General features: G+C 38.2%; 1 non-coding gene across 1 annotated transcript; it reads right to left on the reverse strand.

The window, feature by feature from the left end:
* Positions 1-290,198: 290,198 nt before the first annotated feature.
* Positions 290,199-290,305, reverse strand: LOC127090295 (small nucleolar RNA R71). The gene has a single exon (XR_007791819.1). It is a non-coding gene; the product is annotated as a small nucleolar RNA R71 (small nucleolar RNA).
* Positions 290,306-576,716: the final 286,411 nt, after the last annotated feature.

Consider the following 576,716-nt stretch of genomic DNA (forward strand, 5'->3'; position numbering starts at 1 on the left):
AAGAGAATATACAACTTATTTACATTTTGTGTTTGGATGGATAAACCCATTGCCTACGTACCATCTTAAAAAGAATAGGATCAAAACCTCGTAGTTCGGGGTAAAAATCTCAAAAATGAGTTGGTGAATTGATTGGTCCAAAAGCCTTAAGGTCTTTTGTTATCCAAGGGAGAAAACTCAACCCAAAACCACAAATCCACCATGTGAGGATAGCTTCAACATGCTAGTGAGGGGTTAACCCTATAATAAGCATGGAAGACTCATTGTCCATCACTAAGGATATAGGTGAGTATTACATCTACCTCAAGGATAACTCAAACCTAATAGCTAAAGATTATGAAAAGTTTTTGATAAGAAAGTGGCCATTGAAACCACAAAAGCATTTGAATTAGTTGTATTTACGAATGAAAAGTATTTACAAAATATGGTCAAAGTTGACTTAAAGATTCAATTCAAAATAAGTGTTATGAAAAGAAAGTTTGAAAATCAAAAGCATAATGCTTAGGTTTCTAATGTTTGAAAACAAGTGTAAATGTTTGCACAAAAGTTTTAGATTGGGTTAGAGTGGAGGGAAGAAGAAGAATGGCTAAAGTCCTAATCATACAAGAGATGAAGGATAAGAAACAAGACCATACATGGAGTTCCCTTCTTGAGATCATATTGATGATCCAAGTAGCTCCCATCCTTTGGAATAAGCAAGCAAATAAGTGTATGCTCAAGCAATCAATCAAGCAAGCAAAGCTCTTAGGAATCTTCCAATGGCTCTTGTATCTCTCACTTTAGAAGCACATGACAATGGTTCTTCAATTTGTCTCAAATAGGAATCCCTAGCACAAAAGCACACACATCAAAAAGTTCCATAATGTAAACCAATAATGGAGAAGAGTGAGTTTAGAGATTTGGTCCTTCTAATCCATCTTCAACATTCAGGCCTTTTTACTCCAATTTGCATAGGGAATGTCCTAGAATCTAAGTCCCTTTTGTCCATTTTTGCATTTGGTCCACAACAATCAAAACAAAATCACAAGCACAATAATATATACACAATTATGGGCTCAAGTGAGCAAAAGGCAAATTCCATTAACATAAACATGTGCTCAAATGAGCAAAGGGAAAAAGCAAATGAATAATATGTACAAGAATAGTAAATTGCATAAATGTAAAGTGCAAGAATTAAATGTTAATGGTTAATGGTTAGTGTTAGTATTAGTGTGCCATTAAACAATTTAGGGCTATGTTAAGCAATCATAATTGGACTTATGTAGAAGTCACAACTATCTGAGGCCGGTCAATAATAATGTAGGCAACAACACAAGTTAGAGATTTTGATTAGTGAATCAAACTCCTACAACTTGCCATGCCAAAAGAAGATGAGAAATGATCTTGTATTGATTTAGGTTCTTTGCTTGATTAGGAAGCAACCTATCCTTAATGAAAAGCCATTCACTTGATCCGTGATCAAGATGAATTAGATTTGAATCAAGGAAGGTTAAACCTCCCATACGTCAAGGCTAACCACCAATCTTTAACTCATTGATAAAAAAAGAAGAAGAAGAAGAAGAAGAAGAAGAAGAAGAAGATGAATAATAAAGTGCATTAATGGAAATGAAATGAGATAATCAACAAGCATTGACCAAAGAGATATGAAATCAAGGTCAAACAATAGTATACAGAAGCAAAATGAAGATTACGAGTCAAGAAACAAATAAAATGTTTTTGGTATTTTTCAAAAGTAAAATAATACTTGAATTAAAATAATAAAGAAAGGTCAAACTTCAAATTCACCTCAAATCAACTTTTAAAAGTCCAAGTGAATTATCCTAAGTTCAACAAGGTCAAACAAAGTTCGACAAAAACTTTCAGCATTTTTATCAATTAAAAATGCATAAATATAACCTAATTGAATTAAAATCTCAAATAAATCTCAAATCAATTAATAAATTGATGAGAATATTTTTCATAGATCTATCATCATTCAAAGAGGTTGGGAAAATATTTTTGTATTTTTTGAATATCAAAACCTATTTTAAATGAATTAAAAATAACCAGAAAAGAGAAAATTCCTAAAAAATATCAAATGATAAAATAAAAAATATTAAAAATCATTTTTAGAAACTAGAAATTAAAAGAAGAATAATGCAATTGGTCTCACATTTTTTGGACCAATAATGAAGGAGATATGATTTTTTGAAATGAAATGGAAATTTAAAAAATAAAAAGAAAATGAAATAAGAAATTAAAATGGCAAAAAAAACGTGGAGCGTTGGATGAAGAGCTCATTAATTGAGCTGGCAAATCGCTTGGACCACATGCGCGCATCTATCATGCGCTTCAGTCAATGCATCACATACAGCCTTTAATAAAGTCATAACATGGGACGACTTGAAACAAATCTGGAAACAAGGATGCACGGTCCATATTCAATCTGGAGACCAGACGGTGGTGTACACCACCGTCTTCTCTGGCCAACTTCCGGCGCCGACCAATATTTGCAGAGATTAAAACTCCACCAAATGACACGATTCTGGTATCAAATGAAAGTTGGGGTGATGTACATCACCCCTGTACCAACCAATTCTACTCTAGGCTTCCATAGAAAGAGGAATCAGAGCTTGAATTTTGTGGTGTTCAACTGAAACTTGTTGGAATTCAACAATTCAAAGCACAAAATGATTGCCTATATGGAGAGGACTTTAGACAACCCAGCAACAATAAGAAATATGCAATATATAAGTAGATTCGAAGAAAACAAATTCTGAAGTAAACCTCTGAAATGAAGAGCTTGAGAGCACGATCTCTTGATGCTTATGCTTGTAGTGTGTTCTATGGATCAAGGTGAGCAAGGCTTAGGAACTGTAGATCTAAAATTCAATCAAGGAAATTGAAATTTAGATCTGAAAAATTTGAAAGAAAAGGTGAGTTCCTTTGAGTATGGTTGAGGAATGATTCGTGCAGCATGTAAGGCGCCCTTAGGTTGTGTAAATGAGGAGCATGTAGCACTTTTTTATAGCAAGAGATGGTTGAATGCATGATCAAAAGCATGTGCATGGATGGAAAAGGCCTCCATGCATTGGCCTGTACAGGCGCATGGAGGGCCCAATTCCACTTGGATTTGCAAGCTGATGCCAAATAGAATCAGAATGGACGTGCAGATTATGTTTGCTGAGCTCATGCAATGCAATTTCAATTGATTCCCAAAAATGCACCAATATATTCATCCCTTCGAAAGTGGCATTTCCAAGACTGAAACATAACCTTATGGGTAATGGTTGGAAATATTTTTGCATGAGGATTAATTGTTATTTTTACCAAAACTTCATTTGCAATTTGGAAATTGGTGAAAATTGATCATGAAGTGTAGGGTGCAAAACATGTACATGTTAAAATTTCAAAAATGGCCAAACTTCAAGCCCTTATGTTTCAATGATGCAAGCTCCAAATGACAAAACCTTCAACATTAAAGTTATATATATTCTTAAGACAATCAATGTGGACTTAAATTTTGCATCATTTGTATTTTTGATGAATAAGTTATGGGCACTTGAAGTTGGATTTTTTCACATTTCAATGCCTTTGGTCCAAAGTGACCTATAATGTTTTGCATTATCACATGTATTTCTTTTAGGATTATGAAATTTTGTTCAACATAACAATTTAATTATACATATTAAAATTTCCAATGCATTTGATCCCACCTCAATATCATGAAAAATGAATAAGTTATGTCCTTGGGAAGTTGACCCAAAATTAGGGTTTTAGTCAAAATGACCTATAATGTTTTGAAATGGATGATGACTTTCCAAGCTTCAAATCAATTTTTGATGAACATGAAAGTTGTTCATAAGGTTATTAAGAACATTTTTTATCTTGGGGTCATCTTCATTTGACAAACAAATTAAAAGTTAGGTCTCAGTGTACTTCGAAATAGTTAGATGAATTGACCGATCAACTTCTCAAGCCCAAACCTCATATCTTGATGAATGGATGATTTAGGACACTCAAATAAGTTCAAATATGCATGAAATGATGAATGGAAGAACTTCCCTTGATTGTATTTGATCATGGATTGAGGTTGCTTCATGAGCAAGGCACAGTTGATGAACAAATGAATTAGGGTTTCCTTGGGAAACAAACCTCAAGCCCCTTGGTTTTCTTTGATCAAAATAATGATTTGAGATACTTGGGAGGCATATGAGAGCTTTGGGAACCATTTTCATGCTTGCTTTCACCTTCACCTGGCCATATCTATGAGCATAGGGGCCTCTAGGAGCCTTGAATCTTGTGACTGCTCAAGCTACAAACAAAAGCGAAGTTAGTGAAATATTTTTGTGCTTTTGGTTAGTAAACAAAATAAGAAAAGCAATAATATACAATTCAAGCATGCTTGGTGATCTCAAACCAACTCACAAAAGTTCCCACCCAAAGGTAAGGAGCCAAGATGCTATGATCCTTGAGGCAAGATGCAAATGCAATGTTATGATGCCATGAGAGATCTTAGGGTCAAAATTGGGGTCTTACAATCCTCAACGCATTTACTTGTGTGTTGCACAGCCGTGACAATTTCTCCCCTGCATGAGCCTTCAGATCCGGTTGATTTTCTGGTATCTTGGAATTGGTTTATTTCTCAATCTCCAAGAAGAGTCTAATGACTATTGTATCCCTAGTAAATCCCCATATAGATGTTTTTTGATGGAATCCCAAGTAGAGCGCCTGGTTCTCCTCACTCAGAGTTTTACCTCTTATTGTGACTTGAGACCTTAGTGGACTTCCATTTTCTAATAGAAGCTTTTCCCCTATAAGTGCTTGGTTTTGAGAAATGTTGATAGTGTCCCCTATAAGGTTGTCACCATTTGACATGGTATTGACTTAAAATTCCCCGCAACATTGACTTGTGGATCTTCAATAGATCTCCTTTTATCCTCAGCATGTTTGATTAATATTTTTAGTGGTGCTTTCTTCCCCCGCAGAGTCTGTCATGTTTTGTTGGATGCGTGTTCTCCATGTCTTTCCCCAGCCAGAGTTGAATTTATTTTGAGCTAGATGATTTATGTTTATCCTTAGGAGGTTCTTCAGTTGGTGTTACCATCTTGTTGAGATTAGCTAAGTATCCATTTGTGATGATTCAAATCTTCATTATTTGTATTCGTTATGCTCGTTTGTTAGCATAATCATATACGTAATCATGCATATACATGCATTAAATAAAACATCGGATATTTCATTATGCATTTCTATCGAATTGATCTTTCTTTTAATCCCCTGCTTTGGTTATATTAATTCCCCATGCAGATTTGGTATGTTTGTCCTCCTTCAATTGTAGAGTGTCAGCCCCTTTAAGCCGAAAAAGTTTATCTTTTCTCCTTTCCCAGCTGAGTTATTTCCTCCTGGATGATTTTTATTTAAGTCTCCTCACGAGTTTTTTATCTGAATGGAACCACTCCCCTTGAGCTATATTGTAATGGGATTGAGTCTTGTTTGACCGTTTCTTTCTAGTTCTTACCTAGATAGATATTTTGGTCCCCGAGAGTTTATTACCCAGTAACTGGTAATATACTTCTTGGTGTTGAGTACTTTACCTATGTTAATTTACCCAGTAACCGGTAAAAGGCAACTTACTTCTTTGTTTTTCTCCAGCGGATTCATTTTTTTTTGTTTCCCTAGCAAGTCTATCTTTGATATGTGTAAGACCCCAATTTCGACCCTAAGATCCCCCATGCTATTCTCATCATATGCACTAGCATTGGGATCACACCTTTGCATCCTCCTTACCCCTCATCCATTGGGTTTGAATTGGGAGAGATCACTGAAATTCTAGTTATCAGACTTTGGATGTCACACTGGTTGTTATGACATCCAATTCTGCACAGACAGGGATTATGCAGAACTTAACTGTAAGTGCAATAAATAACACAAGTAATTGTTCACCCAGTTCAGTCCAACATGACCTACATCTGGGGGCTACCAAGCCAGGGAGGAAATCCACTATTAGTAGTATCAATTCAAAGCTAAACTCACCCGTTTACAACTTATCACTTAATCCCTACCCAATGCAATTTCAATCTTAACCTAAGATCAGAGTTCCTACTCACTCCCCCTCAATCACCTCAGTGATATTAAAAACACTTTGAAGTCACACTTCAAAAACAACTCTTGGTTATGCTTCACAGCTTAAACCAAGATACACAGCACTCACGCTTAAAAGCTTTGAGTGACACAACACTTACAACTCAATGAACACCCTATGCCAAAGCAATCATCTATTTGATAATGACTTGGCTTACAAGATACGTCTAATTCTAGACTCACAAAAATATAGCAGTGAACTATGATGGACACACTAAATCTTCACGCCTCAAAATCCCTGAAACTGAATGGAGGAATGCCTTCCTTTTTATATTGCAGCACCTGGGCTTTTGCACCTGTATTTTCCTGAATTTTAGGTCACATACGTTCCCTCAAATTCAATATTTAGGTTGCTAACAAATAGGCTATTTGTTAGGTTCATTGAATGTAGCTTGGTTGTTGATTTCCTGGATTTTCTCTAAGCTGTTGACTTCCTAAAGAATAGCCTGAGAAAGCTGTAACAGAAAACTGAACAACCTACAATTTAGCATATGCTGTCAGGCATGAATGTCACGACATTCAGCTTGACATCAAGGTCCATATGCTGAGTCTGTTTTCCCAGAAAACAGACTGTACAAATCTGCTGACCTGTACATGATCAATATGACCATACTACAGTACCAGCTTACATTAGTAAATGTCAAAGTGTCCAACTTAACATTTACACAATTGGCCTTAAGTTAGTTCTGCTATTCTCTTGAATAACAAACTAAGTAAAGTGCTGAAGTATAGCAGAACACCACTCTGCCCAATCTTCAGTAGCTGCTGTCAATGATGAATGTCACAACATCCAGTTTGACATTCAATCAGTAGGCCTTATGCCAGGTCTGGTTCTTCCTTGATAACCAGACTGCAAGTGAATACTAAGTTCTAACAGAGCTTCTGTTCCTTAGTATCTGTTGACAGGTATGAATGTCACAGCATTCAATAATCCTGTGTTAGCTAGTCCTGCAGTAACTACAATGTAGTTACATATACATGTCATGACATCAGTCAAGACATTTGTGTTTTACCATACAATGCAGCCAATTAAACACCTACAAACTCCCCCTTTGGCAAATTTTTGGCTAAAACACTTTGATCCCCATAACAGAGTTCATGGCAGCGGAATAAAACTAGCTAATACACTCAGAGTGGCAGCACACTCACACACATGGAAGTTAAATAAAAACTTCACATAGCAGCACACATATATTCGAAGTTGCACCTAAACTTCAACATCAGCTGCAAGGGGGGAGGGAAGGGAAGTTACATAAAAACTTCACACACATATCAGCATACACACAGATGCAAACAACAGCACGCACACAGAAGCTAAATACACACTTCATCACACAGCAGCTGTAGTGGGGAAAACTTCAATCTGTCATGAATGGGTACCTGTTTAATAAGGTTTAACAATGTAAACTTCTGTTGTCCTGGGGTATCACTTGTCACTCCCCCTTTTTGTCAAAAATGTTGCCAAAGCAACACTTTAATATACAGACCCAAAATTAGTAATTTGAATTACACGCATGACAGAAAAACAGAAACAAAATGATTAATCTTCTGACTCATCATCAGCCTCCTCATCAGCCTCCTCTCCAGAGTTGGCCTCTTCCTCCTCCTCAGCCATTTCCCCTTCAGCTCCATCCGTGTCCTCAGCAGTAGACTCCAGCTGCAAGATGAGCTGTTCCAGTGCATGCTTTCTAGCTCCCAGCTCTTTGCAGGTCTCTTTGAGAACTGTAATAACATCAGCTTTGTCTGGTTGGTGGCCAGCTTTGGAAGTCTCTCCCGATGTCAAGACAATGTCAGGGACATGCTTGCCCAGGAACAGTTCGTAGCTGTAGGCCAATGGACTCTCTCTTCTTTTCACGAAGTCATTATCTGTCAGGATGTGTGGAAATTGATTCAGCACAATTCCACATATGAGAGATGGAAAGGCAATGGGTCCCTTCACACTAAAGCTCCCAGCATGCTTCATTGTCTGGTCAAAAATGTACGCACCATAGTTCACCTTTGCCTTGGTTCCCACTGCATAGATGAACTTCCCTAATGCCACAGACACAGTTGACTTGTGGTTAGTGGGTACCCAGTTGGCTGATCCAACTTTGTGCAGCATTGCATACTTAACACTTAGTTGGCTGGCTACTAGCTTCCCTTTGAGAGGCCATTTTCGGACTTGCTTGGCTGTGATGACTTGACAGATTGTATTGTCAGTCACTTCAAGCTCAGGTTGCTCTTCATCCGCTCTTCCCAGATACTGGTTTATTACAGAGGGCGAAAAGGTCACACATTTGCCGCGCACATAGACCTTTCGAAATTCCTTGGATCTCCCATCAGCACACTCCTCTGACAGATTTACAATAAACTCCTTCACTAAGGTCTCATAGCACTTAGGAAGTTGTGACACAGTTCTTATCAACCCCGCCTCCTTGATGAGATCCACAATCTCTTTACAGTCCAGTGCATTCTGTGCCAGTTCTCTTTCCAATGCCAGCCTCTTGTGGTACACATACTTCCACCTGTTGACACTGGAGGCAAAGTGGAAGGACACATTGTCAATGGGAACTTCTGGGACACTGGTTGCCAACCTACTGGAAGAGGGCTTCTTCCTGGACATGGATGTTGTGACATCACATGGGACATCAGATTCAGATTCAGCCACCACAGCTTTGGTTTTCACCTTCTTAGGCACCTCTTTGCTCCAAGCTTTTGTAGGTCCATAGCTTTTCCTCTTGTGTGTGCTTTCTGACTCTGGTTGCTTGTGAGGGTTTTGTGCACCAACTTCCTTGGAGGGGGACTTCAATTCCACTGCCTTTTTCTCCCTTCTGGTCCTGACTCTCTTGGCTATCCTAGGAACAACTGTAGCCAGAAGATCATTGTCTGAGAGTTCTTCCACGTTAATCGTCTCAGCCCTAGACTTGTCCTCAACACTTTGAGTAACCTTGGCCTTCTCACTTCTCACCTTGCCTGAGGGTTTTTCAACCTTTGATCCCTCATGAGCATCTGGTTGCTCAACATTGTCAGTGACATTTTTCCTCAACACAACAGCTTTTTCTTGACATGCAGCAATGTCAAGAATGATTGTGTTCAAGGGAACAGAAACCCCAGGAACATCTCGATTGCCAGATAGAATCTGAGTGACGATAGTTGCAATGGAGTTGTGTACATACCTTGACCCTTCCCTTGTGTGTTCATCAAGAGCGATTTCTGATGAAAACCCAGTGACCGTTTCCTTAGGTCTTCTTGCATGGGACGAAGTAGCTGCGTCCACAACTGGTTCCTCCCGGTTAGGGTGGTGAGACTCGGTGCTGTGAGAATCAGACATGGTGGTGTACGAGGAGGTGTCGGATTGACGAGCCATGCTGAAAATTGGAGAGGGAAGATGAATCGTTTCTTTGGACGAGGGTTTGCACGAGTGGAGAATGAAACGACTGAATGTGAAACGCTTTGTGCAGGAGTAAGGTCTATTAGATTTTGACCACTCAGCGCTCACCATATGTTTAATAATTCGACTTATTAAACAGTAGCTAACTAACTTCAGTAGTTGCTATAACTTTTCAGATGCCCTCCTTCCCTTTTTGTCCTTACTGTACAATGTCATGACATTCTGTGTGACATTGTACTCTGTCTGCATCAGGTTCCTCCAAACTAGAGGGGACCACTTGCCTCCACAAGCAAGGTACTGAGTTTCTGCAGACGTCAATAACATGCACCTCTGTCTATCCCTCGCAGTCATATCAGTTGTATGATGGCCAAAGGTAACCAAGGGCTCATTACTTTTGAGCAGACAATTTCCATAGTATGTCCTTTTATCTAAGGACAGATATGAGGCTCTTCTCATAGTTCCCTTGGAAATGCTCTTCTTCACTCCTTTTACCTGAGGGGCATCAAGTTTTCCATGTCCCACCTTCCCTTCCTGATCTCCCTTGGTCAAAGGACACTTGGGAGGGTTGATAGAGTCTTTAGAATTCCATAGATAGCAATTATCTTTGGATCTATCTCCTCTCATCACTTCTTGATTGCTCCCATTCAACACCACACATCCTCCCTTGGTAAATTCCACCTTATATCCTTGGTCACACAGCTGGCTTATGCTTATGAGGTTCACAGTTAGTCCTTTTACTAACAATACATCACTCAATTTTGGAGCTTCTGGACAGTCCAGCTTCCCAACACCCATGACTTCTCTTTTAGTTCCATCACCTAATGTCACAGACTTGGTGTTAGAGGGATGTAGATTCACCACTAGGTGGTTCCTCCCAGTCATATGCCTTGAGCAGCCACTATCAAGGTACCAATATTGTTTGGTATGTCCCCTTGAAGAAGTGTGAGCAAGGTTAGCAACACACTGTTGATTCTCAGGAGTGAAGCGCATCTTAGATGCCAGCTGCTTAGGATTGACCTGAGGTGTCTGCTTAGCCGCCCATGTTGGTTTCTTAATGGGAGCATTATGAGTAGACACCTTTTTCTTGGGCCTACCTTGAGAGGTCTGGTTTGGGTAGCCATGCAGCCTGTAGCAGAATGGTTTTATGTGACCGAATCTACCACAGTAATGACATTTCCATCTCTTGAATTTCTTCTTCTGATGGTTGTTCATTCTGGTTCCTCGATGTTGTGACTTTGAATGAGACTTCCCTTTGGACTTCTGAACTTTAGCCTTTGGGCGTTTGCGTTCAGTTGAGGGTCTTTTCCCAAAGCCTAGACCAGATGTGTTTCCAGACTTCTGTCCTGTCTTCAGGATTTCTTCCAAGGTGTCAGATCCCTTATTCAACATTTTGATGGATTTGGTCATTTGGTCTAGCTTAGAGATTAGCAACGAAATCTCACTCTTCAGACCCTCTATGACTTTCAGCTGCTCTAGTTTCTCAGCTTCTAGTTCTTTGATGAGTTTCTTATGCTTTTCTCCTTGGATGCAAACTTCTGCACTTTTAACACATAATTCTTTATATGAAACAGCAAGCTCATCCAATGTGAGTTCATCTCCACTTGAGTTATCCTCTGAGGCACACACACTGGTCAGAGCATTGACTTGTTTGGCCGATTCTCCTTCAGATTCACTCTCAGTGTCTTCTTCTGACCAGGTGACAGATAACCCTTTCCTTTGCCTCATGAGAAGGGTAGGGCAGTCAGCCTTACTATGACCACATCCTTCACATCCATGGCACTGGATTCCCTTGCCTTGGTTGGCCTTTTCTTTATGAGTTGATCTTTTCTTTATGTCAGATGGGATGTTCTTGACATTAGATTTACCCTGTTGATCAACTTTCTTTATGAGCTTGTTGAACTGTCTCCCAAGCATGGCTAAGGCTTCTGATATACTTTCATCACCTCCAGTATATCCTTCTCCTATAATGACTCTGCTTTTCTTCTTCTCAGCAGACTCACCTAAGCCCATTTCAAAGGTTTGGAGAGAACCAATGAGCTCATCTACCTTCATATTGCTGATGTCCTGAGCCTCTTCTATGGCAGTGACCTTCATAGCAAACCTCTTAGGCAAGGACCTGAGAATCTTTCTTACAAGTTTCTCTTCAGTCATTTTCTCACCTAGTCCACCAGAGGTGTTTGCAATTTCAAGAATATTCATGTGAAAGTCATGAATAGTCTCATCCTCTTTCATCCTCAGATTTTCAAACTTGGTTGTCAACATCTGAAGTTTTGACATCTTCACCTTGGAGGTACCTTCATGAGTTACCTTGAGGGTATCCCAAACTTCCTTAGCTAGTTCACAATGGTGCACCAGCCTGAAGATGTTCTTAGTGATTCCATTGAACAGTGCATTCAAGGCTTTGGAATTTCCAAGAGCTAGTGCCTCTTGTTCCTTGTCCCAATCTTCTTCAGGAATCTGCACACTGACTCCATCTTCATCAGTCCTCGTTGGATGTTCCCATCCCTTGTTGACAGCTCTCCAGACTTTGCTGTCTAGAGACCTTAAGAAGGCTATCATGCGAGGCTTCCAGTCATCATAATTAGATCCATCCAACATGGGTGGTCTGTTTGAGTGTCCTAAATCCTTGTCCATGGTACTAGAAAGTAACTTCCCTAGATCTCACCCAGAACTTCACAGGCAGGGTGCCTGCTCTGATGCCAATTGAAATTCTAGTTATCAGACTTTGGATGTCACACTGGTTGTTATGACATCCAATTCTGCACAGACAGGGATTATGCAGAACTTAACTGTAAGTGCAATAAATAACACAAGTAATTGTTCACCCAGTTCAGTCCAACATGACCTACATCTGGGGGCTACCAAGCCAGGGAGGAAATCCACTATTAGTAGTATCAATTCAAAGCTAAACTCACCCGTTTACAACTTATCACTTAATCCCTACCCAATGCAATTTCAATCTTAACCTAAGATCAGAGTTCCTACTCACTCCCCCTCAATCACCTCAGTGATATTAAAAACACTTTGAAGTCACACTTCAAAAACAACTCTTGGTTATGCTTCACAGCTTAAACCAAGATACACAGCACTCACGCTTAAAAGCTTTGAGTGACACAACACTTACAACTCAATGAACACCCTATGCCAAAGCAATCATCTATTTGATAATGACTTGGCTTACAAGATACGTCTAATTCTAGACTCACAAAAATACAGCAGTGAAGTATGATGGACACACTAAATCTTCACGCCTCAAAATCCCTGAAACTGAATGGAGGAATGCCTTCCTTTTTATATTGCAGCACCTGGGCTTTTGCACCTGTATTTTCCTGAATTTTAGGTCACATACGTTCCCTCAAATTCAATATTTAGGTTGCTAACAAATAGGCTATTTGTTAGGTTCATTGAATGTAGCTTGGTTGTTGATTTCCTGGATTTTCTCTAAGTTGTTGACTTCCTAAAGAATAGCCTGAGAAAGCTGTAACAGAAAACTGAACAACCTACAATTTAGCATATGCTGTCAGGCATGAATGTCACGACATTCAGCTTGACATCAAGGTCCATATGCTGAGTCTGTTTTCCCAGAAAACAGACTGTACAAATCTGCTGACCTGTACATGATCAATATGACCATACTACAGTACCAGCTTACATTAGTAAATGTCAAAGTGTCCAACTTAACATTTACACAATTGGCCTTAAGTTAGTTCTGCTATTCTCTTGAATAACAAACTAAGTAAAGTGCTGAAGTATAGCAGAACACCACTCTGCCCAATCTTCAGTAGCTGCTGTCAATGATGAATGTCACAACATCCAGTTTGACATTCAATCAGTAGGCCTTATGCCAGGTCTGGTTCTTCCTTGATAACCAGACTGCAAGTGAATACTAAGTTCTAACAGAGCTTCTGTTCCTTAGTATCTGTTGACAGGTATGAATGTCACAGCATTCAATAATCCTGTGTTAGCTAGTCCTGCAGTAACTACAATGTAGTTACATATACATGTCATGACATCAGTCAAGACATTTGTGTTTTACCATACAATGCAGCCAATTAAACACCTACAATCACCAAGCTTCATGTGATTGTATCGTACTTTGTATTTTATCATTTTACTAACCAAAATAACAAAAAATACGTCTTTATATAAACTAACTCTTTTGTAGGTAGGGCATGTGCTCACCTTTGATCTATCAAGCTCACATTTAGGGTTTAAGACCTTCAGTGCAATGAGCTCAATCAAGATTGGTTTACTATGGCTCTAAGCATCATATATGGATCCCCATGGTCTTCACATGTTATTTTGATCAAGAATTCATCAAGATTTTGGAGTTGGTTTTCCTTGGAAACCCTAATTTATCTGGGTATCTTGTGTAACTTCTTCAACAAGCTTCTTCACCAATTGATCAAATATTTCAAGGGATACTTCAAATTCCATCATCCTATGCATATATGATCCTCCATGAGTCCCCAAAGTCAAGCGAATGTCAAGCTAGCAAGATGTTTATTGGTGGTTGACCAGAGGAATTCATCTAATAAAAACTGGGGTTCCCTAGACACTATCTCCTAGAATTTATATGATATGAAAATTATTTCAAGAGAAAAGTTACTCTAAATTACATTCCAAACAATGTTCATGTTGAGGTCTATGACTATTTTTTCTTGGAAAGTCATTCTTTTGGTTAAATATTATAGGGCATTTTGTCTGAACCCTAATTTGGAGGTCAACTTCCCAAGGCCATAACTTGCTCAATTTTTATGAGATTAAAGATTTCCAAGTTTCACAATCAAATTAAAGATGTCTACTTCAACTTTAATGTTTGTAGGAAGAGCTAATTCAACTTTGATGAGCATGTGATATGAGGATATATTATAGGTCATTTTGGACCAATGCCATTGAATAAGTAATTTTCCTCAAATTCAAAAATGCACAACTCCTTCATATTAACCCTAGTTGAGGTAGAATTTGTGACCATTTTGAATGATTTTGATAGAGATACAACTTTGATGAAGACACTATTCCCAGTTGAAGCTCGCATAAAAAGTTAGCCAAGGTGGAATAAGTGAACATATGGCTTGACACTTAGAATTTTTTTTGACATGTTTGATTTTCCCAACTCCCACCTCAAAATTCATCATTATCCAGGCTTCAAATGAAAAAATGTCCAACATGAAATTTGTTCCTCTTGATCTAACCTTTCCAAAATGTCTAATTTCATCAATTTTGGACAATATTTGATTGGGCTGCGCATGGCTTGAACATTGCATCATCATTTGGCAAGATTGAACTTCAAACTTCAATGCATATTTGCCTAGCATTCCCACATGATCTCAGACTTGTTTGTATTCAATTATGGACCAAATGACATGATTTCATGGGCCTGTACACACCCATGCATCACTCATTTCTCTTTGGATTCCATGTTCAAGTATGCAAATATCAATTAAATTGGCTATAAATAGAGCCCTATATGATCAGAATGAAGGACCCTGCGCACCAGCTTTGAATCCACACCTTCAAACCCTTCCATTTCAGAGGACAACCTTGAGAATTTCCATTGGGAAATTATGTTTGAATCTCAGTGTTTTGAGATTCAAAACTCCAAGGATCCAAAGCCTTTTGATCATTCAAATCTACTCCTTCAAGCATCTTGAGCAAGACCAAGCACAAGCAAGAGCAAGACTAATCGAATTCAGACCTACATTGAAGGTATTTCCCAGAAATTTTCATCTCTTCGATTCTCACTTAATTCTCCATAATTCTCTTGGATCATTGGTTGTCTGTACTCGTACCAATGTAGGCAACAAGATTGAGTTGCTTTGATGTCAAATCGAAGCAACTCAGATCGTGCACCCCAAATTTCAACTCCTTGTATCTCTCAATATACTTGGAGTTAAGATAAATTGAGGCCATATTCGAGCTCAGTGCCATTTTTACTTTAAAATCACATCATTCTTTTTAATTTTGGTGATGGTTGTGACTGAACTAGTTTGGTGAGGCTCACCGGAAAAGGAGACTGGAGCTTTGGCTCCGGTGGTGAGTTGGCAGTCCTCAGAACCATATGATCCATTTGATTTAATATAATATCATGAGTTGGTTTGAATTACCATTGTTATGGCGCCTTGACTTAGGTCCATCGTAGATTACGCGCTAGTGGCCACTTGATTTACCACCTCAATTAATGAGGGAGATCAAGCGGTCCACGTTTTTTCTGATTATTTGATTTTCATTTTATTTATTCTATTTTTCTTAATTCATATTAATTTTAATATTGATCCAAAAAACATCAGAGTTTCACCAAAAAAATTTAAATAAATTCCTCTTTCATTTTCTGAATTAAATATATTTTTTGGATCGTTATTAATATTTTTTATAATTTAATTGAATTTGTGAATATTTTTAATTGTTTAAATATACTTTTATGTTTCCAAAAATTATGAATTTTTTTCTCCAAGGTCCTTTGACCTTGTTTGACCTATGATAAATCTCATGGCCATTTATTTGGTGTTTTGATGAGATTTTAGGAATTTGACAAACCATAATTTAATTTAATGCATTATTTAAATGATTTTAATTGTTTAATTGTAAAATAAATTGTGTTGAGCATTTGATATTGACTTGTTGAGTTTGACTTGTGTTGTTGGGACTTGTTCAAGGTTGATTTGACTTTGTTGAGTTAAAATTATTGGATTTAAGGGATTGATGAAATGTACATTTCATCTCCCAAAATGAATGAAGGATTTTAATTTGGTAAAAGTCCTCCTTTGACCAATTTGTGTTGATTCCATTTCCCCTACCTCTTCATCTCATTCCCCTTTTATATTCCTTCATGTCATAGACCTATGATATCTCCATGTCCTAAGGCTAGTTGATTGAAAAATCAACATGAGTGTGGATGAGATTAGGTCCACCCTTTTGCGTATTCTTTTTAAGTGTGGTGTGTTTTAGGAGCATGGTTCATAATACCATGTCTCTATTACGATTTTAAGTGAAGTCACAACATAATATGATTTTAATATTATGTTTGTGTTTGTGGTCTTTTGACCTTAATGTACATAATAAGAACAAAAACCCTAAAAAACATTTGTGTGGACTGTTGGATTTGATCTGAGACATTAGACTTAGAATTAGTCAACACTCCCTATTGTCGCAACCTGAAAAATACAGTGCGAAAAAAAACAACCGGCGAAAGAAAAAGACAGGAGAGTCGCCACCGTGCGTTATTCATCCCAAAGGAGGGAAAGGAAACGCTCGAAGTAAACCTGAAAAAGGAAAGGACAAGACAGGGTCTCGCAACCAAATCTTGGGTTCGGGAGTCGGTTATGCGAAGGGAAGGTATTAGCACCCCTACGCATCCGTAGTACTCTACGGGATCCACTTTCGTAGTTTTCGTCTAAAGGGTGTGGGTTTATCTTGTGCTGTTTGCCAAAAAAAAAGGGTTAAATGAAAATGACTCGCGCGGATGTCGCATCCACTGCATACGTATCTCATCTGAATATGAGAATCAGAGTCTTCGTAGCTCGGCTGACCTATGGGTTGGGATGTGTGCTCGCTAAGACATCGCGTCTTATGCCTACGTATCTCATCTGGCCTGAGAATCAGAGCAAAACATAGTTCGGCTAACTACGGCGTTATGGATTGGGTTTTGGGCGAACGACGTCACTACGCAATCTACCGGATGCTCGACCTTTGGAGACTTACTCGCCTGTAGTAGAAGGAGTTAGCGTGTTGCTTTGGGTTTTAGGGTTTGGGATGCTCTAGGGCAAAAAGGCAGTCCTTGACGAAGGAACCGCGCTACCTGCAGGGATATGAATACAAAACACAAAACATGTATCTCAAAGTAAAATGCCACCAAGGGGTTCAAACGTTGCCTCCTATCGAGGTCTTCCAGCTAGGAAAGCAGTAAAATGCGGGAAAAATGTAAAAGTACCACGCGGATAAAGATCCGAAGTAACAACAATTAGAGGAATGGGAAACCCTGAGATCCTTCCAAGCTAACATCATCAAAGAAAGTGGGTCAGTACAGGTAATCGGAATGAACCTCCAGGGGTTATCCCACAAATAAAGTGGGAAACCACGCAAGTTATCCCTGCAAAAGTCATGTGAGCCCTCACAAAAATTCAACAAAAAGGGTTAGTGAAACACCATAAGCATTTTTTTCATGATCAACAGTATGGTTTCAAAAAAACTCAAACCCTGTGGCATACATTTCAGAAATTAAACGGTTTAACATTCAAGGCATTGTTTATACATTCATATACATATTAAACCCATGGGCAAAGGTAATGGGAATAATGGCAAACCTGATTGGAGAGCTTGATTGAAATTGAGTTGCACCCGTGAGGTTTACAAAACAATCTTCAGGGTTTATGTGAGGCAGAGGTGATTCTGTGTAGTTGAGTTCCCTTCGGGGTTTGGAGGCTGCTCTGAACTCCGTTAGGTCTTCTCTCACTATCTTTTTCCTCAGGGTTTTGTTCCAAGGAAACCTCAGAGTATTTTGCTTCTCTTCAAAATCCCCCTTTGTTCTGTGTTCTCTCAAGTGAAGCCTTGGTATTTATAGACTGAATTTCATGGTTTTGTGGGCTCAAATGAGAGAGACCCAAGTCCAAAATTTTTTTATTATATTTTATTTATTTAATTAATTAATTAAAAAAAATTATTATTATTATTATTATTATTATTATTATTTTTTTTTTTTTTGGATCTAATTCTGATTGACATGATGAAATGCAATATGAAATGCTAAATGAATGCATGAATGAGGAGGGCAAATTTTGGGGTGTTACAGCTGCCCCTATTCAATCATCAGCTAACCCGAGTAGGATGAAAGCGAACAGTTTATCAGACAAACGGGGTGAGCTGTGATTGAATACCAAAGACAGACCGAAAATTTGTGCTCCGAGAATACCACAAAAACGCGGAAATACACCGCGCTGTTTATTTTTCTTCCGATCCTCTGGCTTGATCTGAATCAGTCTTCTAGCTTAATCTGGAGTTTCGATCCTCTGGTTGAACCTATACTCAATTTAGTCCTCTGGTTGGATATTAATTTTGATCCTCGGGCTGGATACGATTTTGATCTTCTGGCTAGATCTTCTTCGATCTTCTGGCTAGATCTCCTTCGTTTCGATTCTCTGGCTGAATCTATTTCCTTTTATTCTCTGGCTGAATCCATTTTCGGTCTTCGGGCTAGACCTGACTTTGATCTTCTGGATAGATCTGGAGTGTCGATCCTCTGGCTGAATCTGAACTTAATTTGATTCTCTGGCTGAATCTACTTCGATCTTCTGGCTAGATCTGAATTGTTTCGATTCTCTGGCTGAATCTATTTCTGGTCTTCGGGCTAGACCTGACTTCGATCTTCTGGCTAGATCTTCTTCGATCTTCTGGCTAGATCTCCTTTGTTTCGATTCTCTGGCTGAATCTACTTCGATCTTCTGGCTAGATCTGGATTGTTTTGATGATAAATTCCCGTCATTAGGATCCCGCATCTGAGGCATGCGCTGGTTGACCTTCTTTTGAAATCTAAACCCAACCTTCATATTAGATATGCAGCTTCGAGAATATTCCACTTTTGGGCTTCGTACATATTCTTCGGGCTAGAACATGTTGTAACGACTCCTCAATTAGACTTAGGCTTGCTGGGGAAATAAAGCTTGTAGGCGACTTCACTGGGGAATCTTCAAATTGAGCCTCAGGCTGACTCTTGGGACACGATTCTCAGGCTGAATCTTCGAAATGACCCTTAGGCTGGATCACTGGAACACAATTCTCAGGCTGAATCTTCGAAATGGACCCTCAGGCTGGATCACTGGAACACGATTCTCAGGCTGAATCTTCAAAATGACCCTCAGGCTGGATCACTGGAAAACAATTCTGAGGCTGAATCTTCAAAATGACCCTCAGGCTGGATCACTGGAAAACGATTCTCAGGCTGAATCTTCAAAACGACCCTCAGGCTGGATCACTGGAAAATGATTCTCAGGCTGAATCTTCAAAATGACCCTCAGGCTGGATCACTGGAAAACGATTCTCAGGCTGAATCTTCAAAACGACCCTCAGGCTGGACCACTCACGCTTGATCCTCTGGCTGGATCTCATGACCTTGGTTGTAAAGTAATTCTTCAGTCTGCTTGGAAGAACCTGTTTATCAGCTGATATGTATGCTTGATATGATATGCATGCAAATGCAAATGTTATGCATGGTGTAAAAAGAAATCTGCTTGGGGAAGCAAACTCCGGTAGGGAACAGATCGTTGTATCAATCCTTGAATGCTCTATGGGGAATGATCCGTCTGCCGGGACCAATGAGCCACCAAAAATAAATTGGCTGCTTGAAAAGTTGACCTTGCGGGGGGAGTATCAACTATGGAAACTTTGTTCGGCGAGGCTCTGTGAGGAGAGTCTGTGAGGAAAACACTTCTTGGGGAAGTGTCGTAGGAAACGGCCTTTGCTGGGGATATGAACTTGCTAATCGCCCTCAAGCTGGGGATTAGAACAAATCTGTTAGAAATAATCTGCTGGGGATGAGATGAACACTGGGAACACCACCCTTTCATCTGTTGGTTATGAAACCACTCCGCTATTGCTAGGAAGATACAGTCTGACACTGTCAACTCCACTGGGGATATATAGTCTGGATACTGTCAACTCTACTGGGGATAGACAGTCTGGATACTGTCAACTCTGTTGGGGAACATGCTCTGCTGAGGAGAGACTTTGTCAACCGCTTGGGGATGAGGATTCATGACTTGGCATCCGGTTCCTGTGACCTGCAACCAAAAATACACGTATGCCTCGGGGGAATTACTCGGTTTGAATTCACCGTCCGGGATTAAGCACATTCAAAGCAATTTTAAATGTTTTCCTGTGCAAATCATCTGCAAAAGCCACCATTATGTTCATATGCAATATGTTTTATCAAAAATTCAGACATTTTTGCAAAAAAACTGATAAATGAAAAATAAAGAGGCTCTTTAACTGAATTATTCGACTCTTAATGGGGAGAAAATTTGTGCCAGGAATAGGCGAGGGTATCAGGAAGCTGATCCCTGAAAAGAGGTGATCGCTATAAAAAAGAGAACTATCCTAATGGCAATGTGGAAACGGGGTCCCACTGAGTTTCGACTCTGCTATGGTTCGTATGTCCTCAAGACGCTCTGCTCATCTTGCTTTCTGAAGTGGATGATTAGTCGATCTTTAACCTTCGAAGGTTGTCGGATTGAATGAAACGGTGATATAACACTGATGAACTCAGATCACAGTCATTCGCTTATTCCCTAACTTTTGCTTGGATCGCCCCCTTTTCGGGTTTTCAATCCACCGGGATACCCATTTTTGCCTGAGCCGCCCTTTTGGGTTTTCGACTCACCGGGTGTACTCTTTTTTTTTATATATCCCTAATTTTTGCCCGAATCTCTTTATTCTTTTTTTTTGGTTCGTCGGGATGCCCCTTTTTGCCTGGACTATTCTTTTTACTGTCCAGCGGGTCTATTTTATGCGAAGTATTTTTTTAACTGCGTCTGAGTTGATAGGGGACGGGAATCCTTCGCCATCCATGGTTGTTAGCATCAAAGCTCCGTCATAGAAAATCCTTTTAACCACGTACGGACCCTCATAGTTCGGTGTCCATTTGCCCCTGTGATCTGTGTTGGGAGGAAGAAATCTTTTGAGTACCAATTCACCGACTTGATACCCCCGAGGGCGCACTTTCTGACCAAATGCTTTCTTCATTCGTCTCTGACCGAGATACGTCAATTCTGGGTACGTAGTTCCAGAATAGCACCATTTCCCGTCGGTTTGATTGATGACTAAAGTTGAATCCCCGTATACATCCAGGGTTTTAATCTGTATATTGACGGCTTCCTCAAGTCTTAGGATACAAGCTTCGTATTCGGCTTCATTGTTGGTGCAGGGAAAAGTTATTCTGGCACCAAATGGCATATGAACCCCCTTCCGGTGTGATCAATACTACACCAACTCCGCGACCATTGACGTGGACCGCCCCATCAAACATCATAACCCATTTGGATTCAGGGTCAGGCCCCTCCTCCGGGAGTGGTTCCTCTCAATCTTTCGATTTGAGAAACATGATGTCCTCATCAGGAAAGTCAAACCTCATAGGTTGGTAATCATCAATCGGTTGCTCTGCAAGATAGTCTGACAAGACACTTCCCTTGATGGCTTTTTGTGAAGTGTATTGGATGTCATACTCTATCAGTATCATTTGTCACCTAGTAACCTTTCCGGTAAGTGATGGCTTTTCAAAAATATACTTGACTGGATCCATTTTTGATATCAATAGAGTCGTGTGAGTCAACATATACTGTCTTAGTCGGCGAGCAGCCCATGCCAAAGCGCGGCAAGTTTTCTCGTGCAATGAGTATCTTTGTTCACAGTCGGTAAACTTTTGCTAAGGTAGTATATTGCATGCTCTTTTCGACCTGACTCGTCATGTTGACCGAGCACACAACCCATTGACTTTTCTAACACAGTCAAGTACATGATCAAAGGTCTTTCCTCTCGGCCTGTAGCCTGTCCCCGATCTTTATCTCTTTCTTGTCGTCTTCGGTACCAACGTTGATGGTCTCAACCACCTCCTGATAAGGTGTAATAGCCCGGTCCTCCTGTTTCAACAATCTGGCTAACCCTTCAGGCAATTCACAATCTTCTTCAGCCCCTTCTCCGGCTTAATAGATAGGATTGTCGAAGTCATACTTGGCCATAGCAGTGTCGTTAGCAGTGAGATCCGGGTGGTCGGCTCTGCATGATGGAGGATCATGCTTTACCTTAGAATGAGAGATTTTTTTTTGAAAGAAAGGAAAAACGAAAAAAGAAACATTGCCATTTTTTTTGTAAAAAGTAAAAAAACTGAAAGAAAGAGAACACAAAATTGTTTGCAAAAGCCGTCCTTTATTGATGATAAAAATAATTGCGAGACGTAACTAAATGGATGGCCCTACATATGAGCCGTTACACCTTGGGCAAAGTGTAAGACTTTATTATGCATGTAATAAAGGAAAACAATAAAAATCACTCTTTCAGTAGAGTAACCCAGACGGTTTTTTCAGACGACCAATTGTCGAGCTTTTCTCCCGGGACACACGGGCGAATCCAGCTATCTAAGTCACAGTCGCTGTCAGCCTTGTCTTCATCTGCAGCATTGACGATGTGGGGAGAAACCAAACCCCCGCTGGAGAGAGTACCGGTTTCAATCTTCTGAGATCCCGGAGCATACCCCAATCCAAACTTGTCTTCTTTGATGACTGGCTCCACAAATTTGCCCCAGCCTTGGGCATTACCAGCTTCAACCACTTCGACAACATTAATCCCCTGCCCGCCGTGAGCCGGCATCGGGTTCTGGATAACATTAGGCACCGGAGCAAAATTGATAGCCTGGGCATCTCTCAAATCTTGTACCTTTAACTGGAGAGCCTTGCAATTTTTTGTAGTATGGCCAGGTGCGTTGGAGTGAAAAGCACATCTGGCGTTGACATCATAACCTCTAGGCAAATTATTGGGATCGATTGGTGGGGCCAGACTTCTCAATGTAACCAGATTCATGTCAATCATCTTGGGAAGTAATACTGAATAAGGCATTGGGATTGGCTCGATGACCCGGTCCGTTTGCCTTGGACGTTGTTGATAGTGTCTCTGCTGACCTGGATTACCTCCTTGTTGTTGATTGTTGTACCTGGGTTGTTGTTGCGGGTGACATTGCGGTTGAGGAACAGGTGCTGGAATAGTGACTGCGGCCACTTGATCTTGATAATAATTAGGGCGTCCTCTACCCCTGCCTTTGCTGGCATACACAACGCTTGTCTCGCCTTCTTTTCTTCGCTGACCGTTACCAGCAAACGGTTTCTTGGAAGCACTATTGTCTCGAATTCGGCCCATCTTCAACAGACTCTCGATTCTTTCTCCAGCAATTACTATCTCTGCAAAGCTGATTGACGGGCAAGCATCCAATCTCTCAATATAATTGCCTTGAAGAGTGTTCATGAACATGTCCGCCATCTCCCTTTCAGACATAGGGGGTTGGACGGACGCAGCAATTTGTCTCCAACGCTGAGCATATTCTCTAAAGGTCTCCTTGGCAGTCTGGGACATACCTTGCAACAAGGTCCGATTTGGAGCCATGTCCAAGTTGTATTGATATTGCTTGATAAAAGCCTCTGCCAAGTCTTTCCAGCTCTTGATGGTAGTACGAGACAAATGAGAATACCATTCACGAGAAGCTCCAGTTAGACTGTCTTCAAAATAGTACATCCACAGCTTTTCATCTTCCGTGTGAGCTCCCACCCTTCCCAGATAAGATTGGAGATGAGTGCGTGGGCAAGAAACCCCGTTGTATTTCTCAAAAGTAGGGGGTTTGAACTTGTGAGGAATCCTTACTCCCTAAACCAGACCAAGATTTGTGACATCAAAGCCTAAGGAATTTTGAGACTCCAAAAATTTGAGCTTCTCAGCAAGCTCATCCATACGGCGAGTGGTCTCGAGGGCCTCGTCGTGCAAAGAAAATTGATCAAACTGATAATCTTCAGTAACGGGGTGCCCGTTAATCCGAATTCCTTGATTCACATTGTACCTTCCGCCAATACCATTTCCAACATTCCCTGTGTTGCCAACATTACCCGGGTTTCCATCAGCATTTGCGTTACCCGCGTTACCAGTGTTCACAGGGTTATCAGCGTTCCCAGGGTTACCAGGGTTTCCCTCAGCATTTGGTATCTCCAAATCTGGATTGGGCCTCGGTTGCTCAACCAATTCCCTAAGCTTTTCTTGGCCTGCTGCCATACCAGTCATCAATGTCATGAACTGATCCATCCTTTCACGCATATCAGCCAGCTCTTTCTGTACTTGGTCCATCGCTAGTCGTGGACGATTTTCCTTTGTCGGGTATCTGTGAACTCGCTTGGGACCAATAACTGCTTGATACAGGGAACAAACATTAGACACTGCGGTGACACCTGCAAAACAGACAAGGGTTAATATGCATGGTATGCGATGCACTGCTTGTTCAGTTTTAAGGCACCCCCGTTTTGAAGGGGAATACCCTGCAAATGAATAAGCATGAGATGTTGGATGCAAATATGCATATGATGTTATGCAATGCAAAGGCATGTCAATCAGAATTTATGTATCTGCTTGAACATCTGTCAGGTTGCACTGTCTGGAGAGAAATTAAGAGCACACCAAACAAAGGTCATGGGATGGATCATGTTATCCTTAATATCAACCACCCATTTTGGTGGATTATGGTTTACACCTTATCAACACCCGAGTTCCATTGATATTAGGGATACCTGATCGGATCAACCATGAATCAAGGGTTTGTCGCAAGTCACGAGCATGGAGTTTAGGTTAAGAACCACCCAAAAGGAGTGTACTAAGGTTTAAACCTGCCAAACATGTTCTACAAAAGGTTCCCATAGTCATAATCCCATCTTTCGGATATTTTCAGAGGAACGACTACTCGTATTCCAAAAATATTCTCAAGAGAGACTCTTATGAGTGTAGTATAGCGTAACAATCGTATCAAATCTTACATTTGAACGACTTTCGCACTACGTCCTACGAATAGGCCAAGATGGGTTTGGTAAACTAAGGTCCTCTGCTTCTAAGGTCTATATTGGAACAAGTAATGTCTAACCACAACTTACTTATGTGACATTATTGATCTCAACATGACCTCCACCAAGTGAATGGGCTTGCAAGTCAACTCGCTAAGGAATACTCCACACAAGTTGACAGGACTATGCCATTCTCCTATCCTAAGTGCACTCGAGTTCGGGTATAGAACTCATCTCACAAAGATCACCAAGCAGCCAGCCAACAGAAACATCAATGATATATACACAATGTAATAAGGTAAAGCAGGTAAATAAATAACCGTACAAAAGCATGAACACCCAATAAACAAACTACAAAAGCTAGGAGGGACTCGCTTAGGGAAGATGGACCAGCAAGAGGTCAACTTCTTAGTCCCCAGCAGAGTCGCCAGCTGTCGCAACTTGAAAAATACAGTGCGAAAAAAAACAACCGGCGAAAGAAAAAGACAGAAGAGTCGCCACCGTGCGTTATTCATCCCAAAGGAGGGAAAGGAAACGCTCGGAGTAAACCTGAAAAAGGAAAGGACAAGACAGGGTCTCGCAACCAAATCTTGGGTTCGGGAGTCGGTTATGCGAAGGGAAGGTATTAGCACCCCTACGCATCCGTAGTACTCTACGGGATCCACTTTTGTAGTTTTCGTCTAAAGGGTGTGGGTTTATCTTGTGCTATTTGCCAAAAAAAAGGGTTAAATGAAAATGACTCGCGCGGATGTCGCATCCACTGCATACGTATCTCATCTGAATATGAGAATCAGAGTCTTCGTAGCTCGGCTGACCTATGGGTTGGGATGTGTGCTCGCTAAGACATCGCGTCTTATGCCTACGTATCTCATCTGGCCTGAGAATCAGAGCAAAACGTAGTTCGGCTAACTACGGGGTTATGGATTGGGTTTTGGGCGAACGACGCCACTACGCAATCTACCGGATGCTCGACCTTTGGAGACTTACTCGCCTGTAGTAGAAGGAGTTAGCGTGTTGCTTTGGGTTTTAGGGTTTGGGATGCTCGAGGGCAAAAAGGCAGTCCTTGACGAAGGAACCGCGCTACCTGCAGGGATATGAATACAAAACACAAAACATGTATCTCAAAGTAAAATGCCACCAAGGGGCTCAAACGTTGCCTCCTATCGAGGTCTTCCAGCTAGAAAAGCAGTAAAATGCGGGAAAAATATAAAAGTACCGCGCGGATAAAGATCCGAAGTAACAGCAATTAGAGGAATGGGAAACCCTGAGATCCTTCCAAGCTAACATCATCAAAGAAAGTGGGTCAGTACAGGTAATCGGAATGAACCTCCAGGGGTTATCCCACAAATAAAGTGGGAAACCACGCAAGTTATCCCTGCAAAAGTCATGTGAGCCCTCACAAAAATTCAACAAAAAGGGTTAGTGAAACACCATAAGCATTTTTTTCATGATCAACAGTATGGTTTCAAAAAAACTCAAACCCTGTGGCATACATTTCAGAAATTAAACGGTTAAACATTCAAGGCATTGTTTATACATTCATATACATATTAAACCCATTGGCAAAGGTAATGGGAATAATGGCAAACCTGATTGGAGAGCTTGATTGAAATTGAGTTGCATCCGTGAGGTTTACAAAACAATCTTCAGGGTTTATGTGAGGTAGAGGTGATTCTGTGTAGTTGAGTTCCCTTCGGGGTTTGGAGGCTGCTCTGAACTCCGTTAGGTCTTCTCTCACTATCTTTTTCCTCAGGGTTTTGTTCCAAGGAAACCTCAGAGTATTTTGCTTCTCTTCAAAATCCCCCTTTGTTCTGTGTTCTCTCAAGTGAAGCCTTGGTATTTATAGACTGAATTTCATGGTTTTGTGGGCTCAAATGAGAGAGACCCAAGTCCAAAATTTTTTATTATATTTTATTTATTTAATTATTTAATTAATTAATTAATTAATTAATTAAAAAAAATTTACTATTATTATTATTATTTATTTATTTTTGTAAAAAAATATTATTTATTTATTTATTTTTTTCGTTTTTTTTTTTTTTTTTTTTTTGGATCTAATTCTGATTGACATGATGAAATGCAATATGAAATGCTAAATGAATGCATGAATGAGGAGGGCAAATTTTGGGGTGTTACACCTATGCAAAAGGACTAGGGCAATGCCAACTTTCATAAAACCAAGTTCTTGTGAAGTGAGCTTTCATCTGATACAAGTATTGAAGATCTATTTGATTTCATCTGCAACATATTGAAGTTGTTATTTTGAACCTGTGTCTAATGCCTATCATTGAAGTCATCTGATACACGTGGAATTATGAAGAAGATCATGGAGTTTCTAAGCTAGGATGTGGCTATCTTTATTTGATGCCTTGCTCTTCATTTTGCTATTTATGTATTCATATTGCTTGATTCTAAAGTCCAAGGGAAATTTGGGTTTCTATATGATATTCCTGTCTATTGGATCGCAGCCCATTGGTCAGATCTTTTTAACTCTCAACTTTTAATTTTGTGCTTAGGATTAGTCTCTTCATATCCTCCCCATTTCTTTAATTTCAAATCTCTCCATCCTTTTAAAATATTCTTTGTTTGTGTTTTCTAAACTTAGACCATATTGTAAATTAGAAACTTTGGCCTTATGTCATTGAATTTTCTTAAACTCTTTTCTTAAGCAAACTTGTAAATGAACTTAACTATACTTGACTTAAAATTTCAAAAGACAAAAAGAACTAACACTAATTCAAACCTTTCTAGGACTTTTGTGCCTTTGTTAAACTTAAAATTTTGTTAAAAGCAACTCATTCACTTTGAAATTTATACCACAAACTACAAGGTTTTGATCCCTCATTTTATGTTGGTACGTAGGCACAAGTCTGAAGATCTTGTCAAACACAAAAATATAATTAATGAATTCTTTTCTCATCCCTCCATTATATTTTTATTGCAAACATCATTTTGTACAAAAACACATATGCACAAAAAAAAGGGCTCCCTAGGAGTACCTAGGACACTTTGGGTGCTAACACCTTCCCTCTGTGTAACCAACCCCCTTACCCGTAATCTCTGGCATTTTATTAGTTTTGATTTGAAAACTTCTTATTTTTGGGTTTTGTTCGTACTTTTCCCTTTTCCCTTTGAAACAATAAAAGCGCGGTGGCGACTCTGGTTTAATTGACGTTTAGCTTACCCATAGCTTATTGGTCATGAATTTACCGCTACAGAAATTAAGTGGCGACTCTGCTAGGGAGTAGTCTCCAGTGGGTTTAGCCTAATTTTTTGGGTGTATATAATTGCATATTTGATGTATATATATTTGTTTGTGTGATATAATTTACTTGTTGTGCTTGGTGATCTCTGAGTTGTGAGATAAGTTCTAACCCGAACTTGAGTGCAATTAAGATAAGAGGATGGTATAGTCATGTTCGACTTGTGTGGAGTAGTCCTTAACAAGTTGGCTTGAGACCCATCTACTTAGTGGAGACCCTGTTGGAGTTATGAATGTCACACATGTTATCTGTGGTTAGACATTACTATCTCTGATTTGGGGTCCGAGAAGCTTAGGACCGTAGAACATTTAACCCGTCTTGGCCTATTTAGAACGTAGTGCGGATATTGTTCAAGTGTAGACTTGATAACAGTTGTTACACGATACTACACTCAGACGAGTTTCTCTTGAGAGTATTATGGGTTGATGAGTCAGTCATCCTAACCTGTAATATTCAATAGATGGAATTAAGACTCTAGGAACTTTTTAGAACATGATCTACATGTTTTATCCTTCATACATTCCTTTGGGATGGTTCTTACCCAGACTCCATGCTCGTGACTCACAACAAACCCTTGATTCTTGGTTAATCCAATCAAGTCTTGTCAATATCAATGGAACTTGGGTGTTGATAAGGTGTAAACCATAATCCACCTAAATGGATGATTGATCTTGGCAATGACTTGATTCATCCCTTGGCCTTTGATTGTTTGCCTTATGTGTGATCACTTATTTGTGATTGTTGCGTTCATGCATTCATGCGCATCATAACATTCATCACATGAAAGTTTCAAGGAACTGAGGTCTTATTTGCAAATATTTTCAGACCATGGATTATGGACGAAGGAACACTAAGAAGTACATTTTCAGATGTCAAGACTTGAAAGAGTTAAGGAAGCTGTCATCTTTTGTATTAGATCCCTTGGACTTCAAGCAACGTCAATGAAAGCTTCTGTCTATTTTATCTGCTGATGTGGTTGAAGGAATGTTGAGTGTGTTGGTTCAGTTCTAGGATCCTCTCTACCGTTGCTTCACTTTTCCTGATTATCAGTTAGTGCCTACGTTGGAGGAGTATGCCCATCTCTTGGGAATACATATTTCTAACAAACTTCCTTTTAGTGGATTGGAAGAGATTCCCATATCTCGTATCATAGCTGAAGCTCTTCACTTGAAGAAGTCTGAGATAGAGGCTCATTGGGTGAAGAAATGAGGAGTGTTTGGGTTGACTTTTGATTTCTTCATCAATGAAGTTACTGCCTTTGCTCAAGCCGGTAGTTTGGATGCTTTTGAAGCTATATTTATGTTGCTCATCTATGGTTTAGCCTTGTTCCCTAACATTGATGGTTTTGTTGATGTTAACACCATTAGAATCTTCTTGATTGGGAATCTTGTGCCTACCCTATTAGGGGATATGTATTTCTCTTTGCATATAAGGAATTCTAAAGGTGGTGGGACTATTGTATGTTGTGTTCCTCTTCTGTACAAGTGGTTTATTTCGCACTTGCCTCAGACGCCTACTTTTGTGGAGAACAAACAATATCTACGGTGGTCTCAGAGACTTATGTCTCTCACTAATGATGATATAGTTTGGTATGACTCTTCATTAAGTAGCTTGGAGATTATCGATTATTATGGTGAATTCTCTAATGTGCCTCTCATTGGTACACAAGGAGGAATCAACTACAAATCTGCTTTGGATCATCGTCAACTTGGGTTCCCCTTGAGAGAAAAACCTAATAACACTCAGTTAAAAGGTCTTTTCTATCATGAGGGTAAAGATGCCAAACATATGAAACAGAAAATGGTGCATGCTTGGCATAAAGTGCATAAGAAAGGAAGATCCGAGCTTGGTCCGCACAATTGTGTAGCTTTGGAAGCTTACACTCTTTGGGTGATGAAGAGAGCTTTAGAATTGAAGATGTCTTATGCTTGTGAGAGACCTATGTCTATGGTTGTGGTTGAGCCATCAACTCTCCCTAACCAAGATGTAGAGGAGTTGGAAGACGCACTCGCCAAGATGAAACAAGAGAAGGATATGTGGGAAGAACGATTCCATGCTTTGAGCAGAAAGCATGAGGAGTTGTAATTTGAGTCTAAGGATAAAGATGCACTTATTGAGCTTCTTGAAGACCAATTAATGAATAAACAAAGAGAACCAGGTGTTTCATCTTCCTCTAGTATTCCTCAACCTTCCATTGCTTGTAAGAAGAATGTTAATCAGCTTGTCCTCGAGAAGACTCAAATGAAGACTTCTTTTGAGTCCGAGATTTGACGCATCCGAAGGAAGTCGCGCCTGCAGCCAAATCTTCTGATATTGTTGTTAGGGATCCTTAGGATGACTAGTCTCTTTTTCTCTTGTATTTTGTATTTTTGGTTTCTGAAATTGTACTCAGTGTAATCCTTCCAATTATATAAATAAAAAATATTTTTTATGGTCAATCAAATTGTTACAATTGTTATATATATTTGCAAATAAGATAGTAAGTTCCTTGAAAATAAAAACAATCAAGCATTGCATTTCATGTATCATTTGCATACATGTTTCTCTTTCGCCAGATGTCTTATTGGTATTTCTTGTGTGCTTCAGCCAAGCTGACTCATCGATACAATACCCGCGTCGATCACTCAAGAATCATGGAACATCTAGAGCAAGAGAACAAAGACTTGAAGGACGAGATTCCTTGTCTGACTGCCATGATGGAGTCAGTGTTAGCTTCTCAGAGACAATCCTCTCCAATGCCTGTAACTCCTCCTCCTCAGAGGACTGTTATTTCAGAGGTTGTTACCTCTACCGTTCCAGCTGTTGCCCCTCATTTTGGACCTGCCATGCCTACCAGATTCCCATGGGGAATGTCGCCCAACTTTATGCCCGAGCGTTTTGCGCCTACATTTGCTTCCATGCAGAAATCTAGCCCGGTCATGTCTGTGCCACCACCGATTGTTCACACTTTACCCCGTGTTGAAGACAACATCTATCATTTCTAGCCGTCTGAGGGTCCAGATGTTTGTGAGAAGATGGATGAAATGAAAGACCAATTCCTTGAGCTGGGAAAGTAGTTGAAGACCTTGAGGAGAAAGGTTCTGTTCGGTAAGAGTGTTGCGAAGCTTTGCTTTGTTCCTAATGTTAAGATCCCGATGAAATTCAAAATCCCTGACTTTGAAAAGTATAAGGGGAATACCTATCCACTCAGTTATCTCGTCATGTATGCTAGAAAGATGTCGACGCAAACTATTAATGATCAGTTACTGATTCATTATTTTCAAGGCAGTCTGACTGGTGTCACTTTGAGGTGGTACGTGGGTTTGGATAGTGCGAGTATCCGCACAAACAACATTTTGGGTGAGGCATTTGTGAAGCAGTACAAGTATAATATGGATATGGCGCCGGATAGGGATCAATTTAGGTCATTGTCTCAGAAGGATAAGGAGACATTCAAAGAATATGCTCAACAATGGAGAGAAAAGGAGATGACTAAGATTTTTCTCATGACCCTGAGCTCATTTTACTATGAGCGCATGATTTCCAATGCCCCCAGTGATTTTACCGAGATGGTAAACATGGGGATAAGACTAGAATAAGGTGTCTGAGAGGGACGGTTATCTAAAGAGGACGTTTCATCCATCAAGATGTATGGCAGTTGTAAGACCCCAATTTTGTCCCTAAGATCCCTCATGGCATCATAACATTGCATTTGCATTGCCTCAAGAATCATTAGCATCTTGGTCCCCTTTGCCTTTGGGTGGGACCTTCTTTGAGTCGGTTTGAGATCACCAAGCATGCTTGAATTGCATATCCTAACTTTTCTTATTTTGTTTACTAACCAAAAGCACAAAAAATATGTCACTAACATCTTGTTTTGTAGGTTGAGCAATCACAAGGTCCAAAGATTCAAGGAGATCATTGGTACAAAGGCATGGTCAAGAGGAGATGAAAGCAAGCATGGTAATGGTTCCCAAATCTCTCATCCATCAAATATGCCTCCCTAGTATCTCAAATCATCATTTTGATCAAAGCAAGTCAAAGGGTTTGAGGTCTCGTTCTTCAAGGAAACCCTAATTCATTTGTGCACCACAATGCCTTGCTCCTGAAGCAACCTCAGTTCATGATCAAATAAAATCAAGGGAAGTTCTTTAATTCATCATTTCATGCATATTTTAACTTATTTGAGTGTCCTCAATCATCAATTCGTCAAGATATGAGGCATGGACTTGAGAAGTTGATCAGTCAATTCATCTGACTATTTTGAAATGCACTGAGACCTAACTTCTTATGTGTTGGTCCAATGGAGATGGTTCCAAAAGAAAAAATGTTCTTAAGGACAATATGAACAACTTTAATGTTCATCAAAAATTGATTTGAAGTTTGGAAGGCCATCTGCCATTCCAATACATTATAGGTCATTTTGAGTGAAACCCTAATTGTGGGTCAACTTCCCAAGGACATAACTCATTCATTTGTTATGATTTTGAGGTGGGATCAAATGCATTGGAAAGCTTAAGATATCTAATTCAAATGTTATGTTTAACAAAATTTCAAAATCTCAAAGGAAATACATGTGATAATGCAAGACATTATAGGTCCCTTTTGACCAAATGCACTGAAAGTCAAAAAGGTCCAACTTCAAGTGCCCATAACTCTTTCATCAAAAACCCAAATGATGCAAAATTTAATTCCATTTTGATTGTATTGAAAAGATATACAACTTTTATGTTGGAGGTTTTTCCACTTGGGGCTTTCATCATGGAAACAGAGGGGCTTGAAAATTGGCCAATTTTAGAAACCTTGCCTTGACATGTTTTGCACATCACACTTTAAACTCAAATTTCATAAATTTCCACACTTCAAATGGATTTTTTCCCAACATAACAATTGTTCCTTACATCAAGACCTTTCCAACCATTATTCACATGATCATGTTTGGATTTTTTCATTGGGACTTTCGAAGAGATGAATGTTTAGGTACAAATGAGGAATTCACTTGAAATCTTGGTATATAAGCAATTGCCTTGCAAGTTACATGTCCAATTTCATTTGGCTGATGCTCAGAATTCATTTGGCATTGTTTTTGGGCCTTATGCATGATCATGCAAGCCCATGCAATGAAGCTCCACATGCCATGCACACGGATTGATCACATTCTCCTTGCCACTTCCTCTATAAATAGAGACCTCATTCCATTCACTTCACACACCTGATTCAACCTGAAATGTTGCAGAATTCTCTCCATAGCCATCACTAAAGAAGCAATTGCATTTCTCTCAAATTTTTCAGATCTAAAATTCAACTTCATCTGGTTGAATTCTTAGATCTAATGCTTCTAAACCTTCATTATTCATCTCATTGAACTTCTCTTTTAGCAAAGCAAGCAAGGCATCGAGCTCTAGCTACCAGAATTCAAGCACACACTCCAACTGGTATTTTCGTCGATTCTCATCATCCATGGACCTTTTTTCTTGGATCTAATGTTTTCTGAAGTTCTCACTTGAGAGGCAAGCTAGTGGTAGCTTCAATTTTGTTTTTCCTTGATCTGCATTTTCCACACCTGAATCTTCTACCTCAGATTTCTCCATTTATAGGAATCTTGAGTGTGATTCAAGGTTACAGGGGTGATGTACATCACCCCAACTTCATTTTGGTATAAGGATCGTGCATTTCCATTAAGGTTTGAAAACCTGCAAAATTGGCCGGAATCTGCAGGCTCGCCGGAGAAGAAGGTGGCTCCGGTGGCCGCCTGTTTCCAATTTGAATCCTGGCCATTGGATGTGATTCCCAGATCGAATCCGGACCATTGCTTGTTATGACTTTTATTTGTTTTCCATGTGATTGCATTGACCGTGGATTACCATGAGCGCGCGCCTCTAGATCCTTGGATCTACCAACTCAATTAATGAGCTCAGATCCAAGGGCTCTCGTTTTTTCCAATTTCTATTTTCTGTTTTAATTCCATTTTAGTTTCTTAAATTCCATTTTATTTCAAAAATCAATATCTCTTTCATTTTTTATCCAAAAATTATGGGACCAATTGCATTATTTCCCAAAGAATTTCTAGTTTCTATTTTTGATTTTTATTAATTTTTATTTTGTCATTTGATATTTTTTGTGAATTTTCTCTTTTCTGGTTATTTTTAATTCATTTTAAATAGTTTTTGATATTCAAAAAATGCAAAAATATTTTCCTAACCTACTTGAATGATGATGGATCTATGAAAAATATTCTCATCATTTTTTAAATTGGTTTGAGATTTATTTGAGATTTTAGTTCAATTAGGTTATTTTTATTCATTTTTAATTAATAAAAAATAGTTTCTGACGTTTAAAAAATGCTGAAATTTTTTGTCAAACTTTGTTTGACCTTGTTGAACCTGGGATAAATTACTTGGACCTTCCAAGGTTGATTTGAAGTAATTTTGAAGTTTGACCTTTCCATTTATTTTTAATTCAAGTTTAATTAAATATTAGAAAATGCCAAAAATAGTTTATTCATTTCTTGACTTCCAATCTTTATCTCACTTCTGTTTTTGATTGTTTGACCTTGACTTTCAATGCCATTGGTCAACATATGATGATTGGTACATTGTATTTCATTTAATGCATTTTGTTTTGCCATTTCCATTTCTCTTCTTCACCTCTTTCTTTTTCTTCTTCTTCTCTCTTTTGATCAATGAGTTGAAGGTTGATAAGTTAGCATTGATTAGGAAGATTTAATCTTCGTTGATTCAAATCTAATTCATCTTGATCAATTGATCAAGTGAATGGCTTTGCATTAAGGATAGGTTGTCTTCTAAACCATGCAAAAGGCTTAAAACAATACAAGATCAATTCCCATTTTCTTTTTGGCATGGCAAGTTGTTGGAACTTGGTTCTCTAATCAAGACTTCTAACTTGTGTTGTTGCCTACATTTTTATTGACCGGCCTCAGATAGTTATGACTTCTACATAAGTCCAATTACGATTGCTTAACATAGCGCTAAATTTGCCTTATGGCACACTAACCACTAACACTAACTATTGACAATTAACATTTACTTTATGCAATTTACTTTTATGCAATTTACTATTCTTGCACATATTACCCATTTGCTTTTCTCTTTGCTCACTTGAGCACATGTTTATGTTAATGCCATTTGCCTTTTACTCACTTGAGCCCATAATTGTGTATATAATATTGTGCTTGTGTTTTGTTTTGATTGTTGTGGACCAAATGCCAAGAAATGGACTTAGTTTCTAGGACTTTCCCTATGCAAAGAAATGGAGAATTGGACTTGGATTCTAGGACCTCCCTTATGCAAAATTGGAGTAAAAGGATCTTAATGATGAAGATGGATCAGAGAAACCAAATCTCTAAACCCACTCTTGTCCATTCTTGTTTTACTTCATGGAACTTTTGATGTGTGTGCTTTTGTGCCAGGAGTTTCCATTTGAGCTTAATTGGAGGACCATTCCCATGTTCATCCAAGTGGAAGATACAAGACACATTGAGGATCTTTTAAGAGACTTGTTTGATTGCTTATGCTTTGTGGTTGCTTATTCCAAAGGACGGGAGCTACTTGGATCATCAATATGATCTCAAGAGAGGGACTCCATTGTGGTTTTGATTCTTCATCCCTACTCTTTTTGTTTTACTTAGGACTTATCCCTTCTTCTTCATCTCTCCACACTAACCCAAGCCAAAACTCTTTGTGCAAACATTTAACCTTTGTTTTCAACATTAGAAACCTAAGCCTTATGCTTTTGATTTTCAAACTTTCTTTTTATAACACTTATTTTGAATTGAATCATTAAGTCAACCTTGACCATTTTTGTACATACTTTTAATTGGTAAATATAACCCATTCAAATTTCTTTTTGTGGTTCCAATGGCCACCTTCTTAATCAAATTTTCCTTAACCTTTAGCTATTAGGTTTGAGTTATCTTTGTGGTAGATGTAATACTCACCTATATCCTTAGTGATGGACAATGAGTCTTCCATGCTTATTTTAGGGTTAACCCCTCACTAGTATGTTGAAGCTATCCTCACATGGTGGATTCGTGGTTTGGTTGAGTTTTCTCCCTTTGATAACAAAAGACCTTAAGGCTTTTGGACCAATCAATTCACCAATTTGTTTTGAGATTTTTACCCCGAACTACGAGGTTTTGATCCTAATCTTTTTAAGATGGTACGTAGGCAATGGGTTTATCCATCCAAACAAAATGTAAATAAACTTGTATATTCTCTTCTTATCTCTTCAATCATGTTTGCACAAGCAAAATTTTCACAAAACAACAACCTTTGCAACAAGTATGAAAAGGGCTCCCTAGGAGTACCTAGGATGTTTTGGGTGCCTAACACCTTCCCATTGCATAACCAACCCCCTTACCCAGATCTCTGTTTCTTTTACTAGTTTTTTTTTAAAACTATTAGGTTTTTGTTCGCTTTCTAACCATTCATTTGGATAAATAGAAGTTCGGTGGCGTCTCAACTTGTATGATTTACCTTGGATTTAGTCAATATCTCTAATGGTAACGAATACCCCGCTACTGAAAAGTGGCGACTCTGCTGGGGAACTCATTTGCCTAGTGGGTTTTGCCAACTTTTCATGCTTGTTGTATTGTATTGTCTTGTGACATATTTTTGTGCAATTTGGGATTACTGTATTGTATGTAATGATTGATTTGCTTGATATTAATTCTTTGTATACTTGGTGATCTTTGTGAGATGAGTTCTATACCCGAACTCGAGTGCACTTAGGATAGGAGAATGGCGTAGTCTTGTTGACTTATGTGGAGTTATTCCTTAGCAAGTTGACTTGTAAGTCCATTCACTTGGTGGAGGTCATGTTGGGATCAATAATGTCACACAAGTAAGTTGTGGTTAGACATTACTCTTTCCAATATAGACCTTAGAAGCTAAGGACCTTAGTTTACCAAGCCCATCTTGGCCTATTCTTAGGATGTAGTGCGAAATTCGTTCAAGTGTAAGATTTGATACGATTGTTACGCGATACTACACTCATAAGAGTCTCTCTTAAGAATATTTTTGGAATACGAGTAGTCATTTCTCCGACAATATCCGAAAGATGGGATGATGACTATGGGAACCTCTTGTAGAACATGTTTGGCAGGTTTAAACCCTAGTACACTCCCTTTGGGTGGTTCTTAACCTAAACTCCATGCTCGTGACTTGCAACAAACCCTTGATTCATGGTTGATCCGTTCATGTATCCTTAATATCAATGGAACTTGGGTGTTGATAAGGTGTAAACCATAATTCACCCAAATGGATGATTGATATTAAGGATAACATGATCCATCCCATGACCTTTGTTTGGTGTGCTTTGCTTGATCCTTGAGTGTGATTGTTGCATTCATGCATTCATGCACTCATTTGCATCCATATCATCAATAATGAAGAAAATTTTCAAGGAACTTAAGGGGTTTATTTGCAAAATTTTCAGACATGGAAAGACAAAGAAGGAATACAAAGAAGTACAGCTTCAGGCAACCAGATTTGAAAGAGTTAAGGAATCTGACATCCTATGTATTAGATCCTTTGGGTTTCAAAGCTCGTTTTGGGAAGCTTCTTCCTCTTCTGACTACTCAGGTGGATGAAGGGTTGATGAGTGTATTGGTGCAATTTTATGATCCCTTGTACTGTTGCTTCACGTTTCCGGATTTCCAGCTTTTGCCTACGCTTGAGGAGTATGCATATCTTGTGGGTATACCTATTCTAGACCAGTTGTCGTTCAGTGGCTTGGAGAGTATTCCTACTTCTCAAGAGATAGCAGACATGTTGCACATAGATGAATCTCTGGTTGGTGCTCATATGACTACCAAAGGTGGAATTCAAGGTCTCCCTTCTGAGTTTCTCATTGCTCAAGCTACTATCTATGGGAAGGCCATGAGTGAGGATGCCTTTGAGGACATATTTGTACTTCTCATCTTTGGATTGGTATTGTTCCCCAACATCGACAAGTTTGTGGATGTGAACCCTATTCGGATCTTTTCTACTCTTAATCTCGTTCCGACTCTGTTGGGTGATACCTATTTCTCTTTGCATATGAGGAATGCAAAGGGTGGTGGCGCCATTGTGTGCTGTTTGCCTCTGTTGTATAAGTGGTTTATTTCTCACTTACCTCAGACGGTCGCCTTCAAGGAGAACAAGGGATGTCTACGGTGGTCCACGAGACTCATGTCTCTCACTAATGATGATATCTCTTGGTACAACCGCGTGTATGATGGTGTGCAAATTATTGACTCTTGTGGTGAATTCTCCAATGTACCTCTTCTTGGTACATGTGGTGGGATTAACTACAACCATGTTTTGGCACGTCGTCAGCTTGGGTTCCCCCTAAAGGATAAGCCTAATAACATTTTGTTAGAGGGTGTGTTCTTTCATGAGGGTAAAGATCCCCAAGGCTTGAAGGGAAGAATGGTCCGTGCTTGGAGAAAGATTCATAGGAAAGGAAGGAAACAGTTGGGTCCTAAGAATTGTGTTGCTATGGAGCCTTACACTTCTTGGGTTAGGAAGAGAGCTTCTGAGTATCTCATGCCTTACGAGTATCCGAGACCTACACCTTTGGTTATGGTTGGGCCTTCAACCTTCCCTAACCAAGGAGTAGAGGAGTTGAGAAACGAAGACCTATCACGCGCCTGGATTTGTGAAAGGGAAGAGTTGCTTTAGTAGATTAAGGAGAAGGATGCTTTGATTGAGTTCCTCGAGCATCAAGTTATTGATGATCCTGATGATGCATGGACTTCTCAACTTCCTCAGTCTTCCATGTTTTGGAAGAGGAAGTATGATCGACTCGCCAAAGAGAAGGCGGATATGGAGGTAGCCTACGAGAGGGAGGTGAAGAGGCTTCGCGCATCTTATCTTCCTGTGTCCCGAGCTCTAGATGATTGTTTCTAGGGATCCATAGGATGATTATTTTCCTCTTCTCTTGTATATGATTGACAATGTTGTACTTTTTTTCCCTGATATTATTTTATGAGATATTTCCATATGTGATAAATGTTTAATATTTCCAAAATTTGCAAATAAAACCCTAGAGTTCCTTTGAAATAAAAACAAATCATATGCATAACATTGCATGCATCATGTGCATAAGCAGGTTTTGTTCCCGGCTTCTTGTCCTGTGGTCTAACTCTGTGTTCTTCATTTATTTTGAAGACAAGCTAACTCACCGATACTCCACTAGAGCCAACATTTCAAGACTGATGGATCATCTAGAGCAAGAGAACCGTGAACTCAAGGAGGAAGTGGCTAGATTGAGCGCTTTGATGGAATCATTCTTGGCTGCCCAGAGCCAGTCCTTTCTGACGCCTTCAACTCCTCCCCAGAGGACAGTCATCTCTAAGATTGTCTCCTCAATTGTGCCTGCAACTAGTGCATACTTTGCTCCAACGTCCATGCCAGCCGGATTCCCGTGGGGGATGCCTCCTAATTTCATGCCCGAGGGTCCTGCTCCAACTTTTGCTTCTATGCCGGCATCTAGTCCGGTCCTTACTGTTCCTCCTCCTGTCGTGCATACTATACCTAGAGTAGACGACACCATCTATCATTCTGAGCCGTCTGAGGCCCCAGATGTCTATGAGAAGATGGACGCTATGAAAGATCAATTTCTTGAGCTTCGTAAGGAATTGAAAACTATTATAGGAAAGGATCTTTTTGGCAAGTCTGCTGCCGAACTGTGTTTGGTTCCCAATATGAAGATCCCTGTAAGATTCAAGGTCCCTAACTTTGAAAAATACAAGGGAAATACTTTTCCTCTTAGCCACCTGGTCATGTATGCCAGGAAGATGTCAACTCAGACTGACAATGATCAATTACTCATCCACTACTTTCAGGACAGTATGTCCGGTGCCGCTTTGCGTTGGTACATGGGTCTGGACAGTGCGAACATCCGATCCTTCAACGACCTTGGCGAGGCCTTCGTCAGGCGGTACAAGTATAATATGGATATGGCTCCCGATAGGGATTAATTGAGGGCCATGTCCCAGAAGGACAAGGAAACATTTAAAGAATATGCCCAGAGGTGGCGAGAGTTAGCAGCACAGATTGTGCCTCCGCTAGAAGAGAAGGAAATGACCAAGATCTTTCTGAAGACCTTGAGTTCATTCTATTATGAGCGGATGATCGCTAGCCCTCCTTCTGACGTCACCGAGATGGTGAATATGGGGATGCGTCTAGAAGAAGGGGTTAGAGAAGGAAGTCTAACCAGGGAAGAAGGCTCTTCTGTCAAACGTTATGGGACGTTTGCAAAGAAGAAAGATGGAGAGGCACATGCTGTGACCTCCCATGTGAAACCAAGAAGACCCTCTATGAGGAGGAAGACCGTGTGTCCCGCCGGTAACCAGCATCAGGTGGCTCACATAGCACCTGTCTTCAAAGACAATCAACAGTATCAGCAACATAGCAATAATCAGCAACCACATCCGCAATATCAGCAACAACAGCACCGACCGCAACAGCAGGCCTACCAGCCTTGAAACAATAATCAAACCAGCACGAGTTACGAGAGGAAAATGGTCACTTTCGATCCTATTCTGATGACGTATGCAGAATTATATCCCTCTTTGATAGAGAGGAAATTGATTACTCCAAGAGACCCACCGGCTATAGCTGCTAACCCCCAGTGGTGGTATTAGCCTGAATTACAGTGTGTCTACCATTCTGGTGCTCCCGGCCACGACATGGAGAATTGTTACCCTTTGAAGACCAAGGTTCAAGACCTTGTGAGGTGTAGCATTCTGTGTTTCGAGGACGTAGGTCCTAATGTAAAGAAGAACCCATTGCCCGAGTGTAGCGGGGTATTCGTTACCATTAGAGATGTTGACTAAATCCAAGGTAAAGCATACAAGTCGAGTCGCCACTGCACCTCTATTTATCCAAAGGAATGGTTAGAAAGCGAACAAAAACCTAAAAGTTTTATCGAATCAAAAACTAGTAAAAATGTCAGAGATCTGGGTAAGGGGGTTGGTTATGCAATGGGAAGGTGTTAGGCACCCAAAGCATCCTAGGTACTCCTAGGGAGCCCTTTTCACATTTGTTGCAAAGGTTGTTGTTTTTTTGAAAATTTATTTGTGCAAACATGATTGAAGGGATGAGAAAAGCGTGTATGTTTATCTAATGTACTACTTATTAAAAGAAGGGTCAAAAGAAAATCACTCGCACGGACGTCGCATCCACTGCATACGTATCTCATCTGAATCTGAGAATCAGATTCTTCGTAGCTCGGCTACCTATGGGTTAAAGAGGAGTGTGCTCGCTAAGACATCATGTCTTATGCCTACGTATCTCATCTTGGATGAAAATCAGAGCAAAACGTAGTTCGACCAACTATGGGGTAAGGGTTGTGTTTTGGGTGAACGACGTTACTATGCAATCTACCGGATGCTCGACCTTTAGAGACTTACTCGCCTATAGTAGAAGGAGATAACATGTTCTTAGGAGAAGAAAAATCAATGAGTTTGGGGTGTTTAGGGATGCTCATGCAAAAGGGCAGTCCTAGATGAAGGAACCGCGCTACCTTAAATGACATGCCACGAGAGGCTAGACGAAACCTAAGAAATCGGTAACACGCGGGAAAAGTAAAGGGATCGAGAGATCTACCGTACGGATAAAGATCCGAAGTAACAACAATTAAAGAGATAAGAAACCCAGGGATCTCTCAAGCTAGCACCATCAAAGAAAGTGAGTTAGTACAGGTAATCGGAATAAACCTCTAGGTGGTATCCCACAAATAAAGTGGAACACCAGGCAAGCCATCTCTGCAAGAGTCATATGAGCCCTCACAAAACAAAACTCAACAAACAGGTTAGAGAAACAAGATAGGGTAATCAAGAGTTTCCCCCAAATCAAAATGTAACCACATGAATCATGCCATTAAAATTCACAAAAAGCTCACAAAAAGCAACCGAGGGTAGGAGGCCTAAACCTCTTGTCAAACACATGCATCAAAAGGGTATCAAATTCACCCATAATACCTCATACATTCAGAGCATTCAAATTAAAAGCATAAAGTAATGGGAATAAGGCAAACCTGACTGGAGAGATCGAATGAAATTGAATTGCCCGTGTGGGTTTGCAAAGCAATCTGAGGATTTATATGAGAGGGAATTGGTTCTTTGCCGATGAGTTCCCTTCAGTCTCTGGAGGTTGCTCTGAACTCTGTTAGCTCTTCTCTCGTTATCTTTTTCCCTACCAGGGTAATAGGAATAGAATTCCCTTTTGTTTCACTGAAATTCTGAATTTATAACCTGATTTTTGTGGACCTGTGGGCTCAAATGAGAGAGGCCCAAGTCCAAAAAATTTCTGTTATTTTTTATTTATTTATTTATTTTATTTATTTATTTATTTATTTTCGTATTTTCTTTTTTCGTTCTTTTTTTTTTTTTAAAACGTGGGCTTCGCCTAGCGAGCATGACAGTTCAAGAAATTCCTTTGAGCGTAGGTGATTCTGGTGGCTTTTCCTGGGACTCCCTAGGCGACCCATTCTACTCGCCTAACGAGCATGACAACTCATGAACAAACTTTTGCTCCTTCAAGATTAACGTTTTGACTGACGAATAGACCCCATTTGAACATGTTGGAAGTATCTCAAGCCATTCCCTTGTGTTGACTGATAATCTAAATAGAACCCATAAAGTGACTTGGATGATACTCAAGCTTCAAACAAAAGATGTTAGTGACACATTTTTGTGCTTTTGGTTAGTAAACAAAAGTAAGAGAAACAATGATGTATAATTCAAGCATGCTTGGTGATCTCAAACCAATCACAAGGAGTCCCACCCAAAGTCAAAGGGAACCAAGATGCTAAAGATCCTTGAGGCAATGCAAATGCAATGTTATGATGCCATGAGGGATCTTAGGGTCAAATTGGGGTCTTACAGATGCCCCTATTTAAGGTCATTCTAGTCGGAGAAGTGAAGGTTAAAATCTTCGTCTCGACGGGGTAGAATGGGCTTAAATAATAACAAAGAGACGAATTTTGGTCCCTAAGAGACCTCATGATGCAAATGTAGGTATGAAAAATGGTAGCACTCTATGGAGATATGTGTCCACAAAAGCAAAGAAATCAGAAGCCACTGATAATCCATATGAGCAATTCACTCCATGGGACCAAGACCCTGGGGACTCTCCTGGGGATAGAAAAGGGATAAAAATGCACGAGCAGGTCGCGACTCAAAGCGTGGGGAACAGAATTCCAAAGGGAAAAGATCCAATGGAAAGACTCAAGCTGACTCGAAGATGCATGTATTGGGGAATATGCCAATACAGCAAAAAACTATCCACAACGGATACTTCGGATAAAATCCGGATGAAAACAATCCACTAAGGGACTTCGCTGGGGATGTCCACAAGGACACTCCTGGGGAAGCAGCGAGATGAGGTATTACCGGTTACTAGGTAATAAGCTCAAGGAGACATGTGATCTGAACGCCAGGTATGAGGGTGAGAGATATCAAAACTTCAAAACGTCTGAGGAAAACTTAAAAGGTATACTTCAACTCAGGGATTCTGACTCCACAGGGGACAAAAAGTCATAATAGGGAGCAGAGAGGAAGGAACACCAGGGATACCGGTTACTGGGCATATAATAGGTGACCAACCAAGGCGTGAATTGGGGAATATTCCCAAAACACTCATCATCCAAAAGAGGGCTAAAAGAAAACTCGATTACAGGATGGATATTCGACTGCACAAAGGGGATACGAATCTTACTCAACTAGGGAAGAACAAAAGGCTTCAGACCCGAGAGTGCATGACATATACTATCTATTACCGTCAGAACGTAGATAATATACTCACATGGACGATTATCCACAACCGGTTACTGGGTTAATAAAGGATAAATCGGCCGAAAAGAAAAGGCATCGGGATACCGAAACTAGGTATATAATGATGACCAATTCAGGGGAGAAACAATCATTACCAACAACATCAAGGTAGACGAGAGATGACCCGCTGGGGATAAATTGCATAATCAGGGCAATTATCCAAGCAGATGAGGGGATATCATCACCGAATATTGGATGAAGATAACTGTCACCATTAAAGATGAGCAAAAATAGTTACTCTGCAAAAAGGGAAGAAATAGGGTTTACAACTACCGGTATGAGGGTAGAGAAACACAGACTCCGTCGGGGATAATAATTACTAATTATTGAGCAATTATTCATTTACCATGGGGAAACAGGAAAAGAGTCTCAAGAGACCGATCTAGGATCAAACTAGATAGGCACACCAAATCAAGACTTGTCCCGGTGAGGATATAACTCAATGGGGAAAACCATCCCAGCATACGTGTTGGGAAGGAACAAAAACAATCAACATCCACGAGGATATAACCCGATGGGGAATATGGAAGAAAGGATAGACGCTTTCTGCTTATGGAGCTGACTCTATATGGAGAGATCAAACACACACATCTTCTCGGGGAAGTATATCACCAAATAGCAGGAGACAACAAACAACGATATATGGCAAAGAATGCAACATGAATATCTGAATGTTATACTTATGCATGAATATGCGTGGTTTATGTATGATGTATGCTGACAGACAGACATATCTAACACAACCAGGTCCAGGAATCAACCACCCGGTACTATATCTCAAGAGAGAAAGCCAAGTTCACCGGAGAGTATCCAATCTGCTGAGGATCATAGATACCAGGAAGCAAAGAAATCTGCAGGGGATGAATCATCAATCATTCCAGCTGGGGACGAGAGTTATCACAGACAAGGTCCACCACACCAACAACTCTACTGGGGAATCTATCCGAGGAGATAAAGGATTTATCGAGATCAACCACCAAATACCGCTCTTGCCCAAAGAGATCCAAGCTGCTGAGGAAGAAAGATTGCTACTCTGCTGAAGGGAAGAGAGGTGACTATCAACAAGCAATCCACTTGGTAGGATAAACCACAAGCGGTTCCAAAGGGAGGAGATACAGTCATGCCAGGAATATGGACAAAAATCTTACCCTGTTGGGGATCGTACCACCCTTGGGAGAGCACTGAGGATCTCCTAAGTATCCTTTCGTCATTGTGAATGTTCACTTTGTTTAAAAAGAAATTATAAAAATTTGATCGTTTAAAACAATGATATTTTCTTAATCAAAACATGCAAAACATTTGTTGAATAGAAACAGATAAGAGTGCCAATAATTGGATAAAAGGCTCAAATTTATTTGATAGAATGGTAGTCTGCGAATGGCAAGACTCCATAGATCTTTACAAATTTGAAATTGGTGATATATATTGGAAAAGGGCTACATTGAACATAATGACCATTTCTCCACCAATTCTGAATCCGATGTATTTGAAGCTTTGGCTTATAATGAGCAAGGATCTCTGACGGACGACAGTTGTAGAACAAAGTCTTGTCAGGATGCAGTTACTTGCCAAATCCCTAATTTTTGCCTAGATTGCCCCAGGATGAGGTACTCAATCTAGCGGGATACATATATAGATATTTCATGTCTCTAACTTTTGCCTAGACCGCCCTTTCGGGTTTTCAATCCACCGAGATGCTCCTTTTTGCCTAAGCCGCCCTTTCGGGTTTTCAACTTAGCGAGCTATTCAGTTTTTATTTTTTAGGCGAAGTATTTCTTGACTGCATCTGAATTCACAGGATGAGTGAAATCCTCCCCATCCATAGTTGTAAGTATCAAAGCACCGCCTGAAAAGGCTCTCTTAACAACATACGGACCTTCATAGTTTGGAGTCCACTTGCCCCTGGAATCGGGTGCGAAAGACAAGACTTTCTTGAGCACAAGGTCACCTTCTCGGAACACACGAGGCTTGACCTTCTTATCAAAAGCTTTCTTCATTCTCTGCTGATATAACTGACAATCAATCTCTTCTCTTCAATCAAGTTTAGCTGGTCATAACGACTCTGAACCTATTCAGCATCAGTCAACTTGGCCTCCATCAAGACTCTCATTGATGGGATCTCCACCTCTACTGGGAGTACAACCTCCATGCCATAAACAAGAGAGAAAGGGGTCGCCCTTGTTGAAGTATGGACAGATGTACGATAGCCATGCAAAGCGAATGGTAGCATCTCATGCCAATCTCTGTACGTAACAACCATCTTCTGGATAATTTTCTTGATATTCTTGTTAGCAGCTTCAACAACCCCATTCATCTTGGGTCTGTACGGAGAAGAATTATGATGTGCAATCTTGAATTCACTACACAGCTTTTTCATCATCTTGTTATTCAAGTTAGATCTATTATCAGTAATGATCTTATCTGGCACACCATATCGGCATATGAGTTGATTCTTGATAAACTTCACGACCACCTGCCTGGTCACATTTGCATACGACGCTGCTTCAACCCACTTGGTGAAGTCATCAATTGCTACGAGAATAAATCTGTGTCCATTGACGCTTTCGGCTCTATCATGCCAATCATGTCAATTCCCCATATGGAGAAAGGCCATGGTGATGAGATCACATTCAAAAGTGTCGGGGGAATATGAATCTTATCAGCTTAAATCTGACACTTGTGGCATTTCTTCACAAATTTGCAGCAATCAGACTCCATTGTCAGCCAATAGTAGCCTGCTCTCAACATCTTTCTAGCCATGGCATGTCCATTGGAATGAGTACCAAATGAACCCTCATGGACCTCAGTCATCAACAGGTTTGCTTCGTGTCTATCCACGCATCTGAGCAGAACCATGTCAAAATTTCTTTTGTAAAGCACTTCGCCATTGAGGTAGAAACTTCCTGACAATCTCCTCAAAGTCTTCCTATCTTTTATAGATGCCCCAGGCGGGTAAATCTGGCTCTGAAGGAAACACTTGATATCATAATACCACGGCTTATCATTTTTTGCTTCTTCTACTGCAAATACATGAGTTGGTCTGTCCAAGCGCATCACGGTGATATTGGGTACTTCATTCCACAATTTAACCACAATCATTGAAGCAAGCGTAGCAAGAGCATCTGCCATCCGATTCTCATCTCGAGAAATATGATGGAAGTCAACCTCAGTAAAGAATGTTGAAATCCTCCTTTCATAATCTCTGTATGGAATGAGGCCAGACTGATTCGTTTCCCATTCACCCTTAATCTGATTAACAACGAGGGCCGAATCACCATATACATCAAAATGCTTGATCCTTAGATCAATACATTCCTCCAATCCCATAATACAGGCCTCATACTCACCCATATTATTCGTGCATTTGAAAGTTAGCCTTGCTGTAAAAGGAATATGCGCGCCCTAAGGAGTAATAATCACGACCCCAATACCATTTCCATACTGATTTACAGCGCCATCAAACACCATACTCTATCTAGAACCAGGCTCTGGCCCTTCATTAAGTGTAGGCTCATCACAATCTTTCACTTTCAAATACAGAATTTCCTCATCCGGGAAGTCATATTGAACTGACTGATAATCTTCAATAGGCTGATGTGCCAAATGGTCAGCCAAGATACTACCTTTAATAGCCTTCTGAGCTCGATACTCAATATCATACTCAGACCACAACATCTGCCAACGGGCAATCCTTCCAGTTAAAGCAGGCTTCTCGAAGATATACTTGATTGGATCCATTCGAGATATCAACCAAGTCGTATGATTCAACATATACTGGCGTAAGCGCTTAGCGGCCCAAGCCAAAGCACATCATGTCTTCTCAGGCATTGAATATCGAGACTCACAATCGGTGAACTTCTTACTCAAGTAGTAGATAGCATACTCTTTCTTCCCTGATTCATCTTGCTGGCCAAGGACACAACCCATCGAGTCTTCAAGAACAGTCAGATACATGATCAAAGGTCTTCCCTCTACAGGCGGAGACAGAATCAGAGGCTCAGACAGATATTCTTTAATATTGTCGAAAGCTTTCTGGAAATCCTCGGTCCAATCATGGGACTGATCTTTCTGGAGGAGCTTGAATATAGGCGAACATGTGGTAGTCATGTGGGATATGAATCTGGAGATATAATTCAAGCGGCCAAGAAAACCTCGGACTTGCTTCTCAGTTTTGGGCGCAGGCATCTCTTGTATTTCTTTGACCTTTGCAGGATCAACCTCAATACCTCTTTCACTAACAATGAAGCCCAATAACTTGCCAGAACGGACTCCAAATGTACACTTGTTGGGATTCAGACGAAGCTTATATTTCCTCAAACGCTGGAAAAGCTTCAACAAATGCTCTACATGTTCAACTTCCGTTCTTGACTTAGCAATAATATCGTCAACATAAGCCTCAATCTCCTTGTGCATCATATCATGAAACAAGGTGGTCATAGCTCGTTGATACGTCGCTCCGACGTTCTTCAAACCGAAGGGCATCATTTGATAACAGAATGTTCCCCAAGGTGTGATGAATGTTGTCTTCTCCATATCCTCGGGTGCCATTTTAATCTGATTATATCCGGAAAATCCATCCATAAACGAGAAGACTTTGAATCTAGCTGTATTGTCTACCAACATATCAATATGTGGTAGAGGGAAATCATCTTTCGGACTAGCTTTATTCAAGTCTCTATAGTCCACACACATCCGGACTTTTCCATCTTTCTTAGGCACGGGCACAATATTGGCCACCCATTGAGGATATATAGAAGTCACCAGGAACCCCGCATCAATTTGCTTCTGAACTTCCTCTTTGATCTTCACCGCCATATCGGGATGAGTTCTTTTGAGCTTCTGCTTCACAGGCACGCACTCAGGCTTTAAAGGTAGGAAATGTTGCACAATATCAGTATCTAGACCAGGCATGTCTTCATATGACCAGGCAAAGACGTCAACATATTCTCGTAGCAACTTAATCAACCCCTTCTTAACAGATTCTTCCAGAAGTGCCCCAATCTTTACCTCTCGCACACAATCTTCAGACCCCAAGTTGACTGTTTCTAGATTCTCAAGATGCGGCTGAATGATCTTCTCTTCATGCTCAAGTAGCCGGGTGATCTCATCAGGAATCTCTTCAACATCATCTTCCTTTGCCTCAAATACAGGGAATTCAAAATTGGGAGATGGTGTTGGGTCATTATGTTCAATGGGTTTAGAAATCAACCTGCATAATGATTTTGGATATGAAAAGCTTTAGAATTCAAATAAGGCAAATCATTATGCATATGGAAAGATCGATTTTATTCTATTTTAAGGTTTTATGTGATCACCGATTTCATGCAAAAGCGAAAAGGGAAAATAAATGGAAAAACAAACATTTAACATGAATTTATTGAATGAAAATATCATTGTATTTATGCACCATCAATGTCATCACTCCTCCTTTTGGCATGGGAGAAGGGTTTTTAAACAAAGTGATCATTACGTTGACTTATGGACAACTGTTGGAATATCCACAGTGACCCAATTTTTGCAGACCCCTCCAGGGATGATGAAATTGCCAGAATCCTTTGTATCTTCTTCTAAAACGGCAGCAGCCTCCTCATCTATACCAGTGTGGATGAAACCTCCACTCTTGAATAACCCTTGCTTGTTGAAAGTACCAGAAGAAAAACCTATGCCAGCCCAGGACTCGTTGTCTTCTAACTCAATCATTATTCCTAAACCAGTGGTTGCACCATGCTCAATGGCCAACTTTGCATCTTTGTAGGAAGCAAATGAAGGAGTTCTCTTCTCAATAGGCTCAGCTATAGATAAAGCTTGGAAAGGAGTTCCAATTTCAACCTCAGCATCTATATAAGAGAAGGAAGACAAATGGCTAACCAGGAGAGCCTTTTCTCCCCCTACCACCACCAGCTTCTTGTTTTTCACGAATTTCAATTTCAGGTGTAGGGTGGACGTCACGGCGCCTGCCTCGTGAATCCATTATCTGCCTAAGAGACAACTATACGATGGGTGAATGTCCATAACCTGGAAGGTAATTTGGAAATCACTTGGTCCGATCTTGATTGGGAGATCAACTTCCCCAATCACCGTCTTACGAGACCCATCAAAAGCCTTCACAACTACCCCACTCTTCCTCATGGGAGGCCCTTGATATGATAGCTTTGAGAGAGTGGACTTTGGCAATATGTTCAATGATGACCCGATGTTCACCAGCACATTGGACATGGCGTCGTCTTTGCAATTCATAGATATGTGTAAAGCCAAGTTGTCGTCTCTTCCCTCCTCAGGGACAATAGAGTCACAAAAGCTCAGGTTGTTGGAAGCAGTAATGTTTGCAACAATGCTATCGAATTGCTCCAAAGTGACATCGTGATCAACATATGCCACATCCAACACCTTCTGCAGAGCCTCTCGGTGTGGTTCTGAATTTAAGAGCAATGATAACACATATATTTTGGATGGCGTTTGTAGAAGTTGGTCTACAACATTGTACTCGCTCCTTTTGATGAGTCTCAGCATCTCATCACAGTCTTCTTTCACATTGCCACTCGGGCCAACAGAAGTAGGGGTTTTCAGTACCGAGGAGGGCTTAACAGCAAGTGCCGGATTCAGAGAATTCACAGCGTTCCCGATCGGGCGTTCAACAAAATCAGCATTAATTTGAGGCTTCGGCGGTGCTAAAACTACACGGCCACTACGGGTCAAACCGCTAACATCGGCAATATTCACAACAGAAGAAGAGGGCAAGGACACCTCTTTCCCATTTTCTACTGCTACGGCGTTGTAGCGATAGGGAACTGCCTTTTCAAAGGAGTAAGGCACAGGACCAGCAGGCTTAATGATCAGAGCGGGAGAAGCCTTCTGCTTGCTACCATTTTACTTGATGATAACAGGCTCGGGTATCCGGAACACTGGGGAGATCACATTGACCTCAGGCTCATTTTCATCAACATTCCTGTTTTGAAGGATCTCAATGACTCCTTCGTCCAGCCTTTCCTGAACATCCTTGCGCACCTGGCAACAACCCAATCGGTTAACAGAGCAGACTCGACATCTATCATTGTCATGCTCATAATGACTGTAGTCACACAACAAAGGATGCATCTGGACCAGAGACTGTTGAATATGATTGACATATTTGACCTTGTATTTTCCAGGGCAACCCTGGACCATCTTGACAGATTTCCCATATTCGGGCAATGGATTCTTCTTCACATTAGGGCCTACGTCCTCAAAACACAAAATGCCACACCTCACAAGGTCTTGAACCTTGGTCTTCAAAGGGTAACAATTCTCCACGTCGTAGCTGGGAGCACCAGAATGGTAAACATAATGTAACTCAGGCTTATACCACCACTGGGGGTTAGCAGGTATAGCCGGTGGGTCTCTCAGAGTAATCAGCTTCCTTTCTATCAAAGAGGGATATAACTCTGCGTATGTCATAGGAATAGGATCGAAGGTGACCCTTTTCCTCTCGTAACTCGTGTTGGTTTGATTATTGTTTCGAGGCTGGTAGGCCTGCTGCTGCGGTCGGTGCTGTTGTTGCTGATATTGCGGATGTGGTTGCTGATTGTTACTATGTTGCTGATACTGTTGATTGTTTCTGAAAACAGGTGCTATATGAGCCACCTGGTGCTGGTTACTAGAGATACGCACAATCTTCCTCCTCACAGAGTGTCTTCTTGGTTTCTCATGGAAGATCACAGCATGTGCCTCTCCATCTTTCTTCTTTGCAAACGCCCCAGAACGTTTGGCAGAAGAGCCTTCTTCTTTGGTTAACCGTCCTTCACGGACCCCTTCTTCTAGACGCATCCCCATATTCACCGTCTCGGTGAAGTCAGAAGGAGCGCTAACAATCATCCGCTCATAATAAAAAGATCTTAAAGTCTTCAAAAAGATCTTAGTCATCTCTTTCTCTTCTAGCGGTGGCACGATCTGTGCTGCCACCTCTCGCCACCTCTGGGCGTACTCCTTAAATGTTTCTTTATCCTTCTGGGACATGGCTCTCAATTGATCTCTATCGGGAGCCATATCCACGTTGTACTTGTACTGCTTGACGAAGGCTTTGCCGAGATCATTGAAGGATCGGATGTTCGCGCTGTCTACACCCATGTACCAATGCAAAGCGGCACCGGACAGACTGTCCTGAAAGTAGTGGATGAGTAGTTGGTCATTATCGGTTTGAGTCGACATCTTCCTGGCATACATGACCAGGTGGCTGAGAGGACAAGTATTTCCTTTGTACTTTTCAAAATCAGGGATCTTCACATTTGGAACCAAGCAGAGTTCGGCTGCAGACTTGCCGAAAAGATCCTTCCCTCTGAGAGTTTTCAATTCCTTGTGAAGCTCAAGAAATTGATCGTTCATAGCATCCATCTTCTCATAAACATCTGGAGGATAGATGGGGTCGTCTACCCTGGGCAAAGTATGCACGACAGGAGGAGGAACGACAAGGACCGGGCTAGATGCCGGCAGAGAAGCAAAGGTGGGAACAGGACCCTCAGGCATGAAATTGGGAGGCATGCCCCACGGGAACCCGGTTGGCATGGCTGTTGGAACAAAGTGTGCACTGGCAGCGGGCACAGTAGAGGAGACAATCTCGGAGATAACTGTCCTCTGGGGAGGAGTTGAAGGTGTCGGAGAAGACTGGCTTTGGGCAGCCATGAGTGACTCCATTAGGGCAGTCAATCTGGCCACTTCCTCTTTCAACTCGCGGTTCTCTTGCTCTAAGGGATCCATCAGTCTTGAAATGTTGGCTCTAGTGTAGTACCGGTGAGTCAGCTTGTCTTCAAAATAAATGAAGGACACAGAGTTAGACCACAGGGCAAGGGACCGGAGACATAACCTGCTTATGCATATGATGCATGCAATGTTTGTGCATATGATTTGCTTTTTATTTCAAAGGAACTTTAGAGTTTTATTTGCAAATTTTGGAAATATTAAGCATTTTATACATATGGAAATATCTCATGAAATAATATCAGGGAAAAGAAGTATGGCATCATCAATCATATATAAGAGAAAAGGAAAATAAACATCCTATGGATCCCTAGAAACAATCATCTAAAGCTCGGGACACAGGAAGATAAGATGCGCGAAGCCTCTTCACCTCCCTCTCGTAGGGTGCCTCCATATCGGCCTTCTCTTTGGCGAGTCGATCATACTTCCTCTTCCAGAACTTAGAAGACTAAGGAAGTAGAGAAGTCCATACATCATCAGGGTCATCAATAACCTGATGCTCAAGAAACTCAATCAACGCATCCTTCTCCTTAATCTGCTGAAGCAACTCTTCACGTTCACGAATCCAGGCACGTGAACGGTCTTCGTCTCCCAGCCATAATCATAGGTGTAGGTCTCGGATACTCGTAAGGCATGAGATACTCAGACGCCCTCTTCCTAACCCAAACAGTGTAAGGCTCCAAAGCGATGCAATTCTTAGGACCCAACTCTTTCCTTCCTTTCCTATGAATCTTGCGCCAAGCGCGGACCATCCTAGCTTTCAAGCCTTGGGGCTCTTTACCATCCTGAAAGAATACATCCTCTAACAGAATGTTATTGGGTTTATCCTTTAGGGGGAACCCAAGCTGACGACGTGCCAAAACAGGGTTGTAGTTAATACCACCACATGTACCAAGAAGAGGCACATTGGAGAATTCACCACAAGAGTTGATAATCTGCACACCATCATACACACGGTTATACCAAGAGATATCATCATTAGTGAGTGACATGAGTCTCGTGGACCACCGTAGACATTCCTTGTTCTCGTTGAAAGCGACCGTCTGAGGTAAGTGAGAAATAAACCACTTATACAACAGAGGCAAACAACACACAATGGCGCCACCACCCTTTGCATTCCTCATATGCAAAGAGAAGTGGGTATCGCCCAACAGAGTCGGAACGGGATTAAGAGTAGAGAAAATCCTAATAGCGTTCACATCCACAAACTTGTCGATGTTGGGGAACAACACTAACCCATAGATGAGAAGTACAAATATGGCCTCAAAGGCGTCCTCACTCATGGCCTTCCCATATATAGTAGCTTGAGCAATGAGGAACTCAGAAGGGAGACCTTGAATTCCCCCTTTGGTAGTCATATGAGCATCAACCAGAGATTCATCTATGTGTAACATGTCTGCTATCTCTTGAGAAGTGGGAACCCTTTCCAAGCCACTGAACGGCAACTGATCCAGAACAGGTATACCCACAAGATAAGCATACTCCTCAAGAGTAGGCAAAAGCTGGAAATCCGGAAACGTGAAGCAACGGTACAAGGGATCATAAAACCGCACCAATACACTCACCAATCCTTCATCCACCTAGGTGGTCAGAAGAGGAAGAAGCTTCCCGAAATGAGCCTTGAAACCCAAGGGATCTAATACATAAGATGTCAAATTCCTTACCTCTTTCATGTCTGGTTGTCTAAAACTGTACTTCTTTGTATTCCTTCTTTGTCTTTCCATGTCTGAAAATTTTGCAAATAAACCCCTTAAGTTCCTTGAAATTTTTCTTATTTATTGATGATATGGATGCAAATGGGTGCATGAATGCAACAATCACACTCAAGGATCAAGCAAAGCACACCAAACAAAGGTCATGGGATTGATCATGTTATCCTTAATATCAATCATCCATTTTGGTGGATTATGGTTTACACCTTATCAACACCCAAGTTCCATTGATATTAAGGATTCATGAATGGATCAACCATGAATCAAGGGTTTGTTTTAAGTCACGAGCATGGAGTTAGGTTAAGAACCACCCAAAACGGAGTGTACTAGGGTTTAAACCTGCCAAACATGTTCTACAAGAGGTTCCCATAGTCATCATCCCATCTTTCAGATATTATTGGAGAAACGACTACTCGTATTCCGAAAATATTCTCAAGAGAGACTCTTATGAGTGTAGTATTGCGTAACAATCGTATCAAATCTTACACTTGAACGACTTTCGCACTACATTCTAAGAATAGGCCAGGATGGGTTTGGTAAACTAAGGTCCTTGGCTTCTAAGGTCTATATTGGAAAGTGTAATGTCTAACCACAACTTACTTGTGTGGCATTATCGATCCAAACATAACCTCCACCAAGTGAATGGACTTGCAAGTCAACTTGCTAAGGAATAACTCCACACAAGTCAACAAGCCTACGCCATTCTCCTATCCTAAGTGCACTCGAGTTCGAGTATAGAACTCATCTCACAAAGATCACCAAGCATACAAGGAATTAATATCAAGCAATTCAATCATTACATACAATACAGTAATCCCAAATTGCACAAAAATATGTCACAAAAAAAATATACAATACAATACAACAAATATGAAAAGTAGGCAAAACCCATTAGGATGTTTCGATCCCCAGCAGAGTCGCCATTTTTCTGAAGCGGGGTATTTGTTACCATTAGAGATATTGACTAAATCCAAGGTAAATCATACAAGTCGAGTCGCCACCGCACTTCTATTTATCCAAAGGAATGGTTAGAAAGAGAACAAAAACCTAAAAGTTTTATCGAATCAAAAACTAGTAAAAATGTCAGAGATCTGGGTAAGGGGGTTGGTTATGCAATGGGAAGGTGTTAGGCACCAAAAGCATCCTAGGTACTCCTAGGGAGCCCTTTTCACATTTGTTGCAAAGGTTATTGTTTTTGTGAAAATTTATTTGTGCAAACATGATTGAAGGGACGAGAAAAGCGTGTATGTTTATCTAATGTACTACTTATTAAAAGAAGGGTCAAAAGAAAATGACTCGCACAAACGTCGCATCCACTGCATACGTATCTCATCTGAATCTGAGAATCAGAGTCTTCGTAGCTCGGCTACCTATGGGTTAAAGAGGAGTGTGCTCGCTAAGACATCACGTCTTATGCCTACGTATCTCATCTGGGATGAAAATCAGAGTAAAACGTAGTTCGACCAACTATGGGGTAAGGGTTCTGTTTTGGGGTGAACGACGTTACTATGCAATCTACCGGATGCTCGACCTTTGGAGACTTACTCGCCTGTAGTAGAAGGAGATAACGTTTACTTAGGAGAAGAAAAATCAATGAGTTTTGGGTGTTTAGGGATGCTCATGCAAAAGGGCAGTCCTAGATGAGGGAACCGCGCTACCTTAAATGACATGCCACGAGAGGCTATACGAAACCTAAGAAATCGGTAACACACGGGAAAAGTAAAGAGATCGAGAGATCTACCGTACGGATAAAGATCCGAAGTAACAACAATTAAAGAGATAAGAAACCCATGGATCTCTCAAGCTAGCACCACAAAAGAAAGTCAGTCAGTACATGTAATCGGAATAAACCTCCAGGTGGCATCCCACAAATAAAAAGGAACACCAGGCAAGCCATCTCTGCAAGAGTCATATGAGCCCTCACAAAACAAAACTCAACAAACAGGTTAGAGAAACAAGATAGGGTAATCAAGAGTTTCCCCCAAATCAAAATGTAACCACATGAATCATGCCATTAAAATTCACAAAAAGCTCACAAAAAGCAACCGAGGGTAGGAGGCCTAAACCTCTTGTCAAACACATGCATCAAAAGGGTATCAAATTCACCCATAATACCTCATACATTCAGAGCATTCAAATTAAAAGAATAAAGTAATGGGAATAAGGCAAACCTGACTGGAGAGATCAAATGAAATTGAATTGCCCAGTTGGGTTTGCAAAGCAATCTGAGGGTTTATATGAGAGGGAATTGGTTCTTTGCCGATGAGTTCCGTTCAGTCTCTAGAGGTTGCTCTGAACACTGTTAGCTCTTCTCTCACTATATTTTTCCCTGCCAGGGTAATAGGAATAGAGTTCCCTTTTGTTTCACTGAAACTCTGAATTTATAACCTGATTTTTGTGGACCTGGGGCTCAAATGGGAGAGGCCCAAGTCCAAAAATTTTCTGTTATATATTTATTTATTTATTTATTTATTTATTTTATTTATTTATTTATTTATTTATTTATTTTCGTTTTTTTTTCGTTCTTTTTTTTTTTTTTTTTAAACACGTGGGCTTCGCCTAGCGAGCATGACAGTTCAAGAAATTCCTCTGAGCGTAGGTGATTCTGGTGGCTTTTCTTGGGACTCACTAGGCGACCCATTCTGCTCGCCTAGCGAGCATGACAGCTCATGAACAAACTTTTGCTCCTTCAAGATTAACGTTTTGACTGACGAATAGACCCCATTTGAACCTGTTGGAAGTATCTCAAGTCATTCCCTTGTGTTGACTAATCATCTAAATAGAACCCATAAAGTGTCTTGGATGATACTCAAGCTTCAAACAAAAGATGTTAGTGACACATTTTTGTGCTTTTGGTTAGTAAACAAAAGTAAGAGAAACAATGATGTATAATTCAAGCATGCTTGGTGATCTCAAACCAATCACAATGAGTCCCACCCAAAGTCAAAGGGAACCAAGATGCTAAAGATCCTTGAGGCAATGCAAATGCAATGTTATGATGCCATGAGGGGTCTTAGGGTCAAAATTGGGGTCTTACACCGAGCATGGGAAATCTGTTAACATGATCCAGGGCTTCCCTGGCAAATACAATGTCAAATATGTCAATCATATTCGACAGTCTCTTGTCGAAATGATCGTTTGCTATGTGAATACAGTCATTATGAGCACGACCATGATAGATGCCGAGTATGCTCTATTAACCGATTGGGTTGTCGCCAGTGCTCACAGCATTCCCAATCGGGCGCTCAACAAAATCAGCATTAACACTTCCTCGAACATCAGCTTGAGGCTTTGACGGTGCTAAAAATACACGACCGCTGCGGGTCAAACCGCTGACATCGACAATGTTAACAACAGATGAAGAGGGAAAGGAAACCTCTTTCCCATTTTCCACTGCCACAGCGTTGTAGCGATATGGAACCGTTTTCTTAAAGGAGTACGGTACAGGTCCTGCTGGCTTGATAGTCAGTACTGGAGAAACCTTCTGCTTGCTACCATCATACTTGATGACAACAGGCTCAGGTATCCGGAATACAGGGGAAATTACATTGACTTCGAGCTCATCTTCGTCAACATTTCTATTTTGAAGGATCTCAATGACTCGTTCGTCCAACATCTCTTGCACATCTTTGCGCACCTGGAGACATCCTCTCTGATGGACAGAACAGACTCTGCATCTATCATGGTCATGCTCATAATGGATATAATCACACAGCAATTTATACATCTCAACCAGCGATTGCCGGATATGACTAACATATTTAACCTTGTACTTGCCAGGGCAGCCCTGGACCATATTGACAGACTTCCCATGCTCGGGCAATGGGTTCTTCTTTACGTTCGGACCTACGTCCTCGAAAAACAAAATCCCGCTTCTCACAAGGTCTTGCACCTTGGTCTTCAGGGGATAACAGTTCTCTACGTCGTGTCCTGGAGCACCGGAATGATACACGCCATGAAGCTCAGGCTTGTACCACCACTGAGGGTTAGCAGGTACAGCTGGAGGGTCTCGCGTAGTGATCGACTTTCTATTGATCAACGACGGATAGAGTTCGGCATAAGTCATCGGAATTGGATCAAAGGTGATCCTCTTCCTCTCATAGCTGGTGTTGGCATTATTGTTGTTATTTCGAGGCTGATAGGCCTGCTGTTGTGGATGTTGTTATTGTTGATATTGTTGAGTATGCGGTTGCTGATAGTGTTGAGCTTCCCTGAAAACATGTGCTATATGAGCAATCTTCCCCTTCACAGAGGGTCTTCTATTGACATGGGAAGACACGGCATGTGGCTCTCCCTCCTTCTTCTTCACAAAGTTTCCATATCTCTTTGCCGAAGAGCCTTCGTCTCGAGTTAAGTGTCCTTCACGGACCCCTTCTTCCAATCTCATCCCCATATTCACCATTTCGCTGAAGTCTAAGGGAGCACTGGCTATCATTCTCTCATAATAAAACGAGCTCAAGGTCTTCAAGAAGATCTTGGTCATCTCTTTCTCCTCAAGGGGAGGCACCATCTGGGCTGCCAACTCGCGCCATCTCTGGGCGTACTCTTTGAAAGTCTCCTTATCCTTCTGCGACATTGCTCTCAGCTGGTCCCTATCAGGAGCCATATCCATATTGTATTTATATTGCTTGACAAAGGCCTCGCCAAGATCGTTGAAAGATCGGATGTTCTTACTCTCCAAACCCATGTACCACCGAAGAGCGGCACCGGACAGACTGTCCTGGAAATAATGGATGAGCAGTCGGTCGTTGTCAGTTTGCGTTGACATCTTGCGAGCATACATCACAAGATGGATGAGTGGGCATGTGTTTCGCTTATACCTCTCAAACTCAGGCACTTTGAATTTAATAGGGATCTTCACGTTGGGTACAAGGCACAACTCAGCAACACTTTTACCAAAGAGGTCTTTCCCCCTCAAAGTTTTCAGTTCCTTGCGAAGCTCAAGGAATTGGTCCTTCATATCATCCATCTTTTCATAAACGTCTGGGCCCTCAGATGGCTCAGAGTGGTAAACGGTATCTTCGACCCTTAGTAACGTGTGTACAACGGGCGGTGGCACTGAAAGGACCGAGCTAGATGCCGGCAGCGAAGCAAGAGTAGGGGCGAAACCCTCTAGTACAAAGTTGGGGGGCATTCCCCACGGGAACCCGACTGGCATGGATGGCACAAAATAAGTCGTTGCAGCAGGCACAGTAGAAGTCACGATCTCAGATATGACCGTCCTCTAGGGAGGAGTTGATGGCGTTGGAGAAGATTGGCTCTGAACGGCCAAGAATGACTCCATCAAGGCAGTCAACCTGGCTACTTCCTCCTTCAGCTCGCGGTTTTCTTGTTCTAGATGATCCATCAGTTTTGAGGAATTGGCTCTGGTGTAGTACCGGTGAGTCAGCTTGTCTTCAAAATAAATGAAGAACACAGAGTTAGACCAAAGGACAAGGAGACGGGAACAAAACCTGCTTATGCACATGATGCATGCAATGCTTGTGCATATGATTTGTTTTTATTTCAGAGCAATTTTAGAGTTCTATTTGCAAATATTTGGAAGTATTAAACATTTATCATATATGAAAGTATGTTGTCACTAATATTTGGAAAATAGTTTTACATCAAAGAAATACAACATTGGTAACCATATACAAGAGAAAAGGAAAATAATCATCCTATGGATCCCTAGAAACAATCATCTAAAGCTCGGAACACAGGAAGATAAGATGCACGAAGCCTCTTCACCTCCTCCTCATAGGCTGCCTCCATATCTGCCTTCTCCTTGGCGAGTCGATCGTACTTCCTCTTCCAGAACCTAGAAGACTGAGGAAGTAGAGAAGTCCATGCATCATTAGGATCATCAATAACCTGATGCTCGAGGAACTCAATCAAAGCATCCTTTTCCTTGATCTGCTGAAGCAACTCTTCTCGTTCGCGGATCCAGGCACGTGAACAGTCTTCGTCTCTCAACTCCTCTACTCCTTGGTCAAGGAGGGTCAAAGGCCTAGCCATAAACAAAGGTGTAGGTCTTGGATACTCGTACGGCATGAGATACTCAAACGCTCTCTTCTTAACCCAAGCAATGTAAGGCTCCAAAGCGACACAGTTCTTAGGACCCAACTCATTCCTTCCTTTCCTATGAACCTTGCGCCAAGCGCGGACCATCCTAGCTTTCAAGCCCTAGGGATCTTTACCCTCCTGAAAGAATATACCCTCTAACAGAATGTTATTAGGTTTATCCTTTAGGGGGAACCCAAGCTGACGTCGTGCCAAAATAGGGTTGTAGTTAATCCCGCCACATGTACCGAGAAGAGGTACATTGGAGAATTCACCACAAGAGTCGATAATATGCACACCATCATACACACGGTTGTACCAAGAGATATAATCATTTGTGAGAGACATAAGTCTCGTGGACCACCGTAGACATCCCTTGTTCTCTTTGAAGGCGACCGTCTGTGGTAAGTGAGAAATAAACCACTTATACAACAAAGGCAAACAGCACACAATGGCACCACCATCCTTTCCATTCCTCATATGTAAAGAGAAATAAGTGTCACCCAACAGAGTCGGAACGGGATTAAGAGTAGAGAAAATCCTAATAGCGTTCACATCCACAAACTTGTCGATGTTGAGGAACAACACTAACCCATAGATGAGAAGTACAAATATGGCCTCGAAGGAATCCTCACTCATGGCCTTCCCATACATAATAGCTTGAGTAATGAGGAACTCAGAAGGGAGACCTTGAATTCCACCTTTGGTAGTCATATGAGCACCAACCAGAGATTCATCTATATGCAACATATTTGCTATCTCTTGAGAAGTAGGAATACTCTCCAAGCCACTGAACAGTAACTGGTCTAGAATTGGTATACCCACAAGATAGGCATACTCCTCGAGCGTGGGCAAAAGCTGGAAATCCAGAAATGTGAGGCAATGGTACAAAGGATCATAAAAATGCACCAATAGTACATAGGATGTCAGATTCCTTAACTCTTTCAAGTCTGGTTGTCTGAAGCTGTACTTCTTTGTATTCCTTCTTTGTCTTTCCATGTCTGAAAATTTGCAAATAGACCTCTTAAATTCCTTGAAAATTTTCTTCATTATTAATGATATGGATGCAAATGGGTGCATGAATGCATGAATGCAACAATCACACTCAAGGATCAAGCAAAGCACACCAAACAAAGGTCATAGGATGGATCATGTTATCCTTAATATCAATCATCCATTTTGGTGGATTATGGTTTACACCTTATCAACACCCAAGTTGCATTGATATTAAGGATACATGAATGGATCAACCACGAATCAAGGGTTTCTTGCGAGTCACGAGCATGGAGTTTCGGTTAAGAACCACCCTAAGGGAGTGTACTAGGGTTTAAACCTGCCAAACATGTTCTATAAGAGGTTCCCATAGTCATCATCCCATCTTTCGGATATTGTCGGAGAAACGCCTACTCGTATTCCAGAAATACTCTCAAGAGAGACTCTTATGAGTGTAGTATCGCGTAACAGTCATATCAAATCTTACACTTGAACGACTTTCGCACTACATCCTAAGAATAGGCCAAGATGGGTTTGGTAAACTAAGGTTCTTGGCTTCTAAGGTCTATATTGGAAAGAGTAATGTCTAACCACAACTACTTGTGTGACATTATTGATCCCAACATGACCTCCACCAAGTGAATGGGCTTACAAGTCAACTTGCTAAGGAATAACTCCACACAAGTCAACAAGACTATGCCATTCTCCTATCCTAAGTGCACTCGAGTTCGGGTACAAAACTCATCTCACAAAGATCACCAAGCATACAAGGAATTAATATTCAAGCAATTCAATCATTACATACAATACAGTAATCCCAAATTGCACAAAAATATGTCACAAAACAATATACACAACAATACAACAAAATATGAAAACTAGGCAAAACCCACCAGGAAAATAGTCCCCAGTAGAGTCGCCACTTTTCTGTAGCGGGGTATTCGTTACTACTAGAGATATTTACTAAATCCAAGGTAAATCATACAAGTCGAGTCGCCACCGCACTTCTATTTATCCAAAGGAATTGTTAGAAAGCGAACAAAAACCTAAAAGTTTTATTGAATCAAAAAACTAGTAAAAAAGAGTCAGAGATCTAGGTAAGGGGGTTGGTTATGCAATGGGAAGGTGTTAGGCACCCAAAACATCCTAGGTACTCCTAGGGAGCCCTTTTCATACGTGTTGTAAGGTTGTTGTTTTTTTGTGAAAAAATTTGTTTGTGCACACATGATTGAAGAGATGAGAAGAGAATATACAAGTTTATTTACATTTGTGTTTGGATGGATAAACTCATTGCCTACGTACCATCTTAAAAAAGATTAGGATCAAAACCTCGTAGTTCGGGGTAAAAATCTCAAAAATGAGTTGGTGAATTGATTGGTCCAAAAGCCTTAAGGTCTTTTGTTATCCAAGGGAGAAAACTCAACCTAAATCCACAAATCCACCATGTGAGGATAGCTTCAACATGCTAGTGAGGGGTTAACCCTATAATAAGCATGGAAGACTCATTGTCCATCACTAAGGATATAGGTGAGCATTACATCTACCACAAGGATAACTCAAACCTAATAGCTAAAGGTTATGAAAAAGTTTGATTAAGAAAGTGGCCATTGAAACCACCAAAAGACATTTGAATGAGCGGTATTTACCAATGAAAAGTATTTACAAAATGGTCAAAGTTGACTTAAAGATTCAATTCAAAATAAGTGTTATGAAAAGAGAGTTTGAAAATCAAAAGCATAAGGCTTAGGTTTCTAATGTTAAAAACAAGTATTAAATGTTTGCACAAAAGCTTTGACTTGGGTTAGAGTGAAGGGAAGAAGAAGAATGGCTAAGATCTTAAGCAATGCAAAAGGTGAGGGATAAGAAACAAAACCACAAAAGGAGTTCCTCTCTTGAGATCATATGGATGATCCAAGTAGCTCCCATCCTTGGAATAAGCAATCACATAAGCACAAACTCAAGCAATCAACAATCAAATAAAATCTTGGAAGGTTCCTCAATGTATCTTGAATCTCTCTCTCTTAGGAGCTCATGGTAATGGTTCCTCAATTTGGCTCAAATGGAAATCCCTAGCACAAAGAAACACACACATAAAAAAGGTTCTATTTACAAATCAAAGAATGGACAAGAGGGAGTTTAGAAAATGGTCATTTCAATGTTCATCTTCAAGCTTTAAGCATTCTAAAGGCATGAGGCCTAGTTGCTCTTTGATACTTATAGCACTCTAAAGGCATGAGGCCTAATTGCTCTTTGACTCCATTTTGCATAGGGAAGGTCCTAAAGTCTAAGTCCTTTTGTCCATTTTTTGCATTTGGTTCACAACAAACAGACAAACACAAGCACAAAAGATATATATACAATTATATGCTCAAGTGAGCAAAAGGCAAATGGCATTAGCATAAACATGTGCTCAAGTGAGCAAAGGGAAAAGCAAGTGAATAATATATGCAAGAATGGTAAATTGCATAAAAGTAAAGTGCAAAAGTAAATGTTAATGGTTAATAGTTAGTGTTAGTAGTTAGTGTGCCATAAGACAAATTTAGCGCTATGTTAAGCAATCGTAATTGGACTTATGTAGAAGTCACAACTATCTTAGGCCGGTCAATAATAATGTAGGCAACAACACAAGTTAGAAGTCTTGATTAGTGAACCAAGTTCCAACAACTTGCCATGCCAAAAAGAAGAAGAGAATTGATCTTGTATTGGTTTAAGTCTTTGCATGATTTAGGAAACAACCTATCCTTAATGCAAAGCCATTAACTTGATCAATTAATCAAGATGAATTAGATTTGAATCAAGGAAGATTAAGTCTCCCTAATCAATGCTAACGTATCAACCTTCAACTCATTGATCAAAAAGAAAAAGAAGAAAAAGAAGAAAGAAATGAATAATGGAAAAGGAAATGGAAAGAATAAAGTTCATAAGTTGAAATAAAATGTACCAATCCATGTGTGTTGACCAAATGACATTTGAAATCAAAGTCAAACCATGAGAAAACCAGAAATGGGATGAAGATTGGAGGTCAAATAATAAGCAAAATATTTTTTGGCATTTTTAATATTAAAAATAAACTTGAATTAAAATAAAATAAAGGTCAAACTTCAAAATCACTTCAAATCAACCTTGAAAGGTCCAAGTGATTTATCCCTAGTTCAACAAGGTCAAACAAAGTTTGACAAAAATGAATAAAAATAACCTAATTGAACTAAAATCTCAAATAAATCTCAAATCAAATTAAAAAATTGATGAGAATATTTTTCATAGATCCATCATCATTCAAATAGGTTAGGAAAATATTTTTGTATTTTTTGAATATCAAAAATTATTTCAAATGAATTAAAAATAACAAGAAAAGACAAAATTCACATAAAATATCAAATGACAAAATAAAAAAAATAAAAAATCAAAATTAGAAACTAGAATTTAAATGGAGAAGAATGCAATTGGTCCCATATTTTTTGGATTTAAAATGAAGAAGATATGAATTTTTGAAAATAATGGAAATAAAAGAAATTAAATCAGAAAATAGGAAAATCAAAAAAACCAGGAGCGTCTGATCAAGTCTCATTAATTGACGTGACTGATCAAACGCTCCAGAGGCGCGTGCCCATGGTACGTCCAAGTCAATGCGTCACACAAACATTAAAACAAAGTCATAACATTGGACAGTTGAGATTAGATCTGGAGATCAGATCCAAGGGCTCACGATGCATCTGGCAAAGGGACGGTGACCGGAGCCACCGTTTTCTCCGGTGAGCAAAAAGATTCCGGCCAAAATTGGAGGTAATGAAAACTTAACCAAATGAAGCGATCTTCATATCATTGGAAAGCTGGGGTGATGTACATCACCCCTGTACCATTGGTTTCTTCTCTAGATCCTCATAGAGAGAGAAAATCATGGTGTTCATACTGAACTTCATGGATTTCAACAATTGAGAACTCAAAACAATTGCCTCTATGAAGAGGACTTCAGCCAACACAATATCCAAGCAAATAGATCAATAAATAGTGAGTTTCGAAGGAAAAACCAGTTGGAGAGAACCTTTGAATTGTGGTGATCTGAGCTTGCTTCCTTGCTTCCTTTGGCCAAACAGAGCTTCAATGGATTATGAGAGAGAGGTCTAGGAACTTTAGATCTAGAAATTCAACCAGATTTAGTTGAATTTCAGATCTGAGAAATTTGAATGAAAATGAAATAGTTCCTTTGGTGAGAGGTTTGGTTTTCAGTTCAACAGCATTTCAGGTTGATTCATGGATCATTTCAAGTGAAGCCAGCAAGTGTATTTATAGTGGAAGCTGCTGCAAGGAGGTGGAAAATCCGTGTCCATGGCAAGAGGATATGCATTGCATGGGCTTGCATGATCATGTAGAAGGCCCAAATCCAATGCCAAATGCAATCTGAAGTATAATTGAGCTGAAATGGACGTATAGTTGGCAATGGATAGGCTTGTGTAATGAGTTCCAACATGTTATGCACAATTATGCCTAAAACTTCTCCTCTTCGAAAATGCCATTTGCCAATTTCAAACATGAGCATGTGAGTAATGGTTGGAAAGGTCTTGATGTAAGGAACAAATGTTATGTTGGGAAAAAATCCATTTGAAGTGTGGAAATTAGTAAATTTTGAGTTTAAAGTGTAAGGTGCAAAACATGCAAAGGTGAGGTTTCCAAATTTGGCCAATGTTCAAGCCCCTCTGTTTTGATACTGCAAGCCTCAAATGAAAAAACCTCCAACATCGATGTTGTAGATCTTTTCAAGACAATCAAAATTAACTTATATTCTGCATCATTTGGATTTTTGATGAAAGAGTTATGGGCACTTGAAATTGGACTTTTTTGACTTTCAATGCATTTGGTACAAAGTGACCTATAATGTTTTGCATTATCACATGTATTTCCTTTGAGATTTTGAAATTTTATTCAACATAACATTTGAAGTAGATATCTTAAGCTTTCCAATGCATTTAAACCCACCTTAAAATCATAAAAAATGAATGTGTTATGTTCTTGGGAAGTTGACCCAAAATTAGGGTTTCAGTCAAAATGACCTATAATGTCTTGGAATGGGAGGTGACCTTCCAAACTTCAAATCAATTTTTGATGAACATGAAAGTTGTTCATATTGTCCTTAAGAACTTGTTTTCTTTTGGGATCATCTCCATTTTACCAACACATAAAAAGTTAGGTCTCAGTGCATTTCAAAATAGTCAGATGAATTGACTGATCACCTTCTCAAGTCCATGACTCATGTCTTGATAAATTGATGATTGAGGACACTCAACTAAGTTCAAATATGCATGAAATGATGAATTAAAGAACTTCCCTTGATTGTATTTGATCATGGGCTGAGGTTGCTTCAAGAGCAAGGCATTGTGGATGATATGATGAACTAGGGTTTCCTTGGGAAACAAAACCTCAAACCCTTTGACTTGCTTTGATCAAAATGATGAATTGAGATGCTAGGGAGGCATATTTGATGGATGAGAGCTTTGGGAACCATTACCATGTTTGCTATCATCTTCAGTTGGCCATATCTCTACACAAAGGATCTCCTTGAAGCTCTTGACTTTGTGATTGCTCAAGCTACAAACAAGAAATGTTAGTGACATATTTTTGTGCTTTTGGTTAGTAAACAAAATAAGAAAAGCAATAATATACAATTCAATCATGCTTGGTGATCTCAAACCACTCACAAGAGGTCCCACCCAAAGGTAAAGGGAACCAAGATGCTTATGATCCTTGAGACAATGCAAATGCAATGTTATGATGCCATGAGGGATCTTAGGGACAAAATTAGGGTCTTACACTGATGAAGTTCAAAGTCCCTGACTTTGAAAAGTATAAGGGAAATACTTTTCTGCTCAGCCACCTTGTTATGTAAGCTAGAAAGATGTCAACTCAAACTGATAATGATTAGTTGTTGATTCACTACTTTCAAGACAGTTTGAATGGTGCTGCTCTGAGATGGTATTATGGGGCTAGACAGTGCAAGTGTTCGTACATTAAATGATTTGGATGAAGCCTTTGTCAAGCAGTATAAATATAATATGGATATGGCGCCTGATAGAGACAAGCTGAGGTATATGTCTTAGAAGGATAAAGAGACATTTAAGGAGTATGCTCAGAGGTGGAGGGAACTTGCTGCTCAGATTCATCCTCCATTGGAAGAGAAAGAGATGACGAAGATTTTCCTGAACACATTGAGTTCGTTTTATTATGAACATATGATTGCCAGTGCCCCCAGTGACTTTAACGAGTTGGTAAACATGGGGATGAGATTAGAAGAGGGAGTCCGTGAAGGATGCCTATTTAAGGAAGAAGTGTTGTCCAATAAGAAGTATGGTGGTATTTTCTCCAAGAGGAAGGAGGGGGAAACCAATTCAGTATCTGTAGGGAGACAAAGGAGGCCTCATGTCAGAAGAAGTTCTCAACCGCGTCAGCGTCATCATCAAGTTTCATCAGTGATTCCTGTATTTTCCATCAATTCCAATAATCAGTCTATTTCGCTTCAACAACAACAACGTCAATAACAACCACAACAAAGGACCAACTATAACAACAACAATAATTAACAAAAAAGATTTGAGAGGAAGAAGGTCTCTTTTGACCCTATTCATATGACATGTGCAGAATTATATCCATCTTTGGTTCTCAAGAACCTACTCCAACAAAGAAATCCACCTAAAATTCCTGAACCACTTCCATGGTGGTTCAAACCTGAACTTCGTTGTGCCTTTCACCAGGGAGCCCCTGGTCATGACATTGAGAATTGATACCCATTGAAGTACAAAGTACAAAAGCTTGTGAAGAGTGGGATGGTGTCCTTTGAGGACCGTGCGCCTAGTGTGAAAGCCAATCCATTGCCCACCCATGGTAATGCTTCTATCAATATGATAAATGGTAGCCCTGGAGAGTATAAGTTTTATGATGTTCTCCATATCAGACAATCTTTTGTGGCAATTCATAAAGATATTTGTTTGGTCAGTGATTGTGAGCACGACCATGATGATTGTATAATCTGTCGTGTGAACCCGCGTGGGTGTATGATCGTCAAGAGGGATATCTAGAGGTTGATGGATGAAGGGCTTATCCAAATTTGTCAGTCAAGAGATATAGATGATGTTAATGTGATTGTGTCGGTGTTTAAGACCCCTGAGCGGGTAGTAATTCAGTTTGACAGCAGCAGTAACAACAACATTAATATATTGATATCGTCGTTGGTTGTATAGTTAGCGGGCCCTATCCCATATGCATCCGATAAAGCTATTCCTTAGCAGTATAATGCCACAATGGTGGAAAATGGTCAAGAGGTGCCTTTACCTGTAACGAATTCTATGGTGAATATAGTTGATATTGCAAAGGTGACCCGTAGTGGTCGTGTCTTTAGTCTGGTCTTTCCGAAGGAGATAGAGGATGTTTCATCCAATAAGAAGGTGGATGTGCTTGTGGCAATTCCAATTAGTGCTCCAGTGTGTAAGTCTAGTGAATCCAACAAACTGAAGCCTAATGATGATGATGAGGTATTGCGTTTGATTAAAAGGAATGAGTTTAATATGGTGGAGCAATTTCTCCAAACCCCGTCAAAACTTTCAATGTTGTCTCTATTAATGAATTCTAAAGCACACAGAGAAACATTGCAGAAGGTACTAGAGCAAGCCTATGTTGAGCATGATGTTACTGTGGATCAATTTGACCACATTGTTTCTAACATCACTTCTTGCAATAATCTGAGCTTTTGTGATGAAGAGCTTCCTGAGGAAGGAGGAAATCACAATCTAGCACTCCATATTTCGATGAGATGCAAGGAGGATGCACTGTCCAATATGTTGGTTGATAATGGTTCTTCTTTGAACGTGCTTCCGAAATCGACTATGTCTAGACTCTCTTATCAAGGCACTACTATGAGATACAGTGGCGTGATCGTTAAGGCGTTCGATGGTTCTCGTAAAACCGTCATTGGTGAAGTGGACCTGCTAGTTAAGATAGGTCCGAGTGATTTCCAAATTACCATCTAGGTAATAGATATCCACCCGGCCTATTGATATTTATTGGGAAGGCTATGGATCCATGGAGCTGGAGTTGTGACATCTACTCTGCACTAGAAGCTTAAATCTATGAAGAACGCCAAACTTGTCGTTGTTGGTGGAGAGAAGGCATTATTTGTGAGCCATCTGTCATCCTTTTCTTATGTTGAAGTTGAGGAGGAGGTTGGAACTTCGTTCTAAGCCTTGTCTATTGCTGAAGTGAAGAAAACTGGGGTACCCATGTGTTCTTTCAAGGATGCTCAGAAAGCTATTGAGACTGGTAGCACTGTTCAGTGGGGTCGCATGGTAGAAATTGGTGAAAACAAGAATAGTGTCGGATTGGGATTTCAACTAGGGTCGCTCAACGGTAAAATTGAAGATGTGCAACTCAGTTTTCACAGTGGAGGGTTCGTTCATGGTAATGATCAACACTCAGTTGTTGTGATTGAGGATGATGAAGATGAAGCTTGCCCAACTTTGTGACGCATGGCCAAATTTGCAACAATTGGGTTGCTGTTAATAATACTATTGTTATTCATCGCTCTAAGTAATTTGTTGTTCATTTTTAAAGAAAAATCCTTCTCCTATGCCTAAGGGAGAAGTGAACATTGTTAGGCATTTCAATTATCATCAATAAAATACAATTTTATTCATCCACATATATGATGTTTTAGTTTTACTTTTTTGCTTTTTTGAAAACTGGTAATCACGAAGAACATAAATAAATATGGTTGTCGATCTACATAATATTTGGTCACAATTCACTTCTCTAAAATCATTATGCAGGTTGGTTCTCAAACTTTGAATACAATGATCCTACTCCCTCTCCAAACTTTGATTTCCCTGTGTTTGAGGCTGAGGAAGAAACTGATGATGAATAAGCATCTGATGAATTATCTCGTTTACTTGAGCACGAGGAAAAAGCCATTCAGCCATTTGAAGAGCAGATTGAATTAGTCAATTTGGGTTCCGAAGATGATGTGAAGGAAGTCAAGATTGGGTCTCAACTGTGTCCAGAAGCTAAGAAGGGGTGGATTGATCTTCTTCAAGAATATTCAGATGTGTTTGTTTGGTCCTATCAAGATATGCCTGGGTTGGATTCTGAGATTGTAGAGCATAGATTGTCGTTGAAGCCAGAATGGTCGGCGATCAAACAGAAGTTGAGAAAAATTGATCCTGACATGGCAGTTAAGATCAAAGAAGAAGTACAAAAGCAAATTGATGATGTTTTTGTTGTAACCTCCGAATATCCGCATTGGGTGGCCAATATTGTGCCTGTTTCGAGGAAAGATGGAAAAGTCCGCATGTGTGTTGATTATAGAGATTTGAACAAAACTAGTCCAAAAGATGATTTTCCTCTGCCACACATTGATATGTTGGTAGATAATACATCTAAATTCAAAGTATTTTCGTTTATGGACAGATTTTACGGTTATAATCAGTTCAAGATGGCACCTGAAGATATGGAGAAGACCACATTCATTACACCTTGGGGAATATTCTGTTATAGAGTGATGTCTTTCTGTTTTAAGAATGTTGGTGCAACGTACCAGAGAGCTATGACCACTCTTTTTCATGATATGATGCATAAAGAGATTGAAGTCTATATTGATGATATGATTGCCAAACCAAGTGATGAAGAAGAACAAGTTGAGCATTTATTGAAGTTATTCCAGCGTTTGAGGAAGTACAAACTCCGCTTGGATCATGTAAGACCCCAATTTTGACCTTAAGATCGCTGATGCTATCTCATCATATGCATTAGCATTAGGATCACACCTTGGCATCCTCCTCACCCCTCATTCATTGGGTTTGCATTGGGAGAGGTCACTAAGCACTTTTGATTGTATCATACTTTGTTTTCTTTGTTTACTAACCAAAATACCAAAAATATGTTATTGTATAGTTTAACTCTTTTGTAGGTAGTGTACATGCTCACCTATGCTCTACCAAGCTCATATCCAGGGTTTGAGACCCTCAATGCAAGGAGCTCAATCAGGAATTGGTTTACTTTGGCTCTAATTATCATATATGGATCCCATGATCTTCACATGTCATTTTGATCAAGAAATCATCAAGAGTTTGGAGTTTGTTTGCCTTAGAAACCCTAATTCATCTAGGTATCTTGTGTGACTTCTTCAACAAGTGTCTTCAACAATTGATCAAATATTTCAAGGTATACTTCAAATTACATAATATTATGCGTATATTATCATCCATGAGTCGCAAAAGTCAAGATAATGTCAAGCTAGCAAGTATGTTCATGGTGGTTGACTAGAGAAAGTCAACTAGTCAAAATTGGGGTTCCCTAGACCCTATCTCCTACAATGTTTATCATATGAAAATGATTCCAGGAGAAACGTTACTATAAATGACATTCCAATAAACTTCCATGTTGAGGTCTAGAGATAGTTTTTCTTGGAAGGTCATTTTTTATGGTGAAATATTATAGGTCATTTTGTCTAAACCCTAGTTTGGAGGTCAACTTCCCAAGGCCATGACATGCTCAATATTAATGATATGAAATCCATTAAAATTCAATGATCCATTTCAATATGTCTACTTCAACTTTGATTTATGGAGGTAGTGCAAATTCCACTTGAAAATGCATGTGCCAAGAGGAAACATTATAGGTCATTTTGGGCCAATACCATTGAACAAGTGATTTTCCTCAACTTTTATGAAGGAACTTTTCTCATTTGAAGTCCATAGAAAAAGTTATTCAAGGTGGAAAAAGTTATTCAAGGTGGAAAAAGTTATTCAAATATGTTTGATTTTCCAAACTTCCACCTCAAAATTTATCATGATCCAAGCTTCAAATGAGAAAGTGTTAAACATAAAAGTTGTTCCCCTTTAACTCACCTTTCCAAAAACATCCATGATCATCTCATTTAGATTTAAATTGAGGGACTTGCGCATGGGTGTAAGTTAAGGTATCATTTGGATAATTTCAAGTTCCACTTTTCATATACATTTGCATGGGCTTCTAACATGACTTCAGCATGAAGTACATTGGATCATGGATCAGAATAGATCATTTCATGGGCCTAATGCACACCCATGCATCCATGCAAGGGAGAATTTGGAAATTTGCCAAATTTGGAAGTGTGCAAATATCATTCACATTGGCTATAAAAAGGAACCTTGATGATCAGAATTGGGACCCCTCTTGGCCAAGCTTCGACCCTCTCCTCCCCCAAACCCCATTGAAAGGATAATCTTGAAGGTTTTTTGAGAAACCAAGTTTCAATTCTCCTTCTGTTTTAGGATTGAAACTCCAAGAGTCCAAGCTTTCTAACCATTCAAATCATCTTCTGCAAGCTTCTAAAGTCAAGCCAAGCCAAATTGGAAGTCAGATCAAGCAATTCTGAAGCTCCTCGAAGGTGAGACTTCAACAATTTCTTCTCTTCGATTCTTTCTCAATTATCCACTATTCTTCTTGATCTTTGGTTTGCTGAAGTCCTACCAATATAGGAAACAAGATTGAGTTTCTTTGAGGTCAAACTGAAGCAACTCAGTTCATGATCCTCAAAACTCAAATCCCTGTATCTTTTCATATATTTGGAATTGGACAAAATTGAGGTCAGATTCGAGCTTCTGAGCATTTTTTCTTTAAATTCATGTCTTACTTTTTCATTTTACAGATGGTTGGTGGTGGACCAGTCTGGTGAGATCCACCGGAGAAGAACATCGGAGCTCTAGCTCCCGTGATGTGTTGGCAAGCATCTCAACCATATGATCCATTTTAATTGTTTTAATATTGGGTGTTGCTTTTGATTACGTGTGTCTCAGTTGACCAAGGCATATGTGGAACGCACACTTATCACCATCTGATCTGCCACCTCAATTAATGAGGGAAATCAGATGGTCCACGTTTTTTTTTTGAATTTGTGAATATTCCATTTAATTGCTTATTTTTAATTAATTCATATTAATTTTATTATTGATCCAAAAATTATGGGACTTTCACACAAAATTCAAATATTTTTCTCTTTCATTTTCTAAATTAAAATTATTTTTTGGATCAATATTGATATTTTTCATGCTTTAATTGTTTTTGTGCATATTTTAATTATTTAAAAATACTTCTGACTTTTCAAAAATAATGAATTTTTTTCTCCAAGGTCTTTTGACCTTGTTTACCTATTGTAGCGGTAAATTCATGATCATCAAGCTATGGATAAGTAAGACATCAAATAACAAAAGTTGTCACCACGCTTTTATTATTTCCAAGGGAAAAGGGAAAAAAAGTACGAACAAAACCCAAAAGCAAGAAGTTTTCAAATCAAAACTAATAAAATGTCAGAGATTACAGGTAAGGGGGTTGGTTACACAGAGGGAAGGTGTTAGCACCCAAAGTATCCTAGGTACTCCTAGGGAGCCCTTTTTTGTGTGCATAAGTGTTTTGTACAAAAATGATGTTTACAAACAAATAGAGTGAGGGGATGAGAAAAGAATTCATTAATTATATTTTTGTGTTTGACAAGACCTTCGGACCTAGGCCTACGTACCAACATAAAAATGAGGGATCAAAACCTCGTAATTTGTGATACAAATTTCAAAGTGGATGCATTGATTTTAACAAAATTAAGTTTGAAAGGCACAAAGGCCTGAAAATGGTTTGAATGAGTTAGTTCTTTTTTGGCTTTTGAATGTTTAGGTCAAGTATAGTTAAGTCTATTTACAAATTTGATTAAGAAAAGAAGTTTGAAAATGCAATGGCATAAGGCCAAAGTTTCTAATTTGCAAAGTGGTCAAAATTTAGAAAATAACAAGTTCAAACAAAGAAGTTTTTGAAAGGAGGAAGAGATTTTGAAATTAAAGAAATGGGGAGGAAATGAAGATACTAATCCTATGCACAAAATTAAAACTTAAGAGTTGAAAAGATCTGACCGATGGGTAGCAATCCAATAGGCAAGAATGCCATAGAGAAACCCCACATTCCCTTGGATATTAGAATCCAGCAACAAACAATGCATATAATCTTAACTTGAAGAGCAAGGCATCAAATAAAGATAGCCACATCCAAGCTTTAGCCACTCCATGATCTTCTTCAAATTTGCCCATGTAGTAGATGACTTCCACAGTGCCATAAGCCACAGGCTCAAAATAACAACTTCATAATGGTCATGTGTCAGATGAACTCAAAGGGATATTCAAAGATTTATCAGATGAAGTTTCAAATTGCAATCACTTGGTTTTACAAAAGTTGGCATTGGCCAAGTCCTTTAGCGTAGGAAGGTTGCCTAAATTCTAAGTCCAATTGGTCCAAGATCAAGTCAACAGTCCACAAAATAGGTTTTTAGGGTTTTTGTTCTTATTATGTACATTAATGGTCAAAGACCACACAAACAAACAAAATATATACAAACAAGATATATCATACAATATGGTCCAAATGGACAAAGTGAGACTTGAACTAAGAGAAACAATTAGAATGGTATGAATAATGGCAAATGATTAGAACTTAAAAATTGAAGTGCATTAAAATAAAGGACTTGAAATTAAATGTTAGTTGTTATTGAGTTAGAAGTTAGTATTGTTTTGCTTTTGCTTTCCATTTTAAGTCATTCTTTGGAGAACACTCAACCCACTTATCACAAGCATGGATCCTTGAACCAAGACACATTCCAAAGGAAGGAAAAAAGACCAAGTTTCCACACAATACCATGAAAGAGGGGAGATTTAAAATCTGACTAACTAGAATGTTATGCCTTTTTGTGTCACAAATTTAGCGCTATGTTAAGCAATCGTAATTGGACTTATGTAGACGTCACAACTATTTGAGATCGGGCAATAAAATTTTGATGTTAATGCATGTTAGAGACATAGTATAATGAACTATGCTCATGAAACATACCCCACACAAAAAGAATATTCAAAAGAGGTGGCCTAATCTCATACATACTTATGTTGATTTTACAATCTACTAACCTTAGGACTTAGAGATATCATAGGCCAAATGAGATGGATGCATAAAGAATGGGAATGAGATGAAGAGGGAGGGGAATGGATCAAAACTCAAATTGGTCAAAGGATGACATTTACCAAATTAATATCATCCATTCATTTTGGGAGATGGAATGTACATTCCATCAATCCCCTAAATCCAACGATATTAACTTGACAAAGTCAAATCAACCTTGACCAAGGCCCAAGAACACAAGTCAAACTTATACAAACCATCAAAATAGCTCAACACAATTATTTGACATTTATTCAAATTAAAAATACTAAAATAATACATTTAAATTAAATATGGTTTTTCAAATTCCTAAAACCTCATCAAAACACTAAAGAAATGGCCATGAGATTTATCATAGGACAAACAAGGTCAAAGGACCTTGGAGAAAAAATTTCAGAATTTTTAAAGACTTAAAATTATTTTTAAACAATTAAAAAGAATCAAATAAACAATTAAATCATGAAAAATATTAATAAATATCCAAAAAATAATATTTTTTCAGAATATGAAAGAGGAAATTATTTAAAATTTTTTGGTGAAACTCTCATATTTTTTGGATCAATATTAAAATTAATATGAATTAATGAAAATCAAAGGAATAAAAATTAAAATCAAAAAATCAAAAAATTTGGACCAATTGATCTCCCTCATTAATTGAGGTCGCAGATCAAGTGGTCATCAGCGCGCTTTCCACCATGGACTTAAGTCAATGCGCCACATGGATGGTAATCAAAACCAACGTGTCAGATTAAAACATTTTGAATTGATCATGTGGCTCAGAAACTGTCCAGCACACTATAAGACCCTAATTTTGACCCTAAGATCCCTCGTGGCATCATAGCATTACATTTGCATAGCCTCAAGGATCATAAGCATCTTGGTTCCCTTTGCCTTTGGGTGGGATCTCTTGTGAGTTGGTTTGAGATCATCAAACATGCTTGAGTTGTATATCATTGCTTTTCTCATTCATCCGTTGATGTTTGGTCTCCTTCTCCGTTGGTGTCGATAAACGTCGAGCTTCTCCCTTTCGTCCGTTGACGTCTGGTCGAGTCTTCCCATTCATCCGTTGATGTCTGGTCTCCTTCTCCGTTGGTGTCGATAAACGTCGAGCTTCTCCCTTTCGTCCGTTGACGTTTGGTCGAGTCTTCCCATTCATCCGTTGAAGTCCAGTCACCTCTCCGTTGGTTTTGGCAAACGTTGAGTTTTTCCTAGTTGTCCGTTGACATCTAGATGTATTTCTTTCCCATTCATCCGTTGATGTCTGGTCACCTCTCCGTTGGTTTCGATAAACGTCGAGTTTTTCCTAGTTGTCCGTTGACATCTAGATGTATTTATTTTCCAGTCATCCGTTGATGTCTGGTTACCTCTCCGTTGGTTTCGATAAACGTTGAGTTTTTCCCATTCGTCCGATGACGTCTTGTTGTATCCCTTTCTTTCCATTCATCCGATGATGTCTGGTTACCTCTCCGTTGGTTTTGGTAAACGACGAGTTTTTCCTAGTCGTCCGTTGGCGTCTAGTTGTGATTTCTTCGTTTCCATTCATCGTCCTTCGATGTCTGGCTGTGGTTCCTTTTTTGAAAAATCAAAATCCCCAGTGAAGTCGTTGGTAGACGTCTTGTCTGGTTCAGTGACAAACATCAGATCCCAGTAAAGTTGTCCTTGGTGAACTTCCCTTCTTGGACCCCCGCAGAGTGCAAATTTCTACGGTTCTTTGGTATTCAATCCCTGTTTACCCTGAAGGTCTGACAGTCGTTGCTCTCATCCGTTCGGGTTCCCAGTTGATTGAATAGGGGCAGCTGTAGCACCTCAAATTTGCACCTCCCATTTTGTATATTCATTTTCATTGTAGGTCATTAACATTGCATTGTCCATTGTATAGCTCATTGCATTATCATTTGCATAGTCTATCAAGTCATCAGTCAAGACTGGTCAGGAGGTTCAGTTGTGCAAGCAAGCAAGTGCATTTGCTATGAAATCAAAGCCCTAGGGTTGGTTCAATGAGTTCATATGATCCAAGGATCATTTTGAATAGATTTGGTCAAGCATTGAAGGTTCAAAGCTCATCAGTCAGTGACCAATTCATCTGAAACCCTAGAAAGTCAACCAAAGTCAACTGTCAGTTCAATCATGGATTTGAAGGTGGGAGATGGTTAGAGAGGCCTTATTCATGTCCATACAAGTCTTATTTGACATTGCAAACATCAACATTGAAGGATTTGAGGTCAGATGAAAACTTTCCAAAAATAGTAAGTGACCTGTAATTTGAAATTGCCAAAAATGGAAAGGTTTTCTCCTCAAGATTACATCATCAAGAAAGGTTCAAATTAAATTTTATCCAACATGCAAGTTGTAGATCTTGCTCTCCTATTTCCAAAAAGTCCAAGATCATGAATTTCTCATGTATGGTTGAAGAGATATGGATCAATCATGGCCAAGTGAACATGGAACTTCAAACATGCATAACTTTCAAACCATAAGGCCAAATGAAGTGGTTCTTTTTTGTACATTCATGTCTTGACATACACTATCCAAATTATGCATCACATGCCATGCATTCTCATCACATAATTTTTTGGTTTTTCATTTGAATTTTGGAGGGAATTTTCAAATTTAAAAATAATGCATTGTTTTCACATTCCAACACTTCCATTGGCTTCCAAATGATCTTTTAAGTGAAATTCAAGCAAAAAACGTGCACTGTTCCATTGGACTTTCATGCATAAGGTGCATTATCCAATTTGCATCCACACTCCATTTTGGCTAATTACAATTGCATTGGCTTAAGTATGATTAAGGAGTGGATTAACAGGACCTATATAAACCTAATCATAACAGATTTCTGCATTAACACAATCAGAATTCAGATCTAGATCTAGGTTCTCACACTTTGCTCTAACTTTTTTTCTTCAATTTTCTCCAAATACATTGCATATTTCTTGATCCATTCATCATTTGGAAGAGTTATGGAGCATGTTTGAAGCAAGAACCAAAGGAATCCATGCATTTTTGAAGCAGCTCGAAGCTTTGATCCATTAATGGTGAATTCTTATTGTGGCAAGATCGTGCAAGATTGAGTCTCAAACCTTCATCCATTCATCCATACAAGTGTTGTGGAGTATCTGTTTGTGCATTACAAAGCCTAAAATCATCAACTCCAGTTCTGTAGCTTCATCAAGGTCAGAAATCGATTTCCTTAATTCATGAAATTGTTATGTGATTGTTGTAGATCGTGCATTGCTGATCAATCTGAGCTTTGTTTCACAAAATTCCATGTATAATTGAATTAGTTATGAGGATTTAAAGATTGACATGTGAAAATTGTTTGCCTCGATCTGTTCATGTTAGTGAGAATTAGCTTTAATCATGCATGGATTAGTGATGAGTGATGAGAGATGAATGCGTTGATGTGCTTATTTGGTGAATCTGAGACATTTGTTCTTGGCCTGGTATGAACATGATGAACTCGTATGAATGTTGATGAAGAACACTTCCAGGCGCATGTTTGATCTGTTAGAAGTGAGTTTTTAGGGTTTGCATGTGTTTATGAAGATATGTCCATGTACTGGTCCAGTTGTCGCTTGCATGGCATAATGATTGGTCCTCGGTGCTTAACCTTGCCACGTCCTTTTAGTGAAACGGCGCGTTTCACTCTAGGCGCGCTTCATTTTAAACTCAGCATCAATTCGATTCTGGCTGAAGACAAGTTCAAATATGCCTTCCACATTATTTCATTTTCTCTCCATGTTATTCATACATACTTCTTCATGGTTTTTTTTAATTTTTCTTTCACTTCATAAATTCATAAATAATTGATTAATAATCCAAATAATATGGGAATTTTTGTGTTGTTCTCCTTATTGTTTCTAGTTTTTTTTTATTATTTTTCCAGAAGTTGTGCTTGGTTGTAAAATTGTTTGGCCTAGGGAATGTTAACATGTATGCTTTTTGAACCTTGCCTTACTATTTCCTTTGTGAAATGATGTTTGTTTATCCAATGCTTATGAAATTTTACATGCTTAAACTAGACTTCATGCTGGACATTTTGGTGTTGAGTTTGCTATTTTATCATGTGCCATTGATGAGATATGATCTTGTGAATGTAGGTGTGACAATGTGTGTCACACCTTTGCTTGCTCAAATTTATTAATTGATTTTCCATGCCAAATGAATTCCAAATGTTCTGATTTTGTGTATGGTGCTTGATATGAATGTTGTGAGTGCTCATGATTTTTTGTGGAATTTTTGGATTGATTTCTGATTTGATTGAGATTTTTCATTCTGGATGGTCATTTTTGAGCTTTTGAAATGTCTTGAACTTCAATCTTTTGTGAAATGCTTGTGCTTTATCCTATGAATGTGAAATTTTGCACACTAATTCTAGACATGTTGAATGTGGTTTTGGCTTTGCTTTGGGGTTTTTACCTTTTACCATTTCTGTTTTAGGCTTGTGCTAAGTTGGTGTAACATTTGGTGTCATATTTGAGCTTGTTTTGATTTCCTTGCCTTATACAATTTGATTACCATGCCTAATGTTGTCCAAATGCTCTAAATTTTTGTGTGATAATCATGCTGTATGTTCTGTTTACCCATGAATGTTTCCAAAATTAATTGACTCATTTTTGAATTATTGTGCATTTGTTCATTCTGTTGTCACAATGTGGTTCCAATGTGCATACCTTGCCATGTTTGGTTCATGAAATGAATTTGGTGAATGATGTTGATATGGGATCTTTTGGATGATGTTCTTAATTGATTGAAGTTGGTTCATGTTGAATTTAATGTTCTGCTTTGAATTTTTTCTCCCTCTTTGACCCTAGGCCTTGACCTAGTGATTTGTCTCATCTTTGAGCTTTGATTTCAGGTTGAACATCCAGGTTATATGGTTCATGATGCTACCTCACTTGAGCATTTGATGCTTGCTTTTGGCTATTAACCTTGTGTGTTTTGTAGGGTTGTTAACTCATTTGAGTTTGACTTGTTGGCTTATGCCTTTGCTCATTGGGTTTGATTGTTGATATTGATGTTGTCTGTTTGTCTGTACAGTTTAACTGACTTGTGTGATGTTTCAACAGGTACATAAGTTGCTTAAGTTCAATTTGAACTTGCTTTTGCTTGGTTGCTTAACCACATAGGTATAACTCTCTGACTTCATGTAGTCTGGAAGACCTATCCTGTTACTTGGGCAGGCACCTGTCTGAAGCCCTCCTTAAGAGGTAATGCTTGTGTTTGTTTATCTTTGTGCCAAGCAGGAAAAGTCCTTTGATAAGGCAATTGGCAGATAAAAGAGATGTGTAGTCCATCTCCTGCTATTCAGTGTGTCATCCACTTTGCTCACACACCTTGTGTTGATGCATTGTGGATATTAACCCAAGATCTTTGTTGTGTCAGTCATATGTGGAGAAGAGTTCCAACTTTCTGAACTCCCCCACTTTCATTTGTCTGAAGCTCTCCCAGGCCAGGGATAAGAGTTATGGGGTCTTACCCTCACTTCCCATTTCATCTGCTTCACCCTAACTCTCAATGTTAGGGTTAAGAGCTAACTACACCCGATTCCAGTTGGCTTGTGTTTCACAGCCTAACCTTGTGTGAGCCCACCTTGTTTGTATATAGTGTGTGCTAATTGTGTGTATGTTTGTCTTTGCATGTGCTGTTTAGGATAGCTTGCTCCCTGTGCAAGTTAGATAGAAACCTTAACCTAGGACCATGGTGAATTTACATGATAACTATTAGGCTCGAGTTAGTCTCCCTTCTAGTTTGTCATTTCCCAGTCTCTGGTTAGGCTAGTCCTTTTTCCCTGCATAGGGGAACTACGTCGCCCTGATCCTCATACCAGATGAGGTACGTAGGCAGGAGATGAGCAGATCTCTCCGGGCGCCCTTTTTGGTTTATTTTGTTTGGAGTTTGACATAAGTCCAGCGATTGGCAGTTGGTTTCCTGTGTGTGTTTGTTGGTTCGGAGTCTGATGTAAGTCCGGTGATTGGCATTCGGTTTCCATGTTTGCCTGTTTGTGTGGAGTCTGACGTAAGTCCAGCGATTGGCAGTCGGTTTCCTGTGTGGTTTTGTTTGGCGTGCGTGAGCCGAGCTACGAGTGCTCTGATTCTTCTCTAGTCCGAGAAGATACGTATGCATAGGATGCGACATCCTAGCGAGCACGTTTCCCCCTGCCCCGAACTACGTCGACTCTGATGTCTGTGCCTGATAGACTACGTAGGCCCAGGATGCAATATCCTGCCGAGTTAGTTTCTTTTGTCTTTCTCGTGTCTCTTTTCAGCCAGTGTTTGATGTTTGTGAGCAGTTTTTAGCAACCTTTATCCTTCTTTTTATGCGTGGATCCCGTCGAGTACGACGGATGGGTAGGGGTGCTAATACCTTCCCTTCGCATAACCGACTCCCGATCCCATCTCTCTCTGGTCGCGAGACCATGTCTTTTCCAGGTTTACTTCAAGCGTTTCCTTTCCCTCTTTTGGGATAAATAACGCACGGTGGCGGCTTTGTTGTTTCGTTTTCCTGCCGGTTTTTCGCGTAATGCGACACTAATTTCTCTCAATCTAGAGATCTAGAATGGAATTGAGTGGTACAGGGGTGATGTACATCACCCCAGCTTTCGAATGACACCTGGATTGTGCATTTTGGTTGCAATTTTTTCCTCTGTAATTTTTGGACCTCGCCGGAGCTGGCCGGAGAAGACGGTGGCGCTGGCCACCGTCTGGTCTCCAGATTCAATCAGGGCCTTCCGTTTGTTTTTCCAGATCTAATCCTAGGCATCCAATGTTATGACTTTCCATAATGCCACATGTGATGCATTGACTAAGGAACATGGTAGGCGCGCGCGTTTAGGCCTCATGATTTGCCAGCTCAATTAATGAGCTCAGATCCAATGGCTCACGCTTTTTCCTATTTTCTAATATCTGATTTTAATTTCTTTTATTTCTTTTAATTCCATTTTATTTCTAAAATTCATATCTCTCTCATTATTGGTCCAAAAATTATGTGACCAATTTCTTTCTTCTCCTTTTAATCTCTACTTTCTAAAAATGATTTTTAATGTTTTTTATTTTATCATTTGATATTTTTTGGTAATTTTCTCTTTTCTGGTTATTTTTAATTCATTGAAAATAGTTTTTGATATTAAAGAAATACAAAAATATTTTTCTAACCTCTTTGAATGATGATAGATCTATGAAAAATATTCTCATCAATTTATTAATTGAATGAGATTTTAATTCAATTAGGTTATTTTTATGCATTTTTAATTGATTTAAAATAGTTTTTGACTTCTAAAAATGCTGAAATTTTTTGTCAAACTTTGTTTGACCTTGTTGAACTTGGGATAATTCACTTGGACTTTTCAAAGTTGATTTGAAGTGAGTTTGAAGTTTGACCTTTCTTTATTATTTTAATTCAAGTTTTATTTTAATATTAAAAATGCCAAAAATATTTTATTTGTTTCTTGACTTCTAATCTGCATGTTGTTTCTGTTTTTCTATTGTTTGACCTTGATCTTCTCTATCTTTGGTCAATGCTTGTTGATTAATAAATACCATTTCCATTAATGCACTTTAATTCTTCATCTTGTTCATCTTCTTTTCTTTTTGATCAATGAGTTAAAGATTGGTGGTTAGCATTGGTACATGGAGGTTTAATCTTCCTTGATTCAAATCTAATTCATCTTGATCATGGATCAAGTGAATGGCTTTGCATTAAGGATAGATTGCTTCCTAAATCATGCAAAGAACCTAAATCAATACAAGATCATTTCTCATCTTCTTTTTGGCATGGCAAGTTGTTGGAGTTTGATTCACTAATCAAGACCTCTAACTTGTGTTGTTGCCTACATTATTATTGGCCGGCCTTAGATAGTTGTGACTTCTACATAAGTCCAATTACAATTGCTTAACATAGCGCTAAATTTGGCTTATGGCACACTAACTATTAACACTAACTATTAACCATTAACATTTACTTCTTGCACTTTACATTTATGCAATTTACTATTCTTGTACATATTATTCATTTGCTTTTTCCCTTTGCTCATTTGAGCACATGTTTATGTTAATGCAATTTTCCTTTTGCTCACTTGAGCACATAATTGTGTATATATTATTGTGCTTGTGTTTTATTTTGATTGTTGTGGACCAAATGCAATGAAATGGACAAATGGACTTAGTTTCTAGGACTTTCCCTATGCAAATTGGAGTAAAAGGACCTTAATGTTGAAGATGGATTAGAAGGACCAAACCTTCAAATTCAATCTTGTTCATTCTTGATTTGCTTCATGGAACTTTTTGATGTTGTGTGCTTTTGTGCTAGGTGAATCTTATTTGAGCCAAATTGAAGAACCATTGCCATGTTCATCTAAAGTGAAAGATACAAGAGATATTGGGGATCTTCTAAGAGCTTGCTTGATTGATTTGATTGCTAGAGCTTACACTTATTTGCTTGCTTATTCCAAAGGATGGGAGCTACTTGGATCATCAATATGATCTCAAGAGAGGAACTCCATTTGTGGTCTTGTTTCTTATCCTTCATCTCTTGTATGATTAGGACTTTAGCCATTCTTATTCTTCCCTCCACACTAACCCAAGCCAAAACTTTTGTGCAAACATTTAACATTTGTTTTCAAACATTAGAAAGCTAAGCCTTATGCTTTTGATTTTCAAACTTTATTTTCATAACACTCATTTTGAATGGAACCTTTAAATCAACTTTGACCATATTTTATAAATACTTTTCATTGGTAAATATAACTCATTCAAATACTTTTGTGGTTTCAATGGCCACTTTCTTAATCAAAAACTTTTCATAACCTTTAGCTATTAGGTTCGAGTTATCCTTGAGGTATATGTAATACTCACCTATATCCTTAGTGATGGACAATGAGCCTTCCATGCTTATTATAGGGTTAACCCCTCACTAGCATGTTGAAGCCATCCTCACATGGTGGATTTATGGTTTTAGGTTGAGTTTTCTCCCTTGGATAACAAAAGACCTTAAGGCTTTTGGACCAATCAATTCACCAACTCATTTTTGAGATTTTTACCCCGAACTACGAGGTTTTGATCCTAATCTTTTTTAAGATGGTACGTAGGCAATGGGTTTATCCATCCAAACACAAATGTAAATAAACTTGTATATTCTTTTCTCATCTTTTCAATCATGTTTGCACAAACAAAATTTTTCACAAAAAAACAACAACCTTACAACAAGTATGAAAAGGGCTCCCTAGGAGTACCTGGGATGTTTTGGGTGCCTAACACCTTCCCATTGCATAACCAACCCCCTTACCCAGATCTCTGACTCTTTTTTACTAGTTTTTTTATTCGATAAAACTTTTAGGTTTTTGTTCGCTTTCTAACCATTCCTTTGGATAAATAGAAGTGTGGTGGCGACTCGACTTGTATGATTTACCTCGGATTTAGTCAATATCTCTAATGGTAACGAATACCCCGCTACAGAAAAGTGGCGACTCTGCTGGGGACTATTTGCCTGGTGGGTTTTGCCTACTTTTCATATTTTGTTGTATTGTTGTGTATATTGTTTTGTGACATATTTTTGTGCAATTTGGGATTACTGTATTATATGTAATGATTGAATTGCTTGAATATTAATTCCTTGTATGCTTGGTGATCTTTGTTAGATGAGTTCTATACCTGAACTCGAGTGCACTTAGGATAGGAGAATGGCATAGTCTAGTTGACTTGTGTGGAGTTATTCCTTAGTAAGTTGACTTGCAAGCCCATTCACTTGGTGGAGGTCATGTTGGGATCAATAATGTCACACAAGTAGTTGTGGTTAGACATTACTGTTTCCAATATAGAATTTAGAAGCCAAGGACCTTAGTTTACCAAGCCCATCTTGGCTTATTCATAGGATGTAGTGTGAAAGTCGTTCAAGTGTAAGACTTGATACAATTGTTACGCGATACTACTCTCATAAGAGTCTCTCTTGAGTATATATTTGGAATACAAGTAGTCGTTTATCCGATAATATCCGAAAGATGGGATGATGACTATGGGAACCTCTTGTAGAACATGTTTGGCAGGTTTAAACCCTAGTACACTCCCTTTGTGTGGTTCTTAACCGAGACTCCATGCTCATGACTTGCAACAAACCCTTGATTCATGGTTGATCCGTTCTTGTATCCTTAATATCAATGGAACTTGGGTGTTGATAAGGTGTAAACCATAATCCACCAAAATGGATGATTGATATTAAGGATGACATGATCCATCCCATGACCTTTGTTTGGTGTGCTTTGCTTGATCCTTGAGTGTGATTGTTGCATTCATGCATTCATGCACCCATTTGCATCCATATCATCAATAATGAGAAAATTTTCAAGGAACTTAAGAGGTCTATTTGCAAATTTTCAGACATGGAAAGACAAAGAAGGAATACAAAGAAGTACAGTTTCAGACAACCCGACTTGAAAGAGCTAAGGAATTTGACATCTTATGTATTAGATCCCCTGGGTTTAAAGGCTCGTTTTGGGAAGCTTCTATCTATTCTGACTACTCAAGTGGACAAAGGATTGATGAGTGTATTGGTGCAGTATTATGATCCCTTGTACTGTTGCTTCACATTTCCGGATTTTCAGCTTTTGCCCACGCTTGAGGAGTATGCCTACATTGTGGGTATACCTATTCTAGACCAGTTGCCGTTCAGTGGCTTAGAGAGTGTTCCTACTTCTCAAGAGATAGCTGATATGTTGCATATAGATGAATCTCTGGTCGGTGCTCATATGACTACCAAAGGTGGAATTTTAGGTCTCCCTTCTGAGTTCCTCATTGCTCAAGCTACTTGTCGCATACGCGAAAAAGAACCGGCGGGAAAAGACACAGAGCCTCCACCGTGCGTTATTTATCCCAAAGGAGGGAAAGGAAACGCTCGAAGTAAACCTGGAAAGGAAATGGTCTTGCGACCAGAGATTGCTAGGATCGGGAGTCGGTTACGCAAGGGGAAGGTATTAGCACCCCCTCACGTCCGTCGTACTCGACGGGATCCATGCTCAGAAAGAATATAAAAAGGTTGCTAGATAACTGCTCAAAGACCGCACAAAACTGGAATAAAACACAGATAAAAGACGGAAGAAGGTGACTCGGCAGGATGTCGTATCCTGGGCCTACGTAGTTTGTCGGGGACAAACATCAGAGTTAACGTAGTTCGGGGGAAGGGGAACGTGCTCGCTAGGACGTCGCATCCTATGCATACGTATCTTCTCTAACCAAAGTAAGAATCAGAGCACTCGTAGCTCGGCTAACACACACTGAAACAAAACACTGAAACAGGGACGCTGAGACGTCAAAGAAACACACAAACGGAAACAGACTGCCAATGGCTGGTCTTACATCTGACTCCGGACAAACAAACACAAACGAGGAAACAGAATGCCAATCGTTGGGCTTACATCCAACTCCGAACAAAGAAACGCACACAGGAAACCGAATGCCAATCGCTGGACTTACATCAGACTCCGAACAAACAACAAACAAACGGGAAACCGAATGCCAATCGCTGGACATACATCAGACTCCGAACAAACAACAAACAAACGGGAATAGGATACGGAATGCCAATCGCTGGTCTTACATCCATCTCCTAACACACACAACCAAACACAAATAGGATACGGAATGCCAATCGCTGGTCTTACATCCATTTCCTAACACACACAACACAAAAGGGTTGAAAAAGAAAATGGGCGAACAAAACACACGCCACAAAACAAAAAAAGGCGCCCAGAGAGATCAGCTCAATCTCCTGCCTACGTACCTCATCTGGTATGAGGATCAGGGCGACGTAGTTCCCCTTAACAGGGAAAAACTATCCTAACCAGAGACTAGGGAGATAACAACTAAAAGGGAGACTACGACTCGAGCCTAGAAGTTGTCATGCAAACGATCCCTATGTTGAGGTCTCTAATCAGTAACTCGCACAGGAAGCAAGCTAGCCTAAACAACAAGTAAACAAGCACAGGTGAACATGTATCACACACTATATGCAAACAAGTGGCTCATACAAGGCTGGGCTTTAGTCGAGGGGTCATATCAACCTCGACAAACAAGCCAACACTGGAAGGGGTGTCCGATGCTCTTAACCACTGACATTGACCGTCAGGGTGAGCAGATGAAATGGGAGATGAGGGTAAGACCTCATAGCTCTTAACCCGGGCCAGGGTCAGCTTCAAATCAGAGAAGGTGTGGGAGTCCAGAATGAGGAACTCTATTCCACAATGACTGACTCTATATACAAGATTTTGGGTGCTTATTCAAGATGCATCAGCACGTAGTGCGAGCAAGATGAAAGACTCAACTGAATAGCAGGGGATGGATTGCACGTCCCTTTTATCTGCCAATGCCTCTTCACTTAGGAGGTCTTTGAAGTACATGGCACAAATATAAACAAACAAAAACATGGCCTCTTAAGGAGGGCTTCAGACAGGTGCCTTCCAAAGATAGCAGGTCTTCCAGACTACATGGAGTTAGAGGATGATTACCTAGGTGGTATGCCAACCACAAGCAAAGCAAAGCAACTCAAATAATGAGTTAAAGCTACTAAAGTACCTGTAAGTCAACAACTCAAGTGAGTTAGCCACCCAAGGACCTACAACACAATCAAAATTAGTTAAACAAAGTAATTTGCATCTCAAGAAAGGAGATTACATCATCCATTAGAACTAACTGCTTGAACCTGAAAAGCAAAGCTCAAATTGTGAGTACAAACCCCTAGGGCAAAGCCTAGGGTCAAAGGTGAAGCAAAAAGTCAAAACAGCAACCAATATTCAACATAAAGCTCATTTAAGCAAGTGAGAACATGTCCTAAAAATGACCAAGTCAAAAGCATCAAGCAAAGTCATGTAGTGAGCAAGAGAAGGCAAAGGCAATTTCAAAGCACATAATTGGTCATCAAGAATGAAAATTCCATATCAAAACAGAAATGAATCAAACAATCATGGAAATTTTTATGTGCACACAACATGTCAAATGCAAACATCATGCAAAAGACTGTAATCAACAGAGCTCAATTGGACTAGAAATGAAAATGCACAAGTAGGACATCAAATTGTGTGACACACATTGTCACACCAAACGTTTATGTGCATAAAACAGAGATGGAAAATGCTAAAAATACCAAACCAAGCCTCAAAGGTCAAGAATCATGTTAGGAATCATCATATAAAATTTCATGGCAATTGGATCATTATTGAGCATTTCACAATAGAATGAATGAAGCATATCACATTTTTCATATATGATCAATCAATAGTCCACAATCAAAAATCTAGAAATGATAAAAATTAGAAAATCACATCATAAAATAATAGACACTTCAAGGATCATGTAGCAAAAAATTTGGAATTATTTGGAATCATTTTCAATTTGATATGATTTTTCAAAGTTGGATAAAATGTTTGAAATAAATGAACAAATGCACATGATGAAATTGGAGGGAAAGGCAAAGATGAATTAATTTGAAAAAAGTGCCACCAAAAGGGATCGAACCCTGTGTACATGGAAAATAGGCGCATGAACAAAATAAATTCCAGAATGTTGGCGCCAAGGATCGAAGCATGTCAAGGCGGCACCAATCAAAACGCAACGTATATGTTCAGGAAAATAAATGGAAAACACACGCTCAGCAAGGATCGAACCGGTGACGCGAAATCTATGGGCGCTTCTACAGTGTTTCTGCGTGCGCTGAACCAGGGGATGCCCTAACACTATTCATGCAAGGCGGCGCATGGTGGTTTCCACCGTCTTCTTCATGAAGACGGTGGCGCTACAGTACTCAATAAATATATTTTCCAGAATTTTGCAAATTTTATATGGTTTGAAAGCTCTCATCATGAGGAGTACAAATCGAGTATTAATTTGGACAAATTCTCAATGAATCGAGAGAATCGAAGGAAAACACATATGCATGTCAAACTTTAAACTCACATATCTCATGCAATATTCATCCGTTTTTAATGAATTTTATATCAGAATTCTCATCATGAAACACTCTACAAGATTATGTACATAAAACAAAGAATTAAGACAGTCGAATTTCTGACCTCTTGAAGATCAATCAATGGCAGCAGTGGATTCAGAGGCTTAACAATGTCCAAATCAACTCTATCAACCTTGTTATGAAGTCTGATGTAGAAATTGAAGCTTGAAACGAACTAGATCTTGTTTAATTTGCCACTTCCATCTTCAAGTTCTTGAGCTTGCACACCTTGATTCTTCACCAAATGCTTCAATCAAGAGCTTGAATTCTACCAAATGATGATCAAGAAACCAGAATATGCAATAAAAATCATGTGTTACTTGAAGAATTTTTGAATTATGATGGAGAGAAATTTTGGAGGGAAAACTTGGATCTAGATCTAGAATGATGAAATGTGAGAAATTTTGTTATGATTATCTATTTATATGTTGTGTTAATCACTATGCTAATCACACTTAACTTGGCTAATTAAATTTTAATGAAAAATGAGGTGTTATGCACAATTGGATTTTTCACCCCATGCATGCAACATGAACGTGAACACTACCACATGACCATGCAATTACACTTAAAATCATCTTATGAACATGATAGAATGGTTAAAAAACTCATATGATGCACCAAATTCAAATTCATGATTTTCCCTCCAAAATGAGCATGAATGAGAAAATGGTCATGTGATGAAATTTCATGCAATGCCTTGATGGATTTGGAAAATATGAGTCATGACAAGCATTATGCAAAAAGAGGCACTCAATTTGGAGTTTTAGATCAAAAGTTATGGATTGTTGAAGTTCCATGCACACTTGGCAATAATTTGATCATATCTCCTCAACCATTCATCAGATGCTCATGATCTTGGACTTTTTGGAAATGGGAAAGAGAGATATTCAACTCTCATGTTGGACAAAATTTCATTTGAAGCTTCTTTGATGCTGGAAAGTCAAGTTGAAAGTGGTCCAAAAACTTGCCATTTTTGGAAACTTGTAATTATAGGTCACTTTCCATTTCGGGAAACTTTTGATCTGGCTTCAAAATCTTCAATCTAGATGTTTGTCATGATGAATAACCCTCTTTTGGACATGAATGAAGTGTCTCAAACCATTTCTCCACTTCCTAGCCCTCAGTCGACCTGCAGTTGACTTTTATGGGCCCCAGATGACCTGAAACTGCACTGTGGACTTTGAGCCTCTAACACTTGGTCAAGTTGCTTCAAAATGAACCTTGGTTCATATAAGCTCTCTAGCATACTCATGTGGCTTATTTTCAAGGAAATGCTTGGTCTCTTGCACAGATGAATCCTCTTGATGCCAGTCTTGACTAATGAGATGCAATGCACTATGCAATGTTAATGTAATGTTAGTAACCTAAAAAATGAAATGAATGCATGAATGGGGGGTGCAAATTTGAGGTGCTACAGTTGTCCCTATTCAATCGACTGAGAACCTGAACGGATGAGAGCAATGGCTATCAGACCTTCAAGGTACACAGGGATTGAATACCAAAAGAACCGTAGAAATTTGCACTCTACAGGGGATGAACAAAAACAGTTGACTTGATATACACTGATATCAAGGAACGCGGGGCCACTTATCGATGGCGGCTTCGACTGGGGGGATAAGATATTTACAACTGGAACCAGACAAGACGTTTACCGACGACTCTACTGGAGATTTGATATTTATTGGAGAAAGGAACCATGACCAGACATCCACGGATGAATGGGAATAAAGAAACCACGACCAGGCGCCAACGGACGAATGGGAAGGACTCAAACAGACATCAATGGATGAATGGGAGAAAGAAACCACGACCAGACATCGAAAAATGATGAATGGGAAGAGAAACCACAACCAGACGTCAACGGACGAAAGGGAAAGACTCAACCAGACATCAATGGATGAATGGGAGAAAGAAGCCATGACCAGACATCAAAAAATGATGAATGGGAAGAGAAACCACGACCAGACGTCAACGGACGAATGGGAAAGACTCAACCAGACATCAATGGATGAATGGGAGAAAGAAACCACGACCAGACATCGAAAAATGATGAATGGGAAGAGAAACCACGACCAGACGTCAACGGACGAATGGGAAAGACTCAACCAGACATCAACGGATGAATGGGAGAAAGAAACCTCGACTAGACATCGAAAAATGATGAATGGAAAGAGAAACCACGACCAGACGCCAACGGACGAATGGGAAAGACTCAACTAGACATCAACGGATGAATGGGAGAAAGAGAAACCACGACCAGACGCCAACGGACGAATGAGAAGAAAACTCAACCAGACACCAACGGATGAATGGGAGAAAGAAACCACGACCAGACATCGAAAAATGATGAATGGGAAGAGAAACCACGACCAAACATCGAAAAATGATGAATGGGAAGAGAAACCACGACCAGACGCCAACGGACGAATGGGAAAGACTCAACCAGACATCAACGGATGAATGGGAGAAAGAAACCACGACCAGACATCGAAAAATGATGAATGGGAAGAGAAACCACGACCAGACATCGAAAAATGATGAATGGGAAGAGAAACCACGACCAGACGCCAACGGACGAATGGGAAAGCCTCAACCAGACATCAACGGATGAATGGGAGAAAGAAACCACAACCAGACATCGAAAAATGATGAATGGGAAAAGAAACCACGACCAGACGTCAACGGACAAATGGGAAAGACTCAACCAGACATCAACGGATGAATGGGAGAAAGAAGCCACGACCAAACATCGAAAGATGATGAATGTGAAGAAAGACTCAACTAGACGCCAACGGACGAATGGGAAAGACTCAACCATACATCAACGGATGAATGGGAGAAAGAGAAACCACGACCATACGCCAACGGACGAATGGGAAGGACTCAACCAGACATCAACGGATGAATGGGGGAAAGAGAAACCACGACCAGACGCCAACGGACGAATGGGAAGAGACTCGATGTTACGGACATCGAAAGATGATGTCTACCGACACCAAAAAAGAGACCCACACGGGGATCAACACAACACCTACCAGTATCGCAATGATGACATCTCTATATGTCAAGACAAGGCCAGACCCTTGCCGGGAACTACTCTGGGGAAGTCAAGCTTTCCTTCCACGGACGGGCCAGGAAACAAATCTCTCTGGGGAATGATCGAGTCTGAATGCTACCAAGAGCAACCACTGCAAATGTACCATTCAGATGTTGAAAACTGATCCACCTCTGCTGGGGATGCGACCCAAGCCTGCAAGATGCAAGGGGAGGAAAACTCCTGTTGGGAAAGCAAGTGATCACTTTGTTGAGCACACGCTTCCTGATTCGATCTCCCAACTCTGTGGGGAGTAGCACTGCTGGGGATGCTTGTTGATCTGTCATTCTCGGAACGACAGAGAAACCAACTCAACTAGGGAGTCACTTGTTGGGAAAACACCACCCTCTCAACCATGCTGGGGAAACCACCTCTGAAATCGACCCAGATGACCCAACGTCACGATGCTAAACTCCTCAGAATAACATCACCGACCAACTCAACCAATTCTTGAATGGTAACCACGGCTTAGGGCTAGTTTATGCTTGCAATGCTGATGCATGAATTTTACAGCGTAATGCTCCATACTCATGGAAATGCTACACAATTAATGATGCAATATGCTATGCTTATCTAAATGATGAATGCATAAAAAAAAATGCCCCCCCTAGGGACAACACCGGGGAGCTCGAGGAACTCTGCTGAGGAACTCAATATTACTCCAATCTCCACCCTGATGGGGAATAGCACTGCTGCTGGGGAAAGGATAAACCTCACTTGGGACGACCTTCACCGAACTCGATCCGCTTGGGGACTTCACTGGGGGATAACTGCCAATGCACACGCTTGTTGTGGAAACAGCCCTCTCAACCTTGCTAGGGGAAACAACACACTTCAGACTTGCTGGGGAACAAACATTCTCAACCCTGCTAGGGATTACAACACTTCAGACCTGGCTGCTGAAGAACAATCTACCCACTGATACCTCTCCTGGGGATATGGCAACCTTCAAGCTCGCTGGGGACGCTAACAGTCCTCAGAATTGCTGGGGAAATACTCTTCTCGACCCTGCTGGGGATTACAGTCTCAACCCTGTTGGGGAAGATAACCAAGCTCAGGCCTGGTTGCCGAGGAAACACTGATCTCGAATCCGTTGGGGAGATAACGACCTCGAACCCGCTGGGGAGATACGGCCTATTTAACACGGAACGCCCGTCGATTCATCGAACACTGGCATTCATCATCCAACCACAGTGTCAACTTTCCATTTTTGGGAGCTCCTAGACTCATCTGGTCTTTTCTGAGTCATCACCTTGTATTCTCGGCTTTTCTCTGCTTCGAGACAAACGATCTCCTCAGATCCAGGCCAACTCTCTAATCCTCAGACTTTGAAGAGTCTTCTTGATTACCCTCTAGGATCGTCGTCATTCTTTCGCCGTCTTTTCACCGTTCTTCTATCCCTTGCACCTGATTGGACTCTGCGGGGATCTCTTGTCAAAAGGCTTCACATCACAACCTACAAGTGAGTGAAAATAACCAACAGCACCTGCAAAAGAGATCGTCAGATAAAAACGTGCCCCAGGCGTGCCAAAATTTCAACACCTAGGTCACTCAGGCTTCCGAATAAGATTTCACGTCTTCAATCTCGTAAACATGCATCGGAAGGGACCTCTATATTTTAAAATGAAAAGATTCTTTATCAAAATAAACTGATGTTTTTGCAATCAAAGCGGTAATGAAAACAAAAACCAAAATTATTTGACTGAACATGCATTTATTGATTGAACCAAAAGTGGCTCGTAACTGGACATCACAAAGGAAGCAATCCCTGAAAAGAGGTAATTGTGCACAAAAGGAAAAATCTATCCTAATGGCAATGTGAAACCGCGATCTCATTGAGTTCCAACTCGGTTACACCCCATATGTCCTCAAGACTCTCCGCACTTTCTGCCTTCTGAACAAGACGCTTCCGACTGATCTCTGCCGGGGATTATCAAGGTGTCTTAACCAAAGTACAAACGATCATGCTGGACGCAGTTGTTCGTTTCATTCCCTCTTTTGCCTGGACCGCCCTTTCGGGTTTTCAGTCCACCGGGATACCCATTTTTGCCCAAGCCGCCCTTGTGGGGGTTTTCGACTTGCCGGGTGTACAGTTTTTTCTTTTTATCCCTAATTTTTGCCCGAACCTTTTTCATTTTTTTTTTGGTTCGCCGGGATGCCCCTTTTTTGCCTGAACTATTTTATTCTTTTCGTCCAGCGGGTCTCTTATACGAAGTATTTTTTAACTGCGTTCGCATTCACAGGGGATGGAAAATCCTCACCATCCATGGTCGTCAACAATAAGGCTTTGCCAGAGAAAACCTTCTTGACCACGAATGGACATTCATGATTGGGTGTCCACTTGCCCCTACGATCGTTCTGAGGAGGAAGGATCCTTTTCAACACCACGTCTCCCACATGATACCCACGAGGTCTCACTTTTCGGTCAAAGCACGCTTCATTCGCTGGGTACAAGTGCCCATGGCACATGGCTACCAACCTCTTTCCCTCAATTAGGCTCAACTCTTCGTACCGAGTCCTTACCCTCTCAGCCTTTTCCAATTTTCACATTCATATCCATGATGGAATCTGGACCTCAACTGGTAGCACAACTTCCATCCCATACGAGCGAGAAAGGCTTTGCCCCAGTAGACGCACCGAGGTTCGATACCCAGGATACAAGCTTCGTGTTCAGCCACACTGTTGTGGGTGCATTCCAATGCTAGCCGGGCAGCAAAAGGACCGTCGGATCCCCTTTGGCGTAACCAAAGCAACACCAACTTTGTTACCATCCATGTTTACGGCCCCATCAAACATCAGAATCCGTTCGGATTCAGGGTCAGGCCCCTCCTCCGGGATCGGTTCCTCACAATCTTTCGATTTGAGAACCATGATGTCCTCATCAGGGAATTCAAACTTCCTCGATTGATAATCATCAATGGGCTACTGGGCGAGGTAATCAGACAATACACTCCCTTTAATTGCTTTCTGAGAGGTGTACTGAATATCATATTCAGTCAAAATCATTTGCCCTCTCGCAACCCGTCCGGTCAATGCTGGATTTTCATGTTGGCTTTTCAAATACATACCTGATCGGATCCACCTTGGAAATCCACGAAGTGGTATGAACCAGCATATACTGTCTTAGTCGGCGAGCAGCCTATGCCAAAGTACAGCAAGTTTTCTCGAGCAGTGAATATATTGTTTCACAGTCGGTAAACTTTTTGCTAAGGTAAATTGCATGCTCTTTTCGACCAGACCCGTCATTCTGCCCCAGTACACGCCCCATAGACCCCTCGAGGGCTGTCAAGTTACAGAATTAACGGTCGTCCCTCCACGGAAGGCAATAGAATCGGAGGCTCCTGCGAATATTCTTTTATCTTTTCAAATGCTGCTTGGCAATCATTATTCCACCTGACCGTTTGATCTCTTTTTTTTTCAACAGCTTGAATATAAGTTCACACGTGACTGTTAGATGAGATATGAATCGTGAAATGCAATTCAATCTACCTAAGAGACCACGGACCTCCTTTTCTGTTCTTGGTTCAGGCATTTCTGGTACTACTTTTTCTTTCTTTCTTTCTTTCTTTTTTTTTCTTTTTTTTTTAGTAGGATCGACCTCGATTCTTTTTTCCGCTCACAATAAGCCTCAGCAACTTACCGGACCGCACTCTGAAAGTGCACTTATTTGAATTCAACCTCCGTTTGAATTGTCTTAACCGGTCCATCAACTTGACAAAATCTACCAGGTGCCCCTCTTCTGTCTGGGACTTTGCTATCATGTCATCAACATAGCATTCAATTCCACGATGAATCATATCATGAAACAAAGTCACCATAGCTCTCTGATACGTGGCACCGGCATTCTTGAGACCGAATGGCATCACCCCCGCTCTTGACACTCGCCTTCAAGGCGGCCCCAACCTTTACTTCCCTTCAGACCTCTTCGGTGCCCAAATTAACAATTTCAACTCGCTCCTCGGGCGGTTGAATCACCTTTTTCACTTGTTTCAACAATCAGGTTAATTCCTCCGGCAGTTCACAATCTTCTTCGCCTTCTTCTTTGGCATGATAGATCGGATTTTCGAAGTCATATGAGGGTGTAACAGAATTGTTATCAATGAGATCCGGAGAATACAAAAGTCGGAACGAGACAAAACACAAGGAAGGAAAATGAAAACAAACATTGCCATTTTTTTATTTTTTAAACTGCAAAAATAAATGAAAAACAGGGAACACCGCTTTTAATACAAAAACATCCATTTATTAATGATGCAAAATGTTGCAAAATGAAACACATGAGGTGGCCCTTACAATAGACCAATACGTTTCGGGTAAAACGTATGGCTTTCATGCAAACAGAATTGGAAAACAGAAATATTACTCTTCATGATGAGTGATAGTGATGATCTTTGAGGCCTTCTAGTTCCCTGGTACGCACGATTTTATCCACGAGTCAAGCTCGCAGTCACTGTCAATCTCTTCACCCATCGCACAGGCATGACCTGGATCCAGTATTCCAGCACTGATGAATGTGAACGGTTGACGACGTCCTCTGTTTTGCTCAGACGAATCTTGGCCTTCCTGATAGCCAACCCCGAACCTATCATCTTTTACCACAATGTCTACCATTCTTCCCCAGCCTTGGGCTTCGCCGTTCTTCACCACCTCCATGGCCTGTTTGTAAGAAGAAATGGACGGCTTTTTCTCTTTCTCAGCAACAATGGCGTCCTCCACCTTGACGGCTTCAACTGCTTGACCTGGTGTTTCACATATTACACCGTCCATTTCCACATCCATCATTCTTTGAGTCGTTTCCCTCATCATTGCACACCCATTTGTAGCGACAGCCGCACAACAATTATCACAACCAGGGAAAGCTCCACTCTTCGTCAGATGCCTCTGGACCAAAGACATTGGAGTTTTTAACTGATCCGCATTCGTTTCCTCCATTTTTCTCTTGTCCTTTGACATCACGTTCACCCCCATAGGACCATGCATTGGCACGGGGTCAGCATTAACATTTGGCGTCGGTGCGAAATGGATGGCTCTAGAATCCACCAAATCCTGGAAGACATGCTTAAAAGCTCTACAACCCTCAACGTGATGTCCGGGTGCCCCAGAATGGAACTTGCACCTGGCGTTTTCATCATAATTTGCAGGCCTCCGATTTAGTCCTACAGGAACCAATATCCTCGGCTGAACTAACCTAAGACCCCTCAACCTCTTAAACCGAAGGGTATAAGTCACGGGTGGCTTATCAAACTGACGGTCCGTCGTCCCCTTCTTCACTTGGCACCCAGCTTTCTGTGCTTTCTGTTGAGGTGGCAGCTGTTGTTGTTGGACAGATTGATTACCAACAGGAGTAGTCACTGCAGCAGCATACGGGTGGTAACGATCGCTACCATGTTCCTTTCTGGTATGCACACCACTTGATTCAACTTCCTTCTTGTGTTGACCATTACCAGAGGGCTTCTTTACTCCAGACGACGGAGCATTTCCCTGAATTTTCTCCATTATCAGCCAATTTTCAATCCTCTCCACCCTCTCAGCAATTGCTTTCTGCCCCAAGGCGAGCCCTTGCACGACTTTGAACAATTCCTTCATCATCTCTTTCAATTCGAGAATGTCGGCGTTGGATGGATTCATCCTTCTAGGTTTGTTGAGTCTGGAAGGATATCGGAGCGGACAAACTAGGTGCGGAGGAAGATCCGGTGTACGGGAGCAGTGATTCTTCTGTCAACCAAACAGGTTAGATACTGGCACCTACAAAACAGAAGACAGGTTATTATGCATGAATGCAATGTCTATCCACATGAGGAACATTCTGCCTTTCGATCCTGGCTTCATCGAGACAGATAATAATTCGACAATATCATTCTGACATCAGGATGTCTCTCAACCAGAATCTCAATCAATGATATACTCCCCATATGGATAGACACGGGTTAGATGCAGATGAATGCAAAATGGGAATGATGCAGATGCATGAATGCAAGTCACTGTGCATCCTCCAAGTCAACTTCATCTGAGGGACCAAGTCACCATAAATCCAACTCATGAGGTTTTGAAATAAACGGAACTGGAGGTTATATCACCATCATTACAGGAACATCCACTGAACGGATGACAACAAGATCCTCTGAACAAGTACCCTTGGATTCAACCCGGGGATCCGAAATAAACGGAACCCGTCGATAGATATCACGGACAGAACTCCGGCGTGTCAGAGATAGATATCCATAAGTCCAACTGAACCATAATCACCATCAGTACCTGCAAATGATTCAATCCCTCCCCACTCACGGGTGTCATCTAGGCCAGGGTAAGGTCAAGGGAAACGCAGGATAAACAACCCTTTCAAGAATATCATCATATACACACCAGATGTATGCAACGATAATACCCCATCAGAATCTGAACTGCTCGTGATGTCATGTTCCGCTAAGTGGCTTCATACCACCCGCTTCCCATGAATCACTATATTCCTAGGTGTCCTAAAGTTCACTCATAGCCTGGGTATTGGGCCTTTTGCCTCTTGTGATTCCCACCCAACAAAGAAGCAGATACACAACCAGCACAATGAGAATATGATGCATGCAAACATATATGCACATATATACAATCACAGCATAATCATAAATGCAATAAATAAAACAGTAAAAGCAACCAAAACTACCCTGACGAGTGCTAGGATTGACTCGCTTAGGGAAGATGGGCCAGCAAGAGGTCAACTTCTCTATAGTCCCCAGCAGAGTCGCCAGCTGTCGCATACGTGAAAAACAACCGGCGGGAAAAGACACAGAGCCGCCACCGTGCGTTATTTATCCCAAAGGAGGGAAAGGAAACGCTCGAAGTAAACCTGGAAAGGAAATGGTCTTGCGACCAGAGATTGCTAGGATCGGGAGTCGGTTACGCAAGGGGAAGGTATTAACACCCCCTCACGTCCATCGTACTCAACGGGATCCACGCTCAGAAAGAATAGAAAAAGGTTGCTAGATAACTACTCAAAGACCACACAAAACTGGAATAAAACACAGATGAAAGACGGAAGAAGGTGACTCGGCAGGATGTCGCATCCTGGGCCTACGTAGTTTGTCGGGGACAAACATCAGAGTTAACGTAGTTCGGGGTAAAGGGAACGTGCTCGCTAGGACGTCGCATCCTATCCATACGTATCTTCTCTAACCAGAGTAAGAATTAGAGCACTCGTAGCTCGGCTAACGCACGCTGAAACAAAACACTGAAACAGGGACGCTGAGACGTCAAAGAAACACACAAACAGAAACAGACTGCCAATGGCTGGTCTTACATCTGACTCCGGACAAACAAACGCAAACGAGGAAACGGAATGCCAATCGCTAGGCTTACATCCAACTCCGAACAAAGAAACGCACACAGGAAACCGAATGCCAATCTCTGGACTTACATCAGACTCCGAACAAACAACAAACAAATGGTAAACCGAATGCCAATCGCTGGACTTACATCAGACTCCGAACAAACAACAAACAAACGGGAATAGGATACGGAATGCCAAAGTATAAGGGAAATACCTGTCCACTACTTCCAAGACAATCTGATTAGTGCTGCTCTAAGGTGGTATATGGGGTTAGATAGTGTGAGTGTTCGCACATTCAATTATTTGGGTGAAGCCTTTGTGAAACAATATAAATACAATGTAGACATGGCGCCTGATAGAGACCAGTTGAGGTCGATGTCTTCGAAGGACAAAGCGACATTCAAAGAGTGTGCCCAGAGGTGGAGAGAGCTTGTTGCTCAGATCAATCCTCCGTTGGAAGAAAAAGAGATGACCAAGATTTTCCTTAAGACCCTGAGTTTGCTTTATTACGAACGCATGACTGCTAGTGCCCCTAGTGATTTTACCGAAATGGTAAACATGGGGATGGGGTTAGAGGAAGGTGTCTGTGAGGGACGTCTGTCTAAGGAAGAGGTATCATCAATCAAGAAGTATGGGAGCAGTTTCACAAGAAAGTAGGAAGGTGAAACCAATGCAATGGCAGTGGGGAGGCAGAGGAGGCCTTATGTCAGATGAAATTTGCAACCGCGTCAGCATCATCATCAAGTTTCATCCATTATTCTAGTATTTTCAAACAATCAATCAATGTTAGTTCAACAACAACGTCAACAACAACCGCAACAAAGAACAATCAACTATAACAACAACAACACCAACAATAATCAACAACAACAAAATTTCGAGAGGAAGAAGGTCTCTTTTGACCCTATTCCCATGTCATACACTGAACTTTACCCGTCTTTGGTTCTCAAGAACCTCCTCCAACCAAGAAATCCGCCTCAAATTCCAGAACCACTTCCTTGGTGGTATAAGCATGAACTCCGCTGTGCCTTTCATCAAGGAGCACCCGGCCATGATATTGAGAATATCTACCCTTTGAAGTATGAGGTCCAAAAGCTAGTAAAAAGTGGGATGGTGTCCTTTGAGGACCGCACGCCGAATTTGAAAGCTAACTCATTGCCTGCTCATGGTAATTCCTCTGTTAATATGGTATATGGTTGTCCGGGAAGTTTCCGAGTGTTTGATGTGAGACGCATTCGTCAGTCCTTGGTAGAAATGCATAAGACCCTGCGTACCATCAATGATTGTGAGCACGACCATGCCAGTTGTGCAATTTGTAGTGTAAACCCCCGTGGGTGTTAAATTGTCAAGAGAGATATCCAGAAGTTGATGGATGAGAATATAATCCAGATTCAGCAGTCGAGGGATATAGATGATGTCAATGTGATTGTTCCAGTGTTTAAGACCCCAAAGCGAGTAGTAATTCAGTTTGATAGCAACAACAATAACAGTGTCAATAGATCGGTATCGTCGTTAGTAATACGGTTAGCGGGCCCCATCTCATATGCATAGGATAGAGTTGTTCCTTACCAGTATAATGCTACTATGTTACCTACGACCAATTCTGTTGTGAACATTGCAGATATAGCAAAGGTGACCCATAGCGGTCCTGTATTTGGAGTTATCTTTCCAAAATAGGTGATAGAAGATGTGTCTATTGGTAAGAAGGTTGATGTGCCAGTAAAAAATCCGGTTAGTGCTACAATGTGTCAGTCTGGTGAATCCAGTAATTTAAAGCCTAGTGATGATAATGAGGTACTGAGATTGATCAAGATGAGTGAATTTAATATGGTGGAGCAGCTGCTTCAAACTCCGTCAAAGATTTTAGTGTTGTCTCTGCTAATGATATATGAGGCGCACAGAGAAGCATTGCAAAGAGTGTTGGAGCAAGCCTATGTGGAGCATGATGTGACTGTGGATCAATTTGACCATATTGTGGCTAACATCACTTCCTGAAACAATCTCAGTTTTTATGATGAAAAGCTTCCCGAGGAGGGTAGAAATCACAATCTAGCACTGCATATATCGATGAATTGGAAGGAAGATGTGTTGTCAAATGTGTTGGTTGATACAGGTTCTTCGTTGAATGTACTCCCCAATTCAACTCTGTCAAGGTTAACGTATCAAGGCGCCCCGATGAGGTACAATGGCGTGATTGTCAAAGCATTCGATGGTTCTCGCAAGACCGTCATAGGAGAAGTGGACCTTCCAGTGAAGATAGGTCCGAGTGATTTCCAGATTACTTTCCAAGTAATGGACATCCACCCGGCCTATAGCTGCTTGTTGAGAATTCCATGGATACATGAGGCTAGAGCTGTGACATCCACTCTGCACCAGAAGTTAAAATTTGTGACGAATGGCAAGCCTGTCATTGTTGGTGGATAGAAAGCACTATTAGTAAGTCACCTGTCGTTTTTTTCATATGTGGAAGATTAGGATGAGATTGGAACTCCATTCCAAGCTCTATTTATTGCTGAAGTGAAGAAAATTGGGGCACACATGTCCTCTTTCAAAGATGCGCAAAAAATTGTTGAAGATGGAAGTTCAGATCAGTGGGGCCGTATCGTAGAGGTCTCCGAGAACAAGAGTAAAGCTGGTTTGGGATTCCAGTGAGGGTCGTCTTATGTCAAAGCTGAAGATGTGCAACCTAGTTTCCATAGCGGAGGCTTCATCCATGGTAATGAACAACACTTAGATGCCGTGATCGAGGGTGATGAAGATGAAGACTGCGCCAATTTCGTGACGCATGGAAAGGCTTGCAACAATTGGATCCCTGTTGATGTTCCTATTATCGTCCATCGCTCTAAGTAATTTGTTTTTATCATTTTAAGAAAAATCCTTCTCCTATGCCTAAGGGAGAAGTGAACATTGTTGGGCATATTTCAAATTAATCATCAATAAAATGGAATTCTATTCATCCACATCTATGATGTTTTTGTTTTTACTTTTTGCTTTTTTGAAAATGCTAATCACACAAAAATATAAATAAATAATAATTGTCCACTCGCATAATATTTGGCCACAATTCACATCTCTAAAATCAAAATATCAAATCATTATGCAGGTTAGTTTCTAAACCCATTGAATAAAATGATCCTACTCCTTCTCCAAACTTTGAATTTCCTACGTTTGAGGCTGAGGAAGAATGTGATGAAGAAGTGTCTGATGAAATATCTCGTCTACTTGAGCACGAGGAAAAAACCATTCAGCCATTTCGAGAGCATATTGAGTTGGTCAACTTGGGTTCCAAAGATGATGTGAAGGAAGTCAAGATTGGGTCTCAATAGTGTCCAGAGGTTAAGAAGGGGTTGATTGATCTTCTCCAAGAGTATTCAAACGTGTTTTCTTGGTCCTATCAAGACATGCCTGGTTTAGATTCTGAGATTGTGGAGCATAGATTGTCGTTGAAGCCAGAATGCCCGCCAGTCAAGCAGAAGTTGAGGAGATCTCATCCTGATATGGCAGTGAAGATCAAAGAAGAAGTGCAAAAGAAGATTGATATTGGTTTCCTTGTTACTGCTGAGTATCCTCAGTGGGTGGCGAATATTGTGCCTATTCCGAAGAAAGGGGGAAAAGTTTGTATGTGTGTTGATTATAGAGATTTGAACAAAGCTAGTTTGAAAGATGAATTTCCTCTGCCACACATTGACATGTTGGTAGATAATACAACTAAATTCAAAGTCTTTTCGTTTATGGACGTATTTTCCGGTTATAATCAGATCAAGATGGCACCTGAAGATATGGAGAAAACCACATTCATTACACCTTAGGGAACATTCTGTTATAGAGTGATGCCTTTCGGTTTGAAGAATGTTGGTGCAACCTACCAGAGAGCTATGACCACTCTTTTTCATGATACGATGCATAAAGAGATTGAAGTCTATGTTGATGATATGTTTGCTAAATCCAGTGATGAAGAAGAGCATGTTGAGCATTTGTTGAAGTTATTCTAGTGTTTGAGGAAGTACAAACTCCGCTTGAATCCCAATAAGTGTACATTTGGTGTTCGTTCTAGTAAGTTGTTGGGCTTTATTGTCACCAAGAAGGGTATTGGAGTTGATCCTGCCAAGGTCAAAGTAATACAAGAGATGCATGCGCCCAAAACTGAGAAGCAAGTCAGAGGTTTTCTCGGCTGCTTGAATTATATCTCGAGATTTATATCGTATATGACTGCCACATGTGCACCTATATTGAAGCTTCTTTGGAGAGATCAGTCTTGTGATTGGACCAAGGATTTTCAGAAAGCTTTTGACAATATTAAAGAGTACCTGCATGAACCTCCGATTATGTCTCTACCTATTGAAGGAAGACCGTTGATCATGTATTTGTTGTTCTTGAAGAAAGTATGGGTTGTGTTTTAGGTTAGCCAGATGAAACTGGAAAGAAAGAATATGTTATTTACTACCTTCGTAAGAAATTCATCGACTGTGAGACTCGGTATTTTATGCTTGAGAAGACTTATTGCGCATTGGCTTGGGCTGCTAAGCGTCTTCGCCAGTATATGTTGAATTATACCACTTGGTTGATATCCAAAATGGATCCAACCAAGTACATTTTTGAGAAGCCTGCTTTAACCGGGAAGATTGCCCTTTGGCGGATGTTGTTATTAGAGAATGATATCGAATACTGATCTCAGAAAGCGATCAAGGGTAGTGTCTTGGCATACCATTTGGCTCACCAACCAATTGAAGATTACCAGTCAGTACAGTATGATTTTCCTGATGAAGAGATCTTGTACTTGAAGATGAAAGATCGTGACGAACCATTGCTTGAAGAAGGACCAGGACCTAGTTCTCATTGGGGCATGGTGTTTGATGGAGCTATTAATCAGTATGGTAATGGCATTGGGGCAGTGATTATTACTCCTCAAGGCACTCATTTTCCGTTTACAACTAGATTGACTTTCAAGTGTACAAATAATATGGCTAAAAATAAATCTTGCATTATGGGGCTTGAAGAGGCCATTGATCTCAGAATCAAGTATCTTGATGTCTATGGAGACTCAGCTTTGGTTGTGAATCAAATCAAAGGTGAATGGGAGACGAATCAACCCGGTTTGATACCATATAGAGATTATGCGAGGAGGATTTCAACTTTCTTTACAAAGGTTGAGTTTCATCATATCCCTCAAGATGTAAAACCGGATGGCAGATGCTCTTGCAACGTTGGCTTCAAAGATTATGGTGAAGTAGTTGTCAGGTTTATCAAAAATCAGATTATATGCCGGTATGGCGTGCCAAGTAAGATCATTATTGATAATGGATCAAACGTGAATAACAATATGGTTGAAGCTCTTTGCAAAGACTTCAAGATTGCACATCATAATTCTTCTACCTACAAACCTAAGATGAATGGGGTTGTTGAAGCTGCAAATATGAATATTAAGAGAATCATTTAGAAAATGGTTGTGACGTATAAAGATTGGCATGAGATGCTCCCATTTGCTCTACATGGGTATCATACTTCCATCCACACTTCAACATGGGCAACTCCTTTCGCACTTGTCTATGGCATGGAAGTTGGGCTCGCAGTAGAGGTTAAGATCACATCATTGCGTGCCTTGATGGAAGCCAAGTTGACAAAAGCTGAATGGTGTTAGACCAGGTATGACCAGCTGAATTTGATCGAAGAGAAGGGATTGACTGCCATGTGTCATGGTCAGTTTTATCAACAAAGAATGAGGAAAACTTTTGATAAGAAGATCATACCTCGTGTGTTTAGAGAAGGTGACCTTGTGCTCAAGAAGCTTTTACCTTTCAAACCAGATTCTAGGGCAAAATGGACTCCTAATTATGAAGGCCCATATGTTGTTAAGAGATCCTTTTCAGGTGGTGCTTTGATTCTTACAACTATGGATGGTGAAGAGTTCACTCGTCCTATGAATGCCGATGCAGCAAAGAAATACTTCGCCTAAAAAGAAAATAACATCTCGCCAAGTTAAAAACCCGAGAGAGCGGCTTAGGAAAAAATGAGCGTCTCGGTGGATTGAAAACCCGAAAGGGCAATCCAGGCAAAAGTTAGAGACATAAAACAGAAAATTTATCCCGATAAATTGAGTACCCCACTTTAGGGAAATTTATGCAAAAATTAGGGATTATGGTAAGTAACTGATTCAGCTGATCTTCGGTCTTGAAGACATTCTTGAGCATGTCAGTTGGTTCTGATTCGTCACTCTCAACCAAATCCAAGAGCACAGTGAATGTTAAAGATGGTAGAAGGATTAGTGATCATTGTATTCAATGTAACCGTTTTCCATGTAAATTACCATTTTTCATATGTTCATGGCGGGAAAATTTCATGTTATTCTAGTATTTAATCATCTTCTACCTTGATTGTTTGGAAGTCGTTGCTATCCATACATTCAGGTCCGAGGAGATTAAATAGGGGCAGTTGTCATACACCAAAATTCTCCTTACCCTTCACATAATCATATAGGTCACTAACTCCAAACACTTGCATATCATCCTCACCCATTAATTTCATTGAGTAAGCATGGTTCAACAAGAGGTGACACGTGACTTGGAGTCATGTGTTTCTTGGCGCGTTGATGCATTTGGTTAGTCACTTCATTCAGCCATGGATTAATACGATTTACAAGTCTGGTAGTCATTTGGGTTCATTTGTTCACTGCTTGTCGTTATCCGAATTATCTTTTCATCATTTGCATCATAACACTTTTCCATTGATCTCAGTTTCAAACGAATTTTTGATTTCAAGTTAAGTCGAATGGATTTTTGTTCGAGTTAATTTCGGTTCAAATTGATGTTCGGAAGTTCGATTTAATGCTTAGAATTTTAACCATTTGTAGATTTTATTTCTTTTTCTAATGGGCCATTTTTGGTTAATTAAATTTAGGCCCGTTAACCATTTTCCCAAAAATCCATTTTCTACGATTGCTAAACCAATCATCCAAAAATCCAAGTCCTTTCTCATTTTATAATCCAATTAATTCATACTTTTTTGTAATCCATTCAAAAACCATTTACATACTTTACATCCACTTTTTTAATTCTATTTAAGAGAAAAACCATTTTTTTACAATTAATCCATTTTCTCATCCATTTTTACAATAATCCATTATAATCCAATAAACCATATCCATTTTCATTTTATCCAATTAACCCATTAACCAAACCATTCAAATCCAATTTTATTCAATTAATCCATTAATCCATATCCTCATATTAATTCATGTCCAAACCATAAAGCCAAAACGCAGTGTGTGAGCGTACCAAAACGACAACGAACTACCTGCAAAATTCACACTACACCAACACAGCACATAGTAAGCCAACAAAACACGCTGCATAACCGTCGGCTACCACGTGAAGCCACAAACCCAAGCGCACATAGCCGGTATCAAAGTTGCAGCTGAAAAAGCCGCACACAAAAGCCACCTGCAAACTCAACAAAAGCCATAAGCATAACCTACTGTGGAAACGCGACTAGCCAACAACCAACACTTCAAGCAGCTACAATGAAAAGCTGCAGAACTGCTGCAGCTCAAACACCTTCCAAACTGAACAAAAGTTGTTACAACTTGTAGCGGGGTTTTCATTACCTTTAGGTTTATTGACTAAACCAAAAGTCAACTTACAATTCAATTCGCCACCGCACTTTTATTTGTCCAAAGGAAAGGCTAAAAAGCGAACAAAAGCCAAGTAAGAAGTTTTTCAAATTAAAAGCTAATAAAAATGTCAGAGATCTAAGTAAGGGGGTTGGTTATGAAATGGGAAGGTTTTACGCACCCAAAACATCCTTAGTATTCTAAGGGAACCTTTTTTTTTGCAAATATGTGTTGTAGGTTGGTATTTGTGAAAAGATTTGTGCAAAAGATTTGAGGGATGAGAAGAGAATATATTATATTTACAAGTTTTGTTGTTTGAATGGATGAACCCATTGCCTACGTACCGTCACAAAGGAGGATCAAAACCTCGTAGTTCGAGGTAAAAGTTTCAAAGATTGGTGAATTAATTTTAATAAAAAGCCTTAAGGTCTTTTGTTATCAAAGGGAGAAAACTCAACCTAAACCAACAATCTACCATGTGAGGAAGGCTTCAACATGCTAGTGAGGGGTTAACCCTATAATAAGCATGGAAGACTTATAATCCAACACTAAGGATGAGGAGATTTACATCAACCACTATGATAACTCAAACCAATGACTAATGTTTTTGAAAAGAGTTTAACAAGTGTCCATTGGAACCACAAAACAACTTGAAATGAGTTATATTTACAAGTTGAATTTATTTACAAAAGGAGATCAAAGTTGGATTAAAGTTTATTTCCAATGAGTATTTATGAAAATGGTTTTGAAAAGTCAAAGGCCTAAGGCCTAGGTTTCTAATTTAAAATAAAGTCAAAGTTTTAAAAATGATTTTTGGCTTGGTTAGAGGGAGGAGAGGAGAGAAGGGTTATCCCTAAAGCATACAAAAATAAGAGGGGAGAGATAACCCTTGGAGTACCTTTTCTTGGAGTCATAGAGATGACTCAAGATGCTCCTTTCCTTTGGATTAAGAATACAAAGCAAGCAATCAATAATTTGAATTCAAACTCCTAGGATCTCCATTTGGCTTGGCTCCTAACTTGGCTACTCATGACAATGGTCCTCTTTTCACAATCTTAAGATGAGGTTCCTATCATGCAAAAGCAAACATCAAAAACCTCACAACATAATAAAGGGAATGGATAAAGAATAAGTTTGAGGAGAAGTCTTTTGAGGTCAACTTTTAATTTTAGCATTCTAAAGGCATGAGGCCTAGTTGCTCTTCTACACATTTGGAATTTTAAAGGCATGAGGCCTAGTTTCTCTTGAACTCCTTTAAACAAGGGTGAATCCTAATTCTAAGTCCTCTCTCTTTTTGCATTTTTGTTCACATCAAAACAAACACAAAACAACACAAAATAGCAATATATTTATATACAATAATGGGCTCAAATGAGCAAAAGAAAAATGACATAAACATAAAATATGTGCTCAAGTGAGCAAAATAAAAATCAAGATGAATAATGAGCAAGAAATAAAGGACATTAAAAGTAAATGACAAGAATTTAAAAGCTCAAATTAAACTTAGTAGTTAGTAGAGTTATGTTAGCTTGTCATGAGACAATGTGGCGCTATGTTAAGCAATAGTAAGTTGACTAATATAGTAGCCACACCTATCTGAGGCCGGTCAATAAGAATATAGGCAAAGAACACAAGTTAGAGGTCATGACTAGTAAGCCAAGCTCCATAAACTTGCCATGCCAAACAAAACGGGAAAGGCCTTGTATTGATTCTTGCTTATTTGCTTGACAAAGAAGTAACCCATCTTTGCCACAAAATAACTCACTTGATTATGGATCAAATTGAATTTGGTTTGGATCAAAGAAGATTAAACTTCTATTTGTCAAGACCAACCTCAAGACTTTAACTCATTGGCCATTAAGGGAAAGAAAGGGATGAAGATGAAAGGGAGGGGGTAAGAAGACAACAACCAATCCCAATTGATAAAGGGATAACTCATCCTTGATCAAATTCATTCGTATTTCTAGGTGATGATCCTTAAGGATTCTCAAACCACAAGATCCAACGAATTTGATCAAAGTTGAATCAATTCAACCTTGATCAACACCAAATAGAAGAGGAATGAATATAACAAGTCAAGAAGTCAATAATATTTTTTTGGTAATTTTTGAATTAAAAGAAAATACAAATAAAAAACAAACAAATAAAGTTGAACCTCCAATTCAATTCAAAACAACTTCAATAAGTCCAATTAAATTTTCGTAGGTTCAACATAGTCAAACAAACTTTGACTAATTTTCTCACAAATTTTTAAAGTCAGAAAGTAATTAAAATCAATTAAAAACAACCAAAAATAACATAATATGAATTAAAATCTGAAATAATCTCAAAACAAACAAGAAATTGTTGAGACTATTTTTCATTGGCTTATCATGATCCATAGATGCTATGAAAATATTTTTGTATTTTTTAAAAGTCAGAAAGTATTTTAAAATGAATTAAAATCATTAAAAACCAAATAATTCATGAAAAATATCAAATGAGGTCACACAAATAATTAAAAATCATAATATGAAACTAGATTTTTGTAATGAATTATTGAAAATAGAATAAATTAAAAGAAAATAAAGAGAAAATGGAATAAAACGAAAAATGCTGAGCCACCAGATCCATTTCATTAATTGTCGTGGCAATGGTACACGACCTGGATCTGAGGATGCACGATACACTCAAGTCAACAGCGTAACACAATGCATTGAGAGAAGTAATCGAAATGAACGCACAAGATTAGATCGTGAGGGAGAAATCCAAGGGTTATGGTTAACACACGTGGTGGTGGCGATGGAAACCACCATATTCTCCGATCAACCAATAGATTCCGGCCAGAATTGCAGAATAATGAAACTCATCAAAAATGAAAAACAAAGGCATGGAAATGAAGCTCATGTGATGTAGATCGTCATTGTACCATTAGATTCCTCTCATTCTTCCTATATTGAGAAAAAGATGAAGGAGAAAATCATGGTGTCCACACGGATTGTTCTGGAAATGGAAAATTGAATACACCAAAAGCTTGCCTCAAGTATGAGGACTTCAGAAAACCACAAAAACATAAGAATACTTCAAGCTTTTGTGGTTTTCTGAAGTCCTCATACTTGAGTTTCAGATCCAAAAAATTTGAGTTTATACCTTCAAAATGGTGAGTTTTTGGCCACGAATTCTTCAAGCTTTTTGCTCCTTTTTTATCTTTGAATGTAGGGAGGATGGTTGGCTAAGGAATCTAGCTTTGAAACTCAACTAATGTTTCTGAATTTCAAGCTCGAAAATACTGAAAAAATGGTGAACAATTCCTTTGGTGAGGGTGTGATTTCAGTTCTGCAGCATGTGGGATCTCCAGAAGGTTATGAAATGAAGGAGAAGAAGCCTCTATTTATAGATGAATGCATCTGAATTCACACTTTGCTCATGTGCATGGGATTTGCAATTTTGAATGCATGGGCCTTTGTGGACGTGTGAGAGGCCCATGAATGGCTGAATGAGCTTGCTGAGATCTGTCGCATCCTGCGAAAAATCAACCGGCGAGCCTAAAAATAAAAACACACAGAGCCGCCACTAAACGTTATTTATCCCAAGACAGGGAAAGGAAACGCTCAGAGAAACCTGGAAAGACATGGTCTCGCGACCAGAGAGAAAAGGTTCGGGAGTCGGTTACGCGAGGGGAAGGTATTAGCACCCCTCACGTCCTAGGTACTCCTAGGGATCCACGTCCTAGAATAAAGAAAAGGTTGCTAAACATCACACACACACTCGGGGAACGCAGGTGGGGTTAAGAGGAACGAGCTCGATAAGGTATCGCACCTTATGCCTACATATCTTGTCTGGAACAAGAATCAGAGCCACTGTAGTTCGGCTTACGCACGCCAAACAACACAACATACAAACAAGCAAGGGTGGCAAACATGGAGCCCGACAACCACTGGATGGAATTACGTCGGCATCCGAACCAAAACATGCACAAAACGGCAAACATGGAGCCCGACAACCAATCACTGGGCTTACGTCGGCATCCGAACCCAAAACACACAGTCAGATAACAAGTAAACACACGCAAAAAAGAAAAAGGTTGCCCGGAGTGGTCTCGCACGACCACCTGCCTACATACCTCGTCTGGAACGAGGATCAGGGCGATGTAGTTCCCCTGAAAGGGAAAAAAAGAACATGCAAACTAGTAGGGAGTCGGGAACTCGAGCCTACAAGTCATCAAGCAAGCAAGAAGAGACGCCGAGACGTCAGAAGAAATTGAACACACAGACTAACAGGGAGTCGGGAACTCGAGCCTGATAGCTGGCAAACAAAACACACGCAAAAAATAAAAGGGTGCCCGGAGTGGTCTCGCACGACCACCTGCCTACATACCTCGTCTGGCACGAGGATCAGGGCGATGTAGTTCCCCTGAAAGGGACTGAATTGCTAACCAGAAACCGGGGAAAGACACACGACTAGGGAGCTGAGACTCGAGCCTAATGTTGTCATGCATCGCTTACCCTAAGTTCGGTTTTCTATCCTACTTGCATCAGTGCGATCTAATCCTAACCAGGAAAGAAGAAAGCATACAAGCATACATCATATATCAAATGAGAACAGGCATCTCAACCAAACATGTCAATCAAATAATCACAAAACACCCACTATAACCAAACAAGAGGCTCAATCAATGGGGTTTGACCGCCGAAGCGAGTCGTCTGTACATGGTTTTGATTTGCTCTTAACCTTGCCATTACGAGGCTAAGGTGAAGCAGATGATGGGATGAAGTGAGGATCAGACCTCACAGCTCATATCCCTAACCAGGGAGAGCGTCTGACAAATGAGCATGGGTCCAGAATGGGGGAACCCTTCTATACTCGGAGACTCTGACTCAATGTGCACTGCACAGGATCTTGGGTTAGGATCTCAATGCTTCAACCATGTAATGGGAGCAAGGAGAAGACTCAACTGAAGAGTGGGGGGTAGGCTGCATACCCCTACCTTCCACCAATTGCCTTATTTAAAGGACTTTCACCTGCTTGGGCTTAAAAATAAACAACCACAATCATTGCCTCTTAAGGAGGACTTCAGACATTTATTTGCCCGGCCCGGTAACAGCCGGGTCTCCAGACTACATGAAGTCAAGAAGACCTACCTCAATGCAAGTTGCTTAAGCAACGCAAAGCAAAAGTTCGCAAGGAACTGAGCAACTAAAGTACCTGGAAACAGTCAAACACAGTTAGTACTCAGACAGACAAAACCAAACAGCAAGTTCAATCAGACAAACTATACAAGCTATGCACAAACAAAGCAAGCCAAGGCTCAAGCCTATGCTTCACAACCTACAAAACACAATTATGTTAGTGTATAAACATCAACAACATCAATTAAAGTTAATTTGAATCATTCTCCATGTGCATTGCCTTTTTGATCCTGAAAAATCAAGCAAATATTAGCAACTAGACCACTAGGCCAAGCCTAGGGTCCAAAAGCAAGAAAAACTTAAAACAGCAAGGTATCCACCATCCAACATCAAATTAACATCAAACAAGAGCAAACATCATTGGTCTCATGTTTATATCATCCAACATGTTCAATTCATGCACAAAACAATCCATATTGGTTCAAATGAAGCATCAAACATACAAACAGAAGTACTGCATTCAAATCCATACCAAGACACATCCAAAAATTCTCAAATAAATTACACCTAAACAGGGCCTAACCAAGGTCTACCATGTCAAATTTGAGCTTAATTGGGCAAATAGAACCATGTCAATGAAAATCAACAAAAACAGTCACAATTTCATGCTTCAATTCACACCATCAATGCATACATCCACATCAAAAATTCATATCTCATTGAAAACAAAAAAGAAATGGATGAGACCAAAACAGGGAGGTCCTAACATGTGTCTACTACAAGCATGTCGAATTTCATGATTATCCAGTACCATATGAGCATTTCACATTGATTCTACCAACCTATGTCACATGAGCTTGCATATTTGACCAACAGAAATGAAAAATAGCAATCAATTTGAAAATGCCACATAAAATTCCACAAAAATTCTCATAGCTTCCTAACATGCAAATCAACCATCATGCAAAATTTCACATTAATCCAACAAGTATAGGTCACTCAAAAAAATCCAGCAAGTTGACATAATGAGGTGTGACACAAATTGTCACACCTAAGTTCCAGAATTTGCTGCTCACTGACCAGGTATCAAAAATTCATGAAATTTACATATAAATAATCCTCAATGAGTCTACAATCATCACAAAAATTTTCAAGAATTTATTTGCAAGCATGTGCATTTTATGAACAAAATGGTAGAATGTATCAAATATGAGTACATGTGAGACAAGCCTAAGTCAAACAACATTTTTACCAAGCACAACTTTGACCAATAGGTCAAAAAAATTCTACACAAGTCAACAAAGTCAAGGAAAAAATCCTCACATTTTTATGAATTTTCTACAATTTTTTATGAATTATTCAATGTGTTAATGAATTTTTTGGAATTAAACAAAATAATTAAAATTGCACAGTGGCAGTTTGGTAATTCTCTATGGCGGGGGAGGGAAACAACTAATTTGAAATTTCAAACTGCTTTTTGGATCAAACACGGTTTCTATCATCACTTTCAACCAATAGTTTCCAGATTTTGAAAAAATCGAAGAACATGCAAACTCAACGAAAATGGCCGTGCATATAACCGTTTTAACCGTCTAAACAAGAGGAACATGAATATCACATTATTACATCCTAAAAGTTCCTAAATCAAGAGAATCGAACAACCTAGGGTTTGTGTTCATACTTTCATTTCCAGATTTCTCTCCCTACAGGTCACTATTTCTAAAACTAAACACATATCCATGATCTACCTAGCAAGGCCTTTCAAACACATATAATTATTAAGCAAATGGTGAAAGTCGAATTTGCTCAAACCTGGATATGGCAGCCGTGATTTTGATGTTCTCAGCGCCAATAAGCCCGAAACAGATGTCGTATAACGATGAGGAAGGTGAATGCTAGGCTCGGTTTCAATTGCTTTGGCCTCTATTGTTCGAAATCCAATTTCACCATGAATGAAGCTTCTTAGCACAGCTGCAATTTCATACTCTTCTCCCTCCAAATTAGCAAAACAGTTTGAGATAATGATGCAAGGAGTTCAAATTGAAAAGAATCACGAGATTTGGTGTAGAATTGATGGAGAATTTTGGAAATGAAGGTTTTTGTGTTCTTGAGGGTTTGGAGAGAATGTGATGATTTCAGATCTGGTTCTTGAAGATTGTGAATTCAGTTATGATTAGGAGATGATTTAGAATATATATGGTAGCTTAATCCATTACTAATCATGTTAATTAGCATTTTGGCTTAATTAGTGAAATTGTAATTTTGCAAATGGAGGGTAAAATGGTCAATTCCTTTAGACAGCTCATGCCACCTCAGTGACAGCACATACACCTTCTAAATATCATATGTGAACTGTAGAAACTTGTTTCATGCTCATTGGTTGCTCCATTCTCAAATTCACCATGTGTATGCATTATGACCAATTTTAGCATTTCCATTTTTCAAGACAAAATCCAAATTAAAAGCCTTATGCATGAAATGAAAATTCAAACACATTCTAAATGCCATTCCTGAGGTGTTGGAAAAAGTCCCATTCAAAAATTCCAATTATTTTGACATTTGGACAATTTTGCCCCTGGTCCAATTCAGCTGTCCAGTTGAAAAGTGACTTTTTGCCTTGGCCATTTTTGGGAAAATCCAATTATGCACCCTCAAAGTACATGTCAAATGGAGTTTGTGCATATAAAGAACTTGCAATTTGGACAAAGTATGTGGTAGTTATGGCCTCCTGATTACGGATCTTTTCTGAAATTCACTGAGCCATATCTCCCCAACCATACATTGGATTTTCAAGTTCTTGGACTTTTTGGAAAGGTGAGAACAAGATCTACAACTTTCATGTTGAACAATTTTTCATTTGAAGCTTCCTTGGACATCTGTTTTTGAGGTCCAAAACTTTCCATTTTTGGAAACTTCAGTTACAAGTCACCTGCTATTTTTGGCAGTTTTTGTCCTGACTTGATTTTCTTCATTCTTAAGCTTTGAGATGTCAAATATCACTTGTTCCAACATGAATGAAGTGTATCCAACTCATTTCCACCTCCACATCCATCAGATCAAGCACAGTTGACCACAGTTGACTTTCCATCTGACAGATGAATCTGGCCATGCACAGACCAATTTGAACCCCAATCTTCAACTGAAATGGCTCAAGGGTGAAACCCTAGCCTCAATAAGCACAATATAATCACAAAATGAACCTCATCTCCATCTCAAACCCCATCTCCTGATCCAGCCCTGATTGGCCCAATGCAACTGATTAGGGTTGACCAGTGGTCAAAACCCTAATCTCAAGGAATCTTCTTCAATCTCCTGATGACATCCAACCATGATGATGATGATGTATCATTGCAATCAATATGAAGACCAATACCCTTGAGAATCATGAAACCCTAATTCACAGCCCAATCCTCAGATGGCCATGATCAATCAATAAACCCTAGGCTTGCACTTCCTGACTTCCTCATCTTCTGATCAAGACTTGGGAGGATGACTTGCACAATGTAACCACATGCTATGCAATATGAAATGCCTAATGTCCTAAAATGATATGCAAATATGTTAATGCTGGTCCCAAGAGAGGAGGGCAAATTTTGAGGTGTTACAGCTGCCCCTATTCAATCCACTGTGAACCTGTCGATACGAAATAGCCTCGGCTGTCGGATGATCAGGATGAAGAGTGATTGAATACCAAGAACAGACGAACAATTTGCACTCTGATGGGATAATAATTAACAACGCCTGTCAGTATCGGCGGAGAAACAAACTCGAAAGAAACGTCGACCTGGATACCAAAATAAATGGTAACGCAGGGATAACTATGGCCTGAACACCACAAATCCACTCGTGATTATTATTCTCTCTTCTCTGCTTTTCTTGAACCCCGAAATTTTTCTTTCGCGCAAATGATCCCAGATCACTGCATTTGAACCCCGAAATCTTCTTTCCTTGTGATAACTCCGCTGGCAATCGTCGGAAATAACACCAATCACCATTCTGATGGCGACATATCAGAGGGTACACCTTCAACCAGACACTGACTGATGACCGGGAAGAAACTCGACGTTTACTGGACATCGAACGATGATGTTTTACAGGACACCAAAGAAAACTCGACCAAACATTAAACCAATGACCGGGAGGAAACTCGATGTTTACAGGCACCGAACAATGATGTTGACATGACATCAAACAATGATGCGGACAGACATCAAACAATGATGCGGACAGACATCAAACAATGATGCGGACAGACATCAAACAATGATGCGGACAGACATCAAACAATGATGCAGACAGACATCAAACAATGATGCGGACAGACATCAAACAATGATGCAGACAGACATCAAACAATGATGCGGACAGACATCAAACAATGATGCGGACAGACATCAAACAATGATGCGGACAGACATCAAACAATGATGCAGACAGACATCAAACAATGATGCAGACAGACATCAAACAATGATGCGGACAGACATCAAACAATGATCGACCAAACACTTACTGATGTCTGGGAAGAAACGGTGGTTCCAAACTCACAATGCTGAACTCCTCGGAGCATCGTCTTCGCTGTCAGACAAAACCAAACCTCAAGCGGTAATCACGGCTTGAATCGCGCTGATCGCGTAACGTCTTCTGACTGTATCCCCATCTCTGTCCGACGGGAACATTTCCTCCAATATCGCACTACTGGGGAACATTGCTGATCTGACGTTGTGATGCTAATCTCCTCAGAGTAACATCTTCACCTTTGGTGAACCCCAAATCTTCAAGCGGTAACCACAGTTTGGGTTGCGTTGAATACATCCCCTTTCCATCTCTGTCCGACGGAAGGAGTCTTCTCCAGTGTCGTACCACTGGGACAATACCTGTGATCCAATCATGAGGCTATACTACTCGGAGTAACACTTTCATTTTCTGGCAAAATACCTCTCAAACAGTAACCACGGCTTGAGACTAGCTGACGTTTGCAATGATGCATGCTTGATTTCTTCTGCGTAATGCTCCATAATTATGGAAATGCTACGCGATTATTTATTTTTCTATGCAATATGCAATGCTTATTCTACATGATGAATGCATAAAAATATCCCCCTCAAGGGAATTTTCTGGGGAAAACGAGACTCTCTGCTGAGGAACTCGCCATTGCTCCGATTTCCACCCTGCCGGGGATAGCACTGCTGCTAGGAAATAGACAACCCTTGCTGGGGATACAGATCCTTTGCACCCAACCCTCTCGAGGACATGCTGGGGAATACCTCCTTTGCACCCCACCCTCTCGAGGACATGTTGGGGATACAGATCCTTCACTGCACTCTGTGGGAATACCACAGTCTTTGACTTGCTGGGGATATAGATCCCAACTCTGCTTTGGGAACCCTCACAGATACTCCCGCTGGGGAAATGAGCAATCTTCAACCTGCTGGGGATAACCATCCAGACCATGCTAGGGGAACGACAACTACTCCGCTGGGGAGGACCCAATCAATCCACATGTAGGATACCCTCGGCTGGGGATGCAGATATTCGTCTGCTACGGAAACTCGTTCAATCCACTGGTAGAATGAACACTGTTGGAGAGATATGTCATTGAAAAAACCCGCTCCACTCGGGGACTAACAACCTTCTGGCCTGGCTGCTGAGGAAACATCGTTGTAAACCTGCCGGAGATAACCACCATGACTCGGCTGGAGAAAGTCTACAGACCTTGGATCTGCTGGGGAGCTAATCCTATGATTCTGCTTGGGGACTTAGCTGGGAAACGAGAAAAGTTGGCACAGAACACCCGTCGACTCATCGAACCATGGTATCAATCTTCCAAATCTCGTATCAGCTTTCCACTTTTGAGAACCCCCAGACTCATCTGGACCTTTTCTGCTCCATCATTTTGTATTCCAAGTCGCTCCGCGCTCGACGAGAGACGTACTCCTGGGATATATACAAAGATTTTCAATTTTCCGACTTTGAAGAGTCTTCTTGGTTAATTCCAAAGGTCGTCGGACGTCTCGTCGTCTCTCCGTTCCTTCTTCATGCACTCGTCCCTGACCGGACTCTGCGGGGAATTACATACTCTCCAATTTTCTGATTTTGAAGAGTCTTCTTGATTACCATCAAGGATCGTCGTACGTCTCAACGTCTTCGTCATTTCTTTCATTCCTGAGCAAACTCTCTGGGGATCTATTACAAAGCTTCCACATCACAACCTGCAAGTGAGTGAAAATAACTAACAGTACCTGCAAAACAGATCGTCAGATAAAACCGTGCCCCAGGCGTGTCAAGATTTCCACACTTGGGTCACTCAACCTTCCAAATAAGATTTCAAGCTCTCAATCTTATAAACATGCATCCGAAGGGACCTGTATGTCTAAAAATGCAAAATTCTTTATCAAAAATATCTGGATGTTTTTGCAATCAAAGCGGTAATGAAAAACAAAAACAAGATTATTTGACCGAATATGCATTTTATTGATTGGAAAAAGTGTGGCTCAAATGAGCAATACAAAAGAAGCAATTCCTGAAAAGAGGTAATTGCGCAAAAAGAAAAATCTATCCTAATGGCAATGTGAAACCGCGATCTCATCGAGTTCCAACTCGGTTACACCCCATATGTCCTCAGACTCTCCGTGTTGTCTGCCTTCTGAACAAGACAATTCTGACTGATCCCTACCGGGTATTATCCATGATGCCTTAACCAAAGCGAAAACGATCATGCTGGACGCAGTTGTTCGTTACAATCCCTCTTTTGCCTGGACCGCCCTTTCGGGTTTTCAGTCCACCGGGATACCCCTTTTTTGCCCAAGTCGCCTTTCCAGGTTTTCGACTTGCCGGGTGTACAGTTTTTCCCTTTTATCCCTAATTTTTGCCCGAACCTCTTTCTGTTTTTTCGGTTCGCCGGGATGCCCCTTTTTGCCTGGACTATTTTGTTCTTTTCGTCCAGCGGGTCTCTTCATACGAAGTATTTTTTAACTGCGTCCGCATTCACAGGGGATGGAAAATCCTCGCCATCCATGGCCGTTAGCAACAAGGCTCCGCCAGAGAAAACCTTCTTGACCACGAATGGACCTTCGTAATTCGGCGTCCATTTGCCCCTTCGATCGTTTTGAGGAGGAAGGATCCTTTTCAGCACCATATCACCTACGTGATATACCCGAGGTCGCACCTTCTTGTCAAAAGCACGCTTCATCCGTTGCCGGTATAGCTGCCCATGACAGATGGCTGCCAGCCTCTTTTCCTCAATCAAGCTCTCTGAGTGAGAAAGGCGTGTGCCCCAGCAGATGTACGTACCGACGGTTCGATACACAGGATATCAGCTTCGTACTTAGCCACCCTGTTGGCGCATTCAGACGTTATCCGGGCAACAAAATCTTATTCTCCTTAACCTCCCCATCAGACATCAGAATCCGTTCGGATTTGGGGTCAGGCCCCTCCTCCGGGATCGGTCACTCTCAATCTTTCGATTTGAGTACCTCGAGATGTCCTCATCAGGGAACTCAAACTTCATCGGTTGATACCCTCAACGGGTTGCAGAGAGATGTAATCAGACAATACACCCCTTGATTGCTTTCTGAGAGTGTCACAAATCAGTCAACATTCTTTTGCTCTTCTCGCAACCCGTCCGGTCAATGCTGGCTTCTCAAACACATACTCGATCGGATCCATCTCGGAAATCCACAAAGTGGCATGAATCAGCATATACTGTCTCAGTCGGCGAGCAGCCTATGCCAAAGTACATCAAGTTTTCCCGAACAGTGAATGTATTGTTTCACAGTCGGTAAACTTTTTGCTTAGGTAAATTGCATGCTCTTTTCGACAAGACGCGTCATGCTGACCCCATACACCTCGTAGACCCCTCGAAGGCCGTCAAGTATAGAATTGATGGTTGTTCCTTCCATGGGACGCGTCAGAATCAGAGGTTCCTGCAATTTTTCTTCTATTCTTTCAATGCCCCTTGGCCATCATTATTTCACCTGACCGTTTGATTTTTTTCCAACAACTTGAACATAGGTTCACTCGTGGCTGTTAGATGAAATATGAACCATGACAGGTAGTTCAATCTTCCTAAGAAACCACGAACCTCTCTTTCATGTTCTTCCTCGGTTCAGGCGTTTTCTCATATTTTCTTTTACTTTACTTTTTTTTTTTTTTTTTTTTTCTTTTGCAGGATGAACCTCGATTCCTCCCTTACAACGAACCCCAGCATCTTACCGGATCACACTCTGATAGTGCACTTACTTGAATTCAACCTCAGTTTGAATTGTCTCAACCAGATGCCCAACTCCTGTTTGGGACTTTGCTATCATGTCATAGCAGTCGATTCATGACGAATCATATCATGAAACAAAGTCACCATGGCTCTCTGATACAGGCACTGGTGTTCTGCTTCTCTGGAGGACAGTCTTCTCTCTATGGTAGCTTGTGCGCAACGACATCAGTATCTGATCCTGGCATATCCTGACATGACCAGGTGAAGGTATCCACATACTCCTTCAACAGGGCTACCATTCTGCTTTCGACTTGCCTCTGAGACGGCTCCAATTTTCCCTTTCTTTCTGACCTCGGTGCTTGGAATAACAACCTCAATCCGCCCTTCATGCGGCTGAATCACCTTCTCCTCTAGTTTTAACATCCTGGCTAATTCCAGCAGATCCCAATCTTCTTCGTCTTCTTCTTCAGCAAGATAGATCGGTTCGTCGAAGTCATATGAGGGGTAACCAAATTGTTATCAACGAGATCCGGAGAATTATTTTTGAAGTTGGGACGAGACAAATCAAAAAAGGAAAATGAAAATAAACATTGCCATTTTATTTGTTTTTAAACTGCAAAAATAAATGAAAAACAGGGAACACCGCTTTTTGACTGAAAAACATCCATTTATTAATGATGCAGAAAATGCAAATTATGAACATGAGGTGGCCCTTACAATGAACCATTACGTGTCGGGCAACACGCAAGGCTTTCATGCAAATAAAACTGAAAGCAAGAAATTATTACTCTTCAGGATGAATGACAGTGCTGATCTTTTTAAGCCTTCCAGCTTCCTGGTACGCACGATCTTGTTCATTGATCAATCTCCCAGTCACTGTTAGTCTCTCCCCCCACCGTATAGGCGTGATCTAAATCTTCAGCAATTGCACCCCTCATCACCTGACCATGCGCCGACATGGGATTAGCATTAACATTCGGTGATGGCGCAAAACTGATAGCCTGAGAGTCTACCAGATCCTGGACAACATTCTTGAATGCTCTACAGCCCTCAATGTTATTCCCCGGTGTTCCAGAATGAAATTCACACTGGGCGTTCTCATCATAATTAGGAGGCTTCTGATCAGGTTTTAACAGAGTCAACATCCTCGGCTGCACCAATCCAAGATCCTCCAACCTCTTGAACAGAGAGGCGTAAGTCACGGGCGGCTTATTGAAATGACGATCTGTCGTCCTCCTTCTCACTTGGCCCACAACTCTCTGTATCCTCTGTTGAGGTGGTGATTGCCGCTGTTGTGCAGATGAATCACCAACTGGAATGGTTACGGTGGCGGCATAAGGGTGGTAACGATCCTTACCGCATTCTCTTTTAGTCTGCGCACCACCTAATTCAACCTTCTTCTTGGGCTGACCACGGTCAAGGGATTTCTTACCCGCAGAGCCAGAGGGATTTGTTACTTCAGATGACAGAGCCTTTCCCTGAACTTCTTCCCTAATCATCCAGCCCTCAATCCTTTCTAACCTCTCGGCCATAGCTTTCTGCCCCAAGGCAAGCCCTTGCACAACACTGAACAAATCCCTCACCATCTCTTTCAGTTCGAGGATGTCGGCGTTGGGAGGATCCATCAGTCTGGGAGTATTGCGTCTGGTGAAGTATCTGTGAGGGCGTGTTGAGTGCAAAGGTACAGTTCTGCGAGCACGAGCAATGATTCCTGCAAAAGAGCAAACAGGTTAATATGCATGAATGCAACGTCTATCCATATGAGGGCGCTTCTGTCCTTTGATTCCGGTTTCATCGAGACAGATAACATTTTGACATCCATATTCTGAAATTCAAGATGTCTCTCAACCAGATTCTCAATCAATAATGCTCCCCATATGACTAGACGTGGGTTTGGTGCAGATGAATGCAAAATGAGAATGATGCAGATGTATGCAATGCATTGTGCCATCCTCCAAGTCATCTGATCATCTGTTGCTCTGAACCACAACTCGGATCCCTGGACTGATCACAACCATCTGAGGTACTGATTAACCATAAGTCCGACTCAAGGGTTCCGAAATAAACGGAAGAAAGATACACCATCATCATCACTGAACCATCTCTGAGCAGATACCTCAATCATCTGAATCGGCCCGGGGAATCCTGAAATAAACGGATCCCCACTGATAAATATCTCGGCCCGGGGAATCCTGAAATAAACGGATCCCCACTGATAACTCACGGACAACACTCCGGCGTCTCGGCAAATAAATGACCATAAATCCGACTTATAAATATGTCTCTGAATCACTGATCACAAAGTCACCATCTGAGTCCATCTGATTATGCATCTGAAAGAGTCACCCTCCCCTCACAGGTGAATTCTAAACAAGTCACCCTAAGGCGGATAATAGTCTCGACAATCGGGCGGAGATACTCAATGGGTTTGCCCTTTCGGGTGTGCCATTGTAGCTCTCTTAAAATCATCTAAACCAAAAATCCGGGAAATGATCGGTCACCAGAGTCAACAACTCAGATGGAGTGACTCAAACAAAGTGGATACTCCACAAAGATGAGCACTATCAACTGAGCCTCGTCCGGCTTGTGGCACATCACGCCGCCAGGCACATGTTGATCTAACATGAAAGAGGCAACGTGAGACCACACTAGTCCTAGGTGTATACTCGGGCCTGGGTTTTAGCCCCACTCAGAACACCCACCCCAAACAACAGAACCACCTGCAGAGGACGGCAACAACATGATAGTATGATGCATGCAGACATTAATGCAAATATATACACAGTGGTTAGAATAATAAATGCAATAAATAACACACAACAAGCAACCCAAACCAATCCTAGAACGCTAGGAAGGACTCGCTCAGGGACGATGGACCAGCACAGGTCTACATCTGCAATGTTCCCCAGCAGAGTCGCCAGCTGTCGCATCCTGCGAAAAATCAACCGGCGAGCCTAAAAATAAAAACACACAGAGCCGCCACTAAACGTTATTTATCCCAAGACAGGGAAAGGAAACGCTCAGAGAAACCTGGAAAGACATGGTCTCGCGACCAGAGAGAAAAGGTTCGGGAGTCGGTTACGCGAGGGGAAGGTATTAGCACCCCTCACGTCCTAGGTACTCCTAGGGATCCACGTCCTAGAATAAAGAAAAGGTTGCTAAACATCACACACACACTCGGGGAACGCAGGTGGGGTTAAGAGGAACGAGCTCGATAAGGTATCGCACCTTATGCCTACATATCTTGTCTGGAACAAGAATCAGAGCCACTGTAGTTCGGCTTACGCACGCCAAACAACACAACATACAAACAAGCAAGGGTGGCAAACATGGAGCCCGACAACCACTGGATGGAATTACGTCGGCATCCGAACCAAAACATGCACAAAACGGCAAACGTGGAGCCCGACAGCCAATCACTGGGCTTACGTCGGCATCCGAACCCAAAACACACAGTCAGATAACAAGTAAACACACGCAAAAAAGAAAAAGGTTGCCCGGAGTGGTCTCGCACGACCACCTGCCTACATACCTCGTCTGGAACGAGGATCAGGGCGATGTAGTTCCCCTGAAAGGGAAAGAAAGAACATGCAAACTAGTAGGGAGTCGGGAACTCGAGCCTACAAGTCATCAAGCAAGCAAGAAGAGACGCCGAGACGTCAGAAGAAATTGAACACACAGACTAACAGGGAGTCGGGAACTCGAGCCTGATAGCTGGCAAACAAAACACACGCAAAAAAGAAAAGGGTGCCCGGAGTGGTCTCGCACGACCACCTGCCTACATACCTCGTCTGGCACGAGGATCAGGGCGATGTAGTTCCCCTGAAAGGGACTGAATTGCTAACCAGAAACCGGGGAAAGACACACGACTAGGGAGCTGAGACTCGAGCCTAATGTTGTCATGCATCGCTTACCCTAAGTTCGGTTTTCTATCCTACTTGCATCAGTGCGATCTAATCCTAACCAGGAAAGAAGAAAGCATACAAGCATACATCATATATCAAATGAGAACAGGCATCTCAACCAAACATGTCAATCAAATAATCACAAAACACCCACTATAACCAAACAAGAGGCTCAATCAATGGGGTTTGACCGCCGAAGCGAGTCGTCTGTACATGGTTTTGATTTGCTCTTAACCTTGCCATTACGAGGCTAAGGTGAAGCAGATGATGGGATGAAGTGAGGATCAGACCTCACAGCTCATATCCCTAACCAGGGAGAGCGTCTGACAAATGAGCATGGGTCCAGAATGGGGGAACCCTTCTATACTCGGAGACTCTGACTCAATGTGCACTGCACAGGATCTTGGGTTAGGATCTCAATGCTTCAACCATGTAATGGGAGCAAGGAGAAGACTCAACTGAAGAGTGGGGGGTAGGCTGCATACCCCTACCTTCCACCAATTGCCTTATTTAAAGGACTTTCACCTGCTTGGGCTTAAAAATAAACAACCACAATCATTGCCTCTTAAGGAGGACTTCAGACATTTATTTGCCCGGCCCGGTAACAGCCGGGTCTCCAGACTACATGAAGTCAAGAAGACCTACCTCAATGCAAGTTGCTTAAGCAACGCAAAGCAAAAGTTCGCAAGGAACTGAGCAACTAAAGTACCTGGAAACAGTCAAACACAGTTAGTACTCAGACAGACAAAACCAAACAGCAAGTTCAATCAGACAAACTATACAAGCTATGCACAAACAAAGCAAGCCAAGGCTCAAGCCTATGCTTCACAACCTACAAAACACAATTATGTTAGTGTATAAACATCAACAACATCAATTAAAGTTAATTTGAATCATTCTCCATGTGCATTGCCTTTTTGATCCTGAAAAATCAAGCAAATATTAGCAACTAGACCACTAGGCCAAGCCTAGGGTCCAAAAGCAAGAAAAACTTAAAACAGCAAGGTATCCACCATCCAACATCAAATTAACATCAAACAAGAGCAAACATCATTGGTCTCATGTTTATATCATCCAACATGTTCAATTCATGCACAAAACAATCCATATTGGTTCAAATGAAGCATCAAACATACAAACAGAAGTACTGCATTCAAATCCATACCAAGACACATCCAAAAATTCTCAAATAAATTACACCTAAACAGGGCCTAACTAAGGTCTACCATGTCAAATTTGAGCTTAATTGGGCAAATAGAACCATGTCAATGAAAATCAACAAAAACAGTCACAATTTCATGCTTCAATTCACACCATCAATGCATACATCCACATCAAAAATTCATATCTCATTGAAAACAAAAAAGAAATGGATGAGACCAAAACAGGGAGGTCCTAACATGTGTCTACTACAAGCATGTCGAATTTCATGATTATCCAGTACCATATGAGCATTTCACATTGATTCTACCAACCTATGTCACATGAGCTTGCATATTTGACCAACAGAAATGAAAAATAGCAATCAATTTGAAAATGCCACATAAAATTCCACAAAAATTCTCATAGCTTCCTAACATGCAAATCAACCATCATGCAAAATTTCACATTAATCCAACAAGTATAGGTCACTCAAAAAAATCCAGCAAGTTGACATAATGAGGTGTGACACAAATTGTCACACCTAAGTTCCAGAATTTGCTGCTCACTGACCAGGTATCAAAAATTCATGAAATTTACATATAAATAATCCTCAATGAGTCTACAATCATCACAAAAAATTTCAAGAATTTATTTGCAAGCATGTGCATTTTATGAACAAAATGGTAGAATGTATCAAATATGAGTACATGTGAGACAAGCCTAAGTCAAACAACATTTTTACCAAGCACAACTTTGACCAATAGGTCAAAAAAATTCTACACAAGTCAACAAAGTCAAGGAAAAAATCCTCACATTTTTATGAATTTTCTACAATTTTTTATGAATTATTCAATGTGTTAATGAATTTTTTGGAATTAAACAAAATAATTAAAATTGCACAGTGGCAGTTTGGTAATTCTCTATGGCGGGGGAGGGAAACAACTAATTTGAAATTTCAAACTGCTTTTTGGATCAAACACGGTTTCTATCATCACTTTCAACCAATAGTTTCCAGATTTTGAAAAAATCGAAGAACATGCAAACTCAACGAAAATGGCCGTGCATATAACCGTTTTAACCGTCTAAACAAGAGGAACATGAATATCACATTATTACATCCTAAAAGTTCCTAAATCAAGAGAATCGAACAACCTAGGGTTTGTGTTCATACTTTCATTTCCAGATTTCTCTCCCTACAGGTCACTATTTCTAAAACTAAACACATATCCATGATCTACCTAGCAAGGCCTTTCAAACACATATAATTATTAAGCAAATGGTGAAAGTCGAATTTGCTCAAACCTGGATATGGCAGCCGTGATTTTGATGTTCTCAGCGCCAATAAGCCCGAAACAGATGTCGTATAACGATGAGGAAGGTGAATGCTAGGCTCGGTTTCAATTGCTTTGGCCTCTATTGTTCGAAATCCAATTTCACCATGAATGAAGCTTCTTAGCACAGCTGCAATTTCATACTCTTCTCCCTCCAAATTAGCAAAACAGTTTGAGATAATGATGCAAGGAGTTCAAATTGAAAAGAATCACGAGATTTGGTGTAGAATTGATGGAGAATTTTGGAAATGAAGGTTTTTGTGTTCTTGAGGGTTTGGAGAGAATGTGATGATTTCAGATCTGGTTCTTGAAGATTGTGAATTCAGTTATGATTAGGAGATGATTTAGAATATATATGGTAGCTTAATCCATTACTAATCATGTTAATTAGCATTTTGGCTTAATTAGTGAAATTGTAATTTTGCAAATGGAGGGTAAAATGGTCAATTCCTTTAGACAGCTCATGCCACCTCAGTGACAGCACATACACCTTCTAAATATCATATGTGAACTGTAGAAACTTGTTTCATGCTCATTGGTTGCTCCATTCTCAAATTCACCATGTGTATGCATTATGACCAATTTTAGCATTTCCATTTTTCAAGACAAAATCCAAATTAAAAGCCTTATGCATGAAATGAAAATTCAAACACATTCTAAATGCCATTCCTGAGGTGTTGGAAAAAGTCCCATTCAAAAATTCCAATTATTTTGACATTTGGACAATTTTGCCCCTGGTCCAATTCAGCTGTCCAGTTGAAAAGTGACTTTTTGCCTTGGCCATTTTTGGGAAAATCCAATTATGCACCCTCAAAGTACATGTCAAATGGAGTTTGTGCATATAAAGAACTTGCAATTTGGACAAAGTATGTGGTAGTTATGGCCTCTTGATTACGGATCTTTTCTGAAATTCACTGAGCCATATCTCCCCAACCATACATTGGATTTTCAAGTTCTTGGACTTTTTGGAAAGGTGAGAACAAGATCTACAACTTTCATGTTGAACAATTTTTCATTTGAAGCTTCCTTGGACATCTGTTTTTGAGGTCCAAAACTTTCCATTTTTGGAAACTTCAGTTACAAGTCACCTGCTATTTTTGGCAGTTTTTGTCCTGACTTGATTTTCTTCATTCTTAAGCTTTGAGATGTCAAATATCACTTGTTCCAACATGAATGAAGTGTATCCAACTCATTTCCACCTCCACATCCATCAGATCAAGCACAGTTGACCACAGTTGACTTTCCATCTGACAGATGAATCTGGCCATGCACAGACCAATTTGAACCCCAATCTTCAACTGAAATGGCTCAAGGGTGAAACCCTAGCCTCAATAAGCACAATATAATCACAAAATGAACCTCATCTCCATCTCAAACCCCATCTCCTGATCCAGCCCTGATTGGCCCAATGCAACTGATTAGGGTTGACCAGTGGTCAAAACCCTAATCTCAAGGAATCTTCTTCAATCTCCTGATGACATCCAACCATGATGATGATGATGTATCATTGCAATCAATATGAAGACCAATACCCTTGAGAATCATGAAACCCTAATTCACAGCCCAATCCTCAGATGGCCATGATCAATCAATAAACCCTAGGCTTGCACTTCCTGACTTCCTCATCTTCTGATCAAGACTTGGGAGGATGACTTGCACAATGTAACCACATGCTATGCAATATGAAATGCCTAATGTCCTAAAATGATATGCAAATATGTTAATGCTGGTCCCAAGAGAGGAGGGCAAATTTTGAGGTGTTACAAGATCATACGGAAGGCATGTGGTCGTGCACATGGGATGGAAAATGCTTGCACTTCAATCTTTAAAATAAAATATCAAGAATGCACATAAATGAAGAGAAATTTGAATATCCGAAATGGTAGATCATATTGACTATTGGGAGTAATGGTTGGAAAGCTCTTGAAATAAAGAATAAAAGTCATGTTGGTAAAAAACCATTTGACATGTGCAAATTGATCAAAACTGGCTTGGAAAGTTCAAGTGTAAAACATGTTCAAATCACTTTGAAAAAGTTAACCAAAAGTAAGCTTGATCAAACCACTCTTTTCTCATGATACAAGCTTCAAATAAAAAATCTCCCACATCCAAGTTGTATATCTCTTCAAGATAGTCAATTTAGACTCAAATTTTGAATTATTTGGATTTTCTATGACAAAGTTATGGGCATTTGAAGTTGGGTACTTTTTCAAATTCAATGAATTAGGTCCAAGATGACCTATAATGTTTTGCAATGGCATATGTATTTACTTTAGGATTATGAACTTTTGTCCAACATAACATTTGAATTATACATCTCAATATTTCCAATGCATTTGGTCCCACCTCAAAATCATGAATGATGAACTTCCAAGCCTCAAATGGATTTTTTACGAACATGAAAGTTGTTCATATGGTTCTTAGGAACATTTTGCTTTAGGGGTCATCTTCATTTGAAAAACACATCAAAAATTATAGCTCATTGAACCTCAACTTAGTTAGATGACTTGACTGGTCAACGTTTCAAAGTCAAACTTCCAATCTTGATGAATAAATGATTGAGGGGCCTCAAATAGGCTCATATATGCATAAAATGATAAAAAACTTCCCTTGATTAAATTTGATCAGAGGTTGAGATTGCTTCATGGGCAAGGCACATTCAAAGCACAATAAAATTAGGGTTTCCTTGGGAAACAATCTTCAAGCCCTTTGGGTTATCTTGATCAAATTGGAAAATTGAGATACTTGGGAGACATATATGATGATTAGGAACTTTTGGGACCATTTTCATGCTTTTTCTTATCTTCATCTAGCCATTGCATTAGGCTTAGGAGCCTCCTAGGAACATTGTGGAGCATATGATTACTTGAGCTTCAAAACAAAAGAGTTAGTGACATATTTTTGTGCTTTTGGTTAGTAGTCAAATAAGAAATGCAATAACATACAATACAAGCATGCTTGGTGATCTCAAATCACTCAAACAAGTCCCAACCCTAGGGTTAAGGAGCCAAACATGCTATGATCCTTAAGGCAATGCACTTGTGCAATAATATGGTTCCATGAGGGATGTTAGGGTCAAAATTAGGGTCTTACAGATGCCCCTATTTAGGGTCATTCTAGCCGGAGATATGAAGGTTAAAATCTTCGTCTCGACGAGATAGAATGAGCTTAAATAATAGCAAAGAGACGAATTTTGGTCCCTAAGAGACCTCATGATGCAAATGTATGTATGCAAAATAAAATATCCATGGTGAATAATCGCCACAAAGGAAAAGAAATCGGGAGGAAATGAAGACCCATAGGAATAACACACTCACTAGGGAGACAAAGACTCTGGGGGAAATAAGGTAAAAATGCATGAGCAGGTCACGACTTGAAAACTTGATGGGAGACACGAAGGGATTCCACGAAAATAAATCGATGGAAAGACTCGAGTTGACACAAAGATTCATGTATTGGGGAATATGCCAATACAGTAAAACTATCCACGAAGGATACATCGGATAAAAAAATCCGGACTCAGACGGGGATGTCCACACAGGACTCAGCTGAGAAAGAAACAACGAGATATTACCGGTTACTAGGTAATAAACTCAAAGAGAGACATGTTATCAAAACACCGGTTACTGGGTGAGAGAACAACACGCTCAGGGAGAAAGAATATCTAAGACTATTACAAGGGTGAGAGATATCAATCATCCAAAACATCTGAGGAGGACCTAAAAGGCACATCTCAACTCAAGAAAATCTGACTCCACAGGGGACAAAAAGTCATAATAGGGAGCAGAAGGAAGGAACATTAGTGATACCGGTTACTTGGTATATAATAGGTGACTAAACAGGCGTGAATTGGGAACATGTCCAAGACACTCATCATCCGGGAGGAGGGCTGAAAAAGAAAACTCGACTTACGGGATGGACATACGATTCCACAAAGAAATATGAATCTTACTCGACTGGGGAAGAAAAAGACTTCGATTGAAGAGCGCATGAGATATATTCTCTTCTACCGTTATATGGGTAAAAACGTAGATAACATACTCGCATGGAAGATTATCCGCAACCGGTTACTGGGCTAATAAAGGATAAATCGAACGAAAAGAAAGGACATCAGGATACTAGTTACTGGGTATAAAATGATTACCAATCAGCAGGAGAAACAATCATCACCAAACAAGGGTAAATGAAAGATGACTCGCTAGGGATAACTTGCCTGACAAAAGCAATTATCCAAGAGATATATCACCGGTTACTGGGTAGTATATAGGGCAGGAAATGAACCAAACCAACTCGAAAATAGTGCGAGACTCGATTCGATAATTAATTCGTTGGACTTGGTTCATGAACCAAATGAGTCGAAATTGAGCTCAAAAATATTTTATATATATATATATATATATATTATATATATATATATATATATATATAATATATATATATATATATATATATATATATATATATATATATATATATATATATATATATATATATATATATATATATATATATATAATATTTTTAAATCATATATCTCAATAGTATCATTTAAAAAAATAATGTATAGATTTTAACCTTTTAACTTATCAAATTAAATATTTTAAAAAATACTTGTGACCTTGTACTACTTTATTATATTTGTAATAGTTTTTGAGACAAACTTAAACTCAAAAAGAATAGTTTTTGAATTAGACTTTTAAATTTAGCTCTTGAAAGCTTTATTTTGTTTTAATATTTTCCCTTTAAAAAGAATAATTTAAAATGTCAAATATAAAAAAAAAATTTAAACTTTAAAAAATGACTTTTTAGTCCGTGAAGTAAACAAACTGAACCTAACGAACTGAACCTAACGAGTTGAACCGAGTTGTTCAAGAACTTAAAACGAGTCGAGTTCGAGCTTAAAAAAAAGTTTGTGTCGAACTCGATTCGAGTTTCGAGCTAAACCAATTCTTATCGAGTCGAGTCGAGCTGACGACGGGTTCGACTCGACTCGACTCATTTCCAGCCCTAGTGGTATACTAAAAAACGAAGGAATATCAATACCGAATACTGGGTAAAGATAACCAACAAAGAGGGGATTACATCTACCGGTTACTGGGTAGAAAACCACAGAAATAGCACTTATAACTACCGGTTACTGGGTAGAAGGCCACAAAAATCCGTTGGGGAAAGGATAAACAATTACTGGTTACTGAGAAATTGAACAACCGAACCGCAGGGAACTGCAGGGGATATCAAGAAAGGAATCAATCCAGGAACAAACTAGAAAGACACCATCAAACAAAGACTCAACCCAATGAGGATATAACTCAGGGGAGTAATTCCATCCCGATACACAATTAGGGAGGAAACTGAAACAATAATCGTCCACGAGGACATAACTCAGTGGGGAAAAAAGAAGAGAAGATAGACACTTACTGCCTATGGGGCTGACTCTATATGGAGAGATCAAACACAAACATTTGCTTGGGGAAGAACATTTCACCAATAGCAGGAGATATATGGCAAAGAATGCATCATGAATATCTGAATGCTATGATTATGCATGATTTGTGTATAGTTAATGCTGACAAACAGACATATCTAACACAAACAAGTCCAAGAATCACGGACAGACACTCGACAAACTTTTCGATAAGAAGGGCGAAGCCTATTGGAGAACTCTGCTTGGGAATAACCCGAAAAGGATGAAAATAAATCATCGGGGATATCAAACCCTATCCCAAAGATACACTCGTTGGGGATACAAAGAAGATGTATTCAGGAGCAGCGAAAGAAGATCAAACAGAGAACTCAACTCTGATGGGGATTATCTCTGAAATAAGAGTAAATAAGGGAAGACTTTAACCATAGCTGGGGATAGGCAAAGTCAAAGCTTCCAAATCCAGGAAATGACACTCTGCACAGGAGAAGTCTTCCAGGAGCAAACAATCCTGACATAACGAAGATGCAAAAAATCTATCGGGGAGTTTCCATCAACTCTCTTGGGGACAGGTGGTTTAATAACAATAAGATCCGTCGGAGAATAAAATCCACTAGGGAAGCTTATTAAGGAATGATGTAAAACTTTGTGGGGAACAACCACCAACAAGATGTACATCAATCGAAACACCCCCTTTTATCTACTGGAGAGGAAACTCTGCAAAAGGGGAATAATAGCATTTTGCTCCACTGGGGAAGGAAATAAACATTTTCACCACCAACTCTTAATGCTAGAAGAAATATTCAAACTCGGAGGAGATACAAACATCAAACTCTGATCTGGAAACCCCACAGGGGATAAGCTGTAAATGCTCTTGAGGAAAATACCCTTGCTGGAGAAACTGGAAATGAATCCTTCATCAACAAGCGACATGCCAAGGATACCTCTTTTCAAAATAAATGAAATGGGAAATAAGCCATTCATCAATTGCACTAGGCAAATTCCTGCTGAGGAGACAATTATCTGGAAAGGAAGCTCTGCAGGGATCACATGCTTACTATGCTGAAGATTGTTACTCATGCTGGGAAAAGACAACCCTCCTCGTCAATAGTCAGGACAGTGAGACAAGGAATATTCTCAACTTAAAGCATATCAACTTTTATCAATCTATAAGGGATTTTAGGTCAGTCTACACAAGGGATGACAACCATACAAATGATAAAACATAAATGCTAGTGCCTGATATAGAGGGATACACATCTCCAAAATATCGAGGAAAAAATTGGAAAAGAAGGGATCATTCACAGATCAACCACATACCAATCATGGATTGCTAAAACTCCGCGAGAGAAACAAGTATGTATATACAAACAAACTATTGGGAATGTATTAGTTGAACATCCAAAAATCCTGCTAGGGAAAAGCAATCCATAAGACAGATCAATCCCCTGCCATCAAGGAGAAATTCTCATACCAGGCTCTTTGAGAAGCTGATGATGTAGTATTATTCTTTCTGTGATCGGTTGAGGAGACAACCTGAGAGCTGATGAAGAGGATATAAGGAGCAAGAACGCCAGAATATGAACAAATGTCTTACCCTTTGGTGATCATACTATCCTTGGGAAAGCACTGAGGACATCCCACTTATCCTTTCAGTCATTGTGAATGTTCACTTTGTTTAAAATAGTTTATTCATGAAAACTTTATTTGTTTAAAACACTGATATTCATCAATTAAAAACATACAAACATTTGTTAAACATAAACAAGTAAGAGTGCAAAGAATTGGATAAAGGCTCAAATTTAATTAAGAGAATGGTAATCCGCAAATGGCGAGACTCCATGGATCTTTACAAATTTGAAATTGGTGATATACATGGAAAAAGGCTACATTGAATATAATGATGGTTTCTCCACCAACTCTGAATCCACTGTATTCGAAACTTCGGTTGATGATGATTGAGCGAGAATCTTTGACAGATGATAGTTATAGAATAAAGTTTTGTTAGAATGCAGTTACTTGCCAAATCCCTAATTTTTTCCTAGATTTCCCCAGGGTGAGGTACTCAATCGAGCGGGATATATATTCAATTTTTATGTCTCTAACTTTTTCCTGGATCGCCCTTTCGGGTTTTCAATCCACCAAGACGCTCATTTTTGCCTAATTCGCCCTTTCGGGTTTTCAACTTAGCGAGTTGTTCTATTTTTATTTTTTAGGCAAAGTATTTCTTGACTGTATCTGAATTTACAGGACGAGTGAAATCCTCCCCATCCATGGTTGTGAGCAACAAAGCACCACCTAAAAAGGCTCTCTTAACAATGTATGGACCTTCATAGTTTGCAGTCCACTTGCCCCTGGAATCCGGCGCGAAAGACAAGACTTTCTTGAGCACGAGGTTGTAAGACCCCAATTTTGTCCCTAAGATCCCTCATGGCATCATAACATTGCATTGCATAGCCTCAAGGATCATTGAGCATCTTGGCTCCCTTTCCCTTTGGGTAGGGATCTCTTATGAGTGGTTTGAGATCACCAAGCATGCTTGAATTGTATATCATTGCTTTTCTTGTTTTATTCACTAACCAAAAGCACAAAAATATGTCACTAACATCTTTTGTTGTAGCTTAAGCAATCACCAGGTCAAGAGCTTCAAGAAGATCCTTTGTGCAAGAGATGAGGTATTTTCTTGGGATGAGGATCACATGATTATTATAAGGAGCTTACTTGAGCTAGGGTTTCATTTTGAAGCAATCTCACCAAGTGGTAGAGGCCCAAGTTAATCAAGGCATTTCAAGGTCATCTGAGGACCCAAAGTCAACTGTGCAGTCAACTGAGGGCTATGAGGTGGGGAAATGAGTTGAGACACCTCAATCATGTTCAAATGGGGTCTATTCATCATTCTAAACATCCATCTTGAAGACTCAAAGGTCATGGCAAAAGTTACTAAAAATGGAAAATGACCTATAATTCAAAGTTTCCAAATTTGGCAAGTTTTTGGTCCACTTTCAACTTGACTTGTCAATGTCAAAGAAGTTTCAAATGGATTTTTGGTGAACATGAAAGTTGTAGATATTTGTCTTCCTTTTCCAAAAAGTCCTAATTCATGTCCATATGTTGAATGGTTGAGAAGTTATGGTCATTTGATCACAAAGTGTGCATGGAAATTCAAAGTGGCATAACTTTTGATACAATGCTTCAAATTGGTTCATTCTTTTTGCAAAGTGCTTCCCATGTGCAAGGCATCTCAAATTGACATTACTTGTCTCAATTGTGCAAAGGGATCATGGTCAAAATTCTCATTATTTCACACATGTTCATTTTGAAGAAAATATTCAACATTCATTTTTGGCTTAAGATGCAAGCAAATTGATCTTCAAATCATGACCATTGGATAATTTTGAGTGGATTAAAGCCTTAACATGGGAAAGAACACGTGCATTATGGCCATGCTAGCTTAATGTGCATTTTTGCAATTTGCTTCAATACTCACTAATCATGGTTAGCCAATGAAAAAGAGGATTAGCATGGTCATTAGCATGAAGTATAAAAGGCCAAACCCTAATCATAACTGCAATAACAGCATTTTCAGATCAAAATTGAAGAAACTCTCTCAAAAACTCTCTCTCTTCGAATTTGATTTTTCTTCACACAAAGCTCAAAGATCTTTACATATTCTTGATCCTCATCCTTCACTGATCAAGAATCATCATCTATTTGTTGCAATTCATCAAGAAATCATGCAGATCAAGAGCATTCTCATGTGGATCGGATTTGGAAATTGAAGTAGATTAAAGAGGTTTCGTCCATTCATTCTTGCATAAAGCTTCAAAGGAAGTCTAAAGGAAGTGATCTGGAGCTTATGAGCTTATGAGAGCGTGAACTCAGAGGTCTGCACTTCAAGGTGACTTCAATTTCGATCTCTCCTTTTCCTTTTTTTAGATCATAGATTTGTAGATCTCGTTGAGTAGAGCATGAACATATGATTAGAATTGAGTTTGGCTGAGAATTGAGCATGATATGTTGACTGGAAGTTTAGATCTCAGAAATGTTTGTCTTTGATTCGAAAAACCTAGAGAGAATTAGGATGATCCATTAGCATATTTGGATTCCTCGCAGAGAGACGGTTCGAATGATATGAGCCTCATGAATTTCTGGAAAACATTTGAGCGGCGCCGCCGCGTGGTTCGTCGGAGAAGACGATCGGAGCTGTAGCTCCGGCGTCTGTATTTTGTTAGGGTTTATGCTATGTAGGATCCATGTGTGCACTGCGTGGCAGAGTGATTGGTTGAGAGCGTTTTGACCAGGCCACGCGTGCGCTTGACTGCTGATGGAGCATGCTGACGCATTAAATGAAACGCAGCATTTCATATGTTTGAATCTGAGCCTTTGATCTTGATAGCGCGCCATATCGTGTCGTCTTGGTTTTTTCTGATTTGATTTGAATATATTTGTTTCCCTCCATTTTCTTTCGGTTATTCAATTATTTTGCCTATTTTGTTTAATTCATAAAAAATGCAAAAATGATCCAAATGAGTCCCAATTTTTTTTCATAGATTTGTATTGATGTCTACTTTTTTGTGATGCTAATTTCGTGAATTGTTTATGTCTAGATTTTTATGTGAATATTTTTGAATTGACATTGTGCTAACTTGATCTATTGCATTCAATGCCTTGTGAAATTCTCTATGTTGAACCTTCTGATCCATTTTTTTGCATGCTTGACATTCACACATAATATGAATTTTTGGTCACTGGTTTGGAATTTTTCTCACAAGTTATCATCACTTTTAACACATAGAGAAAAATGTGACAATTTGTGTCACATTTTTGACATTGGATTGGTTCATTTTTGTTCATGTAGCATTTGCATCATTCTGGATTTGATTTTTTGCATGTTGAACATTCATGACATGATGAACTTGTATAAAAAATCTCAAAGTCATTGCATGCATTTCTGATTTGACATGAATTTTCTAAGTTGGAAGTTCATTTTGTGCATATTTTTGGTCATTGCATGGCATAGGCCATTTGAGACACTTGCTTATTGATTTGATGTTGGTCCTTTTGAGGACATTTTGAGGAGTGTTTGAATGTATAATGTGTAGAAGATTGGGTTCTGTTTTGGTCATTTGGTTAGGTTTTGAACTCATCTCTTATGCTTTTGTTTGTTGGTGTTTTGTTGTGTTGTTTAAATGCACATAAACTAACTTTGTCTTGTGTTTCAGGTTTGGATACTCATCATTGATCTTGTGAGATACAAATGCATTTGAGTACTGACCTATTGTTGTTTTGTAGGGTTTTAATTGATGTGGTGAACTCATGAGCTCATTTGAGTGCTAGGGCACTTATGCACTGAATTGTGTAACTGTTAGAGGGTTTCACTGTTTGTTTTCTGGTTGTATGACTGAAGTACTAATTATTTAGTCTTTGTACAGGTACCTTAGTTGCTTGCTTGCTTTAGCTCTTGCTTGAGCATTGGATTGTGGTTGACACACCACTCAGGTAGTTAGCTTCTTACTTCATGTAGTCTGAAGTCTTGTCACCTTTTTGGCAGGCATTTTGCTGGCAAGTCCTCCTTTAGAGGCTCTGTTTGTGTTCGTTTAAAATTGTGCTCAAAGACCTCCAAGAAGAGGCATGTGTTATATTTGATAAGACCTCCAAGAAAAGAGGCAATTGACGGATAAAAGGGATTAGTAGCCAATCCGCTGTTATTCAGTGTGTCGTTCTTTATGCTCGCACTACGTGCTGATGCTTCGGAACATGTGCCCTAGATCTTTGTCCAGAGTCTGTCAAGTGGAAAAGGATCCCACTTTCTGGATCCCCACGCTTTCTTTGTCATGAGCTCACCCTGGCCAGGGTTAAGAGCCTGAGGTCTCATCCTCATTACCATTTTGATCAGCTTCACCATAACGTTCAATGTTAGTGGTTAAGAGCTACAGATTATCCTTTACACTTTGGCTTGTTTGTCGAGGTTGACATGACCCCTCTTGACTAAATCCCACCCATTGTTTGAGCCTCGTGTATGGATATAGTGTGTGATGTGGATTCCATGTGTGTGCTCTTGAACTAGTAGTTTCCATTTGAGTTTAATTAAAGGATCATTACCATGTTCATCCAAGTGGAAGATACAAGATACATTGAGGATCTCTTATGAGACTTGTTTGATTGCTTATACTTTGTGCTTGCTTATTCCAAAGGATGGGAGCTACTTGGATCATCTATATGATCTCAAGAGAGGAACTCCTAGTGTGGTTTCGTTTCTTATCCCTCATCTTTTTGGTTTCCTTAGGACTTAGTCCTCCTTCTTCATTTCCCCACCCTAACCCGAGCCAAAACCTTTTTGTGCAAACATTTCACTTGTTTTCAACATTAGAAACCTAAACCTTATGCTTTTGATTTTCAAACTTTCTTTTCATAACACTCATTTGGAATTGAATCTTTAAGTCAACTTTGACCATTTTGTATATACTTCTAATTGGTAAATATAACCCATTTAAATTTCTTTTGTGGTTCCAATGTCCACTTTATTAATAAAAAATTTCATAACCTGTAGCTATTAGGTTTGAGTTATCCTTGTGGTAGATGTATACTCACATATATCCTTAGTGATGGACAATGAGTCTTCCATGCTTATTATAGGGTTAACCCCTCACTAGCATGTTGAAGTTGTTCTCACATGGTGGATTTGTGGTTTGGTTGAGTTTTCTCCCTTTAATAACAAAAGACCTTAAGGATTTTGGACCAATCAATTCACCAATTTGTTTTGAGATTTTTACCCCGAACTACGAGGTTTTGATCCTAATCTTTTTATAAGAGGGTACGTAGGCAATGGGTTTATCCATCCAAACACAAAATGTAAATAATTTGTATATTCTCTTCTCATCTCTTCAATCATGTTTGCACAAATAAAATTTTCACAAAACAACAACCTTCACAAGTGTGAAAAGGGCTCCCTAGGAGTACCTAGGATGTTTTGGGTGCCTAACACCTTCCCATTGCATAACCAACCCCCTTACCCAGATCTCTGTTTCTTTTACTAGTTTTTGTGAAAACTTTTTAGGTTTTTGTTCGCTTTCTAACCATTCCTTTGGATAAATAGAAGTGCGGTGGCGACTCGACTTTGTATGATTTACCTTGGATTTAGTCAATATTTCTAATGGTAACGAATACCCCGCTACATAAAAGTGGCGACTCAACTGGGGATTAAACCCCTAGTGGGTTTTGCCTACTTTTCATGCTTGTTGTATTGTATTGTTTTGTGACATATTTTTGTGCAATTTGGGATTACATTATTATATGTAATGATTGATTTGCTTGATATTAATTCGTTGTATGCTTGGTGATCTTTGTGAGATGAGTTCTATACCCGGACTCAGGTGAACTTAGGATAGGAGAATGGCGTAGTCTTGTTGACTTGTGTGGAGTTATTCCTTAGCAAGTTGACTTGCAAGTCCATTCACTTGGTGGAGGTCATGTTGGGATCAATAATGTCACACAAGTAATATTTTTGGAATACGAGTAGTCGTTTCTCCGATAATATCCGAAAGATGGGATGATGACTATGGGAACCTCTTGTAGAACATGTTTGGCAGGTTTAAACCCTAGTACATTCCCTTTGGGTGGTTCTTAACCGAGACTCCATGCTCGTGACTTGCAACAAACCCTTGATTCATGGTTGATCCGTTCATATATCCTTAATATCAATGGAACTTGGGTGTTGATAAGGTGTAAACCATAATCCACCAAAATGGATGATTGATATTAAGGATAACATGATCCATCCCATAACCTTTGTTTGGTGTGCTTTGCTTGATCCTTGAGTGTGATTGTTGCATTCATGCATTCATGCACTCATTTGCATCCATATCATCAATAATAAAAGAAATTTTCAAGGAACTTAAGGGGTTTATTTGCAAAGTTTTCAGACATGGAAAGACAAAGAAGGAATACAAAGAAGTACAACTTCAGTCAGCCATATCTGAAAGAGTTAAGGAATCTGACATCCTATGTATTATATCCCTTGGGTTTCAAGGCTCGTTTTGGGAAGCTTCTTCCTCTTCTGACTACTCAGGTGGATGGAGGGTTGATGAGCGTATTGGTGCAGTTTTATGATCCATTGTACCGTTGCTTCACGTTTCCGGACTTCCAGCTTTTGCCTACCCTTGAGGAGTATGCTTATCTTGTGGGTATACCTATCCTGGACCAGTTGTCGTTCAGTGGCTTGGAGAGTATTCCTACTTCTCAAGAGATAACTGACATGTTGCACATAGATGAATCTCTGATTGGTGCTCATATGACTACCAAAGGTGGAATTCAAGGTCTCCCTTCTGAGTTCCTCATTGCTCAAGCTACTGTTTATGGGAAGGCCATGAGTGAGGATGCCTTTGAAGCCATATTTGTACTTCTCATCTATGGGTTGGTATTGTTCCCTAACATCGACAAGTTTGTGGATGTGAACGCTATCAGGATCTTCTCCGCTCTTAATCCCGTTCCGACTTTGTGGGTGATACCTATTTCTCTTTGCATGTGAGGAATGCAAAGGGTGGTGGTGCCATTGTGTGCTGTTTGCCTCTGTTGTATAAGTGGTTTATTTCTCACTTACCTCAGACGGTCGCTTTCACGGAGAACAAGGGATGTCTACGGTGGTCCACGAGACTCATGTCTCTCACTAATGATGATATCTCTTGGTATAACCGTATATATGATGGTGTGCAGATTATCGACTCTTGTGGTGAATTCTCCAATGTGCCTCTTCTTGGTACATATGATGGGATTAACTACAACCCTGTTTTAGCACGTCGTCAGCTTGGGTTCCCCCTAAAGGATAAACCTAATAACATTCCGTTAGAGGGTGTGTTCTTTCAGGAGGGTAAAGATCCCCAAGGCTTGAAGGGCAGAATGGTTCGCGCTTGGCGCAAGGTTCATAAGAAAGGAAGGAAGGAGTTGGGTCCTCAGAATTGCATTGCTTTGGAGCCTTACACTGCTTGGGTAAGGAAGAGAGCATCTGAGTATCTCATGCCTTACGAGTATCCGAGACCTACACCTTTGGTTATGGCTGGACCTTCAACCCTTCCTAACCAAGGAGTAGGGGAGTTGAGAGACGAAGACCTATCACGTGCCTGGATCTGTGAAAGGGAAGAGTTGCTTCAGCAGATTAAGGAGAAAGATGCTTTGATAGAGTTCCTCGAGCATCAGGTTATTGATGATCCTAATGATGCATGGACTTCTCTACTTCCCCATTCTTCCAAGTTTTGGAAGAGGAAGTATGACCGACTCGCCAAGGAAAAGGCAGATATGGAGGCAGCTTACGAGAGAGAGGTGAAGAGGCTTCGCGCATCCTATCTTCCTGTGTCCCGAGCTTTAGATGATTGTTTCTAGGGATCCATAGGATGATTATCTTCCTTTTCTCTTGTATACGATTGACAATGCTGTACTTCTGATATTATTTGATGAGATATTTCCATATGTGATAAAATGCTTAATATTTCCAAAATTTGCATATAAAACCCTAGAGTTCCTTTAAAATAAAAACAAATCATATGCATAAGCATTGCATGCATCATATGCATAAGCAGGTTTTGTTCCCGGTTTCTGGTCTTATGGTCTAACTCTGTGCTCCTCATTTATTTTGAAGACAAGCTGACTCACCGGTACTACACTAGAGCCAACTCTTCAAGACTGATGGATCATCTAGAGCAAGAGAACCGTGAACTCAAAGAAGAAGTCGCCAGACTGAGTGCTTTGATGGAATCACTCCTGGCTGCCCAGAGCCAGTCTTCTCCAACACCTTCAACTCCTCCCCAGAGGACAGTCATCTCTGAGATTGTCTCCTCAACTGTGCCTGCAGTCAGTGCACATTTTGCTCCAGCCTCTATGCCAACCGGATTCCCGTGGGGGATGCCTCCCAATTTCATGCCTGAGGGCCCTGCTCCAACTTTTGCTTCTATGCCGGCATCTAGCCCGGTCCTTGCTGTTCCTCCGCCTGTCGTGCATACCATGCCAAGGGTAGACGACACCATCTATCATTCTGAGCCAGCTGAGGGCCCAGATGTCCATGAGAAGATGGACGCTATGAATGATCAATTTCTTGAGCTTCGCAAGGAATTGAAGACTCTTAGAGGAAAGGATCTCTTTGGCAAGTCTGCTGCCGAATTATGCTTGGTTCCCAATGTGAAGATCCTTGTGAAATTCAAGGTACCTGACTTTGAAAAATACAAGGGGAACACCTGTCCTCTCAGCCACCTGGTCATGTATGCCAGGAAGATGTCAACTCAGACTGATAATGACCAATTGCTCATCCACTACTTTCAGGACAGTTTGTCCGGTGCCGCTCTGTGCTGGTATATGGGGCTGGACAGTGCGAACATTCGATCCTTCAACGACCTTGGTGAGGCCTTCGTCAAGCAGTACAAGTATAATGTGGATATGGCTCCCGATAGGGATCAACTAAGGGCCATGTCCCAGAAGGACAAAGAAACATTCAAAGAGTACGCCCAGAGGTGGCGAGAGTTGGCAGCACAGATTGTGCCTCCGCTAGAAGAGAAGGAAATGACCAAGATCTTTCTAAAGACCTTGAGTTCATTCTATTACGAGCGAATGATCGCTAGCACTCCTTCTGACTTCACCGAGATGGTGAATATGGGGATGCGGTTAGAAGAAGGGGTCAAAGAAGGACGTCTAACCCGAGAAGAAGGCTCTTCTGCCAAACGTTATAGGGCGTTTGCAAAGAAGAAGGATGGAGAGGCACATGCTGTGACCTCCCATGTGAAACCTAGAAGATCCTCTGTGAGGAGGAAGATCGTACGTCCTACCGGTAACCAGCACCAGGTGGCTCACATAGCACCTGTTTTCATAGACAATCAACAGTATCAGCAACATAGCAACAATCAACAATCACCTCAGCAATATCAACAACAACAGCACCGTCCGCAACAGCAGGCCTATCAGCCTCGAAACAGTAATCAAACCAGCACGAGTTACGAGAGGAAAAAGGTCACTTTTGATCCGATTCCGATGACATACGCTGAACTATATCCGTCTTTGATAGAGAGGAAGTTGATTACTCCGAGAGACCCACCGGCTATACCTGCTAACCCTTAGTGGTGGTATAAGCCTGAATTGCATTGTGTATACCACTCTGGTGCTCCCGGCCACGACGTGGAGAATTGCTATCCTTTGAAGACTAAGGTTCAAGACCTTGTGAGGTGTGGCATCCTGTGTTTTAAGGACGTAGGTCCTAATGTGAAGAAGAACCCATTGCCCGAGTATGGGAAATCTGTCAACATGGTCCAGGGCTTCCCTGGCAAGTACAAGGTCAAATATGTCAGTCATATTCGACAATCGTTGGTCGACTTGCATCGTTTGCTATGCGAGTACAGTCACTATGAGCACGGCCATGATAAATGCCGAATCTGCCCTGTTAATCGATTGGGTTGTCGCTAGGTGCGTAAAGATCTCCAAGAAATGCTGGACGAAGGAGTTATTGAGATCCTTCAGAATAGGAATGTTGACGAAGATGAACCAGAGGTCAATGTAATTTCCCCGATATTTCGGATACCCGAACCTGTTATTATCAAGTACGATGGTAGCAAGCAGAAGGTCTCTCCTTCTCTGATCATTAAGCTTGCCGGTCCAGTACCGTATTCTTCCGAAAAGGCAATTCCCTTTCGTTACAACGTTGTTGCTGTAGAAGATGGGAAAGAGGTGACTTTGCCATCCTCCTCTGTTGTGAATATTGCCGACGCAAGTGGTTTGACCCGCAACGGTCGTTTGTTTTCTGCGCCACCGAAGCCCCAGGCTAAGGCTGATTTTATTGAACGCCCGATTGGGAATATTGTAGGCACCCCGAATCCGGCACCTGTTGTTAAGCCCTCCTCTGTACTAAAAACTTCTACTTCTGTTGGCCCTAGCGGCAATGTGAATGAAGACTGTGATGAGATGCTAAGGCTCATCAAGAAGAGTGAGTACAATGTTGTAGACCAGCTTCTACAAACGTCATCCAAGATATCCGTGTTATCATTACTTCTGAATTCAGAACCACATAGAGAGGCTCTGCAAAAAGTTTTGGATGTGGCATATGTAGATCATGATGTCACAATAGAACAGTTCGATAGCATTATTGCAAACATTACTGCTTGTAACAATTTGAGTTTCTGTGACTCTGATCTCCCTGAGGAGGGAAGAGACCACAACTTGGCTTTACACATATCCATGAATTGTAGAGACGACGCCATGTCCAATGTGCAGGTGGACACTGGGTCATCCCTGAATGTATTGCCAAAAACCACTCTCTCAAAACTGTCTTATCAAGGGCCTCCCATGAGGCAGAGTGGGGTAGTTGTGAAAGCTTTCGATGGGTCTCGAAAGACTGTGATTGGGGAAGTTGATCTCCCTATCAAGATTGGACCAAGTGATTTCCAAATTACCTTCCAGGTTATGGACATTCACCCATCGTACAGCTGTCTCCTAGGCAGACCATGGATTCACGAGGCTGGCACCGTGACATCCACCCTACACCAGAAGCTGAAATTTGTGAAAAATAAGAAACTGGTAGTGGTAGGGGGAGAAAAGGCTCTCCTGGTTAGCCACTTGTCTTCCTTCTGATACATAGATGCTGAAGATGAAGTTGGAACTCCTTTCCAAGCTTTATCTATAGCTGAGCCTGTTGAGAAGAGAACTCCTTCATTTACTTCCTATAGAGATGCGAAGTTGGCCATTGAGTGTGGTGTAATTGCTGGTTTGGGAAAAATGATTGAGCTGGAAGATAATAAGTCCTGTGCTGGCATAGGCTTTTCTTCTGGGGTTTTCAATGAGAAAGGATTGTTCAAGAGTGGAGGTTTTATCCACATCGGTCAAGATGAGGAAGTTGCTGCTGTCTTGGAAGAGGATGCAGAGGATTATGACAATTTCATCATCCCTAAAAGGATCTGCAACAATTGGGTCGCTGTGGATATTCCTATAGTTGTCCACAAGTCAAAGTAATGATCACTTTGTTTAAAAACCCTTCTCCCATGCCAAAAGGGGAAGTGATGACATTGTTGGCAACATAAATACAATGATATTTTCATTCAATAAATTCATGTTAAATGTTTGTTTTTCCAATTATTTTCCCTTTTTGCTTTTTGCATGAAATTGGTGATCACATAAAACCCTAAAAATAGAATAAAATCAATCTTTTCATCTGCATAATGATTTGCCTTGTTTGATTTCTAAAAGCTTTTCATATCCAAAATCATTATGCAGGTTGATTTCTAAACCCATTGAACATAATGACCCAACGCCATCTCCTAATTTTGAATTCCCTGTCTTTGAGGCAGAGGAAGATAATGTTGAAGAGATTCCTGATGAGATTACTCGTCTACTTGAGCATGAAAAGAAGGTCATTCAGCCGCATCTTGAGAATCTGGAAATAGTCAACTTGGGGTCTGAGGATTGTGCGCGAGAAGTGAAGATTGGGGCACTCCTGGAAGGATCTGTTAAGAAGAGGTTGATTGAATTGCTATGAGAATACGTCGATATCTTTGCTTGGTCGTATGAAGACATGCCGGGTCTAGATACAGATATTGTGCAACATTTTCTACCCTTGAAGCCTAAGTGCATGCCTGTGAAGCAGAAGCTCAGAAGAACTCATCCTGATATGGCAGTGAAGATCAAAGAGGAAGTTCAGAAGCAAATTGATGCGGGGTTTCTGGTGACTTCTACATATCCTCAATGGGTGGCCAATATTGTGCCCGTGCCTAAGAAAGATGGAAAAGTCCGGATGTGTGTGGATTATAGAGACTTGAATAAAGCTAGTCCAAAAGATGATTTCCCTCTACCACATATTGATATGTTGGTAGATAATACAGCTAAATTCAATGTCTTCTCATTTATGGATGGATTTTCCGGATATAATCAGATTAAGATGGCACCCGAGGGTATGGAGAAGACAACATTCATCACACCTTGGGGAACATTCTGTTATCGAGTGATGCCCTTCGGTTTGAAGAACGCTGGAGCCACGTATCAACGAGCTATGACCACCTTGTTCCATGATATGATGCACAAGGAGATTGAGGTATATGTTGATGATATGATTGCTAAGTCGAGAACGGAAGTTGAACATGTAGAGCACTTGTTGAAGCTTTTTCAGCGTCTGAGGAAGTACAAGCTTCGTCTGAATCCCAACAAGTGTACATTTGGAGTCCGTTCTGGCAAGTTATTGGGCTTTATTGTCAGCGAAAGAGGTATTGAGGTTGATCCTGCAAAGGTCAAAGCAATACAAGAGATGCCTGCGCCCAAAACTGAGAAGCAAGTCCGAGGTTTTCTTGGCTGTTTGAATTATATTTCCAGATTCATATCCCACATGACTGCCACATGTGCGCCGATATTCAAGCTCCTCCGGAAAGATCAGTCCCATGATTGGACCGAGGATTGCTAGAAAGCTTTCGATAGTATCAAAGAGTATTTGTCTGAACCTCTAATCCTGTCTCCGCCTGTAGAAGGAAGACCTTTGATCATGTATCTGACAGTTCTTGAAGACTCGATGGGTTGTGTACTTGGTAAGCAAGACGAATCAGGGAAGAAAGAGTATGCTATTTACTACCTAAGTAAGAAGTTCACTTATTGTGAGTCTCGATACTCAATGCTTGAGAAGACATGCTGTGCTTTGGCTTGGGCCGCTAAGCGTTTACGCCAGTATATGATAAATCATACAACTTGGTTGATATCCAGAATGGATCCAATCAGGTATATATTTGAGAAGCCTGCTTTAACTGGGAGGATTGCCCGTTGGCAGATGTTGTTATCTGAGTATGATATTGAGTATTGAGCTCAGAAGGCTATTAAAGGTAGTATCTTGGCTGACCACTTGGCACATCAGCCGATTGAGGATTATCAGTCAATTCAGTATGACTTCCCAGATGAGGAGATTCTGTATTTGAAGATGAAAGATTGTGATGAACCCACACTCGATGAAGGGCCAGAGCCTGGTTCCAGATGGAGTATGGTATTTGATGGCACTGTAAATCAGTACGGAAATGGTATTGGGGCAGTAATCATTACTCCTCAGGGCACACATATTCCTTTTACAGCAAGGCTAACTTTCAAATGCACGAATAATATGGCTGAGTATGAGGCCTGTATTATGGGATTGGAAGAATGCATTGATCTAAGGATCAAACATCTTGATGTTTATGGTGATTCGGCCCTCGTTGTCAATCAGATTAAGGGTGAATGGGAGACGAATCAGCCTAGTCTTATTCCATATAGAGATTATGCGAGGAGGATTTCAACGTTCTTTACTGAGGTTGACTTTCACCATATACCTCGAGATGAGAATCGGATGGCAGACGCTCTTGCTACGCTTGCTTCCATGATTGTGGTTAAACTGTGGAATGAGGTTCCCAATATCACCGTGATGCGCTTGGATAGACCAGCTCATGTATTTGCAGTTGAAGAAGTGAAAGATGATAAGCCATGGTATTATGATATCAAATGTTTCCTTTAGAACCAGGTTTACCTGCCTGGGGCATCTGTGAAAGATAGGAAGACTTTGAGAAGATTGTCAGGCAGTTTCTACCTCAATGGCGAAGTGCTTTATAAGAGAAATTTTGACATGGTTCTGCTCAGATGCGTGGATACACAAGAAGCAGACCTGTTAATGACTGAGGTCCATGAGGGTTCATTTGGTACTCATTCCAATGGACATGCCATGGCTAGAAAGATGTTGAGAGCAGGATAATATTGGCTGACAATGGAGTCTGACTACTGCAAATATGTGAAGAAATGCCACAAGTGTCAAATTTATGCGGATAAGATTCATATTCCCCCGACACTTTTGAATGTATTTTCATCACCATGGCCTTTCTCTATGTGGGGAATTGACATGATTGGCATGATTGAGCCGAAAGCATCCAATGAAAACAGGTTTATTCTCGTAGCAATTGATTACTTCACTAAGTGGGCTGAAGCAGCGTCATATGCAAATGTGACCAGGCAGGTGGTCGTGAAGTTTATCTAGAATCAACTCATATGTCGTTATGGTGTGCCAGATAAGATCATTATTGATAATGGATCTAACTTGAATAACAAGATGATGAAAGAGTTGTATAGTGAGTTCAAGATTGCACACCATAACTCTTCTCCTTACAGACCTAAGATGAATGGGGTTGTTGAAGCTGCTACTAAGAATATCAAGAGGATTATCCAGAAGATGGTTGTTACGTACAAAGATTGGCATGAGATGCTGCCATTTGCTTTTCATGGATATCGTACATCTGTCCGCACTTCAACAGGGGCAACCCCTTTCTCTCTTGTTTATGGCATGGAGGTTGTACTCCCAGTAGAGGTGGTGATCCCATCAATGAGAGTCTTGATGGAGGCCAAGTTGACTGATGCTGAATGGGTTCAAAGTCGCTATGACCAACTGAATTTGATTGAAGAGAAGAGATTGACTGCAATGTGTCATGGTCAGTTGTATCAGCAGAGAATGAAAAAGGCTTTTGATAAGAAGGTCAAGCCTCGTGTGTTCCGGGAGGGTGACCTTGTGCTCAAGAAAGTCTTGTCTTTCGCGCCCGATTCCAGGGGCAAGTGGACTCCAAGCTATGAAGGTTCATATGTTGTTAAGAGAGCCTTTTCAGGCGGTGCTTTGATACTTACAACTATGGATGGGGAGGATTTCACTCGTCCTGTGAATTCAGATGCAGTCAAGAAATACTTCGCCTAAAATAAAAATAGAATAGCTCGCTAAGTTGAAAACCCGAAAGGGCGACTTAGGCAAAAATGAGCGTCTCGGTGGATTGAAAACCCGAAAGGGCGATCCAGACAAAAGTTAGAGACATAAAAAATGAATATATGCATCCCGCTAGATTGAGTACCTCATTCTTGTTCATTCGTCGTCAACCAAAGCTTCGAATACATCGAACTCAGAATTGGTGGAGAAATGGTGATTATGTTCAATGTACCCTTTTCCAATATATATCATCAATTTCAAACTTGTAAATATCTATGGAGTCTTGCCATTTGCAGACTACCATTCCATCAAATAAATTTGAGCCTTTATCCAATTATTTGCACTCTTATTTGTTTCTATTCAACAAATGTTTTGCATGTTTTAATTGAGAAAATATCATTGTCATAAACAAACAAATTTTTCAGAAATTGTTTTTAAACAAAGTGAACATTCACAATGATGAAAGGACACTTAAGGGATCCTCAGTGCTCTCCCAAGGGTGGCATGATTTCCAACAGGGTAAGACATTTGTTCATGTTCCTGGCATGACTGTACCCTCTTCTCCCAGAATATGTGTTATGGGTTATTCCACCGAGTGGAGTGCTTGTTGAGGTTATTCACCTCCCCTCCTTCAGCAGAGCAGTGGTCTTTCCTCCTCAGCAGATGTGTCCTCTTTGGAAGGTTCGGTATTTGGTGGTTGATCCCCAGTTTTCCTTCATTTCCTAGGGTAAATCCCCAGTAGAGTTGCTTATGTGGCAGATTCTACCTGTGCACTGAACTCCTTTCCCCAGCTGAGACTGATGATTCATCCCTGCAGAGCTATTGTTATCTCTGATCCCTGGCAGATTGGATATTCTCCGGTGATCTTGGCTCCTTCTCTTGAGATGTAGTATCGGGTGGTTGATTCCTGGACCTGTGTGTGTTAGATATGTCTGTTTGGCAGCATTCATCAAACATAAATCACGCATATACATGCATAATTATAACATTCAGATATTCATGTTGCATTCTTTGCCATATATTGTTGTTTGTTGTCTCCTGCTATTGGGTGATATATATTTCCCCAAGCAGATGTGTGTGTCTGATCTCTCAATATAGAGTCAGCCCCTTTAAGCAGAAAGTGTTTATCTTTCCTGCCATATTCTCCACTGAGTTATATCCTCGTGGACGACGGTTGTTTATGCTTCCTCCCAACATATATATTGGGATGGGTTCCCCTATTGAGTTATATCCTCATTAGGATGAGTCTCGATTCATTTTGCCTTTTTGGTTTGATCCTAAATTGGCCTCTTGTGACTATCTCTGGTGTTTCCCTGTGGTAAATGAATAATTTCTCAGTAATCAATAATTATTCACCTTATCCTCAGCGGAGTTTGTGGTTTTCTACCCTTATACCGGTAGTTGTAAATCCTATTTTCCCCCTCTTTGCAGAGTTAACCATTGTTGTTCATCCTAGTTGATGACGGTTACTCTTCCGTGGTTTTCTACCCAGTATCTGGTAGGTGTAATCCCCTCCTTGACGGTTATCTTCATCCAGTATTCGATGTTGATATTCCCTCTTTTTCCTGGATAATTGCCTTGTGCTCGCAATTTATCCCCAGCGAGTCATCTTTCGTCTACCCTGTTGTTGTTGGTAACGATTGTTTCTCTCCTGAATTAGTCATCATTATATACCTCGTTGCGGTATCCCGATGCCTTTTTTCTTTTCGGTTGATTTATCCTTTATTAACCCAGTAACCGGTTGTGGATAATCTTCCATGCGAGTATACTATCGACGTTCTGACGGTAATAGATAGTATATCTCATGCACTCTTCGGTCAAAGCCTTTTGTTCTTCCCCAGTTGAGTAAGATTCATTCCCCCTTTGGAGAGTTAACCATTGTTGTTCATCCTAGTTGATGACGGTTACTCTTCCGTGGTTTTCTACCCAGTATCCGGTAGATGTAATCCCCTCCTTGACGGTTATCATTATCCAATATTCGGTATTGATATTCCCTTCTTCTTTTGGATAATTGCTCTGATTAAGCAATTTTATCCCCGGCGGGTCCTCTTTTCATTTACCGTTTGCGGGTGATGTTTGTTGCTCCCCTTGTTCGGTCATCATTATATACCTAGTTTTGGTATCCCGATACCCTTCTCTTTCGGTCGATTTATCCTTTATTAACCCAGTAACCGGTTGTGGATAATCTTCCATGCGAGTATATTATCTACGTTCCGATGGTAATAGATAATATATCTCATGCACTCTTTGATCGAAGCCTTTTGTACTTCCCCAGTCGAGTAAGATTCGTATCCCTGTGTTGGAATCGAATGTCCATCCCATAATCGATTTTGCATTCTGCTCTCTTTTTGGATGATGAGTGTTTTGGGAATATTCCCCAATTCATGCTTTGGTTGGTCACCTATTATATGCCCAGTAACCGGTATCCCTGGTGTTCCTTCCTTTTGCTCCCTATTATGACTTTGGTCCCTTGTGGAGTCAGATTTTCCTGAGTTGAGATATACCTTTTAGGTCTTCCTCAGATGATTTGGTTGATTGATATCACTCACCCTTATATCGGTCTTAGATATTCATTCTTCCCGAGCTTGTTGTTCTCTCACCCTTATACCGGTGATCAGATCACATGTCTCGTTGAGCTTGTTACCTAGTAACCGGTAACACCTCATCCCGCTGCTTCCCTAGGAGAGTCTTTTTAGACATCCCCAGCGAGGTATCTGTTTTGGATCGCCTTTTGTTGTGTTGGCATATTCCCCAACACATGCACTTTCGAGTCAGCTCGATGTCTTTCCAATGGATTTATTCCCTTTGGAAAATCTTTTCCCCGGCTTTGAGTCGTGACCTGCTCGCGCAATTTATCTCCTTTTCTATCCCCATAAGAGTCCCCGGTAGAGTCCCTTCCCCATGGAGTGGATAACTCATAGGGATTATCAAATTCCTTCTGATCTTTTCTTCTTTATGGACATATATCCCCACAGAGTTTGTTTGTTTTGTATACATACATTTGCATTATGAGGTCTCTTAGGGACCAAAATTTGTCTCTTTGTTATTATTTAAGCCCATTCTACCTCGTCGAGACGAAAATTTTAACCTTCACTTCTCCGGCTAGAATGACCTTAAATAGGGCCATCTGTAAGACCCCAATTTTGTCCCTAAGATCCCTCATGGCATCATAACATTGCATTGCATAGCCTCAAGGATCATTGAGCATCTTGGCTCCCTTTCACTTTGGGTAGGGATCTCTTGTGAGTGGTTTGAGATCACCAAGCATGCTTGAATTGTATATCATTGCTTTTCTTGTTTTATTCACTAACCAAAAGCACAAAAATATGTCACTAACATCTTTTGTTGTAGCTTAAGCAATCACCAGGTCAAGAGCTTCAAGAAGATCCTTTGTGCAAGAGATGAGGTATTTTCTTGGGATGAGGATCACATGATTATTATAAGGAGCTTACTTGAGCTAGGTTTTCATTTTGAAGCAATCTCACCAAGTGGTAGAGGCCCAAGTTAATCAAGGCATTTCAAGGTCATATGAGGACCCAAAGTCAACTGTGTAGTCAACTGAGGGCTATGAGGTGGGGAAATGAGTTGAGACACCTCAATCATGTTCAAATGGGGTCTATTCATCATTCTAAACATCCATCTTGAAGATTCAAAGGTCATGGCAAAAGTTACTAAAAATGGAAAATGACCTATAATTCAAAGTTTCCAAATTTGGCAAGTTTTTGGTCCACTTTCAACTTGACTTGTCAATGTCAAAGAAGTTTCAAATGGATTTTTGGTGAACATGAAAGTTGTAGATATTTGTCTTCCTTTTCCAAAAAGTCCTAATTCATGTCCATATGTTGAATGGTTGAGAAGTTATGGTCATTTGATCACAAAGTGTGCATGGAAATTCAAAATGGCATAACTTTTGATACAATGCTTCAAATTGGTTCATTCTTTTTGCAAAGTGCTTCCCATGTGCAAGGCATCTCAAATTGACATTACTTGTCTCAATTGTCCAAAGGGATCATGGTCAAAATTCTCATTATTTCACACATGTTCATTTTGAAGAAAATATTCAACATTCATTTTTGGCTTAAGATGCAAGCAAATTGATCTTCAAATCATGACCATTGGATAATTTTGAGTGGATTAAAGCCTTAACATGGGAAAGAACACGTGCATTATGGCCATGCTAGCTTAATGTGCATTTTTGCAATTTGCTTCAATACTCACTAATCATGGTTAGCCAATGAAAAAGAGGATTAGCATGGTCATTAGCATGAAGTATAAAAGGCCAAACCCTAATCATAACTGCAATAACAGCATTTTCAGATCAAAATTGAAGAAACTCTCTCAAAAACTCTCTCTCTTCGAATTTGATTTTTCTTCACACAAAGCTCAAAGATCTTTACATATTCTTGATCCTCATCCTTCACTGATCAAGAATCATCATCTATTTGTTGCAATTCATCAAGAAATCATGCAGATCAAGAGCATTCTCATGTGGATCGGATTTGGAAATTGAAGTAGATTAAAGAGGTTTCGTCCATTCATTCTTGCATAAAGCTTCAAAGGAAGTCTAAAGGAAGTGATCTGGAGCTTATGAGCTTATGAGAGCGTGAATTCAGAGGTATGCACTTCAAGGTGACTTCAATTTCGATCTCTCCTTTTGCTGTTTTTAGATCATAGATTTGTAGATCTCGTTGAGTAGAGCATGAACATATGATTAGAATTGAGTTTGGCTGAGAATTGAGCATGATATGTTGACTGGAAGTTTAGATCTCAAAAATGTTTGTCTTTGATTCGAAAAACCTAGAGAGAATTAGGATGATCCATTAGCATATTTGGATTCCTCGCAGAGAGACGGTTCGAATGATATGAGCCTCATGAATTTCTGGAAAACATTTGAGCGGCACCGCCGCGTGGTTCGTCGGAGAAGACGATCGGAGCTGTAGCTCCGGCGTCTGTATTTTGTTAGGGTTTATGCTGTGTAGGATCCATGTGTGCACTGCGTGGCAGAGTGATTGGTTGAGAGCGTTTTGACCAGGCCACGCGTGCGCTTGACTGCTGATGGAGCATGCTGACGCATTAAATGAAACGCAGCATTTCATATGTTTGAATCTGAGCCTTTGATCTTGATAGCGCGCCATATCGTGTCGTCTTGGTTTTTTCTGATTTGATTTGAATATATTTGTTTCCCTCCATTTTCTTTCGGTTATTCAATTATTTTGCCTATTTTGTTTAATTCATAAAAAATGCAAAAATGATCCAAATGAGTCCCAATTTTTTTTCATAGATTTGTATTGATGTCTACTTTTTTGTGATGCTAATTTCGTGAATTGTTTATGTCTAGATTTTTATGTGGATATTTTTGAATTGACATTGTGCTAACTTGATCTATTGCATTCAATGCCTTGTGAAATTCTCTATGTTGAACCTTCTGATCCATTTTTTTGCATGCTTGACATTCACACATAATATGAATTTTTGGTCACTGGTTTGGAATTTTTCTCACAAGTTATCATCACTTTTAACACATAGAGAAAAATGTGACAATTTGTGTCACATTTTTGACATTGGATTGGTTCATTTTTGTTCATGTAGCATTTGCATCATTCTGGATTTGATTTTTTGCATGTTGAACATTCATGACATGATGAACTTGTATAAAAAATCTCAAAGTCATTGCATGCATTTCTGATTTGACATGAATTTTCTAAGTTGGAAGTTCATTTTGTGCATATTTTTGGTCATTGCATGGCATAGGCCATTTGAGACACTTGCTTATTGATTTGATGCTGGTCCTTTTGAGGACATTTTAAGGAGTGTTTGAATGTATAATGTGTAGAAGATTGGGTTCTGTTTTGGTCATTTGGTTAGGTTTTGAACTCATCTCTTATGCTTTTGTTTGTTGGTGTTTTGTTGTGTTGTTTAAATGCACATAAACTAACTTTGTCTTGTGTTTCAGGTTTGGATACTCATCATTGATCTTGTGAGATACAAATGCATTTGAGTACTGACCTATTGTTGTTTTGTAGGGTTTTAATTGACGTGGTGAACTCATGAGCTCATTTGAGTGCTAGGGCACTTATGCACTGAATTGTGTAACTGTTAGAGGGTTTCACTGTTTGTTTTCTGGTTATATGACTGAAGTACTAATTATTTAGTCTTTGTACAGGTACCTTAGTTGCTTGCTTGCTTTAGCTCTTGCTTGAGCATTGGATTATGGTTGACACACCACTCAGGTAGTTAGCTTCTTACTCCATGTAGTCTGAAGTCCTGTCACCTTTTTGGCAGGCATTTTGCTGGCAAGTCCTCCTTCAGAGGCTCTGTTTGTGTTTGTTTAAAATTATGCTCAAAGACCTCCAAGAAGAGGCATGTGTTATGTTTGATAATACCTCCAAGAGAAGAGGCAATTGACGAATAAAAGGGATTAGTAGCCAATCCCCCGTTATTCAATGTGTCGTTCTTTATGCTCGCACTACGTGCTGATGCTTTGGAACATGTGCCCCAGATCTTTGTCCAGAGTCTGTCAAGTGGAAAAGGAACCCACTTTCTGGATCCCCACGCTTTCTTTGTCATGAGCTCACCCTGGCCAGGGTTAAGAGCCTGAGGTCTCATCCTCATTACCATTTTGATCAGCTTCACCCTAACGTTCAATGTTAGTGGTTAAGAGCTACAGATTATCCTTTATAGTTTGGCTTGTTTGTCGAGGTTGACATGACCCCTCTTGACTAAAGCCCACCCATTATTTGAGCCTCTTGTATGGATATAGTGTATGATGTGGATTCCATGTGTGTGCTCTTGAACTAGGAGTTTCCATTTGAGTTTAATTAAAGGATCATTACCATGTTCATCCAAGTGGAAGATACAAGATACATTGAGGATCTCTTATGAGACTTGTTTGATTGCTTATACTTTGTGCTTGCTTATTCCAAAGGATGGGAGCTACGTGGATCATCTATATGATCTCAAGAGAGGAACTCCTAGTGTGGTTTCGTTTCTTATCCCTCATCTTTTTGGTTTCCTTAGGACTTAGTCCTCCTTCTTCATTTCCCCACCCTAACCCGAGCCAAAACCTTTTTGTGCAAACATTTCACTTATTTTCAACATTAGAAACCTAAGCCTTATGCTTTTGATTTTCAAACTTTCTTTTCATAACACTCATTTTGAATTGAATCTTTAAGTCAACTTTGACCATTTTGTATATACTTCTAATTGGTAAATATAACCCATTCAAATTTCTTTTCTGGTTCCAATGTCCACTTTCTTAATCAAATTTTTCATAACCTTTAGCTATTAGGTTTGAGTTATCCTTGTGGTAGATGTAATACTCACCTATATCCTTAGTGATGGACAATGAGTCTTCCATGCTTATTATAGGGTTAACCCCTCACTAGCATGTTGAAGCTATCCTCACATGGTGGATTTGTGGTTTGGTTGAGTTTTCTCCCTTTGATAACAAAAGACCTTAAGGCTTTTGGACCAATCAATTCACCAATTTGTTTTGAGATTTTTACCCCGAACTACGAGGTTTTGATCCTAATCTTTTTATAAGAGGGTACGTAGGCAACGGGTTTATCCATCCAAACACAAAATGTAAATAATTTGTATATTCTCTTCTCATCTCTTCAATCATGTTTGCACAAATAAAATTTTCACAAAACAACAACCTTCACAAGTGTGAAAAGGGCTCCCTAGGAGTACCTAGGATGTTTTGGGTGCCTAACACCTTCCCATTACATAACCAACCCCCTTACCCAGATCTCTGTTTCTTTTACTAGTTTTTGTTAAAACTTTTTAGGTTTTTGTTCGCTTTCTAACCATTCCTTTGGATAAATAGAAGTGCGGTGGCGACTCGACTTTGTATGATTTACCTTGGATTTAGTCAATATTTCTAATGGTAACGAATGCCCCGCTACAGAGGTCACCTTCACGGAACACACGAGGCTTGACCTTCTTATCAAAAGCTTTCTTCATCCTTTGTTAATATAACTGACCATGACACATGGCAGTTAATCTCTTCTCTTCAATCAAATTCAGTTGATCATAACGACTTTGAACCCATTCAGCCTCAGTCAACTTGGCTTCCATCAAGACTCTCATTGATGGGATCTCGACCTCTACGGGGAGCACAGCCTCCATGCCATATACAAGGGAGAAAAGGGTTGCCCCTGTTCAAGTGTGGACAGATATACGATAGCCATGCAAAGCAAATGGCAGCATCTCATGCCAATCTTTGTACGTAACGACCATCTTCTGAATAATCTTCTTGATGTTCTTGTTAGCAGCTTCAACGGCCCCATTCATCTTGGGTCTATAGGGAGAAGAATTATGATGTGCAATCTTGAACTCGCTACACAGATCTTTCATCATCTTATTGTTTAGGTTAGATCCATTATCAATAATGATCTTGTCAGGCACACCATATCGGCATATGAGTTGGTTCTTGATAAACCTCACAACCACCTGCCTGGTCACATTTGCATACGATGCCGCTTCAACCCACTTGGTGAAGTAATCAATGGCTACGAGATTAAAACGGTGACCGTTTGATGCCTTAGGCTCAACCATGCCAATCATGTCAATTCCCCACATGGAGAAAGGCCATGGTGAGGAAATAACATTCAGAAATGTCGGGGGAACATGAATCTTATCCACATAAATCTGACACTCGTGGCATTTCTTCACAAACTTGTAGCAGTCAGACTCTATTGTCATCCAATAGTAGCCTGCTCTCAACATCTTTTTCGCCATGGCATGTCCATTGGAATGAGTACCAAATGAACCCTCGTGGACTTCAGTCATCAACAGGTCTGCTTCGTGTCTATCCACGCATCTGAGCAGAACCATGTCAACATTTCTCTTGTAAAGCATATCACCATTAAGGTAGAAACTGCCAGATAATCTCCTTAAGGTATTCTTATCTTTAACAGATGCCCCAGTCGGGTAAGTCTGACTTTGGAGAAAGCACTTGATATCATAATACCATGGCTTATATCTTTCACCTCCTCAACCGCAAACACGTGAGCTGGTCTATCCAAGCGCATCACAGTAATCTTGGGGACTTCATTCCAATAATTGACAGCAATCATTGAAGCAAGTGTAGCGAGAGCCTCCGCCATCCGATTCTCATCTCGAGGAATATGATGGAAGTCAACTTTAGTAAAGAAAGTTGAAATCCTCCTCGCATTATCTCTATATGGGATGAGGCCAGGCTGATTTGTCTCCCATTCTCCCTTAATCTGATTAACAACAAGGGCCGAATCTCATAGATGTTAAGATGTTTGATCCTAAGATCAACACATTCTTCCAAACCCATAATACATGCCTCATACTCCGCCATATTATTCGTGCATTTGAAAGTTAGCCTTGCTGTAAAAGGAAAATGTGTGCCTTGAGAAGTACTAATTAATGCCCCAATACCATTTCCATACTGATTGACCGCACCATCGAACATCATACCCCAACCAGGCTCTGGCCCTTCATCGAGCGTAGGCTCATCGTGATCTCTCATTTTCAAATACAGAATCTCCTCATTAGGGAAGTCGTATTACGCAGACTGATAATCTTCAATTGGTTGATGCGCCAAATGGTCAGCCAAGATACTACCTTTAATAACTTTTTGAGCTCGATACTTAATATCATACTCAAATATCAGCATTTGCCAACGCACAATTCTCCCAGTTAAAGCAGGCTTCTCAAAGATATACTTGATCGGATCCATTTTGGATATCAACCAAGTTGTATGATTCAACATATACTGGCGTAAATGCTTAGCAGCCTAAGCCAAAGCACAGCATGTCTTCTCAAGCATTGAGTACCAAGACTCACAGTCGGTGAACTTTTTACTCAAGTAGTATATTGCATATTCTTTCTTTCCTGATTCATCTTGCTGACCAAGGACACAACCCAAGGAATCATTAAGCACAGTTAAATACATAATCAATGGTCTCCCTTCAACAGGAGGAGACAGAATCGGAGGTTCGAACAGATACTCTTTGATACTGTCAAAGGCCTTTTGGCAATCCTCAGTCCAATCATGACACTAATCTTTCAGGAGGAGCTTGAATATAGGCGCACATGTGGCAGTCATGTGGGATATAAATCTTGAAATGGAATTCAAGCGGCCAAGAAAACCACGGACTTGCTTCTCAGTTTTGGGCGCAGGCATCTCTTGTATTGCTTTGACCTTGGCAGGATCAACTTCAATACCTCTCTCGCTGACAATAAAGCCCAATAACTTGCCGGAACAGACTCCAAATGTACACTTATTCGGATTCAAGCGGAGTATGTACTTCCTCAAACGCTGGAAAAGCTTCAACAAGTGTTCTACATGTTCAACTTCCATTTTCGACTTTACAATAATGTCGTCGACATACAGCTCGATCTCCTTGTGCATCATGTCATGAAACAAGGTAGTCATAGCACATTGATACGTGGCTCCGACATTCTTCAAACCGAAGGGCATCACTCGATAACAGAATGTTCCCCAAGGTGTGATGAATGTTGTCTTCTCTATATCCTCGGGTGCCATTTTAATCTGATTATAACCGGAAAATCTGTCCATAAATGAAAAGACATTGAATTTAGTCGTATTGTCCACCAACATATCAATGTGTGGTAGAGGAAAATCATCTTTTGGGCTATCTTTATTCAAGTCATGATAATCCACGCACATTCGGACTTTTCCGTCTTTTTTAGGTACAGACACAATATTGGCCATCCATTGAGGATATGTAGAAGTCACCAGAAACCCCGCATCAATTTTCTTTTGAACTTCTTCTTTAATCTTCACCGTTATATCAAGATGAGTTCTTCTGAGCTTTTGCTTCACAGTCACACATTCAGGCTTCAACGACAAGAAATGTTGCACGATATCAGTATCTAGACCAGGCATGTCTTCATACGACCAGGAAAAGACGTCGACATATTCTCGTAGAAACTCAATCAACCCCTTCTTAACAAACTCTTCAAGGAGTGCCCCAATCTTCACTTCACGAATGCAGTCTTCAGACCCCAAGTTGACTATTTCCAGATTCTCAAGATGTGGCTGAATGATCTTCTCCTCATACTCAAGCAGACGGGTAATCTCATCAGGAATCTCTTCAACATCATCTTCTTCTGCCTCAAATACAGGGAACTCAAAGTTGGGAGATATTGTTGGATCATTATGTTCAATGGGTTTGATCAACTGCATAATGATTTTGAGTATAAAGAGATTTCAGAATTCAAACAAGGCAAATCATTATGCAGATGAAAAAATTGATTTTATTCTCTTCTTTAGGGTTTTATAAAGAGATTTCAGAATTCAAACAAGGCAAATCATTATGCATATTGTATCATTCACACTTCATATTAAAACAAACTTAAAATGGAAAAAGGACAAAAGATAATAACTCCTTAGCATGTAATGGACATTGAATAATGGACTTAGAGACTCATTAGGACCCCTTGCAAAAGGCCTTGGACAATCATTCAACCCGAACATAGAAAGAGCATTCAAGATTCAAGACAAATTGTAATCTTTTATGTGCTTTCTAGTTTAGGACACAATTGCACACACATGGATTTCTCTTGGGCTACCTGACAGTGAGACCTTTTATTTCCTGCACTCCCTTGTACTTTATAGGTACCTCTCGCCCCTTTCCGATGTATGCTTTTACTTGCTTTCTTTTATTGATTGATAGCGACCCTTAGGCATTAGGAGCAATCACCCTTTCATCGTCAATAATCAAACCCTTGATCCAACGTCAAGCGGTCTTTTTAAATCAAAATCAATAATCAAACCCTTAATCCAATGTCAAGCGGTCTTTTCCAAATCGAACTCAAAAACACAATAAATGGTGATTAGGATCATATGTCACGAGCCTTAAGCGATAAAGAAGGGATGAGATTGGAGCTTTCCTACAGTCATTCTGAATGCTTTGAACACAAGACGTTTGGCTTGATAGTTTGGAGTATTCACCTTTATCCATAGTCTTTAGTGAAATCCGAAATCAATAACATTTTTTTCTCAAAACCTAAAAACAACTCAATACATTCAAACCTTTTGTTTGAGCCTTAGGGAGACACAATCGAAAATCCTTCTTCAAGGTAATAAAATCAACCAAATAAACAAACAAATTTAAACCCACAAACTACGAAGGCTCTGATTTCTCACTTCAACAAGTGACCATACGTAGGTGCGAGGACCCAATCCTTGGCGAGCACACTAATTTAAAATCTACCTCCACTCCACACACCTTTGTCAAGAAAGCATTCGATAAATAACAACACACATAAGCGCAAACATCCTAGATGGTTCCCATGGAATACCATTGATGTGAGGGGTGCTAATACCTTCCCCTTGCATAACCGACTTCTAAACCTGTTCGTGGTTGCGATGACCATTCTTTGGGGTTTTCTCGATATTTTCCCTTTCCTTTGGAATAAATAAAAACCGATGGAGACTTATGCAAAAATTAGGGATTATGGCAAGTAACTGATTCGGCTGATCTTCAGTCTTGAAGACATTCTTGAGCATGTCAGTTAGTTCTAATTCGTCACTCTTAACCAAAGCCAAGAGCACAGTGAATGTTAAAGATGGTAGAAGGATTAGTGATCATTGTATTCAATGTAACCCTTTTCCATGTAAATTACCATTTTTTAACTTTTGTAAAGATCTATGGAGTCTTGTCATTTACAGACTATCATTCTATTAAATAAAGTTGAGCTTTTATCCAATTGTTTCTACTCTTATTTATATATCAGCCAAATAGAATTTAATTTTTATGATGATCATTTTGAAATTGAATTTTCAAATCAAAATCTTATTTTCTTAAATAATAAAAGAAGTTACTTTTTAAGAGCAATCGATTTCATTTAAGGAATATCAACAGCGGTCTGAGAACCAGTGAGCCCTAAAATGCGAAGCATGGCTGGTTTTCCCCCAAGTAGGTGGCGTGATCCCTGTTTCCTCACCGGCAACATTTCAGCATCTCTAGTCGAATCTTGTTGATTTCCCCAACTGAGTTTGTAATTGCCTCCTTTGATTTGTAAGTGCATTTTCTCAGCGGTTCGCATGGATCCAGCACAAGATTGTGTTTCCCCTCAAGTCTCCAGCAGATTCCATTTAGTACTAATTCTTGAGCAATATGTTTGATCCTCTGCAAGGTTGTCTCCCATTTGATATGATGTTGACCTAAAATTCCCCGCAGAGTTGATGGTGTAGATCCTCGGCAGATCTTTCCCTTTTCCCCAGCCAGGGTTAAGCCTTTGAGATGGATAGTTTGTGTTCATCCTTTACCTCTCTTTCTCCAGTTGGTCCCCTCCTGTTGAGATCGGCCGAGTGTTGTATTGATGATTCAGATCGGTGACCTTTGTATCCTTTGTGATTGCTTTGTCAGCATAATCATCATATATACACGTATACATGTACATTCATATATTTCATTATTACATTATTGCACTTTGTGATTCATTATTTCTCTGATCCTCTGCTATGGTGGTATCTTTTCCCCCCCCCCGCGCAGATTCGGTGTGTCTTTCCTCTTTCAATTGTAGAGTGTCAACCCCATTAAGCAGAAAGAATTTAACCTTTCTTATTCCCCACTGAGTTATTTCCTCGTCGATGATCATTATTTCATATTCCTTTAGTTGATTATCTGAATGGAACCACTCCCTCTGAGTTATATCCTCATCGGCAAGAGTCTTTGATTGACCTTTTCTTTCTAGATCTTGCCTAGATAGATGCTTTTGGGTCCCCTAAGAGTCTATTACCCAGTAACCGGTAATGTTCTTCTCGGTTTACGAGTACTTTACTTTTGCCCAATACCCGGTAAAAGTAATTTATTTCCTCTTTCTCCCCAGCGGATTCATTTTCACTTTTTCCAGGAAGTCTATCCTTGATATGTTCATCCTAACCGATGACAGATATTTTCTTCCCCTCTTTTGAGTCTATCCTTGATATGTTCATCTTAACCGCTGACGAATATTCTCGTTTTGGTATTCTACCCAACTTAAAGGTAGTTGTAATCCTTATTTTCCCTAGAGGGTTAATCCTTGATATGTTCATCCTAAACGATGATGGGTTTCCTCCTCTTTTTGGTCTTCTGCCCGATAGCCAGTAGTTGTAAATCCTATTTCCCTTTTTGCGGAGTCTATCCTTGATATGTTCATCCTAACCGGTAACGGATATTCTCTCTTTTGGTATTCTATCCAGTAACTAATAGATATAATTTTCTCCCCTCAGAGTATATCCTTCATATGTTCACTTTAACCGGTGACGGATATTCTCTTTTCGGTATTCTATACAGTATCCGGTAGATGTAATTCCTACTTTTTCCGGTAGTCTATCCTTAATATTTTCATCTTAACCAATGACAGATATTCTTCCCTTTGAGTCTATTATTTATATGCTCACTTTAATCAGTGGTGGATATTCTCTTTCTTTGGTCTTCTGCCCAGTAACCGGTAGTTGTAAACCCTATTTGGATTTTTACCAACAGGTTATTCTTACCCAGTAACTGGTAATGAATACACCTTCGGGATTCCCTCAGTGAGTCATCCTTGATATGTTTACCCTAACCAGTAACGGATGTCCTCTCTGACAGATTTTGTTATCTCTTTACCCAGTAACCGGTAATAGATAGTATACTACTGATACTCCTGTGTTGAAGTTCATTTCTTCTCCCAGTTGAGTTTGGGTGCGTATTTCCTCAGTGAAATTATCGTCCCCTATTTGGATCGAGTATTTCAATTTTATCCTGATTTACCCGCTTCCCCTGCAGTTTTTTCCTTTATCCCCGGCTGAGTCTTTCCATAGATTTATTTTCATGGAATCTCTCGTGTCCCCCAGCAGTTTTAAGTCGTAGCCTGGCCTACGCACAACCTTTTATTCACCAGAGTCTCTGTCTCCCCAATGAGTTTTCCTTATGGAATGCATTATGCTCTTGCGGACCTTCAGTCTCTCCGAATTCTTTTTCCTTTGTGGAAACATTTTCCCCACAGAGATTATTTTAGCATTCATATAATTTGCATCATGAGGTCTCTTAGGGACCAAAATTTGTTTCTATATGTTGTTATTCAAGTCCATTCTACTGAGTCGATACGAGGATTTTAACCTTCATCTCCTCATCTAGAACGTCCTTAAATAGGGGCAGTTGTAAGACCCCAATTTTGACCATAAGATCCCTCATGCTATACCATCATATGCATTAGCATTGGGATCACACCTTGGCATCCTCCTCACCCCTCATTAATTAGGTTTGCATTGGGAGATGTCATCAGACACTTTTTATTGTATCATACTTTGTTTTTCTTTGTTTACTAACCAAAATACCAAAAATATGTTATTGTATAGTTTAACTCTTTTGGAGGTAGTGTACATGATCACCTATGCTCTATCAAGTTCATATCTAGGTTTTGAGACCCTCAATGCAAGGAGCTCAATCAAGAATTGGTTTACTTTGGATTTAAGTATCATATATGGATCCCAACATCTTCAGATGTCATTTTGATCAAGAAATCATCAAGAGTTTTGAGTTTGTTTGCCTTGGAAACCCTAATTCATTTGGGTATCTTGTGTGACTTCTTCAACACGTTTCTTCAATAATTAATCAAATATATCAATGGATACTTCACATTACATCATCTTATGCATATATGATCCTCCATGAGTCCCAAAAGTCAAGAGAATGTCAAGCTAGAAAGTTGGTTCATGGTGGTTGACCAGAGATAGTCAACTAGTCAAAACTGGGGTTCCCAAGACCCTATCTCCTACAATATTTGTCATATTAAAATGATTCCAGGAGAAAGGTTACTCTAAATGACATTCCAAATAACTTTCATGTTGAGGTATAGAGCTAGTTTTGCATGGAAAGTCATGTTTTATGGTGAAAGAATATAGGTCATTTTGTCTAAACCCTAGTTTGGAGGTCAACTTCCCAAGGCCATAACTTGTTCAATTTGTATGAGATGAAAGCCATCAAAATTCCATGATTAGTTTAAAGATGTCTAATTCAATGTTGATGTTAGGAGGAATTGCAAATTCAATTTGCAAATGCATGTGCCAAGAGGAAATATTATAGGTCATTTTGGGCCAATACCATTGAACAAGTGATTTTCCTCAAATTCTAAAATGCATAACTCCTTCATTACAAATCCAAATAAGGTCAAATTTATTCCCAAATTGAAGATGTTTGAAAGAGCTACAACTTTTATGAAGGAACGTTTCTCATTTGAAGTCCATAGAAAAAGTTATTCAAGGTGGCAGAAGTGAACATTTGACTTGGGACTTAGAAAATTTTCAAATATGTTTGATTTCCCAAACTTCCACCTCAAAATTCATCATGATCCAAGCTTCAAATGAAAATGTTTTCAACATGAAAGTTGTTCCCTTTGATCTCACCTTTCTAAAAAATCCAAGATCATATCATTTGGATTAAAATTGAGGGACTTGCACATAGGTGTAAGTTAAGGTATCATTTGGATAATTTCAAGTTCCACTTTTCATATACATTTGCATGAGCTTCTAACATGATTTCAGCATGAAGTACATTGGATTATGGATCAGAATACACCATTTCATGGGCATAAAGCACGCCCATGCAATCATGCAAGGGAGAATTTGAAAATTTTCCAAATTTGGAAGTGTGCAAATATCATTCACATTGGCTATAAATAGGACCCTTGATGATCAGAATTGGGATCCCTCTTGCCCAAGCTTCGACCCTCTCCTCCCCCAAACCCCATTGAAAGGATAATCTTGAAGGTTTCTTGAGAAATCGAGTTTCAATTTTCCTTCTGTTTTAGGATTGAAACTCCAAGAGTCCAAGCTTTCTAACCATTCAAATCATCTTCTGCAAGCTTCTAGAGTCAAGCCAAGCCAAATTGGAAGCCAGATCAAGCAATTCTGAAGCTCCTCGAAGGTGAGATTTCAGCAACATATTCTCTTCGATTCTCTCTCAATTCTCCACTATTCTTGTTGATTTTTGGTTTGTTGAAGTCTTACCAATGTAGGCAATAAGATTGAGTTGCTTTAAGGTCAAATCGAAGCAACTCAGTTCATGATCCTCAAAATTCAAATCCCTGTATCTTTTCATATACTTGGAATTGGACAAAATTGAGGCCAGATTCGATCTCCTGAGCCTTTTTTCTTTAGATCCATGTCTTACTTTTTCATTTTGGTGATGGTTGGTGGTGGACCAGCCCGGTGAGGTCCACCGAAGAAGAAGACCGGAGCTCTGGCTCTGGCGATGCGTTGGCAAGCATCTCAACCATAGGATCTATTTATATTATTTTAATCTTGGGCGTTGCTTTTGATTACCACACGTGTGTCTCAGTTGACCAAGGCATATGTAGAACACGCGCTTATCACCATCTGATCTGCCACCTCAATTAATGAGGGAGATCAGATGGTCCATGTTTTTTTGAATTTTTGAATATTCCATTTAATTGCTTATTTTTAATTAATTCATATTTATTTCATTATTGATCCAAAAAATATGGGACTTTCACCAAAAAAAATCAAATATTTGTCTTTTTCATTTTCTGAATTAAAATTATTTTTCGATCAATATTGATATTTTTAATGATTTAATTGTTTTTGTGCATATTTTTAATTGTTTAAAAATACTTCTGACTTTTCAAAAATAATGAAAAATTTTATCCATGGTCCTTTGACCTTGTTTGACCTATGATAAATCTCTTGACCATTTATTTGGTATTTTGAAGAGGTTTTAGGTTTTTGATCAAACATAATTTAATTTAATGCATTTTAATTTGAGGTTTAATTGTTTAATTGTGTGAAAATTATGTTGAGCCCATTTTATTGACTTGTGAAGTTTGACTATGTGTTTGGGCCTTGGTCAAGGTTGATTTGACTTTTGTTGGATTCAAATCATTGGATTTAGGGGATTGATGAAATGTACATTTCATCTCCCAAAATGAATGAATGATTTTAATTTGATAAAATTCCTCCCATGACCAATTTGTGTTTGTCTCATTTCTCCTCCCTCTTCATCTTCAATCCCATTCTATCTCATCCTTCTCATTGACCAATGACATCTCAATATCCTAAGGCTAATTAGTTCATCAATAACTTATGTTAGATGAACCAATACAAGTATGGATGAGATTAGGTTCATCATTTGATTATTTTTCTTTTTGTGTGTGTTATGTTTTAGGAGTATGGTTCATTATACCATATCTCTAACATGCATTAACACCAAAATTTATATTGCTCGGCCTCGGATAGTTGTGACTTCTACTACATAAGTCCAATTACAATTGCTTAACATTGCGCTAAATTTTGACCCAAAGGCATAGCATTCTAGTAAGTGAGATTGTAAGTCTCCCCCCTTTTATGGTATTGTATGTAAACTTGTCCTTTTTTCCTTCCTTTGGAAGATGTCTTGGTTCAAGGATACATGCTTGTGAATAGAGAGTTGAGTGTTCTCCAAAGAATGACTTAAACAATTAAAAAGCAAAACTCCACTAACATCTAATCAACTAACACTTGACTAACTCTTATTATTAATTGCTTTTAATTTCAAGTAATTTACTTTATGCCACTTAAATTCAAGCCATTTATCATTTTCCATTATACATATCATTTAACTTTTTTATATTAAGGCCATTTTTCACTTTGGTCACTTGAGCCATATATTGTGATTGTATATACTTGTTTGTGCCCCTTGTTTGTATTTGTGGTCTTAGGACCTTAAAATACTTAATAAACAACAAAAAACCCTAAAAAATGTTTGTGTGAACTGTTGGATTTGATCTGAGCTTTGGACTTAGAATTAGGCAACATTCCCTATGCAAAAGGACTTGGCCAATGCCAACATTTTTTAAACCAAGTTCTTGTGATTTGAATTTTCACCTGATGCAAGTATTGAGATCCACTTGAGTTCATCTGCTACATGGTCTTGATGCAAATGTTACTTTGAACCTGTGTCTGATGCCTTATTCTGAGCCATTTAAGGAGTATGTCATCTGATACATGGGGAAGATTATGAATAAGACTATTAAATTTCCTCCCGCCATTCAAATCTTAACTTTTATATTTTTGCTTAGGATTAGTCTCTTCATCTCCTCCCGCTTCTTAAATTTTAAATCTCTCCCCCTTTTAAAAACCTACTTTGCTTGTGATTTCTAAACTTAGACCTTATTGCAAATTAGAAACTTTGTCCTTATGCCATTGCGTTTTTCAAACTCTTTTTCTTAATCACACTTGTAAATGAACCTAACCATATTGACTAAAAATTTCAAAAGACAAAAAAAGACTAACACTCATTCAAACTCTTTTAGGCCTTTTGTGCCTCTTTTAAAATTAAAGTTTTGTTAAAAGAAATTCACTCACTTTGAAATTGATACCACGAACTACGAGGTTTTGATCCCTCATTTTCATGTTGGTACGTAAGCATAAGTCCGAAGGTCTTGTCAAACACAAAAATATAATTAATGAATTATTTTCTCATCCCCACACTCTATTTATTACAAACATCTTTTATACCAAAACACATACACACATAAAAAAGGGCTCCCTAGGAGTACCTAAGACACTTTGGGTGCTAACACCTTCCCTCTATGTAACCAACCCCCTTACGTGTAATCTCTGGCATTTTATTAGTTTTGATTTGAAAACTTCTTATCTTTGGGTTTCGTTCGTACTTTTCCCTTTTCCTTTGGAAACAATAAAAGCGCGGTGGCGACTCTGGTTTTATCGACGTTAAGTTTATCCATAGCTTAATGGTCATGAATTTACCGCTACAAATCCCAATAAATGTACTTTTGGTGTTCATTCTGGTAAGTTGTTGGGATTTATTGTCAGCGAGAAGGGTATTGAAGTTGATCATGCCAAGGTCAAAGCTATACAAGAGATGCCTGCGCCCAAAACAGAGAAGCAAGTCAGAGGTTTTCTCAGTCACTTGAACTATATTTCAAGATTTATATAGCATATGACTACCACATGTGCACCTATATTCATGCTTTTTCAGAAAGATTAGTCTTGTGATTGGACAGAAGATTGCCAGAAATATTTTGACAGTATCAAAGAGTATCTGCTCCAGCCTCTGATTATGTCTCCACCTGTTGAAGGAAGACGATTGATCATGTATTTGCCTGTGTTTGATGAGAGTATGTGTTGTGTTCTTGGTCAGCAAGATGAATCTGGAAAAGAAAGAATATGAAATCTACTACCTCAGTAAGAAGTTCACCGATTGCGAGACTCGGTATTCTATGCTTGAAAAGACTTGTTGCGCATTGACTTGGGCTACTAAGCGTTTGTGCCAGTATATGTTGAATCATACTACTTGGTTGATATATAAAATAGATCCAATCAAGTACATTTTTTAGAAGCCTACTTTAACTGGAAGTATTGCCCGTTGGCAGATGTTATTATTAGAGTATGATATTGAATACCGATCTCAAAAAGCTATTAAAGGTAGTGTCTTGGCTGACCATTTGGTTCACCAACTGAGTGAAGATTATCATTCAATGCAATATGATTCCCTGATGAAGAGATCTTGTACCTGAAAATGAAAGATTGTGATGAACCATTGCTTGAAGAAGGGCCAAAACCTGGTTCTCATTGGGGCATGGTATTTCATGGATATGTTAATTAGTACGGTAATGCCATTGGGGCAGTAATTATCACTCCCTAAGGCACTCATTTTCCGTTTACAGCTAGATTTACTTTTAAGTGTACAAATAACATGGATGAGTATGAAGCCTGTATTATGGGGCTTGAGGAATCCATCGATCTCAGAATCAAGTATCTGGACGTCTATGGAGATTCAACTTTGGTTGTGAATCAGATCAAAGGTGAATGGGAGACGAATCAACCCAGTTTGATCCCATATAGAGACTATGCGAGGAGGATTTCAACTTTCTTTACAAAGGTTTAGTTTAATCACATCCCTCGAGATAAAAACCGGATGGCAGATGCTCTTACAATATTGGCTTCTATGATCGTGGTGAAATTAAGGAATGAGGTTCCCAATCTGACTGTTGTCGCGGTTGGAAAAATGACAGAGTCGTCATCATCCTTTATTCATTCCTAAGGAATAGGGAAATAATGATAAAACCTAATGACTAAGGGTGAGAGACTAGGTTCGGGAGTCAGTTAAGTAAGGGGAAGGTGTTAGGCACCCCTTACCTCCATTGTACTCAATGGGATCCTCCTTCAATTATAGGGTTAATGTGTGTTTCTAGGGTGTTTGCTTGATAAAGATTAATTGTTTAGTTATTTGTTATATTTATATATAAAAATGTTTTATTATTTTAATAAGGGAATCCCTAAGAAATGTTTTTGATTATTATACTCGCTAGAGTCTTACAACTCTATGCCTACTTACCCTCAAATTTATTAAAGGATCAGAGCCCCGTAGTTCATCTTGAAAATGTTGATTGGTTGATTGTTTTTATCCCTTGAAAATTTTCATGCATCGGGGCGGAGAAATTTTTTAATAAATGCCTCGGTACACTAGGGTAGAGGTCTTATGGTTTGAAGCGACTTTGAATTGAGTTTTATCCCTTTATCCCTTTCAAAAAATCTTGTTTTAATTTATTTAAGAAAATAAATTAGGAGTCATAATTAGGTATTAGACATAACCCTTTATCCCGATTTTATCCCCAATTTAACCCTTGAAAACTTTAGAGTTTTGTCCCATATTGTACCCCATTGGTTTTGATTGCAAAAATACAATTTAATTTGATTAAAACAGTAAATTAAATAAGATGTCATACGATATATCCATTATCCCGATTTTATCCCTAATTTATATCCCCTAAAAACCTCACAATTATTCTTAATTTTATCCCATATTCCTCTATTTAATTAATCATAATTTTAAATCTCTAATTAGTTAAATATTAATATTATAATTAATTAATTGAATTCATTCCAATTTTTTTAATTAAGCCATAATTAAATTAAACCCAAAATGAGATCATTAAAAAAATTAGAAAATACTAATTAATAATTTAATTGAATTAATCATAAAGTTTATAAATTAATAATCAAAATTAATTAAAATTAATAATTAATTAATTAACTAAAAGAACGAGGTGTGTATCTTTATAACTTTTGTTATTTTGTATTTTTTACGAATTAAAGATTTTTTTAATATTTTTTCTGTATTTTTGAATTTAATATAGTAGAGATAAAAATGAACTAACCTAGATTAATTTAATAAAATGAAGGAAAGAACTAACACTAAATAATTATAATGAAAGGTGACTTTTTGTAATTTATAATATTCATTTTTTTATTTGTTACTTTAATAATTATTATTTTTTAGTATTTTTATTAAACTCTATTATTATTTTTGGTATTTTTATAATTTAAATGAGAGAATAATTATTTACAACATTGAAAGCTATATTTTTGTGTATTTTTGAATTAATAGAGAAAAGAGAATACAATTTGGTTTTTTAGGGAACTAAAGAAGTAATTTTTGTTATTTAAATTTAAATGAAAAGGAAATATTATTTTTATTTAATAAATATCTAAAGATTTAGTTTAGGATTATGATTCTTTAAATAAAACAATATATGGTGCAAACAGCAATGGTTCTAAATCCCAAATATAATTACAAAGCCTAAAAAAAATTTATTTAATAAAAACTAGTAACTAAGATAAAGTAGTAAAAAATAATAATAAAAAAGGGAAAGAAAGAATAAAATAAATAAAAAAGACAAAACATAAAACATACACATAGTAGCAGCAGTGTCCATTTGAATAACTAGTAGCGTGTCTTGACCTTTTCCAAAACCAAACTTTCATAGCCACTCCCAAATTGACATGTGGCAGTGAGCTCAGAGACGTTGTGGCGTTGGTTGGATGGCGAGCAGAGCGGAGGTCACCGACACAATTTTTCCGATGAAGGGTAATACGCAGTGACTTGCAGCGGTGTCAGTTGGGTGACTCGTTCAGTTATTGTGCCGAGTCGCATAGAGATTCGACGGTGGTGTTGTAGAGGTTTCACAGTGAGTTGCGGTTTCATTGATCTGTTTCCTTCTTTTTCTTTTTTGATTTGTTTATATTATGCGATGAGTTATTATGAATCAGTTGGTGGTGGTTTTTGAACTTGTGATAGTTAGTGAAGGTTTGGTTGTGAATTTACAGATTTTGTTATGGATTTTGCTGGGAAAAAGTGTGGAGAAAAGATATGAAGATGAGATATGTTAGGGTATTAGAATTTGCTAGTGTGTGTGAGAGATGTTTCTTTTCCGTGTAAGTGGAGGGAGAAAAGAGTCAGAGTAGATCTTTTTTCTTGGATTTTTTCTAGTATTTGTAGTTTTATTGTACATGTCCCCCTTTTTCACAATCTAGTAGTTCTCTTTTATAGTTCTTAAACAAATTAAAAAATTAAATAAAAACAATCTCATAAAGTGGCACAGAAAATTTGATTATTACTATTTGATTTTCTTTAAAATGCAATTAAAGTCACATTAATGTGTTAATTTTTTTAATAAAAGTTATATAATCAAAGTAAGACCTTTTAGATTTTTTTTCTTAGTAAAATCGATCATGATTTTGAATTTTATTATAATAACCTATTTTTTATTTTTTCATTTTTTTTATGTTTTTTGTTGTTGTGATTTTTAATCATTTTGACTGATAGTGTATAAAATAAAATAATTATTAAAAAAAACTTAATGAAAATTAAAAAATAAAGATACAACTTGTTTGATTTTTTGTGATTTATTGACTCAATAAATTTGATTAGACATACTAAAGATGATAATACTAATAATAAAAATAGTGAAATAATTAAATGAGTAATAATAATAATAATAATAATAAAATAAAGAAGATATCTAAATAGAATAAGATAATACTTACTAATAATACTTAAAAGTATTAAAAAATGCTTATAATAAAACTAATAATTAAAACGTTGCAAAATAAAAATAAAAAAGAGTGAGAAATATAGAAAAATTATAAAGTTAAAAACAAAGAGAGAAATAAACTACAAAATAATAGGTGATAAAAAAATATTATGATTTTTTTCTATTTTTATTTTGGAAGGAAAATTAATATTTGATATGGTCTAAATTTGAGATGTTTTTGGAGGATTGAGGAAGGAAATAACATATTTTTTTGTTGCAAGATGTTGTACTATTATTTTTTTCATTTGGGAATATTTGTTGGTTAAATAGCATAATAATAATAAATGACTATAATAATAACAAACTTAATTATTCAATTTAATAATAGTAATAATGATAACAAAATTCTTTTTTGACTTTTTTTTCTTTTAATACTAATAATAACATAATTTAAGAAAATGATAACATTATGCCTAATGAAATTAATAGTAAAACTAACTAACAAATATTTTTTTGATTTTTCATTTTTATAATAATAACATTACCTAATATTACTAATAATATCAAAATATAATAATAATAGTTATAATAATAAAAAAGGAAAGAAGAGCAAATGAACTAAAATAAGAAAAATGAGAAGAAATAAAAGTTAATAAAAGGTCCCAACATGATTCAAACCTAAGACCTAGGACGGTATGCTTACCACTCTTCATACTTAAACTCTCACCAATTGAGATATTATAATTATTTGAAATAAAATGGAGAAAAAACATATATGACAATAAACGTTTTTTTATATATATTTTTTAATTCTTTTTAAATAAAAGTGCATAAAATGGAACAAGTAATACTAATGATATGTTTTTTAGATTTTTTTTTATCTCTTTTTAAATAAAAATGCATAAAATGGAACAAGTAATATTAATGATACTTTTTTTGGATATTTTTTACTCTTTTTAAATAAAAGTGCATAAAATGGAACAAATAATATTAATGATATTTTTTAGGTTATTTTTTTACTCTTTTTAAATAAAAGTGCATAAAAATGGAAAAATAATATTTATCTAAAAATATTTAATTAAAAAACAAAAATAAAAATGTAATTTATTTTTATTTTTTTGTAAAAAATAGAAATAACGGAAAAAAGAGAAAAATGTACTAAAAAAATGGAAAGTTGTTATTTGAACTCAAGACATTATGATTATACTCCTTACACATCCTCTCTTACCAAATGTGTCATTTCAGTTATTTGAAATACAATGATACTAGAAAACATATGAAAGGTCGGCAAAATTTGGGGTACGACAGTTGCCCCTATTTAATCACCTTTGAACTGAGATGATGATGACGATGAGTCTTCATCCTCTTAGAGGGGAAGATGATTAAAGATAGTGAGGAGCCCTAATTTTTCCCATGGAGTCAGATTCTCAGGGGATGTATAAGGACTTGATGACTCTGGTACATTGTTGGTACTTAAACCAATCTCAGGTTGAACCCCTGTTGATACCTTTGGTTGTTAGTTTCAACCCATTCGGGTGAAACTTGCATACGATTCCCTATGATCATCTGATCATGTTACTGAAATTGGATAGGACTATGTCGATCCTCCGGTCGTTGTTTGATAAAACCATGGTAGAGCCCCTGATAAAACTCCTAATAAGATCCTTGGCAAAACTATTGTTGAAACCCTTGATACAACTTCCCATGGAACCCATGATGATAAAACCCTGATGAAACCCTTTGATAAATTTCTGATGAAACCCCTTAATTGGACCTTTTTGATAAAACTCCTTTGATAAAATCCCTTGGTAAAATCCCTTGATAGAACCCCTTGATGAAAATCCTTTATAATTCTGATGAAACCCCTAATGGAACTCCTAGTAAAAACTCTTTCATGAAACCCTTGGTGGAACCCCTTGAAAAACCCCGATGTAACCCTTTGGTAAAACCTTGGTGTACTTGATGGAACGTATCCCTTATGTGGGATAGGTTAATTATGCTGGAGGTGTGAGAGCTAAAGACCTACTCAATAGTTGATAACGATCATTCAGGATGACCGACTATTGGATAAATTTCTTTGACGACTCACAGTGAGTGAGTTTGCTGGGGAAGTCCTTTATTGAAAAGGCTTTGTGAAGATGCTACTTACTGGGGAAGACTGGTGTCACGTAAGATGACCATTTATTTGGGAATATGCTTCCAGTCGAGGTTCCTTGAGGACTGAGGGTGTCGAGGAAAGTCCTAAGAAATACTTGCAAGGATGTGGTGAAGGAATTGTATGCCATTAGGGCATACCGAGGACAATGCTACTAAGTATTTTCTGCTTGGAGAATGAGTTCCAAGGATACTTGCTAGGGATTTGTCCTTAAGACTGACTCACTGGGGTGTACAATGAGAAGAGAGACGGGGAGAAGCATGGACAAAGATCTATCACCGATTTAGCTGGGGATTGATCCAGATTCTCACGATGAGTTTTGAGTCTCAGCGTATGTTATGTTATGCATGTTTAGAGTTTGTATGGCGTAATGATCCACATTCATGGATATGATATGCGTGATATGATATATTGATGCAATGATTGATGCATGTAATGTATTAGTCTCGGGCTGCATCGCTAAAGATTGGGCCACTTGTAGGTATTGAGTGTCAAGCAAGGTTGGGCTTTTGTGAGATGCCAATCAAAGTTGGACTTTTAGGGTGAATGTCATATGAGGTTGGGCTTTTTGGATATAGGTGCCAAGTAAGATTAGGATTTTGTGTGGTGCCAAGTAAGATTGGGCTTGCGTAGATGTTAGATTCATGATATGGGAATGTGCTATACGAATGAGATGATATGCATGGTTTGACGCTAGAGCGTAGCGACATGATTAATGCATGATAATGATTTGAATGTTTCCACAAGTTCCCCTGTGGTGGGTCGTGGACTTTTAGGGCTTAGAGAGGTTGTTTATGTGACCAGGTTATTTTGTCAAAAGTTGGTAGTGTAACAACCCAATTTTACTAATTATTTCTTATATTATTATTACTATATTTTATTTTATTTATTTAGAGTGTTAATTAATTAATTGGTTGTTAGGTAGTATAATAATCGATTATATTAATTAATTTGGTGTATTAATTAATTATTTAGTTGATATGAGATATAATAATTAATTGAATTAATTAACTTGGTATGTATATTGAGTTGCTTTAATTTATTTAAATTAAATAGAGATATTTAAATATTAGGTCTTATTGGGCCTATTAATTAAATTAGAGGTATCATGACTTAAGGCAAAATAGAATACTAATATAAATAGTAAGAGGTGAGGAGAGTGAGAATTAGGATTCATTTGATCATTAGAGAAAGAGAAGAGGAAAAGTAAGGAGAAGCTAGGATTTCCAGAAAATTGAAGAGGTAAGGGGGGAATCCTTATTATTATGGGTTAGTATGATTGGGTTAATGGGTAGAAGTATGTTTAGGTTAAAATCCCTAATTTTGTATGGTTGTTGAAATTGTTAGGTTTTGATAAGTATTCTTGATTATGGTGATTTAATTGTGTTAAAACTGAAAATTAACGTTATATACTTAGAGTATTGTATGAGTTATAATTTTCTGAATGTTTGGCTTTTTACGGAATCGAAATCGGAGGTCCGAAAGTCCTCCAACGATGAAAACCGCAGAAAATTCTGCATTCTGTCCGTCGCAATCGCGAGCCTTTTTTATGTTTTTCGGTCGGAATCATTTTGGTCATAAATTTTGATATGTAAGTCCAAATCGAGTGCCGCTTGAAGCGTTGGATATCTGAAACAGAAGGCTATAACTTTGTTTCAGGAATAAAATAATTTTGGAGATTATTTCATGGACGTTTTTGAGGTTGAAGAAGATGAAAATTATGTTGGAAAATTTAGAAAACAACAACTTTTTTATAACGCCTTTGTGCACGGTTTTATTCATAACTTTCAACTCGTGAATCATTTTGGGTTGGGGTTTAAAGCATTAGAAAGGTGACTCTAATAGATATTATGTGAATGGTGTATTTGTTATGAATGTTAAGATGGTAGAGATGATCTTAATTGCATATTATGTGAATGGTGTATTTGTTATGAATGTTAAGATGGTAGAGATGATCTTAATTGCATATTATGTGAATGGTGTATTTGTTATGAATGTTAAGATGGTAGAGATGATCTTAATTGCATATTATGTGAATGGTGTATTTGTTATGAATGTGTATAGGTACCATTGGTGGATAAGTCATAGAGTTGAATTATGGTGATATGTGGAATGTTAAGATGGTAGAGATGATCTTAATTGCATATGTGTTGGTATTTGTACATTCATTCATGACATGGTCGGCTTCATGGTGGAAGCGGTGAAACTGTGGGTTCACATAGACGTTGATCCTTAATTGGAAATAGACGTAGAACACGTTGATCCTTAATTGGAAATAGGCGTGGTAGAACGTTGATCCTTGAATGGAAATAGACGTAGCACAAGTAGATCCTTAATTGGAAATAGGCGTGGTAGATGTAGCACACATTGATCCTTAATTGGAAATAGGCGTGGTAGATGTAGCACACGTTGATCCTTAATTGGAAATAGGTGTGGTGGCTTTGCTCTTGTCTGGATCGGAAGCGTGGCTTGGATTCTAGATATTGAATCGGAAAGCGGTGAAACGTTGGGTTCACATTATGGTACCACATGCATAGAGTCACATGTCTTGCATTGAGTCACATTAGAGTTATGTGATAATTGAGTGTATGCATCATTGTGATTGTGATGTGTGTATGAGATATGGTAATTGAATTTGATGATGTTTGGATACATAACTTGACAACATATGTGATTATGTGATAATTGTAGTTATGTGTATATTTGAGAATATAATATTGGATTTTAATATTGTACTCCTTGAGTTTCATGGATGTTTGAAACATGTGAAATAGATGTTGATGAATATTATTTACATGGTTATATGAAATGTGATGAATTCCTTTAATTGTTGATTTAATCATTGTGCTTGATTATACTTCTTCATAATGATTTGAATTCTCACCCTTTCTGTTTGAATGTTACCTTTACACGGGTATCGCGCAGATACTCAGGAGTAGTAGCGCTGAAGTAAGTGGACGGTAGCTTGCTCGAGATTAGCTGCAGAGTTCCCGTATTTTAGTTTGAAGACTAGGTAATGAGTCAATGCTCTGGTCATGTAACACTGGGTAAATTAGTGGTATTGAACTCGTATCCTATTTGGATAAGTATTATGTTATTACTTGCGAACATGCTTAATTGCAATTGCTGTTCAGAGGCTATAGTGCCAAATATTCTGATTATGGTTTCAGTTTATTTTGAAGGGATTATTGAGAAATGATCATGGTATGGGACATGGATCATTTGATGAAATGCATAAGTATTCATTATTTTCCGCTGCGAACGCATATTCTCGAATATTCATGATAAGTGAAATGTGTTATTTGAAATGACCAGGTGTATTGTATATTGATGATGAATGAGGTTTGGTTTTTGAAAGCTTTTAGTTTTTGAAAACATCGATGTGACGCCCTTTTGTTATATGCGTGCTTATTTACTCTGATTATATGTTAAGTATTTTGGGGTAGAAAAAGGGGTGTTACATTAGTGGTATCAGAGCAGGTCGGTCTGTCCGACCAGGTTGTTTAATTATGTTTGTTCCCTAGTATGCGACATGTGTGTGAGAACACTGTTAATGCTTGTTTTATTTTCCATTGCAGGTTAGGAATGTAATAAGTGGGGGAGAAGCGCATGCTTCTCTTGGATGTTGCAATTGTATCGAGCTTGGACATTATGTTGTTGCATGCAAGAGTGTAGTGTTGGCTAGTTAATTGTTTTGGAGAAGACGATTATTTTTCCTGAGGTTGGTGCGAAGGAAGATTGGTTTTGTGTCTGCTAAGCAAGTGGATGAATCGGTGCAAGATGGTGCCGAGTTGTTTATGTTGTTGGCAACTTTGGATATTCGTGAGAAGAGGACGATTGAAGAATTGCCAATAGTTTGTGAATTTGCGGAGGTATTTCCGGAAGATATAAGCGATGTACCACCGGAACGTGAGGTTGAGTTTTCGATTGATTTAGTTCCTGGAACTAGTCCTGTATCGATGGCTCCCTATAGGATGTCTGCTTCCGAGTTGAAAGAGTTGAAGATTTAACTTGAAGACTTGCTTGAGAAGAAGTTTATTCGTCCTAGTGTGTCGTCGTGGGGTGCACTTGTTCTGTTGGTCAAGAAGAAAGAAGGTTCTATGAGATTATGTGTTGACTATAGACAACTGAATAAAGTGACGATTAAGAACAAGTATCCACTTCTGAGGATTGACGATCTGATGGATCAGCTGGTTGGAGCTTGTGTGTTTAGCAAGATTGATTTGAGGTCTGGGTATCATCAGATTCGTGTAAAGGCTGATGATATTCAAAAGACTGCTTTTCGGACAAGGTATGGTCACTACGAGTACTCCGTGATTCCTTTTGGTGTGACTAATGCACCGGGTGTATTTATGGAGTATATGAATAGGATTTTTCATGATTATCGGGATAAGTTTGTTGTTGTGTTCATCGATGATATATTGATTTATTCTAAGAGTAAAGAGGATCATGCCAAGCATTTGAAGGTTGTGTTATCGGTGTTGAAAGGGAGGAAGTTGTTTGCTAAACTCTCCAAATGTGAATTTTGGTTGAGTGAAGTAAGTTTTCTTGGACATGTGATTTCGAGTGGTGGTATTTATATGGATCCTACGAAGATTGAAGCTGTGTCTCAGTGGGAAGCTCCTAAATCTGTTGCTGAGATTCGAAGTTTCCTTGGTTTAGCTGGTTATTATCGGAAGTTCATTGAAGGATTTTCTAAGTTGTCGTTACCGTTGACGCAGTTGACTAGGAAAGGTCAAGCTTTCATTTGGACTTCGCAGCGTGAAGTGAATTTTTAAGAGCTTAAGAGAAGATTGACTACGGCTCCTATTTTGATTTTACCGGATCCGTTAGAAACTTTCGTTGTGTATTGTGATGCTTCTTTGTTGGGTTTGAGAGGTGTTTTGATGCAAAAAGGGCAAGTGGTAGCTTATGCTTCAAGGCAACTTAAAGTTCATGAGAGGAATTATCCGACGCATGATTTAGAATTGGTCGCCGTTGTGTTCGTGTTGAAGCTTTGGAGACATTACTTGTTTGGATCGTGATTTGATGTGTTTAGTGATCACAAGAGTTTGAAGTACTTGTTCGATCAGAAAGAATTGAATATGAGGCAAAGAAGATGGTTGGAATTCTTGAAAGATTATGATTTTGGTTTGAATTATCATCCTAGAGAGGCGAATGTTGTAGCTGATGCATTAAGTAGGAAGTCATTGCAGATGTCTATGTTGATGATTCGAGAGTTTGAATTGTTGGAGTAATTTAGAGATTTGAGTTTGGTTTGTGAAGCGACGCCTTCGTGTGTTAAGCTTGGTATGTTGAAGCTTACGTGTGGCATTCTTGACGAGATTAGAGAAGGTCAGAAGTCAGATTTGAAATTAGTCGATGTTGTGACATTGGTTTATCAAGGCAAAGGTGGTGACTTTCGGATTGATGAGAATGGTATCATGAGGTGTCGTGATCAAGTTTGTGTTCCGGATGTTGCGGATTTGAGAAAGGGGATTCTTGAGGAAGGGCATAGAAGTGGTCTGAGTATTCATCCTGGTGCTACTAAAATGTATCAAGACTTGAGGAAGATGTTTTGGTGGCAAGGTATGAAGAAGGATGTAGCGGAATTTGTGTATTCATGTTTGACTTGTCAAAAGTCAAAGATTGAACATCTAAAGCCGTCTGGTTTGATGCAACCGTTATCTATTCCCGAGTGGAAGTGGGATAGTATCTCTATGGATTTTGTTTCGGGCTTGCCGAGAACATTGAGTAATTGTGAGGCGATTTGGGTCATTGTGGACAGGTTGACGAAATGTGCTCATTTTATTCCGATGAGGATGGATTATTCGATGGAGAGACTTGCTAAGTTGTACATCGAAAGGATTGTGTGTTTACATGGTATTCTGTCGAGCATTGTTTCGGATAGAGATCCGAGGTTCACTTTGATATTTTGGGAAGGTTTGCAAAGTGCTTTGGGTACGAAGTTGCGTTTGAGTTCGGCATATCATCCGCAAACTGATGGTCAAACGGAGAGGACTATTCAGTCACTTGAAGATCTTTTAAGGTCTTGTGTTTTGGAACAAGGAGGAAATTGGGATAGTTTCTTGCCTTTGATCGAGTTTACGTATAACAACAGTTTCCATTCGAGTATTGGAATGGCACCTTTTAAGGCTCTTTATGGAAGAAGGTGTAGAACTCCTTTATGTTGGTACGAATCGGGAGAGAGTGTCGTGGTTGGACCCGAGTTGATTCAAGAGACTACGGATAAGGTTAAGATGATCCAAGAGAAGATGAAGGCTTCTCAGAGTCGTCAAAAGAGTTATCATGATAAGAGGAGGAAAGCTCTTGTGTTTGAGAAAGATGAGCATGTGTTCCTTCGAGTTACGCCAATAACGGGTGTTGGTAGAGCTCTGAAGTCACGTAAGTTGACGCCGCGTTTCATTGGTCCTTATCAGATTTCCGAGAGGGTAGGTGAAGTGGCATATCGGATTGCATTACCACCATCACTTTCTAATCTTCATGATGTGTTCCATGTGTCTCAATTGAGGAGGTACATTGCGGATCCATCGCATGTTGTTCCATTAGATGATGTTCAAGTGCGGGATAATTTGACGGTTGATACATCACCTATTCGAATTGAAGATCGAGAAGTGAAGAAGCTTCATGGTAAGGAGATTGCTTTGGTGAAAGTGATATGGGGCGGAGTCGCCAATGGCAATATTACTCGGGAACTCGAGGATAAGATGAAGGAATCGTATCCGGAGTTGTTCGTTTGAGGTATTTTCGAGGCCGAAAATCTTTTAAGTGGGGGAGAGTTGTAACAACCCAATTTTAGTAATTATTTCTTATATTATTATTACTATATTTTATTTTATTTATTTGGAATGTTAATTAATTAATTGGTTGTTAGGTGGTATAATAATCGATTATATTAATTAGTATGGTGTGTTAATTAATTATTTAGTTGATATGAGATATAATAATTAATTGAATTAATTAACTTGGTATGTATATTGAGTTGGTTTAATTTATTTAAATTAAATAGAGATATTTAAATATTAGGTCTTATTGGGCCTATTAATTAAATTAGAGGTATCATGACTTAAGTCCAAATAGAATACTAATATAAATAGTAAGAGGTGAGGAGAGTGAGAATTAGGATTCATTTGATCATTCGAGAAAGAGAAGAGGAAAAGTAAGGAGAAGCTAGGGTTTCCAGATAATTGAAGAGGTAAGGGGGGGAATCCTTATTATTATGGGTTAGTATGATTGAGTCAATGGGTAGAAGTATGTTTAGGTTAAAATCCCTAATTTTGTATGGTTGTTGAAATTGTTAGGTTTTGATGAGTATTCTTGATTGTGGTGATTTAATTGTGTTAAAACTGAAAATTAACGTTATATACTTATAGTACTGTATGAGTTATAATTTTCTGAACATTTGCTTCTTACGGAATCGAAATCGGAGGTCCGAAAGTCCTCCAACGATGAAAACCGCAGAAAATTCTGCATTCTGTCCGTCGCAATCGCGAGCCTTTTTTATGTTTTTTGGTCGGAATTGTTTTGGTCATAACTTTTGATCCGTAAGTCCAAATCGAGTGCCGTTTGAAGCGTTGGATATCTGAAATAGAAGGCTATAACTTTGTTTCAGGAATAAAATAATTTTGGAGATTATTTCATGGACGTTTTTGGGGTTGAAGAAGATGAAAACTATGTTGGAAAATTTAGAAAACAACAACTTTTTTGTAACGCCTTCGTGCACGGTTTTATTCATAACTTTCAACTCGTGAATCATTTTGAGTTGGGGTTTAAAGCATTAGAAAGGCGACTCTAATAGATATTATGTGAATGGTGTATTTATTACGAATGTTAAGATGGTAGAGATGATCTTAATTGCATATTATGTGAATGGTGTATTTGTTATGAATGTTAAGATGGTAGAGATGATCTTAATTGCATATCATGTGAATGGTGTATTTGTTATGAATGTTAAGATGGTAGAGACGATCTTAATTGCATATTATGTGAATGGTGTATTTGTTATGAATGTTAAGATGGTAGAGATGATCTTAATTGCATATTATGTGAATGGTGTATTTGTTATGAATGTGTATAGGTACCATTGGTGGATAATTCATAGAGTTGAATTATGGTGATATGTGGAATGTTAAGATGGTAGAGATGATCTTAATTGCATATGTGTTGGTATTTATACATTCATTCATGGCATGGTCGGCTTCATGGTGGTAGCAGTAAAACTGTGGGTTCACATAGACGTTGATCCTTAATTGGAAATAGACGTAGCAGACGTTGATCCTTAATTGGAAATAGGTGTGGTAGAACATTGATCCTTGAATGGAAATAGACGTAGCACACATTGATCCTTAATTGGAAATAGGCGTGGTAGATGTAGCACAAGTTGATCCTTAATTGGAAATAGGCGTGGTAGATGTAGCACACGTTGATCCTTAATTGGAAATAGGCGTGGTGACTTTGATCTTGTCTGGATCGGAAGCGTGGCTTGGATTCTAGATATTGAATCGGAAAGCGGTGAAACCTTGGGTTCACATTATGGAAAGCGGTGATACATAACTTGACAACACATGTGATTATGTGATAATTATAGTTATGTGTATATTTGAGAATATAATATTGGATTTTAATATTGTACTCCTTGAGTTTGATGGATGTTTGAAACATGTGAAATAGATGTTGATGAATATTATTTACATGGTTATGTGAAGTGTGATGAATTCCTTTAATTGTTGACTTAATCATTGTGCTTGATTATACTTCTTCATAATGATTTGAATTCTTACCCTTTCTGTTTTCATGTTACCTCTACACGGGTATCACGCAGATACTCAGGAGTAGTAGCGCTGAAGTAAGTGGACGGTAGCTTGCTCGAGATTAGCTACAGAGTTCCCGTATTTTAGTTTGAAGACTAGGTAATGAGTCAATGCTCTGGTCATGTAACACTGGGTAGATTAGTGGTATTGAACTCGTATCCTATTTGGATAAGTATTATGTTATTACTTGCGAACATGCTTATTTGCAATTGCTGTTGAGAGGCCATAGTGCCAAATATTCTGATTATGGTTTCAGTTTATTTTGAAGAGATTATTGAGAGATGATCATGGTATGGGACATGGATCATTTGATGAAATGCATGAGTATTCATTATTTTCCGCTGCGAACGCATATTCTAGAATATTCATGATAAGTGAAATGTGTTATTTGAAATGACCAGGTTGTAATACCCCAAAATTTACCCTTCATTTTTCCTAAAAAAAAAAAAAAAAAAAAAAAAAACTAAAAAAAAAAAACGAAAACGAAAATTAAAAAAAAAAATTATAATTAATTAATTAATTAATTAATTAATTAAATAATTAAAATAAATAAATAAAATATAACAAATTATTTTGGACTTGGGTCTCCCTCATTTGAGCCCATTACCCACGAAAATCAGTCTATAAATACTGAGGTTTCAGTAGAGGAAAACACACTTGGAGTTACACTGGGAGATTCACTTGAGAAAAAGGGAGAGAAGCAAAAGTACTCTGAGGTTTCCTTAGAACAAAACCACGAGGAAAAAGATAGTGAGAGAAGGAAACCTAGGAACTACTCTGCAGCAACCTCCAGGCAACTCTGAAAGGTTCATTCTGACTCACAGACTTTCAGCTCAAGCAAACCCTGCCATTTGATTTTTCTTCTCCAATCAGGTTTGCCCTATATCCATCATCTTTATGCCTTTAATTTGAAGGCTCTAAATATATGAGGTATTATGGGTGAATTTGATACCCTTTTGATGCATGTGTTTGACAAGAGGTTTAGGCCTCCTACCCTTTATTGCTTTTTGTGAATTGAAAGGGCATGATTCATGTGGTTACATTTTGATTTGAGGGCAACTCTTGGTTACCCTATTTTGTTTCACTAACCCTTTTGTTGAGTTTTTGTGAAGGCACATGACTTTTGCAGGGATAACTTGCGTGGTTTCCCACTTTATTTGTGGGATACCCCTAGAGGTTTCATTCCGATTACCTGTACTGACTCACTTTCTTTGATGGTGTTTAGCTTGGAAGGATCCTTGGGTTTCCCATTCCTTTAATTGCTGTAACTTCGGATCTTTATCCGTGTGGTAATTTTTTCCCTTTCTCATACTTTATCGCTTTCTTAGCTGGAAGACCTCGATAGGAGGCAATGTTTGAGCCCCTTGGTGGCATTTTACTGTGAGATACATGTTTTGTGTTTTGTATTCATATCCCTGCAGGTAGCACGGTTCCTTCGTCAAGGACTGCCCTTTTGCCCTCGAGCATCCCAAACCCTAAAACCCAAAGCAACACGTTTACTCCTTCTACTACAGGCGAGTAAGTCTCCAAAGGTCGAGCATCCGGTAGATTGCGTAGTGACGTCGTTCGTCCAAAACCCAATTCATAACCCCGTAGTTAGCCGAACTACGGCTTGCTCTGATTCTCATTCCAGATGAGATACGTAGGCATAAGACGCGATGTCTTAGCGAGCACACATCCCTTAACCCATAGGTCAGCCGAGCTACGAAGACTCTGATTCTCATATTCATATGAGATACGTATGCAGTGGATGCGACATCCGCGCGAGTCATTTCTCTTAACCTTTTTAGTAAATAAACACGTTAGGTAAACCCACACCCTTTAGACAAAAACTGCAAAAGTGGATCCCGTAGAGTACTACGGATACGTAGGGGTGCTAATACCTTCCCTTCGCATAACCGACTCCCGAACCCAAGATTTGGTTGCGAGACCTTGTCTTTTCCTTTCCTTTTTCAGGTTTACTTCGAGCGTTTCCTTTCCCTCCTTTGGGATGAATAACGCACGGTGGCGACTCTTCTGTCATTCTCTTTCGCCGGTTGTTTTTTTCGCACACTGTATTTTTCAGGTTGCGACAGCTGGCGACTCTGCTGGGGACTTAAGAAGTTGACCTCTTGCTGGTCCATCTTCCCTAAGCGAGTCCCTCCTAGCTTTTGTGATTTTCTTGTTTAGTGGGTGTTCATGCTTTTGTATATTTTATTTACTTACTTGCTTGCATTCATCTGCTGTATCTGTTGGAGCTGTTGTTTGTTTGTTGGGATGGGATGTTCTACGAGAGATAAGCCCATTACCCAGGCTTGAGTGTACACACAGGTTTTAGAGTGGATGATCATGAGGCTTGCGTGGCATGTTGCTACGTTAAGTCGTTCGTGAAGAACCACACCCAGACGAGGTTTCTCTTGGATATATTATGTCCTACGGATGTTCCGTAACGACATGATGTTCCTTTAGAAATTGTCGACTCTGGTGACCATTTCCCGAGAACTCAGTCGAGGCCTCTCCTCCGAGACGTGATTATGTTAGCTCTGGTGGGCGCATTCTCGCCGATCAACCCGAGGACCCCGAGACTGGGAACTTGCTTTAGGATGTCCTGTTGAGGGGAGTCAATGGAGGTCTTTTATCCCGTAATAATGCCAAACCTTCAGTGGTAAACGTATTATTCGCGACTGAAGGGCTGAAGTTGACGAACTTCTGTTCTTAGAACATACCAGTGAGGGGCGGGCTAAATTCAGGAAACCTTAACCTCCAACCAACCCGGTTTTCTGGAGCGGAGCTTTGATCTTGTATTATATTCCTCAGTGGTTTTCTCTTCAGTACAACCCGACAGATGTTCAAGCAGATACAGCAATCCTGATTGACATACCACTGCATTGCATTCACATCATCACATCATTTGCATTCATATCATTTAACACATGTTTATCCATTTCAAGGGGGTTTACATCTTCTTCTTGATTCTAGTCGGGGTTTTCTTCTTACACTATTTATCAAATGTGAGACTGGAATCAAGGGGGTAGAATGCCTTTTGGAATTGATAAACATGTCATTGCATTTGCATAGTCATCCGCATGTCTTGCATAACAGGTACCGCCACAGTGTTCTCAGTTTGTTTGGTGTCCCATCAGCAGGATAGCTGACTCAGGCATTCACCGATACGGTACCCGAAGGAATCAACAGAGAGCAATGGAGAGCCTACAAGCAGAGCTCACCGAGATGAAGATTCGCATGAATCAATTCATGGATTTGGTTCAAGGGGTGGCTCAAGGACAGCAGGAGCTTAGATTGTTGGTGCAGAGGGATCCCCCTATTACTCAACCGGAGACGTTGGCTGATCCTCCAGCTGGAGAGGCTAATGGTCCCAATGGACCGGGGCCTATCCCGATCCCGCGCATCAACCTAGATCAATAACCTATTCAGGATGGTCAGGATGATCAGTTCCCTTTGCTTCAGGAAGACTTTGGCATGGACCCCATGTTTAAAAGATTGGAAGAGTGGTTGAAGGCAGTGGAAGGACAGAACCTTCTGGGAGTAGATGTTGCTGACTTGGGCTTGGTCCCAGGTGTGAGGGTGCCACCGAAATTCAAGGTCCCGATATTTGACAAATACCATGGCAACACTTGTCCCAAAACTCACGTGCAAGCCTATTTCCGTAAAATGGTTGCATACTCTGACGACGAGAAGCTACTTATGTACTTCTTCCAGGACAGCCTGGCTGGGGCATCCTTGGAATGGTATATGAGGCTGGACAGAGCCCACATCCGTTGCTGGAGGGATTTGGCAGAGGCTTTCGTGAAGCAGTATCAGTATAATGCAGACATGGCTCCGGACAGAACTCAACTTCAGAATCTGTCTCTTAAAAGTAATGAGTGCTTCAGGGAATACGCTCAACGCTGGAGGGATACAGCTTCCCGTGTTCAGCCTCCTATGTTGGAAAAGGAAATGGCCAACATGTTCATGAATACTCTGCCCGGACCTTACTTGGAGCGTCTGGTGGGGTGCAATGCTTCCAACTTTGCTGATGTGGTCTCTACCGGAGAAAGGGTGGAGAATTACCTAAAGACCTATAAGAGCCAGAGTGGAGGTGGATCCTCATCAGGGGTGAAGAAGCCGTTCATTCAGGGACAGAAGAGGGGAGAAGGGGATGCAAATGCCATATCTTTTTATCAGAACAGGGATAACCGGAGGAATAAATTTCAGAATTATCATCAGCAACCGTATGTTGCGGCTGTGACCATTCCAGCTGCAGCACCACTACAACAACAACAATCACAACGTCAACCAGCTCAGTATCAACAGCAGCAACAACCGGGTAACAGACCCGCTTATCAACAGAGGCAAAGGATGATGGACCGGCATTTCGACACCCTTCCAATGTCGTACGCTCAGATGCTTTCTAGTCTTCAACAACTACAACTTGTGCAACTGCGCACTCTGGCTCCTCCTGTTGGTAGACTTCCGGTGGGTTACGACGCCAACGCTAGGTGTAGCTTCCACTCTGGGGCACCTGGCCACAATATTGAGAACTGCAAAGCTTTTAAGCACGTAGTTCAGGACCTCATAGATTCAAAGGCCATCGACCTTGCACCGGCTCCGAATGTCGTTAACAATCCCATGCCCCAGCATGGTGGTGCGAACGTTAATTTGGTAGAGGGAGAAGCCAAGTCCATTAAGGATGTGTTGAAGCTGAAGACTCCATTGTCGGATATCAAAGGATGCTTGCTGAAGGCCGATGTCTTCCCCGGTTGTGGGAAGGGTTGTTTGGATTGTGCCACTCAGAGTGGAGGTTGTTTGAAACTACAACAGGGTATTCAGGCCTTGCTCGGCAAAGGTATCCTCCAGGTTGAGGGTCTGTCTGTCCAAGAGTTTGTGGAAGGGTTTGAGGAAGAAGGGTTTGAAGATGCTATTAATGAATTCGCAGATGTTGTTCCTACTGATTCTGTAATCCATAATGATGCAATTGAACTTGATTCCGATGTTTCGGATGTGTGTACTTCAACGCCTCAGACTCTTCAGGGGCCGATCACTTTCTCCAGTGCTGGCATCATTCAGTATGGTCAAGTCTCTGCAGTCAACGAAGAAGATGGGGATAGTGATTGTGACATTGACAACTGGGTGCGTCCGAGGATCCCGGGTGAAGTCATCAATAATTGGTCTTCTGAAGAGATTATCCAAGTCACTCTTCTTGAAGAGTAATTTTCTTTGTTTATTCATGCATGTCCAAGTCTTACGTTCCGCCCAGGGCGTAATGACTCATTGTAGGGCCCGTCTATGTGACAGTTGCATTTTTATCATAAATAAAGGACGTCTCTTTGTATTCAAATGTTTCGTTCCCTGTCTTTCTATTCTTGCAGTTTTTCAAAATAAAAAAAAAATGGCAATGTTTTGTTGAGTTTTCACTTCTTGTTCACACTCATAAGCACATACCATCACTCGTGTGATGCACGTCACCGGATCCTATTGATAACGGTTCTGCTATGGCTCGCTTTGACTTTGAAAATCCAATCTTTCAAGCTGAAGAAGAGGGTGATGAAGACTGTGAACTCCCTGAAGAACTTACCAGATTATTGAAACAAGAGGAAAGGGTTATTCAACTGCATCAAGAGTCTGTTGAAGTGATTAATCTCAGCACCGAAGACGCCAAGAAAGAAGTCAAAATAGGAGCAGGCTTGGAAAACAGTGTCAAAGAAAGATTGAGTCGGATGTTACGTGACTATGTAGAGGTTTTCGCTGGAAAAATCAAGAGATGATATGGAATGATGAATGTCAAGAAGCTTTTGACAAAATCAAGAAGTATCTCCAAGAACCTATAAATCCGATGCCACCAGTTGAAGGAAGATCTAATCATGTATTTGACCGTGTTAGAAAATTCAATAGGGTGTGTGTTGGGGCAACATGACGAGTCTGGTCGAAAAGAGTATGCAATATACTACCTTAGCACAAGGTACCGACTGTGAAACAAGATACTCCCAGTTCGAGAAAGCTTGCTATGCTTTGGCTTAGGCTGCTCGCCGACTAAGACAGTATATGTTGCATCATACCACTTTATTGATTTCTAAGATGGATCTTATCAAATATACATCTGAGAAACCTGCTCTCTCCGGAAGAACAACAAGATGATTGCTGAACTCTGCACGCAGTTCAAAATAAAACACCATAACTCTTCTCCGTACCGGCCAAAGATGAATGGCGCCGTGGAGGCTGCTAATAAGAATATTAAGAAGATCATACAAAAGATGACAGTAACATACAAAGACTGGCATGAGATGTTACCCTTTGCTCTTCATGGTTATCGCACTTTAGTGCGCACTTTGACAGGGGCAACTCCTTTCTCTTTGGTCTACGGAATGGAAGCCGTGTTACCAGTGGAAGTTCAGATTCCCTCTCTAAGAATCATGAAAGAGGCAGGTTTAGACGAGGATGAATGGATTCAGACTCGACTTGACCAGATAAATTTGATTGATGAGAAGAGGTTGGAAATTGTTTGTCACGGTCAGATGTACCAGAAACGGATGATCAAAGCTTTCAATAAGAAGGTTAAGCCAAAGGTATGTCAGGCTGGTGACTTGGTAATCAAGCGTATCATACTACCACAGGGTGATCCTAGGGGCAAGTGGACTCCTACATATGAAGGACCATTGTGGTCAAAAGAGTATTCTCAGGAGGTGCCATGATGCTTACAACTACGGATGGTGAAAACTTCACTTCCCCTGTGAACTCAGACGCAGTTAAAAAATACTTCGCATAAAATAGACCCGCTGGACAGTAAAAAGAATAGTCCAGGCAAAAATGGGCATCCCGACGAACCAAGAAAATGAAAAGGTTCGGGCAAAAATTAGGGATTAAAAATGAAAAGAGCGTACACCCGGTAAGTTGAAAACCTGAAAAGGCAACTTAGGCAAAAATGGGTATCCCGATGGATTGAAAACCCGAAAAGGGCGATCCAGGCAAAAGTTAGGGATTAAGTGAATGACTGCGTTCTGAGTAGTTCTGAATCTCATCTCGTGCCAATGATTGGAAATTTTCGAAAGGTAGGAAACAGTCCAATCACCTTTTCAGAAGGCTGATTATCTGGAGGATCTTGAAGACGAGCAAGTCATAGCAGAATTGGAACCCAATAGAAATCCATTTCACATTGCCATTAGATTAATTTCTGTTTTTATCTATTGTGCGATTACCTCTTTCCAGGGATTGCTTCCTAATGTAAATGCCTATTCAGAGGCCATTCAATCAATAAAATCATGTTATTCAGTATATCTCTGTTTTCATTTTCATTTTACTATTTTGTTTGCAAAAATGACGTTCGAATTTTTGATAAACATTGCATCATGACACATAAGGGCTTTACAGGTACAGGCTTAATAAACATTTAAAATTGCTGTAAATTTTAAGTGTTTTGGATCGTCTATTCAGAACAGATACCCTCGGGGCATTTCCTTAAAATCTCCTGCAGAGGGTCGTGAATATCTTCCCCAGTGAAGTCGCCAACAGACGAATTCAGTGTCTTGACCCTGCAGAGCTGATCAGAGCGTTGGATTCTTCAATCCCCAGCAGTTTCTCACCACCGTGCTTCCCCAAGCGGTTGTTTCAAGACATACACTCCCCAGTAGAGTTGACAGTGTCAGACTATATATCCCCAGCGGAGTTGACAGTGCCAGACTATATCTTCCCAGCAGAAGTGGCTGCTCCTTAGAGTTCGATGCCAGATCGATAATCCCAATGCCAGATCCATGGTTTCTTTTCTTGAAGCAGAACCTCGGTACCGTATCAGTGTTTGCTCCCCCTGCTGAGTCATCTCTCGCAAACTGTGGTTTGCCAGAATCAGTGTAGCTCTCCTCAGCAGCAGGCTTCCAATGCCATTCTTTCCCCGATCAGAGTCTCGGTATGGCCAGAACACCGCATGGCTAGTCATCTCCCCACAGAGTTCATTGTGGTGTGTATCTCCAGCAGCCTGGCCAGAGCCCAGAGGATGGTAATCATTTCCCCAGCAGATCCCCTTGCCTCGACTTGGCATTCTACCCAGCATTTCGCATCCCTGCATGTAGAATCATATTGCATTGCATCATTCCAAATCGCGTAGCATTTCCATTTTCATGGAGCATTACGCCATTGAAAAATTCAAACATACGCATGTAAGCATAAAACATTCTCGGTATCCCAAGTGATAAGCTAGAAGTTGTTTCCAGTACTCAGACTGAAGATTGTTCATGACTTACCTTTGTTATCCCCAGCAAGTGTCATTGGCCCATGCGCCGCATCTATTATCATTCCCTATTTCTGCCAATGCTGACAAGCATGAAGTTTTCCGGTATCCAGACCGAAGTGGCATTCAGGCCAATTTTCCGGTATCCAGACCGAGGTGGCATTCAGGCCAGTTTTCCGGTATCCGGACCGAAGTGGCATTCAGGCCAGTTTTCCGGTATCCAGACCGAAGTGGCATTCAGGCCAGTTTTCCGGTATCCAGACCGAAGTGGCATTCAGGCCAGTGTTCCGATGTTCAGATCGAAGAAGTTTCCGACGTTCAGGTCGATGCAACTTGTGGCATTCAGGCCAGTTTTCCCGGTATCCAGACCGAAGTGGCATTCAGGCCAGTTTTCCGGTATCCAGACCGAAGTGGCATTCAGGCCAGTTTTCCGGTATCCAGACCGAAGTGGCATTCAGGCCAGTTTTCCGGTATCCAGACCGAAGTGGCATTCATGCCAGTGTTCCGATGTTTAGATCCAAGAAGTTTCCGACGTTCAGGTCGATGCAACTTGTGGCATTCAGGCCAGTTTTCCGGTATTCAGATCGAAGTGGCATTCAGGCCAATTTTCCGATATTCAGATCGAAGTGGCATTCAGGCCAGTGTTCCGATGTTCAGATCAAAGAAGTTTCCGACGTTCAGGTCGATGCAACTTGTGGCATTCAGGCCAGTTTTCCCGGTATCCAGACCGAAGTGGCATTCAGACCGGTTTTCCGGTATCCAGACCGAAGTGGCATTCAGGCCAGTTTTCCGGTATCCAGACCGAAGTGGCATTCAGGCCAGTGTTCCGATGTTCAGATCGAAGAAGTTTCCGACGTTCAGGTCGATGCAACTTGTGGTATTCAGGCCAGTTTTCCGGTATTCAGATCGAAGTGGCATTCAGGCCAATTTTCCGATATTCAGATCGAAGTGGCATTCAGGCCAATTTTCCGATGTTCAGATCGAAGAAGGTTCCGACGTTCAGGTCGATGCGACTTGTGGCATTCAGGCCCATTTTCCGATGTTCAGATCGAAATCCTTTCCAGTATTCAGACTGATGAGCGGCATTCAGGCCATGGTTATTTCTGTGTTACCATTTATTTTGGTATCCAGTTTAACATTCTTTTTTCGATATTCAGACTGACTTTCACCGTACCAGACGGATTCTTCTTTCAAGACCACCTCTTTGCCGATTCCGACAGACATTGTTACTTCACTTCACTTCAGTGCAAATTTTTGGGCTTTTATTGTATTCAATCCCTTGATACCTCGAAAGCACGAAAGCAGCTGTCATCTTCCTTCCGGGTCTCCAGTTGATTGAATAGGGGCAGCTGTAATACCCCAAAATTTACCCTTCATTTTTCCTAAAAAAAAAAAAAAAAAAAAAACGAAAAAAAAAAAAAAACGAAAACGAAAATTAAAAAAAAAAATTATAATTAATTAATTAATTAATTAATTAATTAAATAATTAAAATAAATAAATAAAATATAACAAATTATTTTGGACTTGGGTCTCCCTCATTTGAGCCCATTACCCACGAAAATCAGTCTATAAATACTGAGGTTTCAGTAGAGGAAAACACACTTGGAGTTACACTGGGAGATTCACTTGAGAAAAAGGGAGAGAAGCAAAAGTACTCTGAGGTTTCCTTAGAACAAAACCACGAGGAAAAAGATAGTGAGAGAAGGAAACCTAGGAACTACTCTGCAGCAACCTCCAGGCAACTCTGAAAGGTTCATTCTGACTCACAGACTTTCAGCTCAAGCAAACCCTGCCATTTGATTTTTCTTCTCCAATCAGGTTTGCCCTATATCCATCATCTTTATGCCTTTAATTTGAAGGCTCTAAATATATGAGGTATTATGGGTGAATTTGATACCCTTTTGATGCATGTGTTTGACAAGAGGTTTAGGCCTCCTACCCTTTATTGCTTTTTGTGAATTGAAAGGGCATGATTCATGTGGTTACATTTTGATTTGAGGGCAACTCTTGGTTACCCTATTTTGTTTCACTAACCCTTTTGTTGAGTTTTTGTGAAGGCACATGACTTTTGCAGGGATAACTTGCGTGGTTTCCCACTTTATTTGTGGGATACCCCTAGAGGTTTCATTCCGATTACCTGTACTGACTCACTTTCTTTGATGGTGTTTAGCTTGGAAGGATCCTTGGGTTTCCCATTCCTTTAATTGCTGTAACTTCGGATCTTTATCCGTGTGGTAATTTTTTCCCTTTCTCATACTTTATCGCTTTCTTAGCTGGAAGACCTCGATAGGAGGCAATGTTTGAGCCCCTTGGTGGCATTTTACTGTGAGATACATATTTTGTGTTTTGTATTCATATCCCTGCAGGTAGCACGGTTCCTTCGTCAAGGACTGCCCTTTTGCCCTCGAGCATCCCAAACCCTAAAACCCAAAGCAACACGTTTACTCCTTCTACTACAGGCGAGTAAGTCTCCAAAGGTCGAGCATCCGGTAGATTGCGTAGTGACGTCGTTCGTCCAAAACCCAATCCATAACCCCGTAGTTAGCCGAACTACGGCTTGCTCTGATTCTCATTCCAGATGAGATACGTAGGCATAAGACGCGATGTCTTAGCGAGCACACATCCCTTAACCCATAGGTCAGCCGAGCTACGAAGACTCTGATTCTCATATTCATATGAGATACGTATGCAGTGGATGCGACATCCGCGCGAGTCATTTCTCTTAACCTTTTTAGTAAATAAACACGTTAGGTAAACCCACACCCTTTAGACAAAAACTGCAAAAGTGGATCCCGTAGAGTACTACGGATACGTAGGGGTGCTAATACCTTCCCTTCGCATAACCGACTCCCGAACCCAAGATTTGGTTGCGAGACCTTGTCTTTTCCTTTCCTTTTTCAGGTTTACTTCGAGCGTTTCCTTTCCCTCCTTTGGGATGAATAACGCACGGTGGCGACTCTTCTGTCATTCTCTTTCGCCGGTTGTTTTTTTCGCACACTGTATTTTTCAGGTTGCGACACAGGTGTATTGTATATTGATGATGAATGAGGTTTGGTTTTTGAAAGTTTTTAGTTTTTGAAAACGTCGATGTGACGTCCTTTTGTTATATGCGTGCTTATTTACTCTAATCATATGTTAAGTATTTTGGGGTAGAAAAAGGGGTGTTACAGGTAGGGTGTTACGCTAGCATGGCTTCCCGATACTCGTTTCAAACTTGACGATTGTTGATGTATGACAAAGCTTGTACATGTATCTTGAAAGTATTGAGAGGGATTATCCCTGCAGTATCCTATAATTTCCCCAGCCTATTGGGTCATCGAATAAGTTCTCCTTAATATGAATTTGAAGCGGTTTAGCCATACCATGCACTTGAGACGGCTTGCTGTAGTATTAGCCTTAGAGAGATTTGTCCTTGACTAATCGACCCTTGGAATGATTTTCCCTTGATAAACTGTTCTTTTGAGACGGTATTTTTTTGATCAAGCTTTGAGGTGTTCTGTCCTAGAATTATTGAGCCTTGAAGGGTATTTCCCCTATTTGTAGACCTTCTTGGAAGAGTTTTCTGAAAAGAAACTTGGATCCCCACCATGCTATGTTATGACTTTGATATGAACTGCCCAGTATTTAAATCTTGAAAAGTATGCCCCAGATTATTAGGGTCTGGAGGAGTGTCCTAAGAAGGAACTTGGATCCCACAGTGTTGCAATGTGACCTTTATATGAATTGCCCCGGTATTTGAATCTTTGAAAAGTATGCCCCGAATTATATGACTTTTTTGAGTGATTGGCCTCACTATGACCTTGAGTTGGTATGCCTCAGTATGATAGTCTTGAAAGGTATTCCTCGGATCATGAGGGTCATGGATGTTATTTAACATAGGTGTATCAAATATTGAAAGGTTTCCCCTCTAATCGGTACGATCTTCAGATGATGTGCCCCTATGATTATAAGGATTTTCCCTCTAACTGGAAGGATCCTTAGGTGACTTGCCCCTAGTCTATAATGTCTCGAAGTGGTGTGCCCCTGATCAGACCATTGTTGATATTTCCTTGGTGCTAAGTATTGATTTGTGAGAAAAATGTTTTTTTTGAAAAGTAATTCTAACATCATGCTCATGCAAGTTTTTGAAATCAAAAATTGTTATGGAAAACATATATGATGTATACAAATGATATCTGGTCATGAGGTTGGCACAAATGAAGATGTGATAGAACGAGATGGTTAGTAACAAACATTCAGAGTCAGTTTAACAATGATTTTTCCGAGTATTCTTTCATAGTGAACCTAGCTTCAATTAGGACTTTTAAATGTTATAACGTGGCCTGGTTCACGGTTTATGAAACAAAAGATATAAGACTCAAATTTTAATTTTATCCCACCCTTTCTCCTTGATGATCTTCATTCCTAAATCCAGTTATTTCAACGAGTGCATTTAGTGTACAAGAGAATTTTGATAATGATGATGGATGTAATGATTCAAGAACTGATGAGATTCTTGAGGTGACAGTCACCTACTTTCACTCACAATATTATTTCCCTTTTTTCTTTCTTTGTAATCCCTATTTTTGCATGGAACCATTCTTTTGAATTTGCGGTCCATTGGGATGCCCTAACTTTTTCCTAAGTCAACTCCTTTTTAGTTTTTGACTTAGTGGGCTTCTTTTTGGAACAATTCATGTGTGATTTTGCTTTTTATATTTCGAAAGTTGTGACTGCCATGTTAGCTATTGTGAGCTTTTGTATTTTCACTACTTCCTCAATGTTGGAATACGTATGTGAGGAAGAGGATGTGCTTGATCCTCTTATTCATTTGATTAGATGGAATAATTCCCTTGAGATCAGAATGCATCGTTGACTTAATTGAACAACTACCCTGCCCATGGTTAAGATTAAGGTCTTTTTTTAAAATAAAAAGCACACCAACTTCAGGCTCGAGGGGGTTGACTACGGATCATCTCCTTATTTCTCTAGTGTTTAGGGAAATGAAACAATGCCTTACATCGTCAGCCCAATCTTCCTATTAAAGCATACATTACCAAACTTGATTATTTATTATATCATCTCCTCATCAGTTTGTTAACAACTGAGAAGTGAAAATAAGAGGTTTGATTGGTTTTTATTTTTATTTTCATGATGGCATAAGAAAGAGAGTGTAAACGAATGGATTGATTTCAAAAACATGCATGCTCATTTTATTAAAATTATTTCCTAAAGAGTATAACTTTAATACAAAAAACACTTAGCAAAAAAGAAATTACAACTGAAACTGATAAACCCTATTGATCTCAGGGATGAGCTTTATTGTTGATCCACTATATTTATGGTATGCTTCTTGATGTTCTTCCACTTATAAGGATAAGGGGTAACTGTTCACCAATGGGACTCATTTTTCAAGAGTCAACGACTTTTCGTCGATCCGGTCTTGGACTTTGTATTCACACTGGGCATTCTCTTTATAACTGGGAGGATATGGATGAAGAGAGGGACCAAGGGATTGTAGCCTTACTATGGCACTTCTGAGTAAGTCATGAGACATTGGTGTAGGATCCAATTTCCTTCCAAGCTTCATTTGTTATGATTGATGAAGTGCATGAGGTTTCTGCTGAAGTAGATACTGTTGCAGACCTTGTTACGGAGGTTATCATCCAAGGTTGTATTTGAGGCTCTAGGTAGGCCGTGGCTAGCATGGAAAAGAGTTACCTTCTCTCTTTAATGGTACTTGCCCTTATTAAGTCCTTCTATATTTTCTTGAGACGTCCTTCGAGTTCGTTTGTGGGTATCAGGAAGTCTGCTAGTTGGATGATAGTTGGATAAGGGTGAAAGCAAAAAGGATATGCAAATGTATGTGTGTGTATGCAAATGCATGGGTATGCAAAAATATTTTTAATATTTTTTAATTTTTAATTTTAAAGGTATGCTAAAACTTTTTTTTAGATGCAATGCAAGTGTCCCATTATGATAGTAACAGATAAAAGGAAACCCTTACGGGTTTAAGATAGTGACAATATTAGGACGTCTCGTTTAAGAAGGCTCCATATAGATAGGGATAATGATCTACATGGGAAACCCAAACAGGTTTAAGGATAGGTAAGGTAATATGCAAGCATGGCCTAGCGAAGCTAGGCTTTTTATGATAGGCCAGATCTAGGTTTAGACTACCCAATCCCCTCACTTGTAGGATATAAGGTTTTGGGTAAGATAATAGTCTTGGAGTCATGGATTATACCCTTGTTTTACCATGAGAAAGAGCAAGCCTTCCTACGGTAATGCTTCGGAATAAGTCTCCTCTAGGCGGGACCTTAGTAATGACCTTTGCAGGTTGATAACATAAGGTCACCATAAGTTAAGAGGGTTCTAGAAGAGGTCCCCAGAGTCATGGATCGAACTCAAAGTTTTATCATGAAGAAGTGTTGGCCTTATCATGACAACCCTTTTGAATTGATCTATTTTGGGTGAAATCGTCATCAAAGACCCTACGGGATGAGAACCCCGGTGGCCGAGACAGGACGACTCCTTACTTAAGCTTATATTTCTTCTCGAGCTTGGGTTTTAGCTTCTCACATAGTATCAATCCCAACCATTGATATGGCATTTAAATATAAGAGAGTAGTAAGGAAAATAAAATATAAAATAAAAATGAATAAATGAGAAGCAGTAAAAACAAATAAATAAATAAATAAAAGCAAGAAAAGCAAGAAAACACACAAAACCCTAAAACCGTAGGTTAGGACAGACTCTCTTTAGGGAAAGTATAAGAACTCCCCAGCAGAGTCGCCAACTGTCGCGACTGGAAAAATGACAGAATCGCCATCATCCTTTATTCATTCCTAAGGGATAGGGAAATAATGATAAAACCTAATGACTAAGGGTGAGAGACTAGGTTCGGGAGTCACTTAAGTAAGGGGAAGGTGTTAGGCACACCTTACCTCCATTGTACTCAATGGGATCCTCCTTCAATTATAAGGTTATTGTGTGTTTCTAGGGTGTTTGCTTGATATAGATTAATTGTTTCATTATTTGTTATATTTATATATAAAAATGTTTTATTATTTTAATAAGGGAATCCCTAAGAAATGTTTTTGATTATTATACTCGCTAGAGTCTTACAACTCTATGCCTATGTACCCTCAAATTTATTGAAGAATCAGAGCCCAGTAGTTCGTCTTAAAAATGTTGATTGGTTGATTGTTTTTATCCCTTGAAAATTTTCACGCATCGGGGCGGAGAATTTTTTTAAAAAAATGCATCAGTACACTAGGGTAGAGGTCTTATGGTTTGAAGCAAATTTGAATTGTTTTTTATCCCTTTATCCGTTGCAAAAAATCTTGTTTTAATTTATTTAAGAAAATAAAGTAGTAATCATAATTAGGTATTAGGCATAACCCTTTATCCTGATTTAACCCTTGAAAACTTTAGAGTTTTATCCCATATTGTACCTCATTGGTTTTGATTGCAAAAATATAATATTATTTGATTAAAACAATAAATAAATAAGATGTCATACGATATATCCATTATCCCGATTTTATCCCTAATTTATACCCCCTAAAAACCTCACAGTTATTCCTAATTTTATCCCATATTCTTTTATTTAATTAATAATAATTTTAAATCTCTAATTAGTTAAATATTAATATTATAAATAAATAAATAACCGAATTCATTCCAATTTTATTAGTTAAGCTATAATTAAATTAAACCTAGATTAATAATTAATTAATTAACTAAAAGAACGGGGTGTGTATCTTTATAACTTTTGTTATTTTGTATTTTTTTACGAATTAAAGATTTTTTTAAATATCTTTATGTATTTTAGAATTTAATATAGTAGAGATCAAAATGAACTAACCTAGATTAATTTAATAATATTCATTTTTTTATTTGTTACTTTAATGATTATTAATTTTTGGTATTTTTATTAAACTCTATTATTATTTTTGGTATTTTTATCATTTAAATGAGAAAATAATTATTTACAACATTGAAAGCTATATTTTTGTTTATTTTTGAATTAATAGAGAAAAGAGAATATTTTTGGTTTTTTAGGGAACTAAAGAAGTAATTTTTGTTATTTAAATTTAAATGAAAAGGAAATATTTTTTTTATTTAATAAATATCTAAAGATTTACTTTAGGATTATGATTCTTTAAATAAAACAATACATGGTGCAAAGAGCAAAATGGTTCTAAATCCCAAATATAATTACAAAGCCTAAAAAAACAATTTTATTTTATAAAAACTAGTAACTAAGATAAAGTAGTAAAAAATAATAATAAAAAAGGGAAAGAAAGAATAAAATAAATAAAAAAGACAAAACATAAAACGTACACATGGTAGCAGCGGTGTCCATTTGCATAACATGTAGCATGTCTTGACCTTTTCCAAAACCAAACTTTCATAGCCACTCCGAAATCAACATGTGGCAGCAAGATCAGAGACGTTGTGGCGTTGGTTGGATGGCGAGCAGAGCAGAGGTCACCGACGCGGTTTTTCTGGTAAAGGGTATTACACGATGACTTGCAGCGGTGTCAGTTGGGTGACTCGTGTTGTTATTATGTTGAGTCGCATAGAGATTCGACGGTGGTGTTGTAGAGGTTTCACAGTGAGTTACGGTTTCATTGATCTGTTTCCTAATTTTTCTACTTTTTTGATTTGTTTTTGTTGTGTGATGAGTTATTATGAATCAGTTGGTGGTGGTTTTTGAACTTATGATAGTTAGTGAAGGTCTGGTTGTGAATTTACCGATTTTGTTATGGATTTTGCTGGGAAAAAGTGTGGAGAAAAGATATGAAGATGAGATATGTTTGGGTATTGGAATTCATTAGTGTGTGTGAGAGATGTTTTTTTTCGCGTAAGTGGAGGCAGAGAAAATCAGAGTAGAACTTTTTTCTTGGATTTTTTCTAGTATTTGTAGTTTTATTGTACATGTCCCCCTTTTTCACAATATGATAGTTCTCTTTTAAAGTTCTTAAACAAAAACAAAAAATAAAATAAAATCAATCCCATAAAGTGGCACATAAAATTTGATTATTACTATTTATTTTTTAAAAAAATACAATTAAAGTCACATTAATGTGTTAAATTTTTTTAATAACAGTTATATAAGCAAAGTAAGACCTTTTAGATTTTTTTTTCTTAGTAAAATCGATCATGATTTTGAATTTTATTAAAATAACCTATTTTTATATTTTTTTCTATTTTTTCATTTTTTTAAATATTTTTGGTTGTTGTGATTTTTAATCATTTTAACTAATAGTACATAAAATAAAATAATTATTAAAAAAACCTAATGAAAATTAAAAAATAAAGATACAACTGGCTTGATTTTTTGTGATTTATTGACTCAATGAATTTGATTAGACACACTAAAGATGATAATACTAATAATAAAAATAGTGAAATAATTAAATGAGTAATAATAATAATAATAATAATAATAATAATAATAATAAAATAAATAAGACATCTTAATAGAATAAGCTAATACTTACTAATAATACTGAAAAGTCTTAAACAATGTTAATAATGAAACTAATAATGAAAACTATGGGAAATAAAAATAAAAAAGAGTGAGAAAAGAAATATAGAAAAATTATCAAGTTAAAAGCAAAGAGAGAAATAAACTACAAAATAATAGGTGGTATAAAAATATAATAATTTTTTTCTATTTTTATTTGTGAAGGAAAATTAATATTTGATTTGGTTTTAATTTAAGATTGATTTTGGAGGGTTGAGGAAGAAAAGAACATATTTTTTGTTGCAAGATGTTGTACTATTATTTTTTCTTTTGGGAATATTTATTGGTTAAATAGCCTAATAATAATAATAATAATAATAATAATAAATTACCATAACAATAACAAACTTAATTATTCAATTTAATAATAATAATAATGATAAAAAAATTCTTTTTTGACGTTTTTTCTTTTAATACTAATAATAACATAATTTAAGACAATGATAATACTATGCCTAATGAAATTAATAGTAAAACTAACTAACAAATATTTTTTTGATTTTTCATTTTTATAATAATAACATTACCTAATATTACTAATAATATCAAAATATAACAATAATAGTTATAATAATAAAAAAGGAAAGAAGAGCAAATGAACTAAAATAAGAAAAATGAGAAGAAATAAAAGTTAATAAAAGGTCCCAACATGATTCAAACCTAAGACCTAAGGCCGTATGCTTACCACTCTTCATACTTAAACTCTCACCAACTGAGATATTATAATTATTTGAAATAAAATCGAGCAAAAACATATATTTTTTTGATTTTTCATTTTTATAATAATAACATTACCTAATATTACTAATAATATCAAAATATAACAATAATAGTTATAATAATAAAAAAGGAAAGAAGAGCAAATGAACTAAAATAAGAAAAATGAGAAGAAATAAAAGTTAATAAAAGGTCCCAACATGATTCAAACCTAAGACCTAAGGCCGTATGCTTACCACTCTTCATACTTAAACTCTCACCAACTGAGATATTATAATTATTTGAAATAAAATCGAGCAAAAACATATATGACAGTAAAAGTTTTTTTATATATATATTTTTAATTCTTTTTAAATAAAAGTGTATTTTTTTACGAATTAAAGATTTTTTTAAATATCTTTATGTATTTTAGAATTTAATATAGTAGAGATCAAAATGAACTAACCTAGATTAATTTAATAATATTCATTTTTTTATTTGTTACTTTAATGATTATTAATTTTTGGTATTTTTATTAAACTCTATTATTATTTTTGGTATTTTTATCATTTAAATGAGAAAATAATTATTTACAACATTGAAAGCTATATTTTTCTTTATTTTTGAATTAATAGAGAAAAGAGAATATTTTTGGTTTTTTAGGGAACTAAAGAAGTAATTTTTGTTATTTAAATTTAAATGAAAAGGAAATATTTTTTTTATTTAATAAATATCTAAAGATTTACTTTAGGATTATGATTCTTTAAATAAAACAATACATGGTGCAAAGAGCAATGGTTCTAAATCCCAAATATAATTACAAAGCCTAAAAAAACAATTTTATTTTATAAAAACTAGTAACTAAGATAAAGTAGTAAAAAATAATAATAAAAAAGGGAAAGAAAGAATAAAATAAATAAAAAAGACAAAACATAAAACGTACACATGGTAGCAGCGGTGTCCATTTGCATAACCTGTAGCATGTCTTGACCTTTTCCAAAACCAAACTTTCATAGCCACTCCGAAATCAACATGTGGCAGCAAGATCGGAGACGTTGTGGCGTTGGTTGGATGGCGAGCAGAGCAGAGGTCACCGACGCGGTTTTTCTGGTAAAGGGTATTACACGATGACTTGCAGCGGTGTCAGTTGGGTGACTCGTGTTGTTATTATGTTGAGTCGCATAGAGATTCGACGGTGGTGTTGTAGAGGTTTCACAGTGAGTTACGGTTTAATTGATCTGTTTCCTAATTTTTCTACTTTTTTGATTTGTTTTTGTTGTGTGATGAGTTATTATGAATCAGTTGGTGGTGGTTTTTGAACTTGTGATAGTTAGTGAAGGTTTGGTTGTGAATTTACCGATTTTGTTATGGATTTTGCTGGGAAAAAGTGTGGAGAAAAGATATGAAGATGAGATATGTTTGGGTATTGGAATTTATTAGTGTGTGTGAGAGATGTTTTTTTTCGCGTAAGTGGAGGCAGAGAAAATCAGAGTAGAACTTTTTTCTTGGATTTTTTCTAGTATTTGTAGTTTTATTGTACATGTCCCCCTTTTTCACAATATGATAGTTCTCTTTTATAGTTCTTAAACAAAAACAAAAAATAAAATAAAATCAATCCCATAAAGTGGCACATAAAATTTGATTATTACTATTTATTTTTTAAAAAAATACAATTAAAGTCACATTAATGTGTTAAATTTTTTTAATAACAGTTATATAATCAAAGTAAGACCTTTTAGATTTTTTTTGCTTAGTAAAATCGATCATGATTTTGAATTTTATTAAAATAACCTATTTTTATATTTTTTCCATTTTTCATTTTTTTAAATATTTTTTGTTGTTTTGATTTTTAATCATTTTAACTAATAGTACATAAAATAAAATAATTATTAAAAAAACCTAATGAAAATTAAAAAATAAAGATACAATTGGTTTGATTTTTTGTGATTTATTGACTCAATGAATTTGATTAGACACACTAAAGATGATAATACTAATAATAAAAATAGTGAAATAATTAAATGAGTAATAATAATAATAATAATAATAATGCTAATAAAATAAATAAGACATCTTAATAGAATAAGCTAATACTTACTAATAATACTGAAAAGTCTTAAACAATGTTAATAATGAAACTAATAATGAAAACTATGGGAAATAAAAATAAAAAAGAGTGAGAAAAGAAATATAGAAAAATTATCAAGTTAAAAGCAAAGAGAGAAATAAACTACAAAATAATAGGTGGTATAAAAATATAATAATTTTTTTCTATTTTTATTTGTGAAGGAAAATTAATATTTGATTTGGTTTTAATTTAAGATTGATTTTGGAGGGTTGAGGAAGAAAAGAACATATTTTTTGTTGCAAGATGTTGTACTATTATTTTTTCTTTTGGGAATATTTATTGGTTAAATAGCATAATAATAATAATAATAATAATAATAATAATAATAATAAATTACCATAACAATAACAAACTTAATTATTCAATTTAATAATAATAATAATGATAAAAAAATTCTTTTTTGACGTTTTTTCTTTTAATACTAATAATAACATAATTTAAGACAATGATAATACTATGCCTAATGAAATTAATAGTAAAACTAACTAACAAATATTTTTTTGATTTTTCATTTTTATAATAATAACATTACCTAATATTACTAATAATATCAAAATATAATAATAATAGTTATAATAATAAAAAAGGAAAGAAGAGCAAATGAACTAAAATAAGAAAAATGAGAAGAAATAAAAGTTAATAAAAGGTCCCAACATGATTCAAACCTAAGACCTAAGGCCGTATGCTTACCACTCTTCATACTTAAACTCTCACCAACTGAGATATTATAATTATTTGAAATAAAATCGAGCAAAAACATATATGACAGTAAAAGTTTTTTTATATATATTTTTAATTCTTTTTAAATAAAAGTGTATTTTTTTACGAATTAAAGATTTTTTTAAATATCTTTATGTATTTTAGAATTTAATATAGTAGAGATCAAAATGAACTAACCTAGATTAATTTAATAATATTCATTTTTTTTTTGTTACTTTAATGATTATTAATTTTTGGTATATTTATTAAACTCTATTATTATTTTTGGTATTTTTATCATTTAAATGAGAAAATAATTATTTACAACATTGAAAGCTATATTTTTCTTTATTTTTGAATTAATAGAGAAAAGAGAATATTTTTGGTTTTTTAGGGAACTAAAGAAGTAATTTTTGTTATTTAAATTTAAATGAAAAGGAAATATTTTTTTATTTAATAAATATCTAAAGATTTACTTTAGGATTATGATTCTTTAAATAAAACAATACATGGTGCAAAGAGCAATGGTTCTAAATCCCAAATATAATTACAAAGCCTAAAAAAACAATTTTATTTTATAAAAACTAGTAACTAAGATAAAGTAGTAAAAAATAATAATAAAAAAGGGAAAGAAAGAATAAAATAAATAAAAAAGACAAAACATAAAACGTACACATGGTAGCAGCGGTGTCCATTTGCATAACCTGTAGCATGTCTTGACCTTTTCCAAAACCAAACTTTCATAGCCACTCCGAAATCAACATGTGGCAGCAAGATCGGAGACGTTGTGGCGTTGGTTGGATGGCGAGCAGAGCAGAGGTCACCGACGCGGTTTTTCTGGTAAAGGGTATTATACGATGACTTGCAGCGGTGTCAGTTGGGTGACTCGTGTTGTTATTATGTTGAGTCGCATAGAGATTCGACGGTGGTGTTGTAGAGGTTTCACAGTGAGTTACGGTTTAATTGATCTGTTTCCTAATTTTTCTACTTTTTTGATTTGTTTTTGTTGTGTGATGAGTTATTATGAATCAGTTGGTGGTGGTTTTGAACTTGTGATAGTTAGTGAAGGTTTGGTTGTGAATTTACCGATTTTGTTATGGATTTTGCTGGGAAAAAGTGTGGAGAAAAGATATGAAGATGAGATATGTTTGGGTATTGGAATTTATTAGTGTGTGTGAGAGATGTTTTTTTTCGCGTAAGTGGAGGCAGAGAAAATCAGAGTAGAACTTTTTTCTTGGATTTTTTCTAGTATTTGTAGTTTTATTGTACATGTCCCCCTTTTTCACAATATGATAGTTCTCTTTTATAGTTCTTAAACAAAAACAAAAAATAAAATAAAATCAATCCCATAAAGTGGCACATAAAATTTGATTATTACTATTTATTTTTTAAAAAAATACAATTAAAGTCACATTAATGTGTTAAATTTTTTTAATAACAGTTATATAATCAAAGTAAGACCTTTTAGATTTTTTTTGCTTAGTAAAATCGATCATGATTTTGAATTTTATTAAAATAACCTATTTTTATATTTTTTCCATTTTTTCATTTTTTTAAATATTTTTTGTTGTTTTGATTTTTAATCATTTTAACTAATAGTACATAAAATAAAATAATTATTAAAAAAACCTAATGAAAATTAAAAAATAAAGATACAATTGGTTTGATTTTTTGTGATTTATTGACTCAATGAATTTGATTAGACACACTAAAGATGATAATACTAATAATAAAAATAGTGAAATAATTAAATGAGTAATAATAATAATAATAATAATAATAATAATGCTAATAAAATAAATAAGACATCTTAATAGAATAAGCTAATACTTACTAATAATACTGAAAAGTCTTAAACAATGTTAATAATGAAACTAATAATGAAAACTATGGGAAATAAAAATAAAAAAGAGTGAGAAAAGAAATATAGAAAAATTATCAAGTTAAAAGCAAAGAGAGAAATAAACTACAAAATAATAGATGGTATAAAAATATAATAATTTTTTTCTATTTTTATTTGTGAAGGAAAATTAATATTTGATTTGGTTTTAATTTAAGATTGATTTTGGAGGGTTGAGGAAGAAAAGAACATATTTTTTGTTGCAAGATGTTGTACTATTATTTTTTCTTTTGGGAATATTTATTGGTTAAATAGCATATAATAATAATAATAATAATAATAATAATAATAAATTACCATAACAATAACAAACTTAATTATTCAATTTAATAATAATAATAATGATAAAAAAATTCTTTTTTGACGTTTTTTCTTTTAATACTAATAATAACATAATTTAAGACAATGATAATACTATGCCTAATGAAATTAATAGTAAAACTAACTAACAAATATTTTTTTGATTTTTCATTTTTATAATAATAACATTACCTAATATTACTAATAATATCAAAATATAATAATAATAGTTATAATAATAAAAAGGAAAGAAGAGCAAATGAACTAAAATAAGAAAAATGAGAAGAAATAAAAGTTAATAAAAGGTCCCAACATGATTCAAACCTAAGACCTAAGGCCGTATGCTTACCACTCTTCATACTTAAACTCTCACCAACTGAGATATTATAATTATTTGAAATAAAATCGAGCAAAAACATATATGACAGTAAAAGTTTTTTTATATATATATTTTTAATTCTTTTTAAATAAAAGTGTATTTTTTTACGAATTAAAGATTTTTTTAAATATCTTTATGTATTTTAGAATTTAATATAGTAGAGATCAAAATGAACTAACCTAGATTAATTTAATAATATTCATTTTTTTATTTGTTACTTTAATGATTATTAATTTTTGGTATATTTATTAAACTCTATTATTATTTTTGGTATTTTTATCATTTAAATGAGAAAATAATTATTTACAACATTGAAAGCTATATTTTTCTTTATTTTTGAATTAATAGAGAAAAGAGAATATTTTTGGTTTTTTAGGGAACTAAAGAAGTAATTTTTGTTATTTAAATTTAAATGAAAAGGAAATATTTTTTTTATTTAATAAATATCTAAAGATTTACTTTAGGATTATGATTCTTTAAATAAAACAATACATGGTGCAAAGAGCAATGGTTCTAAATCCCAAATATAATTACAAAGCCTAAAAAAACAATTTTATTTTATAAAAACTAGTAACTAAGATAAAGTAGTAAAAAATAATAATAAAAAAGGGAAAGAAAGAATAAAATAAATAAAAAAGACAAAACATAAAACGTACACATGGTAGCAGCGGTGTCCATTTGCATAACCTGTAGCATGTCTTGACCTTTTCCAAAACCAAACTTTCATAGCCACTCCGAAATCAACATGTGGCAGCAAGATCGGAGACGTTGTGGCGTTGGTTGGATGGCGAGCAGAGCAGAGGTCACCGACGCGGTTTTTCTGGTAAAGGGTATTACACGATGACTTGCAGCGGTGTCAGTTGGGTGACTCGTGTTGTTATTATGTTGAGTCGCATAGAGATTCGACGGTGGTGTTGTAGAGGTTTCACAGTGAGTTACGGTTTAATTGATCTGTTTCCTAATTTTTCTACTTTTTGATTTGTTTTTGTTGTGTGATGAGTTATTATGAATCAGTTGGTGGTGGTTTTTGAACTTGTGATAGTTAGTGAAGGTTTGGTTGTGAATTTACCGATTTTGTTATGGATTTTGCTGGGAAAAAGTGTGGAGAAAAGATATGAAGATGAGATATGTTTGGGTATTGGAATTTATTAGTGTGTGTGAGAGATGTTTTTTTTCGCGTAAGTGGAGGCAGAGAAAATCAGAGTAGAACTTTTTTCTTGGATTTTTTCTAGTATTTGTAGTTTTATTGTACATGTCCCCCTTTTTCACAATATGATAGTTCTCTTTTATAGTTCTTAAACAAAAACAAAAAATAAAATAAAATCAATCCCATAAAGTGGCACATAAAATTTGATTATTACTATTTATTTTTAAAAAAATACAATTAAAGTCACATTAATGTGTTAAATTTTTTTAATAACAGTTATATAATCAAAGTAAGACCTTTTAGATTTTTTTTGCTTAGTAAAATCGATCATGATTTTGAATTTTATTAAAATAACCTATTTTTATATTTTTTCCATTTTTTCATTTTTTTAAATATTTTTTGTTGTTTTGATTTTTAATCATTTTAACTAATAGTACATAAAATAAAATAATTATTAAAAAAACCTAATGAAAATTAAAAAATAAAGATACAATTGGTTTGATTTTTTGTGATTTATTGACTCAATGAATTTGATTAGACACACTAAAGATGATAATACTAATAATAAAAATAGTGAAATAATTAAATGAGTAATAATAATAATAATAATAATAATGCTAATAAAATAAATAAGACATCTTAATAGAATAAGCTAATACTTACTAATAATACTGAAAAGTCTTAAACAATGTTAATAATGAAACTAATAATGAAAACTATGGGAAATAAAAATAAAAAAGAGTGAGAAAAGAAATATAGAAAAATTATCAAGTTAAAAGCAAAGAGAGAAATAAACTACAAAATAATAGGTGGTATAAAAATATAATAATTTTTTTCTATTTTTATTTGTGAAGGAAAATTAATATTTGATTTGGTTTTAATTTAAGATTGATTTTGGAGGGTTGAGGAAGAAAAGAACATATTTTTTGTTGCAAGATGTTGTACTATTATTTTTTCTTTTGGGAATATTTATTGGTTAAATAGCATAATAATAATAATAATAATAATAATAATAATAATAATAAATTACCATAACAATAACAAACTTAATTATTCAATTTAATAATAATAATAATGATAAAAAAATTCTTTTTTGACGTTTTTTCTTTTAATACTAATAATAACATAATTTAAGACAATGATAATACTATGCCTAATGAAATTAATAGTAAAACTAACTAACAAATATTTTTTTGATTTTTCATTTTTATAATAATAACATTACCTAATATTACTAATAATATCAAAATATAATAATAATAGTTATAATAATAAAAAAGGAAAGAAGAGCAAATGAACTAAAATAAGAAAAATGAGAAGAAATAAAAGTTAATAAAAGGTCCCAACATGATTCAAACCTAAGACCTAAGGCCGTATGCTTACCACTCTTCATACTTAAACTCTCACCAACTGAGATATTATAATTATTTGAAATAAAATCGAGCAAAAACATATATGACAGTAAAAGTTTTTTTATATATATATTTTTAATTCTTTTTAAATAAAAGTGTATTTTTTTACGAATTAAAGATTTTTTTAAATATCTTTATGTATTTTAGAATTTAATATAGTAGAGATCAAAATGAACTAACCTAGATTAATTTAATAATATTCATTTTTTTATTTGTTACTTTAATGATTATTAATTTTTGGTATATTTATTAAACTCTATTATTATTTTTGGTATTTTTATCATTTAAATGAGAAAATAATTATTTACAACATTGAAAGCTATATTTTTCTTTATTTTTGAATTAATAGAGAAAAGAGAATATTTTTGGTTTTTTAGGGAACTAAAGAAGTAATTTTTGTTATTTAAATTTAAATGAAAAGGAAATATTTTTTTTATTTAATAAATATCTAAAGATTTACTTTAGGATTATGATTCTTTAAATAAAACAATACATGGTGCAAAGAGCAATGGTTCTAAATCCCAAATATAATTACAAAGCCTAAAAAAACAATTTTATTTTATAAAAACTAGTAACTAAGATAAAGTAGTAAAAAATAATAATAAAAAGGGAAAGAAAGAATAAAATAAATAAAAAAGACAAAACATAAAACGTACACATGGTAGCAGCGGTGTCCATTTGCATAACCTGTAGCATGTCTTGACCTTTTCCAAAACCAAACTTTCATAGCCACTCCGAAATCAACATGTGGCAGCAAGATCGGAGACGTTGTGGCGTTGGTTGGATGGCGAGCAGAGCAGAGGTCACCGACGCGGTTTTTCTGGTAAAGGGTATTACACGATGACTTGCAGCGGTGTCAGTTGGGTGACTCGTGTTGTTATTATGTTGAGTCGCATAGAGATTCGACGGTGGTGTTGTAGAGGTTTCACAGTGAGTTACGGTTTCATTGATCTGTTTCCTAATTTTTCTACTTTTTTGATTTGTTTTTGTTGTGTGATGAGTTATTATGAATCAGTTGGTGGTGGTTTTTGAACTTGTGATAGTTAGTGAAGGTTTGGTTGTGAATTTACCGATTTTGTTATGGATTTTGCTGGGAAAAAGTGTGGAGAAAAGATATGAAGATGAGATATGTTTGGGTATTGGAATTTATTAGTGTGTGTGAGAGATGTTTTTTTCGCGTAAGTGGAGGCAGAGAAAATCAGAGTAGAACTTTTTTCTTGGATTTTTTCTAGTATTTGTAGTTTTATTGTACATGTCCCCCTTTTTCACAATATGATAGTTCTCTTTTATAGTTCTTAAACAAAAACAAAAAATAAAATAAAATCAATCCCATAAAGTGGCACATAAAATTTGATTATTACTATTTATTTTTTAAAAAAATACAATTAAAGTCACATTAATGTGTTAAATTTTTTTAATAACAGTTATATAATCAAAGTAAGACCTTTTAGATTTTTTTTGCTTAGTAAAATCGATCATGATTTTGAATTTTATTAAAATAACCTATTTTTATATTTTTTCCATTTTTTCATTTTTTTAAATATTTTTTGTTGTTTTGATTTTTAATCATTTTAACTAATAGTACATAAAATAAAATAATTATTAAAAAAACCTAATGAAAATTAAAAAATAAAGATACAATTGGTTTGATTTTTTGTGATTTATTGACTCAATGAATTTGATTAGACACACTAAAGATGATAATACTAATAATAAAAATAGTGAAATAATTAAATGAGTAATAATAATAATAATAATAATAATAATGCTAATAAAATAAATAAGACATCTTAATAGAATAAGCTAATACTTACTAATAATACTGAAAAGTCTTAAACAATGTTAATAATGAAACTAATAATGAAAACTATGGGAAATAAAAATAAAAAAGAGTGAGAAAAGAAATATAGAAAAATTATCAAGTTAAAAGCAAAGAGAGAAATAAACTACAAAATAATAGGTGGTATAAAAATATAATAATTTTTTTCTATTTTTATTTGTGAAGGAAAATTAATATTTGATTTGGTTTTAATTTAAGATTGATTTTGGAGGGTTGAGGAAGAAAAGAACATATTTTTTGTTGCAAGATGTTGTACTATTATTTTTTCTTTTGGGAATATTTATTGGTTAAATAGCATAATAATAATAATAATAATAATAATAAATTACCATAACAATAACAAACTTAATTATTCAATTTAATAATAATAATAATGATAAAAAAATTCTTTTTTGACGTTTTTTCTTTTAATACTAATAATAACATAATTTAAGACAATGATAATACTATGCCTAATGAAATTAATAGTAAAACTAACTAACAAATATTTTTTGATTTTTCATTTTTATAATAATAACATTACCTAATATTACTAATAATATCAAAATATAATAATAATAGTTATAATAATAAAAAAGGAAAGAAGAGCAAATGAACTAAAATAAGAAAAATGAGAAGAAATAAAAGTTAATAAAAGGTCCCAACATGATTCAAACCTAAGACCTAAGGCCGTATGCTTACCACTCTTCATACTTAAACTCTCACCAACTGAGATATTATAATTATTTGAAATAAAATCGAGCAAAAACATATATGACAGTAAAAGTTTTTTTATATATATATTTTTAATTCTTTTTAAATAAAAGTGTATTTTTTTACGAATTAAAGATTTTTTTAAATATCTTTATGTATTTTAGAATTTAATATAGTAGAGATCAAAATGAACTAACCTAGATTAATTTAATAATATTCATTTTTTTATTTGTTACTTTAATGATTATTAATTTTTGGTATATTTATTAAACTCTATTATTATTTTTGGTATTTTTATCATTTAAATGAGAAAATAATTATTTACAACATTGAAAGCTATATTTTTCTTTATTTTTGAATTAATAGAGAAAAGAGAATATTTTTGGTTTTTTAGGGAACTAAAGAAGTAATTTTTGTTATTTAAATTTAAATGAAAAGGAAATATTTTTTTATTTAATAAATATCTAAAGATTTACTTTAGGATTATGATTCTTTAAATAAAACAATACATGGTGCAAAGAGCAATGGTTCTAAATCCCAAATATAATTACAAAGCCTAAAAAAACAATTTTATTTTATAAAAACTAGTAACTAAGATAAAGTAGTAAAAAATAATAATAAAAAAGGGAAAGAAAGAATAAAATAAATAAAAAAGACAAAACATAAAACGTACACATGGTAGCAGCGGTGTCCATTTGCATAACCTGTAGCATGTCTTGACCTTTTCCAAAACCAAACTTTCATAGCCACTCCGAAATCAACATGTGGCAGCAAGATCGGAGACGTTGTGGCGTTGGTTGGATGGCGAGCAGAGCAGAGGTCACCGACGCGGTTTTTCTGGTAAAGGGTATTACACGATGACTTGCAGCGGTGTAAGTTGGGTGACTCGTGTTGTTATTATGTTGAGTCGCATAGAGATTCGACGGTGGTGTTGTAGAGGTTTCACAGTGAGTTACGGTTTCATTGATCTGTTTCCTAATTTTTCTACTTTTTTGATTTGTTTTTGTTGTGTGATGAGTTATTATGAATCAGTTGGTGGTGGTTTTTGAACTTGTGATAGTTAGTGAAGGTTTGGTTGTGAATTTACCGATTTTGTTATGGATTTTGCTGGGAAAAAGTGTGGAGAAAAGATATGAAGATGAGATATGTTTGGGTATTGGAATTTATTAGTGTGTGTGAGAGATGTTTTTTTTCGCGTAAGTGGAGGCAGAGAAAATCAGAGTAGAACTTTTTTCTTGGATTTTTTCTAGTATTTGTAGTTTTATTGTACATGTCCCCCTTTTTCACAATATGATAGTTCTCTTTTATAGTTCTTAAACAAAAACAAAAAATAAAATAAAATCAATCCCATAAAGTGGCACATAAAATTTGATTATTACTATTTATTTTTTAAAAAAATACAATTAAAGTCACATTAATGTGTTAAATTTTTTTAATAACAGTTATATAATCAAAGTAAGACCTTTTAGATTTTTTTTGCTTAGTAAAATCGATCATGATTTTGAATTTTATTAAAATAACCTATTTTTATATTTTTTCCATTTTTTCATTTTTTTAAATATTTTTTGTTGTTTTGATTTTTAATCATTTTAACTAATAGTACATAAAATAAAATAATTATTAAAAAAACCTAATGAAAATTAAAAAATAAAGATACAATTGGTTTGATTTTTTGTGATTTATTGACTCAATGAATTTGATTAGACACACTAAAGATGATAATACTAATAATAAAAATAGTGAAATAATTAAATGAGTAATAATAATAATAATAATAATAATGCTAATAAAATAAATAAGACATCTTAATAGAATAAGCTAATACTTACTAATAATACTGAAAAGTCTTAAACAATGTTAATAATGAAACTAATAATGAAAACTATGGGAAATAAAAATAAAAAAGAGTGAGAAAAGAAATATAGAAAAATTATCAAGTTAAAAGCAAAGAGAGAAATAAACTACAAAATAATAGGTGGTATAAAAATATAATAATTTTTTTCTATTTTTATTTGTGAAGGAAAATTAATATTTGATTTGGTTTTAATTTAAGATTGATTTTGGAGGGTTGAGGAAGAAAAGAACATATTTTTTGTTGCAAGATGTTGTACTATTATTTTTTCTTTTGGGAATATTTATTGGTTAAATAGCATAATAATAATAATAATAATAATAATAATAATAAATTACCATAACAATAACAAACTTAATTATTCAATTTAATAATAATAATAATGATAAAAAAATTCTTTTTTGACGTTTTTTCTTTTAATACTAATAATAACATAATTTAAGACAATGATAATACTATGCCTAATGAAATTAATAGTAAAACTAACTAACAAATATTTTTTTGATTTTTCATTTTTATAATAATAACATTACCTAATATTACTAATAATATCAAAATATAATAATAATAGTTATAATAATAAAAAAGGAAAGAAGAGCAAATGAACTAAAATAAGAAAAATGAGAAGAAATAAAAGTTAATAAAAGGTCCCAACATGATTCAAACCTAAGACCTAAGGCCGTATGCTTACCACTCTTCATACTTAAACTCTCACCAACTGAGATATTATAATTATTTGAAATAAAATCGAGCAAAAACATATATGACAGTAAAAGTTTTTTTATATATATATTTTAATTCTTTTTAAATAAAAGTGTATTTTTTTACGAATTAAAGATTTTTTTAAATATCTTTATGTATTTTAGAATTTAATATAGTAGAGATCAAAATGAACTAACCTAGATTAATTTAATAATATTCATTTTTTTATTTGTTACTTTAATGATTATTAATTTTTGGTATATTTATTAAACTCTATTATTATTTTTGGTATTTTTATCATTTAAATGAGAAAATAATTATTTACAACATTGAAAGCTATATTTTTCTTTATTTTTGAATTAATAGAGAAAAGAGAATATTTTTGGTTTTTTAGGGAACTAAAGAAGTAATTTTTGTTATTTAAATTTAAATGAAAAGGAAATATTTTTTTTATTTAATAAATATCTAAAGATTTACTTTAGGATTATGATTCTTTAAATAAAACAATACATGGTGCAAAGAGCAATGGTTCTAAATCCCAAATATAATTACAAAGCCTAAAAAAACAATTTTATTTTATAAAAACTAGTAACTAAGATAAAGTAGTAAAAAATAATAATAAAAAAGGGAAAGAAAGAATAAAATAAATAAAAAAGACAAAACATAAAACGTACACATGGTAGCAGCGGTGTCCATTTGCATAACCTGTAGCATGTCTTGACCTTTTCCAAAACCAAACTTTCATAGCCACTCCGAAATCAACATGTGGCAGCAAGATCGGAGACGTTGTGGCGTTGGTTGGATGGCGAGCAGAGCAGAGGTCACCGACGCGGTTTTTCTGGTAAAGGGTATTACACGATGACTTGCAGCGGTGTAAGTTGGGTGACTCGTGTTGTTATTATGTTGAGTCGCATAGAGATTCGACGGTGGTGTTGTAGAGGTTTCACAGTGAGTTACGGTTTCATTGATCTGTTTCCTAATTTTTCTACTTTTTTGATTTGTTTTTGTTGTGTGATGAGTTATTATGAATCAGTTGGTGGTGGTTTTTGAACTTGTGATAGTTAGTGAAGGTTTGGTTGTGAATTTACCGATTTTGTTATGGATTTTGCTGGGAAAAAGTGTGGAGAAAAGATATGAAGATGAGATATGTTTGGGTATTGGAATTTATTAGTGTGTGTGAGAGATGTTTTTTTTCGCGTAAGTGGAGGCAGAGAAAATCAGAGTAGAACTTTTTTCTTGGATTTTTTCTAGTATTTGTAGTTTTATTGTACATGTCCCCCTTTTTCACAATATGATAGTTCTCTTTTATAGTTCTTAAACAAAAACAAAAAATAAAATAAAATCAATCCCATAAAGTGGCACATAAAATTTGATTATTACTATTTATTTTTTAAAAAAATACAATTAAAGTCACATTAATGTGTTAAATTTTTTTAATAACAGTTATATAATCAAAGTAAGACCTTTTAGATTTTTTTTGCTTAGTAAAATCGATCATGATTTTGAATTTTATTAAAATAACCTATTTTTATATTTTTTCCATTTTTTCATTTTTTTAAATATTTTTTGTTGTTTTGATTTTTAATCATTTTAACTAATAGTACATAAAATAAAATAATTATTAAAAAAACCTAATGAAAATTAAAAAATAAAGATACAATTGGTTTGATTTTTTGTGATTTATTGACTCAATGAATTTGATTAGACACACTAAAGATGATAATACTAATAATAAAAATAGTGAAATAATTAAATGAGTAATAATAATAATAATAATAATAATAATGCTAATAAAATAAATAAGACATCTTAATAGAATAAGCTAATACTTACTAATAATACTGAAAAGTCTTAAACAATGTTAATAATGAAACTAATAATGAAAACTATGGGAAATAAAAATAAAAAAGAGTGAGAAAAGAAATATAGAAAAATTATCAAGTTAAAAGCAAAGAGAGAAATAAACTACAAAATAATAGGTGGTATAAAAATATAATAATTTTTTTCTATTTTTATTTGTGAAGGAAAATTAATATTTGATTTGGTTTTAATTTAAGATTGATTTTGGAGGGTTGAGGAAGAAAAGAACATATTTTTTGTTGCAAGATGTTGTACTATTATTTTTTCTTTTGGGAATATTTATTGGTTAAATAGCATAATAATAATAATAATAATAATAATAATAATAAATTACCATAACAATAACAAACTTAATTATTCAATTTAATAATAATAATAATGATAAAAAAATTCTTTTTTGACGTTTTTTCTTTTAATACTAATAATAACATAATTTAAGACAATGATAATACTATGCCTAATGAAATTAATAGTAAAACTAACTAACAAATATTTTTTTGATTTTTCATTTTTATAATAATAACATTACCTAATATTACTAATAATATCAAAATATAATAATAATAGTTATAATAATAAAAAAGGAAAGAAGAGCAAATGAACTAAAATAAGAAAAATGAGAAGAAATAAAAGTTAATAAAAGGTCCCAACATGATTCAAACCTAAGACCTAAGGCCGTATGCTTACCACTCTTCATACTTAAACTCTCACCAACTGAGATATTATAATTATTTGAAATAAAATCGAGCAAAAACATATATGACAGTAAAAGTTTTTTATATATATATTTTTAATTCTTTTTAAATAAAAGTGTATTTTTTTACGAATTAAAGATTTTTTTAAATATCTTTATGTATTTTAGAATTTAATATAGTAGAGATCAAAATGAACTAACCTAGATTAATTTAATAATATTCATTTTTTTATTTGTTACTTTAATGATTATTAATTTTTGGTATATTTATTAAACTCTATTATTATTTTTGGTATTTTTATCATTTAAATGAGAAAATAATTATTTACAACATTGAAAGCTATATTTTTCTTTATTTTTGAATTAATAGAGAAAAGAGAATATTTTTGGTTTTTTAGGGAACTAAAGAAGTAATTTTTGTTATTTAAATTTAAATGAAAAGGAAATATTTTTTTTATTTAATAAATATCTAAAGATTTACTTTAGGATTATGATTCTTTAAATAAAACAATACATGGTGCAAAGAGCAATGGTTCTAAATCCCAAATATAATTACAAAGCCTAAAAAAACAATTTTATTTTATAAAAACTAGTAACTAAGATAAAGTAGTAAAAAATAATAATAAAAAAGGGAAAGAAAGAATAAAATAAATAAAAAAGACAAAACATAAAACGTACACATGGTAGCAGCGGTGTCCATTTGCATAACCTGTAGCATGTCTTGACCTTTTCCAAAACCAAACTTTCATAGCCACTCCGAAATCAACATGTGGCAGCAAGATCGGAGACGTTGTGGCGTTGGTTGGATGGCGAGCAGAGCAGAGGTCACCGACGCGGTTTTTCTGGTAAAGGGTATTACACGATGACTTGCAGCGGTGTATGTTGGGTGACTCGTGTTGTTATTATGTTGAGTCGCATAGAGATTCGACGGTGGTGTTGTAGAGGTTTCACAGTGAGTTACGGTTTCATTGATCTGTTTCCTAATTTTTCTACTTTTTTGATTTGTTTTTGTTGTGTGATGAGTTATTATGAATCAGTTGGTGGTGGTTTTTGAACTTGTGATAGTTAGTGAAGGTTTGGTTGTGAATTTACCGATTTTGTTATGGATTTTGCTGGGAAAAAGTGTGGAGAAAAGATATGAAGATGAGATATGTTTGGGTATTGGAATTTATTAGTGTGTGTGAGAGATGTTTTTTTTCGCGTAAGTGGAGGCAGAGAAAATCAGAGTAGAACTTTTTTCTTGGATTTTTTCTAGTATTTGTAGTTTTATTGTACATGTCCCCCTTTTTCACAATATGATAGTTCTCTTTTATAGTTCTTAAACAAAAACAAAAAATAAAATAAAATCAATCCCATAAAGTGGCACATAAAATTTGATTATTACTATTTATTTTTAAAAAAATACAATTAAAGTCACATTAATGTGTTAAATTTTTTTAATAACAGTTATATAATCAAAGTAAGACCTTTTAGATTTTTTTTGCTTAGTAAAATCGATCATGATTTTGAATTTTATTAAAATAACCTATTTTTATATTTTTTCCATTTTTCATTTTTTTAAATATTTTTGTTGTTTTGATTTTTAATCATTTTAACTAATAGTACATAAAATAAAATAATTATTAAAAAAACCTAATGAAAATTAAAAAATAAAGATACAATTGGTTTGATTTTTTGTGATTTATTGACTCAATGAATTTGATTAGACACACTAAAGATGATAATACTAATAATAAAAATAGTGAAATAATTAAATGAGTAATAATAATAATAATAATAATAATGCTAATAAAATAAATAAGACATCTTAATAGAATAAGCTAATACTTACTAATAATACTGAAAAGTCTTAAACAATGTTAATAATGAAACTAATAATGAAAACTATGGGAAATAAAAATAAAAAAGAGTGAGAAAAGAAATATAGAAAAATTATCAAGTTAAAAGCAAAGAGAGAAATAAACTACAAAATAATAGGTGGTATAAAAATATAATAATTTTTTTCTATTTTTATTTGTGAAGGAAAATTAATATTTGATTTGGTTTTAATTTAAGATTGATTTTGGAGGGTTGAGGAAGAAAAGAACATATTTTTTGTTGCAAGATGTTGTACTATTATTTTTTCTTTTGGGAATATTTATTGGTTAAATAGCATAATAATAATAATAATAATAATAATAATAAATTACCATAACAATAACAAACTTAATTATTCAATTTAATAATAATAATAATGATAAAAAAATTCTTTTTTGACGTTTTTTCTTTTAATACTAATAATAACATAATTTAAGACAATGATAATACTATGCCTAATGAAATTAATAGTAAAACTAACTAACAAATATTTTTTTGATTTTTCATTTTTATAATAATAACATTACCTAATATTACTAATAATATCAAAATATAATAATAATAGTTATAATAATAAAAAAGGAAAGAAGAGCAAATGAACTAAAATAAGAAAAATGAGAAGAAATAAAAGTTAATAAAAGGTCCCAACATGATTCAAACCTAAGACCTAAGGCCGTATGCTTACCACTCTTCATACTTAAACTCTCACCAACTGAGATATTATAATTATTTGAAATAAAATCGAGCAAAAACATATATGACAGTAAAAGTTTTTTTATATATATATTTTTAATTCTTTTTAAATAAAAGTGTATTTTTTTACGAATTAAAGATTTTTTTAAATATCTTTATGTATTTTAGAATTTAATATAGTAGAGATCAAAATGAACTAACCTAGATTAATTTAATAATATTCATTTTTTTATTTGTTACTTTAATGATTATTAATTTTTGGTATATTTATTAAACTCTATTATTATTTTTGGTATTTTTATCATTTAAATGAGAAAATAATTATTTACAACATTGAAAGCTATATTTTTCTTTATTTTTGAATTAATAGAGAAAAGAGAATATTTTTGGTTTTTTAGGGAACTAAAGAAGTAATTTTTGTTATTTAAATTTAAATGAAAAGGAAATATTTTTTTTATTTAATAAATATCTAAAGATTTACTTTAGGATTATGATTCTTTAAATAAAACAATACATGGTGCAAAGAGCAATGGTTCTAAATCCCAAATATAATTACAAAGCCTAAAAAAACAATTTTATTTTATAAAAACTAGTAACTAAGATAAAGTAGTAAAAAATAATAATAAAAAAGGGAAAGAAAGAATAAAATAAATAAAAAAGACAAAACATAAAACGTACACATGGTAGCAGCGGTGTCCATTTGCATAACCTGTAGCATGTCTTGACCTTTTCCAAAACCAAACTTTCATAGCCACTCCGAAATCAACATGTGGCAGCAAGATCGGAGACGTTGTGGCGTTGGTTGGATGGCGAGCAGAGCAGAGGTCACCGACGCGGTTTTTCTGGTAAAGGGTATTACACGATGACTTGCAGCGGTGTAAGTTGGGTGACTCGTGTTGTTATTATGTTGAGTCGCATAGAGATTCGACGGTGGTGTTGTAGAGGTTTCACAGTGAGTTACGGTTTCATTGATCTGTTTCCTAATTTTTCTACTTTTTTGATTTGTTTTTGTTGTGTGATGAGTTATTATGAATCAGTTGGTGGTGGTTTTTGAACTTGTGATAGTTAGTGAAGGTTTGGTTGTGAATTTACCGATTTTGTTATGGATTTTGCTGGGAAAAAGTGTGGAGAAAAGATATGAAGATGAGATATGTTTGGGTATTGGAATTTATTAGTGTGTGTGAGAGATGTTTTTTTTCGCGTAAGTGGAGGCAGAGAAAATCAGAGTAGAACTTTTTTCTTGGATTTTTTCTAGTATTTGTAGTTTTATTGTACATGTCCCCCTTTTTCACAATATGATAGTTCTCTTTTATAGTTCTTAAACAAAAACAAAAAATAAAATAAAATCAATCCCATAAAGTGGCACATAAAATTTGATTATTACTATTTATTTTTTAAAAAAATACAATTAAAGTCACATTAATGTGTTAAATTTTTTTAATAACAGTTATATAATCAAAGTAAGACCTTTTAGATTTTTTTTGCTTAGTAAAATCGATCATGATTTTGAATTTTATTAAAATAACCTATTTTTATATTTTTTCCATTTTTTCATTTTTTTAAATATTTTTTGTTGTTTTGATTTTTAATCATTTTAACTAATAGTACATAAAATAAAATAATTATTAAAAAAACCTAATGAAAATTAAAAAATAAAGATACAATTGGTTTGATTTTTTGTGATTTATTGACTCAATGAATTTGATTAGACACACTAAAGATGATAATACTAATAATAAAAATAGTGAAATAATTAAATGAGTAATAATAATAATAATAATAATAATAATGCTAATAAAATAAATAAGACATCTTAATAGAATAAGCTAATACTTACTAATAATACTGAAAAGTCTTAAACAATGTTAATAATGAAACTAATAATGAAAACTATGGGAAATAAAAATAAAAAAGAGTGAGAAAAGAAATATAGAAAAATTATCAAGTTAAAAGCAAAGAGAGAAATAAACTACAAAATAATAGGTGGTATAAAAATATAATAATTTTTTTCTATTTTTATTTGTGAAGGAAAATTAATATTTGATTTGGTTTTAATTTAAGATTGATTTTGGAGGGTTGAGGAAGAAAAGAACATATTTTTTGTTGCAAGATGTTGTACTATTATTTTTTCTTTTGGGAATATTTATTGGTTAAATAGCATAATAATAATAATAATAATAATAATAATAAATTACCATAACAATAACAAACTTAATTATTCAATTTAATAATAATAATAATGATAAAAAAATTCTTTTTTGACGTTTTTTCTTTTAATACTAATAATAACATAATTTAAGACAATGATAATACTATGCCTAATGAAATTAATAGTAAAACTAACTAACAAATATTTTTTTGATTTTTCATTTTTATAATAATAACATTACCTAATATTACTAATAATATCAAAATATAATAATAATAGTTATAATAATAAAAAAGGAAAGAAGAGCAAATGAACTAAAATAAGAAAAATGAGAAGAAATAAAAGTTAATAAAAGGTCCCAACATGATTCAAACCTAAGACCTAAGGCCGTATGCTTACCACTCTTCATACTTAAACTCTCACCAACTGAGATATTATAATTATTTGAAATAAAATCGAGCAAAAACATATATGACAGTAAAAGTTTTTTTATATATATATTTTAATTCTTTTTAAATAAAAGTGTATTTTTTTACGAATTAAAGATTTTTTTAAATATCTTTATGTATTTTAGAATTTAATATAGTAGAGATCAAAATGAACTAACCTAGATTAATTTAATAATATTCATTTTTTTATTTGTTACTTTAATGATTATTAATTTTTGGTATATTTATTAAACTCTATTATTATTTTTGTATTTTTATCATTTAAATGAGAAAATAATTATTTACAACATTGAAAGCTATATTTTTCTTTATTTTTGAATTAATAGAGAAAAGAGAATATTTTTGGTTTTTTAGGGAACTAAAGAAGTAATTTTTGTTATTTAAATTTAAATGAAAAGGAAATATTTTTTTTATTTAATAAATATCTAAAGATTTACTTTAGGATTATGATTCTTTAAATAAAACAATACATGGTGCAAAGAGCAATGGTTCTAAATCCCAAATATAATTACAAAGCCTAAAAAAACAATTTTATTTTATAAAAACTAGTAACTAAGATAAAGTAGTAAAAAATAATAATAAAAAAGGGAAAGAAAGAATAAAATAAATAAAAAAGACAAAACATAAAACGTACACATGGTAGCAGCGGTGTCCATTTGCATAACCTGTAGCATGTCTTGACCTTTTCCAAAACCAAACTTTCATAGCCACTCCGAAATCAACATGTGGCAGCAAGATCGGAGACGTTGTGGCGTTGGTTGGATGGCGAGCAGAGCAGAGGTCACCGACGCGGTTTTTCTGGTAAAGGGTATTACACGATGACTTGCAGCGGTGTAAGTTGGGTGACTCGTGTTGTTATTATGTTGAGTCGCATAGAGATTCGACGGTGGTGTTGTAGAGGTTTCACAGTGAGTTACGGTTTCATTGATCTGTTTCCTAATTTTTCTACTTTTTTGATTTGTTTTTGTTGTGTGATGAGTTATTATGAATCAGTTGGTGGTGGTTTTTGAACTTGTGATAGTTAGTGAAGGTTTGGTTGTGAATTTACCGATTTTGTTATGGATTTTGCTGGGAAAAAGTGTGGAGAAAAGATATGAAGATGAGATATGTTTGGGTATTGGAATTTATTAGTGTGTGTGAGAGATGTTTTTTTTCGCGTAAGTGGAGGCAGAGAAAATCAGAGTAGAACTTTTTTCTTGGATTTTTTCTAGTATTTGTAGTTTTATTGTACATGTCCCCCTTTTTCACAATATGATAGTTCTCTTTTATAGTTCTTAAACAAAAACAAAAAATAAAATAAAATCAATCCCATAAAGTGGCACATAAAATTTGATTATTACTATTTATTTTTTAAAAAAATACAATTAAAGTCACATTAATGTGTTAAATTTTTTTAATAACAGTTATATAATCAAAGTAAGACCTTTTAGATTTTTTTTGCTTAGTAAAATCGATCATGATTTTGAATTTTATTAAAATAACCTATTTTTATATTTTTTCCATTTTTCATTTTTTTAAATATTTTTTGTTGTTTTGATTTTTAATCATTTTAACTAATAGTACATAAAATAAAATAATTATTAAAAAAACCTAATGAAAATTAAAAAATAAAGATACAATTGGTTTGATTTTTTGTGATTTATTGACTCAATGAATTTGATTAGACACACTAAAGATGATAATACTAATAATAAAAATAGTGAAATAATTAAATGAGTAATAATAATAATAATAATAATAATAAATGCTAATAAAATAAATAAGACATCTTAATAGAATAAGCTAATACTTACTAATAATACTGAAAAGTCTTAAACAATGTTAATAATGAAACTAATAATGAAAACTATGGGAAATAAAAATAAAAAAGAGTGAGAAAAGAAATATAGAAAAATTATCAAGTTAAAAGCAAAGAGAGAAATAAACTACAAAATAATAGGTGGTATAAAAATATAATAATTTTTTTCTATTTTTATTTGTGAAGGAAAATTAATATTTGATTTGGTTTTAATTTAAGATTGATTTTGGAGGGTTGAGGAAGAAAAGAACATATTTTTGTTGCAAGATGTTGTACTATTATTTTTTCTTTTGGGAATATTTATTGGTTAAATAGCATAATAATAATAATAATAATAATAATAATAAATTACCATAACAATAACAAACTTAATTATTCAATTAATAATAATAATAATGATAAAAAAATTCTTTTTTGACGTTTTTTCTTTTAATACTAATAATAACATAATTTAAGACAATGATAATACTATGCCTAATGAAATTAATAGTAAAACTAACTAACAAATATTTTTTGATTTTTCATTTTTATAATAATAACATTACCTAATATTACTAATAATATCAAAATATAATAATAATAGTTATAATAATAAAAAAGGAAAGAAGAGCAAATGAACTAAAATAAGAAAAATGAGAAGAAATAAAAGTTAATAAAAGGTCCCAACATGATTCAAACCTAAGACCTAAGGCCGTATGCTTACCACTCTTCATACTTAAACTCTCACCAACTGAGATATTATAATTATTTGAAATAAAATCGAGCAAAAACATATATGACAGTAAAAGTTTTTTTATATATATATTTTTAATTCTTTTTAAATAAAAGTGTATTTTTTACGAATTAAAGATTTTTTTAAATATCTTTATGTATTTTAGAATTTAATATAGTAGAGATCAAAATGAACTAACCTAGATTAATTTAATAATATTCATTTTTTTATTTGTTACTTTAATGATTATTAATTTTTGGTATATTTATTAAACTCTATTATTATTTTTGGTATTTTTATCATTTAAATGAGAAAATAATTATTTACAACATTGAAAGCTATATTTTTCTTTATTTTTGAATTAATAGAGAAAAGAGAATATTTTTGGTTTTTTAGGGAACTAAAGAAGTAATTTTTGTTATTTAAATTTAAATGAAAAGGAAATATTTTTTTATTTAATAAATATCTAAAGATTTACTTTAGGATTATGATTCTTTAAATAAAACAATACATGGTGCAAAGAGCAATGGTTCTAAATCCCAAATATAATTACAAAGCCTAAAAAAACAATTTTATTTTATAAAAACTAGTAACTAAGATAAAGTAGTAAAAAATAATAATAAAAAAGGGAAAGAAAGAATAAAATAAATAAAAAAGACAAAACATAAAACGTACACATGGTAGCAGCGGTGTCCATTTGCATAACCTGTAGCATGTCTTGACCTTTTCCAAAACCAAACTTTCATAGCCACTCCGAAATCAACATGTGGCAGCAAGATCGGAGACGTTGTGGCGTTGGTTGGATGGCGAGCAGAGCAGAGGTCACCGACGCGGTTTTTCTGGTAAAGGGTATTACACGATGACTTGCAGCGGTGTAAGTTGGGTGACTCGTGTTGTTATTATGTTGAGTCGCATAGAGATTCGACGGTGGTGTTGTAGAGGTTTCACAGTGAGTTACGGTTTCATTGATCTGTTTCCTAATTTTTCTACTTTTTTGATTTGTTTTTGTTGTGTGATGAGTTATTATGAATCAGTTGGTGGTGGTTTTTGAACTTGTGATAGTTAGTGAAGGTTTGGTTGTGAATTTACCGATTTTGTTATGGATTTTGCTGGGAAAAAGTGTGGAGAAAAGATATGAAGATGAGATATGTTTGGGTATTGGAATTTATTAGTGTGTGTGAGAGATGTTTTTTTCGCGTAAGTGGAGGCAGAGAAAATCAGAGTAGAACTTTTTTCTTGGATTTTTTCTAGTATTTGTAGTTTTATTGTACATGTCCCCCTTTTTCACAATATGATAGTTCTCTTTTATAGTTCTTAAACAAAAACAAAAAATAAAATAAAATCAATCCCATAAAGTGGCACATAAAATTTGATTATTACTATTTATTTTTTAAAAAAATACAATTAAAGTCACATTAATGTGTTAAATTTTTTTAATAACAGTTATATAATCAAAGTAAGACCTTTTAGATTTTTTTTGCTTAGTAAAATCGATCATGATTTTGAATTTTATTAAAATAACCTATTTTTATATTTTTTCCATTTTTTCATTTTTTTAAATATTTTTTGTTGTTTTGATTTTTAATCATTTTAACTAATAGTACATAAAATAAAATAATTATTAAAAAAACCTAATGAAAATTAAAAAATAAAGATACAATTGGTTTGATTTTTTGTGATTTATTGACTCAATGAATTTGATTAGACACACTAAAGATGATAATACTAATAATAAAAATAGTGAAATAATTAAATGAGTAATAATAATAATAATAATAATAATAATGCTAATAAAATAAATAAGACATCTTAATAGAATAAGCTAATACTTACTAATAATACTGAAAAGTCTTAAACAATGTTAATAATGAAACTAATAATGAAAACTATGGGAAATAAAAATAAAAAAGAGTGAGAAAAGAAATATAGAAAAATTATCAAGTTAAAAGCAAAGAGAGAAATAAACTACAAAATAATAGGTGGTATAAAAATATAATAATTTTTTCTATTTTTATTTGTGAAGGAAAATTAATATTTGATTTGGTTTTAATTTAAGATTGATTTTGGAGGGTTGAGGAAGAAAAGAACATATTTTTTGTTGCAAGATGTTGTACTATTATTTTTTCTTTTGGGAATATTTATTGGTTAAATAGCATAATAATAATAATAATAATAATAATAATAAATTACCATAACAATAACAAACTTAATTATTCAATTTAATAATAATAATAATGATAAAAAAATTCTTTTTTGACGTTTTTTCTTTTAATACTAATAATAACATAATTTAAGACAATGATAATACTATGCCTAATGAAATTAATAGTAAAACTAACTAACAATATTTTTTTGATTTTTCATTTTTATAATAACATTACCTAATATTACTAATAATATCAAAATATAATAATAATAGTTATAATAATAAAAAAGGAAAGAAGAGCAAATGAACTAAAATAAGAAAAATGAGAAGAAATAAAAGTTAATAAAAGGTCCCAACATGATTCAAACCTAAGACCTAAGGCCGTATGCTTACCACTCTTCATACTTAAACTCTCACCAACTGAGATATTATAATTATTTGAAATAAAATCGAGCAAAAACATATATGACAGTAAAAGTTTTTTTATATATATATTTTAATTCTTTTTAAATAAAAGTGTATTTTTTTACGAATTAAAGATTTTTTTAAATATCTTTATGTATTTTAGAATTTAATATAGTAGAGATCAAAATGAACTAACCTAGATTAATTTAATAATATTCATTTTTTTATTTGTTACTTTAATGATTATTAATTTTTGGTATATTTATTAAACTCTATTATTATTTTTGGTATTTTTATCATTTAAATGAGAAAATAATTATTTACAACATTGAAAGCTATATTTTCTTTATTTTTGAATTAATAGAGAAAAGAGAATATTTTTGGTTTTTTAGGGAACTAAAGAAGTAATTTTTGTTATTTAAATTTAAATGAAAAGGAAATATTTTTTTTATTTAATAAATATCTAAAGATTTACTTTAGGATTATGATTCTTTAAATAAAACAATACATGGTGCAAAGAGCAATGGTTCTAAATCCCAAATATAATTACAAAGCCTAAAAAAACAATTTTATTTTATAAAAACTAGTAACTAAGATAAAGTAGTAAAAAATAATAATAAAAAAGGGAAAGAAAGAATAAAATAAATAAAAAAGACAAAACATAAAACGTACACATGGTAGCAGCGGTGTCCATTTGCATAACCTGTAGCATGTCTTGACCTTTTCCAAAACCAAACTTTCATAGCCACTCCGAAATCAACATGTGGCAGCAAGATCGGGACGTTGTGGCGTTGGTTGGATGGCGAGCAGAGCAGAGGTCACCGACGCGGTTTTTCTGGTAAAGGGTATTACACGATGACTTGCAGCGGTGTAAGTTGGGTGACTCGTGTTGTATTATGTTGAGTCGCATAGAGATTCGACGGTGGTGTTGTAGAGGTTTCACAGTGAGTTACGGTTTCATTGATCTGTTTCCTAATTTTTCTACTTTTTTGATTTGTTTTTGTTGTGTGATGAGTTATTATGAATCAGTTGGTGGTGGTTTTTGAACTTGTGATAGTTAGTGAAGGTTTGGTTGTGAATTTACCGATTTTGTTATGGATTTTGCTGGGAAAAAGTGTGGAGAAAAGATATGAAGATGAGATATGTTTGGGTATTGGAATTTATTAGTGTGGTGTGAGAGATGTTTTTTTTCGCGTAAGTGGAGGCAGAGAAAATCAGAGTAGAACTTTTTTCTTGGATTTTTTCTAGTATTTGTAGTTTTATTGTACATGTCCCCCTTTTTTCACAATATGATAGTTTCTCTTTTATAGTTCTTCCAAAAACAAAAAATAAAATAAAATCAATCCCATAAAGTGGCACATAAAATTTGATTATTACTATTTATTTTTTAAAAAATACAATTAAAGTCACATTAATGTGTTAAATTTTTTTAATAACAGTTTATAATCAAAGTAAGACCTTTTAGATTTTTTTGCTTAGTAAAATCGATCATGATTTTGAATTTATTAAAATAACCTATTTTTATATTTTTTCCATTTTTTCATTTTTTAAATATTTTTTGTTGTTTGATTTTTAATCATTTTAACTAATAGTACATAAAATAAAATAATTATTAAAAAAACCTAATGAAAATTAAAAAATAAGATACAATTGGTTTGATTTTTGTGATTTATTGACTCAATGAATTTGATTAGACACACTAAAGATGATAATACTAATAATAAAAATAGTGAAATAATTAAATGAGTAATAATAATAATATAATAATAATAATGCTAATAAAATAATAAGACATCTTAATAGAATAGCTAAATACTTACTAATAATACTGAAAAGTCTTAAACAATGTTAATAATGAAACTAATAATGAAAACTATGGGAAATAAAAATAAAAAGAGTGAGAAAAGAAATATAGAAAAAATTATCAAGTAAAAGCAAAGAGAGAAATAAACTACAAATAATAGGTGGTATAAAATATAATAATTTTTTTCTATTTTTATTTGTGAAGGAAAATTAATATTTGATTTGGTTTTAATTTAAGATTGATTTTGGAGGGTTGAGGAAGAAAAGAACATATCGCTTGTTGCAAGATGTTGTACTATTATTTTTTCTTTTGGGAATATTTATTGGTTAAATAGCATAATAATAATAATAATAAATAATAATAATAAATTACCATAACAATAAAAACTTAATTATTCAATTTAATAATAAGTAATAATGATAAAAAAATTCTTTTTTGACGTTTTTTCTTTAATACTACCGAATAACATAATTTAAGACAATGATAATACTATGCCTATGAAATTAATAGTAAAACTAACTAACAAATATTTTTTGATTTTTCATTTTTATAATAATAACATTACCTAATATTCCTAATAATATCAAAATATAATAATAATAGTTATATTAATAAAAAAGGAAAGAAGAGCAAATGAACTAAAATAAGAAAAATGAGAAGAAATAAAAGTTAATAAAAGGTCCCAACATGATTCAAACCTAAGACCTAAGGCGTATGTTACCACTCTTCATACTTAAACTCTCACCAACTGAGATATTGGTTTGATAACATTTTCCTCCCCAACAACAAGTCAGTTTCCTTAGCTGAGTTGTAGGCTCACATCCTCAACGGTTTGGAGGAACCCAACCCAGAGTTGTATCTCCTGCAAGTCCCCAGCGGAGTTCATTTCTGATCCCCGACAGTGTTGATTCATGAGAAATATTTGATTTGTATCCCCTGCGAGGTTGTCTATTTGATTTAATGTTGACCTAAAATTCCCCACAGAGTTGACAGTTTAGGTCTTCGAAAGATCTTCTCTCTATATCCCTAGCCAGGTTTAGGATGTTTCTCCAGTTGATGTGCATTTATCCCTAACATGTTTCTCTAGTTGGTGTTTCCATCTTGTCGAGAATAGCCGAGTGTTGTAGCGATGATCCAAATTGGTGATATTTGTATCCTTTGTGATTGTTTTTGTCAGCATAATCATCAATAATATACATACATATTCATACATCATATATTTCATTATGAATTTTATTGCATTTGATTCCTTACTTCTGATCCTCTGCTAAGGTGATATTATTTCTCTATGCAGGTTTGGTGCGTCTGTTATCTTTCAATGGTAGAGTTTCAGCCCCTTAAGCAGATAAAATTTAACCTTCTCATTCCCCACTGAGTTATTTTCTCGTGGATGATTATTATTTCAGTTTCCTCCCCGGAACCACCCCCCCTTAAGTTATATCCTCATCGGACTGAGTCTTTATTTGACCATTTCTTTCTAGCTCTTACCTAGACAGATATCTTTGGCCCCCTTGAGAGTTTATTTCCCAGTAACTGGTAATAACCTTCTCGATTTGCGAGTACTTTACTTTTTCCCAATACCTGGTAAAAGTAATTTACTTCCTATTTTTCCCAGTGGATTCATTTTCACGTTTCCCCAGGCAGTCTATCCTTGATATGTTCATCCTAATCAATGATGGATATTCTCCCTCTTTAGTTTTCTTCCTAGTAAAAAGCTAGCTGTAATCCCTATTCCATTCCTCAGAGAGTTAATCCTTGATATGTTCATTCTAATCGATGACGGGTTTTCTCCTCTTTCCGGTCTTCTTCCAAGTAACCGGTAGTTGTAAATCCTACTTCCCCCCCTCCGTCTATCCTTGATATGTTCATCTTAACTGATGATGGATATTCTCTTTTTGGTATTCTATCCAATAACTGATTGATATAATTCCTATTTTTACCCAGGTGGTCTATCCTTGAAATGTTCATCTTAACCAATGACAGATATTCTTCCCTTGAGTCTATCCTTGATATGTTCACTTTAACGGTGACTAATATTCTCTCTTTGGTCTTCTTCCCAGTAACCGGTAGTTGTAAATCCTATTTGAGCTTTTCCCAATAGGTTATTCTTACCCAGTAACCAGTAATGAATACACCTCATATTTCCCTCAGTGAGTCATCCTTGATATGTTTACCCTAATCGGTAACGGATGCCTCTCTGTCAGATTATGTTATCTTCTTACCCAGTAACCGGTAATGGATAATTTAATTATGGTACCCTGTGTTGAAGTTTATTCTTCCCCAGTTGAGTTTGGATGCATATTTCCTCAATGAAATCGCCAATCCCATGTTTGGTCGAGTATTTCAGTTTGTTCTGATTTACCTATTTCTCCTGCAGATTTCCCCCTACTCCCCGACCGAGTCCTTCCATTGATTTATTTCCATGGAAATCCCCTTGTGTCTCTAGTAGTTTTTAAGTCGTAGCTGGCCTACGCACAACTTTTATTCCCCAGAGTCTTTGTCTCCCTAGTGAGTTTTTCCTCACGGAATGGATTACACTCATGTGGATTTTCAGTCTCTCCGGATTCTATTCCTTTGTGGCGATATACTTCCCCCAAAGATTATTTTAGCATTCATATCATATGCATCATGAGGTCTCTTAGGGAACAAAATTCGTTTCCATATGTTGTTATTTAAGTCCATTCTACTGAGTTGATACGAAGATTTTTTTAACCTTCATATCCTCAGTTAGAATGTCCTTAAATAGGGGCAGCTGTAAGACCCTAATTTTGACCCTAAGATCCCTCATGCTATCTCATCAGATGCATTGGCATTGGGATCACACCTTAGCATCCTCCTTACCCCTCATTCATTGGGTTTGCATTGGGAGAGATCACAAAGCACATTTGATTATATCATACTTTGTCTTTCATTATTTACTAACCAAAATACCAAAAATATGTCAATATATAGTTTGTTAATTTTATAGGAAGTGTGTATGCTCACCTATATTCCATCAAGCTCATATCTAGGGTTTAAGACCCTCAAGGCAAGGAGTTCAATCAATAAATGGATCACATTGGTTTTAGACAACATATATGGATCCCTATGGTCTTCACATATCATTTTAATCAAGAAATCATCAAGAGTTTGAAGTTTGTTTGCCTTGGAAACCCTAATTCATTTGGGTATCTTGTGTGACTTATTCAATAAGTTTCTTCAACAATTGATCAAATATTCCAAGGGATACTTAATATTATATCATATTATGCATATATGATCCTCAATTAGTCCCAAAAGTCAAGAGAATGACAAGCTAGCAAGATGGTCCATGGTGGTTGGCCAGAGAAAGTCAACTGGTCAAAACTGGGATTCCCTATATCCTATCTCCTACAATTTTTGTCATATGAAAATGATTTCAAGAGCAACGTTATGCAAAATGACATTACAAACAACTTTCATGCTGAATTCAAGAGCTAATTTTGCTTGGAAGGTCATTTTTTATGGTGAAAGATTATAGGTCATTTTTTATGGTGAAAGATTATAGGTCATTTTGTCTTAACCCTAAGGCCATAACTTCCTCAATTCTTATGATATGAAATCCATTAAAATTCCATGATCAAATTCAAAACTTTTATGTTTTTAGGAAGTGCAAATTCAAATTGAAAATGCATGTGCCAAGAGGAAACATTATAGGTCACTTTGGACCATTACCATTGAACATGTGATTTTCCTCAACTTCTAAAATGCATAACTCCTTCATGCCAAATCCAAATGAGGTCAAATTTATGACCAAATTGAAGAGGTTTGTGTAGCGGGTATTCGTTACCATTAAAGATATTGACTAAATCCAAGGTAAACCATACAAGTCGAGTCGCCACCGCACTTCTATTTATCCAAAGAAATGGTTAGAAAGCGAACAAAAAACTAAAAGTTTTGTCGAATCAAAAACTAGTAAAAATGTCAGAGATCGGGGTAAGGGGTTGGTTATGCAATGGGAAGGTTTTAAGCACCCAAAACATCCTAGGTACTCCTAGGGAGCCCTTTTCATACTTGTTGTAAGGTTGGTATTTTGTGAAAATTTGTTTGTGCAAACATGATTGAAGAGATGAGAAAAGAATATACAAGTTATTTACAATTTGTGTTTGGATGGATAAACCCATTGCCTACGTACCATCTTAAAAAAGATTAGGATCAAAACCTCGTAGTTCGGGGTAAAAATTTCAAAACAAGTGGGTGAGTTGATTGGTCCAAAAGCCTTAAGGTCTTTTGTTATCCAAGGGAGAAAACTCAACCTAAAACCACAAATCCACCATGTGAGGATAACTTCAACATGCTAGTGAGGGGTTAACCCTATAATAAGCATGGAAGACTCATTGCCCATCACTAAGGATATAGGTGAGTATTACATCTACCTCAAGGATAACTCTAACCTAATAGCTAAAGGTTTTGAAAAGTTTTTGATTAAGAGAGTGGCCATTGAAACCACAAAAAAGTATTTGAATGAGTTATATTTACCAATAAAAAGTATTTACAAAATATGGTCAAAGTTGGCTTAAAGATTCAATTCAAAATAAGTGTCATGAAAAGAAGTTGGAAAATCAAAAGCATAATGCTTAGGTTTCTGATGTTTGAAAACAAGTGTTAAATGTTTGCACAAAAGTTTTGGCTTGGGTTAGAAACTAAGTCCATTTGTCCATTTTTTGAATTTAGTCCACAACAATCAAAATAAAATACAAGCACAATAATATATACGCAATTATGTGCTCAAGTGAGCAAAGGGCAAATTGCATTAACATAAACATGTGCTCAAATGAGCAAAGGAAAAAGCAAATGAATAATATGTATAAGAATAGTAAATTGCATAAGTGTAAAGAGCAAGAATTAAATGTTTATGGTTAATGGTTAGTGTTAGAGTTAGTGTGCCATAAGGCAATTTAGCGCTATGTTAAGCAATCGTAATTGGACTTATGTAGAAGTCACAACTATCTGAGGTCGGTCAATAATAATGTAGGCAACAACACAAGTTAGAGATTTTGATTAGTGAATCAAACTCCAACAACTTGCCATGCCAAAAAGAAGATGAGAAATGATCTTGTATTGATTTAGGTTCTTTGCATGATTTAGGAAGCAACCTATCCTTAATGCAAAGCCATTCACTTGATCCATGATCAAAATGAATTAGATTTGAATCAAGGAAGATTAAACCTCCATGTATCAATGCTAACCACCAATCTTTAACTCATTGATCAAAAAGAAAAAAGAAGGAGAAGAAGATGGAGAGTTAAAGTGCATTAATGGAAATGGAATGAGATAATCAACAAGCATTGACCAAAGATAAAGAAGATCAAGGTCAAACAATAGAAAACAGAAGCAAGATGAAGATTAGAAGTCAAGAAACAAATAAAATATTTTTGGTATTTTTAATATTAAAATAAAACTTGAAATAAAATATAAAGAAAGGTCAAACTTCAAACTCACTTCAAATCAACTTTGAAAAGTCCGAGTGAATTATCCCAAGTTCAACAAGGTCAAACAAAGTTTGACAAAAAAATTCAGCATTTTTAGAAGTCAGAAACTATTTTAAATCAATTAAAAATGCATAAAAATAACCTAATTGAACTAAAATCTCAAATAAATCTCAAATCAATTAATAAATTGATGAGAATATTTTTCATAGATCTATCATCATTCAAAGAGATTGGAATTAAATATTTTTGTATTTTTCATAAATCTCAAATGAATTAAAAATAACCAGAAAAGAGAAATGGAATTAAAAGAAATAAAAGAATTAAAAATCAGAAAATAGAAAATAAGGAAATAAGTGGACCGCTTGATGAAAATTCATTAATTGACGTGGATCATCACACGGCTGAGAAGCGCACGTTCACCATATGCGTGAGTCAAATGCAACACGTCATGCCATTAATAAACTCATAAAGTTGGACGTGTGAGATTGCATATGGAAAAAGGAATGGATGATCCAGATCAAATCTGGAGACCAGACGGTGGCCAACGCCACCGTCTTCTCCGGCCAAGTCCAAATTTGCAGAGATTTAAATGGTAACCAAAAGACACGATCCATGCATCAATCGAGAGTTGGGGTGATGTACATCACCCCTGTACCAACCAAATCCATTCCAGATCTCTATATTGAGAGAAATTAGAAGTGGAAGATATGTGGTGTTCATATGAACTTCATGATTTTTGAAAATTGAAAGCACAATAATGTTGCCTCTATGCAGGGGACTTCAGATCACACAATAACAATGAGAAATAAGCACTATACAAGTTGATTCGAAGAAAATAACAGTTGAGGTAAACCTCTAATTTGCAAGGCTTTGAGTCACAATTCTTGGATGCTATTGCTTACAGTCCACACTATAGATCAAGGAGAAGAAGGTTTAGGAACTTTAAGATCTGAAAATTGATCAAGGAAACCAAAGTTCAGATCTGAAAACTTTAGAGAAAAGTGAGCTAGTTCCTTTAGTGAGGGTTGTGATTTCAGTTTAGCAGCATTTGGGGCGCCTTCAGGTTGAGGAATTATGAAGCTATGGCATTGTATTTATAGGCAAGGCAATGTTGAATGAATGATTTCAAATTTGCATGAATGGAAAGGGCCTCCATGCATGGGCCTGTACAGGCGCATGGAGGGCCCAATTCCAACTGGATTTGGTAGCTGATGCATGATGCAAGTAAATTGGACGTGCAGATTGGATGGTAATAGCTCATGCAATGCATATTAAATGATTTTCCAAATCGCACTATTGGGTTCAAGCCTTCGAAAATGCTATGTCAAAAATAGAAACAACACCTCATGAGTAATGGATGGAAAGCTTATTGCATAAGGATCATTTTTCATGTTGATCACAACTCCATTTGGGCCTTGGAAATTGATGAAAAGTGGACATGAAGTGTAGGGTGCAAAACATGCATATGTGAGATTTTAAAAATTGGCCAAAGTTCAAGCCCTTCTGTCTCAATGATGAAGGTTCCAAATAACAAATTCTTCAACATCAAAGTTGTATATATTTTCAAGACAATCAAATTGGACTTAAAGTTTGCATCATTTGGATTTTTTATGAAGAAGTTATGGGCATTTGAAGTTGGACTTTTTCACATTTCAATGCATTTGGTACAAAGTGACCTATAATGTTTTGCATTATCACATGTATTTATTTTGAGATTTTGAAATTTGTTTCAACATAACATTTGAATTAAACATCTTAAGCTTTAAAATTCATTTGATCCCACCTCAAAATCATGAAAAATGAAGGAGTTAGTTCCTTGGGAAGTTGACCCAAAATTAGGGTTTCAGTCAAAATGACCTATAAAGTTTTGGAATGGATGATGACCTTCCATGCTTCAAATCAATTTTTGATGAACATGAAAGTTGTTCATATGGTTCTAGAAAACATTTGTTCTTTTGGGGTCATCTCCATTTGACAAACACATAAAAGGTTAGGTCTCAGTACATTTCAAAATAGTTAGATGAATTGACTGATCAACTTCTCAAGTCCAAACCTCATATCTTGATGAATTGATGATTGAGGACACTCAAATAAGTTCAAATATGCATGAAATGATGAGTGAAAGAACTTCCCTTGATTGTATTTGATCATGGGTTGAGGTTGCTTCATGAGCAAGGCACAGTTGATGAACAAATGAATTTGGGGTTCTTTGGGGGAACAAGCCTCAAACCCTTTGATTTGATTTGATGAATTGAGATACTTGGGATACATATTTGATGGATTATAGATTTGGGAACCATTACCATGCTTGCTTTCATCTCCTCTTGTTCATATCAATGCACATAGGATCTCCTAGAAGCTTTTAGACCTTGTGACTGCTCAAGCTACAAACAAGGGATGTTAGTGACATATTTTTGTGCTTTTGGTTAGTAAATAAAAATGAGAAAAGTAATAATATACAATTCAAGCATGCTTGGTGATCCCTAACCAACTCTCAAAAGATCCCACCCCAAAGGTAAGGAGCCAAGAGGCTAAGGATCCTTGAGGCAATGCAAATGCAATGTTATGATGCCATGAGGGATCTTAGGGTCAAAATTAGGGTCTTACAGTTTGAAATAGCTACAATGCTAATGAAGTAATGTTTTCCATTTGAAGTCCATAGAAAAATTTATTCAAGGTGGAAGAAGTGAACATTTGGCTTGGTACTTCGAAAATTTTCAAATATGTTTGATTTTCCAAACTTCCAACACAAAATTTATCATGATCTAAGTTTCAAATGTAAAAGTGTTCAACATGAAAGTTATTCCCATTGATCTCACCTTTCCAAAAAGTCCATAATCATGCAATTTGGATCAATATTGAAGGACTTAGCATGGGTGCATTGTGTGGTACCATTTGGAAGGATTTCATGATCAAACTCATTTCAACATTGCATGGCTTAATGCAACACCTTCAGCATGACGTATGCACGATTTTGGACCTTTGCAAATGATTATTTGGGCTTTGCACACGCCCATGCTAGCTCATGAATAAACTTGCTATTTTGGAACATTCAAATGGAAGTGTGTTAAAATCAATTGCCAAGGCTATAAAAAGAAGTGCATTGTGATCAGAACTCCATCAACACCTTGCCCAAACCCTCCATTCCATAGAATTTTTGAAGATTTATTTTGAAATCGAGCTTGAACTTGATCTTTTGTTTGGAAGTTCAAACTCCAAAAATTAATTCCCCTTTTCATCTCAATTGGTTTCTGCAAGCAAGTGGAAGAGAAAGCAAGTAAATCCATATCCAGATCAATCAACCCCTTCATAGCCTCTGGACACAGTTGAGACCCAATCTTGACTTCCTTCACATTATCCTCGGAACCCAAGTTGACTAATTAAATCTTCTCTTCAAATGGATTAATTGATTTCTCCTCATGCTCAAGCAAACGAGATAATTCATCAGATACTTCTTCATCATCATTCTCTTCCCCAACTTCAAACACGGGGAAATCAAAGTTTGGATAGGGAGTAGGATCATTACATTAAATGGGTTTAAGAACCAACCTGCATAATGGTTTGATATTTTAATTTTAGAGAAGTGGAGTGCAAACAAATATTATGAATACGGAAAGATTATAGAAATTCTGGTATCAGATATGAGATGTCGAAGGTAATGTCATGACACTAATATCTGAGTAATGCAAACAGAATAAAGATAGAGAATAGTAATGCAAGAGACACAAGCAATTGTTAACCCAATTCGGTCCGACTCACCTACATCTGGGGGCTACCAAGCCAGGAAGGAAATTCACTAAAGTAGAATCAGTTCAAAGACTCTCCGTACACTTCAACAAGTTACAGTCTTTCTCACCTAATCTCTACCCGTGCAATTTCTACCTAAGCACTCTTAGATATGAGAACCCACTCACTTCCCTACAATCACACCTGTGATCTTAAACAACAATCCCTTGAGAAAAGAAAACACTTTTCAATAACACACTCTTGATTTTACTTCACAACTTTAATCAAGAAGACACACTCTTGATCTTGCTTAACAGCTTTGATCAAGAAGACACACACTTGATCTTGCTTAACATCTTTGATCAAGTAGAAACAGACTTTTGCTTAACAACTTTAGAGTGACAAATTACAACCACAAATCAGACCAATTCAATCATCAATGGATGACTTGAATGGCTTACAAGTCTCACGACTAAACAAGACACAAACCCTAACTCTCTCTCTATATTTCGCTCAGTATTGGTTGTGTGTTAAATCAGGTTTTCCAAGTCCCTTTTTATAGAAGCTTTCAGCTGGGCTTGGACATCTTGAAAACCCTAAATCTATTTTCCAATCAAATCTTCTCATGACAGTTGGTTAGATCTCTTTGGAAAATAAGTAAATCAGGTTGTAATCAATGATTGAATGCGCCTGCAAATCAGATCTTCAATCATACATAGATTGCCATTAATTGTGCAATCACAAAACAACAGACATTCACACTGAATGTTCTGTGTACAAGATGTCATGACATCAGGTCTGACATCCTGGATCAATTCCTGCATAATTCCATATTTCCATTTATAACTTCCAGCAGGTACATACATATCAGATGCCATGACATTGTGTATGACATCTTGAAACAATCCTGCATGATCATATTTTCCATTTGAACTCCAGCAGGTACACATCATCAGATGCCATGTTATTATGTCATTCTGAAACAATCCTGCATGATCATGTTCTTGAACTCCAGTAGGTACATAGGATATCTCATGTTAAGACATCACACATAACATCTTGTGAAGACTCTTTGTTTTACCAAAATTGCTGCCAACACTTAGAACCAACAAACTCCCCCTTTGGCAAATTTTGGCTAAAACATATATCTGTCCTTTTTGTTCAGAAGAAAACTATCAGCAGTTAAACAACAGTTTAAACAACAGCAGAAGCAAATACAATTACTAGTTATATCTACTAGTAATACACACATGCATAAGGGTACTTCTCCTCCCCCTAAATCTGTGCAACACAAACATAATTACTAGTTATGGATGCAACTAGTGAGACACATAAATGCACAAGGGTACTTCTTCTCCCCCTAAACCTGTGCATCACAAACATCTCCTTTGATAATAACAACACCTGTAACCATAACACCTGTAACAATCAGAATGTCATTCGGACATCTGCTTCAACATCAACACCTGTGCACCACCACATCAGACATCCCCTTTGACATCTGTAAACAGAACAACATTCTGCATTCTATTTTACAACAAGCACATCTCCTCCAATAATGGTTGTTCATATGTTCAGCTACATATATCTCCTCATAGCTTCCAGCTCCACATAAACACTTCTCCCTCTTTTTAGCCAAAAATTGACCAAAGGTGACCAATTAGACAAAATAAATGTCAATTAGCCTAGCAGAGAATGTCAGCACAAATGTCATAAAATTAAACATGTTAAAACATAATTATTCAGAAGATACATACCACCATTATACACAGCTGTAATAGCTGAGATAATGAGCAAATCCATGGAACTCATTAAGAGCCCAAAAATTACAAAAAGGCATCAATAAGGACAACCACAGATTACATAATTAAATAGAAAACAATAAAAACTTCAGCTTCCAAACATCAGCACCAAAATAGTCTTCAGCTACAACACACCTCACACAGTCTTCAACATAAAGGGGGGAAACCATTAATCAGAGGAAGAAGTATCACCTTCACCTTCAGAGACTTCAGGGATTTTCAGAGCTGGCACTGGATTGAGTTTTTGACCTTTCACTTGAGGTTTTTGCATCTGAATCTTCACCTGCCTTCTCCATTTCTTCCTTTTCTAGGCTCCTAATAAGAACCTCCAAAGCTTCTTTTCTTGCCTTGGCCACCCTTATACCATTATCCAGTTCCTTGCAGGTTTCCTTCAACTGATCAATTAAACTCCCTTGAGATGCAGGCTCCTTTCTGGCAGATGTCATGACAACATCATTGACATGACTTCCCTCAAACAGCTTATAATGAATGGATAGTGGGGGCTTTCTTCTGCTAGGAATCTCACTAGTACTCAGAATGCCTGGTTGCTGGCTCAAGATAATACTACAAATAATGGATGGGAAGGCAATGGGAAGCTTCAGAGCATTTGTGGAGGCATGTCTGATAGTTTGATCAAACATAAACTTTCCAAAGTCAAAGTCTATCCTGGTTCCAATAGCATGAATGATTCTTCCAAGACCAATGGAGATGGTAGAGATATGATTAATAGGCACCCAATTGGCTGAACCAATCTTGTGTAAGATGACATACTTGACAGTTAGCTTTCCAGCTGATAGGTGATTCCTACTAGGCCATTCCTTAACTTGGCCAGCTGTAATAGTCCTACAGACCTCATTGTCTGTAGTCTCTAAGTCCACTCCTTCATTAGTTACTCTCCCTAGGAACTTGTTGATGATGGTTGGTGAGAATCTCACACACCTACCCCTTACAAAAACTTTGCAAAATTCCCTGCTGCTCCTTTCAGAAATATCCTCAGGGATATTTACAACAAATTCTTTTACCAACCCCTCATAACATTGGGGTAAACCAACAACTGTCTTCATAAGTCCAGCAACCTTAATCAATTCCATAACTTCTTTTACCTCAACAGTCTCTTTTCCCAGCTCTCTTTCAACCGCTACCCTCCTCTGAATGATAAACTTCCATTTTGCAGCACCATCTTCTAAATGAAAGGAGATATTGTCTAAGTGCACAACAACAGCTTTTCCTGGAGACTTCTTAACAACTTGCCTTTTAGCAGGGGTGATGTCTGGGACATCGTCTTCGACATCCTCTTCAGATTCAGAACTCTCTTTTTCTTTCCTCTTTCTAACCTCAACTTTACTCCAAGACTTGGAGGGTCCTACACCAGCAACCTTTTTCTCTTTTCTTGCTGTCCTCATTTCAGCCATAGTTTTCCCTTTTCTGGTCCTCAGTTTCTTAGCTACACTCGGTTTCACAAGATGGACCAAAGTGTCATCCTCTTCTTCAGAACTTTCTTCCTCCAAATTAATACTATCCTCAGCAGTTTCATGAGACATACTTGCTGGTTTCTTGCTAGGTAAATTTTTACCAAGAGAACATAATCCCTCATCAGCTACTTCCTTTTCTGACTTAGATGAGTCATCATCTTTCTCAGCTTGGGTTTCCACCTCAGGAGAGGGGTCCCTTCTGGACAGAGGGGTAGAAACACCCTTGTCTGACTGCTCCTCATTTAGAATCCTAGTAACTAGGTTTTTAATAGTACGACCAGTAAAGTGTATGTCATCTTTATGAGGAGATTTTTCAGGAATGTTACCTTGCTTACTTCCAGCCATGGAAGAAGAACCTGGGGTGTCACCTGGTATCACATAGAGAGGAATAACATCTAACACGTCTTCATCTAGAAACTCCATGGAGGGAGTCCTTGCATGATGAGTGGGATTTGATCCAGACGATGAAGGATGTTGAGACATGTTGTTGAGCTTTTGATAGAAATTTCTTTGCCCTAGCAGAGGTTCTTTGAGAGGTTTGATGAAGATGGAAAGAGTTGTGTTCAAGTAGAGTGTGCCATTGGCATAGATACTATTTCCAATGTTAGGGAATAGTTCATCATTAATTTGGCTCTTTCTTTTAATTGGGCAGACAATATTTTTGTTACCTTTTCCACTCCACATTAATTGCCATAATTCTTCAAGAATCACAATCCCTAATTTCCCCCTTACATATTCAAATTGATTATCACTCAAGTCCCTTGCAAACTTGTCAGCTGATTGCATTTCATGCTTTAGATCTATGAATTTGTCTTCCACCAATTTTCTAATGAAGAGATGATAACACATAATGTGCTTGGTCCAACTATGCTGAATAGAATTTTTGGACATAGTTGTAGCATTCATATTGTCATAATACAGTGTCAAGACATCGTGTGTAACATTGTATGCAATCATCAGTAGTTTCAACCATCCCTGTTGAGAACAACTGCTACCATCAGCTAAATCTTCAGCATAAACACCATTTTCATCTCTCAAATATGTAGGAGCAGGTGTCCTTTCATTGCTCTTGGCACTTTTTCTTTGAGATAGATACATAGGTCCTTCTATTTTCTTAACTTGTAGCCCAAGTTCAACAAAGCTCTTTCCAACTTTAGACTGCATATGACTAGTAACATGTTCACCCATCTGATCCAACCTCCTATCTATTTAAGCCATCATGAGCTTTTCTTCTTTGACAGTGATGTTGAGTCTGAGCTTCTGGTGTGACATCCTTGTCTGACATTTCCCATAGACTTCTCTTTCATCACTCATGAGAGTCCCTCTAGCAGATATACTCATCTTCATTCCTTTGACATAGGTACCCTTTGAGGAATAACTAATTTGAGAGTTCCACATGTAACAGTTGTCCTTGGTCCTGATTCATTTCATGATCACTTCACTGTCTTTGTCAGTAATCAGACACTCAGTTTTGGTGAAGTTTACATTCAGACCTTGATCACATAGTTGACACTCAGTTTTGGTGAAGTTTATATATATTTTTAATTCTTTTTAAATAAAAGTGTATTTTTTTACGAATTAAAGATTTTTTTAAATATCTTTATGTATTTTAGAATTTAATATAGTAGAGATCAAAATGAACTAACCTAGATTAATTTAATAATATTCATTTTTTTATTTGTTACTTTAATGATTATTAATTTTTGGTATATTTATTAAACTCTATTATTATTTTTGGTATTTTTATCATTTAAATGAGAAAATAATTATTTACAACATTGAAAGCTATATTTTTCTTTATTTTTGAATTAATAGAGAAAAGAGAATATTTTTGGTTTTTTAGGGAACTAAAGAAGTAATTTTTGTTATTTAAATTTAAATGAAAAGGAAATATTTTTTTTATTTAATAAATATCTAAAGATTTACTTTAGGATTATGATTCTTTAAATAAAACAATACATGGTGCAAAGAGCAATGGTTCTAAATCCCAAATATAATTACAAAGCCTAAAAAAACAATTTTATTTTATAAAAACTAGTAACTAAGATAAAGTAGTAAAAAATAATAATAAAAAAGGGAAAGAAAGAATAAAATAAATAAAAAAGACAAAACATAAAACGTACACATGGTAGCAGCGGTGTCCATTTGCATAACCTGTAGCATGTCTTGACCTTTTCCAAAACCAAACTTTCATAGCCACTCCGAAATCAACATGTGGCAGCAAGATCGGAGACGTTGTGGCGTTGGTTGGATGGCGAGCAGAGCAGAGGTCACCGACGCGGTTTTTCTGGTGAAGGGTATTACACGATGACTTGCAGCGGTGTCAGTTGGGTGACTCGTGTTGTTATTATGTTGAGTCGCATAGAGATTCGACGGTGGTGTTGTAGAGGTTTCACAGTGAGTTACGGTTTCATTGATCTGTTTCCTAATTTTTCTACTTTTTTGATTTGTTTTGTTGTGTGATGAGTTATTATGAATCAGTTGGTGGTGGTTTTTGAACTTGTGGTAGTTAGTGAAGGTTTGGTTGTGAATTTACCGATTTTGTTATGGATTTTGCTGGGAAAAAGTGTGGAGAAAAGATATGAAGATGAGATATGTTTGGGTATTGGAATTTATTAGTGTGTGTGAGAGATGTTTTTTTCGGCGTAAGTGGAGGCAGAGAAAATCAGAGTAGAACTTTTTTCTTGGATTTTTTTCTAGTATTTGTAGTTTTATTGTACATGTCCCCCTTTTTCACAATATGATAGTTCTCTTTTATAGTTCTTAAACAAAAACAAAAAATAAAATAAAATCAATCCCATAAAGTGGCACATAAAATTTGATTATTACTATTTATTTTTTTAAAAAATACAATTAAAGTCACATTAATGTGTTAAATTTTTTTAATAACAGTTATATAATCAAAGTAAGACCTTTTAGATTTTTTTTTCTTAGTAAAATCGATCATGATTTTGAATTTTATTAAAATAACCTATTTTTATATTTTTTTTTCCATTTTTTCATTTTTTTAAATATTTTTGTTGTTGTGATTTTTAATCATTTTAAGTAATAGTACATAAATAAAATAATTATTAAAAAAACCTAATGAAAATTAAAAAATAAAGATACAACTGGTTTGATTTTTTGTGATTTATTGACTCAATGAATTTGATTAGACACACTAAAGATGATAATACTAATAATAAAAATAGTGAAATAATTAAATGAGTAATAATAATAATAATAATAATAATAATAATAATAATAATAATAATGCTAATAAAATAAATAAGACATCTTAATAGAATAAGCTAATACTTACTAATAATACTGAAAAGTCTTAAACAATGTTAATAATGAAACTAATAATGAAAACTATGGGAATAAAAATAACAAAGAGTGAGAAAAGAAATATAGAAAAATTATCAAGTTAAAAGCAAAGAGAGAAATAAACTACAAATAATAGGTGGTATAAAAATATAATAATTTTTTTCTATTTTTATTTGTGAAGGAAAATTAATATTTGATTTGGTTTTAATTTAAGATTGATTTTGGAGGGTTGAGGAAGAAAAGAACATATTTTTTGTTGCAAGATGTTGTACTATTATTTTTTCTTTTGGGAATATTTATTGGTTAAATAGCATAATAATAATAATAATAATAATAATAATAATAAATTACCATAACAATAACAAACTTAATTATTCAATTTAATAATAATAATAATGATAAAAAAATCTTTTTTGACGTTTTTTCTTTTAATACTAATAATAACATAATTTAAGACAATGATAATACTATGCCTAATGAAATTAATAGTAAAACTAACTAACAAATATTTTTTTGATTTTTCATTTTTATAATAATAACATTACCTAATATTACTAATAATATCAAAATATAATAATAATAGTTATAATAATAAAAAAGGAAAGAAGAGCAAATGAACTAAAATAAGAAAAATGAGAAGAAATAAAAGTTAATAAAAGGTCCCAACATGATTCAAACCTAAGACCTAAGGCCGTATGCTTACCACTCTTCATACTTAAACTCTCACCAACTGAGATATTATAATTATTTGAAATAAAATCGAGCAAAAACATATATGACAGTAAAAGTTTTTTTATATATATATTTTTAATTCTTTTTAAATAAAAGTGTATTTTTTTACGAATTAAAGATTTTTTTAAATATCTTTATGTATTTTAGAATTTAATATAGTAGAGATCAAAATGAACTAACCTAGATTAATTTAATAATATTCATTTTTTTATTTGTTACTTTAATGATTATTAATTTTTGGTATATTTATTAAACTCTATTATTATTTTGGTATTTTTATCATTTAAATGAGAAAATAATTATTTACAACATTGAAAGCTATATTTTTCTTTATTTTTGAATTAATAGAGAAAAGAGAATATTTTTGGTTTTTTAGGGAACTAAAGAAGTAATTTTTGTTATTTAAATTTAAATGAAAAGGAAATATTTTTTTTATTTAATAAATATCTAAAGATTTACTTTAGGATTATGATTCTTTAAATAAAACAATACATGGTGCAAAGAGCAATGGTTCTAAATCCCAAATATAATTACAAAGCCTAAAAAAACAATTTTATTTTATAAAAACTAGTAACTAAGATAAAGTAGTAAAAAATAATAATAAAAAGGGAAAGAAAGAATAAAATAAATAAAAAAGACAAAACATAAAACGTACACATGGTAGCAGCGGTGTCCATTTGCATAACCTGTAGCATGTCTTGACCTTTTCCAAAACCAAACTTTCATAGCCACTCCGAAATCAACATGTGGCAGCAAGATCGGAGACGTTGTGGCGTTGGTTGGATGGCGAGCAGAGCAGAGGTCACCGACGCGGTTTTTTCTGGTAAAGGGTATTACACGATGACTTGCAGCGGTGTAAGTTGGGTGACTCGTGTTGTTATTATGTTGAGTCGCATAGAGATTCGACGGTGGTGTTGTAGAGGTTTCACAGTGAGTTACGGTTTCATTGATCTGTTTCCTAATTTTTCTACTTTTTGATTTGTTTTTGTTGTGTGATGAGTTATTATGAATCAGTTGGTGGTGGTTTTTGAACTTGTGATAGTTAGTGAAGGTTTGGTTGTGAATTTACCGATTTTGTTATGGATTTTGCTGGGAAAAAGTGTGGAGAAAAGATATGAAGATGAGATATGTTTGGGTATTGGAATTTATTAGTGTGTGTGAGAGATGTTTTTTTTCGCGTAAGTGGAGGCAGAGAAAATCAGAGTAGAACTTTTTTCTTGGATTTTTTCTAGTATTTGTAGTTTTATTGTACATGTCCCCCTTTTTCACAATATGATAGTTCTCTTTTATAGTTCTTAAACAAAAACAAAAAATAAAATAAAATCAATCCCATAAAGTGGCACATAAAATTTGATTATTACTATTTATTTTTTAAAAAAATACAATTAAAGTCACATTAATGTGTTAAATTTTTTTAATAACAGTTATATAATCAAAGTAAGACCTTTTAGATTTTTTTTGCTTAGTAAAATCGATCATGATTTTGAATTTTATTAAAATAACCTATTTTTATATTTTTTCCATTTTTTCATTTTTTTAAATATTTTTTGTTGTTTTGATTTTTAATCATTTTAACTAATAGTACATAAAATAAAATAATTATTAAAAAAACCTAATGAAAATTAAAAATAAAGATACAATTGGTTTGATTTTTTGTGATTTATTGACTCAATGAATTTGATTAGACACACTAAAGATGATAATACTAATAATAAAAATAGTGAAATAATTAAATGAGTAATAATAATAATAATAATAAATAATGCTAATAAAATAAATAAGACATCTTAATAGAATAAGCTAATACTTACTAATAATACTGAAAAGTCTTAAACAATGTTAATAATGAAACTAATAATGAAAACTATGGGAAATAAAAATAAAAAAGAGTGAGAAAAGAAATATAGAAAAATTATCAAGTTAAAAGCAAAGAGAGAAATAAACTACAAAATAATAGGTGGTATAAAAATATAATAATTTTTTTCTATTTTTATTTGTGAAGGAATATTAATATTTGATTTGGTTTTAATTTAAGATTGATTTTGGAGGGTTGAGGAAGAAAAGAACATATTTTTGTTGCAAGATGTTGTACTATTATTTTTTCTTTTGGAATATTTATTGGTTAAATAGCATAATAATAATAATAATAATAATAATAAAATTACCATAACAATAACAAACTTAATTATTCAATTTAATAATAATAATAATGATAAAAAATTCTTTTTTGACGTTTTTTCTTTTAATACTAATAATAACATAATTTAAGACAATGATAATACTATGCCTAATGAAATTAATAGTAAAACTAACTAACAAATTTTTTTTGATTTTTCATTTTTATAATAATAACATTACCTAATATTACTAATAATATCAAAATATAATAATAATAGTTATAATAATAAAAAGGAAAGAAGAGCAAATGAACTAAAATAAGAAAAATGAGAAGAAATAAAAGTTAATAAAAGGTCCCAACATGATTCAAACCTAAGACCTAAGGCCGTATGCTTACCACTCTTCATACTTAAACTCTCACCAACTGAGATATTATAATTATTTGAAATAAAATCGAGCAAAAACATATATGACAGTAAAAGTTTTTTTATATATATATTTTTAATTCTTTTTAAATAAAAGTGTATTTTTTTACGAATTAAAGATTTTTTTAAATATCTTTATGTATTTTAGAATTTAATATAGTAGAGATCAAAATGAACTAACCTAGATTAATTTAATAATATTCATTTTTTTATTTGTTACTTTAATGATTATTAATTTTTGGTATATTTATTAAACTCTATTATTATTTTTGGTATTTTTATCATTTAAATGAGAAAATAATTATTTACAACATTGAAAGCTATATTTTTCTTTATTTTTGAATTAATAGAGAAAAGAGAATATTTTTGGTTTTTTAGGGAACTAAAGAAGTAATTTTTGTTATTTAAATTTAAATGAAAAGGAAATATTTTTTTTATTTAATAAATATCTAAAGATTTACTTTAGGATTATGATTCTTTAAATAAAACAATACATGGTGCAAAGAGCAATGGTTCTAAATCCCAAATATAATTACAAAGCCTAAAAAAACAATTTTATTTTATAAAAACTAGTAACTAAGATAAAGTAGTAAAAAATAATAATAAAAAGGGAAAGAAAGAATAAAATAAATAAAAAAGACAAAACATAAAACGTACACATGGTAGCAGCGGTGTCCATTTGCATAACCTGTAGCATGTCTTGACCTTTTCCAAAACCAAACTTTCATAGCCACTCCGAAATCAACATGTGGCAGCAAGATCGGAGACGTTGTGGCGTTGGTTGGATGGCGAGCAGAGCAGAGGTCACCGACGCGGTTTTTCTGGTAAAGGGTATTACACGATGACTTGCAGCGGTGTAAGTTGGGTGACTCGTGTTGTTATTATGTTGAGTCGCATAGAGATTCGACGGTGGTGTTGTAGAGGTTTCACAGTGAGTTACGGTTTCATTGATCTGTTTCCTAATTTTTCTACTTTTTTGATTTGTTTTTGTTGTGTGATGAGTTATTATGAATCAGTTGGTGGTGGTTTTTGAACTTGTGATAGTTAGTGAAGGTTTGGTTGTGAATTTACCGATTTTGTTATGGATTTTGCTGGGAAAAAGTGTGGAGAAAAGATATGAAGATGAGATATGTTTGGGTATTGGAATTTATTAGTGTGTGTGAGAGATGTTTTTTTTCGCGTAAGTGGAGGCAGAGAAAATCAGAGTAGAACTTTTTTCTTGGATTTTTTCTAGTATTTGTAGTTTTATTGTACATGTCCCCCTTTTTCACAATATGATAGTTCTCTTTTATAGTTCTTAAACAAAAACAAAAAATAAAATAAAATCAATCCCATAAAGTGGCACATAAAATTTGATTATTACTATTTATTTTTTAAAAAATACAATTAAAGTCACATTAATGTGTTAAATTTTTTTAATAACAGTTATATAATCAAAGTAAGACCTTTTAGATTTTTTTTGCTTAGTAAAATCGATCATGATTTTGAATTTTATTAAAATAACCTATTTTTATATTTTTTCCATTTTTTCATTTTTTTAAATATTTTTTGTTGTTTTGATTTTTAATCATTTTAACTAATAGTACATAAAATAAAATAATTATTAAAAAAACCTAATGAAAATTAAAAAATAAAGATACAATTGGTTTGATTTTTTGTGATTTATTGACTCAATGAATTTGATTAGACACACTAAAGATGATAATACTAATAATAAAAATAGTGAAATAATTAAATGAGTAATAATAATAATAATATAATAATAATGCTAATAAAATAAATAAGACATCTTAATAGAATAAGCTAATACTTACTAATAATACTGAAAAGTCTTAAACAATGTTAATAATGAAACTAATAATGAAAACTATGGGAAATAAAAATAAAAAAGAGTGAGAAAAGAAATATAGAAAAATTATCAAGTTAAAAGCAAAGAGAGAAATAAACTACAAAATAATAGGTGGTATAAAATATAATAATTTTTTTCTATTTTTATTTGTGAAGGAATATTAATATTTGATTTGGTTTTAATTTAAGATTGATTTTGGAGGGTTGAGGAAGAAAAGAACATATTTTTTGTTGCAAGATGTTGTACTATTATTTTTCTTTTGGGAATATTTATTGGTTAAATAGCATAATAATAATAATAATAATAATAATAATAAATTACCATAACAATAACAAACTTAATTATTCAATTTAATAATAATAATAATGATAAAAAAATTCTTTTTTGACGTTTTTTCTTTTAATACTAATAATAACATAATTTAAGACAATGATAATACTATGCCTAATGAAATTAATAGTAAAACTAACTAACAAATATTTTTTTGATTTTTCATTTTTATAATAATAACATTACCTAATATTACTAATAATATCAAAATATAATAATAATAGTTATAATAATAAAAAAGGAAAGAAGAGCAAATGAACTAAAATAAGAAAAATGAGAAGAAATAAAAGTTAATAAAAGGTCCCAACATGATTCAAACCTAAGACCTAAGGCCGTATGCTTACCACTCTTCATACTTAAACTCTCACCAACTGAGATATTATAATTATTTGAAATAAAATCGAGCAAAAACATATATGACAGTAAAAGTTTTTTTATATATATATTTTTAATTCTTTTTAAATAAAAGTGTATTTTTTTACGAATTAAAGATTTTTTTAAATATCTTTATGTATTTTAGAATTTAATATAGTAGAGATCAAAATGAACTAACCTAGATTAATTTAATAATATTCATTTTTTTATTTGTTACTTTAATGATTATTAATTTTGGTATATTTATTAAACTCTATTATTATTTTTGGTATTTTTATCATTTAAATGAGAAAATAATTATTTACAACATTGAAAGCTATATTTTTCTTTATTTTGAATTAATAGAGAAAAGAGAATATTTTTGGTTTTTTAGGGAACTAAAGAAGTAATTTTTGTTATTTAAATTTAAATGAAAAGGAAATATTTTTTTTATTTAATAAATATCTAAAGATTTACTTTAGGATTATGATTCTTTAAATAAAACAATACATGGTGCAAAGAGCAATGGTTCTAAATCCCAAATATAATTACAAAGCCTAAAAAAACAATTTTATTTTATAAAAACTAGTAACTAAGATAAAGTAGTAAAAAATAATAATAAAAAAGGGAAAGAAAGAATAAAATAAATAAAAAAGACAAAACATAAAACGTACACATGGTAGCAGCGGTGTCCATTTGCATAACCTGTAGCATGTCTTGACCTTTTCCAAAACCAAACTTTCATAGCCACTCCGAAATCAACATGTGGCAGCAAGATCGGAGACGTTGTGGCGTTGGTTGGATGGCGAGCAGAGCAGAGGTCACCGACGCGGTTTTTCTGGTAAAGGGTATTACACGATGACTTGCAGCGGTGTAAGTTGGGTGACTCGTGTTGTTATTATGTTGAGTCGCATAGAGATTCGACGGTGGTGTTGTAGAGGTTTCACAGTGAGTTACGGTTTCATTGATCTGTTTCCTAATTTTTCTACTTTTTTGATTTGTTTTTGTTGTGTGATGAGTTATTATGAATCAGTTGGTGGTGGTTTTTGAACTTGTGATAGTTAGTGAAGGTTTGGTTGTGAATTTACCGATTTTGTTATGGATTTTGCTGGGAAAAAGTGTGGAGAAAAGATATGAAGATGAGATATGTTTGGGTATTGGAATTTATTAGTGTGTGTGAGAGATGTTTTTTTTCGCGTAAGTGGAGGCAGAGAAAATCAGAGTAGAACTTTTTTCTTGGATTTTTTCTAGTATTTGTAGTTTTATTGTACATGTCCCCCTTTTTCACAATATGATAGTTCTCTTTATAGTTCTTAAACAAAAACAAAAAATAAAATAAAATCAATCCCATAAAGTGGCACATAAAATTTGATTATTACTATTTATTTTTTAAAAAATACAATTAAAGTCACATTAATGTGTTAAATTTTTTTAATAACAGTTATATAATCAAAGTAAGACCTTTTAGATTTTTTTTGCTTAGTAAAATCGATCATGATTTTGAATTTTATTAAAATAACCTATTTTATATTTTTTCCATTTTTTCATTTTTTTAAATATTTTTTGTTGTTTTGATTTTTAATCATTTTAACTAATAGTACATAAAATAAAATAATTATTAAAAAACCTAATGAAAATTAAAAAATAAAGATACAATTGGTTTGATTTTTTGTGATTTATTGACTCAATGAATTTGATTAGACACACTAAAGATGATAATACTAATAATAAAAATAGTGAAATAATTAAATGAGTAATAATAATAATAATAATAATAATAATGCTAATAAAATAAATAAGACATCTTAATAGAATAAGCTAATACTTACTAATAATACTGAAAAGTCTTAAACAATGTTAATAATGAAACTAATAATGAAAACTATGGGAAATAAAAATAAAAAAGAGTGAGAAAAGAAATATAGAAAATTATCAAGTTAAAAGCAAAGAGAGAAATAAACTACAAAATAATAGGTGGTATAAAAATATAATAATTTTTTTCTATTTTTATTTGTGAAGGAAAATTAATATTTGATTTGGTTTTAATTTAAGATTGATTTTGGAGGGTTGAGGAAGAAAAGAACATATTTTTTGTTGCAAGATGTTGTACTATATTTTTTCTTTTGGGAATATTTATTGGTTAAATAGCATAATAATAATAATAATAATAATAATAATATAAATTACCATAACAATAACAAACTTAATTATTCAATTTAATAATAATAATAATGATAAAAAAATTCTTTTTTGACGTTTTTTCTTTTAATACTAATAATAACATAATTTAAGACAATGATAATACTATGCCTAATGAAATTAATAGTAAAACTAACTAACAAATATTTTTTTGATTTTCATTTTTATAATAATAACATTACCTAATATTACTAATAATATCAAAATATAATAATAATAGTTATAATAATAAAAAGGAAAGAAGAGCAAATGAACTAAATAAGAAAAATGAGAAGAAATAAAAGTTAATAAAAGGTCCCAACATGATTCAAACCTAAGACCTAAGGCCGTATGCTTACCACTCTTCATACTTAAACTCTCACCAACTGAGATATTATAATTATTTGAAATAAAATCGAGCAAACATATATGACAGTAAAAGTTTTTTTATATATATATTTTAAATCTTTTTAAATAAAAGTGTATTTTTTTACGAATTAAAGATTTTTTTAAATATCTTTATGTATTTTAGAATTTAATATAGTAGAGATCAAAATGAACTAACCTAGATTAATTTAATAATATTCATTTTTTTATTTGTTACTTTAATGATTATTAATTTTTGTATATTTATTAAACTCTATTATTTTTTGGTATTTTTATCATTTAAATGAGAAAATAATTATTTACAACATTGAAAGCTATATTTTTCTTTATTTTTGAATTAATAGAGAAAAGAGAATATTTTTGGTTTTTAGGGAACTAAAGAAGTAATTTTTGTTATTTAAATTTAAATGAAAAGGAATATTTTTTTTATTTAATAAATATCTAAAGATTTACTTTAGGATTATGATTCTTTAAATAAAACAATACATGGTGCAAAGAGCAATGTTTCTAAATCCCAAATATAATTACAAAGCCTAAAAAAACAATTTTATTTTATAAAAACTAGTAACTAAGATAAAGTAGTAAAAATAATAATAAAAAAGGGAAAGAAAGAATAAAATAAATAAAAAAGACAAAACATAAAACGTACACATGGTAGCAGCGGTGTCCATTTGCATAACCTGTAGCATGTCTTGACCTTTTCCAAAACCAAACTTTCATAGCCACTCCGAAATCAACATGTGGCAGCAAGATCGGAGACGTTGTGGCGTTGGTTGGATGGCGAGCAGAGCAGAGGTCACCGACGCGGTTTTTCTGGTAAAGGGTATTACACGATGACTTGCAGCGGTGTCAGTTGGGTGACTCGTGTTGTTATTATGTTGAGTCGCATAGAGATTCGACGGTGGTGTTGTAGAGGTTTCACAGTGAGTTACGGTTTCATTGATCTGTTTCCTAATTTTTCTACTTTTTTGATTTGTTTTTGTGTGTGTGATGAGTTATTATGAATCAGTTGGTGGTGGTTTTTGAACTTGTGATAGTTAGTGAAGGTTTGGTTGTGAATTACCGATTTTGTTATGGATTTTGCTGGGAAAAGTGTGGAGAAAAGATATGAAGATGAGATATGTTTGGGTATTGGAATTTATTAGTGTGTGTGAGAGATGTTTTTTTCCGCGTAAGTGGAGGCAGAGAAAATCAGAGTAGAACTTTTTTCTTGGATTTTTTTCTAGTATTTGTAGTTTTATTGTACATAGGGGTGTTCACGGTCCGGTTTGGATCGGTTTTGAGACAAAATATCATCCGATCCAAAATATATAAAGCATACGGTTTGGTTCGGTTTTTGGATGACAACAAAAAATCCAATCCAATCCAATCCAATTTATACGGTTTACTTCGGTTCGGTTGAATCGGTTTTATTATTCGGTTTTTAAATCAACACTGTGAAATTTAAAACGAATATATTTCAATACCAGTTACATTATGCCACCAACGTCTACTAAGACAATATCTAATTTTCATATTATATGGCTATTTGATGTCATTGTTGCAAAGATTCATTATAATATATGGACAATATTATCCCAACGAATAGACATTGCTGTTTTAATTTGTATGTCTTTTTGTGTTTGTTTGTACTGTTTTGTTTTGTTTTGTGTTTTTCTTTTTTGTAAAATTAAGAAACTTGCTTACTGATAGTATAATTCAAAAACTAATTGAGATGAATGTTGATTTAGACTTTTTTTTTCTTTTGATGAAAGTGATTGAAATTGAAAGAGGAGATACAGACCTTAAATAGAGAACTGAAGAAGAAGAAAGGCCATGATTCAACTTTAACGTTGAGCCGAAATTGAATTTCTTGCGGTTATAATAACAATGAATAGCATTCATTGTATTTAATTTTGCGTATAATTCAAAATCTGAATAGGGAAACTACAGAAGTGATTGAGATTCTCTAGAGAATTAGTGGTGGCTAACATAATTAATTTAATAGGATGAGTAAATGGAAGTATACCGGTTCGGTTTGGACCGGTTCGGTTTTCATGAAGCCAACCGTAAACCGAACCGAACCGATCGGTTATGCAACATGGTGATCCAAATACATCCAAAAAAAATCGGTTTTTTTTGGATTTCGGTTTTTTGTTCGGTTTTTTGGTTTTTTTTTTTGGTATTTTATTGGAGAAAACCCCTAATTTACAACATTGAAAGCTATATTGTTGTTTATTTTTGAATTAATAGAGAAAAGAGAATATTTTTGGTTTTTTAGGGAACTAAAGAAGTAATTTTTGTTATTTAAATTTAAATGAAAAGGAAATATTTTTTTTATTTAATAAATATCTAAAGATTTACTTTAGGATTATGATTCTTTAAATAAAACAATACATGGTGCAAAGAGCAATGGTTCTAAATCCCAAATATAATTACAAAGCCTAAAAAAACAATTTTATTTTATAAAAACTAGTAACTAAGATAAAGTAGTAAAAAATAATAATAAAAAAGGGAAAGAAAGAATAAAATAAATAAAAAGACAAAACATAAAACGTACACATGGTAGCAGCGGTGTCCATTTGCATAACCTGTAGCATGTCTTGACCTTTTCCAAAACCAAACTTTCATAGCCACTCCGAAATCAACATGTGGCAGCAAGATCGGAGACGTTGTGGCGTTGGTTGGATGGCGAGCAGAGCAGAGGTCACCGACGCGGTTTTTCTGGTAAAGGGTATTACACGATGACTTGCAGCGGTGTCAGTTGGGTGACTCGTGTTGTTATTATGTTGAGTCGCATAGAGATTCGACGGTGGTGTTGTAGAGGTTTCACAGTGAGTTACAGTTTCATTGATCTGTTTCCTAATTTTTCTACTTTTTTGATTTGTTTTTGTTGTGTGATGAGTTATTATGAATCAGTTGGTGGTGGTTTTTGAACTTGTGATAGTTAGTAAAGGTTTGGTTGTGAATTTACCGATTTTGTTATGGATTTTGCTGGGAAAAAGTGTGGAGAAAAGATATGAAGATGAGATATGTTTGGGTATTGGAATTTATTAGTGTGTGTGAGAGATGTTTTTTTCCGCGTAAGTGGAGGCAGAGAAAATCAGAGTAGAACTTTTTTCTTGGATTTTTTTCTAGTATTTGTAGTTTTATTGTACATGTCCCCCTTTTTCACAATATGATAGTTCTCTTTTATAGTTCTTAAACAAAAACAAAAAATAAAATAAAATCAATCCCATAAAGTGGCACATAAAATTTGATTATTACTATTTATTTTTAAAAAAAATACAATTAAAGTCACATTAATGTGTTAAATTTTTTTAATAACAGTTATATAATCAAAGTAAGACCTTTTAGATTTTTTTTTCTTAGTAAAATCGATCATGATTTTGAATTTTATTAAAATAACCTATTTTTATATTTTTTTTTTCCATTTTTTCATTTTTTTAAATATTTTTTGTTGTTGTGATTTTTAATCATTTTAACTAATAGTACAGAAAATAAAATAATTATTAAAAAAACCTAATGAAAATTAAAAAATGAAGATACAACTGGTTTGATTTTTTGTGATTTATTGACTCAATGAATTTGATTAGACACACTAAAGATGATAATACTAATAATAAAAATAGTGAAATAATTAAATGAGTAATAATAATAATAATAATAATAATAATAATAATAATAATGCTAATAAAATAAATAAGACATCTTAATAGAATAAGCTAATACTTACTAATAATACTGAAAAGTCTTAAACAATGTTAATAATGAAACTAATAATGAAAACTATGGGAAATAAAAATAAAAAAGAGTGAGAAAAGAAATATAGAAAAATTATCAAGTTAAAAGCAAAGAGAGAAATAAACTACAAAATAATAGGTGGTATAAAAATATAATAATTTTTTTTCTATTTTTATTTGTGAAGGAAAATTAATATTTGATTTGGTTTTAATTTAAGATTGATTTTGGAGGGTTGAGGAAGAAAAGAACATATTTTTTGTTGCAAGATGTTGTACTATTATTTTTTCTTTTGGGAATATTTATTGGTTAAATAGCATAATAATAATAATAATAATAATAATAATAATAATAATAATAAATTACCATAACAATAACAAACTTAATTATTCAATTTAATAATAATAATAATGATAAAAAAATTCTTTTTTGACGTTTTTTCTTTTAATACTAATAATAACATAATTTAAGACAATGATAATACTATGCCTAATGAAATTAATAGTAAAACTAACTAACAAATATTTTTTTGATTTTTCATTTTTATAATAATAACATTACCTAATATTACTAATAATATCAAAATATAATAATAATAGTTATAATAATAAAAAAGGAAAGAAGAGCAAATGAACTAAAATAAGAAAAATGAGAAGAAATAAAAGTTAATAAAAGGTCCCAACATGATTCAAACCTAAGACCTAAGGCCGTATGCTTACCACTCTTCATACTTAAACTCTCACCAACTGAGATATTATAATTATTTGAAATAAAATCGAGCAAAAACATATATGACAGTAAAAGTTTTTTTATATATATATTTTTAATTCTTTTTAAATAAAAATGTATTTTTTTACGAATTAAAGATTTTTTTAAATATCTTTATGTATTTTAGAATTTAATATAGTAGAGATCAAAATGAACTAACCTAGATTAATTTAATAATATTCATTTTTTTATTTGTTACTTTAATGATTATTAATTTTTGGTATTTTTATTAAATTCTATTATTATTTTTGGTATTTTTATCATTTAAATGAGAAAATAATTATTTACAACATTGAAAGCTATATTGTTGTTTATTTTTGAATTAATAGAGAAAAGAGAATATTTTTGGTTTTTTAGGGAACTAAAGAAGTAATTTTTGTTATTTAAATTTAAATGAAAAGGAAATATTTTTTTTATTTAATAAATATCTAAAGATTTACTTTAGGATTATGATTCTTTAAATAAAACAATACATGGTGCAAAGAGCAATGGTTCTAAATCCCAAATATAATTACAAAGCCTAAAAAAACAATTTTATTTTATAAAAACTAGTAACTAAGATAAAGTAGTAAAAAATAATAATAAAAAAGGGAAAGAAAGAATAAAATAAATAAAAAAGACAAAACATAAAACGTACACATGGTAGCAGCGGTGTCCATTTGCATAACCTGTAGCATGTCTTGACCTTTTCCAAAACCAAACTTTCATAGCCACTCCGAAATCAACATGTGGCAGCAAGATCGGAGACGTTGTGGCGTTGGTTGGATGGCGAGCAGAGCAGAGGTCACCGACGCGGTTTTTCTGGTAAAGGGTATTACACGATGACTTGCAGCGGTGTCAGTTGGGTGACTCGTGTTGTTATTATGTTGAGTCGCATAGAGATTCGACGGTGGTGTTGTAGAGGTTTCACAGTGAGTTACGGTTTCATTGATCTGTTTCCTAATTTTTCTACTTTTTTGATTTGTTTTTGTTGTGTGATGAGTTATTATGAATCAGTTGGTGGTGGTTTTTGAACTTGTGATAGTTAGTGAAGGTTTGGTTGTGAATTTACCGATTTTGTTATGGATTTTGCTGGGAAAAAGTGTGGAGAAAAGATATGAAGATGAGATATGTTTGGGTATTGGAATTTATTAGTGTGTGTGAGAGATGTTTTTTTCCGCGTAAGTGGAGGCAGAGAAAATCAGAGTAGAACTTTTTTCTTGGATTTTTTTCTAGTATTTGTAGTTTTATTGTACATGTCCCCCTTTTTCACAATATGATAGTTCTCTTTTATAGTTCTTAAACAAAAACAAAAAATAAAATAAAATCAATCCCATAAAGTGGCACATAAAATTTGATTATTACTATTTATTTTTTTAAAAAATACAATTAAAGTCACATTAATGTGTTAAATTTTTTTAATAACAGTTATATAATCAAAGTAAGACCTTTTAGATTTTTTTTTCTTAGTAAAATCGATCATGATTTTGAATTTTATTAAAATAACCTATTTTTATATTTTTTTTTCCATTTTTTCATTTTTTTAAATATTTTTTGTTGTTGTGATTTTTAATCATTTTAACTAATAGTACATAAAATAAAATAATTATTAAAAAAACCTAATGAAAATTAAAAAATAAAGATACAACTGGTTTGATTTTTTGTGATTTATTGACTCAATGAATTTGATTAGACACACTAAAGATGATAATACTAATAATAAAAATAGTGAAATAATTAAATGAGTAATAATAATAATAATAATAATAATAATAATAATAATATAATAATAATAATAATAATGCTAATAAAATAAATAAGACATCTTAATAGAATAAGCTAATACTTACTAATAATACTGAAAAGTCTTAAACAATGTTAATAATGAAACTAATAATGAAAACTATGGGAAATAAAAATAAAAAAGAGTGAGAAAAGAAATATAGAAAAATTATCAAGTTAAAAGCAAAGAGAGAAATAAACTACAAAATAATAGGTGGTATAAAAATATAATAATTTTTTTCTATTTTATTTGTGAAGGAAAATTAATATTTGATTTGGTTTTAATTTAAGATTGATTTTGGAGGGTTGAGGAAGAAAAGAACATATTTTTTGTTGCAAGATGTTGTACTATTATTTTTTCTTTTGGGAATATTTATTGGTTAAATAGCATAATAATAATAATAATAATAATAATAATAATAATAAATTACCATAACAATAACAAACTTAATTATTCAATTTAATAATAATAATAATGATAAAAAAATTCTTTTTTGACGTTTTTTCTTTTAATACTAATAATAACATAATTTAAGACAATGATAATACTATGCCTAATGAAATTAATAGTAAAACTAACTAACAAATATTTTTTTGATTTTTCATTTTTATAATAATAACATTACCTAATATTACTAATAATATCAAAATATAATAATAATAGTTATAATAATAAAAAAGGAAAGAAGAGCAAATGAACTAAAATAAGAAAAATGAGAAGAAATAAAAGTTAATAAAAGGTCCCAACATGATTCAAACCTAAGACCTAAGGCCGTATGCTTACCACTCTTCATACTTAAACTCTCACCAACTGAGATATTATAATTATTTGAAATAAAATCGAGCAAAAACATATATGATAGTAAAAGTTTTTTTATATATATATTTTTAATTCTTTTTAAATAAAAGTGTATTTTTTTACGAATTAAAGATTTTTTTAAATATCTTTATGTATTTTAGAATTTAATATAGTAGAGATCAAAATGAACTAACCTAGATTAATTTAATAATATTCATTTTTTTATTTGTTACTTTAATGATTATTAATTTTTGGTATTTTTATTAAACTCTATTATTATTTTTGGTATTTTTATCATTTAAATGAGAAAATAATTATTTACAACATTGAAAGCTATATTGTTGTTTATTTTTGAATTAATAGAGAAAAGAGAATATTTTTGGTTTTTTAGGGAACTAAAGAAGTAATTTTTGTTATTTAAATTTAAATGAAAAGGAAATATTTTTTTTATTTAATAAATATCTAAAGATTTACTTTAGGATTATGATTCTTTAAATAAAACAATACATGGTGCAAAGAGCAATGGTTCTAAATCCCAAATATAATTACAAAGCCTAAAAAAACAATTTTATTTTATAAAAACTAGTAACTAAGATAAAGTAGTAAAAAATAATAATAAAAAAGGGAAAGAAAGAATAAAATAAATAAAAAAGACAAAACATAAAACGTACACATGGTAGCAGCGGTGTCCATTTGCATAACCTGTAGCATGTCTTGACCTTTTCCAAAACCAAACTTTCATAGCCACTCCGAAATCAACATGTGGCAGCAAGATCGGAGACGTTGTGGCGTTGGTTGGATGGCGAGCAGAGCAGAGGTCACCGACGCGGTTTTTCTGGTGAAGGGTATTACACGATGACTTGCAGCGGTGTCAGTTGGGTGACTCGTGTTGTTATTATGTTGAGTCGCATAGAGATTCGACGGTGGTGTTGTAGAGGTTTCACAGTGAGTTACGGTTTCATTGATCTGTTTCCTAATTTTTCTACTTTTTTGATTTGTTTTTGTTGTGTGATGAGTTATTATGAATCAGTTGGTGGTGGTTTTTGAACTTGTGGTAGTTAGTGAAGGTTTGGTTGTGAATTTACCGATTTTGTTATGGATTTTGCTGGGAAAAAGTGTGGAGAAAAGATATGAAGATGAGATATGTTTGGGTATTGGAATTTATTAGTGTGTGTGAGAGATGTTTTTTTCCGCGTAAGTGGAGGCAGAGAAAATCAGAGTAGAACTTTTTTCTTGGATTTTTTTCTAGTATTTGTAGTTTTATTGTACATGTCCCCCTTTTTCACAATATGATAGTTCTCTTTTATAGTTCTTAAACAAAAACAAAAAATAAAATAAAATCAATCCCATAAAGTGGCACATAAAATTTGATTATTACTATTTATTTTTTAAAAAAATACAATTAAAGTCACATTAATGTGTTAAATTTTTTTAATAACAGTTATATAATCAAAGTAAGACCTTTTAGATTTTTTTTTCTTAGTAAAATCGATCATGATTTTGAATTTTATTAAAATAACCTATTTTTATATTTTTTTTTCCATTTTTTCATTTTTTTAAATATTTTTTGTTGTTGTGATTTTTAATCATTTTAAGTAATAGTACATAAAATAAAATAATTATTAAAAAAACCTAATGAAAATTAAAAAATAAAGATACAACTGGTTTGATTTTTTGTGATTTATTGACTCAATGAATTTGATTAGACACACTAAAGATGATAATACTAATAATAAAAATAGTGAAATAATTAAATGAGTAATAATAATAATAATAATAATAATAATAATAATAATAATAATAATAATGCTAATAAAATAAATAAGACATCTTAATAGAATAAGCTAATACTTACTAATAATACTGAAAAGTCTTAAACAATGTTAATAATGAAACTAATAATGAAAACTATGGGAAATAAAAATAAAAAAGAGTGAGAAAAGAAATATAGAAAAATTATCAAGTTAAAAGCAAAGAGAGAAATAAACTACAAAATAATAGGTGGTATAAAAATATAATAATTTTTTTCTATTTTTATTTGTGAAGGAAAATTAATATTTGATTTGGTTTTAATTTAAGATTGATTTTGGAGGGTTGAGGAAGAAAAGAACATATTTTTTGTTGCAAGATGTTGTACTATTATTTTTTCTTTTGGGAATATTTATTGGTTAAATAGCATAATAATAATAATAATAATAATAATAATAAATTACCATAACAATAACAAACTTAATTATTCAATTTAATAATAATAATAATGAAAAAAAAATTCTTTTTTGACGTTTTTTCTTTTAATACTAATAATAACATAATTTAAGACAATGATAATACTATGCCTAATGAAATTAATAGTAAAACTAACTAACAAATATTTTTTGATTTTTCATTTTTATAATAATAACATTACCTAATATTACTAATAATATCAAAATATAATAATAATAGTTATAATAATAAAAAAGGAAAGAAGAGCAAATGAACTAAAATAAGAAAAATGAGAAGAAATAAAAGTTAATAAAAGGTCCCAACATGATTCAAACCTAAGACCTAAGGCCGTATGCTTACCACTCTTCATACTTAAACTCTCACCAACTGAGATATTATAATTATTTGAAATAAAATCGAGCAAAAACATATATGACAGTAAAAGTTTTTTTATATATATATTTTTAATTCTTTTTAAATAAAAGTGTATTTTTTTACGAATTAAAGATTTTTTTAAATATCTTTATGTATTTTAGAATTTAATATAGTAGAGATCAAAATGAACTAACCTAGATTAATTTAATAATATTCATTTTTTTATTTGTTACTTTAATGATTATTAATTTTTGGTATATTTATTAAACTCTATTATTATTTTTGGTATTTTTATCATTTAAATGAGAAAATAATTATTTACAACATTGAAAGCTATATTTTTCTTTATTTTTGAATTAATAGAGAAAAGAGAATATTTTTGGTTTTTTAGGGAACTAAAGAAGTAATTTTTGTTATTTAAATTTAAATGAAAAGGAAATATTTTTTTTATTTAATAAATATCTAAAGATTTACTTTAGGATTATGATTCTTTAAATAAAACAATACATGGTGCAAAGAGCAATGGTTCTAAATCCCAAATATAATTACAAAGCCTAAAAAAACAATTTTATTTTATAAAAACTAGTAACTAAGATAAAGTAGTAAAAAATAATAATAAAAAAGGGAAAGAAAGAATAAAATAAATAAAAAAGACAAAACATAAAACGTACACATGGTAGCAGCGGTGTCCATTTGCATAACCTGTAGCATGTCTTGACCTTTTCCAAAACCAAACTTTCATAGCCACTCCGAAATCAACATGTGGCAGCAAGATCAGAGACGTTGTGGCGTTGGTTGGATGGCGAGCAGAGCAGAGGTCACCGACGCGGTTTTTCTGGTAAAGGGTATTACACGATGACTTGCAGCGGTGTCAGTTGGGTGACTCGTGTTGTTATTATGTTGAGTCGCATAGAGATTCGACGGTGGTGTTGTAGAGGTTTCACAGTGAGTTACGGTTTCATTGATCTGTTTCCTAATTTTTCTACTTTTTTGATTTGTTTTTGTTGTGTGATGAGTTATTATGAATCAGTTGGTGGTGGTTTTTGAACTTGTGATAGTTAGTGAAGGTTTGGTTGTGAATTTACCGATTTTGTTATGGATTTTGCTGGGAAAAAGTGTGGAGAAAAGATATGAAGATGAGATATGTTTGGGTATTGGAATTTATTAGTGTGTGTGAGAGATGTTTTTTTCCGCGTAAGTGGAGGCAGAGAAAATCAGAGTAGAACTTTTTTCTTGGATTTTTTCTAGTATTTGTAGTTTTATTGTACATGTCCCCCTTTTTCACAATATGATAGTTCTCTTTTATAGTTCTTAAACAAAAACAAAAAATAAAATAAAATCAATCCCATAAAGTGGCACATAAAATTTGATTATTACTATTTATTTTTTAAAAAAATACAATTAAAGTCACATTAATGTGTTAAATTTTTTTAATAACAGTTATATAATCAAAGTAAGACCTTTTAGATTTTTTTTTCTTAGTAAAATCGATCATGATTTTGAATTTTATTAAAATAACCTATTTTTATATTTTTTTTTCCATTTTTTCATTTTTTTAAATATTTTTTGTTGTTGTGATTTTTAATCATTTTAACTAATAGTACATAAAATAAAATAATTATTAAAAAAACCTAATGAAAATTAAAAAATAAAGATACAACTGGTTTGATTTTTTGTGATTTATTGACTCAATGAATTTGATTAGACACACTAAAGATGATAATACTAATAATAAAAATAGTGAAATAATTAAATGAGTAATAATAATAATAATAATAATGCTAATAAAATAAATAAGACATCTTAATAGAATAAGCTAATACTTACTAATAATACTGAAAAGTCTTAAACAATGTTAATAATGAAACTAATAATGAAAACTATGGGAAATAAAAATAAAAAAGAGTGAGAAATATATTAAAATTATCAAGTTAAAAGCAAAGAGAGAAATAAACTACAAAATAATAGGTGGTATAAAAATATAATAATTTTTTTCTATTTTTATTTGTGAAGGAAAATTAATATTTGATTTGGTTTTAATTTAAGATTGATTTTGGAGGGTTGAGGAAGAAAAGAACATATTTTTTGTTGCAAGATGTTGTACTATTATTTTTTCTTTTGGGAATATTTATTGGTTAAATAGCATAATAATAATAATAATAATAATAAATTACTATAATAATAACAAACTTAATTATTCAATTTAATAATAATAATAATGATAAAAAAATTCGTTTTTGACTTTTTTTCTTTTAATACTAATAATAACATAATTTAAGACAATGATAATACTATGCCTAATGAAATTAATAGTAAAACTAACTAACAAATATTTTTTTGATTTTTCATTTTTTCAATAATAACATTACCTAATATTACTAATAATATCAAAATATAATAATAATAGTTATAATAATAAAAAAGGAAAGAAGAGCAAATGAACTTAAATAAGAAAAATGAGAAGAAATAAAAGTTAATAAAAGGTCCCAACATGATTCAAACCTAAGACCTAAGGCCGTATGCTTACCACTCTTCATAATTAAACTCGCACCAACTGAGGTATTATAATTATTTGAAATAAAATCGAGCAAAAACATATATGACAGTAAAAGTTTTTTTATATATATATTTTTTAATTCTTTTTAAATAAAAGTGCATAAAATGGAACAAGTAATACTAATGATATTTTTTTGGATTTTTTTATCTCTTTTTAAATAAAAATGCATAAAATGGAACAAGGAATATTAATGATATTTTTTAAAGATATTTTTTACTCTTTTTAAATAAAAGTGCATAGAGTGGAACAAATAATATTAATGACATTTTTTTGGATATTTTTTACTCTTTTTAAATAAAAGTGCATAAAAATGGAAAAATAATATTTATTATAAAAATATTTAATTAAAAAACAAAAATAAAAATGTAATTTATTTTTATTTTTTTTGTAAGAAATAGAAATAACAAAAAAAAAAAGAAAAATGTACTAAAAGAAGGGAAAGTTGGGATTTGAACTTAGGACCTGATGATTATACTCATTACACATGCTCTCTAACCAAATGTGCCATTTCATTTATTCTAACTAAAATGACACTAGAAAACATATGAAAGGTGGGCAAAATTTAGGGTACGACAACTGTGATGCATCTTGATAGGCCAGCTCATGTGTTTACTGTTGAAGAGGTCAAAGATGAAAAGCCGTGGTATTTTGATATCAAGTGTTTTCTCCAAAGTCAGATTTACCCGCCTGGGGCATCTTTGAAAGATAAGAAGACTTTGAGAGGATTAACTGGCAATTTCTACCTAAATGGTGATGTGCTTTACAAGAGAAACTTCGATATGACTTTGAGACTTATTGATGACTGAAGTCCACGAAGGTTCCTTTGGTACTCATTCCAATAGGCGTGCTATGTCTTAGAAGATGTTGAGAGTAGGTTATTATTGGTTGACAATGGAATCTGACTGTTGCATGTTTGTGAAGAAATGCCACCAGTGTCAGATTTATGCGTATAAGATTCATGTTCCTCCGACACTATTGAACGTCATTTCCTCTCCATGTCCCTTTTCCATGTGGGGAATTGATATGATTGGCATGATTGAGCCCAAAGCTTCGAACAGACATTGTTTCATTCTGGTGGCTATTGACTACTTAACAAAATGGGTTGAAGTGGCATCGTATGGAAATGTAACCAAGCAAGTCATTGTGAGGTTTATCAAGAATAAGATTATATATCATTATGGTGTGCTGAGCCAGATCATTACTGATAATGGATCGAACTTGAACAATAATATGGTGGAAGCTCTTTGCAAAGACTTCAAGATTGCACATCATAATTCTTCTCCCTACAAACCTAAGATGAATGAGGTTGTTGAAGCTGCGAACAAGAACATCAAGAAGATCATTCAGAAAATGGTTGTGACGTATAAAGATTGGCATGAGATGCTCCCATTTTCTTTGCATGGGTACCGTACATCCATCATCACTTCAACAGGGGCAACCCCTTTCTCACTTGTTTATGGTATGGAAGTTGTGCTCCCGGTAGAGGTTGAGATACCATCATTACGTGTCTTGATGGAAGCCAAGTTGACAGAAGCTGAATGGTTCCAGACCAGATATGATCAGATGAATTTGATTGAAGAGAAAAGGTTGACTGCCATGCGGCACGGTCAGTTATACCAGTAGAGAATGAAGAAGGTATTTGATAAGAAGGTCATGCCTCGCGTGTTCAGAGAAGGGGACCTTGTGCTCAAGAAGATTCTATCTTTCAAACCTGATGCTAGGGGAAAATAGACTCCTAATTATGAAGGCCCATATGTTGTTAACAATGCTTTTTCAGGTGGTGCTTTGATTCTTACAACTATAGATGGTGAAGAGTTCACTCGTCTTGTGAATGTTGATGCAATCAAGAAATAATTCGCCTAAAAAGGAAAAGAATAGCTCGCTAAGTTGAAAACCCGAAAGGGCAGCTTAGGAAAAAATGAGCGTCTGGTGGATTGAAAACACGAAAGGGCGATCCAAGCAAAAGTTAGAGACATATAACAGAAAAATCATCCCGATAGATTCAGTACCCCGCCTTGGGGAAATCTAGGGGAAATTAGGGATTATGGCAAGTAACTGCATTCGTTTAGGCCAGATCATTAGAGACAGTTTTGAGCAAGTCATTTGTTTCTGATTCGTCATTCTCGACCGAAGCCAAGGACACGACGGATATTGAAGTTGGTAGAAGGACTAGTGATCATTCTATTCAATGTATCCCTTTTCCATGTAAATTACCATTTTTCAACTTTTGTAAAGATCTATGGAGTCTTGTCATTTACAGACTACCATTCTATTAAATAAAGTTAGGCTTTTTATCCAATTGTTTCTACTCTTTTTTATTTTTCAGCTAATAAGAATTGAATTTTATGACGATAATTTTGAAATTGAATTAACAAGTAAAAATCATTTTTCTTAAATAATAATGAAAGCAATTACTTTGAAAAAGAAATCAATTATAGTAAGGAATATCAACAGTAATCTGAGAACAGGTAAGTCCTAAAGTGCGAAACATTGTTGGTTTCTCCCAAGTAGTTGGTTTGATAACATTTTCCTCCCCAACAACAAGTCAGTTTCCTTAGCTGAGTTGTAGGCTCACATCCTCAACGGTTTGGAGGAACCCAACCCAGAGTTGTATCTCCTGCAAGTCCCCAGCGGAGTTCATTTCTGATCCCCGACAGTGTTGATTCATGAGAAATATTTGATTTGTATCCCCTGCGAGGTTGTCTATTTGATTTAATGTTGACCTAAAATTCCCCACAGAGTTGACAGTTTAGGTCTTCGAAAGATCTTCTCTCTATATCCCTAGCCAGGTTTAGGATGTTTCTCCAGTTGATGTGCATTTATCCCTAACATGTTTCTCTAGTTGGTGTTTCCATCTTGTCGAGAATAGCCGAGTGTTGTAGCGATGATCCAAATTGGTGATATTTGTATCCTTTGTGATTGTTTTTGTCAGCATAATCATCAATAATATACATACATATTCATACATCATATATTTCATTATGAATTTTATTGCATTTGATTCCTTACTTCTGATCCTCTGCTAAGGTGATATTATTTCTCTATGCAGGTTTGGTGCGTCTGTTATCTTTCAATGGTAGAGTTTCAGCCCCTTAAGCAGATAAAATTTAACCTTTCTCATTCCCCACTGAGTTATTTCCTCGTGGATGATTATTATTTCAGTTTCCTCCCCGGAACCACCCCCCCTTAAGTTATATCCTCATCGGACTGAGTCTTTATTTGACCATTTCTTTCTAGCTCTTACCTAGACAGATATCTTTGGCCCCCTTGAGAGTTTATTTCCCAGTAACTGGTAATAACCTTCTCGATTTGCGAGTACTTTACTTTTTCCCAATACCTGGTAAAAGTAATTTACTTCCTATTTTTCCCAGTGGATTCATTTTCACGTTTCCCCAGGCAGTCTATCCTTGATATGTTCATCCTAATCAATGATGGATATTCTCCCTCTTTAGTTTTCTTCCTAGTAAAAAGCTAGCTGTAATCCCTATTCCATTCCTCAGAGAGTTAATCCTTGATATGTTCATTCTAATCGATGACGGGTTTTCTCCTCTTTCCGGTCTTCTTCCAAGTAACCGGTAGTTGTAAATCCTACTTCCCCCCCTGAGTCTATCCTTGATATGTTCATCTTAACTGATGATGGATATTCTCTTTTTGGTATTCTATCCAATAACTGATTGATATAATTCCTATTTTTACCCAGGTGGTCTATCCTTGAAATGTTCATCTTAACCAATGACAGATATTCTTCCCTTGAGTCTATCCTTGATATGTTCACTTTAACGGTGACTAATATTCTCTCTTTGGTCTTCTTCCCAGTAACCGGTAGTTGTAAATCCTATTTGAGCTTTTCCCCAATAGGTTATTCTTACCCAGTAACCAGTAATGAATACACCTCATATTTCCCTCAGTGAGTCATCCTTGATATGTTTACCCTAATCGGTAACGGATGCCTCTCTGTCAGATTATGTTATCTTCTTACCCAGTAACCGGTAATGGATAATTTAATTATGGTACCCTGTGTTGAAGTTTATTCTTCCCCAGTTGAGTTTGGATGCATATTTCCTCAATGAAATCGCCAATCCCATGTTTGGTCGAGTATTTCAGTTTGTTCTGATTTACCTATTTCTCCTGCAGATTTCCCCCTACTCCCCGACCGAGTCCTTCCATTGATTTATTTCCATGGAAATCCCCTTGTGTCTCTAGTAGTTTTTAAGTCGTAGCTGGCCTACGCACAACTTTTATTCCCCAGAGTCTTTGTCTCCCTAGTGAGTTTTCCTCACGGAATGGATTACACTCATGTGGATTTTCAGTCTCTCCGGATTCTATTCCTTTGTGGCGATATACTTCCCCCAAAGATTATTTTAGCATTCATATCATATGCATCATGAGGTCTCTTAGGGAACAAAATTCGTTTCCATATGTTGTTATTTAAGTCCATTCTACTGAGTTGATACGAAGATTTTTTTAACCTTCATATCCTCAGTTAGAATGTCCTTAAATAGGGGCAGCTGTAAGACCCTAATTTTGACCCTAAGATCCCTCATGCTATCTCATCAGATGCATTGGCATTGGGATCACACCTTAGCATCCTCCTTACCCCTCATTCATTGGGTTTGCATTGGGAGAGATCACAAAGCACATTTGATTATATCATACTTTGTCTTTCATTATTTACTAACCAAAATACCAAAAATATGTCAATATATAGTTTGTTAATTTTATAGGAAGTGTGTATGCTCACCTATATTCCATCAAGCTCATATCTAGGGTTTAAGACCCTCAAGGCAAGGAGTTCAATCAATAAATGGATCACATTGGTTTTAGACAACATATATGGATCCCTATGGTCTTCACATATCATTTTAATCAAGAAATCATCAAGAGTTTGAAGTTTGTTTGCCTTGGAAACCCTAATTCATTTGGGTATCTTGTGTGACTTATTCAATAAGTTTCTTCAACAATTGATCAAATATTCCAAGGGATACTTAATATTATATCATATTATGCATATATGATCCTCAATTAGTCCCAAAAGTCAAGAGAATGACAAGCTAGCAAGATGGTCCATGGTGGTTGGCCAGAGAAAGTCAACTGGTCAAAACTGGGATTCCCTATATCCTATCTCCTACAATTTTTGTCATATGAAAATGATTTCAAGAGCAACGTTATGCAAAATGACATTACAAACAACTTTCATGCTGAATTCAAGAGCTAATTTTGCTTGGAAGGTCATTTTTTATGGTGAAAGATTATAGGTCATTTTTTATGGTGAAAGATTATAGGTCATTTTGTCTTAACCCTAAGGCCATAACTTCCTCAATTCTTATGATATGAAATCCATTAAAATTCCATGATCAAATTCAAAACTTTTATGTTTTTAGGAAGTGCAAATTCAAATTGAAAATGCATGTGCCAAGAGGAAACATTATAGGTCACTTTGGACCATTACCATTGAACATGTGATTTTCCTCAACTTCTAAAATGCATAACTCCTTCATGCCAAATCCAAATGAGGTCAAATTTATGACCAAATTGAAGAGGTTTGTGTAGCGGGGTATTCGTTACCATTAAAGATATTGACTAAATCCAAGGTAAACCATACAAGTCGAGTCGCCACCGCACTTCTATTTATCCAAAGAAATGGTTAGAAAGCGAACAAAAAACTAAAAGTTTTGTCGAATCAAAAACTAGTAAAAATGTCAGAGATCGGGGTAAGGGGGTTGGTTATGCAATGGGAAGGTTTTAAGCACCCAAAACATCCTAGGTACTCCTAGGGAGCCCTTTTCATACTTGTTGTAAGGTTGGTATTTTGTGAAAATTTGTTTGTGCAAACATGATTGAAGAGATGAGAAAAGAATATACAAGTTATTTACAATTTGTGTTTGGATGGATAAACCCATTGCCTACGTACCATCTTAAAAAAGATTAGGATCAAAACCTCGTAGTTCGGGGTAAAAATTTCAAAACAAGTGGGTGAGTTGATTGGTCCAAAAGCCTTAAGGTCTTTTGTTATCCAAGGGAGAAAACTCAACCTAAAACCACAAATCCACCATGTGAGGATAACTTCAACATGCTAGTGAGGGGTTAACCCTATAATAAGCATGGAAGACTCATTGCCCATCACTAAGGATATAGGTGAGTATTACATCTACCTCAAGGATAACTCTAACCTAATAGCTAAAGGTTTTGAAAAGTTTTTGATTAAGAGAGTGGCCATTGAAACCACAAAAAAGTATTTGAATGAGTTATATTTACCAATAAAAAGTATTTACAAAATATGGTCAAAGTTGGCTTAAAGATTCAATTCAAAATAAGTGTCATGAAAAGAAGTTGGAAAATCAAAAGCATAATGCTTAGGTTTCTGATGTTTGAAAACAAGTGTTAAATGTTTGCACAAAAGTTTTGGCTTGGGTTAGAAACTAAGTCCATTTGTCCATTTTTTGAATTTAGTCCACAACAATCAAAATAAAATACAAGCACAATAATATATACGCAATTATGTGCTCAAGTGAGCAAAGGGCAAATTGCATTAACATAAACATGTGCTCAAATGAGCAAAGGAAAAAGCAAATGAATAATATGTATAAGAATAGTAAATTGCATAAGTGTAAAGAGCAAGAATTAAATGTTTATGGTTAATGGTTAGTGTTAGAGTTAGTGTGCCATAAGGCAATTTAGCGCTATGTTAAGCAATCGTAATTGGACTTATGTAGAAGTCACAACTATCTGAGGTCGGTCAATAATAATGTAGGCAACAACACAAGTTAGAGATTTTGATTAGTGAATCAAACTCCAACAACTTGCCATGCCAAAAAGAAGATGAGAAATGATCTTGTATTGATTTAGGTTCTTTGCATGATTTAGGAAGCAACCTATCCTTAATGCAAAGCCATTCACTTGATCCATGATCAAAATGAATTAGATTTGAATCAAGGAAGATTAAACCTCCATGTATCAATGCTAACCACCAATCTTTAACTCATTGATCAAAAAGAAAAAAGAAGGAGAAGAAGATGGAGAGTTAAAGTGCATTAATGGAAATGGAATGAGATAATCAACAAGCATTGACCAAAGATAAAGAAGATCAAGGTCAAACAATAGAAAACAGAAGCAAGATGAAGATTAGAAGTCAAGAAACAAATAAAATATTTTTGGTATTTTTAATATTAAAATAAAACTTGAAATAAAATAATAAAGAAAGGTCAAACTTCAAACTCACTTCAAATCAACTTTGAAAAGTCCGAGTGAATTATCCCAAGTTCAACAAGGTCAAACAAAGTTTGACAAAAAAATTCAGCATTTTTAGAAGTCAGAAACTATTTTAAATCAATTAAAAATGCATAAAAATAACCTAATTGAACTAAAATCTCAAATAAATCTCAAATCAATTAATAAATTGATGAGAATATTTTTCATAGATCTATCATCATTCAAAGAGATTGGAATTAAATATTTTTGTATTTTTCATAAATCTCAAATGAATTAAAAATAACCAGAAAAGAGAAATGGAATTAAAAGAAATAAAAGAATTAAAAATCAGAAAATAGAAAATAAGGAAATAAGTGGACCGCTTGATGAAAATTCATTAATTGACGTGGATCATCACACGGCTGAGAAGCGCACGTTCACCATATGCGTGAGTCAAATGCAACACGTCATGCCATTAATAAACTCATAAAGTTGGACGTGTGAGATTGCATATGGAAAAAGGAATGGATGATCCAGATCAAATCTGGAGACCAGACGGTGGCCAACGCCACCGTCTTCTCCGGCCAAGTCCAAATTTGCAGAGATTTAAATGGTAACCAAAAGACACGATCCATGCATCAATCGAGAGTTGGGGTGATGTACATCACCCCTGTACCAACCAAATCCATTCCAGATCTCTATATTGAGAGAAATTAGAAGTGGAAGATATGTGGTGTTCATATGAACTTCATGATTTTTGAAAATTGAAAGCACAATAATGTTGCCTCTATGCAGGGGACTTCAGATCATACAATAACAATGAGAAATAAGCACTATACAAGTTGATTCGAAGAAAATAACAGTTGAGGTAAACCTCTAATTTGCAAGGCTTTGAGTCACAATTCTTGGATGCTATTGCTTACAGTCCACACTATAGATCAAGGAGAAGAAGGTTTAGGAACTTTAAGATCTGAAAATTGATCAAGGAAACCAAAGTTCAGATCTGAAAACTTTAGAGAAAAGTGAGCTAGTTCCTTTAGTGAGGGTTGTGATTTCAGTTTAGCAGCATTTGGGGCGCCTTCAGGTTGAGGAATTATGAAGCTATGGCATTGTATTTATAGGCAAGGCAATGTTGAATGAATGATTTCAAATTTGCATGAATGGAAAGGGCCTCCATGCATGGGCCTGTACAGGCGCATGGAGGGCCCAATTCCAACTGGATTTGGTAGCTGATGCATGATGCAAGTAAATTGGACGTGCAGATTGGATGGTAATAGCTCATGCAATGCATATTAAATGATTTTCCAAAATCGCACTATTGGGTTCAAGCCTTCGAAAATGCTATGTCAAAAATAGAAACAACACCTCATGAGTAATGGATGGAAAGCTTATTGCATAAGGATCATTTTTCATGTTGATCACAACTCCATTTGGGCCTTGGAAATTGATGAAAAGTGGACATGAAGTGTAGGGTGCAAAACATGCATATGTGAGATTTTAAAAATTGGCCAAAGTTCAAGCCCTTCTGTCTCAATGATGAAGGTTCCAAATAACAAATTCTTCAACATCAAAGTTGTATATATTTTCAAGACAATCAAATTGGACTTAAAGTTTGCATCATTTGGATTTTTTATGAAGAAGTTATGGGCATTTGAAGTTGGACTTTTTCACATTTCAATGCATTTGGTACAAAGTGACCTATAATGTTTTGCATTATCACATGTATTTATTTTGAGATTTTGAAATTTGTTTCAACATAACATTTGAATTAAACATCTTAAGCTTTAAAATTCATTTGATCCCACCTCAAAATCATGAAAAATGAAGGAGTTAGTTCCTTGGGAAGTTGACCCAAAATTAGGGTTTCAGTCAAAATGACCTATAAAGTTTTGGAATGGATGATGATCTTCCATGCTTCAAATCAATTTTTGATGAACATGAAAGTTGTTCATATGGTTCTAGAAAACATTTGTTCTTTTGGGGTCATCTCCATTTGACAAACACATAAAAGGTTAGGTCTCAGTACATTTCAAAATAGTTAGATGAATTGACTGATCAACTTCTCAAGTCCAAACCTCATATCTTGATGAATTGATGATTGAGGACACTCAAATAAGTTCAAATATGCATGAAATGATGAGTGAAAGAACTTCCCTTGATTGTATTTGATCATGGGTTGAGGTTGCTTCATGAGCAAGGCACAGTTGATGAACAAATGAATTTGGGGTTCTTTGGGGGAACAAGCCTCAAACCCTTTGATTTGATTTGATGAATTGAGATACTTGGGATACATATTTGATGGATTATAGATTTGGGAACCATTACCATGCTTGCTTTCATCTCCTCTTGTTCATATCAATGCACATAGGATCTCCTAGAAGCTTTTAGACCTTGTGACTGCTCAAGCTACAAACAAGGGATGTTAGTGACATATTTTTGTGCTTTTGGTTAGTAAATAAAAATGAGAAAAGTAATAATATACAATTCAAGCATGCTTGGTGATCCCTAACCAACTCTCAAAAGATCCCACCCCAAAGGTAAGGAGCCAAGAGGCTAAGGATCCTTGAGGCAATGCAAATGCAATGTTATGATGCCATGAGGGATCTTAGGGTCAAAATTAGGGTCTTACAGTTTGAAATAGCTACAATGCTAATGAAGGAATGTTTTCCATTTGAAGTCCATAGAAAAATTTATTCAAGGTGGAAGAAGTGAACATTTGGCTTGGTACTTCGAAAATTTTCAAATATGTTTGATTTTCCAAACTTCCAACACAAAATTTATCATGATCTAAGTTTCAAATGTAAAAGTGTTCAACATGAAAGTTATTCCCATTGATCTCACCTTTCCAAAAAGTCCATAATCATGCAATTTGGATCAATATTGAAGGACTTAGCATGGGTGCATTGTGTGGTACCATTTGGAAGGATTTCATGATCAAACTCATTTCAACATTGCATGGCTTAATGCAACACCTTCAGCATGACGTATGCACGATTTTGGACCTTTGCAAATGATTATTTGGGCTTTGCACACGCCCATGCTAGCTCATGAATAAACTTGCTATTTTGGAACATTCAAATGGAAGTGTGTTAAAATCAATTGCCAAGGCTATAAAAAGAAGTGCATTGTGATCAGAACTCCATCAACACCTTGCCCAAACCCTCCATTCCATAGAATTTTTGAAGATTTATTTTGAAATCGAGCTTGAACTTGATCTTTTGTTTGGAAGTTCAAACTCCAAAAATTAATTCCCCTTTTCATCTCAATTGGTTTCTGCAAGCAAGTGGAAGAGAAAGCAAGTAAATCCATATCCAGATCAATCAACCCCTTCATAGCCTCTGGACACAGTTGAGACCCAATCTTGACTTCCTTCACATTATCCTCGGAACCCAAGTTGACTAATTAAATCTTCTCTTCAAATGGATTAATTGATTTCTCCTCATGCTCAAGCAAACGAGATAATTCATCAGATACTTCTTCATCATCATTCTCTTCCCCAACTTCAAACACGGGGAAATCAAAGTTTGGATAGGGAGTAGGATCATTACATTAAATGGGTTTAAGAACCAACCTGCATAATGGTTTGATATTTTAATTTTAGAGAAGTGGAGTGCAAACAAATATTATGAATACGGAAAGATTATAGAAATTCTGGTATCAGATATGAGATGTCGAAGGTAATGTCATGACACTAATATCTGAGTAATGCAAACAGAATAAAGATAGAGAATAGTAATGCAAGAGACACAAGCAATTGTTAACCCAATTCGGTCCGACTCACCTACATCTGGGGGCTACCAAGCCAGGAAGGAAATTCACTAAAGTAGAATCAGTTCAAAGACTCTCCGTACACTTCAACAAGTTACAGTCTTTCTCACCTAATCTCTACCCGTGCAATTTCTACCTAAGCACTCTTAGATATGAGAACCCACTCACTTCCCTACAATCACACCTGTGATCTTAAACAACAATCCCTTGAGAAAAGAAAACACTTTTCAATAACACACTCTTGATTTTACTTCACAACTTTAATCAAGAAGACACACTCTTGATCTTGCTTAACAGCTTTGATCAAGAAGACACACACTTGATCTTGCTTAACATCTTTGATCAAGTAGAAACAGACTTTTGCTTAACAACTTTAGAGTGACAAATTACAACCACAAATCAGACCAATTCAATCATCAATGGATGACTTGAATGGCTTACAAGTCTCACGACTAAACAAGACACAAACCCTAACTCTCTCTCTATATTTCGCTCAGTATTGGTTGTGTGTTAAATCAGGTTTTCCAAGTCCCTTTTTATAGAAGCTTTCAGCTGGGCTTGGACATCTTGAAAACCCTAAATCTATTTTCCAATCAAATCTTCTCATGACAGCTGGTTAGATCTCTTTGGAAAATAAGTAAATCAGGTTGTAATCAATGATTGAATGCGCCTGCAAATCAGATCTTCAATCATACATAGATTGCCATTAATTGTGCAATCACAAAACAACAGACATTCACACTGAATGTTCTGTGTACAAGATGTCATGACATCAGGTCTGACATCCTGGATCAATTCCTGCATAATTCCATATTTCCATTTATAACTTCCAGCAGGTACATACATATCAGATGCCATGACATTGTGTATGACATCTTGAAACAATCCTGCATGATCATATTTTCCATTTGAACTCCAGCAGGTACACATCATCAGATGCCATGTTATTATGTCATTCTGAAACAATCCTGCATGATCATGTTCTTGAACTCCAGTAGGTACATAGGATATCTCATGTTAAGACATCACACATAACATCTTGTGAAGACTCTTTGTTTTACCAAAATTGCTGCCAACACTTAGAACCAACACACTCCCCCTTTGGCAAATTTTGGCTAAAACATATATCTGTCCTTTTTGTTCAGAAGAAAACTATCAGCAGTTAAACAACAGTTTAAACAACAGCAGAAGCAAATACAATTACTAGTTATATCTACTAGTAATACACACATGCATAAGGGTACTTCTCCTCCCCCTAAATCTGTGCAACACAAACATAATTACTAGTTATGGATGCAACTAGTGAGACACATAAATGCACAAGGGTACTTCTTCTCCCCCTAAACCTGTGCATCACAAACATCTCCTTTGATAATAACAACACCTGTAACCATAACACCTGTAACAATCAGAATGTCATTCGGACATCTGCTTCAACATCAACACCTGTGCACCACCACATCAGACATCCCCTTTGACATCTGTAAACAGAACAACATTCTGCATTCTATTTTACAACAAGCACATCTCCTCCAATAATGGTTGTTCATATGTTCAGCTACATATATCTCCTCATAGCTTCCAGCTCCACATAAACACTTCTCCCTCTTTTTAGCCAAAAATTGACCAAAGGTGACCAATTAGACAAAATAAATGTCAATTAGCCTAGCAGAGAATGTCAGCACAAATGTCATAAAATTAAACATGTTAAAACATAATTATTCAGAAGATACATACCACCATTATACACAGCTGTAATAGCTGAGATAATGAGCAAATCCATGGAACTCATTAAGAGCCCAAAAAATTACAAAAAGGCATCAATAAGGACAACCACAGATTACATAATTAAATAGAAAACAATAAAAACTTCAGCTTCCAAACATCAGCACCAAAATAGTCTTCAGCTACAACACACCTCACACAGTCTTCAACATAAAGGGGGGAAACCATTAATCAGAGGAAGAAGTATCACCTTCACCTTCAGAGACTTCAGGGATTTTCAGAGCTGGCACTGGATTGAGTTTTTGACCTTTCACTTGAGGTTTTTGCATCTGAATCTTCACCTGCCTTCTCCATTTCTTCCTTTTCTAGGCTCCTAATAAGAACCTCCAAAGCTTCTTTTCTTGCCTTGGCCACCCTTATACCATTATCCAGTTCCTTGCAGGTTTCCTTCAACTGATCAATTAAACTCCCTTGAGATGCAGGCTCCTTTCTGGCAGATGTCATGACAACATCATTGACATGACTTCCCTCAAACAACTTATAATGAATGGATAGTGGGGGCTTTCTTCTGCTAGGAATCTCACTAGTACTCAGAATGCCTGGTTGCTGGCTCAAGATAATACTACAAATAATGGATGGGAAGGCAATGGGAAGCTTCAGAGCATTTGTGGAGGCATGTCTGATAGTTTGATCAAACATAAACTTTCCAAAGTCAAAGTCTATCCTGGTTCCAATAGCATGAATGATTCTTCCAAGACCAATGGAGATGGTAGAGATATGATTAATAGGCACCCAATTGGCTGAACCAATCTTGTGTAAGATGACATACTTGACAGTTAGCTTTCCAGCTGATAGGTGATTCCTACTAGGCCATTCCTTAACTTGGCCAGCTGTAATAGTCCTACAGACCTCATTGTCTGTAGTCTCTAAGTCCACTCCTTCATTAGTTACTCTCCCTAGGAACTTGTTGATGATGGTTGGTGAGAATCTCACACACCTACCCCTTACAAAAACTTTGCAAAATTCCCTGCTGCTCCTTTCAGAAATATCCTCAGGGATATTTACAACAAATTCTTTTACCAACCCCTCATAACATTGGGGTAAACCAACAACTGTCTTCATAAGTCCAGCAACCTTAATCAATTCCATAACTTCTTTTACCTCAACAGTCTCTTTTCCCAGCTCTCTTTCAACCGCTACCCTCCTCTGAATGATAAACTTCCATTTTGCAGCACCATCTTCTAAATGAAAGGAGATATTGTCTAAGTGCACAACAACAGCTTTTCCTGGAGACTTCTTAACAACTTGCCTTTTAGCAGGGGTGATGTCTGGGACATCGTCTTCGACATCCTCTTCAGATTCAGAACTCTCTTTTTCTTTCCTCTTTCTAACCTCAACTTTACTCCAAGACTTGGAGGGTCCTACACCAGCAACCTTTTTCTCTTTTCTTGCTGTCCTCATTTCAGCCATAGTTTTCCCTTTTCTGGTCCTCAGTTTCTTAGCTACACTCGGTTTCACAAGATGGACCAAAGTGTCATCCTCTTCTTCAGAACTTTCTTCCTCCAAATTAATACTATCCTCAGCAGTTTCATGAGACATACTTGCTGGTTTCTTGCTAGGTAAATTTTTACCAAGAGAACATAATCCCTCATCAGCTACTTCCTTTTCTGACTTAGATGAGTCATCATCTTTCTCAGCTTGGGTTTCCACCTCAGGAGAGGGGTCCCTTCTGGACAGAGGGGTAGAAACACCCTTGTCTGACTGCTCCTCATTTAGAATCCTAGTAACTAGGTTTTTAATAGTACGACCAGTAAAGTGTATGTCATCTTTATGAGGAGATTTTTCAGGAATGTTACCTTGCTTACTTCCAGCCATGGAAGAAGAACCTGGGGTGTCACCTGGTATCACATAGAGAGGAATAACATCTAACACGTCTTCATCTAGAAACTCCATGGAGGGAGTCCTTGCATGATGAGTGGGATTTGATCCAGACGATGAAGGATGTTGAGACATGTTGTTGAGCTTTTGATAGAAATTTCTTTGCCCTAGCAGAGGTTCTTTGAGAGGTTTGATGAAGATGGAAAGAGTTGTGTTCAAGTAGAGTGTGCCATTGGCATAGATACTATTTCCAATGTTAGGGAATAGTTCATCATTAATTTGGCTCTTTCTTTTAATTGGGCAGACAATATTTTTGTTACCTTTTCCACTCCACATTAATTGCCATAATTCTTCAAGAATCACAATCCCTAATTTCCCCCTTACATATTCAAATTGATTATCACTCAAGTCCCTTGCAAACTTGTCAGCTGATTGCATTTCATGCTTTAGATCTATGAATTTGTCTTCCACCAATTTTCTAATGAAGAGATGATAACACATAATGTGCTTGGTCCAACTATGCTGAATAGAATTTTTGGACATAGTTGTAGCATTCATATTGTCATAATACAGTGTCAAGACATCGTGTGTAACATTGTATGCAATCATCAGTAGTTTCAACCATCCCTGTTGAGAACAACTGCTACCATCAGCTAAATCTTCAGCATAAACACCATTTTCATCTCTCAAATATGTAGGAGCAGGTGTCCTTTCATTGCTCTTGGCACTTTTTCTTTGAGATAGATACATAGGTCCTTCTATTTTCTTAACTTGTAGCCCAAGTTCAACAAAGCTCTTTCCAACTTTAGACTGCATATGACTAGTAACATGTTCACCCATCTGATCCAACCTCCTATCTATTTAAGCCATCATGAGCTTTTCTTCTTTGACAGTGATGTTGAGTCTGAGCTTCTGGTGTGACATCCTTGTCTGACATTTCCCATAGACTTCTCTTTCATCACTCATGAGAGTCCCTCTAGCAGATATACTCATCTTCATTCCTTTGACATAGGTACCCTTTGAGGAATAACTAATTTGAGAGTTCCACATGTAACAGTTGTCCTTGGTCCTGATTCATTTCATGATCACTTCACTGTCTTTGTCAGTAATCAGACACTCAGTTTTGGTGAAGTTTACATTCAGACCTTGATCACATAGTTGACTGATGCTTATTACATTTGTAGTCAAGCCCTTAACCAGTAGAACCTTGTCCAGTTTAGCAATTCCAGGACAAACAAGCTTGCATATCCCCTTGATTTCACCCTTTGCTCCATCACCAAAGGTTACATAGCTTATGGTATGAGGATGAAGTCCAATTATTAGGTGTTTGTTTCCAGTCATGTGTCTGGAACATCCACTATTAAAATACCACTCTTCTTTGGTTGAGACTCTGAGGGGAATGTGAGCTATTAGACTTATAACATTAGTTTTAGGAACCCAATGATTCTTGTTGACAGTCCTGAGCTGTTTGGGTCTAGGTTGATAGTGAGTCTGATGATGAACAGGGATAGGATAACCATACAACTTATAGCAGAAGGGCTTCAGGTGACCAAATTTCCCACAGTGATGGCATCTCCATCTTTGGTATTTCCCTTTCTACTATCTTCTCTTCTGACGTTGTGACATATGATGTGACATCACAGGTTTGCTTTTACTATGGCTGCACTTTGGTTTGGCTTGAGGTTTGCAACCAGTGTAATTGCACTCAGGCTTAGATTCATTATACCCAATGCCAAATTTGTCTCCTGTTATTTGTCCAGTTTGGAGAATCTTGTCTAGGGAGTCAGATCCATTGTTTAACATTCTTACATACTTGGTCATCTCTTCTAGTTTAGAATTCAAGAACATGGCTTCAGTTTTTAACTTGGAGATGGTTTCCACATAGTCTTCCTTCTCATTCTCCAGCTGAACAGTCTTCTGGCTATCAACTTGTTGACTTTCATCTATCTTGGCCTTCAGAACTACTGATTCTGTTTTTAACTTGGAGATGGTTTCCAAGTGTTCTACCTTCTCATTCTCAAGTTGAGTAATTTCCTTCTTCTGGCTCTCAACCTGTTTACACAACTCTACACTTTTGTGACACAGCTCTCTGTAGGTAGTGGCCAACTCTTCAAAGGTTACTTCATCATCACTTGAGTCTTCATCAGAACCCCATCTTCCAGTCAAGATAGTTACTAGATTTGCATATTTCTCTATTTCACTCTCATCAGACCAAGTGGCAGCAAGACTCATCTTCTGCTTCTTGAGGTAGGTTCCACATTCAGTCCTAATGTGTCCATACCCATTACATTCATAGCACTGAACTTCTTTTCCTTCTTTGGGCTTCTCATCTGACCTTGCTCTTCTTCCAGCATTGTTGGATTTACGGATGTTAGATGAGATGTTCTTGACATTAGCCTTAGATCTTATATCCATCTTTTTCAACAGTCTATTGAACTGTCTTCCCAACATTGCTACTTCATTGGCCAGATCTTCATCACCATCCTGACTATTTTCCTCTTATGTGTTTGATATGAAGGCCATGCTTTTGGTTTTCTTTTCAGAACAATCATTCAATCCCATCTCAAATGTTTGGAGGGAACCAATTAGCTCATCAACCCTCATGTTGGAGATGTCTTGGGACTCTTCTATGGCTATCACTTTCATAGCAAATCTCTTAGGGAGTGACCTGAGTATTTTCCTTACCAACTTCTCATCTGACATATTCTCTCCCAGTGCTTCTGAGGCAATAGCAATTTCAAGAATGCTCATATGAAATTCATGTATATTTTCATCTTCTTTCATCCTTAAATTTTCAAACATGGAGGTGAGCAGCTGTAGTCTAGACATTTTAACCCTAGATGTGCTTTCATGAGTGGTTTTGAGAATGTCCCAAGCATCTTTAGCCACTTCACAATTGTTTATCAACCTGAAGATGTTCTTGTCTACTAAATTGAATATGGCATTCAATGCTTTAGAATTTCCAAGGGCTAGATCATCCTCCTCCTTGGACCATTGTTCTTCAGGCTTCTTGTCAGTTGTGGCTGCTCCTTCCTTAGTAATTACTGGATGTACCCAGCCTGTTAACACAGCCTTCCAAGCCTTATTATCTAGAGATTTTAAGAAAGCTATCATTCTAGGTTTCCAATAGTCATAGTTAGATCCATCCAAAATTGGTGGCCTGTGAACAAATCCTCCATCTCTCTCCATTGTACCAGAAATTATTGCCCTTAGATCTCACCCAGAACCAGAGCAGGATGCCTGCTCTGATATCAATTGAAATTCTGGTATCAGATATGAGATGTCGAAGGTAATGTCATGACACTAATATTTGAGTAATGCAAACAGAATAAAGATAGAGAAGTAATGCAAGAGACACAAGCAATTGTTAACCCAGTTCGGTCCAACTCACCTACATCTGGGGGCTACCAAGCCAGGAAGGAAATTCACTAAAATAGAATCAGTTCAAAGACTCTCCGTACACTTCAACAAGTTACAGTCTTTCTCACCTAATCTCTACCCGTGCAATTTCTACCTAAGCACTCTTAGATATGAGAACCCACTCACTTCCCTACAATCACACCTGTGATCTTAAACAACAATCCCTTGAGAAAAGAAAACACTTTTCAGTAACACACTCTTGATTTTACTTCACAGTTTCAATCAACAAGACACACTCTTGATCTTTCTTAACAACTTTGATCAAAGAAGACACACACTTGATCTTGCTTAACAGCTTTGATCAAGTAGTCACACACTCTTGCTTAACAGCTTTAGAGTGACAAATTACAACCATAAATCAGACCAATTCAATCATCAATGGATGACTTGAATGGCTTACAAGTCTCACGACTAAACAAGACACAAACCCTAGCTCTCTCTCTATATTTCGCTTAGTATTGGTTGTGTGTTAAATTAGGTTTTCCAAGTCCCTTTCTATAGAAGCTTTCAGCTGGGCTTGGACATCTTGAAAACCCTAAATCTATTTTCCAATCAAATCTTCTCATGACAGTTGGTTAGATCTCTTTGGAAAATAAGTAAATCAGGTTGTAATCAATGATTGAATGCGTCTGCAAATCAGATCTTCAATCATACATAGATTGCCATTAATTGTGCAATCACAAAACACCAAACATTCACACTGAATGTTCTGTGCACAGGATGTCATGACATCGGGTCTGACATCCTGGATCAATTCCTGCATAATTCCATGGTTCCATTTATAACTTCCAGCAGGTACATACATATCAGATGCCATGACATTGTGTATGACATCTTGAAACAATCCTGCATGATCATGTTTTCCATTTGAACTCCAGCAGGTACACATCATCAGATGCCATGTTATTATGTCATTCTGAAACAATCTTACATGATCATGTTCTTGAACTCCAGCAGGTACATAGGATATCTCATGTTAAGACATCACACATAACATCTTGTGAACACTCTTTGTTTTACCAAAATTGCTGCCAACACTTAGAACCAACAATTATTATTTATTTATGTTTTTTGTGATTACCATATTTCAGAAAAAAGCAAAAAGTAAAAATAAAACATCATATATGTGGATGAATAAAATTGTATTTCATTGATGATAATAAGGAAAATGCCCAATAATGTTCACTTCTCACTTAGGCATAAGAGAAGGATTTTTCTTAAAATAATGAAAACAAATTACTTAGAATGATGCATAACAACAGGAACATCAACATCGATCCAATTGTGGCAAGTTTGGCCGTGTGTCACAAAGTCGGCGCAAACTTCATCTTCATCAATGTCTTCAATAATGGAAGCCGAGTGTTGATTAGCCTCATGAATGAACCCTCCACTGGGGAAAACTGGTTGCATAACCTTGAGATTGGCACTGAATGGCCCTTGCTGAATCCCCAACCCTGCTCTATTCTTGTTCTCGATGACTTCCACAATATGGCCCCACTTATCGTTGCTGCTAGCCTGAATAGCCTATTATGCCTCCTTTAAAGAAGACATGGGTGCCCCATCTTTCTTTAATTCATCAGCAATGGTCAAATCTTGGAACGGAGTTCCAGCTTCCTCCTCAGCATCAACATAAGTAAAACATGACAAATATCTTACCAACAATGCTTTCTCTCCACCAAAAATGACAAGCTTGCTGTTCTTCACAAATTTCAGCTTTTGGTGCATAGTAGACGTCACAACGCCAGCTTCATGAATCCACATCCTTCCCAACAAGCAGTTATAGGTCAGGTGGAAGTCCATTACTTGAAAGGTAATTTGGAAATCACTCAGACCAATCTTCATTGGAAGATCCACTTCTTCAATGATAGTTTTACGAGAACCGTCAAATGCTTTAACAAACACGCCACTGAACCTCATCGGGGCATCTTGTGAGGAAAGTCTCGCTAGAGTTGACTTTGGCAACACATTCAACAACAAACCAATGTCAACCAAAACATTGGACAAAGTGTCCTCTTTGCAGCTCATTGAAATATGGAGGTCCAAGTTGTGATTCCTGCCTTCCTCAGGAAGTTCTTCGTCATATAAACTCAAATTGTTACAAGAAGTGATGTTGGCAACAATGTGGTCAAAATGATCCACAGTAACATCGTGTTCCACATAAGCTTGTTCCAACACTTTCTGCAATGTTTCTATGTGTGCTTCAAAATTCATCAATAATGACAACACATAAATGTTTGATGGTGTTTGAAGCAGCTGCTCTACAACATTATATCCGCTTCTCTTGATCAGGCACAATGACTCATCATTATCGTTAGCCTTCAACTTGTTGGATTCACCAGTCTGTCACATTGGAGCACTAATTGGATCAATTGTAGGAATCTCTTCCTTCTTCCCCATGGAAACATTTTCCACAACCTTTGGAAACCCAAGACTGAACACACGACCACTATGGGTCACCTTCGCTATATCTTCAATATTTACCACTGTGCCTACAACTGGAAGAGGAACCTCTTGACCATTCTCTATCATGGTGGCATTATACTTGTATGGCACATATTTATCGGATGCATAGGGGACAGGGCCCGCTAAGCGTATAACCAACGACGATACTAATCTATTTACATTATTGTTGTTGCTGCTATCAAATTGAATGACTACCCGCTTAGGTGTCTTGAATACTAGCACTATCACATTCACATCATTGTCCCAATGCCCGGACTGGTAGACTTGGATAAGACCTTCATCCATCAACCTCTAAATATCCCTCTTGACAATTACACATCCGCGAGGGTTTACACTACAGACCGTACAACCATCATGATCATGTTCACACTTACTAACCAAGATAATATCTTTATGAATTTCCACCAAAGATCTTCTGATGTAGTAGACATCATAAACTTTGAATTCTCTGGGACCACCTCCATCATATTCACTGAGGCATTGCCATGAGCAAGAAACGAATTTGCTTTAACTTTCGGTGCTCTGTCCTCATAGGACACCATACTACTCTTAACCAGCTTCTGAACTTCATACTTCAGTGGATAACAATTTTATATGTCATGACCAGGGCCTCCCTGGTGAAAAGCACAATGAAGATCAGGTTTGAACCACCATGGAAGTGGCTTAGGAATTTGCGGAGGGTTTCTTGGCTGGATAAGATTCTTGATTACCAAGGCTGGATATAGCTCTGCATATGTCATAGGAATAGGGTCAAAAGATACCTTCTTCCTCTCAAAGTTCTGCTGCTGATTGTTGTTGTTGTTGTAATTGGTTCGTTGTTGCAGTTGTTGTTGAACTGGAACTAATTGATTAGTTGAATTATTGGAAAAATTGGAACCACTGATGATACCTGGTGCTGATACTGACGAGATTGAGAATTTTTCCTCACATGAGGCCTCCTATGCCTCCCAACTGTTACTGCATTAGTTTCTCCTTCCTTTTTCTTGGAGAAGTTGATAACACTGAAATTTACCGTATTTTCGACTCCGATTTCACATGCATTCTAGTTGTTTTATTGCTATTTTGTTGTGTTATTACTATGTTTTTCTTTGTTTTCAGGTTTTTACTTTAATCAGAGCCCTGATCGAGAAAAGGAGCAAAAAAGAGCCAAAAACCCTAAAGTTCAGCATTTTGTACTTGTGGCTTCCCCCATGGCTGGCGCCATAGACCCTGCCATGACGTGTCCAAGCTCAACTTCCCTCAACTGCCATGTTCCCCACTACTTCCACTAAGGCGCCTCAAAATGGTCTTGTGGCGGGCGCCATGGCCTTGTGGCGGGCGCCACAAGAGGAAAAGTTTTCTCTCCCATTTTCAAGTTGAAGGGCATCCTTGTCAATTCCATCTTTTTACTTGCTTATAAATAGAAACTCGAAATCACTTTTTCAATCATCCAAACTTAGAACAGAGGCAAACTCAGAGCAACTTTGTTTCACTTAGGCATATATTCAGTATTTTAAAGTGGTAATCGCTTCGCATTGGAGTGTTACCACAATTGTGTAATCAAGTTTGTGATAGAGTCTGTAATCGAGTTTGGAGCACTTTGGAAGGAAGTTAATCCTGTATTCGCTTTACTTTATTTATTTCCCGCACCCGCTTTACTTTATTTATTTCCCGCACTCGCTTTACTTTATTTATTTCTCGCACTCGCTTTACTTTATTTATTTCTTGCACTCGCTTTACTTTATTTATTTCTCGCACTCGTACTTTACTTTTATTTATTTCCCGCACTCGCTTTACTTTTATTTATTACCCGCACTCGCACTACTTTTATTTAAATTAATGCATTTTTACTTTACCATGTCTAACTAAATTTATAAGGTTAGAATGTAAGGATCGTAATTGAACCGATAATCCATACAATTGTTCGTAGAAGCACTTAAGGGCTATTTTAACTTTCAACTAAAGTTTTCCCACACCTCAATTCTGTTGGGTAAGATCGAAAGCCGTCCAACGTCTATCTAAACTTAATTGTTTTTAACTATTTCAAAAACAGCGAAAGCGCTTTGTTTAGTTCATTGGGAGTTTTTAATTTAAGAAGAAAAGAGATTTCAAAACTATTTTCGGACGCGTTTATAAGTTTAGAGTCTGGTTCGTGAGAACCTCTTTTGATTAAGAAATCCAGGTTATAATACTTTTCAACTTAGTCAAGATACTATATTTCTTAAAAATAGGTTTACTACTCTAATGCAATGCGCGCCTTTTTATAAGTGACAATAAGAGGGTTTGATTAGGGAGTACAACTCGGTTCTGAATACGCGAAAGCGACAGTTCTCGTTAAATTAGTTCTTTTCAAAGTAGGAAACATTGCCCATAAGTAGTTCTATTAGCAAGTACATGGATTATTAATTGATTACATGAATTACATTCGACCCTGTCTTTATTAATTAAACTTTATCCAATACCTTACTTTTCTTTGCACACTCTAAAAACACCTATTTTGATTGCCTTTGATAAACACCATAACAATAGATAACGATAGATTGACACTTGGTCTCTGTGGATTCAACAATCTTTTATATTACTCTGACGCGTTCGTATACTTGCGAAAAGCACCCGCATCAAGTTTTTGGCGCCGTTGCCGGGGACCAATTTCGTCAAATTTCATTTCCCTGTTGTTATATCGTTTAGACATAGGCTATTTTCCGCCGGTCAATGCGAAGAACTCGCAGCACCGGAAGTTTAAGCTTAGTATACCCTCTGGCGGAACTTGAACGTTACGCTCGCGCACGTTTATTCTTTCATAGAATTAAGAGAGCTATGACCGAAGATCAAAACCAAAGACCTCTTAAAGATTTCGCTCAACCATCCAATGAAGAACCTAGTTCTAGTATAGTAAACCCAACCATCCCAGCTAATAATTTTGAACTTAAACCATCCCTGTTGCAACTAGTGCAACAGAGACAATTCGCAGGTCTCGCTACTGAGAACCCAAACCAACATTTAAAAATATTTCTTCAATTAGCAGACACTTTTAAAACCAATGGAGCTTCTCCTGAGGCAATACGTTTAAGATTATTCCCTTTTTCCCTCAGAGATAAAGCCCTATCATGGTTAGATTCCCTTCCACCCAATTCCATTACGACTTGGGATAACCTTAGAAGAGTTTTTCTTGCTAGATATTTTCCCCCGAGTAAAACCGCCGTTCTTCGAAACCATATAACTAGATTTACCCAGAACCAAGGAGAATCGTTGTTCGAAGCTTGGGAGAGATATAAAGACTTGTTACGAGCATGCCCACATCATGGTTTAGAAAATTGGTTAATCATTCAAACCTTCTATAATGGACTTCACTATAACACAAAGATGACCATCGACGTTGCCGCAGGCGGTGCTCTGATGAACAAACCTTATCCTGAAGCTAGTGCCCTCATCGAAGATATGGCTCAAAACCATCAATCATGGGGAGTCGAACGAGCGACAGTTGAGAAGAAGGAAGCCCAAGGAGGAGTACATGAACTAAGCTCTATAGACATGATGTAAGCTAAAATGGACGCATTAGCCCTTAAGGTCGAGCATATGTGCATAAACCCAAATACTGTAGCCGCAGTTTCGTCGGATTGTAAGATATGTGGAACCAAAGGACACCAATCTGTAGAATGCAGTCTATTAAACGAAACCCACTCTGAGCAAGTGAACTACACCCAAGGAAACCCATATTCGAATACCTATAACGCTGGATGGAGGAATCACCCGAACTTCTCCTATAAAAACAATAACCCAATCCAAAATAATGCACCCCCGAGACCTAATTATCAAGCCCCTAGATCAAATCAACCTATGCAACCTGTACCACCAAAGCCGAGCCTTGAGAAAATTAAGGAAAATTTTATCACCGCTAAAACCCAACAAAACAAGGAGTTCATGAACCAGAACATTCATGTTAACGAATTGATTACTCAGTTAGGAACCAAGGTTGACCAAATAGTTACTCATACCAAGATGCTTGAAACCCAGATCTCTCAGGTAGCTTTAAACCAAGCCCCTCAGACTACACCTGGAGGATAATTCCTTGGACAACCTCAACAAAATCCGAGAGGACAAGCTAATGCCATTACCCTACGAAGTGGGAACGCTTATGATGAGCCACCAAACCCTAGATTGAGTGAACCCGAAACTTCTAAGGAATGTACCAAACCCACGGACGAAGTAAAGGAACCAGAGGAACCTGAAAACCAGGAAGGTCAAGAAAAAGGAGAAGAACCTAAAGACAAAACTTACATACCACCCCCGCCATATAAACCACCTATACCATATCCGCAAAGACTCAAACAAACCCAGATCAATAAACAGTATCAAAAATTTATTAAAGTTATAGAAAAACTACATATAGAAATCCCTTTCACAGAAGCCATCACCCAAATACCTTCTTATGCAAAGTTTCTCAAAGACATGCTTACCAACAAACGTAGACTTGACGATCCAAAGCCTTTGGAATGTAATGCTATCTCCGAGGACAAATTAGCAAAGAAAGATAAAGACCCTAGAAATTTCTCCATTCCTTGCCTTTTGGGTAATCATGTCATCGAAAAAGCTTTTCTAGACTTAGGAGCTAGTGTGAGCCTAATGCCTTTAGCAGTTTGTGAGAGGTTAAACTTAGGAGAATTACAGCCTACTAAGATGTCACTTCAGTTAGCCGATAGATCTGTTAAATATCCGATAGGCATTTTAGAAGATGTTCTTGTTAGGATAGGTCAGTTATTTATCCCTACTGATTTTGTTGTCATGGACATCAAAGAGGACAATGATATACCAATCCTTCTAGGTAGACCATTCTTATCGACTGCAGGAGCCATAATAAATGTCAAGAAAGGAAAGTTGACATTTGAGGTAGGTGACGAGAAAATAGAATTTATACTTTCGAAATTTCTTATGGCACCTGTGATGGGAGACGCGTGTTATGCCTTAGATATCATTGATGAATGTGTTAGAGAATTAGAACAAGAAGAAATCATAAAAACAGTTAAGCTACCATCAACTCTCATAAGGGAAGATGATGACTTTAAGAAACCCTACATCGATGATAACCTTTACGAATGTTTATCCCTTACTCCAGATCCTATGCCATGCCCTAAGAAATCAACCTTAGAACTTACGGAACTGCCTAAGAACCTGAGATATGAGTTCCTCGATGAAAAGATGAACCGTCCAGTTATAGTCAGTGCTACCATGAGCCAAGAGGAAACGAACCAAATTTTAGATGTTTTACGAAGATATCCCTCAGCCTTAGGATATAATATCTCTGACCTGAAAGGTATAAGCCCATTTGTATGCATGCATCGGATTTCGCTCGAAGAAGATTCAAAACCCTCCAGGGAACATCAGAGAAGAATAAACCCTATAATGAGTGATGTTGTTAAAAAGGAAGTTCTTAAGTTACTTGAGGCAGGTATAATCTATCAGATCTCGGATAGTAAGTGGGTGAGCCCTGTGCATGTAGTACCTAAAAAGGGAGGCATCACAGTCATGCAAAATGATAAAGGCGAACATGTAGCAAAACGGTTAGAAGGAGGATGGTGGATGTGTATAGATTATAGAAAATTAAATAAAGCAACTAGGAAGGATTAATTCCCTTTACCATTTATAGACCAAATGTTGGAGCGTCTAGCCAGACACTCTTACTTCTGCTATCTAGATGGATACTCTGGATTCTTCCAAATACCTATCCACCCCAAAGATCAAGAAAAAACTACCTTTACATGCCCTTATGGAACTTTTGCCTACAGACGAATGCCATTCGACCTCTATAATGCCCCAACTACTTTCCAACGCTGCATGATGTCAATCTTTGCAGATTACCTAGATGGTATCATGGAAGTGTTTATGGATGATTTCTCGGTTTGCGGATATGATTTCCACAATTGTCTTGCTAACCTCGAGAAAATCTTGGAGAGATGCGTGGAGGTGAACCTCGTGCTAAACTGGGAAAAATGTCATTTCATGGTAACCGAAGGAATAGTTTTAGGACATATAGTTTCTGAAAAAGGTATAGAGGTAGATAAAGCTAAAATAGAAGTTATAGAAAACCTAAAACCACCAAAAACCATCAGAGAAGTCCGAAGCTTTCTTGGACACGCTGGATTCTACCAGCGTTTTATTAAGGACTTCTCCAAAATAACCAAACCTTTAACTGGACTTTTAATGAAAGATGCTGAATTCATTTTTGATGAAAAATGTAATGACGCATTTAATCTTTTAAAGCAAGCATTAATCTCAGCACCCATTATGAAACCACCTGATTGGTCAGAACCTTTTGAGATAATGTACGATGCTAGTGATTATGCAGTTGGAGCCGTTCTAGGACAAAGGAAAGATAAAAAACTACATGCCATTTATTATGCCAGTAGAACCCTAGATGCTGCCCAACTTAACTACGCAACAACTGAAAAATAATTATTCACTGTAGTTTTCGCTATAGACAAATTTAGATCTTATTTAGTAGGAGCAAAAATTATAGTTTACACCGATCATGCTGCCATTCGTTACCTATTAAGTAAAAAAGATGCCAAGCCCAGGTTACTCCGATGGATTCTATTACTACAAGAGTTTGATTTAGACATAAGAGATAAAAAAGGCACTGAAAATGTAGTAGCCGATCACCTTTCTAGGCTAGAGCATCTAAAACCAGAACTAGTACCCATAAATGATGATTTCTCCTATGATAGACTGATAGCTAGAGCAGAAACCATTGAAGATGATAACCTAAGCCCTCATGAGCATCCCCAAAATTCCTTAGCAATAAGTAACGTACCCTGGTATGCAGACTTCGTTAATTACCTAGCTGCTGATATAGTACCCCCTGATCTTGACTACCACCGCAAGAAGAAATTCTTCCACGATGTGAGAAACTTCTATTGGGACGGACCGCTCCTTTTCAAAAGGGGTAAAGATGGCATTTTTCGCCGTTGCGTTCCAGAAGAAGAGGTAAATAGTATTATCGAGCATTGTCATTCTGCACCCTATGGTGGACATGCGAGTACCTCTAAGACATACGCCAAGATTCTTCAAGCTGGCCTATTCTGGCCTACCATGTGGCGTGATGTCTATGCTTGCATTGTCAAATGTGATAGATGCCAACGCACTAGAAACATTTCAAGGCGTGATGAAATGCCTCTAAGAAACATTCAGGAAGTAGAACTCTTTGACGTATGGGGTATAGATTTCATGGGACCTTTCCCACCATCCTTAAGAAACAGGTATATCTTAGTAGCTGCAGACTATGTGTCTAAGTGGAATGAAGCTATAGCTGCACCCACAAATGACACTAGGGTAGTAATCAAACTATTTAAAAACTATATATTCCCTAGATTTGGAATACCACGTTTAGTCATAAGCGATGGAGGATCACACTTCATATTGAGAATATTTGATAAACTTTTAAGAAAATATGGAGTTAGGCATAGAGTAGCAACACCATACCATCCACAGACTAGTGGCCAAGTAGAAGTATCCAATAGGGAGATAAAACAAATCCTAGAGAAAACTGTTTCTATTTCTAGGAGAGACTGGTCTCAGAAGCTTCAAGAAGCATTATAGGCCTATAGAACCGCTTTCAAAACCCCTATAGGAACTACTCCTTATCAACTAGTTTATGGAAAATCCTGTCACTTACCGTTCGAATTAGAGCATAAGTCCTATTGGGCCATTAAAACTTTGAATTTAGACTACCTAGCTGCTGGAGAAAAGCGTACCCTAGACATTCATAAACTAGAAGAACTTAGGCAATCTGCCTACGAGAATGCAAAAATATATAAAGAGAGAACAAAAGCCTATCACGACAAAAGAATAGTAAAGAAAAACTTCAATATAGGCGATCCTGTTCTCCTTTTCAACTCTAGGTTACGGCTCTTCCCTGGAAAGCTACGCTCAAGATGGATTGGCCCCTTCGAATAATCAAGATTTTGAGATCTGGAGCCGTAGAAATCAAGAACGAAACCTGCAGTCCATTCATTGTAAATGGACAAAGACTGAATCTCTACGAAGGAGGAGACATTCCAGCATACTACTCAAGCCACACTCTGATTGATCCACAAATCCCTACTACTACAGGTGTATAAATTCTAATCGTCAAGCTAATGACGTTAAACAAGCACTGCGTGGGAGGCAACCCATGGTTTTTATTTAATTTTACTTTTTCGCAATTATTTAATTTAATTTAATTTTATTTTTATTTTGCATCGAGACTAAAAATTTGAATGGTTTGCATTTTCAGGATCATTTTCTTAACTTTTACATGATGCAGGATTTCGATGATATGCACGTGGCCTATAGAGATAATGCTCAGAGAGAGCGCTACATCGCTCTATATCAGCGCCTTATGGCACCCACACGTTATCCTGATCAGCACTGTATGGAGGCACTGGGTATCGAGCCGAGTATCCGATTCCTTAGCCACCAGCGACACATGGCACTCATTGAAGCCACTCAAGGTTCCATTTTGGGTAACCTTCGAGAGGTGAGGACAGCTCAGGATGCCCTGCAGGCGAGGATGGATCAGAGAGACCGTCTTCGTACCCGATCCCGTCGTCCACCTCAGGATGGCGAGGGCACCAGTGGTCAGCAATAGGTTGTCAGGTAACTCTTCCCTTATCTTATTTCGAAACATTGGGGACAATGTTCGATTTAAGTGTGGGTGGAGACTCTATCGTCTTTTCTTTATTACCTTTCTCGTCTTTCCTTTATCGTTTTTCTTTGCTGTTTTTAGATAGTTTGTTTATTTTTCCTTTAGTTGTTTACTTTGCTTTTTAGTATAATGCATGAGTCTGCCGAGTCACCAAATATAGTATATCTTTAGTACAATCTGATCTCCCCATACCTTTAGCCCCACCGAATATTTTTTTGCAAAAGAAAACAGTGTTATTCCGAAAGTTTTCAGGTTTTAAAGACATGTTTTGAGTAAGGATGCGGTGACTTGGGAGAACTTTGTGAAACATCAGTATCTGTAATAGCACCATAAGCTTCGTAAATATAGGAATCATTCCCGAAACCCCATATACCATGGCCTTAATCATCATTTTCGTATAAGTCCTCAATAGTTTATCTCAGAAGTCAGCTCCGGCCTACGCATCCTCTACGTAGGGGACCGATGCAAATAAGTGAATGATCCAGCAAAACAAAAAAATAAAAGAAAGCAAAAAGGCAACTCCGGTATAGGTGACCCTCACAAAGTCATATAAACCAAAGAATTGTAAAAATTTGCTACAAAAAAAGAAAAAGAAAAAGAAAAAAGAAAAAAAGAAAAACTTACCCACTGTTAGTTGGTTCAGAGGTATCTGACACTGAACCCGGTAGGGCGGAATATGATCCGATCCCCCACAACTACAGTTGGGTCCAATAAAAGGGTTTACACATATTTATGTGCCAGAAACCCCATGCTCAGATCATAATCACTAACAGGCCACTCTACTATGAAGCATGTACGGATAACGGGCTTAATGTGATTGCGCCTGAATGAAAAGGACACAAAAAGAGATGAAGAGGCAGGCCTAGGTATTGTGAGATAATATGGGTTGATTAATATAGGAATGAAGTTTATGTCCGTATTTGTGGATTAGTGCCATCATGATACCCTTAGTTCACTCAGTTAGTACCTATCACTGCATCCCGACTTGAACTTAGAATTTTTACCTGAAGCACTCGTTTACACCAGTTTTTCTTTTGTGAGCTTTTTAATGTTTTGCTTGAGGACAAACAAAGGTTTAAGTGTGGGAGAGTTTGATAACACTGAAATTTACCGTATTTTCGACTCTGATTTCACATGCATTCTAGTTGTTTTATTGCTATTTTGTTGTGTTATTACTATGTTTTTCTTTGTTTTCAGGTTTTTACTTTAATCGGAGCCCCGATCGAGAAAAGGAGCGAAAAATAGCCAAAAACCCTAAAATTCAGCATTTTGTACTTGTGGCTTCCCCCATGGCTGGCGCCATAGACCTGCCATGAAGTGTCCAAGCTCAACTTCCCTCAACTGCCACGTTCCCTACTACTTCCACTAAGGCGCCTCAGAATGGTCTTGTGGCGGGCGCCATGGCCTTGTGGCGGGCGCCACAAGAGGAAAAGTTTTCCCTCCCATTTTCAAGTTGAAGGGCATCCTTGTCATTTCCATCTTTTTACTTGCTTATAAATGGAAACTCGAAATCACTTTTTCAATCATCCAAACTTAGAACAGAGGCAAACTCAGAGCAACTTTGTTTCACTTAGGCATATATGTCGCATCCGCGAAAAACAACCGGTGGGCTGAAACAAAACAACACAGAGCCGCCACCATGCGTTATTTATCCCAAAAGAGGGAAAGGAAACGCTCAGAGTAAACCTGGGAAAAGCATGGTCTCGCGACCAAAGAGATTGGGATCGGGAGTCGGTTATGCGAAGGGAAGGTATTAGCACCCCTACGCATCCGTCGTACTCGACGGGATCCACGCTCAAAAGATAGGTTAAGGTTGCTAAAACAAACATCACACACACAAGAAACACAGGTGGGAAAAGGGGGAGAGGGCTCGCTAGGATATCGCATCCTATGCCTACGTATCTCGTCTGGAACGAGAATCAGAGCTACCGTAGTTCGGCTCACGCACGCCAAACAAAACAAAACACACACAAGGCAAACATGGAACCCGAACGCCAATCGCTGGACTTATATCGGCTTCCGAACCCAACAAACACAATCAGGATACGGACAGCCAATCGCTGGTCTTACATCCATATCCAGACACACAAGAAGAAACAAGCAACAAGTCACTAAGGAGTCAGGCACTCGAGCCTAGCAACTGTCAGGCAAACGCACACAAAAAAGAAAAAGGGGTGCCCGGAGAGACCTTGCACGGTCTCCTGCCTACGTACCTCATCTGGTATGAGGATCAGGGCGACGTAGTTCCCCTGAACGGGAAAGAAATTCTAACCAGATACAAAGGGAGACACACTACTAGGGAGCTGTACTCGAGCCTAGATGTTATCATGCATCATTGCCCTATGTTATGGTTTCTATCCTAACTTGCACAGGTAGCAAGCTAAACCTAAACAGGCAACACAAAACACACATGCTCAATCAAAATAAAGCAAACATTTCAAATAGCACACACTATATCCAGCCAAGTGAGGCTCAGACAAGGGTGAGGCTGCAAGAGCAAGCCAACTGTACAGGGTAGTGTTCGCTCTTAACCCTGACATTGAGAGTCAGGGTGAAGCAGATGAAAGGTGAGTGAAGATGAGACTTCACAGCTCTTATCCCTGGCCAGGGAGAGCTTCAGACAAAGGTGAAGGTGAGAAAAACAAGAAAGGGGGGGTTTGAATTGTTTGGAAAATAATCGCTTTTTCAAAATGAAAATCACACAAGGATTTTTATACTGGTTCGCTTATAACACAAAGCTACTCCAGTCCACCCGGCCAAGGTGATTTCGCCTTCAACAAGGACTTAATCCACTAATCTTGAAAGATTGATTACAAACAACGTCTAAGAGAAAGATCTCTTAGTCCTCTCAAGTATACAGACTACACAGAGTCACTTGAGGAAATACAACAAAGATAAAAACTTATGTAATCTAGAGTGCTTCTAAGATAAGCAAATATTACAACAGTAAGAACAAAGTGTTTAACGTTTCAAGCAAAATCTTTGTGAAATGTTGAGAGAGATGAAGATTGTTTTTGTATGCTTGCTTTCTCTAACCTCTCAAAATTGATGTTTCAGTAAAATCTTGTGATGTTGTACTTGTGTCTCTCAATGTTGATTTGCAGTCCTTTATATAGAAGAGAAGGATCCGTTGAAAAATCATAGCAGATAATAACTCTTGAATAATAATTAGTGCCATAACTTATGTTGCTTGTTGCCAAAGCAACTTTCTCTTCTTGAATGATTACTTTCCAAAAATAGTTCCTATTCATTTGAATTTGCAGTTAACGTCTCTTTCTATATTAGGAAGTCCATTTCCATAACTTTATTTGAAGTTAACGTTACTCTTCCTTATTTAGCAATTTCATAATCAGAGTCTTCGTGTTTCTGGAGATCTTGGAATCTTGCTATCTAACTTCTGATGTTGATCTCTTTTGAGTTCTGATGGTTTCTTCAGATAGCGCTGAGAACTTTTGGAGTTTGACATACCGTTGTTCAGATGCTTCTGATATTTCGCTGTTTTGCTCAGAGTTAGACTTTCTTGAAACATGTTTCTACTTCAGATGCTTCTGGTCTTCTGATAATTTGTATCTGATATGATTCTGTATCTGATGATTTCTTCCTTCTTTCCTTAGAACCCTGCACACTTAGAAACTTTTCGTGAGGGTGCCATTTTTGGTTTCATCCTTTGTTATCATCAAAATCATGGAATCTGTTGTAGAACAATTTTTGTTCTTACAATCTCCCCCTTTTTGATGATGACAAAACAAACTTAATTAGCAGATGAAACATAAACAATATCAGATCAGATAGACAAGAGCTCCCCCTGAGATAGGCTAGGGAGTTCAGAAGTTCTTACCAGAGCTTCCAAGCAATGAGGTCTCTTGATACCTTCTGCAATTTCTTAAGTCTAGAGTTAGATAAATTTATTTTTAAAAAAATATGTTGCAGAGTGCTTAAGGTATTTAGACAATATTTTCATCAGAGCTATTAATGACTTCTCCCCCTTTTTGTCAGAATCAAAAAGACATAGCAGAAATAAAATGCAAGAGAAAAACATTGTATTCAGATAAAAAGCAACAGAGGCAAAAGGAACAAGTAAACATCAGAAACAAAGAAAGCAAAGCAACAAAATCCTAAGTGCCTAAGGGTTGGGAGGCGGAGGCATTCTCTGAAGCAATAGAGCCAGCATGTTCTGAATGTTGTCGTTGACAGAGTCTTGTTTATCCATTCTGGCACGAAGTTCCTTCTGATCTTTCTTCAGTTCTTCCAGCGTCTGGATAACCATAGGAACAACAGATGAGGACTCCCCCTGAGTCAGAGCCTGTTGTGCTTCAGCAGCGGCCTTTGCTTCAGCTTCGGCAGCAGCTTGTGCCTCAGCTTCGGCAGCAGCAGCAGCATCAGCCAGAGCTTTAGCTTCAGCTTCCTTTACCCTTAGAATTTCAGCTTCCCTTGCTCTTTCTTCCTCCAGCCTTCTAGCTTCTTCTTCAGCTTCTCTTGCTAGTCTCTCTTCTTCCAGTCTTCTGGCTTCAGCTTCTCTTGCAAGTCTTTCCTGGAGTCTTGCCTCAGCATCTCTGATAAAGTCGTTTCTGACTTGTTCAGAGATGTGCTTCAGTTTAAAAGCCTCAGAAGTCATCCAGCCAATGACTCTGTTCCAGTGTGTCCTTACAGAGTCAAGATCATCACTGACTTCAGAGTTAATGGTCAGAAACTTGACCTTTTGTACTGAAGCCCCTGCGAACAGCATTATGGCTTCCTCAAGGGTAGGTATAGAAAGGTCAGGTTCAGAGGTATGAGGTGGAGAGGTCGAAGGGCTAAGGTTTAGTGTTAGAGGTTCAGGTTCTGCTTCAGGTTGAGGTTCAGATCTTTGGGGTGAAGCGTAAAGAGGGTTTAAGTCTAATGTTAGAGGTTCAGTTTCAGCTTCAGGTTCAGGTTCAGGTTCAGGTTCAGGTTCAGGTTCAGCTGAGGTGTTTGGAGGGGTGATATCAGAGGTGTTGAGGTCAGAGGGTTGAGTTTTAGAAGGTTGGTCTTTAGAAGGGATGTTGGTTGTTTGTTTTGGGGGAGGTGAAGTTGCTTCAGATTGTGTTGGTTGTTGTGAAGCAAGGTTTTGAGCCTGAATTTGGGCTAAGGTTGGAGAGTTAGGGTCAGAGTATTCTTGGTCAGAGGAGAGTTCAAGGTATGGGGGTGATTCTGGGGCTGAAGATGATGAAGAGGAAGTGGTTTGGTTCATTTCTTCAGAACGTGGTAAAGATGTTTGGGCAAGATTAATTTGAGGTGGAGGTAGTGAGGTTCTGGTTGTAGAAGGTGGGGTTTCAGAGGTTGTGTATATGGGTGGTATTGGGAGAGGATTAGAAGAAGCCATAAGTTGTTCAGAGGGAATAGAGGGAGCAGACGTACCAGTAGTTTCTTGCAGAGGCCCTGGAGATCTGGTTCCAGAAGTTTCTCCTATTCTTGCTCTCTTTGCCTTTGAAGACTTATTCTTAGAGGGACCTCTTTTGAATCTGACAAAGTCTTCTTCTGACTCTAAACACTCATCCAGTCTGAAGTTAGAGATGTCGACTCCTTCATCCTTCAGACGCTGCATGTAGTGGAGGATTGCATCTACAGGTTCATTCTTGAAGAACCTTGCAAGACCATGGGGTAGCTTCCTCTGATCTTTCAAGGCATCCCAGGAGGTATCCATAGTGGGTCTGACTTGAATCTTCCTCAGAATTCCCATACTCTTGAGATTTCTGGCGTTCAAAGGTCTTCCAGTATCTATCGCCAGATCTTCCATCAGCCTGTTCTTCTCCAGATGATCTACCAACCCATTCTCAATGAAAACATCAGATATAAGCCTTCCCAGAGGGATGTAGGATCTGGGTTTCATGTTGTTTCTTGTCTCCCTTACAGAGTCTCTGAGATATCTGAAGAGAAGTGCAGGAAGGCAGAGCTTTACACCCTTGTGAATGCAATAAAGAATGCACTTCTGATCTGCATTGATGTAGTCAGAGGAGTTTGATGCTGGGCGATGATGAATGGTTCCCAGAATGATCTTGAGCCATACTCTGAGGTTCTGATGAAGCTCTTTGTTCTTTGAAGGATTTCCTTCAGTGTTGAGTTTGAAGATGGTTGAATTGATTACTTCAGCAATGCGCTTTGACCTAGGGTTGATGTTGTAAATCCTTTTTCCTCCAGTTTTCTCCATGTTTAGTAAAGAAGCAATTGACTTTTCAGTAATCACTATCTTTACCCCTAATACGAAGGAGACGATGAAGTGGTCATCAGCATCAGCAAATCTCCAGAATTCTTTGATGAGATTTGGGTAAACAGGGCCATAAAGCCTTTGGAAGTAGTTTTCCCACCATTGTATACGGAGTTCTTCAATAAGATCTACTCCATTTCTCCTCATGTTGTCGAAGTCCACCAGTGTTTCATATAACACATCCAGTCCCTCAAAGGGAGTTGCTAGGTTAATGTGAGGTTGACGATCAAGAATATGGGGTTCCTTGTACACTGGAGTAATGGAAACGCCTGTAACAGTTGGAGTTGGAATGCTTGAACTTTGGGCAGTGGTGTTGGATTCCATTTGCTGAGAAAAGTTGAAAACTTGTTGTTGTTGAGCATCCATAGTTGATGAAGATGAAGGTGAAGATGAAGAGTTTGTAGAAATGCTTCAGAGAGGGTTTGAGAGTGAGTGAGAGTGATAAGTGTGTGAAATGTGAGAAAAGTGTTTAAATACCCTAAACGAAAAACACATGCAAAACGACACACTATTCAGCGTTAGCACAAAGCACAAGTTAGCACGCTTGGGGGAAAAATGATTAAGGCTCATTAATGAATGTCTAATCCCAACAGTATGCACACTCCTCGAGGAGATCTTAAACATTTTTCTTCTGGACAGCTGTCTAGAAGTTCTAGGGTTAGACGCTAAGTGCTCCACGTGTTGATGTATCTGATCTTCAGGAATACCAAAGGATAGGTTCCTGGAGATTTCTAACTCAGATATCTTCTTAACTGGTAGAAGTATCAGAGTCAGAGGCAGAAACACATTTGTTTATGTCAGAGTCTCATTTTACATCTTCAGAGCCATACTTTATTCAGGGCAATTTCGAATGTTCAGATTTTCTAAGATAAAAAGAAATCTATCTTCAGCTAGAGGCTTAGTAAAGATATCTGCCCATTGATGATCTGTATCAATGAACTTCAATGTTACTATCCCTTTCTGAACATAGTCTCTGATAAAATGATGTTTTATTTCAATATGTTTGGCTCTGGAATGTAGAATGGGATTCTTACTTAGACAAATGGCAGCAGTATTATCACAGAAGATAGGAATGTTACTCTCAAAGATTTGCAGATCTTCTAACTGATGCTTCATCCAGAGCATCTGAGTTGTGCACAGTGATGCTGAGATATATTCTGCTTCTGCAGTTGATAGAGCGATAGTTGACTGTCTTTTGCTAGCCCAGGATATTAGATTGTTTCCCAGAAGCTGGCAATTTCCAGATGTGCTTTTTCGTTCTAGTCTATCTCCTGCATAATCTGCATCACAGTAACCAGAAAGTCTATACTCTGATGTTTTCTTATACATCAGGCCCAGGTTAGGAGTTCCTTTCAGATACTTGAGAATTCTCTTAACTGCTGTTAAATGAGATTCTCTAGGATCTGATTGGAATCTGGCACAGAGACAAACACTAAAGAGAATATCAGGACGAGTAGCAGTCAGATAGAGAAGAGAGCCTATCATACCTCTATAGAGCTTCTGACAAACCTTTGCGCTTACTCTTCCTTTTCAAGAATGCATGTTGGATGCATTGGAGTTTTTGCAGAGTTGCAGTCAGCCATGTCAAATTTCTTCAGAACATCTTTAATATATTTGCTTTGATGAACATATGTAACTTCTGAAGTTTGGTTAATTTGAATTCCCAGAAAGAACTTTAGTTCTTGCATTAAGCTCATTTCAAATTCTGCCTGCATTAACTTAGAGAATTCTTGACAAACAGAGGCGTTAACTGAACCAAAAATAATATCATCAACGTATATCTGGCATATCATGAGATCATTGTTAAGGTTCTTACAGAAAAGTGTGGAGTCAACTTTCCCTCTGATAAAATTGTGTTCCAGAAGAAAATTGCTTAAACGTTCATACCAAGCTCTGGGAGCTTGTTTAAGTCCATATAAAGATTTTTTAAGTTTAAAAACATATTCTGGAAAATTTGGATTTTCAAAACCTGGAGGTTGGTTGACATACACTTCTTCTGATATATAACCATTAAGGAATGCACTCTTGACATCCATTTGATATAATTTAATAGAATGGTTAATAGCAAAAGATACAAGAAGACGAATAGATTCTAACCTTTCGATTGGAGCAAAAGTTTCATTATAATCAATACCTTCTTGTTGACTATAACCTTGAGCTACCAGTCGAGCTTTGTTTCTGACGACTTCTCCTTTCTCATTCAGCTTGTTTCTGAATACCCATCTGGTTCCAATAACGTGAGTGCCTCTGGGCTTTGGAACAAGATCCCAGACATCATTCTTTGTGAATTGATCAAATTCTTCTTGCATGGCTGAAACCCAGTCGTTATCTTGAAGTGCTTCATCACAAGACGTAGGCTCAATCAGAGACACTAGTCCCAGAGGAGTATCTTCAGAGGTCCTGAAGGTAGATCTGGTTCTAACCGGTTCGTCTTTGTTTCCCAGAATCAAATCTTCAGATACATTGATACGACTTTTAACTTTCTTTGGGATTTCTGGGGATTTAATTTCTTCAGAGTTCTGAGTGACAGTTGCTTCTGGAGTTTTATCAGATCCTGCAAGAGTGATTTCTAAATCTGCAAAATTTTCAACTAGCTTTGACTTTTCAGGGTCAAGCTTATCATCAAATCTGACATGAATTGATTCTTCCACAATTTTGGTTTCTGTGTTGTATACTCTGTAGCCTTTAGAGCGTTCTGAGTATCCTAACATAATACCTTTCTGTGCTTTGGAATCGAACTTGTTCAGATGTTCTTTAGTGTTTAAGATAAAGCAAGAACATCCAAAAGGATGAAAATATGAAATGTTTGGTTTTCTTCCTTTACATAGTTCATAGGGAGTCTTTTCCAGAATAGGTCTTATAGAGATTCTATTCTGAATGTAACATGCTGTATTTACAGCTTCTGCCCAAAAGTGCTTTGCCACATTAGATTCATTGATCATGGTTCTGGCCATCTCTTGGAGTGTCCTATTCTTCCTTTCTGACATGCTTCACACAGAGCATCTGAAGAAAACTTCAGTTTAGGTTGGCCTCTGACTAACTCGAGTTTATTTAGCTGAGAAAGTTTCCTCATGCTAATGTGGCCCAAGCGTCTATGCCACATCCATTGCTCTTCATGAACAGTCATCAGACATTTGACATTTTGTTCTTTTAAATCAGAAAGATTGATTTTATAAATGTTGTTTTTCCTCTTGCCTGTGAATAGGACTGTACCATTGTTTTGATTTATGGCTTTACATGTTTTTTGATTGAAGATTACATCATAACCATTATCACTTAATTGACTTATGGATAATAAGTTATGCATTAATCCTTCTACATAAAGGACATCAGATATAGAGGGAAGAGTACCATTACCAATAGTTCCGGAGCCTCTGATCCTTCCTTTCTGATCTCCTCCGAAACCTACAAATCCAGCGTCTTTAAGTTCCAGACTTTGGAACATAGACTTTCTTCCCGTCATGCGTCGTGAGCATCCAGAGTCCAGGTACCATGACTGGTGTCTGAACTTTGCTGCATAGGATATCTGCAACATAAACAATCTTATCTTTCGGTACCCAGAATCTCTTGGGTCCTTTCTGATTAGTCTTCCCAGAGTTTCTTATAACTTTGGGTTTTCTAGCATTTTCAAATTTTTCTTCTTGTGTGTGTGTGTAGTGATATGAAAATGGAGATTTAAGTTGGTCACTAGAAGAAGTTTTAACTTCCTTAGGATCATACCCAATTCCCTTTTTATTGTTCTGACTGACTCCATAAATCATGGATGCCATAATACTCCTACCTATTCCATTTTTCAGAAATTCTTGAAAGGCTTCTTCGTATTCATAAATTAATTTATTTGAAGTTTGTGGTGCTTGAGACAACGCTTCTTCTAATTCTAAGCTTTTTCTTTTGGCTCCATCTCTTTCTAATGTTAAAGATCTGATTGTATATTCCCGCTCTAGAATTGTCATCTCAAGCTTGCCACATTCTTCAAATTTTGCTTTAAAACAGCCTTTTATGTTTTTAAGCTTTTGTTTTAATTTCTGATATGAGCTAAGAGTTTCTGACAAGCATGATTCTAGATCAGATCGAGAGAGTTCAGAAAATACCTCTTCAGATTCTTCATCTGAGCTGCTCCTGGACGTGGTAGCCATAAGTGCCACGTTGGCCTTTTCATCAGAGTCAGATTCTGATGACTCAGATTCACTATCATCCCAGGTAGCCATCAATCCTTTCTTTGTCCTGAAGGTATTTTTCTTGAAGCTTTCTTTTCTAGAATTGTCTTTCTTTAGCTTGGGGCATTCATTCCTGTAGTGACCTGTTTCTTTACATTCATAACAAGTAATATCTTTGTTAGTTTTACCTTTTGAGGTTGATTCTGATCGATCCCCTCTGGGTCTTGGTCTTCTGAAGTTGTTGTTCCTCTTTTTCCAGAGTTGTTTAACTCTTCTGGTCAGGAGGGACAATTCTTCTTCATCATCAGAATCTTCTAGTTCAGAGTCATCAGTATCTTCAGTTTCTGCCTGGAGAGCTTTGGTTCTGTCAGGTTTGCGTCTTTCATATCTGGACTTTAATGCTACGGACTTGTTCCTTTTCTGAGGCTCATCTTCCTCTAGTTCTATCTCATGGGTTCTGAGGGAGCTGACAAGTTCTTCAAGACTGATATTGTTCAGATCCTTTGACAGCTTCAGAGCAGTAACCATGGGTCTCCATTTCTTTGGTAGACTTCTGACTATCTTTTTGACGTGGTCTGCAGTTGTGTATCCTTTGTCTAGAACTTTGAGACCTCCAATCAGAGTTTGGAATCTAGAGAACATTGTCTCTATGGCTTCATCATCTTCCATTTTGAAAGCTTCATATTTCTGGATAAGCGCCAGAGCCTTTGTCTCTTTGACCTGAGAGTTTCCTTCATGAGTCATCCTCAGAGAGTCAATTATGTCTTTGGTTGTTTCTCTGTTGGTGATCTTTTCATACTCGTTGTAAGATATAGCATTGAGGAGTATGGTTCTGGCCTTGTGATGATTCTTGAAAACTCACTTCTGATCATCTGACATCTTACTTCTGGGAACTTCAGCTCCATCCTCTGTGACAGGAGGTTTGTATCCATCTGTGACAATGTCCCAGAGATCAGCATCATAGCCTAGAAAGAAACTTTCGATTCTATCTTTCCAGTAATCGAATTTCTCTCCATCAAAGACAGGAGGCTTAGCATTGTAACTATCCTTTTCATTTGTGTGAGCCATAGTTTTTCTCGTTCTGGATCTCTCTACACTGTTAAGTGTTTGATTAGAAAATCAATAACAGAGCCGGAGCTCTGATACCAATTGAAGGTGAGAAAAACAAGAAAGGGGGGGTTTGAATTGTTTGGAAAATAATCGCTTTTTCAAAATGAAAATCACACAAGGATTTTTATACTGGTTCGCTTATAACACAAAGCTACTCCAGTCCACCCGGCCAAGGTGATTTCGCCTTCAACAAGGACTTAATCCACTAATCCTGAAAGATTGATTACAAACAACGTCTAAGAGAAAGATCTCTTAGTCCTCTCAAGTATACAGACTACACAGAGTCACTTGAGGAAATACAACAAAGATAAAAACTTTTGTAATCTAGAGTGCTTCTAAGATAAGCAAATATTACAACAGTAAGAACAAAGTGTTTAACGTTTCAAGCAAAAGCTTTGTGAAATGTTGAGAGAGATGAAGATTGTTTTTGTATGCTTGCTTTCTCTAACCTCTCAAAATTGATGTTTCAGTAAAATCTTGTGATGTTGTACTTGTGTCTCTCAATGTTGATTTGCAGTCCTTTATATAGAAGAGAAGGATCCGTTGAAAAATCATAGCAGATAATAACTCTTGAATAATAATTAGTGCCATAACTTATGTTGCTTGTTGCCAAAGCAACTTTCTCTTCTTGAATGATTACTTTCCAAAAATAGTTCCTATTCATTTGAATTTGGAGTTAACGTCTCTTTCTGTATTAGGAAGTCCATTTCCATAACTTTATTTGAAGTTAACGTTACTCTTCCTTATTTAGCAATTTCATAATCAGAGTCTTCGTGTTTCTGGAGATCTTGGAATCTTGCTATCTAACTTCTGATGTTGATCTCTTTTGAGTTCTGATGGTTTCTTCAGATAGCGCTGAGAACTTTTGGAGTTTGACATACCGTTGTTCAGATGCTTCTGATATTTCGCTGTTTTGCTCAGAGTTAGACTTTCTTGAAACATGTTTCTACTTCAGATGCTTCTGGTCTTCTGATAATTTGTATCTGATATGATTCTGTATCTGATGATTTCTTCCTTCTTTCCTTAGAACCCTGCACACTTAGAAACTTTTCGTGAGGGTGCCATTTTTGGTTTCATCCTTTGTTATCATCAAAATCATGGAATCTGTTGTAGAACAATTTTTGTTCTTACAAAAGGAGCGTGGGTTCAGAAAGTGGGAACCCTTCTACACTCAAAACTCTGACTCGACTGTACAAATGTATAAGATCTTGGGTTAATGTCCCAATGCATCAACACAGTGGTGTGAGCAGAGGGACGACTCAACAAGAATAGCAGGGGATGGATTGCACATCCCTTGGGTTCTGCCAATTGCCTTAATCAAGGTCTTTTCCTGCTTGGGGACAAAGTTAAACAATCACAATCATCGCCTCTTAAGGAGGACTTCAGACAGGTGCCTGGCCAAGTAACAGGCCAGGTCTTCCAGACTACATGGAGAAAAGAAATTCTACCTCAATTGGTTTATACAACCAAGCAGCAGCACAAGCAAGTTCTCAAGGGAACTGTTAGCGACTAAAGTACCTGAAATCAATCTAATTCAGTCAGTATACCAATCACAAAGTCAAAACAGACAAGATAAGAATCAACAGACAACACAATCAATCACATGTGCAAAGCACAATCAACTCAAGTGAGCCAAGCATCCTACAAAATAAACCATGTTAGTTCATCATAATCAAATAAACCAAACTCAATCAACTCGAATTAAACTCTTCAAAGCATTTGCTTCTTAACCTGAAAAGTCACATTCAAACGTGAGAAACAAGACCACTAGGACAAGCCTAGGGTCCAAAGGAGGTGAAAAATTTAAAACAGCAAGTGAAACTCAACAAGAATCAAGATAAATCACTCCAGAATAAGGTCCAATTGGTCTCACATCAAAACTATGCACCAAATCTATTTTATGAACAAAACATGTCAAACTATGCACTTTGGAATCACATTGGAGCAAACAGAATGATCACAATCAAATCAATATCAAAACAGCTCAATAAATTCCACAAAAATTCAAGTCTGAACAGAACACATTGAATGAGTAGCATATCAAATTTCATGCTATTTGGACAAGTGGAAGTAGGGAAATTAAATTCATAAAGTCCAGACAAGTTAAAGCAAGCCAACACAAGGCATCAAAACAAGCATCAACTTCCATCAATCATAAAACAGCAATCAGACATGATAAATGAATGAGAACAAAACCAAAATGCTCTTCAAAATGTCTACAATCACTCCACAAAATTTCACCTCAATCCAATTAATGACCAGAATTTCACAAAGCAAATACAAACATGTGTCACAAAAAAACAACAAATGACCAAACAGGGGATAAAATTCCAATCAATTAGGAAACGCATTCAAAAATTCCAGAAAAATTCACATGTATTCTCAACATCCATATGATCAATCATGCAAAAATTCAGCTCAATCCAAGTTCCACAAGCAGGTCAAATAAAATCATGAAGTTGCACAATGAATGGCATGGCATAGAATGTAACATCTTCAAAGATCATGTCATAACTCTCAATCCAGGAACTCAAAAATTTCAAACCACATATCCAAGTGCTCCTTAAGATGTCTAGAACATGCACAAAAAATTTCATGAATTACTAATGAAGCATCATCATTTTATGAATGAAAGAATGAGCATGATGCACAAAATACACATTCAAACAATCCCTAGCCAAATAATTTTTCCACACGTGCACAATTTGATTAAAAATATTCATAAAATCCAGCACATGACAAGGAGAATTATGCAAAAAATTGCATAGAATTTGGATCAAAAACGAGTGAGATATGGATTTTTGATGTTGAGGAAAAAAAATAAAAAAATGTGTGGAATTAAGACATGCACATGAAGCCTAAGGAAAATAAATTGGCAAGGCAAAATACAAAATGTTGCAGCACGGACTCGAAGCGTGTACGTAGCGGTCACAGGCTTCCTCACTAACCGCTAGGCCAAGGAGGCCGCGCTACAGCAGGATTGCACAGTGGTGCATTTGAAAAGCTAGCGCGCAAACACACTAATGCATGAACAGTGACACGCGAATGGATCTAAAAGCCAATTCCGGAAATTTTCGAACAGCTTCATACGTGTTCTTGCTCAAAATCCAACATGAACAAATTTTAACCAAATTCAACAATCCATACACAGTTGGAAAGATCTTACAAAGCACAACACGAATATGAACTTAATTAAACCTAATTCATGCTAACCAACTCGAATCGATCAAAAGAACATTTACATGTCAAACTTCAATTCCAGATTTCTCACTCGATTCTTAACGAAATTAAACGATTCAAAGTTCATGTTAATCTACAATCCACGATCTACAGGATGCATATCACAATTTAAGCAAAGGCTATGGTCGAAATCTAACCTCTCGGAGATGGCAGCGTTGGATTCGTGCGTTTTAATTGTTGAAATGCTGAAACAGATGATGATTGATGCTGTAGAAGGTGATTGAAAGAGGTTTTGCAGCTCGAAGCAACTCCAGCTCGAAGAACTATCAAGTTGCCATGGATGATCAAGATGCCAACAGTCACGAATCTTCAATGTTTTTGCCAAGATCTTGCTTAACAGTTCTTCACAAGTGCCTGTAGATGATAGATCATACAAAAACAAGCAAGATAGATGATGAATTTCAATGAAAATGATGAAAAAAATGTGAAAAAGTTGGAAGAAAATTGAGAGAATTTTGGATGAAAAGTTTGTTAGATCTGAGAAATGAAATGTGATTATGCAGTTTCTGTTATGATTAATGCTTTATACCATGTGCTAATCCATGTGTTAATCCAAATTAGCAAAATCCAAGTGAATTAGCAAAGTGCAATTTTCATGTGTTTTGGCCAAAATGTCCTTTTCTAATTCAGCCAATGTAACAGTAGAAATGTCATGCAAACAAGTCATATTTGACATTTAGAATGTGTTGGAAAAGGTTTGAAGTGCAAATGCCATGTATTTTTGAAAATCACTATTTTTCCCACCAATTTTTAAAGGGTTCACTTGAAAAATGACCTTTTTATGTGAAGGTTTTCAATGAAATGTGATAATGGATTTGGATAGTACACATCAAATGTGGTTTGCTCAAAGAAAAATCACCCAATTTGGCCTTTCCATTCAAAAGTTATGCCACTTTGAAAATCACCATTTTCTGAAAATGATTTGATCATAACTTGCCAACCGCACATGAGAAATGAGTGTTCTTGGACTTTTTGGAAAGGTGAGAGCAAGATCTACAACTTTCATGTTGAACAAAATTTCATTTGAAGCATTTTTGGACACGTAATTTTGAGGTGAAAAACTTTCCATTTTTGGCAGTTTTCAATTACAAGTCACTTTCTATTTTTGGAAAGTTTCCATCTGACTTCATTTTTTTCATTCTTGATGTTTGAAATGTCAAATGAAACTTGTCTAGACATGAATGAAGTGTCTCTTGCCCTCTCCCACCTCCAAATCCATCATTTCAGGCACAGTTGACCACAGTTGACTTTTCTGACTGATAGATGAATCTGGCTATGCATTGATCAAGTTGAGCCTCAAACTCCTGATGAAATGGCTCAATGATGAAACCCTAGCTTCCATGAGCTCAATACAATCATGAAATGATCCCCATATCCATTGTAGACCCCATCTCCTTGCCAAGCCCTGATTGGCCCAATGCAGATGATTAGGGTTGACCAGTGGTCAAAACCCTAATCTCAAGGTATCTGATCAATCTCTTGAATCTTCTGGATGATAACAAGACCATGATGATGATGTATCATTTCAACCAAGATAAAGACCAATCTCCTTGAGAATCAAGAAACCCTAATTTGGACCCCACATCCTCAGATGATTAGTGATCCATTCAATGAAACCCTAGCTTGCATCTTAACCTCTTTATCTTCTGATCAAGACTTAGGAGGATGATTTGCACAATGTAGCCATATGATATGCAACATGCTAATGACTAATGACCTAAAAATGCAATGAAATATGCTCAAGCTAGTCCCAAGAGAGGAGGGCAAATTTTGAGGTGTTACAATATATTCAGTATTTTAAAGTGGTAATCGCTTCGCATTGGAGTGTTACCACAATTGTGTAATCAAGTATGTGATAGAGTCTGTAATCGAGTTTGGAGCCCTTTGGAAGGAAGTTAATCCTGCCGCCATTTTCATTTCCTCTTTGCAATTTATTCAACCCTCCGATTGGAGCAGGTTTTTATTACTTCTCTTTATCTTATTTATTTCCCGCACTCGCTTTACTTTATTTATTTCCCGCACTCGCTTTACTTTATTTATTTCCCGCACTCGCTTTACTTTATTTATTTCTCGCACTCGCTTTACTTTATTTATTTCTCGCACTCGCTTTACTTTATTTATTTCTCCCACTCGCACTTTACTTTTATTTATTTCCCGCACTCGCTTTACTTTTATTTATTACCCGCACTCGCACTACTTTTATTTAAATTAATGCACTTTTACTTTACCATGTCTAACTAAATTTATAAGGTTAGAATGTAAGGATTGTAATTGAACCGATAATCCATACAATTGTTCGTAGAAGCACTTAAGGGCTATTTTAACTTTCAACTTATGTTTTCCCGCACTTCAATTCCGTTGGGTAAGATCGAAAGCCGTCCAACGTCTATCTAAACTTAATTGTTTTTAACTATTTCAAAAACAGCGAAAACACTTTATTTAGTTCATTGGGAGTTTTTAATTTAAGAAGAAATGAGATTTTAAAACTATTTTTGGACGCGTTTATAAGTTTAGAGTCTGGTTCGTGAGAACCTCTTTTGGTTAAGAAATCCAGGTTATAATACTTTTCAACTTAGTCAAGATACTATATTTCTTAAAAATAGGTTTACTAGTCTAACGCAATTCGCGCCTTTTTATAAGTGACAATAAGAGGGTTTGATTAGGGAGTACAACTCGGTTCTGAATACGCGAAAGTGACAGTTCCCGTTAAATTAGTTCTTTTCAAAGTAGGAAACATTGCCCATAAGTAGTTCTATTAGCAAGTACATGGATTATTAATTGATTACGTGAATTACATTCAATCCTTTCTTTATTAATTAAACTTTATCCAATACCTTACTTTTCTTTGCACACTCTAAAAACACCTATTTTGATTGCCTTTGATAAACACCATAACAATAGATAACGATAGATTGACACTTGGTCTTTGTGGATTCGACAATCTTTTATATTACTCTGACGCGTTCGTATACTTGCGAAAAGCACCTACATCAGAAGCTACCACCATACTTCTTGCTTGTTGACGCTTCATCTTTGGACAAACGTCCTTCACGGACTCCTTCCTCCAATCTCATCCCCATGTTTACTATCTCAGTAAAATCATTGGGGAAACTTGTAATCATACGTTCAGAATAAAATAAACTCAGCGTCTTCAAGAATTTCTTGGTCATCTCTTTTTCTTCCAAAGGCAGACTAATCTGAGCAGCAAGCTCCCTCCATCTTTGAGCATATTCTTTGAATATCTCCTTGTCCTTCTAAGATATCGACCTCAACCTATCTCTATCCGACGCCATATCAACAATGTACTTATACTGCTTGACAAAGGCCTCGCCCAAGTCATTAAAAGTACGAACACTAGAACTGTCCAGGCCCATATATCGTCTGAGGGAAGCCCCCGTTAGACTATCCTGGAAGTAGTGAATAAACAACTGATCATTATCAGTTTGAGTAGACATCTTTCTGGCATACATAACAAGATGACTCAATAGACAGGTATTCAATTTGTGTTTTTCAAAGTCTGGGACCTTAATTTTACCAGAATTTTGATGTTGGGAACCTAACACAGTTCAACAACACTCTTGCCAAATAAATCCTTTCATCTCAGAGTCTTCAATTCCTTGCGCAACTCAAGAAATCGTTCCTTCATCTCATCCATCTTCTCATAAAATTATGGACCTTTAGACGACTCAGAGTGGTAAATGGTTTCCTCGACACGAGGAAGAGTATGAACAATAGGAGGAAGCACAGACAGGATCGGGCTAGATGCCAGAAGAGAAGCAAAAGTGGGCGTATACCCTTCAGGAACAAAATTTGGTGGCATTCCCCATGGGAACCCAACTGGAATAGCAGGAACAGACTGACTGGCAGCGACAATAGGTACAAATGGCGAAGCGATCTCTGAAATGACAGTCCTCTAAGGAGGAGGAGTTGGAGGAGGCGGAAATGGTTCGTTCTGAGCAGCTATCACAGACTCCATCAATACTGTAAGTTTGGCGATCTCATCCTTTAGCTCTCTATTTTGTTTCTCTAAATACTGCATTCTTCTCAATCGATAAGCTCAAGTGTTGTAGTGGTGAGTCAACTTGGTTGATACACAGAAGAAGAACCGATAAGACACATGGAGGAAGAAACCTGTTATACAAATGATACATGAAATGCAATGTTTTTTTATTGTTTTTAATCTCAAGGAACATAGGAAGGCTTATTTGCAAATAATAGCAATAATATCAATTCAATTGACCATAAAATCTCTTTTTATTCATATAATTCGGGAAGGATTACACTGAGTATAATTTCAGAAACCAAAATACAAATACAAGAGAAAAGGAAACTATCATCCTAAGGATACTTAGCAACTGCATCAGATGATCTAGCCAAGGGAGTATATTTCATGCAGATGTGTCGAATCTCTGACTCAAAGGATGTCTTCATCAGAGCCTTCTCGAGGACAAGCTGATCAACAATCTTCTTCCCAGCAACGGAAGGTTGAGGCATGCTAGAGGAAAACAAATCCTCTGGCTCTCTCTGTCTCTTCACTACACACTTTTTAAGAACCTCAATAAGTGCATCTTTGTCTTTCGGCTCAAGTTACACTTCTTTGTGCTTTCAGCTCAAAGCATGGAATCGTTCTTCCCACATGTCTTTCTCTTGCTTCATTTTGGAAAGTGCGTCTTCCAACTCCTCTACATCTTGGTTAGGGAGAGTTGATGGCTCAGCCACAACCATAGACATAGGTCTTTCACAAGCGTACGACATCTTCAGCTCCAAAGCTCTCTTCTTCACCGAAATGGTGTAAGCTTCCAAAGCTAAACAGTTGCATGGACCAAGCTCGAATCTTCCTTTCCTATGCACATTATGCCAAGCATGCACGATTCTATTCTTCAAATGTTGGGATCTTTACCCTCTTAATAGAATAGACCCTCTAACTCAACGTTATTAGGTTTATCTCTCAATGGGAACCCAAGTTGACGACGGGCCAAAGCAGAGTTGTAGTGGATTCCTCCTTTCATACCAGTCAGAGGCACATTAGAGAATCATACCAAACAATGTCATAATTAGTGAGAGACATAAGTCTTTGGGACCACTGTAGACATTGCTTGTTCTCCAAGAAAGCAGGCGTCTGAGGCAAGTGTGAAATAAACCACTTGTACAAAAGAGGAACACAACACACAATAGTCCCACCACCTTTAGAATTCCTTAAATGCAAAGAGAAGTACAAGACACCCAAAAGAGTTGGAACAAGATTCTTAATCAAGAAGATTCTAATGGAAATAACATCAACAAAATCGTCAATGTTAGGGAACAAATCTAAACCATAGATGAGAAAGACAAAGATGGCTTCAAAAGCATCTGTGCTACCGGCTTAAGCAAAAACAGTACCTCTACCAAGGAGAAATTTAGAAGCCAAGCCAAGGATACCTCCTTTCTTTACCAAGTGAGCATTAATCTCAGATTTCTTCAGATGAAGAGCTTCGGTTATGACATGAGATATGGGAATCTCCTCTAATACACTGAAAGGTACTTTGTTAGATACACGCATACCCAAGAGATGGGTATACTCCTCCAACATAGGCGCAAGCTGATAATCGAGAAAAGTGAAGTAGTAATAGAGAGGGTCATAAAACTGCACCAAAACACTCAGAAGTCCTTCAACCGTATTAGTAGATAACACGAACAAAAGCTTCCCATGGCGTTGCTTGAAGTCTAAGGGATGTAATACAAAGTATGACAACTTCATTAACTCTTTCAAATCAGGACATTTGAAATTGTACTTCTTAGTGTTCCTTCGTCCATAATTCATGCTCTAAAAATATTTGCAAATAAGACCTTATTTTCCTTGAAATTTACTTTTTTGTGATGAATGTTATGATGCGCATGAATGCATGAATGCAACAATCACACACAAGGGATCACACACAAGGCAAACATAAACAAAGGTCAAGGGATGGATCAAGTCATCATCAACATCAACCATCCATTTTGGTGGATTATGGTTTTCACCTTATCAACACCTAAGTTCCATTGATATTGATGAGACTGATCGAATCAACCGAGAATCAAAAGTTTTATTGTCTGTCACAAGCATGGAGTCAGGTTAAGAACCATCCCAAAGGAGTGTACTAAGGTTAAAAACCTGTAGATCATGTTCTAAAAAGTTCCCAGAGTCTTGATCCCATCTATCAGATATTATATGTTTAGATGACTGACTCATCACCCCATAATATTCTCAAGAGAGACTCTTCTGAGTGTAGTATCGCGTAACAACTGTTATCAAGCCTACACTTGAACAGTCTCCACACTACGTCCTAAATAGGCCAAGTTGGGTTAAATGTTCTACGGTCCTCATCTTCTCGGACTCCCAGGTCCGAAAAAGTAATGCCTATCCATGATTAACTCGTGTGACATCAATAATTCCAAGGGGGTCTCCACTGAGTAGATGGGTCTCAAGCCAACTTGTTTAGGACTACTCCATACGAGTCGAACATGACTATACCATCCTCTTATCTTAATTGCACTCAAGTTGGGTTAGAACTTATCTCACCACTCAGAGATCACCAAGCACAACAGAGAGAATATATCACACAGACAATATATACAAAGAAGCATCAAATATACAAAATATATACATAAAAAAGTAGGCTAAACCCACTGACGACTACTCCCCAACAGAGTCGCCACTTAATTTCTGTAGCAGTAAATTCATGACCATCAAGCTATGGATAAGCTTAACGTCAATAAAACCAGAGTCGCCATCGCACTTTTATTGTTTCTAAAGGAAAAGGGAAAAAGTATGAACAAAACCCAAATATAAGAAGTTTTCAAATCAAAACTAGTAAAATGTTAGAGATTACAGGTAAGGGGGTTGGTTATACAGAGGGAATGTGTTAGCACCCAAAGTGTTCTAGGTACTCCTAGGGAGCCTTTTTTTGTGTGCATATATTTTTGGTCTAAATGATGTTTAATAAAATATAGAGTGTGGGGATAAGAAAATAATTCATTAATTATATTTTTGTGTTTGACAAGACCTTCGGTCTTATGCCTACGTATCAACATATAAATGAGGGATCAAAACCGCGTAGTTCATGGTACAAATTTCAAAGAAATTGGTGAATTGATTTTAAGAAAAGTTTAACAAGAAAGGAACAAAAGGACAAATATTTGAATGGGTTTGTTAGTTCTTTTTGTCTTTTTGAAATTAAATTCATTATGGTTAAGTTTATTCACAAGTTTGATTAAGGAAAAGTTTTAAAATCCCATGGCATAAAGCCAAAGTTTCTAATCATTAAAACATATCTAAGCTTAAAATCACAAGCAAAGAATGTTTTTGAAAAGAGGGAGAGATTTTGAAATTTATGAAGTGGGAGGCGATGAAGGGCCTATCCTAGAAAGAAATTAAAAGTTAAGAGTTGAAAACATCTGATCAATGAGATGCAATCCAACAGACAAGAATGTCATATAGAAACCCATTTTCCTTTGAATATTGACAAGCAACAAGCAATACGAAATATACAAGCAAATTAAATGAAGACCAAGGAATCAAATAAAGATAGCCATAACATCCAAGCAAGCAACCCAATAGCTGGCACTCTTCAACATCTTCCAATGTATCAGATGAAGTATTCCTGATCAACTCAAAATAAACATCAGACATAGGCAATAATAATAATATAACCATTAAACACACACACACACACACACACACACACATACACACACACACACAGAGAGAAAGAGAGAGAGAGAGAGAGAGAGAGAGAGAGAGAGAGAGAGAGAGAGAGAGAGAGAGAGAGAGAGAGAGAGAGAGAGTAGCAGATGAATCAAAGGTACTCAAGGTCTTGCACCAGATGAAAGGCACTGTCAAAGATAGCTCAGTATCAAATGGTGGCATTGTCCAAGTCCTTTAGCACAGGGAATGTTGCCTAGTTCTAAGTCCAAAAGTTAAGATCAAGTCCAACAGTCCAACAAGATGTTTTTTTACGGTTTTTGTTGTTATTAGGTGTTTTAAGGTCTTAAGACCACAAACAAAAGAAAGACAAACATACAGTATATACAATCACAAAATATGGCTCAAATGAGCAAAGTGAAAAGGACTTGAAATATAAACAAGTTGCATGAAATGTAAATGGCAATGAATGATAAAGTTGTTGGAAATATAAAATGCATAAAGTAAATGACTTAAAAAACAAAACAAAATTAATTAAAAGTTAGTCAATGGTTAGTCAAATGTTAGTGGTGAGTTTTAATTTATCAAGTCATTCTTTGGAGAACAGAGACATCATCCATGAGAAGGGACCCAACATGGATAAATCAACAATTATGCCACTAGCTCTCATGAATGGAAAAAAGGTCAAGTTCCCATACAATGCCATGAAGAATGGGAGACTTACAATCTCACTTACTAGAATGTTATGCCTTGAGGGAAAATTTTAACTTTATGTTAAGCAATCATAATTGGACTTATCTAGAAGTCACAACTATCTGAAATGGGAAGGACCTATCTCAGTCAGACTTATGTTGATTCATCTGACACAAGGTCATTGATGAATCAACTAGCATTTAGACATTAGAGAAATCATTGGTCAAATGAAGGATTGGGAAAGAATGGGGATGAAGATGAAGAGGGAAGGGGAAATAGAAACTCAAATTGGCCATGAGAGGAATTTCATCTGATCAATACCATCCATTCATTTTGGGAAATGAAATGTACATTTCATCAATCCCCTAAATCTAATGGTATTGATCAAACAAAAGTCAAATCAACCATGACCAAGGCCTAAACAGAAAGTCAAACATCACAAGACCATAAAAATGGCTCAACATAATTTTGAAACATTAAATCAATTAAAAATCAAATTAAAAGTGAATTAAAATGTATTTTTAAATGGATAAAACCTTAAATCCCTTAAAAAAACCAAATAAATGGTTAAGGGATTTATCCTATTTCAAACAAGGTCAAAGGACCTTAGACAAAAAACTTCATAATTTTTGAAAAAGTCAGAAGTATTTTAAAACAAATAAAAATAAGTCAAAAACATTTAATTCATGAAAAATATCAAAATTAATCCAAAAAATGATTTTAACTCAAAATACGGAAGAGGAAAATATTTACAGATTTTTGGTGAAAGTCCCATATTTTTTGGATGAAAAATAAAATTTCTATGAATAAAATAAAATAAAGGGATTAAATAAAAAATTAGAATAAAAAAAATTAAAAAAAACAAGGGTGGTCAGATCTCCCTCATTAATTGAGGTGGCAGATCTGATGGCCAAGCGTGTGCATCTCACCATACGCCTTAGTTAACGCGTCACATGGATGGTAATCAAAAGGAAGGGCCGGGATTAGAATATGGCTTCATGATCAAATGGTCTAGGAAATGCCAACACACCACCAGAGCCCTAACTCCAGTCATCTTCTCTGGTGGAACTCTCTGGACTGGTACACCACCAACCATTCAGAAAATGAAAAGTAAGGACACTATTTTAAAGAGAAAAAGCTTAGGAGCTCGAATCTGGCCTCAATTTTGTACAATTCCAAATATATTGAGAGATATGAGGAATTGAATTTTGAGGTACACGATCTGAGTTACTTCGATTTGACCTCAAAGCAACTCAATCTTGTTGTCTACATTGGTAGGTCTTTAGACAACCAATAAACAAATAGAATGGTGGAGAATTAAGAGAGAATCGAAGGCTTGGAGTTTCTGAAAATTCACCTTCGGGTAGTAGTGATTTGGCTTGATCTCAATGTGAATCCACTTGGTTCTTCCTCCTCTTGCTTGTAGTGATCAATTGACCTGAAAATGGCAATGAATCCTTGGAGTTTGAATCTCAAAACAGAAGGTGAAATTCAAACTCGATTTCAAAGAAATATTCAAGGAATTCTATGGAGTAGGGTTCTGAGATTGCTTGGCAAGGCTTGGGCAATGTGTGTGTAATTCTGAGGCAATTCTCTTCTATTTATAGGCTCATGAATTCAGTTTTGCAACTTTCTAAAAAATGTCAAAAATAGCAATGTTGTGCATGGGCATTAAATTAGGCCCAACCAATGATGAAATCCACTTCCAATTCATTCACATTTGATACTGAAGTCATCACATGGAAGCATACAAAAAGAAATGAGCATTTGAGCGCAAAAGTTGCCAAAACAAGCCCACCAAAGGAACCATGCGCAAGTCCCTCAATTCTTGTCCAAATGAACTCATATTGGATGATTTGGAAAGTTTACATCAAGGGGAACAACTTTGATGTTGAACACTTTTCCATTTGGAGCTTGTATCATGATGAGTTTTGATGGTTGAAAATTTTCCAAGTACATAGTCAAATGACCACTTCTTCCACCTTGAATAACTTTTGCTATGAGCTCCAAATGAAAATGTTTTCTTCACCAAAGTTGTATCTATTTCATCCCTATTCAATTTGGTAACAAATTTGACATTATTTGGATTTGGCATGAGGGAGTTATTCACTTTAGAAGTTGAGGAAAATTGCTAGTTCAATGATGATGGCCCAAAATGACCTATAATGTTTCCTCTTGGCACATGCCCTTTCAAGTAGAATTTGACATTTTTCAAAGAATAAAAGTTGGATAGAAAATATTTAAGTTGAATAAAAGTTATGGTTCTTGAAGTTGAACTCCTAACTAGGGTATAGACAAAATGACCTATAATATTTCACCATAAAACATGACTTTCCAAGAAAAAATAGATCTTGATGCTAACATGAAAGTTATTTGTAATGTAATAAATTGTAGTGTTTCTTTTTGAATCATTTTCATATGACAAAAAATTTAGGAGATAGGGTCTAGGGAACCCCAGTTTTGACCAGCTGACTTTCTCTAGTGAACCTCTTTGAACCAACTTGAAAACTTGAAGTTATCTTGATATTTAGGGCTCATGGAGGATAATATATGTACAATATGATGTATAATGAAGTATCCCTTGAAATATTTGACCAAATGTTGAAGAAACTTGTTGAGGAAGTCACACAAGATACCTAGATGAATTAGGGCTTCCAAGGCAAACAAGCTTCAAAGTCTTGATGAATTCTTGATCAAAAATGACAAATAATGAACATGGGGATCCATATATTATGTTTATAACAAAAGTGAACTTTTCTTTGATTGATCTCTTATCACGAGGGTCTCAAACACTAGTTGTGAGCTTGATATGGCACAGGTTGATGCACACACTACCTACAAAAGTAACAAAGTTATACATAGACATATTTTTGGAATTTTGGTTAGTAAACAAAGAAAAATAAAGTATGATATAATAAAATTTGCTTGGTGATCTCTCCCAATGCAAACCCAATGAATGAGGGGTAAGGAGGATGCCAATGTGTGATTCCAAAGCCAATGCAAATATGAGATAACATGAGGGATATTAGGGTCAAAATTAGGGTCTTACACATAGTAGCATTATACTTATAAGGAAAACATTTATTGCTTATCTTACTGCTATCATCTTGAATCACCACACATTCAGGAGTTTTGAAAACTGGAGCAATCACATTCATGTCATCATCCAGATTTTTAGCTTGGTGGATGTGAATCATACCTTCATCCACTAACCTTTGGATATCCCTCTTCAGATATGTGGGGCATCATAAACTTTGTACTCACCGGGATAACCATCCACCATACTTATAGAGGAGTTACCATGAACGGGTAACGAGTTGGATTTAACATTCGGCGCACGATCCTTAAAGGACACCACCCACTTCTTACCAATCGTTGGACCTCGTATTTCAATGGATAACAGTTCTCAATATCAGGGCCTGGTGCCCCTTGATGATAGGCACAATGATGATCAGGCTTATACTACCACGACAAAGTTTAGGCATATGTAGAGGAATTTTTGGACGAACCATATTTTTTACAATAAGAGACGAATATAATTAGGCATAGGATATCGGAATAGGGTCAAACGTGACCTTCTTCCTCTCATAGTTGTTATGATAATTTTTGTTATGATTGTTGTTATGATGATTGTTTTTGTCAGTATGTTGTTGTTGAGGTTTGACTGGTGTTGATTGAACGACAAAATTATTGGCAAACACTGGAATAACAGAAGACACTTGATGATGTTGTTGATGAGATCTGGAACTATTCTTCACATAAGGCTTCCTTCCCCTCTCCACAGTCACTGAATTAGTTTCTCCATCCTTCTTTTTCGAGAAAGCACTCCCACACCATCTCAGTGAAATCATTGGGAGCTCTAGCAATCATACGCTCATAATAAAATGAACTCAAAGTATTGAGAAAGATTTTTGTCATTTCTTTTTCTTCCAACAGAGGACTGATCTGAGCGGCAAGCTCTCTCCATCTCTGCGCATATTCTTTAAATGTATCTTTGTCGCTCTGAGACATAGACCAAAGTTGGTCACGATCGGGCGGTAGATCCACATTATACTTATACTGCTTGATAAAGGCCTCGACTATGTCATTGAAAGTATGAATACTACCACTGTTCAGACCCATGTACCAACGAAGAACAACACTGATCAAGCTATCTTGGAAATAATGAATGAGAAACTGGTCATTGTCTATTTGGGTTGACATATTGCGGGCATACATCACAAGATGGCTTATAGGGCAAGTGTTCCTCTTGTATTTCTCAAAGTCCGAGACCTTGAACTTAACAAGGATCTTCAAATTAGGCACCAAGCAGAGCTTGGAAGTGCTTTTCCCAAACAAATCTTTTCCCCTTAGGGTCTTCATTTCTTTCTTCAGTTCTTGAAATTGATCCTTCATTTCATCCATCTTTTCATACATATATGGGCCTTCAGACGACTCAAAATGGTAGATAGTATCTTCAACACGAGGCATGACATGCCCAACATGAGAAGGAGTAGACATGACCAGACGAGATGCCGACATAGGAGCAATGGTAGGAGCATAACCCTCAGGCATATAGTTTTGAGGCATTTCCCAAGGGAATCCGGCAGGCATAGAGTGTACAGGTTGGTTAACTAGAACCACATACATTGGCGTTGAGGTAATCTCGGAGATAATTGTCTGTTGTTATGGAGTTGTAGGAACTAGAGCCGCCTGACTTGGGTTGCAGTGAAAGATTCCATAAGAGTAGTAAGTCTAGCAATCTGCTCTTTGAGTTCACGGTTTTATTGCTCCAATTGGTCCATCTTGTGTTGATAATTAGCATGAGTGTTGTACTGATGCATCAGCATGATTGATACAAAGATGAAGATCATGAGACACCAGGCTGAAGAACTAGAATGCAAGAAAACTGTGATGTAAATGATGCATGAATGCAATGTTTTTTATTTTATTATTTTCAAGGAACATAAAATGTCTTATTTTCAAATATTTCAACAAAAATAATCAATAATAAAAATTTGAATTGACCATAAAATCTCATTTTTATTCATAATATTCAGAAGGATTACATTGAGTATAATTTCAGAAACCAAAATACAAATACAAGAGAAAAGGAAACTAGCATCCTAAGGATCCATAGCAACTGCATCAGACGAACTGGCTATGGGCATGTACTTCCTTCGAATGCGTCTAATCTCTGACTCGTATGCGGTCTTCATATGAGCTTTGTCGATGACGAGCTGATCGACGATCTTCTTCCAAGCACCAGAAGACTGAGGGATACTATAGGAAAATAAATCCTCCAGACCTCTCTCTCTCTCTCTCTCTCTGTCTGTCTGTCTGTCTGTCTCTCTCTCTTTCTCTTAACCGCACGATCTTCGAGGATCTCAATAAGTGCATCCTTGTCTTTTGTCTCAAGTTGCAAATCCACTTGCTTTCGATTCAAAGCATGGAACCATTATTCCCAGAGGTCCTTCTCTTGCTTCATCTTAGCTAGTGCCTCTTTCAACTCCTCTACGTCCTGGTTAGGGAGAGTTGATGGCTCAATCACAACCATATACATAGGTCTTTCACATGCATACGACATCTTAAGCTTTAAGGTTCTCTTATACCCCTAACTAGTGTAAGGTTCCAAAGCTACGCAATTGCACGGTCCAAGCTCGGATCTTCCCTTCCTATGGACACTATGGCAAGCACCCACCATTCCGCCCTTCAAGTATCAGGGATATTTACCCTCTTGATAGAACAGACTTTCTAAATAAATGTTATTAGGGTTATCTTTCAAGGGGAACCCAAGTTGACGACGAACCAAAGCAAGGTTGTAGTTAACTCCTCCTTGTGTACCAATGAGAGGCACATTAGAGAATTCACCACAACTATCAATAATCTTCAAGCCATCATATACAAAATTATACCAAGTAATATCATCATTAGTGAGAGACATAAGTCTATGGTACCATAGTATACATTGCTTGTACTCTAAGAAGATAGGTGTCCGAGGCAAGTGCAAAATAAACCACTTGTACAGAAGAGGGATGCAACATACTATGGTTCCACTATCCTTAGAATTCCTTAGATGTAGGGAGAAGTACATATCACCCAACTGGATTCCCAATTAAGAAGATTCTAATGGTATTAACATCGAGATAGTTGTCAATGTTAGGGAATAATTCTAGACCATAGATAAGTAATACGAAGATAGCCTCAAAGGTGTCCATACTACCGGCTTGAGAAAAAGTGGTAGCTCTCCCAATCAAAAACTCAGAAGTCAGACCTCAAATACCTCATTTCTTCGTCATATTTGCATTAATCTCAGACTTCTTCAAATGAAGAGCATCAGTTATGACTTGAGATTTCTGAGTCGACATAGGTATAAGCTGATAATCGGTATAGAGTATCACTAAAAAGAACCTTGTCAGATATGGGTATACTTAAGAGATAAGCATACTCCTCCAACATAGGTATAAGGTGATAATCAAGAAAGGTGAAGCACTAGTAGAGAGGATCATAGAACTGGGTCGACACGCTCAAGAGTCCTTCAACAACTCTAGTAGACAACAAAAATAGAAGCTTCCCATGATGTTATTTGAAATCCACGCGATCAAATACAAAGGATGCTAGCTTCCTTAACTCTTTCAAATTTGGACATCTGAAACCGTATTTCTTAGTCTTCCTTCATCCATAATCCGTGGTCTGAAAATATTTGCAAACACGACCTTACTTCCTTGAAATTTATTTTTGGTGATGAATGTTATGATGTGCATGTATGCATGAATGCAATAATCACACGCAAGGAATCACATACAAGGAAAATACAAACAAAGGTCAAGGGATGGATCAAGCCATCCTCAAGATCAATCATCCATTTTCATGGATTAGGGTTTTCTCCCCATCAATGGGTTTGTTGTGAGTCACGAGCATGGAGTCAGGTTAAGAACCATCACAAAGGAATGTACTAAGAATAAAAACCTATAGAGCATGTTCTAAAAAGTTCCTAGAGTTGTGATCCCATATATCGAATATTATAGGTTTGGATGACTGACTCATCGACCCATAGTATTCTCAAGAGAAACTCGTTTGAGTGTAGTATCACGTAACAACTGCTATAAAGTCTATAATTTAATAGTCTTCACACTATGTCCTAAATAGGCTAAGTCAGGTTAAATGTTCTATGGTTCTTAGATTCTCGGACTCCCCGATCGGAGAAAGAAGTTCCTATCCATAACTTACTCGTGTGGCACCAGTAACTCCAAAGGGGTCTCCACTAAGTGGATGAATCTCAAGCCAACTCTTTAAGTACTAATCCACACGAGCCGAGCATGACTATACCATACTCCTATCATAGATTGCACTCATGTTCGGATATAGAACTTATCTCACCACACAAAGATCACCAAGCATAATAGACGGAAAATATCGTACATACAATATATACATACATACAAACATCAATAATCAACAAATATAATACACACAAAAAGCAGGCTAAACCCACTAGGGACTACTCCTTAGAGGAGCTAATTGTTAACTCAACATCAACGTCAATAAAACCAGAGTCACCACCGGGCTTTTATTATTTCCAAAGGAAAATGGAGAAAGTACGAACAAAATCCAAAGATAAGAAGTTTTCAAATCAAAACTAATAAAATGTCAGAGATTATGGGTAAGGGGGTTAGTTACACAGAGGGAAGGTATTAGCACCCAAAGTCTCCTAGGTACTCCTGGAGAGCCCTTTTTATGTGTATTTGTTTTAGTTGAAAATATGTTTGTTTTAAAAATAGAATGAGGGGATGAGAAAAGAATTAATCATTTATATTTTATGTTTGATAAGACTTTTGGTCTTATGCCTACGTACTAAAATAGATGAGGGATGAAAACCTCATAGTTCGTGGTAAAAACTTCAAATATGGGTGGATTGATTTTAACAAAATCTTAAAGATCTTTTGTTATCAATGGGAGAATATTCAACCAAAATCCACCGATAATGAGGGCTCTACAACATTTAATAGGGAGGGCTCCAACTTGGATTAAATCAACATGTATGCCACTAACCCCTCATAAATGGAAATTCTTACACTCAACATGTCATGGAATAGGAGAATTACATCTCAACCAAGCATAACTCAAATCTAAATGCTTTCTTCTTGAAAAGTTTAAAAGGAAAAAGGGCACTAAGTGGGCAATATGATTAGATGAGGTTATTAGTTCTTTTTGGTCTTTTGAAAATAAAGTAAATATGATTAAGTCTTCTTATAAGTTTGATTAAGAAAATAGTTTGAAAATCAATGGCATAAGGCCAAGGTTTCTACTCATTAAAACAAGTCTAAGTTAAAAAAAACAAGTAAAGAAGATTTGAAAATGAGAAGGAGATTTTTAAATTAAAGAAGAAAGAGGAGATGAAGAGGCTATCTTAGAGAAGATTAAAAGTTTTGAGTTGAAATGATCTAACCCAAGGGAAGCATCCACAAGACAATAGATCAGATAGAAACCTATTTCCTTTGGATTGTCAAGAAAACAAAAAAGCCATAATCATCCAAGCAATTGATAAAAACCCCAATGGTATCAAATAAAGATAACCAATCATCCAATCTAGCACTCCAAAGCAAGCAATCTTTAATGTCCTTTATGTGTATCAGATGAAAAATCCCTTGAAACATACTCAAAGAGAAAACATCAAATAATAACAATAAGATCAACATAAAAAATTAGACAAAGATAAAGAGTGTATCAGATAAACCCAAGGGAGTCTCTCAAGCTTAAGTAAGATGAATGACACTGGCCAAGTTTTTCTTCCATAGCTCAGGAATGTTGCCTACTCTAAGTCCATAGGTCCAAATCAAGTCACATACAAAGATCCAACAGTCCACCAATGTTTTTTTAGTGTTTTTGTTTTTATTAAATGTTTGAAGGTCCTAAGACCATAAATAAAATATGATCACAATCACAAATATATCACAAGCACAAAATGTAATGGCTCAAGTGAGTAAAATGAAAATAACTGAAGCAGACACAAAGGCCCAAGTGGGCAAAGAGAAAATGACTGAAGCATAAATAATTTGCATGAATGTAAATGACAAGGAATGATAAAGTTCAAGAATTTAAATTGCATTAAATTAAATGACAATAAAATTAAATGTCAGTTGTCAAGTTAGTATATTAATTGGTGCCTTGAGCCAAATTTAGTGCTATGCTAAGCAATCGTAAGTAGGCTTGTGTATAAACCATACCTATCTGAGGCCGGTCAATAATAATGTTGGTGTTAATGCATGCTAGAAACAAGGTATACAAGACCAAACTCCTAAAGCATACCACACACAAAAACAAGAGGGGATGGGCCTATCTCAATCAAGCTTATGTTGATTCATCTGACACAAGGTCATTGATGAATCAACTAGCTAATGATCCATGAGAATTCATTGGCCAAGAGATGATTGTAGAAGAATTGAGATGAAAAGGGAGAGATGAAATGAATGGGATCCCAAATTGGTCAAGGGATGAACCTCACTTGATCAATACCATTCATTCATCTTGAGGGATGAAGTTTTAAACTTCATCAGCCTCTTAAATCCAATGGTATTGACCAAGTTAAAGTCCAATTCAACCAAGACCAAGGCCAAACAGAAGTAAGGTCACCACAAAGTCAATACAAAAGCTTACCAAAGTATTAAATCAATTAAACCATTTTTGAAACATTTAAAAAATGAAGAAAATAAGTTTTCAAAATTCAAAATCCTAAAACCCCTTCAAAACACCAAAGAAATAGCCAAGGGATTTATCATAGGTCAAAGGACCATTGACTAATTTTTTTTTTGGTATTTTTCAAAAGTCAAAAGTAATTCAAAACTAATCAAAACAAGTTAAAAATTATAAAATTCATCAAAAATATAAAAATTAATCCAAAAATTAATGTTAAATCATAAACTGGAAGAAGAAAATATTTGTGATTTCTTGGTGTTGGTCCCATAATTTTTGGATCAAAAATGAATTTATGGTGAATTTTAAAAGAAAAAGATATTTAAAAAACAAATTAGAAAATTAAAAAGGAAAAACGAGAGTCATCAGATCTCCCTTATTAATTGAGGTGGCAGATCTGATGCTCAAAAACACGCGTTCCATATGTTCCACAGTAAACACAATCACACGAGTGGTAATTACAAACAAAGGTCAAGATTAAAAGATGGAAGGAAGATCCAAGGGTGGGAGCAATGCAACGCCACCACCGGATCCCTAGCTCCGGTCATCTTCTCCGGTGAGGGTCACCGGACTCCAAGCATAAACTTGTCCAAATATTTATGGATCTAACATCATTTTAAAGGAAAAATTGAAAGGGTCACAAATATCACCTCCATTTGTTCTATCTCTCTCTCTATAGTTAGAAAAGTGAAGATCAAATTGGAGGTGTCCAACCTGAATTGCTTCGAATCGAGCTTAAAATAACTCAGTCATGTTGCCTACATTGATAGGACTTTAGCCAACACAAAATTCAGTTCCGATCTAGAGTAAAGAGGGAGAATCAAAGAGATGAAGTTTTGAGAAATTCACCTTCTGTGAGCAGCTTCTAAAATTGGTTCTTGATGCAATGCTTGGTGCTTTCTCTTTCTCTTGCTTGCAAAAGCTTAATGGAGTGGAAAAGGGGATGAGCCTTTGGAGTTTTTGTTCACAAACTTGAGTTGAACAAAAACTAGATTTCTTGAGAAATCTTAAAAGATTTATATGGTGTGAGGTTATGGAAATGGCTAGCAAAGCTTGGGAAGTATTCTCCTCCAATTCTGAGCTAATGACATTTGATTTATAGGCCAAGGAAATGATATGTGCACCTTTCCAAATTTGAATCAAAATGAGTAATCCTTGGTGCACGGGTGCATAAGCATATATAGGCCCAAGCAATGATTGAAATCCACTCTAAATCGTGCCAATAGGTTGCTGAAGTCATCACGCAAGGCCATGCAAAGTTGTTCAATCTTTGGAGTTAAAACTTTTCCAAAATAAGCCATGGATAGAACTCATGCGCAAATCCCTCATTTCTCATCCATATGATGTGATATTAGACTTTTTGGAAATATCTCATTCTAAGAACAACTATGATTTTGGTACTTTTTCAATTTGAAGCTTGGAAAATGGAGAAAACTGGCCTTGATGTTAGAGGTATCAAACATACTTAGAAATTTTTCTAAGTTAAAAGCCAAATGACCTCACTTTCCACCTTGAATAACTTTTGATGTGAGCTTCAAATGAACTTGGCTCCTTCTAATATGCTGTATATATTTCTATTATATTCAATTTTGTCACAAATTTGACACCATTTAGAGTTTGGATAATGGAGTTATGAATTTTAGAAGTTGAGGAAATTTGTGTGTTCAATGATGAGGATCAAATTGGACCTATAATGTTTCCTCTTGGTACATGACTTTGAAAGTAGAATTTTATCTTTATCAAAGAATAAAAGTTGAATAAGAAATCTTTATATTAATCATAAAACTTGGATCATCTTAATTTCATAAAAAATTGAGGAAGTTATGACTCTTGGAAGTTGACCTTCTATCTAGGGCATAAACAAAATGACCTATAATCGTTCACCATAAACAATGACCTTCCAAGCAAAATTAGATCTTGGGGCCAACATGAATGATGTTTGGAATTCCATAAAGAGTAACGTTTCTCTTGGAATAATTTTCATATGACAAAAATTGTAGGAGATAGGGTCTAGGAAACCCTAGATTTGACTAGTTAACTTTTCTTGTCAACTTCCTTGAATCAACTTGCATACTTGAAGTTACTTTTCTCTTAGGGGATCATGGAGGATCATATATTCTTATAATGATGTAAAATGAAGTATCCCTTGATATCTTTTACCAACTATTGAAGAAACTTGTTGTGGAAGGCATACAAGATACCCAGATGAATTGGGGATTCCTTGACAAACAAGCTTCAAACTCTTGATGAAATCTTGATCAAAATCACAAATAAAGAACATGTGGATTCATATATTATTTTTATAACCATTGTGGACCTTTTCTTGCTTGATCTCTTGCATTAAGGGTCTTAAACCCTAGTTGTGGGCTTGGTGAGGCACAAATGGACACACACACACTATCTAGAAAAGAAACAAAGATATTCTAGACATATTTTTGTATTTTGGTTAGTAAACAAAGAAAATAAAGTATGATACAATCAAATATGCTTGGTGATATCTCCCAATGAAAACCCAATGAATGATAGGTGAAGAGAATACTAAGGTGTGATCCCTATGCTAATGCAAAGCTATGAGATGACATGAGGGATCTTAGAGGTCAAAATTGGGGTCTTACAATAACCTTCCACAGGTTGATGGGAAAGGTAGTCAGACAAGACACTCCTCTTGATAGCTTTCTAAGTCACATATTGGATGTCATATCAGTTAACAACATTTGGCACCGGACAATTCTTCCACTAACAATAGGCTTCTCAAAAATGTACTCTATTGGATCCATTTTGGATATCAACAAAGTTGTATGGAAAATCATATACTGTCTTAGGCGTCGAGCTGACCAAGCTAAAGCACAAGAAGTCTTTTCCAACAGTGAGTATTTGATCTCACATTCAGTGAACTTCTTGCTTAAGTAATAGATTGCATGCTGTTTTCGGCCTGTGTCATCATGTTGAACCAATACACAACCCATTGATTCATCTAGCAGAGTGAGATACATGATTAATGGCCTACCAGGAACAAGTGGTTTCAAGATCGGTGGTTCTTGCAATTAATTTTTTTCTTGTCAAATTTCTTTTGACAATCATCATTCCACACGACCGCTTGATTTTTTCTTAACAATTTGAATATTGGTTCATAGGTAACCGTTAAATGAGAGATGAATGTCAAAATGTAATTAAGTCGTCCAAGGAAGCCTCATATTTCTTTTTCTTTTTTGGGAGCTAGAATATCTTGAATTGCTCTGACTTTATCGGGATTAACCTCAATACCCTTCTAACTCATGATTAACCCCAACAACTTGCCGGAACGGACCCTAAAGGTGCACTTAGCAGGATTCAACCTCGGCTTGAATTTTTGAAGCCTGGCAGATAGCTTTCTCAAATGGTCCAAGTGGTTATCTTCAGTCTTGGACTTAGCAATCATATCATCTACATAAACTTCAATCTTTTTGTGGATCATGTCGTGAAAGAGAGTCATCATAGTGTGTTGATATATTGCACCTGCATTCTTCAAACCAAAAGGCATGACTTTGTAGCAGTATGTTCCCCAGGGTGTGATGAAAGTTGTCTTCTCCATATCATCTGGAGTCGTCTTGATTTCATTATCACTTGAAAAATTGTCCATGAAATAAGACTGAGTGTTAAGTTGTATTATCTACCATAACATCAATATGAGGCAAAGGAAAGTCATCCTTCAGACTCGCCTTGTTAAGATCACGGTAGTCCATACACATTCAAACCTTCCCATCCATCTTCAGTACCAGAACAATGTTAGCCACCCATTGAGGATATTCAAAAATATCTAGGAAACCAACATCAAATTGTTTCTTAACTTCTTCTTTGATCTTCAGTGTCATGTTGGTTCTGGTTTTGCAAAGCTTTTGTTTAACGGGGGGATATTCGGGCTTGAGCAGTAAGCGATGTTCAACAATATTGGTATCCAACCCAGACATAACTTGATAAGACCAAGAAAAAATATGAACATACTCATAAAGTAGCTTAACCCACTCACTTTGTACATACTCGGCAAGGGATGCCCCAATCTTGATCTCTCTTCTGGCTTTATCGAAACTCAGATTGAATACTTCCATCGGCTCTTTATACGGATGAATCTCTATTTCTTCATGCTCAAGAAGCCTTGCAAGCTCAGGTGGTACTTTACAATCTTCCTCACTATCATCTTCAGCTTGGTTAATTGGAAACCCAGATTTACAGCGACTTTCAACCATGTTGCTTTCAGTGGAATTATTTGCTCTACATGTTGTAGCGGTAAATTCATGATAATCAAGCTATGGATAAGCTAGACATCAAATAAACAAGAGTCGCCACCGCGCTTTTATTGTTTCCAAGGGAAAAGGGAAAAGTACGAACAAAACCCAAAAATAAGAAGTTTTCAAATGAAACCTAATAAAATGCCATAGATTACAGGTAAGGGGGTTGGTTACACAGAGGGAAGGTGTTAGCACCCAAAGTGTCCTAGGTACTCCTAGGGAGCTTTTTCTTTTGCGCATATGTGTTTTTGTACAAATGATGTTGCAAACAAATGGAATGGGGGGATGAGAAACGAATTCATTAATTATATTTTTGTGTTTGATAAGACCTTCGGACTTATGCCTACGTACTAACATAAAAATAAGGGATCAAAACCTCGTAGTTCGTGGTATCAATTTCCAAGTGGATGCATTGTTTTTAACAAAAATTTAAGCTTGGAAGGCACAAAGGCCTAAAAAATGGTTTGAATGAGTTAATTATTTTTGGATTTTGAAAGGCTGAATCACCATACACATCAAGATGCTTGATCCTAAGATCAATACACTCTTCCAAACCCATAATACATGCCTCATACTCCGCCATATTATTCGTGCATTTGAAAGTTAGTCTTGCTGTAAAAGGAAAATGTGTTCCCTGAGGAGTAATAATCACTGCCCCAATACCATTTCCATATTGATATATAGCGCCATTTAACACCATGCTCCATCGGGAACCGGGCTCTGGCCCTTCATCGAGCATAGGCTCATCACAATCTATCATTTTCAAATATAGAATCTCCTCAGCTGGGAAGTCGTACTGAACTGACTGATAATCCTCAATTGGTTGATGTGCCAATTGGTCAGCCAAGATACTACCTTTAATAGCTTTCTGAGCTCGATACTCAATGTCATACTCAGACAGCAACATCTTCCAACGGGAAATGCCCCCAGTTAAAGCAGGCTTCTCGAAGATATACTTGATTGGATCCATTTTGGATATCAACCAAGTCGTATGATTCAACATATACTGGCGTAAGCGCTTAGCAGCCCAAGCCAAAGCACATCATGTCTTCTCAAGCATTGAGTATCGAGACTGAAAATCAGTGAACTTCTTACTCAAATAGTAGATGGCATATTCTTTCTTCCCTAATTCATCTTCCTGACCCAATATACAACCCATAGAGTCTTCAAGAACAGTCAGATACATAATCAAGGGTCTCCCTTCCACAGGCGGAGACAAAACCGGAGGCTCGGACAGATACTCTTTGATACTGTCAAAGGCCTTCTGGAAATCCTCGGTCCAATCATGATACTGATCTTTCCGAAGGAGCTTGAATATTGGCGCACATGTGGCAGCCATGTGGGATATAAATCTGGAAATATAATTCAAGCGGCCAAGAAAACCTCGGACTTGCTTCTCAGTTTTGGGCGCAGGCATCTCTTGTATTGCTTTGACCTTGGCGGGATCAACTTCAATACCTCTTTCACTGACAATAAAGCCCAATAACTTGTCGGAATGGACTCCAAATGTACACTTGTTAGGATTTAGACGAAGCTTATACTTCCTCAAACGCTGAAAAGGCTTCAACAAGTGCTCTACATGTTCAACTTCCGTTCTCGACTTTGCAATCATATCATCAACATATACCTCGATCTCCTTGTGCATCATATCATAAAACAAGGTAGTCATAGCTCGTTGATATATGGCTCCGGCGTTCTTCAAACCAAAGGGCATCACTCGATAACAGAATGTTCCCCAAGGTGTGATGAATGTTGTCTTCTCCATATCCTCGGGTGCCATTTTGATCTGATTATATCCGGAAAATCCATCCATAAATGAGAAGACATTGAATTTAGTTGTATTGTCTACCAACATATCAATATGTGGCAGAGGAAAATCATCTTTCGGGCTAGCTTTATTCAAGTCTCTATAGTCCACACACATTTGGACTTTTCCATCTTTCTTAGGCATGGGCACAATATTGGCCACCCCTTGAGGATATGTAGAAGTCACCAGAAACCCCGCATCAATTTCCTTCTGAACTTCTTCTTTAATCTTCACTGCCATATAAGGAGGAGTTCTTCTGAGCTTCTGCTTCACAAGCACACACTCAGGCTTCAAAGGAAGGAAATGATGCACGATATCGGTATCTAGACCAGACATGTCTTCATATGACCAGGCAAAGACGTCGACATATTCTCGTAGCAACTCAATCAACCCCTTCTTCATAGACTCTTCCAGGAGTGCCCCAATCTTCAACTCACATTAACACAATCTTCAGACCCCAAGTTGATTGTTTCCAGATTCTCAAGATGTGGCTGAATGATCTTCTCTTCGTGCTCAAGTAAACGGGTAATCTCATCAAGAATCTCTTCAACCTCATCTTCTTCTGCGTAAAATACAGGGAACTCAAAGTTGGGAGATGGTGTTGGATCATTATGTTCAATGGGTTTCATCAACCTGCATAATGATTTTGAATATAAAAGAGATTTTAGAATTCAAACAAGGTAAATCATTATGCAGATGAAAAGATTGATTTTATTCTCTTTATTAGGGTTTTTTGTGATCACCAATTTCATGCAAAAAGCAAAAAAAGAAAATAATTTGGAAAAACAAACATTTAACATGAATTTATTGAATGAATATCATTGTATTTATGTGCCAACAATGTCATCACTTCTCCTTTTGGCACGGGAGAAGGGTTTTTAAACAAAAATGAACATTACGTGGACTTATGGACAACTGTTGGAACATCAACAACGACCCAATTATTGTAGACTCCTCTAGGGATGACAAAATTGCCAGAATCTTCCTCTGCATCATCTTCCTCAACAGTAGCAGCTTCTTTGTCTTCGACTGTGTGGATGAAACCACCACTCTGAAACAGCCCATGCTTGTTGAAAGTGCCTGAAGAGTACCCTATGCCAGCCCAGGATTTATTGTCTTCCAGCTTGATCATTTGTCCTAAACCAGTAGTTGTGCCATGCTCAATGGCCAACTTCGCATCATTGTAGGACGCAAATGAAGAAGTTCCTTTCTTAGAAGGCTCAGCAATAGACAAGGCTTGGAACGGTGTCCCAACCTCATCCTCAGCATCAATATAAGAAAAGGAAGACACATGGCTAACCAAGAGAGCCTTCTCTCCCCCTACCACCACCAACTTCTTGTTCTTCACGAACTTCAACTTTTGGTGTAGGGTGGATGTCACGGCGCCTACCTCGTGAATCCATGGTCTGCCCAACAAATAACTATATGATGGGTGGATATCCATGAACTGAAAAGTGATATGGAAATCACTAGGTCCAATCTTGATTGGGAGCTCAACCTCACCAATAACAGTCTTGCGGGATCCATCAAAAGCTTTCACGACCACTCCATTCTGCCTCATGGGAGGCCCCTGGTATGAAAGTTTCGCCATAGTGGATTTTGACAACATATTCAGCGATGATCCAGTGTCTACCAGCATGTTAGACAAGGCATCATCCTTGCAATTCATAGAGATGTGAAGTGCCAAATTGTGGTCTTTTCCCTCCTCGGGAAGATCAACATCACAAAAGCTCAGGTTGTTACAAGCAATAATTTTTGCAACAATGCTATCAAATTGTTTTATGGTGACGTCATGATCTACGTACGCCATGTCCAACACCTTCTGCAAAGCTTCACGGTGTGACTCAGAGTTCATCAACAAAGACAACACATATATCTTTGAAGGCGTTTGTAGCAGCTGATCTACAACATATATTCACTCCTCTTGATGAGCCTCAGCATCTCATCACAATCCTCTTTCATCATGCCATTCTGGCCAGCAGGGACAAGAGTTATAGTAGCGACAGGTCTATCAACAGCAAGTGCCGGATTCAGAGAAGAAGAAGAATTCCCCAAAGGACGGACGACACTATCAGCAGTATCAACTCTTCTGGTGTCAGCTTGGGGTTTCGGAGGCACCGAGAAAACACAACCACTGCGGGTCAAACCATTGACATCAGCAATATTCACAACAGAAGTGGAGGGTAGAGGCACCTCCTTCCCATCTTCCAATGCAACCGCATTATAACGATAGGGAACAACCTTGTCGGAAGAGTAAGGAACAGGGCAACCTGGCTTAATAATAAGAGTAGGAGAGGCCTTCTGCTTGCTTCCATCGTATCTGACAACAACAGGCTCAAGTATCCTAAAGACAGGGGATATCACATTAACTTCGTCCATATCACGATTCTGAAGTATCTCTAACACACCCTGATCCTGCATTTCTTGGATGTCTTTTCTGACTTAACCACATCCTCTCTCATTGACAGTGCAAACACGGCAACTATCATGGTCATGCTCATAGTGACTGTACTCACATAACAGTCTGCACATCTCGACCAAAAATTGTCGGATATGGCTGACATATCGGACCTTGTATTTTCCAGGGCAACCCTGAACCATATGAACATCAGATTTCCCATGCTTGGGCAATGGGTTCTTCTTCACATTAGGACCTACGTCCTCGAAAAACCAGATACCACTTCTAACAAGGTCTTGAACCTTGGTCTTGAGAGGGTAACAGTTCTCCATATCATGTCCGGGAGCACTGGAATGATAAACACAATGAAGCTCGGGCTTATACCACCACTGAGGGTTAGTCGGTATAGCAGGTGGGTCACGTGGAGTGATCAGCTTCCTTTTAATTAATGAAGGATATAATTCTGCATAGGTCATTGGAATAGGATCAAAACTGACCCTTTTCCTATCATAGCTTGTCCTGGTTTGATTGTTGTTTCGAGGCTGGTAGGCCTACTGTTACGGACGATGTTGTTGTTGCTGATACTGTTGATGTTGTTGTTGCTGGTTCTGATGCTGATAATGCTGGTTTTCTATGAATGCAGGTGATATATGAGCCACCTGGTGCTGGTTACTAGCGGAACGCGTAGTCTTCCTCTTCACAAAGGGTCTTTTTGATTTAATATGGGAGGTCACAACATGTGCCTCACCATCTTTCTTCTTGGCAAACGCCCCATAACGTTTGGCAGAAGAGCCTTCTTCTCTGGTCAGGCGCCCTTCCCTGACTCCCTCTTCTAAACGCATCCCCATGTTCACCATCTCGGTGAAGTCAGAAGGAGCGCTAGCAATCATCCACTCGTAGTAGAAAGAGCTTAAAGTCTTGAGAAAGATCTTCGTCATCTCCTTCTCTTCGAGCGGGGGCACGATCTTTGCAGCCAATTCTCGCCACCTCTGGGCGTACTCCTTAAAAGTTTCTTTCTCTTTTTGAGACATGGCCCTCAGTTGGTCCCTATCGGGAGCCATATCAACATTATACTTATATTGTTTGACGAAAGCTTCGCCAAGGTCGTTGAAGGAGAAGATGTTCGCACTATCTAGACCCATGTACCATCTCAAAGCGGCACCTGACAGGTTATCCTAGAAGTAGTGGATTAGGAGTTGATCGTTGTCGGTCTGAGTCGACATCTTGCGTGCATACATCACAAGATGGCTGAGCGGGCAAGTGTTTCCTTTGTACTTTTCAAAGTCAGGCACTTTGAATTTGACAGGAATCTTGACATTGGGCACTAAATAGAGCTCATCAGCAGATTTGCCAAAGAGGTCCTTCCCTCTGAGAGTTTTAAGTTTCTTGCGCAGCTCAAGGAATTGATCATTCGTAGCATCCATTTTCTCATAGACATCTGGGCCCTCAGATGGCTCATAGTGATAAATGGTGTCATCTACTCTCGACAAAGTATGCACGACTGGAGGTGGCACAACAAGGACCGGGCTAGATGCCGGCAAAGAAGAAAAAGTTGGGGCGAGACCCTCAAGAACAAAGTTGGCGGGCATCCCCCATGGAAACCCGGCTGGCATGGCAGATGGCACAAAATGGGCACTGGCAGCAAGCACGATAGAGGAGGCAATCTCAGAAATGACCGTCCTCTGGGGAGGAGTTGAAGGCGTTGGAGAAGACTGACTTTGGGAGGCCAAGAATGACTCCATCAGGGCAGTCAATCTTACCACTTCCTCCTTCAGTTCTCTGTTCTCTTGCTCTAGGTAATCCATTAGCTTTGATGTGTTGGCTCTGGTGTAGTACCGGTGCGTCAGCTTATCTTTAAAATAAATGAAGAACACAGAGTTAGACCACTGAACAAGAAGCCCTGGAACAAAACCTGCTTATGCACATGATGCATGCAATGCTTGTGCATATGATTTTATTTTTTAATCAGAGGAACTTTTAGAGTTCTATTTGCAAATATTTGGAAAATATTAATCATTTAGACATATATGGAATAATCACATCAATAATATCTGGAAAAAATTTTACACCAAAGAAGTACAGTCTTGGTAACCAAATACAATACAAGAGAGAAGGAAAACAAACATCCTATGGAACACTAGAAGCAATCGTCCAAAGCTCTCGAGATCGGAAGATAAGTTGCACGAAGCCTCTTCACCTCTCTCTCATAGGCTTCCTCCATATATGCCTTCTCCTTGGCGATTCGATCGTACTTCCTCTTCCAAAACCTGGAAGACTAAGGAAGAAGAGAAGTCACCACATCATCAGGCTCGTTGATAACCTGGTGCTCCAGAAAATCTATCAACGCATCCTTATCTCTAAGCTGCTGAAGTAGCTCCTCTCGCTCACGGACCCAAGAACGCGAACGGTCTTCATCTCTCAACTCCTCTACTCCTTGGTTAGGGAGGGTTGAAGGCCCAACCATAACCATAGGTGTAGGTCTCGGGTAGTCATAGGGAATGCGGTACTCAGAAGCTCTCCTCCTCACCCACAAGGTGTAGGGTGCCAAAGCAATACAATTCTTCGGACCAAGCTCTTTCCTTCCCTTCCTATGAATCTTGCGCCAAACACGGACCATCCTGCCCTTCAAGTTTTGGGGATCTTTACCCTCTTGAAAGAATACACCTTCTAACAAAATGTTATTAGGTTTATCCTTTAAGGGGAACCCAAGCTGACGACGTGCCAAAATAGGGTTGTAGTTAATCCCATCACATGTACCAAGAAAAGGCACATTGGAGAACTCACCACAAGAGTCAATAATCTGCACACCATCATATACACGGTTATACCAAAAGATATCATCATTAGTGAGAGACATAAGTCTCGTGGACCACCGTAGACATCCTTTGTTTTCCTTGAAGGAGAGCATCTGTGGCAAGTGCGAAATAAACCACTTGTACAATAGAGGCAAACAACACACGATGGTACCACCACCCTTTGCATTCCTCATATGCAAAGAGAAATAAGTGTCACCCAATAGAGTAGGAACGGGATTAAGAGTAGAGAAAATCCTAATAGCGTTCACATCCACAAAATTGTCGATGTTGGGGAATAACACTAGCCCATAGATAAGAAGTACGAATATGGCTTCAAAGGCGTCCTCACTCATGGCCTTCCCAAACATAGTAGCTTGAGGAATGAGGAAATCAGATGGGAGACCTTGAATTCCACCTTTGGTAGTCATATGAGCACCAACAATAGATTCATCTATATACAACAGATCAACAATCTCTTGGGAAGAAGGAAGTCTCTCCAAGCCACTGAACAGCAACTGACCTAGGTAGATATACCCATAAGATAGGCATACTCCTTAAGCGTAGGAAAAAGCTGGAAATCCGAAAATATGAAGCAACGGTATAGAGGATCATAGAACTGCACCAACACACTCATCAGACCTTCATCCACCTGAGTAGCAAGAATAGACAGAAGCTTCCCATGGCGATCTTTGAACTCTAAGGGATCTAATACATAGGATGTCAAACTCCTTAACTCTTTCAAGTCGGGTTGTCTGAAACTGTACTTCTTCTTATTCCTTCTTTGCTTATCCATGTCTGAAAATTTGCAAATAGACCTCCTAAGTTCCTTGAAAATTTTCTGGTTGATGATAAGGATATGAATGAATGCATGAATGCATGGATGCAACAATCACACTCAAGGATCAAGCAAAATACACCACACAAAGTTCATGGGATGGATCAAGTCATCCTTAATATCAATCATCCATTTTGGTGGATTATGGTTTACACCTTATCAACACCCAAGTTCCATTGATATTAAGGATATAAAAGAACTGATCAACCATGAATCAAGGGTTTGTTGCAAGTCACGAGCATGGAGTCTTGGTTAAGAACTACCCAAAGGGAGCGTACTATGCTTAAACTTGACAATCATGTTCTACAAGAGGTTCCCATAGTCATCATCCCATCTTTCGGATATTATCGGATAAACGACTACTCGTATTCCAAAAATATTCTCAAGAGAGACTCTTATGAGTGTAGTATCGCGTAACAATCGTAACAAATCTTATAGTTGAACGACCTTTGCACTACCTCATAAAATAGGCCAAGATGGGCTAGGTAATCTAAGGTCCTTCGCTTCTAAGGCATATATTGGAAAGAGTAATGCCTAACCACGACTACTCGTGTGACATTATTGATCCCAACATAACCTCCACCAAGTGAATGGGCTTGCAAGTCAACTTGCTAAGGAATAACTCCACACAAGTCAACAATACTATGTCATTCTCCTATCATAAGTGCACTCGAGTTCGGGTATAGAACTCATCTCACAAGAGACCACCAAGCACACAAGCAATTGATATATATATATATCAAGCAATTCATACATTACAAACAATACAATCATCCCAAATATGCACAAAAATATGTCACAAATAATATAGACATACAATACAACAAAGGTAAAAAGTAGGCAAAACCCACTAGGCAAATTGTCCCCAGCAGAGTCGCCACTTTTCTGTAGCGGGGTATTCGTTACCTTTAGATTTATTGACTAAATCAAAAGTAAATCATACGATTCGAGTCGCCACCGCACTTCTATTTATCCAAAGGAAAGGTTAGAAAGCGAACAAAAACTGAGAAGTTTTATCAAATCAAATACTAATAAAAATGTCAGAGATCTGCGTAAGGGGGTTGGTTATGCAAATGGGAAGGTTTTAAACACCCAAAACATCCTTAGTACTCTAAGGGATCCCTTATTACAAATGTTGTAAGGTAGGTTGGTATTTGTGAAAAAATATTTGTGCAAACATGAGTGGGGAGATGAGAAAAGAATATATAAGTTATTTACAATTTTTGTGCTTGAATGGATAAACCCATTGCCTACGTACCATCTTAAAAAAGATTAGGATCAAAACCTCGTAGTTCGGAGTAAAAATCTCAAAAGAAGTTGGTGAATTGATTGGTCAAAAAGCTTTAAGGTCTTTTGTTATCAAAGGGAGAAAACTCAACCTAAAACCACAAATCCACCATGTGAGGAGAGCTTCAACATGCTAGTGAGGGGTTAACCCTATAATAAGCATGGAAGACTTATAGTCCATCACTAAGGATACAGGTGAATATTATATCAACCTCTAGGATAACTCAAACCTAATAGCTAATGTTTGTGAAGTTTTTTAACACGAAAGTGGTCATTGGGACCACAAAACAATTGAGCGAGTTGTATTTACAAATGAAGAGTATTCACAAAGTAAGGTCAAAGTTGACTTAAGGATTCAATTCAAAATAAGTGTTATGAAAAGAGTTTGAAAATTCAAAAGAATAGTGCTTAGGTTTCTAATTTTTGAAAACAATGTTAATGTTTGCACAAACGTTTGGCTTGGGTTATAGTGGAGAGAAGAAGAGAACGGCTAGGTCCTAAACATGCAAAGATGAAGGAAGAGAAATAAAACCACATTGGAGTTCCCTTCTTGAGATCATAAAGATGATCCAAGTTGCCCCATCCTTTGGAATTAGCAAGCAATAAGCAAATAACTCAAGCAATCAAGCAAACAAACAATCAACCTCCTAAGAATCTTCTAATTGGCTTTTGTATCTCTCACTTTCGATGCTCATGACAATGGTTCTTCTACTTGGTTCAAGTTTAGGATCCCTAGCACACAAGAACACACAAATCAAAAATTTCCACAATACAAATAAAGAATGGACAAGAGTGAGTTTAGAATTAGGATCCTTTCAAGTTCATCTTCAAGATTAAGCATTATAAAGGCATGAGGCCTAGTTGCTCTTGTACAATTTTAGCACTCTAAAGGCATGAGGCCTAGTTGCTCTTCAAACTCCATTAGCATAGGTAAGGTCCTAAATCTAAGTCCTTTCTCCATTTGCATTGCATTCAGACAAACAAAAAAACACAAACACAATAGTATATACCCCATAATGTGCTCAAGTGAGCAAAAGGAAAATTGCATTAACATAAACATGAGCTCAAGTGAGCAAAGGGCAAAGGAAAATGAATTAATGTGCAAGAAATTAAATTGCATAAAAGTAAATTGCAAGAATTAAAGGTTGAATTAAAATTTAATCATTAGTGGTTAGTGTTAGTGTGCCATAAGGAAATTTAGCGCTATGTTAAGCAATCGTAAGTGGACTAATTTAATAGTCACACCTATCTGAGGCCGGTCAATAAAACTATAGGCAACAAACATAAGTTAGAGACCATGACTAGTAAGCCAAGCTCATACACCCTTCCATGCCAAAAGAAAATAAGGAATGACCTTGTATTGATTTAAGTTTTTTGCTTGACCAAGAAGCAACATATCCTTAATGCAAAGCAATTCACTTGATCTTTGATCACGATGAATTTGATTTGAATCAAGGAAGGTTAAGCCTCTCGTATGTCAAGGTTAACCACCAATCTTTAACTCATTGGTCAGAAAGAAAAAAGAAGAAGAAGAAGAAGAAATGGAATGTACATAAATGGAATTCAAATGACATAAGCAACACACATTGACCCAACATGAATGGAATCAAAGTCAATCAATGGTAAATAGAAATGAGATGAAGCTTGGAAGTCAAGAAACAAATAAAATATTTTTGGTATTTTTTGGAATTAAAATAATACTTGAATTAAAATAAACAAATAAAGGTCAAACTTCAAATCCATTTCAAATCAACTTGGAAAAGTCCAAATGGATCATCATAAGTTCAACAAGGTCAAACAAGGTTTGACAAAAAATTTCATCATTTTTAGAAACCAGAAACTAATTTTAAACAATTAAAAATGAAGAAAATATAACATAATTGAACTAAAATCTCAAATAAATCTCAAATTAATTAAGAAATTGATGAGAATATTTTTCATAGATTTATCATCATTCAAAGATGTTAAGAAAATATTTTTGGCATTTTTGAATATTGGAAACTATTTTAAATGAATTAAAAATAACCAGAAAAGAGAAAATTCACAAAAAATATTTAAAATCATTTTCAGAAACTAGAATTTAAAAGGGAAGTAATGCAATTGGTCCCATATTTTTTGGATTAAAAATGAAGAAGATATGAATTTTTGAAATAAAATGAAATAAAAGAAAATATAATGGAAAATCAGAAATTAGAAAAAATCTGGCGCGTCTGATCAAGGTTCATTAAATGACGTGGATAATCAGATGGATGAGAGATGCGCGCGCATGGTAGGCATTGGTCAAAAGCAACACACGCAGCTTTAATGAGATTCATATCAACCAAGCGCCCAGATTAGATCCCAGGCAAAGCATCCAACGGCTATGGACTCGTCCACGTGGGGACTGTGGTGGAAACCACCGTCTTCTCCGGTGAGACTCACCGTCCGGCCAGAATTTGCAGGTTTTCAAAACCTAACCAAAATGCACGATCCTTATATCATTGGAAAGCTGGGGTGATGTACATCACCCCTATGCCATTGGTTTCCACTCTAGACTCTCATAGAAGGAGAAATCTGAGATGGAAATTTATGGTGTTCATACTGAACTTGATCAATTCATGAAATTAAATTCACATATCAATTGCCTCTCACATGAGGACTTCGGAGGAACCAACAAACACAAGAAATGAGAAATATCCAAGGAGTTACGAATCAAAAAAGTTTGAACCACAACCTTTGAAGTGCAACTTTACAGGGCACGATCTTCTCCAAGTCTTTGATGCAGTGTGTTCTTGAGATGGAAAGGAAGCAAGGTCTAGGAATTGAAGCTCAATGGTCAACCAATGAAGTTGAAAATTGAACTTGAAAATTGAAAGAGAAAAGAAAAATTCCTTTTAATGGAGGTTGGGTTTTTACTTCTGCAGCAATTCAGGCGCCTTGAAGTTGTGATCGAATGAAGCCAGGCATGTGTATTTATAGCAAGAGATGATGCAAGCAATGAAATTCTCATGTGTGCATGAGCTTGGGTCCTCCATGCATGGGCCTGTACAGGCGCATGGGAGGCCCAAACTTGATTGCAAATGCAAGCTGAAGTGTAGTTGAAGTGTTTTCGACGTGCAGATTGGAATGAATTGGCTTGTGCACAAAGTTTCAACATGTTTTCCATAAATGAACACAAATCTTCACCTCTTCGAAAATGCCCTTTACCAAATTGAAACATAGACATGTGGGTAACGGTCGGAAAGGTATTGACATGAGGAACAAATGTTATGTTAAACAAAAATCCATTTGGAATTGGGAAATTTATAAAAACAAGCCATGAAGTTCAAGGTGCAAAACATGTTTATGAGAATTTTGCCAAAATGGACCAACTTCAAACCCTTCTGTCTCAATGATGCAAGCCTCAAATAACAAAACTTTCAACATAAAAGTTGTATATCTCTTCAAGAAAATCAATTTGGACTTAAATTTTACATCATTTGGATTTTTGATGAGAACGTTATGGGCCCTTGAAGTTTGACTTTTTCACATTTCAATGACTTTGGTCCAAAGTGACCTATAATGTTTTGTATTATCACATGTGTTTATTTTAGGATTATGAAATTTTTTGTTAAACATAAAAAATGAAGTAGACATATTTAAGTTTCCAATTAGTTTGATCCCACCTCAAAATCATAAGAAAGGAAGGAGTTAGGTCCTTGGGAAGTTGACCCAAAGTTAGGGTTTCAATCAAAAAGACCTATAATGTTTTGAAATGAATGATGACCTTCCAAGCTTCAAATCAATTTTTAATGAACATGAAAGTTGTTCATATGGTTCTTAAGAACATTTTTGTTCTTGGGGTCATCTTAATTTGACAAAGACATCAAAAGTTAGGTCTTAATCGACTTCAAAATAGTCAGATGAATTAACTGATCAACTTCTCAAGTGCAAACTTCAAATCTTGATGAATTGATGATTTAGGACACTCACATAAGCTCAAATATGCATGAAATGATGAATTCAAGAACTTCCCTTGATTGTATTTGATCATGGGTTAAGGTTGCTTCATGAGCAAGGCATAGTCAAGGCACAGTTGAATTAGGGGGTCCTTGGGAAACAATCCTCAAGCCCCTTGGTTTATCTTGATAAAATTGACAAATTGAGATAATTAAGAGGCATATATGATGATTGAGAGCTTTTGGAACCATTGTCATGCTTGCTTTCACTTTCATCTGGCCATATCAATGAGTATAGGGATCTCCTATGAGCCTTGGATCAAATGATTGCTCAAGCTTCAAAACAAATAAAGTTAGTTACATATTTTGTGCTTTTGGTTAGTAAACAAAATAAGAAAAGCAATAATATACAATTCAAGCATGCTTGGTGGTCTCAAACCAACTCACACAAGTCTCACCTGTCGCATTACGCGAAAAACCGGCGGGAAAACGAAACAACAGAGCCGCCACCGTGCGTTATTTATCCCAAAAGAGGGAAAGGAAACGCTCGAAGTAAACCTGGAAATGACATGGTCTCGCGACCAGAGAAAGATGGGATCGGGAGTCGGTTATGCGAAGGGAAGGTATTAGCACCCCTACGCATCCGTCGTACTCGACGGGATCCACGCACAAAAGAAAGGATGAAGGTTGCTAAAAACTGCTCACACACTGCACACAAGGATGGAAAGAGACACAGGAAAGACAAAAGAAACTAACTCGGCAGGATATCGCATCCTGGGCCTACGTAGTCCTTCAGGCACAGACATTAGAGTCGACGTAGTTCGGGACAGGGGAAACGTACTCGCTAGGATGTCGCATCCTATGCATACGTATCTTCTCTGACCGGAGAAGAATCAGAGCACTCGTAGCTCGGCTAACGCACGCAAAACAAAACCAACATAGGAAACCGACTGCCAATCGTTGGACTTACGTCAGACTCCACACAACCAGGCAAACATGGAAACCAAATGCCAATCGCTGGACTTACATCAGACTCCGAACCAACAAACACACACGCAGGAAACCAACTGCCAATCGCTGGACTTACGTCAGACTCCAAACACACACAAAGGGTTGAAAAAGAAAAAGGGCGCCCGGAGAGATCAACTCATCTCCTGCCTACGTACCTCATCTGGTATGAGGATCAGGGCGACGTAGTTCCCCTACGCAGGGAAAGAAATTCTAACCTAACTAGAGACTGGGAAATGACAAACTAGAAGGGAGACTGACTCGAGCCTAATAGTTATCATGTAAATTCACCATGGTCCTAGGTTGAGGTTTCTATCTAACTTGCACAGGGAGCAAGCTATCCTAAACAGCACAAGCAAATACATACAAGCACAAAAAGCAAGCACACACACTATATGCACACAATTAGGCTCATACAGGGTTAGGCTGTGAAACACAAGCCAACTGGAATCGGATGTAGTTAGCTCTTAACCCTAACATTGAGAGTTAGGGTGAAGCAGATGAAATGGGAAGTGAGGGTAAAACCTCACAGCTCTTATCCCTGGCCTGGGAGAGCTTCATACAAATGAAAGTGTGGGAGTTCAGAAAGTAGAAACTCTTCTCCACATATGACTGACACAACAAAGATCTTGAGTTAATATCCACAATGCATCAACACATGGTGTGAGCAAAGTGGATGACACACTGAATAGCAGGAGATGGATTGCACATCTCTTTTATCTGCCAATTGCCTCATAGAGGTCTTTTCCTGCTTGGCACAAAAGTAAACAAACACAAGCATTGCCTCTTAAGGAGGGCTTCAGACAGGCGCCTGCCCACATAACAGGACAGGTCTTCCAGCCTACATGGAGTCAGAGAGTTATACCTCAGTGGTTAAGCAACCAAGCAAAGCAAAAGCAAGTTCAAAATAACTCAAAGCAACTTAGGTACCTGAAAAAAATCTAACCCAATCAGTATACAAGTCAAACAAACAAACAAACAACAGTCATCCATACAATCAGACAGACAAGCAATGCAACAGTGTGCAAGGAACAAGCCAATGGGCACAACACAAATAACTTGGCATCAACCTACAAAACAACTCAATATTAGCCAACATCAATCAACTAATCAACTCAAATGAGTGAGCAACTCCAATCATGGCAATGTGCTTCTTAACCTGAAATCCACAATCCAAATAGTGAGTCCAAACCACTAGGTCCAAGCCTAGGGTCAAACATTCAAAACAGAACATGAAATTTAACATGAATCAACTTCATTTAATCAAGAACACAATCCAAAAGGTCCCATATCAATATCATATACCAAAAGCATTTCATGAACCAAACATGGCAAGGTATACAAGTTGTGACCACATTGTGACATCAGAAGGAACAAATGCACATTAAATCAAAAATGATTCAAATAATCTTTGCAAAAGTCATGAGTAAACAGAACATACAACATGATCATCACACAAAACATTAGAGGCATTGGACATCATTAGGCATGGTAATCACATAGCATAAGTCAAGACAAGCACAACAAGCATATGTGTGACAAATTGTCACACCAACTTAGCATAGGCATAAAACAGATATGGATCATGGTAAAAACCTCAAACCAAAGCCAAAACAACACTCAACATGTCTAGAAATATTGTGCAAAATTTCACAAGCATTGGATAATCCACAAGCATTTCACAATCAAATGAAGTTCAAGGCTATTTAAAAGCTCAAATGTGACCATCCAGAAGGAAAAAATCTCAATTAAATCAGAAATGATCCCAAAAATTCCAACAAAAATCATGAGCAATCACAACATCTATAATATGCATCATACAAAAAATCAAGTCAATTGGAGATCATTTGGCATGGAAAACTCATCAATCAAGTTGAACATCACAAGGTGTGACACCAATTGTCACACCTACCTTAGCATGATCATAAAACAGCAATGGTAAATGATAAAAATACCAAATCAACACCAAAATGTCAAGCAAGATGTCTAGTTATAGCATGCAAAATTTCATAGGCATTGGATAAGAATCAAGCATTTCACAAAGGATATGGAAAAGCAAGGTACAAAATGCACACATGTTTACAAACCCTAGCACAAAATAATTTCCAGCCATGCACAATTAATGGAAAAATGATCAAAAAATAATAGAGAGAATAAGGAATGCAATGCAGAAAACCTCATATTTTTTGGATCAATTTTCAATTATATATGAATTTTTAAAGATGATGAACAAATAAAAAAAATGCATGAGACATAGCATATGAACACATGGAGGGAAAAGGAAAATAATGAAATGCATTTGAAATTGTGGAACCACGGGGAATCGAACACCAGACCAATTCAAAAAGTGGCGCGCTCAGGCATGAAACTCAGCGTTTCATTAAAACTCTGGCAAGTCAATATGCATGGTCAACGAAACGGACCAATCAGAAACGCACATGGCCATCTGAACCAACCAATCACAAGCTAACCCTATTCTAACATACTGGAACGGAAAAGCGTGGCCAAAAGTGAATCAAAAGCGTGGCCTGAAGATGAACATCATCATCTTCATCGTGACATGAAAAATGACAATATGCTCAAGAACATTTTTACCAGAAATCCAAATTGAGTACATCATCACGCAGAACTTTCATCATAGATCACAGATATATGCATGGCTAAGCTTAAATCAACACACATCAAGAGAATCGATCACATGAACATTTGCACATGAAACTCAAAATCAACATTACTCAGCCTATAGTGCATGGAATTCAATGGTTCAAAGCTCAGAATACTCAGCATCCTAAGATCTACAACAATGACATAACAAATTTGAGAAATAAGGAGATCGATTTTGTGACCTCTTAAAGTGCAGAATTGGAATTGGATGGATTCAGGCCTTGCAATACTCCAATGTTCCTCTATGAAGCTTGTGAAGTTGATTGGATGAAAGCTTGAGGTTCATTTACACACGGTTCCACCAGAATTTGCATTTTCCATGGATGAGTTCAAGCTTCAATATGCTGCAATCTTGCCTTGTTTTCTTCGATTCCACGTGCAAATCTCCTTGATAACACTTCAGGATGATGAATCAAGCAAGAGAAATGGATGTTGCTTGAAGAAATTTAAAGAAATTTTTGAGAGAGAATTTTGAGATATTTTTTAGATCTGAAAAAATGGTTGTGGTTAATGCTGAAACAGTTAGGGGTTGCCTCTTATACTTCTCCCTAATCACTCTTTTAATCATGCTTAAGAAAATGGTTAAGTGGAATTAGCAATTTGGAGTGTAAATGCAAAATTTGTTTGTCACCCTATGCATGAAAATCATGAATGAACAGTGCACGAATTTATTTGATTTTCACTCAAAATATCATTTTGGAGCCAATGGTAATGGTAGAATGTGTGAACAATACACCAAATTTAAACTTTAATTTTTCCCTCCAAAAAACAAGTGAATTACCAAATGTTCATGTGATGATAATGCATGGCATGTAATGCAAGATTTGGAAACTAGAGATCAAAATAAGTTCAATGCAAAAAGACCCATCCAATTTGGAGTTTTGGTTTGAAAGTTATGCCCATTTGAAGTTCAAACCATACTTTGCCATGATTTGATCATATCTCCTTAACCACACATGAGAAATTCTTGATCTTGGACTTTTTGGAAATGGGAGAGAAAGATCTACAACTTTCATGTTGGACAAAATTTCATTTGAAGCTTTCTTGATGATGTAATCTTGAGTTGAAAACCTTTCCATTTTTGGCAAGTTTGAATTACAGGTCACTTTCTATTTTCGGAAAGTCTTGATCTGACCTCAAATTCTTCAATGTTGATGTTTGAAATGTCAAATGAGACTTGTTCACACATGAATGAGGCATCTCTAACCATCTCCCACCTTCAAATACATGGTTGAACTGACAGTTGACTTCTGTTGATTTTTTAGGGTTTCAGATGAATTGCACATTGACTGATGAGCTTTGAGCCTTCAATTCTTGGCCACATCACTTTAAAATGATCCTTGAACCATATGAACTCATTGTACCAACCCTAGGGTTTTGATCTCATGGAGAATGCACTTGTTGCCTTGCACAGTTGAATCTCCTGACCAGTCTTGCCTGATGACTTGGTGGACTATGCAATGAACAATGCAATGTTAATGACCTAAAATGAAAATGTATATACAAATGGGAGGTGCTACAGCTGCCCCTATTCAATCAACTGGGAACCTGAACGGATGAGAGCAACGGCTGTCAGACCTTCAAGGTACACAGGGATTGAATACCAAAGAACCGTAGAAGTTTGCACTCTGCGGGGATTCAAGAAAGGAAAATTCACCAACGGGAGCTTCCACTGGGATCTGATATTTGTCACTGAATCAGTCAAGATGTCTACCAACGACTCCACTGAGGATTTTGATTTTTTTTCAGAAAAAAGGAACCACATCCAGACATCGAAGGACGATGAATAGAAATAGAAATCACAACTAGACGTTGTAGCGGTGTATTCATCACTTTATGATTTATTGATTAAATCAAAAGCAAAGCATACAAAGAATCGAGTCGCCACCGCACTTTTATTTATCCAAAGGAATGGCTAAAAAGCGAACAAAAGCCTAAGAAGTTTTACACATAGAAAACTAATGAAAAGATCAGAGAATCTGGGTAAGGGGTAAATTACGCAATGGGAAGGTGTTAGGCACCCAAAACGTCCTAGGTACTCCTAGGGAGCCCTTTTCACACTTGTTGTATAAAAAAGTTTATTTTTTATGACATATTGTGCAAACATGATTGGGAAGATGAGAAAAGAATATACAAGTTTATTATTTTTGTGTTTGACCGGATGAACCCGTTGCCTACGTACCTTTCCATGGAAGGTAAGGATCAAAACGCCGTAGTTCGGCTAAAAGATTTCCAAAATATGAGTGGATTCATTTTAAAACAAGAGCCCTAAGGTCTTTCGTTATCCACGAGAGGAAACTCAACCTTATACAAACAACGAGTCCACCATGTGAGAATAGCTTCAACATGCTAGTGAAGGGTTAACCCTATAATAAGCAAGGAAGTCTTACAATTCAATAACTACGGACAAGAAGGTGAGATTAATATCAACTAACTAGGATAAATCAAACCTATGGCTAATGTATGAAAACTTAACAAGAATGGACAAAGCCACAAAACAATTGAATGAGTTGGATTAACCAATTAAGATTTATTCACAAAAGATGGTCAAAGTATGATTAGAATTCAATTCAAAGAAGTATTATGAAATGGAGTTTAAAAAATCAAAGGCCTAAAGCCTAGGTTTCTAATTTGAAAAGAGATGACAATGTTTGCACAATAGTTCAAAGTTTTTGAATTAACATGTGAAAAGGGAGTTTTGAAAACACACACAAAAATGGAAGGGTGAGGAAGTAAAACTTCTTAGGTGTTCACCTCTTGAAATCATATGTAGATGATTCAAGTGTGTCCTTTGGAATGAGGAAATAATGCACATAAGCAAATGAACAAATCAAGGCGATACCGGATGCCAATCAATGGACTTACACCAATCTCACAAACAAAGGTGGATACCGGATACCAATCAATGGATTTACACCAATCTCCTAAAACAAAACAATGATACCGGATGCCAATCAATGGACTTACACCAATCTCACAAACAAAGATGGATACCGGATACCAATCAATGGATTTACACCAATCTCCTAAAACAAAACAATGATACCGGATGCCAATCAATGGACTTATACCAATCTCACACCATATCATAGGAACAACTGCCAAGTAATGGACTTATGCTTGTCTCCTCCATGGACAAAGCAAAAAATGCTACAAAGCAAAGCTTATGAAATGATATACAAATGATGATGATAAATGCACTAAGGCACACTCGAGCAGATATGAACAGATGAATCAAGTAAGCAAGCACACAAGTCAATTAGCACACACTATATACAAGCAATTAGGCTCAAACAAGGTTAGACTTTAAAGTCAACTGGAATGGGGTAAGGTGTGCTCTTAACCTTAATATTGAGAGTTAAGGTGAAGCAGATGAAATGGAGATGAGGGGTGTGTTTCATAGCTCTTATCCCTGGCCTGGGAGAGCTTTGAATAATAGAATGTGTGGGAGTTCAGAAAGTTGGAACTCTCTCCACATGTGAATGACTCTATAGATCTTGGGTTAATATCCACAATGCATCAACATGTAATGTGAGCAAAGGGATGACACACTGAATAGTAGGAGATGGACTACACATCTCTTTTATCTACCAATTGCCTCATATGAGGACTTTTCCTGCTTGGCACAAAGAGTAAACAATCACAAGCATTGCCTCTTAAGGAGGACTTCAGACAGGTGCCTGGCCACATAACAGGCCAGGTCTTCCAGACTACATGAAGAAGAGAGGTTATACCTAAAGTGGTTAAGCAACCAAGCAAAAGCAAGTTCAAAACGAACTTAAGCAACTAATGTACCTGTAGAAATATCAAACAAATCAGTATACTACTCAGACAAACAACCAACAATTAACATCAACAGTCAACCAATAAGCAAAGACATGAGCCACAAGTCAAGCTCAAGAGAATCAACATCAACCTACAAGACACACATTAGTAATCAAAAGCAAATATCAAATGCTCTCAAGATGAGGCATCATCAATTGTGTAACTTGTATGTGTAACCTGAAACAAAACTTCAAACATGAGAGGCAAACCACTGGGTCAAAGCCTAGGGTCAAAGATGGAGAAAAAAATTAAAACAGAAGCTGAAATTTGACATGATGAAACTTCAAACAATTATTGACACATTGCAAAAAGTCTCACATCAATATCATTTACCAAATGCATTTTATGATCAATTGAAATTCAAGGCAATTTTAAAGTCCAAATGTGACCAAACAGAATGAAAAAATCTCAATTAAATCAGAAATGATTCACAAAAATCTGGAAAAACTCATGCATATTCAAGACATCTCATATGATCAGCATGCAAAAAATCAGAATAATTGAGCATCATTTGATAGGGTAAACACATAGCATAAGATGAACAAGCAAAGGTGTGACACAAATTGTCACACCTACTTAGAAAATTCACAAACCAGAAACCACAAATGATAAAAATGCAAACTCAACACCAAAATGTCAATCAAAGAGTGTAGTTTCATCATGCAAATTTCCAGAAGCATTGGATTAAAATTCATAATTTCACAAAAGATATGGCAAGTAATGTTCAAAATGCACACACATACAAAAACCCTAGACAAAAGTAAATCCAGGCCAGGCACAACTTTGATTATCATGCTGATAAAAAAGTAGAGAGAAAAAGAAAATCATAGCAAAAATCTCCATGTAATTTGGACCATTATTTGATTTATTATGATTTTTCAAAGATTGCAAAAAAAATGAAATAAAAATTGCATGAAACAAATGAATTAATGGAAATATATGAAATAAATTGTAATTTGAAATTGGCGCCTCCATGCTGAAACGCGGCGTTTCATTTAGAAACGCCTCAGCCAATCAGAGCGCATCATGGCGCGCGCATGCAGCCAGTAACATTCAAACCCTAACATTCGACAACGGTTTTACGAGATTTTAGGAAATAGAAAAGCGTGGTGTAAAACAAGAGGAAAACCGTTGCCAAAGCACCTGCAATTCATCTTCTTCGTGTTTCCAGAAAACAACACACAAGCAAGAACACATGATGAACAATTTTCCCAGAATCAACAATTAAGCATATATACATGAAGCACATGCAATGGAGAGTACAAATCAAGTATTGGCTAAGCACATAGCAACCTAAATCATGTGGATCGAAGCAAACAACATTCATCATGCAAACTTCAATTCATCGAAACTCAGTGGATATGGCATGGATTTAAACGATTTTTAGCTCAGCATGCTCACACAAACGAGATCTATAGGTTTAGCATAATGAAATTGAGAATAGAGAGAATCGATTTCAATACCTCTTGGAGAGCAGCTTTCAAATTGTGTGGTTTCAAGGCTTGGCAATGCTTCAAACGCGTCCTAGCAAGGTTGTATGAATGTATGGAAGGAGTCTTGATGTCCAATTGAGCACGATTCCACAGATTCAAGATTTCACCATTGTTGAGTTCTTGCTTTGAGCAGCTCCAAATTGCACGAATCCACTTGAATCTTGCTTGAATATTGTTCTGTGATGATGCTAGATGATGAATTAAGCAAGGAAATGCAACTTGATTTGAAGAAATTGAGAGAAAAAAAATGAGAAAAAGTTTGAGAGAAATTTCTAGATCTGAGATTTGTGAAGTGTGGTTAGCATTTTCTGTTAGGGTTTGAGGTTATATACTCCTAATTAGTCATGCTTAATTAAGATTAACAAATGGTAATTGAAATTAGCAAAGTTTGAGGTGTTTGGACAAATTTGCAATTCACCCTTATGCATGAGCATGATGCATGAACAGTGCACGAATTTATGTTAATTTCACTTAAAATGACATTTTAAAATCATTGGTAATTGCAAAATATCCAAATTATTCAGCAATTTTAAATTGTGAAATTTCCCTCCAAAATTCAAGTGAAAATGCAAAAGTTCATGTGATGAGAAATGATGCAATGCAATGCAAGATTATGAAATTATAGGTCATGACAAGAATTTAGCAAAAAGAGCCACATGATTTGGAGCTATGGTTTGAAAGTTATGCACTTTTGAAGTTCAATCCACACTTGGCCATGTTTTGATCATATCTCTTCAACCACAAATGAGAAATTGATGTTCTTGGACATTTTGGAAATGGGAGAGGAAGAACTACAACTTTCATGTTCAATAAAATTTCATTTGAAGCATTATTGGTCATGTAATTTGAAGTTGAAGTTGGATGAAAACCTTTCCATTTTTGGAAAGTTCAAATTATAGGTCACTTTCTATTTTTGGCAAATTTTGACTTGACTTTATTTTCTTCAATGTTGATGTTTGAAATGTCAAATGAGACTTGTTTGAACATGAATGAAGTATTTCTAAGCTCTTCCCACCTCCAAATCACAGTTGACTTTGCAGTTGACTGGCTAGGGCTTCAGTTGACTGAAGAATGCCTTGATGAGATTCAAGCCTCTACCACTTGGGATTTTGATTCAAAATGATATCATAGCTCATATAAGCTCTTATGAATGATTATGGGGTCCAAATTCTTCAGAATGGCCACCATCTATTGTTCATTGAAATGCATTGACTGCCTTGACCTGTAATTGCTTCATCTACAAGGCAAAGGTTAGATGACATATTTTTGTACTTTTGGTTAATGATAAATGAAAAGCAATGATATACAAATGCAAAACATGCTTGGTGATCAAGAATCACACTCAAAAGGATAACCCACCCACAGGGAAGGAAGCAAGGTGCACAATGATCCTTGAGGCAATGATATGATATGATATGATGCCATGAGGGATCTTAGGGACAAAATTGGGGTCTTACAGATGCCCCTATTTAAGGTCATTCTAACCGGAGAAGTGAAGTTTAGAAATCTTCATCTCGACGCGGTAGAATGGGCTTAAATAACAGTAATGAGACAAATTTTGGTCCCTAAGAGACCTCATGATGCGAATGTATGCATTCAAAAGAAACAAAACTCTGTGGGGAATACTGGGTCCACAAAGAAAAGCCGATCCATTGGAGTAATACACTCACCAGGAACAGAGACTCTAACAGGACTCTCATGGGGATAAGAAAAAAGAAAAAGAAAGCGTGAGCAGGACACGACTCTGAATTAGGGGGAAAGAACTGACACTGCGTGGACAAAACACGACTGAACTAGAGACCTCACTGGGAAGTGAAGGACTCAAACAGGGAAAAGAGGAATTCCAAAGGAAGACACATCCATTGGAAAGGCACAATATGACTCAAACTATCCACGAAGGATACTTCGGATAAAAATCCGGACTCGGACCAAGGAACGATTCACAAAGAACCTCCCTGCCGGGGAAAATTGCATATATTGGGGAAAACGCCAATACAGCAAAAGGGTAAAATCACAACGGAAACTCCACGGGAGAAGGTCTAACAAAAAGACTCTCTTGGAGAAGCAACAAAGAACAAGGTGTTACCGGTATAAGGGTAACAAACTCAGGAAGAATGAATATCTAAGACCGGTATAAGGGTGAGAGATATCAATCAACCAAACATCTGAGAAAGACCTGAAAAAAGGTACATCTGCTCAGGAAAATCTGACTCCACAGGGGACCAAGGTCATAATAGGGAGCAGAAAGGAAGGAACACCAGGGATACCGGTTACTGGGTATATAATAGGTGACCGACCAAAGCGTGAATTGGTATATACGCCAAAACACTCATCATCCGAAAGGAGGGCTTGAAAAAGCAAATCGACTTACAGGATGGACATTCGAATCCACAACAGGAAAACGAATCTTACTCAACTGGGGACACAAACCCAAAGAGCGCCTGAGATATAATATCCATTACCGTCAGAACGTGGATAGAATACTCGCATGAGATATATTATCTATTACCGTCAGAACATATACAATATACTCGCATGGAAGGAAACACCAGGGATACCGGGGTATCTAATAGGTGACCTACCGAAAACGTGAATTGGTATATATGCTAAGACACTCATCATCCAGAACACAAACTTGTTAAAGGATGGATATTCGATTCTACAAAGAATACGAATCTTACTCTCCTGGGGAAGATCAACAAAGGATTCCGACCAAAGAGCGAAAGAGATATATTATTCATTACCGTCAGAACGTGAATAATACACTCGAAAAGGAAGAGACACCAGAGATACCGGTTACTGGGTATATAATAGGTGATCAACCAAAAAGAGAGACAATCGATACCACAACAACAGGGTAAACGAAAGATAACTCACAGGGGATAAATTGCAAGCATCCGACAATTATCTAAGAGACAAAGAATATTCAATTCCACAAAGGAATAACGAATCTTACTCGACTGGGGAAACACAACAGGCTTCGATTGAAGAGTGCATGAGATATATTATCCATTACCGTCAGAACGTGGATAACACACTCGCATGGAAGATTATCCACAACCAGTTACTGGGTTAACAAAGGATAAATCGACCGAAAAGAAAGGCATCGGGATACCAAAACTAGGTATATAAAGATGACCAATCAAAGGGAGCAACGACATTACCAACAAAAGGGTAAATGAAAGAAGACTCGCTGGGGATACACTGATATAAAATCAATGATCCGGGGATGAATTGCATAAACAACAATTACCCACAAGGACTTGTTGGCGACTTCAAAGGGATGACATTGCGAGCATACGCCAATGATCCAGAAGACTGCTGGGGATACAATTGCTAGCAAAAGGAAATTATCCAGAAGCAAGGAGAGAATATCAACGTCGAACATTGAATGAAGATAACCACAAAGAGTAACCATCATCGGTTAGGATGAACAACAAGGTTAACTCTGCAAAGAGGAGAAATTAGGGTTTACAACTACCGAATACGGGGTAGAATACCAAAACTCTGGCTGGGGATATGGTTGCCAGCATCCGGCAACTATCCACAAAAAGCACAGACTCCGTTGGGAATAAAACCACAACAACATAGGATTTACAACTACCGAATACTGGGTAGAAGACCACAAAATCCGCCATCAACCAGACTGAACCACAAGGGTTACCACTGCTAGGGGAAAAGAGATAGGACTTACAACTACTGAATACTGGGTAGTAGCCAACAACTCTGATGAGGATAAAAACAATTAGGGTTTACATCTACCGAATACGGGGTAGAAGACCAAACGACTCCGCGTGGGGAATGAAGGAAACACAATTCCGCACGGGAACAAGATAGGGTTTATAACAAACCACCAACTGCTGAAGAGCAGAAAAACTAGGATTTACGACTACCGAACATTGGGTAGAAAACCATCGACTCTTGCCGAGGAATAAAAGGCATATAACCACAAATTCCGCCAAGAGGAAAAGGAACAAAGGACTTACAACTACCGGTATGAGGGTAGAGGCCCAAAAGATTCCACTGGGGATAAAAAGAATTAATGCCAGTTACTGGGCAAATTATTCGTTTATTCCACAGGGAAGTACAAGAAACAGTTGACAAATAGCCAATTCGGGATTAAACCGAAAAGACAGACTGAATTAAGACTCGTCCTATGAGGATATAACTCAATAGGAAAACCCATCCCAATATATGTGTTGGGAGGAAACGGGAACAACCGTCATCCACGAGGATATATCTTAGTGGGGAACTGCAGAAGAAAAGACAGACACTTTCTGCTTATGAGGCTGACTCTATATGGAGAGATTTAAACGCCCGACATCTGCTTGGGAAGATCTATTATGGAGATCTATATTTCCCTTAGCAGGAAACAACAAACAAGGAGATAGAGGCAAAAAATGCAACATGAATATCTGAATGTTTATGATTATGCATGAATATGCGCGATTTATGTTTGATGAATGCTGACAAAACAGACATATCTAACACAAACAGGCCCAGGAATCAAACGCCTGGTACTACACTTCCAGGGGAAAAACCAACTGGAAAGCCAATTTGCTGAAGATCTACATGCTGAAAAGAAAAGATCTGCGGGAAGGCAAAAGATCAGAGGATATCGCAAAATCTCTGAGTGATGGATCAACAATCAACCCAACTGGCGAACAGAAAGTCACAACAGGCATAAACAGCCACAAAGACAAATCTGTTGGGGGAATGGGGGAAATTCTGAGATATCTGCAGGGGGACAAGAGTTCATTGCACAAGCGAGAACTACTATGAAAGCAACTCCACACAACTCCCTTGGGGAACAACCCTCAATGGGAGAACAAGTCATCCATGTAGAATCTACTGCACAAGCAACTCTACCTGGGGAGAACACAAGTAGCTACTCCATCGGGAATATACCCACTGACGGAAAAACAGATCACACAAGTAGATTCTGTAACAAGCCACTCTACTGAGGATCAAAAGCAATCAGGAAATCAACCAAATCTCTGGATGCTAGACCACCAACTAACCCTACTGGGGAAACAGAGATTTCAATAAGCAGAAACTACCCCAAAAGCCACTCTGTCGAGGATACCAGCTATGGCGGAGACTCTGAGAGGATTATCATAGATGCAAACCTGACTTTGTCGGGAATACCGACTCTTTTGGGGATTTTGCATAAATACAATCCACCAAACCACAAATCTACTGGCGGCTAGGGAATCCACTGAGGGACCCACTGGGGATATGGAGGAGAGCTGGGGGATCAACCACTGAATGCTACACCTTCCAAAAACAAATCAACAACTACTGAGGAGGAAAATAATCACTACTCTGCTGAAGGCTAAACGCTCTGATGGGGAGATAGCAACAACTCCGCTTGGCGACTATGCTGAGGAAAGTGGTAAAGTACCGGGATATCAATCCACCAACCACTGAATCTTCAAAAAGAAAGCAACCATGATGAGGAGAGAAACAACAACTCCGCTAGCGACTGCATTGTAGAGAGTGACGGGGTACCGGGGTCTCAAACCACCAACTACTGAATCTTCCAAAAGGAAAACACCCATGCTGGGAGAGAATACTGCTGGAGAAGAAAACGAAATCTTCAACAAGCACTCTGCTCGGGGAACAACAACCTACAAAAGCTCTGCTTGGGGAACAACCCCAACAACAAAGCAGGAGAAAGAGGATACAACCATGCCAGGAATATGAACAAATGTCTTACCTGTTGGAAATCATGCCACCCTTGGGAGAGCACTGAGAAATTCTTAAGTATCCTTTCATCATTGTGAATGTTCACTTTGTTTAAACAACAATTTTCGAAATTTTTTATTTGTTTAAAACAATGACATTTTATCAATTAAAACATGCAAAACATTTGTTGGATTGAAACAAATAAGAGTGCAAATAATTGGATAAAAAGCTCAAATTGATTTGATGGAATGGTAGCCTGCAAATGGCAAGACTCCATAGATCTGTACAAATTTGAAATCAGTGATATATATTGGAAGAGGGCTACATTGAACATAATGATCCTTTCTCTACCAATTTGAATCTCGATGTATTCAGAGTTTCAGTCGACGACGAATCGAGAACTTCCGACAAAAAGACAGCTGCGAAACAGAAAGTCTTGTCAGGATGCATTTACTTGCCAAATCCCTAATTTTTGCCTAGATTGCCCCAGGGTGAGGTACTCAATCTAGCGGGATGCAAATATACTCTTTTATGTCTCTAAGTTTTGCCTGGATCACCCTTTCGGGTTCTCCACCGAGACGCTCATTTTTGCCTAAGCCGCCCTTTCGGGTTTTCAACTTAGCGAGCTATTCTGTTTTTCATTTGCATATACCTTTTTTTTTAGGAAAAGTATTTCTTGACTGCATCTGAATTCACAGGACGAGTGAAATCCTCCCCATCCATTGTTGTAAGCATCAAAGCACCGCCTGAAAAGGCTCTCTTAACAACATATGGACCCTCATAGTTTGGAGTCCACTTGCCCCTGGAATCGGGCGCGAAAGACAAGACTTTCTTGAATACGAGGTCACCTTCTCAGAACATACGAGGTTTGACCTTCTTATCGAATGCTTTCTTCATTCTCTGCTGATATAACTGACCATGGCACATGGCAGTCAATCGCTTCTCTTCAATCAAATTCAGTTGGTCATAACGACTCTGAATCCATTCAGCATCAGTCAACTTGGCTTCCATCAAGACTCTCATTGATGGGATCTCCACCTCTACTGGGAGAACAACCTCCATGCCATAAACAAGAGAGAAAGGGGTTGCCCCTGTTGAAGTGCGGACAGACGTACGATATCCATGCAAAGCAAATGGCAGCATCTCATGCCAATCTTTGTACGTAACTGTCATTTTCTGGATAATCTTCTTGATATTCTTATTAGCAGCTTCAACAACCCCATTCATCTTAGGTCTGTAAGGAGAGGAATTATGATGTGCAATCTTGAACTCAGCACACAACTCATCCATCATCTTATTATTCAGATTAGATCCATTATCAGTAACGATCTTATCTGGCACACCATAACGGCAAATCAGCTGATTCTTGATAAACTTCACAACCACCTGCCTAGTCACATTCGCATACGAAGCGGCTTCAACCCATTTGGTGAAGTAATCAATTACTACGAGAATAAACCTGTGTCCGTTGGACGCTTTCGGCTCAATCATGCCGATCATGTCATTTCCCCACACAGAGAAAGGCCATGGTGATGAAATCACATTCAGAATTATCGGAGGAATATGAATCTTATCTGCGTAAATCTGACACTTGTGGCATTTCTTCACATATTTGCAGCAGTCAGACTCCATTGTCAGCCAATAGTAGCCTGCTCTCAACATCTTTCTAGCCATGGCATGTCCATTGGAATGAGTACCAAATGAACCCTCATGGACCTCAGTCATCAACAGGTTTGCTTCGTGTCTATCCACGCATCTGAGCAAAACCATGTCAAAATTTCTCTTATACAGCACTTCACCGCTGAGGTAGAAACTGCCTGACAACCTTCTCAAAGTTTTCCTATCTTTCACAGATGCCCCAGGCGGGTAGACCTGGTTCTGGAGGAAATTCTTGATATCAAAATACCAAGGCTTGTCATCATTCACTTCTTCAACTGCAAATACGTGAGCTGGTCTATCCAAGCGCATCACGACAATGTTGGGAACTTCATTCCAATACTTGACTACAATCATGGAAGCAAGCGTAGCAAGCGCATCTGCCATCCAATTATCTTCTCGAGGAATGTGATGAAAGTCAACTTCTGTAAAGAACGTTGAAATCCTCCTCGCATAATCTCTATACGGAATGAGACCAGGCTGATTCGTCTCCCATTCACCCTTGATCTGATTGACAACCAGGGCCGAATCAGCACACACATCGAGATGTTTGATTCTCAAATCAATACATTCTTCCAATCCCATAATACAGGCCTCATACTCAGCCATATTATTTGTGCATTTGAAAGTTAGCCTTGCTGTAAAAGGAATATGCGTGCCATGAGGAGTAATGATTACTGCCCCAATTCCATTTCTGTACTGATTCACAGCGCCATCAAACACCATCGTCCATCTGGAACCAGGTTCCGGACCTTCATCAAGTGTAGGCTCATCACAATCTTTCATCTTCAAATACAGAATCTCCTCATCTGGGAAGTCATACTGAACAGACTGATGATCTTCAATCGGCTGGTGCGCTAAATGGTCAGCCAAGATACTACCTTTGATAGCTTTCTGAGCTCGATACTCAATATCATACTCAGACAACAACATCTGCCAACGGGAAATCCTCCCGGTTAAAGCAGGCTTCTCGAAAATATACTTGATTGGATCCATTCTGGATATCAACCAAGTAGTATGATTTATCATGTACTGACGCAAACGCTTAGCAGCCCAAGCCAAAGCACAGCACGTCTTCTCAAGCATTGAGTATCGAGATTCACAAACAGTAAACTTCTTACTGAGGTAGTATATAGCAGATTCTTTCTTCCCTGATTCATCTTGTTGACCGAGTACACAACCCATCGAGTCTTCAAGAACAGTCAAATACATGATTAGAGGTCTTCCTTCCACAGGAGGAGACAAGATCGGATGTTCAGACAGATACTCTTTGATACTGTCGAAAGCTTTCTGGCAATCCTCGGTCCAATCATGAGACTGATCTTTCCGGAGGAGCTTAAATATCGGCGCACATGTGGCAGTCATGTGGGATATAAATCTGGAAATATAGTTCAAGCGGCCAAGAAAACCTCGGACTTGCTTCTCAGTTTTGGGTGCAGGCATCTCTTGTATTGCTTTGACCTTGGCAGGATCAACTTCAATACCTTTTTCGCTGACAACAAAACCCAACAACTTGCCGGAACGGACTCCAAATGTACATTTGTTCGGATTCAGACGAAGCCTAAACTTCCTCAGATGCTGAAAAAGCTTCAACAAATGCTCAACATGTTCAACTTCCGTTCGGGACTTAGCAATCATATCATCAACATAGACCTCTATCTCCTTGTGCATCATATCATGAAACAAGGTAGTCATAGCTCGTTGATACGTGGCTCCGGCGTTCTTCAAACGGAAGGGCATCACTCGATAATAGAATGTTCCCCAAGGTGTGATGAATGTTATCTTCTCCATATCCTCGGGTGCCATCTTGATTTGATTATATCCGAAAAATTCGTCCATAAAGGAAAAGACTTTGAATTTAGCTGTATTGTCTACCAACATATCAATGTGTGGTAGAGGAAAATCATCTTTAGGACTAGCCTTATTCAAATCTCTGTAATCAACACACATACGGACTTTTCCGTCTTTCTTAGGCACAGACACAATATTGGCCACCCATTGAGGATATGTAGAAGTCACCAGAAACCCCGCATCAATTTGCTTCTGAACTTCCTCTTTGATCTTCACTGCCATATCTGGATGAGTTCTTCTGAGCTTCTGCTTTACCGGCACGCACTCAGGCTTCAAAGGCAGGAAATGTTGCACAATATCTGTATCTATACCCGGCATGTCTTCATATGACCAAGCAAAGATATCGGAATATTCTCGTAGCAAACTGATCAACCCCTTCTTGACAGACTCTTCAAGAAGTGCCCCAATCTTCACCATACGAATACAATCCTCAGACCCCAAGTTGACTGTTTCCAGATCTTCGAGATGCGGCTGAATGATCTTCTTCTCGTGCTCAAGGAGACGGGTAATCTCATCAGGAATCCCTTCAACATCATCTTCCTTTGCTTCAAATACAGGGAATTCAAAATTGGGAGATGGCGTTGGATCATTATGTTCAATGGGTTTTAGAATCAACCTGCATAATGATTTTGGTTAATGAAAAACTTTAGAATTTAAACAAGCAAATCATTATGCAGATGAAAAAGATTGCTTTTATTCTTGTTTTTATGGGTTTTTTGTGATCACTGATTTCATGCAAAAAGCAAAAAGTGAAAACAAAAGGAAAAACAAATGTTTAACAATGCATTAATTGAATGAAAATATCATTCTATAAATGCTGCCAACAATGTCATCACTTCTCCTTTTGGCATGGGAGAAGGGTTTTGAACAAAGTGAATAATTACTCTGATCTATGGATGACCGTAGGAACATCTACAGCGACCCAATTATGGCAGACGCCACCAGGTATGATGAAGTTGCTCAAATCCTCTGCATCCTCTTCCAGAATAGCAGCAGCTTCCTCGGCTTAATCAGCATGGATGAAACCTCCACTCTTGAACAAACCTTGCTCGTTAAATGCCCCAGAACAATAGCCAATGCCAGCCCGGGCTCTGTTGTCTTCAAGCTCAATCATCTTCCCTAAACCAGCAACTGCACCACATTCAATGGCCAGTTTCGCATCACGATAGGAAGCAAATGAAGGAGACTTCTTCTCAATTGGCTCAGCAATAGATAAAGCTTGGAAAGGCGTTCCAACTTCATCCTCAGCATCAATATATGAGAAAGAAGACAAGTGGCTAACCAGGAGAGCCTTTTCTCCCCCTACCACAACCAGTTTCTTGTTCTTGACGAATTTCAGCTTCTGGTGTAGGGTGGATGTCACAGCGCCAGCCTCGTGAATCCATGGTCTACCAAGGAGATAGCTATATGATGGGTGGATATCCATAACCTGGAAGGTGACCTGGAAATCACTAGGTCCAATCTTGATTGGGAGATCAACTTCCCCAATCACGGTCTTACGCGACCCATCAAAAGCCTTCACAACAACACCACTCTGCCTCATGGGAGGCCCTTGATATGACAATCTCGAAAGAGTGGTCTTCGGAAATACATTTAGAGATAACCCAGTGTCCACCAGTACGTTGGACATGGCATCAGTCTTGCAGTTCATGGAAATATGTAGAGCCATGTTGTGGTCTCTTCCCTCCTCAGGGAGATCAGCGTCACAGAAACTCAAAGGGTTGCAAGCAGTAATGTTTGCAACTATACTATCAAACTGTTCAACTGTGACATCATGATCAACATAAGCCACGCCCAATACTTTTTGCAGAGCCTCCCTATGGGGCTCTGAATTCAGAAGCAAAGATAACACGGAGATTTTGGACGGCGTTTGTAGAAGCTGGTCTACAACGTTGTACTCACTCTTCTTGATGAGCCTCAGCATCTCATCACGGTCTTCATTCACAATGCCACTCGGGCCAACAGAATAAGCAGGAGTCTTTTGTACAGAGGAGGGTTTAGCAACAGGTGCCGGATTCGAAACATTCACCGCAGTCCCAACCGGACGAACAACAGAATCAGAAACAACATGAGGCTTCGGGGGTGTAGAAAACACACGACCACTACGGGTCAACCCGCTCACATCAGCAATATTAACCACAGAGGTTAACGGCAACGGAACCTCTTTCCCATCTTCCACAGCAACGGGATTGTACCTGAAAGGGATAACTTTATCCGAAGAATAAGGCACAGGGCCTGCGGGCTTGATTATCAGAGAAGGAGAGACCTTCGGCTTGCTACCATCATAACGGATGACAACAGGCTCAGGCAACTTGAACACAGGAGAAATAACATTCACTTCTGGTTCATCTTCATCAACATTATAGTTCTGAAGAATCTCTATAGTACCTTCATCCAACAGCTCTTGAAGCTCTCTTCGCACTTGGCGACAACCCAATCTATTAACTGAACAGATGCGGCATCTGTCATGGTCATGCTCCATATGACTGTACTGACACATCAAATGATGCAACTCGACCAATGACTGTCGAATATGGCTTACATATTTGACTTTATACTTCCCAGGGCACCCCTGGACCATGTTCACTGATTTCCCATGCTCGGGCAATTGGTTCTTTGTAACATTGGGGCATGAGTCCTCGAAGCTCAGAATACCACACCGCATAAGGTCTTGAACCTTAGTCTTCAACGGATAGCAATTCTCAATATTATGTCCCGGAGCACCGGAATGATAAACACAGTGTTGATCTGGCTTGTACCACCACTGCGGGTTGGCAGGCACCGCCGGAGGATCCCTGGGAGTAACCAGCTTCCTCTCCAATAAGGAAGGATATAATTCAGCATATGACATAGGAATGGGATCGAAGCTGATCTTCTTCCTATCATAATTCAGATTAGCTTGGTTACTAGTGCTGCCACGAGGCTGGTAAGCCTGTTGTTGTGGACGATGCTGCTGTTGATACTGAGGTTGTTGCTGATGCTGATTGGGCTGCTGATACTGAGCATTATCTCGGAAAACAGGTGCTATATGAGCCACCTGGTGCTGATGACGCGTCGGCTTCCTCTTGACAGAGGGTCTTCTTGGTTTAGCATGGGATTGCACAGCATGTGCCTCCCCATCTTTCTTCTTAAACGCCCCATACCGTTTAGAAGAGCTCTCATCCTTCGACAGACGTCCCTCACGGACTCCTTCCTCTAGACGCATCCCCATGTTCACCATCTCGGTGAAATCAGAGGGAGCACTCGCAACCATCCGCTCATAATAGAATGAGCTAAGAGTCTTCAAAAAGATCTTAGTCATTTCTTTCTCTTCTAGCGGAGGAGTGATCTGAGCTGCTAACTCTCACCACCTCTGGGCGTATTCCTTGAATGTCTCTTTATCCTTCTGAGACATGGCCCTGAGTTGATCACGGTCAGGCACCATATCAACATTATATTTGTACTGCTTGACGAAGGCTTCGCCAAGATCGTTGAAGGATCGGATGTTTGCACTATCAAGGCTCATATACCAACGAAGAGCCGCACCGGACAAACTATCCTGGAAATAATGAATCAAAAGCTGATCATTATCTGTTTGCGTCGACATTTTCCTAGCATACATGACCAGGTGAGCGAGAGGGCAGGTGTTCCCCTTGTATTTTTCAAAGTCAGGCACTTTGAATTTGATTGGAATCTTCACACCGGGAACTAGGCAAAGTTCAGCAGCAGACTTGCCAAACAGATCTTTCCCTCGAAGGGTCTTCAATTCCTTACGCAGCTCAAGGAATTGATCATTCATTGCATCCATCTTCTCATTGACATCTGGGCCCTCAGACGGCTCAGAATGATAGATGGTGTCGTCTACCCTGGGAATGGTATGGACGACAGGAGGAGCAGCAGCAAGGACCGGGCTAGATGCCGGCATGGAAGCAAAAGTGGGTGCTGGAATATCTGGCATGAAACCCGGAGGCATACCCCACGGAAACCCGGCTGGCATGGCATTCGGCACAAAGTGAGCGCTGGCAGCTGGCACAGTCGGAGCAACGACTTCAGATATAACCGTCCTCTGAGGAGGAGTTGCAGGAGGTGGAGAAGGTTGGTTTTGAGCAGACAGAAATTGCTCCATCAGAGCACTCAGACGAGCGACATCTTCCTTCAGCTCTCTGTTCTCTTGTTCCAATTGATCCATCACTCTAGCAGAATTGGCTCTGGTATAGTACCGATGAGTCAGCTTGTCTTCAAAATAAATGAAGAGCACAGAGTTAGGCCACAGACAAGAAGACCAGAACAATACCTGCTTATGCAAAATGATGCATGCAATGCTCGTGCATATGCTTTGTTTTTATTTTCAAGGAACCCTTAGGGTATTATTTGCAAATTTTTGAATATTTAATCATTTAATAGCATATGGAAAATATCTCATCAAATATATTTGGAACAAAGAAGTACAACATTTTTTATTATTACAAGGGAAAAGGAAATAAACATCCTATGGATCCCTAGAAGCTCGGGATGCTGGAAGACGAGATGCACACAGCTTCTTGATCTCTCTCTCATAGGCTGCTTCCATATCCGCTTTCTCCTTTGCAAGTCGATCGTACTTCCTTTTCCAGAACTTGGAAGACTGAGGAAGCAGAGAAGTCCAAGTATCATTAGGATCATCGATCACCTGATGCTCGAGAAACTCGATCAGAGCGTCCTTCTCCTTAAGCTGATGAAGCAACTCCTCTCTTTCACGGATCCAAGCACGTGAAAGGTCTTCTTCTCTCAACTCCTCTACATCTTGGTTAGGGAGGGTTGAAGGCCCAGCCACAACCATAGGTGTAGGTCTCGGATGATCATACGGCATCAGATACTCAGAAGCTCTCTGTCTCACCCAAGAAGTATAAGGCTCCAAAGCAATGCAGTTCTTCGGACCCAATTCATTCCTACCCTTCTTCTGAATCTTGCGCCAAACGCAGACAAATCTGGCTTTCAGGCCTTGGGGATCTTTACCCTCCTGAAAGAATACATGTTCTAACAGAATGTTATGAGGTTTATCCTTTAGGGGGAACCCAAGCTGACGACGTGCTAGAATAGGATTATAGCTGATCCCACCACATGTACCAAGAAGAGGCACATTAGGGAATTCACCACAATAATAGATGATCTGAACAGTATCATTCACGCGATCATACCAAGAGATATCATCATTAGTGAGAGACATGAGTCTCTGAGACCACCGTAGACATCCCTTGTTCTCTTTGAAAGCAACCGTCTGCGGTAAGTGAGAAATAAACCACTTATACAGCACAGGCAGACAGCACACAATAACTCCTCCACCCTTTGCATTCCTCAGATGCAAAGAGACATAGGCATCACCCAACAGAGTCGGAACGGGATTAAGAACTGAAAAGATCCTAATGGCGTTCACATCCACAAATTTGTCGATGTTGGGGAACAATACCAAACCATAGATGAGCAGCACAAATAAAGCCTCAAAGGCATCCTCACTCCTGGCCTTCCCATAAACGGCAGCTTGAGCGATGAGGAAATCAGAAGGAAGACCCTGAATTCCATCTTTGGTAGTCATATGTGCTTCAATAAGGGATTCATCTATGTGCAACAAGTTTGCAATCTCTCGAGCGATCGGAATACTCTCCAAGCCACTGAACGGCACCTGATCCAGAATCGGGATCCCAATAAGATGAGCATACTCCTCAAGCGTAGGCAACAATTGGAAGTCCAGAAATGAGAAGCAGTGATACAGAGGATCATAGAACTGAGCCAAAGTACTCATCAAACCCTCATCAACCTGAGTAGTCAATAGAGGCAGAAGCTTCCCATAGCGAGCTTTGAAACCCAAGGGATCTAATACATAAGATGCCAGATTCCTTAACTCTTTCACATCAGGTTGTCTAAAGTTGTACTTCTTTGTATGCCTTTTTGGTCTTTCCATGTCTGAAAATTTTACAAATAAACCCTTTAAGTTCCTTGAAAATTTTTCTGATCTTTCTGATGACATGAATGCAGATGAATGCATGAATGCATGAATGCAACAATCACACTCAAGGATCAAGCAAGTCACACCAGACAAAGGTCATGGGAAAGCTCATTGTATCCCTAATATCAACCATCCATTTTGGTGGATTATGGTTTTCACCTTATCGACACCCAAGTTCCATTGATATTAACGATACATGAACCGGCTCAATCATCCTTAATATCAATCATCCATTTTGGTGGATTATGGTTTTCACCTTATCGACACCCAAGTTCCATTGATATTAACGATACATGAACCGGCTCAATCATCCTTAATATCAATAATCCATTTTGGCGGATTATGGTTTACACCTTATCAACGCCCAAGTTCCATTGATATTAAGGTTGTCTGAACGACTCAACCATGAATCACGGGTTTGCTGAGAGTCATGAGCATGGAGTCCTGGTTAAGAACCACCCAAAGGGAGTGTACTAGGGTTTAAACCTGCCAGACATGTTCTACAAGAGGTTCCCATAATCATCGTCCCATCTTTCGGATATTATCGGAGGAACGAATACTCGTATTCCAAAAATATTCTCAAGAGAGACTCTTATGAGTGTAGTATCGCGTAACAATCGTATCAGAACTAACATCTGAACGACCTCCGCACTACGTCCTAAAAATAGGCCAAGATGGGCTTGGTAAACTAAGGTCCTTGGCTTCTAAGGCACATGATTGAAAGAATAATGCCTAACCACAAATAACTTGTGTGACATTATTAATCCAACATGACCTCCACCAAGTGAATGGACTCGCAAGTCAACTTGTTAAGGAATACTCCACACAAGTCGACAAGACTATGCCATTCTCCTATCCTAAGGTGCACTCGAGTTCGGGTATAGAACTCATCTCACAGAGATCACCAAAGCAAACAACAATTGTATATCAAGCAATTCAAACATTACAATCAATACAGTCATCCCAAATTGTACAAAAATATGTCAAATAACAAATAAACAAATATCATACAACAAGGGTGAAAAGTTGGCAAAACCACCAAGGAAGGTCTAATGTTGTCCCCAGCAGAGTCGCCACTTTTCTGTAGCGGTGTATTCATCACTTTATGATTTATTGATTAAATCAAAAGCAAAGCATACAAAGAATCGAATCGCCAGCGCACTTTTATTTATCCAAAGGAATGGCTAAAAAGCGAAAAAAAGCCTAAGAAGTTTTACACATAGAAAACTAATGAAAAGATCAGAGAATCTGGGTAAGGGGTAAATTACGCAATGGGAAGGTGTTAGGCACCCAAAACGTCCTAGGTACTCCTAGGGAGCCCTTTTCACACTTGTTGTATAAAAAAGTTTATTTGTTTATGACATATTGTGCAAACATGATTGGGAAGATGAGAAAAGAATATACAAGTTTATTATTTTTGTGTTTGACCGGATGAACCCGTTGCCTACGTACCTTTCCATGGAAGGTAAGGATCAAAATGCCGTAGTTCGGCTAAAAGATTTCCAAAATATGAGTGGATTCAGTTTAAAACAAGAGCCCTAAGGTCTTTCGTTATCCACGGGAGAATACTCAACCTTATACAAACAACGAGTCCACCATGTGAGAATAGCTTCAACTTGCTAGTGAGGGGTTAACCCTATAATAAGCAAGGAAGTCTTACAATTCAATCACTAAGGACAAGAAGGTGAGATTAATATCAACCAACTAGGATAAATCAAACCTATGGCTAATGTATGAAAACTTAACAAGAATGGACAAAGCCACAAAACAATTGAATGAGTTGGATTAACCAATTAAGATTTATTCACAAAAGATGGTCAAAGTATGATTAGAATTCAATTCAAAGAAGTATTATGAAATGGAGTTTGAAAAATCAAAGGCCTAAAGCCTAGGTTTCTAATTTGAAAAGAGATGACAATGTTTGCACAATAGTTCAAAGTTTTTGAATTAACATGTGAAAAGGGAGTTTTGAAAACACACACAAAAATGGAAGGGTGAGGAAGTAAAACTTCTTAGGTGTTCACCTCTTGAAATCATATGTAGATGATTCAAGTATGTCCTTTGGAATGAGGCAACAATGCACATAAGCAAATGAACAAAGCAAGGCGATACCGGATGCCAATCAATGGACTTACACCAATCTCACAAACAAAGGTGGATACCGGATACCAATCAATGGATTTACACCAATCTCCTAAAACAAAACAATGATACCGGATGCCAATCAATGGACTTACACCAATCTCACAAACAAAGGTGGATACCGGATACCAATCAATGGATTTACACCAATCTCCTAAAACAAAACAATGATACCGGATGCCAATCAATGGACTTATACCAATCTCACACCATATCATAGGAACAACTGCCAAGTAATGGACTTATGCTTGTCTCCTCCATGGACAAAGCAAAAAATGCTACAAAGCAAAGCTTATGAAATGATATACAAATGATGATGATAAATGCACTAAGGCACACTCAAGCAGATATGCACAGATGAATCAAGTAAGCAAGCACACAAGTCAATTAGCACACACTATATACAAGCAATTAGGCTCAAACAAGGTTAGACTTTAAAGTCAACTGGAATGGGGTAAGGTGTGCTCTTAACCTTAACATTGAGAGTTAAGGTGAAGCAGATGAAATGGAGATGAGGGGTGTGCCTCATAGCTCTTATCCCTGGCCTGGGAGAGCTTTGAATAATAGAATGTGTGGGAGTTCAGAAAGTTGGAACTCTCTCCACAAGTGAATGACTCTATAGATCTTGGGTTAATATCCACAATGCATCAACATGTAATGTGAGCAAAGGGATGACACACTGAATAGTAGGAGATGGACTACACATATCTTTTATCTACCAATTGCCTCATATGAGGACTTTTCCTGCTTGGCACAAAGAGTAAACAATCACAAGCATTGCCTCTTAAGGAGGACTTCAGACAGGTGCCTGGCCACATAACAGGCCAGGTCTTCCAGACTACATGAAGAAGAGAGGTTATACCTAAAGTGGTTAAGCAACCAAGCAAAAGCAAGTTCAAAACGAACTTAAGCAACTAATGTACCTGTAGAAATATCAAACAAATCAGTATACTACTTAGACAAATAACCAACAGTTAACATCAACAGTCAACCAATAAGCAAAGACATGAGCCACAAGTCAAGCTCAAGAGAATCAACATCAACCTACAAGACACACATTAGTAATCAAAAGCAAATATCAAATGCTCTCAAGATGAGGAATCATCAATTGTGTAACTTGTATGTGTAACCTGAAACAAAACTTCAAACATGAGAGGCAAACCACTGGGTCAAAGCCTAGGGTCAAAGATGGAGAAAAAAATTAAAACAGAAGCTGAAATTTGACATGATGAAACTTCAAACAATTATTGACACATTGCAAAAAGTCTCACATCAATATCATTTACCAAATGCATTTTATGATCAATTGAAGTTCAAGGCAATTTTAAAGTCCAAATGTGACCAAACAGAATGAAAAAATCTCAATTAAATCATAAATGATTCACAAAAATCTGGAAAAACTCATGCATATTCAAGACATCTCATATGATCAGCATGCAAAAAATTAGAACAATTGAGCATCATTTGATAGGGTAAACACATAGCATAAGATGAACAAGCAAAGGTGTGACACAAATTGTCACACCTACTTAGAAAATTCACAAACCAGAAACCACAAATGATAAAAATGCAAACTCAACACCAAAATGTCAATCAAAGAGTGTAGTTTCATCATGCAAATTTCCAGAAGCATTGGATTAAAATTCATCATTTCACAAAAGATATGGCAAGTAATGTTCAAAATGCACACACATACACAAACCCTATACAAAAATAAATCCAGGCCAGGCACAACTTTGATTATCATACTGATAAAAAAGTAGAGAGAAAAAGAAAATCACGGCAAAAATCCCCATGTCATTTGGACCATTATTTGATTTATTATGATTTTTCAAAGATTGCAAAAAAAATGAAATAAAAATTGCATGAAACAAATGAATTAATGGAAATATATGAAATAAATTGGAATTTGAAATTGGCGCCTCCTTGCTGAAACGCGGCGTTTCATTTAGAAACGCCTCAGCCAATCAGAACGCATCATGGCGCGCGCATGCAGCCAGTAACATTCAAACCCTAACATTTGGAAACGCTTTTACGAGATTTTAGGAAACAGAAAAGCGTGGTGTAAAACAAGAGGAAAACCGTTGCCAAAGCACCTGCAATTCATCTTCTTCGTGTTTCCAGAAAACAACACACAAGCAAGAACACATGATGAACAATTTTCCCAGAATCAACAATTAAGCATATATACATGAAACACACGCAATGGAGAGTACAAATCAAGTATTGTCTAAGCACATAGCAACCTAAATCATGTGGATCGAAGCAAACAACATTCATCATGCAAACTTCAATTCATCGAAACAACATTCATCATGCAAACTTTCAAATTGTGTGGTTTCAAGGCTTGGCAATGCTTCAAACGCGTCCTAGCAAGCTTGTATGAATGTATGGAAGGAGTCTTGATGTCCAATTGAGCACGATTCCACAGATTCAAGATTTCACCATTGTTGAGTTCTTGCTTTGAGCAGCTCCAAATTGCACGAATCCACTTGAATCTTGCTTGAATATTATTCTGTGATGATGCTAGATGATGAATTAAGCAAGGATATGCAACTTGATTTGAAGAAATTGAGAGAAAAAAAATGAGAAAAAGTTTGAGAGAAATTTCTAGATCTGAGGTTTGTGAAGTGTGGTTAGCATTTTCTGTTAGGGTTTGAGGTTATATACTCCTAATTAGTCATGCTTAATTAAGATTAACAAATGGTAATTGAAATTAGCAAAGTTTGAGGTGTTTGGACAAATTTGCAATTCACCCTTATGCATGAGCATGGTGCATGAACAGTGCACGCATTTATGTTAATTTCACTTAAAATGACATTTTAAAATCATTGGTAATTGCAAAATATCCAAATTATTCACCAATTTTAAATTGTGAAATTTCCCTCCAAAATTCAAGTGAAAATGCAAAAGTTCATGTGATGAGAAATGATTCAATTCAATACAAGATTATGAAATTATAGGTCATGACAAGAATTTAGCAAAAAGAGCCACATGATTTGGAGCTATGGTTTGAAAGTTATGCACTTTTGAAGTTCAATCCACACTTGGCCATGTTTTGATCATATCTCTTCAACCACAAATGAGAAATTGATGTTCTTGGACATTTTGGAAATGGGAGAGAAAGATCTACAACTTTCATGTTCAACAAAATTTCATTTGAAGCATCCTTGGTCATGTAATTTGAAGTTGAAGTTGGATGAAAACCTTTCCATTTTTGGAAAGTTCAAATTATAGGTCACTTTCTATTTTTGGCAAATTTTGACTTGACTTTATTTTCTTCAATGTTGATGTTTGAAATGTCAAATGAGACTTGTTTGAACATGAATGAAGTATTTCTAGGCTCTTCCCACCTCCAAATCACAGTTGACTTTGCAGTTGACTCGCTAGGGCTTCAGTTGACTGAAGAATGCCTTGATGAGATTCAAGCCTCTACCACTTGGGATTTTGATTCAAAATGATATCATAGCTCATATAAGCTCTTATGAATGATTATGGGGTCCAAATTCTTCAGAATGGCCACCATCTATTGCTCATTGAAATGCATTGACAGCCTTGACCTGTAATTGCTTCATCTGCAAGGCAAAGGTTAGATGACATATTTTTGTACTTTTGGTTAATGATAAATGAAAAGCAATGATATACAAATGCAAAACATGCTTGGTGATCAAGAATCACACTCAAAAGGATAACCCACCCACAGGGAAGGAAGCAAGGTGCACAATGATCCTTGAGGCAATGATATGATATGATATGATGCCATGAGGGATCTTAGGGACAAAATTGGGGTCTTACAGACGCCAATGGACGACTAGGAAAAACTCGACGTTTATCGGAACCAACGGAGAGGTGACCAGACATCAACGGATGAATGGAAGGAAAGGGATACAACCAGACGTCAACGGACGAATGGGAAAAACTCAACGTTTATCGAAACCAACGGAGAGGTGACCAGACATCAACGGATGAATGGAGAAAGAAATATACAACCAGACGTCAACGGACGAATGAGAAAAACTCAACGTTTATCGAAACCAACGGAGAGGTGACCAGACATCAACGGATGAATGGAAAGACTCGACCAAACATCAACGGATGCAAGGGAGGAACTCGACGTTTATCGACACTAACGGAGAGGTGATCAGACATCAACGAATGAATGGGAAGACTCGACCAGACGTCAACGAACGAACGGGAGAAGCTCGACGTTTATCGACACTAACGGAGAAGGTGACCAGACATCAACGAATGAATGGAGAAAGAAATATACAACCAGACGTCAACGGACGAATGGGAAAAACTCAACGTTTATCGAAACCAACGGAGAGGTGACTAGACATCAACGGATGAGTGGGAAGACTCGACCAGACATCAACAGATGACCGGGAGAAGCTCGACGTTTATCGACACCAACGGAGAGGTGACCAGACATCAACGGATGAACTGGGAAGACTCGACCAGACATCAACGGATGACCAGGGAAGACTCAACCAGACATCAATGGATGACCGGGGAAGACTCGACCAGACATCAACGGATGACCGGGGAAGACTCGACCAGACATCAACGGATGACCGGGGAAGACTCGACCAGACGTCAACGGACGAATGGGAGAAGCTCGACGTTTATCGACACCAACGGAGAGGTGACCAGACATCAACGGATGAATGGGAAGACTCGACCAGACATCAACGGATGACCGGGAGAAGCTCGACGTTTATCGACACCAACGAAGAGGTGAACCTATTGGGGAAAAAGCTAATCACAACCAAACGTCAACGGACGATTGGGAAAAACTCAACGTTTATCGAAACCAACGGAGAGGTGACTCACTGGGGATCTAGGTCACGACAGGGAGCAGACAGGAAGGAACACCAAGGATACCGGGTTGTGGGCATAAAATAGGTGGCCGACCAAAGCGTGAATTGGTTTGTGTTCCAAAACACTCATCATCCTGAAGAGAGCGAAAGCAAACTTGTTAAAGGACGGACATTCGATTCCACAAGGAATACGAATCTTACTCAACTGGGGAAACACGAAGGGCTTCGACCGAAGAGTGCATGAGATATATCATCTATAACCGTCAAAACGTAGATAATATACTCGCGTGGAAGATTATCCTAACCGGGTTGTAGGTTGTTAAAGGATAAATCAACCGAAAAAAGAAAGGCATCGGGATACCGAGACTAGGTATGTAAAGATGACCAATCAAAAGGGGGAACCACAAACATTACCGGCAAACGGTGAATGAAAGAGGACCCACTGAGGATAAAATTGCTTACTCGGAGCAATTACCCACAAGGAAAGGGGAAGACCCGCTAGGGATAAAGTTGCTTAATCAAAGCAAATATCCAAAAGGGGAAAGAAATATCAATACCGAAACCTGGATATTGATAACCACAAAGAGGGGATTACATCTACCGGTTCGTAGGCAGAAAACCACGGAACAGTAACCGTCATCAATTAGGATGAGCACAAGGGTTAACTCCACAAAGGGGAGAACATGGAGTTCACATCTACCGGTGAGTAGGTAGAAGACCATAAAGATAGGACTTACAACTACCAGTTTGTAGGTAGCAGCCAACAATATCCGCTGAGGATAAGATGAATAAGTGCCGGTTAGTAAGCAACTGTTCATTTATACCACAGGGAAGCACAAGAGACAGCCACAAGGAAGCCAGTTTAGGATCGATCCAAAAAGGCATACTGAATCAAGACTCATCCTAATGAGGAAAGAACTCAATAGGGAAAACCCATCCCGTTATGTGTGCAGGGAGGGAATGGAAACAACCGTCATCGACGAGGATATAACTCAGCGGGGAGTGCAGAAGGAAATGACAGACACTTTCTGCCTAAGGGGTCGACTCTATATGGAGAGATCAGACACACCCACGTCTACTTGGGGAATCGATCCAAGCTTGCAAGATGCTACCAATTTTGTGGGGAGTAACATTGTTGGGGATACCCACTCAACTAAGGAGTCACTTGTTGGGAAAACACCAACCTCTCAACCATGCTGGGGAACCCAATTCTGAGATCGATCCAATGGCGCGATGCTAAACTCTTTCCGACAACCCATTCTCGGATGGTCAACACGACCTAGGGCTAATGGATATGTTTGCAATGCTGATGTATGAGTTTTTTTTAGCACAATGCTCCATGATCATGGAAATGCTATGCTTATCTAAATGATGAATGCATAAACACACATCTCCTCCAGAGACAACACCGGGGAGCTCCAGGAACTATGCTGAGGATTTCATTACCACGTCAATTTTCACCCTGCTGGGGAAAGATAACCCTTGCTGGGGATGACCTCCATCGAACCCGAACTACTTGGGGATTACCCTGCTAGGGGAGAACACCAATGCTTATCTCTAATGGGGATAATTTCACCGGACCCGATCCGCTTGGGGACCTTGCTGGGGGAAAACCGTCAACACAAACCCTCTGCTATGGAGATCCACTAGGGGAAAACACTCCACACCCTGATGGGGAAATGCATAACTCTGTTGGGGAAAGGCCTACACCACTCTGCTGAGGAAATAATATACTAGGCCACACTGGGGATAGACATCCACAACCCTGCCGGGGACAAGCGTTCACAACCACGCTGGGGATACATCCTCAACCCTTAGGAACAATCTACCCATCGACACTTCCATTGGGGATATGGCAACCTTCAGGCTTGCTGAGGAGACACCGATCTCGAATCTGCTAGGGAGATAACACTCTCAAACCCACTGGGAAGATACGGCTTATTTGACACGGAACACCTGTCGATTCGTCGAACACTGGCATTCACCATCCCACCACAGTGTTGACTTTCCACTTTTGAGAACTCCCAGACTCATCTATCCCTTGCCCCTGGTCGGACTCCACGAGGATCTTTTGTCAAAATGCCTCACATCACAACCTGCAAGTGAGTGAAAACAAACCAACAGCACCTGCAAAGAGATCGTTAGATAACAGCGTGCCCCAGGCGTTGTAAGACCCCAATTTTGTCCCTAAGATCCCTCATGGCATCATATCATATAATATCATTGCCTCAAGGATCATTATACACCTTGCTTCCCCTCCTTGTGGGTGGGTTGTCTTGTGAGAGTGGTTCTTGATCACCAAGCATGTTTAGCATTTGTATATCGTTGCTTTTCATTTATTTACTAACCAAAAGTACAAAAATATTGTCATCTAACCTTGTTACTTGCAGATGGAGCAACATTAGGTCAAACCAGTCAAAGTCATTCATTGAGCCATAAATGGTGGCCATTCTGAAGAATTTGGGCACCATGATCATTCATCAAGAGTTCATATGAGTTGTGACATCATTTTGAATCGAGATCTCAAGTGGTAGAGGCTTGAAATTCATCAGAACATGGCTCAGTCAACCAAAACCCTAGCAAAGTCAACTGTGGTCAACTGTGCATTTAATCAGGGATTTGATGGTGGGAAATGGTTTGAGAGACCTTATTCATGTCCATACAAGCCTCATATAACATGTCAAACATCCACATTGAAGGATTTGAGGTCAGACAAAAAGTTTCCAAAAATAGCAAGTGACCTGTAATTTCCAACTGCCAAAAACGGAAAGGTCTTCTCCTCAACTTTACATCATCAAGAAAGCTTCAAATCAAATTTTGTCCAACACTAAAGTTGAAGATCTTTCTCTCACCTTTCCAAAAAGTCCAAGAACATCCATTTCTCATTTGTGGTTGGCAAGTTATGATCAAATCATTGTCAAGAATTCTTGAACTTCAAGGAGGCATAACTCTTGAACCAAAAGGCCAATTCATGTGATTCTTTTTTGAGCAAATTTCTTTTGATCTCCTCTATCATAATCATGCATTACATTTCATCAAAAATCATCACATAAAAAGTGCATTTTTCAAGTGAATCAATTTGAATTTTGGTGGAAAAAAGGTGAATTTGAAAAGCATGCACAATTTTCATGCCAAACCAATTGCTATTGCCTCAAATAGAATTAGTGACTTGCTGCAAGTGAAATTTTACTGTTCCATTGGTTATATTTGCATAAGGGCATTTTTGCCAAATTGCATAACATGCTTAATTCACTAATTCATTGCATTGTTGCCTAATCATGTTTAGCAAGCTTGATTAACAGGAACTATAAAGCCCTAATTGTAACAGAATTCTGGATCAAGACATCACAATTTCAGATCCAAACACTTCTCATCTAAAATTCTCTCAAATTCTCTCAAATTCTCTCAATATTGTTCTTGATTTTTCTTCATTTCTTTTGTTGGTTTTTCGATCTACTCCTCACCTAATAGCATGATGAAGATCTGTTGAAGCAGGATTGTGCAGATTTCAAGCTGGATCGGGACTGTTGAAGCTGGAGCATGTTCATGGCAGATGAGAATTCTGGATCATTGAAGCACGATTGAGCTATTCTGCAGCATTCATTCATCTTCCTCATCATTGTGAAGCATCTGTTTTGCATTGCCAGGACCTGAGGAGCTTGATTTCAAGTCTGCATCTTCATAGAGGTAAGAATTCGATGCTCCTAATTCTTGAAATGAATGTGTGCATCTGGTAGATCTTCCATTGTAGAGCATTCTGCACTTTAGATCTAGTGTTTTCATTGAATATTAAGGAAGTTATGCTGTTTTGAATGTTGACATGTAAATCTTCCATTGCTCGATCCGGTTGACATGATTAGAATTAGGAGAAATATTTGATGAATTATTGATGTGTGGTGAATGAGGATTTTAATGATATGCGTTTCGTGATTTTCTGTGCACTTTGGATTTTGATGATGATGAACACGATGAGTTTGTGAAGAACACCTAGGGTTTGCGTTCCAGATCGTGTTTTGATCTTTCCTGGCCAAGTCTGCATGCGCGTTTCTGTTTTCAGCACATGTACTGGACCATGTGTCGCTTTCCCATTGGCCTGCGTTTCACTTAAGTGAAACGCATCGTTTCATCCATGGCGCCAGATTTCAAATTGTCTGTTTAATTACAAATTTTCCATGCGCTTCATCTTATTCATTTTATTTTCCAAATTTTTATTTCATTTCATGATGCAACTTCAAAAAATCATAAGTCATTCATCTTTGATCCAAATTGAGTGGGAGTTTTTGCATTGATCTCCATTTTTCCTCTAGTTTTTTACTAGCATGATAGCAAAAGTTGTGCACGGCCTGTTTTTATTTTGGTCTAATGGTTTTGATCATGTATGCTTTTTGCCTATGCTTTACCATTTTAATTATGAAATCATGATGCTTGATCCTATGGAGCTGAAATTTTACAGGCATAATCTAGACACTTTGATGAACATTTTGGTATATAGTTTGCTATTTTTGCATTCCTGGATTGTGAGTTATGATTCGATCATTGGAGGTGTGACAATGTATGTCACACCATTTCTTGTTCATGTTGCTGATTTTATTTACCATACCATTTGATTGCCAATTGTTCTGGATTTTTGCATGTTGATACTTATGGATGTTAAGTTTGCTTGTGATTTTTCCTAGAATTTTTGAATGCATTTTCTATTTGTTTGAGAATTTTCCCTCTGTCTGACCAATTGTGGACCTTTTGTGAGTCATGATCTTATATGATTTGTGAAATTCTTGGTGTTTATTGGATGGACCTAAAATTTGGCATGTGTATTATAGACATATTGAAGTTTGAAATGGCTTTGGTTTCATTCATTTATCATGTTTGGTTTCTATTTTATGCTTGCTTGAAGTTGATGCTTGATTTGGTGCCTTGTATGAGCTTGTTTGAACATGCTTTGACTTAGGGATTTTTATTTCAATACTTCCACTTATCCAAATGCAATGAATTTTGGTGTGTTGCTCATTCAATGTGTTCTGTTTAGGCATGATTTTTGTTGGAATTTATTGAGCCTTTTTGGTATTGATATGCTTGTGTTCATTCTGTTTACATCAATGAGTTCTCAACTTGCCTAGTTTGACATGATTTGCTTATAAAATGGATTTGGTGCATATTTTTGATATGAGACCAAATAGACTTTGTTCTTATTTGATTAATCTTGGTTTTGATCAACTTTCATGTTCTGTTTTGGTTCAGTTATCCTCCTTTGACCCTAGGCTTTGTCCTAGTGGTCTACTTCTCATGTTTGAGTTTGATTTTCAGGTTGAAGAAGCAATTGCTTTAAGGAGATTAATTCAAGTTGATTGAGTTTGGTTTATTTGATTGTTATGGACTAACTTGGTTTGTTTTGTAGGATGCTAGCTCATTTGATTTGAGTTTGTGCTTTGCACATGTGATTGATTGTGTTGACTGTTGGTTCTTATCTTGTCTGTTTGACTTTGTGATTGGTATACTGATTATATTTGATTGATTTCAGGTACATTTAGTCGCTATGGTTCCATTGTGAACTTGCTTTTGCTTTGCTTGATAGCATTAGCATTGAGGTAGAATCTCTTGTCTCCATGTAGTCTGGAAGACCTGGCTTGTTACTTAGCCAGGCACTTGTCTAAAGTCCTCCTTAAGAGGCAATGTTTGTGATTGTTTATCTTTGTCCCCAAGCAGGAAAAGTCCTTTTGATAAGGCAATTGGTAGATAAAAGAGATGTATAGTCCATCTCCTACTATTCTGTGTGTCTTCCCTTTGCTCACATTACATGTTGTAGCATTGTGGATCTTAACCCAAGATCTATCGAGTCATTAACTTGTGGAGAGAGTTCCAACTTTCTGAACTCCCACACCTTCAGATATTCAAAGCTCTCCCTGACCAGGGATAAGAGCATGAGGCACACCCCTCATATCCTTTCATCTGCTTCACCTTAACTCTCAATGTTAAGGTTAAGAGCACCATTTACCCCATTCCAGTTGACTTTAAAGTCTAAACCTTGCTTGAGCCTAATTGCTTGGTTATAGTGTGTGCTAAATGACTTTGTTTGATTGATTGCTTGATTCATATGTACATGTTTGCTTGTTTGCCTTTGTGCATTTATCATTCTTAATTGTTCATTATTGCATGATCATCATTTCATATCTTTGTGATTTATTTGAGTTTGCCCATTGAGGAATCAACTATAAGTCCATTCTTTGGCCATTGAACCTATGATTTGGAAGGGATTAAGTGTAAGACCATTTCATTGGCCACTTATGTCCTCTTTGCTTAGTGCTTCCGTTTGATTGTTGTATGTGAGGATGCAATTATAAGTCCATGTTGTTGGCATTTGCTTTCCCATGATCATCTGTTGGAGATTAGAGTAAGCCCAGATAGATTGGCATCTGATATCCAGGTTCTGTTTGTTTTAGGAGATTGGTGTAAATCCATTTATTGGTATCCGGTATCCGCTTTTGTTTGTGAGATTGGTATAAGTCCATTGATGGCATCCGGTATCATTGCTTGTGTTTTAAGAGATTGGAGTAAATCCATTTATTGCTATCCGGTATCCGCTTTTGTTTTGAGATTGGTATAAGTCCATTGATGGCATCCGGTATCATTGCTTGTGTTTTAGGAGATTGGAGTAAATCTATTTATTGGTATCCGGTATCCTCTTTTGTTTGTGATATTGGTATAAGTCCATTGATGGCTTCCGGTATCACCTTGCTTTTATTTGTTTACTTGTTTTGTTGCCTCATTCCAAAGGACACACTTGAATCATCTTCTATATGATTTCAAGAGGTGAAGTTCTAGGAAGTTTTACACTCCTTCATCCGTATCCTTTTGTTTCAAAAACCCCTTTTCACTTGTTGATTTTAAAACTTGTAAATACATGTTGTGCAAACATTCTCATGTCTTTTCAAATTAGAAACCTGGACCCTAAGTCCTTGACTTTTCAAACTTCACTTTTGATAATACTTCTTTCTGAATTGACTCTTAATCATACCTTGACCATATTTTGTAAATACTCATAATCAATTAACTTCACCCATTCAACTGTTTTGTGGCTTTGTCCATTGTTAATATGCTTTCATGCATTAGCCATAGGTTTCAATTACCATAGTGGTTGATGTAAATCTTACCTTATCCTTAGTGAGTTGATTGTAAGTCTTCCATACTTATTATAGGGTTAACCCCTCACTAGTATGTTGAAGCCGTCCTCACATGGTGGATTGTTGATTCAGGTTGAGTTTTCTCCCATTGGTAATGAAAAGCCTTAGTGCTCTTGTCTTAAAATGAACTCACTAATTTTTGGAAATCTTTTAGCCGAACTACGGCGTTTTAATCCTTACCTTTGATGGAAGGTACGTAGGCAACGGGTTCATCCGTTCAAACACAAAAACAATAAAACTTGTACATTCTTTTCTCATCTTCCCATTCATGTTTGCACAATATGTCATAAACAAATAAACATTTTTATACAACAAGTGTGAAAAGGGCTGCCTAGGAGTACCTAGGAAGTTTTGGGTGCCTAACACCTTCCCATTGCGTAATTTACCCCTTACCCAGATTCTCTGATCTTTTCATTAGTTTTCTATGTGTAAAACTTCTTAGGCTTTTGTTCGCTTTTTAGCCATTCCTTAGGATAAATAAAAGTGAGGTGGCGATTCGATTCTTTGTATGCTTTGCTTATGGTTTAATCAATAAATCATATAGTGACGAATACACCGCTACAGAAAAGTGGCGACTCTGCTGGGGATAAAATTAGACCTTCCCTGGTGGTATTGCCTACTTTTCACCCTTGTTGTATGATATTTATTTATGTGTTATTTGACATATTTTTGTACAATTTGGGATAACTGTATTGATTATAATGTTTGAATTGCTTGATATACAATTGCTGTTTGCTTTGGTGATCTCTGTGAGATGAGTTCTATACCCGAACTCGAGTGCACTCTAGGATAGGAGAATGGCGTAGTCTTGTTGACTGGTGTGGAGTATTCCTTAGCCAGTTGACTTGCGAGTCCATTTACTTGGTGGAGGTCATGTTGGATTAATAATGTCACACAAGTTATTTGTGGTTAGGCATTATTCTTTCAATCATGTGCCTTAGAAGCCAAGGACCGTAGTTTACCAAGCCCATCTTGGCCTATTTTTTAGGACGTAGTGCGGAGGTCGTTCAGATGTCAGTTCTGATACGATTGTTACGCGATACTACACTCATAAGAGTCTCTCTTGAGAATATTTTTGGAATGCGAGTATTCGTTCCTCCGATAATATCCGAAAGATGGGACGATGATTATGGGAACCTCTGGTAGAACATGTTCGACAGGTTTGAACCCTAGTACACTCCCTTTGGGTGGTTCTTAACCAGGACTCCATGCTCGTGATTCTCAGCAAACCCGTGATTCATGGTTGAGTCGTTCAGACATCGTTAATATCAATGGAACTTGGGCGTCGATAAGGTGTAAACCATAATCCGCCAAAATGGATGGTTGATATTAAGGATGTTTGAGCCGGTTCATGTACAGTTAATATCAATGGAACTTGGGTGTTGATAAGGTGAAAACCTAAATCCACCAAAATGGATTATTGATATTAGGGATACAATGAGCTTTCCCATGACCTTTGTTTGGTGTGACTTGCTTGATCCTTGAGTATGATTGTTGCATTCATGCATTCATCTGCATTTCATGTCATCAGAAAAAGAGAAAATTTTCAAGGAACTTAAAGGGTTTATTTGCAAAATTTTCAGACATGGAAAGACCAAAAAGGCATACAAAGAAGTACAGCTTTAGACAGCCTGATGTAAAAAAGTTAAGGAATCTGACATCTTATGTATTAGATCCCTTGGGTTTCAAAGCTCGTTATGGGAAGCTTCTGCCTCTGCTGACTACTCAGGTTGATGAGGGTTTGATGAGTACTCTGGCTCAGTTTTATGATCCTCTGTATCACTGCTTCTCTTTCCCGGACTTCCAGTTGTTGCCTACCTTGGAGGAGTATTCTCATCTTATTGGGATCCCGATTCTGGATCAGGTGCCGTTCAGTGGCTTAGAGAGTATTCCGACTGCTCGAGAGATTGCAGATTTGTTGCACATAGATGAAGAATTGATTAAAGCTAATCTGACTAACAAAGGCGGAATTCAGGGTTTTCCTTCCGAGTTCCTCATAGCTCAAGCTATCTTTTATGGGAAAGCCAAGAGTGAGGATGCCTTTGAGGCTTTATTTGTGCTGCTCATCTATGGTTTGGTATTATTCCCCAACATCGACAAATTTGTGGATGTGAACGCCATTAGGATCTTTTCAGTTCTTAATCCTGTTCCGACTTTGTTGGGTGATGCCTATGTCTCTTTGCACCTGAGGAATGCAAAGGGTGGAGGAGTTATTGTCTGCTGTCTGCCTCTGCTGTACAAGTGGTTTATTTCGCACTTCCCGCAGACTGTTGCTTTCAAGGAGAACAAGGAATGTCTACGGTGGTCTCAGAGACTCATGTCTCTCACTAATGATGATATCTCTTGGTATGATCGCGTGTATGATACTGTGCAGATTATTGATTATTGTGTTGAATTCCCTAATGTGCCTCTTCTTGGTACATGTGGTGGGATCAGCTACAACCCCATCTTAGCACGTCGTCAGCTTGGGTTCCCCCTAAAGGATAAACCCCATAACATTCTGTTAGAAGGTGTGTTTTTTCTGGAGGGTAAAGATCCCCAAGGCCTGAAAGCCAGATTTGTCCGCGCTTGGCGCAAGATCTGCAAGAAGACTAGGAATGAGTTGGGTCCGAAGAATTGCATTGCTTTGGAGCCATACACTTCTTGGGTTAGACAGAGAGCTGCCGTATATCTGATGCCTTATGATCATCCGAGACCTACACCATCGGATGTGGCTGGGCCTTCAACCCTCCCTACCCAACGTGTAGAGGAGTTGAAAGAAGAAGACCTTTCACGTGCTTGGATCTGTGAAAGAGAAGAATTACTTCATCAGCTTAAGGAGAAGGACGCTCTGATTGAGTTTCTCGAGCATCGGGTGATCGACGATCCGAACGATACTTGGACTTCTCTGCTTCCTCAGTCTTCCAAGTTCTGGAAGAGGAAGTATGATCAGCTTGCTAAGGAGAAAGTAGACATGGAAGCGGCCTATGAGAGAGAGATCAAGAAGCTGTGTGCTTCTCGTCTTCCAGCATCCCGAGCTTCTAGGGATCCATAGGATGTTATTTTCCTTTTCTCTTTGTAATATGATCAAAAAATGCCATACTTCTTTGTCTCGATTATATTGAATGAGATATTTTCCATATGATAATAAGTGCTTTAAAAAAAATTAAAATTTGCAAATAATACCCTAAGGGTTCCTTGAAAATAAAAACCAAGCATATGCACAAGCATTTCATGCATCATTCTGCATAAGCAGGTACCTTGTTCTTGGTCTTCTTGTCTGTGGCCTAACTCTATGTTCTTCATTTATTTTGAAGACAAGCTGACTCACCGGTATTATACTCGAGCCAATTCTGCAAGAGTTATGGATCAGCTAGAACAAGAGAACCGTGAGTTGAAAGAAGAGGTCGCCAGACTTGGCGCTTTGATGGAGCAACTCCTTGCTGCTCAGAATCAACCTGCTCAACCGCCTGCAACTCCTGTCCAGAGGGCGGTCATTTCAGAGGTCGTTGCTTCGACAGTGCCAGTCAGTGCTCATTACGTGCCCAATGCTATGCCAGCCGGGTTTCCTTGGGGTATGCCTCCAGGCTTTATGCCTGATATGCCTGCTCCAACTTTTGCGCATATGCCGGCATCTAGCCCGGTCCCTGTTGCTGCTCCTCCTGTCGTGCATACTATGCCGAGGGTAGACGGCACCATCTATCATTCCGAGCCGTCTGAGGGCCCGGATGTTAATGAGAAGATGGACGCTATGAATGATCAATTCCTCGAGCTGAGAAAGGAATTGAAGACCCTCCGAGGGAAAGATTTGTTCGGCAAGTCTGCTGCCGAGTTGTGCCTTGTTCCCGGTGTCAAGATACCGATCAAGTTCAAAGTGCCTGACTTTGAAAAATATAAGGGGAACAACTGCCCTCTTGCTCATCTGGTCATGTACGCCAGAAAGATGTCTACCCAAACTGATAATGATCAGCTTCTGATCCATTATTTTCAAGACAGTTTGTCCGGTGCTGCACTCAGATGGTACATGAGTTTGGACAGCGCTAATATCCGATCCTTCAACGATCTTGGCGAAGCCTTCGTCAAGCAGTACAAGTACAACATTGATATGGCTCCTGACCGTGATCAGCTCAGGGCCATGTCGCAGAAGGACAAAGAGACATTTAAGGAGTACGCCCAAAGGTGGCGAGAGCTGGCTGCTCAGATTATGAGCGGATGGTGGCAAGCGCTCCCTCTGATTTCACCGAGATGGTGAACATGGGGATGCGATTGGAGGAAGGAGTCCGTGAAGGACGATTGGCAAAGGACGAGAGCTCTTCTTCTAAACGGTATGGGGCGTTTAAGAAGAAGGATGGGGAGGCACATGCTGTGCAATCCCATACTAAATCCAGAAGACCCTCTGTTCAGAGGAAGCCAACATGGCGTAACAACAATCAGCATTAGGTGGCTCATATAGCACCTGTCTTCAAGGATAATTCTCAGCAATATCAACAGCCTCAGTATCAGCAACAGCAGCGTCCACAGCAACAGGCTTACTAGCCCCGTGGCAGTACAACCAACCAAGTTAACTTGAGTTATGATAGGAAGAAGATCAGTTTCGATCCAATTCCTATGTCATATGCAGAGCTTTATCCTTCCTTGTTGGAAAGGAAGTTGGTTTCTCCCAGGGATCCTCCTGCTATTCCTGCAAATCCTTAATGGTGGTATAAACCAGACCAACATTGCGTTTATCATTCCGGTGCTCCGGGTCATAACATTGAAAACTGCTACCCACTGAAGACTAAGGTTCAAGACCTTATGAGATGTGGAATTCTGAGCTTTGAAGATTCAGGCCCGAATGTTACCAAGAACCCATTGCCCGCGCATGGGAAATCTGTTAATATGGTCCAGGGGTGCCCTGGGAAGTACAATGTCAAATATGTAAGCCATATTAGACAGTCGTTGGTCGAATTACATCGGTTGCTGTGTCAGTACATCCACATGGAGCATGACCACGACAAGTGCCGTATTTGTTCAGTTAACCGTCTGGGTTGCAATCAGGTACGCAGAGAACTTCAAGAATTGCTAGATGAGGGTACCATTGAGATTCTGCAGAATCGCAATGTTGATGAGGATGAACCGGAGGTGAATGTTATTTCACCGGTGTTCAAATTACCCGAGCCTGTTGTTATTCGTTATGATAGCAGCAAGCCGAAGGTCTCTCCGTCTCTAGTGATTAAGCCTGCAGGCCCTGTGCCTTATTCTTCAGACAGAGCTGTGCCATTCAGATATAACCCTGTTGCTGTAGAAGATGGGGTAGAAGTGCCTTTGCCTTCAACGTCTGTCACCAACATTGCTGATGTGAGCGGACTGACCCAGAGTGGTCGTGTATTCTCTGCACCTCCCAAGGCTCCTGTTGTTTCTGATACCGTTGAGCGTCCTGTTGGGACAACTGTGAATATTCAGAATCCGGCACCTGTTGCCAAACCCTCCTCTGTACAAAAGACTCCTGATTCTTCCGTTGGCCCGAGTGGCATTGTGAATGAAGAATGTGATGAGATGCTGAGGCTCATCAAAAAGAGTGAGTACAATGTTGTAGACCAGCTTCTACAAACGCCATCCAAGATTTCCGTTCTATCTCTGCTGTTGAATTCGGAACCCCATAGGGAGGCTCTGCAGAAAGTCTTGGATCTGACATATGTTGATCATGATGTCACTATTGAGCAATTTGACAGTATAGTGGCAAACATCACCGCTTGCAACACTTTGAGTTTTAGTGACGCTGATCTCCCTGAGGAGGGAAGAGACCACAACATGGCTTTACATATATCTATGAATTGCAAGTCTGATGCCATGTCCAATGTGCTGGTGGACACTGGGTCGTCTTTGAATGTATTGCCAAAATCCACACTCTCCAGATTGTCGTATCAGGGGCCTCCATGAGGAAGAGTGGTGTCGTTGTGAAGGCATTTGATGGGTCGCGCAAAACCGTGATTGGGGAAGTTGACCTCCCAATCAAAATTGGACCAAGTGATTTCCAGGTTACCTTCCAGGTAATGGATATCCACCCATCTTACAGTTGTCTCCTTGGTAGACCATGGATTCACGAGGCTGGCGCCGTGACATCCACCCTACACCAGAAGCTGAAATTTGTCAAGAACAAGAAACTGGTTGTGGTAGGGGGAGAAAAGGTTCTCCTGGTTATCCACCTGTCTTCTTTCTCGTATATTGACGCTGAGGATGAAGTTGGAACGCCGTTCCAAGCTTTATCTATTGATGAGCCAATTGAGAAGAAGTCTCCTTCATTTTCTTCCTATCGTGATGCGAAACTGGCCATTGAATGTGGTGCAGTTGCTGGTTTAGGGAAGGTGATCGAGCTTGAAGACAATAGATCCCGGGCTGGCATTGGCTACTGTTCTGGGGCATTTAATGAGCAAGGTTTGTTCAAGAGTGGAGGATTCATCCATGCTGATCAACATGAGGAAGCTGCTGCTATCTTGGAAGAGGATGCAGAGGATCTGAGCAACTTCATCATACCTGGTGGTGTCTGCCACAATTGGGTCGCTGTAGATGTTCCTACAGTCATCCATAGATCAGATTAATTGTTCACTTTGTTCAAAACCCTTCTCCCATGCCAAAAGGAGAAGTGATGACATTGTTGGCAAAGCATATATACAATGATGTTTTCATTCAATTAATGCATTGTTAAACATTTGTTTTTCCATTTGTTTTCACTTTTGGCTTTTGCATGAAATCAGTGATCACAAAAAACCCATAAAAACAAGAATAAAAGCAATTTTTTCATCTGCATAATGATTTGCTTGTTTAAATTCTAAAGTTTTTCATTAACCAAAATCATTATGCAGGTTGATCCTAAAACCCATTGAACATAATGATCCAACGCCATCTCCCAATTTTGAATTCCCTGTATTCGAGGCAGAGGAAGATGATGTTGAAGGGATTCCTGATGAGATTACCCATCTCCTTGAGCACGAGAAGAAGATCATTCAACCGCACCTTGAAGATCTGGAAACAGTCAACTTGGGGTCTGAGGATTGTGTTCGTCTGGTCAAGATTGGGGCACTTCTTGAAGAGTCTGTCAAGAAGAGATTGATTGAGTTGCTACGAGAATATTCAGATATCTTCGCTTGGTCATATGAAGACATGCCGGGTCTAGATACAGATATTGTGCAACATTTCCTGCCTTTGAAGCCTGAGTGCGTGCCTGTGAGGCAGAAGCTCAGAAGAACTCATCCTGATATGGCAGTGAAGATCAAAGAGGAAGTTCAGAAGCAAATTGATGCGGGGTTTCTGGTGACTTCTACATATCCTCAATGGGTGGCCAATATTGTGCCTGTGCCTAAGAAGGACGGAAAAGTCCGTATGTGCGTTGATTACAGAGATTTGAATAAAGCTAGTCCGAAAGATGATTTTCCTCTACCACACATTGATATGTTGGTAGACAATACAGCTAAATTCAAAGTCTTTTCCTTTATGGATGGATTTTCCGGATATAATCAAATCAAGATGGCACCCGAAGATATGGAGAAGACAACATTCATCACACCTTGGGGAACATTCTGTTATCGAGTGATGCCCTTCGGTTTGAAGAACGCCGGAGCCACGTATCAACGTGTTATGACTACCTTGTTTCATGATATTATGCACAAGGAGATAGAGGTCTATGTTGACGATATGATTGCTAAGTCCCGAACGGAAGTTGAACATGTTGAGCATTTGTTGAAACTTTTTCAGCGATTGAGGAAGTTTAGACTTCGTTTGAATCCGAACAAATGTACATTTGGAGTCCGTTCCAGCAAGTTGTTGGGTTTTGTGGTAAGCGAGAGAGGTATTGAGGTTGATCCTGCAAAGGTCAAAGCAACACAAGAGATGCCTGCGCCCAAAACTGAGAAGCAAGTCCGAGGATTTCTTGGCCGCTTGAACTATATTTCCAGATTTATATCCCACATGACTGCCACATGTGCACCGATATTCAAGCTCCTCCAGAAATATCAGTCTCATGATTGGACTGAGGATTGCCAGAAAGCTTTCGACAGTATTAAAGAGTATTTGTCTGAACCTCCGATCTTATCTCCACCTGTGGAAGGAAGACCTCTGATTATGTATTTGACTGTTCTTGAAGACTCGATGGGTTGTGTACTCGGTCAACAAGATGAATCAGGGAAGAAAGATTTTTCTATCTACTACCTCAGTAAGAAGTTTACTGATTGTGAGTCTCGGTACTCTATGCTTGAAAAGGCGTGCTGTGCTTTAGCTTGGGCTGCTAAGCGTTTGCGCCAGTACATGATAAATCATACAACTTGGTTGATATCCAGAATGGATCCAATCAAGTATATCTTCGAGAAGCCTGCTTTAACTAGGAGGATTGCCCGTTGGCAGATGTTGTTATCTGAGTATGATATCGAGTATCGAGCTCAAAAAGCTATCAAAGGCAGTATCTTGGCTGACCATTTAGCGCACCAGCCGATTGAAGATCATCAGTCAGTTCAGTATGACTTCCCAGATGAGGAGATTCTGTATTTGAAAATGAAAGATTGTGATGAGCCTACACTTGATGAAGGTCCGGAACCTGGTTCCAGATGGAGGATGGTGTTTGATGGCGCTGTAAATCAGTATGGAAATGGAATTGGGGCAGTAATCATTACTCCTCATGGCACACATATTCCGCTTACAGCGAGGCTAACTTTCAAATGCACTGATTTGAGAATCAAGCATCTTGATGTGTATGGTGATTCGGCCCTGGTTGTTAATCAAGCATCTTGATGTGTATGGTGATTCGGCCCTGGTTGTTAATCAGATTAAGGGTGAATGGGAGACGAATCAGCTTGGTCTCATTCCATACAGAGATTATGCAAGAAGGATTTCAACTTTCTTTACAGAAGTTGACTTTCATCATATTCCTCGAGAGGATAATCGGATGGTAGACGCTCTTGCTACGCTCGCTTCAATGATTGTTGTCAAGTATTGGAATGAAGTTCCCAATATTGCCGTGATGCGCTTGGATAGACCAGCTTACGTGTTTGCAGTTGAAGAAGTGAATGATGACAAGCCTTGGTATTTTGATATCAAGAATTTCCTCCAGAACCAGGTCTACCCGCCTGGGGCATCTGTGAAAGATAGGAAAACTTTAAGAAGGTTGTCAGGCAGTTTCTACCTCAGTGGTGAAGTGCTGTATAAGAGAAATTTTGACATGGTTTTGCTCAGATGTATGGATAGACACGAAGCAAACCTGTTGATGACTGAGGTCCATGAGGGTTCATTTGGCACTCATTCCAATGGATACGCCATGGCTAGAAAGATGTTGAGAGCAGGCTACTATTGGCTGACAATGGAGTATGACTGCTGCAAATATGTGAAGAAATGCCACAAATGTCAGATTTATGCGGATAAGATTCATATTCCTCCGACACTTCTGAATGTGATTTCATCACCATGGCCTTTCTCTATGTGGGGAATTGACATGATCGACATGATTGAACCGAAAGCGTCCAATGGACACAGGTTTATTCTCGTAGCAATTGACTACTTCACCAAATGGGTTGAGGCCGCTTCGTATGCGAATGTGACAAGACAGGTGGTTGTGAAATTTATCAAGAACCAGCTGATTTTCCGTTATGGTGTGCCAGATAAGATCATTACTGATAATGGATCTAATCTGAATAATAAGATGATGGATGAGTTGTGCGCTGAATTCAAGATTGCACACCATAATTCCTCTCCCTACAGACCCAAGATGAATGGGGCTGTTGAAGCTGCTAATAAGAATATCAAGAAGATTATCCAGAAGATGACAGTTACGTACAAAGATTGGCATGAGATGCTGCCATTTTCTTTGCATGGATATCATACATCTGTACGCACTTCAACAGGGGCAACCCCTTTTTCTCTTGTTTATGGCATGGAGGCTGTTCTCCCAGTAGAGGTGGAGATCCCATCAATGCGAGTCTTGATGGAAGCCAAGTTGACTGATGCTGAATGGATTCAGAGTCGTTATGACCAACTGAATTTGATTGAAGAGAAGCGATTGACTGCCATGTGTCATGGTCAATTGTATCAGCAGAGAATGAAGAAAGCATTCGATAAGAAGGTCAAGCCTCGTGTGTTTCGAGAAGGTGACCTCGTGCTCAAGAAAGTCTTGTCTTTCGTGCTCGATTCCAGGGGCAAGTGGACTCCAAACTATGAGGGTCCATATGTTGTCAAGAGAGCCTTTTCAGGCGGTGCTTTGATGCTTACAACAATGGATGGGGAGGATTTCACTCGTCCTGTGAATTCAGATGCAGTCAAGAAATACTTTGCGTAAAAAAAAAGTATATGCAAAAGAAAAAACAGAATAGCTCGCTAAGTTGAAAACCCGAAAGGGCGGCTTAGGCAAAAATGAGCGTCTCGGTGGAGAACCCGCAAGGGTGATCCAGGCAAAAGTTAGAGACATGAAAAAAAGAGATATTTGCATCCCGCTAGATTGAGTACCTCACCTTGGGGCAATCTAGGCAAAAATTAGGGATTTGGCAAGTAACTGCATCCTGATAAGACTTTCTGTTCCGCAGTTGTCTGTTCGTCAGAGGATTCTCAATTCGTCGTCAACTGAAGCTTCGAATACATCGAGATTCAAATTGGTAGAGAAAGGATCATTATGTTCAATGTAGCCCTCTTCCAATATATATCATTGATTTCAAATTTGTACAGATCTATGGAGTCTTGCCATTTGCAGGCTACCATTCCATCAAATCAATTTGAGCTTTTTATCCAATTATTTGCACTCTTATTTGTTTCAATTCAACAAATGTTTTGCATGTTTTAATTGATAAAATATCATTGTTTTAAACAAAGAATTTTTCAAAATTTTTGTTTTAAACAAAGTGGATATTCACAATGGTGAAAGGATACTCAAGAATGTCTCAGTGCTCTCCCGAGGGTGGCATGATTTCCAACAGGTAAGACATTTGTTCATATTCCTGGCTTGGTTGTATCCTCTTTCTCCTGCTTTGTTGTTGGGGTTGTTCCCCAAGCAGAGTTTGTTGTTGGGGTATTCCCCGAGCAGAGCTGTTGATGGGGTTGTTCCCTAGTATAGTCGCAAGCAGAGTGTTGTTGAAGGCCCAGTTTTTCTCCAGCAGCAGTTTCTCTCCAGCATGGATGTTGTTTTTGGAAGATTCAGTTAGTGGGTTGACTTCCCTGTACTTTATCTGTCTCCTCAGCATGGTTGCTTTCCATTTTTCCCAGCTTAGTCTACAGAATGGTTGTTGTGGCAATTTTTGCCTGTTGAAAACTCGCTCAATCCCCAGTAGGGTCGGTTGGTGGCTCTAGCATCCCAAAGATTGGAGTGGTTTCCTTATTTGCTTGTGATCCCAGTAGAGTGGCTTATTGCAGATTCTACTTGTGCGATCCGTCGGATGTATGTTCTCCCCGAGTAGAGTGGCGTGTTGCAGAATCTACTTGTGTGGTGCTTTCTCCTTCAGTGGTTTGTTCTCTAGAAGGATAGCTGACAGCTTTCCCCAGTAGAGTTGCTTGTGCAGTTAGATTCTACTTGGATGATTCTCCTGCAGTGGGTTGTTCCCTGGAGTTGTTTGGAGTTGCTTTTGCGGTAATTCTTGCTTGTGCCGTGAACTTTTGTTTCTCAGTTGATATTGGGATCCCCTGCAGAATCTCGAGATTCTCTCGTTCCCCTACAGACTGGTCTTGGTGGCTATTTGCCTGTTGTGACTTTCTGTACCCTGGTTGGGTTGGTTATGGATCCATCACTCAGAGGTTCTGTGATATCCCTGATTTTTGCCTCCCCGCAGATCTTTGCTTTTTAGTATGTGGATCTCCGGCAGATTGGCTTTCCAGTTGGTTTTCCCCTGGAAGTATAGTACCGGGCGTTTGATTCCTGGACCTGTTTGTGTTAGATATGTCTGTTTTGTCAGCATTCATCACACATAAATCACGCATATTCGTGCATATTCATAAAACATTCAGATATTCATGTTGCATTGTTTGCCATATATCTCTTGTTTGTTGTTCTCCTGCTATGGGTGATATAGATCTCTTCAATAGATCTTCCCAAGCAGATGTCGGGTGTTAAAATCTCTCCATGTAGAGTCATCCCCATAAGCAGAAAGCGTCTGTATTTTCCTTCTACAGTTCCCCACCGAGATTATCCTCGTGGATGACGGTTTCTTCCGTTTCCTCCCAACACATATATTGGGATGGATTTTCCTATTGAGTTATATCCTCATAGGACGTGTCTTGATTCAGTCTGTCTTTTCGGTTTGACCCCGAATTGGCATTTGTCAACCGTTTCTTGTGCTTCCCTGTGGAATAAATGAATGAACTGCCCAGTAACCGGCAATAATTCTTTTATCCCCAGCGGAGTTTTTTGGGCCTCTACCCAGTAACTGGTTGTTGTAAGTCCTGTGTTCCTTCTTCTTGTTGGAATTTATGGTTATATACCTTTTATTCCTCGGCAAGAGTGTTGGTTTTCTACCCAGTAGTCGGTAGTCGTAAATCCTGTTTGCCTGCTCTTCAGCAGAGTTTGTGGTTTGTTATAAACCCTATTATTGTTCCCGTGCGGATTTGTGATTCTTCCCATACCCACGTGGAGTTGTTGGTTTTCTACCCAGTATTCGGTAGATGTAAACCCTAATTCGTGTGTATCCCCACCAGAGTATGGCTACTACCCCGTATTCGGTAGTTGTAAGTCCTATCTCTTTTCCCCTAGCAGAGGTAACCTTTGTGGTTCGTTCTGGTTGGTGGTGGACGTTGTGCTGTTGTGGTTTTATCCCCAACAAAGTTCGCGTTTCCCTGTGGAATAAGTTGAATAAGTGCTCAGTATTTGGCCTTCATTCACCCTGTCCCCAGTGGGGTCTGTGGTCTTCTACCCCGTATTCGGTAGTTGTAAATCCTTTCGCGGTGTTTTTCTCCCCTATCGAAGTTTTGTACCTTGTGGTACAGTTGGATAATTGCCGTATGCTTGCAATTTTATCCCAGCTGAGTCTTTGGTTGTCTACCCAGTAGTCGGTAGTGGTAAACCTCTTGTTTCCTCAGCCAGATTTTTGGTATTCTACCCCGTATTCGGTAGTTGTAAACCCTAATTTCTCCTTTTGCAGAGTTAACCTTGTCGTTCATCCTAACCGATGATGGTTACTCTTTGTGGTTATCTTCATTCAATATTTGATGTTGATATTTCCTCCCTTTGCTTGTGGATAATTGCCGTATGCTAGCAATTGTATCCCCAGCAAGTAGTCTTCCGGGTCATTGTCGTATGCTCGCAATGTTATCCTTTGAAGTCAGCAGTGGGTCTTTTCACCGTTTGCTAGTGATTTGTTCCCCGGATCATTGATTGTTTATCCCCAGTGAGTCTTCTTTCATTTACCCATTTGCTTGGTAATGATTGTTGTTCCCTTTGATTGGTCATCATTATATACCTAGTTTTGGTATCCCGATGCCTTTCTTTTCGGTCGATTTATCCTTTATTGACCCTTATACCGGTTGTGGATAATCTTCCATGCGAGTATGTTATCCACGTTCTGACGGTAATGGATAATATATCTCATGCACTCTTCAGTTGAAACCTTTTATGTTTCCCTAGTCGAGTAAGATTCGTTATTTCCCTTGGCGGAATCGAATATTTGTTGTTTTGGATAATTGCCGGATGCTTGCAATTTATCCCCTTTGAGTTGTCTTTCGTTTACCCGTATGCTTGGTATCGATTGTCTCTCTTTTTGGTTGGTCACCTATTATATACTTCGGTATCTCTGGTGTCTTTTCCTTTCGAGTATATTATTCACGGTCTGCCGGTAATGAATAATATGTCTCATGCGCTCTTTGGTTGGAGTCCTTTGTTGATTATCCCCAGTAGAGTAAGATTCGTATTCTTTGTAGAATCGAATATCCATCCTTTAACCAGTTTGTGTTTTGGATGATGAGTGTTTTGGCAGTAAAAACCAATCCACGTTTTCGGTAGATCACCTATTATATACCCAGTAACCGGTATCCTTGGTGTTGCTTACCATGCGAGTATATTGTCTACGTTCTGACGGTAATAGATGATATATCTCATGCGAGTATTCTATCCATGTTCTGACGGTAATGGATATTATATCTCATGCACTCTTTGGGTTTGTGTCCCCAGTTGAGTAAGATTCGTCTTCCCGTTGTGGATTCGAATGTCCATCCTGTAAGTCGATTTGCTTTTTCAAGCCCTCCTTTTGGATGATGAGTGTTTTGGCATATATACCAATTCACGTTTTGGTCGGTCACCTATTATATACTTCGGTATCCCTGGTGTTCCTTCCTTTTTGCTCCCTATTATGACTTTGGTCCCCTGGGGAGTCAGAGTTTCCTGAGTTTATGTACCTTTTTCAGGTCTTTCTCAGATGTTTGGTTGATTGATATCTCTCACCCTTATACCGGTCTTAGATATTCTTTCTTCCTGAGCTTGTTACCCTTATACCGGTAACACCTCATTTCCTTGTTGCTTTTCCCCGTGAGAGTCTCTTTGTTAGACACTTCTCCAGTGGAATTTCTGTTGTGATTTTTACCCTTTTGTTGTGTTGGCGTTTTCCCCCAATATATGCATTTTCCCCGGCAGGGAGGTTCTTTGTGAATCGTTTCCTTGGTCCGAGTCCGGATTTTTATCCGAAGTATCCTTTATGGATAGTTTGAGTCAGCTTGTGTCTTTCCAGTGGATGTATCGTCCTTTGGAAATCTTCTTTCCCCCGGTGTGAGTCCTTTACTTCCCCAGTAAAGTTTCCAGTCTGTTTTCTGTTTCCCCTAAATCAGAGTCGTGTCCTGCTCACGCATTTCTTTTCCTTTTATCCCCATAAGAGTCCTATTAGAGTCTCTGTTCCTGGTGAGTGTATTACTCCGATGGGTCATCTTTTCTTCTGTGTGAACCATATCCCCACAGAGTTTGTGTCTTTTACATGCATACATCTGCATCATGAGGTCTCTTAGGAACCAAAATTTGTCTCATTATTGTTATTTAAGCCCATTCTACCGTGTCGAGATGAAGATCTCTAAACTTCACTTCTCCGGCTAGAATGACCTTAAATAGGGGCATCTGTAAGACCCCAATTTTGTCCCTAAGATCCCTCATGGCATCATATCATATAATATCATTGCCTCAAGGATCATTATACACCTTGCTTCCCCTTCTTGTGGGTGGGTTGTCTTGTGAGAGTGGTTCTTGATCACCAAGCATGTTTAGCATTTGTATATCATTGCTTTTCATTTGTTTACTAACCAAAAGTACAAAAATATTGTCATCTAACCTTGTTACTTGCAGATGAAGCAACATTAGGTCAAACCAGTCAAAGTCATTCATTGAGCCATAAATGGTGGCCATTCTGAAGAATTTAGGCACCATGATCATTCATCAAGAGTTCATATGAGTTGTGACATCATTTTGAATCGAGATCTCAAGTGGTAGAGGCTTGAAATTCATCAGAACATGGCTCAGTCAACCAAAACCCTAGCAAAGTCAACTGTGGTCAACTATGCATTTAATCAGGGATTTGATGGTGGGAAATGGTTTGAGAGACCTTATTCATGTCCATACAAGCCTCATATAACATGTCAAACATCCATATTGAAGGATTTGAGGTTAGACAAAAAGTTTCCAAAAATAGCAAGTGACTTGTAATTTCCAACTGCAAAAATGGAAAGGTCTTCTCCTCAACTTTACATCATCAAGCAAGCTTCAAATCAACTTTTTTCCAACATGAAAGTTGAAGATCTTGCTCTCACCTTTCCAAAAAGTCCAAGAACATCCATTTCTCATTTGTGGTTGGCAAGTTATGATCAAATCATTGTCAAGAATTCTTGAACTTCAAGGAGGCATAACTCTTGAACCAAAAGGCCAATTCATGTGATTCTTTTTTGAGCAAATTTCTTTTGATCTCCTCTATCATAATCATGCATTACATTTCATCAAAAATCATCACATAAAAAGTGCATTTTTCAAGTGAATCAATTTGAATTTTGGTGGAAAAAAGGTGAATTTGAAAAGCATGCACAATTTTCATGCCAAACCAATTGCCATTGCCTCAAAATAGAATTAGTGACTTGCTACAAGTGAAATTTTACTGTTCCATTGGTTATATTTGCATAAGGGCATTTTTGCCAAATTGCATAACATGCTTAATTCACTAATTCATTGCATTGTTGCCTAATCATGTTTAGCAAGCTTGATTAACCGGAACTATAAAGCCCTAATTGTAACAGAATTCTGGATCAAGACATCACAATTTCAGATCCAAACACTTCTCATCTAAAATTCTCTCAAATTCTCTCAATATTGTTCTTGATTTTTCTTCATTTCTTTTGCTGGTTTTTCGATCTACTCCTCACCTAATAGCATGATGAAGATCTGTTGAAGCAGGATTGTGCAGATTTCAAGCTGGATCGGGACTGTTGAAGCTGGAGCATGTTCATGGCAGATGAGAATTCTGGATCATTGAAGCACGATTGAGCTATTCTGCAGCATTCATTCATCTTCCTCATCATTGTGAAGCATCTGTTTTGATTTGCCAGGACCTGAGGAGCTTGATTTCAAGTCTGCATCTTCATAGAGGTAAGAATTCGATGCTCCTAATTCTTGAAATGAATGTGTGCATCTGGTAGATCTTCCATTGTAGAGCATTCTGCACTTTAGATCTAGTGTTTTCATTGAATATTAAGGAAGTTATGCTGTTTTGAATGTTGACATGTAAATCTTCCATTGCTCGATCCGGTTGACATGATTAGAATTAGGAGAAATCATTGATGAATTATTGATGTGTGGTGAATGAGGATTTTAATGATATGCGTTTCGTGATTTTCTGTGCACTTTGGATTTTGATGATGATGAACACGATGAGTTTGTGAAGAACACCTAAGGTTTGCGTTCCAGATCGTGTTTTGATCTTTCCTGGCCAAGTCTGCATGCGCGTTTCTGTTTTCAGCATATGTACTGGACCATGTGTCGCTTTCCCATTGGCCTGCGTTTCACTTAAGTGAAACGCATCGTTTCACTTAAGTGAAACGCATCGTTTCATCCATGGCGCCAGATTTCAAATTGTTTGTTTAATTACAAATTTGCCATGCGCTTCATCTTATTCATTTTATTTTTCAACTTTTTATTTCATTTCATGATGCAACTTCAAAAAATCATAAGTCATTCATCTTTGATCCAAATTGAGTGGGAGTTTTTGCATTGATCTCCATTTTCCCTCTAGTTTTTTACTAGCATGATAGCAAAAGTTGTGCACGGCCTGTTTTTATTTTGGTCTATTGGTTTTGATCATGTATGTTTTTTGCCTATGCTTTACCATTTTGATTGTGAAATCATGATGCTTGATCCTATGGAGCTGAAATTTTACAGGCATAATCTAGACACTTTGATGAACTTGGTATATAGTTTGCTATTTTTGCATTCCTGGATTGTGATTTATGATGTGATCATTGGAGGTGTGACAATGTATGTCACACCATTTCTTGTTCATGTTGCTGATTTTATTTTCCATACCATTTGATTGCCAATTGTTCTGGATTTTTGCATGTTGATACTTATGGATGTTAAGTTTGCTTGTGAATTTTCCTGGAAGTTTTGAATGCATTTTCTATTTGTTTGAGAATTTTCCCTCTGTCTGACCAATTGTGGACCTTTTGTGAGTCATGATCTTATATGATTTGTGAAATTCTTGGTGTTTATTGGATGGACCTAAAATTTGGCATGTGTATTATAGACATATTGAAGTTTGACATGGCTTTGGTTTCATTAATTTATCATGTTTGGTTTCTGTTTTATGCTTGCTTGAAGTTGATGCTTGATTTGGTGCCTTGTATGAGCTTGTTTGAACATGCTTTGACTTAGGGATTTCTATTTCAATACTTGCACTTATCCAAATGCAATGAATTTTGGTGTGTTGCTCATTGGATGTGTTCTGTTTAGGCATGATTTTTATTGGAATTTATTGAGCCATTTTGGTATTGATATGCTTGTGTTCATTCTGTTTACATCATTGAGTTCTCAACTTGCCTAGTTTGACATGATTTGCTTATAAAATGGATTTGGTGCATAGTTTTGATATGAGACCAATTAGACTTTGTTCTTATTTGATTAATCTTGGTTTTGATCAACTTTCATGTTCTGTTTTGGTTCAGTTCTCCTCCTTTGACCCTAGGCTTTGTCCTAGTGGTCTACTTCTCATGTTTGAGTTTGATTTTCAGGTTGAAGAAGCAATTGCTTTAAGGAGATTAATTCAAGTTGATTGAGTTTGGTTTATTTGATTGTTATGGACTAACTTGGTTTGTTTTGTAGGATGCTAGCTCATTTGATTTGAGTTTGTGCTTTGCACATGTGATTGATTATGTTGACTGTTGGTTCTTATCTTGTCTATTTGACTTTGTGATTGGTATACTGATTATATTTGATTGATTTCAGGTACATTTAGTCGCTATAGTTCCATTGTGAACTTGCTTTTGCTTTGCTTGATAGCATTAGCATTGAGGTAGAATCTCTTTTCTCCATGTAGTCTGGAAGACCTGGCTTGTTACTTAGCCAGGCACCTGTCTGAAGTCCTCCTTAAGAGGCAATGTTTGTGATTGTTTATCTTTGTCCCCAAGCAGGAAAAGTCCTTTTGATAAGGCAATTGGTAGATAAAAGAGATGTGTAGTCCATCTCCTACTATTTTGTGTGTCTTCCCTTTGCTCACATTACATGTTGTAGCATTGTGGATCTTAACCCAAGATCTATCGAGTCATTAACTTGTGGAGAGAGTTCCAACTTTCTGAACTCCCACGCCTTCAGATATTCAAAGCTCTCCCTGACCAGGGATAAGAGCATGAGGCACACCCCTCATATCCTTTCATCTGCTTCACCTTAACTCTCAATGTTAAGGTTAAGAGCACCATTTACCCCATTCCAGTTGACTTTAAAGTCTAAACCTTGCTTGAGCCTAATTGCTTGGTTATAGTGTGTGCTAAATGACTTTGTTTGATTGATTGCTTGATTCATATGTACATGTTTGCTTGTTTGCCTTTATGCATTTATCATTCTTAATTGTTCATTATTGCATGATCATCATTTCATATCTTTGTGATTTGTTTGAGTTTGCCCATTGAGGAATCAACTATAAGTCCATTCTTTGGCCATTGATCCTATGATTTGGAAGGGATTGAGTGTAAGACCATTTCATTGGCCACTTATGTCCTTTTTGCTTAGTGCTTCCGTTTGATTGTTGTATGTGAGGATGCAATTTTAAGTCCATGTTGTTGGCATTTGCTTTCCCATGATCAGCTGTTGGAGATTAGAGTAAGCCCAAATAGATTGGCATCTGATATCCAGGTTCTGTTTGTTTTAGGAGATTGGTGTGAATCCATTTATTGGTATCGGGTATCCGCTTTTGTTTGTGAGATTGGTATAAGTCCATTGATGGCATCTGGTATCATTGCTTGTGTTTTAGGAGATTGGAGTAAATCCATTTATAGGTATCCGGTATCCGCTTTTGTTTGTGAGATTGGTATAAGTCCATTGATGGCATCCAATATCATTGCTTGTGTTTTAGGAGATTGGAGTAAATCCATTTATTGGTATCTGGTATCCGCTTTTGTTTGTGAGATTGGTATAAGTCCATTGACGGCTTCCGGTATCACCTTGCTTTTATTTGTTTACTTGTTTTGTTGCCTCATTCCAAAGGACACACTTGAAGCATCTTCTATATGATTTCAAGAGGTGAACTTCTAGGAAGTTTTACACTCCTTCATCCGTATCCTTTTGTTTCAAAAACCCCTTTTCACTTGTTGATTTTAAAACTTGTAAATACATGTTGTGCAAACATTCTCATGTCTTTTCAAATTAGAAACCTGGACCCTAAATCCTTGACTTTTCAAACTTCACTTTTGATAATACTTCTTTCTGAATTGACTCTTAATCATACCTTGACAATATTTTGTAAATACTCATAATCAATTAACTTCACCCATTCAACTGTTTTGTGGCTTTGTCCATTTTTAATATGCTTTCATGCATTAGCCATAGGTTTCAATTACCATAGTGGTTGATGTAAATCTTACCTTATCCTTAGTGAGTTGATTGTAAGTCTTCCATACTTATTTAAGGGTTAACCCCTCACTAGTATGTTGAAGCCGTCCTCGCATGGTGGATTGTTGATTCAGGTTGAGTTTTCTCCCATTGGTAATGAAAAGCCTTAGTGCTCTTGTCTTAAAATGAACTCACTAATTTTTGGAAATCTTTTAGCCGAACTACGGCGTTTTGATCCTTACCTTTGATGGAAGGTACGTAGGCAACGGGTTCATCCGTTCAAACACAAAAACAATAAAACTTGTTCATTCTTTTCTCATCTTCCCATTCATGTTTGCACAATATGTCATAAACCAATAAACATTTTTATACAACAAGTGTGAAAAGGGCTCCCTAGGAGTACCTAGGAAGTTTTGGGTGCCTAACACCTTCCCATTGCGTAATTTACCCCTTACCCAGATTCTCTGATCTTTTCATTAGTTTTCTATGTGTAAAACTTCTTAGGCTTTTGTTCGCTTTTTAGCCATTCCTTAGGATAAATAAAAGTGCGGTGGCGACTCGATTCTTTGTATGCTTTGCTTATGGTTTAATCAATAAATCATATAGCGACGAATACACCGCTACAGGCGTGCCAACATTTCAACACTTAGGTCACTCAAACTTCCGAATAAGATTTCCAGATTTCAATCTTATAAGCATGCATCGGAAAGGACCTCTATGTTTCAAAATGAAAATATTCTTATAAAAAATAAACGGATGTTTTTGCAATCAAAGCGGTAATGAAGACAAAAACAAAATTATTTGACTGAACATGCATTTTATTGACTGAAAAAAAAAAAGGTTGCTCAGAACCGAGCAACACACAGGAAGCAATCCCTGAAAAGAGGTGATCGCGCACAACAGGAAAAATCTATCCTAATGGCAATGTGAAACCGTGATCTCATCGGGTTCCAACTTGGTTACACCCCATATGTCCTCAAGACTTTCCGCACTTTCTGTCTTCTGAACAAGATGCTTCCGATCGGTCTCTGTCGGGGATTATCCCTGATGTGTTAACCAAAATATCAACGATTATGCTGGGCGCAGTCGTTCGTTTCATTCCCTCTTTTTCCTGGATCGCCCTTGCGGGTTTTCAATCCACCGGGATACCCATTTTTGCCCAAGTCGTCCTTGTGGGGTTTTCGACTTGCCGGGTGTACAAATTCTTTTCATTCTTTATCCCTAACTTTTTCCCGAACCTTTTCTCTTTTTTCTTGGTTCGCCGGGATGCCCTTTTTTGCCTGGACTCTTTTATTCTTTTCGTCCAGCGGGTCAATATTTACGAAGTATTTTCTAACTGCGTCCGCATTCACAAGGGATGGAGAATCCTCGTCATCCATGGTCGTCAACAACAAGGCCCCACCAGAGAAAACCTTTTTGACCATGAATGGACCTTTATAATTGTGTGTCCACTTGCCCCTACGATCGTCTTGAGGAGGAAGGATCCTTTTCAGTACCAGCTCTCCCACGTGGTACGCACGAGGTCACACTTTTCGGTCAATAACACGCTTCATTCACTGGGTACAACTGCCCCATGACAAGTAACTGCCAGCCTCTTTTCCTCCATCGGGCTCAACGCGTCATACCGAGTCCTTATCCACTCAGCCTTCTCTAATTTCCCATCCCTCAGGACTCTCCACAATGGGATCTAGACTTCAGTAGGTAATACCACTTCTATCCCATACACGAGCGAGCGCAGCGTTGCCCTAGTAGACGTACGCACCGAAGATCGATACCCAGGATACAAGCTTCGTACTCAGCCACCATCGTTGGTGCATTCAAATGTTATCCGGGCAACAAAAGGAATGTGGGATCTTTTTGGCGTAACCAACACGGCATTAACTCATCCACATTAACCTCCCCCCATCAGACATCAGAATCCGTTCGGATTCAGGGTCAGGCCCCTCCTCCGGGATCGGTTCCTCACAATCTTTCGATTTGAGCACCTCGAGATGCCTTCATCAGGGAACTCAAACTTCCTTGGTTGATAATCCTCAATGGGTTGCGGGGCGATGTAAATGGACAATACACTCCCCTCGATTGCTTTCTGAGAAGTATACTGAATATCGTATTAAGTCAACATCATTTGCCCTCTCGCCACCCGTCCGGTCGATGCTAGCTTCTCAAACACATACTTGATCGGATCCATCTTGGAAATCCACAAAGTGGTATGAACCAGCATATACCGTCTCAGTCGGCGATCAACCTATGCCAAAGTACAGAAAGTTTTCTCGAGCAGTGAATGTATTGTTTCACAGTCGATAAACTTTTTGCTAAGGTAAATTGCATGCTCTTTTCGACCAGACTCGTCATGCTGACACAATACGCACCTCATAGACCCCTCGAGGGCTGTCAAGTACCAGATTAACAGTTGTTCCTTCCACAGGAGGCATCAGAATCAGAGGTTCCTGCAACTTATTCTTTTATCTTTCAATGCCCCTTGGCAATCATTATTCTACCTGACCGTTTGATCTCTCTTTTTTTCAACAGCTTGGGTGAGTTCACACGTGGCTATGAGATATGAACCGTAAAATGCAATTCAATCTATCTAAGAAACCACGAACCTTCTTTTCTGTTCTCGGTTCAGGCATTTCTTGTATCGCTTTTTCTTTTCTTTTCTTTTTTTTTTTTTTTTTTTGTAGGATCAACCTCAATTCCTCTTATTCGCTCACAATAAGCCTCGGCAACTTACCGGACAGCACTCCACAAGTGCACTGATTCGGACTCAACCTCAGTCTGAGTTGTCTCAACCGGTCAAACAACTTGCCCTGGTCTACCGGATGCCCTCTTTCTGCTCGGGACTTTGCTATCATGTCATCAACATAGCATTTGATTCCACGATGAATCATATCATGAAACAAAGTCACTCTGATACGTGGCATCGGCCTTCTTGAGACTGAATGGCAACACCTTATAACAAGAAGGTGCCCCTTGGTATGATTGACATTGTTTTCTCCAGATCATCTGGCGACAGTTTGACCTGACTACAGCCAGCAAAGCCATCCCGGAAGGAGAACACCGAGAACTGAGTTGTACTATCAACTAATACATCAATGTGACATACTGGGGATTCCTCTTTCGAACCAGCTCTGTTCACACCTCGGTAGTCCACACACGTTCTTACCTTCTCATCCTTTTCCGGCACCGGCTCCTGCTCCACTGGAGGACAATCTTCTCTTAATGGTAGCTTGTGTACCGCGATGTCAGTATCCTACCCTGGCATATCCTGGCACAACCAGGCGAAGACATCAATACACCCTTTCTACAGGGCTACCACTCTGCTCTCGGCTCGCCTCTGAAGCGGCCCCAACTTTCACTTTCTTTCTGACCTCGGCGGTGCCTGGAATAACAATCTCGAATCGCTCCTCGTGCGGTTGAATCACCTTCTCCTCTTGTTTCAACACCCTGGCTAATTCCAGCAGATCACAATCTTCTTCGCCTTCTTCTTCGGCATGATAGATCGGATTGTCGAAGTCATACAAAGGTGTAACCGAATTGTTGTCAATGAGATCAGGAGAATAGTCACTTTTGCGGTCGGAACAAGATAAATCAAAAGGAAAGAAAAATGAAAATAAACATTGCCATTTTTATTTTTTTAACTGCAAAAATAAATGAAAGACAAGGAACACCGCTTTTAATCACAAAAACATCCATTTATTAATGATGCAAAATGTTGCAAAATGAAACACATGAGCTGGCCCTTACAATGGACCATTACGTTTCGGGCAAAACGTATGGCTTTCATGCAAACAGAATTGAAAAATAGAAATACTACTCTTCCTGATGACTGACAGTGATGATCTTTGAGGCCTTCCAGTTCCCTGGTACGCACGATTTTATCCATGACTCAAGCTCGCGGTCGCGGTCAATCTCTTCACCCACTGCACAGGCGTGACCTGGATCCAGCATTCCAGCACTGACGAATGTGAACGGTTGACGGCGTCCTCTGTTTTGCCCAGACGAGCCTTGGTCTGGTTGATAGCCAACCCCGAACATATCCGCTTTCACCACAATGTCTATGATCTTCCCCCAGCCTAGGGCTTCTCCGTTCTTCACCACTTCCATGGCCTGTTTGTAAGAAGAAATGGACAACTTCTTCTCTTTCTCAGCCTCGACGGTTTCAACTGCCTGACTTGGCGTTTCAAATTTTACACCGCCCATTCCTACTTCAATCATTCCCTGAATTGTTTCCCTCATCATTGCACACCCATTGGTAGCGACAGCCGCACAACAATTGCCACCATCAGGGAAAGCTCCACTCTTTATCATATGCTTCGGGACCACAGACATTGGGGTTTTTAACTGATCTCCGTCAGTCACCTCTATTCCTCTCTTGTCCTTTGACATTACTTTCATCTCTAGAGTACCATGCATTGGCACGGGGTTAACATTATCATTCAGTATCTGTGCCAAACTGATAGCCTTAGAATCCACCATATCTTGGACGGCATGCTTAAAAGCTCTACAACCCTCAATGTTATGTCCTGGTGCCCCAGAATGGAACTCACACCTGGCGTTCTCATCGTAGTTTATAGGCCTCTGACGCAGTTCTATAGGAACCAATATCCTTGGCCGAACTAACCCAAGATCCTTCAACCTCTTGAACAGAAGGGTATAAGTCACGGGCGGCTTATCAAACTGACGATCCGTCGTCCCCTTCTTCACTTGGCCCTTAGCTTTCGGTGCCTTCTGTTGAGGTGGCGGTTGTTGTTGTGGTGCAGGTGGATTACCAACAAGAGTGGTTACAGTGGCAGCATAAGGGTGGTAACGATCCTTACCGCATTCTTCTTTGGCCTGCATACCACCTAATTCAACCTCCTTCTTGAGCTGACCATTGCCAGAGGGCTTCTTTACTACGGATGCCGGAGCCTTTCCCTGAATTTTCTCCGTTATCAGCCATTTCTCAATCTTCTCCAACCTCTCAGCAATTGCTTTCTGTCCCAAGGCAAGCCCTTGCACGACACTGAACAACTCCCTCATCATCTCTTTCGATTCGAGAATGTCGGCGTTGGGTGGATCCATCAGTTTGGATATCTGAACGGAAGAGCTATGCGCACCGGTTAGATACTGACACCTACAAAACAGCAAACAGGTTAATATGACTCACACATGCAATGTCTATCCGTATGAGGAATATTCTGTCCTTTGATTCTGGTTTCATCGAGACGGATAATATTTCATCAATAACATTCTGACATCTGGATGTCTCTCAACCAGAATCTCAATCAAAAAATGGACCCTGAGTACGGATAGACATGGGTTAAATGCAGATGAATGCGAAATGGGAATGATGCAAATGCATGCAGGAAGGTCACTGTGCCATCTTCCAAGTCATCTGAAGCCCCATCAAGTCTCTGGACCAGTCACAGTCATCTGAGGGCCCATGCAACCATAAATCCAACTTGGGAGGTTCCGAAATAAACGGAACCGGGAAATATATCACTATTATCACAAGAGATCCACTGAACGGATAACAACCAGATCCTCTGAACAAGTATCCTCAAATTCAACCTGGGGATCTGAAATAAACGGAATCCGCTGATAGATATCACGGACAAAACTCCGGCGTGTCAGAGATAGGTATCCATAAGTCCATCAGAACCATAGTCACCATCAGTACCTGCAAATGATTCACTCCCTCCCCACTCACGGGTGTCATCTAGGCCAAGGTAAGGTCGAGAGAAATGCAGCATAAATAACCCTTTCATAGAATATCATCATGTACACACCCGAAGTATGTAACGATAATACCCCATCAGAGTTTGAACTGCTCGTGACATCAAGTTCCGCTAAGTGGCGCAATACCACCCGCTTCCCATGAATCACTCTATTCCTAGGTGTCCTAGATTTCACTCATAGCCTGGGTATTGGGCCTTTTACCTCATGTAACTCCCACCCCAACAGAGAGACAAACACAGCACAACCAGCACAGATGAATGCAATAAATGAAACAGCAAAAGAAACCAAACCCTATCCTAGAGAGCGCTAGGAGAGACTCGCTTAGGGAAGATGGACCAGCAAGAGGTCAACTTCTTTGGATATTCCCCAACAGAGTCGCCAGCTATCGCATTACGCGAAAAACCGGCGGGAAAACGAAACAACAGAGCCGCCACCGTGCGTTATTTATCCCAAAAGAGGGAAAGGAAACGCTCGAAGTAAACCTGGAAAAGACATGGTCTCGCGACCAGAGAAAGATGGGATCGGGAGTCGGTTATGCGAAGGGAAGGTATTAGCACCCCTACGCATCCGTCGTACTCGACGGGATCCACGCACAAAAGAAAGGATGAAGGTTGCTAAAAACTGCTCACACACTGCACACAAGGCTGGAAAGAGACACAAAAAAGACAAAAGAAACTAACTCGGCAGGATATCGCATCCTGGGCCTACATAGTCCGTCAGGCACAGACATCAGAGTCGACGTAGTTCAGGACAGGGGAAACGTGCTCGCTAGAATGTCGCATTCTATGCATACGTATCTTCTCTGACCGGAGAAGAATCAGAGCACTCGTAGCTCGGCTAACGCACGCCAAACAAAACCAACACAGGAAACCGACTGCCAATCGCTGGACTTACGTCAGACTCCACACAACCAGGCAAACATGGAAACCGAATGCCAATCGCTGGACTTACATCAGACTCCGAACCAACAAACACACACGCAGGAAACCAACTACCAATCGCTGGACTTACGTCAGACTCCAAAGACACACAAAGGGTTGAAAAAGAAAAAGGGCGCCCGAAGAGATCAGCTCATCTCCTGCCTACGTACCTCATCTGGTATGAGGATCAGGGCGACGTAGTTCCCCTACGCAGGGAAAGAAATTCTAACCTAACCAGAGACTGGGAAATGACAAACTAGAAGGGAGACTGACTCGAGCCTAATAGTTATCATGTATATTCACCATGGTCCTAGGTTGAGGTTTCTATCTAACTTGCACAGGGAGCAAGCTATCCTAAACAGCACAAGCAAATACATACAAGCACAAAAAGCAAGCACACACACTATATGCACACAATTGGGCTCATACAAGGTTAGGCTGTGAAACACAAGCCAACTGGAATCGGGTGTAGTTAGCTCTTAACCCTAACATTGAGAGTTAGGGTGAAGCATATGAAATGGGAAGTGAGGGTAAAACCTCACAGCTCTTATCCCTGGCCTGGGAGAGCTTCAGACAAATGAAAGTGTGGGAGTTCAGAAAGTAGAAACTCTTCTCTACATATGACTGACACAACAAAGATCTTGAGTTAATATCCACAATGCATCAACACATGATGTGAGCAAAGTGGATGACACACTGAATAGCAGGAGATGGATTGCACATCTCTTTTATCTGCCAATTGCCTCATAGAGGTCTTTTCCTGCTTGGCACAAAAGTAAACAAACACAAGCATTGCCTCTTAAGGAGGGCTTCAGACAGGCGCCTGCCCACATAACAGGACAGGTCTTCCAGACTACATGGAGTCAGAGAGTTATACCTCAGTGGTTAAGCAACCAAGCAAAGCAAAAGCAAGTTCAAAAGAACTCAAAGCAACTTAGGTACCTGAAAAAAATCTAACCCAATCAGTATACAAGTCAAACAAACAAACAGACAACAGTCATCCATACAATCAGACAGACAAGCAATGCAACAGTGTGCAAGGAACAAGCCAATGGGCACAACACAGATAACTTGGAATTAACCTACAAAACAACTCAATATTAGCCAACATCAATCAACTAATCAACTCAAATGAGTGAGCAACTCCAATAATGGCAATGTGCTTCTTAACCTGAAATCCACAATCCAAACAGTGAGTCCAAACCACTAGGTCCAAGCCTAGGGTCAAAAGAGGGTCAAACATTCAAAACAGAACATGAAATTTAACATGAATCAACTTCATTTAATCAAGAACACAATCCAAAGGGTCCCATATCAATATCATATACCAAAAGCATTTCATGAACCAAACATGGCAAGGTATGCAAGTTGTGACCACATTGTGACATCAGAAGGAACAAATGCACATTAAACAAAAAATGATTCAAATAATCTTGGCAAAATTCATGAGTAAACAGAACATACAACATGATCATCACACAAAAAATTAGAGGCATTGGACATCATTAGGCATGGTAATCACATAGCATAAGTCAAGACAAGCACAACAAGCACATGTGTGACACAAATTGTCACACCAACTTAGCATAGGCATAAAACAGAGATGGATTATGGTAAAAACCTCAAACCAAAGCCAAAACAACACTCAACATGTCTAGAAATATTGTGCAAAATTTCACAAGAATTGGATAATCCACAAGCATTTCACAATCAAATGAAGTTCAAGGCTATTTAAAAGCTCAAATGTGACCATCCAGAAGGAAAAAATCTCAATTAAATCAGAAATGATCCCAAAAATTCCAAAAAAAATCATGAGTAATCACAACATCAGTAATATACATCATACAAAAAATCAAGGGAATTGGAGATCATTTGGCATGGAAAACTCATCAATCAAGTTGAACATCACAAGGTGTGACACCAATTGTCCCACCTACCTTAGCATGATCATAAAACAGCAATGGTAAATGATAAAAGTACCAAATCAACACCAAAATGTCAAGCAAGATGTCTAGTTATAGCATGCAAAATTTCATAGGCATTGGATAAGAATCAAGCATTTCAGAAAGGATATGGCAAAGCAAGGTACAAAATGCACACATGTTTACAAACCCTAGCACAAAATAATTTCCAGCCATGCACAATTTATGGAAAAATGATCAAAAAATAATAGAGAGAATAAGGAATGCAATGCAGAAAACCTCATATTTTTTGGATCAATTTTCAATTATATATGAATTTTTAAAGATGATGAACAAATAAAAAAAATGCATGAGACATAGCATATGAACACATAGAGGGAAAAGGAAAATAATGAAATGCATTTGAAATTGTGGAACCACGGGGAATCCAACACCAGACCAATTCAAAAAGTGGCGCGCTCAGGCATGAAACTCAGCGTTTCATTAAAACGCTGGCAAGTCAATATGCATGGTCAGCGAAACGGACCAATCAGAAACGCGCATGGCCATCTGAACCAACCAATCACAAGCTAACCCTATTCTAACATACTGGAACGAAAAAGCGTGGCCAAAAGTGAATCAAAAGCATGGCCTGAAGATGAACATCATCATCTTCATCGTGACATGAACAGTGACAATATGCTCAAGAACATTTTTACCAGAAATCCAAATTGAGTACATCATCACGCAGAACTTTCATCATAGATCACAGATATATGCATGGCTAAGCTTAAATCAACACACATCAAGAGAATCGATCACATGAACATTTGCACATGAAACTTAAAATCAACATTACTCAGCCTATAGTGCATGGAATTCAATGGTTCAAAGCTCAGAATACTCAGCATCCTAAGATCTACAACAATGACATAACAAATTTGAGAAATAAGGAGATCGATTTTGTGACCTCTTGAAGTGCAGAATTGGAATTGGATGGATTCAGGCCTTGCAATGCTCCAATGTTCCTCTATGAAGCTTGTGAAGTTGATTGGATGAAAGCTTGAGGTTCATTTACACACAGTTCCACCAGAATTTGCATTTGCCATGGATGAGTTCAAGCTTCAATATGCTGCAATCTTGCCTTGTTTTCTTCGATTCCACGTGCAAATCTCCTTGATAACACTTTAGGATGATGAATCAAGCAAGAGAAATGGATGTTGCTTGAAGAAATTTGAAGAAATTTTTGAGAGAGAATTTTGAGAAATTTTCTAGATCTGAAAAAATGGTTGTGGTTAATGCTGAAACAGTTAGGGTTTGCCTCTTATACATTTCCCTAATCACTCTTTTAATCATGCTTAAGAAAATGGTTAAGTGGAATTAGCAATTTGGAGTGTAAATGCAAAATTTGTTTTTCACCCTATGCATGAAAATTATGAATGAACAGTGCACGAATTTATTTGATTTTCACTCAAAATATCATTTTGGAGCCAATGGTAATGGTAGAATGTGTGAACAATGCACCAAATTTAAACTTTAATTTTTCCCTCCAAAAAACAAGTGAATTACCAAATGTTCATGTGATGATAATGCATGGCATGTAATGCAAGATTTGGAAACTAGAGATCAAAATAAGAGCAATGCAAAAAGACCCATCCAATTTGGAGTTTTGGTTTGAAAGTTATGCCCATTTGAAGTTCAAACCATACTTTGCCATGATTTGATCATATCTCCTTAACCACACATGCGAAATTCTTGATCTTGGACTTTTTGGAAATGGGAGAGAAAGATCTACAACTTTCATGTTGGACAAAATTTCATTTGAAACTTACTTGATGATGTAATCTTGAGTTGAAAACATTTCCATTTTTGGCAAGTTTGAATTACAGGTCACTTTCTATTTTTGGAAAGTCTTGATCTGACCTCAAATTCTTCAATGTTGATGTTTGAAATGTCAAATGAGACTTGTTCACACATGAATGAGGCATCTCTAACCATCTCCCACCTTCAAATACATGGTTGAACTGACAGTTGACTTCTGTGGAATTTTTAGGGTTTCAGATGAATTGCACATTGACTGATGAGCTTTGAGCCTTCAATTCTTGGCCACATCACTTCAAAATGATCCTTGAACCATATGAACTCATTGTACCAATCCTGTGGTTTTGATCTCATGGAGAATGCACTTGTTGCCTTGCACAGTTGAATTTCCTGACCAGTCTTGCCTGATGACTTGGTGGACTATGCAATGAACAATGCAATGTTAATGACCTAAAATGAAAATGTATATACAAATGGGAGGTGCAAATTTGAGGTGCTACATCATCCTAGGGTTAAGGAGCTAAGATGCTATGATCCTTCAGGCAAATGCAATGTGCAATGATATGATGCCATGAGGGATCTTAGGGTCAAAATAAGGGTCTTACAATTTGGAGCTTGGATAATGGTGAATTTTGAGGTGGAAGTTGGGAAATTTCAACATGTTGAAAAAATTTCTAAGTGTCAAGCCATATATCTCAATATTCCACCTTACTTAACTTTTTATGTGAGCTTCAAATGAGAAAAGTGTCTTCATTAAAGTTGTATAGATTTTAAAGACCTTCAAAATGGTCACCAACTTCATGTCATTTGGATTTAGAATGATAAAGTTATGCATTTTTGAAGTTTTGAAAAATCACTTGTTCAATGGTATAGGTCAAAAATGACCTATAATGTATCCTCATATCACATGCTCATAAAAGTTGAATTTGCTTCCACTCCAAACATAAAAGTTTAATTAGACATCTTTAATTTGATTGTGAAAATTGGAAATCTTTCATCTCATAAAAATTGAGCAAGTTATGGCCTTGGGAAATTGACTTTCAAATTAGGGTTTAGATAAAATGACCTATAATGTTTCCACATAGAAAATGATTTTACAAGCAAAACTAGCTCTAGGTCTCAACATGAAAGTTGTTTGTAATGTCATTTAGAGTATCGTTGCTCTTCGAATCATTTTCATATGGTTAAAATTGTAGGAATTAGAGTCTAGGGAGACCTAGTTTTGATCAAATGAATTCATCTGGCCAACCACCATCAACCAACTTGCTAACTTTCAATTATCTTGACATTCTCGGCTCATGATAGATCATATAAACATAAGATGATGAACTTTGAAGTGTCCCTTGAAAAATTTGATCAATTGGTGAGATAGCTTGTTGGAGAAGTTACTCAAGATACCTAGTCAAACTAGGGTTTCCAAGGCAAATCACCCTCAAACTCTTGAAGAAAACATGATTAATAAGACATGTAGGAATCATTGGGACACATATATGATGCTCATAACCATTCTTGGAACAATTCATGGTTGTGATCCTTGTCATGAGGGTCTCAAACCCTAGATATGAACTTGATAGATCAATGGTGATCATGCCCTACCTACAAAAGAATTAGGCAAATTCAAAGACATATTTTTGGTATTTTGGTTAGTAAAATGATAATATACAAGTATGATACAATCACATGGTGCTTGGTGATCTCTCCCAAAATAATCCCAATGAAAGAGGGGTAAGGAGGATGCCAAGGTATGATCCAAATGCTAATGCATATGATAAAATTGCATGAGGGATCTTAGGGTCAAAATTAGGGTCTTACAGCTGCCCCTATTTAAGGACATTCTAACTGAGGAGGTGAAGGTTAAAATCTTCGGCTCGACTCAGTAGAATGGGCTTAAATAACAACATAGAAACGGATTTTGGTCCCTAAGATACCTCATGATGCATATGATATGAATGTAAAAGTTAATTCTATGTGGGGGAATATTGCCACAAAGGAAAAGAAATCAGAGACACCGAAAATCCGCAAGAGCATAATGCATTCCATAAGGAAAACTCACTGGGGAGATATAGACTTTGAGGGGGAAAGGAGTTATACGTAGGCCGGGCTACGACTTAGAACTGTTGGGGGACTAGAGGATATCCATACAAAATGGAAAGACTCAGCCAGGGAAACAAAACACCTGCAGTGAATACAAGTAGATCAGGATGCAACTGAAGTACTTGAACCAGGCAGGAAAAGCGATTTCGCTAAGGAAATGCGCACTCAACTCGACTGGGGAAGATAAACTTCCATGCAGGAGGAGCATAAATTTATTACCCACTACCTGTTACTGGGTAAGGAGATAATAAAGATCTGATAGAGAGAACACCTGTCATCGGTTAGGATGAACATATCAAGGATGACTCACTAGGAACCACCAGGAGGGAGTATTCATTACCGGCTACTGGGTAAGAATAGCCTTGCTGGGGAAAACTGCAGAACAATAGGATTTACAACTACCAGTTACTGGGCAGAAGACCAAAGATGAGAATATCCATCACCGGTTAGGGCGAACATATCAAGGATAAACTCAACAGGGAAGAAAATCCTTCATCGGTTAGGATGAACATATCAAGGATATACTTGCCTGGGAATGTCAAGGAGGATACCCGTTATCGGTTAAGATGAACATATCAAGGATATACCAACTGAACAAAAATTAGGAATTACATCTATCAAATCCTGGATAGAATACCATCAAAGAGAAAATCCATCACCGGTTAGGATGATCATATAAAGGATTGACTTTGTAAGGAGAAAAATAGGAATTACATCTATCAGTTACTGGATAGAATACCATCAAAGAGAAAATTCGTCATCGGTTAGGATGAAAATATCAAGGATAGACTCTGTGGGAGAAAGTAGGGTTTAGAACTACCGGCTACTGGGTAAAATACCACAAGGCGAAGGAAATCTGTCATCGGTTAAGATGAACATATCAATGATTAACTCTCTGGGGAACAAAATAGGGATTACAACTACCTCTTTACTGGGTAGAATACCAAAAATGAGAGTATCCGTTATCGGTTAGGATGAACATTTCAAGGATAAACTCACGCAGGGGAAAGAAAGATACCCGCCACCGGTTAGAATGAACATATCGAGGATATATTTCCTTGGGAATCAGGAAAAACAAATCCACTGGGGACTCTACTGCTGGAAAAACAGGGATACTTTTGCCGTGTATTGGGCAAGAAGTAACAAACTGCAAACTAAGAAGAGAATAAAGTATGGGGATAAAGTACCGCCATAGGAGAGAATAAGAATCTCAAACAAATCAATCAAATATGATGATGCAATTATGAAATTATGAAATTATATGAGTGTATATGTATATACGACGATTATGCTGATAAAACGATCACAAAGGATACAAAGGTGTCGCAAAGAATTTGAATCATCGATACAATCCTCGGTCAATCCACAACAAGAGGGAGGCAACTACTGGAAAACAGAGAGAGAGAGAGAGAGAGAGAGAGAGAGAGAGAGAGAGAGATCAACGACCCAAAGGCTCAACTCTAACTGAGGAAGGAGGAGTCCGCTGAGGAGAGGAAATTTTATCAAATTTGCAGGGAATTTTAGGTCAACACCATATCAAAATGGGGGACAACCATATAGAGGATAAACACAATTAGCTGCTCAGAAACCAGGAGGAAACTATGACTGGGAGCAAGTCGGATGGTGACTGGTGGAGAAACCAACGTGATCTACTGGGGAGTCTAATTACTCTGGTGAGGATCAAAACTGCTGAGGAATACACAAATTCAGTCGGGGGAAGCAGAAATTCTTTCGGGGGAGTAACACGCCGCAGGGCACTGAATCAACCCATTTAGTTGGAAAAAGAAACGAAGCTCCGCTGGGGATCAGACATTCCGCAAGGGGAACCGGGTCAACAAACTCAGCTAAGGATAACCGAAGGGTTAACTGCTTTGGGAACCCTTAATGCATCACAATTAAGACTTGTTGAACTTTGAAATGTTGTTGATACTTCTTATTAATTGCTTTGAAAAAAATTCTTGCTTTTATATGTTTAAGATAATGATTGTGGTTAAAGATTTTAATTTCAAAAATGATCATAATAAAAGTTATAACTATTGGCTGAAGTAAATAAGAGTAGAAATAATTGGATAAAAGCTCAACTTTATTAAATAGAATGGTAGTCTATAAATGACAAGACTCCATAGATCTTTACAAAGTTGAAAATGGTAATTTACATGGAAAAGGGTTACATTTAATACAAATGATCCTTAATCCTTCTACCAACTTTTGATGTCCGCTATGCTCTTGACCATTGCTAGGGACGATGACTCGACGTCAACCGTTGTGCTCAACAAAGTTTTTCCAACATTGGACGATCAGCAGACTGCAGATACTTACCATAATCCCTAATTTTTGCATAAGTTTCCCCAAGGCGGGGTACTCAACTTATCAGGAAATTCTTTCTGTTTTTATGTCTCTAATTTTTTCCTGGGTCGCCCTTTCGGGTTTTCATTCCACCGAGACATTCATTTTTGCCTAAGCCTCCCTTTCGAGTTTTCAACATAGCGAGCTGTTATTTTCTTTTTAGGCGAAGTATTTCTTGACTGCATCTGCGTTCACAGGACGAGTGAACTCTTCACCATCCATAGTTGTAAGAATCAAGGCGCCGTCTGAAAAGGCTCTCTTAACAACATATGGGCCTTCATAATTAGGAGTCCATTTTCCCCTAGAATCTGGTTTGAAAGATAGAATCTTCTTGAGCACAAGGTCACCTTCTATGAACACATGAGGTTTGTCCTTCTTATCAAAAGCTTTCTTCATCCTCTAATGATATAACTGACCATGACACATGGCAGTTAATATCTTCTCTTCAATTAAATACAGCTGGTCAAACCTGGTCCGACACCATTCAGCCTCAGTCAACTTGGCTTCCACGAGCACACACAATGAAGGAATCTCAACCTCTACGGGGAGCACTACTTCCATGCCATATACAAGAGAAAAAGGGGTTGCCCCTATTGAAGTGAGAACGGATGTACGATACCCGTGCAAAGCAAATGGGAGCATCTCATGACAATCCTTATATGTGACAACCATCTTCTGAATAATCTTCTTGATGTTCTTATTCGCAACTTCAACAGCCCCATTCATCTTAAGTCTGTAGGGAGAAGAATTATGATGTGCAATCTTGAAGTCTTTACAAAGAGCTTCCACCATATTGTAATTCAAGTTCGATCCATTATCAGTAATGATCTTACTTGGCACACCATAATGGCATATGATCTGATTCTTGATAAACCTCACAACTACTTGCTTGGTTACATTTGCATATAATGCGGCTTCAACCCATTTTGTGAAGTAATCAATTTCCACTAAAATGAAACGATATCCATTCGAAGCTTTGGGCTCAATCATCACAATCATATCAATTCCCCACATGGAGAAGGGAAATGGGGAAGAAATAACATTCAATAGTGTCGGAGGAACATGAATCTTATCAGCATATATTTAACACTTGTGGCATTTCTTCACAAACTTGCAACAGTCAGATTCCATTGTCAGCCAATAGTAACCTGCTCGCAACATCTTCTTCGCCATTGCATGTCCATTGGAATGAGTACCAAAGGAACCTTCATGCACTTCAGTCATCAACAAGTCTGCTTCGTGTCTATCCACGCATCTGAGCAAAACCATGTCGAAGTTTCTCTTCTAGAGTAAATCACCATTCAAGTAGAAATTGCTGGCTAATTTTCTCAAAGTCTTCTTATTTTTCAATGATGCCCCAGACAGGTAAATCCGACTTTGGAGGAAACATTTGATGTCGTAATACCACGGCTTCTCGTCTCTGACTTCTTCGACAAAAAACACATGAGTTGGCCTATCAAGACGCATCACAGACAAATTAGGAACCTCATTCCAATACTTCACTATAATCATTGATGTTAACGTTGCAAGAGCATCTTCCATCCGGTTCGAATCTCGAGGGATATGATGAAACTCAACATTTGTAAAGAACGTTGAAATCCTCCTTGCGTAATCTCTATACGGTATTAGACCGGGTTGATTTGTCTCCCATTCACATTTGATTTGATTCACAACCAAAGATGAATCTCCAAAGACGTCTAGATGCTTGATTCTGAGATCAATGACCTCTTCGAGCCCCAATATGCAAGATTCATATTCTGCCATATTGTTTGTACACTTGAAAGTCAATCTAGCTGTAAATGGAAAATGCGTGCCTTGAGGAGTAATAATCACTGCCCCAATACCATTACCATATTGATTAACAGCTCCATCAAATACCATACCCCAACGGGAACCAGGTTCTGGCCCTTCTCCAAGCAATGGTTCATCACAATCTTTCATTTTCAAGTACAAGATCTCTTCATCAGGAAAATCATACTGCACTGACTGGTAATCTTCAATCGGTTGGTGAGCGAAATGGTCAGCCAAGATAATACCTTTGATTTCTTTCTGAGATCGGTATTCAATATCATACTCTGATAACAACATCTTCCAACGGGCAATTCTCCCAGTTAAAGCAGGCTTCTCAAATATATACTTGATTGGATCCATTTTGGATATCAACCAAGTGGTATGATTAAACATATACTGACGCAGACGCTTAGCAGCCTAAGCCAATGCGCAACAAGTCTTCTCAAGCATAGAATACCGAGTGTCACAGTCGGTGAACTTCTTACTGAGGTAGTAAATTGCAAATTCTTTCTTTCCAGTCTCATCCTATTGACCAAGAACACAACCCATACTATCTTCGAGCACAGTCAAATACATGATCAACGGTCTTCCTTCAACAAGTGGAGACAAAATTGGAGGCTCAAGCAGATATTCCTTGATACTGTCAAAAGCTTTCTAGCAATCTTCAGTCCAATCACAAGACTGATCTTTCCGAAGAAGCTTGAATATAGGTGCACATGTGGCAGTCATGTGTGAAATAAATCTTGAAATATAATTCAAGCGGCCAAGAAAACCACTGACTTGCTTCTCAGTTTTAGGCGCGTACATCTCTTATATTGCTTTGACCTTTGCAGGATCAACTTCAATACCCTTCTCGCTGATAATAAAGCCCAACAACTTACTAGAACAAATACCAAAAGTACATTTATTGGGATTCAAGCGGCATTTATACTTCCTCAAACGCTGGAATAGCTTCAACAAATGCTCAACATGTTCCTCTTCATCAATTGATTTAGCAATCATGTCATCGACATAAACTTCAATCTCTTTATGCATCATATCATGAAAAAGAGTAGTCATTTCTCTTTGGTAAGTTGCACCAACATTCTTTAAACCGTAAGGCATCACTCTATAACAGAATGTTCCCCAAGTTGTAATGAATGTGGTTTTCTCCATATCTTCGGGTGCCATCTGGATCTGACTATATCCGGAAAATCCATCCATAAACGAAAAGACTTTGAATTTAGCAGTATTGTCTACCAACATATCAATGTGTGGCAAAGGGAAATCATCTTTTGGACTGTCTTTATTCAAATCTCTATAGTCTACACACATGTGGACGTTTCCATATTTCTTCGACACTGGCACAATATTGGCCAATCATTGCGGATACTCAGCAGTTACAAGGAATTCGGCATCAATCTGCTTCTCCACTTCCTCTTTGATTTTCACAGCCATATCAGGATGCGTTCTTCTCAACTTCTGCTTGACTGGCGGGCATTCTGGCTTCAACGGCAATCTATGCTCCACAATCTCAGAATCCAACCCAGGAATGTCTTGATAGTACCACGCAAACACATATTAATACTCTCGAAGAAGATCAATCAACCCCTTCTTGACTTCCGGACATAGTCGAGACCCAATCTTGACTTCCTTCACATCATCCTCGGAACCCAAGTTGACTAGCTCAATCTGCTCTTTGAACGGCTGAATGGTCTTTTCATCTTGCTCAACAAGACGAGATCATTCATCACTCACTTCTTCATCACTTTCCTCTTCGACCTTAAACATAGGGAATGCAAAAATTGGAGAAGAAGAATGATCATTGTATTCAATGGGGTTAGAAACCAACCTGCATAATGATATGATATTTTGATTTTAGAGAAGTGGATTTGTGACCAAATATTATGCAGATGGACAATTATATTGTTTATTTATGTTTTTTGTGATTACCGTTTTCAGAATAATGCAAAAAGTAAAAACAAACATCATAGATGTGGATGAATAGAATTAATTTTATTAATGATCAATTTGAAAATACCCAAACAATGTTCACTTCTCCCTTAGGCATAGGAGAAGGATTTTAAAAACATATAAAAGTAATTACTTAGATCGATGCAAAATAACAGGAATATCAACAGCAGTCCAATTGTTGCAAGCCTTTCCATGGGTCACAAAATTGGTGCAGTCTTCCCTTTCGTCATCCTCTGGCACAGTAGCTAAGTGTTGTTCATTTCCATGGATGAACCCTTCGCTACGAAAGCTAAGTTGCATATCCTCTGATCTAGCAGTTGATGAACCTCGCTGGAATCCCAAACCGATTATGCCTTTATTGTCAGACACCTCTACCATGATCAACATTGCCTTCTTCCACAATCTTCTTTGCATCTTTCAATGAGGACATAGGTGCCCCAACTATTTTTTCAACAGCAATAGATAAGGCTTGGAATGGAGTTCCAACCTCATCCTCAGTTTCAACATAAGAGAAAGATGACAGGTGGCTAACCAACAATGCCTTCTCCCTGCTAACGATTATAAGCTTTCCATTCATCACAAATTTGAACTTCTAATGCAAAGTGGAGGTAACATCTCCCGCCTCATGGATCCATGGCGTTCCCAACAAACAACTGTAGGCCGGGTTGATATCTATTACTTGAAAAGTAATTTGAAAATCACTCGGACCTATCTTAACTAGAAGGTCCACTTCACCAATAACTTTTTTGCGCGAACCGTCAAAAGCTTTGACGATTACACCGCTATACCTCATAGGCGCTCCTTGGTACGATAGCTTTGAAAGAGTTGACTTTGGTATCACATTCAACGAAGACCCAGTGTCAACTAGCACATTAGACAAAGCATCCTCTTTGCAATTCATGGAGATATGCAAAGCCAAGTTATGATTTATGCCCTTCCTAGGGAGTTCTTCATCACAAAAGCTGAGATTGTTGCAGGAAGTGATGTTAGCCACAATATGATCGAATTGATCTACTGTAACATCATGTTCTACAAACGCTTGCTCTAGAACTCTCTGCAGTGCTTCTCTGTGCGCTTTAGAATTCATAAGCAGAGACAACACTGAGATCTTTTAGGGGGTTTGGAGTATCTGCTCCACCATATTAAACTCGCTTATTTTTTATCAATCGAAGTACCTCATCATCATCATTAGCCTTCAAATCGCTGGATTCACCAGAATTACCTTTTGAAGCACTAACCGGATATACAGCAGGCACTTCCACCTTCTTACCAACAACTGATTCTTCTTTATCTTTTGGGAACACGGACCCAAACACATGACCACTACGAGTCACCTTGGTAACATCAGCAATGCTCACCACAGAACTAGTCGTAGGCAACATGACCTCTTGACCATCCTTCATCATTGTAGCATTATACTGATACGGGACAACTTTATCAGATGAATACGAAATTGGGCCCGCTATCCGTATTACTAACGGTGATACTGATTTATTGCTGACATTGTTATTGTTGTTGTTGTCGTACTGAATTACCAATCTTTCTGGTTGCTTGAAAATGGGCACTATGACATTTACATCATAATCTACATCACGGGATTGAACAATCTGAATCATGCCTTCATCCATCAGTCGTTGGATGTCCCTTTTCACAACTTCGCAACCCCTTGAATTAGTACTGCAAACAGCACAACCCTCGTGGTCATGCTCACAATCACTCACCAAACAAATGTCCTTATGCATTTGCACCAAGGACCTTCGGATAAAACGAACATCAAAAACCTTAAACTCGCCAGGACAACCATCCACCGTATTCACGTAAGAATTCCCATGTGCGGGGAATGGATTTTCTTTCACATTCGGCGCTCGTGTTGGAAAGAGAGTTAATGGACATGTTTATGGGAAACCTATAAGGCCCATACCTTGATATAATGGTGGGAAGCAACTCCTCCGACTTTTCTGATTTGATGTTGGCCGGTGAGAGGATCGAGAACATGATCAAGATGGGCATGATTTAAAACTCTGGAAGTACATCCGGCGTAGCAAAGAAAACCTTTGTTCCCTATGGAAAAAAAAGAGAAGGCGAATCTAATGCAACAACAGCCAACTGATCAAGGACTTCGGCTTATCAAGTTCCATATCACCAAGTGGCCACCGTTGCACCAATTCAACAATAACCGTTTGCTATTTCTATTCAACCTCAACAACAACAACAACAATGTTATCAACAATCACCACAACGCTATCCAAAACAAAAACAACAATAACAACAACAACAACAACAAAAACGTCAACAACCTCAGTATCAGCAACAACAAAGAGCAAGAAGGCCTGAAAGAAGGTTTAACCCGGTTCATATGCCATATAGCCATATTTTACCATACTTACTAAGAGGATCACTTGTGCAACTAAGGGAGTTTGGACCCCCACTAGCGGTTCTTCCTCCCGGTTATGATGCAAATGCCCATTGTGAATTTCATTTCGGTGCTCCCGGACATTCAATTGAAAATTGTAAAGCTTTGAAGTATAAAGTCCAAGATCTGATTGATTCGAAGTCAATTACGTTCGCACCCAACGGGCCAAATGTGAACAATAATCCTATGCCTCCGCATAATAAAGAAAATGTAAATATGGTAGAATTAGACGATGGAAGGAACGTAATAACCTATATCAATGATTTGAAGACTCCACTCATTGAAATCAAGCATGTACTCATGAAAAGTGATGCATTCCCAGTTTGCACTAATACTTGTTGTCGCAACCTGCGAAAAAAAACCGGCGAAAAAAGAAATGATAGAAGAGTCGCCACCGTGCGTTATTTATCCCAAAGGGGGGGGGGAAAGGAAATGCTCGAAGTAAACCTGGAAAAAGGAAAGGAAAAGACAAGGTCTCACAACCAAATCTTGGGTTCGGGAGTTGATTATGCGAAGGGAAGGTATTAGCACCCCTACGCATCTGTAGTACTCTACGGGATCCACTTTTTTTGTTCTTGTCTAAAGGGTGTGGGTTTATCTAATGTACTATTTACTAAATGGGGGGTCAAAAGAAAATGACTCGCACGGATGTCGCATCCACTACATACGTATCTCATCTAAATATGAGAATCAGAGTCTTCGTAGCTCGGCTACCTATGGGTTAGGGGGATGTGTGCTCGGTAAGACATCGCATCTTATGCCTACGTATCTCATCTGGAATGAGAATCAGAGCAAAACGTAGTTCGGCTAACTACGGGTTAAGGGTTGTGTTTTTGGGTGAACAACGTTACTATGCAATCTATTGGATGCTCGACCTTTGGAGACTTACTCGCCTATAGTAGAAGGAGTTAACGTGTTCTTAGGTGAAGAAAAATCAATGAGTTGTTGTGTTTTAGGAATACTCACGCAAAGAGGCAGTCCTAGACGAAGGAACCGCGCTACCTTAAATGACATGCAAACGGGAGACTATACGAAGCCTAGCAATCCTATGGGGAGACGATCACACCATACAAAACATGTATCTTAAAATAAAATGCCAACAAGGGGGCTCAAACATACATGGGTATGGCTTTAGTCAAGAGGGGTCATATCAACCTCGACAAATAAGCCATGGAAGGGTAATCAAACGGGCTCTTAACCACTGACACTGAACGTCAGGGTGAGCAGATCAAAAGGGTAATGAGGATAAGACCTCATAGCTCTTAACCCTGGACAGGGTGAGCTCATGACAAGGCGTGGGGGTTCAGAAAGATGGAACCCTCTCCACTGACCGACCGGACAAAAGATCTTGGGCTTTTGCTCTGAAGCATCGACACGCAGTGTGAGCTTAAAGAACGACACACTAACTAACGGGGGATTGACTACTAATCCCTTTTATCCGTCAATTGCCTCTTCGTGGAGGTCTTTTAGCATTGGTGCCCCTTTTCGGAGGTCTTTGGGCACAAAAGTAAACAAACAAAAGAAAAGATTGCCTCCTATCGAGGTCTTCCAGCTAAGAAAGCGGTAAAATGCGGGAAAAATAAAGGGATCAAGAGGTCTACCGCACGGATAAAGATCCGAAGTAATAGCAGCTAAAGACGCAAGAAACCCAGAGATCTCTCAAGCTAACACCATCAAAGAAAGCAGGTCAATACAGATAATCGGAATAAACCTCCATATGGTATCCCACAAATAAAGTGGAATACCGAGCAAGCTATCCCTGCAAGAGCATGTGAGCCCTCACAAAACTCAACAAACAGGTTAGGGTAACAGGATGGAATTAAGAGAAAACAATGCCATGGCAAACACAAAATAGATTAGAGCAAACAGAAAAGCAACCGCTGTCGCGATCGCTACTGCGTCGCTTAGCGAAGGCTTGGCGAAGCCTCGCTACAGGCTCGCCTAGCGAAGGTGCTAGCGAACGCCTGTGGGTTTTGGGTTCTTCATTGACAACAGTCCGATCTCGGAAACCCCAAACCCTGTGGTCTCCATTTCAGAAATTAAGTGATTAAAACATTCAAGGTATTGTCCTACACATTCATGCACATCTAAACCCGTGGGCAAAACCTCACGATAATACCTCATACATTCAGAGTATTCAAATTAAAAACATAAGGTAATGGGAATAGGGAAAACCTGATTGGAGAGATCGAATGGAATTGAATTGCCCGGTTGGGTTTGCAAAGCAGTGTTAGGGTTTGCGCGAGATGGGGGCAAGAAAGTGTGTGAGTCAGAGTGAACTTTTCAGAGTTGTCTGGAGGCTGCTGCAGATTAGTTCCTAGGTCTCTCCTTTTCTCTCTCTTATTTCTCCCTGGTTTTGTTTCACTGAAACTCTAGTATTTATAACCTGATTTTCGTGACTTTGTGGGCTCAAAAGAGGGCAACTCAAGCCCATAACTTTCTGTTATTTTCTGAAAACGCGTGGGCTTCGCCTAGCGAAGGATCTGCTCGCCTAGCGAGCATGACAGTTCCTTTCGCTAAGCGAACCACGCTGCTCGCCTAGCGAACATGACAGCTCAGGCTCTGCTTTTTGCTCCTTCGAGATTAGCGCTTGGACTGAGGAATAGACCCCATTTGAACCTGTTGGAAGATTCAAGTCTTTCCCTTGTGTTGACTGATCACCATAAAATGTCTTGGATGATATTCAAGCTTCTTGGAGCTAATTCCGATTGACAAGATGAAATGCAATGTATCTAATTCTGATTGATAATGATGAAATGCAATGTGAAATGCTAAATGACCTAAAAATGAATGCATGAATGAGGAGGGCAAATTTTAGGGTGTTACAGTTGCCCCTATTCAATCATCAACTAACCCGAGCAGGATGAAAGCGAACAGCTTATCAGACAAACAGGGTGAGCTGTGATTGAATACCGAAGACAAACCGAAAATTTGCGCTCTGAGTTCACCACAAAATGCTGAAATACAGGGCGCTGTTTATTTTTCTTTCGATCCTCTGGCTGAATCTGAATCTGGAGTTTCGATCCTCTAGCTGAATCTATACTCAATTTAGTCCTCTGGTTGGATACTAATTTTGATCCTCGGGTTGGATACGATTCGATCTTCTGGCTAGATCTGACTTCGATCTTTTGGCTAGATCTATTCTCTTTGATTCTCTGGCTGAATTTATTTTGTTTCGATTCTCAGGCTGAATCTATCCTCTTCGATTCTCTGGCTGAATCTATTTTCGGTCTTCAGGCTAGACCTGACTTCGATCTTCTGGCTAGATCTACTCTTCTTTGATCTTCTGGCTAGATCTACTTCATTTCGATTCTCTGGCTGAATCTATTCTCTTTGATTCTCTGGCTGAATCTATTTCGATCTTCTGGCTAGATCTTCTTCGATCTTCTGGCTAGACATGACTTCGATCTTCTGGCTAGATCCGGATTGTTTTGATGATAAATCCTATCATCAGGATCTCACATCTGAGGCATGCGCTGGTTGACCCTCTTTCGAAATCTACACCCAATCTTCATGTTAGATATGCAGCTTTGAGAATATTCCACCTTTTGGGCTTCGTACATATTCTTCAGGCTAGAACATGTTGTAACGACTCTTCAGTTAGACTTTTGTTTTCTAAATTGCGATCTGCGGGCTAGATCCTCTTGTAGGTCGATTTTCTGTTGAATTGTCAATCTACTCCTCTAGCTGGCTTGTTGGGGAAATAACGCTTGTAGGTGACTCTCTGGCTGAGTCTTCAAATTGAGCCTTAGGCTGGCTCATTGGAAAACGATTCTCAGGCTGAATCTTCGAAATGACCCTCATGCTGGATCACACACACTTGATTCTCTGGCTGAATCTCATGATTTTGGTTGTAAAGTAATTCTTCAGTCTGCTTTGAAGAATCTGTTTATCAGCTTATGTGTATGCTTGATATGCATGCAAATGCAAATGTTATGCATGGTGAAAGAAGAAATCTGCTTGGGGAAGCAAACTCCGGTAGGGAACGGATCGCTGTATCAATCATTGAATACTCTGTGGGGAATGATCCGTCTGTCGGGACCGGGGAGCCACCGAAAATAAATCGGCTCTCCTTTTTTGAAAAGTTGACCTTGCTGGGGGGAGTACCAACTATGAGAACTTTGTTTGGCGAGGCTCTGTGAGGAGAGTCTGCGGGGAAAGCATCTCTTGGGGAAATGTCATAGGAATCGACCTTTGCTGGGGATATGAACTTGCTAATCGTCCTCAGGCTGAGGATCAAAACAAATCTATTAAAAATAATCTGCTGGGGAACGAGATGAACACTGGGGACACCACCCTCTTGTCTGTTGGGTATGCAACTACTCCGCTGTTGCTGGGGATACAAGGTGCAACTCTATTGGGGGACATGCTCTGCTGAGGAGAGACTTTGTCAACCGCTTGGGGATGAGGATTCATGACTTGGCATACGGTTCCTGTGACCTGCAATCACAAACGTATGTTCCGGGGGAATTACTCGGTTTGAGTTCGCCGTCCGGGGTTAAGCACATTCAAATCAATTTTAAATGTTTTCCTGTGCAAATCATCTGCAAAAGCCACCATTATGTTCAGATGCAATATGTTTAATCAAGAATTCAGATATCTTTTGCAAACAAACTGATAAAAGAAAAATAAAGAGGCTTTTTAACTGAATTATTCGACTTTTATTGGTTGAAAAATTTGTGCCAGGAATAGGCGAGTACATCAGGAAGCTGATCCCTGAAAAGAGGCGATCGCTATAAATTGAACAAAAGAAATTATCCTAATGGCAATGTGGATACGGGTCCCACTGAGTTTCGACTCTGCTATGGCTCGTATGACCTCAAGACGCTCTACTCATCTTGCCTTCTAAAATGGATGTTTAGTCGATCTTTAACCTTCGGAGATTGCCGGATTGAATGAAATGGTGATATAACACGGATGAACCTACATCGCAGTCATTCGCTTATTCCCTAACTTTTTCCTGGATCGCCCTTTTGGGTTTTCAATCCACCGGGATACCCTTTTTTGCCTGAGCCGCCCTTTCGGGTTTTCGACTCACCGGGTGTACATTTTTTTATTTTTTTTTATTATATCCCTAATTTTTGCTCGAACCTCTTTATTCTGTTTTTTTTTTGTTCGTCGGGATGCCCTTTTTTGCCTGAACTCTTTTTCTTTTGTCCAGCGGGTCAATTATGCGAAGTATTTTTTAACTGCGTCTGAGTTGACAGGGTAGCCAAAGCATCAGCAAATTGGTTTTCTTCACGAGGAACGTAATGCAGCTTCACCGTCGTAAAGAAACTCAACAATCTTCTCGTGTAGTCCCTGTAAGGAACCAAATGAGGTTGATGTGTATACCATTTCCCGTTGGTTTGATTGATGACCAAAGCTGAATCCCCGTATACCTCCAGGGTTTTAATCCGTAGGTTGATGGCTTCCTCAAGTCCTAGGATACAAGCTTCGTATTCAGCTTCATTGTTGGTGCGGGGAAAAATTATTCTGGCACAAAATGGCAGACGAACCCCTCCTGGCGTGATCAACACTGCACCAACTCCGCGACCATTGACGTGACCGCCCCATCAAACATCATAATCCATTTGGAGTCAGTGTCAGGCCCCTCCTCCGGGAGTGGTTCCTCGCAATCTTTCGATTTGAGAAACATGATGTCCTCATCAGGAAAGTCGAACCTCATAGGTTGGTAATCATCAATCGGTTGCTCTGCGAGATAATCCGACAAGACACTTCCTTTGATGGCTTTTTGTGAAGTGTATTGGATGTCATACTCTGTCAGTATCATTTGCCACCTAGCAACCCTTCCGGTAAGCGTTGGCTTCTCAAAAATATACTTGACTGGATCCATCTTTGATATCAATAGAGTCGTGTGAGTCGACATATACTGTCTTAGTCGGCGAGCAGCCCATGCCAAAGCGCAACAAGTTTTCTCGAGCAGTGAGTATCTTTGTTCACAGTCGGTAAACTTTTTGCTAAGGTAGTATATTGCATGCTCTTTTCGACCTGACTCGTCATGCTGACCGAGCACACAACCCATTGACCTTTCTAACACAGTCAAGTACATGATCAACGGTCCTCCCTCTACTGGAGGCATTAGAATCGGGGGCTCCTGCAAATACTCTTTTATTCTTTCAAAGGCTTTCTGACAATCATCATTCCACCTGACCTCTTGCTCTTTTCTTAGCATTTTGAGCAATGGCTCGCATGTGGCTGTAAGATTAGATATGAACCTTGAAATGTAGTTCAATCTTCCCAGGAAGCCACAAACCTCTCTTTCTGTTTTAGGTGCAGGCATTTCTTGAATAGCTTTTACTTTCTCAGGATCTACCTCTATTCCTCTTTCACTTTGGCCTATAGACTGGCCCCAATCTTGATCTCTTTCTTGTCATCTTCGGTACCAATGTTGACGGTCTCAATCACCCCCTGATAAGGTGTAATAGCTCGGTCCCCTGTTTCAACAACCTGGCTAACTTTTCAGGCAATTCACAATCTTCCTTAACCCCTTCTTCGACTTCATAGATAGCATTGTCGAAGTCATACTTGGCCATAACAGTGTCGTTAGCAGTGAGATCCGGGTGATCCTCTCTGCTTGATGGAGGATCATGCTTTACGAGATTTTTGGAAAGAAAAACGAAAAAGAAACATTGCCATTTCTAAAAGTAAAAAATAATTGAAAGAAAGAGAACACAAAATTGTTTACAAAAGCTGTCCTTTATTGATGATGAAAATAATTGCGAAATGCGACTAAATGGATGGCCCTACAGATAAGTCATTACACCTTGGGCAAAGTGTAAGACTTTATTATGCATGTAATAAAAGGAAAACAATAAAAATTACTCTTTCAGTAGAGTAACCCGGACGACTTTTTCAGACGACCAATTGTTGAGCTTTTCTCCCGGGACACACGGGCGAATCCAGCTATCTAAGTCACAGTCATTGTCAGCCTTGTCTTCATCTGCAGCATTGACGATGTGGGGAGAAACCAAACCTCCGCTGGAGAAAGTAACGACTTCATTCTTCTGAGACCCCGGAGTAAACCCCAATCCAAACTTGTCTTCTTTGATGATTGGCTCCACAAATTTGCCCCAGCCTTGGGCATTACCAACTTTAACCACTTCAACAGCTTGCTTGTATGAAGAGATAGAAGTCCCAACCTTTTTGGACTTAGGTGAAAAGACAGCTTTGGGCGCGACATCACTGATGTTTATGGCTTCGAAAGCCCTGACACAGCATCTCATGCATCTCGCCATCCATCTCCACATACTTAAATGTAGACAGGTGGCTAACAAAAATATCCTCTTCACCACAGACAGTGACGACCTGACCTTCTAGTTCATATTTGAGCTTCTGGTGGAGAGTAGAAGTAACAGCACCGGCAACATGAATCCAGGGCCGACCTAGCAGACAGCTATAGGCAGGCTGGATATCCATCACATGAAAGGTGCTCTTGAACACCTGCGGTCCAATCTTAATTGGCAACTCAACTTCTCCAAAGACAGATCTCTTAGAGCCATCAAAAGCCCTTACAACTAAATTACTTGGCTTCAGGATGATGCCATCGCAATCCAACTTCGTTAAGGCATTCTTTGGAAGAACGTTAAGAAAAGAGCCTGTATCAACCAAAACATGGGAAATCACCGCCCCTTTGCATTCCATTGTGATATGCAAGGCTTTGTGGTGATTCTTGCCCTCAGATGTCAGGTCATAGTCGGTGAAACCTAGCCCATGGCTAGCATTTACATTTGAAACTACTGACTCCAACTGGTTAACAGTTATCTCTGGTGGAACATAGGCCATATTCAGTACTTTCAACAAGGCTGCTATGTGCGCCTCAGAGCACATCAATAATGAGAGAATGGAGATCCTTGAGGGTGTCTGATTTAGCTGGTCGACTACCTTGTAGTCACTTTTCTTGATAATCCTTATAAACTCGTCCACTTCTATTTCGAATACAGTTTTAGGAGGAGCTTCCTCAGTAGTAGCCTCTTCGGTGGCTACTTGTTTTCCTTTAGCCTTGGCAGCTGCCTCCGTTTCAGTATTCGTGCGCAATGTTGATGGTGCAAATAGGCATCCACTGCGAGTGAAGCCACCAACCCCTCAAACATTGTCTACAGCGGAGCTACCAATGTCAATGTCTTCTTCGTTAACTTTCCGCCCCTGGAGGTAGATATCAGCCCCATAGTGCCACGGGGTAGCACTGTCTTTCTCATACGGAACAGGTCCTGGTATTGTGATGGTGACCGGACTAACCAAAGCCGATTGAGGGCTGTCAGAGTAAATTGTAATTGGTGCTGGACTTTCGACGTTCACCGTTGCTGGTACTCACTACGCCAAACAAGACCTTAGACAGCGCTTTTTTTAGCCTTACACAGCGCTTTAAAGCACTGTCTAAACCTCCGCTGCTAAAGGTTTAGACAGCGCTTTTTTAAATCTTAAAAGCGCTGTCTAAGCCCCCCCCCCCCCTTAGACAGCGCTTTGGCCAAAAGCGCTTTCTAAGACCCTCCTATTTTAATTTTTTTAGGTATACCTTAGACAACGCTTTTGGCCAAAGCGCTGTCTAAGGGGGGGGGGCTTAGACAGCGCTTTTCAAAAAGCGCTGTCTAAGCCCCCCCTATTTTAATTTTTTTAGGTATACCTTAGACAGCGCTTTAGGTAAAAGCGCTGTCTAAGGGGGGGGGGGGGGCTTAGACAGCGCTTTTCAAAAAGCGCTGTCTAAGCCCCCCCCCCCCCCCCCCCCCCTTAGACAGCGCTTTTGCCTAAAGCGCTTTCTAATCCCCCCCTTAGACAGCGCTTTTTACAAAAGCGCTGTCTAATGTATACGAAATTTTTTGAAGCTTTTGTTTTAAACCACATTTTTTCCAGGTTTATAAACCAGAATTTCTACCTGTTTTCAACCAGATTTTGACAGACAGTTATCACATTTTATACATGCCATTTTGGCCTTTTTTCTACCAATTTTTGGCTAACAAATATATATATATACCAATTCAAACAAATTTTGCCTTAAATGTATCAAAATATATACAAATTTATGTACACATTTACAAGTCATTACATATACTACAAATGTACACATTAATTACACAAATTTATGAAAAAACTTTGAGCTCTATCATGAATTGACACCACTCCTCTTTGATTTCGTCCACTTGATCCTTTGTATAAAATGCACACTTGAATTCCTCAAAGTACTACATAATAATATAACATATTTTGAATTAATTCCAACTATTTAATTATATGGGATATGTGTAAATATAAAAATAACTCATAAGTTAGAAATACATACATCGGTGGGAATCACTAATCGGCCCAAAGCAAGAGTATCTCGCATAAACCTCAACACGAAATACCCGCAATCTATTTGATTACGTTGTTGAGGACACTACATGAAAAAAAAATATGGATTATAAATCCTAAGTTTTATCAAGTGTCATCACTAATATAATAAAAAATGTGGTAATTAAAAATATACCGCCACTTTAATCCATGTAATGCAGTTGGCGCCCCTCCTTGAGGTTTGGATATCTCGTTGGGCCCGAAAAGCTTGTAGGACGCTAATAAAATAAAAATGAAGCAATTAGAACAATTTACATAAACTAAGAAAATTTTTGAACATTCTCACTTACGTGTCAATTAGGACCTTCATATCCGGGTATGTTGTCCAATCATTTCCTAACGAGTCAAGATAATACACAATTTCTCGGATAGGATTGATTGCGAGCAACAACCAATGTCCACTGTAATGATTAGGAAATTGTTAGATGGTAACTTGGAAAATAATTATAATAGATGAATTTAGAATGAAATGCTAACCCGGTATTAAACGGTATAAAAAACAACTTCTCCGCATCTTTATAAAAATGTGTATAAAAATGTTATTCAATTATTGAAAAAATGTTATACTTACACATTTCTGGTATACGTGTAAAACTTCTTCTTGAGGAACTCCAGATTTGCCCACACGGGCTTCCTTCCACAAAACATGTGCAGGAAGAGATGTTTCTGAACTTTCCTCCTTCTGCAGCTACACATTAAGTCATACAATTTGATCAGATAAAACTAATATATGATGAACAAATTTGTTATCGCAATTTATAAATACTTACCATGGATTGTTCTAAGCGTCCATATCCGACACGTCCTTTTCGGTACGGATATGCGGGACTTGATGCTCTTTCCCGATTTGTAGCACTTATTCTTTGAAAAACCGGGTCTTGTCTTTTGGATTTGAAAGCTTCCCATTCTTCAGCCGATATCAAACTTTCATATTTTTTAGGAAGCTCCGCATCCACAAAATTACCATCCGCATCCTTAAGGAACTTGGATGATAAAAATGTCCGAAACCCTCTTAGAAGCTTTCCGGCCAACTTCATACAAAAACCTCTTCTTTCTTCTTCGATGTTAAAACATCGCTAAGAAAAACATACAGATTGATAGTTAGTATCGGTAATTGAAAAAACATAATTGATACCGTATAATTAAGGGCCAAATGATTGTACCTTTATCTCACTCCAAATTTTTTCTTTCGACTCATTCAGCTCTTTGTTTCTCCAATCATCACATGTAATGGGAATTTCATTCCTTACTAGTGCACCGATAAAACTAGTTAAGGTATGCCCATTAGGTTCTATAAGCTGTCCCTGGTTGTTCCAACAGACATCTAGTATGATGCCTCGAGATCTTCCTTGGACCACCCTCCTCATTACTGTGATGCCTCTTCGAATTTCTTCTTCCGCGGATACTTTTTTACTAACTTCCTCCTGTTGGTTATCAGCCATGTCTAACCTGTAATAAACCAAGGAAACCATCAAATATCAAATATAACTTATAATCAAATCAATTGAAAACAAAAAAATAAAGAAATCATGCATTATCAGATATAACTTATAATCAAAGCAATTGAAAACAAAAATATAATGAAATCATGCATTATCACATATAACTTATAATCAAAACAATTGAAAAAAAATAAATAAAGAAACCATGGATAATTTACCTAAGTCACTAACATCTCTTTCTTTTCTTTGTTGGAATATTAATCACTTGTTTCTTAGCAATGCGTACGGATGAATTGATCCAAATTCCCTCATTATGATCGTTTCTTATATATGACTCATCCGGTATAAGATCCTCAACTTCATCATTTCTATTCAACTCATTCCGTCTAATGCATGACTCATTCTCAACATCAATATCACATTGATCGACACCGCTATCATCAGTCACTTTGTTAGAGAAAAGCACTATAGACCATTTTGTACTCTTCGGGTCATTCACATAGAACACTTGTTTAGCTTGAGATGCTAGAATAAAAGGTTCATCTTTGTACCCCACCCTAGTAAGATCAACTTGCAAAAATCCAGACTTATCCATTCGTATGCCACTACTATTCACCCACTTGCAACCAAAGATGGGAATCTGAAACTTCTCGTAATCAAATACCCAAATGTGCTCAATAACTCCAAAATATGACAAATTTGCATATTTGGGGTTTAAGTCCTTCATACTTGATATATGCATTGCTTCAGCTAGCACGGTGACACCACTATTTTGCATAGTACTCTTATCATCTTGTTCTTTGGTATAAAATGTGTATCCATTAATTGAATATGCGCTATGAGAAAACACATGCAAACTTGGACCATATGCCAAACATCTCAACATTTCTGTTACCGAAGAAGGATCTGAAGAGCGCTTCAAATAAATATGATCCTTCAACCATTGTATGAAACTTTGATTGTGCTCTATAACTATCCAATTTTCATTTCTGTTCGGATTTAACCTTCGGAGTACATCCTTGTGCATTTCAACATATGGCTCAACCTCATTATTATTGTGCAGAACATACAAATGAACTTGATCCCGTTCATCCCTTGATATTGTCACAATTTTATTCCCAATTAATTTTTTACCTTCCATTTTGTCGAAAATCTGAGCTCTGGGGAGTCCAATCGATTGAACGTTAGACAAATATTCAGTACAAAACTCAACAGCTTCTTCAACAATGTATCGTTCAACAATACAACCCTCTGGTCGACTTCGGGATTTCACGTACCCTTTTAATATTTTCATATACCGTTCAGCAGGGTACATCCATCTCATATATGCTGGTCCACACAACTGTGTCTCTTTCACAAGATGAACAACTAAATGAACCATTATGTCAAAAAAAGACGGAGGAAAATACATTTCAAGCTCACACAAGGTAATTACAATCTCTTTTTGTAGTGTTGGTAAGATCTCGGGATCGATCACCTTACTACAAATTGACCTAAAGAAAAAACACAATTTAGTTATGGCACTTCTTACTTTTTCTGGCAAAATAGAACGTATACCTATCGGTAGAAAATGTTCCATTATAACATGGCAATCATGTGTCTTCAAATTCTTCAACTTGAGGTCTTTCATAGAAACAAGTCTTCTGATATCAGATGAGTATCCTTCTGGAACCTTAACTTCACTCAGAGACTTACACAAAATTTTTTTCTCCTTTCTAGATAAAGTAAAAGCAGCAGGTGGTAGATATGTTCGTCTTCCTTTCTTCACGGGTGCTAATTCAGTTCTCATTCCCATTTTTAACATGTCCTCCCTTGCTTTAAGGCCATCCTTAAACTTGCCTTTTATATTGAGTAATGTACCGATAACACTTTCAAATACGTTTTTTTCAATATGCATAACATCGAGAAAATGTCTCACGTACAAAGACTTCCAATATGGCAATTCAAAAAATATCGACCTTTTCTTCCACCCACCTTTCACAATCTTATGTGCAAAAGGCTTGCCAAACTCAGTACGCACATCTTTCACCTTTTCAAAAACTTGTTCACCTGACAATGTGGGTGGAGCTCTACGATGTTCGGTGTCTCCATTGAATGCTTTTCTCCACCCACGGTAGTGATGTTTAGAATGTAAGAATCTACGATGACCGAGAAACACATTCTTCTGGCAAAGTTCCAATCGAATCGTATCGGTTCCGTCTTCACAAACAGGACACGCACGTTGACCTTTAATGCTATACCCAGATAGATTCCCGTATGCTGGAAAATCATTAATTGTGCCAAACAACATCGCCCTCAAATTGAAACTTTCTTTCCTATATCCATCATAAACCTCCACACCGTTCTCCCACAAAATCTTTAAATCTTCGATCAGAGGTGTCAAGTATACGTCTATGTCATTCCCTAGTTGTTTAGGCCCAGAGATTAACATAGATAACATCATGTACTTACGCTTCATACATAGCCACGGAGGTAGGTTATAAATCATAAGAATCACAGGCCATGTGGTATGTGAGATACTTTGAAGACCATGTGGGTTCATTCCATCAGTAGATAATGCCAATCGAAGGTTTCTTGCTTCTGATCCAAACTCAGGATAATCATTATCAATCTTCGACCACTGTGGTGAATCAGCCGGATGCCGATACATTCCATCAATAATTCTTTCATCTGCATGCCAAGTAAGATGTCTTGCATCGGTTTCACTACGAAACATGCGCCTAAATCTCAGAATTATCGGAAAATACCATAAGACTTTTGCGGGAGATAATCTTTTCTTATATCGAGACAAACCGCATTTAGGGCACTCAGTTAACATTGCATATTCGTTACGAAACAAAATGCAATCGTTAGGACAAGCATGTATCTTATCATAGCTCATGCCAATAGAGCACAACATTTTTTTTGCCTCATAGGTTCGATTAGGAAGAACATTATCATCCGGTAGCATTTCTCTCATAAGGGCCAACAACTCTGTGAAACTTTTATCCGACCATCCATTGCCCGCCTTTAAGTTGTACAACTTTAATACCGCAGAAAGTCTTGAGAATTTAGTGCAACCTTTGTACAACGGTTTCTCTGCATCGCTTACCATCCTCTCAAACATTTCAGGACAATCATGAAGATCTTCTTCCAGTGCTTCTACAATCTCTTCAACTCGATCACAATCGTATGTTTCCGTGTCTTTGTCGTATGAAGCATAGGTCGTATTACTTTTTCCACTCGATTCAACATTCTCGTTAATTTTCTCACCATGAAATATCCAACACTGATAACTTTGATCAATTCCATGCCTCAGCAAATGTGATTTCAATCCATGTGCGTCAACCTTACCAATATAACAACAACGCAAGCAAGGACAATGCATTCGTCTGGGGTTTTCAGCGTGTTGAACAGCATACTTAACGAATTCCAAAACCCCACTCTCGTACTCTTTGGTCATTCGATCGGCACAGATCCATGTTTTATCCATGGTTTTCCTACTTATTAAAGTAAACAATTAATCCAGACGAAAATACATAACTAAGGTAGTATCTTTGAACATTCAACTGGTCAAAACTATTATTCCATAGTAGTTTCAATGAACATTCAAATTGATTTCAAAATACATTCACCAAAATCCATTTAACATCCTAACTAGTATTCACCTGTCACCAAACTTTGTAGCTTGTTCTTTTCAGACTAGCATGAGTTACTAAATTGATACACTAACTACTACTTTAACTCCTATTAGCATTTCAATAACTGATTTCAAAATACACTAATAAACCTCGTCCATTCAATATTAACTAACTTACTAACTTTATTTGCCAATTCAAACATGACTAACCAACTTTCCTAAATAACTAACTGAATCACATTTCAAATTTCATAACAGTCCTACTAACAAAACTGTTCTAATTAATCTCTAACAGTTTCATAGCTAACTATCGAATCAACTCAACTAACAATCATATTATCATTAACCAACTAACTACTTTTCACTAACTTACTAACTTAACTAACATTTCAAACTAACACTTTAATTCCCTAAACACTAACTGATTCAACTTCAAAACCAACATTCAACCCTAAGGCAACAGAATAAACTTCAAAATCTCAAAATTTGGGTCATTTTATATGACTGAGTTTACCACAATGATCCTGGTTCCCTTTTTATGTTATACCTGATTTAACCGCTTAGTCAGTACTTTTAAATTATTATTTGCTGGCTTGTCTCCTGGAATTATGTTATGTAATTGATTATTTAGTACTTATCTTGCTTCTTCCAAGGACTTATACTAAACTTCTACAAAACTGCTTTTCTGTATTTGATAAGAAATGGGATTATTCACTGTCATCGATTTTCTTATGGTGTGCCTTCATTTCAGCATGTACAAAAGAGTGGTTTTTAATTCATTCCTATTTAGTAAAGAACAGTGTACTATATATGAGATGATTTGTACAGTGCAGAATTTGCATATTGATATTCTTTACCAAAAACACAAGATCTTGCACATTGGTGATACAGAAAAATACAGAAAAATATAAAATGGGGCAAGAGTTTTCACACATAATGTTCATCTATAACACATTATATAAAATCAAATATCACTCACAAACCATAAACATTCACATATGCAAGAATGAATACAATGTAGTCATTACCTCTACTTCAACATGCATGTGGTACCAAAGTTATTTAGGGTTTGAGAAAGAGACTTACCAAGGTGTGGTTATGGTGAGAAGTACGTGAGCACCGCCGGTACAGTGAGAAGGAAGGGTTTGTTTTGCTGCCGGTATAGTGAGAAGAAATACGTGAGCACCGCCGGTACCAAAGTTATTTAGAGTTTGTTTCCAGAGAGAAATACGTGAGCACGGCCGCCGAGAGTGAGAAGGTAGGGTTATTGTGTGAGTTGAGAAGAAGGTTACGGCTGATGGAGATTGAGGGGAAGAGGAAATGGCGTAAGTTTTTGAGGTGAGTGAAGAAGAGGGAAAACAAAAGAACAGAGAACGAAAGCGCTTTTGTGGTCTGAAATTTTATTTTAATAAGACCTTAGACAGCGCTTTTGTGGAAAGCGCTTTCTAAGGTATGCCTAAGACAGCGCTTTCCAAAAGCGCTTTCTAAACCCCCCCTTAGACAGCGCTTTTGGTTTTAATTTTTTTTTTTAATTTAAAGACTTTAGACAGCGCTTTACCAAAAACGCTGTCTAAAGTCTATATTTATAAGCGCTTTCTAAAAGCGCTGTCTAAGGGAGGGGTCTTAGACAGCGCTTTTAGAAAGCGCTGTCTAAGACCCCCCATTAGACAGCGCTTTTATTATTTTCTTGGAACATTTTCCGTGTTTGTTTTTAATTTTAACCTTAGACAGCGCTTTCTTTTAAAAGCGCTGTCTAAGATGCGCTGTTAAAAGTCATTTTTGGCGTAGTGTCTGTACTTTCTGGGAAATATACTGTTATCGGAACGGGTCTCTCGGGAACATATATTTCTTCAGGAGTGAAATAAATCGTCACTGTCGACACATCATTCTTCATTGGACGAGTCTGATCGAACTGAAGACAACCTTCATCTATCAGTTGCTGAATACCTCTTCTCAAACTGTCACATCTGTTCTCGGCAGCTTGACAATTTCTGCACTCTTCCCCACAGCCCGGGAAAATTTGTCCTTTCAAGAGTCGGTCTTTAACCACCGATAGCGAAGTCTTCACTTTAGTCACATTAGAAACCAAATTCAGAGCTTCCCCACTATCAACAGCATTAATCCTCTGCCCGCCGTGAGCTGGCATCGGGTTTTGGATAACATTAGGCACTAGAGAAAAATTGATAGTCTGGGCATCTCTCAAATCTTGTACCTTTAGCTGAAGAGCCTTGCAATTATCTGTAGTATGGCCAGGTGCGTTGGAGTGAAAAGCACATCTGGCGTTGACATCATAACCTCTAGGAAAATTATTGGGATCGTTTGGTGGGGCCAGAGTTCTTAACGTAACCAGATTCAGGTCAATCAGCCTGGGGAGTAATACAGAATAAGGCATGGTGATTGGCTCAATGACCCGGTCCGTCTGCCTTGGACGTTGTTGATAGTGTCTCTGCTGACCCGGATTACCTCCTTGTTGTTGATTGTTGTACCTGGGTTGCTGTTGCGGATGATACTGCGGTTGTTATTGTTGTTGAGGAGCAGGTGTTGGAATAGTGACTGCGGCCACTTGATCTTGATAATAATTAGGGCGTCCTCTGCCCCTGGCTCTGCCGGCATACACAACGCTTGTCTCGCCTTCTCTTCTCCGCTGACCGTTACCAGCAAACGGTTTCTTGGAAGCATTATTGTCTTGAATTCGGCCCATCTTCAACAGACTCTCAATTCTTTCTCCAGCAATTACTATCTCTGCAAAGTTGATTGACGGGCAAGCAGCCAATCTCTCAATATAATTGCCTTGAAGAGTGTTCATGAACATGTCCGCCATCTCCCTTTCAGACATAGGGGGTTGGACGGACGCAGCAATTTGTCTCCAACGCTGAGCATATTCTCTAAAGGTCCGATTTGGAGCAAGGTCTGAGACATTCCTTGCAACAAGGTCCGATTTGGAGCGATGTCTAAGTTGTATTGATATTGCTTGACAAAAGCCTCTGCCAAGTCTTTCCAGCTTTTTATGGTAGTACGAGACAAATGAGAATACCATTCACGAGAAGCTCCAATTAGACTGTCTTCAAAATAGTACATCCATGGCTTTTCATCTTCCGTGTGAGCTCCCAACCTTCCCAGATAAGATTGGAGATGAGTGCGTGGGCAAGAAGCCCCGTTGTATTTCTCAAAATGAGGGGGTTTGAACTTGTGAGGAGTCCTTATTCCCTGAACTAGACCAAGATTTGTGACATCAAAACCTAAGGAATTTTGAGACTCCAAAGATTTGAGCTTCTCAGCAAGCTCAGCCATACGGCGAGTGGTCTCGTGGGCTTCGTCGTGCAGAGAGAATTGATCATACTGATAATCTTCAATAATGGGGCGCCCGTTAATCTGAATTCCTTGATTCACATTGTACCTTCCACCAATACCATTTCCAACATTCCCCGTGTTGCCAACTTTACCCGGGTTTCCATCAGCATTTGCGTTACCCGCGTTACCAGTGTTCATAGGGTTATCAGCGTTCCCAGGGTTACCAGGGTTTCCCTCAGCATTTGGTATCTCCATCTCTAGATTGGGCGTCAGTTTCTCAACCAATTCCCTCAGCTGTTCTTGGCCTTCTTCCATACCAGTCATCAATGTCATGACCTGATCCATCTTGTCACGCATATCAGCCAACTCTTTCTGTACTTGGTCCATCGCTAGTTGCGGACGATTTTCCTTTGTCGGGTACCTGTGTACTCGCTTGGGACCAATAATGCCTGAGACAAGGAACAAACGTTAGACACTGCGGTGACACCTGCAAAACAAGCAAGGGTTAGTATGCATGGTATGTGATGCACTGTTTATTCAATTTTAAGGCACCCCCCTTAAAAAAGGAATACCCTGCAAATGAATAAGCATGAGATGTTGGAAGCAAATATGCGGATGATGTTATGCAATGCAAAGGCATGTCAATCTGGATTGTTGTATCTGCTTGAACATCTGTCAGGTTGCACTGTCTGGAGAGAAACCCACTGAGTAATATAATACGAGATCAAAGCTCTGCTCTAGAAAACCGGGTTGGTTGGAGGTTAAGGTTTCCTGAATTTAGCCCGCCCCTCACTGGTAGGTTCTAAGAACAGAAGTTCGTCAGCTTCGGCCCTTCAGTCGAGAATAATATGTTTACCACTGAAGGTTTGACATTATTACGAGACAAAAGACCTCCACTGACTCCTTTCAACAGGACATCCTAATAGCAAGTTCCCAGCCGCGGGGTCCACGGATTGAGCAGCGAGAATGCGCCCACCAGAGCTAACATAATCACGTCTCGGAGGAGAGGCCTCAACTGAGTTCTCAGGAAATGGTCACTAGAGTCGACGATTTCTAGAGGAACATCTATCGTTATGGAACACCCATAGGACAGAATATATCCAAAAGAAACCTCGTCTGGGTGTGGGTCTTCATGAACGACTTAACGTAGCAACACGCCACGCAAGCCTCATGACTATCCACTCTAAAACCTGTGTGTACACTCAAGCCTGGGTAATGGGCTTATCTCTCATAGAACATCCCATCCCAACAAACAAACCAACTACAGAGCCAACAGAACAAGCAATGATATGTACACAAGTGCTGAAAAATAAACAACTGTGCAAAAGAATAAACACCCAATAAACAAACAACCTACAAAAGCTAGAAGGGACTCGCTTAGGGAAACAGGGTCCCAGCAGAGTCGTCAGCTGTCGCAACCTGTGAAAAAAAAAATGACAGAAGAGTCGCCACCGTGCGTTATTTATCCCAAAGGGGGGGGGAATGGAAATGCTCGAAGTAAACCTGGAAAAAGGAAAGGAAAAGACAAGGTCTCGCAACCAAATCTTGGGTTCGGGAGTCGATTATGCGAAGAGAATGTATTAGCACCCCTACGCATCCGTAGTACTCTACGGGATCCACTTTTGTTGTTCTTGTCTAAAGGGTGTGGGTTTATCTAATGTACTATTTACTAAAAGGGGGGTCAAAAGAAAATAACTCGCACGGATGTCACATCCACTGCATACGTATCTCATATGAATATGAGAATCAGAGTCTTCGTAGCTCGACTACCTATGGGTTAGGGGGATGTGTGCTCGGTAAGACATCGTGTCTTATGCCTACGTATCTCATCTGGAATGAGAATCAGAGCAAAACGTAGTTCGGCTAACTACGGGTTAAGGGTTATGTTTTTGGGTGAACGACGTTACTACGCAATCTACCGGATGCTCGACCTTTGGAGACTTACTCGCCTGTAGTAGAAGGAGTTAACATGTTCTTAGGAGAAGAAAAATCAATGAGTTGTTGTGTTTTAGGAATGCTCACGCAAAAAAGAAGTCCTAGACGAAGGAACCGCGCTACCTTAAATGACATGCAAACGGGAGACTATACGAAACCTACCAATCCTATGGGGGAGACGATCACACCACACAAAACATGTATCTTAAAATAAACTGCCAACAAGGGGGCTCAAACATACATGCGTAGGGCTTTAGTCAAGAGGGGTCATATCAACCTCGACAAACAAGCCATGGAAGGGTAATCAAACGGGCTCTCAACCATTGACATTGAACATCAGGGTGAGCAGATCAAAAGGGTAATGAGGATAAGTCCTCATAGCTCTTAACCCTGGACAGGGTGAGCTCATGACAAGGCGTGGGGGTTCAGAAAGATGGAACCCTCTCCACTGACCGACCGGACAAAAAATCTTGGGCTTTTGCTCTGAAGCGTCAACACGCAGTGTGAGCTTAAAGAACGACACACTAACTAACGGGGGATTGACTTCTAATCCCTTTTATCCGTCAATTGCCTCTTCGTGGAGGTCTTTTAGCACTGATGCCCCTTTTCAGAGGTCTTTCGGCACAAAAGAAAACATTGCCTCCTATCAAGGTCTTCCAGCTAAGAAAGCGGTAAAATGCGGGAAAAATAAAGGGATCAAGAGGTCTACCGCACGGATAAAGATCCGAAGTAATAGCAGCTAAAGACGCAAGAAACCCAGAGATCTCTCAAGCTAACACCATCAAAGAAAGCAGGTCAATACAGATAATCGGAATAAACCTCCATATTGTATCCCACAAATAAAGTGGAATACCGAGCAAGTTATCCCCGCAAGAGCATGTGAGCCCTCATAAAACTCAACAAACAGGTTAGGGTAACAGGATGGAATCAGGAGAAAACAATGCCATGGCAAACACAAAACAGATTAGAGCAAACAGAAAAGCAACCGCTGTCGCGATTGCTACTGCGTCGCTTAGCGAAGCCTCGCTACAGGCTCGCCTAGCGAAGGTGCTAGCGAACGCCTGCGCGTTTTGGGTTCTTCATTGACAACAGTCCGATCTCGGAAACCCTAAACCCTGTGGTCTCCATTTCAGAAATTAAGTGACTAAAACATTCAAGGTATTGTACTACACATTCATGCACATCTAAACCCGTGGGCAAAACCTCACGATAATACCTCATACATTCAGAGTATTCAAATTAAAAACATAAGATAATGGGAATAGGGCAAACCTGATTGGAGAGATCGAATGGAATTGAATTGCCCGGTTGGGTTTGCAAAGCAGTGTTAGGGTTTGCGCGAGATGGGGGCAATAAAGTGTGTGAGTCAGAGTGAACTTTTCAGAGCTGTCTGGAGGCTGCTGCAGATTAGTTCCTAGGTCTCTCCTTTTCTCTCTCTTCTTTCTCCCTGGTTTTGTTTCACTGAAACTCTAGTATTTATAACCTGATTTTCGTGACTTTGTAGGCTCAAAAGAGGGAAACTCAAGCCCATGACTTTCTGTTATTTTCTGAAAACGCGTGGGCTTCGCCTAGCGAGCATGACAGTTCCTTTCGCTAAGCGAACCACGCTGCTCGCCTAGCGAGCATGACAGCTCAGGCTCTGCTTTTTGCTCCTTCGAGATTAGTGCTTGGATTGAGGAATAGACCCCATTTGAACCTGTTGGAAGATTCAAGTCTTTCCCTTGTGTTGACTGATCACCACAAAATGTCTTGGATGATATTCAAGCTTCTTGGAGCTAATTCCGATTGACATGATGAAATGCAATGTATCTAATTCTGATTGATAATGATGAAATGCAATGTGAAATGCTAAATGACCTAAAATGAATGCATGAATGAGGAGGGCAAATTTTGGGGTGTTACACTTGTGAATATTGTTTTAAGGACCCACAATAGTGTGAGGTATTGAAGGCCTTTATCCAAACTCTAATGAATCAAGAAATTCTTTTAATTCATCAACCCTCTACCCTCAGGATGTGTCTACTCTTGAGATTTCGTACGAAGAAGTCTCCCTTTTGCAAATCCCATATGATCTTTCTTAATTAATTCTTTTTCAGTGAACCTTGTCACTACAATGATAATAATAGTTCCAACACCATTCTCGTATAATGATACCAAGGCAGTCCCATGGGTGTATGACAACTCAGTCTACATTCATGGTCAGGAAATTCAAGAGGAACCATTGAAGTTTAAAGACCCAACAATCAACATCGTCGGCACTAGCGGAGTAATAAGAATTGAAAGGATCTTTGCGCCCACACCTCCTCCGGTTGGTTCTAGCAACCCTTCAACTTTGGACAAAGGCAAGCAAGTTGACGACACTCAGCAAAGGAAATACCCTACACCCTCCAATGAAGTAGAAGAGTTCTTACGCATTATCAAGAAGAGCGATTATCGAGTGGTTGAGTAACAAAACCAAATGTCATCCAAAATCTCGATGTTGTCTCTATTGATGTTCTCATAAGCGCATAGGGATGCCCTGGTGAAGTTCTTAAGGATAACTCATGTACCACAAGAGATTTCAGTGTGTCAATTTGAAGGAGTAGTTAACAATATCGCTACTAGTTTAAGCTTGTGTTTTAATGACGAGGAGATTCCTTCCGAAGGAAGAAATCACAACAAGGCTCTCCATATTTCTATTGAGTGCGTAGACACAGTTCTATCAAGAGTTTTGGTAGACACTAGATTCTCCCTCAATGTGATGTCAAAGGGTTCCCTTGCTAAGCTAACCATTGGAGGGCTCGTAATGAAACCAAGTGAGCTCGTGGTGAGAGCATTTGATGGGGAGGACCGTAATTGGTGAAATTAATCTGCCTATAAGAATTGTTCCCCACACCTTCTCTATCACTTTCTTTGTCATGGACATCCATCCAGATTACAATTGTCTACTTGGAAGGCCGTGGATTCACTCAGTCGGTGTTGTTACATTAACACTCTACCAAAGGTGGAAATTTTTGGTAGACGATAAACTGGTTGTCATAAAAGGTGAAGAGGATAGTGTGGTGAGTCATCTTGTATCTTTCTGTTATGTTGGAGGAGAAGGGGAAATGAAGGAAATCCCATTTCAGTCGTTCAAAGTTATCAACGTCGAAAAGGTTAGCCCTACGAGGAATGAATCCAAGAATGTCAAATTTCCAATGGCCTCTCTCCAAGATGCTTTAACAATCATAAAGAGCGGACACCCCCAAGGGTGGGGAAGAATGTTTGAGCTCCCGCACAACAAGGACTGCTTGGGGTTGGGATACAATTCCAAAAACTCAAAGAAGCTTGCGCCGATAGCTTTGAAGGGATCAGTGCTCCCTCTATCAGAATATTTCTCTAGTACCAGCCACCTTGTTGATGACCATGTTTATACTTTGGAGGAAAATGAGGAAGAAGATGCCAGATTGATCTTCTTGAAGACCAAAGAAAGGGGTGCCACCAAGTGGGCCATGACGAAAGTGCCTGAAGTAACCCTGATTAAGATGTAATTTCCCTTGTTGTTTTCCCTTTTAATCAAAAGAACCCATGTCAAGCCCAAGGCATGGGGGAACCATTTGTAGGGCCTAATTTCCTTTTAATCATTAATGAAAAAGATCAATGCTTCGCATCCAAAAATTTTATCCTTGTCTTTCATTCTTTACTTCACTTTTCAAAAGAATGGCAATTTTTGTTTCCTTTAAAATTCTTTTCAAATCATTTTCTTCCTTTCATATCAATAAAGCCTGAACCCTAAATCGTGTAGATCACCCTCGACATCTACCAATGACAATTCTGCTATAGTCTCACATGACTTTGATAACCCGATTATTCAAGTTGACGAAGATGTCGAGCTCCCCGAAGAATTGGCAAGACTGCTCAAACAAGAGGAGAAAGTCATCCAACCACATGAAGAATCAGTTGAGGTGGTTAACCTTGGAAAAAATGAGAAAGCAAAAGAGGTATGAGTAGGCTTAGCTCTATAAGACGAGGTGAAGATAAAGTTGATTAAGCTCTTGAAGAAGTATATGAATGTGTTTTTATGGTCATACCAAGACATGCCCGACCTCGATACTGACATCGTGGTCCACCGTCTGCCTCTTAGAGAAGAATGCCCTCCCATGAAGAAAAAGCTACGAAGGACACGTCCCGACATGGCTATAAAGACTAAAGAGGAGGTACAAAAACAGCTCAACACCGATTTCCTAGCAATCTTGAATTATCCCCAATGGATTATGTCGCAACCTGCGAAAAAAACAACCAGCAAAAAAAGAAATACTAGAAGAGTCGCCACCGTGCGTTATTTATCCCAAAGGAGGGAAAGGAAAAGCTCGAAGTAAACCTGGGAGAAAGGAAAGGAAAAGACAAGGTCTCGCAACCAAATCTTGGGTTCGGGAGTCGATTATGCGAAGGGAAGGTATTAGCACCCCTACGCATCCGTAGTACTCTACGGGATCCACTTTTGTTATTCTTGTTTAAAGGGTGTGGGTTTATCTAATGTACTATTTACTCAAAAGGGGTTTAAAGAAAATGACTCGCACGGATGTCGCATCCAATGCATACGTATCTCATATGAATATGAGAATCAGAGTCTTCGTAGCTCGGCTGCCTATGGGTTAAGGGGATATGTGCTTGGTAAGACGTCGCGTCTTATGCCTACGTATCTCATCTGGAATGAGAATCAGAGCAAGCCATAGTTCGGCTAACTACGGGGTTGGTTGTGTTTTTGGGTGAACGACGTTACAACGCAATCTACCGGATGCTCGACCTTTGGAGACTTACTCGCCAGTAGTAGAAGGAGTAAACGTGTTCTTAGGAGAAGAAAAATCAATGAGTTGGGGTGTTTTAGGGATGCTCATGCAAAAAGGCAGTCCTAGATGAAGGAACCGCGCTACCTTAATAAACATGCAAAGGGGAGACTATCAAACCATATAAAACAAACATGCATAAAGTACACGCCAGCAAAGGGGCTCAAACACGCAGGGGTAGGGCTTTAGTCAATAGGGGTCATATCAACCTCGACAAACAAGCCATGGAAGGGTAATCAAACGGGCTCTTAACCACTGACATTGAACGTCAGGGTGAGCAGATCAGAGGGTAATGAGGATAAGACCTCATAGCTCTTAACCCCGGACAGGGTGAGCTCAAGGCGTGGGGGTTCAGAAAGATGGAACCCTCTCCATTGACCGACCGGACAAAAGATCATGGGCTTTGGTTCTGAAGCATCGACACGTAGTGTGATCTTAAAGAACGACGCACTGAATAACGGGGGATTGACTACTAATCCCTTTTATTCGTCAATTGCCTCTTCATGGAGGTCTTTAGGCACAAAAATAAACACACAAAAACATTGCCTCCTATCGAGGTCTTCCAGCTAAGAAAACGGTAAAATGCGGGAAACATAAAGGATCAAAAAAGGTCTACCGTACGGATAAAGATCCGGAGTAACAGCAACTAAAGAAATAAGAAACCCGGAGATCTCTCAAGCTGATTGGAGAGATCGAATAAAATTGAATTGCCCGGTTGAGTTTGCAAAGCAATTTGAGGGTTTATATGAGATGGGATTCGCTCTTTGCAGATGAGTTCCTTTCAGTCTCTGGAGGCTGCTTTGAACTCTGTTAGCTCTTTTCTCACTATCTTTTTCCAGGGTTTTTTGGGAGATGGAAGTCTAGAATTTATAACCTGATTTTTGTGGGCTCAAATGAGAGAGGTCCAAGTCCAAGATTTTTCTGTTATATTTTATTTATTTATTCATTTATTTTATTTATTTATTTATTTATTTTAAAACGCATGCGCTTCGCCTAGCGATGGATTTGCTCGCCTAGCGAGCATGACAGTTCCTTTCGCTAAGCGAACCACGCTGCTCGCCTAGCGAGCATGACAGCTCGGGGACAGATTTTGCTTCTTCAAGATTAGCGCTTTGAGTGATGAATAGACCCCATTTGAACCTATTGGAAGTAGCTCAAGTCTTTCCCTTGTGTTGACTGATCACCCGGGTAGAACGCACAAAGAGTCTTGAATGATGTTCAAGCTTCTTGGATCTGATTCTGATTGACATGATGAAATGCAATATGAAATGTTAAATGACCTAAAAATGAATGCATGAATGAGGAGGGCAAATTTTGGGGTGTTACAGCTGCCCGTATTCAATCATCAGCTAACCCGAGCCGGATGAAAGCGAACAGTTTATCAGACAAACAGGGTGAGCTGTGATTGAATACCAAAGACAACCCAAAAATTTGCGCTCTGAGAACACCACAAAAATGCTGAAATACACCGCGTTGTTTATTTTTCTTCCGATCCTCTGGCTGAATCTGAATCAGTCTTCTGACTTAATCTGGAGTTTTGATCCTCTGGCTGAATCTAAACTCAATTTAGTCCTCTGGTTGGATATTAATTTTGATCCTCGGGCTAGATACGATTTTGATCCTCGGCTAGATCTACTTCGATCTTCTGGCTAGATCTTCTTGTTTCGATTCTCTGGCTGAATCGATTCTCTTTGATTCTCCGGCTGAATCTGACTTCGATCTTCTGGCTAGATCTTCTTCGATCTTCTGGCTAGATCTACTTCGATCTTCTGGCTAGATCTTCTTTCTTTGATTCTCTGGCTGAATCTATTCTCTTTGATTCTCTGGCTGAATCTATTCTCTTTGATTCTCTGGCTGAATCTATTCTCGGTCTTCGGGCTAGACCTGACTTCGATCTTCTGGCTAGATCTACTTGTTTCGATTCTCTGGCTGAATCGATTCTCTTTGATTCTCTGGCTGAATCTGATTTCAATCTTCTGGCTAGATCTGGATTGTTTCGTTGATAAATTCCCATCATTAGGATCTCGCACCTGAGGCATGCGCTGGTTGACCCTCTTTCGAAATCTACACCCAATCTTCATGTTTGATATGCAGCTTCGAGAATATTCCACTTTTTGGGCTTCGTACATATTCTTTAGGCTAAAACATGTTGTAACGACTCTTCAATTAGACTTTGGTTTTCTAAATTGCGATCCGCAGGCTAGATCCTCTTGTAGGCTGATTTTCTGTTGAGCTGTCAATCTACTCCTCCACCTGGCTTGCTGGGGAAATAACGTTTGCAGGTGACTCTTTGGATGAGTCTTCAAATTGAACCTTAGGCTGGCTCTTTGAAAAACGATTCTCAGGCTGAATCTTTGAACTGACCCTCATGCTGGATCACACACACTCGATCCTCTGGCTGAATCTCATGACTTTGGTTGTAAAGTAACTCTTCAGTTTGCTTTGAAGAACTTGTTTATCAGCTTATGCGTATGCTTAATATGATATGCATGCAAATGCCAATGTTATGCATGGTGCAAAAAGAAATCTGCTTGGGGAAGCAAATTATGGTAGGGAACAGATCGCTGCATCAATCCTTGAATGCTCTGTGGGGAACGATCCGTCAGCCAGGACCGGGGAACCACCGAAAATAAATCGGCTCTCCCTTTTTTTGAAAAGTTGACCTTGCTGGGGGAGTATCAACTATTGGGAACTTTGTTTGGCGAGGCTCTGTGAGGGGAGTCTGTGGGGAAAGCACTTCCTGGGGAAATGTCGTAGGAATCGACCTTTGCGGGGGGATATGAACTTACTAATCGTCCTCAGGCTGAGGATCAAAACAAATCTGTTAAAAATAATCTGTTGGGGAATGGGATGAGCACTGGGAACACCACCCTCTTGTCTGTTGGGGATGCAACTACTCCGCTGTTGCTGAGGATACAAGGTGCAACTCTACTGGGGGACATGCTCTACTGAGGAGAGACTTTGTCAACCACTTGGGGATGAGGATTCATGACTTGGCATCCGGTTCCTGTGACCTGCAATCACACACGTATGTCTCGGGGGAATTACTCGGTTTGAATTCACCGTCCGGGATTAAGCACATTCAAAGCAATTTTAAATGTTTTCCTGTGCAAATCATCTGCAAAAGCCACCATTATATTCAGATGCAATATGTTTCATCAAAGATTCAGACATCTTTTGCAAACACACTGATAAATGAAAAATAAATAGGCTTTTTAACTGAATTATTCGATTTTCATTGGTTGAAAAATTTGTGCCAGGAATAGGCGAGTACATCAGAAAGTTGATCCCTGAAATGAGGCGGTCGCTATAAATTGAACAAAAGAAACTATCCTAATGGCAATGTGGATACGGGTCCCACTGAGTTTAGACTCTGCTATGGCTCGTATGACCTCAAGACGCTCTACTCATCTTGCTTTCTGAAGTGGATGATTAGTCGATCTTTAACCTTCGGAGATTGCCGACTTGAATGAAACGGTGATATAACACAGATGAATTTAGATCACAGTCATTCGCTTATTCCCTCTTTTGCATGGACCGCCCTTTTGGGTTTTTAATCCACCGGGATACCCTTTTTTTCCTGAGCCGCCCTCTCGGGTTTTCGACTCACCGGGTGTATATTTTTTAATTTTTATATCCCTAATTTTTGCCCGAACCTCTTTTTTCTTCTTTTTTTGGTTCGTCGGGATGCCCTTTTTTGCCTGGACTCTTTTTCTTTTGTCCAGTGGGTCAATTATGCGAAGTATTTTTTAACTGCGTCTGAGTTGACAGGGGATGGGAAGTCTTCGCCATCCATGGTTGTTAGCATCAAAGCTCCGCCAGAGAAAACCCTTTTAACCACGTATGGACCCTCATAGTTTGGTGTCCATTTGCCCCTGCGATCTGTGTTGGGAGGAAGAATTCTTTTGAGTACCAATTCGCCGACTTGATACTCCCGAGGGCGTACTTTCTGATCAAACGCTCTCTTCATTCGTCTCTGATATAGTTGGCCATGGCATATAGCTGCTAGTCTCTTTTCCTCAACTAGGCTCAGATGATTGTATCGGCTTCATTGTTGGTGCAGGGAAAAGTTATTCTGGCACAAAATGGCATATGAACCTCCTCTGGTGTGATCAACACTGCACCAACTCCGCGACCATTGACGTTGACCGCCCCATCAAACATCATAATCCATTTGGATTCAGGGTCAGGCCCCTCCTCCGGGAGTGGTTCCTCGCAATCTTTTGATTTGAGAAACATGATGTCCTCATCAGGAAAGTCGAACCTCATAGGTTGGTAATCATCAATCGGTTGCTCAACAAGATAGTATGACAAGAGACTTCCTTTGATGGCTTTTTATGAAGTGTATTGGATGTCATACTCTGTCAGTATCATTTGCCACCTAGCAACTCTTCCGGTAAGCGCTGGCTTTTCAAAAATATACTTGACAAGATCCATCTTTGATATCAATAGAGTCGAGTGAGTCAACATATACTGTCTTAGTCGGCGAGCTGCCCATGCCAAAGCGCAACAAGTTTTCTCGAGCAGTGAGTATCTTTGTTCACAGTCGGTAAACTTTTTGCTAAGGTAGTATATTGCATGCTCTTTTCGACCTGACTCGTCATGCTGACCGAGCACACAACCCATTGACCCTTCTAACACCGTCAAGTACATGATCAACGGTCTTCGATTTTCATTGCCATGTCGGGATGAGTTCAGCGTAACTTCTGCTTCACCGGCGGCATATCTTCATTCAACGGTAACCTGTGCACAACGATGTCTGTATCCAAACCTGACATATCTTGATAGGAACAAGCAAAGATGTCGACGTACTCACGACGCAAACTGATCAACTGTTCTTTCACCTCGGCCTGTAGACTGGCCCCGATCTTGATCTCTTTCTTGTCGTCTTCGGTACCTATGTTGACGGTCTCAATCACCTCCTGATAAGGTGTAACAGTTCGGTCCTCCTGTTTCAACAACCTGACTAACTCTTCAGGCAATTCACAATCTTCCTCAACCCCTTCTTCGGCTTGATAGATAGGATTGTCGAAGTCATACTTAGCCATAGCAGTGTCGTTAGCAGTGAGATCCGGGTGATCATCTCTGCATGATGGAGGATCATGCTTTACCTTAGAACGAAAGATTTTTGGAAGGAAGAACGAAAGAGAAACATTGCCATTTTTTGTAAAAGTAAAATAATTGAAAGAAAGAGAACACAAAATTGTTTGCAAAAGTTGTCCTTTATTGATGATGAAAATAATTGCGAAATGTAACTAAATGGATGGCCCTACAGATGAGTCATTAGACCTTGGGCAAACTGTAAGACTTTATTATGCATGTAATAAAAGGAAAACAATAAAAATTACTCCTTCAGTAGAGTAACCCGGACGACTTTTTCGGACGACCAATTGTTGAGCTTTTCTCCCGGGACACACGGGCGAATCCAGTTATCTAAGTCACAGTCGCTGTCAGCCTTGTCTTCATCTGCAGCATTGACAATGTGGGGAGAAACCAAACCCCCGCTGGAGAAAGTACCGGCTTCGTTCTTCTGAGACCCCGGAGTAAACCCCAATCCAAACTTGTCTTCTTTGATGACTGGCTCCACAAATTTGCCCCAGCCTTGGGCATTACCAGCTTTAACCACTTCAACAGCTTGCTTGTATGAAGAGATAGAAGTCCCGACCTTCTCGGACTTAGGTGAAAAGATAGCTTTGGGCGCGACCTCACTGATGTTTATGGCTTTGAAGCCCTGACACAGCATCTCATGCATCTCGCCATCAATCTCCACATACTTAAATGTAGACAGGTGGCTAACAAAAATATCCTCTTCACCACAGACAATGACAACCTGACCTTCTAGTTTATATTTGAGCTTCTGGTGGAGAGTAGAAGTAACAGCACCTGCGGCATGAATCCAGGGCCGACCTAGCAGACAGCTATAGGCAGGCTGGATATCCATCACACAAAAGGTGCTCTTGAACACCTGCGGTCCAATCTTAACTGGAAACTCAATCTCGCCAAAGACAGATCTCTTAGAGCCATCAAAAGCCCTCACAACTAAATTGCTTGGCTTCAGGATGATGCCATCGCAATCCAACTTCATTAAGGCTTTCTTTGGAAGAACATTCAGAGAAGAGCCTGTATCAACCAAAACATGGGAAAGCACCGCCCCTTTGCATTCCATTGTGATATGCAAAGCCTTGTTGTGACTCCTGCCCTCCGATGTCAGGTCGTAGTCGGTGAAACCTATCCCATGGCTAGCGTTTAAATTTGAAACTACCGACTCCAGCTGGTTAACAGTTATCTCTGGTGGAACATAGGCCATATTCAGTACTTTCAACAAGGCTGCTCTGTGCGCCTCAGAGCACATCAATAGTGAGAGAATGGAGATCTTTGAGGGTGTCTGATTTAGCTGGTCGACTACCTTGTAGTCACTTTTCTTCATAATCCTCATAAACTCGTCCACTTCCTTCTCTAATGCGGTCTTAGGAGGATCTTCCTCAGTAGTAACCTCTTCGGTGGCTACCTGTTTTCCTTTAGCCTTGGCAGCTGCCTCAGCTTCAGTATTCGTGCGCAATGTTGATGGTGCAAATAGGCATCCACTGCGAGTGAAGTCACCAACCCCTCTAACATTGTCTACAGCGGAGCTACCAATGTCAATGTCTTCCCTGTTAACTTTCCGCCCCTGGAAGTAGATATCAGCCCCATAGTGCCATGGGATAACACTGTATTTCTCATACGGAACAGGTCCTAGTACCGTGATGGTGACCGGACTAACCAAAGCCGATTGAGGGTTGTCAGAGTAAATTGTAATTGGTGTTGGACGTTCGACGTTCACCGTTGTTGGTTCTGTACTTTCTGGGAAATATACTGTTATCGGAGCGGGTCTCTCGGGAATATATATTTCTTCAGGAGTGAAATAAATCGTCACTGTCGACACATCATTCTTCACTGGACGGGTCTGATCAAACTGAAGACAACCTTCATCTATCAGTTGATGAATACCTCTTCTCAAACTGTCACATCCGTTCTCGACAGCTTTACAATTTCTGCACTCTTCCCCACAGCCCGGGAAAATCTGTCCTTTAAAGAGTCGGTCTTTAACCACCGATAGTGAAGTCTTCACTTTAGTCACATCAGAAACCAAATTCAAAGCTTCCCCACTATCAACAGCATTAATCCTCTGCCCGCCGTGAGCTGGCATCGGGTTTTGGATAACATTAGGCACTAGAGAAAAATTGATAGCCTGGGCATCTCTCAAATCTTGTACCTTTAGCTGGAGAGCCTTGCAGTTATCTATAGTATGGCCAGGTGCGTTGGAGTGAAAAACACATCTGACGTTGACATCATAACCTCTAGGCAAATTATTGGGATCGATTGGTGGGGCCAGAGTCCTTAACGTAACCAGATTCAGGTCAGTCATCCTGGGAAGTAATACAGAATAAGGCATGGGGATTGGCTCAATGACCCAGTCCGTCTGCCTTGGACGTTGTTGATAATGCCTCTGCTGACCCGGATTACCTCCTTGTTGTTGATTGTTGTACCTGGGTCGTTGTTGCAGATGATACTGCGGCTGTTGTTGCTGTCGAGGAGCAGGTGTAGGAATAGTGACTGCGGCCACTTGATCTTGATAATAATTAGGGCGTCCTCTGCCCCTGCCTCTGCCGGCATACACAACTCTTGTCTCCCCTTCTCTTCTTCGCTGACCGTTACCAGCAAACGGTTTCTTGGAAGCACTATTGTCTTGAATTCGGCCCATCTTCAACAGACTCTCGATTCTTTCTCCAGCAATTACTATCTCTGCAAAGCTGATTGACGGGCAAGTAGCCAACCTCTCAATATAATTGCCTTGAAGAGTGTTCATGAACATGTCTGCCATCTCCCTTTCAGACATAGAGGGTTGGACTGGCGCAACAATTTGTCTCCAACGCTGAGCATATTCTCTAAAGGTCTCCTTGGCAGTCTGAGACATTCCTTGCAATAAGGTCCGATTTGGAGCCATGTCCAAGTTGTACTGATATTGCTTGACAAAAGTCTCTGCCAAGTCTTTCCAGCGCTTGATGGTAGTACGAGACAAATGAGAATACCATTCACGAGAAGCTCCAGTTAGACTGTCTTCAAAGTAGTACATCCACAGCTTTTCATCTTCCGTGTGGGCTCCCAACCTTCCCAAATAAGATTGGAGATGAGTGCGTGGGCAAGAAGCCCCGTTGTATTTCTCAAAAGTAGGGGGTTTGAACTTGTGAGGGATCCTTACTCCCTGAACCAGACCAAGATTTGTGACATCAAAACCTAAGGAATTTTGAGACTCCAAAGATTTGAGCTTCTCAGCAAGCTCATCTATACGGCGAGTGGTCTCATGGGCTTCGTCGTGCAAAGAGAATTGATCATACTGTTAACCCTCAGTAACGGGGCGCCCGTTAATCCGAATTCCTTGATTCACATTGTACCTTCCGCCAATGCCATTTCCAATATTCCCCGTGTTGCCAACATTACCTGGGTTTCCATCAGCATTTGCGTTACCCGCGTTACCAGTGTTCATAGGGTTATCAGCGTTCCCAGGGTTACCAGGGTTTCCTTCAGCATTTGGTATTTCTACCTCTAGATCGGTCCTCGGTTGCTCAACCAATTCCCTCATCTTTTCCTGGCCTTCTGCCATACCAGTCATCAATGTCATGAACCGATCCATCCTTTCACGCATATCAACCAGCTCTTTCTGTACCTGGTCCATGGCTAGTTGCGGACGATTTTCCTTGGTCGGGTACCTGGGGACTCGCTTAGGACCAATAATGCCTGAGACAGGGAACAAACATTAGACACTGCGGTGACACCTGCAAAACAAACAAGGGTTAGTATGCATGGTATGCGATGCGCTGCTTATTCAATTTTAAGGCACCCCCCTTAAAAAGGGAATACCCCGCAAATGAATAAGCATGAGATGTTGGATGCAAATATGCAGATGATGTTATGCAATGCAAAGGCATGTCAATCAGGATTGCTGGATCCGCTTGAACATCTGTCAGGTTGCACTGTCTGAAGAGAAACCCCACTGAAGAATATAATACAAGATTAAAGCTCTGCTCCAGAAAACCGGGTTGGTTGAAGGTTAAGGTTTCCTAAATTTAGCCCGCCCCTCACTGGTAGGTTCTAAGAACAGAAGTTCGTCAACTTCAGCCCTTCAGTCAAGAATAATATGTTTACCACTAAAGGTTTGGCATTATTACGGGATAAAAAGACCTCCGCTGACTCGCCTCAACAGGACATCCTAATAGCAAGTTCCCAGTCTCGGGGTCCTCGGATTGATCAGCGAGAATGCGCCCACCAAAGCTAACATAATCACGTCTCGGAGGAGAGGCCTCGACTGAGTTCTCGGGAAATGGCCACTAGAGTCGATGATTTCTAGAGGAACATCATGCCGTTACGGAACACCCGTAGGACAGAATATATCCAAAAGAAACCTCGTTTGGGTGTGGGTCTTCATGAACGATTTAACGTAGCAACACGCCACGCAAGCCTCATGACTATCCACTCTAAAACCTGTGTGTACGCTCAAGCATGGGTATTGGGCTTATCTCTCATAGAACATCCCACCCCAATAAACAGAACCAGCAGATACGGCAATCATATGTACACAATGCAATAAGATAAAGCAGGTAAAGGCTAAAAAATAAATAACTGTACAAAAGGATAAACACCCAACAAACAAGTAACCTACAAATGCTAGGAGGGACTCGCTTAGGGAAACCAAGATCCCCAACAGAGTCGCCAGCTGTCGCAACCTGCGAAAAAAACAACCGTTGAAAAAAGAAATGACAGAAGACTCGCCACCGTGCGTTATTTAGTCCAAAGGAGGGAAAGGAAATGCTCGAAGTAAACCTGGGAGAAAGGAAAGGAAAAGACAAGGTCTCGCAACCAAATCTTGGGTTCGGGAGTCGATTATGCGAAGGGAAGGTATTAGCACCCCTACGCATCCGTAGTACTCTACGGGATCCACTTTTGTTATTCTTGTTTAAAGGGTGTGGGTTTATCTAATGTACTATTTACTATAAAGGGGTTTAAAGAAAATGACTCGCACGGATGTCGCATCCACTGCATACGTATCTCATTTGAATATGAGAATCAGAGTCTTCGTAGCTCGGCTGCCTATGGGTTAGGGGGATATGTGCTCGGTAAGACGTTGCATCTTATGCCTACGTATCTCATCTTGAATGAGAATCAGAGCAAGCCATAGTTCGGCTAACTACGGGGTTGGTTGTGTTTTTGGGTGAACGACGTTACTACGCAATCTACCGGATGCTCGACCTTTGGAGACTTACTCGCCTGTAGTAGAAGGAGTAAACGTGTTCTTAGGAGAAGAAAAATCAATGAGTTAGGGTGTTTTAGGGATGCTCATTCAAAAAGGCAGTCCTAGACGAAGGAACCGCGCTACCTTAATAAACATGCAATTGGGAGACTATCAAACCATACAAAACAAACATGCATAAAGTACACGCCAGCAAATGGGCTCAAACACGCAGGGGTAGGGATTTAGTCAAGAGGGGTCATATCAACCTCGACAAACAAGCCATGGAAGGGTAATCAAACGGGCTCTTAACCACTGACATTGAACGTCAGGGTGAGCAGATCAGAGGGTAATGAGGATAAGACCTCATAGCTCTTAACCCCGGACAGGGTGAGCTCATGGCGTGGGGGTTCAGAAAGATGGAACCCTCTCCACTGACCGACCGGACAAAAGATCTTGGGCTTTTGTTCTGAAGCATCGACACGTAGTGTGATCTTAAAGAACGACGCACTGAATAACGGGGGATTGACTACTAATCCCTTTTATCCGTCAATTGCCTCTTCATAGAGGTCTTTAGGCACAAAATTAAACACACAAAAACATTTCCTCCTATCGAGGTCTTCCAGCTAAGAAAACGGTAAAATGCGCGAAAAAAAAAGGATCAAAAAAGGTCTACCGTACGGATAAAGATCCGAAGTAACAGCAACTAAAGAAATAAGAAACCCGGAGATCTCTCATGCTGATTGGAGAGATCGAATGAAATTGAATTGCCCGGTTGAGTTTGCAAAGCAATCTGAGGGTTTATATGAGATGGGATTGGCTCTTTGCAGATGAGTTCCTTTCAGTCTCTGGAGGCTGCTCTGAACTCTGTTAGCTCTTCTCTCACTATCTTTTTCCAGGGTTTTTTGGGAGATGGAAGTCTAGAATTTATAACCTGATTTTTGTGGGCTCAAATGAGAGAGGTCCAAGTCCAAGATTTTTCTGTTATATTTTATTTATTTATTTATTTATTTATTTATTTATTCATTTATTTATTTTTATTTTATTTTTAAAACGCGTGCGCTTCGCCTTGCGAAGGATTTGCTCACCTAGCGAGCATGACAGTTCCTTTCGCTAAGTGAACCACGCTGCTCGCCTAGCGAGCATGACAGCTCGGGGATAGATTTTGCTTCTTCAAGATTAGCGCTTTGAGTGATGAATAAACCCCATTTGAACCTGTTGGAAGTAGCTCAAGTCTTTCCCTTGTGTTGACTGATCACCCGGATAAAACCCACAAAGAGTCTTGAATGATGTTCAAGCTTCTTGGATCTGATTCTGATTGACATGATGAAATGTAATATGAAATGTTAAATGACCTAAAAATGAATGCATGAATGAAGAGGGAACATTTTGGGGTGTTACAGATTGCCAATATCGTGCATGTACCTAAGAAGGACGAAAAAGTAAGGATGTGCATAGATTATAGAGATCTGGATAGAGAAAGTCCCAAGGATGACTTTCCACTACCTCACATCGACGTGTTGGAGGACAATACCGCTTAGTTCTCTGTTTTATCCTTTATGGATGGTTTCTCAAGAAGATATGTAGAAAACCACTTTCATAACCCCGTGGGGAACCTTCTACTACAAGGTAATGCCTTTTGGATTAAAAAACACTAGTGCTACATTCCAATGAGCCATGGTCACGCTCTTTCATGACATGATTCATAAAGAGATCGAGGTCTATGTAAACCATGTCATCCGGAAAATAACTTCCTCAAATATTCCAAGTGATCATCCTTAGTTCTGGATTTGAAAATCATGTTTTCCACATAAACCTCAATCTCTTTATGAATTATATCATGAAAGATGGTTACCATGGCACGTTGATTTATTGCCTCTTCATTCTTCAAGCCGAACGACATAACTTTATAGCAGTAATTTCCCCAAGGTGTGATAAAAGTTATCCTCTCCATATCATCAAGTGACATTTTTATTTAATTATACCCTAAGAAACCATCCATGATGGAAAAAATGGAAAAATGAGTTGTATTATCAACCAAAACGTCAATATAAGGCAAAGCGATACCATCCTTTGGACTCGCTTTATTAAGGTCTCGGTAATATACACACATTCTGGCCTTCCCGTCTTTCTTAGGAAATGGAACAATATTGGCGACCCATTAAGGGTACTCAAAAATGCTAAAAGGCCAGTATCAAGCTGCTTTTTAACCTCCTCTCTGATTTTAAGTGCCATGTCAGGTCTGGTCCTTCTGAGATTCTGCTTAACTAGAAGATATTCAGGCTTGAGTGGCAAGTGATGCTCAATAATATTGGTGTCCAACCCTGGTGTATCTTGATAAGATCAAGCAAAGACGTCAACATATTCATGCAGTAACTTAACCAACTTAGAATGTACATACTCGGTAAGAGATGCCCTAAGCTTCATATCTTTTATGTCTTCTTCAGAACCCAAGTTAATAACTTCTACTGGCTCTTTATATGGCTAAATCTCTTTCTCCTCGTGCTCAAGGAGATTTTCTAGCTCAGCCAGTAATTCGCAATCTTCCTCACTGTCATCTTCAACTTGGTTGTTTGGAAGTCCAGACTTACAGCAGATTCTTACCGAGTTGTTATCAATTGATTTATTTGCTCTGCATGTTATGAGTTATCCCAAGCTTCACATCTTTTTTGTCTTCTTCCAAACCTAAGTTAATAACTTCCACCAACTCTTTATATGATGGATCTTCAGCTTGGTTGATTAGAAGTCCAAACTTACAACAGATTATTGTCAAGTTATCAATTGATTTATTTGCTCTGCATGTTTATGAGCTTATTTTTAGTATGATTTTTCATAAAGTGGAAAAAGAAAAGAAACTTTTGTCATTTCATTATTTTTGTGAAAAGGTAAAAATTACTAAAAGAAAGGGAACAAACTTTTGAATGCAAAAACACTTTCTTTATTTAATAACATAATGCTTTTAAACAAGGAGGCCCTTACAAGCTATCCTCTTGTGTCGGGCGAAGACAATGGATCAAGAAAACAAAATGCATTACATTTTCTCTGAATATACTATAGGAGTCACGAAAGTCGTCCACTTGGTGAGCTTGAATCCTAGAGGACATATGCGTACAAAACTTGGAAGGTGATGGTGAATTGATGAGGTCCTACACAAATAGGTAGATTCACCTCACCAATAACCTGTCTTCTAGAGCCATCAAAAGCTCTAACAATCAGCGCATTGGCCCTCATCTCGGGTCCCTTAAATTGTAATTAGCTCAATGTAGCTTTCGACACCACATTAAGCGAGGAATCGGTATCAAACAGAACTTGAGATAGTAAAGTGTCTACGCACATGACCAAAATATGCAATGCCTTATTATGGCCATTTCCTTCAAGACGTAATTCAGCTTCATTAAATCCTAAGTACCTACTGGCGGTGATATTTGCAACTGCATCGTCAAATTGATCGACCGTGATATATTGCATCACATGAGTAGTATTCAGGACTTTCAATAATGATTTATGATGAGCCTCAGAATTCAATAGTATAGACAGAATAGAGATTTTGGAGGGAGTCTGACCTAGCTGGTCACCGATCTTGAAGTCACTTTTTTGATCAATCTGGGGAATTCTTGGCCTTCCTCAACAGAGATACCCTTCTTGTGACATTCAACCTATTCGTCTTTATTCATCATCCATTTACCTTTGGAGGTTTCAGATTCTACAACCTTATCTGGAATAACCTTTGTCACAATTGGAAAAGTCTTCACGATCGGAGTGGCGGGTACAGATGCCCCTGCCTGCGGAGGAGGAACATGATGGACCTTCTCTTTAGGAGGGACAACTGTGGGTGATGGAGACACCCTAGGAATGTACTTTAGAGCGAATACACGACAAATACGATTCATGCCTCCCATTCTAGTTATATTAACAATTTCAGTATGAGCAAATTGAACTTATTTTCCACCTACATATGTTGTTGTATCTTACCTCCAAGGCACTGCCTTGTGTAGCGGGGTATTCGTTACCTTTAGACTTATTGACTAAATCAAAAGTAAATCATACAATTCGAGTCGCCACCGCACTTCTATTTATCCAAAGGAAAGGTTAGAAAGCGAACAAAAACCGAGAAGTTTTATCAAGTCAAAAACTAATAAAAATGTCAGAGATCTAGGTAAGGGGGTTGGTTATCTGTCGCATTACGCGAAAAACCGGTGGGAAACAAGAACAACAGAGCTGCCACCGTGCGTTATTTATCCCAAAAGAGGGAAAGGAAACGCTCGAAGTAAACTTGGGAAAGACATGGTCTCGCGACCAAAGAGAATGGGATCGGGAGCCGGTTATGCGAAAGGAAGGTGTTAGCACCCCTACGCATCCGTCGTACTCGACGGGATCCACGCACAAAAGGAAGGAAAATGGTTGCTAAAACACTGATCATAAACAAACAAACACTGGCTGAAAGAGACACAAGAAAACAAACAAGACTGACTCGGCAGGATATCGCATCCTGGGCCTACTTAGTCTATCAAGCATAGACATCAGAGTCGAAGTAGTTCGGACTGGGGGAAAACACATGCTCGCTAGGATGTCGCATCCTATGCATACGTATCTTCTCGGACTAAGAAGAATCAGAGCATTCGTAGCTCGGCTCACGCACGCCAAACAAAACAACACAAACACGGGCAAACATGGAACCTGAATGCCAATCGCTGGACTTACATCAGCTTCCGAACCAAACACACCCACACTGGAACCCGAATGCCAATCGCTGGACTTATATCAGCTTCCAAGCACACAATAAGAGGATACGGAATGCCAATCGCTGGGCTTACATCCATCTCCTGACACACACAAGACAAAACAAAAAGACGCCCGGAGAGATCAGCTCATCTCCTGCCTACGTCCCTCATCTGGTATGAGGATCAGGGCGACGTAGTTCCCTTACGCAGGGACACAGGACTAGCCTAACCAGATAACAGAGGGAGACACAACTGGGGAGACTACGACTCGAGCCTAGATGTTATCATGCAAAATCATCCCTAAGTCAAGGTTGCTATCTAACTTGCACAAGAAGCAAGCTAACCTAAACATGACTTGCACAGGGAGCAAGCCAAACTAACCCTAACTTACACTGGAAGCAAGCTAAACTAAAAAACACAAACACACAAGCACAAATAGCACACACTATATGCAATCAGTTGGCTCAAACAAGGGTTAGGCCTTAGTCAAGGGGTCATGTCAACCTCGACAAACAAGCCACTGGAATGGAGTGTGATTTGCTCTTAACCCTAACATTGAGAGTTAGGGTGAAGCAGATGAATGGGAAGTGAAGATGAGACTTCACAGCTCTTATCCCTGGCCTGGGAGAGCTTAAGACAAGAATGTGTGGGTTCAGAAGGTGGGAACCCTTCTACACATATGACTGACACAATGTACAATGATCTTGGGTTAGTATCTGCAATGCATCAACACAGTGGTGTGAGCAAAGCAGATGACACACAGAATAGCAGGGGATGGATTGCATATCCCTGGTATCTGCCAATGCCTCTTCACTTAGGAGGTCTTTGGATATGTACAAGGACAAAGGTAGACAAACACAAACATTGCCTCTTAAGGAGGACTTCAGACAGGTGCCTGGCCAAGTAACAGGCCAGGTCTTCCAGACTACATGGAGTTAGGATGTTATACCTCAATGCTCAAGCTATCAAGCAAAGCAAGAGCAAGTTCACAAGGGAACTAAAGCAACTAAAGTACCTGAAAACAATCCAAGATAATCAGTACTCAACTCAAACAGAAATCAAACAGCAAAGGTCAACAGTTAACTGTACAACTGTACACAAGCAAACAACAGTCAATGCACAAAGGTGCAAGCCATAAGGCACAAGCTTAAGTCTAAAACCCTACAAAATAAACCAAAGTTAGTCATCAACAATCAATAGGTCAACTCCAATTGAGTAAGCATCATTAAGCATGGCAATTGTGCCCTTTGACCTGAAACAAAGCTCAAATGTGAGAGCACAAACCACTAGTACAAGACTAGGGTCAAAATGATAGCAAAAAAACCAAAACAGAACATGAAACTTATCCAAAATCAAGATCAATCAATTAGGAAGCAAACCCAAGTGGTTTCATGTTCATATCATCAACCAATATCATTTCATGAATCAAAGAGTACAAAACATGCAATTTAGAACCTCAAAGGACCAAACAGAATGGCTCAACTCAAATCAACTCACAAACATTTCAATAAATCATGAAAAAATTCATGATCAAACAACATTCACAACATGACCTACACAACAAATTTCAGCTCATTTGGACCAAGGGAAGCAAGTCAATGAAATTCATTTAGTCAACACAAATTCAAACAAGCTCATACAAGGCACCAAAACATGCATCCACTTCAAGCAATCATAAAACAGAGACCAAGCATGATAAATGAATGAAATCAAAGCCATGGCAAACTTCAAGATGTCTATAATTCACATGCCAAATTTCAAGTCCATCCAATTATGCATGAGGATTTCACAAATCATATAAAATCATGTATCACAAGAAGTCAACAATTGGTCAAACAGGGGAGAAAATCTCAATCAAATTGTAAATGCACTCAAAAATTTCCAGAAAAATTCACAAGCATTCTCAACATTCATAAGTATCAACATGCAAAAATTCAGGTCATTTGGAGTTCAATAGGCATGGTAACAAAAATCATCAAATTGGACAAGAATGGTGTGACACAAATTGTCACACCTCTATTCAAAAAATCATATCTCATCAACCAGCAATGATAAAATCACAAACTCTATACCAAACAATCCCTAAAGGTTTCTAGATTAAGCACAAAAAATTTTAGCCTCATTGGATTAAGCATCATCATTTCACTAGCAAAATGGCATGGAAGGTACAAGTTGGATACACATGAACAAAACCTAGGCATTTTAAAAATCTACACGTGCATAAATTCTGGAAAAATCACCATAAAAAACTAGAGATCATGAGGAACACTATGCAAAAAATCCCACATTATTTGGACAAATATTCGTTGACTTATGATTTTTGAAAGATCAGCATATCAAATGAAATTAAAATTGAAAATGAAAATGAAATTATGGAAATTAAAAGAAATAATGGCAAACTTGTAAATAACATGAACTCTGGCCAAGGCAAAACGATGCGTTTCACTTAAGTGAAACGCAGGCCAATCCGGTGGCGACACATGGCCCAGTACATGCGTAGAAAACGCGAAAACGCATGCAATCAGCGAAGGCACGGATCAACAAGCTTTCTGGAAACGTTTTTTAGGGTTCATCACCAACTTCAACGAGCTCAAACACTCAAGAACAATTGTTCATGAAAATCAACAAGTGGCATACCAATAGCTTCATCTTCTAATGCACAACAACATGCTATCAACCATTAAACCTAATTCATACTAACATGCTCGGATTAATCAAAAGAAGATTTGACAACCAATTTCAAATCCAAATATCTCTCGATACTTAATGAAAATAAAAAATGTAAAGTTCAGCAGGCTCATGGATACAAGATCTTCACAAATCATAGCATAATTTCACGAATGGTGGATTTCGAAATCTGACCTTTATGCAAATGCAGCTGTGAAATCGCAGCTTTCAAGGCTTGGAATGTGCAAACAGAAGCTCAATGGTGCTCAAGTTGATGAATGGAAAAGTGTTGGATGTTCAATCGCTTCGAATCCAGCTCAAAAGTCCAACTGCCATGAATGGAGCTCTATGGAACAGTGCTTGGAAACAGCTCAACAGTTGTGATTCTCGGCCACAAATCACTTCCAAAAGGCTCGTGTATGCTTGGGCAATGAAGATCAATGCTAGTTTATGAAGATTTTTGCAGAAAAATTGAGGAGAAAAAGTGGAGAGAAAATGCAATTCTTAGATCTAGATCTGTGTGAATGTTTTTGTTAATCCGAAATTCTGTTTTGATTATGTATATATATCAACTGTTAATGAACTTTGCTAATCAATCTTAAGCCAAGCCTTGGTAATTAGTGAAATGAGTGTTTTTGTGCAAATTGCTAATTCACCTCATTGTGCATGGAGTGCATGCTACAGTACACGAAATTGGGCCTAAACACACTCCAAATATGATTTTTAATCAAACGCAATTGGTAGAAAGTGTAGAAAATGCTTATTTTGAAAATCACTTTTTTAACTCTCCCTTTTTAAATTCAAGTCACTTGAAAAATGGACTTTTGTGTGATGACTTTTGATGAAATGTGATGAAGGATTTGGATAGAACATGTCAAATGTGACTTGTAGCAAAAAACCTCACTCAATTTGGCCAAATGGTTCAAGAGTTATGCCACTTTGAAGTTCAAAAAAAACTTGACAATGATTTGATCATAACTTGCCAACCACACATGAGAAATGAGTGTTCTTGGACTTTTTGGAAAGGTGAAGGCAAGATATTCAACTTTCATGTTGGACAAAATTTCATTTGAAGCTTGTATGATGATGTAAATTTGAGGAGAAGAACTTTCCATTTTTGGCAATTTCCAATTACAGGTCACTTACTATTTTTGGCAAGTTTTCATCTGACCTCAAATTCTTCAATCTTGATCTTTGAAATGTCAAATGAGACTTGTATGGACATTAATGAAGCCTTTCAAACCATCTCCCACCTTCAAATCCATGATTTCTGGCACAGTTGACCACAGTTGACTTTATAGGGTTTCAGATGAAATTCAGCTTGACTATTGAGCTTTGATCATCCAATCCCTGGCCAAACCACTTCAAAATGATCCCTAGGTCACATGAACTTGTTGAACCAACCCTAGGGCTTTGCTTCCTTGAGAAATGCACTTGCTTGCCTGCTTGGCTGATCCTCCTAACCAGTTGACCTAATCTTGTCTGAGCACTTGCACTTGGGCAAAGGACAATGCAATGTTATGCAGTGGACAATGTAATGTTAATGACCTAATATGAAAATGTATGTACAAAATGGTAGGTGCAAATTTGAGGTGCTACATTATGCAATGGGAAGGTTTTAAGCACCCAAAACATCCTTAGTACTCTAAGGGAGCCCTTTTTGCAAATGTTGTATGGTAGGTTGGTATTTGTGAAAATATTTGTCCAAACATGATTGGGGAGATGAGATAAGAATATATAAATTATTTACACTTTTATTGTTTGAATGAATGAGCGCATTGCCTACGTACCATCACAAAGGTAGGATCAACACCTTGTAGCTCGGGGTAAAAATCTCAAAGTAAGTTGGTGAATTGATTGGTAAAAAGCCTTAAGGTCTTTTGTTATCAAAGGGAGAAAACTCAACCTAAAACCACAATCCACCATGTGAGGAGAGCTTCAACATACTAGTGAGGGATCCATCCTATAATAAGTATGGAAGACTTATAGTCCAATCACTAAGGATACAGGTGAGGTTTATATCAACCACTATGATAACTCAAACCTACTAGCTAATGTTTATGAAAAGCTTTGGTAAAGGTGGCCATTGGAACCACAAAAACAATTGAGTGAGTTTTATTTACAAATTAGAAGTATTCACAAAATAAAGTCAAAGTTGACTTAAGGTTCAATTCAAAATAAGTATTATGAAAAGAGTTTGAAAAAATCAAAGGCATAGTGCCAAGGTTTCTAATTTTGAAAACAATGTCAATGTTTGCACAAAATAAGTTTGGCTTGGGTTAGAGTGGAGAGAAGAAGAGAAGGGCTAGGTCCTAAGCATGAGAGAAGAGAAATAAACCACTTGGAGTTCCCTTCTTGAGATCATAAAGATAATCCAAGTTGCTCCTTTCCTTTGGATTTAAAAAGCAATAAGCAATTAACTCAAGCAATCAAGCAAATATTCAATCAAGCTCCTAGGATCTTCCAAATGGACTTGTCTCTCTTATAACTTGGATGCTCATGACGGTGTATTCGTCGCTATATGATTTATTGATTAAACCATAAGCAAAACATACAAAGAAATCGAGTCGCCACCGCACTTTTATTTATCCAAAGGACTGGCTAAAAAGCGAACAAAAGCCTAAGAAGTTTTACACGTAGAAAACTAATGAAAAGATCAGAGATCGGGGTAAGGGGTAAATTACGCAATGGGAAGGTGTTAGGCACCCAAAACGTCCTAGGTACTCCTAGGGAGCCCTTTTCACACTTGTTGTAAAAAAAAGTTTATTTGTTTATGACATATTGTGCAAACATGAATGGGATGATGAGAAAAGAATGTACAATTTATTATTTTTGTGTTTGAACGGATGAACTCGAATCCTACGTACCTTTCCATAAAAAGGTAAAGGATCAAAATGCCGTAGTTCGGCTAAAAAAATTCCAAAATATGAGTGGGTTCATTTTAAAACACAAACTCTAAGGCTTTTCATTACCAATGGGAGAAAACTCAACCTGAATCAACAATCCACCATGCGAGGACGACTTCAACATACTAGTGAGGGGTTAACCCTATAATAAGTATGGAAGACTTACAATCAACTCACTAAGGATAAGGTAAGATTTACATCCACCACTATGGTAATTGAAACCTATGGCTAATGTATGAAAGCATATTAACAATGGACAAAGCCACAAAACAATTGAATGGGTGAAGTTAATTGATTATGATTATTCACAAAATATGGTCAAAATATGATTAAGATTCAATTCAAATAAGTATTATCAAAAGTGAAGTTGGAAAAGTCAAGGACTTAGGATCCAGGTTTCTAATTTGAAAAAAACATGAAGATGTTTGCACAATAGTTCAAAGTTTTGAATTATCAATGTGAAAAGGTTTAGGACAAAGAGGGTATGGGTGAAGGAGTGTAAAACTTCTCAGAAGTTCACCTCTTGAAATCATATAGAAGATGATTCAAGTGTGCCCTTTGGAATGAAGCAACAATGCAAGTAAGCAAATAAAAGCAAGGTGATACCGGATGCCATCAATGGACTTATACCAATGTCACAAACAAAAGCGGATACCGGATACCAATAAATGGATTTACACCAATCTGCTAAAACAAAACAATGATACCGGATGCCAATAAATGGACTTACTCCAATCTCACAAAGCAAAACAGAACATGGATATCAAATGCCAATCTATCTGGACTTATTCCAATCTCCACAGGATGATCATAGGAATACAACTGCCAACAACATGGACTTACAATTGCATCCTCAAATACAACAAACAAACAGAAGCACTAAGCAAAGAGGACATAAGTAGCCAATGAATTGGTCTTACACTCAATCCCTTCCAAATCATAGGATCAATGGCCAATTAATGGACTTACAGTTGTCCTCAATGGGCAAACTCAAACAAATCACAAAGATATGAAATGATGATCATACAATAATGAACAATTAATGATGATAAATGCACAAAGGCAATCAAGCAACCATGTATAGATGAACCAAGCAATCAATCAAATAAAAGTCATTTAGCACACACTATATCCAAGCAATTAGGCTCAAGCAAGGGTTAGACTTTAAAGTCAACTGGAATGGGGTAAATGGTGCTCTTAACCTTAACATTGAGAGTTAAGGTGAAGCAGATGAAAGGATATGAGAGGTGTGCCTCATTGCTCTTATCCCTGGTCAGGGAGAGTTTTGAATATCAGAAGGTGTGGGAGTTTAGAAAGTTGGAACTCTCTCCACGAGTTAATGACTCTATGGATCTTGGGTTAAGATCCACAATGCTACAACATGTAATGTGAGCAAAGGGAAGACACACAGAATAGTAGGAGATGGACTACACATCTTTTCTATCTACCAATTGCCTTATCAAAAGGACTTTTCCTGCTTGGGGACAAAGATAAACAATCACACACATTGCCTCTTAAGGAGGACTTCAGACAGGTGCCTGGCCAAGTAACAGGCCAGGTCTTCCAGACTACATGAAGAAGAGATGTTATACCTCAATGCTTAAGCTATCAAGCAAAGCAAAAGCAAGTTCACAATGGAACTATAGCAACTATGGTACCTGAAATCAATCCAACACACTCAGTATACAACTCAAGAAAGAAAGTCAAACAGATAAACCAACAGTCAACAGACAATGTACAATCAAACAATCAAAGCTACATTGTGCAAAGCACAAGCTCAACTCAAATGAGCCAAAGCATCCTACAAAACAAGTCAAAGTTAGTTCATAACAATTAAGCAAACCAACTCAAGCCATGTGAATTAATCTTCTTAAAGCCATATGCTTCTTAACCTTAAAACAAACCCAAACATGAGAAGCAGACCCTTAGGCCAAGGCCTAGGGTCAAAGAAAGAGAAATGGACCAAAACAGAACATGAAAATTCACAAGAATCAAGATTAATCAAATAAGAACATCATCCAATTTGTCCCATATCAAAACTATGCACCAAATCCATTTCACAAACAAATCATGTCAAAGTGTGCAAGTGGGAATCACATTGGAGCAAACAGAATGAACACAAGCATATCAAATCAACAATGGATCAAAAAATTCCAAGAAAAATCATGCTTAAACAGAACACATCAAATGAGCAACACACCAAAAATCATGGCATTTGGATAAGTGGAAGCATGTTAATTAAAATCAACAAGTCAAGGTAAGCATAAACAAGCTCAAACAAGGCCACAAATGGTACACCAACTTCACACAAGCATAAAAGAGTAATGACAAATGATAAATGATCCAAACCAAAACCAAAATGAACTTCAATGTGTCTAGAAAACATGTGTAAAATTTCAAGCTCATAGGATAAGGCATAAGAATTTCACAAACCATGGAAGTTCAACACTCATTCAAATTCCAAATATGACCAAACAGCAAAGAAAATATCCAACAAATTGGAAATGGACCCAACAATTCTACAAGAAAACATGCTAAAACTAGACATCCATAAGTAACATCATGCAAAAATTCAGATCATTTGGCAAGTGAATGGCATGGTAAATAAAATCAACAAGTTGGACAAGAAATGGTGTGACACACATTGTCACACCTCCATTAATCACATCATATCTGAACATCCAGAAAGGGGAAAATGCAAACCATATACTAAAATGACCAGGAGTGAGTCTAGTTTATGTATGTAAAATTTCAGCTCCATTTGATCAAGCATCATGATTTCATAAAAGAAATGGAAAGCAATGTGCAAGAAGTGACATGTGAGAACAAACCCTAGGCAAATATTATATCCATCCGAGCACAAATTCTGGAAAAATATCCATAAAATAGAAGACATCACAAGGATCATGGCACAAAAAATTTCATGTAAATTGGATTATTATTTTGAGAGTTATGATTTTCTCAATGTGAAGAAAAATAAAAAAATGATGAAGTAAGCATATGAACATGTACAAGTAAGATGGAAAAAATGCAAAAGGCCACAAATGGAATTGCCTCGAGCCGGATTCGAACCGCGCTCAAATTTGAATTGAGGAGCTCACTTAATGAAACACACCGTTTCATTAAGTGAGGTGGCATACAGCGATTGGTGCATGGCGAAACAAATATGAATTTCATGCAAAACATGGCTTAGGCGGATCAAAGCAGCGCTGGGAAATGAAAACCTAGACATTCATCAAGTTCATCATGATCAAGATCCAAACTCCACAGAAATTCATGAAAATTATATCAATCAATTCATCTTGCATCATACATCAATAATCCAGCATTGATTTGTTCTAATTCTACTCATATCAAGAGAATCGATCCAAATAAGTTTTAACATCCAACATTCAAATCAACATAACTTTCTCAAAACTCAATGAAATCAAGAGATCTAAAGTGCAGCGTGATCTACGTTCTAAGATCTACAAGATCCACATGATAATTTCAAGAATTGGAGCAATCGAATTTTTACCTTGTTGATGATGCAGAGCTGGAATCGCTTGTTTCAAGGCCTAGAAGTGTGAAACAGATGCTCAATGATGATGAGGAAGATGAATGAGTGATGTACAACAGCTCAACAATGCTTAAACTCGATGAAATCTCCAACTTCCATGGGAATGCTCAAGCTTCAATAGTCACGATTTGGCCTGGATTATGCACGATCTTGCTTCAATTCACTTCAACAATGCCTGCAGATGATGATTAGAACAAGAAGCAAGCAAAAGAAATGAAGAAATTCGATGGAAAAAGTTGAGAGAATTTGAGATGAAAAAGTTTGGATCTGAAATTATGAATGTGTTCTTGTAGAATTCTGTTATGATTAGGGTTATATACCCTATGCTAATCAAGTCCTTAATCACCATTAGCCAAAATGTAAGTGGATTAGTGAAATGATCATGTTTGTGCAAAATGGCCAAAACACCCTTATGCATATGTGACCAATGGAACAGTGCGAATTGCACTTGAAACGAGTTGCAAAACCTGTTTTGATGCAATTGGAATTGGTTTGGAATGAAAATAATGCCCATTTTTCAAATTCACATTTTCCCACCAAAATTCAAGTAAATTCAAGTGAAAAATGCACTTTTTTTGTGATGTGTTTTAATGAAATGTGATGCATGATTATGATAATAGAGATCAAGAGAAGATTGCTCCAAAAAGAACCACATGAATTGGCCTTTTCATGCAAAAGTTATGCCTTGTTGAAGTTCAAAATTCCTTGACAATGATTTGATCATAACTTGCCAACCACAAATGAGAAATTGATGTTCTTGGACTTTTTGGAAAGGTGAGAGCAAGATCTTCAACTTTCATGTTGGAAAAATTTGATTTGAAGCTTTCTTGGACATGTAAATTTGAGGAGAAGACCTTTCCATTTTTGGCAGTTTGAAATTACAGGTCACCTACTACTTTTGGAAACTTTTTGTCTGACCTCAAATCCTTCAATGTGGATCTTTGAAATGTCAAATGAGACTTGTATGGACATGAATGAGACCTTTCTAACCATCTCCCACCATCAAATCCCTGATTTTATGCACAGTTGACCACAGTTGACTTTGCTAGGGTTTTGGTTGACTGAACAATGGTTTGATGAATTTCAAGCCTCTACCACTTGAGATCTTGATTCAAAATGATGTCACAACTCATATGAACTCTTTATGAATGATCATGGTGCCCAAATTCTTCAGAATGGTCACCATCTATGGCTCAATGAATGACTTTGACTGCCTTGACCTAGTGTTGCTTCATCTGCAAGTAACAAGGTTAGATGACAATATTTTTGTACTTTTGGTTAGTAAATAAATGAAAAGCAATGATATACAAATGCTAAACATGCTTGGTGATCAAGAACCACTCTCAAAAGGTAACCCACCCACAAGGAAGGAGGCAAAGGGCACAATGATCCTTGAGGCAATGATATGATATGATATGATGCCATGAGGGATCTTAGGGACAAAATTGGGGTCTTACAGATGCCCCTATTTAAGGTCATTCTAGCTGGAGAAGTGAAGTTTAGAAATCTTCATCTTGATGCGGTAGAATGGGCTTAAATAACAATAATGAGACAAATTTTGGTCCCTAAGAGACCTCATGATGCAAATGTATGCATGTAAAAGACACAAACTCTGTGGGGGTATGGTTCGCACAGAAGAAAAAGACGATCCATCGGAGTAATACACTCACCAGGAACAGAGACTCTAACAGGACTCTTATGGGGATAAAAAAGAAAAGAATGCGTGAGCAGGACACGAATCTGAGTTGGGGAAAACAGAAAATAGAATGGAGACTTTACTAGGGAAGTAAAGGACTCAAACTGGGGGAAAAGAAGATTTCCAAAGGACAACACATCCACTGGAAAGACACAAGCTGACTCAAACTATCCACAAGGATACCTCGGATAAAATCCGGACTCGGACCAGGAAAAGATTCACAAAGAACCTCCCTGCCGGGGAAAATTGCATATATTGGGGAAAACGCCAATACAGCAAAGGGTAAAATCACAACAGGAATTCCACAGGGAAATGTCTAACAAAGAGACTCTCCTGGGGAACATCAACAAGATGAGGTGTTATCGGCACAAGGGTAACAAACTCAGGAAGAATGAATATCCAAGACCGGTATACGGGTGAGATATATCAATCAACCAATATCTGAGAAAGACCTGAAAAGGTACATAAACTCAGAAAAAACTAGCTCCACAGGGGACCATGGTCATAATAGGGAGCAGACAGGAAGGAACACCAGGGATACCAAAGTATATCATAGGTGACCGACCGAAGCGTGAATTGGTTTTTACTGCCAAAACACTCATCATCCGAAAGGAGGGCTTGAAAAAGCAAATCGACTTACAGGATGGACATTCGAATCCACAACGGGAAGACGAATCTTACTCAACTGGGGACACAAACCCGAAGAGTGCATGAGATATAATATCCATTACCGTCAGAACATGGATAGGATACTCGCATGAGATATATTATCTATTACCATCAGAACGTAGATAATACACTCGCATGGAAGGGAACACCAGGGATACCGGTTACTGGGTATATAATAGGTGACCTACCGAAAACGTGAATTGGTTTTTACCGCCAAAACACTCATCATCCAAAACACAAATTTGTTAAAGGATGGATATTCGATTCTACAAAGAATACGAATCTTACTCTATTGGGGAAAATCAACAAAGGACTCCAACCAAAGAGTGAAAGAGATATATTATTCATTACCGTCAGAACGTGAATAATATACTCGAAAGGAAGAGACACCAGAGATACCGGTTATTGGGCATATAATAGGTGACCAACCAAAAAGAGAGACAATCGATACCAAGCATACGGGTAAACGAAAGACAAACTCACAGAGGATAGATTGCAAGCATCCGACAATTATCCATCAACAAAATATTCGACTCCGCAAAAAGGAAATAACGAATCTTACTCGACTGGGGAAACACAAAAGGCTTCGACTGAAGAGTGCATGAGACACATTATCTAGTACCGTCAGAACGTGGATAACATACTCGCATGGAAGATTATCCACAACCGGTTACTGGGTTAACAAAGGATAAATCGACCGAAAAGAAAGGCATCGGGATACCAAACTAGGTATATAAAGATGACCAATCAAAGGCAGCAATAATCATTACCAAGCAAACGGGTAAATGAAAAGCGACTCAACTGGGGATGAATTGCAAGCATCCGGCAATTACCCACAAGAACTAGCTGGGGATACATTGATAAACAATCAATGATCCGGGGAACAAATCACTAGCAAACGGTGAAAAGACCCACTGGCGACTTCAAGGATAACATTGCAAGCATACGACAATGATCCAGAGGACAACTTGCTGGGGATACAATTGCTAGCAACCGGCAATTATCCGCAAGTAAAGGGAGGAATATCAACATCAAATATTGAATGAAGATAACCACAAAGAGTAACCATCATCTGTTAGGATGAACAACAAGGTTAACTCTGCAAAGGGGAGAAATTAGGGTTTACAACTACCGAATACGGGGTAGAATACCAAAACTCTGGCTGGGGATAAAATTGCTAGCAACCGGCAATTATCCACCTGTACCACAAGGCACAAACTCCTCTGGGAAAAAACACAACATCATAAAATTCCACCATCAACCAGAACGAACCACAAAGGTTACCTCTGTTAGGGGAAAAGAGATAGGACTTACGACTACCGAATGCGGGGTAGTGGCCAAACACTCTGATGAGGATAAAAGATTTAGGGTTTACATCCGCCGAATACTGGGTGGAAAACCAACAACTCCACGTGGGGAATGAAAGAATCACAAATCCGCATGGGAACAAAATAGGGTTTATAACAAACCACAAACTCTGCTGGAGAGTACAAAAATCACGATTTACGACTACCGAAAATTAGGTAGAAAACCGAATCAACTCTTGCTGAGGAATAAAAGGTATATAACCATAAATTCCATCAAGAAGAAGGAACATAGGACTTACAACTACCAATTATTGGGTAGAGGCCCAAAAAGGTTCCGCTGGGGATAAAAGAATTAATGCCGGTTACTGGGCAGATTATTCATCTATTCCACAGGGAAGCACAAGAAACAGTTGACAAATAGCCAATTCGGGATCAAACCGGAAAGACAGACTGAATCAAGACACGTCCTATGAGGATATAACTCAATAGGGACATCCATCCCAATATATGTGTTGGGAGGGAACGGAAGAAACCTTCATCCACGAGGATAATCTCAGTGGGGAACTGCAGAAGGAAAATACAGACATCTTTTGCTTATGGGGCTGACTCTATATGGAGAGACCTTAACACCCGACATCTGCTTGGGAAGATCTATTGGAGATCCATATCACCCATAGCAGGAGAGCAACAAACAAAAGATATATGGCAAAAAATGCAACATGAATATCTGAATGTTTATGATTATGCATGAATATGCGTGGTTTATGTTTGATGAATGCTGACAAAACAGACATATCTAACACAAACAGGCCCAGGAATCAAACGCCCGATACTATACTTCCAGGAAAACCCAACTGGAAAGCCAATCTGCAGGAGATCTATAAGCTGAAAAGCAAAGATCTGCGAGGAGGCAAAAGATCAGAGATATCAAAGAAACACCCAAGTCTCTGAGTAATGGATCAACAATCAACCCAATTGACGAACAGAAAGTCACAACAGGCACAAACAGCCACAAAGACGAATCTGTTGGGGAAACCGAAGAAATCCCAGGATATCTGCAGGGGAACCCTCAGTATCAAAAATTCACTGCATAAGCGAGCATTGCTATGAAAGCAACTCCACACAACTCCGCTGGGGAACAACCCGCAAAGGGAGAACAGGTCATCCATGGAGATTCTGCACAAGCAACTCTACATGGGGAAAACAAATAATCACTCCATCGGGAATACACCCACTGAAGGAGAAACAGATCACACAAGTAGATTCTGCAACAAGCCACTCTATTGAGGATCAAAAGCAATCGGGAAATCAGCCCATTCTCTGGATGTTAGACCACCAACCCAACCTACTGGGGTAACAGAGGTTTCAACAAGCAGAAACTGCCACAAAAGCAACTCTATTGAGGATATCAGCTCTGACGGAGACTCTAAGAGAAATACTGCAGATACAATCCTGATTCTGTTGGAGACACCAACTCTAATGGGGATTTTGCACAAACTACAGTCCACCAAACCACAAATCCACTGGCAGATTCACTGGGAATTTCACTGAAGAATCCACTGAGAATACGGAAGAGAGCTAGGGATCAACCACTAAATGCTGACTCTTTTGCGAAGAACATCCACAACTGCTGAGGAGAAACATAATCACTGCCCTGCTGAAGGGATAAGCGCACTGATGGGGAGCTAGCAACGCCGCTGGCGACTTGGCCGGGGAAGAGAGTACTGATGGCGAAGAAAACGAAATCTTCAACAACACTCTGCTCTGGGAATATATCGCGGGTTCCACTAGCGACTGTGCTGCAGAAAAGACAGCAACAAACCTACTTGCAACAATGTTGGGGAAAGCGGTAAAGTACCGGGATATCAATCCACCAACCACTAAATCTTCAAAAAAAGAAAGTCACCATGCTGAGGAGAGAAATCAACAACCCTGCTGGCGACTGCATTGGGGAGAGACTACTGCTGGAGAAGAAAACGAAGTCTTCAATAAGCCCTCTGCTTGGGGAACAACCCCAACAATAACTTTGCTTGGGGAACAACCCCAACAATCAAGCAGGAGAAAGAGGATACAACCAATGTCAGGAATATGAACCAATGTCTTACCTGTTGGAAGTCATGCTACCCTTGGGAGAGCACTGAGAAATTCTTGAGTATCCTTTTGTCATAGTGAATGTTCACTTTGTTTAAAACAAAAATTTGAAAAATTTTATTTGTTTAAAACAATGAAATTTTATCAATTAAAACATGCAAAACATTTGTTGAATTGAAACAAACAAGAGTGCAAATAATTGGATAAAAAGTTCAAATTTATTTGATGGAATGGTAGCCTGCAAATGGCAAGACTCCATAGATCTGTACAAATTTGAAATCAGTGATATATATTGGAAGAGGGCTACATTGAACATAATGATTCTTTTTTCTACCAATTTGAATCTCGATGTATGCGAAGCTTCAGTCGACGACGAATCGAGAACCTCTGACGAACAGACGGCTGCGGAACAGAAAGTCTTGTTAGGATGCAGTTACTTGCCAAATCCCTAATTTTTGCCTAGATTGCCCCAGGGTGAGGTACTCAATCTAGCGGCATGCAAATATACTTCTTTTCAAGTCTCTAATTTTTGCCTGGATTACCCTTGCGGGTTCTCCACCGAGACGCTCATTTTTTGCCTAAGCCACCCTTTCGGGTTTTCAACTTAGCGAGCTATTCTGTTTTTCATTTGCATATACTTTTTTTTAGGCAAAGTATTTCTTGACTGCATTTGAATTCACAGGACGAGTGAATTCCTCCCCATCCATTTTTGTAAGCATCAAAGCACCGCCTGAAAAGGCTCTCTTAAAAACATATGAACCGTCGTAGTTTGGAGTCCACTTGCCCCTGGAATCGGGCACGAAAGACAAGACTTTCTTGAGCACGAGGTCACCTTCTCGGAACACACGAGGCTTGACCTTCTTATCGAATGCTTTCTTCATTCTCTGCTGATATAACTGACCGTGGCACATGGCAGTCAATCGCTTCTCTTCAATCAAATTCAGTTGGTCATAACGACTCTGAATCCATTCAGCATCAGTCAACTTGGCTTCCATCAAGACTCTCATTGATGGGATCTCCACCTCTACTGGGAGAACAGCCTCCATGCCATAAACAAGAGAGAAAGGGGTTGCCCCTATTGAAGTGCGGACAGATGTACGATAACCATGCAAAGCAAATGGCAGCATCTCATGCCAATCTTTGTACGTAACTGCCATCTTCTGGATAATCTTCTTGATATTCTTATTAGCAGCTTCAACAGCCCCATTCATCTTAGGTCTGTAGGGAGAGGAATTATGGTGTGCAATCTTGAATTCAGCGCACAACTCATCCATCATCTTATTATTCAGATTAGATCCATTATCAGTAATGATCTTATCTGGCACACCATAACGGAAAATCAGCTGGTTCTTGATAAACTTCACGACCACCTGTCTGGTCACATTCGCATACGAAGCGGCTTCAACCCATTTGGTGAAGTAGTCAATTGCTACGAGAATAAATCTGTGCCCATTGGACGCTTTCGGTTCAATCATGCCGATCATGTCAATTCCCCACATAGAGAAAGGCCATGGTGATGAAATCACATTCAGAAGTGTCGGAGGAATATGAATCTTATCCGCATAAATCTGACACTTGTGGCATTTCTTCACATATTTGCAGCAGTCAGACTCCATTGTCAGCCAATAGTAGCCTGCTCTCAACATCCTTCTAGCCATGGCATGTCCATTGGAATGAGTACCAAATGAACCCTCATGGACCTCAGTCATTAACAGGTTTGCTTCGTGTCTATCCACGCATCTGAGCAAAACCATGTCAAAATTTCTCTTGTACAGTACATCACCACTGAGGTAGAAACTGCCTGACAACCTTCTCAAAGTTTTCCTATCTTTCACAGATGCCCCAGGCGGGTAGACCTGGTTCTGAAGGAAATTCTTGATATCAAAATACCAAGGCTTGTCATCATTCACTTCTTCAACTGCAAACACGTGAGCTGGTCTATCCAAGCGCATCACGGCAATGTTGGGAACTTCATTCCAATACTTGACAACAATCATGGAAGCAAGCGTAGCAAGAGCATTCGCCATCCGATTATCCTCTCTAGGAATATGATGAAAGTCAACTTCTGTAAAGAACGTTGAAATCCTCCTCGCATAATCTCTATAAGGAATGAGACCTGGCTGATTCGTCTCCCATTCACCCTTAATCTGATTAACCACCAAGGCCGAATCACCATACACATCAAGATGTTTGATTCTCAAATCAATGCATTCTTCCAGTCCCATAATACAGGCCTCATACTCAGCCATATTATTCGTGCATTTGAAAGTTAGCCTTGCTGTAAGCGGAATATGTGTGCCATGAGGAGTAATGATTACTGCCCCAATACCATTTCCGTACTGATTAACAGCGCCGTCAAACACCATCGTCCATCTGGAACCAGGTTCCGGACCTTCATCAAGTGTAGGCTCATCACAATCTTTCATTTTCAAATACAGAATCTCCTCATCTGGGAAGTCATACTGAACAGACTGATGATCTTCAATTGGCTGGTGCGCTAAATGGTCAGCCAAGATACTACCTTTGATAGCTTTCTGAGCTCGATACTCGATATCATACTCAGACAACAACATCTGCCAACGGGCAATTCTCCCAGTTAAAGCAGGCTTCTTGAAGATATACTTGATTGGATCCATTCTAGATATCAACCAAGTTGTATGATTTATCATGTACTGGCGCAAACGCTTAGCAGCCCAAGCCAAAGCACAACACGTCTTCTCAAGCATAGAGTATCGAGACTCACAATCAGTAAACTTCTTACTGAGGTAGTAGATAGCAGATTCTTTCTTCCCTGATTCATTTTGTTGACCGAGTACACAACCCATTGAGTCCTGAAGCATAGTCAGATACATAATCAGAGGTCTTCCTTCCACAGGCGGAGACAAGATCGGAGGTTCAGACAGATATTCTTTGATACTGTCGAAAGCTTTCTGGCAATCCTCAGTCCAATCATGAGACTGATCTTTCTGGAGGAGCTTGAATATCGGCGCACATGTGGCAGTCATGTGGGATATAAATCTGGAAATATAGTTCAAGCGGCCAAGAAAACCTCGGACTTTCTTCTCAGTTTTGGGTGCAGGCATCTCTTGTATTGCTTTGACCTTTGCAGGATCAACTTCAATACCTTTCTCGCTGACACCAAAACCCAACAACTTGCCGGAACGGACTCCAAATGTACATTTGTTCGGATTCAGGCAAAGTCTAAACTTCCTCAGACACTGAAAAAGCTTCAACAAATGCTCAACATGTTTAATTTCCGTTCGGGACTTAGCAATCATACCATCAACATAGACCTCTACCTCCTTGTGCATCATATCATGAAACAAGGTAGTCATAGCTCGTTGATACGTGGCTCCGGCGTTCTTCAGACCGAAGGGCATCACTCGATAACAGAATGTTCCCCAAGGTGTGATGAATGTTGTCTTCATATCTTCGGGTGCCATCTTGATTTGATTATAATCGGAAAATCCGTCCATAAAGGAAAAGACTTTGAATTTAGCTGTATTGTCTACCAACATATCAATGTGTGGTAGAGGAAAATCATCTTTTGGACTAGTCTTATTCAAATCTCTGTAATCAACACACATACGGACTTTTCCGTCCTTCTTAGGAACATGCACAATATTGGCTACCCTTTGAGGATATGTAGAAGTCACCAGAAACCCCGCATCAATTTGCTTCTGAACTTCCTCTTTGATCTTCACTGCCATATCTGGATGAGTTCTTCAGAGCTTCTGCTTCACAGGCACACACTCAGGCTTCAAAGGCAGGAAATGTTGCACAATATCTGTATCTAAACCCGGCATGTCTTCATATGACCAAGCGAAGATATCGGAATATTCTCGTAGCAACTCAATCAACCCCTTCTTGACAGACTCTTCAAGAAGTGCCCCAATCTTCACCATACGAACACAATCCTCAGACCCCAAGTTGACTGTTTCCAGATCTTCAAGGTGCGGGTGAATGATCTTCTTCTCGTGCTCAAGGAGACGGGTAATCTCATCAGGAATCCCTTCAACATCATCTTCCTCTGCCTCGAATACAGGGAATTCAAAATTGGGAGATGGCGTTGGATCATTATGTTCAATGGGTTTTAGAATCAACCTGCATAATGATTTTGGTTAATGAAAAACTTCAGAATTTACACAAACAAATCATTATGCAGATGAAAGATGATTGCTTTTATTCCTGTTTTTATGGGTTTTTTGTGATCACTGATTTCATGCAAAAGCAAAAAGTGAAAACAAAAGGAAAAATAAATGTTTAACAATGCATTAATTAAATGAAAACATCATTGTATATATGCTGCCAAAAATGTCATCACTTCTCCTTTTGGCATGGGAGAAGGGTTTTGAACAAAGTGAACAATTACTCTGATCTATGGATGACCGTAGGAACATCTACAGCGACCCAATTATGGCAGACGCCACCAGGTATGATGAAATTGTTCAGATCCTCTGCATCCTCTTCCAAGATAGCAGCAGCCTCTTCAGGTTGATCAGCATGGATGAATCCTCCACTCTTGAACAAACCAAGCTTGTTGAATGCCCCAGTACAGTAGCCAATGCCAGCCCGGGATCTATTGTCTTCAAGCTCAATCATCTTCCCCAAACCAGCAACTGCACCACATTCAATGGCCAGTTTTGCATCACGGTAGGAAGCAAATGAAGGAGACTTTTTCTCAATTGGTTCATCAATAGATAAAGCTTGGAAAGGAGTTCCAACTTCATCCTCAGCGTCAATATACGAGAAAGAAGACAAGTGGCTAACCAGGAGAGCCTTTTCTCCCCCTACCACAACCAGTTTCTTATTCTTGACAAATTTCAGCTTCTGGTGTAGGGTGGATGTCTCGGCGCCAGCCTCGTGAATCCATGGTCTACCAAGGAGACAACTATATGATGGGTGGATATCCATTACCTGGAAGGTAACTTGGAAATCACTAGGTCCAATCTTGATTGGGAGATCAACTTCTCCAATCACAGTTTTGCGCGACCCATCAAACGCTTTCACAACAACACCACTCTGCCTCATAGGAGGCCCTTGATATGACAATCGAGAGAGTGTGGTCTTTGGCAATACATTCAGAGATGATCCAGTGTCCACCAGCACGTTGGACATGGCATCAGATTTGCAGTTCATAGAGATGTGTAAAGCCATGTTGTGGTCTCTTCCCTCCTCAGGGAGATCAGCGTCACAGAAACTCAAAGTGTTGCAAGCAGTGATGTTTGCAACAATACCATCAAACTGTTCTACAGTGACGTCATGATCAACATACGCCAGATCCAAAACCTTCTGCAGAGCCTCTCAATGAGGTTCTGAATTCAGCAGCAAAGACAAAACGGAAATCTTGGATGGCATTTGTAGAAGCTGGTCTACAACATTGTACTCACTCTTTTTGATGAGCCTCAGCATCTCATCACATTCTTCATTCACAATGTCACTCGGGCCAACAGAAGAATCAGGAGTCTTTTGTACAGAGGAGGGTTTGGCAACAGGTGCCGGATTCTGAACATTAACAGCCGTCCCAACCGGACGCTCAGCAGTATCAGAAGCAATAGCCCTAGCCTGAGGCTTAAGTGCAGAGAATACACGACCACTCCGGGTCAACCCGCTCACATCAGCAATATTGGTTACGGAGGTAGAAGGCAACGACACTTCTCTCCCATCTTCAACATCAACGGGGTTATATTTGAACGGCACAACTCGGTCAGAAGAATAGGGCACTGGGCCTGCAGGCTTGATGACTAGTGAAGGAGAGACCTTCGGCTTGCTGCTATCATATCGGATGACAACAGGCTCGGCTAGCTTGAACACAAGAGAAATAACATTTATTTCTGGTTCATCTTCATCCACATTACGGTTCTGAAGAATCTCTATGGTACCTTCGTCCAATAGCTCTTGAAGTTCTCTTCGCACCTGGCGACACCCCAAACGGTTGACCGAACAGATGCGGCATTTGTCATGGTCATGCTCCATATGGCTGTACTGACACAGCAGCCAATGCAATTCGACTAGTGACTGTCTAATATGGCTTACATATTTGACTTTGTATTTCCCAGGGCACCCCTGGACCGTATTCACAGATTTTCCATGCGCGGGCAATGGGTTCTTTGTAACATTAGGGGCTGAGTCCTCAAAGCTCAGGATACCGCATCTCATAAGGTCTTGCACCTTAGTCTTCAATGGAAAGCAGTTCTCGATATTATGCCCCGGAGCACCGGAGTGATACACATAGTGTTGGTCTGGCTTATACCACCACTGAGGATTTGCAGGCACAGCAGGAGGATCCATGGGAGTAACCAACTTCCTTTCCAACAAGGAAGGATATAGCTCAGCGTATGACATAGGAATTGGATCGAAACTGATCTTCTTCCTATCATAGTTCAAATTAGCTTGGTTGGTTGTACTGCCACGAGGCTGGTAAGCCTGTTGCTGTGGACGGTGTTATTGCTGATATTGCGGCTGCTGATGTTGATGATGATGCTGTTGAGGCTGCTGATACTGAGCACTATCTCTGAAAACAGGTGCTATATGAGCCACTTGGTGCTGATTATTTGCACGGTGTGCAGGCTTCCTCTGAACAGAGGGTCTTCTGGATTTAGCATGGGATTGCACAGCATGTGCCTCCCCATCCTTCTTCTTAAACGCCCCATATCATTTAGAAGAGCTCTCATCTTTAGCCAAACGTCCTTCACGGACACCTTCCTCCAGGCGCATCCCCATGTTCACCATCTCGGTGAAATCAGAGGGAGCGCTCGCTACCATCCGCTCATAATAGAATGAGCTAAGAGTCTTCAAGAAGATCTTAGTCATCTCTTTCTCTTCCAGCGGAGGAGTAATCTGAGCAGCCAATTCTCGCCACCTCTGGGCGTACTCCTTGAATGTCTCTTTATCCTTCTGAGACATAGCCCTGAGTTGATCACGGTCAGGCGCCATATCAACATTGTATTTGTACTGCTTGACGAAAGCTTCGCCAAGATCATTGAAGGATCGGATGTTTGCACTATCCAGGCTCATATACCAGTGAAGAGCCGCACCGGACAAGCTATCCTGGAAATAATGGATCAGAAGCTGATCCTTATCTGTTTGTGTAGATATCTTTCTGGCGTACATGACCAGATGAGTGATAGGGCAGGTGTTCCCCTTATATTTTTCAAAGTCAGGCACTTTGAATTTGATCGGAATCTTAACACCGGGAACAAGGCAAAGCTCAGCAACAGACTTGCCAAACAGATCCTTCCCTCTGAGAGTCTTCAATTCCTTTCGCAGCTCAAGGAATTGATCATTCATTGCATCCATCTTCTCATTAACATCTGGGCCCTCAGACGGCTCAGAATGATAGATGGTGTCGTCTACCCGAGGAATGGTATGCACGACAGGAGGAGCAGCAGCAAGGACCGGGCTAGATGCCGGTATAGAAGCAAAATTTGGAGCAGGAATATCGGGCATGAAACCCGGAGGCATACCCCAAGGAAACCCGATTGGCATGGCATTGGGCACAAAGTGGGCACTAGCAGCTGGCACAGTCGGAGCTACAATCTTTGAAATAACCGTCCTCTGGACCGGAGTTGCAGGCGGTTGAGAGGGTTGATTCTGAGCAGCAAGGAGTTGCTCCATCAAAGCGCCAAGTCTGGCGACCTCTTCTTTCAATTCACGGTTCTCTTGTTCCAACTGATCCATTACTCTGGCAGAATTGGCTCTTGTATAGTACCGGTGAGTCAGCTTGTCTTCAAAATAAATGAAGAGCACAGAGTTAGGCCACAGACAAGAAGACCAAGAACGACATCTGCTTATGCAAGATGATGCATGAAATGCTTGTGCATATGCTTTGTTTTATTTTCAAGGAACCTTTAGGGTATTATTTGTAAATTTTGATCATTTAAAGCATTTTGATCTCATATGGAAGATATCTCATTCAATATATTTTGAACAAAGAAGTACAGCATTTTTGATCATTACAAAGAGAAAAGGAAAATAAACATCCTATGGATCCCTAGAAGCTCGGGATGCTGAAAGACGAGATGCACACAGCTTCTTGATCTCTCTCTCATAGGCTGCTTCCATATCCGTTTTCTCCTTTGCAAGCCGATCATACTTCCTCTTCTAGAACTTGGAAGACTGAGGAAGCAGAGAAGTCCAAGTATCATTGGGATCATCGATCACTTGATGCTCGAGAAACTCAATCAGAGCGTCCTTCTCCTTCAGCTGATGAAGCAACTCTTCTCGTTCACGGATCCAAGCACGCGAAAGGTCTTCTTCTCTCAACTCCTCTACATCTTGGGTAGGGAGGGTTGAAGGCCCAACCACATCCAATGGTGTAGGTTTCGGATGATCATAAGGCATCAAATATACAGCAGCTCTCTGTCTGACCCAAGAAGTATAAGGCTCCAAAGCAATGCAATTCTTTGGACCCAACTCATTCCTGGTCTTCTTGCAGATCTTGCGCCAAGCGCGGACGAATCTGGCTTTCAGGCCTTGGGGATCTTTACCCTCCTGAAAGAACACACCCTCTAACAGAATGTTATGAGGTTTATCCTTTAGGGGGAACCCAAGCTGACGACGTGCTAGGATAGGATTGTAGTTGATCCCTCCACATGTACCAAGAAGAGGCACATTAGGGAATTCACCACAATAGTCAATAATCTGCACAGTATCATACACACGATCATACCAAGAGATATCATCATTAGTAAGAGACATGAGTCTCTGAGACCACCGTAGACATCCCTTGTTCTCCTTGAAAGCAAGCGTCTGCGACAAGTGCGAAATAAACCACTTGTACAGCAAAGGCAGAGAACACACAATAACTCCTCCACCCTTTGCATTCCTCAGATGCAAAGAGACATAGGCATCACCCAACAGAGTCGGAACGGGATTAAGAACTGAGAAGATCCTAATGGCGTTCACATCCACAAATTTGTCGATGTTGGGGTATAATACCAAACCATAGATGATCAGCACAAATAAAGCCTAAAAGGCATCCTCACTCATGGCCTTCCCATAAACGGTGGCTTGAGCAATGAGGAACTCGGAAGGAAGACCCTGAATTCCACCTTTGGTGGTCAGATTAGCTTTAATCAATGCTTCATCTATGTGCAACAATTCTGCAATCTCTCGAGCAGTCGGAATACTCTCCAAGCCACTGAACGACACCTGATCCAGAATCGGGATCCCAATAAGATGAGAATACTCCTCCAAGGTAGGCAACAACTGGAAGTCCGGAACAGAGAAGCAATGGTACAGAGGATCATAAAATTGAGCCAGAGTACTCATCAGTCCCTCATCAACCTGAGTAGTCAACAGAGGCAGAAGCTTCCCATAGCGAACTTTGAAACCCAAGGGATCTAATACATAAGATGTCAGATTCCTTAACTCTTTCACATCAGGCTGTCTAAAGTTGTACTTCTTTGTATGCCGTTTTGGTCTTTCCATGTCTGAAAATTTTGCAAATAAACCCTTTAAGTTCCTTGAAAATTTTCTCATTTTTCTGATGACATGAATGCAGATGAATGCATGAATGCATGAATGCAACAATCACACTCAAGGATCAAGCAAGTCACACCAAACAAAGGTCATGGGAAAGCTCATTGTATCCCTAATATCAATCATCCATTTTGGTGGATTATGGTTTTCACCTTATCAACACCCAAGTTCCATTGATATTAACAATACATGAACCGGCTCAATCATCCTTAATATCAATCATCCATTTTGGCGGATTATGGTTTGCACCTTATCAACGCCCAAGTTCCATTGATATTAAGGATATTTGAACGACTCAACCACGAATCACGGGTTTGCTGAGAGTCACGAGCATGGAGTCTCGGTTAAGAACCACCCAAAGGGAGTGTACTAGGGTTTAAACCTGCCGAGCATGTTCTACCAGAGGTTCCCATAATCATCGTCTCATCTTTCGGATATTGTCGGAGGAACGAATACTCATATTCCAAAAATATTCTCAAGAGAGACTCTTATGGGTGTAGTATCGCGTAACAATCGCATCAGATCTGACATCTGAACGACCTCCGCACTACGTCCTAAAGTTAGGCCAAGATGGGCTTGGTAAACTACGGTCCTTGGCTTCTAAGGCACATGATTGAAGGAATAATGCATAACCACAAATAACTTGTGTGACATTATTAATCCAACATGACCTCCACCAAGTGAATGGACTCGCAAGTCAACTGGCTAAGGAATACTCCACACCAGTCAACAAGACTATGCCATTCTCCTATCCTAGAGTGCACTCGAGTTCGGGTATAGAACTCATCTCACAGAGATCACCAAAGCAAACAGCAATTGTATATCAAGCAATTCAAACATTATAATCAATACAGTTATCCCAAATTGTACAAAAATATGTCAAATAACACATAACAAATATCACACAACAAGGGTGAAAAGTAGGCAAAACCACCAGGGAAGGTCTAATGTTATCCCCAGCAGAGTCGCCACTTTTTTGTAGCGGTGTATTCGTCGCTATATGATTTATTGATTAAACCATAAGCAAAGCATACAAAGAAATCGAGTCGCCACCGCACTTTTATTTATCCAAAGGACTGGCTAAAAAGCGAACAAAAGCCTAAGAAGTTTTACACGTAGAAAACTAATGAAAAGATCAAAGATCGGGGTAAGGGGTAAATTACGCAATGGGAAGGTGTTAGGCACCCAAAACGTCCTAGGTACTCCTAGGGAGCCCTTTTCACACTTGTTGTAAAAAAAAGTTTATTTGTTTATGACATATTGTGCAAACATGAATGGGATGATGAGAAAAGAATGTACAATTTATTATTTTTGTGTTTGAACGGATGAACCCGTTGCCTACGTACCTTTCCATAAAAAGGTAAAGGATCAAAACGCCGTAGTTCGGCTAAAAAATTTCCAAAATATGAGTGGGTTCATTTTAAAACACAAACTCTAAGGCTTTTCATTACCAATGGGAGAAAACTCAACCTGAATCAACAATCCACCATGCGAGGACGACTTCAACATACTAGTGAGGGGTTAACCCTATAATAAGTATGGAAGACTTACAATCAACTCACTAAGGATAAGGTAAGATTTACATCCACCACTATGGTAATTGAAACCTATGGCTAATGTATGAAAGCATATTAACAATGGACAAAGCCACAAAACAATTGAATGGGTGAAGTTTATTGATTATGATTATTCACAAAATATGGTCAAAATATGATTAAGATTCAATTCAAAGAAGTATTATCAAAAGTGAAGTTGGAAAAGTCAAGGACTTAGGGTCCAGGTTTCTAATTTGAAAAAAACATGAAGATGTTTGCACAATAGTTCAAAGTTTTGAATTATCAATGTGAAAAGGTTTAGGACAAAGAGGGTATGGGTGAAGGAGTGTAAAACTTCTCAGAAGTTCACCTCTTGAAATCATATAGAAGATGATTCAAGTGTGTCCTTTGGAATGAAGCAACAATGCAAGTAAGCAAATAAAAGCAAGGTGATACCGGATGCCATCAATGGACTTATACCAATCTCACAAACAAAAGCGGATACCGGATACCAATAAATGGATTTACACCAATCTCCTAAAACAAAACAATGATACCGGATGACAATAAATGGACTTACTCCAATCTCACAAAGCAAAACAGAACATGGATATCAAATGCCAATCTATCTGGACTTATTCCAATCTCCACAGGATGATCATAGGAATACAACTGCCAACAACATGGACTTACAATTGCATCCTCACATACAACAAACAAACAGAAGCACTAAGCAAAGAGGACATAAGTAGCTAATGAACTGGTCTTACACTCAATCCCTTCCAAATCATAGGATCAATGGCCAATTAATGGACTTACAGTTGTCCTCAATGGGCAAACTCAAACAAATCACAAAGATATGAAATGATGATCATGCAATAATGAACAATTAATGATGATAAATGCACAAAGGCAATCAAGCAACCATGTATAGATGAACCAAGCAATCAATCAAATAAAAGTCATTTAGCACACACTATATCCAAGCAATTAGGCTCAAGCAAGGGTTAGACTTTAAAGTCAACTGGAATGGGGTAAATGGTGCTCTTAACCTTAACATTGAGAGTTAAGGTGAAGCAGATGAAAGGATATGAGAGGTGTGCATCATTGCTCTTATCCCTGGTCAGGGAGAGTTTTGAATATCAGAAGGTGTGGGAGTTCAGAAAGTTGGAACTCTCTCCACAAGTTAATGACTCTATAGATCTTGGGTTAAGATCCACAATGCTACAACATGTAATGTGAGCAAAGGGAAGACACACAGAATAGTAGGAGATGGACTACACATCTCTTCTATCTACCAATTGCCTTATCAAAAGGACTTTTCCTGCTTGGGGACAAAGATAAACAATCACACACATTGCCTCTTAAGGAGGACTTCAGACAGGTGCCTGGCCAAGTAACAGGCCAGGTCTTCCAGACTACATGAAGAAGAGATGTTATACCTCAATGCTTAAGCTATCAAGCAAAGCAAAAGCAAGTTCACAATGGAACTATAGCAACTAAGGTACCTGAAATCAATCCAACACACTCAGTATACAACTCAAGAAAGAAAGTCAAACAGATAAACCAACAGTCAACAGACAATGTACAATCAAACAATCAAAGCTACATTATACAAAGCACAAGCTCAAATCAAATGAGCCAAAGCATCCTACAAAACAAGTCAAAGGTAGTTCATAACAATTATGCAAACCAACTCAAGCCATGTGAATTAATCTTCTTAAAGCCATATGCTTCTTAACCTGAAAACAAACTCAAACATGAGAAGCAAACCCTTAGGCCAAGGCCTAGGGTCAAAGAAAGAGAAATGGACCAAAACAGAACATGAAAATTTACAAGAATCAAGATTAATCAAATAAGAACATCATCCAATTGGTCCCATATAAAAACTATGCACCAAATCCATTTCACAAACAAATCATGTCAAAGTGTGCAAGTGGGAATCACATTGGAGCAAACAGAATGAACACAAGCATATCAAATCAACAATGGCTCAATAAATTCCAAGAAAAATCATGCTTAAACAGAACACATCAAATGAGCAACACACCAAAAATCATGTCATTTGGATAAGTGGAAGCATGTCAATTAAAATCAACAAGTCAAGGTAAGCATAAATAAGCTCAAACAAGGCCACAAATGGTACACCAACTTCACACAAGCATAAAATAGTAATGACAAATGATAAATGATCCAAACCAAAACCAAAATGAACTTCAATGTGTCTAGAAAACATGAGTAAAATTTCAAGCTCATCGGATAAGGCATAAGAATTTCACAAATCATGGAAGTTCAACACTCATTCAAATTCCAAATATGACCAAACAGCAAAGAAAATATCCAACAAATTGGAAATGGATCCAACAATTCTACAAAAAAACATGCTCAAACTAGACATCAAGAAGTAACATCATGAAAAAATTCAGATCATTTGGCAAATGAATGGCATGGTAAATAAAATCAACAAGTTGGACAAGAAATGGTGTGACACACATTGTCACACCTCCATTAATCACATCATATCTCAACATCCAGAAAGGGGAAAAATGCAAACCATATACCAAAATGACCAGGAGTGAGTCTAGTTAATGTATGTAAAATTTCAGCTCCATTGGATCAAGCAATGTGCAAGAAAATTATCCATAAAATAGAAGACATCACAAAGATCATGGCACAAAAAATTTCATGTAAATTGGATTATTATTTTGAGAGTTATGATTTTTTCAATGTGAAGAAAAATAAAAAAATGATGAAAGTAAGCATATGAACATGTACAAGTAAGATGGAAAAAATGCAAAAGGCCACAAATGGAATTGCCTCGAGCCGGATTCGAACCGCGCTCAAATTTGAATTGAGGCGCTCACTTAATGAAACACACCGTTTCATTAAGTGAGGTGGCGTACAGCGATTGGTGCATGGCGAAACAAACACGAATTTCATGCAAAACATGGCTTAGGCGGATCAAAGCAGCGCTGGGAAATGAAAACCTAGACATTCATCAAGTTCATCACGTGTTCATCATGATCAAGATCCAAACTCCACAGAAATTCATGAAAATGATATCAATCAATTCATCTTGCATCATACATCAATAATCCAGCATTGATTTGTTCTAATTCTACTCATATCAAGAGAATCGATCCAAATAAGTTTTAACATCCAACATTCAAATCAACATAACTTTCTCAAAACTCAATGAAATCAAGAGATCTAAAGTGCAGCGTGATCTACGTTCTAAGATCTACAAGATCCACATGATAATTGCAAGAATTGGAGCAATCGAATTCTTACCTTGTTGATGATGCAGAGCTGGAATCGCTTGTTTCAAGGCCTGGAAGTGTGAAACAGATGCTCAATGATGATGAGGAAGATGAATGAGTGATGTACAACAGCTCAACAATGCTTAAACTCGATGAAATCTTCAACTGCCATGGGAATGCTCAAGCTTCAACGGTCACGATTTGGCTTGGATTATGCACGATCTTGCTTCAATTCACTTCAACAATGCCTGCAGATGATGATTAGAACAAGAAGCAAGCAAAAGAAATGAAGAAATTCGATGGAAAAAGTTAAGAGAATTTGAGAGAATTTGAGATGAAAAAGTTTGGATCTGAAATTATGAATGTGTTCTTGTAGAATTCTGTTATGATTAGGGTTATATACCCTATGCTAATCAAGTCCTTAATCACCATTAGCCAAAATGTAAGTGGATTAGTGAAATGATCATGTTTGTGCAAAATGGCCAAAACACCCTTATGCATATGTGACCAATGGAACAGTGCGAATTGCACTTGAAACAAGTTGCAAAACCTGTTTTGATGCAATTGGAATTGGTTTGGAATGAAAATAATGCCCATTTTTCAAATTCACATTTTCCCACCAAAATTCAAATTAAATTCAAGTGAAAAATGCATTTTTTTTATGATGAGTTTTAATGAAATGTGATGCATGATTATGATAATAGAGATCAAGAGAAGATTGCTTCAAAAAGAACCACATGAATTGGCCTTTTGATGCAAAAGTTATGCCTTGTTGAAGTTCAAAATTCCTTGACAATGATTTGATCATAACTTGCCAACCACAAATGAGAAATTGATGTTCTTGGACTTTTTGGAAAGCTGAGAGCAAGATCTTCAACGTTCATGTTGGACAAAATTTGATTTGAAGCTTTCTTGGAAATGTAAATTTGAGGAGAAGACCTTTCCATTTTTGGCAGTTTGAAATTACAGGTCACCTACTACTTTTGGAAACTTTTTGTCTGACTTCAAATCCTTCAATGTGGATCTTTGAAATGTTAAATTATACTTGTATGGACATGAATGAGACATTTCTAACCATCTCCCACCATCAAATCCCTGATTTTATGCACAGTTGACCACAGTTGACTTTGCTAGGGTTTTGGTTGACTGAACAATGCTTTGATGAATTTCAAGCCTCTACCACTTGAGATCTTGATTCAAAATGATGTCACAACTCATATGAACTCTTGATGAATGATCATGGTGCCCAAATTCTTCATAATGGTCACCATCTATGGCTCAATGAATGACTTTGACTGCCTTGACCTAGTGTTGCTTCATCTGCAAGTAACAAGGTTAGATGACAATATTTTTGTACTTTTGGTTAGTAAACAAATGAAAATCAATGATATACAAATGCTAAACATGCTTGGTGATCAAGAACCACTCTCAAAAGGTAACCCACCCACAAGGAAGGAGGCAAAGGGCACAATGATCCTTGAGGCAATGATATGATATGATATGATGCCATGAGGGATCTTAGGGACAAAATTGGGGTCTTACAATGACAATGGTCCTTCTAATTAGCTCATGTTTGGTATCCCTATCACACAATAACACACAAATCAAAAAGTTCCACAATGCAATAATAAGAATGGACAAGAGTGAGTTTAGAATAAGGGTCCTTTCAATTTATCTTCAAGATTAAGCATTCCAAAGGCATGAGGCCTAGTTGCTCTTCAACATATTTAGCATTCTAAAGGCATGAGGCCTAGTTGCTCTTGAAACTCCATTTAGCATAGGTAAGGTCCTAATTCTAAGTCCTTTCTCCTTTTTGCATTGGGTTCACACAAACAAAAACAAAACAAGCACAAGGCAATAGTATACACAATAATGTGCTCAAGTGAGCAAAAGGAAAAATGCATTAACATAAACATGGGCTCAAATTAGCAAAGGGAAAAAGACAATATGAATAAATGAGCAAGAAATTAAATTGCATTAAAGTAAATTGCAAGAATTAAATGCTTGAATTAAATGTTAGTGATTAGTTCTTAGTGTTAGTGTGCCATAAGGCAATTTAGCACTATGTTAAGCAATCGTAAGTGGACTAATGTAGTAGTCACACATATCTGAGGCCGTTCAATAAAACTATAGGCAAATCAACACAAGTTAGAGATCATGACTAGTAAGACAAGCTCCTACAACTTGCCATGCCAAAAGAAAAGAAGAATGACCTTGTATGGATTTTAGGTTTTTTGCTTGACCAAGAAGCAACCTATCTTTGACACAAAGCAATTCACTTGATCTTTGATCAAGATGAATTTGATTTGGATCAAAGAAGGTTAAGCCTCTCCTATGTCAAGGCTAACCACAAATCATTAACTCATTGGTCAAAAGAAAAAGAAAAAGATGAAGATGGAAATGGAATGTACAAAATTGAAATTCAAAAGACATAACCAAAACACATTGATCAAACATGAATGGAATCAACATCAATCAATGGTAAACAGAAGTGAAATGAAGCTTAAAGGTCAAGAAAGGTCAAACATATTTTTGGTATTTTTTGGAATTAAAATAATGCATAAAATAAAATGAACAAATAAAGGTCAAACTTCAAATTCAATTCAAATCAACTTGGATAAGTCCAATTGGATCATCATAAGTCTAACATGGCCAAACAAGGTTTGACAAATTTTCTCAACATTTATTGAAAACAGGAACTAATTTTAAACAATTAAAAATGAAGAAAAATAACATAATTTGACTAAAGTCTCAAATAAATCTCAAATCAATTAAGAAATTGATGAGAATATTTTTCATAGATTCATCATCATCCAAAGATGTTAAGAAAATATTTTTGCATTTTTTGAATATCAAAAAGCATTTTAAATGAATTGAAAACAATCAGAAATGAAATAATTCACAAAAAATATTAAATGGAATCACAAAAATAATTAAAAATCATTTTATGAAACTAGAATTTAAGAGAAATTTTTTGCAATTGCTCCCATATTTTTATGATTCCAAATAAAGAAGTTATGAATTTTTAAAAATAATTGAAATAAAAGAAAATAAAATGAAAATTCAGAAAATTAGAAAAATCCACAGCGCTTGGATCAGCGCTCGTTAATTGACGTGGCTGATCCAAGGAACAAGAAGCTTGCGCGTACGGTACACCTTGGTCAATAGCGTGGCATTCAGCATTAAAATAAGTCATAACAATCGACAACCAAGACTAGATTTGAGACTCATCATCCAAGGGCCAAGGTTTGGACGCGTGGGGACGATGGTGGAAACCACCGTCTTCTCCGATGAGAAGGCCTTTTTCGCCCACCAGTTCCAGGTTTTGAAAACTCAACTAAAACACGCGATCCATATACCATTCGAAAGCTTGGGCTATGTAGATCACCCCTGTGACCTTAGTTTCTTCTCAAGATTCTTATGGAGGAAGAAATTTGAGGTTGAAATATGAAGTGTTCAATCTGAAGTTAACTAATTTTCAAAATTAAAACCACCCATCAATTGCCTCTCACATGAGGACTTCAGAAATGCCAATCAAACCAATCAATGCACAATAATCAGAGAGATTCAAATCAAAATAGTTATGAGATAAACCTTTGAAGTGCAGATTTTAAGAGCTTGATCCAATCCAATCCTTGAGTGCAGCTTGATCTTGAAGTAACAATGAAGGAAGACTAAGGAATTAGAAGCTAAAGATCAACCAGGGAAGTTGAAATTTAAGCTTAAAAAGTGAAGTGAAATTTCAGAATTCCTTTGAGTGAGAGGGTGGGGAATCAGTTCAGCAGAGTTTCAGGCGCCTTCAGGTTGAGAAATGAGCAAGGCAGGGCATTTTATTTATAGCCATAGCTAATACAAGGGATGATCAAACTCGTGTGTGCATGAACTTGGGTCCTCAATGCATGGGCCTGTACAAGCGCATGTGAGGCCCAAAAGCAATTGCAATTGAGTGCTGAACATCAACCAAAGTGAAATGGACGTGCAGATTGCAATGCAATGGATTGTGTAGCAAGATTTAACATGTTATGCATAATTGATCACAAAACCTCATCTCTTCGAAAGTACCAATTGGAAAATTCAAACATAAGCATGTGGGTAATGGTTGGAAAGGTCTTGACATAAGGAGCAAATGTTATGTTGAACAAAAATTCAGTTGGAGTTGGGAAAATATTGAAAACTGGCCATGAAGTTCAAGGTACAAAACATGTATTTGAAAATTTTGCAAAAATGGACCAACTTCAAGCCCTTCTGTTCAAATGATGCAAGCCTCAAATGACAAAACCTTTGAAATAAAAGTTGTCGATCTTTTCAAGACAATCAATTTGGACTTACATTTTGCATCATTTCGATTTTTAATGAGAAAGTTATGGGCACTTGAAGTTGGACTTTTTCAAGATTCAGTGGCTTTGGTCCAAAGTGACCTATAATGTTTTGTATTATCACATGTACTTATTTTAGGATTATAAAATTTTGTCCAACATAACAATTGAAGTAGACATCCTAAACTTTCCAATGCACTTGGTCCCACCTCAAATCATAAAAAATGAAGGATGTAGGTCCTTGGGAAATTGACCCAAAATTAGGGTTTCAATCAAAATGACCTATAATGTTTTGAAATGAATGACGACCTTCGAAGTTTCAAATGTATTTTTGATGAACATGAAAGTTGTTCATATGGTTCTTAAGAACATTTTGGCTCTTGGGGTAATCATCATTTGACAAACACATCAAAACTTAGGTCTCAGTGGATTTCAAAATAGTCAGATGAATTGACTGATCAACTTCTCAAGTCCAGACTTTAAGTCTTGATGAATAAATGATTGAGGACACTCACATAGGCCCATATATGCATAAAATGATGAATTAAAGAACTTCCCTTGATTTAATTTGATCATAGGTTGAGGTTGCTTCATGAGGAAGGCACAGTTAATGCACAATTGAATTAGGGTTTCCTTGGGAAACAATCCTCAAGCCCTTTGGTTTATCTTGATCAAATTGACAAATTGAGATACTTGGGAGGCATATATGATGATTGAGAGCTTTGGTAACCATTTTCTGCTTGCTTTCATCTTCATCTGGCCATATCAATGAGCATAGGGGACTCCTAGGAGCCTTGGATCACATGACTTCTTGAGCTTCAAAAACAAACAAGTTAGTGACATATTTTTGTGCTTTTGGTTAGTAAACAAAATAAGAAAAAAAATAATATACAATTCAAGCATGCCTGGTGTCGCAACCTGAAAAAGGAGATGCGAAAAAACAACCGGCGAGAAAGAAATGACAGAAGAGTCGCCACCGTGCGTTATTTATCCCAAAGGAGGGAAAGGAAACGCTCGAAGTAAACTTGGAAAAAAAGGAAAGGAAAAGACAAGGTCTCGTAACCAAATCTTGGGTTTGCGAGTCGATTATGTGAAGGGAAGGTATTAGCACCCCTACGCATCCGTAGTACTCTACGGGATCCACTTTTATTGTTCTTGTCTAAAGGGTGTGGGTTTATCTAATGTACCATTTTCTAAAAGAGGGGGTCAAAAGAAAATGACTCGCACGGATATCGCATCCACTGCATACATATCTCATCTGGATATGAGAATCAGAGTCTTCGTAGCTCGGCTGCCTATGGGCTAAAGAGGAGTGTGCTCGCTAAGACATCGCGTCTTATGCCTACGTATCTCATCTGGAATGAGAATCAGAGCAAGCCGTAGTTCGGCTAACTACGGGTTAAGGGTTGTGTTTTTTAGATGAACGACGTTACTACGCAATCTACCGGATGCTTGACCTTTGGAGACTTACTCGCCTGTAGTAGAAGGAGTTAACGTGTTCTTAGGAGAAGAAAAATCAATGAGTTTGTTTGGGTTTTAGGAATGCTCATGCAAAAAAGGAAGTCCTAGACGAAGGAACAGTGCTACCTTAATTGAAATGCAAACGAGAGACTATACGAAGCCTAGCAATCCTATGGGGAGACGATCACACCATACAAAACAAACATGCATAAAGTAAAATGCCACCAAAGGGGCTCAAACCTACATGGGTAGGGCTTTAGTCAAGAGGGGTCATATCAACCTCGACAAACAAGCCATGGAATAGGTAATCAAATGGGCTCTTAACCACTGACATTGAACGTCAGGGTGAGCAGATCAAAAGGGTAATGAGGATAAGACCTCATAGCTCTTAACCCTGGACAGGGTGAGCTCATGACAAAAAGTGGGGATTCAGAAAGGTGGAACCCTCTCCACTGACTGACCGGACAAAAGATCTTGGGCTTTTGTTCTGAAGCTTCGACACGTAGTGCGAGCATAAAGAACGACACACTGAATAACGGGGGATTGATTACTAATCCCTTTTATCCGTCAATTGCCTCTTCAGGGAGGTCTTTAGCACTGATGCCTCTTCTTGGAGGTCTTTGGGCATAAAAGTAAACAAACAAAAGAAAACATTGCCTCCTATTGAGGTCTTCCAGCTAAGAAAGCGGTAAAATGCGGGAAAGATAAAGGGATCAAGAGGTCTACCACACGGATAAAGATTCGAAGTAATAACAGCTAAAGAAATAAGAAACCCAGAGATCTCTCGAGCTGGCACCATCAAAGAAAGCAAGTCAATACAGGTAATCGGAATAAATCTCCAAATGGTATCCCACAAATAAAGTGGAATTCCAAGCAAGCTATCCTTTCAGGAGTCATGTGAGCCCTCACAAAAAACTGATTGGGGAGGATCGATTGAAATTGAATTGCACCGTTGGCTTTGCAGAATAATCTTAGGGTTTATATGAGAGGGAATTGTTTCTTTGCAGATGAGTTCCCTTCAGTCTCTGGAGGTTGCTCTGAATTTGTTAGAATCTCTCTTGGGTTTTTCAACTGAATTTTTTTTAGAATTTATAACCTGACTTTCGTGGCTTTGTGGGCTCAAATGAGAGAGGTCCAAGTCCAAGATTTTTCTGTTATATTTTATTTATTTATTTATTTATTCATTTTTTTTTTCTTTTTTTTTTCTTTTTTTTCATTTTTTTTTCTTTTTTTTATTTTTTTTATTTTTTTTATTTTTTTATTTTTATTTTTATTTTTATTTTTTATTTTCAAAACGCGTGGACTTCTCCTAGCGAGCATGACAGTTCAGGAAATTCCTCTGAGCGTAGGTGATTCTGGTAGCTTTTCTTGGGACTCGTTAGGCGACTCATTCTGCTCGCCTAGCGAGCATGACAGCTCATGAACAAACTTTAGCTCCTTCAAGATTAACGTTTTGACTGATGAATAGACCCCATTTGAACATGTTGGAAGTATCTCAAGCCATTCCCTTGTGTTGACTGATCACCCAGATAGGACCCACAAAGTGTCTTGGATGATATTCAAGCTTCATGGATCTAATTCCGATTGACATGATAAAATGCAATATGAAATGTTAAATGACCTAAAAATGAATGCATGAATGAGGGGGGAAAATTTTGAGGTATTACACCTGGTGATCTCAAACCAACTCACACAAGTCCCAACCCTAGGGTTAAAGAGCCAAGATGTTATGATCCTTGAGGCAAAAATGCAATGAGCAATGATATGATGCCATGAGGGATCTTAGGGTCAAAATTAGGGTCTTACAGATGCCTCTATTTAAAGTCATTCAAGTAGGAGATATGAAGGTTAAAATCTTCGTCTCGACGAGATAGAATGGGCTTAAATAATAACGAAGAGACGAATTTTGGTCCCTAAGAGACCTCATGATGCAAAGGTATGTATGCAAAAATTAATACTCTGTGGGGATATATGTCCACAAAGGAAAAAGAAATCAGGAGAAACTGAAAATCCATAAGAGTAATACACTCTCTAGGGAGATAGAGACTCTGGGGGAAATAAAGGGTAAAATGCGTGAGCAGGTCACGACTTAAAACTTACTGGGAGATACGAGGGAATTCCATGAAAATAAAAATCAATGGAAAGACTCGAGCTGACGCAAAGATGCAGGTATTAGGGAATATGCCAGCACAGCAAAACTATCCATAAAGGATACTTCGTATAAAAATCCGGACTTAGGCGGGGATGTCCGCAAAGGACCCAGCTGAGGACGAAACGAGTGAGGTATTACCGGTTACTGGGTAATAAGCTCAAAGAGACATGTGATCAAAACACCGGTATAAGGGTGAAAGAATAACATGCTCAGGAAGAAAGAATATCTAAGACCGGTATAAGGGTGAGAGATATCAATCATCCAAACATCTGAGGAAGACCTAAAAAGGCATATTTTAACTCAGGAAAATATGACTCCACAGGAGACAAAAAGTCATAATAGGGAGCAGAAGGAAGGAACACCAAGGATACCGGTTACTGGGCATATAATAGGCGACCAACCAGGCGTGAATTGGGGAATATTTCGAAGACACTCATCATCCGAAAGGAGGGCTGAAAAAGCAAACTCGATTATAGGATGGACATTCGATTCCATAAGGAAATATGAATCTTACTCGACAGGGGAAAAAAAAGACTTCGACTGAAGAGCGCATGAGATATATTATCTATTACCGTCGGAACATAGATAACATACTCGCATGGAAGATTATCCACAACCGGTTACTGGGTTAATAAAGGATAAATCGACCGAAAAGAATGGACATTGGGATACCGGTACTGGGTATAAAAATGATGACCAATCAAGGGGAGAAACGATCATCACCCAACAAAGGGGGTAAATGAAAGATGACTCGCTGGGGATACATTGACAAAAGCAATGATCCGAGAGATATATCACCGGTTACTGGGTGGTATACTCAAAAGGATAGGAGTATCAATACCGAATGTTGGATAAAGGTAACCAACAAAGAGGGGATTACATCTACCGGTTACTAGGTAGAAAACCAAAGAAGAGAGTAACCGTCATCGGTTAGGATGAACAAAATCAGGGATTAACTCTGCAAGGGGAACAAAATGGGGTTTACAACTACCGGTTACTGGGTAGAAAACCACAGAAATAGGACTTATAACACCGGTTACTGGGTAGAAGGCCACAGAAATCCGTTGGGGAGAGAATGAACAATTACGGTTTACTGAGTAATTGATCACTAGAACCACAGGGAAGTGTAGGGGAAATAACAAGAAAGGAGTCAATCAAGGAATGAACTAGAGAGACACAATGAAACAAGACTCAACCTAATGAGGACATAACTCAAGGTAGTAATTCCATCCCAATACATATTTTTGGGAGGAAACTGAAACGATAATCATCCACGAGGACATAACTTAGTGGGGAATATGGAAGAAAAGGTAGACACTTTCTGCCTATGGGGCTGAGTTTATATGGAGAGATCTGACACAAACATCTGCTTGGGGAAGAACATTTCACCAACTAGCAGGAGATAACAAACAACAATATATGGCAAAGAATGCAACGTGAATATCTGAATGCTATAATTATGCATGTATATGCATGGTTTATGTATGACAAATACTGACAAACAAACGTATCTAACACAAACAGGTCCAAGAATCAATGGACAGACATCCGGTACAACATCTCACGAGAGAAAAACCAGGAAACACCAATCACCATTGAGGATCGAGCAGAGTCTCCGCTGGGGACAAAGACTACTGCTAGGAGAACAAGTAGGGTCACCGGGAATCAGAGACCGCTGTTGGGGATAAGCAAAGGATCACAACTACCAAAGTTGGGGATCTTCCAACAGTACGCATAGATGTAGATAAGATTAGTTATAGAAGAACTCTACTGGGTATCTTATCAGGGGATACGAAATTCTGTGGGGAGCAACCACCAAACAGAAACACATCAATCAAATATTCACTTCTAACCACTGAAGGAATATCTCTGCTACGGAGAAGGAACCAATCACTCTGTTGGGGAAGGAAACAACACATCTTTCACGAAGTTCCAATGCCAAACTAGGATTAGATAAAGTCAGTTGGGAAGCTACAGAGCCACTGCCAGGGAGCTCAACACGGATAAGATCCATCGTAGAAGTAACTCTACTAGGGAGCTTATTAAAGGGAAGATATGAAACTCTATGGGGAACAACCACCAAACAGAAATTCCAATAATCAACAAATTTCCTTATATCTGCTGGAGAAACAACTCTACCGAGGGGAAAGGAACCACCGCTCCGCTGGGGAAGGAAATAAACATCTTCAACACCAACTTTGCTAGGAGGAAACATCCAATTAAGGAGGGAAGAACAGATATATCATGCTCTGGTCAGGCAACTCCACTGGGGAAAGACTGCTAGCAATCATACTGGGGATATCCTGTAGGCGATCAGCTGGAGATAATCTGCTGGCGAACCAACTAGGGGAAGGCTAACGTGAGCAACCGTACTGAGGACGAGTGGTAAGCAAACTAGTTGGGCAAAAAAATTGTATGTGAATCCGCTGGGGATAAGCTACAAACCAACCTGTTGAAAATTTCCACTCATGCTGGGAACTTTTGCTTATTCTGCGAGAGATTTCCAACAATAATTAGGGAAAGACCAACTTCCTCGAAAACAGAAAGCATATCAACTTTTATCAATCTATATAGGATTTTAGGTCAATCCACACAAGGGATGACAACCATATAATTGATAAAGCACAAATGCTAGATCCAGACTCACTAGGGAGTTAGAAGACCAAGACTCAAAACTCCAGATTCTCTGGCGAATTTGGTGGTGTATTACCTTTCTCTGCGCTCACGGAGGATACAACCTGAAATATGATGAAAGAGGATACAAATATGCTAGGAATATGAACAAATGCCTTACCCTTTTAGAGATCACACTATCCTTGGGAGAGCACTGAAGACATTCCATATATCCTTTTAGTCATTGTGAATGTTCACTTTGTTTAAAAAAAGTTTATAAAAAGTTTATTTGTTTAAAACAATAATATTTATCAATTAAAAAATGCAAACATTTGTTGAACAGAAACAAATAAGAGTGCAAAGAATTGGATAAAGACTCAAATTTATTTGATAGAATGGTAGTCTGCAAATGGCAAGACTCCATGGATCTTTACAAATTTGAAAATAGGTGATATATATTGGAAAAAGGGCTACATTGAACATAATGACCATTTCTTCACCAACTCTGAATCCAATGTATTTGAGGCTTTAGTTGAAGATGATTGAGCGAGAATCTTTGATAGATGACAGTTGTAGAACAAAGTCTTATCAGGATGCAGTTACTTGCCGAATCCCTAATTTTTGCCTAGATTGCCCCAGGATGAGGTACTCAATCTAGCGAGATATATTATTCATTTTTTATGTCTCTAACTTTTGCCTGGATCGCCCTTTCGGGTTTTCAATCCATTGAGACGCTCATTTTTGCCTAAGTCGCCCTTTCGGGTTTTCAACTTAGCGAGCTATTCTGTTTTTATTTTTAGGCGAAGTATTTCTTGACTACATCTGAATTCACAGAACGAGTGAAATCCTCCCCATCCATAGTTGTAAGTATCAAAGCACCGCCTGAAAAGGATCTCCTAACAACATATGAACCTTCATAGTTTGGAGTCCACTTGCCCCTGGAATCGGGCGCGAAAGACAAAATTTTCATGAGCACGAGGTCACCTTCTCGGAACACACGAGGCTTGACCTTTTTATCAAAGGCTTTCTTCATCCTTTGCTGATATAACTGACCATGGCACATGGCAGTCAATCTCTTTTCTTCTATCAAATTTAGTTGGTCATAACGACTCTGAACCCATTCAGCCTCAGTCAACTTGGCTTCCATCAAGACTCTCATTGATGGGATCTCAACCTCCACGGGGAGCATAGCCTCCATGCCATAAACAAGAGAGAAAGGGGTTGCCCATGTCGAAGTACGGACAGATGTACGATAACCATGCAAAGCAAATGGCAGCATCTCATGCCAATCTTTATACGTAACAACCATCTTCTTGATAATAATCTTCTTGCTGTTTTTATTAACAGCTTCAACAACCCCATTCATCTTGGGTCTATAAGGGGAAGAATTATGATGTGCAATCTTGAACTCACTACACAGCTCTTTCATCATTTTGTTGTTCAAGTTAGATCCATTATCAGTAATATCTTATCTGGCACACCATAACGGCATATGAGTTGATTCTTGATAAACTTCACAACCACCTGCCTGGTCACATTTGCATACGATGTCGCTTCAACCCACTTGGTGAAGTAATCAATTGCTACGAGAATGAACCTGTGACCGTTCGACGCCTTTGGCTCTATCATGTCGATTCCCCACATAGAGAAAGGCCATGGTGATGAAATCGCATTCAGAAGTGTCAGGGGAATATGAATCTTATCCGTATAAATCTGACACTTGTGACATTTCTTCACATATTTACAGCAGTCATACTCCATTGTCAGCCAATAGTAGCCTGCTCTCAACATCTTCTTAGCCATGGCATGTCCATTGGAATGAGTACCAAATGAACCCTCATGGACTTCAGTCATTAACAGATCTGCTTTGTGTCTATCCACGCATCTGAGCAGAACAATGTCAAAATTCCTCTTATAAAGCACATCGCCATTGAGGTAGAAACTTCCAGATAGTCTCCTCAAAGTCTTCTTATCCTTAACAGATGCCCCCGGCGGGTAAATCTGACTTTGAAGAAAACACTTGATATCAAAATACCATGGCTTATCATCTTTCACTTCTTCAACTACAAATACATGAGCTGGTCTATCCAAGCGCATCATAGTGATATTGGGGACTTCATTCCAGAATTTCACACAATCATCGAAGCAAGCGTAGCAAGAGCATCTGCCATCCGATTCTCATCTCGAGGAATATGATGGAAGTCAACCTCAGTAAAGAAAGTTGAAATCATCCTCGCATAATCTCTGTATGGGATGAGGCCAGGCTGATTCGTCTCCCATCCACCCTTAATCTGATTAACAACAAGGGCCGAATCACCATAAACATCAATATGCTTGATCCTAAGATCAATACATTATTCTAAACCCATAATACAGGCTTCATACTCCGCCATATTATTCGTGCATTTGAAAGTTAGCCTTGCTGTAAAAGGAAAATGTGTGCCCTGAGGAGTAATAATCATTTCCCCAATACCATTTCCATATTGATTTAAAGTGCCATCAAACACCATGCCCCATCGGGAACCAGGCTTTGGCCCTTCATCGAGCGTAGGCTCATCGTAATCTTTCATTTTCAAATACAGAATCTCCTCATCAGGGAAGTCGTACTGAACAGACTGATAATCCTCAATTGGTTGATATGCCAAGTGGTCGGCCAAAATACTACCTTTAATAGCTTTCTGAGCTCGATACTCAATATCATACTCAGACAACAGCATCTGCCAACGGGAAATCCTCCCAGTTAAAGCAGGCTTCTCAAAGATATACTTGATTGGATCCATTTTGGATATCAACCAAGTCGTATGATTAACATATATTGGCGTAAACGCTTAGCAGCCCAAGCCAAAGTACAACATGTCTTCTCAAGCATTGAGTATCGAGACTCATAATCAGTGAACTTCTTACTCAGATAGTATATAACATACTCTTTCTTCCCCGATTCATCTTGCTGACCCAATACACAACCCATAGAGTCTTCAAGAACAGTCAAGTACATAATCAAGGGTCTCCCTTCCACAGGCAGAGACAGAATCGGAGGCTCAGACAGATACTCTTTAATACTGTCAAAGGTCTTCTGGAAATCCTCGGTCCAATCATGACGCTGATCTTTCCGGATGAGCTTGAATATAGGCGTGCATGTGGCAGTCATGTGGGATATAAATCTGGAAATATAATTCAAGCGGCCAAGAAAACCTCGGACTTGCTTCTCAGTTTTGGGCGCAGGCATTTCTTGTATTGTTTTGACCTTGGCAGGGTCAACTTCAATACCTCTTTCACTGACAATAAAGCCCAATAACTTGCCGGAATGAACTCCAAATGTACACTTGTTCGGATTCAGACGGAGTTTGTACTTCCTCAAACGCTGAAAAAGCTTCAACAAGTGCTCTACATGTTTAACTTCCGTTCTCGACTTTGCAATCATATCATCAACATATACCTCAATCTCCTTGTGCATCATATCATGAAACAAGGTAGTCATAGCTCGTTGATACGTGGCTCCGGCGTTCTTCAAACCAAAGGGCATCACTCGATAACAGAATGTTCCCCAAGGTGTGATAAATGTTGTCTTCTCCATATCCTCGGGTGCCATTTTGATCTGATTATAACCGGAAAATCCGTCCATAAATGAGAAGACATTGAATTTAGTCGTATTATCTACCAACATTTCAATATGTGGTAGAGGAAAGTCATCTTTCGGACTAGCTTTATTCAAGTCTTGATAGTCCACACACATTCGGACTTTTCCATCTTTCTTAGGCACGGGCACAATATTGGCCACCCATTGAGGATATGTAGAAGTCACCAGAAACCCCGCATCAATTTGCTTCTGAACTTCTTCTTTGATCTTCACTGCCATATCAAGATGAGTTCTTCTGAGCTTCTGCTTCACAGGCACGCACTCAGGCTTCAAGGGCAGGAAATGTTGCATGATATCAGTATCTAGACCTGGCATATCTTCATATGACCAGGCAAACACGTCGACATATTCTCGTAGCAACTCGATCAACCCCTTCTTCACATATTCTTCCACGAGTGCCCCAATCTTCATTTCGCGGACACAATCTTCAGACCCCAAGTTGATCGTTTCCAGATTCTCAAGATGTGGTTGAATGATCTTCTCTTCATGCTCAAGTAGACGGGTAATCTTATCAGGAATCTCTTCAACATCATCTTCTTCTACCTCAAATACAGGGAACTCAAAGTTGGGAGATGGTGTTTGATCATTATGTTCAATGGGTTTGATCAACCTACATAATGATTTTGGATAAAAGAGATTTCAGAATTCAAACAAGGAAAATCATTATGCAGATGAAAAGATTGATTTTACTCTTTTTTTTAGGGTTTTTTAATGATCACCAATTTCATGCAAAAAGCAAAATGTGCAAATAATTTGGAAAAACAAACATTTAACATGAAATTATTGAAAGAATATCATTGTATTAATGTGCCAACAATGTCATCACTTCTCCTTTTGGCATGGGAGAAGGGTGTTCAAACAAAAGTGAACACATTACATGGACTTATGGACAATTGTGGGAATATCAACAGTGACCCAATTATTGCAGACTCCTCCATGGATGACAAAGTTGCCAGAATCCTCCTCTGCATCATCTTCCATTATAGCAGCAGTCTCCTGGTCTTCGATCGTGTGGATGAAACCTCCACTCTGGAACAAGCCACGCTCATTGAAAGTGCCTGAAGAGTACCCTATGCCATCCCGGGATTTATTATCTTCCAACTTAATCATTTGTCCTAAACCAGTAGTTGCGCCATGCTCAATGGTCAACTTCGCATCATTGTAGGACGCAAATGAATATGTTCCTTTCTTAGAAGGTTCAGCAATAGATAAGGCTTGGAACGGCGTTCTAAACTCATCCTCAACATCTATATATGAAAAAGGAAGATAAATGGCTTACCAAGAGAGCCTTCTCTCCCCCTACCACCAACAACTTCTTGTTCTTGACGAACTTTAACTTTTGGTGTAGGGTGGATGTCACGGCGCCTGCCTCGTGAATCCATGGTCTGCCTAGAAAGAAACTATATGATGGGTGAATATCCATGACCTGGAAAGTGATCTATAAATCACTAGGTCATATCTTGATTGGGAGCTCAACCTCGCCAATCACAATTTTTCTGGACCCATCAAAAGCTTTGACTACCACTCCACTCTGCCTCATGGGAAGCCCCTGGTATGAAAGTCTAGCCAAAGTGGATTTTGGCAACACATTTAGTGACGATCATGTGTCTACCAGCACGTTAGACAGGGCATCATCCTTGCAGTTCATTGAAATGTGTAGAGCCAAATTGTGGTCTTTTCCCTCCTCAGGAAGATCAGCATTGCAAAAGCTCAAGTTGTTACAAGCAGTAATTTTTGCAACAATGCTATCAAACTATTCTATTGTGACATCGTGATCCACGTATGCCATGTCCAACACCCTCTGCAAAGCTTCGTGGTGTGGCTCAGAGTTCATCAGCAAAGATAAGACATATATCTTTGACAGAGTTTGAAGCAGCTGATCTACAACATTATATTCGCTCCTCTTGATGAGCCTTAGCATCTCATCGCAGTCCTCTCTCAATATGCCATTCTGGCCAACAGGGACAGGAGCTCTAGCAACAACGGCAGGTTTATCAACAACAAGTGTCGGATTTGGAGAAGAAGAAGAAGTACCCATAGGACTAGCAGAATTATCAACAACATCAGTTCTTCTCATGTCAACTTGGGGTTTCGGCGGCGCCGAGAAAACACGACCACTACGTGTCAACCCACTGACATCAAAGATACTTATAACAGAAGTGGAAGGCAAAGGCACCTCCTTCCCTCTTCTAATGCAACCGCATTATACTTGTAGGGAACGACTTTGTCAGAAGAGTAGGGGACAGGGCCCGCCGGCTTGATAACGAGAGTAGGGGAAGCCTTCTTCTTGCTGCCATCATATTTGACAACAACAGGCTCTAGCATTATGAAAATAGGTGATATAACATTAACTTCATCCTCATCACGATTCTAAAGTATCTAGATCACACCCTAATCCAGCATCTCTTGGATGTCTTTCCTAACTTGGCGACATCCTCTCTCATTGACAGTGCATACACGGCAGCTGTCATGGTCATGCTCGTAGTGACTGTATCCACATAACAGTATATGCATCTCGACCAAAGATTGTCTAATATGGTTGACATACCGGACCGTGTACTTGCCAAGGTAACCCTGAACCATGTTAACTGCAGCCTTCCCATGCTCGGGCAATGGGTTCTTCTTAACATTAGGACCTACGTCCTCAAAAAACAATATACCGCTTCTCACAAGATCCTGCACCTTGGTCTTGAGAGGATAACAGTTCTCCACATCATGTCCGGGAGCACCAGAATGATAAACACAGTGAAGCTCAGGCTTGTACCACCACTGAGAGTTGGTCGGTACAGCAAGTGGGTCACGTGGAGTGATCATCTTCCTTTCTATCAATGAAGGATATAACTCTGCATAAGTCATTGGAATTGGATCGAAAGTAACCCTCTTCCTATCATAGCTAGTGTTGGTATTGTTATTGTTTCGAGGCTGGTATGCCTGCTGTTGCGGACGATGTTGTTGTTGCTGATATTGTTGATGTTGTTGTTGCTAGTTCTGATGCTGATAATGTTGATTTTCCCTGAAGGCAGGTGCTATATGAGCCACCAGGTGCTGGGTACTGGTCGGGCGCACAGTCTTCCTCTTCACAGAGGGTCTTCTTTGTTTAATATGGGAAGACACGGCATGTGCCTCTCCATCTTTCTTCTTCGCAAACGCCCCATATCGTTTGGCAGAAGAACCTTCTTCTCTGGTCAGGCATCCTTCCCTGACTCCTTCTTCTAGTCGTATCCCCATGTTCACCATCTCGATGAAGTCATTGGGAGCACTAGCGATCATCCGCTCGTAGTAGAAAGAGCTTAAAGTCTTTAGAAATATCTTCGTCATTTCTTTCTCTTCGAGCGGGGGCACAATCTGTGCAGCCAATTCACGCCACCTCTGGGCGTACTCCTTAAATGTTTCCTTCTCCTTCGGGGACATAGCCCTCAGTTGGTTCCTATCGGGAGCCATATCAACGTTGTACTTGTACTGCTTGACGAAAGCTTCACCAAGGTCGTTGAAGGAGAGAATATTCACACTATCCAAGCCCATATACCATCTCAATGCGGTACCGGACAGGCTGTCCTGGAAGTAGTGGATGAGGAGTTGGTCGTTGTCGGTCTGAGTTGACATATTGCGTGCGTACATCACAAGATGGCTGAGCGGGCAAGTGCTTCCTTTGTACTTTTCAAAGTCAGGTAATTTGAATTTGATAGGCATCTTGACATTGGGCACAAGGCACAACTCAGCAGCAGATTTACCGAAGAGGTCCTTCCCTCTTAGATTTTTCAGTTCCTTGCGCAGCTCAAGGAATTGGTCATTCATAGCATCCATTTTCTCGTACACATTTGGGCCCTCAGATGGCTCAGAGTGATAAATGGTGTCATCAATTCTCGGCAAAGTATGCACAATTGGAGGTGGCACAGCAAGGACCGGGCTAGATGCCGGCAGAGAAGAAAAGGGAGGGGCGAGACCCTCTGGAACAAAATTAGTGGGCATCCCCCAGGGAAACCCGGCTGGCATAGAAGACGGAGCAAAATGAGCACTGGCAGCAGGCACGGTAGAGAAAGCAACCTCTGAGATGACCGTCCTCTGGGGAGGAGTTGAAGGCGTTGGAGAAGACTGGCTTTGGACGGCCAGGAATGACTCCATCAGGGCAGTCATCCTAGCCACTTCCTCTTTGAGTTCTCCGTTCTCTTGCTCGAGGTGATCCATTAGCTTTGAAGAATTGACTCTGGTGTAATACCGATGTGTCAGCTTGTCTTCAAAATAAATGAAGAACACAGAGTTAGACCACGGATCAAGAAGCCCTGAACAAAACCTGCTTATGCACATGATGCATGCAATGCTTGTGCATATGATTTATTTTTATTATTAGAGGAATTTTTAGAGATCTATTTGCAAATATTTGGAAATATTATACATATTATGGAATATTCATATCAATAATATCTGGAAAACATTTTACACCAAAGAAGTACAGTCTTGGTAACCAAATACAATACAAGAGAGAAGGAAAATGAACACCCTATGGAACCCTAGAAACAATCGTCCAAAGCTCTCGAGACTGGAAGATAAGTTGCACGAAGCCTCTTTACCTCTCTCTTACATGCTGCCTCCATATCTGCCTTCTCTTTGGCGAGTCGATCATACTTCCTCTTCCAAAACTTGGATGAATGAGGAAGAAGAGAAATAAACACATCATCAGGCTCGTCGATAACCTGATGCTCCAGAAAATCTATGAAAGCATCCTTATCTCTGAGTTGTTGAAGTAGCTCCTCTTGCTCACGGACCCAAGCACGCGAACGGTCTTCATCTCTCAACTCCTCTACTCCTTGGTTAGGAAGGGTTGAAGGCCCAACCATAACCATAGGTGTAGGTCTCGGATATTCATAGGGCATGCGGTACTCAGAAGCTCTCTTCCTCAACCACGAGGTGTAGGTTTCCAAAGCAATACAATTCTTCGGGCCAAGCTCTTTCCTTCACTTCCTATGAATCTTGTGCCAAGCATGGACCATCCTGCCCTTCAAGTTTTGGGGATCTTTACCCTCTTGAAAGAACACACCTTATAACAAAATGTTATTAGGTTTATCCTTTAAGGGGAACCCAAGCTGACGACGTCCCAAAATAGGGTTGTAGTTAATTCCACCACATGTACCAAGAAGAGGCACATTGGAGAATTCACTATAAGAGTCAATAATCTGCACACCATCATATACACGGTTGTACCAAAAGATATCATCATTAGTGAGAGACATAAGTCTCGTGGACCACCATAGACATCCTTTGTTCTCCTTGAAGGCGAGCGTCTGTGACAAGTGCGAAATAAACCACTTGTACAACAAAGGCAAACAGCACACAATGGTACCACCACGCTTTGCATTCCTCATATGCAAAGAGAAATAAGTGTCACCCAACAGAGTAGGAACGGGATTAAGAGTAGAGAAAATCCTAATAGCGTTCACATCCATAAAATTATCAATGTTGGGGAATAACACTAGCCCATAGATGAGAAGTACAAATATGGCCTCAAAGGCGTCCTCACTCATGGCCTTCCCAAACATAGTAGCTTGAGCAATGAGGAAATCAGATGGGAGACCTTGAATTCCACCTTTGGTAGTCATATGAGCACCAATAATATATTCATCTATGTGCAACAGATCAACAATCTCCTAGGAAGAAGGAACTCTCTCCAAGCTACTGAACGACAACTAATCTAGGATAGGTATACCCACAAGATAGGCATACTCCTCAAGCGTAGGCAAAAGATGGAAATCTCGAAATGTGAAGCAACGATACAGAGGATCATAGAATTGCACCAACACACTCATCAGACCTTCATCCACCTGAGTAGCAAGAATAGACAGAAGCTTCCCATGGTGAGCTTTTAACTCTAAGGGATCTAATACATAGGATGTCAAACTCCTTTACTCTTTCAAGTTGGGTTGTATGAAACTGTACTTCTTCATATTTCTTCTTTGCTTATTGTTGGTTCTAAGTGTTGGCAACAATTTTGGTAAAACAAAGAGTGTTCACAAGATGTTGCATGTGATGTCTTAACATAAGATATCCTATGTACCTGCTGGAGTTTAAAAATATAATTATGCAGGATTGTTTTAGGATGTCATACACGATGTCATGGCATCTGATATTATGTACCTGCTGGATATTTAAAATGAAATTATGCAGGATTGTTCCAGGATGTCAGACCCGATGTCATGACATCCTGTACACGGAACATTCAGGGTGAATGTTATGTGTTTTGTGATTGCGCATTTAATGGAAATCTATGTATGATTGAAGATCTGATTCACAATCGCATTCAACCATTAATTACAACCTGATTTACTTATTTTCAAAAGAGATCTAACCAGCTGTCATGAGAAGATTTAATTAGAAAATAGTTTTAGGGTTTTCAAGATGTCCAAGCCCAACTGAATGCTTCTATAAATAGGACATGGAAAACCTGATTTGATACACAACCAATACAGAGCGAAATACTGAGAGAGAATAAGGGTTTGTGTCTTGTTTGGTCGTGTGACTTGTAAGCCATTCAATTCATCCATAGATGATTGAATTGGTCTTATTTGTGAGTTGTAATTTGTCACTCAAAGCTTTTAAGCATGAGTGTGTGTCAACTTGATTGAAGCTGTTAAGTAAGATCAAGTGTGTGTCTACTTGATTGAAGATCAAGTGTGTGTCTACTTGATTGAAGATCAAGTGTGTGTCATTGAAGAGTGTCTTCTTTTCGTAAGTAATTGTTGTTTAAAATCACAGGTGTGATTGAGGGGGAGTGAGTGGGTTCTCATATCTAAGAGTGCTTAGGTAGAAATCACACGGGTAGAGATTAGGTGAAAAAGACTATGACTTGTGGAGTGTACTGAGAGTCTTTGAACTGATTCTATTTAGTGGATTTCTTTCCTTGCTTGGTAGCCCCCAAACATAGGTGAGTTGCACCGAACTAGGTTAATAATTGCTTGTGTCTCTTGCATTACTATTCTTTATCTTTATCCTGTTTGTTTTACTCAAATATTAGTGTCGTGACATTACCTTCGATATCTCATATCTGATACCAGAATTTCAATTGGTATCAGAGCAGGCATCCTGCTCTGGTTCTGGGTGAGATCTAGGGACAATACTTTCTGGTACCATGGAGAGAAATGGAAGATCTGTGCACAGACCACCAATTTTGGATGGATCTAACTATGACTATTGGAAACCTCGAATGGTAGCCTTCCTAAAATCCCTTGATAATAAGGCTTAGAAGGCTGTGTTAACAGGCTGGGAACATCCAGTAGTTACAAAGGAAGGAGAAGCCACAACTGATAAGAAACCTGAAGAACAATGGTCCAAGGAGGAGGATGATCTAGCCCTTGGAAATTCTAAAGCATTGAATTCCATATTCAATGGAGTAGACAAGAATATCTTCAGACTGATAAACAACTATGAGGTGGCTAAAGATGCTTGGGATAGTCTCAAGACCACTCATGAAGGCACCTCTAGAGTGAAGATGTCTAGATTGCAGCTGCTCACTACCAAGTTTGAAAATTTAAGGATGAAAGAAGATGAAAATGTCCATGAATTTCATATGAATATCCATGAAATTGCTAATGCCTCAGGAGCCTTGGGAGAGAAGATGTCAGATGAAAAATTAGTAAGGAAAATACTCAGGTCACTCCCTAAGAGATTTGCTATGAAGGTGACAGCCATAGAAGAGTCTCAAGACATCTCCAATATGAGAGTTGATGAGCTAATTGGATCCCTCCAAACATTTGAGATGGGAATGTGTGATGGATCTGAAAAGAAAGCCAAAAGCATAGCCTTCACGTCAAACACTGAGGAGGAAGAGGAGGAAGGTGATCAAGATATTGATGAAGATCTGGCAAATGCTGTAGCAATATTGGGAAGACAGTTCAACAGACTTATGAAAAAGATGGATGTAAGAGCTAAGGCTAATGTCAAGAACATCGCATCTGACGTCAGTAAATCCAACAATATTAGAAGAAGAACATGGTCAAAGAAAAGCCCAAAGAAGGGAAAGGAGTTCAGTGCCATGAATGTGATGGATATGGACATATTATAACTGAATGTGGGACCTACCTCAAGAAACAGAAAAGGAATCTTGTTGCCACTTGGCCTGATGAGAGTGAAACAGAAGAGTCTATCAATCTTGTGACTTCCTTGACTGGAAGATGGGGTTCTGATGAAGATTCAAGTGATGATGAAGTAACCCTTGAAGAGTTGGCCACTACCTACAGAAAGTTGTGTCCCAGAAGTGCAGAGGTGTGTAAACAGGTTGAAAGCCAGAAGAAGGTAATAACTCAATTGGAGAATGAGAAGGTAAAACACTTGGAAACCATCTCCAAATTGAAAACAGAAGTAGTGGTTCTGAATGCCAAACTAGATGAGAGTCAACAAGTTGAAAGCCAGAAGAAAGTGATAGTACAGCTGGAGAATGAGAAGGAAAAACATGTGGAAACCATCTCCAAGTTAAAAACTGAAGTTGTATTCTTGAATTCTAAATTGGAAGAGATGACCAAGTATGTAAGAATGTTAAACAATGGATCTGACTCCTTAGACAAGATTCTCAAGACTGGACAAATAACAGGAGACAAATTTGGCATTGGGTTTAATGAATCTAAGCCTGAGTGTAGTTACACTGGTGGCAAACCTAAATCCAAACCTAAGTGCAGCCATATTAAAAGCAAACCTGAGATGTCACATCATATGTCACAACATCGTAAGGGAAGACAACAAAAAGGGAAACACCAAAGATGGAGATGCCATTACTGTGGAAACTTTGGCCACATAAAGCCCTTCTACTATAAGTTGTTTGGTTATCCTAGCCCTGTTCATCATCAGACTCACCATCAACCTAGACCCAAACATCACAGGCCTGTCAAAAAAAGCCATGGGTTCATAAGACTAATGTTACAAGTCTAATAGCTCACACTTCCTTCAGAGTTTCAGCCAAAGAAGATTGATATTTTGACAGTGGGTGCTCCAGACACATGATCGGAAACAAAGACCTGCTAACTGGCCTTCATCCTCATGCCACGAGCTATGTAACCTTTGGTGATGGAGCAAAAGGTGAAATCAAGGGGATTGGTAAGCTTGATTGCCCTGGAGTTCCTGATCTTGATAAGGTCCTACTTGTTAAGGGATTGACTGCAAATCTAATAAGCATCAGTCAACTGTGTGACCAAGGTCTAAATGTTAAATTCACTAAAACTGAATGTCTGATTACTAACAAAGAAAGTGAAGTGATCATGAAAGGAGTCAGGACCAAAGACAACTGTTACATGTGGAGTTTTCAAATTGGTTATTCTTCAAAGGGTACCTTAGTCAAAGAAGAAGGAGTGAAGACATGGCATCAAAGATTGAGCCATCTGCATCTTAAAGGTATGAAGATGATTATATCTATTGAAGCTGTTAGAGGAATTCCAAACTTGAAGATTGATGAAAGAAAAGTCTGTGGGAAATGTCAGACAAGGATGTCACACCAGAAACTCAGACATGACACCACTTCCAAAGGTTTGGAACTCCTCCATATGGAGTTGATGGGACCCATGCAGGTGGAAAGCCTTGGTGGGAAGAAGTTTGCATATGTAGTGGTGGATGACTTCTCCAGATACACCTGGATCAACTTTATAAGAAACAAATTTGATGTGTTTGAAGTCTTCAAAGATCTTTGTCTAAAACTTCAAGGAGAAAAGGAAAGTCAAGTTATCAAAATTAGAAGTGAACAAAGAAGGAAGATGGATCCCAAAATATTATTTATGGGCTACAGTAGAGCATATAGAGTCCTTAATTCCAGAATCAAAATAATGATGGAATCTATTAATGGTATGGTTGATGACCAACAGACTGATGTCTCAGACGATGTTAAGACATCTCTGAATGATCCCCCAGCTGATTTCTCAGACAAGGTGAATGAACCTCCTCAAGCTGAACCTGACAAAGTCAACAAAGGACCCTCCGTCAGAGTTCAGAAGGATCATCCCAAAGATCTCATTCGAAGAGATCCAGGTAAAAGGGTCACAACTAGATCAAGGGAAGTGATCTCAAATGGCTACTTGAAAGAGGAAGTATATGTTGAACAACCTAAAAGGCATGTACAGATTGAAGAAATCCCTCTATGGTTTGAAGCAAGCTCCTAGGGCTTGGTATGAGAGACACATAATGTTCCTCACTCACAATGGTTACAAGAGGGGAGGTATTGACAAGATCCTATCTGTGAAAAACGAAAGAGAAAAGCTCATGGTGGCTCAAATAGATGTGGATAATATTGGGTTTGGTGGGAGGTCAGATCAAATGGTAGAACATGTTGTTAGACAAATGCAATATAAGGTTGAGTTGAACCTTGTTGGACTTGGGCTACAAGTCAAGCAGATAGAAGAGTCTATTTTTCTAGCTCAAAGCAAATATCCCAAGAACAAGGTTAAGAAGGTTGGCATGGAGAATGCAGATCATAAAAGGACACCTTCTCCTACACATTTGAAAGATGAAAATGGTGTTTGTGCAAGATATCAAGTTGAATACATAGCAGTTGGAAGTAGCTGTTCTCAACTGGTTTTGATGAAACAAATGTTGAAAGAATACAATGTCACACAAGATGTCATGACAGTGTACTGTGACAACCTGAGTGCTATAAATATTTCTAAAAATCCTATTCAGCACAGTAGGACAAAGCACATTGATATTCGTCATCACTTCATTAGAGAACTTGTGGAAGAGAAAATCATAGCACTAGAGCATGTTACAACTAAAATGCAATTAGCTGACATATCTACAAAGGCTTTGGATGCTAATCAATTTGAATGTTTAAGAGGGAAATTGGGGATTTGTATCCATGATAATTTATAGCAATTAATATGGAGTGGAAAAAGCTCAGATAAGGAAGATGACACTGCTGAGAAGGTAATTGATTTGGAAGAAGAAAGCTCAGACGAGGAAGATGACACCTTGGTTCATCATTTGAAACCAAGTGTTGTAAAGAAAATGAAGACCGGGAAAGGCAAGTCTGTGGCTGATTTGATGACAGCCAGAACAGGTAAGAAGGTTGCTGCTGTAGGTCCTTCTAAATCATGGAGTAAAGTGGAAGTCAAGAAAAGAAAGGTCAGCGAAAGTTCTGACTCCGAAGATGATGTTGAAGACGATGTCCTAGACATCTCTACTGCTAAAAGGAAAACTGTTAGAAAGTCTTCATCTAAGGTTGCAGCTGTGCATTTGGACAACATTTCCTTTCATTTAGAAGATGGTGCAGCCAAGTGGAAATTTGTTATACAGAGGAGATTGCTGACCAGAATAACAAAGAGTTTTGTGAGAGGTCTAATTCTCAAGATCAATCTAGTGGCAGTTCTGGATCTGAAGGTGAAGAAGATGCTACCTCCTCAGACTAAGTTGTGATATTGATGGTCCCCTTGTTATAATGTTGTGTGTTCTGGATGAGGTTTTGGCTGTTTTGGATGTTGGATAATTTGATGTTTTTCTGTTGAAATGTTTGTAATTTTTTGCAGTCCTTTTTGATGCCATGATGCAATATTTGGGCTCTTTATGAGTTCCCTGGATTTCTAATTATCTCAGCTATTGTAGTTGTGTATAATCATGGTTTGTATCTCCTAACATTTATGTTTTAACATTTTATATGTTATAACATCTCTTGTGACATTCTCTGCTAGGCTGATTGACATTTATTTTGTCTAATTGGTCACCTTTGGTCTATTTTGACTAAAAAGGGGGAGAAGTGAATATGTGGAGCAGTTAAATGTGTGGAGTTGTGTGGAGATGTATGTGTTGGTATAGCTGAACAGATGAACAACTATTGTTGAAGGAGATGTGGTTGATGTAAGACAGAATGTTGTTCTGTTTACAGATGTTGGAGGAGATGTCTGATGTGGTGCACAGGTGATGTTGAAGCAGATGTCAGAGGGTGACTCTGAGTGTTACAGGTGCTGTTATTACAGGTGATGTTATTGTTAAAGGAGATGTCTGTGTTGTACAGACTTAGGGGGAGAAGAAGTACTCTTGTGCATTTGTGTGTTTTACTAGTTGCTTTTATAACTAGTAATTCTGTTTGCTTCTGCTGCTGCTTAAATGTTGTTATGCTGTTTAACTGCTGATGTGTTTTTCTTGTGAACAAAATGGACACATATATGTTTTAGCCAAAAATTTCAAAAGGGGGAGTTTGTTGGTTCTAAGTGTTGGCAACAATTTTGGTAAAACAAAGAGTGTTCACAAGATGTTGCAAGTGATGTCTTAACATAAGATATCCTATGTACCTGTTGGAGTTTAAAAATATAATTATGCAGGATTGTTTCAGGATGTCATACACGATGTCATGGCATCTGATATTATGTACCTGCTGGATATTTAAAATGGAATTATGCAGGATTGTTCCAGGATGTCAGACCCGATGTCATGACATCCTGTACACAGAACATTCAGGGTGAATGTTATGTGTTTTATGATTGCGCATTTAATGGAAATCTATGTATGATTGAAGATTTGATTCACAGTCGCATTCAATCATTAATTACAACCTGATTTACTTATTTTCCAAAGAGATCTAACCAACTATCATGAGAAGATTTAATTGGAAAATAGTTTTAGGGTTTTCAAGATGTCCAAGCCTAACTGAATGCTTCTATAAATAGAACATGGAAAACCTTATTTGATACACAACCAATACAGAGCGAAATACTGAGAGAGAATAAGGGTTTGTGTCTTGTTTAGTCGTGTGACTTGTAAGCCATTCAATTCATCCATAGATGATTGAATTGGTCTGATTTGTGATTTGTAATTTGTCACTCAAAGCTTTTAAGCATGAGTGTGTCTCTACTTGATTGAAGTTGTCAAGTAAGATCAAGTGTATGTCTACTTGATTGAAGATCAAGTGTGTGTCTACTTGATTGAAGATCAAGTGTGTGTCATTGAAGAGTGTCTTCTTTTCATAAGTAATTGTTGTTTCAAAATCACAGGTGTGATTGAGGGGGAGTGAGTGGGTTCTCATATCTAAGAGTGCTTAGGTAGAAATCACACGGGTAGAGATTAGGTGAAAAAGACTGTAACTTGTGGAGTGTACTGAGAGTCTTTGAACTGATTCTATTTAGTGGATTTCCTTCCTGGCTTGGTAGCCCCCAGACGTAGGTGAGTTGCACCGAACTGGGTTAACAATTGCTTGTGTCTCTTGCATTACTATTCTTTTTCTTTATCCTGTTTGTTTTACTCAGATATTAGTGTCGTGACATTACCTTCGACATCTCATATCTGATACCAGAATTTCACTTATCCATGTCTGAAAGTTTGCAAATAGACCTCTTAAATCCTTGAAAATTTTCTCATTGTTGATGATATGGATGCAAATGAATGCATGAATGCATGGATGCAACAATCACACTCAAGCATCAAGCAAAACACACGACACAAAGGTCACGGGATGGATCAAGTAATCCTTAATATCAATCATTCATTTTGGTGCATTATGGTTTACACCTTATTAACACCCAAGTTCCATTGATATTAAGGATATACGAGAATGGATCAACCGTGAATCAAGGGTTTGTTGCAAGTCACGAGCATGGAGTCTCGGTTAAGAACCACCCAAAGGGAGTGTACTATGGTTAAACCTGACAATCATGTTCTACCAGAGGTTCCCATAGTCATCATCCCATCTTTCGGATATTATCGGATAAACGACTACTCGAATTCCAAAAATATTCTCAAGAGAGACTCTTATTAGTGTAGTATCGCGTAACAATCATATTAAATCTTACACTTGAACGACCTTCGCACTACGTCCCAAAATAGGCCAAGATGGGCTAGGTAATCTAAGGTCTTTGGCTTCTAAGGCATATATTGGAAAGAGTAATTCCTAACCACGACTACTCGTGTGACATTATTGATCCCAACATAACCTCCACCAAGTGAATGGGCTTGCAAGTCAACTTGCTAAGGTATAACTCCACACAAGTCAACAAGATTATGCCATTCTCCTATCATAAGTGCACTCGAGTTCGGGTATAGAACTCATCTCACAAGAGACTACCAAGCACACAAGCAATTGATATATCAAGCAATTCATACATTACAAACAATACAATCATCCCAAATTTGCACAAAAATATGTCACAAAGAATATAAACATTCAATACAACAAAGGCAAAAAGTAGGCGAAACCCACTAGGAAAGATTCAACTTTCCAGCAGAGTCACCACTTTTCTGTAGCGGGGTATTCGTTACCTTTAGACTTATTGACTAAATCAAAAGTAAATCATACAATTCGATTCGCCACCGCACTTCTATTTATCCAAAGGAAAGGTTAGAAAGCGAACAAAAATCGAGAAGTTTTATCAAGTCAAAAACTAATAAAAATGTCAGAGATCTAGGTAAGGGGGTTGGTTATGCAATGGGAAGGTTTTAAGCACCCAAAACATCCTTAGTACTCTAAGGGAGCCCTTTTTGCAAATGTTGTATGGTAGGTTGGTATTTGTGAAAATATTTGTGCAAACATGATTGGGGAGATGAGAAGAGAATATATAAATTATTTACCGTTTTGTTGTTTGAATGGATGAGCCCATTGCCTACGTACCATCACAAAGGTAGGATCAAAACCTCGTAGTTTGGGGTAAAAATCTCAAAGTAAGTTGGTGAATTGATTGGTAAAAAGCCTTAAGGTCTTTTGTTATCAAAGGGAGAAAACTCAACCTAAAACCACAATCCACCATGTGAGGAGAGATTCAACATACTAGTGAGGGATCCACCCTATAATAAGTATGGAAGACTTATAGTCCAATCATTAAGGATACAGGTGAGGTTTATATCAACCACTATGATAACTCAAACCTACTAGCTAATGTTTATGAAAAGCTTTGGTAAAGGTGGCCATTGGAACCACAAAAACAATTGAGTGAGTTGTATTTACAAATTAGAAGTATTCACAAAATAAAGTCAAAGTTGACTTAAGGTTCAATTCAACATAAGCATTATGAAAAGAGTTTGAAAAAATCAAAGGCATAGTGCCTAGGTTTCTAATTTTTAAAACAATGTCAATGTTTGCACAAAATAAGTTTGGCTTGGGTTAGAGTGGAGAGAAGAAGAGAAGGGCTAGGTCCTAAGCATGCAAAGATGAGAGAAGAGAAATAAAACCACTTGGAGTTCTCTTCTTGAGATCATAAAGATGATCCAAGTTGCTCCTTTCCTTTGGATTTAGCAAGCAATAAGCAATTAACTCAAGCAATCAAGAAAATATTCAATCAAGCTCCTAGGATCTTCCAAATGGACTTGTCTCTCTCATAACTTGGATTCTCATGACAATGGTCCTTCTAATTAGCTCAAGTTTGGTATCCCTATCACACAAGAACACACAAATCAAAAAGTTCCACAATGCAATAATAAGAATGGACAAGAGTGAGTTTAGAATAAGGGTCCTTTCAATTCATCTTCAAGATTAAGCATTCTAAAGGCATGAGGCCTAGTTAATCTTCAACATATTTAGCATTCTAAAGGCATGAGGCCTAGTTGCTCTTGAAACTCCATTTAGCATTGGTAAGGTCCTAATTCTAAGTCCTTTCTCCTTTTTGCATTGGGTTCACACAAACAAAAACAAAACAAGCACAAGACAATAGTATATACACAATAATGTGCTCAAGTGAGCAAAATGCAAAATGCATTAACATAAACATGGGCTCAAATGAGCAAAGGGAAAAAGACAATATGAATAAATGAGCAAGAAATTAAATTGCATTAAAGTAAATTGCAAGAATTAAATGCTTGAATTAAATGATAGTGATTAGTAGTTAGTGTTAGTGTGCCATAAGGCAATTTAGCGCTATGTTAAGCAATCGTAAATGGACTAATGTAGTAGTCACACCTATCTGAGGCCGGTCAATAAAACTATAGGCAAATAAACACAAGTTAGAGATCATGACTAGTAAGCCAAGCTCCTACAACTTGTCATGCCAAAAGAAAAGAAGAATGACCTTGTATGGATTTTAGGTTTTTGGCTTGACCAAGAAGCAACCTATCTTTGACACAAAGCAATTCACTTGATATTTGATCAAGATAAATTTGATTTGGATCAAAGAAGGTTAAGCCTCTCATATATCAAGGCTAACCACAAAACATTAACTCATTGGTCAAAAGAAAAAGAAAAAGATGAAGATGGAAATGGAATGTACAAAATTGAAATTCAAAAGACATAACCAAAACACATTGATCAAACATGAATGGAATCAACATCAATCAATGGTAAACAGAAGGGAAATGAAGCTTAAAGGTCAAGAAAGGTCAAACATATTTTTGGTATTTTTTGGAAATAAAAATAATGCATAAAATAAAATGAACAAATAAAGGTCAAACTTCAAATCCAATTCAAATCAACTTGGATAAGTCCAATTGGATCATCATAAGTCTAACATGGTCAAACAAGGTTTGACAAATTTTCTCAACATTTTTTGAAAACAGAAATTAATTTTAAACAATTAAAAATGAAGAAAAATAACATAATTGGACTAAAATCTCAAATCAATTAAGAAATTGATGAGAATATTTTTCATAGATTCATCATCATCCAAAGATGTTAAGAAAATATTTTTGCATTTTTTGAATATCAAAAAGCATTTTAAATGAATTAAAAACAATCAGAAATGAAATAATTCACAAAAAATATTAAATGGATTCACAAAAATAATTAAAAATCATTTTATGAAACTAGAATTTAAGAGAAAAATTCTGCAATTGGTCCCATATTTTTGTGATTCGAAATAAAGAAGTTATGAATTTTTAAAAATAATTGGAATAAAAAAAATAAAATGAAAATTCAGAAAATTAGAAAAATCCACAGCGCTTGGATCAGTGCTCATTAATTGACGTGGCTGATCCAAGGAATAAGAAACGCGCGCGTACGGGACACCTTGGTCAACAACGTGGCATTCAACATTAAAATAAGTCATAACAATCAACAGCCAAGATTAGATCTGAGACTCATCATCCAAAGGCCAAGGTTTTAACGTGTGGGGACGGTGGTGGAAACCAGATGCAGGTTTTGAAACCTCAACTAAAACATGCGATCCATATACCATTCGAAAGCTAGGGTGATGTACATCACCCCTGTGACCTTAGTTTCTTCTCAAGATTCTTATGGAGGAAGAAATTTGAGGTTGAAATATGAGGTGTTCAATCTGAAGTTAACTAATTCTCAAAATTAAAACCACCAATCAATTGCCTCTCACATGAGGACTTCAGAAATGCCAATCAAACCAAGCAATGCACAATAATCAGAGAGATTTGAATCAAAACAGTTATGAGATAAACCTTTGAAGTGCAGCTTTTAAGAGCTTGATCCAATCCAATCCTTGAGTGCAGCTTGATCTTGAAGTAACAATGAAGCAAGGCTAAGGAATTAGAAGCTAAAGATCAACCAGGGAAGTTGAAATTTAAGCTTGAAAAGTGAAGTGAAATTTCAGAATTCCTTTGAGTGAAAGGGTGGGGAATCAGTTCAGTAGAGTTTCAGGCGCCTTCAGGTTGAGAAATGAGCAAGGCAAGGCATTCTATTTATAGCCATAGCTGATGCAAGGGATGATCAAACTCGTGTGTTCATGAACTTGGGTCCTCCATGCATGGGCCTGTACAGGCACATGTAAGGCCCAAAAGCAATTGCAATTGAGTGCTGAACATCAACAAAAGTGAAATGCACGTGCAGATTGCAATGCAATGGATTGTGTAGCAAGATTTAACATGTTATGCATAATTGATCACAAAACTTCATCTCTTCGAAAGTACCAATTGGAAAATTCAAACAGAAGAAGGTAATAACTCAATTGGAGAATGAGAAGGTAGAACACTTGGAAACCATCTCCAAATTGAAAACAGAAGTAGTGGTTCTGAATGCCAAACTAGATGAGAGTCAACAAGTTGAAAGCCAGAAGAAAGTGATAGTACAGCTGGAGAATGAGAAGGAAAAACATGTGGAAACCATCTCCAAGTTAAAAACTGAAGTTGTATTCTTGAATTCTAAATTGGAAGAGATGACCAAGTATGTAAGAATGTTAAACAATGGATCTGACTCCTTAGACAATATTCTCCAGACTGGACAAATAACAGGAGACAAATTTGGCATTGGGTTTAATGAATCTAAGCCTGAGTGTAGTTACACTGGTGGCAAACCTAAATCCAAACCTAAGTGCAGCCATATTAAAAGCAAACCTGAGATGTCACATCATATGTCACAACATCGTAAGGGAAGACAACAAAAAGGGAAACACCAAAGATGGAGATGCCATTACTGTGGAAACTTTGGCCACATAAAGCCCTTCTACTATAAGTTGTATGGTTATCCTAGCCCTGTTCATCATCAGACTCACCATCAACCTAGACCCAAACATCACAGGCCTGTCAAAAAAAAGCCATGGGTTCATAAGACTAATGTTACAAGTCTAATAGCTCACACTTCCTTCAGAGTTTCAGCCAAAGAAGATTGGTATTTTGACAGTGGGTGCTCCAGACACATGACCGGAAACAAAGACCTGCTAACTGGCCTTCATCCTCATGCCACGAGCTATGTAACCTTTGGTGATGGAGCAAAGGGTGAAATCAAGGGGATTGGTAAGCTTGATTGCCCTGGAGTTCCTGATCTTGATAAGGTCCTACTTGTTAAGGGATTGACTGCAAATCTAATAAGCATCAGTCAACTGTGTGACCAAGGTCTAAATGTTAACTTCACTAAAACTGAATGTCTGATTACTAACAAAGAAAGTGAAGTGATCATGAAAGGAGTCAGGACCAAAGACAATTGTTACATGTGGAGTTTTCAAATTGGTTATTCTTCAAAGGGTACCTTCGTCAAAGAAGAAGGAGTGAAGACATGGCATCAAAGATTGAGCCATCTGCATCTTAAAGGTATGAAGATGTTAATGCAGGAAGTTCATGAAGGTTCCTTCGGTACTCATGCCAGCGGACATGCAATGGCTAAGAAATTATTGAGGGCGGGTTATTATTGGATGACCATGGAATCAAATTGTTTCAAGTATGCTCGGAAGTGTCATAAATCCCAGATTTATGCTGATAAGGTGCATGTACCGCCGAATCCTCTGAATGTGATGTCTTCGCCGTGGCCGTTTGCTATGTGGGGCATTGACATGATTGGAAAGATTGAGCCGACTGCTTCCAATCGGCATCGCTTCATCCTTGTTGCCATCGACTATTTCACCAATTGGGTCGAAGCAGCGTCATTCGCGAATGTCACCAGACATGTGGTTGCCCGTTTCATTAAGACGGAAATCATTTGTCGCTATGGGATTCCCGAAAGAATCATTACTGATAATGGTTCTAATCTCAACAACAAAATGATGAAGGAGTTGTGCCAGAACTTCAACATTCAGCATCACAATTCTTCCCCCTATCGTCCTAAGATGAACGGTGCTGTTGAGGCAGCGAATAAGAACATAAAGAAGATTGTGCAGAAGATGGTCATTACGTACAGAGATTGGCATGAGATGCTACCCTTCGCCTTGCATGGGTACCGCACTTCAGTACATACATCGACCGGGGCAACCCCTTACTCCCTTGTGTATGGTATGGAAGCAGTCCTACCTGTTGAAGTGGAGATTCCTTCTCTAAGAGTCCTGTTGGATGTCAAGCTAGATGAAGCTGAATGGATTCGGACAAGGTTCAATGAGTTGAGTCTTATCGAAGAGAAGCGAATGGCAGCCATTTGTCATGGGCAATTGTATCAGAGTCGGATGAAGAGAGCCTTTGACCAGAAAGTGCACCCTCGATGTTTCCAAGTCGGAGATTTGGTGTTGAAAAGGATCCTTCCTCCTCAGACGGATCACAGGGGCAAGTGGACTCCTAACTATGAGGGACCGTATATCGTCACCAAGGTTTTCGATGGTGGGGCCTTAATGCTTGCAACGATGGATGGTGAAGACTTCACTTCCCCTGTGAACTCAGACGCAGTTAAAAAATGCTTCGCATAAAATAGACCCGCTGGACGGTAAAAAGAATAGTCCAGGAAAAAATGGGCTTCCTGACGAACCAAGAAAATGAAAAGGTTCGGGCAAAAGTTAAGGATTAAAAATGAAAAGATCGTACACCCGGTAAGTTGAAAACCTGAAAAGGCAACTTAGGCAAAAATGGGTATCCCGGTGGATTGAAAACCCGAAAAGGGCGATCCAAGCAAAAATTAGGGATTAAGCGAATGACTGCATTCTGAGTAGTTCTGAATCTCATCTCATGTCGGTGACTGGAAACTTTCAAAAGGGGTAGGAAACAGTCCAATCACCTTTTCAGAAGGCTGATCATCTGGAAGATCGTGAAGACGAGCGAGTCATAGCAGAATTGGAACCCAATAGAAATCCATTTCACATTGCCATTAGATTAATTCTTGTTTTACGATTACCTCTTTCCAGGGATTGGTTCCTGATGTAAATGCCTATTCAGAGGCTATTCAATCAATAAAATCATGTTACTCAGTATATCTCTGTTTTCATTTTCATTTTACTGTTTTGTTTGCAAAAATGACGTCCGAATTTTTGATAAACATTGCATCATGAAACATAAGAGCTTTATAGGTACATGCTCAATGAACATTTAAAATTGCTGTAAATTTTAAGTACTTTGAATCATCTATTCAGAACAGATACCCTCGGGGCATTTCCTTAAAATCCCCTGCAGAGCTGATCAGAGTGTTGGATTCTTCAATCCCCAGCAGGTTCTCACCACTGTACTCCCCAAGCGTTTGTTTCAGACTATACACTCCCTAGTAGAGTTAACAGTGCCAGACTGTATATCCCCAGCGGAGTTGACAGTGCCAGACTGTATATCCCCAGCGGAGTTGACAGTGCCAGACTGTATCTTCCCAGCAGAAGCAGCTGCTCCTCGGAGTTCGATGCCAGATCGATGTTTTCAATCCCAGATCGATGATCTCTTTCCTGGAAGCATAACCTCGGTACTGTATCGGTGTTTGCCTCCCCCTGCTGAGTCATCTCTCGTAGATTTTGGTTTCCAGAACCACTATCGCTTCCCCCAACAATAGGTTTCCAACGCCGTTCTCTCCCCAGTAAGAGTCTCGGTATCTCGCCATTGCCAGAACACCGCGCGGCCGGTCATTTCCCCACATAGTTCATTGTATTGTGCATCTCCAACAGTAGTGCCAGGGTCCGTAAGATTAAAATCATTTCCCCAACGGGATTCCTTGCTTCAGCTTGGCATTTTCCCCAGCATTTCGCATCCCTGCATGTAGAATCATATTGCATTGCATCCTCCCAAATCGCGTAGCATTTCCATTCTCATGGAGCATTACGCCATTGAAAAATTCAAAGATACGCATGTAAGCATAAAACATTCTCGGCATCCCAAGTGACAAGCCATAAGTTTGTTTCCAGTGCTCAGACTGAAGGTTGTTCATGACCTATTATCCCCAGCATGGGTCGTTGGCCCACGTGCCGCCTCAATTATCATTTTCCCTATTTCTGCCGATGCTGACAGGCATGAAGTTTTCCGGTATCCAGACCGAAGTGGCATTCAAGCCAGTTTTTCCGGTATTCAGACCGAAGTGGCATTCAGGCCAATTTTCCGGTATTCAGACCGAAGTGGCATTCAGGCCAATTTTCCGGTATTCAGACCGAAGTGGCATTCAGGCCAGTTCCCGGTATTCAGACCGAAGTGGCATTCAGGCCAATTTTCCGGTATCCAGACCGAAGTGGCATTCAGGCCAGTTTTTTCGGTATTCAGACCGAAGTGGCATTCAGGCCAATTTTCCGGTATTCAGACCGAAGTGGCATTCAGGCCAATTTTTCGGTATTCAGACCGAAGTGGCATTCAGGCCAGTTTCCGGTATCCAGACCGAAGTGGCATTCAGGCCAGTTTTCGATTTTCAGATCGAAGAAGTTTCCGACGATCAAGTCGAAGTACTTATGGCATTCAGGCCAGTTTTCCGATTTTCAGATCGAAGTGGTGTTCAGACCAGATTTCCGGCGATCAGACCAACATTGATACTCTCATATTCCGATGCTTAGTGACCAGACTAACGTGCGGCGTTCAGGCCATGGGTATTCTTGTGTTACCATTTATTTTGGTATCCAGGTCAACTTTCTGTTTCGGTACTCAGGCCGATTTTCACCGTACCAGACGGATTCTTCTTTTGAGATTGCTTCTTTGCCGATTCTGACAGGCATTGTTAATTATTTCATAGGGATTCAGGATCAAAATCCGGGTCTTCTTAATATTTAACCATCTCCCACTATGATCATATGAAGAACGTCCTGCTTCATATTCTCTAGTTGAAGACGCTTAAATAGGGGCAACTATCATACCCCGATTTTGATCCTGAATTTTTCATGTTTTTTATTTTTGTTTAGCATGCTTGGCCTAACCTTACTTTGGTCTTATATGAGGATTGGTCTTGGTCCAAAGTCATGGTGTTGTTCATGTGATTGTTAATACTCATATGGTCTTGGTCATCCAAACAACCAACCTTCTTGTGTCACAAGCCAATTGCCAATCACGCCACTTGATTCATGAATATCCCTTTCAAATCCTAATCTTATACCATCATTTCATGGCCTTGTTAACACATATTACCAGTCAAGTCATGTTCTTTTCAAAGTCAAGCATTCGAGTCATAAAATAAACCAATTGTAAAAACAAATTTCAAACCATTTCAATTCATTTCACATCATTCTAAACCATCGCATTTGATTCTACATAAAAAAAAGGGTACAAGTCTTGACAATTTTGACCAATTGTTGACTTTGGTCAACAGTTGACTTTCTGGTCAACATTGACCAAAGTCACCCAAAACCCAAAAGCCCTAATTTTCACCATGATCATCAATCATTTGTCCATTTACAAGGAAAATGCAAATAAAATTGAATTTTAACCAATTGTTGACTTTGGTCAACAGTTGACTTTTTGGTCAACTTTGACCAAAGTCAACCCTATGCCATTGGTCATCCTTAATCACTAAATGACTAGTCCTAACTCTCATGACATTATCCATGACCATGTGATCTTTGGTTTAACCACTTGTGCTTGGCTTCTTCACTTTAATGTCAACATGGTCACACCTTGAACCTTTGGAATCTTGCTTTGCCAATTAACTTCCATCATACTGCATTTGCCCTGCTATACCAACCTGCTGCAACGCCTAATCCCGCTCCCTTCGTGTCACCAGAATGGATTCCAGGCCAAAACTTCGACCAATATCGAGAATAACATGGAATCGAGGCTAGCCATTCGTACAAGCAACAAAATGAAAACATGATGCTATGAGCTACGATAGATTGAAGCAACTTACCAGAATGAAGCGACGCGGAGGTTCCGGTGTCGTCGATACCGTTCACAGGATATGCAGTGGATTAGATTATGCAGGTTGACTTGTACTAACTCCAACTACAATTGCACGGTGGATGCTTTTTCCATGTGAAACCAAGAATTGATGCACATAATGTTGATTCTAGAAGTGCTATGTTGCATGAAATTGGTCGTAAGTGGTGAAGCATTGGTCAGGTAGTGCTTAGAGTCAAAACTCATCCACGGTCTATAGAGAAAATCACTCATGCGCCATGTCTGCAATGTTCCTCCTCCACCAGTACTTTCACAATCATCAGACACACTTATAATTACCCATGGATCATAAGCATTCTAATGGAAGTCAATCAACTTTGTCTCTATGACCAGCATGTTGGAAAAACAACCTTGGAGGAGAGTTTGTAGCTCCAAGAATAGTGTGACGGTTAGGTCGACTTTCAACCTCCCAAATGAGAACATCAGGGCTGCCTGTGTGAGTAGCCACTATTTTAGAATTTTACGGCAATTCCCTAATTCTGTTCACCCCCCCCCCCCCCCGGTTGTATGATGGTCTTGTACTTCTTAACAAATAGAGAGTGAGCCTCTTCATTAAACTGTGGAATATGCTCTGCAGCTGCAACCCTAGTTTTCATAACCTCACAATTCGCAATCACCAAAGTATTTGGGACACTGTCATCAGTGTGCTCAGAAGGATAGAGTCGTTGCCGATTCTTATAAGTAGTTTGTTCAAGCTGAGGACCCCACCTGCAAGAGAGAGAATGCCAAACGATGTTATGATTCGCAAGCCCATCGTAGAGAATAGGAACGAGAGACTTCCATTGAGTGTATTTCTCGTCTTCAGAAGCTTGGTGTTGTTGTTGCTATTGAGGAATAGAATTCTGTTGAAGTTGCTGCCTAATAATTTGGGAATGTTGCTGAAGCCTAGACTGTGTTGACTGTTGAACATTGTTAGACTGCTGATTTTGTTGAAGGCTAGATAGAATCGATTTCATCGTTGAAGGATGCATAGCAGGTGAGGTTTGCATAACCGATTGTTGAGAGGTATTATACTAGTTTGGTTGCAGAAGGTTCTGCTGTTGTGAACTGCTGCTGCCATCAACTTTGACTTGTGTCCATATTTGTAAATATAATTGTAAGCCTTTATGATCAATGCCAACCAGGGATCCTCTCCCCTCAACTGGGCAGCTTCTATCTCTTCGTCATCAGAATGAGTACGTGCCCAGTCCCTGACGCGACCAACAAAAATTTGAATCACAGATGCACCAGCTTGAGCAGCAGCTGCAGCTTAGGCAAAGCTGTAAACGAAAGTCAAATGTGTTTGTATGCCCTCGGATTCCAGAAATCTTGCAGCCTCTATTCCCTGCCATGTTGAGGGAATTTTAAATAGCTGACGTTCATGAGGGACATTACTATCATTGTACAACTTCAACAGGTCATGCACCTTCCAGATAATGCCATGTGTGTCATAAGCAAGACGCGCATCAACTTCTGTTGAAACACGGCCAGGGACGAGCTTTGCCATGTCACTACCAACGTTCACCAAAGCCTTAGTGGCAAAACAAGATAGTCTTTCATTAGGAATTTCAACCCCATAACATTTCGGATACCAAAGCTTGCTTATTAGGAGATCATGCAAAGCTCCGAGACTCTCAGTTCAGCTGTTGGCCGTGGTGTCTGCAGAGAAACATTTCAGAAACATTTTAATATTTTTAAACCAGACCAATATGCTGCACAAACTACCAGCCCACTTTCTTTCCTCATTTGTTCATGTACTTCTAGTGCAGCTCACTTAAACCATGCCAAATAAGTCATTTCCTAATACCACCTCACATTGCCAACCTTGTTTCAAGTGCACACAATCAAATCCAATTGGACCTAAGCCCATTAAGAACACTTGGGACCAACATATATAAACCTTGAAACCCTAATCCGAGAGGGGATGAAAAAAAGAAATTCTGGCTGCAAGCAAGTGAGAGCAACACGAGACAGCTGTTCTTCCTTTTTTCTTCCAAGACTGCAGCACAAGTAGCAGCACACTTCCTTCCGTTTTTCTCCACTAGCAAGGAGTGAGGGACTCATTTCCATTAGGTAAGCACCCCATACTTTTGCTCACTACTGTTTTATTGTCTGCCATGGTTACTCTTCATATGTTCATACCACCATTCCATAGCTGTTATCATGTCACAACCATGTTTGCCTTATCTTTGTTTTTTGTCTCCATATGACATGTATGTTGTTGAAGCCCTCAATGTGAGGCATGGTTCATGATTCTAAGTTCATATCATTCATATCCGTTCTCGTGTGTAGCTGCCTTACTGTCCATTTTACTCCATGTTTAAGTCACCATTTGTAACGAAGTAAAACACCATGGTGTTCCTCTCCCTTTGAACTTGAGTTTTGTTTTTTATATCATCTGATTTCATGCACTAGAGAGGGAGATAGGTTGAGTGGAAGTTGGGAGTTCTTGTTTTTTCTTTTTTTTCTTTTTTTTTCAAAATCGCATGTTGTTGGTTGCTGTATTTACGTTGCATGAAGGAAGAAAAGCGTGGCATGCTGTGGCCTGTTCGATCGCGTGCCTGGAAACTGATCCCAACCGTCCGCCTTGTGTTTTGTCTTTTAGTTAGTTTAATGAAACTTGACCTATTGAGGTTGGTTCACATGATTTAATAAAAATGCCGTTTCCATGCTGTCACACGCGGTACAGCTCATGCACGGGCTGGGCCTAGCACCCACACTGCTACCTGCACCACCATCTGGCCCATCATTGCTTTTGCTCATTTATTTTTATTTCTTTTTTTAAACTCCACATTTAATTTCTGTTTGCATTTTTAATTAATAAAAATACTTTATCCATTTATAAAAATATAAAAAAATATTTTTTACTTTCCTTAATGTTTTATTTAATTTATTTAATTTTTATTTTCATATTTTATTTAATGTTACTATTTTATGTCAATTATTTATTTCAAATAGTCCTTTTAAATACACTTTTCTTATTATTTTTATTTACATGACTTAAAATCAATTTTAGATTCTAATTTTTTGGGATAAGGGTTGACCAATGTCTCATGGTCAACTTGACCTTTTATTGAATTTTTATTTTCCATTTTTAATTTATTTTTGATTTATTTCTAACCTAGTCTTGTTGTTTGACTTTTGGTTTGACCTTTGTTTTGATTCAATTAATTCAATAACCAATTTTCATTTTTTTAAAAATATTTTTGGGGGATGATGATGTCCTGACCCCACCTAACTTAATTTAATTTTTCATAATTTTTGTGATTAATTTACTATTTATTTGACATTTTTTAAGTTGACTTGATTTTTCGGTTGACTTTTGTATGATTGATGTTTGACTTAGGGATTGCTTAAGGCAATTGAAGAGATCTTTTGATCCTCCCTTGTCCATCTCATATGCCATGTATTAGAGGCCTTTCACCTCAATTTTGTTTGATCCTTGCATTATTTCCCGATTAAATTGTTCATTGATTCTTTGTGTGCATAGTTTCACTTGTCTGTTTAATTTGATATATTTTATACTTGTTTCTTTCATCCATGTTTCTATTGGTTTGATTGATTAACATGTTTATACTTCTCATACATTATTTAATGCTAATTCATTTCATTCTTTGATTATTTGATTTGATTATATACTTGTTTATATCTTACTTGTGTGATTAACTGTGGCCTACTTGTATGGTGTATGAGGCATATACTTATATTGCTTGATTGCCATGTCAACCCCCATTCATAACAAATGTATCCCTCTCCCATGAAATGTATAATATTTATTCTTTCATTCTTTATTCATCTGTTAATACAAGAATTAAAATGAACATTCGATAACCATTTCAAAGCAAGATCAAAACCTCGATCCAACGTCGAGTAATCATTTTTCAAAACCTAACAGAACCAGCACGTATTCATCCACCCTTTTGTAAGTCGATTGCTTTATGCATCGCCATCAACCTTGTAAGTCGATTGCTTTATGCATCGCCATCAACCTTGTAAGTCGATTGCTTCATGCATCGCCATCTACCCTTATCCCTAACATTTCTCCTTGCTCCACTCGTCAACTCTTGTTCCGATTAGGTAGCACCCATTAGATAGAACCCTTTGTATGATTGTGACGGTGTATTCGTCGCTATATGATCTATCGATTAAATCATAAGCTATGAGATACATTGAAATTTCGAGTCGCCACCGCACTTTTATTTATCCAAAGGACTGGCTAAAAAGCGAACAAAAGCCTAAGAAGTTTTACACGTAGAAAACTAATAAAAAGATCAGAGAGTCTGGGTAAGGGGTAAATTACGCAATGGGAAGGTGTTAGGCACCCACTACGTCCTAGGTACTCCTAGGGAGCCCTTTTCACACTTGTTATGCAAAATTATTATTTGTTATGACAAAAAGATTGTGCAAACATGATTGGGATGATGAGAAAAGAATATACATTTTTATTGGATTATTGGGTTTTATTTATTTTTGTGTTATTGGGTTCGAACGGATGAACCCGTTGCCTACGTACCTTCCATCAAAGGTAAGGATCAGAACGCCGTAGTTCGGCTAAAAGATTTCCAAAAGTGGGTTAGGTTCAATTTTAAACACAAACCCTAGGTCTTACGTTATCCACGGGAGAAAACTCAACCTTATACAAACAACAACGTCCACCATGTGAGAACAGCTTCAACTTGCCAGGGAGGGGTTAACCCTATAATAGGCAAGGAAGGCTTACAATTCAATCACTAAAGACAGAAGGTGAGATTAACATCAACCACTAAGATAAATCAAACCTATAGCTCATGTATGAAAGCAATAATGGACAAAGCCAAAACAAGTGAATGAGTGAAGTTACTGATTATGATTATGAAAATGGAGTCAAGGTATGATTAAGGTTAATTCAAATAAGTATTATGAAATGGAGTTTGAAAAAAGTCAAGGACTTGAGTCCAGGTTTTTTAGTTAGAAAACATGAAAATGTTTGCACAACACTTATGTCGAATTTGGAAGATAAAGTGTGAAAAGGTTTAGGACATAATGAATGATGAATGGATGAAGATGGAAAGTAAAACTTCTTAGAAGGTTCACTTCTTGAAATCATATAGCAGATGATTCAAGTGTGTCCTTTGGAATAGCAATTAATAATAACAAACAAAGCAAGAAAGACGGATATCGGATGCCAATCAATGGTCTTATACCAATCTCCTAAAACAAAATGGGATGTCAGATGCCACTCAATGGTCTTACACTAATCTCCACAGGCAAAGAAATAAAAGCGGATACCGGATACCAATAGATGGATTTACACCAGTCTCCTAAAACAAAACGGGATATCAGATGCCACTCAATGGACTTACACTAATCTCCACAGAAGAAAGCAAGAATGAAATATGGAACGTCAACTGCCAATCTATCTGGACTTAGGTTAACTCCACAGTATGGTCCTAGGAAATCCAATGCCACATTACAGGGACTTACAATGGATCCTCACATACAAGAACAAAAGCAACAATATGATCACAGGAATGCAAATGCCAACTTACAGGGACTTATAATCGCAACCTCTCACACAAACAGATGAACAAACTATGATCACAGGAAAGCAGATGCCAACTTACAGGGACTTATAACTGCAACCTCACATACAAAACCAAACAGATCGAATTATGATCATAGGAAAACAGATGCCAACTTACAGGGACTTATAACTGTATCCTCACATACAAACAGATAATCAGAAGATATGAGTGACCAATGAGGTCTTACACTCTATCCTTCCATATCACAGGAGCAAATGCCAAAGCAATGGACTTACAATTGTCCTCAATGGGCAAACAACAATGATAGCATCACAAAGATAAATGAGATGATCATGCATTAATGGCAATTGATGATGATGATAAATGCATAACATACAGGCAAACAAGTGCACATGAAGCAATCAATCAATCAATGAATATCAAACAGCACACTCTATAGCCAAACAATGGGGGGCTCACACAAGAGGGTTTGACTTTGACAGTCCACTGTAATAGGTGAAGGTCGCTCTTAACCTTGCCATTGAGAGGCTAAGGTGAAGCAGATGAAAAGGAGATGAGGGGTGTGCCTCATTGCTTCTATCTCAAATCAGAGAGAGCATCAAAGAAAGTGTGGGAGCTCAGAAAGATGGAGCTCTCTCCACATTATTGACTCGATTAGATCTTGGGTTTTTATCTCGTTGCTTCAACCATGTAATGGGAGCAAAGAGAGGACACACTGAATAGTGGGGGATAGATTACTTATCCCTACCTTCCACCAATTGCCTTACTTGAAGGACTTTTCCTGCTTGGGACAAATATAAACAAACACAGGCATTGCCTCTTAAGGAGGACTTCAGACAGTTTGCCCGGTCAAATAACAGACCGGGTCTCCAGACTACATGAAGAAGAAGTAATTATACCTCAAAGCAAATGCTAAATAGCAAAGCAAGCAAGTTCAAAGAACTTAAGCAACTAAAGTACCTGAAAAAGTCAAACTTATTAGCAACCAGTTCAACAGTCAAAACCAAAGGCAAATGGATAAACAAAAGTCAACCACAAAGAGATCAATTGTGCAAGGCACAAAGACTCAAGCATATGAGTCACCTATAAAACAAAGGTTAGCACATTAAACAATCAAACTAGAACACATTTGAATGATCCTCAATGCATTGATGCTTAACCTGAAACAAATGAACTCAACATAAGCTTAGAAGACCACTAGGACTAGCCTAGGGTCAAAGATGAAAGAAAAAGTCAAGGCAGCAAGGAAAAGTCAACCCAAACCAAGTCTAAACATTCAAGAAGCATTCTCAATTAGATTCATAATCAAATCATGCATCATTGTCATTTTGTAAACCAAAGAAGTCAAAACATGGCAATAGGAAGCACAAATAGGTCAACAGCAAGACCTCATCCAAAAGTCAACCCAAACAATCTCAAAAATTATGAAATAAATCACACTCAACCCTAACATCTAACATGGTATACATGTAAAATTTCATGGCATTTGGATGAGAGGAAGGCAGTCAACAAAAATCATGAAGTCAAACCAAATTCAAGTAAGCATGGTGAAAGTCAACAAGCATGGGTCAACTTCAAAAAATCATATCAATTTGAAAACAGAAGAGAAATGAATGAGATTAACACCAATGCAAAGCTTGAGATGTCTAGTTATCACATATGAAATTTCATGGTCATACAATATGATTTGAGAATTTCACAAAAGATTTGGCAATGCATAGCACAAAAAGTCAACAAATGACCAAATATGGAAGAAAATTTTCAATCAAATGGAAAGCAGCATGATTAATTCCAAGAAAATTCATATACAAACTAGACATGTGATAGATCATTCATGCAAAATTTGAGGTCAATTGGATAAGAGGAAGCATGTGAACAAAAATTGGGAAAATACATGATCATGGTATAGCACCAAATGTAACACATAACTTCAGAAAATCATAACTCTCAATCCACAAATGATAAATGCACAAACTTTATATGGAAATGAAGGTCAATGTGTCTAGTTTCACCACAAAAAATTTCAGGCTCAAAGAATATGACATGAGTATTTCACAATTGAAATGGCACAATGTATCATTTATGCACACATGTTGGAAAATCAATTATCATTAAAAATCCAGCCATTGGAAAATTAATTAAAATTCACCATAAAATAGAGGACACATTCACGAGTTTAATGCAAAAAATCCCACAATTTTTGGAGTTAAAATGAATTAAAAAGGAATCATGGAAGTTGATGAACATTTGGATGAAGTATGAGCAAAATGCATGGCAAATGGGGTCAAACCAAGTCAACCGATGGCATAAGTGTAATTACCCGCCTCACTAATCCAAACGACACAGTTTTGGGGAAGGAAATGAAATGTTCCTATTGGCTCTCAGCCAATGGAACAGTGCACACGGCTAAAAAGCTCAAATTTCTGGTTTTTCACATAAACCCTTAGGGTTTCTAACAGCATGGCCAAGGCATTGCTCAATGTTATCATCATCATGAAACAAAACAAACAACAGCATGGCATTGGTATCATGTTCAGCTTCATCAATCAATCAAAACCAACAGCAACATGTAGCAATGATCAAACAACAAACCAGCATCCATGACCAAATACAACAAACAACAGCATGTGAATTTTATGAACAAGTTTAAAGTTTTCAATCAGCAGGGCAAATGCAGCAATGGTATTCAACATTTGGTTCACCAACATCATCATCAATTGAAATTCCAGCAAACCAACAACTAACATGGCAATGGTAATGTTCATTCAACAGACAACAACAGCATTCAACATGGCAAGGAAACACTGTCATCATTAAGCAATATCGACCAACAACAAAACAAGCATATCAAAGGGAAGTTCTGGAAATGATAGGTTTTTACACAGCAGTATGCATCATTCAGTGTTCATCATCAAAGCATCAACCATAAAACAAAACAATATAACATCATCACTAAATAACATCAGCTAACAACCAAACCAACACAAACATGGGAAGTCTGGGCAAGTTTAAAGGTATGAACAAACAGCAGCATAAACTCATCATCATCATGTAATCAAAACAACAGCAAGCATCACCATCTTTAATAAACAAAATTCGAAACAAGGCCTCATTCAAAAGCAGGGCATTAGAAATGATGTTATCATGCAACAAGAACAAAAGCAGCAGCCAATACACATGCATCTATGAAGCTGGATTTTTTCTGGAAATAATAACAGAGTTCATCATAGCAGGGTTTAGCAGCATGGTTCATGGTGTCTTCAAGCAAGCATCAACAACATCAAACAAACATGTTTCAACCAAACATACAACAGCATAAGCATAATCATGAAATTTTTCTGGGCAACTAGGTTTAAACAAACAGCAGGATTCAACATCATCTTCAATAATCGACCATGAACCAAAAATCCCAGAAACAACAATCGAGCATATCATTAGCTTCAGCATGCATCAAACCACATAAACATGGTAGCCATTTCCATTAAAACAACTTAAACAAACCAAATCGAAGGAAAATGTGTTCATACACACAAATGAAAATCCAAATTACTTGGCCAGGACGCCGCCATTTTAAGCATGCTATAGTTTGTTGGAATCAGCTCAAGAAAACCTTTCATAAACATATCATGACACAGAAAATAATGGAGATCGATCACTTACTTATTTTTGAAGAAAACTGATGTGCAGTGTTGTTTTGGTGGTTACAGCTCGAAACAGATGCTTCAAATGCTTGGAAAGGATGAATGGTTGGATGACTTTAGCTCAAGGATGTGTGGAGTTGGATGAATCACGATTTGCCATGTTTGGACCTTGGTGAAAACAGAACGAGGAGAGGAGCTTCCAGCTGGTGATTAAAGACCCAAAAGGTTTCCAAAGGTTGGCAGGATGTTGAAGGATGCAAAGGAACTCGTGGTCTTTGAGGGTTTCTTTCAAATCGAGCCAAAATGCAAAGTTGCAAGAGAGTAGAGAATGGAGTTTTTCTGTTTGGTGGCTGTGATTCCCTAGGGTTCAAATGACAGAAAACTTCCCTTATGTAGTCTGTTTAAAGCCCTTTAATCAAATGGTAAACTTGTTTATGCTTAATGACACATTTTGCAATTTTGCTAATTGGCATGTAAGTGGAGATTGGAGGGTGTGTGCTGCTACGAATTGGGCTGGAAAGGCTGCAGCAGGACATTCCCATTTGCTGTTTGTGGTTTGTACATGAGTGGTTAACTTGTTTGATTCTCATGAGGCTTTTTGCCAAAAAATGCCAAACTTGTACAAATGAAGTGGAGGTGTGAAATTTGCGCAGGTTTGGGCTGTGGAATGCTGCAGAAGGACCAACATAATTGCTGCTTTTGGTCTGCTTTTGAATGCTGTCCTTGCTTGTACTTAATGAGACCATTTTGCACATTTTGCCAATTATGCACCTTTGCTAAAATTATGGTATAATGGTGATATGATCATGAATTTAAGCTTGGAACATGTCTCAAATATGATATGAAAGCAATCTCAATTGGCAAAATGGTGAAAAAAGTTTTAGTTCAAAAAGTCAAAGTTTGGTCAAACTTTGATTTTAAATGAAAAGGTCCAAAAATGCCATTTTGAATGGTAAGGTTTTAGGTCATGAAATTTATATTTTTGGAAAGAGGATGAAAAATGTGGTTTGTAGGAAAAAACCCCACCAAATTTGGCCTTATGGTTTGAGAGATATGGCTTGTTGAAGTTCAAAAATTGGTGAAAATGATTTGATCATATCTTGACAACCACACATGGGATTTGGGTGTTCTTGGACTTTTTGAAACTGGGAAGACAAGATCTTCAACTTTCATGTTGGGCAAAAATTCATTTGGAGCTTGTATCATGATGTAAGTTTAAGATCAAGAAGTTTCCATTTTTGGCAGTTGAAAATTACAGGTCCACTTTCTATTTCTGGAAAATTTTCTGTTTGACTTGATTTTCTTCCATGATGAGGTTTGACATGATAGATGAGGCTTGTACAAGCATGAATGAACTCCTTCAGATCAATTCTATCCATCAAATCTCTGATTAAATCAACAGTTGACCAAGTTTGACTTTTCTAGGGTTTTGGATGACTGGACCTCTTCTGATGAACTCCAAACCCTAATTCTTTGAGAACTTGACTTCAGATGATGTCCCAAGATGTATGAACTCTTGATTATTGATCATGGTGCCCAAATTCTGCAAGAATGGCCACCATCCATTGCTTTGACTGATTGTTGACTGACTTTGACCTAATTGCTGATGATTGCTTTAACTGCAAGCAACAAGGTTAGACTGACAATATTTTTGTACTTTTTGAATAATAAACATATGAAAGCAAAGATATACAAATGCAAAGTATGCTTGGTGATCAAGAAACAACCCACAAAGCAACCTACCCACTAGGAGGACAGCTAGGGCATGCAATGATCCTTGAGGTTATGACATGAATGATATGGGCCATGAGGGATCTTAGGGCCCAAAATTGGGGTCTTACAGATGCCCCTATTTAAGGTCATTCTAGCCGGAGAAGTGAAGTTTAGAAATCTTCATCTCGACGCGGTAGAATGGACTTAAATAACAGTAATGAGACAAATTTTGGTCCCTAAGAGACCTCATGATGCGAATGTATGTATGCAAAAGACACAAAATTCTGTGGGGAATATGATTCACACAGAAGAAAAGACGATCCATCGGAGTAATACACTCACCAGGAACAGAGACTCTAACGAGACTCTATGGGGATAATAAAAGAAATGAGAGATGTGTGGACAATACACGACTCCAAACTGGGGAAGATAAACTGACATAACGTGAACAAGACACGACTCTGATTAGAAGAATAGAAAAACAGACTGGAGAACTCACTGGGGAGTGAAGAACTCACACTGGGAAGAGAATTCCAAATGGAAAATAAATCCATTGGAACGACACAAGCTGACTCCTGGGGGGAAGCAAAAGAAGTTCCACTGAGGGAAGCAACAAAGAAATGAGATGTTACCAGGCATACGGGTAACAAAACAGGAAAATCTGACTCCACAGGGGGACCGAGGTCATAATAGGGAGCAGAAAGGAGGGAACACCAAGGATACCGGTTACTGGGTATATAATAGGTGACCGACCGAAACGTGAATTGGTGTGTGTTCCAAAACACTCATCATCCTGAAGAGAGCGAAAGCAAACTTGTTTATAGGATGGATATTCAATTCCATAAGGAAAATGAATCTTGCTCTGAGGGGGAAAACAACAAAGGATTGACCCAAGAGTGAACGAGACATATTATTCATTACCGGCAGACCGTGAATAATATACTCGAAGGGAAAATTATCCTGAACCGGTTACTGGGTTGTTTATAGGATAAGATCCGAAATCGTGAATTGGTTTTCACTTCCAAAACACTCATCATCCAAAACACAAACTGGTTAAAGGATGGCTATTCGATTCTACAAAGAATACGAATCTTACTCGACTGGGGAAGATCAACAAAGGATTCCAACCGAAGAGCGCATGAGACATATTATTCATTACCGGCAGACCGTGAATAATACACTCGCATGGTAAGAAACACCAGGGATACCGGTTACTGGGTATATAATAGGTGATCTACCGAAAACGTGAATTGGTTTTCACTTCCAAAACACTCATCATCCAAAACACGAACTGGTTAAAGGATGGCTATTCGATTCTACAAAGAATACGAATCTTGCTCAGTTGGGGAAAATCAACGAAGGATTCCAACTAAAGAGCGCATGAGATATATTATTCATTACCGGCAGACCGTGAATAATACACTCGAAAGGAAAAGACACCAGAGATACCGGTTACTGGGTATATAATAGGTGACTAACCAAAAAGAGAGACAATCGATACCAAGCATACGGGTAAACGAAAGACAACTCAAAGGGATAAATTGCAAGCATCCGGCAATTATCCAACAACAAAAGGAATATTCGACTCCACAAAGGGAAATAACGAATCTTACTCGACTGGGGAAACACAAAAGGCTTCGACTGAAGAGTGCATGAGATATATTATTCATTACCGGCAGACCGTGAATAATACACTCGCATGGAAGATTATCCACAACCGGTTACTGGGTTAATAAAGGATAAATCAACCGAACAGAAAGGCATCGGGATACCAAATAGGTATATAATGATAACCAATCAAAAGGAGCAACAGACATTACCAACACAAGGGTAAATGAAAGGCGATCTGCTGAGGATAGATTGCAAGCATCCGGCAATTATCGACAGAAGACTAGCTGGGGATGCACTGGTATACAACCAATGATCCGGGGAACAAATCACTAGCAAACGGTGAAAGGACCCACTGGGGATAAAATTGCTAGCATACGGCAATTATCCACAAAAGACTTGCTGAGGATATAAGTGCTGATCTGAGCAACTTATCCAAGCAAAGGAAAATCAACATCAAGAACTAGATGAAGATAACCACAAAAATTAGGGTTTACATCTACCGAATACGGGGTAGAAGACCAACAACTCCGCGTGGGGAAAGAACAAATCACAAATCCGCACGGGAAACCAAAATAGGGTTTATAACAAACCACAAACTGCTGAAGAGCAGGAAAATAGGGTTTACAACTACCGGTATGAGGTAGAAAACCAAAAAAACTCTGGCTGGAGAATAAAAGGTGTATAACCACAAATTCTGTTAAGAAAGCCAGGAAAAGTAGGACTTACAACTGCTGGTTTGTAGGCAGAGGCCCAAAAACATTCCGCTGGGGAACAACCCACTGGGAAGCACAAGACATTTGACAAATAGTCAATTCGGGAATAATCCGAAAAGACAGACTGAATAAAGACACGTCCTAATGAGGATGTAACTCAAATAGGAAAATCCATCCCGATATATGTATTGGGAGGAAACGGAAGAAACCGTCGTCCACGAGGATATATCTCAGTGGGGAACTGCAGAAGGAAAGATAACATTTTCTGCTTATGGGGCTGACTCTATATGGAGAGATTTTAAACACCCAACATCTGCTTGGGGAGATCTGCAAAGAGATCTATATCACCATAGCAGGAGACACGACAAACAAAAGATATATGGCAAGAAAATGCAACATGAATATCTGAATGTTTTTATGAATATGCATGAATATGCGTGATTTATGTTTGATGAATGCTGACAAAACAGACAATTCTAACACAAACAGGTTCAGGAACCAACGTCCGGTATTATACTTCCAGGGGGAAAACCAGCTGGAGAGCCAATCCGCGGAGATCTACATGCTGTAAAGCAAAGATCTGCAAGTACTGCTGAAGAAGCAGAGAATCAGAAAATATCAGGAAACAACCCAACCAGGGTACAGAAAGTCACAACGGGCAAAACAGCCACCAAGACGAATCTGTAAGGGAACAAGAGAAGTCCCAAAGTATCTGCAGGGGATCTCAGTATCAACTGAGAAACAAAAGGGTGCATAAGCGCGAGCACAAACTGCTGTAGAAGCAAATCCACATAACTCCGCTGGGGAACAACCCACTGAGGGAGAATGATATCATCCAAGTAGAGTGTAACTACATAAGCAACTCTACTGGGGAAAACTGTCGGCTACTCTCTTGGGAACAAACCACTGAGGGAGGACAGATCGAACGAAGTAGATTCTGCAACGAACCACTCCACTTGGGGAGAATATACAAAGCAAACTGATCACAACAAGTAGATTCTGCAATATAAGCCACTCTACTGGGGATCACAAACAGTCAGGAAATTAATCCGTTCACTGGAGGCCAAAGCCATCATCCGACCATATCGGGGATTGAAAGAGTATTCAACAGGCGTAACTGCCACAACAAACAACTCTGCAGACTAAGCTGAGGAAAAGATGGTTGCAATACACTGGGATGTCAACCCAAACAACCAACTGAGTAGGAAAATAAATCCTGCCCTGCTGAAGAGAAAAGCTCTGATGGAGAGACAGCAACAATTCCACAGACGACTTCGCCGGGGAAAAGGTAAAGTACCGGGTATCAAACCACTGACCTACCAAGTCTTCAAAAGAAAACAAACGTGCTGAGGAAACAGACAAATCCTGCTGGCACACTGCATGGGGAGAAGAGGTAACAACTCTGCTTGCGATCCGGGTGGGGATATTAATGACAGTTCTACTCGCGACTCCGAGGGGAGTATCAATCAATCAGTTATACTCATGACTGCGCTGAGGAGGCAAATAAAGTCTGGGGCATACGACCCACTGGAGAAAGTGACGGGGCACCAAGATGACAAACCATCAACCACCGAAACTTCTACAAGAAAAACACCCATGCTAGGGAAAACTGCTGCTGGAGAAAACGAAGTCTTCAACAACACTCTGCTTGCGACTGTACTGGGGAACAACCCCAACAACAACTTTGTTTGAGGAACAGCCTCAACAAAGATCTGAAGAAAGAAGATACCACCAAACCAGGAATATGAACGAATGTCTTACCTGTTGGGAATCATGCCACCCTCGGGAGAGCACTGAGATGTTCTTGAGTATCCTTTCAATCTTGTGAATGTTCACCTTGTTTAAAACAGAAATTTTGAAAAATTTGATTTGTTTAAAACAATGACATTTTATCAATTTAAAACATGCAAAACATTTGTTGAATTGAAACAAATAAGAGTGCGAATAATTGGATAAAAAGCTCAAATTGATTTGATAGAATGGTAGCCTGCAAATGGCAAGACTCCATAGATCTGTACAAATTTGAAATCAGTGATATATATTGGAAGAGGGCTACATTGAACATAATGATCCTTTCTCTACCAATTTGAATCTCGATGTATCCGAAGCTTCGGTTGACGACGAATCGAGAATTCTCTGACAAACAGACGGCTGATGAACAGAAAGTCTTGTCGGGATGCAGTTACTTGCCAAATCCCTTATTTTTGCCTAGATTGCCCCAGAGTGAGGTACTCAATCTAGCGGGATGCAAATATTCTCTTTTTTTTTTCAAGTCTCTAATTTTTGCCTGGATTACCCTTGCGGGTTCTCCACCGAGACGCTCATTTTTGCCTAAGCCGCCCTTTCGGGTTTTCAACTTAGCGAGCTATTCTGTTTTTTTTCATTTGTTTTTTTCATTTGCATATACTTTCTTTTTTTTTTTTTAGGCAAAGTATCTTTTGACTGCATCTGAATTTACAGGACGAGTGAAATCCTCCCCATCCATTGTTGTAAGCATCAAAGCTCCGCCTGAAAAGGCTCTCTTAACAACATATGGACCCTCGTAGTTTGGAGTCCACTTGCCCCTGGAATCGGGCGCGAAAGACAAAACTTTCTTGAGCACAAGGTCACCTTCTCGGAACACACGAGGCTTGACCTTCTTGTCGAATGCTTTCTTCATTCTTTGCTGATATAGCTAACCATGGCACATGGCAGTTAATCGCTTTTCTTCGATCAAATTCAGCTGGTCATAGCGACTTCGAATCCATTCAGCATCAGTCAACTAGGGACTTGAGGGTATACTTTTATTTTTTCCTTGGAAAAATTTTGAAAAAATTTTCCTGGTTTTTGATTTTTTTCTATTTTTTTTCACCCTCTTTTTTTTTTTTTTTTTTTTTTTTTTTTTTTTTTGTAATCCTCAGTTTGACTGGTTTGCTGATTCTCGTGATACAGCTGAATGAGCTTCTTTGGTGCTCAAGAAGGCGGGTAATCTCGTCAGGAATCCCCTTCAACATCATCTTCCTCTGCCCCAGATACAAGGACTTCAAGATTGGGAGATGGCGTTGGATCATTATGTTTAATGGGTTTAGAAATCCCTGCATAATGATTCTGGATAATGAAAAGCTTTTGAATTTTAAACAAGCAAATCATTTATGCAGATGAAAATTGTTGTTTTTCTTGTTTTTTATGGTTTTTTGTGATCACTGATTTCATGCAAAAAGCAAAAAGTGAAAACAAATGGAAAAACAAATGTTTAACAATGCATTAATTGAATGAAAACATCATTGTATTAAATGCTGCCAACAATGTCATCACTTCTCCTTTTGGCATGGGAGAAGGGTTTCAAACAAAATGAACAATCACGCTGATTTATGAATGACCGTAGGAACATCCACAGCGACCCAATTGTGGCAGACACCACCAGGAATGATGAAATTGTTCAGGTCTTCTGCATCTACTTCAAAGATAGCAGCAGTTTCCTCTTCTTCAGGTTGATCGTCATGGATGAGTCCTCCACTCTTGAACGAACCTTGCTCATTAAGTGCCCCAGAACAGTAGCCAATGCCAGCCCGGGATTGGTTAACTAGGAATAAATCCATCAACAGGAATAAATCCATTAAAAGCACTTGGTCTGGAAAATCCTCTCTGAATTCACAGCTCTCCTGCTCAGGATGATCCATCAATCTGGCAGAGATGGCTCTGGTATAATACCGGCAAAGTGCGTCTTCAAAATAGATGAAGATCGCAGGGTCAGACCACAGGACGGGAGACCGGAACAAAACACCCGCTTATGCAAATGATGCATGAAGTGTTTATGCATATGCTTGTTTTTGTATCAAAGGAACCCGAGGGTTTTATTTGCAAACTTTGAAATTATTAAGCATTTTGATCATACATGAGAATATCTCATCAGATATATCAGGTGAAAAATTTTTTCCCGGTTTTTTCATGTTTGAGAATTTTTTGCAAATAAACTCCTTTGAGTTCCTTGAAAAATTTCTTTTTCTGATGATATGGATGCGGATGGATGCGTGAATGTATGAATGCAACAAACACACTCAAGGATCAAGCAAAGCACACCAAACAAAGGTCGTGGGAAAGCTCATTGTATCCCTAATATCAATCATCCATTTTGGTGGATTTAGGTTTTCACCTTATCGACACCCAAGTTCCATTGATATTAACGGTACATGAACCGGTTCAGACATTCTTAATATCAACCAGCCGCTTTGATGGATTTTAGGTTTTACACCTGATCCGGGATCCATTGATATTAACAATGTTTGAACGACTCAACCACGAATCACGGGTTTGTTGAGAGTCACGAGCATGGAGTCTCGGTTAAGAACCACCCAAAGGGAGTGTACTAGGGTTTAAACCTGCCAGACATGTTCTATCAGAGGTTCCCATAATCATCGTTCCATCTTTCGAATATTATCGGAGGAACGAATACTCGTATTCCAAGAATATTCTCAAGAGAAACTCTTATGAGTGTAGTATCGCGTGACAATCATATCAGAACTGACATCTGAACGACCTCCGCACTACGGTCCTAAAAATAGGCCAAGATGGGTTTGGTAAACTACGGTCCTTGGCTTCTGCGGAACATGATTGAAAGAATAATGCCTAACCACAAATAACTTGTGTGACATTATTAGTTCAACATGACCTCCACCAAGTGAATGGACTCGCAAGTCAACTGGCTAAGGACTACTCCACACCAGTCAACAAGACTATGCCATTCTCCTATCCTAGAGAGCACTCGAGTTCGGGTATAGAACTCATCTCACAGATCACCAAAGCAAACAGCAATGTATATCAAGCAATTCACACATTACAATCAATACAGTCATCCCAAATTGTACAAAAATATGTCAGATAAAGAATAACAATATATCACAACAAGGGTGAAAAGTAGGCAATACAACCAGGGATGATGCTCTTCCCCAGCAGAGTCGCCACTTTTCTGTGACGGTGTATTCGTCGCTATATGATCTATCGATTAAATCATAAGCTATGAGATACATTGAAATTTCGAGTCGCCACCGCACTTTTATTTATCCAAAGGACTGGCTAAAAAGCGAACAAAAGCCTAAGAAGTTTTACACGTAGAAAACTAATAAAAAGATCAGAGAGTCTGGGTAAGGGGTAAATTACGCAATGGGAAGGTGTTAGGCACCCACTACGTCCTAGGTACTCCTAGGGAGCCCTTTTCACACTTGTTATGCAAAATTATTATTTGTTATGACAAAAAGATTGTGCAAACATGATTGGGATGATGAGAAAAGAATATACATTTTTATTGGATTATTGGGTTTTATTTATTTTTGTGTTATTGGGTTCGAACGGATGAACCCGTTGCCTACGTACCTTCCATCAAAGGTAAGGATCAGAACGCCGTAGTTCGGCTAAAAGATTTCCAAAAGTGGGTTAGGTTCAATTTTAAACACAAACCCTAGGTCTTACGTTATCCACGGGAGAAAACTCAACCTTATACAAACAACAACGTCCACCATGTGAGAACAGCTTCAACTTGCCAGGGAGGGGTTAACCCTATAATAGGCAAGGAAGGCTTACAATTCAATCACTAAAGACAGAAGGTGAGATTAACATCAACCACTAAGATAAATCAAACCTATAGCTCATGTATGAAAGCAATAATGGACAAAGCCAAAACAAGTGAATGAGTGAAGTTACTGATTATGATTATGAAAATGGAGTCAAGGTATGATTAAGGTTAATTCAAATAAGTATTATGAAATGGAGTTTGAAAAAAGTCAAGGACTTGAGTCCAGGTTTTTTAGTTAGAAAACATGAAAATGTTTGCACAACACTTATGTCGAATTTGGAAGATAAAGTGTGAAAAGGTTTAGGACATAATGAATGATGAATGGATGAAGATGGAAAGTAAAACTTCTTAGAAGGTTCACTTCTTGAAATCATATAGCAGATGATTCAAGTGTGTCCTTTGGAATAGCAATTAATAATAACAAACAAAGCAAGAAAGACGGATATCGGATGCCAATCAATGGTCTTATACCAATCTCCTAAAACAAAATGGGATGTCAGATGCCACTCAATGGTCTTACACTAATCTCCACAGGCAAAGAAATAAAAGCGGATACCGGATACCAATAGATGGATTTACACCAGTCTCCTAAAACAAAACGGGATATCAGATGCCACTCAATGGACTTACACTAATCTCCACAGAAGAAAGCAAGAATGAAATATGGAACGTCAACTGCCAATCTATCTGGACTTAGGTTAACTCCACAGTATGGTCCTAGGAAATCCAATGCCACATTACAGGGACTTACAATGGATCCTCACATACAAGAACAAAAGCAACAATATGATCACAGGAATGCAAATGCCAACTTACAGGGACTTATAATCGCAACCTCTCACACAAACAGATGAACAAACTATGATCACAGGAAAGCAGATGCCAACTTACAGGGACTTATAACTGCAACCTCACATACAAAACCAAACAGATCGAATTATGATCATAGGAAAACAGATGCCAACTTACAGGGACTTATAACTGTATCCTCACATACAAACAGATAATCAGAAGATATGAGTGACCAATGAGGTCTTACACTCTATCCTTCCATATCACAGGAGCAAATGCCAAAGCAATGGACTTACAATTGTCCTCAATGGGCAAACAACAATGATAGCATCACAAAGATAAATGAGATGATCATGCATTAATGGCAATTGATGATGATGATAAATGCATAACATACAGGCAAACAAGTGCACATGAAGCAATCAATCAATCAATGAATATCAAACAGCACACTCTATAGCCAAACAATGGGGGGCTCACACAAGAGGGTTTGACTTTGACAGTCCACTGTAATAGGTGAAGGTCGCTCTTAACCTTGCCATTGAGAGGCTAAGGTGAAGCAGATGAAAAGGAGATGAGGGGTGTGCCTCATTGCTTCTATCTCAAATCAGAGAGAGCATCAAAGAAAGTGTGGGAGCTCAGAAAGATGGAGCTCTCTCCACATTATTGACTCGATTAGATCTTGGGTTTTTATCTCGTTGCTTCAACCATGTAATGGGAGCAAAGAGAGGACACACTGAATAGTGGGGGATAGATTACTTATCCCTACCTTCCACCAATTGCCTTACTTGAAGGACTTTTCCTGCTTGGGACAAATATAAACAAACACAGGCATTGCCTCTTAAGGAGGACTTCAGACAGTTTGCCCGGTCAAATAACAGACCGGGTCTCCAGACTACATGAAGAAGAAGTAATTATACCTCAAAGCAAATGCTAAATAGCAAAGCAAGCAAGTTCAAAGAACTTAAGCAACTAAAGTACCTGAAAAAGTCAAACTTATTAGCAACCAGTTCAACAGTCAAAACCAAAGGCAAATGGATAAACAAAAGTCAACCACAAAGAGATCAATTGTGCAAGGCACAAAGACTCAAGCATATGAGTCACCTATAAAACAAAGGTTAGCACATTAAACAATCAAACTAGAACACATTTGAATGATCCTCAATGCATTGATGCTTAACCTGAAACAAATGAACTCAACATAAGCTTAGAAGACCACTAGGACTAGCCTAGGGTCAAAGATGAAAGAAAAAGTCAAGGCAGCAAGGAAAAGTCAACCCAAACCAAGTCTAAACATTCAAGAAGCATTCTCAATTAGATTCATAATCAAATCATGCATCATTGTCATTTTGTAAACCAAAGAAGTCAAAACATGGCAATAGGAAGCACAAATAGGTCAACAGCAAGACCTCATCCAAAAGTCAACCCAAACAATCTCAAAAATTATGAAATAAATCACACTCAACCCTAACATCTAACATGGTATACATGTAAAATTTCATGGCATTTGGATGAGAGGAAGGCAGTCAACAAAAATCATGAAGTCAAACCAAATTCAAGTAAGCATGGTGAAAGTCAACAAGCATGGGTCAACTTCAAAAAATCATATCAATTTGAAAACAGAAGAGAAATGAATGAGATTAACACCAATGCAAAGCTTGAGATGTCTAGTTATCACATATGAAATTTCATGGTCATACAATATGATTTGAGAATTTCACAAAAGATTTGGCAATGCATAGCACAAAAAGTCAACAAATGACCAAATATGGAAGAAAATTTTCAATCAAATGGAAAGCAGCATGATTAATTCCAAGAAAATTCATATACAAACTAGACATGTGATAGATCATTCATGCAAAATTTGAGGTCAATTGGATAAGAGGAAGCATGTGAACAAAAATTGGGAAAATACATGATCATGGTATAGCACCAAATGTAACACATAACTTCAGAAAATCATAACTCTCAATCCACAAATGATAAATGCACAAACTTTATATGGAAATGAAGGTCAATGTGTCTAGTTTCACCACAAAAAATTTCAGGCTCAAAGAATATGACATGAGTATTTCACAATTGAAATGGCACAATGTATCATTTATGCACACATGTTGGAAAATCAATTATCATTAAAAATCCAGCCATTGGAAAATTAATTAAAATTCACCATAAAATAGAGGACACATTCACGAGTTTAATGCAAAAAATCCCACAATTTTTGGAGTTAAAATGAATTAAAAAGGAATCATGGAAGTTGATGAACATTTGGATGAAGTATGAGCAAAATGCATGGCAAATGGGGTCAAACCAAGTCAACCGATGGCATAAGTGTAATTACCCGCCTCACTAATCCAAACGACACAGTTTTGGGGAAGGAAATGAAATGTTCCTATTGGCTCTCAGCCAATGGAACAATGCACACGGCTAAAAAGCTCAAATTTCTGGTTTTTCACATAAACCCTTAGGGTTTCTAACAGCATGGCCAAGGCATTGCTCAATGTTATCATCATCATGAAACAAAACAAACAACAGCATGGCATTGGTATCATGTTCAGCTTCATCAATCAATCAAAACCAACAGCAACATGTAGCAATGATCAAACAACAAACCAGCATCCATGACCAAATACAACAAACAACAGCATGTGAATTTTATGAACAAGTTTAAAGTTTTCAATCAGCAGGGCAAATGCAGCAATGGTATTCAACATTTGGTTCACCAACATCATCATCAATTGAAATTCCAGCAAACCAACAACTAACATGGCAATGGTAATGTTCATTCAACAGACAACAACAGCATTCAACATGGCAAGGAAACACTGTCATCATTAAGCAATATCGACCAACAACAAAACAAGCATATCAAAGGGAAGTTCTGGAAATGATAGGTTTTTACACAGCAGTATGCATCATTCAGTGTTCATCATCAAAGCATCAACCATAAAACAAAACAATATAACATCATCACTAAATAACATCAGCTAACAACCAAACCAACACAAACATGGGAAGTCTGGGCAAGTTTAAAGGTATGAACAAACAGCAGCATAAACTCATCATCATCATGTAATCAAAACAACAGCAAGCATCACCATCTTTAATAAACAAAATTCGAAACAAGGCCTCATTCAAAAGCAGGGCATTAGAAATGATGTTATCATGCAACAAGAACAAAAGCAGCAGCCAATACACATGCATCTATGAAGCTGGATTTTTTCTGGAAATAATAACAGAGTTCATCATAGCAGGGTTTAGCAGCATGGTTCATGGTGTCTTCAAGCAAGCATCAACAACATCAAACAAACATGTTTCAACCAAACATACAACAGCATAAGCATAATCATGAAATTTTTCTGGGCAACTAGGTTTAAACAAACAGCAGGATTCAACATCATCTTCAATAATCGACCATGAACCAAAAATCCCAGAAACAACAATCGAGCATATCATTAGCTTCAGCATGCATCAAACCACATAAACATGGTAGCCATTTCCATTAAAACAACTTAAACAAACCAAATCGAAGGAAAATGTGTTCATACACACAAATGAAAATCCAAATTACTTGGCCAGGACGCCGCCATTTTAAGCATGCTATAGTTTGTTGGAATCAGCTCAAGAAAACCTTTCATAAACATATCATGACACAGCAAATAATGGAGATCGATCACTTACTTATTTTTGAAGAAAACTGATGTGCAGTGTTGTTTTGGTGGTTACAGCTCGAAACAGATGCTTCAAATGCTTGGAAAGGATGAATGGTTGGATGACTTTAGCTCAAGGATGTGTGGAGTTGGATGAATCACGATTTGCCATGTTTGGACCTTGGTGAAAACAGAACGAGGAGAGGAGCTTCCAGCTGGTGATTAAAGACCCAAAAGGTTTCCAAAGGTTGGCAGGATGTTGAAGGATGCAAAGGAACTCGTGGTCTTTGAGGGTTTCTTTCAAATCGAGCCAAAATGCAAAGTTGCAAGAGAGTAGAGAATGGAGTTTTTCTGTTTGGTGGCTGTGATTCCCTAGGGTTCAAATGACAGAAAACTTCCCTTATGTAGTCTGTTTAAAGCCCTTTAATCAAATGGTAAACTTGTTTATGCTTAATGACACATTTTGCAATTTTGCTAATTGGCATGTAAGTGGAGATTGGAGGGTGTGTGCTGCTACGAATTGGGCTGGAAAGGCTGCAGCAGGACATTCCCATTTGCTGTTTGTGGTTTGTACATGAGTGGTTAACTTGTTTGATTCTCATGAGGCTTTTTGCCAAAAAATGCCAAACTTGTACAAATGAAGTGGAGGTGTGAAATTTGCGCAGGTTTGGGCTGTGGAATGCTGCAGAAGGACCAACATAATTGCTGCTTTTGGTCTGCTTTTGAATGCTGTCCTTGCTTGTACTTAATGAGACCATTTTGCACATTTTGCCAATTATGCACCTTTGCTAAAATTATGGTATAATGGTGATATGATCATGAATTTAAGCTTGGAACATGTCTCAAATATGATATGAAAGCAATCTCAATTGGCAAAATGGTGAAAAAAGTTTTAGTTCAAAAAGTCAAAGTTTGGTCAAACTTTGATTTTAAATGAAAAGGTCCAAAAATGCCATTTTGAATGGTAAGGTTTTAGGTCATGAAATTTATATTTTTGGAAAGAGGATGAAAAATGTGGTTTGTAGGAAAAAACCCCACCAAATTTGGCCTTATGGTTTGAGAGATATGGCTTGTTGAAGTTCAAAAATTGGTGAAAATGATTTGATCATATCTTGACAACCACACATGGGATTTGGGTGTTCTTGGACTTTTTGAAAATGGGAAGACAAGATCTTCAACTTTCATGTTGGGCAAAAATTCATTTGGAGCTTGTATCATGATGTAAGTTTAAGATCAAGAAGTTTCCATTTTTGGCAGTTGAAAATTACAGGTCCACTTTCTATTTCTGGAAAATTTTCTGTTTGACTTGATTTTCTTCCATGATGAGGTTTTACATGATAGATGAGGCTTGTACAAGCATGAATGAACTCCTTCAGATCAATTCTATCCATCAAATCTCTGATTAAATCAACAGTTGACCAAGTTTGACTTTTCTAGGGTTTTGGATGACTGGACCTCTTCTGATGAACTCCAAACCCTAATTCTTTGAGAACTTGACTTCAGATGATGTCCCAAGATGTATGAACTCTTGATTATTGATCATGGTGCCCAAATTCTGCAAGAATGGCCACCATCCATTGCTTTGACTGATTGTTGACTGACTTTGACCTAATTGCTGATGATTGCTTTAACTGCAAGCAACAAGGTTAGACTGACAATATTTTTGTACTTTTTGAATAATAAACATATGAAAGCAAAGATATACAAATGCAAAGTATGCTTGGTGATCAAGAAACAACCCACAAAGCAACCTACCCACTAGGAGGACAGCTAGGGCATGCAATGATCCTTGAGGTTATGACATGAATGATATGGGCCATGAGGGATCTTAGGGCCCAAAATTGGGGTCTTACAATGATAACATAGGTAAGATTCCCATATCCTTTTGTATGATAACATAGGTAGGATTCCCTTATTCTTTTGTATGATAACATAGGTAGAATTCCCATATTCTTTGCATGCTAACATTAGGTAGATATTCCCATTTGTAAATCTTAACACTTAAGTACATATTGCATGACAACTCTAGGGCAGAGCTCCCCCACTTCTAGACCTTTCCGAGCGTCTCCGATCTTGTGGCATGTAGTCCGTTCTATTGCAAAGAGGTAACTGCCTAAGACTCGATTCAGCGAGCTGCGACACCTACTGCTAGGACGTGAACACATTGTCCACTCTCCTTTGACACAACTGGTGTCCTCCTTTGTAAGTCCATGTTCAGATGGCAATCCCTATGTAGCCGAACTACGACTTGCTCTGATTCTCATTCCAGATGAGATACGTAGGCATAAGACGCGATGTCTTAGCGAGCACACTCCTCTTTAACCCCTAGGTAGCCGAGCTACGAAGACTCTGATTCTCATGTTCATATGAGATACGTATGCAATGGATGCGACATCCGTGCGAGTGATTTTCTCTGACCCTTTCTTTTAGTAAATAGTACATTAGATAAATACACACCCTTTAGACAAGAACAACAAGAGTGGATCTCGTAGAGTACTACGGATGCGTAGGGGTGCTAATACCTTCCCTTCGCATAATCGACTCCCGAACCCAAGATTTGGTTGCGAGACCTTGTCTTTTCCTTTCCTTTCTCCAGGTTTACTTCGAGCGTTTCCTTTCCCTCCTTTGGGATAAATAACGCACGGTGGCGACTCTTCTGTCACTTCTTTCGCCGGTTGTTTTTTTTTTCGCACCTCTGTATTTTTCAGGCTGCGATAGCTGGCGACTCTGCTGGGGACCCGGTTTCCCTAAGCGAGTCCCTCCTAGCTTTTGTAGGTTTCTTGTTTGTTGGGTGTTTATTCTTTTGTACAGTTATTTATTTTCAGCATTTACCTGCTTTACCTTATTGCATTCATGTACATATGCTTGTTGTATCTGTGGGTTGTTTGTTTGTTGGGTTGGGACTGTTCTATGAGAGATAAGCCCACTACCCAGGCTTGAGTGCACACATAGGTGTTAGAGTGGATAGTCATGAGGCTTGCGTGGTATGTTGCTACGTTAAGTCGTTCATGAGACCCACATTCCAGACGAGGTTTATGTTGGATATATTCTGTCCTATGGGTGTTCCATAACGACAGATATTCCTTTAGAAATCATCGACTCTGGTGACCATTTCCCGAGAACTCAGTCGAGGCCTCTCCTCCGAGACGCGCTTATGTTAGCTCTGGTGGGCGCATTCTCGCTGATCAATCCGAGGACCCCGAGACTGGGAACTTGCTTTAGGATATCCTGTTGAGGGGAGTCAGCAGAGGTCTTTTTATCCCGTAATAATGCCAAACCTTCAGTGGTAAACGTATTATTCTTGACTGAAGGGCTAAAACTGACAAACTTCTGTTCTTAGAACCTACCAGTGAGGGGCGGGCTAAATTCAGGAAAACCTTAACCTCCAACCAACCCGGTTTTCTGGAGCAGAGTTTTGATCTTATTCTTCAGTGGGTTTTTCTCTTCAGACAGTGCAACCCGACAGTTGCTTGAGCGGATACAGCAGTCCCGATCTCCATGTCACTGCATTGCATCACATCATTTTGCATTCAAATCATTCAACACATGTTTATCTATTCCCAGGGGCTGATATCTTCTTCTTGATTTTGGTCGGGGTTTTTTCTTACACTTTTTATCTGACGAGAGACTGGAATTAAAGGGTTAGAATACCTTTTGGAATTGATAAACATGTCATTACATTTGCATATCCATAGCATGTCTTGCATAACAGGTACCGTCGCGGTGTTCTCATTTTGTGGGGTGTTCCATTAGCAGGATAGCTAATTCAGGAATTCACCGGTACGGTACTCGCAGAAACCAGCAGAAAGCAATGGAGGGTCTACAAGCAGAACTTGCTGAGATGAGGGTCCGCATGAACCAGTTCATGGACGTGGTTCAGGGAGTAGCGCAGGGACAGCAAGAGATTAGACAAATGATACAAAGGAATCCCGCAACTACTCAACCAGAGGTCGTGACTGATCCTCCAAATGCAGAGGTTAATGGACCGGGGCCTGTCCCGATCCCACATACCAACCTTGATCAACAACCCATCCACGATGATCAAGATGATCAGTTCTTGCTGCTAGAAGACTTTGGTTTGGGCCATGGCATGGATCCCATGTTCAGGAGATTAGAGGAGAGGCTGAAGGCGGTAGAAGGACAAAACCCCCTGGGGTAGATGTTTCTGACTTGGGATTGGTCCCAGGCGTGAGGGTCCCACCAAAGTTCAAAGTCCCAATCTTTGACAAGTACAACAGTAGCTCTTGCCCGAAGACCCATGTGCAAGCCTACTTCCGAAAGATGGTTGCATACTCTGATGACGAGAAGCTACTCATGTACTTCTTCTAGGACAGCCTAGCTGGGGCATCCCTGGAATGGTACATGAGGTTGGATAGAGCCCATATCCGTTGCTGGAGGGATTTGGCGGAGGCTTTTGTGAAGCAATACCAATATAATGCGGACATGGCCCCAGACAGAACTCAACTCCAGAATTTGTCTCTAAAAAGCAATGAATGCTTCAGGGAGTATGCTCAACGCTGGAGGGAGACAGCTTCCCGTGTTCAACCTCCCATGTTGGAAAAGGAGATGGCCAACATGTTCATGAATACGTTGCCTGGACCTTACCTGGAGCGTCTCGTGGGGTGCAATGCCTCCAACTTTGCTGATGTGGTCTCTACCGGAGAGAGGGTAGAAAATTAATTGAAGACCTACAAGAGCCACAATGGAGGTGGATCTTCATCAGGAGTAAAGAAGTCGTTCATGGGAGGACAGAAGCAGAGGGAAGGGGGTGTGAATTCCGTGTCTTCATATCAAAACAGGAGCAATAATTTTCAAAACTATCATCGGCAACCGTATGTTGCAGCTGTGACTATTCCGGCTGCAGCACCACTACAACAACAACAACCACAACGGCAGCCAGCTCAGTATCAACAACAACAACAACCAGGTAACAGACCCACCTATCAACAGAGGCAGAGGATGATGGACTGGCATTTCGACACTCTTCCAATGTCGTGCGCTCAACTGCTTGCTAGTCTTCAACAGCTACAACTTGTGCAGCTACGCACTCTGGCTCCTCCGGTTGGTAGACTTCCGGTGGGTTACGATGCCAATGCTAGGTGTAGTTTCCACTCTGGGGCACCTGGCCACAATATTGAGAACTGCAAAGCTTTTAAGCACGTAGTTCAGGACCTCATTGATTCAAAGGCTATCAGCCTTGCACCGACTCCTAATGTCGTCAACAATCCCATGCCACAGCATGGTGGTGCAAACGTTAATATGCTGGAGGGAGAAGCCAAGTTTGTTAAGGATGTGTTGAAGTTGAAGACCCCGTTGTGGGAAATTAAGGAATGCTTGTTGAAGGCCGATGTCTTCCCCGGTTGTGGGAAAGGTTGTTCGGAATGCGCTACACAGGGTAAGGATTGCTTGAAGCTGCAGCAGGGTATCCAGGTCTTGCTTGACAATGGTACCCTCCAAGTTGAAGACTTGTCTGCCAAAGAGTTTGCTGAAGGGGTAGTTGAAGAGGTGTTTGAAGACGCTGTTGAAGAATTCACAGATGTTGTTCCTGCTGATTGTGTATTTCCCATTGATGTATTTAATTTTTCAAATGTTGTTGCTGATATACCAAACAATGTGCCTGATCTTGATGTAACTGAACTTGATTCCGGTGTTCCGGATGTTTTTGTTTCAATGAATGAAATTTCCGAGTATGACTATGATGTCGCTACTATCACCATCTTTTACCCGACTAATCAGATCAGTGTGCCAGAAGCACAACCAATGCCACCAGTGCGACCGGCCGCTATGACAATCACAACCCCTGGTCCTTTACCTTTCACAAGCAATAGAGCCATTCCTTGGCATTATGGTGGGAGTGTATACACACACGATCATGGGGTGGAACGACCTTTGAAGGTAGAAGAGGGTCAAAAGTCTGAACTCGAAGTTGAAGGTCCCGCAGTGGATAATGTTGGTGGAATCGGGCGATTCACCAGGAGTGGTAGATTGTTCTCACCACCGGTTACCCAAACTGAGAGCACTGATGCCGGGGTTAAGGCCAAAGGCAAACAAGTTGTAAATGAGGGTACCTCTGCACCCCAAGCTGGCTCTGAGCCCACTTTTGCGAAGGATGTGGACGAGCTTCTGAGAATCATAAAGAAAAGCGACTACAAGGTAGTCGATCAGTTGATTCAGACGCCGTCTAAGATATCCATTCTCTCACTCCTGTTGTGTTCAGAAGCACACAGGGAGGCACTTCTGAAGGTCCTTAACGCTGCATATGTGCCTCAGGAGATCTTAGTAAACCAGCTAGAAGGGATCATTGCAAATGTTCATGCAAGCAACGGGCTGGGTTTTACTGATTCTGACTTAACACCAGCTGGACGCAATCATAACAAGGCTTTGCATATCTCAATGGAATGCAAAGACACCGTGTTATCTCATGTTCTGGTGGATACAGGTTCCTCTCTCAATGTGCTACCCAAGAGAGCCCTGTCAAGGTTAGAAGTAGAAGGTTTGATCTTGAAACCTTCCGATCTCATGGTGAGAGCCTTCGATGGTTCTAAGAGGTCGGTGTTTGGAGAGGTAGAATTGCCAATTCAGATTGGATCACAAACCTTCAACACCGTATTCTATGTGATGGATATCAGTCCCTCGTATAGTTGCCTTCTGGGTCGTCCTTGGATCCACGATGCTGGGGCAGTCTCCTCAACACTGCATCAGAAGATCAAGTTCCCAGTCAATGGAAGAATTGTCACCGTCTGTGGTGAGGAGGACATACTGGTAAGTAACCTATCTACATTCAAGTATGTAGAGGTGGAAGGTGAAATTCATGAGACTCTCTGTCAGGCCTTTGAGTCAATTCAGATCAAGGATGCAGCTCCGGTGGAAGGGGTTAAAGCAGGAGCCCCTATCTCATCTTTCAAGCAGGCGCAAGCCTTGGTGGATTCAGGTGTTGCTCCCGGTTGGGGACGTCTGTTGGAGTTACCAATGAAAGACGACAAGTTCGGGATTGGGTACCAACCAGCGCTGACTTCTACAACTTCAGCACTTCAGACTCGTCAGGGGCCGATTACTTTCTCCAGTGCTGGCGTCATCCAATATGGCCAGATCTCTGCGATCAACAATGAAAATGGGGATAGTGATTGCGACATCGACAACTGGGTGCGTCCGAGGATCCCGGGTGAAGTCATCAACAATTGGTCTTCCGAGGAAATTGTCCAAGTCACTCTTCTAGAGGAGTAATTTTTCTTTGTTTATTCATGCATGTCCAAGTCTTGCGTTCCGCCCAGGGCGTAATGACTCATTGTAGGGCTCATCTATGTGAATACCTGCATTATTTATCATAAATGAAGGACGTCTTTTGCTTTCAAAATCTTGTTCACTGTTTTTCTATTTTTACAGTTTTCAAATTTCAAAAGAATAAAAATATTTGGCAATGTTTTGTTTAGTTTTCACTCACTGTTCACACTCATAAGCACATACCATCACTCATGCAGATGCACATCACCGGATCCTATTGATAACGATTCTGCTATGGCTCGCTTCGACTTCGAAAACCCAATCTTCCAAGCTGAAGAAGAGGGTGATGAAGACTGTGAACTCCCTGAAGAACTTGCCAGGTTGTTAAAGCAAGAGGAAAGGGCCATTCAACCACATCAAGAGGCTACTGAAGTGATTAATCTTGGCACCGAGGACGTCAAGAAAGAAATAAAGATAGGGGCTGCTTTGGAAGACGATGTAAAGAAGGGGTTGATTGAACTGTTGCAAGAGTATGTTGACGTCTTCGCTTGGTCTTATCAGGATATGCCAGGGTTTGACACAGACATTGTGGTACACCGTTTACCTCTCAAAGAAGGTTGTCCTCCGGTCAAGCAGAAGCTCAGAAGAACAAGACCAGAGATGGCTGTCAAGATAAAGGAAGAAGTGAAGAAACAGTTGGATGCAGGGTTCCTAGCGGTTACCAATTATCCGCCATGGGTCGCAAACATCGTTCCAGTACCTAAGAAGGATGGAAAGGTACGGATGTGTGTCGACTACCGGGATCTGAACAGAGCTAGCCCTAAAGATGATTTCCCATTACCTCACATCGACGTTTTGGTGGATAACACGGCTCAGTTCTCGGTATTCTCCTTCATGGATGGATTTTCTGGCTATAACCAAATCAAGATGGCACCAGAAGACATGGAGAAGACAACTTTCATAACCCCATGGGGGACCTTCTGCTACAAGGTGATGCCGTTTGGTATGAAAAACGATGGGGCAACATATCAACGGGCTATGGTGACTCTATTCCATGATATGATTCATCATGAAATCGAGGTTTATGTGGACGATATGATTGCCAAATCTCAGACAGAAGAAGAACATTTGGTGAATCTGCAGAAGCTGTTTGAGCGTTTAAGGAAATTCGAGTTGAGGCTTAATCCGAACAAGTGCATTTTCGGGGTGAGATCTGGAAAATTGCTGGGTTTTATTGTTAGCGGAAAAGGGATTGAGGTGGATCCTGACAAAGTGAAAGCAATACAGGAAATGCCTGAGCCAAGAACAGAGAAGCAAGTCCGTGGTTTCTTAGGGAGGTTGAACTACATTGCAAGGTTCATCTCTCATCTAACAGCCACGTGTGAGCCAATTTTCAAATTGTTGAGGAAAGATCAGGCTATCAGGTGGAACGACGATTGTCAAAGGGCTTTTGAAAAGATAAAAGAGTATTTGCAGAATCCCCATATCCTCATGCCTCCAGTCCCAGGGAGACCGCTGATTATGTACTTGACAGTACTCGACAATTCTATTGGTTGTGTTCTCGGTCAACACGACGAGACAGGTAGGAAAGAACATGCCATCTACTACTTGAGTAAGAAGTTCACAGATTGCGAGTCGAGATACTCAATGCTTGAGAAGACATGTTGTGCACTTGCATGGGCTGCTAAGCGATTGAGACAATACATGCTGTCTCACACAACCTTACTGATCTCCAAGATGGATCCAATCAAGTATATATTCGAGAAGCCAGCTCTCACCGGAAGGGTTGCTCATTGGCAAATGCTACTGACAGAGTATGATATCCAGTATACATCCCAGAAAGCCATCAAGGGGAGTATTCTGTCAGACTATCTTGCTCAACAACCGATTGAAGACTATTGTAAGACCCCAATTTTGGCCCTAAGATCCCTCATGGCCCATATCATCTCATATCATGGCCTCAAGGATCATTGCATGCCCTAGCTTCCCTCCTAGTGGGTGTTTTGCTTTGTGAGTGTGGTTCTTGATCACCAAGCATGCTTTGCATTTGTATATCTTTGCTTTTCATATGATTACTAACCAAAAAGTACAAAAATATTGTCATCTAACCATGTTACTTGCAGCTGAAGCAATCATCAGCCAATTAGGTCAAAATCAGTCAAATCAGCCATTTAACAGTGGATGGTGGCCATTCTTGAAGAATTTGGGCACCATGATCAATAATCAAGAGTTCTTATATGTCATGATATCATTTGGAATCAAGACATCAAGGCATTAGGGTTTGGAATTCATCAGAAAGTGCTTCAGTCATCCAAAACCCTAGAAAGTCAAACTTGGTCAACTGTGGATTTAATCAGTGATTTGATGATGGGAATTGGTTTGAGGGAGCTCATTCATGTCCATATAAGCTTCATATATCATGTCAAGCATCCACAGTGAAGAAAATAAAGTCAGACAAGAAATTTCCAGAAATAGAAAGTTGACCTGTAATTCAAATTTGCCAAAAATGGAAACTTCTTGATCCTAAACTTACATCATGATACAAGCTTCAAATGAATTTTTGCCCAACATGAAAGTTGAAGATCTTGTTCTCCCATTTCCAAAAAGTCCAAGAACACTCAATTCCCATGTATGGTTGGCAAGTTATGATCAAATCAATCTCAAAAATTTTTGAACTTCAAAAGGCCATATCTCTCAAACCATTTGGCCAAATTTGGTGGGGTTTTTTCCTACAAGTCATATTTGATCCCCCTTTCCAAAAATGTCATCCTCATGCACCAAAACATCACCATGCAAAATGGCCTTTTTGAACTTGCTTTAATTAATTTCAAGTGAGGTTGATTTTTGACTTTTCCAAATAACCAATTTTACTCATTTTGGCCAATTGGGACTGTTTTGAAATGTTATTTGAAGCATGTTTGAAGCCCATTTCGTGCAGACCCATACCCCTCTTGCAAGCTTAGTGGTCTTTTAGCAATTTTTGGCAAACATGTCATTTTAACCAAATTTTGGATTACAACTTAAACTAATGATGCTTAGCTTCCTAAACAGCAAATATATAACATATTTTCTGTCCAAAAACCCTAGTAGCAGCCTCATTCTCCAAACAGAAAAACCATATTCTCTCAAACACCTCTTTTCTTCATTTTGCATTTTGTTCTGAAAACTCCAAAGAAACACGATTGTTACTTGTTTACTTCATCATTCATCCTCATTTTGGAGCTGTTGTAAGCCATGAATCTTCACTGAAAGCAAGGATTCTCCACTGTTATTTCCAAGTTCCATCAATGGCAGGTTTTGGTTACGACTGGAATTGAGTTTGCTGAGCTAAATTTCTTCCACCATCCATCAATACCAACTACAAGCTTCATCTGTTTCATCCCATCACGGCCAAACAACATCCATTTCATCACTGGGCTTCCAAGTTGGTCAGTTTTCGATTCACTTATCTTTTTAAACCATGCTATGTTTTAAATAGATCTTGCCTTGCTGGTCACCATGGACTTTGAATCGTGCAAAATAGTTAAGTAATGAGTGAGATATTTGGAAATGAAATTTGTTGTTCATTATTGTTCTTGCATGATTCGTGTTATTTGGCTCGATTTAATGATTATGAATGATGGAATATGTATGTGTGTTGTTTGATGATCACGATGGTATAATCAATTTCTGTTTCTGGGTGAAAAAGTTTTGCTCGATTGCTGAAGATGGTGAGGGTTTACTGTAGAAAACCCGAGGTTCATGCGTTTGCCCAGAATTTCCATTTTGCATCGTGTTTCTGTTATTTGCATGAGGAATCCACTATTTCATTGCCATGCCGAATCACAGCGTGCCACCTCTCCACATGCTGCGCACCGTTTCATTTAAATGACCCAACAATTACCATAATGCCATCCCCGGTTTATTTAATCCAATTAAAATCAATTCATTTCAATTTTTATTTCACTTTGTTACACAGTCTTACAAAAATCATAACATCTTCATATTAAATCCAAAATTCATGGGACTTGTTGCATTATGTTCATATGGATCCCTAGTTTCTTATCATGTTTTTTGCTGATTTTTTGGATGAGTAAAGTTTTAATGGCATTATGGTTTTGTTCATGTGTCAATTTTTTGTACATCTTGCCAAATCATTTGTGAAATTGTGATGCATTATCCAATGGCCCTAAAATGTTTTGTGCATAAACTAGACTCATTCATGGTTATTTTGATGTAGAGTTTGTGAATTTATCTTATCTGGTCATTGAGTTATGAATTTTTGAATTAGAGTGTGACAATTCGTGTCACACCAATGATATGCAACTTCATGATTTTTGATACCATGCTTCCTGACCTCCAATTGATGTGAATTTTTGCATGAACTTACTATTGTATGTCTAGTTTACATGTGAATTTTCTTGGAATTATTTGAGACATTTCCTAATTGTTTGAGATTTTCTACCCTGTTTGACCAAAATGTTGACTTGTGTGATACATGCTGCCATTTCATTTGTGAAATTCTCATACTTTATTGGATGAATTTGAAATTTAACATGTGATAATTAGACATCTTAAGCTTTGTCATGGTGTTGATCCCATTCATTTATCATTTGTTATCACTGATTTATGAATTTTTGAAGTTGATACATGTTTGGTTGACTCCTTTGAGCATGCTTAAACTTGCCTTGACTTTATGATTTTCATTGACTATCTTCCCATGATCCAAATGAGCTGAAATTTTATATGCATGTCATGTTATGGATTGTGATTGATCATGAATTATTTGATGATTTTTGGAATTGATTATGATTGGTTTTGAGTTAAGTCTTGCTGTTGACTTCTATGAGCTTTCATTTGCCATGCTTTGACTTCCTTTGCTTATGAAATCATGATGATGAATGATATGAATGTGGGACCAATTGAGTTTGCTTCTTGATTGTTTAAACTTGATTTTGGTTGAATTTCATTTGCTGTTTTGACTTTCTCATCCTCTTTTGACCCTAGGCTTGTCCTAGTGGTCCTGTCGCTTATGTTTGAGTTCATGTTTTCAGGTTAAGCAACAAATGCTCCAAAGAGATCATACAAACTTGATTGAGCTTGATTGTTTATCATGAGCTAACCTCTTTGTTTTGTAGGTGGCTTGACTCATATGATTTGAGTCTTGTGCTTTGCACATTCATCTGATTATGTTGACTGTTAATTCTATTCTCATTTTGCTTTGACTTTTGAACTGTGTACTGATTCTGTTTGACTATTTCAGGTACCTTTAGTTGCTTAGTTCTTTGAACTTGCTTTGCTTTTCTATTTAGCAATTTGCATTTGAGGTATAATCCTTTTCTTCATGTAGTTTGGAAGACCTGGCCTGTTACTTGGCCAGGCAACTGTCTGAAGTCCTCCTTAAGAGGCAATGCTTGTGTGTGTTTACATTTGTCCCAAGCAGGAAAAGTCCTTCAAATAAGGCAATTGGTAGATCAAAGAGATAAGCAACCTATCTCCTACTATTCTGTGAGTCTTCTCCTTGCTCCCATTACATGGTTGTAGCATTGAGATCCTAACCCAAGATCTATAGAGTCTTATCTGTGGAGAGAGTTCCTACTTTCTGAACTCCCACACCTGATGATATTCAAATGCTCTCCCTGATCAGGGATAAGAGCAATGAGGCACACCCCTCATCTCCTTTCATCTGCTTCACCTTAGCCCTTCAATGGCAAGGTTAAGAGCACCATTAACCTATTCCAGTTGGCTTCAATGCCTAACCCTTTGTATGAGCCTCATTGTGTGGTTATAGTGTGTGCTGATTGACTTCATTGATTGATCACTTGCTTCATATACACATGTTTGCTTGCATGCTTTGTGCACTCATCATCATTTATTGCTCATTATTGCATGATCATCTCATTTGTCTTTGTGACATTATCATTGTTGTTTTCCCATTGAGGACAATTGTAAGACCATCCTTTGGCCATTGTTTCTATGACATGGAAATGAGTTGTAAGACCATTTCATTGGCCACTCATCCTATCTTTGCTTGATGCATTTGTTTGTTGTATGTGAGGATGCAATTGTAAGTCCCTGCAAGTTGGCATTTGTATTCCTAGGACCATACTGTGGAGGTTAGAGTAAGCCCAGATAGATTGGCATCCGACATCCATGTTTTGCTTTTGTTTGTTTATGTGAGGATGCAATTATAAGTCCCTGCAAGTTGGCCTTTGCTTTCCTATGATCATATGTTGGATATTGGTATAAGTCCAGACAGATTGGCATCCGGTATCCAAGTTTCATTTTGTTTTAGGAGATTAGTATAAGTCCATTGAGTGGCCTCTGATATCCATTTCTGTTTTAGGAGATTGGTGTAAATCCATCTATTGGTATCCGGTATCCGCTTTTTGTTTGTGAGATTGGAGTAAGACCATTGAGTGGCATCCGGTATCATTTGCTTGCTTACATTATTATTATCCATTGCCTATTCCAAAGGACACACTTGAATCATCTTCTATATGATCTCAAGAGGTGAACCTTCTAAGAAGTTTTACAATCCATCTTCATCCATTCATCCCCATTATGTCCTAAACCTTTTCACACTTTGATTACAAACTTGACATAGATATTGTGCAAACATCTTCATGCTTTTCAAACTAAAAACCTGGACCTCAAGTCCTTGAATTTTTTTCAAACTCCATTTCATAATACTTCTTTCAAATCAATCTCAATCATACTTTGACTCCACTTTCATAATCACAATCAATTAACTTCACTCATTCAATTGTTTTGGCTTTGTCCATTGTTAATCTTTTCATGCATTAGCCATAGGTTTCAATTATCATTGTGGTTGATGTAAACCTCACCTTATCCTTAGTGAGTCGACTATAAGACTTCCGTACTGAAAACAGGGCTAACCCCTCTAGTACGTCGAAGCTATCCTCGCATGGTGGATGTTGGTCTTGGTCGAGTTTTCTCCCATTGATAATGAAAAGCCTCAGTGCTATTGTTTAAAATTGAATCCACCAACTTTTGGAAATCTTTTAGCCGAACTACGGCGTTTTGATCCTTACCTTTGATGGAGGGTACGTAGGCAGCGGGTTCATCCGTTCAAACCCAATAAAAAATGTATATTCTTTTCTCATCATCCCAATCATGTTTGCACAATACTTATGTCATAACAAATAACAATCTTTTGCAACAAGTGTGAAAAGGGCTCCCTAGGAGTACCTAGGACGTGATGGGTGCCTAACACCTTCCCATTGCGTAATTTACCCCTTACCCAGACTCTCTGATCTTTTTATTAGTTTTCTACGTGTAAAACTTCTTAGGCTTTTGTTCGCTTTTTAGCCAGTCCTTTGGATAAATAAAAGTGCGGTGGCGACTCGAAAATTCATTGTATGCTTTGCTTATGGTTTAATCGATAAATCATATAGCGACGAATACACCGCTACAGAAAAGTGGCGACTCTGCTGGGGAATATCGATCCTTGGTGGTATTGCCTACTTTTCACACTTGTTGTGCTATATTATTATCTGTTATTTGACATATTTTTGTACAATTTGGGATCACTGTATTGATTGTAATGTGTGAATTGCTTGATATACAATTGCTGTTTGCTTTGGTGATCTGTGAGATGAGTTCTATACCCGAACTCGAGTGCACTCTAGGATAGGAGAATGGCATAGTCTTGTTGACTGGTGTGGAGTATTCCTTAGCCAGTTGACTTGCGAGCCCATTCACTTGGTGGAGGTCATGTTGGATTAATAATGTCACACAAGTTATTTGTGGTTAGGCATTATTCTTTCAATCATGTTCCGCAGATGCCAAGGACCTTAGTTTACCAAACCCATCTTGGCCTATTTTTAGGACCGTAGTGCGGAGGTCGTTCAGATGTCAGTTCTGACACGATTGTTACGCGATACTACACTCATAAGAGTTTCTCTTGAGAATATTCTTGGAATACGAGTATTCGTTCCTCCGATAATATTCGAAAGATGGAACGATGATTATGGGAACCTCTGATAGAACATGTCTGGCAGGTTTAAACCCTAGTTCACTCCCTTTGGGTGGTTCTTAACCGAGACTCCATGCTCGTGACTCTCAACAAACCCGTGATTCGTGGTTGAGTCGTTCAAACATTGTTAATATCAATGGATCCCGGATCAGGTGTAAAACCTAAAATCCACCAAAGCGGCTGGTTGATATTAAGGATGTTTGAACCGGTTCATGTACCGTTAATATCAATGGAACTTGGGTGTCGATAAGGTGAAAACCTAAATCCACCAAAATGGATGATTGATATTAGGGATACAATGAGCTTTCCCATGACCTTTGTCTGGTGTGACTTGCTTGATCCTTGAGTGTGATTGTTGCATTCATGCATTCACGCATTCATCTGCATCCATATCATCAGATAAAAAGAAAATTTTCAAGGAACTCAAAGGAGTTTATTTGCAAAAATTTTCAAACATGAAAAAACCGGGAAAATTTTTTCACCTGATATATCTGATGAGATATTCTCATGTATGATTAAAATGCTTAAATATTTCAAAGTTTGCAAGTAAAACCCTCGAGTTCCTTTGATATAAAAACAAGCATATGCACAAACACTTCATGCATCATTTGCATAAGCAGGTGTTTTGTTCCGGTCTCCCGTCCTGTGGTCTGACCCTGCGATCTTCATTTATTTTGAAGACGCACTTCGCCGGTACTATACCAGAGCCGACTCTGCCAGATTGATGGATCATCTTGAGCCAGAAAATTGTGAGCTCAGAGAGATATTTGCCAGACTAAGTACTGTTGATGGATTTATTCCTGGTTAACCGATCCCGGGCTAGCATTGGCTACTGTTCTGGGGCATGTAATGAGCAAGGTTTGTTCAAGAGTGGAGGTTTCATCCATGCCGATCAACCTGAAGAGGAAGCTGCTGCTATCTTGGAAGAGGATGCAGAAGATCCGAACAATTTCATCATTCCTGGTGGTGTCTGCCACAATTGGGTCGCTGTGGATGTTCCTACGGTCATTCATGAGTCAGCGTGATTTGTTCACTTTGTTCAAAACCCTTCTCCCATGCCAAAAGGAGAAGTGATGACATTGTTGGCAAAGCATATATACAATGATATTTCATTCAATTAATGCATTGTTAAACATTTGTTTTTCCATTTGTTTTCACTTTTTGCTTTTTGCATGAAATCAGTGATCACAAAAAACCCTGAAAAACAAAAACAGCTTTTTCATCTGCATAAATGATTTGCTTGTTTAAATTCAAAAGCTTTTCATTATCCAAAATCATTATGCAGGGATTTCTAAACCCATTGAACATAATGATCCAACGCCATCTCCCAATCTTGAAGTCCTTGTATCTGAGGCAGAGGAAGATGATGTTGAAGGGGATTCCTGACGAGATTACCCGTCTTCTTGAACACCTAAAGAAGCTCATTCAGCTGTATCATGAGAATCAGCAAAACAGTCAAACTGGGGCATTGCAAATGCATAAAAAAAAAAAAAAAAAAAAAAAAAAAAGAGAGGGTGAAAAAGATGGAAAAATCAAAAACCAAGAAAATTTTTCCAAATATTTTTCCAAAAGAAAAAAGTATACCCTCAAGTCCCTAGTTGACTGATGCTGAATGGATTCAGAGTCGTTATGACCAGTTGAATTTGATCGAAGAGAAGCGATTAACTGCCATGTGCCATGGTCAGTTATATCAGCAGAGAATGAAGAAAGCATTCGACAAGAAGGTCAAGCCTCGTATGTTCCGAGAAGGTGACCTCGTGCTCAAGAAAGTTTTGTCTTTCGCGCCCGATTCTAGGGGCAAGTGGACTCCAAACTACGAGGGTCCATATGTTGTTAAGAGAGCCTTTTCAGGCGGTGCTTTGATGCTTACAACAATGGATGGGGAGGATTTCACTTGTTCTGTGAATTCAGATGCAGTCAAGAGATACTTTGCCTAAAAAAAAAAAAAAAAAAAAAAATATGCAAATGAAAAAAAACAGAATAGCTCGCTAAGTTGAAAACCCGAAAGGGCGGCTTAGGCAAAAATGAGCGTCTCGGTGGAGAACCCGCAAGGGTAATTCAGGCAAAAATTAGAGACTTGAAAAAAGAAGAATATTTGTATCCCGCTAGATTGAGTACCTCACCCTGGGGCAATCTAGGCAAAAATTAGGGATTTGACAAGTAACTGCATCCTGACAAGACTTTCTGGTTTATCAGTCGTCATTTCGTCAGAAGATTCTCGATTTGTCCTCAACCGAAGCTTCGGATACATCGAGATTCAAATTGGTAGAGAAAGGATCATTTTGTTCGATGTAGCCCTCTTCCAATATACATCACTGATTTCAGATTTGTACAGATCTATGGAGTCTTGCCATTGGCAGGCTACCATTCCATCAAATCGATTTGAGCTTTTTATCCAATTATTTGCACTCTTATTTGTTTCAATTCAACAAATGTTTTGCATGCTTTAAATTGATAAAATGTCATTGTTTTAAACAAATCAAATTTTTCAAAATTTTTGTTTTAAACAAAGTGAATATTCACAAGGTTGAAAGGATACTCAAGAATATCTCAGTGCTCTCCCAAGGGTGGCATGATTTCCAACAGGTAAGACATTTGTTCATATTCCTGGTTTGGTTGTATCTTCTTTCTTCAGATCCTTTGTTGGGGTTGTTCCCCAAGCAGATTTGTTGTTGGGGTTGTTCCCCAGTATAGTCGCAAGCAGAGTGTTGTTGAGGACTTCGTTTTCTCCAGCAGCAGCTTCCCACAGCATGGTTGCTTTTCTTGTAGAAGTTTCGGCGGTTGATGGTTTATCATCTTGGTGCCCCGTCACTTTCTCCAGTGGGTCGCCTGCCCCAGACTTTATTTGTCTCCTCAACACAGTCACGAGTAGAGCTGTTGTTGATATCCCCATCGGATTCGCGTGCAGAGTTGTTGTCACGCTTCCCAGTGCAGTGGCCAGCGGAATTGTCTGTTTCCTCAGCACAATCGCTTTCTTTTTAAAGACTCGGTAAGTCAGCGGTTTGATACCCGGTACTTTACCTTTTCCCCGGCGAAGTCGTCTTTGGAATTGTTGCTATCTCTCCATCAGAGTTTTTCTCTTCAGCAGAGCAGGATTTATTTTCCCGCTCAGTGGTTGATTTGGGTTGACATCCCAGTATTGCATCCATCTTTTCCTCAGCTTAGTCTGCAGGGTGTTTGTTGTGGCAGTTTTGGCCTGTTGAATACTCCTTCAATCCCCAATATGGTCAGATGATGGCTTTGGCCTCCAGTGAACGGATTGTTTTCCTGACTGTTTGTGATCCCCAGTAGAGTGGCTTATATTGCAGAATCTACTTATTGTGATCAGTTTGCTGTATATTCTCCCCGAGTGGATTGGTTTGTTGCAGAATCTGCTTGTGTGATCTGTCCTCCCTCAGTGGTTTATTCCCCAAGGGAGTAGCCGACAGTTTTCCCCAGTAGAGTTGCTTATGCAGTTAGATTCTATTTGGATGATATCAATCTCCCTCAGTGGGTTGTCCCCCCAGCGGAGTTATGTGGAGTTGCTTCTACAGCAGTTCGTGCTTATGCAATGCACCTTTTGTTTCTCAGTTGACACTGGGATCCCCTGCAGATATCTTGGATTTTCTCTTGTTCCCCTACAGATTCGTCTTGGTGGCTATTTTGCCTGTTGTGACTTTCTGTACCCTGATTGGGTTGTTTCCTGATATCTCTGATCCTCTGCTTCTTCAGCAGTACCCACAGATCTTTGCTTTACAGCATGTAGATCTCTGCAGATTTGCTTTCCAGCTGGTTTTTTCCCTGGAAGTATAATACCGGGCGTTTAGTTCCTGGACCTGTTGTGTTAGAATTGTCTGTTTTGTCAGCATTCATCAAACATAAATCACGCATATTCATGCATATTCATAAAACATTCAGATATTCATGTCGCATTTCTTGCCATGTATCCTTTGTTTGTTGTTCCCTGCTTTTGGGTGATATAGATCTCTTTACAAATCTCCCCAAGCAGATGTCGGGTGTTTAAAATCTCTCCATATAGAGTCAACCCCATAAGCAGAAAATGTGTCTGTCTTTCTTTCTGCAGTTCCCCACTGAGATATACCCTCGTGGATGACGGTTTCTTCCGTTTCCTCCCAACACATATATTGGGATGGATGTTCCTATTTGAGTTATATCCTCATTAGGACGTGTCTTGATTCAGTCCGTCTTTTCGGATTATTCCCGAATTGGCTATTTGTCAAATGTCTTGTGCTTCCCAGTAGGTTGTTCCCCAGCGGAATGTTTTTGGGCCTCTACCCTCATACCGGTAGTTATAAGTCCTATTTTTCCTGGCTTTCTTGGCAGAATTTGTGGTTATACACCTTTTATTCTCCAGCCAGAGTTTTGGTGTTCTACCCTCGTACCGGTAGTTGTAAACCCTATTTTCCTGCTCTTCAGCAGTTTGTGGTTTGTTATAAACCTTATTTTGGTTTCCCGTGCGGATTTGTGATTTGTTCTATCCCCACGCGGAGTTGTTGGCCCTCTGCCTACAAACCAGCAGTCGTAAGTCCTATCTTTGCGGTTTTTTCTACCTACAAACCGGTAGTTGTAAACCCCGTTTTCTCCACTTGCAGAGTTAACTTTGTTGTTCATCCCAACCGATGACAATTTCCCTTGTGGTTATCTTCATCTAGTTCTTGATGTTGATTTTCCTTTGCTTGGATAAGTTGCTCAGATAAGCACTTATATCCCCAGCAAGTCTTTTGTGGATAATTGTCGTATGCTAGCAATTTTATCCCCAGCGGGTCCTTTCACCTTGTGTCAGTGATTGTGTCCCCCGGATCATTGATTTTCATCAATGCATCCTCAGCAGATCGCCTTTCATTTACCCCTTTTGTTGGTAATGTTTGTCGCTCCCTTTGACTGGTCATCATTATATACCTAGTTTGGTATCCCGATGCCTTTCTTTTCGGTTGATCTATCCCTTTATTAACCCAGTAACCGGTTGTGGATAATCTTCCATGCAAGTATATTATTCACGGTCTGCCGGTAATGAATAATATATCTCATGCACTCTTCAGTCAAAACCTTTTGTGTTTCCTTTGTTGAGTAAGATTCGTTATTTCCCTTTGTGGAATCGAATATTTCTTTGTTGTTGGATAATTGCCGGATGCTTACAATTTATCCCTTTGAGTTGTCTTTCGTTTACCCGGATGCTTGGTATCGATTGTCTCTCTGTTTTGGATAGTCACCTATTATATACTTCGGTATCTCTGGTGTCTTTTCCTTTCGAGGATATTATTCACGGTCTGCCGGTAATGAATAATATATCTGATGCGCTCTTTAGTTGGAATCCTTTGTTGATTTTCCCCAGCTGAGCAAGATTCGTATTCTTTGTAGAATCGAATATCCATCCTTTAACCAGTTTGTGTTCAGGATGATGAGTGTTTTGGAACACAAACCAATTCACGATTTCGGATCTTATCCTATAAACAACCTACAACCCGGTTCAGGATAACTTTCCATGCGAGTACATTATCTACGTTTTGACGGCTATAGATAATATATCTCATGCACTCTCTTGTCGAACACTTTGTTTGTTTCCCCAACTGAGTAAGATTTGCATTCTTTACAGAATCAAATATCCATCCTATAAACAAGTTTGCTTTCGCTCTCTTCAGGATGATGAGTGTTTTGGAACACACGCCAATTCACGTCTTTGGTCGGTCACCTGTTACATACCTACAACCCGGTATCCTTGGTTTCCTTCCTTTCTGCTCCCTATTATGACCTTGGTCCCTTGTGGAGTCAGATTTTCCTGAGATTTATGTACCTTTTTAGGTCTTTCTCAGATGTTGGTTGATTGATATCTCTCACCCTTATACCGGTCTTAGATATTCATTCTTCCTGAGTCTGTTACCCTTATACCGGTAACATCTCATTTTCTTTGGTGTTTCCCCAGTGGAGTTCCTGTTGCTTCTTCCCAGGAGTCAGCTTGTGTCTCTCCAATGGATTTATTTTCCTTTGGAATTCTTTTCCCCAGTGTGAGTCCTTCACTCCCTTGTGAGGTCTCCAGTCTGATTTCTGTTTTCTTCTAATCAGAGTCGTGTCTTGTTCACGCTGTGTCAGTTTTGTTTTCCCCAACTTGAAGTCGTGTCCTGCTCACGCATTCTTTTTCTTTTACTATTCCCAACAAGAGTCTTGTTAGAGTCTCTGTTCCTGGTGAGTGTATTACTCCGATGGATCGTCTTTTCTTCTGTGTGAATCATATTCCCCACAGAATTTGTGTCTTTTGCATGCATACATTTGCATCATGAGGTCTCTTAGGGACCAAAATTTGTCTCATTACTGTTATTTAAGCCCATTCTACCGCGTCGAGATGAAGATTTATAAACTTCACTTCTCCGGCTAGAAGGACCTTAAATAGGGGCATCTGTAAGACCCCAATTTTGGCCCTAAGATCCCTCATGGCCCATATCATCTCATATCATGGCCTCAAGGATCATTGCATGCCCTAGCTTCCCTCCTAGTGGGTGTTTTGCTTTGTGAGTGTGGTTCTTGATCACCAAGCATGCTTTGCATTTGTATATCTTTGCTTTTCATATGATTACTAACCAAAAAGTACAAAAATATTGTCATCTAACCATGTTACTTGCAGCTGAAGCAATCATCAGCCAATTAGGTCAAAATCAGTCAAATCAGCCATTTAACAGTGGATGGTGGCCATTCTTGAAGAATTTGGGCACCATGATCAATAATCAAGAGTTCTTATATGTCATGATATCATTTGGAATCAAGACATCAAGGCATTAGGGTTTGGAATTCATCAGAAAGTGCTTCAGTCATCCAAAACCCTAGAAAGTCAAACTGGGTCAACTGTGGATTTAATCAGTGATTTGATGATGGGAATTAGTTTGAGGGAGCTCATTCATGTCCATATAAGCTTCATATATCATGTCAAGCGTCCACAGTGAAGAAAATAAAGTCAGACAAGAAATTTCCAGAAATAGAAAGTTGACCTGTAATTCAAATTTGCCAAAAATGGAAACTTCTTGATCCTAAACTTACATCATGATACAAGCTTCAAATGAATTTTTTCCCAACATGAAAGTTGAAGATCTTGTTCTCCCATTTCCAAAAAGTCCAAGAACACTCAATTCCCATGTATGGTTGGCAAGTTATGATCAAATCAATCTCAAAAATTTTTGAACTTCAAAAGGCCATATCTCTCAAACCATTTGGCCAAATTTGGTGGGGTTTTTTCCTACAAGTCATATTTGATCCCCCTTTCCAAAAATGTCATCCTCATGCACCAAAACATCACCATGCAAAATGGCCTTTTTGAACTTGCTTTAAT

Source organism: Lathyrus oleraceus, chromosome 5 (genome assembly GCF_024323335.1).
Source record: "Lathyrus oleraceus cultivar Zhongwan6 chromosome 5, CAAS_Psat_ZW6_1.0, whole genome shotgun sequence".
Lineage (NCBI taxonomy): Eukaryota > Viridiplantae > Streptophyta > Magnoliopsida > Fabales > Fabaceae > Lathyrus > Lathyrus oleraceus.